Here is a 576,716-nt window from a genome sequence, read left to right on the forward strand (position 1 = left end):
AAGTTATTTGCAAATATATATCTTCTCACTCATAGCTGCAAAAGTGACTTATACGCGTTCATTCAAAAACAAATGATTTTTTTTTTCAATTTATCAGTTTTTTATATAAAATTTGAATAAAATCTTGGAAAGCACATTTATAATATATTATTTTAAACATTAACTTGTTTTGATGTAATGTCTGTGTTAGCCGAGAGCACATAGCGTTGCAAAATTTTTGTATTTTTTATTAAAAACAACTAATTTTCATAATTGTGCTGGTTAAGGAGTATACTTAAAATAGTCAAAAATCTCGAAGAGTTGCAGGGAGTTGCAGCTGTATCTTTCAGACCTCTTAGAGGACACTGTAAGAAATATGTCTGTGCGTGATTTAGGGTGGAACTCGGTGGAACTTTTTTTGAATCGATAAACAAAGTTACGAGTTAGTATTTCATAAGTTTGATTTCATAGCCAACTCAACGTGCCGATTTCTCATATTCAAAGTAAAAATTTGGTATTCTCAGCACATCAAATATACTTTACCAACCTTCAGTCATGTTCTCTTTTAGATTTTGATTGAATAGATTGGTTTCAACACTCTCCGTGCTAGTTGAAAGGATTGCTGAAAACATGCGACAAAATTAAATTTTTCTGCTACTCTGACAACTGTCACTTTCGACGGTTGTTGTAGATGTTTTAGTGCTTTGTAAAGTTTAAAAATGCTTGTTTCAATAACAGATGCTATCTATAAACACTTGTGGATACTTATTATCGCCGGATAAAATAACTTAAAATTTGATTTTTGTCTATGGAGCAACGCACTGTGGGCCGCCTAGGTAGCAGTGTTACGATAGACGGGAATACGTTCGAGGTGGTCGACGAGTTTGGTTACCTTGGATCCTTGCTGACGGCTGACATAACATTAGCCGTGAAATACGGAGGCGCATCATGTGTGGAAGTCGGGCCTACTATGGCCTTAACAAGCAGCTGCGGTCAAAAATGATTCACATCCGCACACCATGTACAAAACGCTCATAAGGCCGGTAGTCCTCTACGGGCATGAAACGTGGACGATGCTCGAGGAGGACTTGCAAGCACTTGGAGTCTTCGGGCGTCGGGTGCTTAAGACGATCTTTGGCGATGTGCAGGAAAACGGTGTGTGGCGACGAAGGATGAACCACGAGCTCGCCCAACTCTACAGCGAACCCAGTATCCAGAAGGTGGTCAAAGCTGGAAGGATACGATGTGCAGGGCATGCACTGCGCCGCTGCATAGTGGCCCACAGATGGCCAAAAGTCAAAAAATAAAGTTTGCAAATTCCTTCTCGATTTTTTTTAACTTTTGTAGACCTGATGTTAAACGACATCAAATATTGTGCATACCGATGAAGTCTTTATATTTATTGTACCACCGCCTTCGACTTTATGTCGTACAGACTGTATAACTTAAAATTAGGCATTCATTACATACATTACTTTCTATTCTTTTGCGAGTAACAATTTCTTATACAAATACAATATATTAAATTAACACAAACAGAAAAAGCTCTAGTAGCACGGTTCTTATCAATTAATCAAAACAGGCTTCAATCAATTATAAAAAAATAAAATGGCATCAAATGTCTACATGAATGACAATACAATAAAACTCCTCACATTCTCAAATCCAGTTCTACAAATCAAGCAATCAAAATTCGTAATCACTTTGAAACATATTATAAAACAACAAACACTTTAAATCTATTTATCGATTATAATCATGAATTGCACATCGTTAGTGTTTACATTCATACGGGAGCCTTCCACGTTTCACTCATTTGGTTACGAAACTCTCGAAATTTAATTCCCTTCGGCCACGTAGAAGCGCTCAATGCTAATGGTTTTAGCTTCATATTCAAGAGGACTTTGAAAGAAATGTAATCAAAAGTGTTCGTGCTCTTGTGTTTCGATACAAGCTTCACTACTTCCCTGCAACACACAATAAGAATATTCAACGAGCGTGATACCATCTCACTTATATCGTCTTCAGTTACACTTCTATCGATGTTGGTGAGGTATATCGAAAACGATTGGCTACCAAGCATGTGTTCGGAACACTGCGATGGCTCGGTTTGTAGACTTGCGCAAGAGATGATTTCATCAGATCCGTCCAACAGTTTAGGCGACGACGCAGGTGTAGTTTGACGAAACGGAGTTACTGCTTCTAGTTTCTGCACAACATTCGCAAGGGTTTGGGTAATTTCTGTAACGGTGGATTTCAGATCGGCAATTTCATCCTCGGTCGATCGGAGTTTTTCTGTGGTCGTAGATGCATCGACATGTATACGCTCTCTTATCTTACAGAACAGGGTCATACATGTATCGCAGATCCAAATAATGTTGCTCGATAGAGCACACAAAGCGGTTTCTGTGATACCAACACAGTTTGCATGGAACCATTTGGCGCAATGTCCTTCACACACCGTATATAGCTCACTATTAACTTTGATATGGAGAGAGCATTTCTCGCAGTTCTGAGCCATTGTGATATTTAATTTCAACGCACAATTTATTCGCTTCGATTTTTCTAGCCCGTGAATGTTGTTTAACAACCTTTTTACACTTAATAACTAGCCCAACGACTCATGAACAATCTAGTTCAATCTCGATAATTTTAAGTGAACGGTTTTACACTTAAAGTCGTTTAAAACAGCACAAAAAGCATCACGCACGTAGTCAAGCAAGCGACACAAACGAAACGACACAATTGCAACATAAAGAATAATATAAATCGAGAAGCATTTAACACATGTCAATTACATCTATAGCACACACGCTGTCCCATCTAACTAATTCCATTTCGGTATCAGATGTTCTTGGTTAAAAGGATAAAACTTCTTATCAAATTAATCTGTCTCGTGCAATTGTTCTTAACGGCACCACTTTCGACTACAATCAAAACACCTAGAAAACCGAGAGACTCGCTCCCAAAATGAAAACGCATCAAATTTCCCTACCAGATTTCATGTCGCGTTTCGAATGGAATTGGAAATTGCTTCCCCTTCGAGAAAAATTCCAACCAATGAATATGAAAACGCGTTCGCCCTGAAGGGAATGCCATGTGTTATCAAGCTGTGGTGGTTAATACACCCTAGTGATCGGCAGCAAAATGGATTCATTTTGTGTCGTTTCCATTCACTCGAGACGTGTCCCCCCGGCTGAGAGTTGATGCAGGAATTGGTTCAGTATTTTATCGCTAAAATTTTCGCCTTTGTTTTTGTTGTGATGTAGCTTCCGTTCCAAGCTTTTTTTGCATTGGTTTCCAACATTACAGAAGGAAAAACTGCCAATCGGTGGAGCATCATCATCATCTGATAGAATGGAAACAAACCACCCAGTCTAGCCAAAGTGTAGTCACATGAACGTGCCCTCACCGAGCTGGAGATGGAGCGTAATATTCGAGAGGAAATATTGAGACTGTATAATGTCGCTTTTATGGATTCTGTCTGGCAGGCAAAGGGCTCTGTGGCGAATGTCGAGTCGATGTGGTACCGTCTTCCTGTTGGGGTGACAACGATGTCGAGATAGAAACATTTGCTGGGAGTCGGGGAGGCCATTTGAATTGAACCAATGCATATGAGGAAGCTATGGACCATTTCACCAGAATTTCACGGTCTCATTTGTAGTTTTACAGTTGATATTGTTATTTTTATCTCGTCTAGTGATCGTACTAAAACAAAAAGGAATAGAGGTTTTTGTTGACTTGAAATGAGATTATTTCAATATTAATGTTAAAAGCTAATGAACAAAATTATTGTTAAATCATTTTTTACCCTTTTGAACCCTTTAGAGTTTCTTGGCAATATTTACAAAATGTCAATTTAAAGTGATGATAAAACTATCGCAAATTAATGATAGGTGGGGTCTAGATAGCGGTAAATAGTATTCAGCAAGACTTCGCTGAGGGTCGATGGTTCGAATTTCGCTGGTCGAGGATCTTTTTTTAAAGGAAAATTTCTCGACTTTCCAGGGCATCAAGTATCTCATTCGACAAAGAAAGCTCTCAGTTAACTGTGGATGTGCTCATAAGAAAACTACGGTGAAAAACGAGCTTTGTCCCAGTTGTTAGGACATCACGCCAGGAAGGAAAAGATTAAAGAACACGTTCTAGATGCGCTAGCACTCATTGGCTTGCGATTGGTTTAATAAGTTTCATGTGAGTGCCACAATGAAATTGATGCTGAAGTAATCTGAAGCATTGTATGTATAACGTGTCACCTTATATATTTTTGTGAAGCTCGGAATCGTTGATGGCAAGAGGGAGCACCACGAAGAACCTTGCATTCCACTCTGACATTACTATAGGAGTAAGGCGTCGAAGTTGTGCCATGCCTACTAGATCGTTTGATGTCCGATCCGATGCTACATTCTCGGAGTTCTTTCAACAGGCTTTTGATTGTCAACCATCATAACAGGGTTGCAAGACAAGATCTATGACAATGTTCATTCAGTACCACACAATTTTGACCAACTGTCAAAGTTCGTTTCAGCAACACGATATTTTCTCGGATGTTTTGAATGATTTTGACAAGTCTAGTGAATAAGTGATTGTTATTTTTTCCAATTCTGCGGTTGTCGGGAAGAATATTTCTACGATCATTGGGCAATAATCGTAGTAAGGAAGAGCAGTACATTCAAAATTTAAGTACCGGAAAAGTGGATATTGATGAGGTTCAACCTGTAATTTTAGTAATTATTCCTTTAGAAATTCATCAACAGCTTCAACTAGAAATTCCTCCGGGGAAAATCCTTGCCATAGCAATTTCTTCAACGATTGCTTCAGGAAATTCTCTAGAAGTTAGTTCGAAGGATTCCATCACGCATTACCCAGAAATCACATCACGAATTCTTTCAGATACTTCTCAAAAGATTCCTTAAGAAATTCATCACTAGAAATTCCCCCAAGGATTTCACCAGGACTTTTTTCAGGGCTTCCTCCTAGGGTACCTCCTTAAATTGCACATGGTTCTTTCTAGAAATTTTGTTTATAGATTCTTCCAGGGATTTGTACAAAAACTTCCCGAGGGATTTCTTCAGTGATTCATCCAAAACACCACCAAAACATCTTACAAAAATTTAATTCAGAATTCCTCTAGCAAAACTTCAAGAATTTATAAACAGATTTTATCAGGTTTTTGATCCTGCGATTCCATCAAGAATTCCTCTAAAAATTCTTAAAGAGATTGCTCAAGAAATCCATTCCAAGAAATAATAAAGGAATTTCATCAAAAATTTCACCAAGAATTGCCACTAGGAAATGCTCCTATCATCCTATTTTGATTCCTCCACAGATTCCCCCAGAAAATCCATCACCGATTTTTGCTAGAAATTTCTTCAAAATCTCCAGAAACTCTTAATTTAATCTACCAATAATTTATCCAAGGATTCATCAAGGAGTTCCTCTAGGGATTCCACCAAGAATTCCTCCTAGGGTTCCACCAGGAAGCTAGGATTCCACAAGAAATACTGCGAAAGAATTCACGAGAAATACTTCGAAAGAATTCTACACGGGATATCAGCAGGAATTCCTTTAGGGATTCCCCTTGCAATTTGTTGAAATTGCTCCATGGATTTTATCAAAAAAACAAAAAAAAATCTTTCAGGTTCACTCCAAGGGAAGGCATTCAGAGATTTGTTTTTTTTTTATCTTCTGATTAAATATAAGCTAATTTCCTGGAAGAATTTTTGATATCCCTCGAGGAATTCCTGATATAATCTTTGGAGAAACTCCTGATAGAATCTTTGAAGAAAATCTAGGTGCAATCTGTGAAAGCACTCTTGATGGAATCCGTGGAAGAAAATCCCCAGAAGAACTCTGATGGAAGCCCTAAAGATAATCCTGATAGAATCCTCATGAGATCTCCTGATGGAATGCTTGGAGCAATTTTTATAGATATTTCTGAAAGAACTCCTGATGGAATCATTGGAGGGACTCCTGATGAAATCCCTAGATGAATGCCTATCTCTTTAAGAACTTTTGATGAAATCCCTGGAGGAATTCTTGATATATTTCCTGATGGAATTCCTGATAGAATCCCTAGAGGAACTTCTTATGATATTCCTTGAAGAAATCCTGATGGAATTCTTCGACGAACTCCTGATATAATCTCTATAGCCGAGTGGTTAGAGTCCCCGGCTACAAAGCAAAGCCACGCTGAAGGTGTCTGGGTTCGATTCCCGGTCGGTCCAGGATCTTTTCGTAATGGAAATTTTCTTGACTTATACGAATGATAAAATGGCAACTTTGGCAAAGAAAGCTCTCAGTTAATAACTGTGGAAGTGCTCATAAGAACACTAAGCTGAGAAGCAGGCTCTGTCCCAGTGTGGACGTTAATGCCAAGAAGAAGAAGAATCATCAATCGTCTGCGATGATACCTTGAAAACCATTCTGATGACTGTTATTTTCGGCTGTTTTTAAATGTTTTGGACTCTACTAGCATAATTTGATTAAATGATTTCTTTCAATGATACAACGATATTTAAACCTGCGGCAGAACTTGGCGACTAACGCCAATATAACCCTGATGAGTCATACTGTTTCATATGTGGTCGTACATGGTATAGCAAAAAAAAGGAAAAACTGCATTAGTACAACTTGCTATCGTGTTAGAAAAATCTCATACTGATGGTAATGTTTTCGAATACACTTTAATATTGAATATTGTGGCAACTAAAGCACTAAATTGAAGTCGTTGGTAAAGTAATTAACTTCAGCTGTTGATACTATACTTCTTCTTCTTCTTCTTTCTGGCGTTACGTCCCAACAGGGACAAAGCCTGCTTCTTAGATTAGTGTTCTTTTGAGCACTTCCACAGTAATTAACTGTGATCTTTCTTTGCCGATTAACCATTTTTGCATGTGTATATCGTGTGGCAGGTACGAAGATACTTTATGCCCTGGAAATCGAGAAAATTTCCTTTACGAAAAGTCCCTCGACCAGCGGGATTCGAACTCACGACCCTCAGCATGGTCATGCTGAATAGCTGCGCGTTTACCGCTACGGCCATCTCGGCCTGGGTTGATACTTTACGTTAAACATAAAATCGGAAGTAGTGCGCTGCATTAACCATCAGATGGGCTATACAGCGCACTACTTCCGATTTTATGTTTAACGTATGGAAAAAGTAGCGGAAGTCAAATATCGTAAATAGCAATGCATTTTAGTGCTAGATCCATAATAAAGAATATCCGGAACTGACAGCACCACCAAGTGTTATTTGAACGTGTTTTTTTGTAGTAAAATTCCTTTAGAAATTATTTTCCTTCAGGAGTGAATCGAAAAATAGTCGCAAACATCCAAACGGTATTTCTCAGCGTATAGTCGATCGTTTTGAAAGCTATTTTCAAGCAAATGCTCATCATTACATCAAGTATTTCTGAAGATTCGATAATTTGTATTAAAAAAATATATATGTATATCTAACGAAATAGGATGAAAAAATAATTTTATCGGAAAATATGTGGGCAAAATGCCCACCCCTATTCCACAACACCATAACAGTCGTTTGAATTCGAACTCTACCATACGTAATGCCATGCTGAAGTTACGCGCAAATTGGAACCTTACGAATGCGTATCAGCATGTAGGGGAACTGGGTGTAAAATGCGACGTAGAGGTAAAACGCGCCACCCTTGTTTTGAACGAATGATGTGTTTTGGGACGCTGTTTTTCACCCGAGATAATAGAAAATGTATTAAAATGCTTCCCTATATATATTTATAAGTGTTTTCCTGGCAAAAATCGTGAAAAACTCGAAAAAACGTTTTTTGTTGTTTTCGTTGTAATTTTGTGTTATTTTCTAGGTCATTTTTTAGGTCGATAAACAACAAAAATTTTGAAACTATTACCGAGAATCGACTTGTGCACTTCTATAGTTTGTATTCCATGCGAAAAAAGTGTTGAATTTATCCTTAAAAAGTGTATTAAAGGACTTAAACTTTAATCAACTCGTGGGGCACAACAGCCACACCTATTTCATAACACCAAAACAGCCGTTTGAATTCAAATTCCAGCAAATGTAATGTCAAGCTGTAGTTACGTGCCAATTTGAACCTTACAAATGCACATTTTTCGAATCAGCATGTATACTATAATCGAGCAATAACATCTGATCAAGCGCCTTTATGTATGCAACGTATTTGCAAGCATGATTGCGCATGCGTGCGCGCGAACGACTAACGCCGAAATCAGGTGGCGCGTTTTACCCCGTAAAAAATAAAAATGCAGATAAGCTAGCATTTTATAAAAATTGATTTATTAACTCCAGGACAATGAAAATGGATGGCTGTTTCTACTGTTTGATAGAAAACATGTTTGTCTATGGGATAATGATTAAAAAAGAGCTTATAATAATATTCTTCATGGCTATAAACGCTTCCATCCTTAGAGGGCGCGTTTTACCCCCAGTTACCCTATACTATTATAGGGCGCCTGCAGCAAACAAAAGTGTGCCCAACGGCTCCCTCTGATTTTGCTGAGTAACGGGTTGAAACGGGAAATTCAAAAAGGTCCGTTGGGCGCACTAAACAGCAGCCTTTGGAAAATAACATCTGAACCAACGCCTGTAGCAAGCATGATTGTGTGCATACGTTTCCAGCACGACTAACGCCGTGCTCAAGCGCAGTTTAGCACGCATTTGAAAAATTAATCCCCAAAACAATAAAATGGATGGCAGTTTCAACAATACGTTAGAAAATATGTTTGTACATTCGTTCACAATTAAAAAAGAGCATAATTTTTTTAGTAATTTGTCTGAAATCTTGCACCGGTTTTCATCTTCATAATAAGAAATAAGAATGTGTTGTCGAAAATTTAGCACTGAATTGAAATACATTGACATTTGGCTTGTATTAGTTTTCCACCAACTACCGTCTCATCACTTGTTACGATAGATTCATACAGATTGATAAAAATAGCACCAACATAAATAATATATATTTATCATTCCCATTTTCCGGACACCATAATATTTTCTTGTTAGGATTGACGTCGGCATTATTTTGTAATTATTTGATCTTTGCACGCATTGCTCCAATTACACGCTCTATATGTATGCGTACATTCGCAGTTTTCCTGGTTCTTCCAACGTTCATTGCAGAGAGTTGTCCAAATTGTTTGCGGTATGCTGGTACATTTAACGTTACAGTGGCCCAATTTCATATTCGTACAGGAAACTGTTTCCACATCAAGTTAGTAAAAAACTATTAAATGAAGTATTGAGCTACAAATACTTTATCCACATTGAAGGTAACAGGTGTCATCTATTGTTTGCCAATCACAAAATGTTTCCATTTACATTCATCTTTGGATTAATAGAAAAGTATTGAATTGATGTCTAAAATTCACCCAATTCCATATTCGTACACCTACCAAAATTCATACGCACAACGTTCAAAACTAAATTTAGAAGCTCTATTTGATTACTGAAGTGCTTTATTATGATGTTCAGATGTAGTGAAATAGATTTGGACAATTTATTAGTGGACATATATGAAATTTAGGTAAAGTTATGAGAAATGCCAGTTTTCCAATGATTTTTGCTATTAAATCCTATAATTCGAACAATAATGTTTATTTTTGTCATTGGATCCAATCTATAGATTATACTCGTAAGCTCTGATGGAAATTTAGTTGAAATATATATAGTTTACAAAAATCATAAACAGTTTTTATCCCTTTTGAGTTCAGAAAATTGTTGTGCCATAAGTTCATAACTCTTCTAAAATGAAATTTTAATCAATGTAAACCAAATTTTCATTCTAAACAACAGGTAAATGTTAATTTTGAATTTGTCTGTAAAAATAATTTGAACTACGAACTTCGTTTTACAATAAAGTACCCTAAACCTCGCTGTACATACCTCCACATAATTGATGTCATCGGAATATTCAATTATCTTTGAAATAATATTCAAATTATATTCAAAATAGCACCCTATTTTGCAATTTATTAATTTTATAAGGAAAATACAAAATAACTTGAATGAGCAGAGAGCATTTATATACTATTTAATAGAATATATCCTGTTGTTTTCATCATTTTAAAAAACGTTTGTGTTGCGGTTATGGCAATAATATTTATTCTTGAAATCTCTATAATCATGTTTGGTAGTAAAATGTAAATAAAACATGATAATTACGCAATGTTTTTATAGGAAAATTAACTATGGATTATGTATATACATTGAGGAGCCAAACATAAAGAAATTGACTAAAATTTTTGGTTTTGGATTTGTTATAAATGTTATACAACCTAAAATTCAAAAGTATAAGTTGTCGATATCCACTCCTAGCTACTCTAAAACTGTTTATAATTTTTTGAAACTTGTGCAATATTCGCATTTATCATTCGTAAGGAAGTGATGTTGAAAAAAATGAAATTTATTGTTCGACTTACCGAATATTTTAGCAAAAACATGGGAAAACTGGTATTTTTCTTAAATTTACTTAAGTTTCAAATATGTCCGCTTTTAAATTTTCCAAATGTATTCTACTGCATCTGAACAACACAACGAAGAGCTTAAGTATTCATCTAGTCCATTAAAAATTAGTTTTGAATGCTGTATATTTCTTTTTTGTTAGGTGTACGAATATGAAATTGGGTCAATTATAGACACAAATTTTTGGTTTTGGATTTGTTATAAATGTTATACAACCTAAAATTCAAAAGTATAAGTTGTCGATATCCACTCCTAGCTACTCTAAAACTGTTTATAATTTTTTGAAACTTGTGCAATATTCGCATTTATCATTCGTAAGGAAGTGATGTTGAAAAAAATGAAATTTATTGTTCGACTTACCGAATATTTTAGCAAAAACATGGGAAAACTGGTATTTTTCTTAAATTTACTTAAGTTTCAAATATGTCCGCTTTTAAATTTTCCAAATGTATTCTACTGCATCTGAACAACACAACGAAGAGCTTAAATATTCATCTAGTCCATTAAAAATTAGTTTTGAATGCTGTATATTTCTTTTTTGTTAGGTGTACGAATATGAAATTGGGTCAATTATAGACACAATCTCAATACTTTTCCATTATTCCAAAGATTTAAGCAAATGAATACAGTTTGTCATTGCCAAACAATATATGACACCTTCATTATTGATAAAGTATATCGAAGTCCATGCACCATTTAATAGATTTATACCAACTTGATATGAAAACAGTGCCCCGTACGAAAATGAGATTGAGTCACTGTAAGTTCTGTCTCTTAACTACCCTTTCAATCAAAAAATCTTGATTAGCAATAACAATATTTATTTATTACACCGTCTTCGACTGTAAGTCGTACAGACTGTTACTTAAAATTAATTGTGGAACAAACATTAAAAGCAAATTTCATCATTTTACATGGCAAAATACAACTCATTGACAATCCTATTCTACATCGCTTAGTAACAAAAGCACAATTCATTTACAGATATAAAACACAAACAAAGGTCAAAACAAACAAAACCTATTAATCAATTTATCGAGCATCGTTTCAAGGATCTTTAATTATATACAAGGTTTCCACGTTTCATTCATTCGATTCACAAATTCTCGAAATTTAATTTGTTTGGGCCAAGTAGACGCGCTCAATGCTAGTGGTTTCAGTTCTACATTCAACACTACTTTAAACGATACGTAGTCCAATGTGGTAGTGTTCCTACATTTTGAAACGAGCTTCACTACGTCATAACAATTCGATACAGGAGTCTTAAGAGTACGTGAAACCATAACACTAATATCATTCTCGGTGACACACTTATCAATATTCGATAGGTACATGGCAAATGTATCGCTATCCGTTGAACGTGAATAATTCGACGAATCGGTATGCACTGGTCTACGAGAGATCTCATTTGTTCCATCGAGAGATTTGGGTGACGACACGGGCGTAGAATGTAGCGGCATGGATGGGTTTGCTGGTTTCAAGATTACATTGGCCAGAGTATCGGCGATCTTTGCTACAGTGCGTTTCAGATCACAGATTTCATCTTCGATTGGTCGTAAGGATTCCGTGTTTGTGGTAGCATCGGCATGTGTTTTCTCCCTCATCCTGCAGAATAATACCATGCAAGCGTCGCAGATCCAAATGATATTTGTGGATAACGCACACAAGTCGGTTTCAGTGATGCCTACACAGTCAGCATGGAACCATTTGGCGCAATTCCCTTCACACACTGTGTATAACTCACAGTCACTCTTGATAGTAAGAGAACACTTCTCGCAGTTCTTCGCCATTGTGACCAAGCGGTGTTAAAAAACAATTAGTTTTTCTTCGATTTAGAAACGTGAGGAAACTGTAGGGTAATTAAAAACGTACACAGAAGAACTATTATAACGAACTATCAAGGATCACCAACTTTTGTACTTTTTAAGCATATAAATATGCACTATTGGTCGTCCGAAACAGAACCAACGAAAGCGATGTAAACAGGCGACAACACTCACAACGTTGATATTGCCGTCTGGAATGTTGTGTAAGAATGCTGATGTTGTTGTAGTTGTGTTATCCATTGCTCAGTCCACATATACCTGAGAAATAAACATAATCTATCCCGTACTTCAGCGTACTTGCCTTTTTTGTACTCTGACCTTGCTTTGGGGCTGTCATTGGTGAAGACAATTTTCCAATTGGGTCCTAAAATGTTTAATGAATTCTTGTTTTTATTTGATAATACGAAAGAGCATGTTCTTGCAACTACTTTAGCCATTTTTCTAGCTCAAATAACGGTAATAACATTTTTAAACTTCAATTTTAAAAAAGGTTCCAAATATGAACCTTGACACTTGTGATCATGTTTGACATTCACTGTTTCGACAAAAATGCCACAGGGCTTATAGTTTTAACACTGGGGTTGTTCCTATCTGACATTTCGGAAGGGACACGGAAAACAAAATATACCCAATGTTTGAGTTTAAACCAAGGGGTGAGACAAAATCTCAAATATCATAAAAAAATGTGTTTTTGCCTTAAACTTAAGCGTTTGATACTAAAATTGGGACAGGGCTTTAGGACCCTATTCGGGTCGACGTAATCAATATTATAATGATTTTTTTCTCTTCAAATGCATCAAGCACTGAGGAATAAGTTCTTTTTTATTTTATTTTCTCTCGTAGGCCAGGGGACCAAACTGTAGAATATTGTATACATAGACATAGTATAATGCTGATGAGAATGAAAGTGAGGCTCAAATTTACTCTATCTCACCCGCATTCACTCGATCTTACCAAAAAATCTTCAAATCGAATTAATTTCCAGAAATTTTTGAAAGACGTGTTAATATGATTCTTATAGAGCCAAATGTCAATTGAACAATCTGTTGAAATTGCCAAAATGGCATGATTTCAATCTTTACCTTTTTACTGGTCGAACACCGGTTGAGAGTGTCGACAGGCATTTAACAGTCCAAACAATTTTTCGTTTCCGACTGTGGCATTGGGCGTTGCATACCAATCCATTGTCTAGTGTGCTGCTTTCTTCAAAAAGCAAATGGTCCACTGGAATGGTGAACGTTTATCCGTTGTTTCAGCATTAATTATTTACCAATTAGTATATTAATCCCAATGTGATATTGTGTTAATCCTGAAAGCTGTTGCACTGGCCTTTATTTCAACGGCCAAGCATTTAATGTTGTTAACGAGCAGTTCGATGGGAAACTTTCCGGAATGGTCCTATCGCCTCTCGCCATGCAATCCGAACGCGAATTGTTTTGTGATAATACCCAATCAGTCCCGTCAGCGTCTGTGTCTCGGTTTTGCAATCATCACACAAGGACGATCGGGATGGAAAACGTTACGCTTCATCGGATGTTCAGCTGCATGCCGGAGGAGAGTGAGAAAGCGGAAGGTTTCCTCGGTGACCGCGGCGGCGATTCCCTCTCGAACTATGCACGTTCACGTTGTTCAGGTCATGGGTGAAGCCAGATGGGACAGAGGGGCGTCAACCTCCCACTTGGGTTATTTAAAAAGCTACAAAATTTAATCATAGTATTTCTCAAAGGTTATCTCCAGCACTCATATTTATAAATCAATTGCATCACGATACATTTTTGGGGTAGTTTTTAGAGTTAACAAATCAATTACTCTTCTGAAGAAGGTCTAATTACGTTGTTCTTGTGTTCATTAGTAGTGGCTGAAGGCTACAGTGATTTTTCCTCGTCGATTCGGCCCCCGATCCACCAAGAACGGGGCATACCAATTTCTTGGCTGTGGACTAGTGACTCTGTAAACGGAAATGGATTTTATCGAGTTGTAATGGGCAATAGGGCAATTCAAATTTAAGAAATGTTTGAAAATCCAATCTCCCATTTACTCCTTACCATAAAAATAGAATTCTGTGAAAATTTCAGATTTCTAGGTGGTGATTTAAAGGTGGCCCAAAGGCAATGTTGGTTTATAAGGAAATTACTATGGATAAATTTTGAGAAATGTTCCAAACACGCCAGTACTATTATGTAACTAGAAACTTATCATCCCATATTGAAAAATAATTGTTCATTCTTCTTATTTTTATTTCGATTATTCTAGGTCAAATAAACGGAAAGGCTGAGGTTAGACAAGCCAAACGCGTTGTGTTGCAAATGGTCAAGAAATTTCATAATACTGGGCGCTGTTTTTTTTTTCGACATTTTTTTCTCATTCCGCTTTGCCAAGGACTAATGCTTGTGTAGCGTTGGGACCCTTAGGAAGAACAAGAAAGAAATCCCAACGATTTTTCAAAACGTGACTGTACGCGATCCTGATCCATACATGCAACTCACCAGCTCACCACAAAGCTCATGCTTACGTTATGGGCTCCAAAAAAAGGAAAGCATATTTTATTTCTATCAACTGATCCTGAGTCTTTGGATGGAGAAGCAAACCAATACTAACACATGTAGCAACAAAGATTCATAAGCAGCGGACAACATCGAACGTGAAGTGGTATACTCTTGATGTTTTGATAATATATTCGTCTATTTGATGATGAAACATTTTTTCTCCTCAGAAACCCAAAGCAATTGAGTTTTATAACAAGCACAAGATTGGAGTCGAACTAACAGACCAAGTTACAGCTTGATTTTCGTGCCAAAGGAAGACAAGGAGGTGGTCTTATGCACTTTTTATGAATATTTCGGACCTATGCGTGTACAATGCATTCGTCCTAATGACGTGGGCAAATCGTTTATTTGACTATCAGACAGCATCCTGCAATTTGTTCCAAAACAAGAATAGTTTGCAAATATGAGTGCAATTCGTAAGCCCAAGCATGCGGTTTTGTTATTTTTTCGCATTCAATTTTCCCATTCACGTGTACAGTGTTTTGCGTGCCAGAACGTCTGCCAAACGTATCCTATGGCCTTTCCCATCCCATTAACATTCCACAATATCCCGTAACACATTTGAAAGGTCGTAGAGTTCTCTGCATCTTTCTTAAATAGGTGTTCAATTAATCATTCTTTCCCATTCCTCAGCATTCGCAAGGACGTGGCCAGGACAACTCTCAACTGTTGGAAAATGCGTCAATCTTGTCTAAGAGTTAAGGGTTAGTCCCAAATCTTTGACTTTGGTAACGGACGGAAAGGAGGCAACCCTCATACAATGGTCTAGGGCTGTACCACCTACAAACTCATGCGAATTGTTCAATGCTAATGTTAATGCTTATGCTAAAAAGCATATTGAAGGACTTAAACTTTAATCAAATCAGCCGTTTGAATTCAAATTCCAGCAAACGTAATTCAGGTTGGAACCTTACAAATGTGCATTTTTCGTAATCAATGAAGTCTTTCTCATACTTTTTTTTAATCTATTATTTTTCAAGCCATTTATTGGACCCGTTACTCAACTTACTTGAACAAAAACGCATTTTAGACACCAATTTGCTTCACAGTGAGGGAGAAAATTGACATTTCGTGCAGACGCTGTTTCTAATGATTGTTGTTGCGTGAAATTAGTGAATGAGTTTTTTTTTTTATCATTTGCCCTCCCATGATGAAAATCGTGACTACGCCCATGCTCCGCGCTCGCTGTGCATCGCAATGTGACGATTGTATCAGTCGTGATGGAAAATTGTTTTGTGTCTAGAATTGAAATTTAATTGAAAACTAAAACAATTGAACCTGAAATGAATTGTACTTTGGTGCTGATCATTTCGCTCTGGTTGCTCTTTTGTAGTCATTCTACCGTTTTCTACAAACGTCGTCGTCGATGTTTCCTGATACTATTCAGTTGGCTGCCAGTCGCTCTCCTTGATGTTGTTCCAGTTGTCTGATGGAAGCATTATTTATTGTATCTGTTTAAACTGCTTGTAGGGTAACGCAAATGATTTTGACCTGTGTATAATTTAGACAGAAACTCAAAGTACAGAATTCTCATTGCAGAATTCGTTCTCATTTGATTTTGAAGCACAATCAAAGCAATGGAAGAAAAACATCCCATCTGAATCAGTTTATGATCGGCAATGTTTCGCAAGTTACAACAAGCTTAGTAAATAACAGTAGCGAACGAGTGCCTCAAATAGAGAGAGCGAGAGAGAGATGATAGAACCCGTTTTTCTCGCTCATTTAGAGTAAGGTGGGGCCAAATTTCGACCTTAGTGGTATAATCAAAGTTTCCAGGAAAACAATAGCAGATTAAACAAAACAAATACCATAAAGTGAACCTTCAACATATTGGCTATAATTTTGCTGAACAAACTTGTGTCAAAATATTTACTCATTTTTAGTTATAACAGTTTCAAAATTGATTGTCTTATTCGAACTTTTGCTCCACCGGTGGGGCAAGAGTTCGAATCTAGTGTGGGGCAAAAGTTCGCTGGCTAAAACACAAAATATTGATACTTTTATGACAGGCATACTTTATACCAGCCGTAAACTTAAGTTTAACGAAAAATGCACACTAAATTTTCATCAAAAAATTGCCCAAAACCGAGTTAATTGTAATATACTCAAAAATAGCAGTTTTTCGCAAAATTAAGTGGAAATGTAAAATTTTGGAGACAATTTTCACACGATCAGACAAATTTAACTAAATTTGAAGATAGTATATGGGTTTTAGGCAATTTGAAAATTTATCCGTGATTTTATACATGGGTCGAACTTTTGCCCCGCTGATTCGAACTTTTGCCCCGCTATGGGCCAAAAATTGATTCCAACTATTTATGGAAACACTAATACACGTCAAAGCATCCTTATGATAGACCTAGAAACGCCCTTACATAAAATTTTGAAAAATATTTTATCTTCATTTGGTTCCATGCATCGAAAGTTTGACCAAATATTACAATATTCACGTCGAAAAACAACAAATAGCCATAACTTTTCCAAATCTCAATCGATTTTTATGATATTTTGAGTGAAAGTCTCTTACTTGAATAGCATTCGAACCACCATGACATTTATAAGATTTGTTTTGAATTGAGCTAGAAATCTTTAAAAGAAACTCTTACCCCACTCGAACTTTTGCCCCACTTTACTCTACCATTGCGGGTAGGTGTTTTATTTTCCTGGAATAATAAACGATCCCCGAAAATCCTACACACTAAGCTCATTTTGCCAGAAATCGGTGAATTTAATCGTAATCTCAACAGCTGAACAGTTCGGTGAATTTAGTCGGAATTTTACGGATTACGGTGAATTTTTACCGAAAACTGTAACAATTCACCGTACTCCGTTATTTTTTTTACCAAACTGTTCAGCTGTTGAGATTTCACAGAAATCCGTAAAATAATTTATGTTTGTATAGCAATAGTGCCATCCAGGTTTGGAACTTGTATAAATGGCTTTTATCATGCACTGTTATCCCCCCGATCAAATCAGAGCTGTAGCAGAATATGATAAACAGACTCCCTTGATGTGTTGCTGATCATGATCGTTACAGAGAGCGATAAGTGAGGGATATCCTCAATTTTCTCAGAACTCAATCTTGGACAATAAGACATTAAATATATTAATCACATTACGTAATAATATATTAGTATCTTATGGAGTAATTCAAAGTTTATCCTTAGCCTGCCCAAAATGCATGGTTTACCCTAGCTCTCGCTTCGCCAAAACGGAAGCAGAGGGTGGGAAATGTGTTTGTATCGAGTTTGGCACCAACGGAGGAAACCCAATTCGACTCGACTCTGTGTGTTTCGCAGCTATTTTTAATTTAGTTCAATTTTCTGCTCACCTACTGGAAACCGGTTTTCCGCATCTCTGGGAGAGGAATTGGAAAGCAACGAAACTTCCAAAGCTACTACTCCACAACTAATAGCAACATGAACCCAGCAGTTGTTGAGACACTTTGTATGTGCTGAAAGTGTCATTTTACTTTGCTTTGATCACGGTCCACCCCTGTTTGGGTTGACGGCGGGGGGTTGCTTGCTGCAGTTCCTGTTTCCAGTGTTAACATCGTCGTTTCGGAGATGTTCTACTGCTTCGCTGTGCCAAACGGTTTACGGATTTTTTTTAGCAATTGGTGCACACGAGAAGGAAAACAACCCATGGTGATACAGAGTACTTTCACGGGTTGAAGAAATTGTTTGCACTGCTATAGTTTAACTCATATCGTGGATCACATCTTGGATAGTATTCGTATCATGGGAAGGGGATTGCCATAATAAATCAAACAAAAAATTCAAATGTGAAAAGACTAGAATACGGACCACTAGTAATTTGCGTCTTTGCCTCTCACATCGTGGATCTAGGATCAAAACTCATGATCGAGACAATTACACATTTTCTCTAACTGGCATTTCAATTCTTCATTAGACACGAAGCAAACGCCAACGATTGAAAACTTGTTGTACAAAATAAGATTTATGCATTGATTGAACTCGCCATGTGCGTTAAAATTAGAACATGATCTACAAAATCGTTCATCTCATAGAGTTGAAAATCAAACTGTTTGGCTAAATAGCTGGCGTACGAGGGGCCTATCAATTTGAGAAAACCGAAATAACCACCCTCTGGTTTAAGCATATAGGCAGCATCCATTTATTACGTAACGCTCAAATTGGCAGTGCACATCGTACCTGCGTGATGTGCGTACACGAATTCTCTCTGCTCTTGGAAGTTTTTTAAAAACTAAGTAATAAAACAGTTCTTTTCAGTTCTATTTTTTCTACTATTGATCCCTTTACGATCCTTGTTTGGACCCGTGCCTTCGATTTTTCGTTGGACCCGTTGGCGAAAGCTAGCGGTGGTAATCCTTCTTGGACACCGTCTTGGGAAAAAACCTCTTAGGAGGTCTCGTCTTCTTTCGTTAATTCACTAAACATGGTTGCAATTACAAACAAAAGGAAGGGTAAATCTCTGAATGCACAAATTCCTTCCCAAAACTGGGCTTTAAAACTGTCACTAAACGTGGCAAGAATTATAGAAAGGACGTTTCTCCGAAACGAAATTACTTTCAAGGGTGAAATGGATAATGTTAGTAATGGCATCGAAATGAGCAATCAGTTCGATGCTCTAGATAAATTTTCCGAACACCATATCAAAGCAGCCTCTAGCCCTCTTTGATTCAAGTGAGAAAGCAAAGAGTGCCGCATATCGTGGTAAGCTGTTCCGAATTTGGAGGATTTAGGTAGGAGATCTTGAACTCCATTAGAGGATTCAAGGTCTTCTTGCAAATTGCATAGAAAGGAGACTGTCGCGTTTTGCTGGAAACTCTTAAAGATCGCGAACTTATTCTCAATCATCTTGAGAAGAAAAAGCACATTTTTTTTTACTTATGACGACAAAACTGAACGTTCGTTCAAAGTCGTCTTGAAAGGTCTCTCAAGTGACTATAAGTCACATGAAGAGATCAAAATTGGAATAAATGATTTACTTGGATTTTCCCCAGTCCAAGTAATCATTATGAAAAAGAGAACCCAGTCTGGCAATAGTTTGTAAAGGGCTTTCTCAAGAATATTATTTAGTTCACTTTAACAAAAAAGAACTAAATAATATTAAAGCTTTAGAAAAAGCAAAACTTATGTTCGATGTCCGTGTGACATGGGAACATTTCCAGAAAGCTGGAGGTTATTTCCAGAACCCCACTCAGTGCTATCGAAGCCAAAAGTGGGGTCATGCAAGAAAAAATTGCCGCATGGATGCTAAATGCATGATTTGCGGGGGTTCTTCTCACGCTAAGGACGTCTGTGCAGTGAAGGAAGATACTAATAAGTTCATATGCGCAATTTGCGGGGGCAATCATAAGTCACACCTTTGGGCTTGCCAGTAATGTCCGTTACGATAAAGGTCGTTTCTGGAATTTCCCTGGTAGAGTATCGAACAATGCTCATTTTTCAGTTAAGAATCGCTTGATTAAGAATCATACCCATCAGGAAGATTATAATCATGCTCATTCACAAACTAATTTTAATCCGTCGGGCGTCAAATTGTTATTGGATTACGTTTTTTTTATGGATTCAAATAATAATTTAAATATTTTAAATTGGAATGCTCGTTCTTTGAATGGTAAAGAGGACGAGATGTTAAATTTTCTTACAACTAATAACGTGCATATAGCAGTTATTACTGAAGCGTATTTGAAACCTGGATCTAGACTCAAAAGAGATTCTAACTTTTTTGTTTATCGTAATGATCGACTTGATGGGGCATGTGGGGGAGTTGCAATCATCATTCATAGGCGTATAAAACATCTACTGTTTTTGTTGTGAAGTTCGTTAAACTTTAGGTGTTTCTGTTGAAACACAGCTTGGTAAACATACTTTCATAGCTGCCTGTTTGCCTTTTCAATGCTCTGGACAGCAAGTTAATTTGCTCCAAACTGACTTGCGAAAATTGACTCGCAATAAGTCCAAATTGTTTGTCATTGGTGACTTTAATGCCAAACATCGGTCATGGAATAATTCTTAAAGTAATTCCAACGGCAGAATTCAATACCCTGATAGCCCTATATGTTTTTTCTCTTTTATAAATCCATCTACGATTTATTTGGTCTTAACCGACAAAAGTCATCTTTGTAACGAACTGAATAATCATGCTGATTTTGATTCTGATCATGCCCCTGTTACATTCCAAATATCCCATGGAGCGATTCTCAATCCTATCAGCTTCACTTTCAATTATTTTCGAGCCAACTGGAATATATATGGAACATATATTGACTCTAATCTTGATGTTAATATTTCTTTACAAACAAAACTTGATATTGACAGTGCTCTTGAAACTTTAATAAATTCCATTGTTGAAGCCAGGAGCATTGCAATTCCAAAATGTGAAGTAAAATTTGAATCCGTGATTATAGACGATGATCTTAAACTCTTGATCCGTCTTAAAAACGTGAGGAGAAGGCAATTTCAACGCACTCGCGATCCTGCTATGAAAATTATATGCAGGATTTGCAGAGAGATATCAAGAAACGTTTTGCACAATTAAGAAATCAATATTTTGAAAATAAAATTTCTCAATTGGACCCTGGCTCTAAGCCCTATTGGAAATTATCTTAAATCTTGAAAAAACCTCAGAAGCCAATACCGGCATAGAAAGAGGAAAACAAATTATTACTAACTAAATTGTTAACAAAATGTTAGTAAAATCTTAAATTTGTTTTACCAAATTAGGATGAAAGTGTTGTCTAATAACACAGAACACCTAGATATAAGAAATAAATGTAATGTTTGGAATGATACTAATAAATGAATATCATTTGTGTGTGATAGTTGTGACTGATTGTGGAACTGCGTATCACCTGATATGTAACTGTCCAGTTTTTGCGCAAATGTGATTCCGATTACTTGGTAAACACTTATTAAGTGAAACTGAATTCAGGAGCCTGAATCTTCAGGACATTCTGTTATTCTTAACCCGCTGTGGTAATAAGCTATATGCTCTTTTTACGCTCATGCGTTTTGCAGTGCCCGTTTTAGGGCGCTGTTCGAACCCATTGTGGTATGGAGCTAAATGCTCTCATTTCGCTTATGCGATCTTCCCTATTCAAGGGACCCCACTCCTACTTCCTCCCATCTTTTCCTTCCCTTTCCTCTCTCATCGGTTAGATGATGAAATAGGCTCAAATATGGCGATTAGACTGGCCCTTAAACAAAAAAGTTGTAAAACTCGACGAGGCACCCCCTAGATATGTGCCTTAGGGTAAGAAAAAAGCTCTCTCAAAATTTCAACTCATTTGGTTGCTCCCCCAGCTGGCGCATTCAATTCAAAGTTTGTATGAAATATTCGTCTTAAATATATTGAAAATTGACCCTATGTCACTGTTTCTTCTCGTACACTAGTTAATCGCGTTCAATCGGCTGTCAACGTCTAAATTTGTTTACGTTTGTGTACCTAATTGCGATCCAATAATTTCGTAGTTTTCGACGCGTTTGGCATCGTATTTATTTTGTACTTCGTCCAGAATCGACGTGGAATAACCTCGTGTATTTGAAAATCGTGGAGTTCGTTTGAGTTTCGAACAATTTCTCGAGATTTTACGTTCTGAAATCCTTACCGTATAGTTTCACCACAACAATGGCTTCCTGTTGTTTTGCATGCAGTAACGATCTCGTCCAAAAAGAAGAGATCGTCTGTACAGGTTTCTGCAAGTCAACCTTCCATCTCCGATGTGTACACCTCAGTCCGGAGATTCGCACAGTGATCCAGTCCAACTCTCAGCTGTACTGGATGTGCTCGGCTTGCACGAAGATGATGAAAAACGCAACGTTTCGACAGGCTATTGCATCCACGAATGAGGCTATGCTACACCTTGAAGTGCAGCAAAACAAAGTGTTGGAAGAGCTAAGATCTGAGATTAAGCAAAATACAGCGAAAATCAATTCAATACTTAGCCTGACACCACGCACTCCTAAACGCGTAGGTGAATTCCATTTTTCATCTCAACTTGCCAAACGGAACAGAACCGATGGTAGTAGCTCTGTAAATAGGCTATCTACACGTGATGAACAGGTAGGAAGTAAAGATGATGATCCGAGCATAGTGGTGCCCTTGGCAAGCCAAGTGCAAAAATGTGGGTTATATCTTTCGCAATTCGATCCTAATGCTACTACCGATGATATTGTTCGATTAGTGAAACGTAATTTGGAGACTGAATCAGATGTACAAGTGGTAAAACTTGTTCCGAAGGGACGAAGAATTGAGGATCTTTCGTTCGTTTCCTTCACGTATTCTGTGAAACGAATTTGGATGCGTCAATAACGAATGGAATGATATTTCATGAATCATTTGTTACCTACCGATGTGATCGTTCGCCGTTGAATGCCGATAAGCCATCCGGAGGGCGTGTTCTCATCTCCGTAAGAGCCACTCTTCCGAGTTGTATTATTAATGAGTCATCCTGCAATGAAGAAGTCTCAGTAAGAATCTCCATTGGAAAGACCGACATCGTCTTGTGTTGCATTTACTTACCTCCCGATGCGAGTCTAGCATGATACTCGTCACACTGCGACAGCGTTCGTAAACTCGTCGATACAGCAAGCCCTGAATTCAAAGTAATTGTAATTGGTGACTTTAATCTGAAAAACACCATTTGGTACCGTGAGAATGAAAACGATCTGCATCTCTTACCACTGCAAGTCCGCACACCGGAGGAAACTGTTATTGTTGATGAACTGACTGCCTGTGCACTGTGTGGTGGTATTCCGAATCAAAACAATCGTTTCCTCGATCTAACATTTACGAACGACGATGAATGTTGTCAAATGGACTTGTGTGAGCCCCTACTCCACAACGAAACTCATCATAATGCTATGTTACTCACCGTTAACTACAACAAACTTACCTATGATGAATCTGCACTGCATAGTCAACTAACACGACGTAAATTGGACCTCAAGAGATGTGATTACGCTGATATTGTGCAAGAGCTCTTAACCGTCAATTGGGATGATATTTTCATTGAATACGAAACGTTTGACGCAGCACAATTGAATGCATCCATCGACTCAATGGTTAGCTACTTACGTAGGTTTGAAATGTTTGATGAATTAGGAAATGGTGTACATCGTGTGAACAATGCTGTCGACTTTAATGTGTTAGCATTTTATGCTACCATCTATGAAGTTTTTTCAAGGCATTGCCGTGTCGTTAACAGTAAAAGAGGTGGCCCAGTCTACCCCGAGTGGTTCGACTCCGAAACTGTACAACTGTTAAAGATTAAGAACAAGCTGCACAACAAGTTCCGGCGGAGCAAATCGATCCGTGATGAGGATGCGTACAGACAAGCATTGCAAGAGTTTAAAACGAAGCAACGTTCCCAGTATGCGGCATATATGGATGAATTGCAATTTAACATTCAGGCTAATCCAAAAGTGTTTTGGAAATATGTCAGCAAAAAACGGCGTGATACTGGAATCCCAGTTAATGTTACGTACAAATCGACGAATGCTGATTGCATCGAACGTGCAGCTGAGTTGTTTGCCGAATACTTTAATGCAGTTTACTCCGAACGAAATGAGATTCAAGTACCTGTATATCCCCGTGCGGAAGAGCGGTTACCTGAAATAGCACTGTCTTTGGACGTTGGATGTTTCCAAAGCTAGCGGTCCCGATGGTATTCCGAATATTTGTATCAAAAGTTGCGTCGAAGCGTTCGCACTTCCTTTACACAAATTGTTTAATTTGTCTCTTTCTTGTGGCTATTTCCCGGCGCTGTGGAAGATCTCGCACATTGTTCCGGTTCATAAAAAGGGTTCCAAGTTGCCTGTGGAAAATTACCGTGGAATAGCCATTCTATCCGCAATACCGAAAATGTTTGAAAGCCTAATCTATGACCAGCTTTATTCATGGATTGAACCGCGTATTTCATCATGTCAACATGGGTTCTTGAAAAAGCGCTCTACGACCACGAATCTGGCTGAATTTGTGTCTTGAACTTCCCAGTGGATGATGGATGGATTACAAGTGGACACAATATATACAGACATGTCTAAAGCGTTCGATGTCATTAACATTAATGCCATTCTATCAGTTTTGGGAAAACACGGCATTGAAGATCGAATTCTCAGCTGGCTTCGTAGTTATTTGGAAAATCGGACCCAATACGTTAAGCTACACCAAACGAGATCGAAATCATTTTCTGTTGATTCCGGGGTGCCTCAAGGTAGCCATTTGGGCCCTTTGCTCTTCATCCTTGTCATGAATGGATTGCCTAGTTACCTCGATGGAGTCTACATCCTCATTTACGCCGATGTTGTCAAAATATTCATTCCTATAAGTTGTTTGAAAGATTGTCGGAATCTACAACGAAATGTTGAGCTGTTCTCCAACTTTTGTATGCAGTTTGGTCCAAAGGTCAATGTATCTAAATGCAACGTGGTGTCTTTCTCTAGAAAGCCTAATACAATCCACTATGACTATCGAATGAGTGCAGATGTCATACATCGATCGTTTTGTGTGAATGACTTGGGCGTGGACCTCGATAGTGAACTATCCTTTATTAAACATATTGACAAGGTAATCGCAAAAGCTAATGCCATGTTTGGAATGATTAGACGGCTTGGACAGGAATTCGATGATCCGTACACAATAATTTCTCTCTACGTTGGATTAGTTCGTGCTGGGATAGTTTGGCAGCCATATTACGAAACGCATAAGACAAGAATCGAAAGTGTACAGAAAAAGTTTGTAAGGTTTGCACTCCGGAACCTTGGGTGGAGAGAAGTTTTGCCGGATTATAAATCATTATGCACGCTTGTTGGAATTGATTCGCTCGAAATTAGAAGAAAAACGGCTGACGCTTTGTTCCTAAAGGATATAATTGATGGTAGATATAATTCTCAATACCTAGCAGGGCAGATTTCATTATATGAAGGTAGAACAGGTTTAAGATTAACAAGGCCATTTCAAATTCCAAATAGAGTTCAAAACTATGCTAGGAATGAACCTATATATCGTATGATGCCGTTTTATAATGCAAACCGTGATTGTCCAAAGAACTAATTAAGTATGTAATGAGATTTAATTTTTAGTTGTATTGACGGAAGAACATTGTAATTAGTTTAAGATAATGGGCAAATGCCTACAGTCACAATAAATCAAATCAAATTGAGCCCAGAATGACAAATTCACTAGTTGATACGCTAATGAACATAGTTGCTGAAGGTTGTATCTGGATTTAAGCTCATTTTCATTAAGCTTTCAGTTGTTGAAAGTTAGGCTTAGATTAGCACTTTCGTACAATCACACATGTGCATGCACCCTGGGAGAAGACATCGAGTGTTATCAGCGAAGAGGCACTAGTCAGGTGAGGAAATTGGCGAGGATCGGCTCGCTGGGCAAGTGGCAGCAAGAATGGGACGCCTCTGAGAAAGGTAGATGGACCCACAGACTCATCCCGAATGTGTCGACCTGGGTAAACAGGAAGCATGGCGAAGTAAACTTCCACCTGACACAGTTCCTGTCAGGTCACGGTTGCTTCAAGCAGTATTTACATCGGTTCGGCCACGCGCCGTCACCGTTCTGTCCTGTGTGTAGTGAAAGAGAGGAAACGCCGGAACATGTTGTTTTCGACTGTCCGAGGTTCAACATGGAACGAAGCGCGGCAGTGGCTGCTTTTGGACAGGATTTCAATGCAGACATGATTGTAAGCAAAATGATAGGCGATGCTAACCTTTGGAATCTGGTGGAAAAAATGGTGGTGGAGATAACATCTATCTTGCAGAGAAACTGGCGGGAAGAGCAGCGAAGCGAGAGGCAGAGAGCAGTGCCTGGCATCGGGTCGTCGGGGCGCTAACGAACCGGAAGTCAACCCCCAACCGGAATCGTTTGACCGACCTCGGCACTCGAGTCAGCCTGACGAAGAAAGAAGGCGAAGATCTCCCCTGCGATAGCCGCCGGTAGTCGGGGCACCATCAGTGCGGACGTCTCCCCAACCGGTACTGGTGACAACCTCCGACGCCGGGGGAAGTCAGGAGGAGAAGGAAGCGAGAAGGGATGAACGATGGAAGGAGAAAGAAAAGCGGAAGAAGGTGGAACGGCAGTCTGCTCAACATGCAAGAGCAAACCACTGGCAGACTGCGCAGAGTGCAAGAGCACAGAGCGGGAAAACGTAAAGAACGTAAGAGAAGTGCAGATGTACAGCCCCCCCCGACGAAGTCGCATCTAGTGGAATCCGGGGGGATCCAGGCTACCGCCGAAAGTGAGGACTAGGTTTTAGTGGATAGGCACGCAAGTGAATCCCACACAGTGCCAATAATTAACAGGCCAGGTTTTTGAAACTTTTTTGATACCCCACTATAATAAAAAAAAAAAAAAAAAAAAAAAAAAAAAAAAACATGTGCATGCACCTTGTACCGCAGCTCGCCCAGCGTCATAGGTGGCTATGATGCGCTTAGTGGCTACCACCCAGCTATGTTGAAGGCATACTAAGCAATATTGAAAATCTACTTCAGATAGTTAAAACACCAACTTTATCAATTTTAATCATCATACAACCTTCTACAATATTGTTTGCTATAGTATCAAGTAGTGTTTTTGACATTCTGGGTTCAATTGAACGCGATCAACAATTTTCCTGACTGAAACACTGTTTCCTATATGATGGAGCTGAAAATCCCACATTAACTTCAATTCAATTGCGCCAGCTCATGGAACGACCAAATGAGCTGAAACTTTCAGGAAGTCTTCCTCTAACCCTAAAGAATAATCCTGGCGGGTTCCCAGTGGAATTATACAACTTTATTTTTCTCCCATACTAAGGTGGGCCAGTCTAATGGCGATGGCACCAATCTCCCAACTAGTGGAGAACGTGCCTTTGGAGCCGGTCTTTTGATACCTGAAACGGCCATGAAATGTTATATGTTGTTATCCAAATGTTAATAACAGCCTTAATTTGTTTTACCAAATTAGGATGATAGTGTTGTCTAATAACACAGAACACCTAGATATAAGAAATGAATGTAATATTTGGAAAGATACTAGCTACTACCTAATAAAGAATTAAAAAGATAGAAAAATGGTCATTAGGCAAAGGAAGCTCCCAGCTTAAAACTGTAGGTACTCGTAGATTGACCATGAACATGTATTAGACTATACAAATGCATTTTCATTGTTCAATTTCACATTCCTGAAAGCGCTCTACCAAAAAATTGTAACAAACAAAATAAATCTCAAAAGCTTTCTCTCCAATAACAACGTGAAAACTGTCATTGACTTCTCACATTTGACTCTCTCATTCCAGGCGGCCGACAACAGATGCTTGAGGTCAAAACTTGTTTGGCTGAGTTGTGCTTGTTGACACGTTATGATGATGATCTAATCAAGCCAACCGAAAACTGAGCTCAAGCGATGATGGCTATGACGAGCAGAGTGCGGCAAAGCATCCAATGTTCGAAGCTAACATATTGCCATCCACATGGAGTACTCCATCACCAGAGGGAATGCGGCCTCCTACAGTTACATGGCACAAGGACACATACGCCATCATCCGTGCCAATATAAATATCTCCGATAATAAATTGATTTAAAGTGACAGTTATGGCGATTTATTGCTGGTGGTCAGCTTGCTCGTTTGTAACACAAGACCAATCGTCCGAGACCAAGGAGGGCCAGGACAAAAGACCATCCAGGGGCCTAGACTTCGTTCGAATGGATGGACCCGACTTGGTCGACCATTTTCGAAGAAAACAAGTCTCCTCCTTGGGCGAAGGCTTCCGTCACCCTCACCCATATGGAGCAATTCCAGTTGAAAACTTAAATCGCTTAGACGCCAACTTTTCTGAATTAGGGCTTCCCCAAATCAATGCGATTTTTTTTTCAGTGATAGCGACAAAAAAACGCCACGGTGTCGTTGTTGTGTCGCTGTAAGCACTCTTATATGGAACTGTTTAGACTGACGCAACGAAAATCCCTAGGAACGATTTCCATCGCTGTGGCTTATACCTGTTCATCAAACTGTGTATGCAGCAAAATCGCGACAATTGTTTGTCGCTGTCGCCCTATAAACTGCTTTGATTTGGGCGAGCTTTTAAATGAATAGTCGCACATGGTTTGAGGACATTTGATGGAAGGGATATTTGGAATATGGTCGATCGATCATTTAGTCGAAAGCTTATTTATAGAATGATGATCTTTCTACCACATGTACATATTTATAATTGAATTATTCTCGAGAAGGGCCTCCTGTAGTTACTACTCAAGTATCGTCAGATCAGCTGCACTTACACAAGGAACCAACCAGATGACTGCTTGGGACTAACAGAACCCTTAGTGTATAAGTGCTGGTGATCTTCTATTTTAGGCGGTTGAATTTCCTTCCAACATTGTCTCAAATTATTGCGAATATTTTTACTCTGAAATAGCTCTCAGGTAATAACTGTGGAAGTGCTCATAAACACCCTAAGCTGGGAAGCAGCAGTATTATTAATTTGGCCACGCTCAAAGTGATTGGAGAATTTAAAAACCATCAAACATGTCAAATCTGTGGCGTATTCGAACCAACAAGATTTCGTTGCGAAAATAGAATTTCTACGCATTTTCGTTTTTTCATACAAAATATGGATTGAAAAATTAAAAGAGGTAATCAGAGTAAATATAGAACTCTCATATATTTTTCAAAATGCCTTTTTTTAGGCGGGCCAAAATCGACACTTCTATTTTAGCACATGCAGAAAAGTTCACATGCATTGGAAATAGTAAACATGACATTTTATTTACGTTTTGAACTGGAAATGCTCCATGAGTAAACTGCGTTTGAACTGAAAGCGACCGGTCTCATATGGACACGTGTTGGTATGTGCATGTGTGTATGTTGGCGTCTGCGACTGGACTGGATGAATGGGTGTTTGGGTAAACGAAGAAAATATGTCCATAAGGCATATTGCTTTCATCCTTAGCTTGGCTCGGATTGGAGAAGAAACGTGAGACAGACCGAGACCAAGCCGGCAAGATATTGAAAATTCTCGTCTGACAAAATCAAATATGTTTTCCCCAAGCAAACCATTATTCGGTTGGTCCGTGACATTCACAGACAAACACCATATAGGTGCAGAAAATACGGAAGGAGCGAAAAGAAACGGAAATCACGCACGTGATGGAGACATTTCCACACCACGCGTTTCTTTGTCGGACCGTAAGGAAGACAACAAGAACAAATGGGACTGCGGAAAAGTTTATGAGCTGTGAAATTGACAAATCGATTCACCATCCGGATAATTACGGTTATTGGTTTTCCTTTCGAAGGCAAACTTTGCGGAGAGACAAATTCCTTTCATCACGTCCACAGAGTTACCGCAAACAAATTTACGGGAAATGTAGGCAAAGCTGTCGGTCGTTAAAGGAAATGCCGCATTTTTCATGGGACCGGAGAGTTGTGAAGGAAGTACTTAAAAGGGACATAGAACATAACATGAATTAGTAAACTTGACGGAAACAACTTACAATTTTTATCAGATGTCCAGTATGTGACCATCAATTCAGCTTAATGCCTCATATCTCTACCGTAATATATATCTCTACGTAATGAAATTCTTCTGATTTTGTATCATTTTAGAGCACAATGGATGCCTTAAATTGTCACTTAAATTAAATATAAGTTAAGAAGTTTATCTTTATCTGAGCGGCCTTTTACCTTTGGCGAGTTCGCCAATTATAAGTTAAGAAGTCAATTGATTAGCATGAGTGTATGGCTAAAATACGCACAATACGCACACGGTATTAGAAGGCCTGATTCACAGGCTCATGTCATGCCAATTGGGAACTATGTGTCATCGACGTATGTTGATCCTATTTCATTATCTAAGCCAGTGCAGTGGTTTCAACCGCGGAGGAATTCCTCCTCTGGAATGTATTTGACCATTTTAGGGGGGAATCGTCCGTCCAAGGAATACACGTATATTTTCAGCTGTTGTCGTTATATTCAAAAAATATTGGCATTGTCAAACAATACTATCATTCTAGGGTTTCGTAATAGTTCATGATTTGAGTTGCATAAAAGTCATTGTTTTACTGTTCATGAGATGAGAACAAAGATAACAGGAATTTTTTCCTGTGAAAGTAGTCCTACGGAAACCTAACGACAGTTCAGTGTAGCATTAATTTTACCTAACTTTTGGGGAAGCATCTGCTCCTGCAAATCATGTGTATCGAAAATGTACACGATACTGTTTGCGAACTTTTCTATTTGATTTTATTAATCAATTTCAAAGATGGTTCGGCAGATTTAACTAAATTTTCATCGTAAGATTTAAAAGCACTTTTTCATGAAAAAATGCATGCAGCTTAAATTCAATTTCGTAGGATTATTGTTTTTACCGCTGGTAATACTAATCAACTTCGGCACTATGCTCTAAAACAGCATGCTGTATCTGCCTCTATGTAAGTGAGAGAAAAAATACTAAGGCACTGCCCACAAACGACGTAACGCTTGAAAAGGGTGATGCCCGATCAATAGAGCAAAACAGGATTATAAAAACTGGTGTTATCTATTTCAATTTCTTTGTAACATAGTACGTTATAAAATAAGTTGCTAAGCTGTCAAAACAACAACAAAAATAATAAAATATAAAATGTCTGTAACGTTGTTGTTGTTGTTTGTTTGAGTGGGACTTTAACCCGAAGGTCATTCGTCTCTTAAGCAATGTCTGTAACAAAATTATAACAGATATTGAAACGATTATTTAAAAATTATGAACGTATTTTTGATCTAGAATTTTTTTAAAAGTGTTATTCTTGTTTTATAGTATTACAGTAGTAAAAAACATACCAACCTCTAAGGCATTGAAATTTGTACGGGTTGTTGATAATTGTTACATTAACATGTCACAATTTCGAATCAAGGAAAGTCAGTTGGTATTGCAGTGACTTAATTGAAAAAGTATCAACATACTTTCTGCATGTAAGCGCATACTGTAATACTTTTCAGAATCTTTATCAACTATGGGGATTGTTTTTTATTACTTTGAAATTGTGAGCTAAAATGTCAACATGGCTGCCAAAATAATGACGGGCTACTTAGCCTTAAAAAAGTTTACCGAGACGGGTATTGAACTCCGGTCTGCGATACGTTCGTTACTGCCTCTACCATTAAGGATATCAACGCACATGAGTGAGAAGTCACCTGATGTTTCTACCGGATGTCAGGTTTAAGTCGGGTTAAATTGTACTCTATGTCGGACCAATGCCAGGTTGACATCGGGATAAAATTAGGTCAGAGATTGAAATGTAATTGGGTCGATGTCGGATCAATATAGGATATAATTTATCCAATGTCGATTGTAGCTATACCGTTTTGATTCATATTACGGACAGCTTCAAATTCCGGACACTCAACTTTGTATGGGAAACATTTCACACGAAATGTTTCAATTTTTGTCGTTCAAAAGTTCTCATTTCCGAGGCTCGTTTTAGTAAGCTTTTTCCATAAATATCTTCGAAAATTTATAATGCCCAACTACCTTAGATGTCTCTTTAGCGGTTTGACGATTTCAATTGATGATTTGACTGTTCCATTAATGATTATCATGAGCTGTCCGGAATTCGATTCAAAGTGTCCGGAATATGAGGCAAAAGTGAGGAAGGAAAAGGCCACACATTTTGATTTATTTAAAATTATTCAAGTTGCGGAAGCGTATTCTTTACCCTCCATTCGAAAGATAAGGGCTTCCTACGCTCGATAGCTCTAAGGAATCAAACAGAATGATTTATTTTGTATGATCTATGCTGGGTTGTACTTCACTGAGTCCTTAAGTGTCCGTAATATGAATCAAAACGGTACATCGCAGGAGCCCTAGTGTTTGATGTATTGAACATAAATGGGAACTTATTTCGTTACAATTATGTCATTATGATGAAATGTTTGCAGAACACGCTTCATAAGCATATCTGAATAAACCAAACTTGGTATAAATATCAACAGTTGATATAATTGTGTGTCATTTTTTATGTCTTCCTGGTTGTGTTCCAGCCCAAGGAATTATAATGTGTTAAATGCTTTTGTGTTACTATGTGTCAGATGTACTATTTGATGTTGAAACTGCGAAAACAAATCACAACTTCCGATTGGGATCGAACCCATTACTTTCTATTCGCTAGATAGATGCTTCAACATACAAGCTGCTCCTTGAGAGAAATAATTCATATGGTTCAATACTTTATTGCGAATCATCTAATCAGCAAATTCAGCAATGTATAATGGCTAGGTATTCATTGAAGTCTTATGAAAGATAACAGGTGCTTGGTGGGAAGTTTTTCCGTCTTCCAAAAAAAACTCGACCTTTTTTTCCTTCTTCTTTGTTTTTCAACTCTTTGACATTTCAATATTTTGTCTTTCACTTTTTGACATAGATTCTGAACAAGCTTGTGCGAATAGCGACAGCTATTCGTAGATTACTTCGCTTCACCATACCGAAGCACTCCTCCTTAACCTACGATACCGAGCAGTTTCTTGAATGTCTCATGCTTCTGCCTGGTTAATGGCTCGTTGAAATATAATCCAAAGTAATGTCGAAATGATCCAGAGCTTCACGAACGAAATGATACCGAATTGATATGTGTTTCGTACGGGGATTATAACCTTGATTTCTTGCAACGCATAGAGCATATTGATTGCCGCCTAGTATTGATATTTCAAGATTTCCGTTGATTTGCTGCAACATCTGCTCCCACCAGGGAGCTTCTTGTGTAGTTTTTGTTAAAGCAATATATTCGGCTTCACAAAGTGATAATGCCACTACATCCTGGCGTTTGCAGTTCCACGAGATCGTTCCTCCCATCTTGCTAAAGACGTAACCAGAGGTAGACCTACGATTTTTATCTCCTCGCCAATCCGCATCCGTATAGCCAGTAAAATGTGGATTACCAGTCACCGAGTATTCCAAACGATTATTTGAAGTGCCCTTAAGGTAAACACATGATTCGTTTCACTGCTTTCCAATATCTACGACGAGGGTTACTGCTAAACTCACGCAACATGTTTACATCGAAGGAAATGTCTGGTCTTGTTGTTTGAGCGCTGAATGTCAATGACCCGACTGCCTCTTTGTATGAGATATCATGCATGCTCTGCACTTCTTCTGGTTCGGATGGGCTCATCGATTTGTCGAGCTTCGCAGGATCAACCGGAATAGAAACGGGGCTACCTTTCGCCATGTTGAACCGATCGAGAACATTCTCAACTTGCTATTGGTCCAACCAAATCATGTCAATCGCTCTATCACGTGTGATTCTCAGCCCTATGCTAAACCTTGCTTCCCCAAGATCTTTAATTTTGAAGCGACTGTGGATAAATGACTTCGGCTTCTTCTACATTTCCGAACCGTTGTTGGTGAACAAAAGAAAATCGTTCACATAAATTGTTACAAATGTCTTTGATTCGCCGTCAATCTTGAAATAAGCGCAGGTATCCATCATAGAACTTCCAACTCACGTATAGCTTCATCCAATTGAATATTCAAACGGTATATTGCCGTGAATCGCAAGTCAGTGCCATCCGAGTTTTCGTCGAAATTGAGTTGAGTTCAGATGTCTTCCAATACTATTGCAGCTGCAATTAAGAAATAATATTATATGTTAATTAGGCTGATACAAATATTAATTTTCTTTTATGTCACCCCCCCCTTCGAAAATCCGAAAATTTTGAAGGGGAGAAAAAAAATATATTCATGATTTTTTTTGACATTAGTTAGATTTTTTCAATTTACAAAGTAAAAAACAAGTAAAATAATGATCCAGAGGACGACTAAAAACAGTTAAACAACTATCATTAAAAATAAAAATTCGAAAAAATAACTTTTTTTTTCATTTTTATTTTTTTGTTCCTTATTTATTTTTATCCCCCCCCTCGTACCTTCCAAGTGGTCTCGGACATAAAAGAAATTTAATATTTGTATCAGCCTTACTATTCTCATAATAAAAAGTAATCGCATATCAGTTCCACTACAGATTTCCGCACCGTGGAACACAAACATGAAACTTGATTTGTCAGCTTTATATTATTCTCGGAGAGATATCATAGTGAAAAGCTAGTTGTGAAAGTTTCATTAAGATTTGAAAATTTTCCAATCCTCTGGATTTTTTTTTAATATTCGTATGGAAAACGATTTGTCACTAAACCAAGCACAAGCGCTATAGCTAAAACAAATGTGACAAAAACGCGCATATTTTCAGAAAGATCGTGCTGAGGGAGGTTCAATTTCAGCTGGTCAACGATCTTTTTGGGGTGAAATTTTGTTAGACCTTTCAGGTCGTAATGCATCTAGAGTTACTGAGTACGTGCTGTGGCCTTATGTACGGCTTTCAGGTCCACCCGTGCACTGTACATTTTGAGAGCTACACACTTAGATTTTTTTCCTTAGCTTCCTAGAGCTTATATGTGCGAATCTCGGTTTTCAGATTTTAACCGAGACTCAGCTAACAAATTGCTATATGCAATAGCCTCTCCTCAAAGTAAAACCATCAGGTGGTTCCAAAGAGAAATGATTCTGAGTCCAAGAGTAATGTATGTGTTTTTAGTAAACCTCAATTCATGGAGAGATTTCCGGTCATCGGTGGTGCGACATCAAACCCTCATTTTTTTTAATTATCTTTTTCACGATTCGGGTTGCGGATCATCTTGTAATAAAAAGCATGATGCACAAATGGAAAAATGATCAAATTATCAGAAAAGTTCTGTAAATGCTTGAGTGACTTAGAAGCAGACTTTATCGTAGTTGGGACGAAATTCCAGGAAAAGGATGATTACACAGCGTAACAAAAATGACATGTTTGCGTGTCTCAAGAACCAAATTATGTGTCTCTAGTAGATTTGGGGCTGCTGAATCTGATGCCGTTCTCAGAAATGTTCCAGCACGTCACAATTTTTAGCTACAGGTCGCCAAAGTTGTACAAAACACTGCTTTTATTAATGTTTACATGAAATTTAAAGTACAATTTATCATACTTTTTTGTAATCTAATCCACCAAACATGCAAAATAGAACTTGAACTTTCATTTCAGACATAATTTGATTGAAATTGCGCGATTAAATTTCGATTAAACCGATTTTTTCAACATGCTTGCAGTCTCCATACAAAATTCTTCGTTTCTTCTATATGGCAAAATACAACAATTCTCTATACCATCAAAAAATAACTTTTCCGTATCGAAAATAATACAAACTTCGATGATAAGTATTGTTATACACATAAAGTTTGAATTCAGTGGCAAATTAAGCCAATATATTACCTTACAAGCTGGGAAACTTGCATGCTAGTTGGCTGAAATAGTCATTTTTTGCATTTTCAACAGTCAATATCTCAAAAACTGGACGTGCTATGATATTTCTGAAAACGGCAATGGATTCAGCAACTCCTAATTAAGTGAATAGCGGTATTTTGGTGCTGGAGACAAAAACGTGTTCCGCAGTGTTATTAGTCCTTGATGATATCAGTCGAAACCAACAATCAGATAAAACATTAGCATGAAGAACAGCCGATATTTATGAGATGGCAACATTTCAATTAAAAAAATGCAGAAAGATGTACATGTGTAATCTATGAAGAACAGCCGATGTTTAAAAGCAGGAATAATCTTCGATACAAGTGTCTACAACAGTATAAAATCACTATAATATATAACTCTAAAAGAACAGCCAATGTTTAAAAGAAGGATAAATCTCTATTTAAAATGTATTAAATTTGTGGTCAAAATGTTGGCAACTGAGTGTACGATAATCTTTTCCACGGTACGATTTGAAACTTTTGTCCATTCGACCTTTTTTCCATTCGACCTTTCTTTCCATTCGACCTTTTTTCCATTCGACCTTTTGTTCATTCGACCTTTTGTCACACAACCTATGTTGACACTTACAGTGACGAACTGTTCAAATTTAATCCATTCATTTAAGAAACATTCCCACCGTTGTCATGATAAAAATATTGTACATCTATATATATAAATAAAAATGGAGTGGTGTTTGTATGTCACGAAATAACTTAAGAACGGATCAACGGATCTATGCAAGGATTTCGCTGTTGCAATCTACCAGGGATGCGACGTGTTTGTGCGAGGAAAAAGTTCAGGAAAGTCTCCGGAATAATCTGGAAAACGGGAGAAGACTAAAGTATCATTTTGTATGTATCTTGACATTTTCCAACAGCCTACTTGATGGCAAGACGAAGTTTGCCGGGACCACTAGTTTAAAATAAAAGCATAAAACGAGCTCACCAAATAGACCATCCATCTTTATTTGAGCAACTGTAAGCTACTTTTATCAGTATGCTCATTTCACAAAAGCAAAATATCACTCCGGCGATACGAAAACCTGAACCCGATTGAGGACGCAAAAAAAACGTGAAGATGAAACGAAGCCAAAACTCAAACCCTCAAGAGCACAAATCTACCAGACAGCTATTCAAGCTGAAAATCTAATCGGTTGGACCAGCGAGTAACCATCCGATCAAGCCCTTAGCCGGACTTGCTGTCCGGCTTTCCAGACTTGTGCTCCCGAAAAATTGAGGACTGGCTTAGATGCATCTTCACCATTTGCTTGGGCTTTAACGTAGCACTGTCCAGCAGAACGCGTGCAGAATAAACCGTTTTATTTCCACTATAGACACTTTTTTAAAAACTGCACAAGCCATTTCATTAGCCGAATCTAATAATTTTCGGAGACGATAAAAACGGGATAGAGCAATTTTCAACACATCCGTTCGCGCGCACTGCATACTGCGATCTCCTTACTTGAGATGGTACTCTAGCAGAAAAAGTTAAATTAAGTGGTAATTTTAATACTTTTTTTTAAACAGAATTATTCCGAATCAGAATAATGTTTCTCCATTATAATAAAATTTACTTATATCCAGGAGATTAAGTATCGGCACATACGGACATCACTTCATTGACTATCATTTTACTCAGAAGGCATCGCTGAACTACAACTTTGAAATTTCAATGACAAGAAACAAACACCTCTATTTTAAGGTCCCTCAAATTTGTCTCCAGGCCCTGGAAATCCTAGCTACGCCACTGCCCCAGATCCCGACCAGTATCCTCGAGAATCCGCTGGAAATTCTCAGAAGCCCACAAAAAAATCAAGGATCCCGTAAAAATGTCCAGAATACAGCTTAGAACAGTAGCGTAGCTGGGGGGGTGCGGTGGGCCCCAGGCTCTTGAGGGCCCCGAAATCATGGTAAAAATGTATCATAGCATTAAAAGTGGATTTTTTACATAATGAATTGTATCAGGGCAGGCCCCTGTATTGGTAATGAACAGGGGCTCCTATAGCATTTAATATATAGATAAGGGTAGCGTTCATTTCGATGCTATAGAACAGTACTTTTGAACAAGTTATCGTGGTTTTGGATTCAAAAATACATTGTTCTGTTCATCATCGAATATCAAAAGGGCCTCTATAACTTAAGCCTGAGGAAGCCAGGAACTGGTTTGAAAACATTTGTTTATGAGCTTTACCCTAAACCAAGCCGAAAGAAATATTTGTACACAATATTTTATACATTCTTGAAAACTAATAACGCATATTTCGATAACGCAAACAAAGGTTATCAAAGGTCGCTAAAGTTTTTTTACGTAAAACTTCTAATCTATTTAAAGTTTTTTTTTCCTTTTTTTCGAATTGCAATGAGTTTTGATATAAATTCTTGAAGCTTCAGAGATCACTATGGGACTATTCCATTGGTTCACATATTTTCATCTTCAGGAATTGTTCAAGAGATTTATTCAGAGCTTTCTTAATGTATACGAAAGGAATATTTATGGAGATTCCCCTAGCAATTTTCTGAAATTTCTTTGATGATTTCGTAAAATATTTTAAGAGGAATTCCTTCTAAATTTGCTGCAAAAATCGTTCAACAGTCCAACGACAGAAGTACATAAAATTCTTGTAACGAATCCTCCAGGTCATACACTGAGATAATTTAAAAACATTCCTACAGAAATTTTTCCAGGATTTTTTTGTGTAAACAATATCAAGAGAAATCATACAAGAGTTCATCGAAAATCTTTCATGACAATTTTTCAGAAATACTTCCAGCCATTTTCAGAATTAATCCTTTAATCAGGAATTGCTTCATCAATTCTTCCAGGGATTATTCTACAAAATCTTCAAGGATCTTTTCAAAAAAAAAAAAAAAATAACAATAAATTCAACCAAGGATTCCTCATAAACTTCTCCATAAATAAGGATTCCCTTCAAAGATTTCTGGAATCATTATTGAAGTAAGTTTCACTTTTATTCTTCAATTTAAAAGTGTATCTAGTGTTTTAAACTACAAAATCCTAAAGCAAGTATTCCTTTGACTCCTCAAAAAGTTTATTCGAGATTTTCCAGGGGTTTCCTCTAGCACATTTTGGTTGGATAATTTTCCAATCATTTCATTATTGGTTTCTCTCCAGACTCATCCAAAACTTTCTCAAGGGTCCAGAAGAGATCTTTGAAAGACTTCTCTTTTGTAGGTATTTATCATGTATTTCATTAAAGATATCTTAACGATTTCGTTTATAAATATATCTAAGTTTTTTAATGGAATCTTTCTAACAGAATCTGGAAGATTTTGCTTGGCATATTTTTGGACAAATTCCTAGAGAAATAAGGAACAATTCCTTGAGGAGTTTTTTGGGAAATTTTCAGAGGGAATGATTGGAAAAAATATCTAAGGGTATCATTGGAAAAAGCTCCGGTTGTTTTTCAAAGTACTGTAATCCGGGGTAACATTATTCAGCGGGGAACATTGATCGCAATGACCCTCCTCATAAAAATTTATAATTAACATTGAGTTGTGTTCATGTGTATATTTTTCAATTTTTGGAAACAATGGTTTTCATGATTATGGATTAAACGATCAAAAAATCTTGTCTCACATGAGTTCTGTAAACGATATGAGCAAGAGAAATGTTATTGTTACTGAAAATGACATTGCCGAAAACGATTCCGTTATCAAAAATGTCATAAATATGTTCAGTTGGGCATAATTCACAAATTACTATAAAGAATGCAAAATTTCCTTAGGAAATTGCCTACCTTTGGGCGTTTTAAATTTTAAAATATCTCAAAAACTGAACAGCTTGTAAAAGTTTGGCATTCATATTCGGCTTCAGGGACCATGCGTTTAGTAAGTGATAATATTTTCAATATTACCGAAAGCTGTTTTCATGGGTGATCAATGTTACCCCATAACAGCTGAATAAAAAATCACATATAATATTTTTCAAACATGCTTAAAAGTTTCAGAAAACAAAAAAATGTATACATACACGAGTAATGAGTGTCAATATTTGTTTGAGAAATAAAAAAAATGCAACATATACTTTTTCAAATGAAACTTTAAAAAAGTAAAAAAAAAAACTATCAATGTTACCCTGGACTACGGTACTTCGTATGAATATTCTGGAGGAATTCCTTGGGAAGTCTGTGACTGAATCGTTCAATGTATTCCTGAAGAAATACTTGAAATAATAGTTGAAGCAAACTTATAGTAAACATCTGAATTACATTCTGATGAAATTTCTGAAGAAAATCATCGAATCCCACAAAAACTTTTAGAAAGACGCTTTGAGAGTTGTCTTGACGGATTACTTGAAGAATCCTTATCCAAATGTGATTCCTGTGCGGTCTCATTATGGTTTCATTTTCGGGCATGAGGTCTCCAAAGTTCATTTTAGACACTTATAAGCGGTTTCTTCACCACCGCTTAGACCTTAAACCTGGTTTAATCGTATGGGTAAATGTGGTTTACGACTTAAGCGAAGGTAAAGAAATCGGCCCTTAGCCGCTATCAGGCTTGAAGTGCTTGTATCGGTAGATTACTCTTTATTTATTGACATTTTGTTTACTACATGAAAATTAAAAAAATATAATTCTGTGTTAAAATTCACATTGATAGAGATAAAAAATAGACTAGTCAATTGGCATATATCCTTACTTGGAAGGGCCCCCGAATTTGACTCCGCACTGGGCCCGAAAACTCTAGCTTCGCCACTGGCTTAGAAACTCCTAGTCCTAGCTAAAGATTGCCAGGATCTAGGAAGTTTAGATCCTCAGAAAACTCAGAATGTGGTATTAGGTAACAGATACTTTTTGTTACACTGGCCTTTGTCTTGGCCCATCGTATTATTTTACTTATTTCGTCACATACACCCAAAGAAGAAGCCGGTGGGTCAGCCATTTCTCTAGCTTCTATAAATATTATGTATTGTTGAAATATACTAGAAAAACGCAATTCAATTTATGAAATTCCATAAAAAGTTGATACACTCGATTTTTGCATTTGTTCCTATTCCTGCGATAAAAAGAATAAGGAGTTCAATAGGCGTGACGGAACTTGTGATTGAATCTCTGTTCTGTCAGTTTCAAATCAGAAGAAAAATTATTTTTATTCAATTGTATAACTCAACGGAGAACTCAAGTAGGCTGGTTACACTGTATGAATGCCTGAGACAAGTTGTTGTAACTCTAGTTGAGATACTTATAGAGATTGATCACTTCATGGAACGTTACTAACACTTTGATCATCCCGAAGTTAATGAGCGCGCCGGGAGCCCTTGTGATTGGAGGGATATGTGGAAATTTCAACTAAAATAGAGCTCTGGAATGCGGTCGACGTGGTCAGCTTCAAATGTGTTCAAATGACCAAATCAGAAAACACGAAGAAAAATTTTGATTCCTGGAAAATTGAAACCCTCAGGCTGCAAAATTTTCCAGGCTAAACATCAAAGTCAGCCTTGCTTGTCGTTAGGTGTGATTGTTTTGATTGGCGTGACAATCAGGAACAAATTTAAAGATCTCCTCTATGACAGTGATTGGTATGCTATGAACACATGAAAAAATGTAATAATGTCCACGTCCAGTAGTTAAACAGAAATATTATATTTTTCATGAACATCTACGTTCTGAAAGCTCCGCTGTGGGGCGCAGTTTTGCTAGATGACTTCATGACATCTATATCCCTTATCTCATGAACTGTCTCCTTCTACGCGATTCCAATTAGTGTCCCCTATAGAGGGTTAGGTGAATTAGAGCATTGGAATTAATTGGAAGGCTCAATTTCCAAGGCTTCTCGTAGGACATGATGAACCAACGATGAGAAAAGTAGTGATTGATTGATATATTTTCAGTCAGCCTGCAACGCATACTATGTGATTTTTGTTCTGTGCGGAGATAGCTCACTGCGCGTTATTTCCGCGAGCCTATCCAAATTTTTAAATTTCCCCGCAATATTTACAAAAAAAATACAAAAAACGGAATTTCACTGTACGTATGGAAAACATTCGAATTGCAAAGGAAGCTTTATGCTCATAACTATCGTAGAGACGTAACGCCAGAAAAAAAATGTTTAGGTAAGTAATATCTAAAAATGTTGTGAGTTTGACAATTTTTTAAAAAGTCGCCGTCCACCAATTTCGTAATGGGAGGAGCGGTAAGTAGTCCCAAGTGTAATAGCTCATACAGAAACTATAAAGCTCTCATACAAAAAGCTTTACGGAGGGGGGAGGGGGTTCCAAAATTTCCAATTTTAGCTATACGTAATAAATCGTCGATCATTTCTTAGATTTTTTCTTGCTAACACAGTCATTTATCGGCAATACTACTATTATGTCCGTTTTCCAGTTGTCTCTTAGCTTTCTCATGCAGAGTAAAGATTTTCAAACCAACATTTTAGCACCTTTGGTACCGTTTTGACTCATATTCCGAACACTTAAGGCCAACAGTGACTTCAAATGCATCTGATTGGCATAAATTGGCTGATATTTGTGTAAATTTTGATTTCTTTGCAAAGCCAAACTGTTAGCTGTGGGGTGTACCAATAATAATGTTAGTTTTATTAGTTTAAGCATTGTTTTTACGTAAAAGTATGGAACAACATTTTGATTCAAATGCCGAACACTGTGCTTATGCTGTCTCATATTCCGAACACCTTGATTCAAATTCCGAACAGCACGAATAAATCGTATTCAAATGAATAATTTCGCAAACAAACTTATCTGAGCTTGTTCTACTGGTCTCAAACTCGAGACTCATCACTACTCCCGCGGTAAAAATTATATTGGAATGGTTAAAATTGAATTGCAAATGACAGCCATTTCCTTGTTATTTGGTGACATATTTCAACGAAACATTTCAACTAAATCGCCATACAAAAACCGAGTGTTCGGAATATGAGTCTGTTCGGAATTTGAGACAAAACGGTATTCGTTTCGTTTGTTTGTTTGATGAAAGTTGTTATAACGACTGACGCATTCTTGGATGATCGACTGTTTAATTTCAACACTTTGAAATATTTCCTACACAGTTTACGAAATTTTGTGAAATATTTAAAATATTCCGTTTATCACGATATACGCGGAAATTTACCGTTTCGTCTCAAATTCCGAACAGACTCATATTCCGAACACTCGGTTTTTGTATGGCGATTTGGTTGAAATGTTTCACTGAAATATGTCATCAATTTGCAAGGAAATGGTAGTCATTTTGAATTCAGTTTTAACGTATTTAAATCTATTTTATACCTTAGGAGTTGTAATAGTTCTCTAGTTCGGGGTCAAGAAAACAAACCCAGAAAAAAATATTTGCAAAATTATTCATTTGAACATGATTTATTCCTGCTGTTCGGAATTTGAGTCAAGGTGTTCGGAATATGAGACAGAATGTACACAGTGTTCGACATTTGAAACAAAATGTTGTTACACACTTTTTCGTAAAAACAAAACTAAAAATGAATGAATCAGCATTATTATCGGTACATCCAATAACTAACAGTTAGGCTTTTCGATGAAGTTGAAACTTTCACAAAAATCTGCAAATATATGCCTATCAGATGCATTTGAAGTCGCTGTTGGCCTTAAGTGTTCAGAATATGAGTCAAAACGGTACGCCAATAAGTGAATACCCCTAATGTTTAAGCAATGTTAAGTCAGAAATCAAAACACGGTCAACAACTTTCCTAATTCATACAAAACTGCTTCTTGCTACAAGGTGGATGTTCTAAATTTCAAGGCAATGGCGACATGACTGCATCCTGTTCCAGTCTCATTGTGAACGAAACGAAGCGCAGCTTATCTGGTTAGCTATTGCCGTTGAGGCAGCCTCTTCAGGTCGAGAAGCCATTCAAAAGGTATGAACAGTTCATTGGCACCACCCACCGATGGCGTCGCCAACATCTATGAATAGCTCCTGGGAAGGACGCATACAGTCTGCCTTGGCCGGGGAGAGGCAAATGAATCCTTATTGTTTGGAAACAGTTTTCAAAGGAGTCAATTTGATTTTGAGCTTTATGCCGTCGTCGGATGAATCTCGTTATATATGGATAGAGCTCTCGAGGGAATTATATCTACGATGAGCCTTGATAAGCATGTTGCCGATCAAGGGATGCAATTCTCCTGATGAGCAGATTTGTTTTAATACTGCTAACAAGAGGATGTTGTGATGTTTGGTCCTTTGTGTTGAAAGGAGCTATAATTGAGGCAGATGGTGTTAAATTAAATCTGATTTCAATCATCTGTTACAACAGTTTGCTTCCTTATCTACCGGAAAATATGGCAGAATTGATTTTTGCACTCCAACAGTAAGCCAATATTATAAGTAGGTCAATAGAGATCTTAAGTACACAGTTTAACCACACTGTTTATTCACCATAAAATATGGGTGTATCGTTGCGGCAATGGAAGGAGGCTCTTCATTGCAGACTCAATAAAACCGGACTTTCACCGCATAAGTACCGCTTCAATACTTCGACAGGGCAGTATCCCATAAACGAACAACATTGACCTAAGCTGCAATAAAAACCACTGCTGCTCGTAAAAATTTCTCCCAGCCAGTCGACACGTCCTTACGTGGTTGTTCTGAGCGGCTTTAAATGTTCACTACAAATCTTTAAGTACAAATGTGCAGATCTCCAGATACCGGACGGCAGCAGTGGCTCAGCTAAAAGAGTTGAACTGCTACGTCATAAATTATGATCAAAAAGATCAGCCCCAAATGCGAGAGGACAGCCAAGAAAGACCAGCATGACAGTCGGTTAATGGGATGTAATAAAGGGAATAGCTTTTATCTATTGGCAGCAGATCATCAGACAACGAGTCAGCAATTTGGAAGCCATCAATCACACAGCTTGATGTCACATCATCCTGTCGATGGAAGCGGGGGATGGTTGGAAACTTCTTCTCCGATGGTTATCCTTTGTCTTTTGGTGGGTGAACTCCAACGAGTCGTCGGAAAGCGTCAGAGTCAGTGGCGTGCTGACAGGGGGGTTCAGAGATAAACACATCACTAATCGCTAAATACACCAGTAGGATAGAAGCAGTGTTGACCAGACTCATTTCCCCGAAATTCGAATTGTGAAGCCATGAACTGTTATAACAGTGCGTTGTATTCCTGAGATGGAGGGGGAGGTGGTTGGGCTTGAGTGTTGCACATGGGATCCGACAGTTTCGATCTCGGTGGGCCGCAATTCAAGTTTCGGTGAAATGATTCGCACTCACTCACTCACTCATTTCATTTCACCGAAAATTGAATTGTGGCTCTCTGGGATCAAAATTGATCGATTTTGTGTGCAGTACTCAAGCTTAACCATCTGCTTTTCTATCTTAGGAGGATAGAGCATGGTTGTAGTAGTTCGTGGCTTCGTAGTTCGGAAAATGTTATTTTCGGGGAAATGAGTCTGAGCAACACTGGGTAGAAGTACCAATTATGACTATAGTACCAATTATTACAATAGTGGGAACAACAACAGATTTCTCTTATTGTTTCACTAGAATATAATGACCAATATTCACAGGAATGATAAACCTACTTGTTTTTGAAACCTTGATAAGAGCATTCATGCAATACGCTTCGAAAAATGAACATTTGAAAATTTTACCTCAAACATATGTCATTTTTTTAGCGGTTTGTTTGAGGACACCCGTTACGAAATTTATGTTTTAATCCGGTAAAACTGCTTCAACCGATACATATATGTTCCCTAGTGAGTACGAATTACCAAATTTAGCTAGTGAGCAGTGAAATTTACCGTTTTAAGTTGTAAATCGTGTTATTTCTACTATGTCTATAACTGGTACAAATAGTGTATGAAAGCCTAATTATGGCAATATTCCAGGAACGGGTTTTTTTTACATTTTTTAATCATCAAGTTTGTGTTCAATTACTAGAATTCTTCAATTACAAGTTCGAAAATGTTCGCAAGCGGCAGCTGCTAAATTCATGGTAGAGAGGGTTGTTTCAGCGATACTCAATTTGAGAGTTTTCGCTGTTTTCCCCAAAATTTAGCACTGGAGATGTAATGTGAGAGTGTTAATGCTGTTTTGTATCGTATTTCAACATATTTTTTTCATCGTACCTTCCACACGATATAGGGGGACATGGGGCAAGAAGGACACCCGGGGCAAAAGTGCCACCTCTAATTTCACGTAGTTCAAATCAATTTTTTGATGTTTTACGCAGGATGAGAATCAATTGAGTACTAATTGAGGGTTGTGTAAATATTACAGTTAAAAATGTTAAGTACAAAAAATTAGAAAAATGTATTTAACTCACCAACGCAAAAAATGCGAAATATTATAAGAATGTAAGACTGAAAAACAAGGTTTGACTCCCAATAAATACAAAACATATTTGTTTTTCCGCACAATATTGATGATTTTCAATTGTTTAATATAGCTGTGAGGAATTTTTTTCGAAAAAGTTCTTTTGACATTAAGTTTTACATACATAAAAACAGTATGTCTTATGGGGCAAGAGGGACACCGCAATTTTCTCATATAAAATCACATGAACTTTTATTTTTCTTGTTTAATATTGCATTAAATCAATGCTTCCTACTAAATAAAATCAAAATAAACCATCTTGGACATTCAAAATAGTTTCTGATTTTTTTTACTATTATTGTTACAGTCAAATAAGATGGGAACTAAATTAATTTCGTAAAATTACTTTTTAACTACAAGTCAACTTTTATCCCTCAGTTTTTATCTCTATTTACTCTAGAATTTATCGTTTAGGTGGGGAAATGATAATATACAAAATTTGTGGCATTTTGCTCTGGTGGTCTACTTGCCCCATACGAGTGGCACTCTTGCCCCGTGCCTCGTTGAAAAACCTCATAAGAAGGGACATTTTCAAAAATCTCAAATCATCATGTAATTCTTATATTTTTTAAATCTATCGATAACATCATTTAGAACAAGAGGTGAGCTTGCCCCTACACTGGAATAATCTTCAAAAATTGTGCTAATCAACCATGATTTGAACCTATATATCTTAAGGTGTCCTTCTTGCCCCCAGTCCCCCTACGAATGCGAAAATGGCAACTTTGGCAAAGAAAGCTCTCAGTTAAAAACTGTGGAAGTGCTTATTGAAAACTAAGCTAAGAAGTAGGCTCTGCCCCAGTGAGATGTAATGCCAAGAATAAGAAGAAGTACCATTGAAAAGCTTGGTTTTCATGGCTACCTCGATGGCCCCTAGGATCGCTGTTGCGCTGATTTTGTGATATTGAGTTACGGAGAAACACTCTCCATTTATTGAAAATACCTCAACGAAAAATATTGATTTGAACATTACACTTTCACGATATAAAAAATCAAAACCTACGCCCCGGTCGATTTTCTGGATACGCCTCTGGTCAGGGCTGATGTATGCCTAAATAGCAACGCAAGTGAAGTTCTCCTATGATTTTATCGCCGTGTGGCAAATTGAGTGGGACTTCATAAAAACGGATCATTCTGGGATCCAGTGCTAGAGGGGAGGGATTTATGAATGGCTCACAGACAGAGAGAAACAGTAAACACTTGACGTGGCTCTTTTTTTTACTTCTTCCACTGAATCAAAAGTGCTTTTCGCTTGATCTTGGTCCATTCATAATTCATAGCCAGTGGGCAGCAGGAGTGTTCCGGTCGTTCGTGTAATCACGTGCTCTTCGGGTAATATCAGTGATACATCACGTAGTTGGCAAGTAACGAAAGGGTAAGCGTTCTTTTCACGTAGCTACTGGGAATCCAATGTACGTGCGATGAGGCAAATACAACTTTTCCAGCAGTTAGCAGAATGGTACATGAACATAAGTGCGCTGACCAGTTTCGTGTTGATTAAGGGATTTCCAAAAATATGGTAGCTATGAAGTAGGGAATAATATGCTTTGTAGAATGGAATGCGAGAATTCATATACTCATGGAATCAAAATAGCATCATCCTGTTTTCTATTGTTCTACAAAACCTATTTAACTAATGCAACTAGGGTTGTCATGTCTATTACGGTTTAAACCAGCCGACGGTGTTTTGTCGAAGACACAATTTCTATATCATTTATTCTTTTTGAGATACAGTCCGTTGTAAGTTAATGACCCTTTAAAACCATATATTTCATCACAACTTTTTTCCATCATTTATACAACATTCTTGTGTTTTTTACACAGTTTGTTTGCCATGCTAAAACCCTTGTGTTTTTGCTGAACATGTCATTACGCTAACTTTTCAAATAACAAAGTTATTCATAGATTACTCTTTTCTTAATGGGTAGTTAAGACCCGCATATCTGCGCTTCCAGCGCAAAATGGCGCAGAAAACTCTTACAAATTATGAAAGTTCAATATATTCTCTTTTGGCAGGAGATAGAAACTTTTATCTAGAAGAGTCTTTCAATACATTTTTTTATTAAACAAATAGGCCAAATGACACCAGAATAGACCGTTAACTTATTTAGAGAAAGAGAGTTGTGACATTTAGCAAAAACATATGTTTTAAAATATCTTCGACTCAACTGTAAGACCGGCTGCAGGGTCGTGTATTAGACTCGAAGTCGAGTGTTTTCCATAAACCCCTCAGGAAAGCTGAGTTACAAAGTTAAACATTATTTTTCGCAAAACTTAAATCTCTATTTTTATGAATACTTTTGTGGGGGTATCTATTACTATCCTACTAACGGGTAAAAAATGAGAATGATTTTAATAGCTATCTGTAATAATCTGTAATCTCCTTAAAATGGGTGGCATGTTTCGTTTCGCTCGGGTGCTATCAGTTCAATCGAAAATAGCGTCGAAACAGCAAGCACTCCGCAAACGTGTTGTACGGTTTTACGAAATGCAAGGTCATCGTAGAAAAAGTTTACGGCAGACCACTTGCAAGACGAGAACGTGCCCGTGAGTACCGGATCTTGGCATCCCTGAGCGGGGAGCGTAAGGCCAGTAGTGGCCGTCCGACGAAGATAATGACGGATAAGAAGAAGGACGCATTGAAAAAGCTGTTCGACAACAACACGGAGCGAGTAGAGTAAGGTGGGGCAAAAGTACGACCTTAGTGGTATAATCAAAGTTTCCAGGAAAACAATAGCAGTTGAAACGAAACAAATACCATACAGTGAACCTTCGACATATTAGCTATAATTTTGCTGAACAAACTTATGTCTAAATATTTACCCATTTTTAGTTATAACAGTTTCAAAATTGATTGCCCTACACAAACTTTTGCCCCAGAGTTCGAATCTAGTGTGGGGCAAAAGTTCGCTGACTAAAACACAAAATATCGATATTTTTATGACGAGCATACTTTACACTAGCCGTAAACTTAAGTCTCTTGAAAAGTACACACTAATTTTTCATCTAAAATTGCACCAAGCAGTGTTAATTGTAAAAAATAGCAGTTTTTCGCCAAACTTAGTGGAAATGTGAAATTTTTGTGACATTTTTCGCACGATCAGACAAATTTTGTTAAATTTGAAGATAATATGTGGATTTGAGGCAATTGGTAATTTTATTTCGTGAGTTTATACATGGGTCGAACTTTTGCTCCGCTGATACGAACTTTTGCCCCACTATGGGCCAAAAATTGTTTCCAAGCATTTATGCAAAAACGCCCTTACATAAAATATTGAACAAGATTTTATCTTTAATTCGTTCCATGCAACGAAAGTTTGACCAAAAATTACAATATTCACGTCAAAAAACAACAAATAGCCATAACTTTTCCAAATCTCAATCGATTTCTATGATACTTGGAGTGAAAGTCTCTTACTTGAACAGCATTCGAACCATCATGACATTTATAAGTTTTGTTTTGAATTGAGCTAGAAATCTCAAAAAGAAACTCTTGCCCACTCGAACTTTCGCCCCACTTTACTCTATGTGTGAAGCCAGCCGAAAACATCACTGCTCCCAAAACTTGATTCACCGAAACCTCAAGATGGAGGGCAGATAGCGACCGCAAATATGGCAGAGAGTGCACGGACGAGAAGATAGCGACCGTGAAATCGCAGTGACAGTAAATGACGAAAACCTACCGCGGGACGTAGTGTTGCCAAGAATTTTTTCCGATTCGCATCCGTGTTTTTGGTTGAAAAAATCAGTTAAATCCTTAATCATCCCTCAAAATTCATGGTAAAAATCTGTGTTAAGCGAAATCCAAACATTTTAATTTTTAGATCACTAAGAACCTTTGCAAACGTATTATGGATGTTCTTGGCATTAATTTTAACTTATTCTACTGAAAGGATGTTAAAGATGCATAACTGTTTCTAAAAATTTCAAATACGTATATGTTGGAGAAAAACTAAAAAAGAGTAATGCCATTCCTGCTTTAAATCTTTCAAAACCATGTCCTTATCTTGTAAAATATCGTAAAATCTTAGAAATCTTTATTATCTAAAATATCTGTGATCGGTTATAGACAAGAACAGGAAAAAAATCTGTGTAAATACACATAAATCTGTGTATGTGGCATCACTGGCGGAACGTCGTTCGTGCTGGACGACGAAAGTTACTTTCGTACAGAGGTTTACTAGTTAATGAAAAAGTGAGTTTTGAAAAGCATGACTATTCTATTCAATAATTTACATTTTTTTTCGGTACAAAATTGGGCTAGAATCTACTGAGCTTAGCATGGTTTCCGTTACCTAATACATACACTGTCATACTTTTGTAGACGCTCTCCCTCCGCCAAATGATGGACGTCATTTGTGAATGTGTCCTTAAGTAGAGCTATTTTAATTTCACATCCATTTTTTTTCAGGAATATATGCTGGTCATATTCACCGCACGAATCTAACCAATTCTGTTTTAAGCTTATTAAAAAATACTAAGAAATTCTTTCTTGAAGAGAAGAAGCACATTTTTTACTTATAACGACAAAACTGAACGTTTGTTCAAAGTTGTCTTGAAAGGTCTCTCAAGAGACTATAAGTCTCCTGAAGAGATCATAAATGGAATAAATGATTTACTAGGAATTTCCTCAGTCCATTAATCATAATGAAAAAAACAACAATCTGGCATTCTTCGGAAATGGCTTTCTCAAGAACATTACTTAGTTCACTTTAACAAAAAAGATCTAAATAATATTGAAGCATTAAAAAAATTCCAGAACCCCACTTAGTGCCGTCAATGCCAAAAAAGAGGTCGTGGACAGAGTTGCTCGATGTCACCATCAATGCTTAAAATTTGCTGATTTGTACAGGCCGACTGCGATACAAATCGGATCATTCCATATCACATCAACATCATGCTGTCTACTCCATCACCAGTGCATTGATGGCGATCGACTATGGATATCACTGATGGGTTAAGTTTAGCTTTAAATTTAGCAGATAAAATGGCAATTTATCAATACGATATTTTCGACAGTGTTGCGGATAGATTGAAACTATGTGTTGGTCACTGAAAAACATTAATAGCATGGATCACTCATTCTGCAGTGATTTTGATCTAGAGTGCAATGTCGCATCACTGCTGTTGGTTGTCAAATCAAAGTGATATTGATAGCTCACAAGTGATATTGAGAGTTTTAAACCATCAGCTGATATGATTGATATTAAGCAACTCTGGTCGTGGAACATAACATGGATGCATGGATGCTAAATGCATGATTTGTGGAGGTTCTTCTCACGCTAAGGTCCTCTGTCCGGTGAAAGATGATACCATTAAGTTTAAATGCACAAATTGTGGGGGCCCTCCATAGTCTAAATTGCGATTGCCCTTCGCGTAGGCGAGTCGTCGAGGCTTGTGCCAGGCAGATGAACGGTAATGTCTGTTATGATAATGGTTGTTTCAGGAAATCCCCTGGTAGATTATCGAAAAATGCTCATTTTTCAGTTAACGATCGCTTGATTAAGAATCATACCCATCAGGAAGATTATAGTCATGCTAATTTTTATATTATTCTGCTGGGTAGCCATTCAAATCTTTTAAATTGGAACGTATCTACCCAAGGAAACTCCAATATCGTAGCAGGTAATTTGAACTCCTCTCCTTTTCATACTATGAGTAACCGTTCAATTGTTCGAACCAAATGGAAAAAAAAACCCTGCCGCCACAGGAAACTTCTACTTTGCCTCTTCGTCTACCGAATATTCTAACGGGAAATTATCAGATAATGTACCCGCTTCAAGTGATATGTCTGCCTCTGATTTTAATTTTATAAATGAACAGATGAATCTAATGATTGATACAATGTCCAAAGCCACCACTATGACTGAAGCAGTCCAAGTTGGTGAAAAATTTACTTATCAAATTTTTTTTTACATAACGTTTTTCTAATGGATCAAGGAAAAAAATTATTTTTTTTAAATTGGAATGCTTGTTCATTGAATAGTAAGGAGGATGAGCTGTTCAATTTTCTAACAACTTATAATATACATATAGCAGTTATTACTGGAACTTGTTTGAAACCTGGATCCAAACTCAAAGAAGATCCAAACTTTATTGTTTATTGTAATGATTGACTTGATGGGGCATGTGGGGGAGTTGCAATCATCATTCATAGGCGTCTAAAACATCAACTGTTTTCGTCATTTGAAACTAACGATTTGGAACTTAAGGTGTTTCTGTTGAAACACAGCTTGGTAAATATATTCAGAAAGTTATTTCTACGGCAGAGTTTTATTTGATGAGAGCACTCATTATTTCTCAATTCAATACCCTGATAGCCCTACATGTTTTTTATCTTCTAGAAACTCTTCTACGATTGATTTGGTCTTAACCGACTCTAGTCATCTTTGCAGCCAACCAAATACTCATGCTGATTTTGATTCTGATAATATCCCTGTTATATTTCAAATATCCCGTGAAGCGATTCTCAATCCTATCAGCTCCACTTTCAATTATTTGCGAGCTGACTGGAATACATATGAAACATATATCGATAGTAATTTTGATGTTACCATTTCTTTATAAACGAAACTTGATATTGAAACTTTAACAAATTCCATTGTTAAAGCCAATGGCATTGCAATTCAAAAATGTGAAGTAAAATTTGAATCCGTGATTATAGACGATGATCTTAAACTCTTGATCCGTCTTAAAAACGTGAGGAGAAGGCGATTTCATCTTCATTCGCGATCCTGCTTCTTCTTATTCTTCTTCTTCTTCTTGGCATTAAGTCTTCACTGGGACAGATCATGCTTCTCAGCTTAGTGTTCTAATGAGCACTTCCACAGTTTGTAACTGAGAGCTATGTTTTGCCAAAGTTGCCATTTTCGCATTCGTATATCGTGTGGCTTGTACGATTATACTCTATACCCAGGGAAGTCAAAGAAATTTCCATTACGAAAAGATCCTGGACCGACCGGGAATCGAACCCGGACACCTTCAGCATGACTTTGCTTTGAAGCTGCGGACTCTAACCACACGCCTATGGAAGACCGCTGCTCCTGCGATCCTGATATTAAAATTATATGACAGGATCTGCAGAAAGACATTAAAAACGATTTTCACAACCAAGGAACAAAAATTTTGAAAATAAGATTTCTCAATTGGACCCTGGCTCTAAGCCATTTTGGAAATTATCTAAAATTAAAAAAAAAACCTCAGGAGCCAATACCGGCGTTGAAAGAGGAAAACAAATTATTACTCACTAATTGCGAATCAGCTCAAAAACTTGCTATGCAGTTTGGAAGTGCGCATAATTTTAATTTAGAACTTACTAGTCCAATTGAAAATCAAGTTACTCAGGACTTCGAAAATATTCTCAATCAAGAGAACGTTTTCGAAATTTCCTAGTTGACTGATTTGGAAGTAGTGAGAACTATTTTTAAAAAATTCAAAAATGTGAAAGCTCCGGGCGATAACGGAATTTTTTACATCCTTATCAAGAAACTTCCGGAAAGTAGCTTATTATTCATAGTTGATATATTTAACAATTGTATTCAGTTGGCATATTTTCCTGAAAAATGGAAAAATGCTAAGGTTGTTCCAATTTTAAAACCAGACAAAAGTCCTGCAGAAACTTTTAGCTATCGTCTGTTTTCTTTCTTCCATCAGTAAGCTTTGTTTGGATTCTGCCATGGACATTCGACCACTCATCAACTTTTACGTGTAACAAATTTGATCCGTTCCAACAAATCTGAAGGCTATTCTACTGGTCTTGCTCTTCTAGACATAGAAAAAGCATTCTACAGTGTTTGGCATGAAGGCTTGATCGTTAAATAAAAAATCTTTAATTTTCCAACATACATTGTTAGAATAATTTAAAGTTATCTGTCAAATCGTACACTTCAGATTAATTATCAGATCAGACTTCCTGTAAGAGCTGGTGTTCCCCAAGGCAGCATTTTGGGACCAATATAATACAATATTTTCACATCTGACTTACCTGAGTTACCTCAGGGATGTCAAAAATCTTTGTTTGCGGATGACACAGAAAAAGGACGAAGCCTGCGTGTCATCTGTAGTCGATTGCAAAAAAGTTTGGATATGTTTTCTTCATACTTGCAAAAATGAAAGATTTCTCCTAATGCTTCCAAAAATTAACTAATAATATTTCCACATAAACTAAAAGCTCTTTATTTGAAACCTTCAAGTAGACCTATGACAAGACGTGTCAGGTCAAAGTACAAAAATGAAACCAATTGCCTGTCAAAAAAGACCACTTCTCATTGGTCGTTTTGGCAAAGGCCTACTTTCACATCGTTGAATTGGATTGCAACAGGGCACTTTGTTGTTAGCCTGGCCGTGTTGCTAGTTTTTATTAAAAGTTTGGAAATTTTTCATGAAATATTTTTGTTTCAAATCCATTTGTATTCGATCTTAAGTTTCTCGCATATGGTATTATCATGCTAAAATAATTTAAAATAATGACTGAAAGCAATATAATGGAAATCATGTCAATTTTCTCTAAAAATGTCACTCGTTTTGTATATAAACCTGATCTTTTAATAAGCAAACATCCTCTGTTGCATTGTATGAATTAAGCGTGCAAGAAACGACATAATTATGAGTCTTGATATTTGAAGTTGTTCACAAGGTTTGTTGAAAATGATACTGGGAGCACTGGCTAGTGTATCGCCAAGGTTATCGACTGAAAAACAACGGGGCAGTCTTAGTTGAGCTGTCACGTCCTGTCCTAGAAGTAGACATGTTGTCACAATGAGAGGGGTCCCAATAAATTGGTCAGATGAAGTTAATTATCTATGGCTCATGCAAGATAAGAATTTAACTTTCAAAAATCACATTGAGGTAATAAATATGTAAAGTATCTCTATCCCCTTATTGATAGAAAATCAAAACTTTGTCTTAAGAACAAGCTTTTGATATTCAAACAAATTTTCAGGCCAGCCATGTTGTATGCTGTACTAATATGGACTAGCTGTTGTAATACCAGGAAGAAAGCTCAACAGAGGATTGAAAATATAATTTTGAGAATGTTTCTGAAGCTTCCTCCCTGGTATAGTACTAAAAAGTTACATAGAATGTCTAATGTTGAAACATTGGAACAAATGTCAAATACAATAATTAACAATTTCAGGCAAAAATCGTTGCAGAAGATTGTTATGATTGTCATGATTAATGCGTTATATATTTAGGTTAAGTTAGATTAAGAAAATTGAAAACGTTTTGTTTTCTCTTGTAAGCAGGTGAAATCAACTCACATGTAAAAATTCCTAACTGCTACGGCAAATGAAATGTAATATGCTGTTAACAAAATGTTAATAAAACCTTAATTTTATTGTCTAACACAGAACACCTAGATATAAGAAATGAATGTTAAGATTGGAATGATACAGTTAAGAATTTGAAGACAGGCATACACTCTAGGAAAAAAAACAGTACCAAACAAATCAAAAACACCATGTGTAAATTGTTCAACGGAATGCACAGTTTGTATAGTTATTGTGCGTTCTATTTCCCTCATATGTATGGTGCTGAAAGTTCACTTCTAATTTTTAATCTTCGTATTACCTGAAAGTCTTTCTTTCCAAACTGCCTAAGCGTTCTGTATCGAATACAATTTCTTGCAAAAACTTTCACAATCAAACTTCGGAAATCCCATGGTAGCTGATAGCTGACAGCTCACATTTCACAGGTGTAAGTGCTAACACCTACAATCACATGCTCTGACGGTGGCGTCGTTGACTGCGGAAGGTCAGTTGGTGACACCGACCTTGGCGATGAGCAGCTAGATTACCCCTGGGTAGCAACCATCAGAAGTTGAGAATAAGTTTGATATGGGGTCGCACAGTAACAGGCCCACAGTGGCATTCCAAAACCCATGATAAATGATGGCGAGTTTATTTGTATTCTGTAGCAGGTGGAAATTGATTCGAATCGATAGTCATTGGGAAATATTCACACCTAAGTTAAAGCACGTAGGTTCAGTATTTTTTAAGATGCACTGAGGGATGTTAGGTGAATCTAGGTGGACGAAATCCTTTGTTGAATACATGTTTTAATTGTAACAAATGTGATTCGTTTCAACAAATATGAAGGCTATTCTACTACTGTGCTGAAATCGAATTTAGGTTAGCTTCTGCGTTCATGAATCCTCCCGTTGTGTAGGGGAAACGCGCCCTATGTAGTGTACATGGAGTCGTGAGTGCAATTCTCAACGAGAAGACGTGAAGCTTTTTCGCAAATTTCACATCCATTTGTCCATTTAAGACAATTGCAAAGAATATGTTATGTTTAGTTTTTCGGTAGTTGTTTAAACTTCCACTCGACTGGTTAGCCGCCAACCACGAATCATAATTAAAAAGTATGCACATTTAGCTTAGATTACTCTGGTCGATACAACTCTACTGGGTTTTTCGAATAATGGATTGGGACTTTTTTAGTAAAATGAAAATAATGACGTGGTTAGAAATCCTGTATTTTTCAGAGAATCAGATTGAGAGTCATTACTATGTGAATTTGACTCCAAAGAAACCTGCATTTTCCACTGTTTGGTATGGCCAAGAGGAATATTCTTCGAACCACGACGTCATCATTGCCAATATTGATACATAAAAAAAAGTATCTTCCACAATCACCGAACGAAAAAGTGTGCTATGTAGCCGCTCTTCTTTGGCCACAGTCTGCAGAACGAACATTTTGTTCCAAGTTTTCCCGAAGCTGTTTGCACAGAGATGAAGTTTTTGTTTGTCTTCCGCAGTGTGATCGAAACAAGTTTTTGATTCCGTGTTTAAGTTGCCATAAAATAAAAGTCAACTTAATTTATAGTGACTCGACACTACTTCCCTTTGAATAATGCATTTATTTTGCTAGCCGGCATTTCCAATCGAAATGACTCATCCGATGGGAATTGGAACAGCCGCCGCCATCGCCTGGCGTAATAACAGTGGCAACCTAATCCCTCTAAATACATCCCCCATTCCGGCAGCGGCAGCATCTCGAAAATGAAGTGCAAATCATATCTCAGGGCATAATCAAACAACAATTTTCCAATTTCGATCGTTGCAGAGCGAGGGGTGTCTGGAGGAGCTCGCTTGGGTGTGACAACGTCACACCAGAACAAAATCCGCTAAATACTCAAAGACACTCTTGAGAGATTCGCTTCACGTGACATGCAAGGGTATCTACTAAAGGTATGCGATATTTATTTTTATGGCGAAACGAAACGAATCGATACAAGAAATTTTTAGAACTGGTAATGGCGAAACGAAACGAAATATGAAAACATTTCGTGAAGGTCAACACACAACATTTTTTTTTAACAACACGAAATGCGGGATATTATTTTTCTTTTTAATTTCTTTTCAAGTATCATTTTATATATTACATTCATTTCTTATGTCTAGGTGTTCTGTGTTATGCAACATTATCATCCCAATGTAGTAAAACTAAATTAAGCGTTTACAAACTTGTTGTTAACGATATATTGCATCTCATTTACCGTAGCAGTTCAGAATTTTACAGGTAGTTGATTTCACTTGCTCATTAGATAAAAAAATCCCTACTTAACTTGAACATGTAACGCACAACTCGTGGCAATAGAAGATTGCAAAGATTTTTGTCTAACATTATCAAAAATTTTATTTGAAATTTGTTGCATTGGATATTCTGTGTAACTCATTAGTACTATACCAGGGAGGGAGCTTCAGAATCATTTTCAAAATTTTATTTTGAATCCTCTGAAAAACTTTCTTCCTGGTGTTGTAATACTAGCTAGTCCATATTGGTACAGTATACAACATGACTGGCCTGAAATTTTGTTTGAAGATCAAAAGCTATTGTAGATTTTCTGTTAATAAGTGGATACAATCATTTTTTATTTTTATCACACTTGGCTTGAATGCCCTCCATGTGATTTTTCTAAAGTTAAATTTTTGTCTGGCATGAGCCCTAGATACTTAACTTCATCTGACCAATTTATTGGAACCCCTATCATCGTGACATTATGTCTACTGGAATTTTTCAAATAAAGTGATTTTGATTTATGTGGAAATATTATCATCCACAAACATTTTTTTACATCCCTGATGTAACCCAGGAAAGTCAGGTGTAAAAACATTGTATAATATTGGTCCCAAATGCAGCTTCGAGGAACACCTGCTCTTACTGGAAGTCTTTCATACTTGGAGTTCTGATAGTTCACCTGAAGTTTACGGTTTGATAGATAGCTTTGATTTATTCTAACAATACAGGTTGATAAGTTCAAGTTTTTTTAATTTCTCAATCAAGCCTTCATGCCAAACATTGTCGAATGCTTTTTCTATGTCTAAAAGAGTAATATCAGTAGAATCGCCTCAAGCTTGTTTTCTCGCAAAAGGCATGCAAATACATATGCATTAGAGAAAAAATCAATGCTCATGAAGCCATAGTGTTCAACCCTAGAATGAAAGAAGTTTGTTTGTTCTACAGAAATCTTATAACTTTGCAAAAAAGAGATTTTTTTTTAAGTTCTGCTGGTTGTTTTATAAGAAACAGTCATTTTTGTTTAAAGTTACCATATTTCGACAGATGTTTTCAATGCCTTAAATTTTAAAATAATTTTGTTTCTTTAGGTATTTTGAAGATTTTTGTCTGTTCAAAATATCCAGTTTTCTTGCCTAGAAAACTTTTTCAAACCCACACTGAAAGCTTTTATGGAACAAAAGCGTTGCTTTTTTTGTATTTCATATTCAATATCGATTGTAAATACGTGAGAAATTTCTTTAACAATGTTCTTATCTATTGTCCAGTTATTTGTTATTGGCAAGGGCACATGATATGTCAAATTTGTTTTATACTGTAATAGATTGTAGAACTCATATTTTTATCAGTTACTCATACCTATTTTAGAGCAAATGTTTTCCACATTCGATTCTTATAAGAAAATTCTGTAGACAAGAAAATCGAGTATTTCCAAAAACTTATACAGAGAAATACTCCAAATACTCAAAAAATAAGAAATTCACAGTAAACATATAGACTTAGCATTCCACTTTCCAATCATTAAATAATGACAATTTCCGTTAAAAATTACCATTCCTCATAAATTGATATGACGCATTCCCAATACAGTAATGTCCCGATTTTGTCAGCCCCTTGCTGCATTTAGTGTTGATAAAATCGAGAAAGATCTTCTTTTTCTTCATGGCATTAACGTCCTCATTGGGACAGAGCCTGCTTCTCAGCTTAGAGTTCTTATGAGTACTTCCACAGTTATTAACTTAGAGCTTTCTATGCCAAAGTTGCCATGATACTCTATGCCCAGGGAAGTCAAGGAAACATCCATTACGAAAAGGCCCCTGTTGATAACTATATTAGTTCATTATTGAAGTTTTTCTGAAAAAATGTTGTTTTTCAAGGCAATTTTACTACCGTTAAAAACACATTTTTTTCAAATAAAAATAACACATCTGCATTTTCTATACCATTTTGACTCATATTCCGAACACTTAAGTCCAAAAGTGGGGGGCCAGATAGCCGTAGCGGTAAACGCGCAGCTATTCAGCAAGACCATGCTGAGGGTCGTGGGTTCAAATCCCAAAATCGAGGATCTTTTCGGGTTGGAAATTTTCTCGACTCCCCAGGGCATAGAGTATCTTCGTACCTGCCACACGATATACACATGCAAAAATGGTCATTGGCAAAGTAAGCTCTCGGGTAATAACTGTGGAAGTGCTCATAAGAACACTAAGCTGAGAAGCAGGCTCTTTCCCAGGGGGCGTAACGCCAGAAAGAAGAAGAAGACCAACAATGACTTCAACTGCATCTGGTAGGCATAAATTAGCTGATATTCGTGTAAATTCTAATATCTTCGCAAAGTCTAACTGTAAACTGTTGGGAGTGCCGTTAAAAATGTTTGTTCAAACTTGTTTAGTATTGTTTTTACGTTAAAGTTTGGAACAACATTTTGATCCAAATGCCGAACACTGTGTTGATTCTGTCTCATATTCCGAACACCTTGATTCAAATTCCGAACAGCATGAATAAAACGTGTCCAAATGAATAATTTCGGAAATAAATTTATTTTAGCTATGATGATAATAAATCTTCGAGCTGTTTAGTAGAATACCTAATAGTAGATGAAAAACCCGAATTTAGTACTATACCATTTAATTCCACTAGAGTTTGTATTTGTAAGACCAAGACAAAGTTGAGCAGATACGTAATGAGAACATAAATTACATGATTCCTGAGCAAAATGAAGAGTCTATTTTTTTATTAACAAAATCACTCCAATGTGAAATGATTTACGTTTTGACAATTTATAAAGCATATTTGTTTTGAATATGCAAACAAAAATTACAGATAATAAGTTTTCAGATAAGTTGATAAAATCAATGCCTGCTAAGATTATACATTGAAAAGATTAACAGACAGCGTAAGCATTCAGTCACACCAAGGTAAAAGCTAGATTTTTAAATAGACAATTTGAGAATAGTCGATAGGGATTCATAGCTCTATTCATTGTGGAAATTATTCTAAACTTAATATTTATAATTGTGCAGAAACTTTATGTCTAATCTGAACTAACACAATGATAGAAAAAAGATGTTTATTTTAGGACTAACGAATAACTAGTACTTCACAAACTGAATAAAAAAAAGGTCATCCATAAATAATCGTCATTAAATATCATCTGATACGTAGCAAATTGGGGTCATTGTAAATTAATATAACTTTTATTTGCGACTTTTAAAATGTAGCCTCTAGCCTCAGTTTAGGATTTGAATGGAAAAATCAAGATAAATTTTTATCTATTTGATATAGAATTGAACTGATAATTTCAATTTTAGAAGTTTTGAACACTTGAGAATGTTTCTGAAGTATTGTTTACAGAACATTGGAAAAAGTCAAGAAAACAACGTATATATTTGGCTACACAACTGAAAAGATTCTACTGTTGTGTTCATTATTTTGAGCTGTGTTGCTACTGTCTTGAATATTTTATTTAACATTATTGTTTTGTGATAATTGATTCATTTATGATCATTAATCATTAATAAAATTGATTAACCATATCTATAGTTATCTAATTTCAAATTTAATGTACTATACCAACTTTTACGTCATCGCGAATTAATTGCAATCAAATATCACCGAACGAATTATGCAAGATTTGGGCCATTGAACCAAATTAAATACATAAAGTCGTAATTAATAATTAAAGTAATTCTTGAAATAAATGAGAGAAGTTTTCACAATTAAAGAAAGAAATATACGAGGAAAATAAAAAAAAAATAAATCAAAATTGTGGTGTTCAAAAATTGTATAATAATCGTGATTTTATTGAGAGCAGGTAATTTAGAACTATACTTCTAAAGTTACAAATTATCAGATGATGTGTGTGATTTTCACTCCATAACATCCGTGAAGAAAATAATAGCTACTTAATTGAAAAGCGAAAGTTAGAAGAGCTGACAATACAAACTGATGTAAAATTACTATTATGATAACAAATGAAAGGATTAGTACGCTTCAGAGGAAAAAGTTGCCATTTCCAAACAATAATAAATGGTAGAATTACATATAAAATATCCTAGCCCATAAAAAAATTAAGTATAAGTTTCAGTATTACAGTTTATTTAAGAAGTAAATGGTACGGGGGAATTATGAATTCTCGTCTAGCAAGATACAAAAATGGAGGAGTTTTCATGAGTTTTGGGAATTAACAGTCGGATTCCTCAAGAAAATCGTAGATAATGTGATAATTATTTTTCTGTATCCAAATATAGGGTATAAATTTATCCTAGTCTATTTGAAGTTGATATATAAATATACAAGCGAAGGGAAATTCGAATTCCAGTTCGCTGTATACAGGGAATTAAAGGAGGTTTACGCAACTTAGTCTAATTCCTATAAAGAAACGTAGGGAACTCAACTGAAGTTCTAGTCCGTGTCTGTATCCAAATATAGAGGATGAAGTTTTCCTAGTCTATTTGAAGTTGAAAATAAAAATACAAGCGAAGGGAAATTTTAATTCCAGTTCGCTGTATACAGAGAGTTAAAGGAGGTTTACGCAACCTTAGTCTAATTCCTATGAAGAAACGTAGGGAACTCAACTGAAGTTCTAGTCCGTTTCTGTATCCAAATAAAGGGGGTAAAGTTATCCTAGTCTAAGTGGAGTTAAAGTAGATATCAGAAAGAAGAGGATTCCGAATCCTAGTTCATTCTTGATGGCGCTTTAGAAGACGTCAGTAAATAAAATACCAAAATGAAGGAAGGCAATTTCAGTTCATTTGGTATACAATCTAGTCTATTTCGAGATGTAGGAAGTCCGCTGAACTTCAGTCCATTTCCTTAAGTGATAATGCGATATGCATAGGAACGAAATGTTCCAGTCTACAATAAAAAGACCAGATGAAGGAAATCTGGCTCATACCATTTGACAGCCCAGTCTTCCATAAGATAGAGGAATTGATCTAAATCGGATACAAAACATTCAAATAACATAAAACAAATTTATTTTGAAGTTTCTTTTGCAGATTGTTTTTTAATCAACTTCAAGAATGAAGCTATACTGAATAAGAATGAATGTGAAAAACATGGATGAGCATGGGTCAATTCAAAATAAAAAAAAATCTTTCTGGAATTGAGAATGTCTAAGTATAATATATATGAATTCCACAAATGATGATCAATTTACTGCGTATGTATTTCCAACCACATTTAGATTTCCGAGCTATGAAGAGGGGATTGCAACAGAAGGACCAATGGATCAAAAACCAATACTGGAAAAACCGTCATCAATCATAGTGTTGCCGATCACATCATTGATGCAAAACAACAAAAAGGAAATCAGAATATTCGAAAGGACTTGGAATTTGGCCTAATATGAAGTTTTAGAGATCCTTGACATGTTTCCACTAAAAATATGATATATTAGCTACGAAAGAAGACTCTATGAAAGTTTAAATTTAGGTTTGCTTTTCTTGTTATGAAAAAATGTTTTTTCAAATCATATTACTATTTGAAGAAGTGGAGAGATGTAGTAGGCTGAGATGAGGAATAATGTCACAGTGGGCTGAGAAAGTAAACGTACATTAAATGTCATTGATTCTACAGTACTAATCTGAACAGGTTGTGTTCTCACATTATTACAATATATATATATATATATATATTACAATATATATATATATATATATATATATATATATATATATATATATATATATCATTTTCTCTCTTGAATGCCGTCAAAATAGTAGTTTACGCAACAAGTTGCAGAATGATGATTTTTACAGCACGAGTCGCACATTGCCCCAATCAGAAATATTCACAATCAAAGTGGGCGTGTTTTCGCGAGAAATACAACGATAACTCCTGAATAAAAATGATAGGAGTAAAGTTTTTTTTTAATTAAATGGTCTACATCTTTGCTCAAGCATGTATACATTAATTACAAATAAGTTTCAATTCTATGAAAATGTAGACCAACCTAATTTTGAATAACATCAAACAAACTTGTAGAAAACAAGTTTTGAAACAACATTGTAGAAAACAGTGTTCGTCTAATGCTTCTTTCTATAGCTCTAAATGCCTCTTTCCACGTACATCTGCTTTCTGAACCATAGAGCAGTAAACTAATATTATACAATAACGTCGTCAGTAATTGAACAAAACGAAGTATCATTTTGTCAATGTTTTTTGCTGAGAGATAGAAGACAGCTCACTGACAGGTGGCATGTTTTCATCCTTTCTTTGACTTCTTTCTTCAATTCTTGGGTTGTGCACAACAATCAGATGAACTTATTTTGGTCAAAATCTTCTTGTTGTTCATTAAGAAAAAGGATATGAGTATATGAAAAACAAATCAGTTTGCCAACACACTACTATGATTAGGTATTCAACTTTTTAAAAAGTGAAATTATCGGAAAACTCCTTGAAGATTAACAAGACTTTGGCGATTTAAAAACAATTTGCTAAGATGGAATGAAGTATGTTTGCTTTTAACGGAGTGATTTTCAATCTAGTATACATAAAACATTTGTTCTATGTCTCGATCTCTCCCTACATCGATAGCGAGATGTTAAGAGTCGACTGTAATTTAAAACAAATTTTAAAAAGAAAAGTTATATTTCCTCTCAATCATTTGTTTTTTTTTCTCCTAACTGGGGGAAAGTTACCTACGTCGATTTGAAAAAGTAATCGAGAATTGTTAAGTATTACGAAACTGATCATTTGCTCAACGAAATCATTTGTTGTTTTCTGCAACGAAATGGTTTCGTAGACACATTTCGTAGAATGAACTAATGTACGATAACGTCACACTGCAACTTCCAGTGGGAAGAAAACCTTCACTGCAGGCCGTGTTTACAAATTTCAAGCCGGAATGATCGACCACCACCTGAAGGAGTTCTCGCAAGGCCCAGGGAAGCTCGGAAGACCCGGTATCGGTGGCACCCACAGATTCCCTTTCATTGCTCTGAAGTAGAGTGGGCTGGTGTTTCGGATTGTTCTTGTGTTTCAGGTAGCTAATTAGATCAAAGTGCAAACGAAAAGCATTTTACAGTGCCTCAAACTCATGTTCGCACAGGGAACTGTTTTCACATCAAGTCGGTAGAAGGCTATCAACAAATATTATTGATTTCGAAATACTTCATCAATAATAAACCTTCTCTATTTAGAAAGTATTTTAAATTCGATATATCATTTGATCAGTATTTACCAACTAGATGTGGAAACAGTGCCCTGTACTAATTTGGAACACTGTATTTATCCCAGCAAATCGTATGTTTTATGAGATGCACGAAACCATTTCGTCGAATGCACGAAAGCTCTAGCACTTTCTACGAATGATGCGTACATTCCATATGGATATTCGTTCTCAATACGAAGTAAACGGATTTCGATTACAAAATGTTAAGTACAATATAACAATCATTGTTGGTTGTTGATATGGAGCTTGATTTTTATTACGACCAGCTTCGTACATTACATACATTTTACGAAACGAATAATTTCGTAGTTTAAACGAACAATTTTGTTGTATAAAATAATATATATTTTCAGTGTATATTACAGGTGCATACATACAAACCATGCTCAGTACAATTTTATTGCTCACAAAAATATGCTTAGCTAAATTCTGAACTATTCGGGGTTATGGCTTTCGGGGTAGTGACCCATTCGGGGTAGTGGCGTTCGGGGAAGTGGCATTTAGATTAATGGCGTTCGAGGTAATGGGATGGAGCCCCGCATAACACATTTTAGCGCAATATATTATATAAAAACATCCAAATAAAAGGACAGTGTCCCTATCCGTATAACAGTTCCATGTTCTATGGGATTTCCTATATACATGAGACTGTTATGCGACTATGGGCAGTGCAGAACACGAAAAAAATACTCACTATAAGAATATTTCCCTACTACCCCAAAGTAATAGAGAACAGTTCAAGCTTGCAAAAAAATATTTAGAATTTAGTTTTTTGACAAAACTGCAACTCGATATTATGTAGGTGAAATTATGTAATATTTCGGTTGTTTCCGAAAAACATCGGCGAAATAGTTACCGTAGAATGGGGTGTTAAGGACTCGTGGAGTTTTAAGGTATGGAACTTCTCAATCAAGTTCGAAAAATCATGGAAACGTTGAAAGTAGATATATAAGTCATCTGAAATGCTCGATTTTTTCGGAGGATTGTGAGCTGCATTATGTAATAGGAGCTGTCTATTCATATGAAGTATTGTGGTTTCTAGATATTGAAAACGTTTCGAAACATTTTTGTTTGAATTTTATGGGCTAAATACATTCATCTACAAACCCCTGAAATATATTTGAGAAAAATTCGCGAGTAACGTAGAAGGTAAGTAAATTTAATTGAGATCATGGTACAGACAAAAACTTCTTTAAATTATATCTGGGTTTCGATTTTAAGGAACTTTTATGAAAAAAGTCACGTTTTGAAAATAAGTGGGGTGTGATCTCTATTCTAACTTTTCTAAGTTACTAAACTCATTCGATTTATGCCGTAATGTATTTCAATATAGCTTTGAGTTGTTCCGTGAAGTTGTTAACCTGCATGGAAAGTTAAGGGATCTTTCGTAAGTCACTGAATATCACCAAAAATTACTTATCTCAAAATTTGGTAAAATTGGTTAAAAATGTAGATAAAAACTGTTTAATGTGAATATGGGGTTTTCATGATAGTATTTTCAAAAGCTGTTGTCATTGTAATTGGCATTGTAATTGGCTTTTGATATACACGCCGGGAGAATGATAGGACTGCACGCAGCGAACTGGACTAGGGTAAATGTACCAATAGTGGCGCATTTAGTCATCATAGTGGAATTTTTTGTCAATTTCTATGTGGAATATAAAGTAATTTCAGTATATTTCGGTTCAGAAGGCTAAATGAATCTTTTTTGTTCATTAAAACTGCAATTGAGTTCTATTTAAACAAATATTTATATAAAAAAAAAATACATTTTTCATTACCTTGTCTATGTACCTATAGTGGAGGCATGGTTCCTTTAGTGGTTGCATTGTGTTCCTTTAATGGAGGTAAATTAATCAATCAACATATTTATTGATTTGGTCTGAAAGCGACCGATAACTATGTATCAAACTCGTTTTCCTGAGCGTATAAATGGATATACATTCGATCATTATAAAAAAACAGCGAAATAATACATACATAAATGTTCATTTCTTTCAACTTCATGTGGTGCTCGTTAGTCTACCGTTATACAATAATTGTCTATCTTCTACGGGGTTTCGTATGCATATAGTCGGCAGTCATGTGTAGAGAAACTGTATTCTTCATTCGAATTTATGGTTTCGAAACACAGAAGGGTAGTTTTCGATTGTTCCGAATCAAAAAATCCCCAGCCACGCTTCTTTTACTCATCCGCCGTTACTTCATCACTAAAGTATCTTTCAGTACTGCGTGCCCATTGTTTCCGTTTCTCTTCGTTTCCCTACGTAACTTTTCTTACACGGAAAGAAATAAAATGGGAGACATAAGAAACATAGAAATAAATGCTCATAATGCTCAATTTGAGGTGCTTATGGGTTTTTATGTATACAATAGACAATTAAACAACAAGCAATCATAGTTCTAATCGATAACTTTATTTCTATTTGAAATATTGTTCAATGTTATGAGGAAACAAATCAATCTGATTTCATATTTCGGTGATGACAAATGAACGAAAAATCTAATTCAGGAACAAAAAAAATAAAACCCATGAATACCAGCTTAACTTTGCTGCTGCAGTTTCAAAGCCTCCAGTAGCTCCATCTTCAGTTGCTTCTGTTGATTATCTTTCGCTACTTTACTCAGCTTATCTTTCTCCTTCTTTTTCTTTCGCTGCTCAGTTTCTTCCTGCTTTCGCTTTCGAAGTTCTGCTCTCTCGATTTTTCTCATTTCGGTTTCCGCTTGTTTTTGCTTCCGAGCTTTTGCTTTCTCTTGCTTTACCTTTTCAGCCTCAATTTTCGCTAGTTCTCTTTCTTCTGCTTTAGCCTTCTTTCTCACTACTTCGTTCTCCTTCTCTTCTTCAAGACGACGTATTTCTTCCAGTCGTTCTGATGCTGTCAGAACCGGATGAAATTTTCTTTTATAATTTCTATGACTGCTGCTTCTTTGTGGAGTTGGTGGGGTCTGTAGCAATTCCGAGATGCTCATTTTACGACCAGCAAAGTTATCGCCATTGCAATCCTGCAGCACTCGTGGATTGTGAGGTGGGTCGCTTTCAAAGGAGCCCTCTTCCACATTCTCGACAAATGCAGAATCTTCTTCAGCTGTGGAAGCAATCAGAAATGATGTCTCCTGCAATCCACATTCGGCTTCTGTGTTCAGTGAATCGAACGGCTTCAGCAGCATTTCATAAATCGTCCGGATGATTTCTCCCTCTTCCAAAGAGTTAGAATCATCTCCAAAGCCATTTATGCGATCTCTGCCAATGCAATCAATTGCAGCATGAACCGTTGCCGTAGGAATAATCACAGAGTCTTCCAGAACAATGCTCTGCGCATCAAACTGTAGATTCAATTCCGGCAATATGTCAACCGTTTCAGATGCAGCTTGCTCGTTCCCAAATTCTTCGCCGTTATCTGATGCACTGCAATCCGAGGTAGGATCGACACCACGTTGTGTCACTGATTTGGCGATGCACTTCCCATAGTCCACGTAGTCGGCTCCGAAAGGATAGAGGCCACAAACTCTGAATCCATTCGTGATACTGTGTTTTTTGATTCCACCATCCATCGCTTTCTGCAGAACTCCAGGAAAATCCTTCAATAAAAGATTTTGACCTCCGTACTCCATCCGCCAGTCCGCAACAGCGCTTTTCCAAGCTGTCTTGAGTGGTTTGAATATGGCGACATCTGCTGGTTGTGTGATTCGGGTAGTATTTGGGTACAATGCGATTAACACGATACCCAAATCCAAACATAAATCAGCCACCTCTGCGGCAGTGTGGGAGGAATGACCGTCGACGAAATAGAGTACCGGGAAACGAACCTTTTTCTTCTGGAGATGAGGATAGAATACATTTCGGATGTACAACATGAAGTTGGTAGTATCCATCCATCCTTTTGGGCTCTTCCCGACGCCCCAATCACCCGGAAAAGAGCGCAAAATTTCCACCGATAAGCGTTGCATTGGAAGAACAACTCCTGGAGACACAACAGATCCATCTGCTCCGAACGTAAACATTACGGTAATGTTCTTGTGACCGTCAGCGTGCTCGATCTCGTACACATTTTTACTACCGCGGCTTGCAAGCACGGTTTTTGTTTGCGGGTGTAGGAAGAAGGACGTTTCGTTACCGTTGTAGATACGGGTCGGATCCAGTGCTGCTGCCATCAGGCAATTCTCTTCCAAGTAGGATTTGAGGTTAGCAAACTACCCTCTAATATCAGCTTCCTTCACCTTGGCGCTGGCGGAAGAAACGGTTTCTGGTGTACGGAACGTGATTTCACGGTGTCGACGAAGAAATCCCTTCATCCACTTTCTTCCTACAATCAATAGTCAAATTAATTTAACATTACAGTGTTCAAGAGATCAAAGACTTACCTGGAACATTGTCCGTGAACGGATTAGACCGAGAACTTGAGTCGAAGAATGTTTTCACTTTGTGGAGCAGCAAATCTTTGACCACGGGAAAGCCTTTCTTCTCCATAGCAACTAGGTATTGCACAAGTTTTTGCTCCTCTATTTCAGTGAGCACAGTTTGTGGTCCTTTCCTGACTTTGGTGGTCCATTTGCTGCTCAGCCGGTAACGAACGGTGGATTGAGGAATGCCGTAAGTTTTGCAGGCTGCATATAAGGTCATTTGCTTGGTGGTCACCAATTCCATGCAGCGGGAAATCGCCGCTTCATCGTAGTTGGGTGTCGTTTTCGTGGTTGAATCCATTCTACGGTGAATTTAGATATTATAATTATGATTTTTTTGTACTTATCAATAGTATTTACCCGTTATTTTACGTAAAATCAAGAGAAAAAAAACTTTGTTTACTTTTTTCAGTAGAGCTGTCACTGGTAAACACTGGTATGCAACCACTAAGGGAACACGGTTGATTTTCTGTGCCCATAATGGAACAACGGGAAAATACGGGAAAATTTGTAAAAATCATTGTAAAAAGCATATGAAACACAAAAACAACTAATATTTTAGGTGCTAAGTGTCAATTTGATTTTATAAATATCATTACAAATTAATTAAAGCGTTAATGAAAAAGCTCATTTGCTAGGCAAAACATAAGGAAATGAGAGCGATGTTTCAACCAATTTAATAAACGATGTTTAATTAGTTGTTTTGTTAATACGACAAATTTATCCCAGCTTGAACGGTTCGTTGGTGTTGTAAGATCGTTTTGTATATTGATTGGCTTTAAAATTATTATTTATTTCTTGTACAGACCTTAGTTTATTCAACTACAGCCACTATTGGTACTACCTCCACTAAGGGAGCGTTTACCCTATCGAATTTCATACATTTTGCCTTATGAAAGGTGGAACGATTATTGCAATACGAACGCTTTATGTATCGTTTTAGCATCACTCCACATCAAGGCGTCGATAGGCGCATGGTGTGCGCTCGGGCCTGTCGATCACAAGGTTCTTGGTTCGATTCCAGGTTGCCGCGTAAACGTTTTTTGTTTTCAAATTCTGGTTTCATAAGGCAAATTTATGAATTTCAACCCGATTTCTTGTGGCGAATTTTCATAAGGGGTTCCTATGTTTATCGATAGTCCTTTTGCCTGAGTGTGTATTTTGTTCAATTAATGACATACTAGAAGTTGCTCGAAATTTAGGTACAATTTTTTTTTCATCCCTTAACACCCCTTTACGGTACATTTTCATGAAACGCAACGAAATTAAAAAAATAAATACATTTTGTCTGGTTGAGTCTCGTAGGTAGCATTTCGTGAAGTTTCGTTCCGTTTCGTTGACGGAAAAATCCGCATACCCTTAGCACCTACATCACAAAAACGTAATATCAGTACGCGTCGCTTGGCTTCTCTTTGAATTCGATCCCTTCCTTTGAAATCTTGTTACTTCACAAGGCATTTTATGACGGTGTCTGCAACTGGAGTTGCACAGGGATTGTGTTCAAATTTTCGGGAGCATACTTTTCCTGAAGTAAATCACCAATCCAATCACCGAGCAAACGCCCCTGCTAAATTTTGGGTGACAACCTGTCCGTTGCCTCCCCCTTTTTTTCCATGACACAAGTGCAATTATGTCGTCCCCTTTCCATCGGTAGCGTAAGCCACTGCACGCTTTTTGTTACGAGTGGAAATTGAGTTTGAGATATTTTTACGAGAAGCCAACAGTTGCCACGTCTTTAAAGGAGGGACCGAAGAAAGTTTTTCTTTCTGTTCATTTCGATTTCAGTTCGAACATCGCCTCCTCTGGCCGAAGCAATGACAGTAGAGCTTATGGTTGCTTAGCGAGGCATGTCGCCTAGTAATCCGGCTATTACTACCCTTGAAGCGCACGAAATGCACCCTTCCGAATGCTGTTTCCAAGGGCGCATAGATAAAGAGCACTGATCGAATTTGTTCCTTTATCGCCGCAGGACATATTGCTTTTGTGCGTTTCGGAATTGGTCATGCGAAATATGAGATTCGGATGCTTTCTCCTTGGAGAGGGTCCTGTAATGTTAACCTATGTTCACTACAAAGGCAGTAAGAACATATCGATGAAATTTGTTAGAATTGTTTTTCTGAAGGTTTACGAAATAACTTCTTCTTATTTCTCAAATGACTTCTCAACAGGACAGATCCTACTTCTCAGCTTAGTATTCTATGACTACTTCCGCAGATATTAACTTAGAACATTTTTTGCCAATTGATCTTATTTTTGTATTTTTATGAGAATAAACCGACCCACTATTTATACTATATACAGTTTTTCAAAATGAACAGTAGTGTTTGATCCGTTGAATCTGTTGCATGCTCCTATGTGGGCGAGCGACGGAATCCAGATCAACTGTGCCCTGCCCGGTTTGCGTTGTTCGTGTGAAAAAAAAGGAAAAAAATCAGGGTGTGTTAGTAGTGCCCGGTTCGCTTAGTAACCAAACTATCGGTATCGCTCATCCGTGTGTATGCTCACTAGGGCGATTCAAAATTTAAAAATGTTTGAAAATTCAATCTCCCATATGTTCCTTATCATCCTTACCATAAAAATAGTGTTCTGTGAAATTTTCAGCTTTCTAGGTGATGATTTAAAGGTGGCTCAAAGGCAATGTAGGTTTATATGGAAAATACTATGGAGAAATTTTGAGAAATGTTCCAAACACACTAGTACTGTAATGTAAGTAGAAACTTATCATCCCATATTAAAAACCCATTCTTCAAACCTTAATGAAGGATGTTGGTGAAGAAACAAACCCCTCTTGAGCTAATTTTGTTTGGGATTTTTGTGCATGTGTGCAGGGCTATAATCCTATATTAAGCTAAATAATAGCAAACAAACTCATGAATATCTCTTCTGCTATCCGTCGGATTGAATTTCTCTCTTCAGCAAATTTCTTTATTATGTTTTGAAGAATGAATGTTTTCTATGGGATAATAAGTTTGTACTTACATTACAGTACCAGCGTATTTGGAAATTTTCTCGAAATTTCTCCATAGTAATTTCCATACAAACCTACATTGCCTTTGGGCCACCTTTAAATCAACACCTAGAAAGCTGAAAATTCCACAGAACACTATTTTTATGGTAAGGATGATAAGGAACATATGGGAGATTGAATTCTCAAACATTTTTAAATTTTGAACCGCCCTAATGCTCACGTACGACAGCAAGTTAATTTGCTCCAAACTGACATGCGAAAATTGACTTGCAATAAGTCCAAATTTGTTGTCATTGGTGACTTTAATGCAAAACATCGGTCATGGAATAATTCTCAAAGTAATTCCACACGGGTAGAAATCAGAATCCAAAAACAAGATTATGACTCATGATATCATGATTCCAGCGTGTTTTCATCTTATGAAAATACACCATGATTTGGACTCATGATATCATGAGTCAGATTGCCGTAACGCAACACACGCGTTAGGTTTTTGTAGCTGATTGCTCGGAATCATGATTCAAATGCCAAAAATGCTGAGTCGCGCATCCGTTTATGATCGACAAAATAAAAACAAAGTTCAAAAAAGCATATATTGAGATTCGAGCCAAGAACCTTCAGATTGTGAGCCACGTACTCTACCACTCAACCGCTTCGCCATCTTGAATTGAGAGTGATCGATACGAATGAGATGAGGCAAAGTGCGCCGCTTAGTGTTTTCACACTGGATGTTACGCTTATGAGGAATCATGATTATGACTCCAGGAACCATGATTTGTGATCCTGATATTATGACCTAACCAATTTATGAATTTCATGATTTGTAAATCATGGTGTGGGGATCAGATTTTTATCCGTGCAACGGCAGAATTTTATTTGATGATGCTCTTCAGGATATTTCTCAATTCAATACCCTGAATGTCCTACATGTTTTTCCTCTTCTAGAAATCCATCTACGATTGATTTGGTCTTAACCGACTCTAGTCATCTTTGTAGCTAACTGATTACTCATGCTGATTTTGATTCTGATCATGTCCTTGTTACATTTCAAATATCCCATGAAGCGATTCTCATTCCTATCAGCTCCACTTTCATTTATTTTCGAGCTGACTGGAATATATATGAAACATATATTGACTCTAATCTTGATGTTAACATTTCTTTACAAACAAAACTTGATATTGACAATGCTCTTGAAACTTTAACAAATTCCATTGTTGAAGCCAGGAGCATTGCAATTCCAAAATGTGAAGTAAAATTTGAATCCGTGATTATAGACGTTGATCCGTCTTAAAAACGTGAGGAGAAGCACTCACGATCCTGCTATGAATTATATGGCAGGATTTGCAAAAAGAAATCAAAAAAGTTTTTCACAATTAAGAAACAAAAATTTTGAAAATAAAATTCTCAATTGGACCCTGGCTCTGAGCCCTTATATTGACATTGAAAGAGGAAAACAAATCATTACTAATTGCGAAAATGCTCAAAAACTTGCTATGCAGTTTGAAAGCGCGCATAATTTGAATTAAGGACTTACCATTTCAATTGAACTTCAAGTTACTCAGGACTTCGAAAATATTCTCAATCAAGAGAACATTAAATTCACAAATTTCATGCAAAATGCTCACTTTATCATAATTTCTCTCTCAGTGAAAAAAAGGAGAGTCCGAAACGCGTTTTGTTTCAATTTGTTGAATGAGTAATCGGTCCATATATCGCCTTGGAAAATTCCAGATTGAAAAAGTCTGGAGAGACGATTAGTAGAGTTTTCATTGACCGGCAATCCTCCATATAGATTCCAATAGATTTCGACTGCATAACTTTTAAAAATAATTTTCTTATTTTCACAAACATTTCGTAATTATTCCTGCAAGGAATCAGACCGAAATTCTCAAAATTTACCTCGGAATTTCAGAAGCGATTTTTTTCAAGAAGTGGTTTTAGTTTTCCCTCATTATTCAAGGAGTTTTTCCAAAAATATTGTATCAAGGAAATATTGTGGCACAATACATGAGGTAATAATTTATACTAATTACCTACTAGTCCAATTGAAAATCAAGTTACTCAGGACTTCGAAAATATTCTAAATCAAGAGAACGTTTTCGAAAATTCCTGGGAGACTGATTTGGAAGAAGTGAGAACTATTAATAAAAAAATCAAAAATATGAAAGCTTTTGGCGATGATTGGATTTTCTACATCCTCATCAAGAAACTTCCAGAAAGTAGCTTATCATTCTTAGTTGATATATTTAACAAATGCTTTAAATTAGCATATTTGGAATAATGCTAAGGTTGTTCCAATTTTAAAACCAGACAAAAATCCTGCAGAAGCTTCTAGCTACCGTCCATTCAGTTTGCTTTCCTCCATCAGTAAACTTTTTGAAAAGGTCATTTTGAACAGAATGATGGCCCACATCAACGAAAATTCAATTTTTGCCAATGAACAGTTCGGATTCCGCCATGGACATTCGACCACTCATCAACTTTTACGTGTAACAAATTTGATCTGTTCGAACAAATCAGAAGGCTATTCTACTGGTCTTGCTCTTTTAGACATTGAAAAATGCATTCGACAGTGTTTGACATGAAGGATTGAATGTTAAATTAAAAAACTTTAATTTTCCAACGTACATTGTTAGAATAATACAAAATTATCTGTCAAATCGTACACTTCAGGTTATTTATCAGAACTCCAGGTCTGAAAAACTTCCTGTAAGAGCTGGTGTTGCTCAAGGCAGCATTTTGGGACCAATATTATACAATATTTTCACATCTGACTTACCTGAGTTACCTCAGGGATGTCAAAAATCCTTATTTGTTTTGCCACAAGCCTCTCCGCCATAGGACGAAGCCTGCGTGTCATCTGTAGTCGATTGCAAAAAAGTTTGGATATTTTTTCTTCATACTTGCAAAAATGGAAGATTACTCCTAATGCTTATAAAACTCAACTAATAATATTCCCACATAAACCAAAAGCTCTTTATTTGAAACCTTCAAGTAGACATGTTGTCACGATAAGAGGGGTTCCAAAAAATTGGTCAGATGAAGTTAAGTATCTAGGGCTCATGCTAGATAAGAATTTAACTTTCAAAAATCACATTGAGGGCATTCAAGCCAAATGCAACAAATATGTAAAATGTCTCTATCCCCTTATTAATAGAAAATCAAAACTTTGTCTTAAGAACAAGCTTTTGATATTCAAACAAATTTTCAGGCCAGCCATGTTGTATGCTGTACCAATATGGACTAGCTGTTGTAATACCAGGAAGAAAGCTCTGCAGAGAATTCAAAATAAAGTTTTGAAAATGATTCTGAAGCTTCCTCCCTGGTATAGTACCAATGAGTTACATAAAATATCCAATGTTGAAACATTGGAACAAATGTCAAATAAAATAATTAATAATTTCAGGTAAAAATCGTTACAATTTTCTATTGCCACGATTAATGCGTTATATGTTTAGGTTTAGTTAGGTTAAGTCAATTGAAAACGTGTTTTTTTCTCTTATAAGCAGGTGAAATCAACTCACCTGTAAAAAATCTGAACTGCTACGGCCAATGAAATGTAATATGTTGTTAACAATATGTTAATAAAATCTTAAATTTGTTTTACCAAATTAGGACGATAGTGTTGTCTAATAACACAGAACACCTACATATAAGAAATGAATGTAATGTTTGGAATGATACTAATAAAGAATATCAAAAATAAAAGAAGATTACGAACTTTCTATTTTAAAAGTTATTAATTGATTCGTTTGCTGTATGAGAGACTGCAGGAATATTGAATTATCAATTAAATCAAAATTTAAGCGTGCAATTGAAAGCAAAGTTTGTCCTGTCTGAAAGCTTGAGTCCTATTCTGCATGCCTAGTTGATTTTATTACTAAGAAATTTGGTAAATTATTATTTAAATTTCATGTGCTCATAATTAAAGTTAATATTTTACACAACTTTTGCCTTTCTTGGTTGGGGAAGAGTCTTCGATAGGCCACCTAACCAGGGTTGCGCTACCTACATCGTGCTAGAGGGGCTGCCTCCTCGGTGCTGACACGATACAGCATTGTCCGTTTGTTCTTTACATGATGATCACGGTCATAGCCATCACAACTCTCCACCTTTATCAGGGCTTCTGTCCTGTAGCTCTGGTTCTCAACAGTTTCAAGTTCTTTCGGACATGCTACTATGGTGAGCTGTAATGCGCTAGCGCTAGCTTACCATCTGTTTAATGATTTCAAGGTGGCGTACGACTCAGTGAAAATAAATGAGCTTTGGCAGATAATGTCTGAACATGGTTGTCCGGCGAAACTAATTAGGCTGATACGTGCTACACTGGACGATTCGAAATCAAGTGTTCGGATCGCAGACGAGGTGTCAACCTCGTTCGAGACGTTTGACGGATTGAAGCAGGGAGACGCACTTTCGAATTTACATTTTAAAATTGCACTCGAGGGTGCTATTAGGAGATCTGGCGTGCAGAGAAATGGCACTATTATCACAAGGTCGCACATGCTCCATGGCTTTGCGGACGATATAGACCTAATTGGAATTGATCGCAGGTCAGTGGAAGAGGCTTTCGTGCCTCTGAAGAGGGAGACAGCGAGGATAGGCCTGACCATTAATTCTCCAAAACGAAGTACATTGTTGCAGGTAGTAATAGAGTCAGGCATGGTGGTGTAGGTGCTGAGGTAGTATTTGATGGGGATGAATGAAGTTGTTTAAGAATTTGTTTACCTTGAGACATGTGACAACGACGTCTCCCGCGAAGTGAAAAGACTTATTGAGGTTGCGAATAGGGCCTTTTATGGACTACGTAACAGGCTTAGGTCCCGCAGCTTGCAAACGGAAACATAATTCGCCCAGTATAAAACATTGATCCTTCCGGTGGCTCTCTACGGGCACGAAGCGTGGACGTTGAAAGAGTCAGACCGGAAAGCTCTCGGTGTTTTCGAGCGTAAAGTGCTGCGGACAATACTCGGTGGGAAACTCGAAAATGATGTGTGGTGCAGACGCATGAATCACGAGTTGTATCAAGTGTACAAAGATAAGAATATTATCAAGCGTATAAAATGTGGCAGACTTCAGTGGGCTGGCGAATGTTGGAAGAAAGAATTGCGAAAATAATATTCAGCAGGGAACCAGGTAGAGGTCGGTGGCTTCGGGTAAGACCATGAATACTCTTGCTGTACGCAGTGGAAGAGGACCTGGCAACCATAAACGTTCGGGGCAACTGGAGAAGTTTCGCCGAAGACCGACAAAGATGGAGCTGTGCAAAACGCCTGGCAATGGCGTGACGCAACGCTGTAGCCATCAAGGTATGAACACAGACAAACAGGCGTCACACTCTCATCGTTGTCCATCGACCACCTTTTTAACGGTCGATTCAAAAATATGGTAGGTGGCCGATCCGCCACCCGCAGCGCTCGTATCGTTTTTGTTCGCGTTTGACGTTTACACACTACCGCCATCTGTTGGCCCGTCGGCCAAACACACCGATTATAGCATTGGGCGTACATGTCTTCGTGACTATGATTTTGATTAAGATTTGTTCTAAGTGTTACGTCTGTTTGTCTGTGGTATGAAGGTAGATACTTAACACAACTATGGTGAACTGTAGCTTAAAATTGTGACACGCTAGAACATTTCTGAGGGTGGAATTTGATGCAGGTACCCCAAATTTACAAAAGACACATCGCTTAATAATTGAAAATATAAATATATTATTTTTGTTACACTGTGTTATTAATCGAACCAAACATTATTCCACATAACATGGAGCATGCTGCATTCAAACCAATAATGCACATTGGAAGGACCAAACACTTCCGGTTAAAAATACGACAATAATCATCTCTAGTCGTCCAAAACAGGAGACCAAATTTACAACCATTAATAAGCGTAAAGTTCCTCCTCCGCACCATTACCTTTCAATCCGCCCCATCCGAAAGGACTGCAGCAGCACTCTTCATTCTTTTGTAGGGAAAATTGCGCTGGCATTTCCTTTTCCTACTCGACGACGGTGGTAAACCAGAGCAGGACACGATTCGCTTGAGGGATAACAACTTTTGCAGTAGGTATCACTCTACACCTTTACTATACTCATGGCCGGATGCCGGTACGCATGATATCAACAAGTTGCAACCAATCTCCGTACCGGGAACCGCAAAATGAACACCATCATTCGGAATCAATCCGAATCTGCACCGGAATGGAGCATGCGTCGAAATCGTGGTGTTCATCCGAAGGATTCGAACCGGTGCAGGACTCGATTCTGTAGCCAAACTTGCACTGTTTCAGTTACGGTTCGGATTTCTAGTTGAAAGGATGTGTCTCCGCGTTCGCTGCTACCGCCGGAAGTGGGGTGTGTTCGGTGATAAAAAGTGAACCAATTTGAAAGGGATCACCGGATACTGGAGGAGCCGGGGTGATTGTGTGAGTTGGTGGTGTTCAGACGGGAGCTTGTTGACAGTAGCATGTCGTCGTCTTCGGTGGAACGGAAAGCTTTCGCAGTTGATATCCTGCGGTCGTTGAAGCACGACGTGTGAATCTGCTTCCGCTTTATAACCAGCTTGAGCTGAACTCGGATACCAGTAATGCATAACGTAACGGGCACTTCGAAACGGTGGTGAAGTCTCAAGGATACAAACGCACACATGGAGTGGAAGAACCACACCGAAAGTGGAAAACTGCATTATTGCAGGATTTGAGAAAGGGTCGTGCGGTGAATTAATAATTTAGCACCCGCCCGATTGGGGGTATCCGCGGGTATTTGTCGAGTGACGGTGATTATCCAGTTTGTTTCCGTGGTTTTACCGAGTTGTTATCGTTACCGAAATTCTATGCGGCGTATGTGGGAAACCCAATCAATGTGAAAGTTGTTCTGGATGTGTGGTTTTGGAGAAGCCGAACAATGCGTTGAAGGGTGTAAGTTAACTAATTGAAATCAGTTGCCATGGAGTGCTTAAATTGCGATGGAAATGTTGCGTAAAAACTCAACATTGGATGGATTGTGTTCACTAAAACCATGGCACTGAGTGATGAAGTGATTGCTTTAAAATTCTGCGGATACCAAAAGTCAACGGCTGCTCTAAACGGGAAATTGTTGTAGGTAATGCAACGGATAGGCAATTTTTCATGTTCATATGAAAAAAAAAACTGAATTTGGGTGAGCATTGGGACTAAGTAGGTTTACTAACAATCTTGAAATTGTCTTATATGCATGTCCTGAAGATACCTTCCTGAGCCTAGTGGTAACGTCCGCGGCTACAAAGCAAAACTATGGTAAAGTTCTGGTTTAAATTACTTATCGGTTCGGAATATTTTCGTAAAGGAACTTGGCTTCTCTGAACAAAGATTATCATCGTATCCTCCAAACGATATACGAAAGCTGAAATGGTAACTTTGGCTCTCAGTTAATAACTGTGGAAGTGCTCATAAGAACACGAAGCTGAGAAGCAGGCGCTGTCCCAAAACGAACTTCGTGTCAAGAAGATTAAGATGCTGAGTATGATAAAATGTTTAAACTTGTAAAATACAATTCAAAACATCGATGCGGTTTAAGTGGCAATTGAACATAGTTGAAGTGATGATTAAAATGTATAACTTATTAGGGGTCATTTTGAGAATGGGGATGTTCTTCAATGACGTAGCATTTTACGAGGAGTTGTACGAATTTGTGATGATGGTTGACGAGGGAGTGGGAGGGGTTCGAAAGTAATGAATTGAATCATTTAAAATTTTGCATTTAATATTATGATTCAGCTGTTTTTTTAATAATTATACCAAATGTTACTTAGTTCCAAATCATAACGCAATGATGATTTTTACAACCAAATGGTTATAGAAACGTGTTCATTTTACAATAAATGCTGTAAATATTTATTCATGTTTGAATACAAATTTATAATAAATTCAAAGGTTTGGTGAGTCAATAATCTACCAATGCTATAATGATTGTTCATTATTGGTCAATCCTTTCAGTTTTGGCTTTATTTCACCAAAAGAAACAAACATCAACAATATTGCGTGCGATGTTGCAAGAAATGTACACCAAATCAGATGATCAATTTGTTTAGATATATGAATACTGTTGATGGAATAGTCTGAATCATAATAATTACATCACATTTGATTTTTATCGAAATTCTCCTATCATTCAATCTACTAAATTATTATAAGAGGTAGAACATTTTTGATAATACTTTTGTTGCACATTGTCATAAAATATCAAGTTCAGTGAAAATTTTTATAGAGATGAGTACCTAATTTGTGGAATAATCTATAATGTTCCTGAAATATTTCAAACCTAACAATTGTTTGAGGAAACAGGCACAACGCGCCCAAACGGGACAAACCTCACTAGACATGGGAAAAACGTCTCATTTTAGTGAACGAATCCGATCCGAATCACTCATTTTAGTGAACCAGATCTTTTGAACGGTTCAGTGACTCAGCGATTCGCAACTGAACCGAGCGAACAGAAAAAAAGCGAATCACTCCCTGTTGCGCGACATGCCTCTTCCCTTTCGTATCTTTCGCTCTCTCATTCTTCGTATATTTTCCCCCAGAAACTCTAAGCCGATTTCTCGTACCAAAAAGAAGAAGTAAAATGTGCATTGTCATTCGTGTATATACGCACTTTTTCTATCTATCTTTTGCCTGTCTGTGGGTAAGTGGGCCGGCATATCAGTTGTTTGGCTGTGTATCCTGAGAGTGCTGCAGCAAACTGTGTTTGCATGTTTGCCGTGGCGCGCAAAGAAAGGCACGTGACAAGCGTTATATTGAAGCCGAGAAATGAACGAAGGAGAATAGGGGAAAAGAATCGATTCGTTCTTTTTCCGTATCACTTTTTGTCTGATCCATGCTGATCAAATGAACCGACACTCGCCAAAAAAGAGCCACGGATCCCTCGTTCTTTTGAGTGATCCGGATCTTTCAAACGGCTCCTATACTTTTTGCCCATCTCTAAAACTCACCCTTCAATTACTGAAAACATCCCGTAATCGTTGCAGAATAAAATCAATTGAAAACGTTCCTTTTTCGTGATATCAATCTACTAGAGTAAGGAGGGGCAAAAGTTCGACCTTAGTGGTATAATCAAAGTTTCCAGGAAAACAATAGCAGTTAAAACAAAACAAATACCATACAGTGAACCTTCAACATATTGGCTACAATTTTGCTGAACAAACTTGTGTCAAAATATTTACTCATTTTTAGTTATAACAGTTTCAAAATTGATTGTCTTATTCGAACTTTTGCCCCACCGGTGGGGCAAGAGCTCGAATCTAGTGTGGGGCAAAAGCTCGTTGGCTGAAACACAAAATATCGATCCTTTTATGACAGGCATACCTTACACCAGCCGTAAACTTAAGTTTAACGAAAAATAAACACTAAATTTTCATCAAAAAATTGCCCAAAACCGAGTTAATTGTAATATACTCAAAAATAGCAGTTTTTCGCAAAACTAAGTGGAAATGTAAAATTTTGGTGACAATTTTCAAACGATCAGACAAATTTAACTTAATTTGAAGAAAATATGTGGATTTTAGGCAATTTGCAAATTTTGCCGCGATTTTAAACATGGGTCGAACTTTTGCCCCACTATGGGCCAAAAATTGTTTTCAAGCATTTATGCAAAAACTAATACACCTCAAAGCAATCTTATGATAGGCATAGAAACGCCCTTACATAAAATATTGAAAAAGATTTTATCTTCAATTGGTTCCATGCAACGAAAGTTTCGCCAAAAATTACAATATTTACGTCGAAAAACAACAAATAGCCATAACTTTTCCAAATCTCAATCGATTTTTATGATATTTGGAGTGAAAGTCTCTTACTTGAATAGCATTCGAACCACCATGACATTTATAAGATTTGTTTTGAATTGAGCTAGAAATCTTAAAAAGAAACTCTTACCCCACTCGAACTTTTGCCCCACTTTACTCTATGTGAATTTGGCGATTTTTATGCTTAAAACAAGAATTCTACAAACAGATGATGAGTCTGCATGTTCACTCCCGGAATTTATCTAGGATTTGTCGCAAGGTAAACATTTCATCTATAACTGATCAACGATTTTCCTTAGAGTATCTCAAATTCCAATATAATAATTCTTCAGTATTAATTTTGTTTTGAGATGGAATAAAAAAATGAAATCCAGTAGAATCATGACATGGACGTTAGAGGGACATATAAAATATACTTTAAATCTTAAAATGTAACACTTACCAATGTTATCAATTATGAGTTTTTCCTTAGCTATAAAGTTTATAAAAAAAGTTCTCTTTTGTCTACTTCGTTTGCATGAAGCTCAATAAAGCAGCAACTCTCTCCACAAATACTTCCTGATGTGCAACTGATATGTTTTGGTTTGCGATATTCTTGCACAATTGTTCACAAATTCTGAAACTACTATTCTATTTGGAACACACCCTGAGTCACAATTGGTAACTTTTTTATGGAAGCTCTCCTAGGGATCATTCAAAACTTTTGTTTCCACAAGAATAAAATTTTCCACAAAAAAATATATGTCAGAAAATTTCAAATTGTTAGATTAATTGAATCAAAAGTTACATTGATTTGAATTTTTAAATGGGTCGAAAAAGACCCAAAGTTTTTTTATGCGAGGAAACTAGTCAATCAAACGAATTTATTCATCATCTGGTGCGGGTATGACGTATTTCACACTTATAAACATTTTTAATGTTAATTCTTATGCGACTTCTGGTTGTGTAGGTTATCCGTCATTATCTGATATCGAAAAAAATCAGAAAAAAATATAACCTATCTACCGGTACCATACTTTTTTACCCCAAATATATATTATTATATTACATATATGTTTCTTTTGTTTTCCTATATTTTCTGTCTTTTTTAAGTTCTTAAAACACTGCTCTATATCTAGGATCTGGTTTTGTAGATATGCCGATATGGAGGACTATCCGTCGGATTAAGTTGCTCTTTTCAGCAAATTTCTTTTTTATGGTTTGAAGAATAAGTTTTTACTATGGGATGATAATTTTGAACTTACATTCCAGTATCATCGCGTTTGGAACATTTTTCATATATTTTCCATCATAGTTTCCATATAAACCTACATCGTTCTTGGGCCACCTTTAAATCGCCACCCAGAGAGCTGAAAATTTCACAGAACACTATTTTTATAGTTAGGATGGTAATGAAGATATGGGAGATAAGATTTTCGAACATTTTTAAATTGTGAACTGCCCTAATGTTCACTTAGTCTACTTAAGGTGATTATAGAACGGAGCCACACCTCAAATTTTCAAAAGCACAAGACCTGAGAACCAAACAGCGCTCTGCGTTGAAAATCTATCCCATTGGTCACCACCAGCAAGCAAGCAATTTGATTGATTTTATACGCGAACTGTTGTCAGATTCTCTCGTCTTGTGCACTTGAAAATTCGAAGTTTGGCTTCGTTTTATAATCACCTTAATGCTATGCTTCTTATACGATAAATGCGACACTGGAGGGATGCTTATTCTTAACATAAATTTCTGTATCACAATCTTAATAAATTTCAGGATCCTCACAAAACACAGAAAACAAGTATTTTTTGCTGCTGATATGAATCTAATGCAATTCTGAAAAATATACAAATTATTACCTGATATGTTTTCTTACCAAAACGAGTACCTTTCAATGATGAACTTATAACATTCCTCATTTTCGATAAATAAGGGGCGGCCTAGCCCGGATGGCAATTTTTTATGACGGAATTTTCCTATGTTGTGTTTTGTCCTCTTCGTTTTTTTTCATTGCTATTCTGGAAAAGACAGCACGCTGCTTTAGAGTATGTTACTAAACTCTGGTAATGTTGACGGGTACTATCATGCCTGATCCTGAACAAGATCTAAAGAATTAGCACAATTTTGCACAGTTTTCATAATTCTAAGCAGTATTTTATAGAATTTTAGGCATGATCCCCGAAGAATATTCCAGCCAAGTTTTAAACAATTCATATAAGATTCTAGCTGAATTTTGGGCTTCTGACGGATATTAAAGCATGCTTTTGTTAAAATTCTGAACGCGCGCAATGAATCCTTGGCAAAATTTCCAAAGATTTTCATAAATTCAAAGGTATTCTTAGAAAATCTAAGAGAGTCCCTTCAATCTTGATCAGGGCTTGATTTCGAACCATCCAGAGTAGCACGTATCAGCCTAATAAGTTTCGCCGGAAAACCATGTTCAGACACTATGCTCCTTCTACTTGGCAGCCACCGTCGTTTTATCGGTCAGCAAATTCTCTTCTCGATCATTGCACATGGCGGGCACTAGTACGGTATTGTGCCCATTGACCGTTGCATAGAATCTCCGCATATCATTTAGGTTCATACTTTCTTGTGCTTCAGCTACCACACTTTCTTCGTGCTGCCTTTTCTTTCTGCGGTGGATTCGCTTTTCTTCGGCTCTCGCTGCCCTGTACCGCTCTTTGTTCTGTCGGGTACCGGCCACAAGAATACGGCTTCTGGCGACATTCTTCGTATCTGTCACCCTCTGACACTCTTCATCGAACCTCGTTTCGTCTTCGTCGTTGACCAGTGTCAATGTCACTCCCTGCGCCGTTGTTGTCACAGCCTCGTGGATAGGGTCCCGCAGGTTGTCAACGTCTCCAGAAACGTTCTTCCCAACTGCTCGTCTAGCTGCTGGCGGTACTTTGCAGCTACTCCATCAGTCAACAAGTGTTGTATATTGAAGCGCAGCGTTCTGTCTGTTCTGGAACTCGTGACGCTGGATAACCGCGCCTGAATTTTAACCACAACAAGATAATGATCTGAGTCGATATTAAGGCCTCGGAAGGTTCTGACATTGACAGGCATCGCCACTCGGGTGCTGCGGATATCTTTCGTGTGAAGTAGGTACTGCTGATTGCCATCCCTCTAGCAGCAGCGAAGCTTACTAGCCGCAGGCCATTATCATTGGTAACGGAATGGATGCTTTCTGTTTCAATGACGGGTCGGAAGAAATCTTCTTTTCCGATCTGCGCATTTGCGTCGCCGATGACTATCTTGACATCTTATTTTGGGTACTCTCCGTAGGCCTTATCCAGGCTTTCATAGAACTCGTCGTTCATGTCATCAGGCTTATCGTTCGTTGGCGCATATATGCTGATAAGGCTGTAGTTGAAGAAGATGCCTTTTATTCTCAACACACAGATTCGGTCGCTAACCGGTTTCCACCGAATAATTCGCATCATCTGCTTCCAAATTACTATGAAGCCAACTCCACGTTCTGCTCCGTTGCCACCGCTGTAGTAGATGTGGTACTTGAATGAAGTGTTGGCGATGGGGTCCACCGCTCGGAATTCACGTTCTCCAGTTCTCGGCCAGCGTATTTCCTGCATAGCTGCACGTTCACGCCGACATTCCACAGTTCACGAGCTATGAGCCCAACACGTGCGGGTTCATTTCCTTGTTCTCACCTTCCAAGATCCAACTTTCCAATCGTTGTCCTTTATTCGTTGCCGGGTCTATTGCCGTAAAATCAATCCGTTTGCTCTACTTTTGCCTATCTTGGTTGGCAAAGAGTCTTCGATCAGCGTTGCGCTACCTACATCGTGCTAGAGGGGCTGCCTCCTCTGTGCTGACACGATACAGCATTGTCCGTTTGTTCTTTACATGATGACCACAGTCATAACCATCACAACCATCCACCTTTATCAGGGCTTTGGACCTGTAGCTCTGGTTCTTAATAGTTTCAAGTTCTTTCGGACATGCTACTATGGTGAGCCATCATACGCTAGCGGTGTTGAGTAAAACGTTTGTCCCTTTTCAAATGATAGTCGGGAAGAAAATTGAAGACACTAAGTGTGAAAAGTGGCTTACGTAGTTGAAGTTTACGCATCCATAAAGCTTCTTTGAAATCTGAGAGGGGGCTGCTACCATTTGTTCGAGTTGGTGAGAAATTTGTCCTCTACCCGACCAGACGAAAGAAACAAGATTATAACAGAATGTGTTCCCCTGATATATTTTTTTTATATCACCAGTTGTTATAAAACATGTCCCGTTAGTAGTTAAAATAACAAAAATTCTAACAAAATTTGGACCAAATTAATCTAAAATATAACACATTCTGTTACAATTATATCAAAAATATTACAGAATTTGTTGCAAGGATGTTACAAAATAACAAAATTATTGCAAACTATGTTACTGCTTATGACATCGGATGTTATTTGCCACAAACTTATAAATGCGATGTCAAAAATATAACAAATCTTGTTATAAATGTGTTATTAAAATTATAACAAGTTGAGAACAAAGCCATTTTGATAACAAAGTTTTATCAACTTCTGTTATTTTTAACTGCGGCTGATACAAATGTGTTATAATCTTGTTATGTGGTTCTGGTCGGGTATGCTTAACCCCTTGTCTGTGTTTGGGGCCAATATGACCCCAGAGCACTTTGAAGAACTGTAAGTTTTTCGTTAGTAAACCGATTAGTGGAAATTGTGTCTCACGTTGATGCGTTGTCGAGAGATTTTAATTAGCGTAAGGTTTTTTTTTCAATTATCTTGAAAAGTAGTTTTATAGAGTAATTTTCACGAAAATAGTACGTTGTCTGTGCCTTAGGGTCATAATTACCCCAAATTCAAATAACTATAACTTCGTGAAATTCAAACGGATTTTTGGCTTTTCTTGAGGTTTCGAGAGAAAATTTAATTGATTTTTACTTATAAGAAAATTCAAAAGGGAGCTGGTTCTTAAAGGGAGGAGGGGGTGTTTATTGTGATAGAGGTTAACTAAACAACATTTTTTAGACCTTGCAAGCTTATATTTCAGAAACAATTATACATAAAATAATACTTTCTTCGGTGAAGGTTTGCATCAGGAAAAGGACAAACAAAGTACACATAAGCCAGTTGAGAATTTCCCCGCACGATGGTGCTTACTGAGAAAATGTAACTATATAGAACTCATATATTTGTTATGACATTCTATATCTCAAGATACTGAGGATTTGGAAGAATGATTACTTTAGCAAAGTTGCTGATTGAATCAAAGGCTATATGCTACATGTCTCCTTAACTCAACAAACTGCCACTAGAAGGCATTGGTGAGCATAAAATATTCCAAACATATATATCTCAAGTTTGAGTTATGTTAGAAGACTAGTGTCTTTGGAAATTTTGTTTATTTGTTCGATGGCTACAAAATGCTTGTTCAGTATGTTCCATATAATGCCAGTAGGAGAAGCTAGTTAGAAATGTTTTACTTTAGTTCGCCATTATCAAATAAAATCGAATTCATATGTGGTTTTTCCAAAATCTGTCGGGAATATGGTGAAGCAAACAAATACCATAGGTTTCTAAAACCGAAAAGGCCAAATTTAATGATTCCCAACTGAGAAGCAACGAACAGTTTTGTCGACAATACCTACAACTAGGTTATCAGCATTTCGATAGACATGATTTTGAAATATTCAGCTCCCTAGTTCCTTACAGTTTCAAAAAATGGAAATAATCAGACATACCTATCAAACTACTTTTCCGAAAATACCAGCCTTCTCACTGGATTTCATTGGCAGTTTTAAAAGTTTTAAATTTCAAATAGGGAAAGTGTACCAGTTATAGCCATAGTGGTTCCCTATTTGGCCATATGCAAAATTAAGATAACTTTTACATCTTTAATCTTTTTGAATGTTTTAACATCAAGATTTATCCTTTACTTTATGGCTAAAACACAAAAGATTTTTCAAAATGTGAAGGCGTTCAAGGTATCACGTATGGCGAAATAGGGAACCACTATGGCCATAACTGGTACACCTACCCTACTTACTAGCACCTCCTAGTGACAGAAAATCATAATAATACATTGTACTTTACCTAACAACCCTTTTGCTCTAAACATTGGTTTAGTAGTTGTTTTTCATCGTGAGATATGAGTTGAAAATATTTGATGCTCTTTAGCGCCTTTTAGTTATAGAATGCTGAACTAACCAAGCCTGCAGCACATAATATCAATCCTAATGAACAAATTTGCCGACAACGCTGATTTTCTAGCCGTTCTACAACGTGAGATATGTGACTTTGAAATATGTGTACCTAACTAGTGCCTCTGAATTGCAAAAATACAAAAATCATTTAATGGTGATACATTTTATAGTTTCGTCATTTTATAAACTAATTCTTCTTCATATCAGCACAGCTAATACCATTTTGATACATATTACTGACAGTTAGGGCATCAATGAAGTATAACTAATCAAAGAGCATGTAAAGGCAAACCTCCATGATTCGATATCTGAGGGACTATCAACTCATGGAAATATTGAGTTTTGAAGCAGAAATACGTTGAAAAGCTGCTTTTGGAGATCATCATAGTAACCATAAAATTATGGTTTAGTTTGATTCAATGAGCCGTTATCGAGTCATGGAACATCGACTCATGCAGGTTTCACTGTATTATATATCATTATGTGTGATTGTTCAGCGTTATTAAATTTTGAAAACTCTTAACTTTAAAATTGTTGAAAAAGATGTTACTTCCGCAACTTTAATGATTTTAAGTAAATCGAAATGTTTAACATTTTCATGATTCCTATTCCAGATGTTTTCTCACTTTTGTCTCATATTCCGGATACTTTGATTTGAATTCCGGACAGCTCATTAAAACATTAAAACATATCGATGATTGTACTAATAAAAGCCATAAGAGAGACATATAAGGCATTTTGGCGTTCTAAATTTTCATAGATATTTATGAGAAACTAGTGGTCCCGGCAAACTTCGTCTTGCCATCAAGTAGGTTTTTGAAAAACGCTATGGATCGTCCCATACAAAATGACAGTTACGTTCACGCTCATTTTTTCGACTCTCCCGGTGAATATCCTGGGATTTTTATACACACAAACACGTCGGAACACTTAACGAACAAAACGAAAAAATAATCATTCAAACGGGTTGACCCGTTCGGAAGCCATTTCGTGACATACAAACACCATTCCATTTTTATTTATATAGATGAACGGTACATTCGAAACTATTCTGATGGTTTATCTTGAATTGGCGCCCAGGATGATGCCTACACGACTGAGGTTATACGTGTCGAAGCCATCAATATCTGAGATGATAAAAGCAATTCAATTCATTGACTTTGGCAATTTATCGACTTAACAAATTGGCCTCAGATTTATGGTGGAAAAGTAACTAATATCTTAAATCAGTCGCGGTTAGTCATGAGAGATTCCCGTTAAAAAGCAACCGTTGCACTTTTCATTGCATCAGCCCAAATTCAGTAAATAGACTTATCTGTTTTAATGGAAATTGTTTTACAGCACATCCACGACCAGAACAGTCTCATCAAGGATAATCAAATTAAAATGCGACAAATTGCGATACCCGAAGCATTAATCATGTGAAGCGTTAAATCAATATCTAATTAGGAGTGAAAACAAAAGCCGAGGAGATAAAAATTAATAATAAATTGAGCTCAATCATATCCGCGGCTCAAATTTTGCCGAATGGTGGTTTGCGGTGGCAGTGCAGTGCAATTCGAAAATCGGGAGGAGGAGGCGTCGTCAGTGAGTGATTGTGCCCACCGGAGTGCACCTGAAATGAAAATAATTAAAAATTCAAATTTTACGAGCATCGTGCTGAATATTCATGATGAACCTGCGTCCAGCAAATGCCCATGGGACCAATCGGTGTTCCAGCTGTGGTTAAGTGCACCTGATGGATTATCGTTAAAAAGCTCCCAACCACTTGATGCAATAGTATTGTGGAATTATCGCTTTCCATGCTGCTCGTGTAGCTTTCATTAGTCCACCGCATCGGGACGAAGGTGTGTGCAAATGTGAGTGAAAGCTATCCTAGAGGAATGGACGAAATTTCGCGCGGTTCCGTTTCCGGTCCAGGTCGTCATATCTCCCAAACGACGGTGTCGAGTGAATGAATGATGATGATGATGATGACGCAACTGAATTTCAGTCCTGGCGCCCAATGGCTGGAACAGGAACGCGACAGTTGAAATGATTGATGAAGCAAACTACGCTCTGTTGTGCAAATAACGAAACAAATAATTATAAATTTATGCTGAAATTAATTTGATTGTGTCTGCGGAGCCTATCGCTCTTTGCACCATCGGCAAGTGCAATTAGTGCCCGTCTATAATTCCCTTTCAACTCTGACTATTCTGCTCTTAGTGCTCCCAACAATCACAACTGTTGAATAAGTGATACTCAAACCTCGCAAAATCTACGGTAGTGATTGAAGAACGCATTCCTCCCCCCAGTGAAGTAAATCTCGGTGTTATGCTCCAAATGAAAATGACCTCCCTCTGGAATAGCATTCGTTGGCGGTTCGTACTGCTTCAGGTGCTGAACCTACTTCAACTCTCGCATGGATACTTCGACCTGTTTCTCAACCACTCGGAAGTAATAAAACTAATGGGTAAGTAAGCTCTCTACGGTTGTCTCACTCCAACCTTGTTCAATGGCTTAAACGATTGTTTTGCTTCGTGTTCTAGGGTTGCTGATATTATCGTGGGAGTATGTGCAACAGTTTCTTTCTGGTTGGTGGTTATATGGGTGACGAGGGCGAAGAAGGATTTTTCTTACCTCTGTGAGGCATAACGTGTTAGGATGTATGACGAACATCAAATGATTTTATGGATGGCTATTAATATTAATTCTTGATAATCGTATCTACCATTTGAGAATACATTGCTTGCTATTTTATGAAGCTTGATGATAAAAAATCGGCATACCTCTTATTCGACCTAAATTTATTTTCATTACCAGCAACATCAAAACTGTCCGTTGAAGAGTTGAAAGTTATTTTTTTTGCGATTTCTCATTGAAACGGCCTATTTTCCTGCACTGAAGTATGCAATGCGGAAATAGTCATTACGCTTCTGAAACCAGTGCTGTAATGATTCATTACGCAACGCTTTCAAATTACGTAACTGTTTTGAGTTGTGTAATGAATCATTACACAACAATTTTTCAGAAATTGTAAAATAGTGGTGAATGCATTCCGATATAATTTCTGATACCCTCAAGTGGTCTTCTACGAAATTGCAAACAATATTGCACGTAACTCGTAGCGAAACTCGATTTTTACAGCACGCGTCGTAATTATTCTGCAACTTGTTCCGTAAACTACTAGTACGCAACTCTTTGCAGAACTCTATTTTTACCGCACTCGTCATAATTATCCAAGCCTCGTAGGATAAATTAACGACTCGTGCTGTAAAAATCATCATTCTGCAACTTGTTGCGTAAACTACTATTATGCGACTATTATGATGATGCGACACAAGTCGTACATTTATTAACCCATCTACCGGCAGCTTCATTTTTTCCCGCAAAATTCAAATTCAAATCGTTATAACTTTTTTGTTGTTCAATATTTTTGCACCATTTTTTCACAAGCTCTCAAAAATCTCTTCTAGTTTGATCAGAATGAATCTGTTGAGGAACTCCAAATCTTGATACAACAGTTGAAAGCAGAGCATCTGCTACCACTTCTGCCGTTTGTGATGGTTGGGCAACGGCCTCTGGCCATTTTGTGAATGGTCCCAAGATATCGACTCCAATCATCTGAAATGGTTCCCCGACAAGTATAGGCTTTAACTCTCCTCGAGATCTAGTACTTGGTCCTTTTCGAGCACCACACACCGTACAATTCATACACCATAGCTTGACATCTCTTGAGAGTCCGACCCAGTAGAACCGTTTCTTGACCTTTATAAGAGTTTTTGCAATACCATAGTGACCACCAGTTAAACCGCCGTGAATTTGTTCCATCACATATTGCACCATCTTCTTAGGGACAATTACTTGCAAGAACTCGTTATGCGGGCCTACAAAATTACGACAAAGAACACCGTTATGCACCAACAAACTGTCGAACATTGTCCAATAACTTCAAGTTGTTGAATCAAGTTGAGATGTGTCTTCAAACGTTGGACGTTTCCCGCTCTGTACCCACTGGATAACTTGCTGCAACAATAAGTCACTTTGCTGGCCTAATTTAAACGCATCATCGACCGCACCTATTCGATTGCAAGGCTGTGCTTCACCTTTGGCTTCGTCGGTAACATCGCGTTCCAATCTACTACAATGTTTACATCCAAGGTCAAAACAAAGTCTCCTTGAAAGCCCATCCGCATTTCCATGTCGAGTTCCAGGGCGATGTTCACTAGTAAAATCATACTGAGACAATCTTTCAATCCATCGAGCAACTTGTCCTTCAGGATTACGGTTACTGCGAAGCCATGTGAGAGCTGCATGATCCGTTCGCAATTTAAAATGTCTTCCATACAGATAGTGGTGGAAATGTTGCACGGCTTTATTTACAGCGACCAATTCCTTTCTCGTGACACAGTAATTACGCTCTGCCGTGGATAGTGACTTACTGTAGTATGCTTCAACCCGCTCCTTGCCTTCCTGGACTTGCGAAAAACAGCCCCAATGCCGCAATAGCTGGCATCCGTATCTAACACGAACTCAGTATCATCCCAAGGATATGCTAAGACTGGCGCCTCCAACAGTTTTTGCTTTAATCTCTCGAATGCTTGTTCACATTCTTCGTCCCATATAAATGGTGTATGATGCTCCATCAGCTTATGCATCAGTCGGGCTATAGTTGAAAAGTCTTTTATGAATTTTCGGTAATAAGCGCACAGACCAATGAAGCTTCGTACTTTCGTCTTGTTGAGTGGTCTTTGCCATTCTAATACTGACTTTATTTTCTCTGGATCGGTGTGCACTCCGTCCGCTGATACTACGTGACCAAGGTAAGCTACTTCCCGTTGCAAAAACGCACATTTAGCTGGGTTAAGCTTCAAATTAGCAGCACGCAAGCGACTAAAAACTTCATTCAGGTGGCTCTTCGAAGCTCTTGGAATGCACAATAATGTCGTCCATGTAAATTAAACAGAAGTGCCAGGATAACCCATGCAGAACGAGCTTTATCAATCTCTGGAATGTTGCAGGGCTGTTACACAGACCGAACAACATAACTTTAAATTGCCAAAGATCGTTACCGGTCGAAAAAGCTGTTTTCTCTTTGTCGTGTTGATCCATCTCCACCTGCCAGAAACCGCTTTGTAGATCAATGGTGGAAAACCAGCTCGAACCGCCAAGAGCTTCAAGTGTCAAATCGATTCTGGGGAGAGGGAAGGAATCTTTTTTAGTAATGTCGTTCAGTTTCCTGTAGTCAACACAAAACCTTTGGCTTCCATTCTTTTTCTTAACCAGCACAATAGGTGAACACCATGGGCTTTGCGACGGTTCAAAGATGCCCTCTTTCTGCATTTGGTGCATCAACTGTTTTGCACATTCTCTTTTAGCCAGTGGAATTTTTCGAGGTGGTATTTTTATCGGCGAATGATTTCCCGTGTCTTTGCTGAAAACGTCATGGTTTTCCGTAATCAGCTTAACGAATCGCTCCTTTTGTTTTGCGTCAAGATGCTTTGTACTTTTCGTTATCACGGACTGTAAATGTAAACTGTCATTTTGTAAATCCACAACATGTTTAGTTTTATCAATTACCTGGACACTTGAGCAGTTGGCAATAACGGTTCCGAGCGATATATTCACAGGAAATTGTGAGGTGTTCATTATTCTTATTGGCACTTTTTCATTCTTCACGCAGACTAGAATTTTGGCAATGAATAAATCTAGATGATCCAAAGTACCTTCTAAGAGCAAAGGCATTCTCGAACGATGTTCGCATTTTCCTTGGACAATGGTTTCACTCCATGCAGGAATTTCTAATTCTGTTCCGGTCGTCACATGGAAAACCTTGGTTTCTTTACTTGAACCTGACGCTGGACGCAATTGGATGGATGTATTTTTAGAGATCTCTAGCTTGTTCCTCACAAAATCGATGATACATTGATGTTCTCTCAGGAAATCGTTTCCGATGATGCAGTCCTCCGATATATCAACAATCCATACCGGATGTGTTACTGCGTACCTTCCGAAGTTAAACACAACTGTGGTTTCCTGGAACGAGTTCTCCGGACACCGTCTTGATGAATTTTGATGATTGTTGTTGGGTAATATTCTTCTCAATTAGCTTCCAAAACTTCTGGCTTATGATTGTCACAGCAGCTCCACAATCCACGACAGCTTCACAAGGAGCACCATCAATACGTAAATCGGCTAAATAACTACCACGTCGACGATTCACAATGCACAAATAAGATGTTTGGGGGACCACTGTTCTCGGCCAGCTCATGCCCCCTTAGGCTGGCGACCGATCGTTTCCCGAATTCCTTTTGCTGCGATACTTGTTTCGTCGTCTACTGTAGGTTTGTATGCCGGCCGATCGCAACCCGTAAACATTTTCTTCGCACAAAGACGTGGTTTCTGAATCCGAACTACTGTTTTGTGCATCTGTGTCTCGTACGAGTCGAACAGGCTTATGGTTGGACCTAGTGGCACTACGTGAAAGGTGAAATTGTAGCGCAAGCTGCACTGCTTTATCCAATGTGTCTGGCAGCCCAAATCTGACGAGATCTTGCACAACTGGATCACCGAGGCCGTCGAGGAAGTGATTCATTGCAATTTTGTCTTGAGCGACTGCCGAGCAATCGTGGTAAGCGGAAGCTACAAGTCGACGAATTTCATCCGCGAAGGGTGATAAAATCTTCTCCTTTATGTTGCTGACGAGATCGCAGTTGAGCATGATGCAGAGCTCGATGAAACGTCTCGCCGAACCGTTTTTCTAGAGCTGCCTTTAAAAAGACATAACTCGCTCTTTGGACCGGAGTCAGTGACCGCAACACCTCCAAAGCAGGGCCACAAAGCATAGCTGCTAGATATTTTGCTTTCAGTGCTTCATCCCAGTGGTTGATGTCGGCTGTTGGTTCGAAAGTCAATACGTAATCGGCCCACCGCTTCGTACCATCAAACACTTCCGGAGTTAACTTTACCTTGAGTCCGGTATTGACAATCGATAAGTCATTCATCTCTCTAGTTTCACCACTGTTTACGTTCCCTTGGTTTAACTGATTCCTATCTGCAAGCGACGTTAACCCCTGAGGCGATGCAACTCTCGAACTTGGCCCTCCAAATACTTCGTTGTTTGGAAAAGGTGTCGGTGCATCTGCCTTCGAGGCGTTCGGTGAGCTCTGATAGACAGGATTATCCGAAAAATGCAAGACGTTTATCGCTGCACTAAAATCTCGCACATTTTTCAAGTGGCTAACATCATTTTTAACGCGTTCCAGTTCTACACTGAACTCCTTTACTTCGGACCGCATTTCATCCAAATTATTGCTGATTTTATCATTCAGTTGTTCGAATTTAACGGCAATCGATGAAGTGAGCTCAGCGAACAAAGCAGTAATGTCCTTCTGACCGGATTCGGACTGTGAGCCGGAGTATGTAGGAATCGGTGCGGTAGACATGACGAAACCCCAATTCTGACACCAGTGTTACGAAATTCGCTAACTAAGCACTCACGAAACTCTTAGCACCGGCTAAGTACCGAACGAAACTACTCCGCGCGTATAAAAGTAATGAGACTTTCGAATAATTACGAATAAATAGCGATAACGTTACATATATGTGTAATTCATGTGTTTTATTATCCACGTTCTACATGTGACTGAATTCTGTTCTGTGTAATTCTCACTTCTTTGCGTTATCCGTTGACGTTTCTATTGTCCTTACCATCTGCGGCAAATGCAAAGGGTGTATCCGTAACAATATAAATATGGATTTTGATGATGTATTTTAGTATCAATTTGACCAATAGAAAAAGGTACCCAATACCGGACACAATCTGGAAATGCTTTTCTGTAAATTTGTACATCATTGAATATTTTCATTCTAGGATTAGTATTTTACTGCCAATTCAATAAATTTGCAATATTCACAAGAGTAATTTGAGTTTACTTATAGTGTGCAAGTGGTTCATCAAAAACCTCATTCATATATGATCAAAAATAACACATATTAAGTGTTGTTCCGACTTTCCATTTTGCTTATGTCTCTTCCATCTTTGATACCATGATCAATGAAATCCACAAAATATTAATAAATTTAAAGACAATGTTGTAAAATTACAACGATATCATGTAACAAATAAAGCTGTCCTAAACTGAGGGACAGAAAGTACCAGACCAAAATTGTAGTTAGACCATATTTAGTTCAAAAGTCGTACCTGCCACAATTTTTTACTTTTTCAACTACACTGATCTGTATTCAAGGAATATTCATAGCCAAGCCAGGAGCAATTTTCAATTATATTTTGCAAGTGTTCATGTGCCAAACTGCTTACGTGAATCGTCGCATGGAACATCGGACCTAATTAAAGGTAGGCTTACCATATGGTATTCATTAGGAGGACATGTCCTCCGTTGTGATCATATGTCCTCCCGTCGTCTGTTAGGTTGAAAATGTCCTACTTTTCCAAAGTAATCGGTCATTGAATTTAATATCCACTTTGTCTTCAAAATCCCTCTGATGACGAAGAAAGATTTTTTACTTTATACCCAATGTTAAGTCAAACGAGTTCTCATCCCGGTTTTTTGTATACATTTGTTAATGTAAATAACTTTTTAATGCTCAAATGTCTTTATAGAGGTATTTGATATGTACATTTTCTACGGCTAAATATCTATATATGAAACAGTATTTTCGGTTCACTTTCTAGTTAGTGTTTGATTAGCCCTAAAATGCATACCTTTGTGGCCTCGTTTCGTCACCTTGCTGAGCATGTTCAGCCAACGGCGACGTTTTTGAAAGCTGTTTTGGAACCATTGGATGGTTGAAATGCTTCTAAGTTCTTTTTTTAAACAAAGTTAATATTGTTTATCAAACAAACTAATACTCTTCATTTTGAGGTTGATTTCAACTTCCGAGATTAAACCCAACAAAAAAAAAAAAAAAAAAAAACAGAAAGATAATTGAAAATGGTTTTGTTAAATAAATGTTCCGGTCATTCAAGAAATCACTTATCAACCACTTCTTAGAAACAACGCAAAAAATGGCGGCCTTAAAAACTACTTCCATGATATAGGAGATGTTTCCCAAAACATCATTAGAACATACAATTATGTGGTAAAGCTGTATTACATAGCATCACTAATACTTACTTGTTATATTAAAGCTAAGAAGATGTATTGTTTTACAAATTATATCTATTTTTGTTTTGACAGCATTAGTTCAAAACAAAAACAAAGTAATGAAAGCGAAAGTTTTTTTTTTCATCACGAATTACTCATAATCTGTTCTTCTGTTGATTTCCAATAGTGTACTTAAAACTGTATCTCTCTAAATCTATTGTGATATGCACAATTTTATTAATTAGAGATTCATGCACCTCACATGAAATGGAAAAACAAAACAAAGTATCCTAAAATATGTGTGCCTTCATAATATTTTTTTATCGGATCATGAAGCCTGCAGTGCCATCAAAAAATGTTAGGATGTTTATCGTTTAAATATTCTAAACTTTCTATGAAAATTTGCCTGCTAAGTAATAACCACATTGATATCAACCGAACTATCCTGAATAACACTTCTTCTTCTTTCTGGCGTTTACGTCCCCACTGGGACAGAGCCTGCTTCTCAGCTTAGTGTTCTTATGAGCACTTCCACAGTTATTAACTGAGAGCTTACTATGCCGATGACCATTTTTGCATGTGTATATCGTGTGGCAGGTACGAAGATACTCTATGCCCTGGGAAGTCGAGAAAATTTCCAACCCGAAAAGATCCTCGACCGGTGGGATTCGAACCCACGACCCTCCTGAATAACACATTACTTGTGGATTATATGTTGAAAACGAAAACGATCTGAAGAATCTTAGGTTTCCCGTAACTTAAACTTCAGTTAAGGACAACCTTAGATATTTGAGATCAAACAAAGTAATTGAAGTGGATTTTCGTAGTGCGATAACACTGGTTTTACTTTTTCAAACCTTTTTTTCTATGGTTTTCAGTAGTTTTCTCAACAAATGATTCTATTATGAAAATTTGCCAAAAGTTTTTTTTTTTTCATTTTATCAAAATTTCCATTTTTGTTCTAGTATGGCAAAACTTTGATTTGTCATCCTTTTTTAAAACCAGTGAAGCAAAATCCCCATTACACCGAATGTCATTACCTTGAATAACATCAACCCAAATGCCATTACCCTGAATTCAATATCCCCGAACGACCCAAAACCCCGAATTCCAATATCATGGAGACATTGATTCCATGTCAAGATAATTATAAATTCGTGGTGATGGAATTCGGGGTAATGTTACATTTGAGGTAATGGTATTCGGAGTAATGGGGTAGAATCTTTTGATGACGTTCATAGTTATAAAGCAAAGCCATGCTAAAGGTTCGATTTTCCGGGCGTTCCTGGATTTTTTATTAATGATAATTTGGAAAAATATCACTAGATGCGCTCGCATGCAGATTGTATGCTGATCAGGGATTGAATCCTGAGAATATTGAGAGAATCTCTCACATATCGCGCTTTATAACACTCATGATTTGTAGCACATCATCAGAGCCTGTTTATCGTGTACTGCTACAGCTCTGATGAGGTCGGGGGGATAGCAATGCATGATTAAACTCCTCTGAATAAGCTCCAAACTTGGGGGACACTATTTCAATCCGATGTTTCGGGATTGTTTATCGTGCCAGTAAAACAAAATGGTGAACAAGAGAGAAAATAGGAATTCATAATCGATTTCTCATTGGAACTCTCGCTCGCTGCTTTTTTCTATCAAACTTGTTACACAACTTGCGATTACAACTTGCGATATATTGCCGATCATGGACCGCTACAGATCGGATGTTTTTCTTCCCTCGCTTTGCTCATGTTTCAAAATCAAATGAGAACGAATCCTGCTATGTTTGATGATTAAATGTGCCAGAAATGTGGAAAATACACTAAAACCTTGATGCCGTTTACACACACATACCAGCAAATGTACTCGTGTGTGCGTGAGATTTTCATGCTCACGTCTCCCTTAATTTAAAATCACTAGAAAAATTAGCAACATTTATCAATAACTCAAAAAATTCAATGGTGGCATAACTTGTCTTGAGGCCTGGTTGATTTATTGTCAACTATTTCGTAAACTACAATTTGTTTCTAACCAGCCGAGTGTAAGTTTAACAAGTACCGAAAAGCTAAACATTTCATACACTTTCCGTAATTGTTAAACTTCCACTCGACTGGTTAGCCGTAGTAGTTAAAGTATCTTTTTAAGCAAGTTTTTGCTCATTGTTGTATTAATTATATCACAATGTTTGTTATAACATGACAACATTCTATTTAAAGCCCTAAAGTTCAAAAATATAATATAAAGCTCCTTCATCAATTTCATGACGTTCAAGGGGATGGGTGGACGTTCTTAAATTGTCGCAGTATTTGCTGAAGTATCAAATTAAATTTTAAAGAATCCATTAATTATACTTCGTAAATCAATCGAGATAAAGGAGATTGGGCAAATCTGGGCCTGGAATGTACACAGATGACTCATATCTCATTTGAAAGATCTAAGTAAGACAAGAACAAGTTTGTATGGGGTCAAAAATATTCGTCGTGGGAGAAAAAAGTTATTCTGCATGGTTTGAGATGGATTTTTTATGTTTTTTATTATATTTTTGCTATATTTTTTATCGATTGAAAAGAAAAACATACATTTTTTTCAGCACCTATATGATAATGAAAAGCTCTATGCTTTAAAGAAGTGAATTAGAGCTTTGATTCAGAGATGAAAATATTACATGGTGATGTTAGACCGTAATAACTTTAAAATCGTTATAAAATATGTACGTATATTCAGTTCCCTGGGCAAAGGCACAACCTTGTGATCAGCTTGATTGCTGTCAGGTCTCGGGGCTTAAATGTATCTTTACTCTGAAGAGAAAGATGCACACTAGTGGTGCCAATGGTGATAATAATCAAAAGTGTTTTCTAATGAACACTATTGATTAGCATCACCGTGAACCGATACTTTACGTGGTCTATGATGAAGCGGCCCTTGTTTGTTTTTTGTATACGTTTTTTATTTATACTTCCAGACACTCATCCGGAGCATTATTTTATCTATTTTAATGTGCATCAAAACTTCCTAACATTGAAGAAATCGTGCTGAACAGGAACACGCATGGCCGTACAAGGATACAACAGAGCCTTATTAAACCCGTTTCTTATACTAATAATATCACTATTTACTAATTTACTAATTAAATCATTCTCTTCTCGTCAACTAGCGTAAATTCAGGATTAGGTTTTTCATTATAGCATTGAATATATTATAAGAATGCCGTCAGACTAAAAAACTTGTGACTAATCGCTATCTCTATTTATAGGTACCCTTAACCGTGAATAGGAATAGTAACTCATGAGAAAAATACTAGGATATAAGTGAGTACGAACTAATCACTAACACCCCCAACACTGAAAAGGTAAGCACACATCATATTCGATTACCCTAAAACAGAAAAAAAATTATCAGTGATTACTACAATTTTAATAATCTGATAGTGTCGGTTAGAGTTTTCAAACAACGTCAAGAACAAATTTCTTCTTATAACAGATCCTAGCAGGGGGGACGGACCTGGTGTAGTGGTTAGAACACTCGCCTCTCACGCCGAGGACCTGGGATCGAATCCCATCCCCGACATAGTCACTTATGACGTAAAAAGTTATAGTGACGACTTCCTTCGGAAGGGAAGTAAAGCCGTTGGTCCCGAGATGAACTAGCCCAGGGCTAAAAATCTCGTTAATAAAGTCAAACCAACCAACCAACCAGATCCTAGCAATGACATATTATCGGCGCGGTAAAAATTAGAAACAGTTTATTCGCCGAGGTTGAATTTTTGTAAGTGTAAGTGATTATAGTATAATCTGTTCTTGTGCGATGCGCTTCATTGTTGCAGGACATGGTTCTTATTATTATACGGCCTTCAGCCTTCGGCGAGATCACCTCAAGAAGATACATGAATAATTCCGTTGCTGGTTTTGATCATGTTACTAAGAAAATAGTGATAATGTGATAATATAGTGAGATGACGTTATTGTGTCGAATAATTTTGTGTGGTTAATGGTAGTAAGCTACTAAGATTGTGATTATTAGTGATGATAGTTTGTGATATTGTGAATATTAGTGATATAAGCAAAAAGTATCCTACTTTTATTTTAATGAAGATTGTGATATTGAGTGTTGATGCGGTTTATTTATTACAGTGATTATTTTGAATGAGACGTTCTACACTTTAAACTTGATGAAGCAGTAGTATTGTGTTGTGGCTGGGTTATAAATGTGATGTTAATAACAAAATTGGTACAGCTAATGGTGATGTTAGTAGAAATTCTGTTGATAATTAAGATGGTGATATCAATACCAGTGAATAGTGCTATGAAGTAATCTAATAGTTATCAAGTGAAGTGATAGTGTGAAAAGAACGTTTCCCACCTTCTACCGTAACCTTCTGAGACAGATCGCAACTGTGTCTTCTTGGAAGCCATCTTTCCGTGTACGTCTGGTGAACTGCTTCAGAAGGATTACGTCCTCTTTCCTATCTAAAGTCTAGTTTAGAGCTTAGGACAGTATTCACTGTACGGCTAGCAACATAAAAAAAAAAATATGTACGTATATTCAGTTATGTTTTCTACCAGACCCTGCTACTCACATTAAACTAATTGCAGTTTATTGACCGACTAATCCTTTTTTTCCACAATAAGGTAACATTACGACTTGTATATTCAAATAAAAAAGTCAGCTTCATTCGATAAAAAACAATTGGGAGACAGTGGTGAAAGAAAAGTGTGTGGTGTCTTATAAGAGATCTGACTGTAATTGTTTTAGCTAAAGTACATATTTCTCCAGAACGGATTTTGCAAAGAGATCAATAAAACCATCAGCTCAACCTCAATGAACAACATCACGTTAAATGTAAATTGAAATGCTCATTTAAACTTATCAGTAACATATGCGAAGTTTTAGGATTTCATGTGTTTAAAACAATGACAATCTAGCTCGCTAGTATAAATCATCTCACGCTGTATACTGCATACGTGGATGTTTAGTGTCACATGTTCTCCTACATTATCCCACCAGTCTTAAGTTAAAATGTCAATCATTATCGTTTACGAGTTGGTATACGAAAGTCGTGGAGCAAAATGATCAACGCACAATGATTATACCTGTGAGTTGATGGCTACTTTTACTGTAGTAGAACAACCAAGAAGGGTTTCAGCCAATCCGGTAACGACTGCTCGAGATGTGGAGCGATGCTGTGGCGAAATCCTTCTACTTCAATCGCTGAAGGTCACGCTGACTGGCGTCGGTACCGTTCATCGTTAATGACAGGGAGTTTTAAGCGCAGTTTTCTTACTATCAGGTAGAGGGTAGGCTAAATGTAAGCACTGCGATAGATTCTGACGTTGATTATGTCGGAAATGTGCAATCCATCCATCAATACCTGATCGATTCGGGTCCGTTTGCAATGGTGATCGCCAGTTATATTAGTACGGGAGATTATCTTGGAAGTAGGTGCTGCGCATGACCATATTCTTGGAGGCGGCAAAACAATTAAGCATAGGACATCCACGTTCGCCAGTCGGAGAGCACTTCCCAATCGTCCATCTCTATTCCTAATCTTGGCGTTCTAATCTCTCATGATGATCTTGACGTGGAAGCTTGGGTGGTAGGCCTACTTGCGTTCCAGTTGCATCTTAGTCATCATCAGTGCCGTTGATCGACCGTTGATCCTCAACCTGCACATTCTTTTATTGGTCGACCACCATCCGATTTCATATTTTTGCATGTCGTTCATCACGATGAAAGCTGTTCCCAGCTCAAGTGTGATTACTTCTGAACATTCACATTATTGACATCCTCATGAGTATTTAGCGATCTTTGCGAAGCATTTGTGGAGGTACATGTGCTTAGGCGTCGCCAATGGAACTGACATTGATAGCAAACTGAAATGGTTCTGCTCGGATTATTGGCAGTTTGTTCACAGCAAACAGTCAAACACTACAGTTACTTCCAGTTCAAATGATTTCCTTCTCTGAGAAGCAATAGCATGACAGTATGATGTTATTGATATCAAAGATAGAAGTGTGGTAACTGTCGCGCAGGATTTCCAGCACGCTTAAGCTGTGTACGACAAGCGAGGTATTTCCACCAGCGTAGAACAGAATCCAACAACGCAATCACTGTAATGTTAAAACGGATATAGTGTGGACATTCGTTGCTGAGTACATGAACCGCTGGTTTATACAAACATATTACTAGAACACTGAATTAGGATAATACGATTTGATATTTGTGTCCAACTGTTACCTAGAGCGACGTGTTTGTCAAACGCACATACCTATATCCTTATTATTTTATATCCGTATGTTTTTAATATTAACATTGCAGCAATACAAAACGTCCTGAAATCTGTGTCAAATCACAATATTTGAAAAATATAAACGGGGTAAAATAAAAACCTACATAAGTACAAAAATACGCACAAGTTCAAAACATTTGCGCAAGAAAATATTATTAAACAGAAAACTGTTCAAAACATACCTCTTTTCAAATCTTTCCAGCTTACATCACTTTTTTCTCCCACGACGAATATTTTTGGTCCCATATCAACTTTTTTTTGTCTCATTTAGATCTTTCAAATGATATATGAATCATCCGTGTACATTCCGGTACCAAACCCCATACATTTTTGCCCAATCTCCTTTGGACCTAAATCCAGCATCAAATTCAAAAAAAATAAAAGCATGTATCAAAAGTATAACTCATTTGTGATTTTTCCAAAAAGAAAACCTCAAGATCGATCGAAACTATGGAATTTGAAACTTCGATGTCGGTACCCAGAATTGTAAAGTTTGAGCGTTATGCCGAGCGAGGTATTTCGCATCCGATACTTGCTATTAAATATGAAACTATGTGAAAAAATGCATTATTTTTAATTAAAGGCCGTGCAGAAATTATGTCACGCTATAAGAGAGGAAGAATCTTGAATCTTGAACCTAGCTTATTTTTTATATAATACTAGTGCTCCCGGCAAACTTCGTCTTGCCATCAAGTAGTCTGTTGAAAAACGCCATGAAAGTCACGTATGAAAAATTACAGATTAGTTTTCTCCACTATCCCGATGACTTTTCTAATTTTTTTCTTCGCACAAACACGTCGTAGCTCTGGACGAATTCAACAGTGAAGGAATCATGTAAGTCCAATCACCCGTTCTCAAGCCATTTCGTGACATACAAACACCATTCCATTTTTATTTATATAGATAATGTACGCATCTTCCCCGTTTAAGGTGAAAACGACTCGAAGGCATTCTTCAAAATTTCAAGAGCACAAATCTCAATAACCAGATAGTGGTTTGTCGTAAAATACTGTTATCAATTTATATCACAAATTCGGTTAGTAAATATATAACGGTTCGTGAATATATCATGGATCGCATAATCAACCATAGGTGACTCTCAGATCCCTACCTTTTCCCACTAACCCAACATCCTTTCCATGACAACCCAAGTAGCACTGGTAACAAATGCAATATTTTAGAAAAATAAAACAAATTACATTGCCGTTGCATTTCAGATAATTTGTAGCATATCTTATTGATGATTTTTAATTTTGGTTATAAAACTATTACATTGTAACTTACGCTTTGTTTACATTACATAGATGTTGCATTTAGACTTGCATGTAACTTAACCCAGAGCTGTCAAAATGAATAAGTTACATTGAAATTGAATCTGTGGTTGCAAAGAAACAAATAACACGCTAGGTTACATACAGATTGCTAAGTCACATGTGTGTAACAGCATGAAGTTTGTTTACCATTTGTTATAGGGGAAGGGATGAAAAAATGAACAGGATGGTAAAATGAACACTGAACTTGTTACGCATGAACAACAAATTTCAATATTTTTACTACGCACGGATGATTTAGAGCATAAAAAAGAGTGTTTTTGTTGATACGGAGATAAATTGAAGTCAAAACCACGATCAGAAATTAAAACTGATATAATTTTAGGCACGGAGATGTTGAGGTTTTTCAATGAGGTGAATATCGTAATGATATGATGTCGAAGCAGAAACCTTTAGAACTGTTTTCGAAGGGATTATAATCATTCATAGATGTTTTTTTAGGACTGTGATAAAAAATTCAAATATGCTTGTTTTGCTCGCGTGTTTTACCACCAACATAAAATGAACATTTCCATAATATTTTAATGACGATGAAAGTATGTGAAAATTTAGCTGTCTTAGTCTTAATTCGTTTCGCTGCGTTAATTAACATCTCTATTTTTGATGTTGTGCGATAGGACTAGTTATAATTAATAAATGAAGGACAATTTCTGCGAGTAGACGTATCACAGAACATCGAGTTACATTTGTAATGTTCTCTTTACTACTTTTGTGGGGAACGCCAATCTTTTAGCCGATGACACGGAATGACGAGAATTCGTTTAAGGGGGATCCGACATCAACTCCATAATTTTCAAAAGCAGTTTTTTCGTTCAAAACCATGAATATATTCATGTGTTCACTCATGAATATATTCATGTGTTCACTGTATTTTATTCTCCAACCGAAACACAGTGAACACTTTTTCGACGAGTAAATTTAAGTTTTGAACAGAAAAATGGCTGTTGAAGTTTCGATGACGGATCCTTGAACGTTAAGGTGTTTGGGTCCTCTGTCTAGACAATTCGTAATCAAACGTCAACATTCCACCACAAAATCGCTAGTGTTTGGAGGTGATGTTTACTTCAAAATTTCGAAATCAACATCTCCAACTTAGTTCTAATACCCTCCGTCCACGAATTATTGTGGTGCGTCGATCGTCGCAAGTTTCTCGTTAAACGGTCAATCCCGTAAATGATTGTGTTTTGTTAAGCTTAATTACTTTTAGACGATAGCAATCAGTGGCTGTCTTCTTTGTTGAAATTTGTTCTGGGATTCCAACTCCTACATGGTCCACTTATGCACTGTCATAGTTTGTATTACGTGAGATAAATATGTTAAATTTGTCCTTGAAAAAGTTATCGAAGGACATAAACTTTAATCAACTCGTAGGGTCAAAACCCCCACCCCCCTATTTCATAACACCAAAACAGCTGTTGAATTCAAATTCTACCAAACGTAATGCCACGCTGAAGTAACGCGCAAATTAGAACCTTACAAATGTATTTTTTTTCGCATCAGCATGTATCTACAGGGGCCACATCCTCGGGGCACCTGGAATTTACTATAAAGTGGTCATGGCAGCCGGTGGTGTTGGAAATGCTTCGGAAAGCATAATCTTTGAAAATCATGAAGTTTGATGCCCATATTGATATGGTTCCGGATATGTTCCTAATTGACCACTTCCCCCAAGGTACCTGGAACCTTCTATAGAGTGGTCTGTGCATCTAATGATTCTGAATACGCTGCAGGAAACATCATTTTTAAGGATGATGTCCACTTGGATATAGCTCCGGATAATATTTACATGATTGGAAATAAAAACATGGCTGATCATATTTTCCTGAACCAGTTTTACGGAAATGGTCATATTTCTGAAGATTTCCAACCAATCTTAATGCGTCCGGTGGCATTCAACTTCCTATTAGTTCTAGTTTCTAGGAAAATTGCAAACATCTATCTAACTTTACACCGCACAAAAATACAAGCGACAGAAAAAATGCCATTTCGACATGAACTTAGAAAATCCGGAACATCTCCGGTGTCCAGTGGCCAATATGCATGGCCAAGGAAGTTCCTAAAACTGGACCAAATTTGCCGTCGACTGCTTCCAGATGCATCCAATTTCATCCATTTTTCATAAAGTTATAAGCATTTGAATTTGGGCAAAATTTTGCTTATCTCAATCATTTTGCCTATCCCCTGTATTATTGAACAATAACATCAGAACAAACGCCTGCAGGTATACATTATATATGCAGAATCGATGAAGAGAAATCACTCATGTTAGTTAGACCCTTTTGGAGTGACAGCACAGAAATGCACAAGGGGCTACCGTAAAACGGGGTAACTTTGATAGTGCGAGACCCCCAACATACTAAACGAAATAACGAAGTTTCTGTCAATTAGTTAAGAGAAACGAATGCAAAAGTAAAGAGTATTAATATGACACTTCATGTCAAAGCTATTTTCGTTGGAATCAAGTGCATTTGAGGATTTTTATGCAAATATTAAAAATTTACAAGATTTTAGCATTTTTACAACGCTTACAAACAATCTGTTCTACGACCACTATTTGATAAAGTCATCATGAGTTCGTCACTTACCCATGATAGCCTAGTTATAGTAGAACATGAATTCGGTCTCAAATCTCTTAGCGAAAACCATTTTTATAAACTGGGACCATTTTTGTTATCTAAGTCAGAAATTTCCATATAGCGTTAAACGCCTAGAGGTATGCAACGCCCTACAAATGTTCTGTAATTAACACTTCAGTCGTCGCGCTGTTGTATTTTGTACAACACTAGTGAAAAAAGCTCGCTGTTCGTTCACAGCAGCAGCGTAGTGGTTCTGACGGTGACAAACCGCGCGACGACTGGAAGGTTAATTCAATCTTGTTCGATTTATACTCCATTATCAAAGTTACCCCAAAACAGAAAACCGACTTTCGATTATATGAAAAATTATATATCTATTCAGAATAAATCTTTTGGCAATCTACCAAGTGCAATCGATAGCTAGGATGTCAGTAATTGTTTTAAAAATATAAATTGTAATTCTTTGAAACAGCATGCATAAATATTGAAGTTTTCTTCGAAAAAACTATCAAAGTTACCCCGTTTTACGGTACCATTAACAACGCGATTTTTTTTTCCCAAATTTAGACCCATCTTTCGTGGTCATTGGGCAGAATCAACCCCCCTCCCCCCAATAAATGACTACGTGGTTTATGGATGATCCATAAGCACGCATTTTTTTAATTGATTTATTAACCCTAGAAATACTCAAATGGATGGATGTTGTTTCTACTATTTGATAGAGAACATATTTGTATATCCGATTCCATGTTTTTCACATCTAAATTGCTATTTTCCTTATCATGGGCATATTACCCTCAGTTCCTAATGGCACAAGTTGATCAATTGCTTAATTCAATTCGTTGTTTCACCTTAGGGCGCAAGATTGCATTACTTCCTAGCATCTTGTAGTGAAAAGTTGTTAACAAACCCGCATCTTCCCAGTAAACACAAACTCGTATACGATAGCGAATAAGAGTACACAAGTGGAGGCGATATACATACATGCGCCATTAGGCTGTATGCAAAATGTGCGTATATCGCCTCCACATTTGTACTCTTATACACTATTATAAACGATCGTGTGTTTACTGGGTTGTCACCTTTATTCACAGAAGAGAGGATCGATGAAGAGAAATCGATCACGCGAATTGCGCCCTTATTATAGCACACGCTTGAATTTGCCTTCATTTGAGCTATTTGAGCCATTTGAGCACGTCACAAACCATGTGCTTTCTTGGACGGAGCATTTAATTTTCATACTTTTGTAATGTTCCAGTTAGGGGATTTTTGCACATTATTTGATGATTTATCGCAAATTCATTGTTTTTCCCATTAAAAGCAAGACGATATCGTTTAGGTGTTCATTTTAATACCCCTTCCCCTATTGACAGCAGTGTAATTTATTGGCAGTTTCAGTATAGTTACACATCAGTTTCAAAATAACATAAGATTTCTGGGTAACTAATGTGTAACAAACGAGTAACTTGCTGACAGTGATCAACACTACATGTCAAAAGTTTTCATAAGTATTGTGAATTTTGATATAAGAACTTTACTATTTTATGACTAGTTATTGTTTTCATAGAAATTTTTCCAGTGATTAATTAAAATTGTTGAATTTACAATTTGCAGCCTCTCTAACAGCTGTTTAATAGTTGTCATCATTTTAGATTGGCTGTCCTCAAACAGTTATTCGGAAGTGTATCTGCAGCAAGATGAAATTAAATGGCGATTTATGATAGGCAGCCCTGAAAATGCAACTGCGGGACACGAAACAAGGTGATTTTGGAATCACAATCTTCACAAACAATTAAATTAAAAACAAAACCACTGCTTATAAGAGTAACAGAGTTAATTTTCATTTTTTGTGTCAGTTCTAATGGAATAATATCTCAACAATCCAGGTATCATGTGTTATTCAATATAAGATATTATCTATTTTATGAGCGCATCAATTTTGAGCAAGTAAAATGATTGATTTCACCACAAATTCAAATCGGCATGTTAAATCTGTTATGTACTTGTGAATAATTACGCGTTCGAAAATCATACGTATTACTTTTATTGGCATTCATTTCTAAAATGGTTGTTCGGTTCCAAAACTGTCAGAAAGTTACAACAACTTCAACGCCGTTTCATTTCTTTTGTCGCAGGAAAACCCATGCGTAATCAACAAATTACATAGCAGTCGCTTGTAAACTTCTTATGAAACGAACAAACAAGTTACATGAGGCTCGACTTTTTGCGCTTTTTCGGTTACATAGCAGTATTTTTCCATGTTGCAAATGTATCATATTGTAACTATTGAATATGTTAAGTAGCCGTTGCTGTAAGCTACTTGTAACAATATGTGCTGCTTGGGAACTGTGGAGATTCAGTAACACTTTGGCTTTTTTTTACATTTGTGTGGGCGATATAGGGACTGTTCATTTTATAAAGTGGACACTTTGTTTGTGCTATATCTTTTTTATTTATTGATAAAATCGTAATCGGTTTTCTGTGCATTGTTCAACTATTATTCTACAATGCTCTGAAAATATAAGATCTTTTAAAATGATTTTGGTTGAAGAGCTACACAATATGAACGAAACATATAATGCACATAATTGGAGCGTGGCAAATCATGGATATATACATGTTATGTCATGTAAACTTCAATTATATGTCATGTAATCCAGCAGGATCCTCTGTGATTACGTGACATATAACACATATTTACATGTTTCAGACTTAAATTTACATGACGTAATGTTTACATCGCATAAATGAAGTTTACATGACGTGTAATCTTCATTATTTTTAACTGTGTAAATAGTTTTTCCAAAAACTCATAAGAAAAGCTGTTCGTCAAAGTTTAAAATAACTTTTTGCAAAACAAAAATCCTCATTTTTATGAACAAATTGTATGTTTGTATCCTTCACTATTCTACTAAAGATATAGCTTTAAAAAAAAAAAAAACAATTATATTCCACCATTCTCTGACATTAGGTAACTTTAGTGATATACCCATTTATAGGCAAATTTGCTGATACACCATCCTTTCAATCCCAGCAAAAGAGAAAAGTTAAAAGCGTGTTCGAAACTAGTTTGGATTACTGAAGAAACTATATTTTTATAAATGGGAGCAAAATCGTGAGTTTAAATCACAGTCTTAAGTATAAATTTTACTATTTATGGTAGTTTTACTAAAAAGTCTCATACTTAAAAAATCATGTACGCATATTTTTTGCCCTTAAAGATCCTAAAATCACGAAAGCATGCTGAAAAGCGTACCAAAATTTTACAGAGTTCACTGAAATGGGAAAACTGCACTTACGCCCTTTGCGCCACCTTTAAATCTTTATCAAAACTTCTCTTTTTTCCAGGATGTTATTTTGGGACCGATGATCGTTTTCCACTTTGTAAATTCTGACTACGGAAGCTTTCGGGAAATAAGCCCCGACCTAATGCATCACCAGTCATGAGCGAATCCCACATTCTTACCTTATGCCACTAACCCAATATCCTTTTCATGACAACAACTGAGATGCAGAAGAATACTCGGTCTTTGGTTGCAACGGCCAGCGCCGTTATTGACTTTTGAATTTCGAGCTACCGATTTGTGCACATTGAAAATGGTAAGTTATTCCCAAGCCCCATTCGTTGAATTTTTGTGAAAGTTCGATTCTTGTAACTACAAATTGTACCGTATTCTATGCTCATGCTCATAAAAATTACTTTTCAAACAATGTTTTAACTAGAGTTTGTTGTAGAAAATTAAGCCAATTATTACAACCATTTTCAAGTTATGAGTATTTATGTTTCTTGTATCACTCGGACCTTATAACGATCTTGAAAATTCCAAAAACTGCATTTTGTCATGTTATGATTTCTTGGAGGAAATCCAACCGAATATCTACGAAAATTCACAATGCCCAACTTCATTGGGCGTCGTTTTAGTGGTTTGACGATTTAAATTTTTTATCCCGTGCAAAAGTTTGGGTTCACCCCCTTAAAAACATACAAAAGTATTTCGTCCATATCTCTGTGATTGAAACTCTCTATGGCGTATTCAAAAGACAATGAGTTATTCTTACTTCTTAGGTATTTTTGAATTTTGTATACTAAATTGCTACTTGAAGTTGTGACATTTTCCAAAAAAACACACTGAAAAAACATGGCTAATTTCTTCAGCAATTGATTGTTTATTTTTTAGATCAATGTGTTATTAGAATCTTAATCCTATATTCTTTGAAGAGCGCTCACAAAATTTTGGAGTAAAAATCTGAAAACAATTAAAAATCAATGAAACAGTCATTAAAGTCAAAAGTTTAGATTCACTCCGTAGTATGATGTATGTATCGTGCAAAAGTTTTGGACTGGAGTCGAGTACTCGACATTGAGACGACCTTACAGATGAGGTCAAAATACGCGTATCTGTCAATGGATTTAAACTTTAGTGGAATTGAATGGCATTATACTAAATTCGGTTTTCATTTACGTAAATTTAACTTTTTTTTAGCGGAAAATTTGACACTTTTCAACTAGGCTCATATGCATGCCACAACTTTCTGCAGCAGAAAGGCAAAGGATCTTACTTGCACATTCCGGAGACCTTGATGTTTTGCAATTTTCTGTTGGCATACAAACAACTCAGACCAGTTGCAACAGCAGAGCGGTAGTTCAAAGCCAACGAAAAAAAAAAAACTTTTACTGAATATTTCCACCTTCTTGAATTTGCAATTGGCGTAAAATACGGAGAAAATTAGATTCCGTAGCAGCACCTCCTCCACCGACGACGAGAATGAAAGCCATCTAACATAGCAAAAAAGCAACACCCAAGTTTGTGCGGTGCAGTTGTTGGGGGTAAACGATCGTTCTTCAACTCAACAGTTTCCACTTGTTTGCACTTTACCGCTCCATTCTACCGGGGAAGTTGTTCACTGTTGCTTCAAGTGTAAGTTCAACCACTCACCTGAGCAGTTGGTTCTCTCTTGTGTGAAACACGTCCTGGCTGGAGCCATGTCACGGGCACTCGACAAAAGAAAGGATTAGACATGGTTGATCGAAAACTTTTCCAACGGAGCGTTTTAAATCTTCAAGCCAAGGCGAAACGATTTCTTCCTTAGAGAGCACAATCTTGAATTGATTTTCCTGGAAGGTGGTGACGGAATTTACTTTAGTGTGGTGGATAACTAACTCTTTGAAATGTAGCAATCGATAAATCAGTCCTTTGATCATAAGTTTCTTAGCTCCAGAAAATCAATGTTTGTAAGTTGTAGGCAAATTTACAGGAAAATACAACATTTCTTATCGCACCGAGGGGTATTTGAGAAATCTAGCTGGACAAAAGTATTTCGAGACATTCTTGCAATCTATATATTCAGTTACCCTGAGAAATAGAGCATACGATGGATTTTTACACCTTTGGCAAAGCTAGAAACTTTCACCTAACCCGGCTATCTGTGCTCCCCCATGGGGTTTAGGCTCTGTGGTTCTCACTCAACGGTCTATTACGGACTATTACTCAACGGTCTACTGCGGATGCACGTCTCGAGTGCGGTAATAGAGAAAAAAGGGGAAAACAACTCTGTACCACGCCACTTTTCTTTGACTTGGGATACAAGCCCGATGTCCCCCTGGGACTACGTCATGGTATTACTTCATGAGGCAGAGGGCTTGTCGATGCCTCTACGCCTTTTCATCACCTCCTGCTCTATTCGATCTGGCTGCAATTAGTCTCTATTCAACGTCACTCACATTTTGGGGCCTTCCACGAGCATGGGTCATGTGACACTTTTCCGATAGATGCTACTGTGCTTTGTTGGTGCGCTTTACTCCATTTTTTTTTCTCGTCATGCTCTACGGGTGGGCCGGTTGGATGTCGAGGTCAGTTTTTCGGGGGTTGACTTCCGGTTCGCAAGCGCCACGACGACCCAAAGCCGGCGGTTCCTCGTGATCGATACTACTCGGCTTAGTTCCCGACGGTGAAGCTAGCCTACTCCGATGGAGAGTACCTCGACGAAGGAACATCTTCCGAAACCGGTAACGTTACGCGTTATTCATACTCCGTTGTTGGCCGGTAGAGTGTCGAAGTCGGCCCAGAGATTCCGGTTGGAGGATGACTTCCGGTGCACTGGCGCTCCGACGACTCAAGCCGGTGATACGCTCGCACTACTCAGAATAGCCCCCGACGGTGGATCTATCCTACTCCGACGAAGATTTGCCCGGAAGCGGACTTCCGGTTAACAGGCGTCTCAACGACTTATTACCAACACTACGTTACGCTCGTTCTACTCGGTCTAGTCCCCGACGGAGGATCTAGCGTACTCCGATCGCGCTCGATGGTCTCCTCTCATCAACTGACTGACTTATCGAATGCCGAGGTAGGTCCGACAATTCCGGTGGGAGGTTGGCTTCCGGTTCATTGGCGCCCAGTCGACCCAACGTCAAGCAGTGGTGGAAAAGTTCGCATCCTGAAGTAGCTCACGAGTGTATACCAACACATAAAAAACATGACAGACTCGCGAACAGGCTAGGTGTGAGTAAGTAGCAATCAGCTTGGGAACGTTCACTCGTGAGTAACCGAGCAAGGTGTCATTTATTATGGTTTTGACAGACAAATTAATTGTGTAACCAACAAATCCACAGTAAACTACCATTTTGGAGTCAAAATCCCTTGAAAACAGATGAGAGTAAAGCAGCGCTCTGACGCTCGGAAGAATTTGGTTTTGTTTTTATTCCAGTTCAGTAGAGCTGTTTGCCACTTTCCATCACTGACGTCAAGCGCTGCTCTCTGCGTCTCGTTTCGCTGCTCTTCTCGCTAGTTGCGCTGTAAGCCAGACACCATTTGCACCACCATGTTGGTCATCCTATTCCAAAGATCGGGATCGCTTATGATTCCGTGTATCACACCTTCTACGCTGAAGTACTCACCAAAATCAGCCGCCACCGTGTTTCGTTCTATGTTGAACCTCGGGCAGTCGAAGACAACATGTTCTGGCGTTTCTTCAGTCTCCATACACTCAGGACAGAATGGTGAAGACGCATTGCCGAATCAATGCAGATACTGCTTGAAACAGCCGTGACCTGACAAGAATTGTTTCAAGTGGAACTCCACTTCTCCGTGCTCCCTGTTCACCCAGCGAGCGAACGAATTCTTGCCAACTTCCTCGCCTGCCTATTTTCTCTTCGCTGATAGCAGTCGATGTCTTTGAACAGGATGATGTAGATCGGGATCATCCCAGCGATTACACATGCCGCCTCCGACGATATAGTCCTGTACGCGCTCACCAGTCGCATGGTGATGAGCAGGCTTGTGAGTTCAGTTTTGTCTCCTCAGAAAAACGGCAAAATTGCTTCCTCTTTGCCTCGCAGAGGAGTTTCTATCAAACCTGGTGATGAGTCGGAACTTGCTGTTTAACTTATCGCAATTCCGCTTGGTCTGTAGCGCCGCGCCCCAGGCTGGCGTACCGTATCTTAGTAGCGATGTTGATACGACAGCCAGAAGACGCCTCTTACTGCTTCTAGAACCACCCATGTTGGGCATAAGTCTTGTGAGGCCATTGTTCGCCTTCTCGCATGCATAATCGACGTGACTGTTGAATTTCAGCCGATCATCTAGCACAGTGGTCCTCAGCCTAACCGATTACACGGGCCATCTCAACGTTTTCAAAATATGTCGCGGGCCGCAAGATTCATAAGGATTAATTTTAACAGCTTTCAATGGGATTGCAAAAAAACACTATTTCTATGAACACGAATAACACATTTCTGGGAACTTTATGATCAGAACAGAGGGGTTTGGAAGCAAAGATATAAGGTCAGGACAGAGAAACAATGCCAAGTTTTTAATAAATTATGGTAGCTAATATAAAATAATTCATGCCAAAAAAGTCACCTTCAAATACTTTTTAAAAGCTAGGAACAGAGCTTTATTAGTACACTTTACTCAAATTCAATCAACATGTCACTTACATTATTGGACAATGTATTTTCAACTTTTCGATTAATAATACAAAATAGTCTACTTTAGAGGTTTTATCTTCTTTTAAGGATCGATTTATATTAAATTTTAACATAACTTATATATTTGTAATTTTTTTTTCTTTTACGAGTTAAAAGCAGTAACGGTAAATCTTTCATCAAATATCAAAATTTACACAAACCAAAAAAAAATGGAATATATTGATAGTATCTTCAGCAAAGTTGAACATTTAAATGAAATTAACAATTATGTTGAAGATACTTGTGTAGGTCTCTTATATTTTAAGATAAATAGTTTGAATTTTTATCGCGAAATTCACTTTAATTCAAATGATATTATTTATAATCTTTTAATTTTTGATTTTTGATATTTTGAAAGTGTTGACACCTAAGTAATGTTCGAAATGCTGTGTAAATTTGATTCATATTGGACTATTAATCCCACAAAAGTTGACCATTTTGTATGGGAGGTCGAAAAAGTTGAAAATGTTTTGTCCAATATGGTACATTCAAAAAGCAATCCATATTCAAATATTTCAAATAACATAATTATCGAAGTTTTACAGAAATAGGGGACATTTTTGAAGTCAAAATTTAAAAAAAAAACTTTGTAAAAGTATCAGCGTCCTGCGGACACCTGTGCAAGACGAAGATCCTGGTTAAATTTTTTAAACTGAAATATGTTCAGCAGAGAGATTTTTGAAGATTTGAAAACTTTTTGCTGGCTCTTAGCCTTCCTTTTAAGATTCTAAAAAAAATCAGGTTTTTCAGAAACTTTGAACCTTTGATTGTCAATTTCATATTACTCCTAATGCCATGAAGATGGATAAACGCAGAAACATTTTACATGATTTCAATGACTGACTTTCCAAGAACAAAGTTGCAAGAGTAAAGGATTAAACATCAGCATGAATAAAAATTATAACATGCGGGCCGCACCACATTAATATTCAAAATCCATTCACGGGCCGCACAAAACCTTCTCGAGGGCCGCATGCGGCCCGCGGGCCGCAATTTGGTGACCACTGATCTAGCATTACGCCCAGGTGTTTCAGCTTTCGCTGTGATACTATGGCATTCCCTCCGACAGTGATCTCACCGTGCATGACTGCTTTGCAGTTGCTAACTAGTAGCACCTCCGTTTTGTGGTGGGCTATCTTCAGCTTGACTCCCTCCATCCAATTGCCTCCGATGCCAGCATTTCTACTTCGTCCTGAGTCTCACCTATTACCGTTAGGACGACGTCACCGGCGAAGCCGACAATCTCGACCCCCTTGGGTAGCTCCAGCGATAAGACCCCGTCGTTCATTGCATTCCACAGCGTTGGTCCCAGTATGAAACCTTGTGGGACTCTAGCCGTTATTCTTAACTCCTTCGGGCCGGCGTCGGTTTCATACCTCAGTACATGGTTTTGGAAGTAGCTCTTCAAAATCTGGCACAAGTAGTCAGGAATCCGCATTCTGTGCAGTGCAGTGGCGATGGCCTCCCAGCTGGCACTGTTGAACGCGTTCTTCACATCTATCGTGACCAAGGCGCAGTCACGATCTCCTCTACGCTTTGGTTTCAATGGTTTCTCGGTCCTCTCCAGCACTTTCCTTTTCGGAATCCCAACTGCCTTTCTGCTAGCCCGTTCTAGCTCCCTGTGCATTTCATCACCCTGCTGAGGATAACCCGTTCCAGGAGTTTACCGAGTGTATCCAGTGAACATATAGGCCTATATGATCCTGGATACCCGGGCGGTTTTCCTGGCTTTGGCAACAGTACCAGTTTCTGAATTTTCCATATTTCTGGAAATTGACCTTCGTCCAGGTATTTCTGCATAAACTTCCTTACCATACCTTGGATACGCAAGGACCGCTGCTTTGAGTGCCACGTTGGAGATTCCGTCCGGACCCGGGGCCTTGTTCAACTTCAGCGCTTTCACAGCTGCTATAAGCTTCTCGTTGGAGATCTGACGAGCTTCGGCATTCCCTGCCTCTTCATGGCCATATGGTGTGGCTGGACACATTATAGGATCATGATTTGGGAATAGACCCTCGACGATGACTCTCCGTTTGTCCACACATGTTTCGGCCGGCGTCAATGGGCCCTTGATTTTCGCCATTATTACTCGGTAGGCATCCCTCCAAGTATTTACATCAGCTGCTCGGCACAGCTCTTTGCAGATAGACTTGCTCATCTTAATCTTACGTTTGAAAGCCGTTCTGGCTTGCTGAAAAACTATTCTCCGCTCTTCTCGGACTTCCTCGCTCTCTGATATCGTCTCCTGGGTTTAAGAAAAGCGGCGCGAAGAGTGCAGAGTGCCTCGTTCCACCAGTATACGGGACGCTGGTTGTTTGATGGCTTCCGTTTTCTTAGCATTGTTATGTCACATACCCTGACCATTGCTCTTCCCAGACAACCAGAAATCGCATGAAAGTTCACGTTACAACTCGTTTATTCATACTAATTACATCAAATCCGCAAAACACCGGGGATAAACTCGTCAGATTGATGAGCTTCCTCGCATAAAACACTTCTTTTCTGAGTTCATTTGTACATTTCGTTTCGTCCAAAATCAACATTTGTTATCATAAGTTAAGTCGCATAAGATAACAGGTTTGTTCGGTAGAATATTTATACACTCGCATTGTATGTTATTATTCATCACATAATAGATGCACGTATATCGCCTCCACGTTTGTACGTAGAAGGCCTTTTCGCGACATCTTATAAGTGAAATGTTGCACATACAAAGCCTCCAGGTGATTTCTACATGTTGGTTGTCTGGGTTGTCAGCTCCACCGCATCGAGATCCGGGATATCGTAGTCTACACGAAGTGCTTCGATGAAAAGGTTCTTGTCGAAGGCCTTCGTCTTCCACTGCTGTACGATAACCGTGGTTCTCGGCGTTGCCGCGCAGTCCCGTGGGCCAATGGTATAGCGGATTGCCTGGTGATCGCTATAGGTATACTCCTCACTAACCCTCCAGTTCATGTTGCACGCCAAAGATGGGCTACACCATGTAAGCTCGATGATCGATGCTCTTCCTAAATGTGCTAACGGTACCTTCTAGCTTTGTCAGGGCCTCCAGTAGGCTGTAACCCCTGGCATTGGTTACCCTGCCACCCCACTCCACGGCCCATGTCTCTTCAATTAGTACTGGCTTCCGACCGACAAGCTCATCGGGTAATCCTCCTAATCTGCCTGCATTCGTCGAGCGTCCACTTCGGACGAGCGTAGCAGCTGCCTACGTAGAAACCATTGACTTTCTCGATCACGAATCCTTCTTTGGTGCTAGAAACTACTTCTTGGATGGGGAACCTACCCTTCACCTGTATTGCCGCTATTCCCGTGCTGTCTGACACCCAGTTGACATTATTGAGCGATACTCGATACGGCACAGCTATAATCGCAACGTCGCACCTTGCTTCTGTTGTTGACTGCCACAACAGTTGCTGTGCAGTGTCACAATGATTCAAGTTGATCTGCGTTACTTCCACTACTGTAGTGATGCGATCGCCGTCTTAGGGTTCATTCAAATATTACGTAACGCAAAATTTTCCAATTTTTGACCCCCTCCCTCCCCCACGTAACAGCTTTTTCATGGAAAATTTTAAATTTTTGTATGGACCGTAACACAATGTAAGACCCCCTCTCTCCCCCTGTTGCGTTACGTAATATTTGAACGACCCCTTATACGCAGGACACTTAAAACCGCCTGTTATATGGGCGTTTCCTTCCTCCAGTTTACAGAGTAAACACTTTGGTCGCTTCGTGCAATCTTTCCCGAAGTGCCCTTTCACCCCACATATCCTGCATAACTCAGATCTGACGGGACCGTTATAGATTGCCGCCTGAAGTGACCATTTTCGCATTCGTACATCATGTGGCAGGTACGATGATACTCTATGTCCATGAAAGTCAAGGAAACCTTCAATACGAACAGATTTTGGACCGACCTGGAATCGAACCCAGACACATTCAGCATGGCTTCACTTCGTTGCCGCAGACTCTAATCATTCGGATGAGGAAGGCCCTTCTCGCATGAGCTGAAGTAGATGCAAGATATCAATTCCTCCGTATTTCCCTCATTGGTCTGCATTCTGATGGCAGGCGTCACTGTTACCTAAAAATAGAAGATCACCGGCACTTATACACTGAGGGTGTCTGTTACTCCAAAGCAGTCATCTGGCAAATTCCTTGTGTAAGCATAGTTGATCTGGTGATACTAGAGTAGCTCGAGATGAGTGATTTTTTTCAGCTAGATATGGAAAAACTTTTGGTCAGCTAGATTTGCCAAATACATCCTAGTTCTTCGCTAGATAGCAACAAAATAGCATAATGTAGAGCAAAATCGAGCTCAGACCAAATCGAATGTACTTGAAAGCTGACAGCACTCCCTTGGCTAGCAATCTACATCCACACTAGATTATTTTGCAAAAACTGTATCGAAATGAACTATGCAAAGAAGCAATGAACTACCGACATCAACTCCGGGCAATCGGACTGCATTCGAAAGGCACAGAAAGATACTGCAGAGCATTTTCCACCATCCCATTCGAGCACGGAAAATGCAAATAAATCAAATTTTGTACACTTTTTGTTCCATTTCCCACCGCCCGAATGGGAACCAATTGATATTATTTTGAATCCACCACAGCCATCCTGCCATCCTGCGATGGGAAGGGCGATGAGTAATATCATCAGTGTGGTTGGTGTGGAGGCTTATACCGTCAAACGGAGTAACTTGCAACACTTTTCAGTTTCAAAGCTAGATGGTAGTTTAAAAACTTTAAATAAAAAGAATTTGACAGTGATTGGCATGGAGGCTTGATTGTAGCATTAAATAACTTAAGTTTTCCAACATACATTGTTAGAATCATTCAAAGTTTAATATCAAATCATCCACTTTATATTAATTATCAGAACTCCAAGTCTGAAAGATTTCCTGTTAGAGCTGGTGCTCCTCAATGCAGGATTTTGGGACCAATTTTATACCATATTTTTACATCTGACTTACCTGAGTTACCTCAGCGATGTCAAAAATATTGGTTTGCGGATGACACAGGCCTCTCCGCCAATGGACGAAGACTGCGTGTCATCTGTAGTAGATCTCAAGAAAGTTTGGATATTTTTTCTTCATACTTGCGAAAATGGAAGATTTCTCCTAATGCTTCCAAAACTCAACTAATAATATTCCCACATAAACCAAAAGCAATTTATTAGAAACCTTCAAGTACACATGACACTAACTGTTGTACCGTCAAGCTGCCATCCACCGTGCATTTACGAAAAATCTGAATTTCAAAATATTGTATAACTTTTCCAAATAATTTAAAGCGTACTAGCATACCACTACGAAGCGTACATTTATACCATAATTCAGGGAAAAATCTAAAACTAGTGATACATAACAAAAAATACTCAAATATCATGTTTACAAATATTATGTTAAGGTTGCCTCGTACCGTTCTAGGTCACCATTCATCGTGCGTATAGTTTTCGTCATGGTTTGCCTGTTGCATGTCACCCTGTATGACGGTACATTTTTTTTTTTCATTGCAAACGGTAACATAAATTCAACCGCCGAGCCGAACCGAATCACAAAAGTACACATATTATTTACGGCTTAGTGCACGCTTTTAAACACGAGTTCGTAAATTGCATTTCGATTATTTGCATACGAATACCTGCCAAAAATGTTTCACAGAAAGCGAGCCCACTTTTGGCGGTAAGTCTCAGCCAGTACGATCCTTTCACATTACATTGGACGATTGGGCGAGCTTGTGGCAATCAACAACGGTGATAAATGTGGTAACTTTGGCTTGTGTTCCAGTTTATCGGTGCGTTTGCTGTTTGTTATCACGAACTATAGGGGTGTCATGTTTTAAACGCCCAAGTTGCAACTCAAGATCCTTGAAGAATTACCATGATCATTCCACTTTTCTTATGTGTTAGAATGTTATGATAAGAAGTAAGAGGACTGAACATAAAAGATATACCTTATGTATAGTTATTTTACTTGATATGTGTACACTCAATATTTTTCTAAATCATTTCAAACTTTAGATAAAATTGTTTATATCATAATTGATAGTTTACACATTCACCATGTAGTTTCTTGCTCATGTAAGTTTAATTGGAGGAAAACCCCATGAAAGTGGTCTCTAATCTTCAGTTAACTTTTCTTACAGAAATTTTCCTCAAATCTGCTTTTCTGGGAATAGAGGGTAAGAAGTATATCAAAGATTTATTGTATTTTTTTTTTTATTTATTTATTTATTTATTTATTTCGTCAAGCATAGGTAGACTACATACAATAATTACAATACTTTCTTACATGCTATGGATTACTTCTATTGTTCTTTAGTTGTGTTTTAAGCTGCTCTTTGGACATAGTAATGCCAATGAATTCGCAATGTACATTATACTGACGCATCATACGGTTTATTGGTCCGTTTTGAGCATAATGCGTTCTGCATGATTTTTCTGAAAATAATTTTCTTGTTCTTAAATGCCGAGAGGGTGTGTAGAAGTTTAGTTGAGAAAGAAGTGCAGCGGAGTCTACACGGTTCGAAATAATGTTGTTTATAAAGAGAATCATTGCGAATTCCCGGCGTTGCTTAAGTGTTTCCAAGTTGATGAGCATGCAGCGTGCTTCATACGACGGAAGTGGCAGCACAGTCCAATTCAATTTCCGAAGGGCGTATAAAAGGAATTGCTTCTGTACTGATTCTATGCGTTCTTCGTGTACGACATGATACGGGTTCCATACTAGGTGACAGTATTCCAGAATTGGTCTTACATATGTAGTATACAATAGTTTAATAGTATATGGGTCTTGAAAATTGTTGCTGAACCTCTTAATGAAGCCAAGCATGCTGTTTGCTTTGTTTATTATGGAATTATAATGTTCTACAAAAGTGAGTTTAGAGTCTAGGATTACGCCCAAATCCCTTACAATTTTACACTTCTGCACTACTTGATTTCCTAAAAATACTTCAATTGGTGGTGTTACATATTTTCGACTAAATGCTATTGTATTACATTTTTTGATATTGAGCTGAAGTAAACTTTTATGGCACCAAGTGAAGAATAAGTTAATGTCATTCTGGAATTCTTCTGCTTCGCTAGAATTACTTACTTCCATGAAGAGCTTCATGTCGTCTGCATATATAAGAAATTTTATTCTTCTAAGTAAAAAGGAAATGTCGTTTACATACAAAATAAAAAGAAGTGGGCCTAAATGAGAACCTTGAGGTACTCCAGAGGTTACAGAAATGGGTGCTGATAATTTATTTTGAAAGCGCACAATTTGTTTCCTATGTGATAGATATGACTGGATCCAACTCAAGAGTCCTGGCTCCATTCCTATTTTCTGCAATTTGAAGATTAATAATGGTATGTCGATTCGGTCAAATGCCTTACTGAAGTCAGTGTAGAGGGCTTCTACGTGCTTGCCATTGTCCATTACGTTGAGAATAAAAGATATAAATTCTAGCAGATTGGAAGATGTTGAGCGGCCTTTAAAAAAGCCATGCTGCCTACAAGTAATTTGGTTTTTTACTTGCTGGAAAATTTTGTCGTTTACGAGAGATTCGAAGAGTTTGGGAATACATGAGATAATGGCAATTCCGCGATAGTTCCTTATGTCAGATTTTGTACCTGATTTGAAAACAGGCACCAAATATGAGGATTTCCAAGCTACTGGGAATTTTCCATTATTTAGAGACATGTTGAAAAGGCGTTCTAAGGGAAGGGTAAGTTCTTCTGAGAGATTTTTGAAGAACACGGGTGCAATGCCATCCGGTCCTGCTCCCTTAGTTGCGTCCAGGTTTTTTAGTGCCGATAAGATTTCTTGTTGTGATAGTTTTTCAATAGATATACTATTAGAAATTTCTGGGAAAAAAGAAAAGAAATTGCGGTCGCGGTCTTCTTCAGAGTAGGTGGTATACACTTCTTGAAAGAAATCTGCAAAGAGGTTGCAGATATCGGAAGAGTTTTCACCTACGTTTCCGTCAAAATGCATTCGCGAAGGGAAATTGCTACTTTTTAATTGTGTGTTTACATAATTAAAAAAGTTTTTAGGACATGATTTGACTTCGGATTCGACCTTACGATTATATTCTTCATGTGCGGAGTTAATGGCTGAGTTGAGTTGGTTACATGTGTCATGATAATTTTGTAAGTTGGTGGCAGTATTTTCTTTTTTGTATAATTTATGCGCTTTCTGTTTCTTGTTCTTTAGGTTTTTCAGATGTGGGCTAAACCACACCGGTAATTTGTTATTTTGTATTCGTCTTTTTCTTCTTGTTGGCACAGTTTCATTAATTATTTGTTGAATAATTGAATGGAACTTGTCTACTTCGGTGTCGACATTTCCTTCAATACTTATGATATGTTGCCAATTAATTGTACATAGTCTACGTTTGGCTTCGTTGTAATTTGCTTTATTGTATTCCGGCACTTCCTCGTACTCCCAGTCGCTGGGGAGAGAAGTTTTATGTATGAAGATTGAATATTCAATTGCTGTGTGAAATACTTCATTTTTCCATAGAGGTGATAATGATGTATACACACAGAAATCTTCAGTGCAATTTGTAAATAAGAGGTCCAAGTAAGAATTTTGCTGGTTTTTTACGTGATTAATTTGATTTAGGCCAAAATATGATGTTTTGTCGAATAAAAATTGTAAAGTACTGTCTTCGCCTACGACTGGGAGTAAAAGTGATTCATTTTCATTGTCTGTAATGAAGTCGGCATTGCGTTGGTTGAAGTCGCCATAAATATGCAGTTTTACTTCAGGTTCCATATTTGAAATAATAGTTTCGACAATTTTGAAAAATAATTCAAAAGAATGTTTGTTAGCGTGTTCAGGTGGAAAATACACGGATGAAAAAATATGCGTTTCTCCATTAATTAGAGCTTTAGCCCAAACATTTTCGAATTCTTTGTGTTTGAAAGTTTCAATTTCTTCAGAAGTAAAGTCTGCATTAATGGCTATGAGAACTCCACCACCGGACTTCTTATTACAGTGTTGCAAATTTCGGTCGTGCCGAAATACATTAAAATTGTTTCCAAAAATTTCTTCGCTTCTTACGCTTTTGTCCCAGCTAGTTTCGGTTCCAAGAATTATATTGAAAGAAGACGATAAAAGTTTTTGATGAATTTCCTTCATTTTGGCTGAGCTTTTCATGCGATTGAAATTTTGGCAATATACCAGAATTTCAGTCGCATTCTGTTGAGAAGACAAAGAAATTTTTGGATTATTTGTAATACTTACATTACTATGTGCGTCAGGTAGCGTGTGTAGGGTGGATGTTGTGGAGACGTCAGTGATGTCTGCTTCCAAGGAATGCGTCTTTATTTTCGAAAATTTTGTAAGCCGGCTGAGTAAAATTTATTAGCACTCTCCCTGGTAAGCTGCAGTCGCTGTATGCGCTCGCTGGATAAGAATGCCCGGTACGACTTCAAGTCTTCTAAGGCGTCGCTTCGCGAAATTCCGAGTTCTTCGTGAACGTCCAAGAAAATTTCGCGCAAAAGATTAGTGTCCGCTGGTAGTCCTTCTGCTGCTAATGTCAAAGATGCGCTAGTTTTGGTAAGTCCACGAATACATGTTGAAGGGGTCTGGTCATGCAAGAATGAAAGATAGGTCCGCACTATGTCCATGATTTTCGGGTCCCGTAGACGTGCTTTCAGGAAGCGTTGGTCCCCGGCTGCAGATTCTTCCGTGAGTCTGACTATAGGTGGACGCATGGGGTCAAAAAGTGGAGGGTTTTCAAGCCTGGCAGGTTTTTCAGGGCGATAAGGGTTGATGGTTTCCCCTTTTTGGAAATTTATGAATTTCGGTCCATTGTCCTTCTTTGGCGGCTGAGAAAATTGTACACGTGCCGCTGCCAAAAGTTCTTTGTCCAATGGTAATGACGAATTTTCACGCACAGAATTCATGTGCGTTGAAGTGATTTCTGTGTTGTTAGTAGTACTTTTGTCGAGATTGTGGTTGTTGTCGTTGATGTTGCTGATGGTACTGTTATTTCTGCTATTGCTATTGTTGTTGATGTTACTGATGCTTCTGTTGTTGTTGTTTTTGTTATTGCCATTGTTGTTGTTTTTGTAGTTGTAGTTGTAGTTGTTGCTGTTGTTGTTGTTATTGTTGTTGTTGATGTTTCGGTGGTTTTGATTCCTGGCGTAAATTTCCTGGCGTTGTTTCCTCCTTCGTCTGGCCTTCTTTTCCTTCTTTTCTTGTGTACGACGTGAACGCTGTTTAGCGTCATATTCAGTCCAGTCATGCTTCCATACTTTTTTATTGCCTAGCATGCGCCAGCTGGGGGAGGGTTTGATGATGTCCCCCAATTCATTGGCTAAGTTGTTTGCCATTATTGGTTCACATGTATGTGTATGTGTCGCCGAAAATGTTTTTGCCATTTCTTCGATGTGCGATTTTACATCGGAAGCTAGAATGGCATTTTTGACGACCAAGTCATTAATTAATTGGGGCAGTTGGTCAATGGAGTGCGCTGCAGCTGATGTTGATATTATTATTTCTTCTACTGCTGCGGTTGCTGCTGATTTGACCGCTTTTTCTACAGCAGCGCATGGGTCTGTTGGAGGTGTGTCAAGAAGTGCCGATAGTTGATGTTTTATTTCTGCGGCACTTGTCTTGCTGCTACTGTTGACGATGGAAATGCTGTATTTAGAAGTCAGATATGGTTCATGTGAATATTCTCCTAAGCTAGAACTACAGCAGTTTTATATACTTGATAGACAATACATTGGTTCTCAGACAGAATGCAGTCTATTCAACAAGACCAAGCTGATGATCGTGAGTTTGAATCTCACTAATCGAGGATCTTTGCGAAAAGAATTTTTGTTCGACTACTCAGGTCATAGAGTATCTTTTCACCTGCCACGCGATATACACATGCAAAAATGGTCAATTGGTAAAGGAAGCTTTTAGTTAATAACAGTCGGAGTGCTAATAATAAAACTAAGCTGAGAAGCAGGCTTTTTCCTAGTATGAACATAACGTTAGAAAGAAGAAGAAGCTGTCAATACTTGATAGGTTTGAACGGTTACCGAAGACCACATTTTTTTTTAACGTCTAATTATTATTAGTTTTCATTGATTTCTGAATTTCTGTCATACATGACAATCAATTACATACTTCCAGTGCGCATTGTACCTTCGTGCTGTGCGTACACGAATTCTCTCTGCTCTTGGAAGCTTTTTTTAAAAACTACCTAAAGCAATAAAACAGTACTTTTCAGTGGACCCGTTGGCGAAAGCTAGCGCTAATAATCCTTCTTGGACACCGTCTTGGGAAAAACCCTCTCGATGGTCACGTCTTCTTTCGTTTATTCACTAAACATGGTATCAACAACAAGCAAAAGGAAGGGAAATCCCTGAATTCACAACTTCCTTCCAAAAAAGTAGGATTTAAATCTGTCACTACACGTGGCAAGAATTTAAGAAAGGACGTTTCCCCGGAATGTGAACTTTCTTCCAAGGGTGAAATGAATAATTGTATCGAAATGAGCAATCAGTTCGATGCTCTAGACAAATTTTCCGAACACCAAATCCAAGCAGCCTCTAGCCCAGGCTCTTTGATTCAAGTGAGAAAGCAAAGAGTGCCACCTATCGTGGTCAGTTGTTCCGAATTTGGGGGATTTAGGCAGGAGATCTTGAACTCCATTAGAGGAATCAAGGTTTCTTTCCAAATCGCAAAGAAAGGAGACTGTCTCGTTTTGCCGTAAACTCATAGAGATCGTGAACTTCTTCTCAAATATCTTGAAGAGAAGAAGCACATTTTTTTACTTATGACGACAAAACTGAACGTTTTTTCAAAGTTGCCTTGAAAGGTCTCTCAAGTGACTATAAGTCACCTGAAGAGATCAAAAATGGAATTAATGATTTATGATTTATTAATGATGAGTATCGAACAATACTCATTTTTCAGTTAACGATCGCTTGATCATGAATCATACCCATCAGGAAGATCATAATCATGCTCATTCACAAACTTATTTTAATCCGTGGCTACCCGATGCCGAATCTGTTAATATCGAATGTATCTACCCACGGAAAATCCTTTGCCGATATCGTAGCAGGTAATTTGAACTCCTCCCCTATTCGTTGTATGAGTACCCAATCTACTTGTTTCAAATCAAATGGAAAAAAAAACATGCCGCCACAGGTAACTCTTACTCCGCCTCTTCGTCTACCGAAAATTCTAATGGGAAATCATCAAATGTTACCCACTTCAAATGATATGTCTGCCTCTGATTTTAATTTTCTAACTGAACAATTAAATCTAATGATTGATGCAATGTTCAAAGCCACCACTATGACTGAAGCAGTCCAAGTAGGTGTAAATTTACTAATCAAATTGTTATTGGATTAGGTTTTTCTAATGGATCCAAATAATAATTTAAATATTTTAAATTGGAATACTCCTTCTTCGAATGGTAAAGAGGACGAGCTGTTTAATTTTCTTACAGTTAATAACGTGCATATAGCAGTTATTACTGAAACGTATTTGAAACCTGGATCTAAACTCAAAAGAGATCCTAACTTTTTTGTTTATCGTAATGATCGACTTGATGGGGCATGTGGGGGAGTTGCAATCATCATTCATAGGCGTATAAAACATCAACTGTTTTCATCATTTGAAACTAAAGTTTTTGAAACTTTAGATTCTTTAGTTGAAACACAGTTTGGTAAATATACTTTCATAGCTGCCTATTTGCCTTTTCAATGCTCTGGACAGCAAGTTAATTTACTCCAAACTGACTTGCGAAAATTGACTCGCAATAAGTCAAAATTTGTTGTCATTGGTGACTTTAATGCTAAACATCGGTCATGGAATAATTCTCAAAGTAATTCCAACGGCAGAATTTTATTTGATGAATGCTCTTCAGGATATTTCTCAATTCAATACCCTGATAGCCCTACATGTTTTTCCTCTTCTAGAAATCCATCTACGATTGACTTGGTCTTAAGTGATTCCAGTCATTTTGTAGCCAAATAGTTACTCATGCTGATTTTCATTCTGATCATGTCCCTGTTACATTTCAAATATCCCATGAAGCGATTCTCAATCCTATCAGCTCTGAAACATATATTGACTCTAATCTTGATGTTAACATTTCTTTACAAACAAAACTTGATATTGACAATTCAAGAGCATTTAACAAATTCCATTGTTGAAGCCAGGAGCATTGCTATTCCAAAATGTGAAGTAAAATTTGAATCCGTGATTATAGACGATGATCTTGAACTCTTGATCCGTCTTAAAAACGTGAGGAGAAGGCAATTTCAACGCACTCGTGATCCTGTTATGAAAATTATATGGCAGGATTTGCATAAAGAAATCAAGAAACGTTTTGCACAATTAAGAAACAAAAATTTGATAATAAGATTTCTCAATTGGACCCTGGATCTAAGCCCTTTTGGAAATTATCTAAAATTTTGAAAAAACCTCAGAAGCCAATACCGGCATTGAAAGAGGAAAACAAATTATTACTAACTAATTGCGAAAAAAGCTCAAAAACTTGTTATGCAGTTTGAAAGCGCGCACAATTTTAATTTCGGACTTACTAGTCCAATTGAAAATCAAGTTACTCAGGACTTCGATAATATTCTCAATCAAGAGAACGTTTTTGAAAATGCCTGGGAGACTGATTTGGAAGAAGTGAGAACTATTATTAAAAAATTCAAAAACATGAAAGCTCCTGGCGATGTTGGAATTTTCTACATCATCAAGAAACTTCCAGAAAGTAGCTTATCATTCTTAGTTGATATATTTAACAAATGTTTTCAATTAGCATATTTTCCTGACAAATGAAAAAATGCTAAGGTTGTTCCAATTTTAAAACCAGACAAAAATCCTGCAGAAGCTTCTAGCTATCGTCCAATCAGTTTGCTTTCCTCCATCAGTAAACTTTTTGAAAAGGTCATTTTGAACAGAATGATGGCCCACATCAACGAAAATTCAATTTTTGCCAATGAACAGTTCGGATTCCGCCATGGACTTTCGACCACTCATCAACTTTTACGTGTAACAAATTTGATCCATTCCAACAAATCTGAAGGCTATTCTACTGGTCTTGCTCTCCTAGACATAGAAAAAGCATTCGACAGTGTTTGGATTAAAAAACTTTAATTTTCCAACATACATTGTTAGAATAATTCAAAGTTATCTGTCAAATCGTACACTTCAGGTTAATTATCAGAACTCCAGGTCTGAAAGACTTCCTGTAAGAGCTGGTGTTCCTCAAGGCAGCATTTTGGGACCAATATTATATAATATTTTTCTGACTTACCTGAGTTACCTCAGGGATTCAAAAATCTTTGTTTGCGGATGACACAGGCCTCTCCGCCAAAGGACGAAGCCTGCGTGTGATCTGTAGTCGATTGCAAAAAAGTTTGGATATTTTTTCTTCAACCAAAAGCTCTTTATTTGAAACCTTCAAGTAGACATGTTGTTACGATGAGAGGGGTTCCAATAAATTGGTCAGATGAAGTTAAATATCTAGGACTCATGCTAGATAAGAATTTAACTTTCAAAAATCACATTGAGGGCATTCAAGCCAAATGTAATAAATATTCAAAATGTCTTTCCCCTTATTAATAGAAAATCAAAACTTTGTCTTAAGAACAAGCGTTCATTTCATAGGGTAAATACCATTGCTCACCTAGATTTTGTAGCCTATCTTACGCAATTTTTCCTCAGCCTTCTGATGGTGATCTCAGAATTCAAAACGAGTGGTGCGCTAATGGTAAAAAATCGATTTTTCTAATAAAATTTAAGATGGCGGAAAAATTCAAAATGGCCGCCAATTTTTTTTTAACTTGAAATGAAAGCTATATCCTTTCTCTATACGATGCCACTAATTTTGCTATGAGTTCCAAGGGAAATATGAGACATATAACGTGAAGAAATTTTTCAAAAAATGGGCTTTTTTTTAAACTGTTTAGCCAGCTGGCGTACGCGGGGTCCACCAATTTAAGAAAAACGAAAGGACCACCCTTAAGTTTTATCGAAAGCTAGCGTTCAGTGACATAAATTGAAATTCTAACGATGGGTGCCGATGGCGGCCTGGTTTCAGCGTGAATTGCTCATTACACTTCGATTTTCATTATTATATAAATACGTCCAACCAAAAATAATCACTAGCTGTATAAGTTTCCTTATATGCCGGCTCAAAATTGAATCGGTAAAATAAACCGGTTCAAAAGTAACTGACAGACAGACATCTTTGGCGTTTTATATGATATGATATTACTGGTTCATTTTAGTTGCGTAATGCCACAATACACAATGTTTTTCAGAAAATCTAAAGAGAATGGTTGTTCACGACTTTGTGCGGAACTACATTTATCGAAATTACACAAACGGACAAGCCTTGGTGGACAAATGTTACACTCGTTCCGTAAACATATTTATACTACTCTTCGTAGCGTTAACTACTGTTCTCGAATCAATTTAAACCCTAGCCAACCAAACCAGGTGTTGCCAATTTGTCATTAGTGTACGCTTCATAAAAATAAAAACGTACTGTTATACCACCAAACCAAACATATTTTCAGAATTTTACAGAGTGTCCGCAATTTGTGTGGTTCAAAACCACAAATTTATTGCATTCTACTCTTAATTGCACATTAACATCCCTAAAAATCGAGCATTCCATAGAATTGCCACTGCTCTGCACTGCAAGCCTTCAATGTTTTGTACGATGTGCTGAAATAGTAGTTTACGGAACAAGTTGCAGAATGATGATTTTTACAGCACGAGTTGTAAATTTATCCTACGAGGCTTGCCGAGTAGGATAATTACGACGAGTGCAGTAAAAATCGAGTTCTGCAACGAGTTACGTACAACATTTTTTACAATTTCGTAGAAGACCACTTAAGGATATCAGAAATAATATCGGAATGCATTCACTATCATTTTACAATTTCTGAAAAATTGTTGTGTAATGATCCATTACGCAACTCAAAACAGTTGCGTAATGAAGAAGCGTTGCGTAATGAATCATTACAGCACTGGTTTCAGTTGCGTAATGACTATTCCCGCACTGCATACTTCAGTGCAGGAAAGTAGGCCGTTTCATGACAGATTGGCGTGATGAAAATCAGCCTATTACGATGAGAAATTGCAAAAACATTGTTTTACCCATACCTCGCACATCTGGTAGTTATAGGTAACTGTGTACAGGTATGATGCCTCAGCATCCAGTGCAGTGTCCCCATGGAACACGGGAACAGGTAACAGGATAACAAATTGAGCCGAGATCCGGCGGGGGTAATGCACCGAACGCGATAAATGCTGGCAATTTGCGCCTGTGTTCGAACACGAATTTCGGCCAATGTTGAGTGTATGTAAATTTGCTGATTTCCATCGAAAACACGCTCGCGCGCACTTCAAATAAACTCGCTTCAAAGCTGATTGCGATGATGAATATGAATACCAGAGGGACATTCCGATGAATTCGAACATTCGCTCGTGCATTTCGCAACAAATTATTACAACCTATGATATGACATATTGTATTCGGATGGATACCCAACCCATACCCTAATATGATTATTTTAGAGCACTATTCCGATGACCTGATAACACAGCGCAACAAAAATTACATTTTTGCGTGTCTCAAGGTTTATGTGTCTCTAGTATATTTGGAGTTGCTGAATCTGATGCCGTTCTCAGAAATGTTCCTGCACGTCACAATTTTTGGCTACAGGTCGCCAAAGTTGTATAAAAAACTGGTTTTATTGATGTTTACATAAAATTCAAAGCATGATTTAACTTTTTTTTTGTGATCTAATCTACCAAGCATGTAAAATAAGACTTAAGCTTTAGTTTTAGATATAATTTGGTTAAAATTTCACGATTAAATTTAGACTTAATCGATTTTTTCAACATGCTTGCAGTTTGCATACAAAATTCTTCGTTTCTCTTATATGGCAAAACACAATACTTTTCAAAACCATCTAAAAATAACTTTTGAGCATCGCAAAAATTATGAACTTTATTGATAAGTATTGTTATACACAAGAAGTTAAAATTCTAAGAAAAATTAAGCAACTAAATGCCCATACAAGCTGGCAAACTTGCATGCAAGTTGGCTGAAATAGTAAAATTTTGCATTTTCAACAGCCAATATCTCAAAAACTAGACGTGCTATGATAATTTTGAAAACGGCAATGGATTCAGCATCCCCTAATTAAGAAAATAGCAGTATTTTGGTGCTTGAGACTAAAACATTTTCCGCAGTGTAATTGAACGATATAATCGTCGAAAGTTTTATTAATAATACAGAAGATAATTGGCTGGGGTCGCTTTTAAATAAGACAAATGCACCAATAGTATAATACGGCTTATTGCATGTCATCATTTCAGCATTATAATAGCACCATCTTACCACGCAGGGTGAATTAAAGTGCTATTTGATTCATTGGGATTTTCAGACGTAATCACATTCTTATTCAAAATATTACTTCTCTTTAAAGTGTACATTGAAAATAATGATTCAGGTCAAATACATGATGGTAAGATATCATACGCCACTTGTAACTCCCTGACTGAGAGCGAACCTTGCGCCTCAAACCACTCCCAATTTATTATTTATTTCAACCCCGGAAAAAAATATTTCGCTTTCTCTCGTTTTTTGATTCGAATATTACCTCCGGCAATGCTATAATTGCGTTTCTTTATTCCCCTAAAAAGTGTCTCTTTTCATCATTGTGCTCGGACTGGCTATCCTCGGCCTGACGGTAGCTAAAGTTGAATCGTGACATTCGGGCAAAATGATGAGGACAGGAAGCGGCGAAACATCGCGTCAACGCCATTCTTCTCTATTATCTGGCACAAAAGGAAACCGTTCTGCAACGCGCATCAAAATACCTTGACGTTAGTGAAGCAATTGCCGGACTCACATTTTCTTCCATCGAAACTGCCCATTCCTAGCTTCGTCACTGATTGAAACTACTTTTCGTTGATAGCACTCGTCGACACAGAAAAAAAAACAACATCTCCCGAAAAAGCTGCGAAAGATATTTCTGCTTCATAAAGTCGGCATCCTAACAAGTCGTTATAATGAGTGTCTCCTCTCGGTAGGAGTGAATGGACTTCCCTGAAATAGCAGCGGCTCGTCGTCGTCTAAACTGACAACCGAGCCGGTTGAGGATGACAATGTCCATGTTGAAATTTAGGCCATCCTTGAAGATACGATTATTTTAAAGCCATTTTAAGGCGAAATGTTGACCGACAAAGACGATGATGATGATGATGACGAGAGCGGTTATGACAGAGTTTTTCATCAAAGTGGAAGAAAGCTTTTCAAGAGGAGCGGCAGTTGCAGCTCATAAAAGTCAATCTGCTGTACATAATCATCTTACGCGACATTTCAACGGAAACGGGCCTCAGATGTGAAGAGGGTGGGAATTTGTTCGTGTACCTACCAGTCTGCATGCAACTCTAGCTCAAAACGTGGCTCTCAGAGTGGTATGGTGACATTGAGGAGCGTTAACAATGATGCTTCTGTTGAGGACTTGAAGCGGATGTAACGAGTTTGGTGGGATCAACATATTTAGTACTAGACGAGTTTTTTAAGGGTTTTAATTAACTTCGCTTCAGTGCGGTGGTTAAAAACTAATATTCTTTTTGCAATTTTGTTATATTAGCCTGCTTTAATCAAGAGGATAATAAACGAATGAGGATGATAACGCAGACATTCCACTCTAAACCAAATCGATTTTACTTTCGAATCAGTATCACAAAACGGTATAGGTAAGGTATAGGTTTTCAACTTTCGAAACATAACCACTAGGTACCGTAAAATGGGGCTAATAGAAACACTTCCTGACACTTTGTAAATTTTAAATGATTTTGGCACCGTTGAAGAATATTTTGAAGTAAGTGAATATCACGGTGCTCGAATTACCGTTATTATCAAAAAAAAATACCATCCAACCGGCAGTCAGCAGTTGATTTCTGACGTTGTTCTGGTCCTCTGGGCAAAATTTGAAAACAATACTTAGAATTTTGAGTTACGCCCTTTTGAAGCTTATATGATAGAAATTACATGAACTTTAACTTGTTAAAACAAACAGATTATAATTAAATTTTGTAGTTTTAATTTTTTCTTCTGGTTTTAGATATTGAAAAATATTTTTTTTAAATGTTCTAGACCGACATTTGAAAAGAGCCAATGCTTTGTTTAGTTATTACTAATCGGCCAATACACGAAACATGATATCTTTCAATCTAACGCCTGATAGTAATTTTAGGAAATTGCCCAAAATATTCACATATTTATGTATAAATTCTTGGACAGGATATGCAGATACGCCCTTTTGAAGTGTATGTAAAAAATATTGTACGGTATTTTCCGTTCCATCTATAAGCAACAGTTAGGTGCATACACAATCATTGCACCTTTGCGGATGATCTTATTTCATTCAAGTATACAAGTTGCATAAAAGGGAGGATTTTCCAATTGGCGCCCCTTCCCTGCCCCACGTAACAGCTTGTGAACGGAAAACTAAACATTTTTGTATGAACCCTAACCCTATCAAAGACACCCTCCCTCTCCCTATTGCGTTACGTAATATTTGAATGGTCCCAAATTTACACGTGCACATCTTGAAGGATTCGCGAAATAGGCGAAACTGACAAAATGTACACAATTTAAGAAACTATAGCGTTGAAATTGTAGCTTGATTTTCTATTCACTGCACTTGAACTTTTCCCCTATCGATAATTTAACTATTCAAAAAACGCAAATTTGTAGAAGACGAAACTTCACCTCATGCAAAACCACACACTGTATTGATTACGCCTGTGTTTTTGTTTATCAAAGTGATGGGCGCATGTGAAATCGAAATCAAAACACGGCGAGAGTAAACGGCGATACCGCAAAAAAAAAATAAACTAGGCGCACATGGCAGGCTTAATTGAAACCAGAATGTAAACACGGCGCAAAAGTAATAGGCGCCACTGAAAATAATATTGATTACAGGCTCATAACATTGGGCGACACTGGCATTCTTGAGTGCAATTCTATTTAATTCTTTTCAATTCTAGTCTGTTCTATTCTATTCAATTCTACTCTTCTTAAAATTATTCTATTCTGGCACCCTATTTGTTCTTATATATATTTTTACAACACTGTATTAATTAACAACTGCGCGCAAAATATTTGAACGGTACAGTTTTGATGCTTGTACGTTAATCTTTAATGTATTTTGAGGAATTGAAACATTTTGTATTAAATGCTTGTCATTTGAGCTGGATCCCAGTTTTGAAGGTAATTTGAACAAGTTTGCACAGTTGTTGATTACAACATTGGCATTAGAAAAATATGTTTAAGAACAAGTAGGGTGGATCAGAATAGAATTAAATTAAGTAGAGTAGAATAGAACAGACTAGAATAGAAAAGAATTAAATAGAGATGAATAGATTGCAGATGTATAGTATAGATAGAGATATGTGATGTTCGAGTGTTTCGATCAACTTTGATGCAGTCATTGTTCAGCTATATTGGTTTGTATATATTTCAATTATGCTTTGGCCCTTTTCTATTATCATTCTAGACAATACACATATCGTAAAAAATGTATGCAACTTGCTAAATTGAATGGAAATAAAAACAACCGCAAAGGCGTATTGATTATATATGCACCGAACCGTTGATTATAGATGGAACGGAATTCACCATGCAATATTCTTCCCATACACTTCAAAAGGGCGTATCTGCATATCCTGCCCAAGAATTATTCATACATATTTGAATGCTTTGGACAATTTCCTAAAATCACTATCAGGCGTTAGATTGGTAGATATCATTTTTTGTGTATTGGCTGATTAGTAATAATTAAACATTAGTTTAGGGGGGCCAGATAGCCGTAGCGGTAAATGCGCAGCTATTCAGCAAGACCAAGCTGAGGGTCGTGGGTTCGAATCCCACCGGTCGAGGATCTTTTCGGGTTGGAAATTTTCTCGACTTCCCATAGCATAGCATAGCATAGACTGACTGTACATGTCAATGGTTGCTACTCCGTGATTGATCGGAACTGGTAATAATTGCACTGCGATCCAAATGAATAAGGGATGGGAGTTTCCGCTTACTCTCGGAGTGCAATTTTAGCAGATCTAATATTATTGATCAATAACGGCGCCGGCCAAGTCCTTACAGTCAGTTGGGATAGGAAAGGAATGTTAGGGTGTAATGATTGTTGCTTCTAGAGACCGAGAATACCTCTGCATCTCCACAATCACCACGGGAAGGGTGTTTATTAGTGAAGAAGGAAAAGATCTGGGAGTCACCTTTGGTCGGTGATGCGATCCATGGATAAGGAGGAAAAATACGATTTATACTTAAAATTAGTTTTTAGTTTTGTCTCAAATTTTTGGTAGAAGATTTAAAATAAACGTCAACATCTATAATGTCGAACCATTCAAAAGAAGTTTTTATTAATGGCGAAATTAATGCGCATATCTTAAATTATATGGAACAGGAATAATGCCGACACATGTAGTGACGAACCATACATAGTTTGTTTGAAAATTACAACATTTATGCCTCAAGAAGAAAAGTCTTTGGTAGAAGTTTTAAAATAAACGTCGACATTCATGATGTCAAACAATTCAAAAAATATTTTAAGAAATGTCAAAAATTTTATGTTTATTAGAATTGTATAAAACAGGCATAATGCCGACACTTATAGTGACGAACCATACAAAGTTTGATTGCATATTACAAAAAAAGTAACGCTTTCATGAAAAAATGTGTTATCATAAGCATGAAACGAGCTCACCAGTTGGTAATCCATCCTCGACTGAACACGAATATCTTTTCGCACTCACACAGCGCGAACAGCAAAACTTCTCGGCGCCCCGAAAACGAACCGTCTTGCTTGGGCTTTCCAAAACACTGCCCAGCACAACACGCGAACCGCAAACCAAACTCCCGGCGTCCCGAAAACGAACCGTCTTGCTTGGGCTTTCCAAAACACTGCCCAGCACAACACGCGAACCGAAAACCAAACTCCCGGCGTCCCGAAAACGAATCGTCTTGCTTGGGCTTTCCAAAACACTGCCAGGTTGGAAATTTTCTCGACTTCCCAGGGCATAAAGTATCATCGTACCTGCCACACGATATACGCATGCAAAAATGGTCATTGGCATAGTAAGCTCTCGGTTAATAACTGTGGAAGTGCTCATAAGAACATTAAGCTGAGAAGCAGGCTCTGTCCCAGTGGGGACGTAACGCCAGAAAGAAGAAGAAGTAATAACTAAACATAACATTGACCCTTTTCATATGTCGGTTTTCAATATCTAAAACCAGATAAAAAATAAATCTACAAAATTTAATTATAATCTGTTCGTTGAAACAAGTTAAAGTGACACACTTCATGTGATTTCTATCATATAAACTTCAAAAGGGCGTAACTCAAAATTCTGACTAAGGATTTTTTTTTTCAAATTCTGCCCAGAGGTGCAGAACAACGTAAGAAATCAACTGCCGACTGCCGTTTGGATGGTATATTTTATTTGATAATAACGGTAATTGAAGCACCGTGAATATCCCTTCCAAAATAGCTAAAAACTTACAAATCACAATAACTTTCGATTCTCTCGTTAGAATATTTTCAAATTCACGGAGAAGATGCTTGAATACTATATATTTCGAATGGTAGGTGCCAAATTCTTGGACATTTTTTTTGTGTTGAAAACGGTTTCATGCACGCCATGCAGATGATAAGTAAGGTACAACTCAACCATATTGCAACTGGATTAAAACAAACGATCTTCTAGCTGTCATACTCGTAGTTTAGTGCAACTTTCGCGTAACTGGTATGAATCTTCTTGAGTTGTGGGCATGGAAACTTTAATTGAATGCAAGTTTCAGATGGCTCAAATGAAAGGAATTCGAAACATAACATTAAAATCGGCATTTTGACAAAATGAACTTCCTTCCAAAAAAGTGGCAAGAATGGAAGAAAGGAAGATTTTTATTTTTATTTTACAACTCATAGCCCACAAGATGTAATAAACAAAGGCGTAATCAGTTCAAAAACCGACTGGTTAAATTACTCCCAAGGCAAGCGGTTGTAGTTAAACAATTACGGCACATGATTATAATCTGATTACGGTGATGATTATCAACTGTGCTCTTGGCAGCAGATGCAAGCCCTTGCTCCATACAGTCACGCCTTCACATTTAATCAGTATAATCAAGATATGACTTAATCCACTTTTTCCTTTTCGCACATTGCTTGCCATCCAGACCCAAAGCTTCGGTGGACAGTTGAAGTCTCGAGAGCCATGAATACATAGGGCAAACTGAGTTCTCATGGCGGAGAAAAACATCGCCGGTTATCCTTTTGCTTTTGCTGACAAATCGCATAATGAGAAACTGCAGCAGTCGCAAAAGTTCCTCTAGCTCTTAGTCCTATTTGTGCACAGCGGACTCCCTCTATACAGTAAGCTTTTTCTATAACAGATTCTATGCTACAGTTAGTATAGCACTGGTAAACAGCAGCAGATGAAAAAAACAAGCCTCTCATGGCTACGATCCGATTTAAGCCCCAGTTGATGCTGAATTGCATCACATTGAAGAAGCCAAGAGGTGACGACAATCTGAGCTGCGAGGCAAATCTGTGCTACTCTCTGTCTCTCTGTTAGCTAGCGCCGCAAAACATCCTGGGATTTCGTGAGGGCAAGGAGTTGACAGCCACTATACTGGAATGCAGCAGTGGAATAAATCTCTATGAAATATTTACCTTCAGTTATACTGGGACCGAGCTACAGGGCTCATCACTGACTAGGGCATATGATTTGACTCAAATGGCAAACAGGGTATGTGTTTATGGTTGCTGCAGGAAACGTTAACTGGTGCGGTAAGATTCAGTTTACTTGGTCAGTTGTATGCTGTGTTGCCAAGATGCACAATCCGACTAAGGTCTGCCAAAATGTTATAAGCGAATTTTACTTCACATTTTGGAATTGCATTGCCCTTTGGTGCAACAATGGAAATAGTAAATGATTCGAGCGCATTTTCAATATAACGTTTTGTTTGAAAATATATAATAATATCAAGTTTACTATCGATGTTTGTGTCATATGTATTCCACTAAGCTCGGAAATAATTGAAAGTGGAGCTGATAAGAATTGCTTCATGGCATATTTGAAATGTAACAGGGACATTCTCAGAATCAAAACTAGTGTAAGTAACCAGTTACAAAGGTGACTAGAGTCAATTAAGACCATATCAATCGTAGCAGAGTTTCTAGAAGAGGAAAAACAAGTGGAGCTATTAGGGTATTGAATTGAGAAATATCCTGAGGAACAATCATCAAATAAAATTCTGCCGTTGAAATTACTTTGCTAATGATTCCATGACCGATGTTTGGCATTAAAGACAACAATGACAAAAAAAAAAAATGGCGAGTCAATTTTCGTAAGTCAGTTTGAAACAAATTAACTGGCTGCCCAAAGCATTGAAAAGGCAAATAGGCAGCTATGAAAGTATATTTATCAAGCTGTGTTTCAACGGAAACACCTAAAGTTTCAAAAACTTTAGTTCCAAATTACGAAAAAAGTTGATGTTTTATACGCTTATGGATGATGATTGCAACTCTTCCACATGCTCCATCAAGTCGATCATTACGATAAACAGAAAAGTTTGGATCTCTTTTGAGTTTGAATCCAGGTTTCAAATAAGTTTCAGTAATAACTGCTATATGTTTGTTATTAGCCGTTAGAAAAATAAACAGCTAATCCTCTTTACATTCGGTACACACAGAAATAAAAATAGTCAGAGAATTACTAAAGTCTTTGCAGTAATGACTATTTTCTATCTGCCTTTCTTTCACTCTGCTGTAAATATTTAAAATTAACTTCAACTGTCATTTCGACTGGATTGAAGCTTAGCGATGCTTCAACCCAGACGAACTAACAAACAGGAATAAAATTCCCTACAAAATTAAAACGAGGCAGATAGAAATAGTAATTACTTAGTAATATAATAATTCCGTGAAAACCCGTTTTTCTGACTTTAGACTTAGAGGCAGAATAGAAGTTTCCTGTGGTGACAGGATTTTTTCATCTTGATTTGAAACCATTAGGACGGGAGTTGTGTTTGATCTTCCGACCTTGACGCTTGCTCCTGCGGGGGCCGGCGATGAAGGCAGGATCAAACATGTCGCGCGTCGGTCGAGTGAGAGTGAAAAAGTGGCGTGATCCGTTAGTTGTGTTTGATCCTTCGACCTTGACGCTTGCTCCTGCGGGGGCCGGCGATGAGGGCAGGATCAAACATGTCGCGCGTCAATCGAGTAAAGTGAAAAAGTGCCGCTTTCGATTAGTTCTTTATGATCTTCCGACATTGACGCTTGCTCCTGGGCAGTGCTTCAAGAAAGCCCGAGTAGTCGTCAGTTGTTTTCCCTCACGGGTCGCGCGCCTATTTTCTCTGAGTACTTTTATATAGCCGAGCAAACGACTGAAGCTGAAAGAGGATTGTTGCTGCTCAATGATGACGGATCAATTGGTGAGCTCGTTTCATGCTACTGTTCCTAATCTATAAAATATGTATGACTGTAGCGTTAATCGTTACAACGGTGAGATGTATGTATGATGTTTCAAAAAAATATGAATGGTTCGTCACTGTGAGTGTCGACATAAACTCTGATTCATAAATTATTTATGTCTAAATTTTTTTTTTATTCAATACACCTTCTTCTTTTTACCTTTATTTTTGTAATTAAAAATAAAACTTTGAATGGTTCGACACTTCAAGTGTAGACTTCCGAAAGGATCACTTTATTCAACAAACTTTGAAAGGTTCGTCACCTCAAGTGCCGGCATAATTTTTCTCTACATAGATATTGTTCATATCAAATGAAAATATTATATTTACATATAAGCATGTTTATATCTCACAAATAATTATTTATCATGGTCTAATCGCTTATCAAAGTGAATCCTGTGACCCAACGATCCTTCCCATTAACAAACTTCCCTCCCAGTAACCTTTGTGGAGATGCAGAGGCAAACACGGTCTCCAAATAGCAAAGGTTACACACTAACATTCCTTCCCCCAATCCCACCTGACTACAAGGATGTGGCCGGCGCCGTTATTGACCCTGTGTAAATAGAGGCACTGAATTATGCACATTGAAGAAGATTATGGCCAATCCCAGCCGAACTTCTAGTTGATTCTTTGTGCATTTTCACTGACTTCGGTCAATTACGGAATAGCAACCATTGATATGTGTAGTCAGTCTAAGCTAAGCTAAGCTAAGCTTGATTTGAAACAATTAGGACGGTTACTTGTAGTATGAAAAGGGAAGGATTTTTGTCATTTTTCTTTTGTCACTTTCCATCAAAATGTGTCGAGAGGGGGGGGGGACAATAAATAATAAAATGGAAATTCAGGTAAATTTATCATTTTTAATTCTCACATGCTGCAAAACCATGTTTTTGCAACATATACCCGCGAATCAAAACGTTTTGAACTATTATCACGTCTTTTTATTTTTTCATAATATTGAACGACGTATACAATTTTTCATGATAAGAATTTTGATAACAACAATCTCCAGGTTTCTTACACATAATCTTGGGTTTTGATGAGAGAAAATACTAAGTTGATAAAATCAACAAGAGCAATCTACAAATTGTGTTTAAACTAGGGTCAATGCACCGATAGCCACATAGCTAAGAACAAATATTCGTGTAAAATCGAAAAATAACGCTAGCGTCATTATTTTTACATCATCTAAAAGCTTTTTACCTTGGTTTTGTGGCAAAAATATGAAAACTACGAGAGCTCATGTTTGTATTTATTATCGCCTGTGCCACTATAGGAAAACATGTGCCTATAATAGCACTATTTCTAATTTCTGTTCCTATAGTAGCACTAGCATCACGACGTTGGCAAAATACTTATCAAAACAGTATTTTTACAATTTTTTATATTTCTCCTACAAAGTGTGGATCAAAAGCTTTTGTTTGATGTAAAAAAGTAATTAACTCATCATTTATTTCGTATATTGAAAAATAGTTTCTCTGTAGTGCTACTATAGGAACAACAGGTTTACTATAGGCGTAAAGAAGCTCAAATTTAAAGCAAAACTAATTATTTGGATTATTTTTTGAACAAATTCAAGCTGTGTATCAATGGTACTTTGATAAATAGCTCCTAACCTTCATGTCAAAAAATGTTTTGGTTGAAAATGGCAGAAAATTTCAGATTTGTATCTCTTTTCTCTAAAAAGTAACAGCTCCTTTACCGTGTTGATTGGAAGGTTAACTGAAAGCTTTCTCTACCAACTGACCATTTTTGCATTTGTCTATCGTGTGGCAGATACAAAGATACTCTAGCCCTGGGAAGTCTAGGAAATTTACATTACGAAAAGACCTTCACCAGTGGGACTTAAACTCAAGACTCTCAGTTCGATCTTGCTGAATAACTGCGCGCTTTTGTATTGCTATGAAATCTATACATTAAGCATTAATAAATGAAGTGATATTCATTTCTCTGGAAAATAATCCATTTAGGCAAGCAACTTTCTGACCAATGGCGCTCTAGAAAATTTACTGTGACCAAACAATCTTGCTTTAAACATACACCAACCCAATTATTGCTTGGGTGTTGAAAACTATGAAAACAAACTGGCAACACTCTTGAAGAATCCTACGTTGTCCACTACACGTTCACTACAATCTTTCAAGCATTTTTTCTCCATCAGACCATGACCCAGCTCGACATTGGGCTCGTGGATGCTGGGTTCTGCTAGGAGCTAGATAATGGTGCAGTCGTCTCCAAGCATGCGATCAAAACATGAAAAAACACAACCGGGAAAAAGGGAAAACGAAAGAAAATCATAACAGTCGCTTGAGTAAATATTTGCATGAAAAATAGGCGAACGAGATCTGACGGAAACAAATGCAAAGAAACGAGACCCAAGCCGAAACCGGGAGGTCGACTTCCCGAACCAGTTTACTTCTGTTTTGCCAGGCTTGACTTTGTTGGTCGAAAGGACGGTTCCGACATTGGGGAAAGCAAAATGCGCTGGTAGCAAATCTTTTCTGCTTCATCCTCTGGCGTCCCATCAGATTCAGATGATTTTCTGGTATCGCTTTCCGCTACTATGCACTAGGTGTAGATTCCAATAAACATCCATCGTTGGTTGAGTGGAGAAAGAAAAAACAAATTCTGAGAGTAAATCGAGGATTGTTGTTGAGTAGTATTTATTCAACCAGATTGCTGTTTATTTTCCAATTGCTTATTTATTTGAGCAACTAGTCAGTCCTGCTCTCAAGTCACTTATGGGTGTTCGGAAAATTGTAAAGAAAGAGAGAGAAAGATCTTGAAGTTTAATCGATGTTATGGATTTTTTATATGATAATATGATGCTATATGATGAGATGGAATTGTAGGGTTAGTAAAATAGTTATTTATGCAACAAGTTGCAAAATGATGATTTTTACTTCAAAGTTATTCATTATAAAAAGGTTCAATGATAAATTTCTATTTCTGACAAATTTCATTTCATATTTTTCATGTCCAATTCCTAAGCGTTGAGTACATTTTTCTTACTCCAACTAAATAAGGGACGACTGAATCCTTGAATATGATTAGACTCAGTTATTAATGAATTTCAGATACGGACACCATAAGGGTCGGCACCATCATAACGTTGAATATATCCTCTGCAAATTACACCTTTTGGACAATCTTTTGTTGGATGCGTTCGACCTGGGGGGACTTTGACAGATGCATTTGCTCGCATTTATCTGTAATATAATGGTTGGAGAAGCTCACATATTGCATAAATGGTTTTACATACATATGGATCGCTGAAACATTTAGAAATATGAAATTATGTTGTAGTATATGTGAATAAGTGTCATGTCAAACCAATTCTTTACTGATACTAAATCATCAACGGTAACTGGTAACATTTTCATTGTTACGCCAGACATATTGCAATTTTAGTGAAAACTTTCCGTTTCACGGTTCAACGAAAAGCTACCGCAGCTGTTACATCACTGATTTGCACTTCAATGATACCTTAGATACGGTTTAGATGATTGTTGATTATTGTTATTTATTTTTCATAGCGTTTTCTCTTTCAAGCATACTATGATTGAACTGTTTGCTTCAATGATAGAATGATTTCGAAGTCTGCGGTAGAACTCTGCGGAACTGGAATTTTTCCGAACAACCGTAATATATCATCATCAAGAAATGAATCATGGGATTCAATCATCTCATACAAGAGCCATACTCAATGAATGCTTTTATTTAAGGCTAAGTAGCCCATCATTCGTTTTAGCAGCCATGTTGACTTTGCAGCTCATGATTTCAAATTGATAAAACTCAGGCCCTATTGTTAATACAGTGGGATTCCGTTTTTGGCAACAAAGTCGAAATTTTCAGTTGCCAAAATCGGAACCCATATTTTAAATTTTATTTTTCAACTATTGGTTTTGATAACATCATTAGAATGTTGTTACATCGGAACGTTTCACTTCGAAGCAGTTTTTCCTAAATTGAGCTCTGGAATGTAATCGTTGTGGAGTTGACCTGTTGTTCAAATGACTCAAGCAACAGACACAAAAATATTTACAAAGATTTTAATATTTATATGGTTTTCAAAAATGTAGCCAAAAACGGATCCATTTTGTTGCCAAAAACGGAATCCCACTGTACTAATTTTCTCCAATTCGTAATTGCGGGGTAAATCAGCTGAAATCTTCAATATTGCGCACAAATTTCAATGACGGCCTACTTCGCCTTAAACAAATTGAGCGCGAGCAAATGACCTTGCACTGGGAGTTTTGGAGCTTAGCAGCTGTTGGAGTGAGATATTTTGAAGACTGATTTCAAGAGAATCCACATAGACTAGACCTGTTCATGTTTAAAAAATGTCTGTAAATCTTCCGGTCAAGCAGTATTCTAAATTCTTATGCTAAAAACAACGTCTGGTCAAATTTTTAGCTCATTTGATGAAGGTAACGGTAGCTTCAAGCTAAAAATGTGTTTTTGGGCTTATTTCAAGGTTTGAAAAATCATTACTAGCATGTGGGAAATCAAATCCACTTGTTATTACCACTAATTGAAAGCTAATTTTATTCTGTTAAAGTTTGTCGACGACGCTAATAAGATTAAATTGAGTTTAAACATTGTTTGATCCAGATTTGTTCGCCCCAGTACCCAGAAATTGCAGTTTTCTCAATTTAAATGGTATAGAAAACACACATTAACATTATTTCTTCAAGCCTTATTCAACGGGAATCAAACATAATAAATCTATGAATTCATTGACCATCAACTGCTTACATGTTAGTTGAGGCAATAAATTACAAAAATATGCCCAAAGATCGAACACATCATCGCAACCTGATAAAAGTTAAATCGTGCATGACACATGTACCGACGAATGAATGTATTGAACAAGTTAGCATTGCTTTTTCTTCCCAAGTGATGATTGTTTTGATCGCATTTTACTGACCATTTAAGGGGGCAGGATCCGTCATTGATTTCGGAATTTTCAAAAGTAGTTTTCTCCTTCAAAATCAAGAAAATGTACAGGAAAATGTGTTCACTGTATCCTATTCTCCAACCGAAACACAGTGAACACATTTTCATCCAATAATTCTTAGTTTTGAACAAAAAAACTGCTTTTGAAGTTTCGATGATGACGATGATTACGATGACGGAGCGTTTGATCGTTAAAACGATTTGAAATCAATCGTCATCATCGGCTGAGAAAAAGCAGTGCTAACGTGTTCATTTTTTATATTCTTTGAAGCTCCCGGTGGTGCTTTTGGCTCACTCACAGCGGATTTACAAATGTGCTTCATAATTATCTAGTTTTTACAATTTATTATCGTAAGATAAATTGTAACTTTCATCGGGATTGACTTTTAGATATGCATTAGTCATCATGTCTGGAAATTGAAAACCCGAAATTTCCATGCAGGTATGCTTTTCAGAGAAAAAACTCCCCGAAAATACAGATTTTTAAGAACCTCGAGACACAAACCTCAACCAAACTAAGTTAAAACTTGCTCTAATCATAAGACCGTGTTCGACAAAAGTTCTTAGAATTCCTTTCGGTAGTTATGATTTTTTAAAGCTTGAAAATAGCCCAAAAACACATAATTAATTTGAAACACATATAAATTTACTCCAAATTGACTGAAATTTTAACCAGAAGCTCATTTCGACATTTAAAATCAAAGTATTGGTTGACTGGGAAGTTTCCAGACATCTTTGAAAATATGAATAGTTCTAATACTTAGACACCCATGCGCACGGTGTACTACATATATTGAGAAGGTGATATATTCCGAAAACTGACAGCTACTTGACGACGTCATTCCCATCCATCTCAAACAAATTTGTGAAAAAAATGATCTAGTGGTTTGGATGGTATGTGGTACAATATAAGGGTATGCGAAATACCGAATGATTCCGTCAAATACGCTTCGAAACGAAATTCCGCGGAATTCCACGGAACTCGCACAGGCGAAATTTGTATTTTGCTATTTCGTTTCGTTTCGCCAAATTGTTAAAATATTTCCACGGAAAATTGAAAACAAACGGAATTTCGCGAAATTCGAGTTTAATATCGAACAAAAAAGGCAAAGCGTTCGCTTCTACTCCTAGTTACAGTCAAAAATGGGTCCATATTACGGATCAAATCGACTCATATCATGGATCAGAACACTATAACAGCAAATTATCTGCGAGGTAAACGAATGGTATGCTAGTGAAAGCATACGTTTTGGCGTTTCTTTAGGAATCGTCTTATCTTAGATTCATAACTGGTCGGTGTTCAGACAGACTGAACCAAGTGTTTTTTCATGGTTCCAGAAAAACGTTCCCCAGGCATGTAAAATATCCAAATATTTGTGTTATTCGCTGTAATAATGGAACTTATCTATTTGGTGATACATCTGTATAAAAATAGCATAGGAAAAATCATATTTGATTGAGTCCTTAACGTATATTTAGAACGCCAAAATATCGTCTAGTCCGGTCTGTCTGAACACCGACCAACTGTGGTATGAGTTTCAATGCCCCACAATTATGAATCAACGCTACTAGGCATATGTATGACATTTTATATCCTACGAATGGATCAAAATTATTTAAGCATGTTGTTGCTGTATAGATTTATGGTTCGCGTAGGTAAAATAGGTTCTGAGTAATTGCTACTCTAATTGATGAGATATTCTCTGTTTAATCCAACTCTGGTTCCGGATATAGATTCAAGTTTGGAGGGGTACCTAGGGTATTTCACAATGAAAAAGCGCAACAATTTTTTTTTTTCGATTTTCGCACATCTAAACCCCGAGAAAAAAAAATGAGCCAAACATTAAATTTAGCTCATTAAAAAACGGATTGTCTGAACGAACATGGGTGAACTTGTCAGACTTATTTGCGGTTCCTCTATGCTATGTAGCCCAAGTACAAAACTTATTTTTTTTCGTAATTTTCAAATATTTTTTAAAATACTCTCGAGGCTCAAAATTTAGTGAAAATGTGGTTTTGTAGTCAGTTTTAAACAAAGAATCTAAAAATAAGATAATATATATAATATATCCTTAATTCTTCCAGAAATCGTCCAGAAATTCCTTCGCAGATTTTGTAATAGGATCATTTGTAGTTCGTTTAAATTTATCTTAATTGATTTCTTATGTTTGTGTTGATGGATTCTTTAAAACATAATTTAATTCAATACTCCAGCAAATATTAAAGCAAATATTCCAGTGATTCCTCTGTTCTACTTATTTTTCTTCTTCTTTCTGGCGTTATGTTCCAACTGGGACAGAGTCTGCTTCTTGTGCTAACATGTATAAAGTATTCTGATACTTTTTCAGCTGTGTCAGTTCAAAACCAACTGGTTTTCTTTGATACGAAATCGTGGGATGAATCAGCAACAATCATCAACGACGCGTACAAATTTCAATGACGGCCTACTTCGCCTTAAATTAAACTCACTCATTGCCTTGTGCGAATGTCAGATATGTTGAAATGAAACCTCATAAAGTTATTAAGAAAATTTCAAACAAACAGAAAAGAGTTACCGTAAAACGGGGTAACTTTGATAGTTTTTTTTTTTCGAAGAAAACATCAATATTTATGCATGCTGTTTCAAAGAATTACAATTTATATTTTTAAAACCAGTACTGACATTCTAGCTATCGATTCCACTTGATAGATTGCCAAAAGATTTATACTGAATGAATTTATTATTTTTCATAAAATCGAAAGTCGGTTTTCTGTTTTGGGGTAACTTTGATAATGGAGTACCGTAAAACGGGGTATCTTTGATAATGCGGGTAACTTTGATAGTGCGTAACCCACCACATACTAAACGAAATATCATAATTTCTGTTAATCAGTTAAGCGAAACGAATGCAAAACTAAAGAATATTGGTATGACACTTCATGTAAGAGCGGTTTTCATTTGAATCGAGAACATTTGAGGCTTTTTATACGAATATTAAAAATTGACACAATTTTCGCATTTTCGAAACGCTTACAAACAATCTGTTCTACGATCACTATTTGATGCAATTTTGAATAGTTGGCCACTTATTTTTGATAGCCTAGTTATCATAGAGCTTGAATACGGTCTCAAATCTTTTAGCGAAAATCATTTTCACAAACTGGGACCATTTTTGTAATCTAAGTCAGAAATTTCCATATAACGTTAAACGCCTAGAGGTATGCAATGCCCTACAAATGCACATTATTCATTCAATTTTGTTCGATTCATACTCCATTATCAAAGTTACCCCAGAACAGAAAACCTACTTTCGATCATATGAAAAATTATATATCCATTCAGAATAAATCTTTTGGCAATCTATCGACTGCAATCGATAGCTAGGATGCCAGTACTTGTTTTAAAAATGTGAATTATAATTCTTTGAAACAGCATGCATACATATTCAAGTTTTCTTCGAAAAAACTATCAAAGTTACCCCGTTTTACGGTACCGTAATCCGGGGTATCAATGATCAGCGGGGTAACATTGATCGGAATGACTCATCTCGTAAAAAGTTCGTATCATCATTTATTGATGAAATATTTCCAAAGCATGAATTGCGCTTCTCTTTCTTATACTCATGAGCTAATGAAAATTAAGATGTTTGCAAAAATTGCATTTAGTTCATGCGTAAATTTAACAACTTTTTGAAACAAACATTTAAATGGTTAAGGATGACACTACCGATGATTCATGTCTCACATAAGTTGTGCAAGCGATATGAGAAGGGAAATTGTGATTTTTACAGAAAATGGCATCACCAAAAACGATTCCGTTGTTAAAACTTTCATAAGAATGTTAAATTAGGCCACTTTAACGAATTACTGTTACGAATGTAGAATTTCCTTAGGAAATTGCCTACCTTTAGGCGTATTACGCGGTTCGAGGGGTTTTAAATTTTAAAATAACCCAAAAAGTGAATGACTTGTAAGCATTTGGACATCATATTCGGCTTCAGAAGTCATGATTTAAGTAAGTAACGACAATTTTAATATTACCGAACGTTGTTTACATAAGTGATCAATGTTACCCCATAGCTGATAATCAAAAAATCGCCTAAAACATTTTTATAAACATGCTTAAATCTTTCAAGAAACAAAATGCAGTATATGGTCACAAGCTATTGATGGTAGTACTTGTTTTAAAAATATAAAACTTGCAACATTTGCATTTTCAAGTGAAATATTTAAGAAATATCCTAAAAACTGATCAATGTTACCCCGGATTACGATACCTATAAATCGAACAAAATTGAATGAATTACGGAACATTTATAGGGCGTTGCATACCTCTAGGCGTTTAACGCTATATGGAAATATCTGACTTAGATTACAAAAATGGTCCCAGATTATGAAAATGGTTTTCGCTAATAGATTTGAGACCGAATTCATGTTCTACTATAACTAGGCTATCATGGATAAGTGACTTAGTCATTATGACTTTATCAAATAGTGATTGTAGAACAGATTGTTTGTAAGCGTTGCAAAAATGCTAAAATCTTGTAAATTTTCAATAATTGCATATAAATCCTTAAATGCACTTTATTCCAATGAAAATAGCTTTGACATGAAGTGTCATACTAATACTCTTTACTTTTGCATTCGTTTTTCTAAACTAATTGACAGATACTACGTTATTTCGTTTAATATGTTGTGGGTCTCGGACTATCAAAGTTACCCGCATTATCAAAGTTACCCCGGTTTACGGTACCAAAACATGTAAGGATTCCTCTGAGCATATGGAAGAGGATTTAAAAATACGTTTTTTATGCCTATGGTCAAATTTCCAGCTTTTGACAAGAAAAAAGAACTAAAACGTGTATTCCGCGAAACAAATTCAAAAATTTCGTTTCGTTTCGAAAAAATCCGTGAGATATTTGATTTCGTATCGATTTACACGAAACATTTTTAAATTTCGTTTCGTTTCGTCATTATCAGCGCAAGATATTCCGCGTATCGTTTCGTTTCGTATCGACATGGAAAAAATCCATATCCCATACCCTTGGTACAATAGGAGTGACGTCACATGTTTACACCAGTAAAGAGCCTGCCTTGATAATTTTTGTGCCGTGACCCATGCGTAGTAACAATTTCGCATGTTTCAATCAGGTAGGCTGTGATGCAGTTTATGTTTATTGATACCGTAATCCGGGGTAACATTGATCATTTTTTTTTTAATATTTCTTAAATATTTCGTTCGAAACTGCAAATGTCGCATTTTTTTTATTTTTAAAACAAGTACTGCCACCTATAGCTCGTGACTATGTACTGTATTTTATTTTTTGGAAGATTGAAGCATGTTTAAAAACAAATTTTAAGCGATTTTTTGATTTAGCTGATATGGGGTAACATTGATCACCTATGTAAACAATGTTTGGTAATATTGAAAATGTCGTTACTTACCTCAATCATGGCCCCCGAAGCCGAATATGAAGGCCAAACGCTTACAAGTCATTTACTTTTTAAGTTATTTTGAAATTAAAAAACCCTCGAACCACAGAATATGCCTAAAGGTAGGCAATTTCCTAATGGAATTTTATATTCTTAACAGTAATTCGTTAATATTGCCTAATTGAGCATACTCATGAAAGTTTTGTTGACAACAGAATCATTTTCGGCAATGCCATTTTAGTAAGAACCACATTTTCCATGCTCATATCGTTTGCAGTACTTATGTGAGACATGAATGTTCGGTAGGGTCATCCTTACTTAATGAAATAATTGTTTCGAAAAGTTGACAAATTTACGCATAAGGTTATCGCAATTCATGCAAAAATCTTCACTTTCATTGGCTTATGAATATAAGAAAGAGAAGCATCATTCTTGATTTGGAAATGTTCCATCAATAAAAGACGATACGAACTTTTTACTAGATGAGTCATTCCGATCAATGTTACGCCGGATTACGGTATTCATGAACAGGCTAGTTGAATGTCACAAATTTTCACGCCAGCATCGCTGACCTATATTTTACATATGAGGATAATTCAGGTAGGACGTCGCATACAATTTGTCTGCTACATTGTTCATTTATTCTCCATATGCTTAACTGTCTACACGAATCGTCACATGAATATCCCGAATTTTTAGAGAGCAAACTAAGTCTACTTCTAAACGACCCGATTCCAACTCAGGTTCCCTCATCTGCATTGGATTTGGGTCGTCCAACAAATGTAGAATCAAAAGCTTTAATGCATAGTGTAAAGACCCCCAGATACCCACTAAAGTGGCCGCTCTCGAAACAGAACTCTCCATATTTGGCTACTAACGAAACAGAACTTATAACTGCTACTTTTCAGCACTGTTTAATTTGATAGGAAAAGTAGGCTGTTATGTGGTTTATTTTGTTGATAAAAAGTAGACTGATAAGCAACGTAATTACAAAATAGTTATTTATGCAACGAAGTGGAAAGTGATGATTTTTTCAGTTGCGTGTCATCTGTAGTAGATTGCAAAAAAGTTTGGATATTTTTTCTTCAAACTTGTAAACATGGAAGATTTCTCCTAATGCTTTGAAAACTCAACTAATAATATTCCCACGTAAACCAAAAGCTCTTTATTCGAAATCTTCGAGTAAACATGTTGTCACGATGAGGGCAGTTCCAATAAATTGGTCAGATGATGTTAAGTATCTAGGGCTCGAGCTTGATAAAAGTTTAACTTTCAAAAATCACATTGACGGCTTTCAATTCAAATGTATAAAATGTCTGCATCAACTTATTAAAAGAAAGTCAAAACTTTGTCTCAGGAACAAGCTTTTGATCTGTACCAAGACGAGGTTGGTCGTCCAATGGCTACCGCTTCTGCTTCATAAGCAGAAGGTCATGGGTTCAATCTCAGGCCCGTCCCTTTCCTCGTACTTTGTAGTTGTATCTTTCACTTACTTCTATCTAGCACTCTTAATATATTTGCCACAGTTGATTCATCACAGTTCATAGCAAACGCAATAAATCTTGAAGAGAATTCGGTTTGTTTGAGATTAAAAGATCGAAAATCGATAACTGGCCAAGCTATGATTATTTAAAGTTCATTTTTTATGAAAATTCAGACGTTGAGGGTTTGAGAGTTAATAGTGGAAGATAGAAGTAAGTGAAAGATACAACTACAAAGCACGGGGTAAGGGACGGGCCTGGGATTGCATCGATGACCTTTTGCTTATGAACAAGAAGCGGTAGCCATTAGACCACTAACCTCGTCATATTATGGGCCACCCTATGCACAAAGAGTTCATATAGCGTTATAAAAATCACAAGATTCAGTCTCAAGTGTCCTATTTATGGGTGAGAAATGGCATTCACAACAAATAGACAAGCATATCTTCAGTACATCACTCTCTGCCATGTCAAATGAAATCAATCCAAAGTTTGATTAACATCAAATCCGTAATCGTATCTCATTAAAGAAAGAAAAACAAATAGCGATGTTAAATAACTACCGGAAGCTTATAAGCTGCGCCCATATAACTTGCCTGTTTGTTGTTTTCCTTATGCCTTCTCAGTGGAAAAACTTTCGGGCCCTCATCGGAAACATTCACTCGAAACTTCGCCCAGTTCGACTAGCAGCGGCGGCGGGCGCGACCCAGTCGGATCCAATGAATAGGCCAACTTCAAAACTAATGAGAAAATATTTGCTGACAACGTGTCTACTTTTGAACTTTTGCGCGCGCTTCGCTCAACTCGTTCCAGTCCAGAGGCGCTCACGCCGATGGCAAAAGTTCAGTGAGCCACAGCAACAGCTCGGTGAAAAAAGCGTCCGGGAAATAAAGGATCCATTTATGGGCGTAGCCATGGGGCGTTGCTTTAAGGGTCAATTATTATATTTGATATCGATGGAAACCATTTAACAGATCCGGGTAAATTACCAAAAGAAATGTCTAAGGATATTTGAAGGAAACAGTGAGATGCAATTTGACAAAATCTTGGATTGATTCCTTGAAATACAATATATATTGAAAGGTCGAAATCTTATAAAAATTCTTGGTGATCTTAATAAAAAAAACATTTTGGAGTAGTAATGATCATTTTGCGTGAAATTTGTGAATGAGCTTTGCAGGTCTTTGCCCTTTCCCCTTCCCGACAGTAATCCTGACTAAGCTCATGGAGCCATCGTCTCCCAACCCCCAGCAAATATTTTCCATTTTACCCCGTCACCCAACTTTATCATGATAAATTTGTTTTTAATGTATTTCTCTCGTGAATGCTCGTCGGCAGCCGGTGTGGTATGGAGCCGGCCAACGACGACAACTCTTGGACTAAAATATTCATTTTTATTTTCATCGTTGCATTTCTTTTTTTTGCAGGCATCGAAGCGGATCTGTTCTACGTACGGGATGGGGCCATTAACGACTACGCCATCAGCTTCGTGGTTCCGATGAAGACCGGCACTGACGATTTGCAGTTCTCATGGCAGAGCCGAACATCGTATCCGGTGAGTGCATTTACCTGCCGCGACATCCACATAGAGAGGTGGATGTGAATGATGATGGGTTGTCATACAAAGAAGGGCTCGATGAGAGTCCTGTCATCAGTTTGTATGGAGGGTGGACGGGTAGGGCTGGTCATATCAGTACTACTGGCCACATGAGTGATGTTTCCGTTTGGATAAGGGTGACATATTTATAGCAATGGAGTGGAGTGAACAACAACTATAGTACGTACTTCAATACTTGCTCCAGAACACTCTCAATCAACTGTCAACTTCAATAATATTTTTTGATACCGTGGAGCATCAGTAAGACACTTGAAAAGTATTAAATATTCTTAATATGATTTCCCGAGTGAACTTTTTATAGTTTATTTCTCTAGAGTTACGAGAGAATATGGCCACTTGTAGCACCTATTTCAAGCACAACTCCTTTTATTAGTACACCTGAAAATTACCACAGCAGAAAGTATTTGAAATCGATTATGCTTTGATCGATGGACGGCACTTCTCCGTTATAACCGACTCAAGAATCAATCGTGATGCTAAAATTGATACCGACAAATATCTGATGATAGTGAAACTGCGCCTAAAACTATCCGTTATCAACGATGTTCAGTACCGACGCCCACCTCGGTATGATGTGGCCATGTGTAGCATCTTAAAGCAGCGTTGCCGGATGAGGATGCCCTCTTGTGGACTGCTGGAGAACAGTCAGTGCTGCCGAAAGCACTGTCGAATACTTGGAACGAAGTTTGGAGGAGAAGAATACTGCCGTTCTACGCCTACTTGTCCCATGTTCTATTTAAACCTTATGGACCGCGGGAAAAATATGCGTTGAACGACAGAATACAGGGCAATGCTGCAGCATGCTACGTGGAACCATACAGACTGAAGTGGAAACAGTAAACCCGCCTGTTTTGGGACAAAAAGTTTCGCCTATAATAAGCGGTTTCTCCAACACCGCTTAGGCCTTAAAACTGGTTTAATCGTATGGGTAAAGCTTAAGTGGGCTTAAGCGAAGGTGAAGAAATCGGCCCTAAGAGGTGTAATGCCAAGAGATGGAGTTGCTGTACCGTTCTCAATAAAGCGGAAGTTCCACCAGAAGCTTAACGTAGCCCGTCAAGGTTTCATTCCACGAGCTGAAATGATCAGCTCTTCGATGAACATCTGAAATTCACTCAGAATACAAGCGTAGAGGCCGATCTCATCAAGATGGGCCCGGAGATGTAGGGCGCTATGCTTAGCACGGGCATATATGCCCAATTTCAAAAAAGGTTACAAACTGGAGTGTGGAGACTATTTACAATCACTACTCTATTCCCAAAGGGATTTATAGAGAGGGTATAGTCGTACCTGCCACACGATATACGAATACGAAAATGAGAAGTTTGGCAAAAAATGCTCTAGCGTTAGCGTTAGCGTAGTTACGGTATACTTCCTTAGATTGGATACTAGCAATATTCATGTTTGTTTTTTATAATCTCATCTAGACTGCCTTCAGAAATAAAATTTGGGAGTAAACCTTGATTGAATCGTACACAAGACAACCAAAAGCATGAATATCGCTATTCCCGACCACGCCCATCTTTACCGTAACTAGGAATATGGGGAGGAAATGTTGATGTAGCACTCACTTAGCGAGAGGCCACCGACTCAGCGACACCCTCATAAGTGATACGGAGGTGGAGATAGGGAGGGTTAAAAGGTCATAAGATTCACCTGAAAAGCTAGCGATGGACCCAAAGCATTGTTGTTTAAATGTCTTGAAATTTAATATCATGGATGCTGTCAATCAAAAGATGGAAAAATTATGTTATTTAGTTTTCATTCTCATTAGTTATTCGCGTAATGTTTATCTGCAACTCATTAAACAATAAAAATGATCCGGATGTTAATGATTTAAGTCGACACTAACATAAATAGTAATAATTTTCGTTCTGCACTGCACTGGGCACTGCAAATGAACTTATAAAGAAAATAAAAAAATCATTCTTGTTGTAAAACAACCGAAACAAATCAATATTTTACGAGACGAATTGACAACAGCAAAATTAAATACGTCCATCAATTTTCGCGCACCGCCTACTCTCAAGTTTGCCAAAAAAAAGCACTCAGTTAATAACTGTGGAAGTGCCCATAAGAACACTAAGCTGAGAAGCAGGCTCTGTCCCAGTGGGGACATAATGCCAAGAAGAAGACCCTTATCCCAATGCTCTAGAAATGTCATTGAGTTCCAGGTCCCTACGCTCAACCTGTTCTTCGATTTCAGGATTTCAAGTATTGTCCGTGTAGAGCTATGAAAAATCATGGACGCAAACATCTTTCCCGGGAAGCTCACAAGTTTGATTAGAGCAACAAAGGATGGTGTAAAAAACGGCGTGAAGATCTCGAGTGATCATTTCAATTCGATTGTAACGAATGCTACAGGTACGTGACCAACTGCAGCCTATGCGCCACTCACCGAAGGTGAGACTTCTGAGGCTGTTAAAGGCCCGGCATAGGCTCTTTTCTAGGGCGGGTTGAATTTATCCCTTAAACACCGAAAAACCGTCTCATGTGTTCTACGAGCATGCGCATGCGTATTGACCGAACCGTGAAAAGCTTCACTGGTAGGTAACGTACTCACATTGGGCTACCGTCGACCATCAGCAAATGGCGGGTGCGCATATGATCGCCCTCTCCGCAGGCGATGATGGCGTTGCTGCTACTCGTGTGTAGATGGCGTACACGAAGCTTTCAGAGGCAAGCGTTTGCCTTTCGTACGATAATTTGACAACAGTCAAGTGACGTAACGGACAAGGGAAAGCTTTAAGACGGTGTACATTGTGGCACTAGACTGGTTCAATCGCAATCGGGGAACGTGTGCGTGTCGAATTCGGTCGGATGAAAATCCACCACACATAAACACCCACGATGGCCAGCGGGAAATACCTGGTTAAGCGAATTTACAAATACTAAATTGAGCACAATACTAGCACATAATTCTTCGTCTTACCTTAATTCAACCACAATTTTTCACACTTGTGACGGTTGTTTCAATAGTGCAAGATATTGACTAACGCAACTTTTCCTGAAACTAAACTTCTGTTATAATTTTGGAGCACTATAAAATAGAAAGCTTTTCACCTGCACTAAATGTAAGCTTATTTAAATGATATATGTGAAATAACAGTATGATCGAATAATTCGAATCTCTTTTACTGTACTATAATTTTCTGTTTGAGATTTCCACACCGAACTATTAAGCTGACGAATCGCACGAGAATAATGGACACCTTGCCGGAAAGTTTTATGTAAAGCTATAAATTCGTATCTATTTTGATAGGAACGCAATTTATTCTCACCCCATCTCAATCTGCTTTACGCTAACGGTACATCGCGATCTCATCTCATCTCAAAGTACTTTTATAGTTTTTTCACAAGATCGCAGCAAATCGGATATAAACAAATCTACGCGATAAGTTTAAAAGGGCACTTGATCTGCTTTATGATCAACTAAATGAGATCTGTGGAGGTGCTCACGGAAACTGGAAACATTTGAATATGAACTTTACTGAAAAAGCTTCAGATGTCCCAACTCTTTCTTCGAGATGGCGTGTCAGTTGCTGAAAGGGTCTGATGTACCATAACTTTATACACTGTTAAGTTGACTTCACGGTTAATAAGAATGGATGCCCAATATATTGTTACGCGATTGAATCTCGACTATTGACTATGCTCAAGGAGAACTTGGAGTTTCTTAATGCCGAGTGCAAAGAACGATCTTGGGCGGCGTAAGTACAGGAGAGCGTTGTGGGGTAGCGAAGGATGAATTAAAGCTTCTTCCGAATAACAGCCCCACAAAAATAGTGTTCGCAACGAATCTGATCGGAACAAAAAAGGCGTATGGTGCAGCGAGCAAGGTGGATTGATAAGGTGCGCTAGGACATGAGGAGAGGCGTTCATGCACCGAGTCAATAGGCGAAATATTGTTGGCGAAGTTTTATTAAGCTAATTGATGTTAAACCAAATGAATAAATAATAACGAGAAAATCCTGACCAAAACCATCGGCGAAGGCCACAGCGAGAGATAGAGATAGCTCTTAGAAGCTAGAAACGTGGAACTGTTGATCTCTCAACCTCAACTTGCCGATGTGCTGAAGAGCCAATGATTCTGCATTATAGCGTCGCAGGGATTGTTTTGGAAGCTTTTATAGAAATGGCGGATATGCAGAGGTGCGTGAACGAGTGGTGATCGATCAACAAAAGAATATACAAGCTGAGGATTATAGACCGGTTCTACAACTCTTGCATAATAAATATATACAGCTTCCTTATTGTGGAGCCCAGATAGCCGTAGCGGTGAACGCGCAGCTATTCAGCAAGACCAAGCTGAGGGTCGTGGGTTCGAATCCCACCGGTCGAGGATCTTCTCGGGTTGGAAATGTTCTCGACTTCCCAGGGCATAAAGTATCATCGTACCTGCCACACGATATACGCATGCAAAAATGGTCATTGGCATAGTAAGCTCTCATTTAATAACTGTGGAAGTGCTCATAAGAACATTAAGCTGAGAAGTAGGCTCTGTCCCAGTTGGGACGTAACGCCAGAAAGAAGAAGCTTCCATTTTGGAAGTGTTGATTAATCAGCTAATCAAGCCAAGACGTCAATATCATAGGAGATCTAAACGCTCAGGTTGGCCAGGAGTTCAGACTGATTTTTAGAAAGTTCCGCGCCCACCATATAACGAGAGAGAACAGCGTACGACTGATGGATTGTCGTTTCCAAGCACATTGTTGTTAGTACAGCCTTCCGAACTGATACACCTAGAGACAACCACTGTAGACCGAATCGCAAATCGACCACGTTTTGATTGTTGGGCGACACTTGGCTGACCACTATCTGATGATGGTAAAACTGCGCGGAAAAGGGTGGGCTCAATGAAGCTTCTTTTGAGGAGTACAGTGAACGCAGCCATCAACGATGCAGTTGAGAGCAACATCGGATACGTGGGACGGATTCGATAGAACGATTGGTTTGAAAAGGAATGTAGGCAGATTCTGGAGTCGAAAAATTCAGTGCGGGAGGTCATGCTGTTACCAGGGACCTGGAATGATGTGGAATGTTCATAGACCACAACGCCAATCTCTTTCGAGAAAAAAGTCCCGCCAGGATGGCGCGGAGTGCGAAAAGATAGAACAGCTGTGCTGATCTCAAGAAACGCGCCGCAAAAAGGCTGGATGTAAGGAGTAATATGTCACATTTGCAAGAAATACGCCAAGTTGGATTGTGAGAACTTCCAATCGATCATCATTTCAAATGCGGCGTATGAAGGTTTATCCTTAATCATCTTTCATCGTCTGTCATCTGTAGTAAAGTAGTAAACTATTTCGTGGAAATTTATCAATCCGGCTTTGTTGATCACCCATCAACAACGGAACAGATATTTACTACACGATAAATCATTTAAAAACTTTGAGAATACCAGATCTCACAGCATCACTTTCCCATCGACATCATGACGACTTACGATAGTATCGATCGTGTAGAGCTGCCGAAAATCATGGATGAAAACAGATTTTCCAGAAATCTCAATTGACTAATAAGATCGACGATGTAATGTGTGCCAAATTGTGAGTAGCTTTCAGACGAACATTCCAGTTGATTTGAATCCCTCTGGGGATTACAATAGGTTGATGGACTTCCGTGCCTGTAGTTCAATATAATGATAGAAGCTTTTATGCGAAGAATGTACTAGTTAGTACTGGGGTACTATTTTCAAGAGATCCATTAAATTTGTTGGCTTCGTGTCTAATATAGACATTTTTCGACCAAAAAAATAAAGAGTGTTAGACCTGTAGACCTATAAGAAATAACACGCGACTCTACAAAAGTCAAACTGGTGATAAAATGCGTGAAAGACAAAGTACATACTAGTATGTGGAGCCGAGTGTGACATGGTTCACCAGTTATGGATTTTGATCCGATCGAACCATATTCGGAGAGTGTAACAGTTCGCGAACCATAACATTTCGAGCACATCGCATTCCGAGAGCCCTATGAATGTAAACATTCACTCTCTCGTATGGTACGTGGTACGAGAGCGTTCAAGAGCAGCAACTCTCACAGACTGAAACAGTATCGAGCCATTCGGGTGATTTATGTTTTGCATAAAGTTGGTACCGTAATCCGGGGTAACATTGATCAGCGGGGTAACATTGATCGGGATGACTCATCTTGTTAAACGTTCAAATAAAGATTTATTGATGAAGCATTTTCGAACCATGAATGGTGCCCCTCTTTCGTATATTCATAAGCTAATGTTAATTAAGGTTTTTGCAAAAATTGCGTTAAGTTCATGCGCAAATTTGTCAACTTTTTGAAACAATGATTTCTATCATTTTCACTGACACTACCGAAAATTCATGTCTCACATGAGTTCTGCAGACGATGTGATCAAGGAAAATGCGGGTGTTACTAAAAATGGCATCGCCGAAAACGATTCCGTTGTCAAATCTTTCATAAGTTTATTCATTTAGGCAACATTAACTAAATACTATTACGAATGTAGAATTTCCTGAGGAAATTGCCTACTTTTAGGCGTATTACGCGGTTCAATGTGTTTTTAATTTTGAAATAACTCAAAAAGTAAATGACTTGTAAGAGTTTGGTCTTCATATTCGGCTTCAGGGGCCCTGATTTTAGTAAGTAACGACATTTCCAATATAAGCGAACGTTGTTTACTTGGGTGATCAATGTTACCCCGTATCAGCTGAATCAAAAAATCACTTAAAACATTTATTTAAACATGTTTAAATCTTTCGAAAAATAAAATAAAGTACATAGCTAGGAGCGGTGGGTGCCAGTACTTGTTTTAAAAATATGAAACTTGTAACATTTGTATTGTGAAATGATAAATTTAAGAAAAACTAAAAAAAATGATCAATGTTACATCGGATTACGGTAATAACATTCATATTTTCTGGTTATGCAGCCTTTAACAACCTAATTATAATCTATTGGACCATTGAAAACACGTTTGGTTGCAAACACAGCACAGAAAAAAAAATAATCGCCACTGTTTCGTGATCAGAATGAGAATGGGTCAGCGAATGTTACAAATGTTGACACATAGTAATCGGTGGCAAACCTGTGTCTGTCTTGTTTTTGTTCATGGCTCGTTATCTTCAACGAACGATAAATGTCATACGTGTTGTACGAATGCAGGCGGATAAATTTGAAGAAATTATGGCTCGTGTGTCAATGAACGTTAAATTAGGCATAGTATCCGATGGAAAGGACATGTTGCAAGTATGCCAAACAATGCCTGTTCGCTTTGGATATGGTTGGCACACGAAGACGCGAAGCGCAGTGAGGTATGTTGGAGGACCAAATGCACAACAGCTGAATAAGCGTGGGGCAAAACCAATAATGGAGAGATGTTAGTATCTCATGTTGTCATGAGTGACCCAATCGATTAAGGAATTATTTTCGATCTATTAAGGACGAATAACGATTGTATGATGTACTTTGAGTGGCTAAGTTATACTGACTTCACCGGCACCGATTCTGGGAATCTGGTCATATCTTGACTAAATAATCGACAAATCGAATTTAGTACTATACCATTTAGTACCACTAGAGTTTGTATCCTCGACTTGTAGTCGAGTCTTGTACACAACACTGAAGATGGCATTTCAGTTGAGATCGAAATACGCGTATCTGTCGTATCCTTATATCCTCCGTATATCTAGTGGAATTAAATAGAATAGCACTAAATCCCTAACAGCTCGAAGAGTTATTCCTTACATATCTTGATTGTTTATACACCGATCATAAAACATGGCGTATCGTTTAGTTTTTCCATGCCCACAACTATTATGATTGTTCATCTTCGCTGAAATCACGCTAAAACTATGTTACGTGAGACATGCTTCCGGAAATCCACATTACGAAACATTGGGAAACTGAAAGTATCATATAAGACCGGGACTTCTATTAAAATAAATCTATCAAATCATTTGTTTTAAAAAACATTCGTCCACGCACAGTGCACAAAAATATCATATTTATAGTTCTTACATTAATATTTCATGCTTTCCGATACGAGTCTCGTTTGGAAAGCTTCACAAACAGCATTTCCGGCATAACACCACTTTGGTATCGTACAATTAAAATCGTTTAGGTTTCCTCTCGATCTCCAACCTCAACAAATGTGTACTCGTAGCCAATGTGGGTTAACCAACACGCCAGTATCATCAACAGTTCGTGGACTAGGAGTTGAACGGTTGGCGGTTATGCCTGGCATAGAACACATTCCTAGAATCTCCGATGTGATGGCATGGACGACGCACGGCATGCTCACACCCTGAATAGAACGGTAAAAATATTATCGTGTCCTAGGAAAAGGACAACCATTACTAGTTTATTCAAAAAAACAATCAATAATTTGTTTCGAAATAAGCAATACTTGGCTGTGAACCAGCAGTTGAAAATTTTAAAATAGCATTTAGAAACATGATGTTCATCCACAATAATTTATATTATTGTGGATATTTTTTAAATTAAATTATTAATCAATGGTCTCTTGGATCGCCTTTTTATTAGTTCTGTTTTCTATTACTCGATACCTCTCTAACTCGATGGTCCCTCCAATATCGGGTTATGGAGAGTTGACTATAATGCATACTAAATAACAAAAAATCTAAGAACAATTGGAACCAAACACTTTAAAATTAGAGAGCCACCAATAAACCAATTTTGTTATCATTTGATTGATTAATTTTTGATAAAACAGAGAGTGTTTCCGTCTTTAAATGCTTGTTAATTTTGTTGCCCTGGAAAGGTCAAATTAGTGCCGGGATGTTGATTTAGCATTGTTTCATTTTCATTCTTCCACCTGCTGCAACTGTTGCTGTGTCGCACCACCGTCATATCGAATGTTTCATTACGGAAACGCTGTGCTTTTCCGACGTATACCAAGCGTGTTGATAGCTTCAACCACGGTGGATCCACGGTTTTGGTCATTATGCAGAAAGAGTATACGCCTTGTTCAAGCAAATATTTGTTCAGTAAATTTAATTCCGAACCGTCGAAAGCCCTGAGTTCCACGCTGGCTTATTGGCGTTTGTTCGTTTTGTGTCGCGTATAGTTTTCTACGTGTCGCGAGTTAACCAAATTAAGGAAAACTGTTCTATTATATTCACTTTTTAAAACAAATAGCCGTCATGAGTTCAAATTAAACTAGTCAAGGATATTTTCGGGTTGGACATTTTCTCAACATTCCAGGGAATGAAGTATTGTTGTTCTTCCCACACGATATACAAATTCAAAAATGGTCAAATAGCGAAGAATGCTATCAGTTAATAACTGTGGAAGTGCTTCTAAGGACAATACGCGTAAAAGCAGGACATAGGTCCAACATGCTCAACTATCCAAAAATATCTGGATCGATCTTGTCAACAACTTTAGTGTTTAAAGTGCGGGTAAAAAGCTGTCACAAGGTCGAATAACATTGTTTCTCATTGATTCTGCACACTTGGAAAATATCATGTAAAATTAAGTTCGGTTAGATGCACATAAAAGAAGCGAACCTTTTGACTGTATTTTACGTCTGTTCTTAAAATTACATGACACAGAAAAACCAAAAAAAAATACACGCCGTGACATAGAAGTAAGGTTTCAAACTTACTTTTACATCACGACGTGCATTCGCTCTAGAGGTTTTGTTGTCACATAATTTACTTAATAAACGCGCTTGATTTTATTGCACTGAGCAGCCATTGAACATCACTATTACTTACCAGTTAGAGCGATCCCAACATGTTGAATTTGCTTGCGTTACTCGTGCACGAATTGCATGTGTAGTCCCATAAATTTCACGGCAGAAATACCAAAATGCATGCAATGAGAGCGGTGGTCGGACTAGTGACCAAACAATCAATTTGATCTGATCTGCGCAAACATCATCATTATGTTTGACAATTGGACAGATTTGTAAGAAGATCTCTTTCACTTTTCACTGACTCACGAAAAATTATGGTAAATCTTGCTTGCTACCACCTCCACTTATTCTGTACGCACTCCAAATCCAGCTCATATATTCACTTGACATCATCACACACCAGCATTTCATCTGGAGGGTTGGATGAAAATCACTCGCGCACCTATAGTAACAAAGATTTTGCGAAATCAAACTGGGCGAACAATAACACGAATAATTGTATCAACAATTCACGAGAATATTATGTAAAACACTAAAAGAACGACTTTCCGGCGGATCGCATTTCGCTTTGCATCTTTTCTGTGAAAAAACTGAACTCAACTGTCAGCGCCCAGCGGTCGTGTGCCTGCTCAAGCAAAGTGAATATCATGTAATTTTACAGCTTTTGAAACTTGAATTCAAATCTTGCGACATGTCTTACTCTTCATTTATGCTTTATTGTGGGATAAGCTGTTTTTGTATGTGCAATCGAATGTATTATTATGCTTGATAATCGTGGCATTATAATACATCAAAAGAAACATAAAATTATGTCATATCGAGGATTGAGTCACGAAATATTTAGGTGCTTTTACGATTCAGTTGCCGGTAAAATTAATATTTTTTAAGAGTGTGGCTATTTCAGACATCCGGTCACCTGGCACCGCGACCGGTTCCTGAATGAACCCAAAGAGCACATTTTCTGATAATTGAAAATAGTACCGTGCGACGGCTCAAATTTCATGATTTTTTATCTCGAACATCAAAGATATAATGCCATGGACAAATATGAGTTTATGACCATATCCGGATACACCGGAATCGGTTCCGACAGGGCCTCAGGGGGACACTTTTGTAATCCTAGCCACACACTCCAAAAAAAATCATGTGATTTTACGTCTTTTGGATGCATATAAAAGAAGCGAGCCAAATGACGTGAATTTGTGTCTCATTTCAAATACGATGGTGTCTGATGCGGTAAATGTCAATCATAGTGACATCGTTTTCATGTCCTTCATCATGTAAAATTACATTTTCCGTTTAATACATCTTTCAGAACACATTTTTACGTCATTTCATCACTTACATCATGCGTCATTCAGTCATAATGTGAATTACGTCCGCAGTGATTTTCATTATTTTAAAGAGTGCACTCATATCGTGCAACGGCTAATAATTCATGATTTTTCATCCTGAACACCACAGCTGACATAATATGGACCAAAATGAGATTCTGGTCACATACGGGTGTATAGCACGAAATACATTTTGTTTATCCAACAGCATCCCGCCTTCTTCTGTTTCTGTTCGGGATGAACCGCTGCAAACAGTTTTCTGTGATCTTTTGTGGTATACCCGTGTCCTTTATTTAGTGCATGTCATTCTATTCCATTACTATTGAGAAATAATGAAATAGTCTCGTTTTTTATACAATTACCATTCTTCACCATTTTGCATAGAGCCACATTTTGAACAGTTTGTCACCATTACACTCTTAGAAGCGCACCTCTTAGGGGTGTATTTTATAAGTCGAGTCGATCAAAATGACTGGTGTCACTGTCAACCGAAAAATTCGCTCGACTCAGCTCTGTCACTCGAGTTTTTCGACAGTTGTCACTCTATGTGACTGGATTACTATGGGAGTCGACGGGTGACATCTGAAATATGCATGCTTGCTTTGATCGACAATGAATACAGACGAGTCACATGAATCTGCTCGATTTACAAAATAGGCCCCTTAATCAGGCTCGGCCACTATGCTGGTTGAATGATACCGATTTTGACCATGCATCGGTACTCTTGCGTATCAAGTTATTGCCTCTACTTATAAGTTTCAAAGTTGTTTTCTGTAGCTTGAACAGGTTTCATCGCATAAGACATTTAGATTTCTTGAAACAAGGAATGCTTGTTTAGAATGTAGGAGGTCTACTAGGCCACTGATTCCGAATTGTTTATCTCCTAGGTATTCAAACCTAAGCACTTGATTTTGGAAAGAACTTGTCTTATGAATTGAAACCAGCCTCATATTCTAATTGAGTCATTTTTCCACTTCGACCTCTTTATCATCTAGGACAAATAAGTGGGTCTTAGTGACTTGTTAATCTCTTATACTTTTCCGACCATAACTTATCAGTATCAACAAGAACTGATACAACAAAAGTACAATATGGTAGGTCTTACCTCGTAACGCACCTCGAAAAGGTGATCTACCCGCGTTACGGGAATTCAGCATCTCGCCATAACATAATATAAAGTTTCTGTCCAGATACTTGAAATGGACACTCCTGAAATCTTTACAAGATGCTAAGGCTTGTTCGAAGAGTTACCATAAGGAAACAGATCCTCGACGAGGAGACAGGACCTGGACGAGGAGACAGGACCTGGACGCGGAAGCAGAACTTCTTCGTAGAGATATCCAGCTTTTTACGCTAGCATGTTTTAATTTTTGAATCACTTCTCACTGACATTTCTTGCATACACTATAAATAAGATTATGGTTGAAACAAAGTAAGCTACGGGTATAGAAAATCTGTTTTGTTGACACAAAAAAAAAACGTTTTTCTTTGTGGGTTTACAACACAGCGTAACAAAAATGACATTTTTGCGTGTCTCAAGGATCAAATTGACGTCGTGACAATAGACGTGCCATGATATTTCTGAAAACGGCAATAGACTCAGCAATCCTTAATTTAACAAATAGCGTTATTTTGGTGCTTGAGACAAAAACGTGTTCCGCAGTGTAATGAAATGAAAAATATTTGCTAGATTTCAATATAATTTTCACTGCAATGAAGAACAACTAACGACGGCAGCATATGCAAAACCAAAACGTGGGCATCCAGTAGGAGACATTTCCGTGAGGATCACTGATCATTATGAGCATGAGCATGCTTTTTTCACAAGCATCGGATTGCTTTGCGGTCTTCGACAATGTTGTTCATCGTAGATATACCTATCGAGATCTGTGTTCAGAATTTTTATAGAGGTCAATGGGCGACCTCTGGCGATTTTTCTTTACAAAAGTAAGTTTTCCCATAGTAAATCCCATACAAACTTGGAACGGCTGGCGGTAAAATATAGTTTCTCCGATCGAGCTGAAATTTTGCACAGTTGGTATGGGACCTAAATGCAATCCAAAAAGTGGACTGGAGCGAGAATCTAAATTTTTCATATAACCGTGTCCCATGCTAGTGGTCACTCTACACCAGTGGTCCTCAGCCTAACCGATTACGCGGGCCATCTTAACTCTTTCAAAATCAGTCGCGGGCCGCAAGATTTATAATGATTAATTTTAACAGCTCACTTTAAATCACTATTTCTATGAAAACGGATAATACATTTCTGGGAACTTTATGATCAAAGCAAAGGGGTTTGGAAGCAAAAATTTAAGTGACAGAAAAAAATGCCATGTTTTTAATATACTATGTTAGCTAATACAAAAGAATTCATGACGAAAAAACTCACATTGAAAAACTTTTTTAAAGCTAGAAACAGAGCTTTATTAATATACTCAACTCAAATACGATCAATATGTCTCCTACCGTATTGGACAATGCAATTGAAACTTTTTCGATTCATAATATAAAATGGTCTACTTTAGAGGTTTTTATCTATTTGTTTATGGATCGATTCATATCAAAGTTTAACATAGGTCATCTCTCCCTTACTCGATATTGAAGGGACCATCGAGTTAGGGAGGTATCGAGTTACAGAACACAAAAGCAGTGGAACTGCGTTCCAAGGGACAATTCAGAAAGCAATCCATAGTAAAAAAAATCGAATAACATAATTTTCAAAGTTTTTCAGAAAAAGGAAACATTTTTGAAGTCAAAATTTAAAAAAATCAGCATTCTGCGGACACCTCTGCAAGACCAAGATCCTGGTTCAATTTTGTAAACTTAAATATGTTCAGAAGAGAGATTTTTAGAGACTTATAAGTGGTTTCTTCACCACCGCTTAGGCCTTAAACCTGGTTTAATCGTATGGGTAAACGTGGTTTACGGCTTAAGCGAAGGTGAAGAAATCGGCCCTTAAAGACTTTTTGCAGGCCCTTAGCCGTGCCTTCAAAATTCTAAAAGAAAAATCAGGTTTTTCAGAAACTTTGAACCTTTGAATGAGTCAAAGTCAATTTCATATTACTCCTTATGCCATGAAGATGCATGAACGCAGAAACATTTTACATGATTTCAATGACTGACTTTCCAAGAACTAAGTTGCAAGAGCAAAGGATTAAACACCAGCATGAATAAAAATTATAACATTCGGGCCGCATCACATTAACATTCAAAATCCATTCGCGGGCCGCACAAAACCTTCTCGAGGGCCGCATGCGGCCCGCGGGCCGCAGTTTGGTGACCACTGCTCTACACACTTCGTTGGCGCATATTTTTTCATGCTGTGCCTTTAGAGCGCCAAGGTTTGTTTATGGTACGTTTATGGAAGTGCGCCTAGATGTGCCCAAGTAGCGCCTGGCACAGTGCGTAGAGTGACCCCTTTCTTGATAGGAGTTCAACATATGATTTTGAAAGACATTTTCAAATTTCTTTATTGATTGAATTTGAAGGACTTCTGCCATCAGATTAACTGATATACTAGAAATAAAATTTTACTCAGCTCTAGTCAATTGCGTGAAGGTAATCAAAAATATGTATAAGAATATACGTGACATGGCGAACGAATTCCTGAAATATTCTCAAAGAAAATGTAGGATGAACTAGTCAAAAGAATTTGTAGCGATCATGTTTTAGAGATTTCTCTAAATATTTGTTTTTTCAACAATATTATTAAAAGGGACTTTATAAATTTTGCTACAGGGATAGATTCTGTTCGATTTTGGCAACATTCTAAAAAATGGTTTGTTGCCAATATCGAGCCTTTCAAAATCAGCGTAATAATGACCACGGATTAAATTTACCTATTTTGACATGGTAAGCCTCAAAAAGACCCAAAGAAACAATTAGATTAACAGGTTTGGGGACTAACCCATGATACATTTATTTTTGTTTATACATTTCCGTAGACAATTTAGTTGCATTGAGTAAAGAATAACGAACTAAACTAATCATGATATGTCTGTAAAATCATATAAACATATTTTTCAACAGTTTTCGGCTCTCTCAGTCTAGTGAAGCAGCTAAAACGCCTTTTTCATCTACTTTCCAACGTTTCGAGGTTTGTTTCACCTTCCGTTGGGAAGTCTATCATGATGTTTTATAAAATGAATTTGTTGTAATTATTAGTTTCTGCATGAAACGAGCTCACCAATTGATCCTTCATCCTCGAGTGATCAGCCACAATTCACTTTCAGCTTCACTTAACGCATAAAGACTGACTGAGAAAGAAATCACTCTGGAGACGCGAGAAAAATAACACTTTTGCTTTCCATGCAAACAATCCTGACACCAAATAATCACAGGAATACTTGGGCTTCCACGAAGCACTGCTCTACAAAACGCGCGCAGGCCGAAAGAACGAAAATAAAAACAACACCAACAAGGCATGAAACTTCGGGCTAAGAACATATTAAAGCACTCAAAAAACAAAAACGCGCTACCCAGGATTGAAAAAATGACACGTCCTAAGTGGATTGGTAGCAATTTTACAGAAAATAAACAGCTATTGAGTTTTTTCTTCTTTTTGGCATTTCGTTCCGACTGAAAAAATGAGGCATTGAGATAACAAGTTAGACTACGTAATATAACACACAGAAAAAAAAAACTCAGAGTAGTTTTATTATGTTCTTTTTTTTTCAGTAGAGAGCCTAAATCCTTGGTCATACTTTGCAATGCGGCCTTGGATGGTTGAATAGTATATAAAACACATAGGTTAGGTGTACCAATTATGGATGCAATATGTCAGCATTATGGACACAACTCACATTTTAAACGCGTTTCTAAAACGTAAGCATGGCTTGTTGGTGTTAATTACTAGTTTGAAGCCTTGCGAAATAATTGAATTAAACAGTTTTAGTACTAAATTGACTTTAAGCTTCTAAAAATTGGTTTTAAAAAACGTTGACTTTGTACCAATCATTCGACATAAAAGTGTGCCAATTGTGATGTGCATGTGCCATATAATATTCAATTCATGTCTACGAAGAACCTTTCCCACAGGTCCTGGCCTAACGAGTAGTTCGAACTGGAGGGTAGACAATGCCTACACTCACAGCGACCACCTGGCGGTTCGCTATAGTATCGACTACAACAACAGCAGGCAGCGATTAGAGGAAGCGGCTAGGTCAAGGCCAAGCCCTCGTAGGTGGAAGACATCGTACTTCAATGACGGAGTACTTAGAGAGGCGCTCCGCTGTGAGCGTAACCTACTCGGCCTAAGCGGGAACGAACTAGTAGCGGTGCTCTCGCGTGCATGCGATGTGACCATGCCTAGGCAAGTCCACCCTAGGAATAGGAGACCACCGACGTACTGGTGGACTCAAGCGATTGCGAACCTGCGCCGTGCCTGCCGGATGCAGCGAGCACGTACCGAGGAGGAGCGTGAAGAACGACCGGTATTCACCGCTGCCAAAGTCGCGCTGAAGTCCGAGATAAGGGCAAGCAAAACGGCCTGCTTTGAGGGACTCTGTCAGAGTGCCAACGCGAATCCGTGTGGCGATGCCTACAGGATCGTTATGGCGAAGACAAGAGGTGCAATGGCTCCTACAGAGCAATTCCCAGAGATGCTGGAGGGGTTCATCGAGGGGCTCTTTCCGCGCCACAACCCTAGCCCTTGGCCTCCTTTCGTAGGACAGCCGGGGATTGGGGCTGGCGATAAGGAGAGGGTAACCGATGAGAAACTTGTAGGAATTGCAAAATCCCTCAGTATAGGTAAGGCACCAGGTCCGGACAGAGTTCCAAACCTAGCCCTCAAAGTCGCAATCTTGGAGGCTCCCGAGATGTACAGATCTGCTATGCAGATATGCCTGGACGAGGGAGTATTTCCAGATGTTAGGAAGATGCAGAGCCTGGTACTATTGCCAAAGGCGGGAAAACCACCCGGTGACCCGTCAGCGTATAGACCAATATGCTTGATCGACACGGCGGGGAAGGTGCTCGAGAAGATCATCCTCAACAGACTGTTGAGGTATACTGAGGGTGTAAATCAGGCCTGCCCAACCTTTTTGGCTCTTTTTCGTAATAAATGGTTGGTGCGTTCGCAAGAATAGACTAATATAAACAAAATTAATCTCAAATGAAAGCTTTGTAGTATATCTGTCTATTCCATGCTGAAAATTTTTAATTTATATAAAACTCTTCGCTAGCGATGCAAGCAAAGCTGAAAATCATTTTTTGGACTGATTTGCACCGGTAGCAAAGAGGATGAAATAAATTTTAAATTTGCAGCATGGATTAGACAAATATACTGCCAAGTTTTCATTTGAGATTAATTTTGTTTATATCGGTCTATTCTTGCGAACGCATCAACCATTTATATGGAAAAAGAGCCAAAAAGGTTGGGCAGGCCTGGTGTAAATGGTCTCTCAAGCAACCAGTTCGGCTTCCGGAAAGAGAGGTCCACCGTAGACGCTATTCTGACGGTTAAGAAAACCGCTGAGATAGCACCCCAGCGTAAGAGGAGGGGGATTCGCTACAGTAGTGACTCTGTATGTAAGGAACGCATTTAATAGTGCTAGTTGGGCGGCAATTGCTGATGCGCTTCTGCGTCTGGGGATACCCGAGTACCTGTACAAGATTCTCGGGAGTTACTTCCAGAATCGGGTATTAGTCTATGACACAGAGGTGGGTTGGAAGTGCTTTCACATAACCTCAGGAGTCCCTCAAGGTTCCATCCTGGGTCCGGTGTTATGGAATGTCATGTACGACGAGGTGTTGAGATTAAAATTCCCGGCGGGTGTGGTCATCGTTGGCTTTGCCGACGATATTACGCTGGAGGTCTACGGTGAATCGATCGAAGAAGTGGAATCGACTGCAGCCCACTCGATCGCAATTGTGAAGGAGTGGATGAGCTCCAGGAAACTGGAATTGGCTCACCACAAAACTGAGGTGGTTGTTGTCAACAACCGAAAGTCGGTGCAGCAAGCGGTGATCAGTGTAGGCGACTGCACGATCACTTCGAAGCGCTTTGTCAAACACTTGGGGATGATGATCGACGATAAGCTTACTTTCGGTAGCCACGTTGATTATGCCTGCAAGAGAGCCTCCACAGTTATTGTGGCACTGTCCCGGATGATGTCCAATAGCTCTGCGGTGTACGCCAGTAAGCGTAAGCTTCTGGCCAGTGTCGCCTCGTCCATACTGAGGCATGGTGGCCCGGCTTGGGGTACGTCTTATGTATCAACAGCTACCGTAGTAAGCTGGAGAGTACATATAGGCTAATATGCTTGAGGGTTGCGAGCGCGTACCGTACCGTGTCACACGATGCACTCTGCGTCATCACCGGTATGGTGCCTATTGGTATCCTTATCATGGAAGACATAGAGTGCTTCGAAAGGCGCGGCACAAGAGGCATACGCAGGACTGCCAGACTGACCTCCATGGTCAAATGGCAGCGTGCGTGGGACAGCTCCACCAAGGTAGTGTGGACTCACAGGTTGGTTTCAAGGTTAGATATCTGGGTCAATAGGCGCCATGGGGAACTAACATTCCACCTGACACATGTCCTTTCGGGCCATGGTTGCTTTAGACAGTATCTACACCGTTTCGGTCATGCGGGTTCTCCCGAATGTCCAGTTTGTGCAGGTTTAGAGGAAACGGCGGAACACGTTTTGTTCGTGTGCCCGCGTTTCCGCACAATGCGTGACCGCATGTTTGCCACATGTGGTGGGGACACGACTCCGGACAATCTGGTTCAGAGGATGTGTGAAGACGAGTTTGGCTGGAATGCCGGCTATCACCCACATCGTCTTGGAACTACAAAGGAGGTGGCGAGTGGACTCGAGGAGGGGTTAGTGCAGACGCTAAACAACAGGTGGTCCAAGGGTTTGCAGTCGGCTACGTAGGTCATACCGGTGCCCTACGGTCGAAATCGACCCTTACAGCAATTAAGTGACCGCGGGGAGAACATCCTGGTAGCGTTGCTGCGGTGCAGCTGGGCGGCGCGGGCGTTGTGGTCGACCCTGTCCGCCTTCAGCGGACAATGGGAGGTGAGGACCACCTGGGAAGCAGGCAAAGCGCCAGCATGCTACCTTGGTGGACCCCCCTACGCGTGCCTTCGATGTTCGTTGTTGCATGGCTACGCAGCTAACCTGGAGGTTGCGATGTGCAATAGCCCCTCTCCGAAGCAATGCCTTCTTGGTGGTCCCGGAGAGCGAAGGGTTTGGCGGCAATGGGAATGGACTTGTGTCCAGGTTCCCTGCACCTAAAGCAGATCACTGGTTGCTCATGTATGTTCAGTGAACATACTGACCAACCAACCTTGATCTTACCTACCTTAGCGGACTTATTTGCGTCTGCCACAGGTAGGTGTACTAAGGCCACCTGAGTACCTGCCGGACCTTTCCGTAGCTGAACGGCGGTGGTGGGCACCTGCACTTCGCACTGTTGCCGCAGTGCCGTGACGAGCTCTTCTGCGTTAGTGATCTCGTCAAGGTTCATCACCTTCAGAGTCACTGACTGCGTCAGAGCCCTCACTTCAACACCAGCGCCAAGGACCTCTTCCGCCAAACTTTTGTAGGCGGCGCCCTTGCGCTCCTTGTCGCGCTTAAGCTCGAGGATCATTTCACCTGTACGAGTGCGTCTGACACTGCGTACGTCGGCTCCTAGATCCGCAAGCTTCGCGTCGCTGCGCATCGCCTTCAGGACTTCCGAGTACTTGGACTCTTCTGTCTTGATGATGATCGCATCACCCTTTTCGCGCTTGGCACCTACCCTCCTACCTTTCTTAGGTCTGGTATCCCTGCGCTCCTGTTTCTTCTTCTTCTTCTTCTTCCTCACTACGGTTGTCCAGGGGGCGTCCCCCACCTGCTCCGCCCTGACCTGTGGTGATGGAGGACCTCTCAAAGGTCGCAACCCCCTGTTCCCATCACTTCGTGAGGGGCCAGCCTTTTCAGGCCCACCCTTCTCGGCTTCCCGGGACGCCTGGCTGGGGTCCGATTTTCCGGCACTTCTGCCGGTTTTCGGGGTCAGTATCCGCCTGGCCTTACGAGCGCCGCCGGGTAGCTCCTCCCCTGACGGCTGCCTCGCGCGCTTCTGCGATTGCTTGCTGTAAGCATTCGCTTCCACGCTTTTGGGGCTGCCCGCGAAAACGAAGGGTTCCGTCTGGGTAGACTTCGGCACCTTCAGTTCCACGGGTTCTGCCGCAGCCACAGTCACAATGGGTTCAGCATGGTTCTGCTTGGCCGCCAACATTGACTTACGAAGTCTAAGCAAGGCCTGCTTGAGGTCCTTGCTGATGTTAGACTTCGAGGACGCAAAGTCAATTATGGAGTCGAGCTGCTGTGCAGCCACTTCCATCGCAGAGAGCCCATCTCTACTTTTATTGATGACCCTCATCAACCACGCTCCATCCATAACTTCACCCGATGCGTTAGCCGGGGATGAAATATGGGTTCCAGCACTGGCACTACGTGCACTGCTGCCTCCTCCTGCTTCTACTCTCCTCAACGGAGATCTAGCTAGCCCACTTCTTGCGAAGGGGTTCGCTTCCCTACTACTGCTACTACCTGCACTACTACTATTGTTTTGATTAGATATTGTACTCATTTTTGAATCCCACGAGTAGCACGGGAAAAGAGGTCCACCACGCCAGAGCCCTGCATTAACGCGGTAAGGGACAAAATACTGTGAGGGGTGCCCAGGTGCCCCACAGGCTCCGTTAATGGTCGAACATCTTTTTCACCCCTTCGACCATTCATTCCTCAGCACGGTTTTTCACATCACACCTTGAATTGGGGTTACCCCGTTTGGTGGACTCTTACCACCGGAACGGGTTGTCCGTAGTTCTATTCTGGACGCCGGAACTACACGGCCAATGGGAATGGTTTAGTGGGTCGGGAGTGTAGTCCTGTTTACTGCTTGCATGTAGTAAATGGTCCCCAACCCCACACTCCCGGACCTTGGTCCGGAGTCTGTTGAGCAGATTATCCCCCCATTGCTAAGAAGGAAAAAAACCTATTGAAAGCATGCTTTGAGATACATTGGTTTCAGAATTAATGTTTGAAAACCATTATTGGTCCACAATAAGTCATAAGTTCGAGCCCTATATTTCTCACGAAAAAAAAACTTGCAAATTGGCTAACCCTACATAGTCCCTTTAAATGTGGCTAAATATACCAAAACTTGTGTAAAAGGGATTTAAATTTTTAGGTGTCTTGGGGAAAAAACTGGTAGTTTGCTAGGTATATTACACCTTTTTTGCGGTAATGAAATGATATTCTTGGCACAAAAATATCCATATCAGTCAGCAAACTTTTACCCACGCTTGATTCGAGCTCTTGCAGCACAGGTGGAGCAAAACTTTGTTTAGGGCAATCAATTTATAAACTGTCATAACTAAAAAACCTAGAAATTGCCTCACGTTGTCAATCAACAGCCCCTATGTTAAACATTCACTGTGTGGTATCAATTGTATTTTAACTCTTATACTGCCGTGAATCGCTAGTCAGTCCCATCTGCATTTTTGTCAAAATTGAGTTGAGTTCAGTTTTCAACATATTTTCCAATGCTCTTTCAGCTGCCGTAATGAAATAATAAGATTTGTTCGGAAAAAGTAGGAAAAAACAGCAAGTCAAATTGTCCCATAATGAAAAGTAACCGCATATCAGTCCCATTACAGATTTCCGCATAGTGTAACACAAAAATGATCCGTGTTCTGATCATTTATATATTTTTCTCAGAATTATATCGTAGTGAAAAGCAAACTGTGAAAGATTCATCAAGATTTGAACATGTTTAAATCCTTTACAATTTTTTGAATATTCGTATGGAAAACGAGTTTGGAAACTTCACACCCCATTTTCTCAATGCCTACTTTTTACAGATGGGACTGACTTGCGATTCACGGCAGTATAGTGTTTCTGAAAATATTGATTATACAACTAAATCGAACTTTCAACTCACTTTACTCTATTATTTTGTATTATATTATTTACATTCAATGATTTCATATACAATCTCGCCATAAAGATTTTAATAAAATTGAAATTAAGCTCAGTAGAAATAGCAAGGGGATTCAAATTTAAAGCAACATAATTGCTCAAATGAAATCGGAAATATTAATTCAAATTGAATAAAATGACTCACTCCATATTTCAACCGATTGCAAAATCACTTGCTCACACTCAAACCATCAACACTGATTTAATCGTTGAACCCCTCGAAAATCTTCTAAAACCTTATGTTTATTGTACTTACTACAAACGTTCGTTGTATTTTCGGTAGGAAAAATAAAAAACTTCCATGCGTAAAAAAAATGTGGAAATACAAGCGAATGAGTGAAACGATTAGGGAAACTCATGCATGATGTTTTGACATTTGAGTTACGTGAGCTACAACTCAAGCGTGTAAAAAATCTTACCCATGATGTATGAGAATTTGAGATTTTCTCGTCCTCTGTTTTATATGATATCAGGTTTGCAGGGTAATAATTAAAAAAAAACATAGAAATCGTTTTCTTCCACTTATTCTCTTTTAAAAAAAGTAGTCCAGGAACTTCAGTAAAATCAGTATGAGAAAGATAACAATATTCCACACGAATAAGATAATTTCCGAAAGGTAGACTAAATGATTGTAGTTCCACACATTTCATATATTTTCATCTAAACTGTGCATCATAATTTGCCTTATTACATCAAACGTGCCCATCAAAACCGTGTTCCATTTCTAAAACTTACCCTTTTCCATAATCTCATGAATATTGGAACGCCCCATTAGACCCATCTTTCGCAAGCCATACCTTTTCCATTAGAAGGGGCGCTATCTGGTTCGGAAATTGGCCCCGGGGAGAAAGTCTTGGCTAATTGAATTAGATCGTCTGAAAAGGAAAGAGCAGCAAACACGAATCGACCGGCAGATTCGTTTTAATAGTTTCCGTGGTGGCTCTCTGTCAACCATCACTTCCAGAGCAGAGAGGGTAAACTATTCCCAAGGATCTACCAAGTTATGGGATAACGTTCCACTCGGATTCCAACCGTGCCGATTCCTCGTTGGCTTGTGCTGATGGAGGTTAAGTTGTTAATTAATTTTGCAGAGATTTTAAATTCCTGTTCCTCAGCTGCAAAATAAGGTAAGTCAAGTGCGGGGAGTGTTCCTTTTCAAGTGGAGGATGAGCAATAGAAAACTCGTTGGAGATGCCTTTTGTACAGTACATCCTCAATTTTTGAATCACAGGGTACAGGAATACCTCAAGCTCAGTGATTCGCAACCTTATTACAGCTGCAACCACCTTGCAAGCTTTTGAAGCAACCCTCGGACTTCTGAAAATAATAATAATGCATCAAAGTTTATGGAAACGAGGTATTTTCTCAAACTATCAATGCTTATAATAGTTGTGAGTGAATCCAGCAAGTTTTAAGGAGAAGATTCACCAATTTTCCCTCAAGCAATGAACCAAGATACAATAGTTAACCAAAGCTTATACAAGAATCCTTTTATGAGTCTCTGTTGAAGTGCACTAAGGATTTGAGCAGGAGTTGATAGTAGCTTACTCTCTAGAAAAAAACAATACGTTGATACTTTTCAAGGGATAGATAAGGAACTAAGAAAAACGATCTGCAGAAAATCAAGCAAAAATCATGCAGGTTGAGTACTTGGATTCCAACTAAAAAATTCAAAAAAAAATCGGTATACATTTCGAAACTTTTCGAACTTTTGAAGATTTCTCATAGATTTTCACAAGATTCAAAATATTTCCATACCCGGCAGAGAAGCATGGCAGACAGTGCTGGAAATATTCTACACTTTTCGCGACTTTCGTTTCGTTAAAATGGTCAGCAATCAGCAGTGTATGTTTACATTCATTCATCAATCAAGAAAACAGACACCGTTTGGGAAACCCTACTCTAGTTGAATTTAAAATTATCAGAGCATGATTCATATCAATTTAATACCAAGAATACCGATTTATGTTTTAAATTTGATTTCAAGATTAATTCAATTTCCATATTTGATGAAAGATTGTTTGATCTTGTTTGGGTTAAATTTTCACTATCACCGAAAGGAAAACTCAATTGCTCTCCAGAGAAAAGTGCTCTTAATAAAACTCTCGTCTTGGTAGCTACTAAAACGACACCACTCTTCTGATGCTACCCGATGAGGGTTCAATTAATACTGTTTGCAGAGTTCGAACTGTTAAGACATGACCGGAACCACACAATCAGTTCATGTAGTGATTTTTGCCGTTCTTTCATCCTGTCTCTTTCCAGTTGGCCTACACGATATCGGTGCACCTGGACGACAACGAAGGTGCCCTGCAGCATCCGGAGCTGAACATTCCCAGCAGTGGTGCCATTCCGAGGTCGGTTGAGACCTTCAAGATCCACTTGGTGTGCAATGGCAACGTGACAGCCGAGGTCCCAGTAGGGATCCACCTACACGTCGAGGGACCACCGAAGCAAAACGATACCAAATTGATTATCAAACGAAATAAAATTTGCATTAAAGGTGAGTGCTCTTTTCTGCACGTTTCCAGGTCGATTGGTTGGTTGTCCATCTGGGAGCAATCCGGTGATGTTGTCGCTCTGCCTGTACCTCTCGATGAATGCAAATTGCAGTTGTCTCTCTATGGAGGTCATTGGGGACGCATGAAACAGGTGGGGTTAGCTAGTGGTCTTTTCACACTTCACTGGCGGTAGATTAGTGAACCGATGAAACGGGTTTTTCAATGAACAACAAGTTGACTATTTTTAAATTATTTTTCAGTATCGTTTTAAAAATAAATAGTATCAAAGCGTAACAAAAATACCATTTTTGCGTGTCTCAAGAATCAAATCATGTGTTTTTAACAAATTGCTGACTGTTCTCAGGAATGTTCCAGCACGTCACAGTTTAGTGCTACAGGTCGCTAAAGTTGTAAAAAAACAATTACCGTCGGAATTGTTTTTTTTTTCCTAGGAATTCTAGAATGCTGGTGGGAATTCAGTATTTATAAAGTAATTTTGAGTTTTACGAGTGAATTCTGATATCCTGGATTCTCAAATGTCCTTTGGAATTCCGGAATCCTTGTAGGAATTTTGGGAATCCGATATGCATTCTGGATTTGTTATAATTCTGGAAATTATGAAGCCATGCTAAGCATATTGTGAAAATAATGGAAATCTTGTAACAACTCTAGAATTCGGGTGGGAATGGGATTCCAGTTATTATTCTCATAGAATTTTGTGGGTATCTTCTTTAAGACGGTACTTCTATAAAAATCTATGAGACTTTTGTGGGATTCCTGCGAATTCTGGTGTGACTATTTAAACTTTTAAAGTTAATCTTTTGTAAAAACCATTAAGATTCGATTGATGTCCAGTTTCGTTGGGATTTCATAGCAAAACTTTAATATAAACTTCTGGAATATCGATGAGTATACTCTGGATTCCGATGGGATTTTTTTTGATAACGATAATAAACCTAATAATTTTGGTCACATACAAAACGACGTAACAAATCGCGATCAAAATCATAGTCGAGAGAATATGTACGCCCAATGCTAAAATCGGTGTGTTTGGCCGATGAGCCAACAGATGGTGGTAATGTGTAAACGTCAAACACGAATAAAAACGGTGCGAGCGCTACGAGTGGTAGATTGACCACCTACAATATAATTGAAACAGTCAAATCGTGATCGATGGACAATGATTGGAATGTGACGCCTGTTTGTCTGTACCCTGGTGTTTCATGGGGGATCCTCATTGAATACTAACGATTACCATCGGAGTCACTACAATCCCCATAAAAAAAACTCAACATTCCCGACTGCATTTCCGACCAGCTCGAATTGATAACAAGATTTAAAACAATCGAATATAATACGAGATTTAAAATCAGCAATTTACTTACTCATTAAATTTGTTAACAGAGATTCCAACCAGAATTCCAAAAAAAATCCTTCCTCAGTTCAATCACCAATGTGAGAACAGATTTTAAATTCTAGGACTTCCAAGGATACTTCCAGGGTTCCTGCCGGAATAACAATTATATCACAGAAATACTTAGAATTCCCGGAATTTAACATGCTGTTAAGGAAACGCACAGGAAGCCATAAAATTCTACCGCAATTGCACCAGTACTTATCTCAGTACTTATCTCAAAAATGCGTTGGCGATGAACGAAAACCACCTAGAAAAAAATGTGATGTAAAATCATCATAAAATCATGCACATAAAAAAATCCAGATTTATCGCAAACGTACACTACAAATCTTGTCAAATTACAACACCTTCGTGAATTTGTGCAGTGTAAATATGCCGATATATATGCGACAATTCTGTCATTCCCTTATATATTTATTATTTTTTACATACAAAGGTATCGACCGTGATTATAATATTTTGAATTTGTTTATCGGCATATCGGTCTATTTTGCTCTAAGTAAGAGGGAGCATGGAGAAGAAAGCAATGAATACTAGATGGATAGGTACCGTAAGGGAACGGCGAGAGAAATTGGATTAGATGCTGAAGAGGGCATAGGGGAAAACGGGGTAAGACCGCCCGCCTAAGCAATTTAATTCATATATCAAAATCAAGAATCAATAAATCCTTTTTCGACGCAGCATGTCGTATTTTGAAGCCTTAGGCATGATCAAAAACTATCACAGGGAGTAGTGTTTGATCCTTTGCTCGCGTTGCTTGCTCCTGCGGGGGCGGGTGATATGAGCAGTCGCGTCGCTCGCGCGGCATGAATAAACAGTGGCGTTAAACGGGTTATGCGTGAATGTATCATGGATCGCATCACCAATCGCTGGTGACTCCCAGATCTTTACCTTATCCCACTAACCGAATATCCTTTGCATGACAACTGTGGAGATGCAGAAGATTCTTCGGTCTCTAGTAACAACGGTTGTCTAGCTAACATTAATTCCCTTCCCCGATGACCGTAAGGACGTGGCCGGCGCCGTTATTGACTTTTAAAATTTGAGCTCTCGATTTGTGCACATTGAAGAATGGTTAGCTAATCCCAAGCCCCATTCATTGATTCCCTGTGCAACTTCGATTGCTCTAGTCAATCACGGAGTAGCAACTACGAATTGTACGGTCATATATGCTCATGCTCTCATGTTACAACTTTTAAAATGGTTTACACAGTTTTTTGGTATAAATTAAGGGTGACGGTCTTACCCCGTCAACAGTAGTCGGTTTTACCCCGCTTGCGCAATTTTCCCAACTATGGCCTTATTTCAAAGCTTAATATTTACAATTCATATTTCACTTCACAGAACCACATTTCACATTTCTGTTAAAGCATGGACGGGTAATTTGTTATGTTTTTCCAAAAAAATCCCTTCCGAAATCCTTAAGTGAGCACCTGTTAAATTTAGATCAAATTCACTATCGACAAGCAGAAACTTTGTTTTTGACATTTTTTATAAAAAATTTTATGTAAATATCACACTAAATGTTCCGGAATGTCAAAAATCTTGTGTTCATGGAAAGTGCTTGGTGAACTTTTAAAAAAATTGCCATTTTCATGCCAATCTGAAGGTGGTCCGTCTTATCCCGGCGGGCGCTCTTACCCCGTCTTCCCCTACCATATGAAACAGTATTACTTGAAACGTCCTTCCTTATGGCTAACGTCCCCTATAGGAACGGCTTGGGTGTGTTTTGATAATGACACTACCAAGACAGTCTATGAACGATATGCCGATAAACAAATTAAAAAAAAAATTGTTTTTTTTTTTTATAAATATCATTCCGAACATTACATTCATTTCTTATATCTTTGTGTTCTGTGTTAGACAACACTATCATCGTAATTTGGTAAAACAAATTCAAGATTTTATTAACATTTAGTTAACAACATATTGCATTTCTTTTGCCGTAGCAGTTCAGATTTTTTACAGGTGAGTTGATTTCACCTGCTTATAAGAGAAAAAAAAACACTCGTTTTCAATTAACTTAACCTAACTTAACCTAAATATATAACGCAATAATCGTGGCAATACAAGATTGCAAAGGTTGTTGTATAGAACTATAAATAATTTTATTTGACATTTGTTCCAATGTTTCAGCTTTGGATATTCTATGTAACTCATTAGTACCAAACCAGGGATGAACCTTCAGAATCATTTTCAAAATTCAAATATTTTGAATCCTCTATAGAAATTTTCTTCATCGTATTACAAGAGCTAGTCCATATTGGTACAGCATACAACATGGCTGGCCTGAAAATTTGTTTGTTTGGCCTTGAATTTGTTTGGCCTGAAAATATCAAAAGCTTGTTCTTAAAAAAAATCGATTTTCGATTAATAAGGGGATAGAGACATTTTGCATATTTGTTACATTTGGCTTGAATGCCCTTTGATTTTTGAAGTTAAATTCTTATCTAGCATGAGCCCTAGATACTTAACTTCATCTGACCAATTTATTGGAATCCTTTTCATCGTGACAACATGTCTACTGCATGGTTTCAAATAAAGAGCTTTTGGTTTATATGGGAATATTATTAGTTGAGTTTTGGAAGCATTAGGAGAAATCTTCCATTTTTGCAAGTATGAAGAAAAAATACCCAAACTTTTTTGCAATCGACTACAGATGACACGCAGACTTCGTCCTTTGGCGGAGAGGCCTGTGTCATCCGCAAACAAAGATTTTTGACATCCCTGAGGAAACTCAGGTAAGTCAGATGTGAAAATATTGTATAATATTGGTCCCAAAATGCTGCCTTGAGGAACACCAGCTCTTACAGGAAGTCTTTCAGACCTAAAGTTCTGATAACTAACCTGATGTGTACGATTTGACAGATAACTTTGTATTGTTCTAATAATGTATGCTGGAAAATCGAAGTTTTTAAATTTTACTATCAAGCCTTCTTGCCAAACATTGTCGAATGCTTTTTCTATGTCTAGAAGAGCAAGACCAGTAGAATAGCCTTCAGATTTGTTGGAACGAATCAAATATGTTACACGTAAAAGTTGATGAGTGGTCGAATGTTCATGTTGGAATCCGAACTGTTCATTGGCAAAACATGAATTTTCATTGATGGGGACAATCATTCTGTTCAAAATGACCTTTTCAAAAAGTATACTGATGGAGGAAAGCAAACTGATTGGACGATAGCTAGAAGCTTCTGCAGGATTTTTGTCTGGTTTTAAAATTGGAGCAACCTTAGCATTTTTCCATTTGTTAGGAAAGTATGCTAATTGAAAACATTTGTTAAGTATATCATCTGAGAATGATAAGCTACTTTCTGGAAGTTTCTTGATAAGGATGCAGAATATTTCATCATCGCCAGGAGCTTTCATATTTTTGAATTTTTAAATAATAGTTCTCACTTCTTCCAAATCAGTCTCCAAGGAATTTTTGAAAACGTTCTCTTGATTGAGAATGTTTTCGAAGTTCTGAGTAACTTGATTTTCTATTGGACTAGTAAGTCCTAAATTAAAATTGTACGCGCTTTCAAACTGCATAGCAAGTTTTAAAGCTTTTTCGCAATTGGTTAGTAATAATTTGTTAGGGGTTAGAGCCAGGGTCCAATTGAGAAATCCTATTTTTAAAATTTTTGTTTCTTAATTGTGTAAAACCTTTCTTCTAGGGTTTCTAGAAGAGGAAAAACATGTAGGGCTATCAGGGTATTGAATTGAGAAATATCCTGGAGAGCACTCATCAGATAAAATTCTGCCGTTGGAATAACTTTGAGAATTATTCCATGACCAATGATTAGCATTAAAGTCACCAATGACAAAATAATTTGACTTATTGCGAGTCAATTTTTGCAAGTCAGTTTGTAGTAAATTAACTTGCTGTCCAGTGAATTGAAAAGGCAAATAGGCAGCTATGAAAGTATATTTATCAAGCTGTGTTTCAACAGAAACACCTAAAGTTTCAAAAACTTTAGTTTTGAATGACAAAAACAGTTGATGTTTTATACGCCTATGAATGATGATTGCAACTCCCCCACGTGCTCAGTTAGGATCTCTTTTAAGTTTCGATCCATGTTTCAAATACGTTTCAGTAAGAACTGCTATATGTACGTTATTAGCTGTAACATAATTAAACAGCTCGTTCTCTTTACCATTCAGAGAACGAGCATTCCAATTTAAAATATTTGAATTATTATTTGGATCCACTAGGAAAACGTATTCCAATAACAATTTGATTTGTAAATTTTACACCAACTTGGACTGCTTCAGTCATAGCGGTGGCTTTGAACATTGCATCAATCATTAGATTCAATTGTTCAGTTAGAAAATTCAGAGGCAGACATATCACTTGAAGTGGGTACATTTGATGATTTACTGTTAGAATTTTCGGTAGACGAAGAGGCAGAGTAGGAGTTACCTGTGGTGGCAGGGTTTTTTTTTCATTTGATTTGAAACAAGTAGAATGGGTACTCATAGAACGAATAGGGGATGAGTTCAAATTACCTGCTACGATATCGGCAAAGGATTTACCGTGGGTGGATACATTCAAAATTGAAAGATTCGAACGGCTACACGACGGATTAAAATTAGTTTGTGAATGAGCATGATTATGATCTTCCTGATGGGTATAATTCCTAATCAAGCGATCGTTAACTGAAAAATGAGTATTGTTCCATACTCTACCAGAGAAATTCCGGAAACGACCGTTATCGTAACGGATATTATCTTTCATCGGCCTGGCACGAGCCTCGACGACTCTCCTTCGCGAAGGACAAGCCCAAAAATTGGACTTATGATTGCCCCCGCAATTCAAGCATATAAACTTGGTGGTATCTTCCTTAACTGGACAGACGTCCTTGACGCGAGAAGAACCTCCGCAAATCATGCATCCATGCGCAATGTTTTGTACCATGACCCCACTTTTGGCACCGACGGCACTGAGTGGGGTTCTGGTAATTTCCTCCAGGTTTCTGGAAAAGTTCCCATGTCACACGGACATCAAACAAAAGTTTTGCTTTTTCTAAAGCTTTAATTCTTTAGTTCTTTTTTGTTAAAGTGAACTAAATAATATTCTTGCGAAAGCCCTTTCCGAACAATGTCAGATTGGGTTCTCTTTTTCATAATAATTACTTGGACTGGGGAAAATCCAAGTAGATCATTTATTCCATTTTTGATCTCTTCAGGTGACTTATAGTCACTTGAGAGACCTTTCATAAGTGTCGTGTCGTCATAAGTGAAAAAATTGTGCTTCTTCTCTTCAAGATGTTTGAGAAGAAGTTTGCGATCTTTAAGAGTTTCCGGAAAAAAACGCGACAGTCTCCTTTCTTTGCGATTTGGAAGGAAACCATGAGTCCCCTAATGGAGTTCAAGATCTCAAATTCGGAACAACTGACCACGATAGGCGGCACTTTTTGCTTCCTCACTTGAATCAAAGAGCCTGGACTAGAAGCTGCTTCGATTTGGTGTTCGGAAAATTTGTCTAGAGCATCGAACTGATTGCTCATTTCGATGCAATTATCAACATTATTCATTTCACCCTTGGAAGAAAGTTCGCATTCCGGAGAAACGTCCTTTTTTCCATTCTTGGCACGTTTAGTAACAGTTTTAAATCCCACTTTTTTGGAAGTAAGTTCAGAGATTCACCCTTCCTTTTGTTTGTAGTTGCAACCATGTTTAGTGCATAAACGAGAGAAGACGAGACCACCTAAGAGGTTTTTTCCCAAGACAGTGTCCAAGAAGGATTACCACCGCTAGCTTTCGCCAACGGGTCCAACGAAAAATTGAAGGCACGGGTCCAATCAAGGATCGTAAAGAGATCAATAGTAGAAAAAATAGTACTGAAAAGTACTGTTTTATTGCTTTAGGCTGTTTTTAAAGAATAAACTTCCAAGAGCAGAGAATTCGTGTACGCACAGCACGAAGGTACAATGCGCACTGATAATTAAACACTATTTTTAAAATGGTAGTCGGTCCTGAGCTCTACCCAATATCGCAAAATTCAATGTCCGGATCGATATTTCTACCAACAGATGTCACACACGCCCACAACGATTTCCGTTTTTCAACCTGGCACTTTCCACTTCATTATCCTTATTCCTTTTCGATATGGCATGGCAGACTAGGTGCCAGCGCATTGGGGTTAGGGTTGTCCTCAAGCTCTAAACGACTCATCAATAATGTATTCCTACACGCTCCCAGAACCAGTTTGCGGAATTCCACATTGTCAGTTTCTTCCTTGCTTATCCTACTCCTAGGTTTGCTGAAAAACACCCAATTCCCTATTCAATTGGGTGTCTTTCTTTGCTAAGTAGGTAATTGTAGTGTTTTAAGCACAACAAAGATTTTGATTTGGTATTTTCATCTGTTTATGAAACTTATCTAAAGAGGTTACGACAGCATATGCTCAGACGATATACTTAAAAATAAAACAAGGTTGAAGGCATACTTTGTTCCAAAAAGGGTGTTATGCCGTGAAAACAGAATGGAAGATATCCCCAATCGAACACACATTGAAATACAATTTCCATTTCTGATAGCTTATCGCACTTCAAACCCAACGTTCATTCGCAAATGGCAGCCGTGTGTTCCGCATGTTTACGGACATTCACGTGTCATCGTTTGAAATGGAAATGGAATTGAAATGTGTTTTTTTTTTCTCGTAGAGCTTTCTTTCCGCATCTCGTTTTTTTTATTATATTATGTTTGAACCGAATGGCCTAGGATCAACCGCTTAGCATTTCTTCTTGAAGCGCGATGAATCGAATTTAACATATGCTTTGCGTGTGAATCCATCAACCTTTTGGAGTTGATCATTGGCTGATCATGTCAGCAAGTTTTTTTTTTTAATGAGTGCCTGTGAGATCTACATCATTAACAGTTTTTATTACCACTAGCCATGTAACGCCTTGTTTTTTTCTGACGTTCTATTAAATCAATTTATTCCGACCAGTGAAACAAAACTTACTTAAAATTGGTCACTAGGTTTGCCCATAATGATCAAACTTCAAAAATCATATGCTACATTTCCAAATATGTTCATTTAGACCCTAGAAGCTACTGCAGGAATTTTAGTGAAATCTGTTAACTTTAAGGGGAGCTAAACAAGTTTAAAGTTTGAGGCCGGCCGTGTTGCATTCAGTTGTTGTAATAACAGGAAGGAAGCTCTGCAGAGGATTCAAAACAGAATATCCCATGTTGAAACATTGGAACAAATCTATATAAATAAAAATGGAATGGTGTTTGTATGTCACGAAATGGCTTACGAACGGGTCAGCGGATTTGGATAATTCTTTCTCCATTTTGTTCGTCAAGGGTTCCGACGTGTTTGTGTGTATAAAAGTTGCAGGATATTCACCGGGAAAGTCGGAATAACGAGAGTGAACGGAACTGTAATTTTGTATGGGACGATTCGTACTGGTTTTCAACAGCCTACTTGATGGCAAGACGAAGTTTGCCGGGACCACTAGTATCTAATGAAATTATTAACAATTTTAGACTAAAATCGTTACAATTTTCTATTGCCACGATAAGTGCGTTATAAATCTAGGTTAAGATTAAGATGCATCGAAGCCAAATCTCAAATTTTCAAGAGCACAAATCTTGTTGCGATATAATTCCGTGGCTAAGTGGGAACAAAGGTTCCTGTCAAACTGAAATGTCATGCGCAGTGCCGTAGCGTGCGGTTGGCCAGGTTGGCACCCGCCAAGGGCGCCAGCCTACAGGGGGCGCCAAAATGCGTGAAATACTTGGTATTTATTTTGAAGATATTAAATTAGGGAATATTGAAAAAATCTTATCAGTAACAATTTCAAAAGAATTATTGGACATGATATAGAAAAATATGAAAGTCGCTTGCGCTACCTCTAAATCATAATATTTTTGGATCATATTTGAAGTTTCCCTTTTCACGTGATTCAAATCCAGAAGAGCACATGAATTTTTGCCTCTCTTTAATGAATGTTCGAATCCTCTGAGCAGAATCTCGAATAGAGAAACTTTAAAGTAGATGGAGTACCGTGTACCTTTTAATTCCGCTCCTAAATGCTTATCTTTGACAGATACGCGTATTTCGACTACCACTTGCAGTCTTCTTCAGTGTCAGTTACTCGTATCCACTGGTAACTGGTAACTGACACTGAAGAAGACTGCAAGTGGTAGTCGAAATACGCGTATCTCTCAAAGATAAGCATTTAGGAGCGGAATTAAAAGGTACACGGTACTCCATCTACTTTAAAGTTTCTCTATGAATTTTTGGGTTTGAGAACTTTCGAAAAATAAGCCGCACCCTAATGTGCATGAATCTAATATAATCCTGAGCGGGATCCACGAAACTCTGGGCAGAATTTCAACAGAAAATTGGTCAAGATTCTCTCAAAATCAAGGACAGGATTCTAAGCAAAGCTCTCGCTTCGGCTTGATCGTGTCATTCTGAAAAAATGTTGAGCAATTTTTAAATCTTCATTTGATTTTTTACTGCTCGAAAATTCCCACAGCAGACATAATTTTAGAATCTAAAATACATTTTTAATAACCTATACAAGCTGACACTCGTTTTTTTTTTTTTTTTTTTTGGTATTCCATAAAAGATTGTAGTAGAATGGTTGAATGTTACTTTTTACACCTCTTCGATATTTTTATTAAGATTTGACCTGGCAGTGATTGAGATTTTTCTTGTTTATTTGATGTTTTTTCATCGAAAGTATATATGGTTAACTTTCTTCTAATAGATCCTCGATTAACCTTCTCATCTACCGTGGATTTCAATTAAAAGGTTCTTAAAAAAACTTTTAAAATTTTTGTAAATACTTCCTTTTTATTTGGTATCTTACTGTGAAAACAGCTTTCAAAGACAATGGTTATATCGATTATCATTTGAATACATAATTGAGGGGCTACTCTTTGATGTATTTCAGGTAATTTACTATTGATTAGTTACAAAATTTGTGATTTCCATATTGCTGTTTTGCAATAACACTTCTAGAGGAAAACTTGACTCAATCTACGCAAAATTTATAAAAAAAAGTTCTTTTCAAATTTTAAACAATTTTCTTCGGTTTCTGTACGAATATCTTGAAAAAATGAAATATATTTGATTTTTTTTTCTTGTCGAATTCTATTTCGGGCATAAACTCCCAAATTCTTTCTAGTTCTTCAGGGCAAAACATTTCAAAACTCTGCCTAAAAACAGATGGATGTTTGGGAGGATTTCTTTAAAAAATTGTATTTCACCATAATTTAAAAATTTTGCCTGAAACATCTAACCATATGAACTATAAATTTCTTCGGAATTTTTCAGAGCATCTTTCATATAACATTCAAAAGTTCTCAGAAAATTTTCATTCGACAAATAGAAGAATAAACATATTTTCTTGGCAGATTTTAGTCAATAGTGTAATGCGCTCTGAACTTAACAAAATTGTTTGATGATTTTCATAAAAATTCTTGTAGAAATCGCTCAAAGTGTTTCAAAAATAATTTCTGATGAACTTTGATTTAGGGGCGCTAAAATGGAGGTTCGCCAAGGGCGCCTTGATACCACGCTACGGCTCTGGATGCGAAAGAGTTTAAAGAAGGAAAAGACAAAAATCACCTGAAGTGATCAGTTCATTATCTATAGTGCGAGAAAGCAGAGAAGCAGAAGTTGTTATCCACTGAAGTAATTTAGATCCGGCATAGCCGAAGCCAGATACTTGTCGAATTAGAGTTAGGGTTACATAGATTGACTGAGAAATTGTAAATTAGTACTAAAGAGTGAAAAGAATTGAGCCTAATAAACCTTTTCTAGTTTTAGCTTATCCATCAAATTGGCATCTTTCGATTTGCTTAAAGAAGATCAGCCTCTGAATCTAAACAACCCCCCCCCCCCCCTTCGGCAACAAATCTGGAAAACTAAACAGCCGTTCAAGCTGAAAACTTTATCGATTGATCACTACCAGCGTGTGTCCAAACGATAAAGTTTTCAGCTTGAGCCGCTATCCGATTCTCTTGATTTGTGCTTTTGAAAATTGGAGATTTGGCTTCGATGCATCTTCACCTTAAGTTGGTTGAAAGCGTTTTTGTCTCTTATAAGCAGGTAAAATCAACTTACCTGAAAAAAATCCTAACTGCTACAGCAAATTAAATGTAATATGTTGTTTTTTTTTTATATATAAAGGCTATGCTGTCGTGAATCGCAAGTCAGTCCCATCGATGAAAAGGCGATGCATTGGAACCTGGTATTCACGACATTTTTGGAGGATTTGCTGTACAGTAAAGATCTAGACCGTTGTCGATCGGCCGTCAACGAAGCCAACTTGCTAACTTCCCAGGAACTTGTTTACTACAGGTGACAGACCACGGAAGATGATCTGGGATAATACTTTGTAAACTGCATTTAGAATTGTGATCGCTCGGAAGTTCTTAGGGGCTGTCCATTAATTATGTAAGGGTTTATGGGGGGAGGGGGGGTTTGGGATTTCTTACGCGCCATACAATTTATTTATAATTTTCATACAAAAAATCTTACCATGGGGGGAGGGGGGTTGAAAAACACTGAAAATTGTCTTACGTAATTAATGGATCGCCCCTTACAATCTTTATGAGTTCAGCTCCGATACCATCCTTACCAGCAGCTTTAATGTTCTGGAGCTGGTGAATGGCGTCCTTAACCTCTCTTAAAGTAAGGGTTGGTTGGTTTCCATCGCCCGCAGTACTGGCCAAGGCATTTCCTCCGCTATTCCGCCTTTCATTGCCTGTGCTCTCAGCGCCATTCAAGTGTTCGTCGAAGTGCTGCTTCCACCTTTCGATCACCTCATGCTCGTCCGTCAAAATGCTGCCATCCTTATCCTTGCACATCTCGGCTCGTGGCACGAAGCCGTTGCGGGATGCGTTGAGCTTCTGAAAGAACTTGCGTTCGGCTGTTCCGTCTCCTCGCACTCCGTCTCCTCAAAGCGACGTTTTTTTCCAAAAAAGGCGGGTCTGCTGTTGCCGATTCCGTCTATAACGTTCCACGTTCTGTCGGGTCCCATGCTGCAGCATAACCGCCCGCGCTGCATTCTTCTCCTCCAGAATCTGCCTACATTCCTCGTTGAACCAATCGTTCTGTCGACTCCGTCTCACATACCCGCTGCATCAGCTGCATTGTTGATGGCTGCTTTCACTGTTCTCTAGCATCAAAGTTGCCATTTATGCATTCGTAGATCGTGTGGCAAGTACGATGATACTCTATGCCCAGGGAAGTCAAGGAAATTTCCATCACGAAAAGACCGGGAATCGAACCCAGACACCTTCAGCATGGCTTTGCTTTGTAGCCGCGGACTCTAACCACTCGGCTAAGGAAGGCCCCGGCGAGAATGCGTGTGCTCCCGATTAAGTTGAGAGATTCATAGTTCCACGTACCGAGCACCCATTTGCTAGTCCCTTTACGTCGCTGTGACCTTCGCCGATTGTCCCGGTTCGTATTCTCTCGTTGATTATTCGGTGCTTGATTTGTTTACGGCTGATTTGCAGGGCCTGACACCAACCCCCCTAGATTTCCGGAGGGCCATAAGGTGCAGTTTAGCATAGAGTCCTTCTCGGACGATAATCAGCCGCCCCTGACATGGGGAACAGACGCTGTTGTGAAGTACTTCTAACATGGAGTACAGACGCTCCAGGTTTGCAGGAGCAAAACTCCCCCTTCCCTGTCAGCATACGACCAAAGTTCCCACCAGGGTTGGTTACCCGATCTTCCGTAAGGTCTCCATAGGGAGTTTTTCATGGAATGGCTGTATAATCAAACGATGATTAAATTTTCATATTGTGGTGAATATTTTGAAGAATCTCAGATCTTGAAAAGAAAAAATCTTATGTCGTAATTGGATCGGTAAATCTTTTCTTTTCCTTATTGGTCAAGGTGTAGTTAAAAGCTCACTTCCACTGTATACAATGTGACGTGGCTAAATTACAAGCCAATATTTTCCTCACGCATTCTCTTTACTCCGGTAAATTTACAATTGATTGCGGAAAAATACACCGCGTCAAAGATTCCATCAAAGCTACATTCCATTTCCAACCAATGAGTCATGGTGGTTGAGTGAGGATGATGGTGATAGAATTGGATGGGTATCCCGCATTTTTCCTATTTCAGTAGGGTGGTTCCAATTATGAAAAACAAATGTTTGAAAATTCAATCTCCAAATTGCAGAGCAAAATTATTGTTGGTGATTTAAAGGTGGCCTGATGTAGGCTAATATGGAAATCACTCAGTAGCAAATTTGAAAAATGTTCCAAAAACGTTATGATTATAATGTCAATTATCATTTCAAACTTAAAACTCAATCCTAAGAGTACGATACAAGAAGCTGGCGAAGGTAGCAATTCAATCTGAAGGGTGAGAGAAGAAATACTCATCTATTTGCTTGCACTTATTTACCTCCATGTCGAATTTCAGCCTAATGAAGTTGAAAAAAAATCCCAAACAAAACTAGCTCAAAAATAATTTCTTTCTTCATCAACTTCCTTTTTTCTCTCTTCATCAACATACTTCATAAGTTATAAGGTTCGATTATTCATACAAGAATCAAAAAGGATATGGAGTATGCTGTTAGAAGTATTAAATTATTATTTTCATATAAATTCTCATATAAACCTCCAAGGTTTTTGGGCTTCCATTAAATACTCACTTAGATAGTTGAAAATTTGACGGACTTTCATTTTTATTATAAAAATTATGAGGAATGTATGAGATGTCGTTTTCGAAACAATTTCAGATATGGACCGCCCCACTATCCATTCCCTGCGCGCCTGGTGGATATCGCGCTTTGATGTCAGTTGATTGGGATAGGTTAATGGAGTATTTTTTTTTTTGCTCTCTCTATTCGGTTCACCCCAATCAACGCGTGTCGGTTATTAGATTGCAATTTGATTTTCGTTCCCTTTCTGTGCCATTAAATGCTTTACCTTCACGGTAGGTCGAGCATAGAATCTGTTCCCAATTCGTGACATGAATGTAAAATTATATCTGCGAATGATAGACAAGTAGGAAAATTTTGAGGTCGTGGATATGCGGCCAGCACATTCCCTGTAAGGTTTCGTAAGGTCGTGGATGCGGCCAGCTCGATTCCCTGTAAGGTTTCTATTTGTTTCTATCAGGTCATTCTGATGTGGAATGAATCACATAAGGCTATAATCTGCATAACATAAGGTTTTTTTTTGGCAATGCGTTCCAACTGCCGCAGAGCTTGATTTTAAGCTAAAATGAGCTGTGTAAGTTATAAACCCGTATTGGCCTGAGTGAAAGCAAATAAAATATTTCTTGAATGAATCGTGAGTAATCTAATTTCGAAAAAATACATGTTTACTGGATTGTCAAGTTAAAAATTTACATCCACCACTGGAATTTACTTTACAGAAGAAAAGATGATAAAATCAACACAAATATTTATCGAAGCGAAAGAACCACACAGAACAATATAGCTGTGCCAACACAGAACGATATAGCTGTGCCAACATCGAAACCCAAAGAGCAACAGTTAACATTACGGCTCTCGTTATTTAATTTACGGAAAAATTCGCCGACAACCGCCTGATGGATTGTCGAGTGCTTTCTTCAGTTTCTTGTTTTATTAATTTGTGTTTGTGTGGTTTATCGTAATTTCTCCCATCATCCCCTCCTGATGCGCCAAACAGCAGAAAGAAGAACAGCTCTTCAAAAAATTTAAATTACCACCACCCCTCTCGGAACGTCAACCTAGCAACAAGAACGTCTCACCAGTCAAACTGAACTTTGCAGAACCACGGCTAGGAAAACTCAATGCTATGCTCGGGCTCCCGGCGTTGTTTCCTAATTGAACATTAATTTTCACTTTCTTCTTTCGTTTCAATGGTTTTACCCCGGCTGATAAATAGGAATGTAGGGGTCTAGCGGATAGATAAATAAATATGGTGTTAGTTCTTAAATTTTATTTCATTAAAATTTATGTTCAACTTGTTCGGATCTAGGAGATTACTGTTTGAACAATAAAAAAGTACAGACAATCTTCGCGGCAAATTGCCATGGATGTTATACTGAGCAATTCTCGCTGAAACCAGGCCGCCATCGGCACCCATCGTTAGAATTCCAATTTTATATCACTGATCACTAGTTTTCGATAAAACTTAAGGGTGGTCCTTTCTGTTTTCTCAAATTCGTGGACCCCTCGTACACCAGCTAGCTAAACAGTTTGCGAAAAAAAACATTTTTTGACAAATATAGGATATTTCTTCACGTGATATGTCTCATATTCCGCTTGAAACACATAGCAAACTTAGTGACATCGTATAGAGAAAGGATATAGCTTTCATTTAAAGTAAAAAAAAAATGGCGGCCATCTTGAATTTTGTTAGAAAAATCTATTTTTCACCATTAGCGCACCACTCGTTTTAAATTTTGAGAACACCATCAGAAAGCTGAGGAAAAATTGCGTAAGATAGGCTACAGAAACAAGGTGAGCAATGGTATTTACCCTATGAAATGAACGATTTAATAAATCATGTTCTACGATTTTGACGTATATGGCGAGTGCAATCAATGAAAACATTATTTTTTGAACAACAAACAAACAAGTTTTCAATCGTTGGTGTTTTATTCGAGTCGAGTGAAGAATAAGAGTATTATTTTGAGTGAAAAAATTTGGCGGCCATCTTGGGTTTTGACGCCATCTTGGATTTAAGTAGTAGCTTGTTAGCACTCAACATGTTGAATTTTAATGCTACCGTTACATTTACTCTTCTTCTTGTTTTTCTTTTTTCTGACATTACGTCCCTACTGGAACAGAGCCAGCCCCTCAGCTTAACTAGCTTCAAAAACAAATTATCAAGATGGATTATTTAACGCTTATTTATTATCTGAATGATTATTCTGCATATCTTCGATTTGAAAAATAGCATTAATTCTTTCATTTATTTGGTTTAAAACCGATGATAGAAATGAACAATCAGTTGAACAGCTGAGATAGAATAAGAAATAAATAATCTGATTGTTTTTGTTTAACGGAGGCCTTATAATTCAATTAATTGAGATGTTGAAAATCATTCAACTGCTAAAAACTAAGATGGCGTCTCAATCCAAGATGGCCACCATATTTTCCAACCTCAAGATGATATACCTGCGTTTCGGCATTACGTCCACATCTGTACAAAGCCTTCGTCTCATCTTTCAATTTCGTTATTTTTAACATACATGTTGGGCGGTAGTAAAACGATACTTTATGGTTCATAAAATCAAGGATTTTTTTTGCTTAAAAATTTAAGATTTCTATTTTTATCTAATGTACTTTTGGCAATGTTTTCCGTTAAAACTACAGATATTACCACAAAACTTACTAATGTCCAAACGCGCAATTTTTAAACTTCATTCAACGACAAAAATGTTTTTTTTTTTTCAATCAATGTTTTTGTACGGTTTTTATTCAATAAATTTATTTATTCATTATTACTGAGTTCAAAATAAAATGATTTGTCGAAGAATTATTCTGTTATTAAAAATCGCATTATAAAAGAAAATTCATATTTAATAACCTGTATTTATAACTAATAAAGCTGAAAATCAGGCTCGGTTCCGGTAGGGATGTAACGTCAGGAAAATAAAGAGCAATAAAAAGAAGAGTATACGTAACCTTGTTTTTATTGGTAGCCTCTGAATTCGACATGCTATAAGCTATCAAGGTGAAAAATTCATTCTACTACTTAAAATCAAGATGGCGTCAAAATCCAAGATGGCCGCTATATTTGATCACTCAAAATAATACTGTAATTCTTCACTCGACTTGAATGAAACACCAACGATTGAAAACTTGTTTCTTTGTTGTACAAAAAATAATGTTTTCATTGATTGCACTCGCCATGTACGTCAAAATCGTAAAACATAATTTAGAAAATCGTTCATTTCATAGGGTAAATACCTAGTTTCTGTAGCCTATCTTACGAAATTTTTCCTCAGCTTTCTGATGGTGACCTCAGAATATAAAACGAGCGGTGCGCTAATGAAAAGAATTTAATTTTCTAACAAAATTTAAGATGGCGTCCAAATTCAAAATGGCCGCCAAATTTGTTTTAACTTTAAATGAAAGCTATATCCTTTCTCTATACGAGGCCACTAAGTTTGCTATGTGTTCCAAGCGAAATATGAGACATATCACGTGATGAAATACCCATGATTTATCAAAATATGGGCTTTTTTGCAAATTGTTTAGCTAGCTTGCGTACGAGGGGTCCACCAATTTGAGAAAACCGAAAGGACCACCCTTAAGTTTTATCGAAAACTTGCGATCAGTGATATAAAATGAGAATTCTAATGATGGGTGCCGATGGCGGCCTGGTTTCAGCGAGAATTGCTCACTAATGATTGAAAATATTGACATCTTCGAGTAGCTGATTGGTCTAAGGTAGTGATTTTCAAAGTGGGCGAATTCGCTCCCCTGGGTGCGATTTTAACGTTCAGAGGGCCAAAAGGCGAATAGAACATATGAAATATTTTAATTCGAGATCTAAATATTCTATTATTTATTTTTGTTTGAACTTTTGACCCTGCTTATTACCAAATTATGACCGACAAAACTTTATGATTGTCGAAAACAAAATGCTAACCTTGTGCATTCTCTTCAAACGTCTGAATATCAAAAAAATATAATCACAGATAACATAAGATATATTTGCAATGTAAAAAATACGTGAATATGAAAAATATTTAAAAAAAAAACCCAAGATATTTACATGCTAGAACTTCATGACTAGTCGACACAACATATTTAAATATTTTGATTAAACGCTATGGTTCTTATGGCAAAAATGTTTTATACACAAATTTCAGATTTTTTTACTTATTGCTGAAGATTTAAATAATCCTACCTAGAAATAGATTTGACGAAATATCTGAGTACCATCGTGTTGGAATCTTCGGATATTCAAGAAATATAAAAGCACTCATGGATTAGACAAAAAACTTTTTCTTTGTTGTGCGAAGCAGCTGGAAATTTATAGATTTATTGCATATATTCTCAATGTTTTGGGTTGGATAAAAGGGACGAATATCAGAATTTCACAATATCCAATCACACAGATTTGTCGACATTCGGAAGAGGAAGAAAGAAGTTGGTCCCAAGATGAAATACCCTGAGTTAAAAATATTGATTTGCAAACTTCTTTCACTATATGCAATCCAAACTCTTCTATTTTCCTATGCTTAGGAAAGTGGTCCAAAATTTTGCCTGTGGCCGGAGTTATTCCGGTGTCCTCCTGGGTCAAGTCGGGTAAAAAATTGATCAACTTCCTTTCCTGAACAGTTTTATAATACTTAACTGTCATTTAACTACTCAAGTTTTGTAGGAACAGTCAATCGTGCAACATGAAAGATATTCAAGTGATTTAAGGAGTCATTTTCATGGAAGTTCCTTGAAAAAGTAAAATATGGCCTTCGGAACATCCGTAGAAGTGGTCAAATCGTTAAAAATGACTTGGAATACCGCGGTTTTTTTTTTCAATCTCACTAGTTTTCAACATACATAGTAAACCCCCAAGTGGCCATAGCTGATCATAAAGTGTTCGAAATATTAGTTTCGTCCTTGAATGTAGAAAACTAGTGTAATAAAAAACAATGAGAATTTCCTAGACATCTTCTACAATAAGGTCAGTTTCACGGATGTTCCGGATCGTTCGGGAGACCAATTAGTAGCCTACTAAAGTCACATGGTGGCCTAAATACTGATACTGTTTATGGCACGTTAAAACAATGAATTTGCCAATAAATGTGGTGTTGTAGGGTAAGTCACGCGAATTGTCCTTTTTTTTTTGGATATTCCGGATCTTCCGGTGAGCCCCCCAATGGCCATACAGGGTCTTATGCACTGAAAACATTGTTTATGTCCATGTGCGTTAAAAATTAGTGATACGTGATGAATTTTCATATAGAAGTGATTTTTTTCAATAATAGTTCAATACCTGCAGCAGTCCTCAATACAGTATCGGACATATAAAATGCACCAAAGCCTTTTTTCCCATACAAAATGGTCAACTTCAGATAGCTATATCTCCGCCGTTTATCAACCGATTTTTTTTTTTTCCGTAACAAACTACAAATTACCTCAATTTTGAAAACTATTGTGAAAGTTGTGAGAAAACTATTGATCCAAAAGTTACAGATAGGTTGAATTTTGACATAAAAAAATGCACCAAGGCACAAAGTGATGTAGCAGAAAAAATACGCGTCGTAGCATCTTGGTGTCTTCAGCGCGTTTGTTCATTGAGTGGTAAGGACCAAATGCGCTGACGAGGCCAAAAGGATACGATGCATAGTTTGTTTGATACATCAATTTTCGTCTTGGTGCATTTTTTGTGTCAAAATTCAACCTATCTGTAACTTTTAAAGCAATGGTTTTCACACCAATTTTCCAATAGGTATCAAAAATTGAGGTAATTTGTAGTTCGTCACAGAAAAAATGAGAAGAATCGGTAGAGAAACGGCGGAGATATAGCTCCCGCTGGAGTTGACCATATTGTATGGGAAAACGACTTTGGTGCATTTTATATATCGGGCACCAACAGTTGTACCAATCGAATACCAAAATAAAGTATGTTTGATTGTTTTGAAAATTTTTTTTTCAAATACCATTATAATACCAAAATGAGGTATTGACAACTGATAATTATGGTGTGATACCAAAATATGGATTGCGCTACTGTTCCCCGAATGTCGGTTCCCCGAATGTCATTTCCCCGAATGACCCGTTTCCCCGAAAATAGGAGCAGTTCAAATAGTTTATAGTGGCAGGATGATGAATTAGAAAGAACGATAAGCAATCAAAAGAAGGAGGTATTTGGTCATTCTCGGCTATAAACATGATGCCAAAGATGCTGAGGATGGCAAAACTCGCAATAACCGTCATTCAAATAAAAAAGGATGCATATCAGATAATCAGTACGTTCAACACCCTGAAACGCATAAAGATATGACAATTATGAGTTCCAATAACTTTTCGGGGAAGTGGATTATTCGGGGAAACGGGATATTCGGGGAACTGGCATTCGGGCAACTGACGATCGGAGAAACGATATTCGGGGAACTGACATTCGGGGAAAGGAAGCACAATCCAAAATATGATATGCATAAGTTATTGCGAGTTATTGTTTCCTCCTCGGGTTTCCAAGTCATTTTTAACGATTTGACCACTTTTACGGATGTTCCGGATTTTCCGGTGAGTCTCCCAAAGGCCATATAGGGTCTTATGCACTCAAGGCATTGGTTATGTCCATGTACGTTGAAAATTAGTAAGATTGAAAAAAAAAACCGCGGCTCATTTTTAGGCATATTTAAGTTTTTTAAGGAAACTTCCATGAAAGTGACTCCTTAAATCACTTGAATATCTTTCATGTTGCACGATTGACTGTTCCTACAAACTTGAGTAGTTAAATGACAGTTTAGTATAATAAAACTGTTCACGAGAGGAAGTTGATCATTTTTTACCCGACTTGACCCAGGAGGACACCGGAACAACTACGGCCACAGGCAAAATTTTGTACCACTTCCCCCAGCATAGGAAAATAGACGATTTTGGATTTCATATAGTGAAAGAAGTTTGCAAATCGGATAGAAAAAAGCTTCACGAGAATTTTTTGATTTTTTTTTCTTAACCCGGAGATAGAAAAATCATCTAGGGTTTCGTTCTTCTTTGTCATAAGCGCTATTATTCGTCGTATCAAACCTCAATTGTTCCACTATGGCGCATAATCCAACCTACCTGTAACACATATTTGTTTTTCAAGTGTAGTTTTGTAAAAGCTGTTATGGTTCGAACACTTGTACACCAAAAAATAATAGAACTGCTGTATTTCGATAAACAACTTCCGGTCAATTATCCACTTTTCACTTTTTCACCGAAATCTCATGGACGAACACTTAGCGATCGACACCAGTCACACCACTTTATAATATAAGTTTTAGTGTAATTTACTTCACCGGGCACTTATTTTCACTATGGAAAACTTTCGTACTTCTTCGCAGAAGGATTTGATTCTAATCACACGTCGTAAAAGTTCAATTCACGAAATTTTATGAAATTTCCTTAGCGACCGCGTATAATTGAGAATGTAAACAAAGTTTAATCCATCGCACTGAGAAAAAAAAGCTTGTGTGCATCAATGTGTGCGCGATGCTCGACGTAGAAAACGATTCCTTTGATTGTGTTGTTTTCGCTGCACTGTGAGCAAATGCCATAATTGTTCGGTCAAAAGGTATTGTGTTCAAATGTTTGGGCTGAATTTGGATAATGAACAATGAATTTTAAAGAAAATTAGTATATTCCATCATGCTAAAGGAATGGAGGGAGATGCCCTCCCAAATATCTGTATATTCAAGTAAAACATTTTATTATAGCGTTGATATGCTATGCCACTCACTATCTCACAGTGAGCCGTAACTTGTGAGACGAATCTGGAAACTGATTACGACAGAAATGAAAACCATACGACGAATTGAGAATACGGCAAGATGCATTTTCTTTGCATTATTTCCAAAAAGTGATCAAGATTTATCAAAATCTGGTTGTGCAATGCAAAAGCCGTTTTGGGAAAGAATTATATGGCATCGGTTTGTATCAGCATCATTTATTGCAATACTGAGAAAATTGCAGTTCTCACTGATCAATGCGTAATACGATAAATACTATTACATCACCCTACTCATTTGCATAATTTTGAAAAGCTTGTTCCAATTTTGTTTTGGGTCTAGATTCATACATACATTGAATTGACATTGGTCAATCTTCATATGGCCACTTTAATGGCCACAATGAATCAACCACAGTAGATTTGTAACAGGGGTGACGTGACATTCCCCTTTCCGTGAACACTTGTTACGATCTGCCTCTTCGAGAGTCTCCAATTTGGGTTCACTTCGCTCTGCCACGTCAAGAACCGCCAACTTCACTGCTGGTCGTCGATGAACTCCGGCAGCCGTCCTGGCAAGAGCTTGGCGGATACGTCCATCACGTCCAGCATCACGGCTTCAGCACATCCTCTCGTCCATTGATACTTGGCTGTCCCATTCACCACCAATACCAAATCTCCAACAACCATATCTTGGACCTCTGCAAACCACTTCGATCTCCTCGTGATTACTGGAAGATATTCTTTCACCCACCTTGTCCACAAGCGTTGCGTTATGGCCTGCACAAGTCTCCAACTACTCCGTAGCACGGCCAACTCAACAGGTTCAGCTGAAGGGAACTTGTCACCATTTGAAGAACCCAGAAAAATGTGGTTGGGTGTGACTCACACCGTGTGAGGCTTCCTCATCTGCCGACTCTAATGGAATACAAGTGAGCGGACGCGTGTTTATCGGATCCTCGACTTCGAGCAAGATGGTCTCCAGAACTTCGTCATCTAGTCTACGTGGGTTGTCTGCTATAGATCCTATCGCTACCCTGACGGAATGAATTAGACGTTCCCATGCGCCTCCCATATGGGGAACCGCTGGTGGTTTGAAACATCACCGGGTCTTGGTTGTTATAAACGTGGTAGCTAAAGCAGCATTCCGCCTTTCCTCGTTGTAGTTCGTTGCTCGCCCCTTGAAAGCAGGAACTATGAATCGCCGTATTGCCAAAATGCAGCTCTCAGTGGAGAGGCTGTACACTACTTCCAAGTGTATTGCGCGAACTGTAAGGCAGATGAATAAAGCCACCACCTTTTCACTTGACTTCTTCCACCTTTGACCAGTATTGGACCGAAACAATCTATCCCAACGTAGGTACATGGTCGGATGAACGGTTATAAACGGATCGCTGGAAGCGGCACCATTGCTGGAGGACTCGGTAGAGCTTTCTTAATTCGGCACACCATGCAGCCCTTTGTGATTTTTTCGACTAGTGCACGTAGCTTGGAAATTTCGTTGAAGAATTTCGTTGGTAACGGTCTCGCGATTGGCATGGCAGAAACGCCGATCATACCAATTCACAAGCATGAACGTGATATGATGTTGCCTCGGTAGTATTGCTGGGTACTTGAATTCCGTGCTCATCGAGAAATGGCCAGTTTTTTTTTAAATAGGACTGCCTTTAGCGACACATCGGTGACGGACCTCTGGTGAGCCTTGCGTTCCCGACAAGATTTCGATTTCCTCTGAAAAATATTCAACCTGTGCAATCTTCCAAAGGGCTGTCTCAGCACGTCTCATTTCGTCTTGGACGAGAACATTCAGTCGCATCGAAACACCGCTGCGTCCAAGGCGTAGGTTATCCACTAATCCAGTGCTTCCCAAACTTTTTCAACTTTCGCCCCCTTGAGGCCAATATTTATCTGGAATCGCCCCCCTGATATGTAATTCAAATATTTTGCGCCAAAAAATGTCCTCGAGTCCATAGAATTATAATACAATAACTATTTTGTACATTTAAAAAAAAATAAATATCATTAACCCACAATTACTAGGAATGATTTATAGGACTGTAATTTATAATGACAATTTTAACAATATCTTGCGTCCATTACAGGGTACTGAATCAGTCGATAAAAGTTCGATCCAGTTTCAACTTATCAAATGTAATGTATGCATAGGCGCCTTGTGACATAGTTGGAGGCGAAATTCTTCAAAACTGAACCAAATGCAATATTTTCCGAGCAAACGCATTTCTTTTTACATGTATATGTCATATTTGGAAGAACTGCATAGATTCTGTTTTTATGTTTGCATCTGTTCGTTTTTGGAAGGTCTCACTCTGAAATGTGATTTCATACGGACCTATCTGTTATTTCTAAAATTACTGCAATCATTTTAAGAAATTGTGAATAATAAGTATTTGAAACGTTCTGGGAACGCTTTTTTGACCCAATCCAAAAATCCTGAGAAATATATTATATGAAAATCCAGAATGTTTTCAAACTAATTTTTCAATGCAATTCACCAAAAATGGATTTTTTCTTACACTATGAAAAATTCAAAATTTTTCAAGGTTTGTTTCTAACATGATTTGTACCCTAACTGATTAGAAAGAGTGAAACCGAAACATCAAAATACTGTTGTTGTACTGTTGTTTTTTTTTTGTGAAAATCTGGACGCCAGAAATATTAATTTCCTAACCTCAAAGTTCACATACAAATAGTTCCTTATATAAAATATTGGGCATCTGGAAAATCTTGTGAAATTCTCAATTGCTGACTATTATTGAAACTCACATGATATTGACATATCTGAATGCATAACACAAACATCAAGTGTTGTCTATCATAATTTTAAAATGACCTAGATTAGAAATATAACGATCTATGGTAAAATAGTCCTGGGAATAGTTAAGTTTGGAATTTGGACCTTCAAATGTGAGTCCTCCAAAGGTTATGAGTAATTATTTTCAAATGTTCTCGTGTTTGCTTGTTCGCCCCCTTTCTGAATTTTTCGCCCCCCAAATTCTGTTTTACAAATTTTCGCCCCCTTGAGCGTGAAAATCGCATTCGCCCACTTTGGGAATCACTGCACTAATCGAATCACAAACGCCATGGTTCTCTGTAGACGAGTCCAGGTGGTAGAATGGATGTGGATTGGTCACAGTTCTTCGCAGGTTGTTGTGACTACCGTTTGTTAAAGCCAGAATTCTTCCGGCCGGTGCAGGAATTGTGGACACACGAACAATGGCTTCATAGAGGTGATATCAGGCCCATTTTTCCATTTCGTAGCTTGGTTTGCCACATTCGATCCAGATGGAACCCATCTCCACTCCCGGACGTCAGTTGATGTAAGGATCTCACCGATACGAACTGCCACAAATTTATTATACCGACCATGTTCTGACCGAATCCAGGCTAAAACGGTGGTGGAGTCGCTCCATAGAACTCGGCGGCTGATAGAGTAAGTGTGGAATCCTTCGACAGCCTCCAATATTCGGACTCCTAGTACGGCCGCATTCAATTCAAGGCGGGGATTGATAAGACCTTTAGAGGTGTCACCTTAGTTTTTGTGCAAATCAGCGCAACTTGAATGCCGTTTTCATTTTTGATCCGGTAATACGCTACGCATGCGAAGGCAGAACCGCTGGCATCAACGAAAACGGGTAGCTCCAACCGATCTAAATTATCTAGAAACGGGGAGTTAAAGTAGCAGCGGGGGATTTGCAGCGAACCTAGTTGCAGGAAGAAAGCTACCTATTGCCGCCAACGAGTGAAGAGCTGCTCGTTGATTAAAAAAATACTTTGCCGTGGTTTAAGAGGACCGCCACGAATCCCAGAGGATGAAAGAGACTCATAATCACCTTCAAGACTTCGCGTTTCGTTGGAATGTGAATCTCATCGAGGATTAACTTCAAATCCCCACGCATCACAAAGGCGTACGTGAAGTCTTTGGAAGAATCGGGTTCGATCTCCCCAGTTCGCCGCAGAACTTCGTCTTCGTTCGATAAAAAGTTGCGAATTTTGAGTCCACCCATAGAATGGATATACTTGACATCGCTCACCACCCGAACTGCTTCGTCAATCGTCCTGAAACTGTCCAGGTAGTCATCCACATAATGGTGCTCCTTTATTGCGGCTGCTGCCCGTGGATAATGCTGCGCGTACTGTTCGGCATTGGCATTCTTCACGAACTTGGCGGAATAAGGAGAGCAGGTGGAACCGAACATTGTGACTTCGATCGCATACACCTGTACAGGTTCTTCAGGAGTCATCGGGAGAGTTCCTATCGCTTGCTCGTAGCTTGATTTGGAGAAACATTTCCCTAATGTCTTCAGAAATTGCCACCGGAAATAGACGGCAGCCGCCAAGTACACTGAAAGTACAAGAAACACTGCACTGGCAGAAGCAAACAACTCACGATGCGTGCTTGGTAAAGATCATAACGTTTGTCGTTTCGTTTACCCGATATATCTAAGCTCACCTCCTCCGATCGCAGTTCATTGCGCTTCACGTTCCCGATCCATTGTAGAGTTAACGGTTTCCTAGGCCCGCACAGCTAAAAATATGTTGTAAATTTAAGTTTATTTTCATGCACATATTTGGAGCATCTAAATAAACTGAAATGCCAACGATAAATCGCTGATTTTTCAATCAAATGTACCTTAAATTTCATTCAAGCATTCAAGCGTCTTTAGTTGAAAATTAAACGAAATGCCGTAACAATTGATGAATTTGGTTTATTTTTACACCTTGCCTGAGTTTACACTACATTGGAATTTAAATATTTTTATCTGTGCGGAGAGGCCAAGTTCGTTTGCCACTTTCTCCTCTAGCGTTGTAATCTGCGAACCCTCGGTGATAAAAGCGAATACCGTTACACTCTTGCCGTTTCCGTACATTACTACAGGCAGTACTCTGAACAGCGTTTGATCGTCGTCCGTCGAAAATTCCTGCACGCCTTTGCATTCGTCATCTTCCTCTATGCCATCAACCCACTCCGTGAATGTTCAAAAGCGTGTGATTTTGAGTCGGCATCCCGAGACTCCGCAGCCCTGCCAAGACTTACACGGCCATTTGCCGTGGTTGTTCAGGCACGTTCGGCAGAGACCTTTTTCCTGTACCTCGTTCCATCGTTCATCCAGGTTTAGCTGTTTGAACTTGTAGTATTCAGCAACTCGGTGGTCTTCACGATCACATATTCGACACGATTCTAGTGATTTTCGAGTGTTTTCTGCCGCTGGTTTTGTAACCGGAATATCTTCAGTTGAATGAGCTTAAACTGTAGCTTTCTCTCGAGGACGTTGTGATTTTTCTGAAACCCTGAAAGTTCGAAGTTCACTTCACGGGCCGCGCTGACAAGCTTGCCCATGAATTCACCGAACGTTAAAACGGTAGCTCTGAAGCTGAATATTTTTGAAGGTGGCCCATTCCATCCTCATAGGGCCTGGCAGTTTCTCGACTAGCTCCTGCATTAACATTGGGTTGACCAGATGCTCTTCTTGTTCCGCCGTCTGAAGATAGTCGACGGAATTCTGCACCGCCAATACAAATTCTAGCATGGATTCCGGACGATCATGCCTAGGCCCAGGAGTCTGTCGGATCTTATCGTGGCAATGATCGAATAAGAAGCTCGGGACGACCATAAAGCGTACGGAGCTTGTTCATCACTTGCGGAACGTTGGCCTGAAGCAATAGTCTGTTTCTCACCGCTTCTCGAGCGTTTCCATTTAGGTATCTTTGTAGCCGTGCGAGATTTTCAGCATTGGAATATCCACACGCAACGGTTGACTGCTCAAAGCTGCTGATGGACATCGGCCAATCAGCAGGATTGCCGGCTATGCCTCATGTTTGCTCTTCCTTAGATGCGATTCTTCCTCAGCCACCTTATTTTGCTCTTCCATTCGCTTCTTCTTTTTTTCCAGTTGTCTCTTGGCCACTTCATGTTCCAGCTTCTTCAGCGTTACCTCTTCTTCGAGCTCTTTTTGGTTCATATTCTCTTCTTCCTCGATTAGCTCCAGCCGCGCCGTCACGATCGACGACCGGTTACTCGTTGCTACCGACGAAATCTTGCTGCCAATGTCTAGAGCAGGTTTACCCCCTGAAACTGCCTGCAGATAAACGGTCTATACTCGGCACGGACTCACTCTCGCTGGTACAGCTGAGGTGCTTCCACAGGCGGCATTGATCGCAGATGATCATATGAACACTTGACGAGTCTGGGCGGTGGCATGACTTGCATGTATATCCCGATCGGCTGTGTTGTCCGTCCGTTTTATATGTGGGTAAGGTAAAAGCTAAATTTATTTCATTAGACTATTATTGAATTCATTATTTTGCATTCTATTAACATTTTTGGTGACCTTCAATTCATTAAATGGTTGGGTCTTAACACGGTGACTCGGGCTTAATCAGCCCTGTCGTCCTGCTTAGTCGCGCTTAGTCGACGACTAAGAAGCTTTTCACAGACTTTTTTTTTTAAATTTTTCACCCGAAGCCATAAAAAATAATGTGCAAAATCAACAACAATCTAACGGCCCATAAGATATCAATCGAAATTTCCAACCTGTTCCTACCAACGCTCTGGAGTAATTTTACTCCATTTCATAGCATATTACCGCCCCGTAGAAAATCAATCAAAATTAACGAGCTGTATCAACGTCCTAGAGTAATTTCACCATTTCTATCGGCCTGTAGAATATCGATTAAAATTTTCAGGCTTTATCAACGCCCTAGAGTAATTTGACCATATTCCACGTAGATCAAAATCGAAAACTCCAAGCTGTATCAACGCCCTGGAGTAATTTTACTCTGTCTCATATAGATCCGTAGCATCCTAACGCCCTGTATGACATCAATTAAAAAAAAAATCAAACTTTATCTACGCCTAGGAGTAACTTGACCTCCCTTATGTAGATCAAGTGCAACTTTACGTTCATCTTTACACCCCACATCACATGAATATTCCTAGCATTATCAACGCCCTGTGAGACAAATGTCAAGATGTATAAACGTTCTTGACTGATTTGACCTTGCCATACGAACCTCAATGCCCTGCATCGATTGAAAACTCCAATTTGTATCGACGCCCTAGAGTAATTTCAACTTGTACCATATAGATCAGCTGCATCTTAGTGCCCTGTAAGACATTTTTAAAACAAATTTCAAGCTTTATAAATGCCCTGGATTAATTTGACCTCATCCCATGTAAATCAAGTGCATCTTGACGCCCTGTATGACATCAATAGAAACTCCAAGCTCTATCAACGCCCTAGAGTAATGTGACCTTATTTTACATAGACCAAGTGCATCTATACGCTCTGTAGGACATCAATTGAATATTCCAAGATTTAATAACGCCCTGGAGTTATTCGACCTTGTTCCATGTAAATAAGCTGCATTTTAACAACCTGTGGGACAAAGTTGTATAAACGCCCTCCACTAATTTGACCTTTTCTTACGTAGATCAGGTGCACCTCAATGACATGTATCGATTGAAAATTCCAATCTGTATAATTTGACCTTTTCTCACGTAGGTCTTAGATCAGGTACATATTAACGCCCTGTAGGACATCAATTGAAAATTCCATGCTGTATCAACGTCCTGGAAAAAAAATTGGACTCGTGTCATGTAAATCAACTTCATATTAGTCGATATTTATTTTCTTTGTCTTACGACCTTGATTTTCATAGATCAGGTGCAACTTAATGCCCTGTAGCCATTGAAAATTTCAAGCTGTATCAACGCCCTGAAGTAATTTGACCGCATTCCAAGTAGATTAGGAACATCTCAACGCCCTGTAGGACATCAATTAAAAATTTCAAGCTTTAGCAATGTCATAGAGTAATTTGGCCTTATTGTTCGTAGTCCAACAACATTTTAACGCTTTGTATAACATCAATCGATCAAGCTATTTCAACGGTCTGAAGTAATTTGACTTTTCCATATTGATCTTTGCGAGATCTGGTGCATATTTACGCCCTGTTGAAAATCAATAGAAATTTCTTGGTAGTATCAACGCCCTGGAGTTATTTGAAAAAATCAGGTGTATCATAACGTTCCGATTGATGTCATCGAAATTTTCAAAATATATCAACGCCCTGGATTAATTTGTTCTTTTCTCACTTATATAAGGTACATCTTAACGTCCTCTAGGACACCAATTTAAAATTCTAGCCAGTTCAACGCCCTGTAATAATTGAAGATTATTTAATGTAGGTCAGGTGCATCTTAACGCCCTTTAGGACATCAATTGTATATTTCAAACTGTATTACCGCCCTGGAGTAATTTGACATTATTCTCTGTACTGATCTACAGTGCATGAATCGAAAATTCTCCTATGAAGATCAGGTACATCTCAACGCCCTGTAGGACGTTATTTGAAAATTCTAAGCTCTATCAACATCCAGCAGTAATTTCACCTTAGTCCACATTAATGAATTGAATCGTAACGCCCAAATTTTTAAATCTGTATCAACGCCCTGAAGGGTTTATACTTTGTTTCACGTAGATCAGTTGCATCTGTCGAAAACCAATTAAATTTGGTTTGCTTTATGACCTTAACTAACGTATATCAAGTAAAGAGTAGTATTTGGTCTTTTATTTGCTTTATCTGCTCTTGCGGGAATGAGTAATGCAATCAGAATCAATGTTGATTAGCGTATTGGGTATGCTCAGCAATTTATTTATTATATTGGTGAGTTTTTTCCGTTTTATATGTTGTTTATAATACAGTGATACCTCCATGAGTCGATGTTCCATGACTCGATATCGACTCATGGAACCATACTAAAAACAAAATTTCATGGTTACTATGATGGTCCCTAGGAGCAACTTTCCAAAGGATTGCTGTTCCATTGCTCGATATTTCCATGGGTCGATGGTCCCTTCAATATCGACTCATGGAGGTTTCACTGTATCTATATTTAGTCTCATATTATTTTTCCATATATTTATCAAACGATTGTGCTACTTTCCCTCGAATGTCATTTCCGCGAATAACAGTTTCCCGAATAACCCTTTTCTTCGAATCCCATTTTTCCGAATGACCTGTCTCTTCGAGAAGTGATGCAGTTCATAAAGATGCAAGATTAGTTCTCAGTGACAGGGTGCATACCAGATGACTGGTCCGTTCACTACTCTGAAATGTAGGAAATTGTGAAACGGGATATTCGGAGAACAGACATTCAAGGGACTGACGTTCGAGGAAACGCCTACAGGCTGTATGTGCTTGATCCTTTTCGGTACTAATAAAGCAAATGTTGGTTAAATTATCTCGAGAGATCCTAAGATAAAGCACGTGATCATTAAGAGGCCCAAGGCCTCTCTCGAAGTTTGATGAAATATGTTAAAGTTTGAAGCTGAAAAAATCTTCAACTTATATAGTTAACTCTCCTTTACTCGATATTCCGTATCTCGATATCAAGTTCGAGAACCATAGTAAAAGTTGGTTTTCATGGCTGACTCGATGGTCCCTTGGATCGCAGTTGCACTGGATTTGTGATCTGTAACTCGATGATCCCTTCAATATCGAGTTAGAGAGAGTTGACTGTATGTTCTTAAGACAGTCAGTTCATACCGTTGTTTACCGTTGTGACTCATATTCCGAGCAATTAAGGCCTACAGTGACTTCAAATGCATCTGATAGTCATAAATTAGCTAATATTTGTCAAAATTTTAACTTTCTCACAAAGTCCAACTGTTAGCTATTGGGTGAGCAGATAAAATTGTTTATTTAAAATTGTTTAGTATTGCTTTTTACGTAAAAGTATGGAACAACATTTTGATTCAAATGCCTAACACTGTGTTCATATTGTTTCATGTTCCGAACACCTTGATTCAAATTCCGAACAGCACGAATAAATCGTATTCAAATGAATAAATTCGCAAACAAATTAATCTGAACTTGTTTTACTGACCCCGAACTAGACAATCAACACTCCTCCCAATGCATAAAATAAATTGGAAGACGTAAAATTGAATTGCAATCGACTGCCATTTTGAGGTAATTTGGTGACATATTTCAGCGATACATTTCAACCGTGTCGCCATGCAAAAATTCTAGTGTTCGGAATATGAGTCTGTTCAGAATTTGAGACAAAACGGTATTTTGGACCAACAATGTTCATGTGATAGTGGTAAACTTTCATAATCAAGTATGCACCAAGAGCAGCATTTTCATGTTTGTAAATTTAATGAAATTAGTTCTAAACCCTTCTTTAATTAATACTTGGCAATTCCAAGATCCACTAATATATCTAACGTTAAACTACAAAAGATAAAACCATAGCGAAACATATTGAAATCCAGAGCAATATATGGCTGAAAATCGAACACCTCTTCTTTAAGTAAAAAACAGTTCAAACGTGTTAGATGTCCTGCTTTAACTCAAAAAATCTTTGTAACTTTATTATTTGATTATTTTTTTTAAAGAAAAAATATCATATATTTCTATTTGTATGCTTCATATAATACTTTACGTTCAAACATGATCAAACATTTAAAACATCGAATCTTAAATTTTGTTTTTTTTTTATATTTAATTTTAAAACTTTTCTTTACATTCTAACCAAGTCTACAAGTTTTCCTAGTCTGACATGACTGAGAATACACATAATTTTTCATTAAACAATGTTTCGAGTTATGGTTGAGCAATTATCGCTAAAACGCGGTTACCATCGGTATACATAATTAGAATTAAAGTTTGCGTCTTAGTTCGCTTGAATTTTATAGAACTACAGGAGAACATTTTTTGGTTGACTCAAATTGCTGGAACTTAGCTTGACAGTTTTGTTAAAATTCTATGAATTTCTTGACGTATCTTTCTTGTTATTCCTTGAAACACAAAGCAATCTTAAGGGCATCGCATGGAGGAAAGATGTAGGCTAGTTTAAAATAATTTTGGCCACCATTTAAAATTTGGCTACATCTTGAATTTTAACAGAAAAACGTGTTTCACCGTTAGCGCTTCGTTTTGAATTCTGAGGGCAGCTGCAAAAACTGTCCAATAAGATTTACCGAATGAAAGAATTTCTAATTAAACGCAAACATCATATTTTGTACAATGCCACTTTGTTCTTAGTCAATTTATCAAACAATAATAAATAAAATATCAAGCAATAAAAAATCATACAATTCAGTTGTATTGTCGAAATTATGCTTTTGACTTTTGAAGAGCATTATACGGGCAGAATGGTACCAGACACATAAATGGGTTACTCGAAAACTGTTGCATCAATTTGCTTAAATTTTTCATAATTTTGTTTAAAAAGCGAAATGCAATGACAATACTTATATTTTTTTTAAATTGTTTAAAATTTTAAATTTATCGAGGTAAACACAACAACGTTTTCGAATAAACGGTCGGTGAGGTTTTTGGATTGGCATTAGATGATCCGTTTTACACTAAGTGGTAGGTTCTAAAAGACTGAGTTTATTTCATGGATTGATATTTCTTTTAAAAGGGCACATCGTAATAACCTTAGTTGCTAGACTCTAGGAAATAGTCACATAGCATATACAGTAGTATATAAGGCATTGCTATGGTAGATTCAATTGATACAAGGACAAAATAACTTTCACTTTTTACATTAGCAAATTTTTCAACTAAATAATGTTTAAGCCCATGTATTTGATCTCTTCGTTCCATATTTTAATAGAAATAGAACACAAACTAAATACATGCAAAAGCGTATTAGTTTTCGTTTGTTAGGAATGTGTATTTAAGTATTTGTGATATTTGTATTTTTTATATATATTAAAATGTTTGTTTTTGGATTTTCGCTTATGATTTGTATAGACTGAAAGTCGAAAACCCATAGCATCGTTCGAGGAAACGACACATTCGATCCCTATACATTAGAATATTTGTGATTTTTATGATGAGACATCATTAACGCCTGGGAATAGAAGCGCCTTCTGGGCTATAGTAACGCCCCCCTCAAAAATGGACGACTAAGAAGCTCATATTTTACGACGACAGGGCTGGGCTCAATAGGTTTTGTAGATATAACAAAACGAACCAAAAACAGTAGAAGCTGGTTAGGATTTTCAATTAGAGTTTGCAATTTTCCCGGGATTCGATTTCCCGGGAAACGGGAAATAAAATTGACATTTCCCGGGAAAGGTGGTTGTCTGTACTTTTTGCCGCTGGCGCCAACTGTTAGCGGTTATGAACGAAATAAGCAGTCGTTACCCTATTGTTCAACCTCATCTAGGACTTGGTAGATAATTAGCGTTTTCTACACATAAAGAATTCATTTTAGATTATAAATTCTACGTAGTTTTTAGATTTATTTTCCTTACCTCCGCACTATAGACTTTAAGCCTATTTTGCATGAACTGCTTTCCTTTTTTTGGCATTAACGTCCTCACTGGGATAGGGCCAGCTTCTCAGCTTAGTGTTCTTATGAGCACTTCCACAGTTATTAACTGAGAGTTTTTTTTGCCAAATTTGCCATTTTCGCATTCGTATATCGTGTGACAGGTACGATGATACTTTATGCCCAAGGAAGTCAAGGAAAATTATATTACGAAAAGTTCCTGGACCAACCGGGAATCGAACCCAAACACCTTCATCATGGCTTTGCTTTGTGGCCGCGGACTCTAACCACTCGGCTTAGTAAGGCTCCCATGAACTAGCACTAAGTAAAACTAGATATAAGATTTAGGCTGCTCGCTACTTTTTAGCTTTAAATTCACGGAAAAAATGCGCAGAATTGTAAATAAAACTTTGGTTACTCCTTTGCATGATTCTAAGAAGCTTGTTCCAATTTTGTGATGCAGATTCATATATACATTGAACAGTGCCTTTTTCCTCACCGGTTAGCCGACCGTTTTATTGGTCAAGCTTTATTTGACCGCTTTAATGGCTACAGTGAATAGACCACAGTAGATTCATAGCAGGGGAATGACGTGACAACATCAAAAAACTAACCTATATATGCGAAGGTGATTCTTATGATCTGTTCTAGATGATGCATATTATTGCATCATCTAGAATAGAATCTATTAAAATTAATCGAGGAACATGAAATTCTTGTTCTTGTTTTGCCCTTTGTTTTGTTGTTATTGTTGATGATCATCACCATTGTATGCGCTTGTACTTTCTTTTAATTTTAGGCATCTATCCGCCGCGACACCGTCTCCCGGCAGCGGAAATTGCACCCCCACAGGGACCAGCCCTCCTCGGTGCCGTGGCTTGCGCTCTCGGTTTGGTGCTGGTCGTGGGACTCATTGCCAGCGCGATGTACGTGAGGGCCCGCAAACAGATACGCCAGGATTCGCTACAGTGAGTAATGATTCTCCGGAATATTTTTACTTATTCCCTACACAGCACACAGCTTGTCTTTACACGTGGCTACACAATATCAGAGAGCGGCAGCCTTTTTAAGGTGGCAATAAAAAGGGAAAATGCTCCATGCAAAAAAAAAATGCTTCATAATAACAGCAGTTATTCATCGTTACAATTTGTGATTCGTTCAAAAAATGCATGAGATTAACATATTCAGTGGTACCAGTAAACCACTTTTTTTTACAATTACCGAAAAACTAAACATTACATATACTTTGCATTTGGATTAAATTTAAAGTTACACGTCTTCTCGGTGAGAATCGAACTCACGACTTCTTGTTCTCTAGAAAGAGCGCATTACCCCTACACCACGAGAGGACTCATGGATGCAGTTGTCATTTTTGCATTCGTATAACGTGTGGTTAGCACGATAAAACTCTATGTTCAGGGAAGTCAAGGAAATTTCCATTACGAAAAGATCCTCGACCGATCGGGAATCGAACCCAGACACCTTCAGCATGACTTTGCTTTGCAGCCGTGGACTCTAACCATTCCACTAAGGAAGGCCCCGAAATTTGAATTTTCAATGGTGTAGTCGAAATTATGGAGCAATCTTATTTAGTTATTAAAAATATTACAAATGATGAATAATTGCTCTTATTATGAAGCAGGTTTTAATATTCTAGGTGGCATTTTCCATTATTTTACAGTCCCAAAAACCTTTTGCCATCCCAGATCCGCACGGTCTGGTACTTACGTATGTTTACACAGGAGCTTCGCGGGGGCAAGTCAGAAAAGATGCAACAATTTATCACCCCCGTGTCGAGGTCCCGCTTGGTCTTTGTCGGGATTGTTATCTTTGCCCGAGTGGATGCCAAACCGAACAATTGAAAGTGATTGTCTGACGGATGGATGGATGAAAAATAGAAAACAAGTGTGATTTGATTTTGCGGTTGCTTGCACTTGGAGCAAATCTATTTTCTTCATTGTCCGTGTAATTGATGGACGATGGTGATACTATAGTAGGTCACGTATATTCAGCGAAAGATTGATGTTTATAGCCCATAGACAAGATTTGTGTGTACATAATAGAGTGAGGTGGGGCAAGAGTTTGAGCTTAGTTGGATAATCAAAATATTTAAAAAGACTGATAAGGAATGAGTAAATAGGTACCGTAAATCGAGGTGAAGTTGGTCACCTTCGAGCGATTCTGTACAATAAGATCAGGTGGATGCATATTGTAGAAAACACTATTGGTTCCACTACTGGAACATACTCTGTGCACGAAACCACAAAGGTAATAATTTAAATATAATAACAACAATTTGATGAGCTGATACTACGTGGTTACCAAGAAAATGGAATTACTATTGATGATTAACTACAGACGTGTCTAAAGCTTGCAAAAAGCATCTTAATGAAATGATTCTCCTACTTAAACCCTCACATAAAAATCAAATAAGTTTCAATTTTTATTTTGTTCCATATGGTGGAATTATAAATTAAAATTTAAAGTAAATAACACAACAAACACTTTTCTAAATTTTGGTTGATTTTGAATCTTTAATTTTTGAAAGGAAAGTATTTCACTAGAATAGCATTCGAAACAAATTGAAATTCATAACATTTCTTTTGAGTTCAGATAGAAGTCACAAGAAAAACCCACTTTACTCTATGACTTGACAGTTGATGCTCTTTATTGTCGAACCATCCAACAAAACTACACAACCAAGCCAAGCCACATGACCGAATTCGCCTGAAATCATAAGCATGTTCCAGCATATGTCGCCAGGCTGAATAACAACTAAGTTTTCCTATTTCCAGCCACAGTGGCACCATCGAGCTCGCCATCATTGTGGAATCCATTTGCATATGCTGCCGCACTATGATGCTTCAGGGTTAAACGCAATGCCGGAGATCTAACACAACATTCCAACTATCAGATAATCATTTTCATCCTTAAATCCATCTAAACAGCGGAGAAAGTTGTTTCCGAGTTCGGGCAATGCACAATATGGCACTATTGGCCGAAAAGTTCTAAATGGAACCATTTCCAAGCAAGTTCGACTCATTTCAGACCGTGGGTTCAGGGAGCCTGTGAGCCAACAGATTTAACACTTTAAAATAATCTTCTTCTCTTGTTCTATCTTTCTCTTGCACACAATGCCGGCTTTGGAAAACAAACAGCACCAGCTTCACCACTGCTGCTTATGGCAGCCATCAGAATGTTTTCATCCGTCTGGATCCCCTGGGGCGGCCACCTAGTGCGAACAGTGGCTCCTATGCCACGATTGCCAGCCTCAACAAATACCCCATCAGTGAATCGAAAAAATCCTGTAAGTATATGCGAAAATGGTAGGCTTGCGTTGAGGTGGTGGATTCCGGGGTTGAAGTGTGGAGACGGATGGTTGATTCAAGGTCCTGGCGTTTAAACGCACTACGCATACTAATAAACAGCGTAAGTTCACAGCTTGATGACAAAAAATCAGTTCAACAGAAGAAATGGTGCCTATCTTTAAGGACAAAATCTAGTTGCACCTTAAAAACCGTTCTATTGAAACTGAATAAAAGTTATTGTTCCTTTCATAAGCAAAGTTTATAGTTTATTATTTTGGTATGATCGATGTTTAATATTCGTGAGATTAACACCAATGAACTTATATGTATACAAATCTATATCAATCAAACTCATGTTTCATATTGAGTATAAGCATCTAATAGTATCTCGTTTGTTCACCTATTATAGTTATCAAACCTCTCCAACAACATTTCGTCTGTTAACTCGATTCATGGCAGCCTCGCACCATTCTCGGCTACGTCCCACGCTCTCTATCTCCTGTTGCATCTAGTGAATTCACCTAGCTTGCTGCGCCCCTTTTTCTTCTTGTTTCAAACGAATTTGAAACGAACATCGTTTTAACAGGGTTGTTACCCGAATAGTTCTACCAAAGAGGACCATCATTCTCAATAACATTCCGTACATGGACTTCGTATGAAGTATAGTTGTATGAAGTTTTATCAAAAGAAGTTTTTATGGAACTTTTGACGTTCAGAGATGACGTGCCTTCGTATTTCGCGACTAACAATGTTGTCAGACATCTGCAAGGATCCTTACCTACCTTTACCTTACCAGTCAGGCTAAGGCGTGGGTGACCTCTGCTGTACGTAGGAGATGTCTCCATTCGACTCGGTCCATGACTGCCTGTCGCCAGCAACGCATTCTACGAAGAGTCCGCAGATTTGATCAACCCATCTTGCTCGCTGCGCACCACGTCGTCTTGTACCGGTCGGATTATTTTCGAGAGCCTACTGGTGAAATGCGCGGCCCACCGTAACCTCCAATTCTTTGCGAAGTGGACGATGGTGGGTTCTCCCAGCAGCTGATGGAGTTCATGGTTCATACGTCTTCTATTTGCACTCTCCCGTTGATGGTCCGCTACACCTTCCATTTAAAAACACCATGTTTCGAGCCCATAGAGGAGTACCGGTCTAATCAGCCTCTTGTAGATAGTTAACTTCTGCGATGGTAAACTCTTCAATTCTATGGAGTCCAACGTAGGCAGGATTTCCAGCAAAGATGCGTCACTGGATTTCTATACTGATGTTATTGTCGGCGGTCATCAGTAAACCCAAGTACACGAATTCTTCGACCACCTCGATTTCATCACCGTCAATATGAACTCAAGGTGGGGTGGATGCCGTATCCTCCCTTGAGCCCCTAGCTATCTTGTACTTTCGACACATTGATGATCAGTCCGATTCGCCATTCTACAACCCTTAGTTGGATGTGCGTATCCGCTATCGTCTCAGCAAGGATCCGAGGTAGACGAATTTGTCCACCACCTCAAAGGTATTCCCGTATATCATCACACTGCTTCCTAGGTATGCCCTGTGGCGCAGACTGGATCTCGTCATAATCTATAATTCCACCTTCTAGTAGTCTACGCCGAGATTCGAACGTTTTTCCCCGCGATCTTTACGTAGTTTTGCACGCCGTCCATTGTTACTCTAATCATTCTCGTGAGCTTTCCGACAAAGCTATTCTCTTCCATGATCTTTGCATAGCTCAACACGGTCGAAATTGTCATACGTCGCTTCGAAATTTATCAACAAGTGGCGGCATTTTTGGATAATGAGCCGCACGGGAAAGATCTGGTAGGAGTTCAGGATCCCAGATTCTGCCTTTAGGCTGATGAGTTCGTTTCTGATTATTGATGGTGGCCTTATTTGTCTAGAGCAGCTGAAAGGCATCACTAACCTCCTGGGGGCTTCTTTGGCCGAGTGGTTAAAGTCCCCGGCTACAAAGCAAAGCCATGCTGAAGGTGTCTGGGTTCGATTCCCGGTCGGTCCAGGATCTTTTCGTAATGGAAGTTTACTTGACTTCACTGTGCATAGAGTACCATCGTACCTGCTACACGATATACGAATGCGAAAATGGCAACTTTGGCAAAAAAAAGCTCTCATTTAATAACTGTGGATGTGCTCACACGGATAAAAATCTGATCCCCACACCATGATTTACAAATCATGAAATTCATAAATTGGTTAGGTCATAATATCAGGATCACAAATCATGGTTCCTGGAGTCATAATCATGATTCGTCATAAGCGTAACATCCAGTGTGAAAACACTAAGCGGCGCACTTTGCTTCATCTCATTCGTATCGATCACTCTTAATTCAAGATGACGAAGTGGTTGAGTGGTAGAGAACGTGGCTCACAATCCGAAGGTACTTGGCTTGAATCTCAATGTATGCTATTTTTAACTTTTTTTTTATTTTGTCGATCATAAACGGATGCGCGACTCAGCATTTTTGGCATTTGAATCATGATTCTGAGCAATCAGCTACAAAAACCTAACGCGTGTGTTGGGTTACGGCAATCTGACTCATGATATCATGAGTCCAAATCATGGTGTATTTTCATAAGACGAAAACACGCTGGAATCATGATATCATGAGTCATAATCTTGTTTTTGGATTCTGATTTCTACCCGTGATAAGAACACTAAGCTGAGAAGCAGGCTCTGTTCCAGTGAGGACGTTAATGCCAAGAATAAGAAGAAGAAGAAAAACCTCCCTCTTTGTGGGAGCTGGTTGGTTCCAACTGCCAGTTATACTTACGAAGCCATAACCTTCGCTGTCCTGACACTCTGTGTCTGAGTTCTTTACACAATTTAGGTACATCGTGCCTTTTCCAAAAAATGCTCCTGTTCTAATCTTTGTATATTTTGGCTCGCGGCACGATGTCTTTGTAAAATGCATTGAGCTTGAGTTTCGATCGATGGACGGCACTTCTCCCACATTACCGATATCAGAATCTACCGTGGCGCTAACTTTGACTCCGACCACTACCTCGATACAATCTAGCGCGACTGAAACAACCAGATATCGCCAATGCGTTAGTACGTGCAGGTGCAGCATCTTGAGGCAGCTTTGCTGGATGAGGGCGAGCTCGATGGGACCCCTCTTGAGAACAGTCTAAGCAGCCATCAGGAGATGTTTCTTAGAATTCCTCCATCTGAATATAGTATGCCGAATCTCGACTTCTATTACTATTAAATTAAATTAAATTAAATCAATATAACTAAACGAGCGAATTTATTGAGATCTTAAGTATCATAAAATCGTCTTTTTTTAATAAACAACCTGACAAATCGGAAAAAAACTAGGTGTGTAGGTTCATTCATGAATTCCTCCGCAAATTCATCTTAATAATATTTCAAAAATAAATCTAGGGAATCCTGCTGTATTTTTTTTTTTAAATGTTCCAAAAATAATTTCTTAAAATGTTTCAGAAACAAACTGGGTACACTTAAGGAATTTTTCGTCTAAATTAAAGTTTCTTCATGCATTCTCTCTTGAGCTCGACCACAAACTGCACCCAAAATTCCTAAAGAATTATTTTATTTTTAATGAATGACTTAGAAGAATTATCTACTGTCACTACTTGTTAAATTCTTCCATTTTTTTCTTCTGTGTGCCTCGAGATATTCCTTCTGAATTAGCTTCTTTAAATTTGATTGTGATTGTGCCTACAATAACTTCATAAACTCTTTAAAAGATCGCTTCAAGAAACGTTTTCTTGAAGTTTTCTCAGGATAATTTTGATGAAGATTGCCAGGATTCATAAATATCTATTTTTCTATAATTCCGATAAACCTCTAAAAGCTTTCAGAAATTCATTCAATTTCCCTACCGAGATTTTTTTTTTATTTTTGAAAAATTTCTATGCTCTATCGATGAACGGATTCCTCCGGAGTCATCTTACGAGATTTTCAAGAATCGACCAGGAATTTCACTAAGAACATTTTGAAGCATTTAATCATCCCACAGGTATAGGACAAATTTCTGAAATTTATTCACGACTTCATGTAATGTAATTTTTGAGTACTTCTGTGCCAAGAACAAACAAGAAAAAAAATCCATGGAAAATAGACATTTTTTTGGTTTTAATATTGTTAGAAGTGTTGTTAAAAATATTTAAGGTCAAATCCTCAAGAAATAAATGTTCAAGACGCTTCTGAATGAACTTTAAAATAGTGTATAGGAAAATGTATGTGGAAACCTCCAAATGAAACATTTATTGAAATATACTTAAAAGAATTTCAAGAAGATCTTCGAGGCAATTATTAATGCTATTTCAAAGGAGTTTCTAAAAAAATAGAGGAATTTTACTGTGAAGCTATTTAGGAATTTTGGTGTTCTGGGAGAAATTCATAGATAATTTAACGATCATGTAAAACTAGGAACTCAGGTTGATAATAAGGGGGAGGGGGGGTCCCTAATAAAAAAAAAACCTGGCTATGCCTCCTCCGGGTCCTCACTGTATTGCATAGATTGTAATTATCCGTGAAAGTTTAACTATAAACATTTTTGTCGAGATTTGTGGGGGTCCCTAAAAAAGATTCACCCCCGCACCAAATACACGATGTACAAAACACTCATAAGTCCAGTAGTCCTCTACGGGCATGAAACATGGGCTATACTCGATGAGGACCTGCAAGCTCTTGGGTTTTTCGAACGCTTTGAAGAATGCCGGATTACAGCTTTGTAAATATGGAGTTCGCTTCGGAACAAGAAGGCTTGAAGTGCAGTGAGCTAGATGGATTGCCCAGGTGCACCATGACCTGGAGAGTGTAATTCACAGTCGAGGATGGAGAGAGGCGGCCATGAACCGAGTGACTTGGCGATATATTGTTGGCGAGGTTTTATCAAGTTACAGACAGCGAAATCAATCAAACGTAGAGCGCTGAACTTTCCAATCGTCTGTCTGAAATCCTCCTTCTGGCCAACCTAAGTGCTTAGGTCTTCGGTGATGACTTTTGTCATCGAAGGTTGGACAGTGATGTTAGTGAAATATGCGTCCTTGTCATCAGCAGTGCTTTTAAAGCGTGGGTTATGCTCGTTAATTACCCTAAAGATGAAGAATCGGTCTTTAATCCTCAACTTGAACAATTTTCATCGCTGTGGTCGTTGTCAATTTTTCCTACCCGTATTCTCTTGTTTACGTTTTTGTGCTGATATTCTTATGTTTAAGATTGGCTGGCAGAGCCTGACTCCAACCTCCTGGATTTCCGTAGGTCCATAGTGCAGTTTTTAGGTGAGAATCCTTCGCTGGCATTCAAACGATAATCTATCGTCAAGTTTATTTTGTTCCTTTAGGTACGCGAAGTACCAATAATACGCTATGCCCAGCATTTATCAACCGATAAAGTAGTCTTCCACAAATCTACTTTCAACTACTTGTAACATTAGCACGTTAAGCACTCTTAAGTTCAATTGCAAGCAGCTTGCAAAACACGCACGCAAACACAATTTACTCACCCATGAAATATAATAAACACAGTGAGTGAAACTCAAGCCCTACATCATTGACACGTGGGAGCCGGAAGCCCGTCGCAGGTTAGCTTCCGAAACCGTCTGTTTTTACCTAGCTACGTGGATGCTACCAGGTCCGGGTGATAATATTGTTCTCCCTTTAGTTAGGGGAGAACGTTCCGATGTCGAACTATTTTTCAAAATTTTCTCCGATCCTCAGTTTAAGATAATTTGTGTTATGAGTCATGAATGTCATAAAAGTTTTGAGCAAATTGGCTTAAGTACGTACATCTGTCTGTTTTTGCATACCTTAGAATTTGTCAAAAGTCAATGTCTGTTGGCAACAACACTGATATATTATAATAATGTTTAACACAAAGAAATAAATTGTAAACACCAATAATTTCTAGTTCAATTTAAGTCTGTGTACATCTCGTCCATTGTTTCTAATTTGTCCAATAATTTCTAAATTCTTGAAATCATCCAGAATCTTTAAAATTTTTTGAAGTAATTAAAAAATAGATATCATTTCAAAGATTTCTAATTATTCTCAAATATTAAAATATAATTAATTTTAATCGTGATATAGCTCTGTATATTACCAAATCGGGTATATAGTGCGTTTTAACTATTTAACGACTCATTAGCCTTTTAATAACACTATATCATCAATTTGAAGCGGTAACTAAGTTTTTTTTTTTTCATTTGGAGCATTTTTATCGTATCGGATCGTTTTACAGCATTCTACCCTGAATACATTTCCCCTCCACATCAGTGGTAGAAAAACTTTTACCAAGGAAACCAACCCGCAAAGCATTCGCACTCAACCCCGGCATCATCGCAGCATAGCACCATATCACAATCCACCACGCATTGTAGGGTTGTGCCGAGATTTTTCCCCATCATAATCATGAGAGGATAATCATCGTTTTTCATCATTGGGTTACCCTGTTTTCTTCTTTTTCCGCCGTACAGTCGTCATGTTGTTGATGTTGTGTTTACCCCCCGTGGCTTGTTTATTTTCAGGGTTTCGCAGTACACCGTCCCCGTCACCGTACGCTACGGCTCTGCTCCCGTTGAACCACGCACAGAGTCAACAGAACGGATTGGCCACCACGGAGTCCGTCTATGCCAAACCGGAATCGGTCTGTCCATCCCGGGTGTCCTATTACGCTTCATCGCAACTTACTCAGGTGGGTAAATATCGTGTTGGGAGATAACTAGATTCAAGTGATACGCGGATTTTTCCCAGTCCCCTAATGTCTGCTCATCGCACAGTGGTGGGAAATAGGACATAACATTAAAAAATTATATAACAATTTCTTACTCAAAATTATTTTCTTACGTTGTAAATATTCTAACGAAAAAAAAGTCAAACTTACAAATTAGTTGAACGGATATTAAGTCAACTGGAGGTTTTCAAAGTTGGAAGATGTAGTAATTTGATGTAGTTGTGAAACACAATTTTTTCATGTTATATGGAATACTAGACAGCAAACAAATAATTGATAACAACCAACTAAATTATTGGCCATGTATCAAGAATCGGACGTATTTAAATTCTGCTAAAAACGATTCTTCTTCTTCTTTCTGGCGTTACGTCCCAACTGGGACAAAGCCTGCTTCTCAGATTAGTGTTCTGATGAGCACTTCCACAGTTATTAACTGAGAGCTATCTTTGCCGATTGACCATTTTTGCATGTGTATATCGTGTGGCAGGTACGAAGATACTCTATGCCCTGGGAATCGAGAAAATTTCCTTTACGAAAAGATCCTCGACCAGCGGGATTCGAACCCACGACCCTCAGCATGGTCATGCTGAATAGCTGCGCGTTTACCGCTACGGCTATCTGGGCCCCTAAAAACGATTAAATTAATTCAATAAGTAATCGGATTTGATCGACGAAAATGTCAAGAAACTCAGTTCGAGTAGCAACACAGCGTCCCTCCCCAAAATTTAATAATAAAAAGTGTAGCTTCAGTAATTTTATCAAGAGCTTATTTTGTGACTTTCCTAGAATGATTTATAAAATTTGTGAAAAATATTTTAAGAGACGTTTATAGAATTCTCGAATATTGTTTTAAAGGATTTTTCAATTCATCTCCTTAAATATTTTTCAAAAAACACATCTAGGGATAACTGCAACATTCTAGAAGACACTCTTCTAGGGTTTTATAATCAATATACTCCAGAATTCTTCAAGTTTTTGGCTTGAAATTCCTGAACGAATTTCCTTTCGGATTTTTTCCAAAGGATGTTCACAAAAAAATCATAAACCATTTTATTATTAGAAGGTTCATCAAACATTTCTTCAATGATTTATGCATGATGGACTAAAAAATACTGAAATTTGTTTAAAAAATTGGTTTGTAGAAACCATTCAGTTATTTTTCAACAATTTTGTAGCAATTTTTTTTATAATAATCCTATAAAAACTTACTAGTAGAATAACCCAGCTTTTTCCAAAATAATTGTCCAGGAATTTAATACAGTAATACTGTTCGATATAATGCGCATTTTTTTTATTAAAACTTTGCAAATTATTTGTTTTTCTGACTCTAGCACATGTTGATTCAGATTTGCTACAGATATTTCTTCAAACATTTGGGAATTGAAACTTTCTTTGGCAATTTCTTTAAAAATCCTCTATAAAATTCAGTGAAATTCCTTGAAAATGTATGTCTGAATTTTCAAATTATTTCTTCCCGAAAACTGAACGAAATCTTTCTGAAAATAACTGAGATTTTTCATCAACAACTTTTCTCTTGAATTCCGTTTTTTTCTTAATTAGGGTAGGTGTACCAGTTATGGCCATAGTGGTTCCCTATTTCGCCATATGTGATAAATTTAATGTCTCCACATTTTGCAAAGTTTGGTGTGTTTTAGCAGTAAGATAAAGGATATTTCTTGATGTTAAAACATTTGAAAACATTAAAAATGTCAAGGTTATCGAAATATCACATATGGCCAAATAGGGAACCACTATGACCATAACTGGTACACTTTCCCTATAGAAAAGTATTTTAGAAATTCTCAAAGGTTGAATGAAAAAAAAATCCAGCAAGTTGTCCTTCCAGTTGTTCCAGCAAGTGTTCTTTTGTTTTTTTACTGGTTATTTCAGAAATTCTGAACGAGATTCAGCAACGAATTTCAACAACTCAAAATCAAAGATTTTCTCTATCTTACATGTTTTTTCCGAAATATTCCTGTAATTCTCTCAAAAAAATTTCAAAGCTTTTGCACGGATTTTTTGAGAGGTTACTATACTTTTATATTTTTTGTTACAATAACTTCTCCAGAATGATTCTTCAAGGAAAGTCATCAGTGTTTGTCCATCGACTCTATAGAGCATTTCTTAAAGGATTGCTCTATTGATTCTTCGAATCCTTGATTGATTTATCCGATTTTTTGTCAAAGAATTCATTATTTAATTTCCTCTATGGATGTTTCGTGCTTTAAAGAAGCAGCCTTCTGAAGAATTTTTGGGTAGTTTGAAAATAATTTATCTGGAAAATCACATGAATTTTTGAAGAAATTCCTCAAAAAATATCTGGAGAAAATATGATTGGAAATTGTTGACAATTACCCTGGCTTTATTAGAAAGCCTGAAAAATTCTTGGTGTGATCGCTAGAGAAATTTCAGAAGACATTTTTCAAGTACTTTTCAACGAATTCCACCACGAATTTCGAGACGGTTACTATGAACATTATCTTGGAGAAAAGCCGAAAAATCCATGGAAGAATTCATTTTCCAACTCCTCGGTGTATGCATGCAAAAACTCATTTTCAAGCTTTTTCAAGGTTTATTTAAAATAAACTAGCTAGCCATGAATTTCATATTTTTATGTAAGCTGTAGATAACAGCAAGGAATACTACATTGAAATTTTATATTTATATTCTCAATACTTGCTAAAATATTTCAGGTTATTCTTTGGTACAATACCACCCCTGGCAATGGAATTTTTGCGGTTTTGTCCAACTTTTCTATGGAGGTACGCCACTGTGCCTCGCGGTGAAGTGTAGTCCCTGAAGATACATATTATGCCATTCACAAGGGAATATTTTCGAGTTTGGGTCAATGCTTTCAAGAGTTGGTCGCGTCGATGATGAGCGCAGTGTCCATTATTGGGTATGAAAACGATTAAGTGGCATGTGTTGCGTTTTCATTAAACTGTAACGGTTCTTGCTACAGCAGCTGACGCACCAGTTCATAACTGAATGGTTTTCCATCGCAAATTGCGTTTTACAGTTTGGAAGTGGGGCGATCTAATAATTGATTTGGCAGCACAACGTTCATTCGGTTCGGTCTTTTCAATTTAAATAATCTTATCTATGGCGTTATGACCCCACTGGGACAAAGCCTACTTCTCAGTCTAGTGTTCTCATGGACATTTCCACTATTATTAACTGAGAAGGTTTGTTATCAATTGACCATTTTTGCATGTGTACTGTTTTGATTCATATTGCGGACACTTAAGGCCTTAGTGAAGTATGACTCAGCATAGAGCATACAAAATAAATCATTCTGTATGATTTCTCAGCGTTATCGAGCGTCGGAAACCCTTAGCTTTCGAATGGTGGGTAAAGAATACGCTTACGCAAGTTGAATAATTTTGAATAAATGAAAATGTGTGGCCTTTTCATGATTCTTATTCCGGACGCTTGTTCCCTTTGCCTCATAATCCGGACACTGATTCCTATTCCGAACAGCTCATGGAAATCATTAATAGAAAAGTCAAACCATCAGTTGAAGTCGTTAAGCCACTAAAGAGACGTCTAAGGCAGTTGGATATTATAAATTTGCATCGATTTTTATGAAAAAAAAACTTATTAAATCAAGCCTCGGAAGTGAGAACTTTTGAACAGCAAAAATTGAAACATTTCGTGTGAAATGTTACCCATACAAAGTAGAGTGTCCGGAATTTGAAGCTGTCCGTAATATGATTCAAAACGGTATATCGTGTGGCAAGCACAAACATATTGTATGCCCTGAAGAATCGAGTAATTTTCTATTGCGAAAGGATCCTCAACTGGAAGGATTCAAACTCTCGACTCTCGGCTCTCTCTCGCTGATTAGCTACGCGTTTACCGCAACGGTTATTTCGGTCACTCACCATTATAGCATTGATTATAAGTTGTTAAAGGAAATTAGCCAATGGCCAATATTTTTTGACTTCGACTACTCGTAAAAGATTAAGATAGAGAAACATCAACTTTTATCAAACTTGCTGGTAATTTAAGGGCTTGAAATACTGGAGATTTTTACCGGAACAGTCTTTTGGATTCAACATTAACTATTTATTGGTCCTCAATGACAGTTGATTACTACGACATAAGGATATGAGTAATTTCACAATAGATTTAAAAAGTGGTCGCAGTGACGAATTTGAATAAGAGTAAAAGTAATCTCATAGTATTAATAATAAATGTTGACCATCGAATGAAAAGAAAGTTCATAGGACCGTCTTCAGTATACGATAGTTATTAACTAGAATAATAGAAACTCTTTTGAGTGTCAGACTGCCTTTTTATAATATGCAAATGCTCAACGAACGATCTATCAAAGAGTTGCTTCAATATGTCCGCATGTTTCGTAATGAACAATAAAACGGATCCTACTTTTACTCTGAACCTGAAGTTTATTTTGTCCCAAAATGATATTAACAATCCATGGCAACACATCGGGTAGAATCCTTTCTTTTTACACGCAGAACTCAAGGCAAGGAAACGAATACTCAATCTTTGGGGTTTGAGTCCAATTTAGTTCAAAACGAGCACCATCACCACCAACTTCTGCATTGTATAGCAGCTCGACTTCAGACATTCATCAAATCACACTCCTTTCAAAATTCAACTCGAGTTAGGTTGAGTCACAGCTTAAACCTTCTATAATTAATTTTCATCAACTTTTATATGGTGTCAGACACAATGGATTCTCCCGACATCCCACATACATGTGTCATTGTTCTTGCTCCCATCACTCACCTCGGCAAAGGATACAATATCACACCTAAACATAAAGAATTCCATCCTTGCACGTATTATATATTGTTTGTCGTATCACCTCTCCGACAGCAACTCTATAAAATCCTTCGCCTTTTTCAGTGCACAGACATCTCTCAACTGAAAGGAGATCCATAATATGGGAGGGAGGAAAAGTTACCGTCCTCCGGTGGTCGTCCTGTATCAAATTAAAGCCTTTTCATTCCTCGATGTCATTAACAGAGAACATTGAGAAAAGCGGCTTTCCCCCTCGAGTGGGGAAGCAGGATTCCAAGGTGCCCTTCCGTTTCTCGCTCGACAGAGTTTTATGCCACCTTTCAACGGGCAAAACATTCCACAGTTCACGAAATATGGCCACGGTGTGTCTGAAACCGTTATAAACGAAAAAATGTGAACCCGCCGTCTTAGGCTAAGAGCTTCTGTAATAGAAGCTAATCAAAATCAATCGACATTATTTCCATCAATTCTGCATCTTCCATTCGAAACATATTTTATCCTAGCATCTTCTCCGTGTATTTGAATGTGTTTCATTGAGGAGTTAAAGTAATTAAAAGATTTAAGACAATTTTCAAAATATATTGTTATGATTGAAAAATAAAATCCCATACGCATCATTGACCATTTCATGCACCAGGATCTTATTCATCACTCAAGAGATGCGATATCTAAGCATCTTCATTGTGAATTTAAATACATTTTGTTGAAAGAATCAAAGGTTACAGTGGTTTGTGTATTTAACAGGATATCGATATGGTTTAATTTACTTCCACTTAATTTTCAAAGCATAATGACCTACATTCATTTCCTTCGATGAAACATTTTTAAATTCACAGAGAAGATGCTGGGATACCATATCTTTGGAATAGGGGATGCAGAATTGGTAGTTATGTTTTCGTTTACAATGGTTTCAGATACACCGTGAAGACAGCAGTGGTTCATTGGGAAAACTCAACAGCAAGCGCCGAATGGTAATGGGTGAAAATGCAAAAGGTGAAAAACGAACCCCATCTGCTTAAGCGATGATGCTTTTGTGGATGCTGACTAGCACCAAGGCAGGCAGGTAATAACAAAAGCAACGCCGGAATGAAAATCCGAAACCGGGGTTTCTTCTTGTGCCATCGAGAGAAATTTGCTTTCACTTCAACTCACCGACGTATGCAAACATGGTACAGCTACCTAAAAGTTGCCAGAAAACAAAAGGCCCAGGTGTCGGATTGGGTCGAAAGTGCTGAGTTGGACCAGCAGTTAAGTTTTCTCACCATTGACGTAGCAGACTGGATGTACATGAATTGATATAAAATATGACTGACTACTGAAAAACCGAATTTAGTACTATACCATTTAATTCCACTAGAGTTTTAGTGTCGTGTACTAGACTAGAGTCGGGTTATTTTTTGTGCGTCTAGTACACGACACTGAAGACGGTCTTTCAGTTGAGGTAGAAATACGTGTATCTGTCAAATGATACAAATTCTAGTGTAATGAAATGGTATACAATTGAATTCTGTTTTTCATCAACTTTAAGATATCTTATATTAATTTCATATGAAAATTTCTATGGTCTAACTTACCCCAAAATATCTTTACACCGGGGGTAAGTTGGGACCTATCAAAACAAGCACCAGAATTAAAACATTTCCTACACGTTTCATACATTTTCCTAGAGAGTAGCTGTAAAACATTCAAAGAAATGATTTTTATCCAAAAAGATCAATCTCAAATAACGTAATAAACGTTCAAACGGAGAAAAAAATTATATTTTTTCTGAACATTTTTTTTTATTTTTGGAATACGATTTTGTTAAAAACACGGGATACGGGTTAAAAACAAGCTTCTGGTATTCAAACAAATTTTCAGGCTGGCCATGTTTTATGCTGTTCTAATATGGATCGGCAGTTATAATACCTTGAAGGAGTCTGCGATTCAAAATGAAATTGAAGATGATTCTGGAGCTGCCTACATGGTGTAGAGTATGAACGGTAGCTTTGTACTCTTAGTTTGTGGATGGTTTTCTAAAAGCTTCTTCTTGTTCTTCTTTCTGGCGTTACGTTCCAAATGAGCCATAGTCTGCTTTTAAGCCTAGTGTTCTTATGAACATTTCTACAGTTATTAACTGAGAGCTTTCTCTGCCGGTTGACCATTTTTGCATGAATATATCGTGTGACAGGTACAAAGAGATTCTTATGTCCTGTGAAGTCGAGAAAAATTTCCAAACCGTAAAGATTCTTGACCGGTGGAACCCACGATCCTCAGCTCAAGTCTTGCTGAAGTCCCCTTTATAAAATATTTTATAAAACAGACTGATCAATTCTAGATCAAGCATTTTAAGAATCCATCGTTTTGCTCCTGCTATACTCAAATATGTTTTCACTTCATACACAAGGATTTACGTTGGAACTTTCTACGCCACAGTTTTACCTACCTATTTAACCATCAAAATCGTTGAGTGCAGAGAATGCTGACGCCTGTTTGCATCGGCAACTAGGGGATATTTTTTTGTAAAGGTTACCGGGGAATTAATGGCCAGAGTGAGATCGTATTGCAAATTAAGTGCAAATGATTTGTTTCGATGTTTTCATTCTTCGCGAGTTTGACAGCAACGGTTAGCTTTTTTCCATTCGATCACTTTTTCAACATGGACGAGTTTCAAGTGAAGAAAAAAACGTTAAAACAAATTATTATGAGCGCGGGTGATGAAATTAAAGACGAAACAGGTCAAATAGTTTCTTACCAGTGCAGTGCCAATGAGAAGAATGGCCACCGGTGTAATTACGGACAAAAAGTCTTGGTTCCAGGTTAGTTGGAAGTTTGTTGTCTAGTTTGTCGAAAAAAAAAATATTATTCCGTTTTCATACAGCAAATTTCAAGCGCCACATCATTTGTCATCATCCGGAAGTGGCAAATAAGTTAGTGAAGCTCACACTAGAGAACCATCGGCGAAAAAGTCAAAACCGTCAAAGATTATGGTTGAAACAGATCGACCCACTATAATGCTTGGAACTTTGACCCTGGCCACGACACATGGCTTGCCGATTCGTTTTACTGACTGGGAAGGAATGATGATATTGGTGGGTCCACTTTGGAAAGCGGCAGAGTTTGAAATGCCTCGTGAAAATCGTACTAAAATGGTTTCCCTTGCCACTGACGTTTTAAAAGATTTGATGGTTGCTGAAATGCGGGGAAAAGTCATCCACGCCAATATTGATTCAGCATCGCGTCGAGGCAGCACATTCTTTGGAATCAATGTGCAGTTTGCCGATGAGAATAACTCTATAGCCGTACGACACCTGGGTGAGTTATGCTACTTAAAATAGTTCTTCCGAATTGTTTACAGATAGGCCTCTTATGAGATGCTACCACCCACTTTACTCTCACCGCAGTTCATTGTTTATGTGAGACATACTCTGCCGTTATACGCATAATTGTCCCATGTTACTTTTTGTGTCATCACGGGGAGTACTGAAGTAATCCCACTTGAAGAATCAGTACCGTAATCTGGGGTAACGTTGATCATTTTTTTGAATATTTCTTAAATATTTCGTTTGAAAATGCAAATAATGCAGATTTTATATTTTTAAAACAAGTACTGCCACCCATAGCTTGTAACTATATACTGCATTTTCTTTTCTGAAAGATTTAAGCATGTTTACAAAAATGTTTTAAGTGATTTTTTGATTTAGCTGATATGGGGTAACATTAATCACCTATGTAAACAACGTTCGGTTATATTGAAAATGTCGTTATTTACTTTAATCATGACCCCCGAAGCCGAATATGAAGGCCAAACGCTTACAAGTCATTTACTTTTTGAGTTATTTTAAAATTAAAAACACCGCGAACCACGGAATACGCCTAAAGGTAGGCAATTTCCTAAGGGAATTCTATATTCTTTACGGTAATCCGTTAATGTTGCCGAATTGAGCATACTTCTGAAAGTTTTGATAACGGAATCGTTTTCAGCGATGCCATTTTTAATAAGAATTGCATTTTTCTTGTTCACATCGTTTGCAGTACTTATGTGAGACATGAATCTTCGGTAGTGTCATCCTTACCCATTGAAATCATTGTTTCGCAAACTTGACAAATTTACGCATAAAGTTAACGCAATTTTTGCAAAAATCTCAATTTTTAATAGCTTATTAATATAAGAGAGAGAAGCAACATTCATGCTTTGGAAATGTTTCATCAATAAATGATGATACCAACTTTTTACGAGATGAGTCATTCCGATCAATGTTACCCCGCTGATCAATGATACCGTAAATTCGGGTGTAATTGATCAGTAGGGTGAAATTGATCACCGTGTCACGCGATTTTATTTCTTACTAATAGTGCACCAAGCTCACTGCAACCTATATTAAATGAACGTTGTTTGTCTTAAATAATGTCCAATTGGGTATAGTGAAGTTTTTTGTGCCACAGAATGTTTATTTCTATGAAAATAATGTAAAATTCTAGAATCAAGTTTAGTGTGAAATTGATCATCATCTATAAACTTCTAGTTCTAAACAAGGATTTGGACATGGTGTAAACCTGAAAGATTGTAAGGATACTAACAATATATCTCCAAAACAGATATTACTATCAAAACTCTTACCAATTTTCTCGTTTTGTTGAAAAATTCAACTTTCTGCAACAAAGTAGGGAAATCCTTTGGAAATTGCCTACATTTAGGCGTTTTTCGCGGTATTCTTGAAATTTAATTATTGATTATTTCCATAAATATTGTCTCGTTAAGAATTTGGCAAGCATATTTGGATTCAGGAGGCCCAAATTAAGTATGTAAAATTGAATTCGAAACTAACAATAATAACATTGACAAGTGATCAATTTCACCCCGAAATGGGATTCCCCGATTTTTAATTTTGGATCAGATTTTTGGCACTACATCACATTTGATAAAAAATTTCGGCACATGAGCCAATGAGGTTCACCGTCGTACTTGTTTTCCTGCATTTAGTTGTATGATATTGATAACAATTTAGAAAGCATACCAGAAAAACAGTGAAAAATGATCAATTTCACCCGAAATTACGGTACCCCGGATTACGGTAACCACTTTAATTTCGAGTCATCAACTTCAGGATTAGCAAACCAATTCTAAACAAAAATTGTTCGACCGTTTTTGGATGACTTGGCCACATGCTGGGTTGTTCTGGTGGAAGTTACCATTATATTGGCGAATCTGAAACTTGGCTTGCGATATATCAATTATCATGAATTTGCAAATCAAGTCAAGAGGCGGATCAAATGTATTTGAATGATTTGACCACATGTCGGATCGTTCCGAATTCTCGGTTCCCTGGGGGAAATGGCCACTAAACTGTCGGTTCTAAAACCTAGCTGGCAACATAAAACTTCATAAATTTCCAAATCAAGGCTAAAGAAGGGTAGTTCAAACGTTCTTGGATGACGTGATAACATGCCAGGTTGTTTTGGATACCCTGTTCCCCTGGGTTATTCCGGATAACTGATTCTTCGGTGCAAGTGGCAAATATGTTGGCGGTTCTGAAACTTAATTTGCGATGTATCAAATTTGATTTTGCAAACAAGTCCAAAGAAATGTCAAATCGTGTGATGATTTGTGTAGTGAATTTTGAGTAAAATATTTACTCCGCATACTTACTTGATACTTGATGGGCAACAATTCCTTGCTATTGCGTTGAATCTACGCCGAATGAAGAAGCCTTCTCCATTGGACCCGGTCCTGGGCCAATCGCTTCCAGTCGCCCTGAACGTTAAGCGACCTTAAATCCTCCTCAACTGCAAAAAGCCATCTGGTGCGCGGCCTTCCACGGAGGCGACGGCCTCTTCCTGGTTCCCTGCTGAATATTTGTTTAGCTTGACGTTCCTCCGACATGCGAGCTACATGCCCAGCCCACCGCAGCCTGCCGTGTTTTATACGCTTAACAATATCCATTTCATTATAGACTTGGTATAACTCGTGATTCATGCGACGCCGCCAGATGCCATTGTCCAATTTACCGCCGAGTATTGTTCGCAGCACTTTACGTTCAAAGACCCCAAAAGCTCTCCGGTCGACCTCTTTCAACGTCCAAGATTCGTGGCATCCGTTACTCCGCATAACAACCTTGAATTCGCAGATGAGTTTCTGTCAAGCCTGCAGCTGAAAGAGTCGATGTAGGAATTTATTACATCTTTTAAACTCTCTACCATCTATCATCCACTCTTTCTTTAAAAAAAAATTGGGGTGGGTAATGTCTATTACATTACCGCGGGGTTGACGTAGAACTACGATGATTAATAATTTGATTTGTCGTATGTATGAATTTGTAAGTGTACTAGTTTTGTGTTGTTATTGATCGGATGAAGTTTTCAGAAGTTAACTCTTTTTGGACTCATTTTGGTAGTCCTGAAAAGAACCATTTGTCGTTCTGTGGTTCCGAGAACCAGTGTTTGGTGTTCCAGGAATAATGCCAGATGATTGAATTTGTTTGTTTGGTCGTTGCTTCCTTGTGTTGCTTGGTTGGGTGATCGGTTTCTGGCTCCAGCTGTAGTTCGCCAAACTCCTCCAGTAGATTAGATGTTTGATAGCTCGGGTGCTTCGATCGTTAGAATCGATAGAATCGGTCCAGTGCTTTGGTCTGTAGCAATATCCATTGCATGAGCATTTAGGCTCTGTACATTGATACTCATCAATATGCAGGCTTGGCCGCTATGATCCAGTATTTCACGCAGTTCGTCTCAAAGCGTCACTAGTCGATGATTGCCTAAGCGCTGCAGGTCATTCCTTAAGTCAACTCTCTTGGAAGAATTGCTGCCTTTGGCGTGATGGAACTTGAAAAAAGTAGAGTTTGTCAAAAATAGTCCTTGCAATGATGTAACCCGCGACAAACCAACATATACCAATTGCTGATCCTGGCTTTTGTCATAGTCGTACACGACCTCGGGGAAAGTTCCACCTTGCGACTTATGAACAGTAAAAGCACAGGCACTAACCATCGGGAACTGAATACATTTGCATTTGATTATGCCGCACAGTTTGAAAGTAAAATAAAAATTCTCTATACAGGAGTGAAATTGGAATTTAAAAACCAAGAGCCTTACGTTGGCATGAAATATTTTGAACTCTTATAATTGTTTGCTGGTTTAACGAAATTCCTTGAATGGCACCTCAATTGAAGGACAAGACATTAAAGGGTCATGTTGTTTACTTACTGAATCCCACATACCTGTCCAAAGATTCTACCCCATTACCCCGAATGCCATTTCCCCGAATCCCATCACCCCGAATTCCATTACCCCGAATGCACCATTACCCCGAATTCCATCACCCCGAATGCTATTTCCCCGAATTCACAATTATCTTCACATGATGATATGGATGACATTTCCCAATGATTTTGGAATTCGGGGTAATGTCATTCGGGGTGATGGGTCGTTCGGGGTTTTGGAATTCGGGGTAATGGCGTTCGGGTTTACGGCATTCGGGGTAATGGGATTCGGGGTAATGGGGTAGAATCCCTGTCCAAATAGTTTAATTACTGTTTTAAAAGAGAACGTTGATTTCAAGCAAATTTATAAATAGGGGTGCTAGAGAAAATTTGACGTCATTTGCTTTCCATTCTCCGCTTGGATCGCATCTCAGCAGGCAATAGATCGTCTGGCTCTGACCGGGCGTGCTTCTCAGGCACAGACATCGATAGCGAAGGACCTCCCGTTTGTCTTGCTTCGCTCAAATCGAACTGTCGAGCGAGCGAGAGAAGATGCCGTCCGAAGCCAAAGTCATCACCGCTGCCGCCGCCAAGAAGAAGAAGAAGAAGGGGAAGCAGTCCACAGGAAAATTTGCGGTCGAACTGTGAACACGGTCGGGCAAGTCATTCTCGCTTTGTGCTTCACCGCTTGTTTGCGTTCACCTAGCCATCGTCATCGCCGCCATCATCAGATTTCGACTTATGCCCGGTGATCCACTACCTGTTACTGTTGTGCGCCATCCACGCCACGAAACTTTCGGTTCGTCGTATAAGCAAATAACTTGCTCAAATTTATACATTTGAGTTGAGGATTCCCCGTTTGACCATGGCAATCAACTGATAACATCCCGCAGTGTTGTTTATCTGTAAGAGCATCAAAGCTAACAAAGCCATCGGCCCTTTTCAGGGCCATCAAATTAGTGGAAAAGAGTTAAGGCCGCACGGGACGTCATCATAATCACCCTATCCATTTCAAGAAGCAAATCCCAAGAACCACTCCATATATCGATGCGAAAATGTATCACTATGATTCTATATATGTAGTGCACAACCCGATAAATTTTCAGCTTTATCGGTTCACTAAAACTCGAGATTTGCTTCCACAAAGTTTTGATGATTATTGTTAGAGTGAGACGAAAGATAGGGAAAATAACACGGTCTCCCGTGTCCCCTTAAAAGAGAAATATTTCCGACTTTATATATGACTTCTAATATTCCTAAATCAATTTCACAGCTTCATACCAAATTTCATTTGTCATGAATAATTTATGACTAAACATTTTGAGACTGTAATCGCGGACGCTGCTGCAGTGCCGTCGGGGTGAGTGCTCAGCATTCCACAACAATTGTAAAATAGAGTGGCATTTCCAACAGCGTCTTTGATGTTCCATATTTTAAGGGAACACTTTGATTAGGAAAATTATCACATGTAAAAAAATTGTGACATATTTCGAATGCTTTTGAAAAGACATTCTCATTGAACAATTGTAATAACTTTGGCACCCATGGATACGAAATTTACCTTCATAATAAAGAAAACTATTGATTATCAATAGCTCGTATTGAATATTTAGTTAATGTCAACCCTTCCAGCAATTCATGTTCGACCAATTTCTCACGCATTAGCATTCTCCGCAATTTTCAAGTAGTTCCAAGCCCAACACATTATTGTCACATACCCATTTCCCAGATTGGTCGATCAGAAAGCGAAGAGCACAAAAGGGAGGAGCATCATCTGCTATTCTGAGGTTATAAAACATGCTTCCTTTGTCGGATTCAGTTTCATTCCAATTCCGCTTTCGAGCTGGTAAGAGCTCCTCCGAACTTGCTCAGCGAGAAGTACCTCGCTGCTAGAAATCTGCTGAGCTGTTAATCTTCAAGCTGCCAATCCAGCATCTGGTTTGTGAAATCGCTCAAGATTACTAGGTTGACCGATCCGCGCTTCTAAATTTCAACTCGTGGTCACAGCATCCAAGCTCAATCGGCCCTTTTCAGGGCCAACATACGTTCATAAAAGGGTTTATTGGATGATGTTTACTTATTCATCTATAATGATCTAAATATCGCGGTATACTATAATTTGGTTCACATAATTTACCCCACATAATTACATGAATTTGAGAATTTACTGCTGCAGCACCGTCGGACCGTAATAACATCATACTACTCAGCATTGTATGGTATTTCTAACAGCATCGTTGATTTATCATATAATGGGGGAACACTTCCTAAATTCTCGAGTATGGAAAATGGAAAATGTATTAAAATTGCGACAGATTTTAAATACTGTTCAATAAACTGTTTCCTGACCAATTGTAATGAGCAACTATTGATCTGAAATTGCAAATGTCATAGTATATAAATCAGAACACATTGAACATTGATCAGAAATATTTAAAATTTACACGTAACCAAAACATGCGTGATTTTAATTTATTGTAAGCTGTTAAAATAATGTTGATATTTTTACTGTCCATACGAACGCGCATGTGAATTTTCCAAGATATGTGAATCCCTAACCAAGACATCAACTTCATGTATCTTATCCTAGATTGGTCAATCAGAAGAAGGCGAAGAATACGAAAGGGAGGAGCATCGTCTGCAATTCAAATTATGTAAAACATATTATCTTCGACAGATTCGGTTCATTTAAGGGACGAATGACCTTCGGATTAAAATCCCTCTGTAACAACAACAGGATTCGGTTCATTTCATTTACACTTTCGAGCTAGTAAGAACTTCTCGTGATAAACACAGTATAGCTAGTAATATTTCTTAATGTGCTTACCATATACTTGCTATAATCTCTTAATTCATCTCGTAGCATCATACAATATCTGATTTATCACGAATAATCGACAAAACGACAATTTGAGGATGGTCCGAGAACACTGCTGCAGTGCCGTTGGGATGCAATAACAGCATAATGCTCATCTTATACATCCCTTGCCAAGACATCAATTTCATATAGCCTATTTCTCAGATTAACGCAATAGACAACATGTAGAAAAATCAATTCAGATCAATAGTTGCTCATTACAATTGGTCAAGAAACAGTTTATTGAACAGTATTTAAAATCTGTCGCAATTTTAATACATTTTCCAATTTCCGTACTCGAGAAATTTGGAAGTGGGGGCCATGACTGGTCCTGGCTGGAAATATTCGTGGGGAGAAACTCGACCCTTTGCTGCAGGAATTTCATTAACAACTCTTTGGTAAAGCAGAAATTTTCCGAGGAAAATTCTGATAAAAGTGAACTTTTTCAAAACAACTCTTATTGATTGGAATATTTATCAACAACTCTTTGTTAAGTAAAATCATCCTAAATAATTCTTTGCTCCATCGCCAAACCAAACCATTTCATTGAATTCATCAAGTAGGGTAGAAGCACCGGTTTTGGCCATACGCCAGTTGTAGCCATAGTGGATTATACACCGTTTTACATAGCCAATCAGCATGAAACCTTTTGTGTGCAGTAGATCACATTCATATGATAGAGCTACATTCATTTACTTGTCCAAATTGATTCAAAACATAAGAAAAACAATTAATTGTCCTTATAATTTTAACTCCCATACATCTAATTTGACCAGAACACTCCTAATTTGGCCACTCTCATGAGAAATCAATGCAATTGGCCAATTAAGGAACCGAAGTTAAATCTCTGGCCGAAACTGGTTCCGTTGGCCTATATTGACCAACGGGATTTTCAAAGCGAAAAAATGGTTTTGGCTCAGTTTTGATATTTTACACATATAATATGGATTGAAAGCTTGCACTTGACATATTTGTTGTATAAATACGGCTTCCCATTCAGTTTTTATTGACATTTTCTCTTAGGCTGGCCAAAACCGGTGCTTTTACCCTACAAGAATATAAATGGTAAGGAGAGGCAGATGGTGTATATTTTGCTGGCGTTAGTTTCCAACAGGTCGCCGGTTGGCGCTGACTACTAATCCGTCCACTGAATGTTTTTCAGTTGTTGCTTTCGCTTCGTTGCTTGGTTCCGTTCGCTACTCGCACACTGCTGTGGCTTTCACGCGCTCTTCTTTGCTGCTTGATACGTTCGTTATGCCGTTCGATTTGTGAATGAGCTGGGAGCAGAACAACCAGTGGTTTTATTTGCTCGAGCTCCGTTCACCGATGGCGAGTGGTGGGGTTCTCGCTTGGTTGTTTCGTCACTCCGTTCGCTACTCGCACGCGATTGGTTATTGCTTTCGCGCTATTTTCGTTGATGGTGTGATTCTTCGCTGAGAAAAAAAAACTGCAACTCTTTTGATTTTTCATGCAAAATGACCAACTTTGATAAACTATATCTCAGTTATTTATGGACCGATTTGAATGAAATTTTCACAGAATATAACTTAAATTTTAACATTCATTATAACTTAAATTTAACATATATTATTGAGTGATTTTCCCAATCACACGTTGAAAAGCAGTAACGGTTTCACTAAAGTGAATTTTTTGACGATTTTTTATAATTGACATAACTAAACATATTGAAGGAATAGCTTCATGGTATCTTCAGCAAAGTTGTAGATTTTGACGAGATGAATAAGTTTGCTGAAGACAGTTTTTGTGTAAGGCTGTCAGATTTTAAGATAAAAAGTTTTGAATTTTTCGTCGAAAATTACAGTTTAGTCAAACCGTTATTACTTATAAACTTGTGATTGGAAAAATTATTCAAAAATATATGTTAAAACTCAAGTTACATCTGATGTTCTGTGAAAGTTTCATTCGAAAATATTTCCATAAATAACTGAGATCTAACTTACCAAAGTTGGTCATTTTGTATGGAAAATTGAAAAAGTTTAAAATGCATGTGAATAAGTTGGGGCCTTTCTTAGCCGAGTGGTAAGAGTCTGCGGCTACAAAGCAAAGCCATGCTGAAGGTGTCTGGGCTCGATTTCCGGTCGGTTCAGGATCTTTTCGTAATGGAAATTTTCTTGACTTCCCTGGGCATAGAGTATCTTCGTACCTGCCACACGATATACGAATGCAAAAATGGAAACTTTGGCAAAGAATGCTCTCAGTTAATAACTGTGGAAGTGTCATAAGAACACTAAGCTGAGAAGCAGGCTCTGTCCCAGTGAGGACGTTAATGCCAATAAGAAGAAGAAGAAGAAGAAGATGTGAATAAGTTCTCAGTTTATTCGACAAACCAGCTAAATATTTCATGGGTGCACAACAGCAACAGGGTAGCGGATCACAGGGATTTAGTTGAAATCTGGAAACGTAGCTCAATTTTGAAATCTTGAGCGATTTCACAAACCAGATTCTGGATTAACTGCTCAGCAGGCTTCTAGCAGCGAGGTACTTCTCGCTAAGCAAGAGCTCTTACCAGCTCGAAAGCGGAAATGGAATGAAACTGTATCCAACGAAGGCAGCATGTTTTATAACCTTGGAATAGCAGATGATGCTCCTCCCTTTTGTGCTCTTCGCTTTCTGATCGACCAATCTGGGAAATGGGTATGTGCTAATAATGTGTTGGGCTTGGAATTACTTGAAAATTGTGGAGAATACTAATACGTGAGAAATTGGTCGAACATGAATTGTTGGAATGATTGGCATTCCCTAAATATTCAATACGAGCTATTGATAATCAATAGTTTTCTTTATTATGACGGTAAATTTCGTATCCATGGGTGCCAAAATTATTACAATTGTTCAATGAGAATGTCTTACCAAAAGCATTCTAAATATGTCGCAATTTTGTTACATGGGATAATTTTCCTAATCAAAGTGTTCCCATAAAATATGGAACATAAAAGGCGCTGTTGGAAAAGCCACTCTATTTTACAATCGTTGTGAAATGTTGAGCACTCACCCCGACGGCACTGCAGCAGCGTCCGCGAGTACAATCTTAAATGGTTGAGTCATAAATTATTCATGAGAAATGAAATTTGGTATGAAGCCGTGAAATTGATTTAGGAATATTAGAAGTTATAAATAAAGTCGGAAATATTTCTCTTTTAACTCTTTTCCACAAATTTGATGGCTCTGAAAAGAACCGATGGCTTTGTTAGCTTCGATGTTGTTACGGATAAATAACACTACTCGGACCAGCAAAACTCAGGGGGCTTCTGGTATTTGCTCCTAACGGGATTGCTTCTTGACCACCAATGATGATTTCATCACGAGTCGAAATTTTGAAGCGCGGGTCAACAGCTCCTCGGCCGATGAAATTTGCGGCGGCGATGACGATGGCTGGGTGAACGCAAACAAGCGGTGAACCACAAAGCGAGAATAACTCGCCCGACCGTAAATTCACCTGTGGACTGCTTCCTCTTCTTTTTCTAGGCGGCGGCAGCGGTGATGGCTTTAGCTTCGGACGGCATCTTCTCTCGCTCGCTCGACAGTTTGATTTGAGCGAAGCAAGACAAACAGGGGCGTCCTTCGCTATCGATGTCTGTGCCTGAGAAGCTCGCCCGGTCAGAGCAAGCTGATCTGTCGCCTGCTGAGATGCGAGCCAATCGGAGAGTGAAAAGCAAATGACGTCAAATTTTCTCTAGCCACCCCTATTTATAGATTTGCTTGAAATCAACGTTCTATTTTAAAACAGTTATTGAACTATTTGGACAGGTATGTGGGATTCAGTAAGTAAACGACATGAAGCTTTGATGTCTTATCTTTCGATTGAGGTGCTAATCAAGAAATTTCGTTAAGCCAGCGAGAAGTTATAAACGTTTAAAATATTTCATGCCAGCGTAACGCTCTTGGTTTTGAAATTCCAATTTCACTCCTGTATAGAGAAGAAAGACGTACTTCTACGTCAAAACTCATACATTTTCTCATTATCACACATACAGAAAACTTTGCTTTCCATCCCAAGCTATAAAATTGTATTTCTCCACTTCTTCACACGTGGCTCCGTTTGGCACATGTCACTTGAGCCTTCATTAGGTGCCTTAACATAGTCTTGAGGATATACGTCCTCTTATTTGGTACAATCTATACGTAAGAACGGCCATCTACAGCAGTATAGTTAGCACATAATCTGTCACTATAATCAGTGGGACTGTTATGCGTAGAAATTCACCAACAACCCCGTATTTCTAGGCATAACAGTCCCACTTTGAATTTAGTAGCTTTTTTTTTACTTTTTTCCCAAAATACAAACTCTTGACTCTTATTAACACGCTATTTTTTATACTATTGTAAAGATTTTAATTTAATTTGCGACACACCGGGTCAATACGAGGCCTAAATGTGTTAAAATCTTTAAATGCGTTTTTCTCGATTGTATATTTTGGAACATGAGACAATTATGCCGTTCTACGGTTAATATGCTTTGCATAGAACATGGGACAACAAGGCGTAGAAGGGCAGCATAAGAGATGGAACACAAATCTCGCATAACTAATGATCTCACCCTAGAAGCCATTGGTACCCGAGTGTGTAGCTTGTTACTTTTAACCAAATTTACCGAGGTAAAGCTATCACCACTGGGATAAATTGGGACTTTATCGACACCCTTCTTTCCCTTCTTGTCGCGTTTTTTAGCATGAGGCCTCTAAGATTTTTGTAAAACTTGTCACGCTATGTACGACACCCTCTCCCCTTGGAGCGTGACATAGTTTCAGGCGTGTGCTTGAATTAGGGGGAAAAACATGAGTTCAAGCTGCAAGATTCTTATCGCTTTTTCACTTCAGTCAGCAAAGCAATCTTGCATTTTGAGGTTGAACCTTGCTGACAAATTTGCATTTTGTCACCTTCATGCACAGAAGATGATCCTCTGAGATGAAGAGAAATCGATCATGTTACATTCGCCCTAATTCAATATTTTCAACCAATTTCCACCCGAAACGATTAGACAACAGTTGAGAAATTGCAGTGAGCCTAATTTGGGTTGCAGCATCTAAAAGGTAACCAGACTGTACACTAGCCTGGGGCACAGTTATATGAGAAATATAAATTCTCAAAGTTATTATTATATCTTTATTATAGAGACTTTCAGCCCTTGATTCTCAAAGTAGATAAAAAAATATTTTAGTACTATACCATTTAATTCCACTAGAGTTTGTAGGAGGAAGTCCTCTATGCCAGGACACTTTTTGTTTTTTGGTGATATTTCAAAATATATATATTAGTTTTACCGTTTATTTTTGTACAGTCTATAAAATTAGCAATATGTTAAGTAAAAAATAAAATTTAAATCAAAAATACGTAACTAAACAAGTATTCTGAACCGTTCTCATTTTGTTGAATACGTATTCACATGGACTATGAACAGAGATTCTCAAATCATTTAGTTTTTCATACCCGGTTCCAGAAACCTGGAACATTCGAAATGTAAATTTCCACCGCAGTTTTGTGTATGTAAATCATATCGGTACTATTCGGTTAATGGATATTTTGGCATGAAATGTCTCTGTGGAGCTAAGGAACCAACTACCGGTGCACATCCCTTAAAATTTTCGTTCCAGTATGGTCCATGCGGAACTGGTTCCTGGAGTCCTGGAAGGTAGCCAATCTGAACAATTCGATGAAATTACTCGGGTTTATGTACCATAACCAAATGAATTTGCTCAATTCTTTACGATATATTATATTTGGATACTCTATAACTCGATATACTCTATAACTCGATGGATTTTTCGGTCCCTTCAATTTTCCATACATCGTTCTCTCCATAAGTCGATATTTCTGTAACTCGATATCTCCGCTAATCGATGTCACGTGGGAGGGAAATTTCTCTCCATAACTCGATATCTATTTTAAAATCTTTCTTTTTTTGGAAAACGTTGTCTAACTCTTGTTTGGAGATGAAAAAATACTTGCAAGTTGTAATAAAAGTTTAAAAAAATGAAAATAAAAAAAAATATTGTCAGTCAAAATAATGTGATTTTTCGAGTATTTCGAAAAAAGTTTTCAAATAATAGTTTGTAAAGTACCATCAACAAAATAAAATAACTTTCTTATTATTTATTTAGTTGGTGTTACATCAATTAATTTGATAAAACCTCGTTAACGATGTTACGCCAATTTACTCGGTCCATGGCTGTGTCTCTCCAACCTCGATTTTGGCCCACGTTCTCCAGATCTTGTTGCACCTGGGCAAGCCACCTCGCTCGCTGTGTTCCCCGCCTTCTTGTGCCAACCGGATTCAACGCGAATACCATCTTTTCAGGATTGTTGTCCGGTAGTCTTGCAACATGCCCTGCCCAGCGCACCCTTCCGGCTTTCGCAACCTTCTGGATACTTGATTCGCCGTAGAGCCTAGCGAGCTCATGGTTCATTCTCCGCCGCCACACACCGTTCTCCTGCACTCCGCCAAAGATCGTCCTAAGCACCCTTCATTCGAACACTCCAAGTGCTTGCAGGTCCTCTTCCAGCATGGTCCATGCTTCATGTCCATAGAGGACCACCGGTCTTATAAGCGTTTTGTACATGGTACATTTGGTGCGGGATGAATCTTTCTCGACCGCAGCTTCTTCTGGAGCCCATAGTAGGCGCGACTTCCACTGATGATGCGTCTCCGTATTTCACGACTAACGTTGTTATCAGCCGTTAACAAGGATCCGAGGTAGACGAACTCATCAACCACCTCAAAAGTATCCCCGTCTATCGTAACACTGCTTCCCAGGCGGGCTCTGTCGCACTCGCTTCCGCCTATCAGCATGTACTTTGTTTTTGACGCATTCACCACCAGGCCGTTTTTGTCACTTCACGTTTCAGGCGGGTGCACAGATCTGCCACCGTTCCAAATGTTCTGCCGACAATATCTACATCGTCCGCGAAGCAAACAAATTGGCTGGATCTTGTGAAAATCGTACCTCGGTTATTGAACCCGGCTCTCCGCATGACACCTTCTAGCGCGATGTTGAACAGCAGGCACGAAAGTCCATCACCCTGTCGAAGTCCCCGGCGGGATTCGAACGAACTGGAATATTCGCCCGAAATCTTCACGCTATTCTGCACACCGTCCATCGTTGCTCTTATTAGTCTTGTGAGCTTCCCGGGAAAGCTGTACTCGTCCATGATTTTCCATAGCTCTTCGCGGTCGATGCTATCATAAGCCGCTTTGAAATCGATGAACAAATGGTGCGTTGGGACTTGGTATTCACGGCATTTCTGGAGGATTTGCCGTACAGTGAAGATTTGGTCCGTTGTCGAGCGGCCGTTGATGAAACCAGCTTGATAACTTCCCACAAACTCATTTGTTATTGGTGATAGACGACGTAAGATAATCTGGGACAGCACTTTGTAGGCGGCGTTCAGGATAGTGATCTCACGATAGTTTTCACATTCCAGTTCGTCACCCTTCTTGTAGATGGGGCATATGACCCCTTGCTTCCACTCCTCCGGCAGCTGTTCCGTTTCCCAGATTCTGACAATCAGCCGGTGCAGACAGGCGGCCAACCTCTCCGGGCCCATTTTGATGAGTTCAGTTCCAATACCATCTTTACCAGCGGCCTTATTATTCTTGAGTTGGCTGATGGCATCCTTAACATCCCTCAATGTGGGGGCAGGTTGGTTTCCTTCATCCGCCGTGCTGACGTAGGCACTTCCTCCACTGTCGTGACCCTCGTCGCCTGTGTTCTCCGTGCCATTCAGGTGTTCATCGTAGTGCTGTTTCCACCTTCCAATCACCTCACGTCCGTCCGTCAAGATGCTTCCGTCCTTATCCCTACACATATCGGCTCGCGGCACGAAGCCTTTTCGGGATGCGTTTAGCTTCTCGTAGAACTTTCGCGTTTCTTGTGAACAATGCAGCTGTTCCATTTCTTCACATTCCGCTTCTTCCAGGCGGCGCTTTTTGTCCCGGAATAGGCGGGTTTGCTGCTTCCGTTTTCTTTTATATCGCTCCACGTTTTGTCGCGTTCCTTGCTGCAGCATGGCAGCCCGCGCTGCATCCTTCTCCTCCAAAACCTGCCTGCATTCTTCGTCGAACCAATCGTTACATGTCCTCTTTTCCACGTACCCGACGATGCTCTCGGATGCGTTGTTGATGGCTGCTTTAATGTTGCTCCAGCAGTCCTCAAGAGGGGCTTCGTCAAGCTCGCTCTCTTCCGGCAACGCTACCTCGAGATGCTGCGCGTATGCGGCAGCGACGTTCGGTTGGGCCAGTCGCGCTAGGTTATACCGAGGCGGGCGTCGATACCGTACATTGTTGATGACGGATAGTTTTTGGCGCAGTTTCACCATCACTAGATAGTGATCAGAGTCGATGTTAGCGCCACGATAGGTTCTGACGTCGGTAATATTGGAGAAGTGCCGTCCTTCGATCAAAACGTGGTCGATTTGTGATTCCGTCTGCAGTGGTGATCTCCAGGTGTATCGATACGGGAGGCTGTGCTGGAAGTAGGTGCTGGCCATGTTCTTGGAGGCGGCAAAATCTATCAGTCGTAGGCCGCTCGTTCGTCAGCCGGTGGGCACTGAACTTTCCAATCGTCGGTCTGAACTCTTCCTCCTGGCCAACCTGAGCGTTCAAATCTCCTATGATGATCTTGACGTCGTGGCTTGGGCAGCGGTCGTACTCGCGTTCGAGCTGCGCGTAAAATGCGTCCTTTTCATCATCAGTGCTTCCGGAGTGAGGGCTATGCACGTTTATGATGGTGAAGTTGAAGAACCGGCCTTTCAGCCTCAACTTGCACATTCTTTCGTTGATCGGCCACCACCCGATCACACGCCTTTGCATATCACCCATCACTATAAAAGCTGTTCCCAGCTCACGTGTGTTGCCGCAGCTCTGGTAGATGGTATGATTACCTCTAAACGTTCGCACCATCGAACCTGTCCAGCACACCTCCTGCAGCGCTACGATGTCGAAACCGCGGATCTTCAGTATATCGGAGAGTATGCGTGTGCTTCCGATGAAGTTGAGAGATTTGCAGTTCCACGTACCGAGTTCCCAATCGCTAGTCCATTTCCGTCGCTGTGGTCTTTGCCGATTGTTCCGGTCCGTATTCTCTCGTTGACGTTCCTGTGCTGATGTGTTTTTACGGTTGGCTTGCAGGGCCTGACACCAACCCCCTAGATTTCCGGAGGACCATTCCCCCTAAATGTTCGGAGGGCCATAGTGCGCAGCTTAGCTTAGAGTCCTTCTCTGGCACTCGGACGATTATCAGCCGCCCCTGACATGGGGAACAGACGCTGTTGTGAGCCGCTCCTAACATGGAGTACAGACGCTCAAGGTTTGCAGAAGCAAAAGCAAAAGCAAACCCCCCCCTTCCCTGTCAGCATACGACCAAAGTTCCCACCGGGGGTTGGTTACCCGATCTTCCCCAAGGTTACTCGTACCCCGGCCAGTACCGCGAGGAGGTAGGGATAAGAGTTGCTGGGCAAGAGGCTAAGGACGGACAGAGGGGTCTATTTTATTCCTTCAGGTACGCGAGGTATCAATGGTACGCCATGCCCAGCCATTTACCAACCAAAAAAAAAATTACTTTCTTACAAAGGTGATCATATATGTATTAGAAATACAGATACCAAGATACCAAGAGTACATTTCATTACAGTAAGTGAGGAAAATAAATTTTCTAAACATCACTAAGAACTCAAAATGCATTATTTGAGGCTGAAATTTTGTACAACTCATATCGCATATAAAGAGAATAGTCAGAAAATTATTCTAATAGAAATTTCGTTGCTACTACATTACGAGGCTCATGTATAATCTCAATGGGACTGTTACGTGGGTCTATTTAGCCATGTGACAAAACAACCTGATATTTTTTACGAATTTTCTAGAACAATCTCACAGATTTCAGTAAGTTGATCGAAAGTGTTGATCATTTGATGACTCTACACTGTATTAACTTGAAAATGACAAAAATGTCGAATGTGACAAATATGCAGTTATGAGCAGTTTAGATCAACGTGTGTCATAAGTTGCATCATAAGAGTTTATTGTTCCAATTGATACTCATAGAACTTTCGTAAATCTTTGCAGATCTTTGTTAACTTAACCGATGCCTCTTCTCCTCACTGTGTTCTTCGTCGATCATTCCGGTCAGTATTGTAACCCTATGGATTGAACCCTGGTGGGAGCCTGAACGGGAAAAGGAGAGAGCGAGATTGAATCGGGAGTACTGACGCCATACTCAGTGGAGGATGGCGGGTTTTTGCTACGCTGCGTGAAGAAGTCGCGGAAAACTAAATTATATCAAATCTATAGAACCTTATTGTGAATTTCTTAACCAAAACCGAACTGAATTATAACAAAAAGTGAATTAAACCAAATTTGACTATTAATTAAAGTGATAGAGCATCACAGCGTGGGGGCTCAACCGGGATTGAGATTATCTCCCGATGCCATATGTGAGATGAGATGATATGACAAAGAAAATTAACCTTAATTCGAAAAGACAATAGTGGCGACATACTACATGAAACATGAGGGTGTGCTTCTAATAGTTCGCAAAAGAGATGTATAACCTCTGAAGAAAATTAGTTATATCGAGATGCCGATGGCTGTATATTTTAAACGGATCAGTTCCAGATTATTATCAAATTATCAAGGCATGCGAAAGCCTTGAATAGGTGAGTAGCGTTCCTGTTTCTTTACATAAGTGGTTTGGACCTACCTGGTCTTATTATTCCCCAGGAGCTTCATCTCACACACCGACGGATGAGCGACAGCTGCCCTAGCGAGGAAGAATCGTCTAATTGGCACTCGCAGTCATTGGTGTTCGTTGGAAGCCGGTTTTTGTCATCTACCGTCATGGACCAACCAAGGATGCCGTTATTGGTGCCTCGAGTTCCAGTCCCTAATATCGTGGGATCTACTCCGGTCCGAAGAACACCTCAATCACCAGGTCCGGTACAACAGCAAGCATATTCAACCCAGGGAGGACTCGACCAGAGAATCCTTGCCCCAGTTGCCCCAGCACCATCAGCACCGAATGAACAGGGATTTGGTGATAACTCGGAAGGCGAGGTTCCAGAATTACATCAACACCCCCTCTCTGAAGATCTTCAGCAGAGCAGCGTTGGGCAGACACTGTCTAACCTAGTGGGGGCCCTAGATGCGCTCAACTTTAAGCTGAGTTCAATGGAGCGAACACAGCAAGCTCAGCAGTACCAGTTACAACAGATGCAACAAAATTTGGTACCATCACAGGCAGAACCGCCGCCAGCAGCCGCTTCTCGTTCGAATGGATTCGAACATTGGAGTGATTTGAGCATTTTCCATCAACCCAGAGTATGGCCCGGTAATGTCGCGCCACCGACGATGCCAAACGTCAATCACGGAAATCAATGGCCAACAGTACCTCCAGCGATGCTTCACAGAAACAATGCACCACCGTCCGTCGGTCAGCATGCCGGTCAGCATGCCGGTCAGCATACCGGTCAAAATTTGTTTGCGAATCCGACATTCAACTCCATACCTCACAGCACCAGAGCTGAAAACGTTGGTTTCACGGCCTCTAGAACCTTCGATGTCCCAAAACCACTCTTCAAGGGTGATTTAGAACAAAGTCATCCCGTCGAATTCCTGCAAGATGTCGATCGTTATGTAGATTCGGTCAGGTTGGAGCAGAATTGCAAACTACCATTCGCCCTTTCCTGTCTGGAAGGAGAAGCTAGAACATGGGCCAGGGGTTTTGGTTACCTGCTAGTAAATTACGACCAGTTCCGCTTCCATTTTCTCCAACAGTATTGGGGACAGCGTGCACAGAGGCTAGTTCGAGAAGAAATTATGTATGGAAACTATACAATAAAAACTCCATCCAGAATGGCCGAATATTTTTTGGCGCTGATCACCAAAGCTCGTCATCTGGATACCGCTCCATCAGAGTTAGAGCTAGTTTTGCATCTAACGCAACACTTTCCTCGTAGTGTCGGGGCACGACTGAGTAATTGCTCTGACATACAATCGGCTTATACCCTACTACAAACTGAAGATCATCACCACAACACTTACAATCGAAACGTGTCTAGAGCAAGAGCCGAAGTAAATCAGTCCAGTACGATGGCCAGTGCGAATGCCGGCAACCGGCCTTGGAGAGGTCAGCAGAATAACAACAATGATGGACAATGGAATCGCAACGTAAGAGCTACGGTAGCTGAACTAGAAGACGAGGGAGGGGCGGAAGTTCATTCCGTTGCGAATATCTTTGTTGGTTCGGATGAACTTTTAGCCGAATACGAAGTGAGTGGTCAGCCTAAGCACGAGAAATCACCTCTGATCGAAGCCCGTATCGACAGTTTAGTGAAGCTAGTCTTGCTGGACAGTGGTAGCGAACTTAGCTGCATCGACAAAGCACTGTATCACGATTTGAAGTCCAGAGGAATTCCACTGGGGGAGTTTCCTGTTCAGAATACCACCATACAGGGCGCCTATGGGAAAAAGAAAATGACAATTTCAAATCAAGTATTCGTTCCTGTTTATATTCAGAATGAAACCATCGATGTTTGCCTAGCAGTTGTAGAGGAACTTTGCAGCCCATTGATATTCGGCATGGACACCTTGCATTATTTGAAAGCCCAGATGGATTTTCAACGCCGCGAAGTTTGTTTGACTCTTAATGGCAGGGAAGTTGTGCTGCCGTTCTGTGCGGATGATTCGAGTCGACCTCAGCGATCTGCACAATTATGCCGTATTGAAGTTGGAGAAGTTTGTGAACCGCCAGCGAAAGATTCAACCAACAGATCTCCACTGGACGGAGATTTCAAACGAAGTGATGAGGAGCAAGCTAAACTTGATTTGCTGTTGGAGGAATTTGCCGATATATTCTCCGATGTGCCCGGTCTTACAACGGAATATGAACATGAAATCCGCGTAACGGATGACGTTGGGTTCAACCAAAAGCAATATCCAATCCCCTACCGCTACGTCAACAAAGTCCGTGACCAAATCGATAAAATGGAAATGTGGGGAATCATCTCTCGAGAATCAACAGCCTATATTAATCCATTGGTGGTCACTATGAAAAAGTCGGGAGATGTTCGAGTGTGTTTGGACGCCCGCCGTCTGAACGCCGTTATGGAGAAGGACAACGAAAAACCCTCAGATGTGCAGCAGATAGTGCAAAAATTTCACGACACTCGTATCTTCTCCTTAATAGACCTTACCAGCTCGTACTGGCAAATACCAATCAAACCAAGCCACCGGAAGTTCACTGGGTTCCTGTTTGAAACAAGGTCGTACGTATTCAATGTCCTTCCATTTGGATTATGTACAGCAGTGGCCAGTTTTTCCCGTGCAATGGATGTCATATTGGGACCGGAGATTCTAGAGTTTATCGAAAAATATTTGGATGACCTTCTTGTGAAATCTAGTTCATTCAACGAGCACCTAGAACATCTCCGAACATTACTCGACTTCGGGTTGCTGGGTTGACTATCAGCGCATCGAAAAGTGAATTCTGCAAAATAAAACTCAAATTTCTGGGGCATATTGTTGGACAAGATGGTGTTAGCATCGACCCGGATAAAGTGTCAGCCATTCAACAGTTTCCCGAACCCAGTGATCAGAAATCCATGAAATCCTTTCTGGGACTAGCAAGTTATGTGTCAAGATTTACGCCTAAATATGCGTCTGTTGCAAAACCACTCTATGCTCTTCTCCGAGCTGATGCAGGGTGGAGATGGTCCGATGAAGAGCGACAGGCATTTAGCGCAGTGAAGCAGCTAATTTTACGCCACACTACTCTTCGTTATCCCCTCCTGGATAAGGAGTTTTGCGTCCAAACGGATAGTTCGTACCAAGGACTAGGGGCCATGCTATTTCAATGGGACGACCAGAATGACCGAATGGTTATATCGTATGCTAGTCGGCTATTGCAAGCAGCGGAACGAAACTACACTGCTACAGAACTGGAGGCGTTGGCGGTGGTGTGGTCGCTGAACAAATGGCGACAATACCTGTTGGGGACCCAGTTTACAGTTTACACCGACCACAAAGCCCTTATTTTCCTGAAACGATGTCAACTGCTCAACGGCCGGCTAACAAGATGGATCCTTTTCCTCCAGCAGTTTAATTTTGACATTCAGCATTGCCGGGGAAAAGATAACGAAATAGCCGATGCGTTATCACGCTATCCTGAAGGAAGCACGCCTACGTCCTTGCGTTCATCAGAAAGACAGTTCGTTCTTGCCAGACTTACTGCAGAGGAAAAAGGGTTTCGTCAACTGATGAGACAACTGCCAGTACAACAGCAGACGGATGAAGCCTTGTTACCTCTATACTTGATCTCTAAGGATGGAGTCCATCGTTCAGGAACAAGAGAGTTTACGGTGGTTGATGAGGTGCTTTTTGTGAAAAATAATCCAAAGGCCGGTTGGAAAATTGTTATACCAAGGAATATGATAGGAGTAGTTTTGCGTTTCTATCATGACCAATCCGGTCACTATGGGCTACAAAAAACAGTCCAAGCAATGAATAAGGTAGTGTACTGGACAGGCATGAGAGCAGATGCTAAGGCTTACGTACGTGGTTGCTTTATATGCCAACGCACAAAACCCATGAACTCTCGGCTACACGGTACCCGACGTAGCATAATTCCAGATGGGCCAAATGAACTGTTGTCGGTGGACTTATTTGGTCCACTTCCACCAGGACCGGTCGGCGTACGTTATGTATTTGTAATGATTGATGTATTCACAAAGTACGTTACCTTAGACGCAGTGAAAAAGCCAACAGCCTACGTACTTTGGGGAAAGCTGGAGAGAAGAATGCAAGAGCTAGGAAAACCGTTGGCGATACTTTGCGATCAAGGTACTCAGTTCACCGCAAAATATTGGGTAAGGATGTTGAAAAGTAGCAACATTCACTTAGTATATACATCGGTACGACACCCTCAAGCCAACCCGGTAGAGCGAACCATGAGAGAGTTATCTAGATTATGCCGAGCATATTGCCGAGTCAATCATCGGTTGTGGGCAAAGAATCTACACCAGTTCAGTTGTTGGATCAATTGTGCCCATCATGAATCCACTGGCTCAACCCCTTATGAACTACAATTTGGAAAATCGGCAAAGGATGCTCTGCAAAATCTGTTTAGTTTCCCTCCTTCGGAACGGTCACCCGTCAATTACGACCAGATCCGAATCATCCTGCAGAAGAAAGCGGACAAACGAAATGAGCGGGCGAAGAAGCAAACAAAACGATTTGTCGCTGGAGATCTGGTATTACTGAAGGCAAATCCAATGTCATCGGAAGCAGACGCAATAATTAAAAAGTTTCTGGATGTTTACGAGGGACCATATGAGATAAAGGATGTGGTGCATGACGATGTGTTTATGCTACACCACAAGGAATCTGGAAAAGCGAGGGGCATGTTTCACATCAACCTTCTGAAGCCGTTTGTACAGCCGTGGCAGCCGCAAACTTCATTAAACACTGCGTTTGCTGGAGGGGGGAGCTGTAACCCTATGGATTGAACCCTGGTGGGAGCCTGAACGGGAAAAGGAGAGAGCGAGATTGAATCGGGAGTACTGACGCCATACTCAGTGGAGGATGGCGGGTTTTTGCTACGCTGCGTGAAGAAGTCGCGGAAAACTAAATTATATCAAATCTATAGAACCTTATTGTGAATTTCTTAACCAAAACCGAACTGAATTATAACAAAAAGTGAATTAAACCAAATTTGACTATTAATTAAAGTGATAGAGCATCACAGTATATGCTCGTTAATTTTCCGTTGCCTGATTTTTTACTGCTGGCTTCGCTTGCCAGAACCATCCCCCTTCAATTTTTAGAGAACCATAGTGCATAAAGTTTCTCGTTGGTAGTTGTACGAAAAGTGGAAATAAAAGATTATCAGATTTGCCAGGCTTGTCTGAATGCCATTGCCCATTTTCTTTTCGATTATATCCTTAAATTCATTGGATAGAAACAAAAAAACAACGAATTTACCCCAGCAGCCTGGCGCCTCCGATATATTGATCCGTCGACCTCCATTACTGCATCAGCAAACATGAATTCATCCATAGCTCTACTGCCTCCGAAAAATTGATGATGAAGGCATGTCTTAAGTAATTCCCTTCACTTGCTCCTCGCAGTGGGATGTACTTTGCGAGCACTTTTCGAAATTTGTTTCTGGGAAGCAAATCTGTAGCTGATAGGTCGTCACAAAAAAAAAGCTTCAGACCCATCAGTCACAAAAAATGCCGTTATTGAATGCCTTCACTGCCAATTTTGTAGCAGAGGGTGGCGGGATTCCAGATATCGAAAGTGTCTGAAAAAATGTAGCCTTCATATTTGTTATTCAAACCCATTATTAGTATTGGGATCAAACGTTCATCCCTTCTCCCGACAGTGTGCCAGCAGGATACCTGGAAGGAGAGATATTGTTTCAGTGAAAGGTAACCCGAGAAGAATTTGATTTCGCAATCATATCAAAATTACGCCACATTTTACCATATTGCCAAAATTTGCAAGTGTTCCTCAAAGATTATGAGATAACGGTGCTAATGCCACATCGAATTAAAATTATGGTCGATCCAATGCAAACAAGCTATATTTTTTCAATGTATTTGTTTAATGTCAAAATTTATTAAACTTTAGTAAATAAAATTCAAAACATTGTTTTTTTTAAAACTACACACTTAAATTATTTTACGGATTCCTGTAAAATCTCAACAGCTGAACAGTTCAGTGAAATAAATTAACGGAGTACGGTAAATTATTACAGTATTCGGTGAAAAATCACCGTAATCCATAAAATTTCGACGGAATTACGGTGTTTTATTTCACCGAACTGTTCAGCTGTTGAGATTACGGTGAAATTCACCGTAAGAGCTTAGTGTGTATCTACGAAGTAAGATTAACTCATTGCCATGAATGAACCATGGAAAGTTTCAATTGGAAGTGTAATCACAGGGATATGGGAAAATACTGTTGTGTTTTTTGGGAGCACTTCGACTGTTATTAGTTGAGAGCGTACTTTGCCAAAGTTGCCACTCGCATTCGTATTCCATTACGAAAAGATCCTGGACCGACCGGGAATCCAACCCAGACACATTCAGCAAGGCTTTGCTTTGTAGTCGTGGACTCTAACCACTCGGCTAAGGAAGGTCCCGGTGCCTTAGGAGGCCAGTATTATGTTTGTTTCCATACAAAATTTGGGATTGTTGTAAAGTTGAACAGAACATTATCATACGATAATATCACAACTTCAAAATTAGTTTTCACTAGTTCTCATTTCCTGCTCGGGAAGCGACTGTCAAGGAGGGAAATCGTTGTCATCGTTTTGCTCTCGCTCGAAGAAACCGGGTTTGGCGCGTGCAGAGGGCAGATCAAACAGCTTTCTTCTGCACGTGGTTACCCACATTCGGAAAGCCCTTCCCTTTATTCGTTTTTATTGACTACTGCAGGGCTGGTAGCAAAAAGTGATACCGAAAAAAGTTATTTTAGTGACCAGATTTGAGAAATAAGTGACCAAAAAGTGACTTCCAATTCTCGAAAAAGTGACTTGAAAATCAAACCGTAATCAGTTCTTTTTTAATTCTATTATACTGTTTTACGATGATAGGGAATATTCGATACAATCTACTGCAGGTAGTAGTTCTAGTTGAGTACCATATTTGGAAATACCATAATTTAAAGCTATTGCCTATATTTTTTGTTTCAAACAGAAAAATTAACATTTACGTAAATAATCATTTTTAATCAGCTTTTTAATATTTGTATTTTATATCACCTAAGTATATTCTGTTTTGTAAATTTTAATAAGAGTTTGGAACATACGTGAAATTTTGTTTTTGTCATTTTACATTTCCATCCAAACTCCCAAAAAATTAAGATGCCAAGCCACTAAAATTGAATTCATTGTAAACTGCGTAGATCCCAAAAATTTTCCATGACTTCAAGTCGATGAGAATTTAAGATTCAGTCTAAAAAATATATAAGCGTATAGACGAAGTTCCGTCAAATGTAATATTCACTGAAGAATACTTTTTATTTGACTTTATTAGATTCTACTTTAAGGTGAAGATGAATCGAAGCCAAACCTCAAATTTTCAAGAGCACAAATCTGGAGAACCAAACATCCGTTTAAGCTGAAAACTTAATCGATTGGTGGTGACGAATCGATTAAGTTTTTCAGCTCAAACAGGTGTTCGGTTTTCTAGATTTGTGCTCTTGAAATTTCGAGGATTGGCTTCGTTTCATCGTCACCTTAAAGCTTCCATCTTATAAGGTTAATATTTTGTGTAACTAAATCAAGGAATTACATGGAACTCCATGAAAGATTAACTTTTTCCAAGCTTTTTTTCACAAGAAAATCATGAACCAATATGTTGATACTGGCATGAAGTTGTTCTGGTGATGGCCTAACTTTAAACTTAACCTAAATTAAAAAAAAAACGTTTCATAATTTTGTCTCGAAAGTTTAGCTCAAAATAGTTGAAAAAAGTGACTTTTTGACGAAAAAAGTGACTTTAGTTGAAATGGCTTCAAAAAAGAGACTTTAAAGTGACTGGCTTAAAAAAAGTGACCAAGTCACTAAAAAGTGACTCGCTACCAGCCTTGCTACTGGGAGAGAAGCTGATTTCCTTTGAGGGCAGGGACCGACGGCTGGCTGCGGAGATCGAATCTCAATTCGGAACAAATAGAGGGTTTAAACGCAATTTATTTCCCCCTTTTGTGGCAAGCTGAAAGGGGTTTGGCACATTGTTTGAACTTTCTTTTATTTAGACAAATAACCTGAGCAGGATTCAATCGTTTCTGAGAATAATTTTCAATCCAGAAAAATGTTCTTGCTGTGCAGAATTGATAGGAGAGTGTTGTAGAGCGATAAGTGGATTTGACGTTTCACTCGACTAGAATATGTATCCATGTACGTTAACTGTGAAGAAGGAGTGATCTGCCGTTAATTATAGCTTAGAGGGTAATGAATTGATTAATTTTGATTATGGAATGTTCAGTGCGCATCGTACTTTCGTGCTGTGGTGCGTACACGAATTCTCTCCGCTCTTGGAAGTTTGTTAAAAACTACCAAAAGCAATAAAACAGTAATTTTTATTGCTACAGAAACAGTACTTTTCAGTACTATTTTTCTACTATTGATCCCTTTACGATCCTTGTTTGAACCCGTGCCTTCGATTTTTCGTTGGACCCGTTGGCGAAAGCTAACGATGGTACAGTCATCCCACAGTTATGGATCAACTAAGGATCATTTTTCAGAATAATATATGATTAATAATCATGGTGACGCTGTACAAAACAAAATTACCTTCCTGGCACTGCAGAATATATTTGTTTTTGGGAATAAACCTTAAAATTCCCAATTATTTACGAAAAAATATCAATTTTGCTAGAAATTTCAAACGATGTCCACCCCACAGATGTGGATCAGTGGGAGAGGAGGATCCTTATTATGGATCAAATCGACTCATATTATGGATCAAAACACTTTAACAGCAATTTATCTGCGAGGAAAACGAATGGTGTGTTATTGAAAGCATACGTTTTGGCGTTTGTTTCGGAATCGTCTTATCGTTGATTCATAACTGTGGTATGGTTTTTATTGCCCACAGTTATGAATCAATGCTTCTGGGAATACGATTAACATTTTATTTCCTACGGACGGAAAAAATATGCTTAAGCATAGTATAATTGATTGCGATGCTATATAGATTTATGATTCACGTAGGTAAAATGTGTTTTGGGTAATTCCAACTATATTTGAGAGGATATTCCAGTTTTAATCCAACTCTGATCCATATCTGTGTGCTATCCATAACTGTGGGGTGACTGTAATCCTTCTTGGACACCGTCTTGGGAAAAAACCTCTCGTAGGTAGCGATTTGTAGTTAGCCTCCAAAACAATGTTTGCTGTTGTAGGGTTCTTGGAGGCTAACTACAAAATGTTGAAGGCTAAGGTTTTGGAGCATTTTGGGGACAAACTGATAACGCCAATCGAAAGATCAGACAATTTACAATCGAAATAAGTGTAAAAACTTTGAATTTTGGTTGAAAATTGCGGCTATATGACGTTTGGAAGTTTGGAGGCTAGCTACAGAAATCACGAAAACTGTGGAGGCTAAGGTATTGGCAGAGTAAATTGATGAACCCAGCACACGGAAAGTTAGCTGGAATCCAGACGAAGCGATTGAGACTAAGAAATCGAAAATCCGTTGATATTTACTCAACTTTTTGGGAAATCTACGGATTTTTATAATTTTATTGGATTTTCAAGCATGGGTCCCACTAAAAGTTGGAGGCTAAGGTTTTGGTAGAGTGAATTGATAAATCCAGCACACGGAAAGTTAGCCGGGATGTAAAACAACAGTAAAGGAAAATGGACCAACAATCCAAGACATGGACATGGAAACCAAAACTTCGGCCGAGGAAACGGATGGAATACAATCAAAAAATTCGAATCAAAGCAAACATAACTACATTTGGAGTGAGCATAATTATGAAAGATTATCATTCACGATAGGATTTTCGAGCGAAGAGTGGAACAAATATGTTTCAAAAGATGTACGTGGCAAACCATTCTTTTTACCATACGACTACACAAGCATTGTGGTGAACGAATGGCAGAAGCAGAACCACATTTGCTACGTCATTAACGTGAAAAGAGCAAAATACCTGAAAAGAGATGACATCTTGGAGATATCTGCGTATTGTGTTGAAGGTGCTTATACTGCCTGTAAACTCTATAAATAACGACATGTAGTGCAGAAAAAAGATTTGACCTGTAGTAGAAACAGAGTCGGTCTGCTCCCTCGCAAGCGAAGCCGCCAATGAAGCCACCAGCGAAGCCGTTGAAGGAAGGACAGGACAGGAACCGGTCATGGCAGCGCTAACTGTACTGAAGGCGGAGGTCGAGAAGGCGACGGCGGAGATTTCTAAGTTAAAGGAGCTACAGGAAATCACCATCCGCAACGTCGACCGGCTGCTAGAGAAAGTGCAGGAGCTCGTTGACAAGACTGCGGTGGCAGTGAGTATATACTATATATATGATATATTGATATGACATATACATCAGACTCAGGCCTATCTCTACTCGCCATCATGCCGGTTTATGATCAGTACCGATCTACATCGCCTACCACGATGCTCCGACACTTGACAAATCGGATATCGGTATTGGTAGCGGAACTCCGTCCCGATCAGTCGCTCTATGAACGATATTCTGGATCACTCATCCAGAATGCGTTCTTTGTGACGAGTGTGGAGGACAGATGCATGTCTGATCTTGCATGCGGGCTAGCAAACGAGCATTATGCAGACGCTCGTCTTGCACATTACGGCGAAAGAAACGCCGAATGCGTAAAGGCCGTTCGCGTTGCGAACCACGCACTAGGCTGGGTACAAGCTGCACCACGCGATCTCACCCCTGCAGAGTATGACGCCGTCAACGAAGCCCTCGGTTCCATCGCCTCGCCGTACGGCTCCTACCAATCAGCGATGGCAGCTTTCCAGTTACGTGTTCGTTCCCTCAACCCAGTGACAGGAGCAGCACAGCCATTGCGCACTGCATATCATGATGCCCAGCTACACTCCCGACTTTGTGCATAGTGCCGCATCCAAGGCCATTGTGCGGACATGGTGTGATTTGCGGGCTGCGGCCGACATGCAGGTGAACAACGACTTCGAGATAGACGATATACCCGAGGCTGACTGGCCGCAAGTCTGGCGTGGTCCTTGGTCAGAAGTTGCGGTGGTTCGAGTTTAAAGCACGTGTCGAGGAGGTAGCCATCAGGAACAGACAGAACACCTATCTTTATGCTGCTATCGCGGCGATTTGCAAAGGCGGTAATTGTACTGCGGCGTGGTGTGAATCGAGGATGCGGCAGATGACTGAGCTCCACGGCATCGTGATTGACAAGACAATCATGACACCACCGGTCTTACGCATGATTTTCTCCGAGTTTGTTGACAAAGCCCATGTCACGGTGGATGACCTGTACAACATGCTTATCACCTGGTATTGGGCAGCGGATAAGGCGGGTGTCACCGTGCGGAAATGGGCCATCGAACAAATGGGAGCGTCTGGCGCCACAGCTCTCATCCTGATTTCCGATGTGGCCACTGGAGCAGGCTTGCGGTGGGCCCACCTGCGCCAGGCCGGAGTCCCGAGAGAAGAGTTAGCTGCGTTTGCTAGGGCGGCACTAGAACTGATCAGGAATCGCCTGTCTCACGTAATCCGCCCAGTTGTTGATAGTAGTCGGTATGCGTCAATCACGGGGATCAGCAAGGCAAAAGCCAGCTCAGAAGGGTATGTGACTTATACCGACTACGAAACGAACCGAGACAAAGACCGCGGAATGGCGTCGAAAGCACGCATGATGCAAGCCTTCGTACGCTCAAACATACGAAGCCAAGCGCGATCAGCAATGAATGAAGAATCGTTGCGGTGAGCCCGAACATGTACATTCAATCTCATTCATATATTGCATATATATGTCTATATGATATATATATATATATATATATATATATATATATATATATATATATTTAACCTCTTTTGACGTTGGATAACGTCTTACGGCAACATACTGGGGTACAATTTCGAAAAACGAAAAATCGCTCGCGTCACGAAAAGTGGTTAGATTTTGACTGTTAATAACTTACTAACCCCCGGATAGATTTTCAAGATTCTTGCACCAATCGATTGAAAATCTTTCTACGAATCTACTCCAACAATGAAAACTATTGATTCTCATGACTTAACTATTGAAAAATTGAGAAATATCGAAGCATGTCTTATTTTTCATAGAAAAGCACATTTTTCTTGCTGTTATAAGGTTTTAACGTTTTGAAGTTAACATATACAGGGTCCGTTCGATTTTGGCAACAAGCTCGTGAATTTCGTGTTGCCAAAATCGAACCGTGCCAAAATCGAACGGTATTTTTTGTTCACATTTTTTTTTAAATTTATACTCCTATGTTGCAAACGATTAAATTTTTGACCAATTGGGGGATGCCCATAAACAACTTGACCAAAAAGGGGGGAGGGGAAGGGTAGAAGTTTTTAAAACATTTTTTTATTCATTTTTTATTTGTATGCACCGTCGACATCGACCAAAGACCCAAACCCCCCCTCCTCCTCCGTACACCTCCAATTTTTTACGTAGTTTTTGGACAGTTTTTGGATCATTGAAAACAAAATAATACATACTTTTGATTTGAAAGAAAAAAACGGTGGTGCCAAAATCGAACGGTATGTTGCCAAAATCGAACCGTGCCAAAATCGAACGGTATGTTGCCAAAATCGAACCGTGCCAAAATCGAACCGTGCCAAAACTGAACCGTGCCAAAATCGAACGGACCCTGTACCGTAATTTCGGGTGAAAATGATCATTTCATGGTTTTTCTTGTCTGTTTTCAATAAAGTTGAAAATGCCAAACAACTGAATGCAGGAAAACAAGTACGACGGTCAGCCTTTTTGGCTCATGTGCCAACATTTTCTAACAAATGTGTTTTTAGTGCTAAAAATTATCCTTTAAATAAAAAATTGGGGAATCCCATTTCGGAGTGAAATTGATCACTTGTCAGTGCGATTATTGTTATTTCTTGAAACGACTCTACATAATAAATATGAGCTCCCTGAATCCGAATATGCTTGCTAAATTCTTCATCATATATATAAAATCCCAGAGTTGTCTGTCTGTCTGTCAGTAACGCTTTGAAATATTTCACCAAAAAGTTTCACTGAGCGCTAAAACAGCAATTTTAGAGGACTACAACAGTATATTTGATTGTAAGAATATTACAATTGCAAATTGTAGAGCACTACAATAGCTCTTTGACAGAATATTCTGGAGTTCTCTGGAATTTTGTTCATTCCAATTTGTAGAATATTCTCGAACCCTTCGTCATTGTCGTCTGTTTAAAAATTTGGTTGGTGACTAAAACGTGAACAAATCAACTTCAAGCAAATTGTAATTCGGTCGAACTTGAATCGGGTTGGAGTTGAAAATGTAAATTAGTCTTATCCACTGGTGTACTAAACCAGCTCGGTCGAAGAATTTTGACACTAGAGCGGGTCCAGATCACGTGGCTCAAGTGTCACAATTCACAGACCGAGCAAATTTAGTACACCGGTGGATTAGACCATAGGTTTCCACAGTTCCAGCTCAGGTTCAAAAACGAGCTCGACACATATAAAAGCAAGATAAACATGAATGAGATGAATGTGCGCCAAATATTCGAGATTTATTAATTTACAGTGGAACCTCTATGAGTCGATGTTCCGACTCGATATCGACTCATGGATGCATACTAAAAAAAAAAAAAAAAGTAAGAGGTTGTTTCCGAGATACAACCGCCAAGTTGACGTTGGATAACGTTAGCTTCATCTATTTCCTGGCTCGAGACCGGCACAAACTTATGAGACATTTTTACTGATAAAAATCCAATCAATTTTCATATTATTTGTTGCATGTCAATTCCGTCCTATTGTGGACATTGTGTGTTAGCACAGAAAATCTGTCGTGTAAGTTTGGTTCGGATAACACTTCAACACCGATAGACCGTTATACTCGAAGAAGTTCCGCACCATGAAGAACTTTTTCTGCTTCGTAGTGGTATCCGGAGAAATGTAGAGACAAATCTGCGATTCCAGAGCTCGGCCGTCATGGTCCTGCAGGAAGCGAATGGCCTATCTGATCGGTTTGTTTAGGATTACCAACCTGTGCGCGATCCAAGCCAAGCGTGTCAGCATCATACCGAAGGACATCCAACTGACTCGTCGTATCCGTGGAGAACGCGCTTAAATTGAATTGCAGCACAATTTCCAACAAAACGGGTCATTCGATGTAAAAGAGTTACAACCAGAGACACTTCATCTATAACTATTAATTGATTTATTAATTTATTTATCAATTATAATGTTGGTTGATTAGTTTTCTAGTTAGCTGTTGCTGATTAGTTTTAGCTCTTTGTTTGACAAATTGATACTCTGATCGCTCTAGCATGCATTTGCATGTAGGTAGCGACGATGACAACGGAATTTTTCAAAGTACAGTCACCCCACAATTATGGATAGCACACAGGTATGGATCAGAGTTGGAATAAAACGGGAATATCTCATCAAATACAGGTGCAATTTAGTAGAACACATTTTACCTACGTTAACCATAAATCTGTACAGCATCGTAATCAATCATAATATGCTTAAGTATATTTTTTCCGTCCGTATGAAATAAAATGTCAACCGTATTCCCAGAATCGTTGATTCATATCTTTGGGGCATTGAAACCCATACCACAGTTATGAATCAAATATAAGACGATTCCGAAAGAAACGCCAAAACGTATGCTTTCACTAACACACCATTCGTTTACTTCGCAGATAAATTGCTGTTATAGTGTTTTGATCCATAATATGAGTCGATTTGATCCATAATAGAATCCTCCTCTCCCACTGATCCACATCTGTGGGGTGGACATCGTTTGGAATTTCTATTGAAATCGACACTTTTTGGTAAATAACCGAGAATTTTGAGCTGTATTCTCGAAAACAACTATTTTCTGCATGGTCAGGAAGGTAATTTTAATTTGTACAGTATCACCATGTGTTTTAATTATATTTTGTTCTGAAAAATGACCCTTAGTTGATCCATAACTGTGGGGTCACTGTAAGTAAAGTTTGTAAGGATGCTTAAAATATATCCCCGAGCCCGATTTCATCTTCTAAACTGGTACCAATTAGCTCATACGGTTGAAATAATTAAATTTCTGTTGGATATCAGGTTTTTCCTTAAGAAATTGCCTACATCTAGGCGTTTTTATCACAATTATAGAAATTAACTATTCATTATTTCTTTACATATTGCATTATTAAGCATTTTGCAAGAATATTCGAATTCAGGGAGCTCATATTCATTATGTAGAGTCGTTTCAAAAAATAACAATAATCGCATTGACAAGTGATCAATTTCACCCCGAAATGGGATTTCCCGATTTTCTATTTAAGGGATGATTTTTAGCACTAAAACCACATTTGTTATAAAATTTTGGCACATGAGCCAAAGAGGTTGACCGTCGTACTTGTATTCAGTTGTTTGGCATTTTCAACATGATTGAAAACAGACACGAAAAACCATGAAAAATGATCACTCGAAATTACGGCACATGTAAACTTCAAAACGTCAAAACCTTATAACAGCAAGAAAAATGTGCTTTTCTATGAAAAATAAGACATGCCTCGATATTTACCTATTTTTCAATAGTTTAGTCATGAAAATCAATAGTTTTCATTATTTGAGTAGATTCGTAGAAAGATTTGCAATCGATTGGTGCAAGAATCTTGAAAATTTATGCGGGCGTTAGTAAGTTATTAACAGTCAAAATCTAACCACTTTTCGTGACGCGAGCGATTTTTCGTTTTTCGAAATAGTACCCCAGTATGTTGCCGTAGGACGTTATCCAACGTCAAAAAACAAGATTTTATGCTTACTATGATGATCCCTTAAAACAGCTTTCTAAAACATTCCTGTTCCATGACTCGATATTTCCTTGAGTCGATAGTCTTTTCACCACAACTGTGATTTTGGAAAATGACAATGAATCATACTAAACTGCGGCAACTATTCGGGAGAACATGCTAGAATTTTTGGTAAGATTCTACTCTCTAAATTATAGAATTTTTCACAACAGAAAAAAACACTACAACAGCATATAAGGCTATAATTATTTCAGATTAGAACACTACAACAGTTTGTAGGCCACGTGCTCTATGGAGTATGGCTTGTGCATAAATTTAGGCGATTTTGTACTCATCAATATCATGCGATTTGAAAGATTTAATCGTACCGTAATCCGGGGTATCATTGATCATTTCTTAGGATGTTTCTTAAAAAATTTATTTGAAAATGCATATGTGGCAAGTTTTATATTTTTAAAACAAGTACCGACACCCAATGCTCGAGTCTATATACTGTATTTTGTTTTCTCAAAGTTTAAAGCATGTTGATTAAAATGTTATAAGTGATTTTTGACGTTGGATAACGTCTTACGGCAACATACTGGGGTACAATTTCGAAAAACGAAAAATCGCTCGCGTCACGAAAAGTGGTTAGATTTTGATTGTTAATAACTTACTAACGCTCGGATAGATTTTCACGATTCTTGCACCACTCGATTGGAAATCTTTCTACGAATCGACTCCAATAATGAAAACTAATGATTTTCATGACCGAACTATTGAAAAATTGGTAAATATCGAGGCATGTCTTATTTTTCATAGAAAAGCACATTTTTCTTGCTGTTATACGGTTTTGACGTTTTGAAGTTAACATGTACCGTAAAACGGGGTATCTTTGATAATGCGGGTAACTTTGATAGTGCGTAACCCACCACATACTAAACGAAATATCTTAATTTCTTTTAATCAGTTAAGTGAAACTAGTGCAAAACTAAAGAATATTGGTATGACACTTCATGTAGGAGCGGTTTTCATTTGAATCGAGAACATATGAGGCTTTTTATACGAATATTAAAAATTTACACAATTTTCGCATTTTCGAAACGCTTACAAACAATCTGTTCTACGATCACTATTTGATGTAGTTTTGAATAGTTGGCCACTTAGTTTTGATAGCCTAGTTATCATAGAGCTTAAATACGGTCTCAAATCTTTTAGCGAAAATCATTTTCACAAACTGGGACCATTTTTGTAATCTAAGTCAGAAATTTCCATATAACGTTAAACGCCTAGAGGTATGCAATGCCCTACAAATGTTCGTTATTCATTCAATTTTGTTCGATTCATACTCCATTATCAAAGTTACCCCAAAACAGGAAACCGACTTTCGTTTAAATGAAAAATTATATATCCATTCAAAATAAATCTTTTAGAAATCTATCGAGTGCAATCGATAGCTAGGATGCCAGTACTTGTTATAAAAATATAAATAATAATTCTTTGAAACAGCATGCATAAATATTCAAGTTTTCTTCGAAAAAACTATCAAAGTTACCCCGTTTTACGGTTCCCTAAACTCGGGTGAAATTGATCATTTTTCACGGTTTTTCGGGTCTGCTTTCTTTTACATATATTATCGATGCCATACAACTGATCCATATTGGCTTATGTACAGTCAACCCACAGTTATGGATAGCACACAGACATGGATCAAAGTTGCATTAAAACGGGAATATCCTCTCAAATATAGTTGGAATTACCCAAAACACATTTTACCTACGTGAACCATTAATCTATATAGCATCGCAAACAATTATAATATGCTTAAGCATATTTTTTCCGTCCGTAGGAAATAAAATGTTAACCGTATTCCCAGAAGCGTTGATTCATAACTGTGGGGCAATGAAAACCATACCACAGTTATGAATCAACGATAAGGCGATTACGAAACAAACGCCAAAACGTATGCTTTCACTAACACACCATTCGTTTTCCTCGCAGATAAATTGCTGTTATAGTGTTTTGATCCATAATATGAGTCGATTTGATCCATAATAAGGATCCTCCTCACCCATTGATCCACATCTGTGGGATGGACATCGTTTGAAATTTCTATCGAAATTGAAACTTTTTCGTAAATAACCGGGAATTCTAAGGTGTATTCTCAAAAACAAATATATTCTGCAGTGCCACGAAGGTAATTTTGTTTTGTACAGCGTCACCATGATTTTTAATCACATATTGTTCTGAAAAATTACCCTTAGTTGATCCATAACTGTGGGGTGACTGTACCTAAAACAAAATCATCTCTTAAATAACAAATCAGGGGATCCCATTTAGGGGTGAAATTGATCCACTGTGAATGTGATTATTATTAGAATTGAAATCAACTCTTCAAACTTGATTTGAGTCTCCTGAATCCGAATATGCTTACCAAATTTTTACCAAGACAATTTATTTGGAAATAATCAATAATTAAATTTCAAGAATACAGCGGTTAACGCCTAAATGTAGGCAATTCCCAAAGGATTTTCCTAACTTTCAACTGAAATTCAATTATTTCAACAAAACGAGCAAATTGATGAGAATTTTGGTAGTAAAATCTGCTTTGGGGATATATTTCAAGCATCATTACAAACACCATGTTAAGCATCCTTACAAACACCACGTCCACATTCTTGTTTATAACTAGAAGTTTATAAATGCCTTTTAACAACACACAAAACATGATTCTGGAATTTTGCATTATTCCCATAGAAATAACCATTCTTTGACACAAAAAACTTCACTACACACAATATTCAAGACAAACAACGTTCATTTACTCCAGATTGCATCAATTTTGGTGCACATGAGTTAGGCAACTTGCTTTCTGAAGGACCATGACGGCCGAGCTCTGGAATCGCAGATTTGCCTCTATATTTCCCGGATACCACGACGAAGCAGAAGAAGTTCTTCATGGTGCTTCTTCGAGTATCAAAACGAGATCATGCCAATCATCGTGACTGGCAACTTTAACATCGATTTGAGCACAAAGTGGAGAACATTCAGTTCGCGGACTTCATGGAGAAGTACTTCAACCTCAAACTGACTTCGGAACCCACTAAAGCAACCAATCTTAAGCACTAGCTAAAGCAACGATCATGCGTGGACCTTACGTTCGACCGGAATATTTGTTTGAGAAGCAAGAGTTACCGTAAAATCGGGTGTAATTGATCAAAAGGGTGAAATTGATCATCGTATCACACGATTTTATTTATTTGTAATGGAGCACAAATATCAATGTAAGCTGCAGTAAATGAACGTTGGTTGTCGTAACTATTGTCGAATTGTGTGTTGTGATTTTTTTTGTGTTAAAGAATGTTTATTACTATGAAAATAACGTGAAATTTCAAAATCATGCACGGTGCAGTATTGACAAACACCTATGAACTTGTATTTATAAGCAAGGATTTGAACATGGTATAAACCTAAAAGTTTGTGAGAATGCTTGAGATATATCCCCAAACCAGATTTCATCACCAAAACTCGTACCAATTAGCTAATATGGTTGCAATAATTGAATTTCTGTTAGATATCATTCAATTCCTTAAAAAATTGCATACATTTAGGCGTTTTCCGCGTAATTCTTGAAATTTAACTACTCGTGATTTATACAAATATTGCATTGTTAAGAACTTTACAAGCATATTCAGATTCAGGGAGCTCAAATTAATCATATAGAGTTGTTTTGGAAACTAACAATAATGGCATTGACAAGTGATCAATTTCACCCCGAAATGAGATCCTCTGATTTTTTTATTTTAGAGGTATTTGTTAACACTAAAATGACATTTGTTAGAAAATTCCGGTATATGAGTCGATGAGGTTCACCTTCGTACTTGTTTTCCTGCATTTTGTTGTTTGGCATTGTCAACATTATAGAATACAGACTAGAAAAACCGTGAAAAATGATCAATTTCACCCGAAATTACGGTACCGCTCATACTTCTTCTTCAATCGACCGATTCTATCGGTGTTGAAGTGTTAACCGAACCAACCAAATAATAACACACAATTTCCATAATAGGTCAGAATTGACATGCAACAAATAGTATGAAAATTGATTGGATTCTTATCAGTAGAAATCTTTCATGAGTTCGTGACGGTCTCAAGCTATGAAATAGAAGAAGCTAACGTTATCCAACGTCAACTTGGCGGTTGTATCTCGGAAACAACCTCTTACTTTTTGATTCAGCTGATATGGGGTAACATTGATAACCCATGAAAACAACATTCGGTTATATTTAAAACATCATTACTAACTAAAATCATGGTCCCTGAAGCCGAATATGAAGACCAAACTCTTTCAATTCATTTACTTCTTGAGTTATTTCAAAATAAAAAAAACACCTTGAATTGTGAAATACGCCTAAATGTAGGCAATTTCCTAAGGAATATTTGCATTCTTAATAGTATTTTGTGAATTGTGCTTAACTGAACATATTTATAAAAATTTTGGAAACTGAATCGTTTTCAGCGATGTCATTTTTAGTAACAAAAGCTTTTCTTCTGCTCATATCGTTTTCAGAACTCATGTGAGACATGATTCATTGAGCATTGCATCCATATCCATGAAAATCAATATTTCCAAAAATTGAAAAAAAGTAAGAGGTTGTTTCCGAGATACAACCGCCAAGTTGACATTGGATAACGTTAGCTTCTTCTATTTCATGGCTTGAGACCGTCACGAACTCATAAAAGATTTATACTGATAAAAATACAATCAATTTTCATACCATTTGTTGCATGTCAATTCTGACCTATTATGAAAATTATGTGTTATTATTTGGTTGGTTCGGTTAACACTTCAACACCGATAAAATCGGTCGATGGAAGAAGAAGTATGAGCGGTATCTCTTGGTTCTCAAACAAATATTCCGGTCGAACGTTAGGTCCACGCATGATCGTTGCTTTAGTTAGTGCTTTAGATTGGTTGCTTTAGTGGGTTCCGAAGCCAGTTTGAGGTTGAAGTACTTCTCCATGAAGTCCGTGAACTCAATGTTCTCCACTTTGTGCTCAAATCGATGTTAAAGTTGCCAGTCACGATGATTGGCATGAACTCGTTTTGATACTCGAAGAAGTTCCGCACCATAAAGAACTTCTTCTGCTTTGTCGTGGTATCCGGGAAATGTAGAAGCAAATTTGAGATTTCAGAGCTCGGCCGTCATGTTCCTTCAGGAAGCAAGTTGCCTAACTCATGTGCACCAAAATTGATGCAATCTGTAGTAAATGAACGTTGTTTGTCTTAAATATTGTGTGTAGTGAAGTTTTTTGTGTCAAAGAATGGTTATTTCTATGGGAATAATGCAAAATTCCAGAATCATGTTTAGTGTTGTTAAAAGGCATTCATAAACTTCTAGTAATAAACAAGCATGTGGACATGGTGTTTGTAATGATGCTTAAAATATATCCCCAAAGCAGATTTTACTACCAAAATTCTCATCAATTTTCTCGTTTTGTTGAAATAATTGAATTTCAGTTGAATGATAGCAAAAACCTTTGGGAATTGCCTACATTTAGGCGTTAACCGCTGCATTCTTGAAATTTAATTATTGATTGTTTCCAAATATATTGTCTTGTTTAAAATTTAGTAGGCATATTCGGATTCAGGAGACTCAAATTAAGTTTGTATAGTTGATTTCAAAACTAATAATAATCACATTCACAAGTGATCAATTTCACCTCTAAATGGGAACCCCTGATTTGTTATTTAAGAGATGATTTTGTTAAGCCAATAAGGATCATCGTCGTACTTGTTTTCCTGCATTTAGTTGTATGGTATCGATAATATATAAGAAAGCAGACCCGAAAACCGTGAAAATGATCAATTTCACCCGAAATTACGGTACATCCCAAGAAACAATTTTTGCTTTAAGAAAAGTTTCTCAGAACTGTTTTATTAAGCTGTTAGTTGCCTAATGATTGACTTAGTTAATATTAAACAATTATTCAAGTCTTATTCGCCCAGAAATGGAGAATCTATTCAACAACAACAATTTTATTAACGTATTTTAGTACATGTTTATTCAATGACCTTACCTCGGCTGTTAAACAGTAGTAACATTATAAGTAGACTTAATAATGTTTATTCAACATTTTATCCACCAGGTGTACAGCGAACATCCAGAGATGCTTATTAGGCGTTTGTTTGACAGGATTTCGTAACGTGTTATTTCTAAATTGTCGAAGAAAAGTTGTAGATGCCATTATTACTCATGGTAACAAGTGTACAAAATAGTAGACTTTGTTCAGCATTAGTTCAACAACAACACATGCTGAACACAATCTGTTTAAGCGTTTTGTTCAACTGAATTGGACATCATATTTATTAATAGCATTAATTGTATAAACGTACAAAAAGAGGTTTATTCAATGTTCCTTCAACATTTATTTTATAATGGAAACAGCAAAAACATTGGTAATTATTTGCGCACTTCATCAAATACTCATATCTGGATGCCTAGGAATTTGGCACTTCATTAATAAATCAAACATTGTTGGGATGTCGAGACTCGAACTCAGGACCTTCCGATTTACAGGCGCATGCTTCTTCACTGCTCTAACCAAGGTTACATAGAACAGCAGATAAAGAGCAGTATTTAAAGATATAACAAGATAATCGAACAAATTATCGCACATATGTTGTTTAAACATTGTCTAAGTATTTTGCTTGCCTACGGTGTATGTAAACATCTTTGTTGAACATTGCTTGTGAATGGTCTCAAACGTAAGACTTATTCAAGCTATCAGTTTTATTATAGTTTAATAACAGATGAATAATCACCTTATCAAAACATACTGTTGAATTAACACTGTACAAAGGCTATTTTTGGAATGACGGTGATCATCTATATAAATAAAAATGGAGTGGTGTTTGTATGTCACGAAATGGCTTGAGAACGGGACAACCGATTTACACAATTCTTTCACTGTTATTTTCTCAAAGGGTTCCGACGTGTTCGTGTGACGAAAAAGTTTGGGAAAGTTTTCGGAAAATTTGGTAAAATAGGAGAGTACCGTAAAACGGGGTAACTTTGATAATGCGGGTAACTTTGATAGTGCGTAACCCACCACATACTAAACGAAATATCATAATTTCTGGTAATCAGTTAAGCAAAACAAATGCAAAACTAAAGAATTTTAGTATGACACTTCATGTAAGAGCGGTTTTCATTTGAATCAAGAACATTTTAGGCTTTTTATACGAATTTAAAAAAATTACACAATTTTAGCATTTTTGAAACGCTTTCAAACAATCTGTTCTACGATCACTATTAGATGTAGTTTTGGATAGTTGGCCACTTATTTTTGACAGCCTAGTTATCATAGAACTTGAATACGGTCTTAAATCTCTTAGCGTAAAGCATTTTCTCAAACTGGGACCATTTTTGTAATCTAAGTCAGAAATTTCCATATAACGTTAAACGCCTAGAGGTATGCAATGCCCTACAAATGTTCGTTATTCATTCAATTTTGTTCGAATCATACTCCATTATCAAAGTTACCCCAAAACAGAAAACCAACTTTCGATTATATGAAAAATTATATATCCATTCAAAATAAATCTTTTGCCAATTTATCGTCTGTAATCGATAGCTAGGATGCTAGTACTTGTTTCAAAAATGTAAATTGTAAATCTTTGAAACAGCATGCAAAAATATTCAAGTTTTCTTCGAAAAAACTATCAAAGTTACCCCGTTTTACGGTACTAATATGTCATTTTGTATGGGAGGTTTCATGACATTTTTCAACAGCCTACTTGATGGCAAGACGAAGTTTGCCGGGACCACTAGTAAGTAATAAGAACTTCTTCAACTATTCTTCCACGATTTAGTTATTACTCGTTATAAATCCCTGTTAAACAAACGCTGAACAAGCATTTCTGAATGATCGATAGATAACTGGTGGTTTACTTGTTGCATACACATAGTAGAGTCTATAATGTTATTAATGTTTAATAGCCAAGGTAAAGTCATTGAATAAGCAAGTACAATACTGCGTTAATCAAATGGTTTATTATTGAATAGATTCTCCATTTCTGGGCGAATAAAGCTTGAATAATAGTTTTAATTTCATCAAGACAATTATTAAACAATCAGTAAAACAGCTCTCAGAAACTTTTCTCGAGGAAGTAATTGTTTCTTGGGAAGTTGAACAATACTTGTGATTGAGAATTTCAATCTTAGTCGGTAATAATGATTACTACCACACATCCACAAGGTTTGAACAAGGATGCACCTACTATTATTTTTAAAAGCTTTTATATCAGGGGTCATGCACAAATTACGTCACGCTCCAAGGGGGGGGGTCGAGCCAAGTGTGACAAGCCTAACAAAATTTTCGGAGAACTCATACAAAAAGTGTGACAAAGGGGGGGGGGAGGGGGTCGAAAAAGTGGAAATTTAGCGTGACATAATTTGTGAACCATCCCTTACTGGTGGTTGAAAAGTTGAATTCAAAGCTTTTCAAAGCAAACATATTTTCACTGCCGTTTTGTCCCATTTAAGTATTGTTTAAAAGTGATGAAACAAGTGTTGCTAAAAATTGTAATAGCTTGTTATTCAATTGTTTGTCGCATATGGAACAACAGAGTCTGGATCTTGAGAAACAGCACATCTTCAATTATTATAGAGAGGCTCTTTTACAACCATACTAAATTATCAACCAACGTTGCTTCAACTTTGGTTCTACTTGCTATTAAAATGCCATGAAAGTGAGGAACAAAAGTGCTGCTAACAATATATGCAACATTTGATCATCACTTTGTACAACTTATACTTTTGTTCAACTACCACGGCTGCTGTAAAGCTTAAGTTAAGCAGGCAAATTTATTAATCGCCTACAATTGTTTCTTGGGATGTTAACTTCAAAACGTCAAAACCGTATAACAGCAAGAAAAATGTGCTTTTCTATGAAAAATAAGACATACCTCGATATTTACCAGCTTTTCAATAGTTCAGTCATGAAAATCAATAGTTTTCATTATTGGAGTCAATTCGTAGAAAGATTTCCAATCGATTGGTATAAGAATCTTGAAAATCTATCCGGGCGTTAGTAAGTTATTAACAGTCAAAATCTAACCACTTTTCGTGACGCGAGCGATTTTTCGTTTTTCGAAATTGTACCCCAGTATGTTGCCGTAAGACGTTATCCAACATCAAAATACGCATAGACACAACTCAATTTTTGCAAAAACCATAATGTTCAATAGATCGTGCATAGAAGGAAGGAAATCACCATTCACGCATTGAGAATATTTCATCGATAAATGTTGAGTGGAACTTTTTACGAAAAGGGTCATTGCGATCAATGTTACCCCGGATTACGGTACGTATAATATACTTAGCTTTTAACTTTAAAATTTCGTTGGAACGTGGCTAGCCAAGTCGGGTAAACTAGTAATGCAATATTTAAATAAATAATGAATAGTAGTTTTTCCTCGAATACGACGAGTCAGCAGGATGTCCTTCGGCATGATGCTGACACGTTGGCGTGGATCGCGCACAGGTTGGTATTCTCAAACAAACCGATCAGTTAGGCCACTCACTTCCTGCAGGACCATGACAATCGAGCTCTGGAATCGCAGATTTGCTTCTACATTTCCCCGGAAACCACGACCAAGCAGAAGAAGTTCTTCATGGCGCGGAACTTCTTCGAGTATCAAAAGGATATCATGCCAATCATCGTGATTGGCAACATTAACATCGATTTGAGCAAAAAAAAGTAAGAGGTTGTTTCCGAGATACGACCGCCAAGTTGACGTTGGATAACGTTAGCTTCTTCTATTTCCTGGCTTGAGACCGTCACAAACTTATAAAAGATTTCTATTTATAAAAATCCAATCAATTTACATACTATTTGTTACATGTCAACTCGACGTATTATGGACATTGTGTATTATTATTTTGGTGGTTCGGTTACCACTTCAACACAGATAGAATCGGTCGAATCGGAAGCATGAGCGGTACCTCTTGCTCCCTAAACAAAGATTCCGGTTGAACGCATAATCAACTAAGATTGGTTGCTTTAGTGAGTTTCGAAGCCAGTTGAGGTACTTCTCCATGAACCGCGAACTCTATGTTCTACTCTTTGCCCAAATCGATGTTGAAGTTGCGTGTACATGTAAACTTCAAAACGTCAAAACCTTATAACAGCAAGAAAAATGTGATTTTCTATGAAAAATAAGACATATCTCGATATTTCCCAATTTTTCAATAGTTTAGTCATGAGAATCAATAGTTTTCATTGTTGGAGTAGACTCGTAGAAAGATTTCCAATCGATTGGTGCACGAATCTTGAAAATCTATCCCGGCGTTAGTAAGTTATTAACAGTCAAAATCTAACCACTTTTCGTGACGCGAGCGATTTTTCGTTTTTCGAAATTGTACCCCAGTATGTTGCCGTAAGACGTTATCCAACGTCAAAAGAGAACATGGAGCTCGCGGACTTCATTGAGAAGTACATCAACCTCAAACTGGCTTCGGAACCCACTAAAGCAACCAATCTTAGTGGACCTAACATTCACCCGGAATATTTGTCTGGAGAACAAGAGTTACCACTCATGCTTCTTCTTCCATCGACCGATTCTATCGGTGTTGAAGTGTTAACCGAACCAACCAAATAGTAACACACAATATCCGTAATAGGTCAGAATTAACTTGCAAGAAATAGTATGAAAAATTATTGGATTTTTATCAGTAGAAATCTTTCATAAGTTCGTGACGGTCTCAAGCCACGAAATATAAGAAGCTAACGTTATCCAACGTCAACTTGGCGGTTGTAACTCGGAAACAACCTCTTACTTTTTTTTCTTTTCAGGAGCTCACAACGCCCGTTAATGAACTACGTCCAAGAACTCTACCAAAACCTCATTGGTCAGAGTTCTTGGACGAAGTTCAAGAGGACCTATTGACCGATCGGTTTCATGAGCGCCTGCCACCGCAAAACGGGGTATCTTTGATAATGCGGGTAACTTTGATAGTGCGTAACCCACCACATACTAAACGAAATATCATAATTTCTGTTAATCAGTTAAGCAAAACGAACGCAAAACTAACGAATATTAGTATGACACTTTATGGAAGAGCGGTTTTCATTTGATTCAAAAACATTTGAGGCTTTTTATACGCATATTAAAAATTGACACAATTTTAGCATTTTCGAAACGCTTACAAACTGTTCTACGATCACCGTTTAATGTAGTTTTGAATAGTTGGCCACTTATCTTTGATAGCCTAGTTATCATAGAACTTGAATACGGTCTCAAATCTCTTAGCGAAAAGCATTTTCACAAACTGGGAACATTTTTGTAATCTTAGTCAGAAATTTCCATATATCGTTAAACGCCTAGAGGTATGTAATGCCCTACAAATGTTCGTTATTCTTTCAATTTTGTTCAATTCATACTCCATTATCAAAGTTACCCCGAAACAGAAAACCAACTTTCGATTATATGAAAAAATATACATCCATTCAAAATAAATCTTTTGGCAATCTATCGACTGCAATCGATAGCTAGAATGCCAGTACTTGTTTTAAAAATATAAATTATAATTCTTTGAATCAGCATGCATAAATATTCAAGTTTTCTTCGAAAAAACTATCAAAGTTACCCCGTTTTACGGTACCCTTGGCGACATATATCACAAACGATCGATCAACTGATTCTCTTCGATTTTTCCTATGGAATGTGAGGGTCTCGTTTGAAAATGAGCATCATTATTGGCCACCTTTCCACGGAACGGAGTCGTAACTGACAAAAATTAGGCAGAAATGAACGCTGTTCTCAAGGAATTTAATAATCATATGACCATACGAGATTATCTTGAGAATGCTTATAAGTAAGTCAATGGAGATGAAAATGCAGGATTTTCGATTTCTTAGTCTCAATCGCTTCGTCTGGATCCCAGCTAACTTTCCGTGTGCTGGATTTATCAATTCACTCTACCAAAACCTTAGCCTCCAAATTTTAGTGGGACCCATGCTTGAAAATCCCGTGAAATTATAAAAGTAAGAGGTTGTTTCCGAGTTACAACCGCCAAGTTGACGTTGGATAACGTTAGCTTCTTATATTTCGTGGCTTGAGACCGTCACGAACTTATGAAAGATTTCTACTGATAAAAATCCAATAATTTTTCATACTATTTCTTGCAAGTTAATTCTGACCTATTACGGATATTGTGTGTTACTATTTGGTTGGTTCGGTTAACACTTCAACACCGATAGAATCGGTCGATGGAAGAAGAAGCATGAGTGGTAACTCTTGTTCTCCAGACAAATATTCCGGGTGAATGTTAGGTCCACTAAGATTGGTTGCTTTAGTGGGTTCCGAAGCCAGTTTGAGGTTGATGTACTTCTCAATGAAGTCCGCGAGCTCCATGTTCTCTTTTTTGCTCAAATCGATGTTAATGTTGCCAATCACGATGATTGGCATGATATCCTTTTGATACTCGAAGAAGTTCCGCGCCATGAAGAACTTCTTCTGCTTGGTCGTGGTTTCCGGGGAAATGTAGAAGCAAATCTGCGATTCCAGAGCTCGATTGTCATGGTCCTGCAGGAAGTGAGTGGCCTAACTGATCGGTTTGTTTGAGAATACCAACCTGTGCGCGATCCACGCCAACGTGTCAGCATCATGCCGAAGGACATCCTGCTGACTCGTCGTATTCGAGGAAAAACTACTATTCATTATTTATTTAAATATTGCATTACTAGTTTACCCGACTTGGCTAGCCACGTTCCAACGAAATTTTAAAGTTAAAAGCTAAGTATATTATACGTACCGTAATCCGGGGTAACATTGATCGCAATGACCCTTTTCGTAAAAAGTTCCACTCAACATTTATCGATGAAATATTCTCAATGCGTGAATGGTGATTTCCTTCCTTCTATGCACGATCTATTGAACATTATGGTTTTTGCAAAAATTGAGTTGTGTCTATGCGTATTTTTTTCAATTTTTGGAAATATTGATTTTCATGGATATGGATGCAATGCTCAATGAATCATGTCTCACATGAGTTCTGAAAACGATATGAGCAGAAGAAAAGCTTTTGTTACTAAAAATGACATCGCTGAAAACGATTCAGTTTCCAAAATTTTTATAAATATGTTCAGTTAAGCACAATTCACAAAATACTATTAAGAATGCAAATATTCCTTAGGAAATTGCCTACATTTAGGCGTATTTCACAATTCAAGGTGTTTTTTTATTTTGAAATAACTCAAGAAGTAAATGAATTGAAAGAGTTTGGTCTTCATATTCGGCTTCAGGGACCATGATTTTAGTTAGTAATGATGTTTTAAATATAACCGAATGTTGTTTTCATGGGTTATCAATGTTACCCCATATCAGCTGAATCAAAAAATCACTTATAACATTTTAATCAACATGCTTTAAACTTTGAGAAAACAAAATACAGTATATAGACTCGAGCATTGGGTGTCAGTACTTGTTTTAAAAATATAAAACTTGCCACATATGCATTTTCAAATAAATTTTTTAAGAAACATCCTAAGAAATGATCAATGATACCCCGGATTACGGTACGATTAAATCTTTCAAATCGCATGATATTGATGAGTACAAAATCGCCTAAATTTATGCACAAGCCATACTCCATAGAGCACGTGGCCTACAAACTGTTGTAGTGTTCTAATCTGAAATAATTATAGCCTTATATACTGTTGTAGTGTTTTTTTCTGTTGTGAAAAATTCTATAATTTAGAGAGTAGAATCTTACCAAAAATTCTAGCATGTTCTCCCGAATAGTTGCCGCAGTTTAGTATGATTCACTGTCATTTTCCAAAATCACAGTTGTGGTGAAAAGACTATCGACTCAAGGAAATATCGAGTCATGGAACAGGAATGTTTTAGAAAGCTGTTTTAAGGGATCATCATAGTAAGCATAAAATCTTGTTTTTTTTAGTATGCATCCATGAGTCGATATCGAGTCGGAACATCGACTCATAGAGGTTCCACTGTAAATTAATAAATCTCGAATATTTGGCGCACATTCATCTCATTCATGTTTATCTTGCTTTTATATGTGTCGAGCTCGTTTTTGAACCTGAGCTGGAACTGTGGAAACCTATGGTCTAATCCACCGGTTTACTAAATTTGCTCGGTCTGAGAATTGTGACACTTGAGCGGGGCACGCTCCCGTATGGTCGCCACGTGATCTGGACCCGCTCTAGTGTCAAAATTCTTCGACCGAGCTGGTTTAGTACACCAGTGGATAAGACCATTTTACATTTTCAACTCCAACCCGATTCAAGTTCGACCGAATTACAATTTGCTTGAAGTTGATTTGTTCACGTTTTAGTCACCAACCAAATTTTTAAACAGACGACAATGACGAAGGGTTCGAGAATATTCTACAAATTGGAATGAACAAAATTCCAGAGAACTCCAGAATATTCTGTCAAAGAGCTATTGTAGTGCTCTACAATTTGCAATTGTAATGTTCTTACAATCAAATATACTGTTGTAGTCCTCTAAAATTGCTGTTTTAGCGCTCAGTGAAACTTTTTGGTGAAATATTTCAAAGCGTTACTGACAGACAGACCGACAACTCTGGGATTTTATATATATGATGAAGAATTTAGCAAGCATATTCGGATTAAGGGAGCTAATGTAGTAGGCTTTGATGAATACTAAGTAGAGAATGTCATAATAAAGTAGTCCTTGTTCGGAAACACACGTATCTTCCTTCAGTTTCAGAAGTGGGATAGAAACCTCAGTTTTCTGGAAAGAGGAATCAAAATTTCAAGTAGCTGTACGAAACAAGTTAAAGGTGATTAGCAGAATTTTGTTGAACCTACGCAACAGATGTCAAACAATGAAAATACAAGTTGGAGTCTGGAAGGAGCATTACTCTTCTTCTAAGGATCTTGGAAGAGAGGAGTAACGAATGAAACAGGAGCTTGAAGTTGAAATCGTCAACTGACTGTGTGTCACAAGCATTACAACATCGATGACTGAATCAACGAGTTGGAGACCTACAAAAGATGACGTTGGAGTTGCCGTTTACATCGAGGACGATGTGTCTTGTCAAGATGGCCGAACTGTAGTAGGCTTTGATGAATACTAAGTAGAGAATGTCATAATAAAGTAGTCCTTGTTCGGAAACACACGTATCTTCCTTCACTAATATTTATTATGTAGAGTCGTTTCAAGAAATAACAATAATCGCACTGACAAGTGATCATTTTCACCTGAAATTACGGTATATGTTAACTTCAAAACGTTAAAACCTTATAACAGCAAGAAAAATGTGCTTTTCTATGAAAAATAAGACATGCTTCGATATTTCTCAATTTTTCAATAGTTAAGTCATGAGAATCAATAGTTTTCATTGTTGGAGTAGATTCGTAGAAAGATTTTCAATCGATTGGTGCAAGAATCTTGAAAATCTATCCGGGCGTTAGTAAGTTATTAACAGTCAAAATCTAACCACTTTTCGTGACGCGAGCGATTTTTCGTTTTTCGAAATTGTACCCCAGTATGTTGCCGTAAGACGTTATCCAACGTCAAAAATCCGTAGATTTCCTAAAAAGTTGAGTAAATATCAACGGATTTTCGATTTCTTAGCATCAATCGCTTCGTCTGGATACCAGCTTACTTTCCATGTGTTGGGTTCATGAATTTACTCTGCCAAAACCTTAGCCTTCACAGTTTTCGTGATTTCTGTAGTTAGCCTCTAAACTTGCATACAAGTTGGTAGGAGGATTTTGATTTTTATCATATAGCCACAATTTTCAACCAAAACTCAAAGTTTTTGCACTTATTTCGATAGTAAATTGTCTGATCTTTCGATTGGCGTTATTAGTTCGTCTCCAAAACCTTAGCCTCCAAGAACCCTACAATAGCAATTTTTCTGTTGGAGGCTAACTACAGTCACCCCACAGTTATGGATCAACTTATGGTAATTTTTCAGAACAATATGTGATTAATAAGCATGGTGACGCTGTACAAAACAAAATTACCTTCCTGGCACTGCAGAATATATTTGTTTTTTTTTGGAATACACCTTAAAATTCCCAATTATTACGAAAAAGTATCAATTTTGCTAGAAATTTCAATCGCTGTCCACCCCACAGATGTGGATCAGTGGGAGAGGAGGATCCTTATTATGGATCAAATCGACTCATATTATGGAACAAAACACTGTAACAGCAATTTATCTGCGAGGAAAACGAATGGTGTGTTATTGAAAGCATACGTTTTGGCGTTTGTTTCGGAATCGTCTTATCGTTGATTCATAACTGTGGTATGGTTTTTATTGCCCCACAGTTATGAATCAATGTTACTGGGAATACGGTTAACATTTTATTTCCTACGGACGGAAAAAATATGCTTAAGCATAGTATAATTGATTGCGATGCTATATAGATTTATGATTCACGTAGGTAAAATGTGTTTTGGGTAATTCCAACTATATTTGAGAAGATATTCTAGTTTGAATGCAACTTTGATCCGTATCTGTGTGCTATCCATAACTGTGGGGTGACTGTAATCCTTCTTGGACACCGTCTTGGGAAAAAACCTCTCGTAGGTAGCGATTTGTAGTTAGCCTCCATTTAGCCTCCGAACAGCGTTGCCAACCTTCCAGATTTGTCTGGAATATTCCAGATTTTCGAAGCCCCATGTTTCAAAAATCTGGAAGATCCAGATAAAATTTTAAATGAATTTGTTAGGTTTTGTGAATAATTTGTAAGGTTCTCCATTTACGACATAAGCAATACAGACTTGTCCAGACAAATTTTCAAAATCTTTCAGATTTTAGAAAAATTGACTTGGCATCCCTGCCTCCAAAACATTTTTTGCTGTTGTAGGGTTTTTTAAGGCTAACTACAAAATGATGAAGGCTAAGGTTTTGGAGCATTTTGGGGACAAACTGATAACGCCAATCGAAAGATCAGACAATTTACAATCGAAATAAGTGTAAAAACTTTGAATTTTGGGTTGAAAATTGCGGCTATATGACGTTTGGAAGTTTGGAGGCTAACTACAGAAATCACGAAAACTGTGGAGGCTAAGGTATTGGCAGAGTAAATTGATGAACCCAGCACACGGAAAGTTAGCTGGGATCCAGACGAAGCGATTGAGACTAAGAAATCGAAAATCCGTTGATATTTACTCAACTTTTTGGGAAATCTACGGATTTTTATAATTTTATTGGATTTTCAAGCATGGAGGCTAAGGTTTTGGTAGAGTGAATTGATAAATCCAGCACACGGAAAGTTAGCCGGGATGTAAAACAACAGTAAAGGAAAATGGACCAACAATCCAAGACATGGACATGGAAACCAAAACTTCGGCCGAGGAAACGGATGGAATACAATCCAAAAATTCGAATCAAAGCAAACATAACTACATTTGGAGTGGGCATAATTATGAAAAATTATCATCGAGCTCGAATTATTATCGAGCGAAGAGTGGAACAAATATGTTTCAAAGGATGTACGTGGCAAACCATTCTTTTTACCATACGACTACACAAGCATTGTGGTGAACGAATGGCAAAAGCAGAACCACATTTGCTACGTCATTAACGTGAAAGAGCAAAATACCTGAAAAGAGATGACATCCTGGAGATATCGGCGTATTGTGTTGAAGGTGCTTATACTGCCTGTGAACTCTATAAATTACGACATGTAGTGCAGAAAAAAGATTTGACCTTGCCTGATGGAACAAAACTATTTGAAGTATGGGAGCCGACTAATCCAAGACTTCATTCCGAACAGTCGTGCAAGACTTTTCAATTGAGAGGACCAAATCGCTCTCTTGCTAAACAAGAGAGCTTACGTAACGGACCACTGGTGGATGCTGACAAAATCATAATTTCAACGGAAACAGATGAAATTATCTGCGATAAACCAAGTTGGCCAATAACAATAACAACGATATACAATCTGAGGAGAGAAGCTAGAGCTGAAGACTATCTTCATACTAAAGTCATGGAATCCCTTCATAGCATGTGGCTTGTAGAAAAAACGCTTCCTCGAGTACTTAAGAAAGGAAAAGCTGAATTCAGATTTTTGAAAATAGCTAACGATTGTCCATTACAAGTGATATTGATTTCTCACCCACAAAATTCAATAATGGATACAGAATTCAAAACATTTCAACCATCTCGAAGTGAACCTTTACTGATGTACCATTTGGATGGAACAGGTCATAGAAACATGGCTGATGACAATCATCAACAGAGGATGTTATTCAGCCTCGTTCGACCTGTGACAATTGAAGGCAAAAATAAAGCGAAAATAGTATCCTTGGCGACATATATCACAAACGATCGATCAACTGATTCTCTTCGATTTTTCGTATGGAATGTGAGGATCTCGTTTGAAAATGAGCATCATTATTGGCCACCTTTCCACGGAGTCGTAACTGACAAAGATTGGGCAGAAATAAACGCTGTTCTGAAGGAATTTAATAATCATATGACCATACGAGATTATCTTGAGAATGCTTATAAGTATGTCAATGGAGATGAAAATGCAGGATTTTCGATTTCTTAGTCTCAATCGCTTCGTCTGGATCCCAGCTAACTTTCCGTGTGCTGGATTAATCAATTCACTCTACCAAAACCTTAGCCTCCAACTTTTAGTAGGACCCATGCTTGAAAATCCCGTGAAATTATAAAAATCCGTAGATTTCCTAAAAAGTTGAGTATGTATCAACGGATTTTCGATTTCTTAGCATCAATCACTTCGTCTGGATCCCAGCTAACTTTCCATGTGTTGGGTTCATCAATTTACTCTGCCAAAACCTTAGCCTCCACAGTTTTCGTGATTTCTGTAGTTAGCCTCTAAACTTGCATACAAGTTGGTAGGAGGATTTTGATTTTTATCATATAGCCGCAATTTTCAACCAAAACTCAAAGTTTCTGCACTTATTTCGATTGTAAATTGTCTGATCTTTCGATTGGCGTTATTAGTTTGTCCCCAAAATAACCTTAGCCTCCAACATTTTGAAGTTAGCCTCCAAAAACCTTACAACAGCAATTTTTCTGTTGGAGGCTAAATGGAGGCTAACTATAAATCGCTCTCGAAGGTCACGTCTTATTTCGTTTATTCACTAAACATGGTTGCAACTACAAACAAAAGGAAGGGTGAATCTCTGAATTCACAACTTCCTTCCAAAAAAGTGGGATTTAAAACGGTCACTAAACGTGGCAAGAATGGAAGAAAAGACGTTTCTCCGCAGTGCGAACTTTCTTCCAAGGGTGAAATGGATAATGTTGATAATTGCATCGAAATGAGCCATCAGTTCAATGCTCTAGATAAATTTTCCGAACACCAAATCGAAGCAGCCTCTAGCCCAGGCCCTTTGATTCAAGTGAGGAAGCAAAGAGCGCCGCCAATCGTGATGAGTTGTTTGGGGGATTTAGGCAGGAGATCTTGAACTCCATTAGGGGAATCAAAGTTTCCTCCCAAATCGCAAAGAAAGGAGACTGTCGCGTTTTGACGGAAATTCTTAAAGATCGCGAACTTCTTCTCAAACATCTTGAAGAGAAGAAGCAAGTTGTCTTGAAAGGTCTCTCAAGTGGAATAAATGATTTACTTGGATTTTACCCTGTTCAATTAATCATTATGAATTGGCTTTGTTCGGAGAGGGCTTTCTCAAGAAATATTATTTAGTTCACTTTAACAAAAAAAGATCTAAATAATATTCAAGCTGTAGAAAAAGCAAGACTTATGTTCAATATCCGTGTGACATGGGAACATTTCCTGAAGGTGATTATAGAACGAAGCCACATCTCAAATTTTCTAGAGCACAAGACTTAAAAACCAAACATCGCTCCGCGTTGAAAATTTATCCGATTGGTCACCACCAGCAAGCCAGTAATTTGATAGGTTTTCAGTGCGAACGGTTGTCAGATTCTTTAGGCTTCGTTTTATAATCACCTGAAACCTGGAGAAAATTACCAGAACCCCACTCAGTGCCGTCGGTACCAAAAGTGGGGTCATGGTAAAAAACATTGCCGCATGGATGCTAAATACATGATTTGCGGAGATTTTTCTCATGCTATGGACGTCTGTCCTGTGAAGGAAGATACCGATAAGTTCATATGCGCAAATTGCGGGGGCAATCATAAGTTAAACTATTGCGCTTGCTTTGCGTAGGCGAGTCGTCGAAGTTCGAGCCAGACAGATGAACGGTAATGTCCGTTACGATAACGGTCGTTTCTGGAATTTCCCTGGTAGAGTATCGAACAATGCTCATTTCAGTCAACGATCGCTTGATTAAGAATCATACCCATCAGGAAGATAATAATCATGCTCATTCACAAACTAATTGAAATCCGTCGGGTAGCCGTTCGAATCTTTCAATTTCGAATGTATCTACCCACGGTAAATCCTTTGCCGATATCGTAGCACGTTTGAAAAATAAAATCCCGAATCCCGGGATCAACGCACTCGTGATCCTGCTATAAAGAATATATAGCAGGATTTGCAGAAAGAAATCAAAAAACGTTTTTCACAATTAAGGAACAAAAATTTTGAAAATAAAATTTCTCAAATGGACCCTGGTTCTAAGCCCTTTTGGAAATTATCTCAAATTTTGAAAAAACCTCAGAAGCCAATAACGGCATTGAAAGAGGAAAACAAATTATTACAAACTAATTGCGAAAAAGCTCAAAAACTTGCTATGCAGTTTGAAATCGCGCACAATTTAAATTTAGTACTTACTAGTCCAATTGAAAATCAAGTCACTCAGGACTTCGAAAATATTCTCAATCAAGAAAACGTTTTCGAAAATTCCTGGGAGACTGATTTGAAAGAAGTGAGAACTCTTATCAAAAAATTCAAGAATATGAAAGCTCCTGGCGATGATGGAATATTCCTCATCCTCATCAAGAAACTTCCAGAAAGTAGCTTATCATTCCTAATTGATATATTTAAGTAATGTTTTGAATTAGCATATCTTCCTGACAAATGGAAAAATGCTAAGGTTGTACCAATTTTTAAACCAGACAAAAATCCTGCAGAAGCTTCCAGCTATTATTCAATAAGCTTGCAGTTATCTGTCAAACCGTACACCTCAGATACAACATTTTCATCAGAGCTTCAAGTTTAAATGACTTCCTGTATAAGCTGTTGTTTGCTAAGGCAGCATTTTGGGACCAATATTGGTGACTTACCTGAATTACCTGCTTCCAAAACTCAACTAATAATATTCCCACATAAACCAAAAGCCTTCATTAGAAACCTTCAAGGAGACATATTGTAACGATGAGAGGGGTCAATAAGTTGGTCAGATGAATTTAAGTATCTAGGGCTCATATGCTTGATAAAAAATAACTTTCAAAAATCACGATGAGGGTATCCAAGCCAAATGTAACAAATATGTAAAATAGCTGTATCCACTTATTAACAGGCAATCAAAACATTGTCTGAAGAACAAGCTTGTTCTTTATTGTTTGATTTTAAATGAAATTTTCAGGCCAGCCATGTTGTATACTGTACGAATATGGACTAGATGTTGTAACACCAAAAAGAAAGCTCTGCAAATGATTCAAAATAAATTTTGAAAATGATTTTGAAATTTTCTCTCTGGTACAGTACTAATGAGTTACATAGAATATACAATTGTCTTGCTTTAGCTTTGAATGTTGAAACATTGGAACAAATATCGAATTAAATAAAATAAAATGTTTTTCTAATTCTACTGTACTTGCATCAACAGAACAGTTTACTTAGAGACAATTTCTGCACAAATAACTTGGATTAATTACATGATACACTAACCGTTGGCCACTCAGTATCCATTCATTTGTATCGATGTTCGACGATCCATTTCAATTCAATACCCTAAAACCAAAATAATGATTCGTACTCATGCTCATCAATGAATCCTTGACCGTAACATGATAGCATCTAATCGGTTTTGCAGAAACGCTATACCTTCGCCAGACAATTGCCCATCTCGATGGCAACCAACCAATTGTCAAGACCCCAAATTGATAGATTACACTCCTCTCGATTGCTGTATTCAATCCTACAATCCGCACATGACTCACCGGCACACCCACCCACAGGCGTTCTATATCTACGCATTGAAGGGGAAAAATCCGCAATTTCTCTTCGGTCGTATTAAATGCACTTATCTGATTTCCCATTTTGTTGAGGTCCCCTTTCACTAACACATTTCACTCCGGTTTCTCTTTCACAGGTGTACAGCCTATCCACTCCAGCCCGAAGTATCCATAGCAATAGTTCCAGCCCAAAAGATAAGCTCCGACGAATTGCCGTCTCGCCGGACACTATCATCTGCCAACAGTTGGCACAGGAGGGCACCTACGGAAGGATCTTCTATGGAGTGCTGCATCATCCGCTCGGGGAGACGAGGGACGTCCTAATCAAAACTGTTGTCGGTAAGTCGGATGATTGTTGGTATGCCACTACTGAGGAATTCCATATCAAATCAACCAGTCGCAGAACTCGACCATCTGCGATTTGCAGTCAATTTTACACATATTTTTGGTATGGTAGAAGAAGCGTTTTGCATAGGTAATTTATTTGGAAAATTTTTGCTCTGAAACAGTCGATTTCAGAGAAAAGAAGAAGTTAAAGGGAATCACTTGGAATACAAAAAAAAATACATTGATTTGTTTATTATGAATAATTAAATAGTAGGGGGCTAAGGAATCGAGTGGTTAGAGCCCGCGGCTACAAAGCAAAGCCATGCTGAAGGTGTCTGAGTTAGATTCCCGACATTTTTCAGACATACCGTTTTTAAAACCTCACAGGCCCTTTTCAAAATTTACTTTTGAGTCAAAATTGCCACTTTACGTATGGAAAACACTTATTCTATCACAATTAAAACATGCGTAAAATTTTAATTCAAAATGAAGATTATCGGGCTCAAATTCGACTCATTTTGGATGGAATTCATCTACTGGCCATTTATCTCTTCCCATTCAGCCTAACCGAGTGCGGAATCAAATTCCATTCGATTCCGAAGCCTCTTGTCGTTTTAATTATTTGCTATTGTGCGGTGCATTCAATTGTGGTGATCCACTTTCCATGTCCGCATCGGGTTCGAATAGGTAACTAGCCATTAATCTTCTCAATTTGCTACTCATCCCTTGCGAGGCCTGAGTTTCCGTATCCTGGACCCAACTGTTTGAATTGCCATTAAAAATCGTAGTTGTATTTAGACTGATTTTCTTTAATCAAATGAGCTTTCTGAATTTTATGGAATTAGTTGAATCAGAAATGTACCGTCATATTTCAAACAGTCAACTTTTTTATTAAAAATCTACACTGAATGATCATTTCTTCAATGACTCAAGTCTTCGACATATGAAAGTTATACAAATTCTTACTTTTGAAATCTCCACTGTTCAGAATATGTGTCATGTTCGGAATTTGCGACAAAACGGTATACATACCCGAGCAAAGTTGGGTAACAAAATGATAACAAGTTATGTTATCCGATAACAAGCATTTGAAAACAAAAATTGTTATCATTTTGGTTGAATAAGCAGGCAACATAACAAACGTGATAACAAAAGTTTATACTAAAGATAGCATATAAATAGCTCATTGTGTTATCATTCGAAACACATTGATAACAAGTTTTGTTATCCAGCCAATTTCCCTCATTGATAACTGTCAATTAGTTATAAAGATCGAATTATGATAACAAACATTTGACGTCATTCACCCGTCGGTGGCATCCTCGATCTGACAGCTCAAAATTCGTTGATAACAAGAGTCTTCGTATTGATAACAAAAAATAACCAAATGAAATCATGATGAGCATCTTGTTATCACTATGTTATCCGGTTGTTATTCGACTTTGCTCGGGTAGTCTGCTTAGCAGTTGAAATAGGTAAATCTTAGAACCCAACGATCTAAAATGGCGTATAACATAATAGTTGCTGGTTTGATCAGCACTTAATGCTGAAGAATCCATCATTAAATGATCAGCAAAGATTGAAAATTTACAACTAATTTTTCGTACCATTTACACTTCCTCTTCTCTTCTTTTGCAGACGGTGCCTCGCTCAGTCAAGTGGCCTATCTTCTGTCGGAAGGATCAACGCTGTGTGGGGTGTCCCATCCCAACATACTGTTCCCGGTGGCAGCTGTCACTGAGCTTTCAGGCCCACCGAAAGTTGCCTATCCACTGGCAGCGAAAGGAAACCTCAAACTGTAAGGACTCGCACGGCCCATATCCTTTTCTTGGCATTCGTTTATTTTTCTTACATCACTTCTCCTCGCAAATATCGTGATTTTTGAATCGAAGATTTATTACGACCCCGGGTTTTTCTACGTTTTCACCCCCATTCGTCAATCATGGGTAAACATGGCCAGGCAGGGACTGGAAGAACGATATAGGCGATGACCTGAAAAGGAAAATGCTTCCGATTTGCCTGTCCCATTCAGGGTGGATATCAGCAACAAAATATCTTTCCCGTTGGCACAGACCCAGTGGTGAACTTTTCTGGCGGGGATTTCCGACAAGGCTTTTTCGGTTGATACTTTGTACGGTGTGCTAGAATAAAATGCATATGTCTTGCGACGGATCTGGGAGTGGGACGAGTAACGAAGACAAAATTATACAGGACAAGTGCTGGTATCGAACAAACATTAGCATAGCATAGAAGAAGTAAAGAGTATAGTAAAACTTTAAAGCTAAAGAACCGACATTGCTACTAGTTGTTTTAAATAGGGTTAACGGACCATTTTGCTGCCTCTTTTTGAACATAATTGCGAAACCAAAGAATATTTATACGAGTTTTTAGAAATAATTGTAAGAAAAAAGTAAGAGGTTGTTTCCGAGATACAACCGCCAAGTTGACGTTGGATAACGTTAGCTTCTTCTATTTCCTGGCTTGAGACTGTCACAAACTTATGAAAGATTTCTACTGATAAAATCCAATCAATTTTTATACTATTTGTTGCACGTCAATTCTGACCTATCATGGACATTGTGTGTTATTATTTGGTTGGTTCGGTTAACACTTCAACACCCGATAGAATCGTTCGATGGAAGAAGAAGCATGAGCGGTAACTCTAGCTCCCCAAACAAATATTCCGGTTGAACGTTAGGTCCACGCATGATCCACTAAGATTGATTGCTTCAATGGGTTTCGAAGCCAGTTTGAGGTTGAGGTACTTCTCCATGAAGTTTGCGGACTCCATGTTCTCCTCTTTGCTCAAATCGATGTTAAAGTTGCCAGGCACGATGATTGGCATGATTTTATTTGATACTCGAAGAAGTTCTGCACCATGAAGAACTTCTTCTGCTTCGTCGTGGTATCCGGGGAAATGTAGAGGCAAATCTGCGATTCCAAAGCTCGGCCGTCATGGTCCTGCAAGAAGCGAGGGGTCTAACTGATCGGTTTCGGACATCCAGCTGACTCGTTGTATCCGTGGAGAACGCACCTAAATTGAATTTCAGCACAATTTCAAACAAAACGACCCTTCGGACGCCACGTGCAAATGATTTGTGGGAACATATTTTTCAAAGTGATAGATAGATTTTTTATCGGAGATTGAAACCGAAGATGTTTTGTGAAGTTTTGCTCGAGAGTGCTCTGTGATGGCACCATCAATTGAATTTGTTTCGCGTGACTCGTTTTTATCCCCGAGCGTGTTGATTCAAAAATTGAAAGTGATTTGTGGATGCTCGGTTCGGGATAGATTAAGAATTGCAGTGCGTGCATTTCGATGGGCAGTGTTAAGTTACGGCTCAAGCTATTGTTCATTATTAGAGGAGCGATAGACTGCGGAGGATTTTCGAAAATGGAATTTGGTGAGTTTGTTCTGATCAGCAGCGCATAATAACAATGCGTAAATACTAACCATTTGTCGGCCAGAACGTCTACCGAACGTATCCTTTGGCACTACCCTTTCCATCAACATTCCACAACATCCCGTAACATCTATGAGAGGTCGTAGAGTTCTCTGCATCTTTCTTAAGTAGGTGTTCAATCAATCATTCTATCCCATTCCTTAGCTTTCGCAAGGACGTGGCCAGGACAGCTCTCGATTATCGGAGGATGCGTCAATCTTGTCTAAGAGTTAGAGGTTAGTCCCAAATCACTGACTTTGGTAACGGACAGGAAGGAAGCTACCCTCATACAATTGTCTGTACCACCTACGAATTTGTGCGAAATGCTTAATGCTAATGCTAATGCTAATTTCAAACAAAACGACCCTTTTCAGGGTCACAACAATGAATTCGACGTAAAAGAGTTACAACCAGAGACATTTCATCTATTACTATTAATTGATTGATTATTATTATTTTTTTTTCAAGGCACTCTGTGCTCGTGGCCACTACTGTGCCGGAATCAGTTGGTCTGTAGCTTCTTTATCGATACAGATCTATTTTCAACTTATCTATATTTACATCTACTTTCACTCTCTCCTACTCTTTTTTTTTCATGGACGTTTTATCGATCTCATCGGACCAACCCTGACCACCCTCTATTCTTCTTCATCCTCTCCGTCTGGTCTTAGTGTCAATAAGCCTGCAGTTGCATCTTTGTACAACATTTCCCCGATCGTACCCGGACGACATCCAGGATGATTAAGCCAGTGCATATAGGACTGCCGCTTGATTCCTGCCGGGATGACACCATTATTTTGCTGCAGCCATCCGAGCCACGCGTCTGGATCCTTTGTGCCAGGCATACCAGCTTCTTCAAACTCATCCTCAGCTTCGATCGCGGGGGCCTCAACCGGCCTTCCATCGTGGGAGAATTCTTTCTGAAAAGTGTTGTACCTCCCGTACACATAAGCCACTACCATGGCATTTGAGATGATGGCATTCTTCAGCGGCGTGCCTACTTGTCTAGCCCTAACCGACCTTTCAGAATCTTCCGTTACACCCAGAGTATGAAGGAACAGATGTAAGTCTGAATTGGAGGGCGCCGAGTATAGAGATTTATCAAAAAGACCTAAGTCTCTGAAGTAGAGGGCATAAGACCGGGGCTGATCCATTTCTTCTCCATTCACAGTTAGTTGGTCGTACTGGGTGGCCACGGGCTTAGTCCAGATCCATAGTGCGAATTCCCCGATAGACTTCCCGAACATTTTCAATATAGAAAACGTCGCTACCAGCGCAGAGCAATCCCTCATCCTGCACACTGTGGATCCCATACATGTCGACAAATGCCAGACACTTCGGGTATTGGGCGTATGTAGCCCAGGTCTGGTAATGGATGTACACTTGATCCAAATTAATTTCTGTTCCAGGGGCCTGGGTTATGAGGGCATTCATATGGGTAATAACTTGCTCCCTATACTCTTCTCTGTCGATCCCGATAATACGCAGCACACAGGCTACCGACGCAACTCTTTAACCTCCAATAAAGCGTTCTCTGCGACCAAATCGAGATTACTATTCAGTTCGACCACATTTGCAAAATTGGTGATGCAAATGTTCGATCCCTTCGCACCAATTGCTAGGTTAAAGGAAGTCCATTCCCGTGACAATGTATACTTCTCCCGGGATAACTCGTGCCATATAAACGCAGTTGCGACAGCAGGGGTTAAAGTGCCGGCTGTAAATTGCAGACGAATGGTCGAATGCAAGTTACCTCTGCGATTTTCTGGGATGATGTGTAATTCCATGGGCGGCTTTTCCCCCGGATTATTGCGGAACCACTCCGATGGATAGGTCGGCGGCTTGTCCGTTGCAAGATCGAAATGCGTCATTTCCCGCCGTTTGGCAGGATCTGCCGAAACGCGGTAAACTACTGGATTTAGAGCCATGGTAAAGAACAGGAAAAATATCGACAATATACAAACTGAATACACAAAAACACCGAGCAGGTAGGAGAGAGCTCTGCTGTTAGTGAGGCTAGCTGCCTGCGAAGAGGGTCAGTTTGTCTCAGTCACCATCTGATACTGACGGAGGATGGATGTGCTCCCCAAAGCACGGTCCTCCGTGAAGCGTCTTCTGGTGGCTGGACGGGTTTTTTTGGGGAGGGGCTGGGAATCGAACCCATGACCTTCCGCTTATGAAGCGAAAGCGTATCCTCAAGGCTACAGACCCCCCTAATTTATTTATTTATCAAGTATAATTTTGGTTGATTAGTTTTCAACGGAGATAAATGGCAAACAACGTTTTACCTAGATTCCCGTCGCTCGGGTCGGGCGGCGGTAGCATTTTTGCAGTCTTCTCTGTGTGCGTATTTCGATTCGATCGACAATTTCTTATCAAATCAAAACATCAACAAAGCTGTTGCTGATTAGTTTTAGCTCTTTGTTTGACAAGTTGATACTATGATCGCTCTAGCATGCATTTATATGTAGGTAGCGACGACGACAACGGCATTATTCAAAGTAAGTAAAGTTTGTAAGGATGCTTAAAATATATCCCCGAGCACGATTTCCTTTTCTAAACTCGTACCAACTCATATGGTTGAAATAATTACCGTAAATTCGGGTGAAATTGATCGGTAGGGTGAAATTGATCACCGTGTCACAAAATTTTATTCTTACTAATAGAGCACCAAAATCAATGAATATTGTAGTGAATGAACGTTTGTTTGTCTTAATTATTGTCGAATTGTGTATTGTGAAGTTTTTGCTGTTAAAAGTGTTTGTTTCTATGGAAATAATGTAAAAATGCAGAATCATGTTCGGGCGTGTATTGGAAGACATCAATAAACTTCTAGTTCTAAACAAGGAGTTGAACATGGTGTCATTCTGAAAGCTTGTGAGTTTGCTTGAAATATATCCCCAAAACAGATTTTATCATCAAAATAGGTACCACATTGCTAATTTTGTTGAAATAATTAAATTTTTGTAAGATGTTTTAAAAATCCTTAGGAAATTGCCTACATTTAGGCGTTTTCGGCGGTACTATTGGAATTTAATTATCTAATATTTCCATAAATATTGATTTGTTAAGTATTTAGAAATTATATTCGGATTCAGGGAGCTCAATGTAAGTAAATAGAGAAGGTTTCGAAACTAACAATAATCGTATTGACAAGTGATCAATTTCACCCCGAAATGGGATTACCCAATTTTTTGTTTTTGATGAAATTTTTAGCACTAAAATCACATTTGTTAGAATATTTCGGCACATGAGTCAATGAGACTCACCGTCGTACTTGTTTTCCTGTATAAAGTTGTTTAGCATTGGCAACAGTATAGAACACATATCAGAAAAACCGTCAAAAGTGATCAATTTCACCCGAAATTACGGTAAGTTTCTGTTGGATATCAGGTATTTCCTTAGGAAATTGCCTACATTTAGGAGTTTTGATCGCAATTCTTAAAATTAACTATTCATTATTTCTTTAATTATTGCATTATTAAGAATTTAGCAAGCATATTCGGATGCAGGGAGCTCATATTCATTATGCAGAGTCGTTTCAAAAAATAATAATCGCCTTGAAAAATGATCAATTTTACCCCGAAATGGGATTCCCCCATGTTTTATTTAAGGGATGATTTTTAGCACTAAAAACACATTTGTTAGAAAATGTTGGCACATGAGCCAAAGAGGCTGGCTGTCGTACTTGTTTTCCTGCAATCAGTTGTTTGGCATTTTCATCATTTTTGAAAACAGACAAGAAAAACCATGAAAAATGTTCAATTTTACCCGAAATTACGGTTATATGTAAACTTCAAAACGTCAAAGCCTTATAACAGCAAGAAAAATGTGCGTTTCTATGAAAAATAAGACATGTCTCGATATTTACCATTTTTTCAATAGTTTAGTCATGAAAATCAATAGTTTTCATTATTGGAGTAGATTCGTAGAAAGATTTCCAAACGATTGGTGGAAGAATCTTGAAAATCTATGGGGGCGTTTGAAAGTTATTAACAGTCAAAATCTAACCACTTTTCGTGACGCGCCCGATTTTTCGTTTTTCGAAATTGTACCCCAGTATGTTACCGTAAGACGTTATCCAACGTCAAAAGAACAGACTTTCAACATTTAAGTACCGCAAGAAATGGATATTGATGAGAAATTTCAGTTATAATTCGCACGAAATATTCCGGCAAAACTCTGAAATTATGAGGGGTGTCTGTCGGAGAATCGATATCTTGTCACATCGATATGGGAATGACTATGGACATTTTTTCAAACATTCTATCTAAAATCTTTTAGTGCTTTTCTCTAGTTATACTTCTTTGAACTTATGAAATTAATAGAAAGCATTGTATGTTTCCTAAAGTTAAAGGTGTTAAGTTAGGTTTTTAATTATTCACTTTGTTATTATTATAGTATTAGTGTTATTGTATTATTAGTGTATCTTTATATTTATTGTATTAATCATTGAAATATTGTATATATAACTGCCCTATGACGGCCCATATAGCCCTAGTTGCGCTGGTGGCCGACCAAATAAAATAAATAAAAATAAACTTCTTTGAACTTTTTCCATGAAACCATGGGGTTCAACCAAAAATTCTTCCTGGGATTCTACCAAAATTGTTTTTTTAATCCTCTAGAAATTTATTCAGAGATCCAACCAAAAATTCCTCAGTGGAAAATCCTTCAGGCATTCTTCCAGAGATTCAAAGGTTCCTGTACAAATTATTGTAAATTTCCTCCACTGTTTCCTTCAAAAATCAATACGAAAATTCCTTAATTAATTTCTTCAGTTATTATTCAGGGGTAACTCCAAAGTTGTCTCCAAGAATTCCTCCAGACATTGGTATAACAATTGGTAATGATATTTCCCAATAATTTCTTCAAGAAATTTATCACAAGAAATTCCACCAAGGATTTTTCCAGGACTTTTTTAAGGGCTTCCTTCCATGATTCCTTCTTAAATTCCACAAGGAGATGTTTCAGCAATTCCACTAGAAATTCCTTCAGCGATCCTTTCTAGAATTTTTCTACAGATTCCTCCAGGGATTTAAACAAAAACTTCTCGAGGGATTTCTTCTTGTTTCCTTTCAGAATTCCACCAAAAAATCCTCCAGAGATTTATTTGAGAATTCCTCCAGCGAAACTTTAGGACTTTATGAACAAATTCTATCAAGATTTTTCCCTGTGATTCCACCAGGAATTTCTGTAGAAATTCTTAAAGAGATTGCTTAAAAAATCCTTTCCCAGAAATTAATCCAGGAATTCCCTCTAAAATTCCTCTAAATTTCCACCAAAAATTGATCCTACAAAAATCTTTCAGTGATTTTCCTAGCAATTTGTCCACAGACTTCAGAAAATCCTTCGCCGACTTCCTCTAGATATTCCTTCGATAGTTCCTACATAAATACATGAAGAGATTTACTACAGGAACTGTTACAATGATTTCACCCAGGATTTATACAAGGTTTCACCAAAGAGTTCCTCCTAGGATTCCGCCAAGAATTCCTCCAAGGATTACACCGGGAAGCCTTCAGGGATTCCACGAGAAATACTGCACAAGAGTTCATCAAAACTTTTCACGCAGAATATCAGCAGGAATTCCTTTAGATATTCCGCTTGCAATTTTTTGAGACGTTTCCCCAGGTTATCCTCCGGTATTGTTAAAGGAATCTTCAACGAATTCTTTTATAAATTCCACCAGTGTTTCCTTCAAAGATTTATCCTTATATCTCTGAAGGGACCCTACGAGGCATTTGTCTTGGAATTTCAATAGGAATTACTTTGATATTCTACCAAAAAGAATTTCTGAAACAATTCCTTTCAGTATTTATTGAAGGACGTTTTTCAAGGAATCCACCAGGAATTACCTTAAAGAATCCGTTAGGAAATTCTGTAGGCATTGTTTTAAAAGTTCTTGCAGAATAATATTAAATTGTTTGCGATTTTTTCCAGTGATCTCTTTGTTGATTGCTCCAAAGATTTCTCAATAAATTGCACCATTGATTTTTGAAATTCTTCCTTCAGGGATTCAACCTGATGGCGTTCAGAGAAATGTTTTGTTTGAACCTGCCAGTAAATATCAGTTATTTTGCTGGAGGAGTTTCTGATAACCCTGAAGGAAAATCCTTGTTAAACCTTTGAAGTATTTTATGGTAGGATTTTCTGGCGAAACTCTGGTAGATATTTTTGGTCGAAAATCTAGCGAAACTCTGGTGATATTCCCAGTATTAACCCTAGATGAGCTCCTTGTGAAATTCCTTTAAAACTTCTCTCGAAAAATTACTGGAGAAATAATTAGAGAAAATGCTGGTGAAGTCTCTGAAGGAATAACTGGTGGAATCTTTATAGCAAATTGTGGTCAAATCCCACAGGAAATTCGTTATGGGATCATTGGAGTTCATCTTGGCGGAATCCGGGGAGGAACCTCTGGTGGAATTCTCAAATTCAAATTTCAGGTGAAATTCTAATAAGAAATTTCTGGTGAAATCGTTGGAGGAATTCCTGAAAACCCTCAAGAATACCTGAACCTCTGAAGGAGGAGTTATTGTTGGAGGAACTGATAAAATTCCTTGATGAACTCCTGATGAAATCCTTATAGGAACTTCTGATAAAATCCCTGGAGCAATTCCTGGTAAGTTTCCTGATGGAATTCCTGATAGAATCCCTAGATGATCTACATATTCCATCTATTCTGGTATTCCTAGGAGAAATATTAATGAAATTTCTTGATGAACTCCTTATATATTCTCTAGTGGAACTCCTGATGGAATTCCTGGAGGCATTCCAGAAAGAATCTCTGAAATAATTCCTGATCGAATCCCTAGATAAGATTCAAGTGCAATCCCTAAAGGAACTCCTGATGAAATCTTTGGAGGAGTTTCAGAAGAAATCCATGCAGGAATTCCTGGTGTAATCCCTAGACTAATGACTGATAAAATCCCCAGAAGAACTCTTGATGGAATCCTTAGACAAAATTCCGATGGAATCCCTAGAAGAACTTCCGATGGAATCTCTGTAGGAACTTTCGATGGAATCCATAGAGGGACTCCTGATGAAAACCCTGAAGGAACTCCTGAACGAATCTTTCGTTTTAAATTCATGATTAAATCTTTAGAAGTACTCCTGGTGGAATACCTGAATGAAACCGTGTTTAATTCCCTAGAATCAGGCTTCGGAATTCTCACTCACTCTCACGATAATGGATTTATCCCTCACAGCAATTTTCAGCGATTATCTGCCTTGCGATTTTATCCGTCCACAAAACAAAGCGAAAATACATAATTGCACATATCCACAGCTGTGAAAAGTTTGTTTTCTCTTTCTCCGATCCATGGAGAACTTTTCCTGTATGCATCGCCACAAGCAGCAGTTGGTTTTATGCACCAAATTAACCACTCCTTTCGTCAAGTTGGTGTGGTAGTATGGTTAGCGTGCACGCATCGCGGTTGTTTTTAGCAATGTTCTAGGTTCGAATCCCGTCGCCGGCACTAGTTTTTGTTTATCCACATAGTGATAAATCTCGGGAGCAGTTGGTGAGCGAAAATATGATGGAGTGAAAAATATATTATCCCCGGAGTGGAGTGATTTTCGGTTATCCACCTTCGTAGCTCCAGGGAAAATTAGTGTGAGCGATAAAAGATGTTCACGTGAGGCAGCGAAAAAAGCATTCTCCTTACGTGTGAAAAATCGTAGATTTAGCATCATTGATACGAAAATTCAGAACCCTGCCTAGAATAACTCCTGATTCCTAGAGAAACTCCTGATGGAATCTCTGATGGAGTTCCTGAAGGAATCTCTGAAGGAATTCCTGGTGGAATCCTCACAATAACTTCCCTGGTGAATTCGCTAAAGAAAACGGTTAAAGATTATTGGAAACGCTAGTGAAATATGTAGAAACAACTCAAAAACACTCATTTTATAGATCACTATTGCATCGATGCTGCATACATTCACGCATTTTGACCTGCCACCCATCTGCATCTTCAGTTCATGAGACGTCAAAGCTTCAATTTGACATACTGACGTCGATGTTCATGCAATTTCCCTTCAGACGGTACGAGTTTGATTTTCCCTACAGATGGTACGAGTTGGATTTTACTCAAACCACCGATGGGCGGAGACAAATGTTCGACGAACTGATTGTACTGTCTGTAGGGATGTTGCACGAACATCGATGTCAGCATGTCAAATGGAAGCTTCGACGTCCCAGTTGTTTCTATTTATTCCCCTAGAGATTCCCCACAAATCCACCAGCAGTTCTACCAGAAGTTCAATAAGAAATTCCTCCAGGGATTGTACCAGGAATTCCTACAAGGAATCTATCAGGAATTTCACCAGGAATTCCTCCAGGTAAACCTCCAGGCACTTTTTTAGTAATTCCTTCATGATTCTACCAGGTGTTTCTCAGGAATTTAATCAAGTTTTTGTCCATGAAAATCATGATTTTTCTTTCTTATCGGAATTTAAAAAGGAATATTTGCTTACAAATTTGTATACAATAAATGAGTGACAATCTTATAACTAGACGAAAAGTAATTTCCTAATTTTCTCTCAACCATCTTCGCTCGAAGTTGGGTCCTAGAGTAAAGTACCCAAAACGGTAACGAACTTTCTCCAGTTAATCCATCTTGAGTTCTTCTATGGATTCTATCAGGAATAACTTTAGAACTTTCATCAGAGTTCATCTGGGGATTCCATCAGGAGTTCCTCCAGGGATACCATCAAGATTTCCTGAGATTTTACCTGGAATTCTTCAAGAGATTCTATCAATAGTTCCTCCAGAGATTAAATCCGAAGTTCTTCGAGGAATTTCAACAGGAATTCTTCTAGCGATATCATAAGGAGTTCCTCTAAAGATTCTATCAGGAGTGCCATCAGGAATCTTATCATAAATTCCTTCAGGGATTTCATCAGAAATTCATTCAGAGATTCCACCTAGAATATCTCTAGAGATTGTATCAGGACTTCCTCGAGGAAATGCATTAGGATTTCTTTTAGGGACTGCACCAGGAGTTCCTCCAGGTATTCCATCAGAAAACTTATCAATAATTTCTTCAGAAATTTCAACAGGAGTTTCTATAAAAATTCCATCAGGATTTCCTCTAGAGATTACATCAGAAGTTTCTTCAAAGATTCCACCTGGAATTTCTACAGGGATTTTTTTCAGAAGTATCTCTAGGGACTTCTAGGGATCAAGAGTTCCTTCGGAGATCGCGCCTGGAATTTCTCTAGAGAATATATCACAGGTTTCTCAATGAATTCCATCAGGATTTCTTCTTGGGATTTTTTAAAGGGTTTCCGCCAGGCAAATTATCAGAATCCCTCCCTCAGAAGTTCTTCCAGAGATTTTCTCAGGAGGGCTTCGATAGATTTCATTGGGAGTTTTGGCTTCTAAGATGTCATTATAAAATCCTCCTAGGATTCCATAATGAACACCTTCAGGGATCCATCAGAAGTTCTGTCAGGGATTGTATCAGGAATTTTTCCAAAAGTTCCTACAGAAATTCCTCTACGGTGATTCTGGGTTCCATCAGGCTGTTTCTTACGGATATCTACCGCAATACATAAAGGAATTCTACTGAAATTTTCTCTAGAGGATTCGCCAAGAGATTCCTGCAGGAGCTCTTTAAGGAAGTCCTCCCGGAATTCCTAAACGGATTTCTTCCGGCATTGATCAAGGGATGCTTCCCGATATTCCTCAAGAAAATAATCCCTAAGGAATTCCTCCCGGAATATTCTTGAGGGCTATTACTAATACCTCCATGGATTTAACCAGAAATTCATTATTTCATAAGGCAGCATCCACAAATTACGTAACGCTTTAGGGGGAAGGGGGAGTAGGCTCAAGAGTTACGGCTCATACAAAAATTTGAAATTTTGCATACAAAAAGCGTTACGGAGGGGGGAGGGGGTCAAAAATTTCCAATTTTAGCGTTACGTAATTAATGGACGCTGCCATACTGGGATTACTCATATCTCCCGGAATTTCTCAAAGAATTCCTTGCGGAACTCATCAAGGGATTTCTCCCGAAACTCCTTAAGGAATCAATCCCAGAATTCATCAAGGGGTTCATCCGGATCTTTTTCAAGGAGTTTCTCGCGGAATAACTCCAGGCATTCTTGAGGGTTTTCAGAAGTTTCCTCAGCAGTTTTACCAGAAATTTCTTAGAAGGATTTCACCAGAAATTTCTTATTAGGATTTCAGTAATTTGGAAATTCACCAGTACATCATCCAATGACTATATGTGGAATTCATGGATCCCCGAAGGAGTTCCTACAGGATTCTTTATGGTAATTCCTGATGGATTCCTTGAAAAATAATCCTCCAAAAATACTGAAAGGAATTGATGGAATTTGGGAATCTTCGAAGAAATTTCTGGTAGATTCTTGAAGTAATTTCTGCAGAAATTCCAGGACGAATGCCTGGTAGGGACCCTTCTAAGATACAAGTAATCATGTTTGAAGGAAGCAAAGGAGGAATTCATAAAAGAATTTATTTAAGATTCCCTAGAAGAATACCGCAGGACAACCTGGGGAAACCTCTAGAAAAATTCAAGCGGAATCACTTAAAAAATATCCTGGTGATATCCCGTAAAAGAAATTTTTATGATTTTTTTCCATTGTTTTCTCGTGGAATCCCTGAAGTCTTCCAGGTGGAATCCTTGGAGGAACTCTTTGATGAATGCTTGAAAAACATTTGGGTAGAATCATTTTAAGAGTTCCTGGAGTAAATATTTGCATGTATTTCGGTAGGAATTTTTGAAGGAATTTCTGGAGAACATCGGTGAAGGATTTTCTGGAGGAATCTGTCGAGGAATTACAGTCATCTCTCCCTAACTCGATATTGAAGGGACCATCGAGTTAGGGAGGTATCGAGATACAGAACACAAATTTTTCAATTTTTGAAATTTTGATTATTTCGACAAAGTACATTCAAAATGATAAATTTAATGTGAAAAATAATAAATTTTTAGTACATTTAGCAATTTGATACTTTTCGCAGAACCTTCAAATCTTTAAAAAATCAATTTTTTTATCACCCTGAAATGACTTGTCAACCTTCATTTTACTATCACTATAATCATAATTATCAAATTTATGAAAGTTATTAACATTTTGGGAATATTTGAAAGTTTTCATGGAAATATCGAGTTAGAGAGGTAAACTTGCATAGGAAACTGAAACAGATCGCATCGAGTTAGGGAACATCGACGAACAATTCCTAATAAAAATTATTGGTGTAGTTTTTTATGAAATTCCTGTATTAATTCCTTGGAAGGGATTTCTTGATTTCAATCTTTTTAAAGTTTCTTGAGGAATGGTGGAATCGCAGCAAAAATATCATGATAGAATCTGTCTAGGAATTTCTGAAGTTTCTCTGGAGAAATTCTTAACTAAATTTTGTTGGATTTGTTGGTGGAATTCTTGAAGAAAGCATTGGATGAATGACTGACAAAATCCCTCGGGAAGGTTTTGTATTAATCCCTGGAGGAATCCGTGGAATAATTACCTGAAAGAATTGCTGGGGAAATTACTGATGTAAGTTCTGAAGCAATTCCTTGAGGAGTTTAAAGAGGAATTCTCAAATTCTGGTGAAATTTTCGAGGAAATTTCTGGTGATGAATTTCTTGAGGAATCTCTTGAGAAGTGTCTGAAAGAATTCGTGATATGATTCCTGGGTAATGCGTGATGGAATCCCTGGATTTAACTTCTGGAGAAATTCCTGAAGGAATCATTCAAGAAATTGTTATAGTAATGCTGTCTGGGAGTAAACCCTGAAGAATAACTGAAGAAATTACTTGATGATTTTTTGGGTTGATCTTCGAAAGAATCATTGGAGGAAATCGTGAATTATTTGTAGAGGAACCTTTGAAGGTATCTTTGGATGAATGCTACCTAAAAGTATTCCCCGGAGAAATTTCTGGTTGAATCTGTGGATACATTTCTAGTGGAATTATTGATAAAACTCCTTTTAGAATCCCAGGAAGAATTTTTGGTGGAGTTCCTAGTATAACCTATAGATTCCTGGAAAAACTTCAAAGTAGAATGACTAGAGGAAACCACTAAAAGATTCTGGATGCTCAGAATAATCCCCGACAAAGAGAAGAAATATAGTGTTGCTACAACGAACTTTGACTGTCGGTCAAACGGTTCCATCAACGTAAATCGGTTTGACTAACTTGGGGGTAGAGTCAATGTTGGTCAAACCGTATGAGCATATGTGGGCTGCATAATAATTGCCGATAAAGAACTAAGTATAAAACGCAGTCAGTCCAATCCCTCAGGTTAAAAGAACTTTTGTTTAACAGACTAAACATTGTCATCATTTGGCCGATGGGAATAGTGATGTAAATAGTTTTCTTATTTTTATTCTTTCATCATTATATCGATTATTCAATTTATCAACTCCAGCCACCACAGCACTTATTTTTCCCTTGAAATACGTTTTATGCAAATCCCAACATTTAAGCGTATTATGCAGAATTACAAACTTTAATTTTACATTGAAATGATCATATACACGAGTTGTAAGAATTTCAGCATTATTTTTAAATTCACGAGACATGAATTGGATAGATACCCGACCAGCGGATTACAACATAATTGTAGCACAACTATTTCCAGATTTGTTACACATAACAGAGATTATTTCTTTTTTGTTAGAAACACTTTGAGCTGATGGATGAAATTATAATATGATTGAAATAAAATCAATTATAATGACAAAGGCTGTTTCAATTTAAAACATAATTATAACACAATTTGTTATAAATACTTTAAGAGCAATTGCTTATAACAAATTTTGTTATAATTCGTATATGAAAAACAACAAAATGAGTTACATTTTTGTTTAAATTATAACATAAGTTGTTTCAATTTTGTTTAGTGTAGAGGAAATTGTGTTATAATTTTTGTTATTTCAACTACTAACCAGCCAAAATTATGACATATTTTGTTAGAAAAAGCGCGCTAACTGAGTACCAAAATCTGTTTCAACTCTTTTGTAATCCAGGGTAGGAATTTAGTTTCTTAATAATCCGCTCTGTGATCTATTTTTCCCCAGTGTGTCAATTTAAATTGTTGGTATTAAAACTAATTTTATGAAATTATGAATGTTAATTCATATGAAATCAATTACAAAACAGATAAAGATCAATGAAATACTTATATTGTCGAAATAAATTTGACAATTTTAGAATTCCACAGGATAACATAAAAAAAAGTAAAATAGTGATCAATTTGCCACAGAATTACGGTATGTTTTAAATATAAACCAACTGATGACAGGAAACTTTAAAACTAAAAGCCAGCAACAACAGGAGCTTTTTTTGAAAACATGAAAAACGAATCACTGGACTAAAAGGCGAAAAGGGTCCATATTGTTTGCCGTTGACATGGAACTATATCCTGCAGGCACCGATGTTTTACTTTTCTCAAGCTTTTTTTGACGTTGGATAACGTCTTACGGTAACATACTGGGGTACAATTTCGAAAAACGAAAAATCGGGCGCGTCACGAAAAGTGGTTAGATTTTGACTGTTAATAACTTTCAAACGCCCCCATAGATTTTCAAGATTCTTCCACCAATCGTTTGGAAATCTTTCTACGAATCTACTCCAATAATGAAAACTATTGATTTTCATGACTAAACTATTGAAAAAATGGTAAATATCGAGACATGTCTTATTTTTCATAGAAACGCACATTTTTCTTGCTGTTATAAGGCTTTGACGTTTTGAAGTTTACATATAACCGTAATTTCGGGTAAAATTGAACATTTTTCATGGTTTTTCTTGTCTGTTTTCAAAAATGATGAAAATGCCAAACAACTGATTGCAGGAAAACAAGTACGACAGCCAGCCTCTTTGGCTCATGTGCCAACATTTTCTAACAAATGTGTTTTTAGTGCTAAAAATCATCCCTTAAATAAAACATGGGGGAATCCCATTTCGGGGTAAAATTGATCATTTTTCAAGGCGATTATTATTTTTTGAAACGACTCTGCATAATGAATATGAGCTCCCTGCATCCGAATATGCTTGCTAAATTCTTAATAATGCAATAATTAAAGAAATAATGAATAGTTAATTTTAAGAATTGCGATCAAAACTCCTAAATGTAGGCAATTTCCTAAGGAAATACCTGATATCCAACAGAAACTTACCGTAATTTCGGGTGAAATTGATCACTTTTGACGGTTTTTCTGATATGTGTTCTATACTGTTGCCAATGCTAAACAACTTTATACAGGAAAACAAGTACGACGGTGAGTCTCATTGACTCATGTGCCGAAATATTCTAACAAATGTGATTTTAGTGCTAAAAATTTCATCAAAAACAAAAAATTGGGTAATCCCATTTCGGGGTGAAATTGATCACTTGTCAATACGATTATTGTTAGTTTCGAAACCTTCTCTATTTACTTACATTGAGCTCCCTGAATCCGAATATAATTTCTAAATACTTAACAAATCAATATTTATGGAAATATTAGATAATTAAATTCCAATAGTACCGCCGAAAACGCCTAAATGTAGGCAATTTCCTAAGGATTTTTAAAACATCTTACAAAAATTTAATTATTTCAACAAAATTAGCAATGTGGTACCTATTTTGATGATAAAATCTGTTTTGGGGATATATTTCAAGCAAACTCACAAGCTTTCAGAATGACACCATGTTCAACTCCTTGTTTAGAACTAGAAGTTTATTGATGTCTTCCAATACACGCCCGAACATGATTCTGCATTTTTACATTATTTCCATAGAAACAAACACTTTTAACAGCAAAAACTTCACAATACACAATTCGACAATAATTAAGACAAACAAACGTTCATTCACTACAATATTCATTGATTTTGGTGCTCTATTAGTAAGAATAAAATTTTGTGACACGGTGATCAATTTCACCCTACCGATCAATTTCACCCGAATTTACGGTAATTATTTCAACCATATGAGTTGGTACGAGTTTAGAAAAGGAAATCGTGCTCGGGGATATATTTTAAGCATCCTTACAAACTTTACTTACTTTGAATAATGCCGTTGTCGTCGTCGCTACCTACATATAAATGCATGCTAGAGCGATCATAGTATCAACTTGTCAAACAAAGAGCTAAAACTAATCAGCAACAGCTTTGTTGATGTTTTGATTTGATAAGAAATTGTCGATCGAATCGAAATACGCACACAGAGAAGACTGCAAAAATGCTACCGCCGCCCGACCCGAGCGACGGGAATCTAGGTAAAACGTTGTTTGCCATTTATCTCCGTTGAAAACTAATCAACCAAAATTATACTTGATAAATAAATAAATTAGGGGGGTCTGTAGCCTTGAGGATACGCTTTCGCTTCATAAGCGGAAGGTCATGGGTTCGATTCCCAGCCCCTCCCCAAAAAAACCCGTCCAGCCACCAGAAGACGCTTCACGGAGGACCGTGCTTTGGGGAGCACATCCATCCTCCGTCAGTATCAGATGGTGACTGAGACAAACTGACCCTCTTCGCAGGCAGCTAGCCTCACTAACAGCAGAGCTCTCTCCTACCTGCTCGGTGTTTTTGTGTATTCAGTTTGTATATTGTCGATATTTTTCCTGTTCTTTACCATGGCTCTAAATCCAGTAGTTTACCGCGTTTCGGCAGATCCTGCCAAACGGCGGGAAATGACGCATTTCGATCTTGCAACGGACAAGCCGCCGACCTATCCATCGGAGTGGTTCCGCAATAATCCGGGGGAAAAGCCGCCCATGGAATTACACATCATCCCAGAAAATCGCAGAGGTAACTTGCATTCGACCATTCGTCTGCAATTTACAGCCGGCACTTTAACCCCTGCTGTCGCAACTGCGTTTATATGGCACGAGTTATCCCGGGAGAAGTATACATTGTCACGGGAATGGACTTCCTTTAACCTAGCAATTGGTGCGAAGGGATCGAACATTTGCATCACCAATTTTGCAAATGTGGTCGAACTGAATAGTAATCTCGATTTGGTCGCAGAGAACGCTTTATTGGAGGTTAAAGAGTTGCGTCGGTAGCCTGTGTGCTGCGTATTATCGGGATCGACAGAGAAGAGTATAGGGAGCAAGTTATTACCCATATGAATGCCCTCATAACCCAGGCCCCTGGAACAGAAATTAATTTGGATCAAGTGTACATCCATTACCAGACCTGGGCTACATACGCCCAATACCCGAAGTGTCTGGCATTTGTCGACATGTATGGGATCCACAGTGTGCAGGATGAGGGATTGCTCTGCGCTGGTAGCGACGTTTTCTATATTGAAAATGTTCGGGAAGTCTATCGGGGAATTCGCACTATGGATCTGGACTAAGCCCGTGGCCACCCAGTACGACCAACTAACTGTGAATGGAGAAGAAATGGATCAGCCCCGGTCTTATGCCCTCTACTTCAGAGACTTAGGTCTTTTTGATAAATCTCTATACTCGGCGCCCTCCAATTCAGACTTACATCTGTTCCTTCATACTCTGGGTGTAACGGAAGATTCTGAAAGGTCGGTTAGGGCTAGACAAGTAGGCACGCCGCTGAAGAATGCCATCATCTCAAATGCCATGGTAGTGGCTTATGTGTACGGGAGGTACAACACTTTTCAGAAAGAATTCTCCCACGATGGAAGGCCGGTTGAGGCCCCCGCGATCGAAGCTGAGGATGAGTTTGAAGAAGCTGGTATGCCTGGCACAAAGGATCCAGACGCGTGGCTCGGATGGCTGCAGCAAAATAATGGTGTCATCCCGGCAGGAATCAAGCGGCAGTCCTATATGCACTGGCTTAATCATCCTGGATGTCGTCCGGGTACGATCGGGGAAATGTTGTACAAAGATGCAACTGCAGGCTTATTGACACTAAGACCAGACGGAGAGGATGAAGAAGAATAGAGGGTGGTCAGGGTTGGTCCGATGAGATCGATAAAACGTCCATGAAAAAAAAAGAGTAGGAGAGAGTGAAAGTAGATGTAAATATAGATAAGTTGAAAATAGATCTGTATCGATAAAGAAGCTACAGACCAACTGATTCCGGCACAGTAGTGGCCACGAGCACAGAGTGCCTTGAAAAAAAAATAATAATAATCAATCAATTAATAGTAATAGATGAAATGTCTCTGGTTGTAACTCTTTTACGTCGAATTCATTGTTGTGACCCTGAAAAGGGTCGTTTTGTTTGAAATTAGCATTAGCATTAGCATTAAGCATTTCGCACAAATTCGTAGGTGGTACAGACAATTGTATGAGGGTAGCTTCCTTCCTGTCCGTTACCAAAGTCAGTGATTTGGGACTAACCTCTAACTCTTAGACAAGATTGACGCATCCTCCGATAATCGAGAGCTGTCCTGGCCACGTCCTTGCGAAAGCTAAGGAATGGGATAGAATGATTGATTGAACACCTACTTAAGAAAGATGCAGAGAACTCTACGACCTCTCATAGATGTTACGGGATGTTGTGGAATGTTGATGGAAAGGGTAGTGCCAAAGGATACGTTCGGTAGACGTTCTGGCCGACAAATGGTTAGTATTTACGCATTGTTATTATGCGCTGCTGATCAGAACAAACTCACCAAATTCCATTTTCGAAAATCCTCCGCAGTCTATCGCTCCTCTAATAATGAACAATAGCTTGAGCCGTAACTTAACACTGCCCATCGAAATGCACGCACTGCAATTCTTAATCTATCCCGAACCGAGCATCCACAAATCACTTTCAATTTTTGAATCAACACGCTCGGGGATAAAAACGAGTCACGCGAAACAAATTCAATTGATGGTGCCATCACAGAGCACTCTCGAGCAAAACTTCACAAAACATCTTCGGTTTCAATCTCCGATAAAAAATCTATCTATCACTTTGAAAAATATGTTCCCACAAATCATTTGCACGTGGCGTCCGAAGGGTCGTTTTGTTTGAAATTGTGCTGAAATTCAATTTAGGTGCGTTCTCCACGGATACAACGAGTCAGCTGGATGTCCGAAACCGATCAGTTAGACCCCTCGCTTCTTGCAGGACCATGACGGCCGAGCTTTGGAATCGCAGATTTGCCTCTACATTTCCCCGGATACCACGACGAAGCAGAAGAAGTTCTTCATGGTGCAGAACTTCTTCGAGTATCAAATAAAATCATGCCAATCATCGTGCCTGGCAACTTTAACATCGATTTGAGCAAAGAGGAGAACATGGAGTCCGCAAACTTCATGGAGAAGTACCTCAACCTCAAACTGGCTTCGAAACCCATTGAAGCAATCAATCTTAGTGGATCATGCGTGGACCTAACGTTCAACCGGAATATTTGTTTGGGGAGCTAGAGTTACCGCTCATGCTTCTTCTTCCATCGAACGATTCTATCGGGTGTTGAAGTGTTAACCGAACCAACCAAATAATAACACACAATGTCCATGATAGGTCAGAATTGACGTGCAACAAATAGTATAAAAATTGATTGGATTTTATCAGTAGAAATCTTTCATAAGTTTGTGACAGTCTCAAGCCAGGAAATAGAAGAAGCTAACGTTATCCAACGTCAACTTGGCGGTTGTATCTCGGAAACAACCTCTTACTTTTCCATTCAATCGTGGTTTCACCGGGCTATCAAAACAACTTTTCCCGTCCCGTTGAACAAAAACACATTGCTGCGGCTGTGGGGAAGTGATTCGACAAATTTGCATAAATTTTCCCCATCGAACCTTTTTTCCTTTCGTGCTGCTGCTCCTGCTGCTGCAAACTTGCGCAATCTTCTCACATTCTCCATATCTTTTCTTCCTTCCCTCGGTTTCCTTCCAGATACCTTCAGAGCTGCCGTGATATCGGCATGCAAAGCTCGGGCATTTCGCTGAGTACCCGCCAGCTGGTGGAGTTTGGCCTGCAAGTGGCCCGTGGCATCTCGCATCTTCATTCGCTGGGAGTCCTGCACAAGGATATCGCTACCAGAAACTGTGTGTAAGTATGATACCGCCCTTTCTTCCCTGTGCTCTTCGGAAAAGCGTTCAACACTGACAAACAGACATAACGGTTAGATCAATTTTCAATTTAGTACATAGTACCGCGAACGTCAGGATTCAATGCTAAAAATACTGATTTTCGCAACTGGAAACTAGGTGACGGTCAAACTCGAGCTCCGAAATAAATTCGAGTGTTATGTCTGTTTGTCTGTGCTTTCACCATCATCGACGTTGCGGTGCGAAAGATGCCCGACATTGATAGCGTATGTCTTGATCATGGTGGTGATGCATGGTAAACTGTTGTCGTCGTGTTCGGAATTTATATGTCAATGAGATTTGTGGCCCTATTTGGAGCATGTCTTCTAGTTTAGAAACGTCAATATTCTCCACTGAAAGGATTCTTATTATAGGAAAATTATGCTTCAATAGTATGTGATACTCATAAAGTGTTCCATTGTTGATTAGTTTCCTTAACTACCTACTTAACTAAACAGCATGAAAGTTTTAAAAAGCCATCAATCAGTATTCATTGTGAAACAAGCATGATGGATAAAATAATTTCGCATTGCTTATAGACCTGTGCACCGGAGCACTTGTAATCGGTGACTGCATCAAGGCATTTTTGCAACCGCTCACAGTGTGAGTTTTTATAGTTTTAGCGATTTTGATGAATAGCATATTAATTATGTTCCCAAGTGTAATGGTGTTGGCAGTAACCAAAAAATGTTATTTTGATGTATTCGGAGTTATTATAAAAAATGTATAATATATGCAAAAGTAATGAAGCAAGCAATTTAGTGTTTACGACAAAGTTGTTCAAAGCAGTATTTTTTACAACTTTTGTGAAGACACCAACCCTGAATATAAAAATATAACACAAAAATTTATATTCCAAATCACTTTTCGGGGGATAGATCGAAATTTGGTTGGTGAATGCAGGGCATGACGTAGCATTGGTACTTCACGTACCTGAAAGTCTAAAATAGACCGTGTGGACCTCAGCCTCCTGCCTAGCAACTCCTATCCCTACCTACTCGTGGTACTGGCCGGAGTACGAGTAACCTTGGGTAAGATCGGGAAACCAACGCCGGTTGGAACGTATGCTGATAGGGAAGGGGGTGTTTGCTTTAGCTTTTGCTTCTGCAAACCTGTAGCGTCTGTACTCCATGTTAGGAGCGACTCACAACAGAGTATGTTCTCCATGTCAAGGACGGCTAATCATCGTCCGAGTGCCAGGGGAGGACTCTATGCTAAATTGTGCACTTTGGCCCTTCGAACATTTTGGGGGAATGGTCCTCCGGGAATTTAGGGAGTTAGTGTCAGGACCTGCAAGCCATCCGTAAAAACACAACAGCACAGGAACGTTAACGAGAGTTTTCGGATTAGAACAATCGGTTTCGGAATTCGGAATCGGAATCTACCAGAGCTGCGGCAACACACATGAGCTGTGAACAGCTTTCATAGTGATGGGGCTTATGCAGAGGCGCAATATCAAGTGGTGGTCAATCTACGAAAAAATATGCAAGTTGAGAATGAAAGGCTGATTCTGTAACTTTAGCATAATCAACGTGCATAGCCTACACTCCGGAAGCACAGCTTTCCGTATCGGTACACCTGGAGATAACCTCAGCAGACAGAATCGCTAACAGACCACGTTTTGATCGATGGACGGCACTTCTCCGATATAACTGACATCAGCACCTATCGTGGCGCTATGACTCTGACTGGTACCTAGTAATGGTGAAAATACGCCCAAAACTATCCGTCATCAAGGATGTACAGTCTAGCGCGACTGAAACAACCAGTCGTCACCAACGCGTACGCGCATCTTGAGGCAGCGTTGCCGGAGTCTTTTGAGGACTGCTGGAGGACAACCAAAGCAGCCATGAGCGACGCATGGTACGCGGTACTAAGTGGAACGGAAGCAGCACGGCGATGAACACCTGATTTGCGCATAGAACACTGGCATCGAAGGTGAGGATAGCGAACGGAATGACTACATAAGCACAGTGGACAGCGGAAACCAACCAGATCCCACGATGGGGGGAAGTTAAGAATGTCATTCAACAACTCAAGAACAACAAGGCCGCTGGCAAGGATGGTATCGGAATCGAACTCATCGAGATAAGCCCGGAAAAGTGGGCTGCTTGTCCGCATCGGCTGATAATCAGAATCTAGGAGACGGAACAGCTACCGAATGAAGCAAGACGTTTTATGCCCGTCATATGTAAAATGTATGTCTGTCACCTATAGCAAAAATGCTAGTGAGAAGTTATAAAGCAGGTTCCATTGACGGCCGCTCGACAATGGACCAGATCTTTGTAACGTTATTATTCTTGCTCAACACAAACAGCAACTTATGCGCCACTTCCTTAACCGAGGAAGACTGCTGGTGCTGTTATGGTCCCGGCTTTGAGACCCTCTACTCGGCCGAGTTATTTAAATGGCTCAAACACTACGACAATTCTTAAACCCATTCGCTGACCCAATTTACCTGATAATACAACACACTCCCCGATCAAAGATGAGTAGCAAAATGATAACAAATCTTGTTACCTGGTTATCATCATTTGATAACTGATTTTGTTATCATCTTGGCTGAATTAACAAATTAACAAAAATGAGAACTCAAATTTGTTTGAAAATTATGCTATCACTGAGTTCAAGTTGATAACTAAATTTACATCACCATATTTTTTTGAAGATAACTATCATAAATCACGGATTTTTTTTGAGAAATGAATGTTTTGTATTAAACGTACGCTGCAAACAATTTTACAAAATTTTGTATGACGGAAAAAAAAACTTTGTTTATTTTATTGCTTCATAAAAATGTTATGGAAAAAAGGTATGATAACATATGTTTTTATCAACCTGTTATCAAACATGTCTGTCACGGATACAATGATAACAAATGTTGTTATCACACGGTTATCATTGATAACAGAATATCAAAATGATAACAGTGATAATTAAAGTTGTTATCAATCTGATATCATCCAGTTATCCGTCTTTGCTCGGGTCCCCCTCCCCCTGATGCGTTCGAGCAGCAGACTTAATACAGTTTCACATAGTCTTACCAATCTGAATATTATTTGAATTTTCTAGACACTATTTTAGTTTAGATCGCACTTGGAGAACAATTTCCAAAGTTGGCTTCCATACTAAACTGTATTTTTGATCACAGATTAACTATAGCTTAACGCATCCACACTGGTAGGAGATCAATACTCAAGTCAGCTATTGTTGGTTTGGCCAAGCACCACTACTTATTGTTTTAACGGAAACTGCCTGATCCGAACAGAACAAAGAATCCTGGTGCACCTGGTCAATCCTCTTAGCTCGCTACGCCCACGCCTTCTTGTTCCGACCGGATTCGTGACGAACATCATTTTTACAGGGCTGCTGACAAGTGTTCTGCAACATGCTCTGCCCAGCGTATCCTTCCAGCTTTAGCCACCTTCAGGATACTGGGTTCGCCGTAGAGTTGAGCGAGTTCGTGGTTCATTCTTCGCCGCCACACACCGTTCTCCTGCACGCTGCCGAAGATCGTCTTTAGCACTCGGCGTTCAAAAACTCTTCCTCTAGCATAGTCCACGTCTCACGCCCGTAGAGGATTACCGGTCATATAAGCGTTTTGTGTATCGTGCATTTGGTGCGGAGTTGACTCTTTTCTGACCACAATTTCTTCTGGAACCCATAGATGATGCACCTTCGTATTCCCCGACTAACGTTGTTGTCAGCTGTCAGTAAGGATCCGAGGTAGATGAACTCATCCACCATTTCGAAGGTATACACCTATATCGTGACACTGCTCCCTAGGCGGGCCCTGTCGTGCTCAGTTCCGTCTACCAGCATGTACTTTGTTTTCGACACATTCACCTCAAGACTGATTCTTTTTGCTTCACGTTTCAGGCGGGTATACAATCCATGTCGTCCGCGAAGCAAACAAATTGTCCGGATCTCGTGGAAATCGTTCCTCGACTGTTAAGTCCGGCTCTCCGCATGACACCTTCAAGCGCAATATTGAACAGCAGGCACGAAAGTCCATCGTCCTATCGTAGTCCCCGCCGAGACTCGTATGAACTGGAGTGTTCGCCCGAGATCTTCACGAAGTTTTACACACCCTCCATCGTTGCTCTAATCAATCCTGTGAGCTTCCTGGGAAAGCTGTTCCCGTCCATGATCTTCCATAGCGTTTCTTGAGAACAGTTTAGCAACTCCATCTCTTGGCAATCCAGCTCTACCAGGCGGCGCTTTTTATCCCGGAATAGGCGGGTTTGCTTTTTCCGCTTCAGCCTGTATCGTTCCACGTTTTTCCGCGTACCATGCATTGCAGCCCATACAGAGAAGAATTTATTGATGTTGAGATTACTATCCCAATGATTACGCACAAATAGTTGTTTCGGAAGAAAATCTATTTACTCCAACACTAATTTAGCGTCAAACTAAATTGACAAACTTCATTGATTCAGCTTTCCACTTGTACTTATTTCAATTATGATCTTACTATTTACCAATAACCGCAAACATTTACATCTTTCAAGTCATGCACACAAATCAACTCACTTCTAACTTGTAAGGAATAGTGTTGGTGATAAGAGAATCGGCGTGAGAAGACCACATATCAAGTCTAGGTTTGCCGACGTTTTGTTTTGATTTTTCCAATCGTTTTTTTAAGTCGAAAAAGCAGCTATGAATCTTTTTGGATATGTTGATAAAGCAGAGCAAACTGCTGCGTATATATTGCAAAATATTGTATACTCAACTAAGTTTACTTTGAGTCAACTAAAATCTAGTTAAATTTTCACGGTTGACGTTTGTAAATTCAATAAAAAATTTAGTTGTTAAAAACTATACGGTGAAGTTATTTTAAACAATATATTGTGAAATCAACGATATTCATGGTTATCTCTAAAAGAATCAAAAAATAAAGTTAATTCGACCGGACAAATGATTACGAACACTATGTTTTGTTATCCGTGTGCGCTGCATTCTTCACCTCTAAAACCTCCTGGCATTCCTCGTCGAACCAATCGTTTCTTGATCTCCGTTCCACATATCCGACAATGCTTTCGGCAGCGTCGTTAATGGCTGCTTTGACTGTCCTCCAACTGTCCTCGAGAGGTTATGACGTCGGTTATATCGGTGAAGTGCCGTCCATCGATCAAAACGTGGTCGATTTGTGATTACGTCTGCAGTGGTGATCTCCAGGTGTATCGATACGGGAGGCTGTGCTGGAAGTAAGTGCTGCGAATGACCATGTTCTTGGAGGCGGCAAAATCTATCAGACGTAGGCCGTTCTCGTTCATCAGCCGGTGGGCGCTGAACTTTCCAATCGTCGGTCTGAACTCCTCCTCCTGGCCAATCTGAGCGTTCAAATCTCCTATGATGATCTTGACGTCGTGGCTTGGGCAGCGATCGTACTCGCGTTCAAGCTGCACGTAAAATGCGTCCTTCCATCATCAGTGCTTCCGGAGTGTGGACTTTGCACGATAATTATGCTGAAGTTAAGGAATCGGGCTTTAATTCTTAACTTGCACATTCGTTCCTTGATCGACCACCACCCGATCACGCGCATTTGCTTATCACCCATCACTATAAAAGCTCACGTGTGTTGTCGCAGCTCTGCTAGATGGTATGATTACCTCTACACGTTTGAACCATAGAACCTGTCCAGCACACCTCCTGCAGCGCTACGATGCCGAAACCACGGATCTTCAGTACATCGGAGAGTATGCGTGTGCTTCCGATGACGTTGAGAGGTTTGTAGTTCCACGTACTGAGTTTCCAATCGCTCCGTCGCATGTGGTCTTTGCCGATTGTTCCGGTCCGTGTTCTCTCGTTGACTTTCCTGTGATGAAGTGTTTTTACGGTTGGCTTGCAGGGCCTGACACCAACCCCCTAGATTTCTGGGGGACCATTTCCGCTAAATGTTCGGAGGACCATAGTTTAGCATAGAGTCCTTCTCTGGCACGCGAACGATGATCAGCCGCCCTGACATGGGGAACTGACGCTGTTTTGAGTCGCTCCTAAAATGGAGTACAGACGCTCCAGATTTGCAGAATCAAAAGCTAAAGAAAACCCCTTCTTTCCTGTCAGCATACGACCAAAGTTCCGAGGTGGTGCTAATTCATTTTGATTTTCACAGTCTCCAACAGCGACCCCATTGGTTGGTGTGGAGAGTGGGAGACAAGTCTACATGCGAGTACCATCGTCGCCAGTCCCCGAAAAAAGCACCTGCCTGTTATCAAGTGCCTATGATCAGACGGAGGTGGGTCCCCTGGATATACACTAAGGGTATACCCCTAGAGAGCGTGGTCATCGGAATAGTTGTTCGGCCTCGCGAGCACCACCCGTTACCACGTGCTGCCTAAATTCGCGATAGATCTGGATGAGGGAAGTTTGCCAGCGCCAGAGCAGCTTGTCTACACTCACGTCCCGGGGATAAAATCCATGGTAAAACACCATCTCGATTAAACCTCCTACCACCCCACGAATCGGCCCACGATCGGATAGCTGTTGATATCGACCAGAAACAGAAACCGAAAAACCGAAAAAGTAGTACCGTTAAGTCACCAGTCACCGTGCACATATACAAATTCCTACAGAATATTCATACAATTTTAACAAATTATTCTTTTGTCAACAAAATAAGATAAAACTGATGAAATGAAGTAGTTTTTGTCATAAAGCATTTCGAAAAACCTAGTTTATTTAGTCAAAATTATGTGAATTCTGTTTGATAATGAGATTTTTCAACACTCTTAGTAGAAACGCCAAAAAATCACACTTTTCATTTTAACGCAAGAGTATGAAATTTTTCAAAATTTCATCTAGTTTTCACTATGGATACTATTAGTAAGATGGATTTCATTGTATGAGTAATGAGATTTTATGCAAATTAGAATTTTTTATTGTGTCTCAGTCGAAACCCAAATGCACGTTAAATGGATCCTTTTCAATATATACGGTTCCTATTACCGTGCATTAGAGTAAAAGGCATGAAACTATTCGGTAATATTAGATTTATTGTTATGTCGTGATTATACTACTTCTTATTTAGTTTTTGAGTGAATATGGAAAGGCTTTAGCCAATTTTTAAACTTTTTATGGGTTTTATTGTAAATGAAGATTTGAATACCGTAATCCGGGGTAACATTGATCAGCGGGGTAACATTGATCGGGATGACTCATCTTGTTAAACGTTCAAATAAAGATTTATTGATGAAACATTTTCGAACCATGAATGGTGCCTCTCTTTCGTATATTCATAAGCTAATGATAATTAAGGTTTTTGCCAAAATTGCGTTTAGTTCATGCGCAAATTTGTCAACTTTTTGAAACAATGATTTCTATCATTTTCACTGACACTACCGAAAATTCATGTCTCACATGAGTTCTGCAGACGATGTGATCAAAGAAAATGCGGTTCTTACTAAAAATGACATCGCCGAAAACGATTCCGTTGTCAAATCTTTCATAAGTTTATTCAATTAGGCAACATTAACTAATTACTATTACGAATGTAGAATTTCCTGAGGAAATTGCCTACTTTTAGGCGTATTTCGCGGTTCAAGGTGTTTTTAATTTTGCAATAACTTAAAAAGTAAATGACTTGTAAGAGTTTGGTCTTCATATTCGGCTTCAGGGGCTCTGATTTTAGTAAGTAACGACATTTCCAATATTAGCGAACGTTGTTTACTTGGGTCATCAATGTTACCCCATATCAGCTGAATCAAAAAATCACTTAAAACATTTATTTAAACATGTTTAAATCTTTCGAAAAACAAAATAAAGTACATAGTTAGGAGCGGTGGGTGCCAGTACTTGTTTTAAAAATATTAAACTTGTAACATTTGTATTGTAAATTGAAAAATTTAAGAAAAACTAAAAAAAAAAAAGATCAATGTTACCCCGGATTACGGTTGATTAAAGTTGCTCCATCAACAACGTTTTTTTCAATATACGTAATAAAATCATGACGAAAACTATATGCACGGTAAATGGTGACATAGAACGGTACGAGGCGACCTTAACATGACATTTTCAAACATAATTTTTGAGTATTTTTTGTTATATATCACAAGTTTTAGATTTTTTCCTGAATTATGATACAACTTCACGCTACGTAATGGTATTCTAGTACGCTTCAAATTATTTGGATAAGTTTTATAATTTTTTGACGCGTCGTCTGGCGTTTAAGCTAGAGTTTACAGGACCTAGCAGGATCCTGCTTACATGGTATACATATGCTATGTAGGTAATCCGAAGCAAATTTCTGGTAAAATTATTTGAGGTATCTTGAGGGATATGCTTAGATTATCGATGGAATAAAAGATTGTATTCCTTAAGAAAAACTTTGGAGAAATATTCCAAAATATTTCATGAAGCATATAGAGTGGCGGCGCAAAAGTCTAGTTGCTTATGCGTCCCACTGATTTTTGCTGAGAGAAGGAAATTTTTCCACCAGTGTAGAACGCCAAGAAAAAAGTTTTTTTTCTTAAAAATGAAATTGAATTTTATCCTTCCCTTGATACGTTTCCTCGAGATAATGTATTCATAAATCTCCGCTGTCCCGATGTATGGTTGTATGTGGTTTGAAAGCACGTATCGTAGCACAGCAAGCAGTGACGACTTGTCTTGCAAGTGAACCGAAGCCTTCCCTCGACATCACTGTTGTCTGTTCAACTTCAAGCAGCTAAGTGATATGTATAATAGAGACACAAATTTCGCTCGTTTATGCCATTGCCTACAAATTCCCAACCTACAGCCTCCTCATTCAGCACCACCCCACCACCAAATTATGCGACATCAGAGACACATGATATTTCCCGCTTTTCTCCTCTATTTCGTTCGTTGTAGGCTCGATTCGGAGCAAAATGTACGAGTCTGTGATAACGCACTGTCGCGTGATGTGTTCCCAAATGATTACCACTGCCTTGGCGACAACGAGAACCGCCCCATCAAGTGGATGGCGCTGGAAACGCTGGAGAAAAAGTTCTACACCGCCTCGAGCGACATCTGGAGCCTTGGGGTGCTGCTGTGGGAACTGGCCACACTGGCGGCTATGCCATTTGAGGTAAGTTTATTTGTCACATTAGAATGATAGGATTTTTCTTCGGAAAGTGTAGTCGAACAGACAAACAGACGTAACACTCGAATTATATTAATCGTACAGAAATCCAAAACACTATTATGTGGCAAAACAACACTTTCTTGAATCCGATAAAACCACGTGGTTGACCTTTCTCCCCCTCCCCAGCGTTCTTTTCGTGGCCAACGCCCCTTCCTCCCTCAATGACTACGTGTTTTATGAACGGCTCCTAACATTATTAGCGTAGCTCTAACTCTCAAGAGCACATAGGCAAACTTTACGACTGGTCAAATGAATGGATTGCTTTTGATTCTCATATAAACTTTGAAGGACTTGTGCAGTCACAGTTTTCATCCAAAGTTTGACGTCAAAGTTTGAGAGGTCACTCAGAATTTGATCTAGAAACAAATGAGCGATGTGGAGCAAAAACGATATTTTGAACCACCCTGAAAGGTCCAATAGCGCCACTGAGGGAGTTAAAACTTCAGCAAAAAAAAAGTAAGAGGTTGTTTCCGAGATACAACCGCCAAGTTGACGTTGGATAACGTTAGCTTCTTCTATTTCCTGGCTTGAGACTGTCACAAACTTATGAAAGATTTCTACTGATAAAATCCAATCAATTTTTATACTATTTGTTGCACGTCAATTCTGACCTATCATGGACATTGTGTGTTATTATTTGGTTGGTTCGGTTAACACTTCAACACCCGATAGAATCGTTCGATGGAAGAAGAAGCATGAGCGGTAACTCTAGCTCCCCAAACAAATATTCCGGTTGAACGTTAGGTCCACGCATGATCCACTAAGATTGATTGCTTCAATGGGTTTCGAAGCCAGTTTGAGGTTGAGGTACTTCTCCATGAAGTTTGCGGACTCCATGTTCTCCTCTTTGCTCAAATCGATGTTAAAGTTGCCAGGCACGATGATTGGCATGATTTTATTTGATACTCGAAGAAGTTCTGCACCATGAAGAACTTCTTCTGCTTCGTCGTGGTATCCGGGGAAATGTAGAGGCAAATCTGCGATTCCAAAGCTCGGCCGTCATGGTCCTGCAAGAAGCGAGGGGTCTAACTGATCGGTTTCGGACATCCAGCTGACTCGTTGTATCCGTGGAGAACGCACCTAAATTGAATTTCAGCACAATTTCAAACAAAACGACCCTTCGGACGCCACGTGCAAATGATTTGTGGGAACATATTTTTCAAAGTGATAGATAGATTTTTTATCGGAGATTGAAACCGAAGATGTTTTGTGAAGTTTTGCTCGAGAGTGCTCTGTGATGGCACCATCAATTGAATTTGTTTCGCGTGACTCGTTTTTATCCCCGAGCGTGTTGATTCAAAAATTGAAAGTGATTTGTGGATGCTCGGTTCGGGATAGATTAAGAATTGCAGTGCGTGCATTTCGATGGGCAGTGTTAAGTTACGGCTCAAGCTATTGTTCATTATTAGAGGAGCGATAGACTGCGGAGGATTTTCGAAAATGGAATTTGGTGAGTTTGTTCTGATCAGCAGCGCATAATAACAATGCGTAAATACTAACCATTTGTCGGCCAGAACGTCTACCGAACGTATCCTTTGGCACTACCCTTTCCATCAACATTCCACAACATCCCGTAACATCTATGAGAGGTCGTAGAGTTCTCTGCATCTTTCTTAAGTAGGTGTTCAATCAATCATTCTATCCCATTCCTTAGCTTTCGCAAGGACGTGGCCAGGACAGCTCTCGATTATCGGAGGATGCGTCAATCTTGTCTAAGAGTTAGAGGTTAGTCCCAAATCACTGACTTTGGTAACGGACAGGAAGGAAGCTACCCTCATACAATTGTCTGTACCACCTACGAATTTGTGCGAAATGCTTAATGCTAATGCTAATGCTAATTTCAAACAAAACGACCCTTTTCAGGGTCACAACAATGAATTCGACGTAAAAGAGTTACAACCAGAGACATTTCATCTATTACTATTAATTGATTGATTATTATTATTTTTTTTTCAAGGCACTCTGTGCTCGTGGCCACTACTGTGCCGGAATCAGTTGGTCTGTAGCTTCTTTATCGATACAGATCTATTTTCAACTTATCTATATTTACATCTACTTTCACTCTCTCCTACTCTTTTTTTTTCATGGACGTTTTATCGATCTCATCGGACCAACCCTGACCACCCTCTATTCTTCTTCATCCTCTCCGTCTGGTCTTAGTGTCAATAAGCCTGCAGTTGCATCTTTGTACAACATTTCCCCGATCGTACCCGGACGACATCCAGGATGATTAAGCCAGTGCATATAGGACTGCCGCTTGATTCCTGCCGGGATGACACCATTATTTTGCTGCAGCCATCCGAGCCACGCGTCTGGATCCTTTGTGCCAGGCATACCAGCTTCTTCAAACTCATCCTCAGCTTCGATCGCGGGGGCCTCAACCGGCCTTCCATCGTGGGAGAATTCTTTCTGAAAAGTGTTGTACCTCCCGTACACATAAGCCACTACCATGGCATTTGAGATGATGGCATTCTTCAGCGGCGTGCCTACTTGTCTAGCCCTAACCGACCTTTCAGAATCTTCCGTTACACCCAGAGTATGAAGGAACAGATGTAAGTCTGAATTGGAGGGCGCCGAGTATAGAGATTTATCAAAAAGACCTAAGTCTCTGAAGTAGAGGGCATAAGACCGGGGCTGATCCATTTCTTCTCCATTCACAGTTAGTTGGTCGTACTGGGTGGCCACGGGCTTAGTCCAGATCCATAGTGCGAATTCCCCGATAGACTTCCCGAACATTTTCAATATAGAAAACGTCGCTACCAGCGCAGAGCAATCCCTCATCCTGCACACTGTGGATCCCATACATGTCGACAAATGCCAGACACTTCGGGTATTGGGCGTATGTAGCCCAGGTCTGGTAATGGATGTACACTTGATCCAAATTAATTTCTGTTCCAGGGGCCTGGGTTATGAGGGCATTCATATGGGTAATAACTTGCTCCCTATACTCTTCTCTGTCGATCCCGATAATACGCAGCACACAGGCTACCGACGCAACTCTTTAACCTCCAATAAAGCGTTCTCTGCGACCAAATCGAGATTACTATTCAGTTCGACCACATTTGCAAAATTGGTGATGCAAATGTTCGATCCCTTCGCACCAATTGCTAGGTTAAAGGAAGTCCATTCCCGTGACAATGTATACTTCTCCCGGGATAACTCGTGCCATATAAACGCAGTTGCGACAGCAGGGGTTAAAGTGCCGGCTGTAAATTGCAGACGAATGGTCGAATGCAAGTTACCTCTGCGATTTTCTGGGATGATGTGTAATTCCATGGGCGGCTTTTCCCCCGGATTATTGCGGAACCACTCCGATGGATAGGTCGGCGGCTTGTCCGTTGCAAGATCGAAATGCGTCATTTCCCGCCGTTTGGCAGGATCTGCCGAAACGCGGTAAACTACTGGATTTAGAGCCATGGTAAAGAACAGGAAAAATATCGACAATATACAAACTGAATACACAAAAACACCGAGCAGGTAGGAGAGAGCTCTGCTGTTAGTGAGGCTAGCTGCCTGCGAAGAGGGTCAGTTTGTCTCAGTCACCATCTGATACTGACGGAGGATGGATGTGCTCCCCAAAGCACGGTCCTCCGTGAAGCGTCTTCTGGTGGCTGGACGGGTTTTTTTGGGGAGGGGCTGGGAATCGAACCCATGACCTTCCGCTTATGAAGCGAAAGCGTATCCTCAAGGCTACAGACCCCCCTAATTTATTTATTTATCAAGTATAATTTTGGTTGATTAGTTTTCAACGGAGATAAATGGCAAACAACGTTTTACCTAGATTCCCGTCGCTCGGGTCGGGCGGCGGTAGCATTTTTGCAGTCTTCTCTGTGTGCGTATTTCGATTCGATCGACAATTTCTTATCAAATCAAAACATCAACAAAGCTGTTGCTGATTAGTTTTAGCTCTTTGTTTGACAAGTTGATACTATGATCGCTCTAGCATGCATTTATATGTAGGTAGCGACGACGACAACGGCATTATTCAAAGTAAGTAAAGTTTGTAAGGATGCTTAAAATATATCCCCGAGCACGATTTCCTTTTCTAAACTCGTACCAACTCATATGGTTGAAATAATTACCGTAAATTCGGGTGAAATTGATCGGTAGGGTGAAATTGATCACCGTGTCACAAAATTTTATTCTTACTAATAGAGCACCAAAATCAATGAATATTGTAGTGAATGAACGTTTGTTTGTCTTAATTATTGTCGAATTGTGTATTGTGAAGTTTTTGCTGTTAAAAGTGTTTGTTTCTATGGAAATAATGTAAAAATGCAGAATCATGTTCGGGCGTGTATTGGAAGACATCAATAAACTTCTAGTTCTAAACAAGGAGTTGAACATGGTGTCATTCTGAAAGCTTGTGAGTTTGCTTGAAATATATCCCCAAAACAGATTTTATCATCAAAATAGGTACCACATTGCTAATTTTGTTGAAATAATTAAATTTTTGTAAGATGTTTTAAAAATCCTTAGGAAATTGCCTACATTTAGGCGTTTTCGGCGGTACTATTGGAATTTAATTATCTAATATTTCCATAAATATTGATTTGTTAAGTATTTAGAAATTATATTCGGATTCAGGGAGCTCAATGTAAGTAAATAGAGAAGGTTTCGAAACTAACAATAATCGTATTGACAAGTGATCAATTTCACCCCGAAATGGGATTACCCAATTTTTTGTTTTTGATGAAATTTTTAGCACTAAAATCACATTTGTTAGAATATTTCGGCACATGAGTCAATGAGACTCACCGTCGTACTTGTTTTCCTGTATAAAGTTGTTTAGCATTGGCAACAGTATAGAACACATATCAGAAAAACCGTCAAAAGTGATCAATTTCACCCGAAATTACGGTAAGTTTCTGTTGGATATCAGGTATTTCCTTAGGAAATTGCCTACATTTAGGAGTTTTGATCGCAATTCTTAAAATTAACTATTCATTATTTCTTTAATTATTGCATTATTAAGAATTTAGCAAGCATATTCGGATGCAGGGAGCTCATATTCATTATGCAGAGTCGTTTCAAAAAATAATAATCGCCTTGAAAAATGATCAATTTTACCCCGAAATGGGATTCCCCCATGTTTTATTTAAGGGATGATTTTTAGCACTAAAAACACATTTGTTAGAAAATGTTGGCACATGAGCCAAAGAGGCTGGCTGTCGTACTTGTTTTCCTGCAATCAGTTGTTTGGCATTTTCATCATTTTTGAAAACAGACAAGAAAAACCATGAAAAATGTTCAATTTTACCCGAAATTACGGTTATATGTAAACTTCAAAACGTCAAAGCCTTATAACAGCAAGAAAAATGTGCGTTTCTATGAAAAATAAGACATGTCTCGATATTTACCATTTTTTCAATAGTTTAGTCATGAAAATCAATAGTTTTCATTATTGGAGTAGATTCGTAGAAAGATTTCCAAACGATTGGTGGAAGAATCTTGAAAATCTATGGGGGCGTTTGAAAGTTATTAACAGTCAAAATCTAACCACTTTTCGTGACGCGCCCGATTTTTCGTTTTTCGAAATTGTACCCCAGTATGTTACCGTAAGACGTTATCCAACGTCAAAAAAATGATTTCGATTTACATTCACATTTTCTTCACTAAATTGAGTTGGTATTCAACGGTACTTTCGGGAATTGTAGATCCTCCTTCCCCTCTCTGTCGCGCTTTTTCCAATACCTTCTACATGCACTATCACACTTTCTTCGAACTAATCAGGTAATGACGTTCACGTCTCTTTCTGGGCATATTTTTACTCGGTTTCCATGGTTGATAACATAAAATCTTCCCCACCTGCAGATTTTAATTTTACATGGATAGATTGAAAAGCATGTTGCATAGACACCAGCGCTATTGCTGAATGAGCTCCTTCCAAATGTGGCGCTTAAAGAAACCTAAATTAATGGGCCCGCCAGGAAGTTTCGAAGTTGATAAACAAACGGAAAACATATGATTCGAAACGTCTCATAAAATGGCTTATAATCAGGCTTTATTTTGCTCTTTTTGATCGGAAAGATGGAGCAAACACGTACGCTCACAACAATTATGAGTCAGCATTCGATGTGCATAATCCGTGGCTGAGAGAGTGGAGAGTAACGTTGGCTTTAGCCAAATGCACATCTTTTATTTGACAGCTCTTGCTTACTGTGAAGCTCTACAAACACATCACCATTGCTTTTGAGAAATGGTAAAAAATGCTCTCCCTCGAACTGAAAAAGGGGAAAAACAATCTCTTTCTCTTTGGAGCACTGGGTTGTCAGAACAAACTCTTCACAACTGTGGGAATGAAAATAGGCAAACACAAACTTGTAAACTCTTCATCCCGCAGAGTACGGACGCTAAGTTTGTGTGTGGGTAAAATCGCTGCTCTTATGTAGTTGATCGTTGAAAGGGGAAGAAAGAAGTTAAATCAAGAGCAAGGAAGAAGCCTGCTTATGATTCAACAACACTTCATATGTGTTGCATAAAGTTTTTTTTGTTTTGTTTCAGTACTTTGTTGACGTCTGTACGAAGCTAAAAGTTTTCAACTATCTGTCGAGAACAAGGGAGGTACTCGCGGCTCTTTACTGCTACCCCAACTTGTCGCTGGTTCTAAAAAGTAAACAATCGTACAAAATTCCGACCAAACAATGGTGAAGGCGTAATCAATTTTCATGAACACATCCATTTTGGGAACTTAGCCGAATTTGCTGATTAAATTGTCAACAGCGCACTGCAGTAGCACGTAGCAAATATCTGCAATATCAATACAATATCTTTCAAGCGCATTGATTACCTGTAATTTAGCGAATAATAATTTTTACTTTTCCGCGTTACGCCTTAAACTGGTTCTGGACTTAGGTTGGCGGCTTTTCAATTTTACTCCCATTCAACAGCCGCCCTCCACCTTTGGCCGAGAACACTACTGAAGAACTAGTTCCAGTCTCAGCATCCAAAAAATCTACATGACTAGATGAATTCCCTTCGCAACATTCTCTCAAACTTTTATCGTCGAGGACGATTAAGCCGGATTTGCAACAAGTACTGCAGGAAGATGGCGGAACCAAGTCATCCTGGAGGAACTTCGTTTAAATGGAAGAGAATTGCAACTGAGAAACTGTGTCGACTACGCCTTTTCTCATTTGAGTTCAAGCTACGATTCGCCTATTGTATTAAAAACTGATAATAAATGAGTTTGGAGAACTCTCGGAGAGCATTGGAGCGGAGTCGAGGAAGAAATTGTCAGGATCTGTATCGCTACGTAGCGCTACGTTTTGTGTGATTGTGATTGCGAATGAGCTTTGAGAGATGGCGGAATCATCTTTAGAAAATATGTTGATACGTGATACCGTAATCCGGAGTAACATTGATCGGGATGACTCATCTTGTTAAACGTTCAAATAAGATTTATTGATGAAGCATTTTCGAACCATGAATGGTGCCTCTCTTTCGTATATTCATAAGCTAATGATAATTAAGGTTTTTGCCAAAATTGCGTTTAGTTCATGCGCAAATTTGTCAACTTTTTTAAACAATGATTTCTATCATTTTCACTGACACTACCGAAAATTCATGTCTCACATGAGTTCTGCAGACGATGTAATCAAAGAAAATGCGGGTGTTACTAAAAATGGCATCGCCGAAAACGATTCCGTTGTCAAATCTTTCGTAAGTTTATTCATTTAGGCAACATTAACTAAATACTATTACGAATGTAGAATTTCCTGAAGAAATTGCCTACTTTAAGGCGTATTACGCGGTTCAAGGTGTTTTAATTTAGAAATAACTCAAAAAGTTAATGACTAGTAAGAGTTTGGTCTTCATATTCGGCTTCAGGGCCCTGATTTTAGTAAGTAACGACATTTCCAATATTAGCGAACGTTGTTTACTTGGGTGATCAATGTTACCCCATATCAGCTGAATCAAAAAATCACTTAAAACATTTATTTAAACATGTTTAAATCTTTCGAAAAACAAAATAAAGTACATAGCTAGGAGCGGTGGGTGCCAGTACCGTAAATTCGGGTGAAATTGATTAGTAGGGTGAAATTGATCACTGTGTCACTCGATTTCATTTCTTCCTGATGGAGCACAAATATCAATGTAACCTGCAGTGAATGAACGTTGTTTGTCGTAAGTATGTCCAAATTGTGTGTTGTGAAGTTTTTAGCGTTCAAAAGTGTTCATTTCTATGAAAATAATGTAAAATTTCAAAATCATGTACGGTGCAGTATTGACAAACATCAATAAACTTCTAGTTCTATACAAGGAAAGTTTGTGAGGATACTTAAGATATATCCCCAAACAATATTTCAAAACCAAAACTCGTACCAATTAGCTGATTTGGTTTAAATAATGGAATTTCTGTTAGATATCAAGAATTTCCTTAGGAAATTGCATACATTTAGGCGTTTTCTGCGTTATTCTTGAAATTTAAATAATCATTATTTCTATAAATATTGTAATGCTAAGAATTTGGCAAGCAAATTCGGATTCAGGGAGCTCAAATTTACTATGTGGAGCTGTTTTGAAAACTAACAATAGTCGCATTGATAAGTGATCAATTTCACCCCGAAATGAGATCTCCCGATTTTTTATTTTAGAGATATTTTTAGCACTAAAATTACATTTGTTAGAAAATGTTGGTTCTGGAGTCAATGAGGCTCACCTTCATACTTGTTTTCCTGCATTCAGTTGTATGGCATTGTCAACATTATAGAAATAAGACAAGAAAAACCGCGAGAAGTGATCAATTTCACCCGAAATTACGGTACTTGTTTTAAAAATATGAAACTTGTAACATTTGTATTGTGAAATGAAAAATTTAAGAAAAACTAAAAAAAATGATCAATGTTACCCCGGATTACGGTACGATATTTATGTGTATGTTAATAAGTACAAATGATGTGTTCGATACTTATTGAAAAGAGTAAATCGGACAACGATTAAAAAAAGTCGTCCGGCATGGTTTATGGCCGGGAGAACCATTCGCTTTCTGGTAGACGCATGCATATGGATTGTTTTACACGGAAAAAGTTTCTTTATTATCGCAATCCAAGAAAACTACAGCAATAAGAGCCCAAATTTCCGCAGGAACTGTTCCAGAAGCTCCTATAGCGATTCTATCATAATTCTCCAGACATTTCGTCACAGATTACTCTAGGGAATCCTCCAAAGATTCTTTGAGGGGTTCCTCGAGGGATTCGTTCAGGAACATGTGTAAGGGATTCCTTCAGAGTTTTCTCCAGAAATTTACACTGGCACTCCCCCAAGGGTCACTCCAAGAAAAACTTTATATGGATTCCGTTAGAGATTCCTCGAGGCATTACTCCAAGAATTCTTCCAAGGATGCGTTTAGACAAGAACTTTTGATTACAAACATATTTCTAGAACAGTTTTGATAGGGCTCTATGAACACCTCCAGGAATTCCCTTAGGAACTCTACCAAAACTGCCTCAAGAAGTTCCTTTAAAGAGTATCCCAGGGTTTTCTCCAGGTACCAGAATAAATGCCTGGAGAATTTTTTTTGCAAGAGGGTGGACATTCAGGGAGACATATTTGGAAGAATCTTCGGGGTAGTTCCTATAGGTATTTCAAAAAGAATTCTTGAATAAATCCTCAGATGTTTTTCTTATAGAATCCCTGGAGCGCTATCTGAACGGGTCAGAAAAACGCAGATGCAGTCAAAAGTTATTCATAGTGAGTGATAAAATGTCTCTTTAAAAAGGTTAAAAACATGATTTTTTTTCTCATTGAGTGATACAGATACGTTATATGCTCTAATTATCTTAATTTAAGCGTGTCAGGACCAGTTTCGATTAAACATATATTATAATTTTACTACGGTATTCGACACGCCCACATTCTTTCAAAACAAGAAGCAACACGATATCAGGCTCTTCTAGACCAACACCCATTCTTCTTCTTCTTTTTCTTTTCTTCTTCTTTTTATTCCTCTTGACATAACGTCCTCGCTGGGACAGAGCCTGCTTCTCAGCTTAGTTTTCAATGCGCACTTCCACATTTATTAACATTTTTTTTGCCAATGTACATACACATTTTTTTGGAGTTTTTGATTAGGGTGACCATTTCCGAAATAGGATGACCAAAAAAATCGCGATTTTGCAAAATTTTTATTTTTAAAAATTATAACTTCTGAACCGTTTAACTGACTTTCAATCTTCTTGGACGAAATGAGAGCTAAAGACTTTGATTTTTCAGGAAAAATATAAAATTACACAAGAATTGTTTTTTAACATGAAAAAATCAATAATTTCCGTTTTTTCGTGATCTGAAGGCCTCGGGACCAAAGCAGCTATTGCTGTTTTCATTTTTTCTTTAAAATTCAAAAAATTTTACGTTTACTGTCAAATTTTCAGCGATGTATGTTTTTTAGTTTTTGAGATATATAATGTTGAAAATAAAAAATCAGTCATTTTTCATCGGCACACACTGTAGGTCTCAGCGCATAAGATTTTTAATTAAAATAAAAATCATAACTTTTGAACAGCTCAACCAAGTTTCAATCTTTTTCTACGGAAAATAAAGCTTAAAATTTCAACTTTTCAGAAAAAAAATATGAAACTTTGAAAAAATATTTTTTTACTTTAAAATATATGAAAATTTATAAAAAAAAAAGAATTTTTTTAGATTTTTCATGTAGAACAAATTTTTATTTTGATTTTTCAATTTTGTCTGGAAAGTTGAAATCCTAAGCTTTCATTCCATAAAAAAATATTGGAAATCGGTTGAGCTGTTCAAAAGTTATGTTTTTTTTTAATATACAAAATTAATGCGCTGAGATCCACAGTGTGTGCCGATGAAAAATGACTGATTTTTTATTTTCAAAAAAATATAACTCAAAAACTAAAAAACATACATCGCTGAAAATTTGACAGTAAACGTAAAATTAACTGAACTTTCAAGAAAAAATGAGAACAGCAATAGCCCCTTTGGTCCCAAGGCCTTCGGAACAAGAAAAAACGGTAATTAAGAAAGTTATAATTTTTTTATAATTAAAAATTAATCAAAATCGCGAATCTGGTCACCTTATTTCGAAAATGGTCATCTTAATCAAAAAATCCAAAAACGCGTGTATTCTTATTCGGATAAGGAACAAAATAGCAAATTTTCACGGAATTCGGTGACCCACTAAATGGGTTTTTCATGGAATGGCTGTATACACATATATTTCGCTCCATTTGACGAAACTGTTCGTTTAAACTTCAAAATATTATTTTGAATTTCATAGCATGCATCTATATACCAAATATTTTGTACTCTTAATTCGTTTATTTCATAGTGAGAACACACGAATCCTTTGTAAAAATATTGCGAATTTTTAAAGCTATGTACATTCGATGAAAAGTATGTTCACCTTTTACATAAAATGCGATAGGCTGAGATCAAACGCAAAATTATGTACTGAACCAGTTAGTTAAAGAAAACAACGAATGATTTCAATCAATTTAAAAAAAAACTAAACAATTTTTATCAAGTGCGAGTCATGTGTTAGAGCAAAACAAATGCAAAAATACGAAAATGCCCTTCTCATTTTATTCATTTGGTCAACATCTAGACAGACATCACCGAATCAAAAAATCACAATACTCGCACACTCCGAAAAAATCATATGATTTTACGTCTTTTGGATGCACATAAAAGAAGCAAGCCAAATCACGTGAATTTGTGTCACATTTCAAACACCCTGGAGTCTGATTCAAGAAATATCAATCATAGTGGCATTGTTTTCATGTGCTTCATCTTGTAAAACTACATTTTTCGTTCAATACATTCTTCAGAACACATTTTTACGTAATGTCATCACTTACATCATGTGTCATTCAGTCATAATGTGAATTACGTCCGCAGTAATTTTCATTATTTTTAAGAGTGCGGTTCTTAGCCGCATCTCTCCATCCTCGGTTCTGATCTACGCTCGCCAAATCGATGCGCACTTGATCCGCCCATCTAGCTCGCTGCGCTCCATGTTTTCTAGTACATACCGGATCCAAAGCGAAGGGTTGCTATTGTTCTTGCAACATGCCCTGCCTACCGTATCCTTCCAGCATTGGTAACCTTCTGGATACTGGGTTCGCCGTAGAGTTGTGCGAGCTCGTGGTTCGTCCTTCGCCACATACCGTTTTCCTGCACGCCGCCAAAGTTCGTCCTAAGTACCGTTCGAAGACTCCAAGTGCTTGCAAGTCCTCCTCGAGCATCGTTCACGTTTCATGCCCGTAGAGGACTACCAGCCTTATGAGCGTTTTGTACATGGTACATTTAGTGTGTCGGTGAATCTTTTCTGACCGCAGCTTCTTGTAGGCCTGACTTCCACTGATGATGTGCCTCCGTATTTCACGACTAACGTTATTGTCAGCCGTCAGCAAGGATCCAAGGTAGACAAACTCGTCGAACACCTTAACCGTATCCGGCTGTTGAACTCGGTTCTCCACATACCACATTCTAGCACGATATTGAACAACAGGCACGAAAATCCATTACCCTGTCGTAGTCCCCGGCGGGATCCAAACAAACTGGAATGTTCGCCTGAAACCTTCACACAATTTTGCACACCTTCCATCGTCGCTCTTATTCGTCTCGTGAGCTTCTCAGGAAAGCTGTTTTTGTCCATTATTTTCCATACCTCTACGCGGTCGATACTATCGCAAGCCGCCTTGAAATCGATCAAAATAGAATGCGTTGGGACCTGGTCTTCACGATATTTTTGAAGGATTTGCTGTACAGTAATCTGATTCGTTGTCAATCGGCCGTCAACGAAGCCGGCTTGACAACTACCCCCGAACTCGTTTACTATAGCTGACAGACGACGAAAAATAAACTGGGATAAAACTATGTAGTCTGCGTTAAAGATGGTGATCGCTCGAAAGTTCTCACAATCTAACTTGTCGCCTTTCTTGTAGATGGGACATATTCCCCTTTCTTCAACTACTTCGGTAGCTATTCTGTTTCCCAGATTGTGCCTATCAGCCGGTGCAGACAAATGACCGGCCCTCCGGGCCAATTTTTATGAGTTCAGCTCCGATACCATCCTTACCCGCAGCTTTCATGTTCTTGAACTGGAGAATGGCATCCTTAACCTTCCTCAAAGTGAGGGTTGGTTGGTGTCCGTTGTCCACAGTACTGACTGAATGTATTTCCTCCGTTGTCACGTCTTTTATTGCCATTACTCTCACCGCAATTCAGGTGTTCATCGAACTGCTGCTTCCACATTTCGATCACCTCACGTTCGTCCATCAATTTGCTCTCATCCTCATCTCTGCAAAACCTTGGCTCGCGGTACGAAGCCGTTGCGGAATGCGTTGAGCTTCTGATAAAACTTACATGTTTCTTGAAACTGACACAGCTGTTCCATCTCCTCCAGGCGGCGTTTTTTCTCCCGGATGAGGCGGGTCTGCTGTTGCCGTTTCCGTCTATAGACACATTCCAGCGTAACGCGACACCATGAGGAACCGACTTTCATTATCAAATTAGGCATGTTCTCGGAAATATGCCTTGTGACCATGTGATAAAACAGGTTTTATATCATGCATATTAAATGTACTTGATGTTGTGACATTCATTTTGAAACATAACACTGCATATATGGTAATTAAAAGCAGTTGCATTTCGTAACGCGACACCATCGCTGAAATGCACTTTTTTAAACATCACTCTATAATCGCCTATATCTGCTCTTCTATAATTTGTACAATCCGGGTTTGTTCCAGGCAATCCTTCTATGTATTGATAAGAATCAGAGTGTGACTTCAAACTGGATGGAAATATTGAATAATTGCAGAAATCATTGATTTCATTCTATGAGCGCCGCGTTACGTTTATCTTCCAACAGGGTTCTGCAAATGGTGTCGCGTTACGCAAAAAGCATTTTTTATTTTTATTGATTAAATCGGTAATGTTGCATTCGGGTTTCAGAAAAAATGTATATCTAGTATTGTTATTTGTTTAATACATTGGACATTCTGCCTCACAGTGGGGTAATTTGATCCGACATTGGTTAAAATTAATTTAATGTTTCTGTGAAACCTTTTGAGAATGTCGTGCATTGTAAAAGCGTAGATGGCGCTTGTGGTCACCATTTAAGTTTGACTTAATTCTTTGCAACAATGTTAAGATATTTCTGTGATTTTTAAGAATGTTTCCGGTATAGTGCTTTCGGATGGCGGCGCGAATAATCTTGAGCTTTGATACATGTTAGAATGATTGAATTTGATTGTAAAATAAAATTTTGTAAACCTTTCAACGATGTACTTTTAAAACTATGCTTTCGGCAAAGTCGACAAGCAGACATTTATGGTTGTCGGAACTATCCGAAATTCAATAACACAGTGGAGTTAATGTATCTGATAAATGGGTAAAATTATTAAAAAGATTCAATGAATTATTTTGAGAATATTGTTACAGAAATTTGTAGACGACCATAAAAGCTTCCCAATGATGGGACGAAAAATATGTAGAGCTGCTGTACAGTGGGGTAATTGCACTTTTTTGGGTTAAATTTTTTAACTGTTCCTTTGATCTGTTTTTGAAGATGATGATATTATCCAATGTACATTCTATTTTTATAATCTGCTGGTTCAGACATAGCGTATGCAAGTGTTTATGATTTACTAATGGTGGTCTGAAGGATACAGAATTTTGTGGCACAGGGGTGTAATTGAACCCGATATTTGGCCAATAAAATTTCAACGTAGCCATGTAGTATTTTGAGGATCATGTTTTAGCAAAATTGTTAAGGACGTTTATGGTCTCAAAATAGTGATCTGAATATCATGGAATTCTACCGCACAGGAGAGTTATTGAATCAGATTATTAGGCGAAAATGTGAATACATTTTAACTCATAAAATTCAGTTCCTCAATTATTCAACCGATTGTTTGAGCTTTCATTGAAAGGAAATAGTTGTACCAGATTCAAGCGTTGGCGCAATTCTTCTGAAACCTTCCACGTTTTAGTGGGAGGTAAAGGGTAGGTGTACCAGTTATGGACATAGTGAGTCCCTATTTCGCCATACGTGATTACTTTAATGTCTTCAAATTTAGTTAATGTTTGTGTGTTGTAGTAGTTAGATTTAACATATATCTTGATGTAAAAAAAATTCAAAAAGATTTAAAATGTGATAGTTATTAAAATTTTACATATGGCCAAATAGGGAACTACTATAGCCATAACTGGTACACTTCCCCTATGTTTCTTTTTTTTTGCACAAAGCTCTGGTTTTAGGTCTGGTTTTAAGAATGGTTGGTTAATATTCATAAAAAATAGCAATTTATAAAATCATCCAATCAGGGCTGCCATGGGCCACTACAACTCCCTTTGTAAAATCCACAAAACTGGTCGTAAAAATCATCCCAGACCACTGCGCGTTTTTTTAACACGTAAAAATCATAATTATAGAACAAATAAAATATGTAATACACGTATAATGGGGGGCATTTCTTAGCCGAGTGGTTAGAGTCCGCGGCTACAAAGCAAAGCCATGTCTGTGTTCGATTCCCGGTCGGTCCAGGATCTTTTCGTAAAGGAAATTTACTTGACTTCCCTGTGCATAGAGTAAAATCGTACCTGCCACACGATATACGAATGTGAAAATTACAACTTTAGCAAAGAAAGCTCTCAGTTAACAACTGTGGAAGTATCATAAGAACACTAAACTGAGAAGCAGGCTCTGTCCCAGTGAGGACGTAACGCCAGGAAGAAGAAGAAGTATAATTTGTATTGAAATTAAACACCACCTTGATCACCGAAGTTTATTGCAAAATTAATCAAATTAATTATCATACAACGTAAAGGATGAATGTCAACATAGATAAATGTCATGACAAGACATCCAGAAGATTTGAAAAAAAACTACGTGTCTAAGTTTATTTCTACGAGATGACAATTTTTTACGGTTGCTGCAGACCCTCTCAAGAGCTTTATAATGGCCACCTATATCCAAGAACAATCTCAATCATCGGTTATGTTTAGTAATTGATTTCTGATATGTTTTGTAAAAAAGCGCAGTGATTCAGGATGATTTTCACGAAATGACCATGTTTACGGATGTTCCGGATCTTCCGGAGGTCATTATTGTGACCACCTAGGTCCATGAACAATTCAAAAAATCTATTGTGTTTTATAATAAAGAGTTCTGGTGAGTTTGCAAAAAAAAATCTGTCTTGGATTATTTTCATGAATTGACTATTTTTACGGATATTCCGGATTATCCGCTGGAGAACCACGTTGTTTACCATCGAATCCAAGTATTCCACAACATGTAAGAGACTATTCCTGTACTAAACGGCACCTGTCTGATAAGATTTGGGTCACTAGCCATTATAAACCAGAGCTACTTGATCAGATTTGAGTGAAAAACAAGAGAAAACAGACATACCCACATTTTACAAAAACGGGGAGGGTTTTAGTGGGGTGGCACCAACGCTGAAAGCTAGTATACCTATTTCCATCTACTAAAAATTAAAAATTTCGAAAATCGGTTGTAGCATTGCTGAGAACGAGCATTTTGAAATTTGTAGTTTCATCCTGAAAATTTACGGAGAAAATGAACGTAACGCGACACCAAAACTTTGCACCTAGTGTAACTTTTCGAAGAATGGTCCGATTTTAAATCTTTTTTATGGAAACACGTATCTTGACGAGTAGGAAGAGAATCCAAAATATAAGAGTTCTATAAGAAGTATTTATTTTACAATGTCAAAAATAAGGCTATTTTCGTAACGCGACACCATAACAATGTGACTATTTGAAAAAATACGTTTTCAAAGAACCAATAATTCGTTTGAAAAAATTAAACCCGCACATAACAATGTCATCTAATAATCTTCTAGTTAACGGATAAAACAATCATATTACACTTGATAAACTATGATACAGGGCTATTATGAAAAAGTTGTTTAATGTCTCAATTTCTCACCAATATATTATATATACTTTATATAACTTTTCAGGTATGTTTTTCACTGTATTTTTAATCAAATTTATGTTTTTTATACAATTCAACATATTGTCTTTCATGTTCTGCATAGCTTTGGAAATATTTCAGAGTTTGAATTTTTGATTTCCTGGCGTAGATGTGCGTGGAATGTGTCTATAGTGTCCCACGTTCTGCCGGGTCCCTTGCTGCAGCATGACCGCCCGCGCTGCATTCTTCTCCTCCAGAATCTGCCTACATTCCTCGTCGAACCAATCTCGTTCCGTCGTATCTGTCTCACGTATCCGACGTTGCTCTCTCAGCTGCATCGGTGACGGCTGCTTTCATTGTACTCCAGCACTTCTAAAGAGGTGCAATATTTAGTTCACCCTCTTACGGTAATGCAGCTTCGAGGTGCTGCGCATACGCATTATGACATCTGGTTGCTTACGCTGCTCTAGGTCATACCGGGGCGGCTGTCACTATCGTACGTTGTTAACAACGGAGAATTTTGAGCGCAGTTTAACCATTACCAGAGAGTGGTCAGAGTCAATGTTAGCGCCACAATAGGTCCTGACGTCGACAATGTCGGAGAAGTGCCATCCATCAATCAGAACGTGGTCGAGTTTTGATTATATCTGCTGTGGTGATCTCCAGGTGCATCGGTATTGAAGGTTGTGCAAAATCAATTAACCGTAAGCCGTTTTCGTTCGTCAGCCGGGGAGCGCTGAACTGTCAAATAGTCGGTCTAAACTCCTCGTCGTGGCCAACCTGAGCCATCCCTATAAAAATTGTTCCCACCATTGATCCCCTCCAACAAACTTCCTGCAACGCTACGATACCGACCCTGCGGATCTTCAGCACGTCGGCGAGTATGCGTGTCGTCCGGATGAAGTTGAGAGATTTACAGTTCGACGTACCAAGCTTCAAATAGTTAGTCCATTTACGTCGCTGTGGCCTTCGCCGATTGTCCCGGTTCGTATTCTTTCGTTGATTATTCGTAGCTTGATGTTTTTACGGCTGGCTTGCAGGGCCTGACAATAACCCCTAGATTTCTGGAGTCCCATTCCCCTAAATGTTAGGAGGATCACAGTGCACAGTTTAGCTTAGAGTCCTTCTCTGGGTCTTTTTTATTCCTTCAGTAAAGGTGTAATTCCTGAATGCTGTTGAATCATATGATAAATGAAAATGGTGTTATATATTAAGGATACTAGAAGAAATACGATAAGCTGCTTTCAGTGTACTTTTTGACCCCTTCAGTTTTGATCTAGATAGCGTTATCTACGTCAGAGATATAGGATAATTGTCCTCGGAAGATATGTCAAAAATTTCTCAACGTCTTCCAACAAAGATGATATAAACATGAATAGGAGCCAAGGTAGCCGTAGTGGTAAACGCGCAGCTTTTCAGCCATATCAAGCTGAGGGTCGTGGGTTCAAATCCCCCCGAAGATCTTTTAGTAATGGAAATTCTCCCGATTCAGAGGGTTCTTCTCCCTGGGTATAGAGTATCTTAGCACCTGCTTCACGATTTACTCATGCAATAATGGTTATTTGGCAAAGAAAGCTCTCAGTTAATAACTGTGAATGTGCTACTGCTGAGAAGTTAGGCTCTGTCCCAATTGAGTCGTAACGACAGTAAAAAACAAGAAGATAAGCATGAATGAAGAATATCCTGGATAAATGATATAGACACACATCTTCTTCTTTCTGGCGTTACGTCCCCACTGGGACAGAGCCTGCTTCTCAGCTTAGTTTTCTTATGAGCACTTCCACAGTTATTAACAGAGAGCTTATTATGCCAATGACCATTTTTGCATGTGTATATCGTGTGGCAGGTACGAAGATACTCTATGCCCTGGGAAGTCGAGAAAATTTCCAACCCGAAAAGATCCTCGACCGGTGGGATTCGAACCCACGACCCTCAGCTTGGTCATGCTGAATAGCTGCGCGTTTACCGCTACGGCTATCTGGGCCCCTAATAGACACACATCCTCGCTTCCATTGATCAGAAAGCATTGTGAAAGGACAAACCCATTCATTGATTAGTTTTTTGACCAAACCTTTCGTTGCAAAAGAAAGAATTCAAGACGGAACGAATAACCTTCCCCCACAAACAGACAAAGTAAATCAGTAGAATGTTTCCTATGTCAAGAAACCCGAAAGTGGCGGCCAGTGCTAAAAGCAATTAATTAGGTTCTCAGCCCAAACAAATGTTACCACTCCATTAAGGCACAACTTCCATTCGATTGGCTCCCGAAAGCTATTTAGGTCATTCTGGTTCTAATGTGTGTAGAAATAACAAATATGCTTGCATCCTTCATTCCTACGCTTCCCTCCTGTAACGCATTAAGCCCCATTCATAACCACATTATGTTCGATTATAAATTAATAATAAATAAGCATCAATTAATTTAATTAATTCGCTCCCACTGTTCAGCTCGGCACTTTTACGACACATGCTTTTATGTCTCAGCATCTCGCTCTCGTCCTCGTGGCTGCTTGCCGCCAGGATATTATGGTCATAATAATAATTTTGTCGTTTTCGCCTCGTTTCTTCATAAACCAACCCGGTGGTAAGTTTCCCTTTTCATTTTCCTTGTCGACATCGTCTTCGCAATCATGTGGCTTACCAATTCCAAAAGGGCATTTATTTGCTGCTCGTTAAAACCAATATAACTCATTTCCAGTTGGCACCATTGCATTGCGAAGTGCTTCCTTCAATTTCATAAGTTTTATATGATGCACTTACATACACATGTCATAGAGAAGAAGTGCTGAATATCACTTCTTAGGGGTTATTGCATTGACCACTTCAACTGTTTCACATTTACATTAGTTTGTTGAATGAATTAAATGGCTTTAAAAAAATCATAGGAAGCTTGTTATTCTTCTCTTGAAATATATTCAAACGTTAATACTTTTTGTTTTCTAATTTCCCATGATCAAACCACTAGTCTAATATTTCTTTGCTTAAACCTCATGACCATATTTCCCGTGGCTTAGCCGCCGTATTGCTTCTGGTGTTATTGTTTCAAATTTATGCAATCCCCATTTACCGCAATAAACATACATTCTAACGCTTTGCCAATACCATATAGCGAACCATTTTGCTAAGTCAGTCGGCCATAAGATTTTATAGAGTTTCATCTCTTGCGACGTGTATGCTCACTAAATACCTAAACCACGTTCGCAAGGCGCCATAGACCGTAGTCAACTGTTGTAACGGCCACAAAGTATGAGAGACACTTTTACAAGGGGCGTCTTTTCTCCACCCTCAATCCCTGAAACTAAATTACTTTATTGGCTCCCCCTCCATCACACTCCGGCGCGGCAAGCATCCTAACCTTACTAATTCTGGCCACAGAACACCGACGAGTTCTTTTAATCTTTTTTCCACGCGTTCGCTTACTTCTTCGTAAGGGGACTCCGACACTCAACTCGTAGTAGAGTAACATTATTTTTTGTGGATTTAATGAATTCTGGAGGAGATCAAAGCAGTAGTAGCAGCAGTGGTTGTACACTGAAACCTCCATTTACGTAATGGGTGGGGGTACGTAAATATAATTCTACGTAAATGGAATCATTACTTAAATAGAATTCTCGTACATGTACCAGATAATGTATGAAATGAGTTGTGTGACAAGTTATCTAGGAACTATTTAGAATACAGGTTATCATCAGGGATTTTTCGAAAACAAAAACTTTAACAAAAGTTTATAAATGACTTTCCAGAGCATTGCAGACAAGCATAATATCCATACAGGTTCATAAGCTTAGTGCTAATCAACGATTGTTTAAGGTTATTCAATAACTCATCTTAGTAGAGGTCCTCAGAACTAAATCGTAACCAATGATCTCACACTTCATGCTTATGAACAACATTTGTGACCATATAGGCGCTGCGTTCAGCCGAGGATTAATTGGTGAGCTTGTTTAATGCCTATGATAACAAATTTTATCGTGGCAACGTTGAGCTCATGTAGTTTTCAAACAAACTATGGTTATTTGTCACTGCAAGTGTCGGCATTAACCCTTCTAGCTGTTTTGCATAATTTTAATAAACACATACACACTTAATCGCGGTTTCTCTGTTCGGTAATTTTTATTACGGAGTTCACACCGCAAGCTAACAAAAAATACCGATATTTCAGTTAACTTATTCGAAACTACTGATGTTCAGTTATGGTTGTCTTGTTTGAACTGAAGTCGGTAATTGAAAGCACTGAATTACTGCAAAATTTGAAATTTACGGTAAAAGTTCAGTAATAATTAAAAGTCAGTAAAGAGTAAGTACCGAATCTTCAGTAATAAATATTTTTTACTGAGATTTCCAGAAAACATGATAGAAGCATTGAGGCAACTGTCAAACGAAAATATTCTTCATTCGACCTTCATGACGATGGTGATTTGTCTCCTAATTGGTAGAAAATATCCATTTTTCATTTTCAATAATTGCGTTTCGGTTGCTGTTAAGTAAGTATTTCCTCCGACGAACAATTCCTGGTTTAGACATTGTAGAATTTGATCCAACTGCTGTTTTGTGTTGATATGCGGTTTCTACAGCAGATGGAGGTTGGAAATGCACTTGATGTTGTGGATTTTCGGGGAGCTACAGCAAGTTCAACAACATTGGTGACCGATCCTACTGTGCAAGTTGAAAAGGCTGAGAACAGAAAATGCGTCAAAAATATTCAACTTTCTTTTAAAGACAACAACTCATCCAAAATGCAATTATCGAAAATGATGGAGGTGGGAAAGAGAATGAAGGAAAATGATAGATATGCATGAATATGTAGGAGTTATGAAACAATAATAAGGGAGTAACCGAATCTTTACTAGTACTGAAAAGATCAGTAAATCGAAAGTAAACAAAAACTTAAATTACCGAGTAAATCAGTAAAATAAAAAAAGGATTACTGACTAAATCGGCATATTGAAATTGACAGGAGCTTTTGCATTTGCGGAGTTTTCAGTATTAAAAGAGATTACCGAGTTAACTCTGCTGTTCAAAAACCCAGTAAAAAAATACCGACTTCGGTAATCAAAACTCAGTGTGTACATTTCTCTGTTCAATCATTTTTCAATCTGTTCAATCACCATTAAATCAAAACATGACTATACTTGACTAATTAAACAGAGGTTAAAGAAATCGCACCACTCATCGAGAGGTTGGTACATTCTGCTATTTAAATTTGTTCTGGTTAGTAGCGAAATGGCAGCTACGAATTGTATGGTCATCAATGCCCATGCTCAATACGGTTTCTTTTTATGCAATTCTCATGATAATTTCACTAATTTGCATTAAACTGCTATAATTTAAGAAGAATGAATAGTGTTTTATCTTCTTTTTTAATCGTCTACCAATACATTTCCATCATGAGACAAAAATTGAAAACTAATTTTGAGTAAGAATAGTATTTTTGCTTCCGTAGATCGCATCACCAACCAAAGGTGACTCCCAGATCTTTTCCTCCCTCAATAATAAACACCCTTCCCGTGATGAATGTGGAAATGCAGCGGTATTCTCGGTCTCTAGAAGCAACAATCATCGATCAGCGAGATAACATTGATAGCAATGAACCTCCTCGTAAAAAGTTTGAATCAACATTTATCGATGAAAAATTTTCAATGCAGGAATGGTGATTCCCTTACTTCTACATTGAGCAATTCTCGCTGAAACCAGGCCGCCATCGGCACCCATCGTTAGAATTCCAATTTTATGTCACTGATTGTTAGTTTTCGATAAAACTTAAAGGTGTTCCTTTCGGTTTTCTCAAATTGGTGGACCCCTCGTACGCCAGCTAGCTAAACAGTTTGCGAGAAAGCCCATTTTTTTTATAAATGTAGGGTATTTCTTCACGTGATATGTCTCATATTTCCCTTGGAACACATAGCAAACTTAATGGCACCGTATAGAGAAAAGATATAGCTTTCATTTGAAGTTAAAAAAAATTATGGCGGCCATTTTGAATTTGGCCGCCATCTTGAATTTTGTTAGAAAAATCGTTTTTTCACCATTAGCGCACCGCTAGTTTTCAATTCTGAGACCATCACCAGAAAGCCGAGGAAAAATTGCGTTAGATAGGCTACAGAAACTAGATGAGCAATGGTTTTTACCCTATGAAATGAACGATTTTCTAAATCATGTTCTACGATTTTGACTTATATGGCGAGTGCAATCAATGCAAACATCACTTTTTGTACTACAAAGAAACAAGTTTTCAATTGTTGGTGTATTTTTCGAGTCAGATGAAGAATAGGAGTATTATTTTGAGTGAAAAAATCTGGCGGCCATCTTGGTTTTAAGTAGTATAATGAGTTTTCACCTTGTTAGCACTCAATATGTTGAATTTTAATGCCACCTTCACACTTACTCTACTTCTTGTTCTTATCTTTCCTGACGTTATGTCCCTACTGGGACAAAGCCAGTCCCTCAGCTTAACTAGCTTCAAAAACAAATTATCAAGTAGGATTTTTTAACGCTTATTCGCTACCTGAATGATCGTTCTGCATATCTTCGTGTTGGAAAAAAGCATTAATTTTTTCATATATTTGGTCTAAAACCTTTGATAGAAATGAACAATCAGTTGAACAGCTGAGCTAAGATAAGATATAAAGAATCTGATTGTTTTTTTTTTATCGGAGGCCTTATAAGTCAACATGATGAGCGCTGAGATGGTAAAAAATTATTCAACTGCTAAAAACTAAGATTGCGTCGAAATCCAAGATGGCCGCCAGATTTTGCAACCTGCGTTTCGGCATTACGTCCACATTAGAACAAAGCCTGCTTCTCATCTTTTAATTTCGCTTTTTTTCACATGCATGTTGGGCGGTAGTAAAAACAATACTTTATGGTTCAGAAAATCAAGGATTTTTTTTTTGCTTTATGAATAAGATTTCCATTCTCAATTAATGCACTTTTGGCAATGTTTTACTGTGAAATCACAGATATTACCACAAAACTTACTTGCTATTAAGTTTGCTATGTGTTCCAAGGGAAATATGAGACATATCACGTGAAGAAATACCCTACATTTATCAAAAAATGGGCTTTCTCGCAAACTGTTTAGCTAGCTGGCGTACGAGGGGTCCACCAATTTGAGAAAACCGAAAGGAACACCCTTAAGTTTTATCGAAAACTGGTGATCAGTGACATAAAATTGGAATTCTAACGATGGGTGCCGATGGCGGCCTGGTTTCAGCGAGAATTGCTCATTAAGGTTTTTCGAAAATTGAATTGTGTACATGCGTTTTTATTTCAATTCTTGGAAACTGAAATATTTTATAAAACAAAAAGCAGTACTTGTTTTAAAAATATAAAACATGTTACATTTTCATTTTCAAATGATTTTTTTTAAGAAATATCAAAAAAAAACTGATCAATGTTTCTCCGGATTACGGAACTCAACATTGCTTAGAATGGTCTAACTGACTGTAAGGACTAAGCTGGCGCCATTTTTGATCATTAATATATGAGCTGCTAAAATGTGCACTTCAAAAATAAGTGGAAAGTCCCATCCATAATTTATCTGGTTCGAAGTGCATTTCTGACCATGTACAGTCAGTCTATGTTATGCTATGCTATACAATGCTAATATTTTTACCCATATAGACCCTGCGAGCCTGTTTGAGTATGAACTTTGTTCGCGAGATCACGCCTGTAGATCCAAAGTAATATTCGCAATAGAGATTTTGGATGTCCTTATATAGTTGTTGGACTCAAATATGTTTTATTGCACCTGTTTAAGCATAATCTTTATTCTTTAACCTCCAAGAGAACGCCTGTTATGCTTGCAGATCTGAAAGCTTTTACTCAAATAAGTTATAGTCTTCACGGAAATATTGAATATCCCCCTATGGTCGAACTTTTGCCCAATATTACTATATTGCAATAATTGTATGTTTATGCAAATATCATTAACCAGTGAGTTAGTATTGATATTTTGTGTTTCAATCAGTGAACTTTTGTCCAACACTTTCGAACGCTTGCCTCACCCGAGTGGCAAAATTCGTTTATAACAATCAATTGTGAAACTGTAAAAATGAAGTAAATATTTTGACACATTTTTTTTTTTCAACAATATTGTAGGTTACTTGTTGAAGATCTACTGTTCTACTGTATGGTATGGTGTGGTATAATTTTGTATCTGTCATATATTTCTAAAGGGGCCTTGTTTAGCCGAGTGGAGTCCGGTTTGATTCTCGGTCGGTCCAGGATCTTTTCGTTATGGAAATTTCCTTGACTTCCCTGGGCATAGAGTATCTTCGTACTTGCCACACGATATTTCGGTGGGAGCTAGTGTCAATGAAAAACCACCAGTTGGCTTGACCGGGCCCTGAATCTGGTTTAGCGGTTTCCAGTCAGCCCAAGAGGAAGTTGCTTGAGACGTGGTTGGGGTTCAATGCAGGGCTCTGCTGAACTCCTACAAAAACCCACTGGTTCGCAAGCACGTTTCCATGCAAGCGACCCGTACCGCTTTCAAAGTACTTTAGCCCATCACTAGGAGCGCTACTCCTGGCGCATTAGGATTCAGGCCAGCGAGATCCTGATTATGAAAGACTGGCAGCATTAGCACATGGACACGACTATGGACCAGGCATAGGAACCACGCTACAGAGCTGACAGTCGTGCTATTCTACACCCTTAGTAAAGATGGCGAGTGGATTAAGAGCTCGGTTGCCCCCATCGCGTTAAAACCTTGACAGGCCTTCAAGTACGTTCTGAACCCGCCATCTTATCTGTTACTTCCAACAGTTGAACCTTTCCTGACTTGCACCGATCTGGCTATGATCTTGACACCTCATGAAGGGCCGGGTCAAATCTAGCATGGCCTCACTGCTTGCATACATCACCTTGAAATCACGAAGGCGACTACTTACGACGGACGAGGATAGCGGCCTAGAGGGGGGACAGACTAAAATGGAGAATTTCCAAAACCATGCCGATACAATGGAGTTCAACACAGCAGGAGTCGAGGACGCAGGCGCGTTCCAGAAAACGCAGGCGCGTTCCAGAAAAGCGGTAAGGTGCCACGATCGCTGATGCATACCACGGAGAATCTACCTACGTACCCGGTCAACCAGTCAGTGGTTTTCGATAGCAATCGATACCGATTCGTTTTGAATCGTTGGCGATCACCATCGTTGGACAAAGATCTATAAAGAAATCGGAAAACTGGTTGGTCGGGGTAGCTAGTTGGTCGAAATCCACCGACGAGCTAGTTGATCCAGCGCTGATTGGAGGTGACTTCGTGGAGTGGGGGAGCAGGGTAAACAATGCCAGAGGTTACAACCTTCTGGAGGCTTTAGCAAAGCTAGACATATGATTGTGCAACGAAGGCATCGTTAGCACATTTCGGAAAGACGGACGAGAGTCGATCATCAACCTAACATTTTGTAGCACATCACTGACGGGCAACATGAACTGGAGTAAATTCGCTACATGATGATCACCAGGTGATACGCTACAGAATTGGACAGCGGAACTCAGCGGTAGTGCAGGGGAACACAATTGGCGACCGGCAGTGGAAGACGAAGGCTTTCGACAGGGATCTCTTCGTTGAGGCACTTCGCACTGACAGCGATGCTGTGAACTTGGATGCAGTAGGGCTGACAACAGCGATGGCAAGGGCTTGTGATACAATGATTCCACGCAAACGGGAACCCCGCAACGATTTACGTCCCGCGTACTGGTGGAACGACGCACTCAACGCCCTCCGCGCTGCTTGCCTTAGAGCCAGGAGGCGTTACCATATAGCAAGGAACGTAGAAGTCAAAGAGGAGCAGAAGGTCGTACTCTAAGCAGCCTGCTTTTAAACGCGAGATAACGCTGAGCAAGTCTGAGTGCATGTCAGGTCTCCGATAACGAGCTTGTAGCAGCGGCGAAAGTATTGAAGGTGAAAAAGGCCCCGGACCGAAACCGTGGCAGCCCACCACAAAACGGAGGTGCTACTAGTCAGCAATCGCAGTGCGGTTCAACATGCCGAAATTGCCGTCGGGAGACATGTCATAGCATCACATCGGTCGCTTAGACACCTGGACGTTATTATAGACAATCGGCTAAACTTCAACAGCCACGTCGACTATGCATGTGAGAAGGCGACAAAGGCGACCAACGCACTTACAAGGATCATGGCGAACGCTCACGGTCAGAGAAGCAGTAGGAGGCGTCTTCTGGCTAGCGTATCATCGTTGATACTGAGATACGGAGTTCCGGCCTGGGGTGCAGCACTGCAAACCAAGCGCAATCAGGACAAGTCCAACTGACTTGCACTATTAATTTCCAAAATATTTTTGTATTTTTATACGACAAATGAACAATCTTTTTCCAAGGTTTCATAAAGAATGAGTAAAAATTGAAGTTTTAGCAGCATTTTGAAGAACACGACCAACGTTATCGTATTTTTTGCTCCTTTGTAAAATATATGGAGAAAACCAAATGAATTTCAATTTAGATTTCAAATATGAGCAGCACACACTCGCACACATATGACACTGACCTTAAATTGAAGATTTTTCGATCAAGTTTCGATAAATCATAGACTCATCTTGTGCAAACTTACGCAACATAGGTATTCTGTCGTTTTACTTACCGGATTAAATGTGACCATTCTGAGTACGGAAATATATTAATGAGTGTAATGAATACCGTAATCCGGGGTAACATTGATCATTTTTCTGAATGTTTCTTTAATATTTCGTTTGAAAATGCAAATTGCAACATTTATATTTTTAAAACAAGTACTGCCACCCATAGCTCGAGACCATATACTGTATTTTGTTAATTGAAAGATTTAAGCATGCTAAAAAAATGTTTTAGGCGATTTTTTGAATTATCTGATATGGGGTAACATTGATCACATATATAAACAATGTTCGGTAATACTGATAATGTCGTTACTTACTTAAACCATGGCCCCTGAAGCCGAATATAAAGGCCAAACGCTTAAAAGTCATTTACTTTTTGAGTTATTTTAAAAGGCAGGCAATTTCCTAAGGGAATTCTACATTTTTATCAGTAATTCGGTAACGTTGCCTAATTGAGCATACTTATAAAAGTTTTGACAACGGAATCGTTTTCGGCGATGCCATTTTTAGTAAGAATCACATTTTCCTTGCTTATGTCGTTTGCGGAACTTGTGTGAGACATGAATCTTCGGTAGTGTCATCCTTAACAATTAAAATCATTATTTCAAAAAGTTCATAAATTTACGTATAAGGTGAACTCAATTTTCTCAAAAACATTAACTTTCATCAGCTCATGAATATAAGAAAGAGAAGCACCATTCATAATTTGGAAATGTTTCATCAATAAATGATAATACGTACTTTTGATGAGATGAGTCATGCCGATCAATGTTACCCCGCTGATCAATGATACCCCGGATTACGGTACTTTTATTCGAGTGCTAATCAAAAGGCATATTTGTTCAAAAATCATTTCATAAGATACTTATATAACGATACTAACGGATTCCATTTTCGAACCATTCACTAGCTGAGCTCAAGTACCGTATAGCTTAACGAAATCAAATCACAGTTTGATAACAAAAAATTCTGATATGTTAAGAAATCACCTAAAAACTGGTTAATCATACAATGATGATACATAGTTCCAAAACATGGACAATCTAGTCAACCAGAGTGAAGAAACTTTATAAGAACATAAGAAATCTATTTCAAGATTTTTTTTTCCATCTTTTGTATGGAGAGTCAATTATGTTTAAGCCATACATGAAACGAGTGAACGGAGTGATCGTTGTCTATCCTTCGAAAAAGGCACAATAAATGTGACCGAAACGTCAGGTGTAGAACGGAAATCCGTTTAGGATCCCTAGAGACTGAAATCCGAAAAGCCAACAACATAACCTCCATCACAGTCGATTCCTGTACATTATTTATTAACGTCAGAATGGTCAATGATTATACGTCCTATACCTATAAAGAGGAACCGGGAAACGACGACCAAGGTGAGTCCTATACCGAAGACAGTGAAACGTAGGTAGAAACTTAGGCGACACCCTTGTTATCAAAACGAGTGAGGTGAAATACGATGCTTCTGGAGGCGATGCGAAGCAAGGAGAAGTTATCGCCATGGGAACTAGGATTGGTGAAATAATTCTTGTCTTTAAGAAAGCTGCCAAGCAAAAGCCTATGAGACACTAGCACAAGAAGTACTTGGCGACGAGCTTGATGTGAGATTTCTTACTGCATAATAGACTCTCCAGTGTATAAATCTGGATGCGATCACCGATGCAGCGGATGTCTTGGCTGCCCTCAAGGAACAGTGTAACATCGCCTCTGCCAGTAAAACCAGCAGGACACCGTAGTGGCGGCGATTAGGTTGCCTTGTTGCAAAGTCCAGCAAAGTGAAGAACTTGGGCATACTCAAGGTAGGCTGGTCGGTTTGCCGGCTGAGCATACAACAGCCTCCTACAAATTGCTTCAAGTGTTTTGGGAAGTGCCATGGAAAGTTGTGGAAATGCAATGATCCTAGCAGAAGTAAACTGTGCTGAAAATGTGGCACCGAAGGCCATAGGGCAAGCGACTGTAAGCTAAGTTGGACCCATGCCAGCCAACCATGCCGAGAAAAGCCCCTCTCAGAGAGGATAGGCCTCCGGTGGTGCAAATCAATTGCAAATCTTCGAGCAATCTGCCTTCGTGCTAGACGAAGAATGCAACGCGCACGCACAGAAGCACAAAGAGAAGAACGCGTTGCAGCATTCAGAGAGGCAAAGTTAGCTCTTAAAAAGGAAATCAAGAGTCGAAAACGGACATGCTTTGATAGTCTTTGCAAGAGTGCCAACTCGAGTCCGTGGGGTGTCGCCTACAGAGTAGTTATGGCTAAGACCAAAGGTGTCATGGGAAGTCACCCGAACTACTGCGATCGATAATCGATATATTCTTCCCACATTACCCCACAAGCCCATAGCCCCTGGCGTCGTATGCGGCAGATGGAGGAGAAGAAGTGGCGATGGTGACGAACGAAGAGCTGGCAGAGGTCGTGAAATCATTGGCGTCAAACAAGGCACCGGGACCCGATGGTATCCCGAATGTTGCCCTAAATGCAGCAGTCAATGCGGATCCGGATATGTTCAGAACCGCAATGCAACGCTGTATAGATCATTGAATATTCCCGGATCTATGGGAGCGACAGAAATTGGTGCCCCTACCAAAGGTGGGGAAACCACCAGCTTACCCGTCGGCGTATAGACCTATTTGTATACTAGATACGAAGGGCAAGCTATTGACGAGGTAGATCCTCAACAGGCTAGTACCGTATACGGAAGGTGCGGGCGACCTGTCCAACAATCAGTTTGGATTCAGGAATGATAAATCTACTCTGGACGCTATCCAGTCGGTCGTTCAGACAGCTGAGGTGGCAATCGAGCATAATGATACAGAAGAAGGGTAGACAAGTGTTCGAATTACCACGGGAGTACCTCAAGGTTCAATCCTTTGCCTGATGTTATGGGATACGATATACGATGACGTACTGAGGCTGCCTCTTCGGACGGGTGTTAAGATTATTGGCTTCGCCGACCATATCACCCTTGCAGTCTTTGATGAATTGATTGGGGAAGTAGAGTTGACAGCAGCGCACTCTGTCTCCATAGTTTAGGAATGGATGAAGTCTAGAAAACTAGGACTGGCCCGTTACAAGACTGAAGTGGTGGTAAGTCCGTAAGTCCGAGCATCGGGCGCTTATCTCGGTAGTTGATTGCACCATAGAGTTCAAGTAACTCTAACGCTTCTTGGGGTAATGAACGATGACAAGCTCAGCTTCGTTAGCTACGTTGAATATGCCAGTAAAAAGGCATCTACGGCTATTGCGGCGCTATCAAGGATAATGTCTAACAGCTCTGCTATAATTGCTATCTATACTGATGTATGATGGACCAATCTGATCAAAAGCGCTGACAACGAGCAGCAACAGATGTTCCTTTGGGTTTGAATTAGCTTCAATGTTCCGAATTCACAAAACATTCATAAGTTTGTTAAACAAATACCGGGTAGCCTCAAATTCTATTACCGTGATACAACGTACATAAATGGAGGTGCTAGTGTAGGAGCTCCAAACGCGTAATTTTATCGGTGTGGGTGGTCCACTGGTAGGTGGCGTGGTGGCAGAGAAATTATAGCACAGATGAACTCGTAGCTCCCCACACAGTTACTTTCATTTTATTTATTCACTTTCTCACTTGCTTTGGCCACCTGCTGCGGTTGGTCGCGGAGGTGGTGTTTGTTGTCCACCGTCTGTCTGTTTCAACCCTCCCGTACCACCTCCCTCCGCCTCCAAAAGAGACTAACGATTTTCCTTTTTCTTTCCTATTTTTCATCGCATTCAACAGGAGGTGGATTCGTTTGAACTGGCCGCTTACCTCAGGGATGGCTACCGGTTAGCCCAGCCCGTAAATTGTCCGGATGAATTGTAAGTATATTCTTTTTGAAATTTATAACTAGATTAGGGCAAGTGTGTGAAGAACTTTTAAGGGAATTGATAAATAAGTGATAGATGAAGGTAAGACTGGGAACCGGAGTAATACTGAGCAGTGCACCCTCAGATATATGAACAAGTCATAGTTTACCAAACTGTGAATTGCATAGAATTCTGATTTTGAGTTTTCCGTCTTTTTCTCCGAACGTTACTCAGCAACTTGGTCACGGTGCTCTCAAAACCGTTATCCGGTGATGATGATTATTTTTTATAAAGAAATTCATAAAAACTATAACTCGTACGATGTCCGAAAAAATTAATTGAAGAAATAGACGAAATTACTAAATGAACTTCTTAGACAAAAGATAACTGGATTTTTTGTCGAAAAATAAAGAATTCACATCATATCTTTTCGAGGAATTTTAACCTGCTTTTATGAAAAGTCCAGCAAAATCGACCATAGTTTTTACTCCAGTAATAAATTATTTGATTTCGCTTCATTGTGTTTAAATAATTTCGCATTAATGAACTTATTGCTTAAACTCTAAACTACGTGCGTATAACAAAAAATTGTTTTCTCTAGAATTTTAGTAACAATTATTTTTTCAAATTCAATTCAAGCTGAAATTATCCCAAATTTTTTCCAGGAGCTCTTCCACAACTCTATAAATTTGATATTAATCTGATGTCAATATGGAGTGATTCGTAGAGTAATTTGTGAAGAAATTCCCAAAAAAATATTGAGGAGAGTGGATAGATTTCTAGATACTATTTATGAAAGAATCCCTGAATAAACATTCGGAAACACACCTGATGGAATTTCAGGATTTTTTTTTTCAAAAACATGAAAAATCTCTGAAAAATCGCTAAGAACATTTTCCCAATTGAATCTTATTTAGTTGTTTATGAAAATCCTTAATCCTTAGAGTAGCTTGGAAATTTTTTTTTTTCACAATGTTTGTAATCCTTGAAGAACTCCAGGAAATCATCAACAAATTATTTATCTCTCTTAACAGAACTGTTGAAACGGCTGTCGCCGTTTCTTCGTTTACAATATTTAAAAATTTTAGAGTAGATCAGATAAATTCAAGTGGGTGTTTGAATTATTGACTTCTTCAGACGTTTCTTTTGTCTGTTATCTAGAAATAACTTCAAAATCTACACAAGACATTTATCTATCTTCTATCTATCTATCTATCTATGTATATAAATATAAAATGGAGTGGTGTTTGTATGTCACGAAATGACTTGAGAACGGATTGACGTGCGTTTTTCAGAGATGCGACGTGATCGTGTGGTAAAAAGTTTGGGAAAGTCTCCGAAGCAATCGGGAAAATGGGAGAAGATTTATGTGTTATTTTGTATGAGGGATGAACTTCCACAACTACTCGATGGCATTATGAAGTTCGCCGGGACCACTAGTAAATAAATATGTTTTGTATGTAAATAAAGGTATTTTTACGAATCAAATAGAATCCAATAGAAAATTATGTACTGCAACTTTTACTTTGCTTAGTAAAACTGGGGATAAACACAGATTCGCAATAAATAGTTTCCTCCAAAAAACCTTCCATGCCACCGCATACCTTTGCATATCTAATGTTGCAAAGTATCCCAAAATAAAAACTTAAATGAAACCTATCCCGCCGGTTCAGGGCATTCTTCCGTGTACGGCTCATTTGTCGTTGGGAAAATTCTCTCCAGTTATCTCCCATTTCCAGCAATTACCCACGGCAATGATTGTCGCCAACCAGCATTAGAGCATTGCGTGGGAGTATCCACCAGCCAGCAGAGAAGAAAGGAAAATATGTTGCTGTTTATACATTCATTACCCAGCGTTCGTGTTTTCCAATCCTCACCTCGGGATACCCACTTTTGGTACTTGAAGTTACTTACCGTAAAACGGGTAACATTGATCAAAATGGCCATCCTCGTAAAATGTTTGAATCAACATTTTTCTTTGGAACATTTTCGATGCTTGAAGGGTGCTTATTAGGGCGATTCAAATTTTGAAAATGTTTGCAAATCCAATCTCCCATATTCTACTTACCATCCTTACCCTAAAAATAGTGTTCTGTGAAAATTTCGATGTAGGTTTAAATGGTAATTTCTATGGAGAAATTTTGAAAAATGTTCCAAACACGCTAGTACTGTAATGTAAGTAGAAACTTATCATACGATATTGAAAACTCATTCTTCAAATCTAATGAAAGATGTTGTTGTAGAAACAAATCACTTTTGAGCTAATCTTGTTTGGGATTTTTGTACATATTTGTAGGGCTGAAATCCCATATTAAGCTAAACAATAGCAAACAAACTCAGGAATATTTCTTCTGCTATCCGTCGGATTGAATTTTTCTCTTGAACAAATTTCTTTATCATGGTTTGAAGAATGAATTTTTACTTTGGTATAATACGTTTGTATTTACATTACAGTACTAGCGTGTTTGGAACATTTCTCAAAATTTCTCCATAGTGATTTCCATATACACTTACATCGTCTTTGGGCCACCTTTAAATCACCACGTAAAAAGCTAAAAATTTCACAGAACACTATTTTTTAAGATAATTCTAATAGTAATTTTTAAGAGTTTGGCCATCACATTCGATTCCAGGGACCATGATCTTACTAAGTAACGTTTTCTTCAATATTATTTACTCTCTTTTACATTGATGATCAATGTAACCCCAAATCAGCTCAATTAAAAAGTCACTCAAAACGTTTATTTAAAACATATTATTTTCGAAAACAAAGCACTGTACACCAGCACGAGTGATGGGGGCCAGTACCTACTAAATAAAACTTGCAAAATTAGCATTGAGCATCTGCTTAAAAACCGATCAATGTCACCCCGGATTACGGTACCACGATAAGTTAGCGTTCGTGGTGGAGTCGAATGGGACCGGCACATCATTTTGCATAAAACTCATAAACAACGAGTGGGTAGGATGGAGCCGAGAGACAGTTAAACCCTGGCAGCTTTACTGTACACCGTACTTCCCACCATATTACTGGGACTGGTCCTAGGAAATGGGTGACATAAGGCTTAGTTTAATGTTGGAAAGTCAGTCTGCTAATGGGTGGAGCAGGACAACATTTTTGGTGTCTTGTGTGTTGACAGTACAGTATGCTTCGCTTTTTTGCTCATGGAGTTGTCTTCATTCGTGTTTTTTTCTATCTTTCGCTTGGAATGGAATGCTTCTTGGTGTGTTCGTGCCCAACGATTGAGGATTCCTGGAGGACGTTGAATATTTATGCGTTGGTGATTCTTTGCGCCATTTCATAAGACTTGTCCCGCAATTCGCATATTTTGTCTTCTACAAGTAAACTAGTAAACGCCAAACTAAAGTGAGCAGCGCAATAAAAGGTCCACTAATTAAGTCAGTGATGCTTAGTATTAACCTGCTTCTTTTTAATTACTGTGGGTGACTCTTTTTGTCATAATGATAAACTGTTTGACAGCCTTTCCACCTGGAACAATTATTTATACAAAGGTAAAAAAATTATGAAGATTACATATTTACGGAACTTATCGAAATTGTAACGCGAAATACGTGAGAGGATTTTGCACAATTACGTGAAATCCCAACATTGTCAGGAGAAATGGCCGCGAAATTTTTACATTTTCATAATCTTTACCAATAATGTACCGCAGCAGACAATGATTGGTCTGAAAGAAACGCTGTCATGAAGGAATTTAGTATCTTACACATTTGTTCCATTCTAAGCTCGTAAATCTCATCATGAGTGACAATCTTTAATTATTATGCTCACTCCAAATGTAGTTATGTTTGCGTTCATTTAATTTTTTTAAACTTTACCCGCTACTTTGGCTGACCTTATAGATTTTGTGTTCATATCTTTGTTTGTTAACCCACATTCCTTTGGCTTTGTTTTCTGTCCATTCAATGCTGCCGTACAATCACCTCACAATTATGAAAGGGTGTCGTGGGTTCCATCAACACCGGAGCACGTGGATTCTTTTCGCATTTTCAATTTGTACATTAGACACGTGTTTCGTCGCGTACATGTAAACTTCAAAACCATATAACAGCCATTTTTTAGGCTGGAATTGACTAGAAGTTGACAATTAATTACTTTATAGATTCGTATTTACAACTAGTGGTCCCGGCAAACTTCGTCTTGCCATCAAGTAGGCTGTTGGAAAACGTCAAGAAATTCCCCATACATGACACTTTAGTCTTCTCCCGTTTTCCCCATTATTCCAGAGACTTTCCTAAACTTTTTACTCACCCGAACACGTCGCATCCCTTGTGGAGGGCAACAGTGAAAAACTTGCGTCAATCCGTTGACCCGTTCTCGAGCCATTTCGTGACATACAAACACCATTCCATTTTTATTTATATAGATAGATTAATTGTAATGGTTCATGCACAGTTAATAAAACTTTCATTTCATTTTCCTATGCTCAGCGTTGCCAACCTTTTATATTTGTCTGGTATATTCCAGATTTTCGAGGCCCCATTTTACACAAATCTGGAAGATCCAGCTAAAATTTGTAATTAAATAGTAAAGTTTTGTAAATAAGTTGTAAGGTTCTGACTTGGCATCCCTGCCTATGGTGTTGATTCATAACTGCGGGGCATTCAAAACCATACCAAAGTTATGAATCAAAGATAAGTCAATTACAAATGAAACGCCAAAGCATATATGCTATTTCTGCTCTGCTATTGCCTCACAGATGATTTGCTATTATAGTGTTCTGATCCATAATATGCGTCGATTTGTGGTCACGCTTCAAAAGGGTGAAGGGGTCGAGCCAGGATTGACAAGACCAGAGCAGGGTTGCAACATATACAGATTTATCTGTATTTTACAGATTTTCTCGAATATTTTGTGACCAAGAATCTGTATATACAGATTACAGATATTTTGGAGAAATACAGATATACAGATTTTGTATACAGAATTTTGTCAAAATTATACAGATTTTTGAACATAAATGAAAACATATTTCTGAAAACTTCAAAATTCATGCTGAGTTATGACAATTTACCATTGCAGTTACAAATAATTGGTATTTTCTTGAATTTCTTGTTATATTCTAGTGATTATATCAATTTTTTAGGGATACAGATTTTAAATACAGATATTTTGCTTCAGAATACAGAAATACAGATATTCCAAGAAAAAAATACAGATTTTAATGTGGCAACCCTGGACCAGAGGCGTCTCGTGGTCTTCAGCTCTACCTGTTCTTTACACCGTAGGCATTGGTTAAACTTTCATGAGTGGATATTGAAAATACCACCGACTCATGAAAGTTACAACGTTAAAGAACAAAAATGATTCGGTTTCATTGTAATAAAAATGTCATGTATTTTATATTCACTCAACATTTATTTCTTGAGTTTATTTAAACAATAGCGGAATGTGCCTTTGAATACGATTACCGTAAAACGGGGTAACTTTGATAGGTTTTTCGAAGAAAGCTTGAATATTTATGCATGTTGTTTCAAATAATTATAATTTATATTTTTAAAACAAGTACTGGCATCCTTGCTATCGATTGCAGTCGATAAATTGCCATAAGATTGATTTTGAAGGGATATATGATTTTTCATGTAGTCGAAAGTTGGTTTTCTGTTTTGGGGTAACTTTGATAATGGAGCATAATTCAAACAAAATTGAATGAAGAACTGACATTTGTAGGGCGTTGCATACCTCTAGGCGTTTAACGTTATATGGAAATTTCTGACTTAGATTACAAAAATGGTCCCAGTTTGTGAAAATGCTTTCTGCTAAGAGATTTGAGACCGTATTCAAGTTCTATGATTACTATGCTGTCAAAGATAAGAGGCCAACTATTCAAAACTACATCAAATAGTGATCGTGGAACAAATTGTTTGTAAGCGTTTCAAAAATGCAAAATTGTGTCAATTTTCAATATTTGTATAAAAAGCCTCAAATGTTCTTGATTCAAATGAAAACCGCTCTTACATGAAGTGTCATACTAATATTCTTTAGTTTTGCATTCGTTTTGCTTAACTGATTAACAGAAGTTATGATATTTCGTTTAGCATGTGGTGAGTTACGCACTATCAAAGTTACCCGCATTATCAAAGATACCCCGTTTTACCAAACATATCAATTATGTTATCATGAAATGTGCTCCTTTTTTACAAAGTTTGTAGCAATTCACCTTCAACTGCCATTAGCATCAAATAAAACAATCTTTCCTGCCCCATAGTAGATCGTAAGTAGTTCTTGAGGCGGCGTAACACCGAAAACGAGCGCTCCACTGTTGCTGTGGTGCTTGGCAACATCAATACAAGCTTCGCCAACTTACACGTTTCCGAAAAAACTTCCTCAAGATTTTCTTCCAACATAACATGGAGAATTTCATACACTTTTTTCCCTGCAAACTCTTTTTTAGTGTAGAGAACCTTCAGCTCATTTGCTTGCTTTGTGATATCGAATTCCGCTTCAAAATTTGCTTTTAGCGCTTGAAACAAATCAGTAGGGAAATTTTTCTCATAAAGTTCGAGTTCAACAAACCCACGTACCGGAAAGTATCTAATGATTTGAAGCGACGGTCAAGCTCATTGAGGATGTCGACAATTTTCGTATACATATCCTCAAAATTTTTAGGTTTGCCTCCCCCAGTAATCACCATAGTTTTGTTGATAATTTCTCTTCTATGAGTAACCGTCTTTAGTTTCGCGATGCTGTCACGGCACTGCTGGATGTGCTTACTGCAGTCTATCATGTCGAGTCTACCCCATATAGCACATCAGTATGCGCAAAAATTGATGCAAACAGTTGCAACAAGAAAACGAAATTGAATTCAAGCATTGCAGAATGCAAGCCACGAGCCAAAGAATACGTCTCACTATCCCAATCGGAGTCTCCCAAGCATGTTAAAATGCCATCATAATTTTCGCAAACATCATAATTCGCAAACGTGTTCTAATTGCTTGGCAATTCATTTTCCCTTCTGTCATCTTATGTCATCGTATGGCTATGTATGTGCTGGTCACATGTATCCAGAGGCGGATGACATAGGTACCCCTTGTGATCGTAGATCGTTGTTTACTGAATCACCTACAGGGAAGTCAGTATGATCGGTTGTACAGGGTTGTCCTAATTTTCCGAACAGCACTTAAATTGAATTGCAGCACAATTTCAAACAAAACGACCCTTTTCAGGGTCACAACAATGCATTCGACGTAAAATAGTTACAGAATAACTATAGAATAATATAAATTTATCTATTACTATTGATTGATTAATTAATTATTTTATTTATCAATTATAATTTCGGATGATTAGTTTTCATTGGAGATAAATGGCAAACAAAGTCTTACCTATTTTCCTGTCGCTCGGGTCGGGCGGCGGTAGCATTTTTTGCAGTCTTTTCTGTGTGCGTATTTCGATTCGATCGATAATTTCTTATCAAAGCATCAACAAAGCTGTTGCTGATTAGTTCTATAGAACTATAGCTATAACTCTTTGTTTGACAAGTTGATACTCTGATCGCTTTAGCATGCATTTACATGTAGGCAGCGACGACGACAACGGCATTATTCAAAGTAAGTAAAGTTTGTAAGGATGCTTAAAATATATCCCGAGCCCAATTTCATCTTCTAAACTCGTACCAAATAGCTCATACGGTTGAAATAATTAAATTTCTGTTAGATATCAGGGATTTCCTTAGAAAATTGTCTACATTTAAGCGTTTTCATTGCAATTGTTGAAATTAACTATTCATTATTTCTTTAAATATTGCATTATTCGGATTCAGGGAGCTCATATTCATTATGTAGAAAATTTTGGCACATGAGCCAAAGAGGCTGACCGTCGTACTTGTTTTCCTGCGTTCAGTTCTTTGGCATGTTCAACATTATTGAAAACAGACAAGAAAAACCATGAAAAATGATCAATTTCACCCAAAATTACGGTACATGTTGGCGTGGGAGTATTCGGAATTCCTTGAGCAGCAACACCGTTGTTCCGGGTTATGAAAGCGCTAAAGCTAAATTCATTTATCAATGTTTGAATTATAGAAACAGTTTGAGCAAAACTTACAATTTCGTCCGTTCTCCTATTTTCGACCAACAAACAATTCGAAATACTGTGTGGAAGTCTACAAATAGCTACAAATTCAATGTTATATAACACTGCGGAACACGTTTTTGTCTCCAGCATCAAAATACCTCTATTTACTTAATTAAGCGTTGCTGAATCCATTGCCGTTTACAGAAATATCAAAGCACGTCTAGTTTTTGAGATATTGGTTCTTGAAAATGCAAAAATTGACTATTTCAGCCAACTTGCATGCAAGTTTGCCAGCTTATAAGGCAATTAATTTGCTGAATTTGCCACAAAATTCAAACTGTATGTGTATAAGGATACTTATCATCAAAGTTTATAATATTTTTGATGCGGGAAAGTTATTTTTTGATGGTTTAGAAAAGTATTGTTTTTTGTCATATAAGATAAACGAAGAATTTTGTATGGAAACTGCAAGCATGTTGAAAAAGATCGGTTTAATCTAAATTTAAACGTGAAATTTGAACCAAAATTGTAACGGTTCGTAGTACCCCCTCAGCAGGTTATCGAGGTTTTGTCGCGGTTAGTGTGGTTTTCACGTCATTTGAATGTTGATAATTCAGGAAAGTGTTTCTGTTGTGTGTTTCGCCTCTATGTTTGGTCACCCGATCGGTACGCAGCCTGCCTAATGCTACCAGAAACACTACAAGACACTGACAAACAGAGGGCTCTGCACGTAGCTACCGTTGGTAACATGGCCACCCAATTAACAATTCAGAGCCACAAACAAGCATGCATGTTTAATTATTGTTCAATAATGGTAATGGCAGCTGAATAAAAAATTTGCTCTATAAAGAGCTGAGAAGGTGTTTTTTTCACACAAACTAAGATCAATGTTCAACGTTATGCATTAGAATGAACAAAAGTTGAATCGCCACTTATTAAACGTTTCCAAAGATTCTCATTCGACTAGTCAAGATTGTTCTACAAATGAGCTGAACAAGACATGTTTCCCCCAATTAAAAAGCCAATATTCCACTAAACAAATGTATATGTATAAAAGGATATTCAGAAGACGAACTAACGTTTTGCTTGCGTCGCACTTCAGCTATTCCCACATGTTTAACATAAGCATGAATAAGAGCTTAATAAGTATCTTATAAAATCATAATTCAGCTTCAGTATATTATAAGAACAGTTGATCCAATAGAGGCCAAAATGACGATTAACAAACACAGCAATAAATAAGCGATCACACTATAGCTAAATTTCATAAAATGGACAAAATATCCGAAATTCATGTTGAGTTCCGAATGCATTTCAAAGCTTATAAATTATGCTTTCTTAAAATTTTGTTCCTGGAACTTCTAAACCTATGAAAAATTTGATGTACGCAGACCTAATGAATAGCTCGCAGCTATTGGTAAAATCTTGCAGAATCTAAATATGCCATGCCAATTTTGTTCTAGCAGTTTATTTTAGATATCATTTCCAGATATTTTATATCATATATCCAGCCCTGTCGTCCTGCTTAGTCACGCTTAGTCGACGACTAAGAAGCTTTTCTCTGATTTTTTTTACAATTTTCGCCCTGATTCATGAAAAATATAGGAAGAGTGATAAATCATTGCGAGATCATTTGCATCTTTACGCGCTGTAAGGCATCAATAGACATTTTCAAGCTATATCAACGCCCTAGAGTAATTTGACTTTATTATACGTAGACCAGATGCATCTGAACGCCCTGTAAGACATTAGCTTTGGAATAAGCTGACTATATACGTGATAAGATGCACTTCTACGCCCTAAGGACAGTATTTGACAATTTCAAGATGTACGAACGCCCTGCAGTTATCTGACCTTATCCTTCGTAGATCAGGTGAATAAGGACGCCCTGTAGAACATCAGTTTAAAATTCTATGCTGTATCAACGCCCGAGAATAATTCAAGCTAACCCTTCGTAGATTAGGTACATCTTGACGTCTTTTAAGATATAAATGAAATTATAAGCCGTATAAACGCCCAACAGTAATTCGATTTTATCTCCAGAAGACCATATGTACTTAACGTCCTGTATGACATCAATCGAAATCAACGCCCTGGAGTTATTTGACTTTGTCTAACGTAGATCAGGTGCATCTCAATCACCTGAGGACATTAATTGAAAATTGCAAGCTGTATCAACACCCACGAGTAATTAATCCTTAGCAGATCAGGTGCATCTTAACGCCTTGTAAGACATCAAAATAACATTCCAAGCTGTTTCTACGCTCTAGAGTAATTGTACATTATCCCACCAAGATCAGTTGCATATTGACGCCCTGTAGTGCATCAGTTACAAATTATAAGCTGTATCAGTAATTTCACCTTATTCTACGAAATTCAGCTGCATCTCAACCCCCCGAAGACATTAGTTGAATGTACAAGTTATATCAACGTCCTGTTGTAATTTGACCATATCTTAAGTAGATCAGGTACACCTTGTCGCCCTTAGGGCAACTATTGAAAATTCTAAGCTGTATCAACGCCCTGAAGTTATTCGACCTTATCCTTCATAGATAAGGTGCATCTTGACGCCCTGTTTGACATCAGATCAAAATCATAAGCTGCATGAACGCCCTAAAGTTTCCCAACCTTATCCCACGTAAACCAGGTGTAAATAATTTCCTGTATGACTGTATGGGTAATTTGACCTTATCTCCTCCCTGAACCCCTGAACCCCTATCGTTGTCGCAACTTTCAAGCTGTATCAACGCTATGCAGCAATTTATACTAAGTAGATTAAGTGCATCTGTCCTGTTAGCCATCAATTTAGATTTAGCTGTATTAACGCTCTGGAATAATTTAATCTTATGCTTCATGAATCAGATGCATCTTGACGCCCTGTAGGACGTCAAATTGAAAATATGTGATATTTTAACGCCCTGAAGTAATCAAAATTTAATCTACCATATGCAGACCATATGCATCTGAACGCCCTGTAAGACATCAGCTATGGAATAATTTGACCAGACATCACGTAAATCAGATGCACCTCAACGCACTGAGGACATTACTTGAAAATTCCTACTTGTATCAACGCCCTTGAGTAATTTGGTTTTATCCTTTGTAGATCACAAGTAACTTGACGCCCTGTAGAGCATCAGTTGAACATTATAAGTTGTATCAACGTCCTAGAATGATTTCACCTTATCCCACAAAGACCAAGTGTACTTAACGCCCTGTATGACATCAATCGAAATTTCAAAGCTGTATCAACGCCCTGGAGTAATTTTATTTCGACTCATGTAGATCAGATGCATCTTAACCCCCTGAGGACATTAATTGAAAAAATGAAAGCTGTATCAACGCCTTGGAGTAATTTATCCTTAATAGATCAAGTTGTATCAACAATGGAGTAATACAGTAATCAGGAGTACGACGATCTGGCGCCTCTTGACGCCTTGTAGGACATCAGATAAAAATTATAAGCTATATTAACGCCCTGGAGTAATTTGAGCTTATCCCACGTAGCTTAACTGCATCACAACCCACTGTAGACATTGATCAAATGTCCAAGTTGTATCAACACCCTGGAGTTGTTTGCCCTTATCCTAATTGCATCAGGTACATCATTATAAACTAAGGACAACTATTGAAAATTCTAAGCTGTATCAACGGCCTGGAGTTATTCGACCTTATCCCATGTAAACAACGTCTACTTGGCGCCATGTATGACTTTATTTAGAACTTCCGAGTATTCATGCCTTGAAATTATTTGACCGTAACTCAGATCGCCCTGAGGATATCAATTAAAAATTCCAAGCTGTAGCAAGGTCATGTTATTATTTGATCTTATCCTGAGTAGACCAGGTACATCCCAACGCCCTGAAAGTTGAAATTTCTAAGCTTTATCCACGCCCTGAAGTAATTTGGCCGTATCTCACGTAGATCATGTAGATGCTGTTAAGCTGTATCAATGTCCCTGAATTATTAAATATTACTTCACATAGATCTTCTCGAGGTCACGCCCTAATATATTCTGAAAATTTTATTGTTTCATCTGATTCTGCACAGTTCTACGTAAGATAAGGAAATATTATTCCAGTGTGTTAATATAGCTGAAATATGTTTGTTTGTTGGACAACATAATGCACCTGATCCCTTGAATTTATCATAATCATTTAATAAATTTATGGTTCAATTATCTGGATAGATATTTAGAAAAATCATTAAGACTACGGTTGAAAAATGTGTGGACAAAAACAAAATAACGTGGTTTATGGTCAGAACTGCTTTGTAGGACATCAAGGAGAATTTCTGGGTCAATCCAGATAAGTCCGCGACGGTGACAATTGAATACAATTGAAGGCGACCGAAATTCGTACAAGAACGCAGAAAACAATAAACTCCTTAGTAGGAGTTGGTCTTATTTCAGGTTTGATTTTTAATCAAGTTGTGGAAAGTAATTCAATGCTGTATTGACGAAAATTAAATTGAATTATTTTGTAGAATGTGTCAGGAAATCTGGAGCCTTCTTGAAGTAGATATGCATTTTACCAACAAACTTTTGTATGTGACAACTTAAATAAGGGCGTTCAGAAATTATAACGGTATGACCTTTAAAAAGAGGTTTAGGGGGTTGGTGTTACGAAAATATACGATATCTTAAAATAAATCGCTAAACAACTAAACTGGAATGATAATTGATAGTTATCATCTCAGTTTTATAACAATATTGTTCAAGTAAAATATTGCCCATATTGAAAGTTTCAGTGTCTGCTAGAATTGACTGTTGAACTGATAGTGTTTTACCTCTAAAACTGTTAGGGTAGATGCTCCAATAGCCGCATAGCTAATAACAAATATTCGTATAAAATCTAATGCATTATTTGTACATCATCTAAAAGCTTTTTATCTTGGCTTTGTGGGAAAAATATGAAAACTCATATATTTATATTATTTATCGGTTGTGCCACTATAGGAACACATGTGCCTATAGTAGCACTATTTCTTATTTCTGTTCCCATAGTGGCACTAGCTTCACGGAGTAGGCAAAATACATATCAAAACCGTATTTTTGCAAAACTTTTATATTATCCCTTTAAAGTGTGGATCAAAAGCTTTCGATTGATGTAAAAAAGTTCTTAAATCATCAATTATTTTGTTTAATAGAAAATAGTTTATCTTAGTAGTGCTACTATACTGCCCATAACTGCATATTTGTAACATTCGACAAAAGTAGGCATTGAGTAAATGGAACACCAAGTGTCCATTTTATGGCAGTATGGGAAGGAACTAAAATTTCTATAAATTACCACATAAATAAATATAAAGTGTTTATTTGAGGCTGAAATGTGTACAGCTCATATCGTATATTGAATGAATAGTCAGTTAGGGCCCAGATAGCCGTAGCGGTAAACGCGCAGCTATTCAGCAAGACCAAGCTGAGGGTCGTGGGTTCGAATCCCACCGGTCGAGGATCTTTTCGGGTTGGAAATTTTCTCGACTTCCCAGGGCATAGAGTATCTTCGTACCTGCCACTCGATATACGCATGCAAAAATGGTCATGGCACAGTAAGCTCTCAGTTAATAACTGTGGAAGTGCTCATAAGAACACTAAGCTGAGAACACGGTGCCCCGACAGACCGCTATTATGTAAAAAAATTGTCCATCAAATCTGAGCACAGGGCTCGATTCCTGAGGTCATTCTGCACCTCTGAGCCAATTTTTAAAAAAAATCCCTAGGAGGAATCTCTAGAAATCTTGATTTGAAGTTTTTTACTTAAAAATTCAATATAATCCATATTAAAATTTTGCAATAGCACTGAAAAATCCGACAAAAACGCTCAAAAAGTTGGCCAAACTGTTCTCAACTAGTATACAATTGTTACCGTTGTTAATATTAGAAATATTTACAACTGGCTTAACTTAATCCACTCCTTAAGGTGAAGATAAATGATAAAATAAGTTAAATCGAAGCCAAACTTCAAATTTTCAAGAGCACAAATCTGGAGAACCGAAGACCCGTTTTAACTGAGGATTTGATCGATTGGCCACGACCAGCTAGTGACTAGTCGATTAGGTTTTCAGCTTAAACGGATGTTTGGTTTTCCAGATTCGTGATCTTGAAAACTTAATGTTTGGCTTCGATTTAACTTGTTTTTAATAGTTTACTGGTTTAAATTTCATTGATTGTTGTTTTCCATGTTAAACCGATTAAAAAGTAAACCAAATAAATCAATAATTAACAATGTTGTTATTTTAAAAAGGATCTGAGAATACATGTTGCACAATAAAAGTTAGCAGATAAGTCATGTGAATACTTTTATAGTCAATTAGAGCTAGTATTACCGGTTGTTTCAAATTTTGAATGATTTGGTTGCTCTGGTACACTCAAGTCAATAACAGAATGATAATACGCCGATGTCTTCCACGGGGTCGCTGAGCTTCACCTGATTGACGCAACTTTTTCTTCCGGCATTCTCACTAAATGACCAGCTCACTGAAGTTTGCCTATTTTATTCACTTAATAGTTTTCGCTCCTGTTCTCAATTAAATGTGCTAAGGGAGCCAAAAATAAGCGTTTTATACATGACAAATTAACAGTGATGTTTTTTTAGGCATGCTAGCATTCATCGTTGTTATTATTGTTATCGTTATTATTGAAAATTGATTTGGTTTTCGAAACACTTTTCAGTGTTGTACAATTAAAGATCGCGAGGTGTTTTGGCGAAGTTGTCAATGAAATAATGGATCTATTAAGTCAGATAAGCCTTTATCAAGCAACAGTGTAGAAATGTCTTTCCTTTTGCAAGTTTTGCAAGCTGGTTACGTAATCCGTAAAGTAGCGTGTTTTTACTCCAAGGGAAACATTATTATCATTCGTCACAATTGTTATATGACTCTTCAACAAATTCCCAGTAAACACAAACTCGTATACGATAGCGCATAAGAGTTCAGATGTGGAGGCGATATACGTACATGCGTCATTAGACTGCATGCAATATGTACGTATATAGCCTCCACATTTGTAATCTCATATTTTATTATGTACGATCGTGTGTTCACTGGGATTCATCCACATCTCAATGAAGCACTGCTTCAGCACCAACACATCTGAACCTGCTTCTTTCTCTAAATGCAACCATATACGTTTGGGTAGAGTAAATGGCATTACAAGCTTATTCTAGTTGCCCATCTTTGAAAAAGTGAAACCCTTCTTTACTGAACTGCGATCGATTCCAATGAAGTCATGGTCTGCAAAATCAAGGTGTATATGCGACAAAACGCAATATTGAACAGTAAATTCAGAAACTCATCTCTTCTTATTCCATCTAATTTAAAAAAAAAAATAGCTCCTCATCTATAATTCTTACACCTGATTGTATTTGTCAGCTTAATCAGCTTAAAGTCTTATTTTTAAGTCTTTGATATTACCTGCAACACCAATTTTTTGTTAATGAGTCGAACGCGACTTAGAAATCAATAAACAGATTGACGATGAATCCTGAAAAAATAAAACGAAGTGGAAACAGATCTGACTAGATGACATTTTGGCCTTGCAAAGATAAGTCTAGGACTCCATCAATTACAATATTTACAATTCTATTGATGTTTCTTCAAATAGATAAGTTCCATTCTTATAGCAAATAATGCACATATTTTATTATACTTATACCGAATGCTTGGGGTACGTTTTTCCTGAAACCATTAAAAACACATAGTCCAGTCTGTCTGAACACCGACCATATTGTCATATGTTTCTCGTGTAGTTATAATCCTGTTATGGCTGAGAATATTTCAGAGAATGAATCATTTTTATGTAAAGTGCTGAGGGCAATACTCAGTGGAAAACTTGACGTAAACATCAAGAGTAGTAACTGCCCATAACTGCATATTTGTAACATTCGACAAAAGTAGGCATTGAGTAAATGGAATACTAAGTGTGCATTTTATGGCAGTATGGGAGGAAACTAAAATTTCTAAAAATTACCAGGAACTCAAAAATACTTATTTGAGGCTGATATTTTGTACAACTCATATCGCATACAAGGTGAATTGTCAGAAAATAATTCTGATAAAAATTTCATTACTATCACATGACAAGGCTCATTTATAATCTCAATGTGACTGTTATGTGGTTATTACAGTCGAAGCTCGTTATAACGACAACTTTTATTGCGACCAATCTCTCTATAACGACATTTCACATGGTCCCTTCCAATTCCCATACTATTTTCAACTTTTATAGCGACATTTCTTAGATATCATTCTATTAAACTAAACTTACTGGTTAAAGCCATGTAAAAATATACTTAAGTCACTCTGGTAAGTTAAGCCAGTTGTAAATATTTCTAATTGTAACAACGGTAACAATTGTATACTAGTTGAGAACAGTTTAGCCAACTTTTTGAGCGTTTTTGTCGGATTTTTCAGTGCTATTGCAAAATTTTAATATGGATTATATTGAATTTTTAAGTTTAAAAACTTCAAATCAAGATTTCTAGAGATTTCTCCTAGGGATTTTTTTAAAAATTGGCTCAGAGGTGCAGAATGACCTCAGGAATCGAGCCCTGTGCTCAGATTTGATGGACATTTTTTTTACATAATAACGGTCTGTCGGGGCACCGTGCGAGAAGCAGGCTCTGTCCCAGTGGGGACGTAATGCCAGAAAGAAGAAGAAGAAGTCAGAAAATAATTCTAATAGAAATTGCTTTGTTACCACATTACGAGGTTCATGCATAATCTCAATGTGACTGTTATGCGGTTACAATTGTCAATGTGACAAAACAACTTGGTATTTTTTTAGAATTTTTCCAGAACAAAATCAAAGCTTTTAATAAGTTGATCGAAAGCATACATCATTTGATGACTCTCCACTTAGACCTGTTCATATTTCAAAAAATGTCTGGAAATCTACCGGTCAAGCAGTACTCGGAATTCTCATGCTAAGAACAATGTATGGTCAAATTTTCAGCTCAATTGATAAAGATTTCAGTATGCTTCAAGTTGAAAATGTGTTTTTGGGCTTATTTCAAGGTTTGAAAAATCATAACTAGCATGTGGAAAATCAAAACCAGTTGCTATTACCACTATTTGAAAGCTAATTCTATTCTGTTAAAGTTTGTCGAACACGCTAACAAGATAAAATTGATTTTTAACATTGTTTGATCCAAATTTGTACTCAGCAGTACCCAGAAATTACAGTTTTCTCAATATACATGGTATATGCATTGGTATTATTTTTTCAGGCCCTGTCAACGGGAATCAAACATAATACATTTATGAATTCATTGACCATCAACAGATTACATGTTGCTAAAGGCAATAAATTACAATAAATGCCCAAAGATCGAGCACCGCATCGCAACCTGATGATAGTTAAATCATGCATGACACATGTATCGGAAACGAATGAATTGAACAAGTTAGCATTGCTTTTTCTTTCCAAGTGATGATTGTTTTGATCGCATTTCACTGATCATTTAGAACGATTTGAAAACAATCATCATCATCGACTGAGAAAAGGCAGTGCTAACGTGTTCATATTTTGTATTCATTGAAGCTCACGGTGGTGCTCTTGGCTAACCCACAGTGGATTTACAAATGTGCTTCATAATTACCTATTTTTTACAATTTATTTTCGTAAGATAAATGGTAACTTTGAACGGGATTGACTTTTAGATATGCATTGTCATCATGTCTGGAAATTAAAAATCCGAAATTTTCATGCAGGCATGCTGTTCAATGAAAACAAATCCCGAAAAAAGAGATTTTCAAGAACCTAGAGATACAAACCTCAACCAAACTATGTTAAAACTTGCACCAATCATAAAATCGTGTTCGGCAAAAGTTCTTAGAATTGGATAAACTACTATGTAGAAGTATTTCCGATAAATTTTGATGTTTCGTTCGGTAGTTATGATTTTTTAAAGCTTGAAAATAGCCCAAAAACACATAATTGATTTGAAGCACAACTAAATTTACTCTAAATTGAGAGAAATTTTGGCCAGAAGTTCATTTCGCAATTAAAAATCAAAGTATTGGTTGACTGGGGAGTTTCCAGACATTTTTGAAAATATGAATAGGTCTACTCTCCACGGTATTAACTCGTAATTGTCAAAAATGTGACTGATATGCTGTTATGGGCAGTATAGGAACAATAGATTTACTATAGGTGCAAGGGAGCTTAAATTTTAAGAAAAACTATTTATTTCGTTATGGGGCTCAGATAGCCGTAGCGGTAAACGCGCAGCTATTCAGCATGACCAAGCTGAGGGTCGTGGGTTCGAATCCCACCGGTCGAGGATCTTTTCGGGTTGGAAATTTTCTCGAATTCCCAGGGCATAGAGTGTCTTCGTACCTGCCATACGATATACACATGCAAAAATGGTCATTGGCATAGTAAGCTCTCAGTTAATAACTGTGGAAGGGCTCATAAGAACACTAAGCTGAGAAGCAGGCTCTGTCCCAGTAGGGACGTAACGCCAGAAAGAAGAAGAAGAATTTATTTCGATCATTTTTTGAACAAAATCGAGCTGTGTATCAATGGTACCTATGAGTGATTCCAAGCAACAGCACCAAAATTTGGTAATTTTTTTAATTCATTTTTTTCTATTGAGCTGAAACTTTGCACAGTTTTCCAGTTCCATCTAAATCGTCATTTTCCGATATCAAATCTTCAAGTTGAGTCACGACTAACTTTTCAATGTATGTGAAAATGGTTCAAAAATATTCAAAAAGCTGCACAGCAAAAACGGTTCGTTCAATTGTTAGACAACTAAAGAAACAAAGTTAGACAACTAAATAAAGATTCCAAAAAAATACACACAGTAAAAAAAATTTTTTTTTTGCATTAAAAAACATAATTTTTGACACAAAAACTCAAATATCTCAAAACCCTATCGGAATACCAACGTAATTTTTTGAGGGAAAACGGTCCATTATATTAGCTATCTACCATAAAAATTTGGTGATGGTAAACCAATAAACAAAAAAGTTATGACATTTCAAACATGTCACAATTTTCACATTTAGTAGAAAAAAAATTTTTTTTCGGTGTAAATTATTACGGGAACCGCAGTTTGTTGCTGATTTTATTGTTAAGGGCCTTGCGTGAATTAAACAAGTCGTTTTCATGTATTCATTAGTATTATGTATATTATATGTATAAATATTATGTATATGTATAAATATTATATGTATATGTATATATGTATAAATTAAAAAGAATTAACAGATAACACGAAAATAATTTTTTTTTTACCAGGATATTTTTTTAGAGTATGGGTATGCGTTATGAGATCATGAAAACATTTTATTAATACTTATTTATTTATTTATTGTTATTCAATTTTTTTACAATATCGAACACTTTTGCATCATTATCAGTACAGTTCGAGTATAGTTTTGCTTTAATTTTATTTTCTGACAATGGAATGAAACAGTGAAATTTTTGGGTTCCTTGGATCGTTTTCGCGTTATTATATTGCTCGCTGAGCTCTGATGCCGTTAATTCGTACTCTTCAGTAGTAGTAAAACAAAATGATAATTTTGTTAAATCTTCTTCTTTTCTGCGATTCGCCCAATCAAATAGTTCTTTTGCAGTTTTAATTGGATGCTCACGTTCTTTGGCTAAACTTGCTCTTGTGGCCATGCGCTTTATGGTTCCTCCAATAGCATCACAAGGACCTTTGCCATGTGACGTAGCAAAGAAATGCCATTCTGCATCAATTCCGTACTTTGATTTAAATTGACATAGGCTCGAAAAATGACACAAACTCATCTACAGGTTTTACAATAGTTTCTAGGTCACACCTATCCGAGATCACCCATTGCTCAAATGATAACTGATCAATATAATTTTCTTCAAACTCAGCGAATAAAGTATTTTCCAATGATGAAGAATCTGGACAATCCGAACAAGATCGTAGATAGCAATTTCATGTTGTATTTTCACACAAAAGACTACCAGTTAACATTTTAATATCCTTTGATAAATTAATTCTTTTCAAACTATGTAAGATTAGGTTAATATTTTCGTGTGTTGTGCACACACAAACATTATGTGTTCCTGAATTGGATAGAAGCTTGCATTGCCTTGGACGAAGGCTTGCAAATGAGGAAAAACCTACCTTAATATTTTCGTTAATTTCCTTGAAGCGTGTATACGCTTCTTTCAAAGTAGTCATCATCAATCGTTTTTGGATTGCTTGACGCTTTCCATCTTTTTTTACAGATACATAATCTTTTTGGCCAGGCATAGCTCTACTTACTTCATCGTCTTCAAAATATTGAATTATTTTTTCTTTTGTCTCATCTGTTAATGAAGTACTCGACCTAGCTTTTTTGGTTGCAAGACAGTTATTTTTGAATTGTTTTGCCTCTTTTGCTGTATTTCTATTGGTTTTGAACTCATCAATGGCGTCTTGAATAGACCACGAGCTTGGCAGCATCGACAAAATCAATAATTTTTCTTTCCTTGTCGTGGCTAGATTCGAGAACCTTTCCTTCATATTCATAATTACCTCATCGTAGTCTGTATTTTCCACATCCTCAGGTCCTAATTTGAAGAGGTTTCTTCGTACAGCTTCGTTGATTTCACGGTATTTTTTCTCGGGATAATTGACGTAACCCATCTTCGCCCATTTAATCGGAGTCACTTTTATTCCAGCTATCCATTCGTTGAAGCGTTCGATGTTGACCTTCTGGATGCACTCATCTTCTGATTGATTTGTTGAAACAGATGTCGCTGATGGTACCGTGGCAAGACTATCTGCACTTGGTACTTCTGGTAACTCCTCAGTTGTTGTCGGTGCATCTAGTAATTCCTCAGTTGTTGTTGTTTTCGAACTTCCTGCAACCTGATCCACCGATGATGTACAGATTGCCCGTTTGTCAACGTTTAAACGGCAGGACGTACAAATGCGTAAATTTGTATTCAATGTAGACATTGGAGCATAACCAGCCGCTTTCAGTTTATCTATGGTGCTTTCGGTGAGATTTCGTAGCTCTTTCGAACACTTTTTTTCTGCAAACGGCCTGCAACAGTTGAGGAAGCGACTACTCATGTTGCTCGTTAGATTTTAATAAACAAAATCACTTTTAAGTTTTTACTGACTAGTTTGGTGTCGTTTGCTTGACTGAAGAAAAATTTTACAATTAAATCTTTTATAACCATAGTGGTAGTATATTTTTAGCTTTTTCGTGAGTATGTTCATGGTATGTACCTATCATGTTTTTGATGTTGTTGAAGTTACTCGCTTTCTCCCAAATATGATTAACAAAGTCTATTCTCTACCAAGGCGGGTATATACCCAGTTGTAATCAGATTTTAACTTTGTGGAGAAAACCAGCGCCGAGAAAACCGACCTGCTTTACGTATACTAGATCACCTGGGTATAGACCCGCCTTGTTCTCTACGAGGTAAACTTTTTGCAGGTAAACTAGTCGTATACCTGTATAGAAAACTTTTTTTGTAGCTTTTGTCTTCAATATTAGATTTCTTATAGGTTTCTTTTATCAAAAGGTTTCAACACTATTGAGAGAATTTTTCTTCAGTTACGTACAATAAAAAATATGACACTATCAAGACTTTAGATCACAACACTGGATCGCGTCTAACTTTCTAATAGATGCTATAATAGTTATGAATAATTAAATAAAATATCATGAAAACAACTTGTTAACCTCATGTGGTACCCTTAACAAAAAATTCAGCAACAAACTGCGGTCCTAAAAAAAATTAACAATGAAAAAAAAAATATTTTTTTTTCACTAAGTGTTAAATTTGTGAAATGTCATAACTTTTTTGTTTATTGGCTTACCATCACCAAATTTTTATGGTAGATAGCTAATATAATGGACCGTTTTCAAAAAAATCCGTTGGTATTCCGATAGGGTTTTGAGATATTTGAGTTTTTGTTACAAAAATTATGTTTTTTAATGCAAAAAATTTTTTTTTTACTGTGTGTATTTTTTTGGAATCTTTATTTAGTTGTCTAACTTTGTTTCTTTAGTTGTCTAACAATCGAACGAACCGTTTTTGCTGTGCAGCTTTTTGAATATTTTTGAACCATTTTCACATACCCCCTTTTGAAAAGTTAGTCGTGACTCAACTTGAAGATTTGATATCGGAAAATGACGATTTAGATAGAACTGAAAAACTGTGCAAAGTGTCAGATATTTTTGAAATGGTCGATCAGAATCGACTTGCATGCCTCCGTGGAATCCCTCCTATAAAAATAGCTCCTGACCTTCATGTCAAAAATTATTTTACAACAGTCTATAGCAAAACGGCCGTAAACAGCCCCTAGTGCATGGGGTAAGACACTCATTAATATTGGTATTAATATCCCTTAATACGGATTAATATATATTATTTTTATGATATCATCGAGTTACCTATGATTTTCCTAAAGACATCTGACAGAAGTTTCTTGAATTTAATGGTTGGTTGGTTTGGTTTGACTTTATTAACGAGATTTTTAGCCCTGGGCTAGTTCATCTCGGGACCAACGGCTTTACTTCCCTTCCGAAGGAAGTCGTCACTATAACTTTTTACGTCATAAGTGACTATGTCGGGGGATGGGATTCGATCCCAGGTCCTCGGCGTGAGAGGCGAGTGTTCTAACCACTACACCAGGTCCGTCCCCTCTTGAATTTAAGTCAATGGTGGGGGTTTATAAACAAGAGGCTAGGTATCGTGGATTGTATGTCTTGCCGATCTGACATACCATAGGAGACAAAGGGTTTATTCACAAATTTCATAACGCCGAAAATGACTATTTTTGACACCCACCCACCCCCTTTAGCGTTATGCAATTTGTGAATGGGCCCAAATTACATCGGAATCGAGTTGCGGAATGGCCCGGAAATCGTAGAAAGATTTTGGGCATTGATGACAATGGAGCTTCACTGAATGTGATGCATCATACAAGGTGCCAGTCTCCTTCTAGCCAGACTACCAGATGGATGTTGGCATCAAACAGTGTGGATTTGCATCGGACGGCTTTCTCATATATTTTACTCACACGATCTGACGATCACAACTTGTTTTTTCATATGAATAATCAATTTGCCCTGGCAACTCCGGCAACAGGCAAACAGTAAAACTCCATGCATACTTGATAATCTTCTCAATATCAATATTAATATCATTAATATATATTAATATTTTAATACTGGATCTAGTGTCCTGCCCCATGCCCTAGTGCGACTATAGGGGACTGTCTACTAAGGGGACACTGACCCTACATCTCTTTATTATTGCGGGAATAAAGCGCCAGATGATAACAACAATATGTTTGCTATTCTTGGTATGTTTGGGCAGCTCTTGTGGTTCAAATAAAATTAAATCCGTTTCTCTCTATATAGGTACTAGGGCTTCTGTACCAGTGATAGGGGCAATAGTAACGGGTTAAGGAATAAAAAAATCGCTAAAAAATAACGAAAGGTCGATTTTCATATCTGAATACGACATTCGAAAGCTATTCTATTCTATTTCACGTAAAAAATAATCTTGGGATGATAAAATCATTGAATCTTGTAAAAAGTCATTTCCTCCATTACTGGAACATGTTCCAGTGATAGTGGTATTTGCTAACTTGTGTTCCTATAATAGTGGTTTACATTGATTTCCCGTTGAGACTCACTATTATAGAAACGTCCCACTATTATTGGTACAAAGGAGCAACATAGTTAAGATTTTTAATTGTTTTCTACTATTTCCTTACTGATACCCAAGATTGTTTTATACGCATTCATATTATTTTGACAAGGGCCATGTTAGAAAAATACACATACAAATATTAATTGCCTATAACACGTTTAAAACCACACTACCACTATTATTGGCACACACACTACCACTGGATCAGCCACCCTATCATAGAATTGTATGAAAAAAATAATTCAGATGGCATAATTTGGAAATACTAAACATTTTACAATCTAGAAGAAATCAACATTTTCATTTTATTTTATTGGCAAATGCTATTTCTTCCATCATGGAAACATAAATAGGAGCATTACGTTGCGATTCCGTTTGGCATTGCCTTTGTACAGAAAATAAAAAAAAAAAAAACCCGCACAAGCCTCGTTCTGATTTTTTTCGGTTCTTTTTATTATCTCGATCATACTTGTAAGTGATAAAGTCAAGAAAATTAGTATGATAAGATATCGGAATGAATCGGAACCCAGTATAACTTTAATCAAATTTTGTTTGTTGTTTACCTGTTTAGAATTTTGTTTAATTCTATCAGAGAAAGCATAAAAGTACAGAATGATGTTCTAATCAGTTTTAGTTAGGTTTAACAAGTTCAACCAACCACGTTTTGATTAGTGAACTCCGGTCACGTAGCAGCCTTAATAAAAATGTTCGAATTATTTTTGGAACCAGTAGATTTGAACAGGATTAAGCTTCAACTCCAGGAACACGTGCAGATGACGAAAGAGACTTCTGGCGCCACATCTCCAGAATAAAGAAAGGGAGTTTGGTAGGTTGCAGTACTACCGGGAATACAATGTATCCACACATCATTATACAGATATTGTTCATCGATTTAAAATCTGTCTACGATACATAGATCGAGACCAGCTATGGCAGATTATGCAAAAATACAGTATTTCTGAGCAAACTGATGATAATGAACAATGCGACGATAAATTGAGTGATGTGCATTTCTTGAATATCAGGGACACCCTCGAGCTTCTTCGAATCTCGCTGTTCAACATTGCCTTAGAGGGTGTGCTAAGAAGAGCGGGACAAGCATTTTCATGTGACAGGTCCGTCTATACAATAGTTTACATCGGTGGAGCTGCGGTTCAAACACGCTGTCATCTTCATAGAAGAACTCTAAAATGTTTTTAGAAGGCTTTGCAGACCATCTACGGCGGAGTATAGATGGAAGAAATAGGTAAGTTACAACGCATCGATTTGATTGAACAAATAATGTATTACAATTGCCCATATAAAATTATGTATCTGTCCTAGGAGGGACGATACACTAGAAGAATAAAAAATAATTGAAATTATTTATTTTGTCTGTTTGATAAAGTTAAACAGCTTCATGTTTCTTGATCTGGAATTGGATTTTACAAACGCCGTCATAAACGCCTGGGAGTAGTAGCGCCCTCTGAGCTATAGTAACGCCCTCCAAAAGAAATACGACTAAGTAGCTCAAATTTTACGACGACAGGGCTGCATATATCTATCAAGTTAATATCACTTCTAGCTATCCATATTATATTTTCTATTGCTAAGCTTTTTTCGCCTGCTCGGGATGGTTTTCCGTACAAGAAAAATGGAAATTTCTTTAACAGAATTGATTAAATAAATTTCTATAGCCAGCTACATTTGAAATGACATTTCTTCACAACTGAATAAATACTGCGCTCTAAGAAAAATGATTTACTTGGCCATTTCCGAAAATAAAAATCGCAACAAGATATTCGAATATTTTTCTATTCAGGTGGGTTCTGAGGACTAACCCTTCAAATGATTCAAATATATTCATACAGAGAACTTTTACTTCAATGCATATGTAATAGGTTTATGAAAAATACAAATAAAAAAATAATCAAACTATAATTTATAGAATTATTTAAATTATTTAATCAGTTTTGAACAAACTAAAACTTATTAACTAAAATTACATTAATCATTTCAGACTGTTTTTACTTTGTGTAAATAAACATTATTTTAACCAACATCGACATAAATTTTCTCACTGTGTGCTAAAAATAGCCAACTGAACTCAGCTTGGATCAGCACTAAACAGCAGCTGAATAATATGCTTGTTCAGTTGTAGATTAGCGTACCATGTGTTGATGACAAGTTGTCGAATAGAAGCTCGAACATGGTCAATATTCAGCTATGAGAAGTTTATATTTAGCACTGGACGGTATAATCTTCAATTCTAGGATGGCGCAAATGGCAAGGCATACCGCTGACGATTGGAAGGTCTCGAGTTCGAATCCAGTATACAGGCGATGTTTAAATAAGATTGATTTACTATCATAATAATAGTGCACACTACATTTATAAAGTGCCTAGAAAAATATTTTTTTGTTTTTATTAGTCTTTAATTATTTTTAGACCAGCCGTATAAAAGCTGAACTAAATGCTTTTAAAACGTTTTCAAAGCTGAAAAATAAAGTTGGTATTCAACGACATGCTTTGAAGTTTCTCCAAATTTGTGTGAACAATGCTTTAACAAAGGTTGGCCATGGAAATTATTAAAATGTTATGAAACATGATGCTGGATAAAACTGCCATAATGGTGTTTGTTAAATGAGTGAATGTTAGTTGGGCATGTTGAACATAAGTGTTCATGAGTTCTGCAATGGACAATATCGGCCATTTTGCCCAAGTGATCCCACCAAAGAAAGGTGGACGAGTGAGTGTGGTGTGTTAAGGACACAGAACCCCGGGGTTATACCACAAAACCGTGGTTTACCCCAAAATTGGGCAACTGATCCGGCCAATCGTTACACCAGGCCGAAGACCAGGAGTCAAGCTGGTGGTCACCTCAGGCGCTCATCGCGTGGTCCAAGAATGGCAGCAAAGGTCGCAGGAAAGCCATGGATCGAGCAGGAACAGCGAGGACATCGGCAGAGGGGCCCCAAACGAGAAAGAGATAAGGTCAGACTAGTCCTAAGGAAGTGGGTGAAGTAGAGTTGAAGATAGATAGCGAAGCAAGGTTAGAGAAAAGTGTGTGAGAGAGAGAGAGAGAGAGAGAGAGAGAGAGAGAGAGAGAGAGAGAGAAGAAAAGAAGAAGAATAAACAGGAGTGTGAAAAAGCCAGCTCAAGTGTTTTCCTGAATTCCGCGAAACAGCAAGGATAAGCGTGCCGACCCTAGAGATGAGGGTATATACAGAGTCTCGTTAGCCGCTGGAAAGGGTCACCTTCTGTGAACCCTCCCTAAGCTGACTGTAGCTGCCGGTGATGAGCCGTTAGTTACACTTGGCACCCAACTAAAATAGTCTTACCAGCTCTTTTACGGGTTCGGTTCGGGAATCACTTGAGAATGAGCCATCACTACAGAAGTCTCTGATAAAACTACCACAATTAGCTATCTACCAAATTCACTCTTACTTACGTACTCATTAAATTTTTCATTCAATTCAGAGGGGTTCTGTTGTCCAAAACCATAATGAACTAAATATGATTGTTCAAAAAGAACGTCGGAGTGTCCAACTAGTTATTTTTACAACTGCTGCTATAGTTATTGTGTGTTACTGTGATATTTTCGATTGTGATCAATGAAAAGGCCAAAGAATGATAGATTTTATTTACCACAAAGTATGTGTGCTTCTTTTGAAGTGTGTACAACTAGGATTTGCAAATTTAGTAGGTTTTCCAAATTTACCAGGTTATCAAAATTTTTGTGTTGTCTATTAGCTCATAAGTAGTTCTTTTTCAATTCCATTTTCTGTGCAAAAGTGATGAATAATGCTCTTCCAATGTGATGATCATTATTGTGAATTTACCCACGACAATTAAACCTGAAATGAAAGAGAAAGATTGAATGGATGAATGGTGAAACGTCAGAAAGCTGAATGGAAAGAGAAGTTTGGAGAGGTGTGTGGTTACCGCATACAAGCGTTTGTTTGTGTGTAGGAGACCGGTTTTACTACTGAACCATGTTGAAAGTCTAATTCTTTTAGGTAAGAATCCCTAGATTTTTCGACAATGTTGTTCTCCTCAGCCATATGAGTTCATCTGTGACTCAGGCTGCTTTTTTTTGTATGGTAATTGTCCTAGAGAGGTGATTTGCTGCAGAAGCATAGAAAGGCGGTACTAGCTCACTAGATCTTCTCATCACTGAAAACGGTGTAATCACTGAGAAGTAAATACTTAATCTTTCTCGGAGATTCACTAATCGGTTCGATGTGATGGAGAGGGTTCACGTGTGGTCAAGTACCGTGAGAAAGTGTAGGTGCAGTGAGAAGCTGTGGAGTTGTGTGGTATGATTTCGTACCGGCATAAGAACACACAAGTATGTGTTGTTCTGGAATAGGGCGGTTCGTCTACGACAGCCAGTTTGTCCCTAAAAGTGATAGTGAGAAGTGTTAATGCAGACAAGCTGAAGGCAATGAGTAGTACGTTTGGTGGATAGTTACCTCTGTCAATAACTCTTCTGGAGGAACTATTCCGTTTACCAGCGTGCGATATGCTCTGATGCTGCTTGTCCTGCATGATGCCTAAACTCACTCTGCGGAGACAGCAATTGTGAAAGATCCTAGGAGGTTTTTTTTTAATTTGTTTGTGACAACCGTTGTGCTGAATTGGGCCCAAGCAAAGATGGGTAGAAGGAAAAAGATAACCGACTCTCGTGTTTTCTAGGCGACATGAATAGTGCCGCTCTGGTGAGTCAAAAGCCAACTAATATGCAATGTTCTCCTAGTGACCACTAGATGTTGAGGTGTTTGTTAATGACATTCACGCTTGAAAAAAGGTACACAGCTCAAACGAGGGTGTGCGACATTGCCAGTCAGCTCTAAATGGCATAAAATGTGAGAAAAAGAAGAAAAATACAGCACATGAACAGTTTTTAGTATATATAAAAATTACTCAAATTTTGTGTTGTTCCAAAAAGGCCTGATGTTATGTGAGTCAAACTCACTTCTGTGTAACAATTTTTAAGCGTGGTTGTTTTGATTTCTTCCACTTTTCGTTTTTTGATTGCACGATGATTTTATTTTAGCTGAATATAATGTTTACGCGCTTTTGACTTAACAGATGGCAGTAGTGTTACTTGAATAACGTGTCGTCGACAAAATATATGGCAAAATAAAGAGTCGATCATCTTTTTCCTTTTAACCATCTTTGGCCCAAGCCATGAGTAATCTACTCACGAGTTTCCAATGTGGAAGTGAGAGATGTATAGTCACCGACTACGAATCCAACGGCTGATTGATCGTGAATAATCCATTTGATCATGATTGGCTTTAACGTTGGAGGGATGAGCAGTGGATTGAAGGTCGAAGTACCTATAACGAAGTACGCACCGCCTGGAGAGCGAATCCGAGCCTTCAAGAAAACGCACCAGATAGAGGCAATCCGGGTACATTTTCGTAAGTTCATCACAGTCATCACGTTGAGCCATTCACGGTGGGCGTAAAATGGGTGGAAGTGTCTAATAGGAGACCTAACTATAACTTCAAACGTTTCTCAAAATTTGATTGATAAGAACCCATTACGCAAATAGAAGCTTCAGCGTTACTAATGTATAAATCGTGCAAATATGTTCAACACGTACGTCATGTATGTCTACTATCACGTCATGATGAGCATGTCCCACCAAGGAGCGAACCCTTATTTTCAAGTTTTGTTTTCATTATTCTCCGTCATTATCTGCCTTGCATGCTCTGGTGCCTCTCAAAAATGGCGGAAATTATGCATCGCTCCTTCAACACTCACTCCATTGTCTGCCATTTACCCATCGCTTCTTCCTGACCCTTCCCAAATTGCATCTTCCCTCTGGTAGGTACCGTGTCTTCATCCATTTAGGTACCTACAACCATTACTCTACATCGGGAGACGAGTTCTGGCATGGTACGAAAAAAAAAGCAACCACGCGACAATATGGAAATGAGTGCAATAAAGCAGTAGAATCAAAGGACCAAATTGCACCCCACATCGAAAGGGAGGAATAAAAAGGGGAAATGCATGGGCAATTCACTCCTGCCGGCGAACTGTGAAGTCGAGAAGTGAAGAGCTCAATTTACCATTTACTTGAACATAAAACGAAATTTTAAACTGAAACGATTCGTGCCCCAGCGATGCACAGTGGTGTTGGAAACGGAAACAGTTCGCAAACTAAAACTTTGGAAATATGTATTGAATTCCTTTGTTAATCTGGAAGTGAATTAAATGAATTAAATTGTGTAGCTGATTTAAGGAAAAAAAAGTTGACTTTTTAGCAATTAAACTGTAAAATTGAGATAATGTGTACAGTACTGTTTAGTACAGGCTAAGTTAATTGAAAACGATTTGTCCTTTTATAAGCTAGTGAATTCAATTCCCTTATAAAAAAATCTAAAATGCTACATAAAATGGAACAACATATTTAAAGAGAGATAAATAAAAAAAAAACATGATGAAAATTTGAAAAAATAACCACTATGCAGCAAGGGCTATAATATTCTGCATTTTATTCACAGTTAGCATTTTTGTTGCCGCTGTTTAGTATGCCGTTTGTTTTTTGTTGTTGTTCTCGCTTATGATTTCGTTGTTGTAATCAGATGACTGGAGAGGGGCTATCCGAGTGCCAAAACGAGACCCTTGAGAAATGTGGTTTCAATGATGGAAATGCTGTAGGTACAGTACCAAGGAGCAGTACGAGGAACACAACAATATGGGTGAAACGTGGAAGCAAATTACCCGACGAAGTTATGGCACTAAGGAGAACAATGATTTTTTGCCATTTTTCCGCTGTTCTCATACTCTCGGTGTAGGTTCCAAGCGACTTTTTTTTATTATTGTTTGGTTGCTCTTCCTGTTTTGACATTATAGCAGGAGCTTTTAACCTTCGCTTTGAAGTCCACTGCCAGGCTGCGATGTATTGCTCTTTGGTTTGCGAATTGTGCTGGAAGTGTTTTACGATGGGAAATAAAGTTATGATTTCCATTTGCTTTGATTAAAGCTGTCACGATGTTTTATAATTTTGAGGGGCGATGAGCGTGATTGGGGTGAAAAGTTTTCGGTATTCATTGTGTTGTGGAATAATTGGCTTTATTTAGCTTTCATGTACTACAAGATGATTAAGTTTATGTTATGTAACTTAAATGAGAAGCATTCCATTGTTTAAATTGAACTAATTACATTCTGCAAACTTTTTCCATCTGTCTTAGCTGAAGTTTAAATCGTGGATGATTAAGGTTACATTTCATTTGAAGGTCAGTAAGAATTGATGAAGAGATAATATTTCTTACCGTTTCATTTGCTTCCAACTGTACACTATTTGTTCCAGACTTGATTCATGTGAATTTTATTGGCCTGTTTCTCATTCATGCAACTGTACATATTATTGTTTATGCAAAAGGGTGTGTATTTATGTTACACGTATACGTCTAGGCTAACCAGCTAATTCCCTTTCGGAGAACATGTCCTCTTTTTCAATCATATGACCTACCATTTTCCTTTGGACTGAAAAACTGCCTCCTATGCAAAGTGATCACATACTCTATTCGAATTTCAGCCAAGCTTATTAAGGCTAAGACCATTAATAAGTTTTAACATCTAAACAGATAACACGGGCTGCACCTCTCCATACTCAGTTTTGCCACACGCGCTTCATGCATTTGGCCATCCGTTACATCGTTACATTCCATACCATCTTGTATCAACCCTCATTGCATGCACTCTCAGCTCCATTCAGGTGTTTAGCGAAGTGCTACTTCCCCCTTTCGATCAATTTATTGTGAGATGGTGATTGGTCACCCTAATGCGAACATGATTTGTTACGCCATCACCCCTTGGTGCTTTACGAGCTGATCGATTGAAAACATTGGTGAACGTCCAATGAGAATATATACCGAGGTGTGGAAATTACATTTAGTATGCGTGACATCCGTGTACGGTGCAAAATGTTTCACAACTACAAGTGAGTGAGCTCCAATTAGAAGCTGTGTAAATCAATGACGTAGTTACCCCAGCCAACAAATATGTTAACATAACTGAGATTAAACTCAGCAAAGTGAACACCTATTCGGAAATAGAAGATTGTTTAAAATGTATAGATTCCCTCTATGTGTACAAATCTGGAGGCCATATACCGTAAAACGGGGTAACTTTGATAGTTTTTTCGAAGAAAACTTGAATATTTTAGCATGCTGTTTCAAAGATTTGCAATTTATATTTTTAAAACAAGTACTGGCATCCTAGCTATCGATTACAGTCGATAAATTGGCAAAAGATTCATTTTGAATGGATATATAATTTTTCATATAATCGAAAGTTGGTTTTCTGTTTTGGGGTAACTTTGATAATGGAATATGATTCGAACAAAATTGAATGAATAACGAACATTTGTAGGGCATTGCATACCTCTAGGCGTTTAACGTTATATAGAAATTTCTGACTTAGATTACAAAAATGGCCCCAGTTTGTGAATATGCTTTTCGCTAAGAGATTTGAGACCGTATTCAAGTTCTATGATAACTAGGCTATCAAAGATAAGTGACCAACTATTCACAACTACATCAAATAGTGATCGTAGAACAGATTGTTTGTAAGCGTTTTGAAAATGCTAAAATTGTGTATTTTTTTTAAATTCGTATAAAAAGCCAAAAATGTTCTTGATTCAAATGAAAACCGCTCTTACATGAAGTGTCATACTAATATTCTTTAGTTTTGCATTCGTTTTGCTTAACTGATCAACAGAAATTATGATATTTCGTTTAGTATGCGATGGGTTACGCACTATCAAAGTTACCCGCATTATCAAAGTTACCCCGTTTTACGGTACGTACATTTCAGAAAATTCAGTGTGGTAAATGCAACTTCAGACGAATGTGTTTGGTGCTTTTTATAATTTCGTGTATGATTGTATTTTTCATTATATGCACTCCCGTGCATAAGTTTGGGTTCAACCTCTAAAATACATACCAAAGTGTTCAATCCATATCTCTGTGACTACACGTCCAATAGAATCTCTCTAAGCCGCATTAGAAAAGCAAAGAGTTATTTTTACTTAGTGTGTATTTTTCCAAAAACTTTTTTTGAATTTTGTATGTTAAATTTTAACTTAAAGTTGTGACATTTTTCAGAAAACACTGAAAAAACATTTGTAATTTCCTCAGCATTGGATCGACCAAAATTTTAAAACAAGGTGTCATTAGAATCGTAATCTTATATTCTCTGAAAAGCGCTCACGAAATTTTTGCGAAAAAATCTGAAAACTATTCAAAATCAATGAAACAGTCATTCAAGTCATCGTGCAAAAGTTTGGGTTCACCCCTCAGTATGGTGTATCGTGCAAAAGTTTGGGTACACCTGAACTTAATTAAAACAGGAAAAATCTGTGAAATATGAAACCAACCATATACGCGCCATTATTTGCGTTTGGAAAAACTATGAATTATTAAAATCGGTTGAAAAATGGCTGAGATATTGACAAAAATGGTTCAGGTGAACCCAAACTTTTGCACGATGACTTGAATGACTGTTTCAATGATTTTGAATAGTTTTCAGATTTTTCCGCAAAAATTTCGTGAGTGCTCTTCAAAGAATATAAGATTACGATTCTAATGACACCTTGTTTTAAAATTTTGGTCGATCCAATGCTGAGGAAACTACAAATGTTTTTTTCAGTGTGTTTTTTGAAAAATGTCACAACTTTAAGTTAATGTTTAATACACAAAATTCAAAACATGTTTTTAGAAAAATACATACGAAGTAAGAACAACTCTTTGCCTTTTGAATGCTGCATAGAGAGATTCAATCAGACGCGTAATCACAGAGATATGGACAGAACACTTGTGTATGTTTTTTAGGGGGTGAACCCAAACTTTTGCACGGGAGTGTACGACTTTGTATTTGCAAAAAAACAAAAAATAAAAAAAGGTAAAACAAGTAGGTGTAAGCCTCCACGCAATGATCTTCAGATCGCTAAACATATACGCTGCCACTACGCCGTACAGTGACTATTAAATGACACGAAAATTTGGCAAATATAAAACCAACAATATAGCTCATCTGCATTCACTTCCACCCCATCCACTGTGCAATATATGTTCAGATGAATTCGTCGTCGGTATATTTCGTAATAACATCAACACCGATACTTGACAAAGTAGTCTCATGTTTTGAAGTAAGTAATTCATTTGTACCGTATGTGATAATGATACATTAGCAATTATTGAACGTATTATTATTAAAAATCTATGCATTCCCTCTATTTGCGCAACTATGGAGGCCTTATGTATACATCTTAGATAACTCATCATGGACAATACAACTTTAGACAAGTTGATTTGGCGTTTACTATGACTTTGTGTATGACTGTGTATTGCAGTTTATATAACTTAATTTTTACAAACAAACGTAAATAAAAAATCGTGATACAAGCCGCAAATTTCTGACACAATTTTAAAACGAATACAATTAGTGGTCTTAATATTTGTCAGTGGAACGGTGAAGGTCTTTTCCTGTGTGATTTTATATTTTCAACGATTGAACGTATGGCACTGTAAGACTGGGGAACAAATTCGGAGCGAATAGTGACCACAGTCGCCTCCCACTGCATCCACCTAAAAATGAAGTAAATTTTAAAGGCATTAAACAGATGCTTATACAAAGTTATGCCATTGTGTTACTGTAAAACTTATATATTTGAAAATTTATGCATGAATATCACTTTTTCGGTATATGCCTGGCTTTGAGATGGATCCAGCGATAAGTCCCAGACAACCAAAATGTACGTATAACGAAATCACCTGGAGGCTTTGTATGTGCAACATTTCACTTATAAGATGTCGCGAAAAGGCCTTCTACGTACAATAGTGAAGGCGATATGCGTGCATACATTGTGATGAATAATAATATACATTGCGAGTGTATAAATTTTCTACCGAACTAACCTGTGATCTTATCCGACTTAACTTATGATAACAAATGTTGATTTGACAGCTGCTACGGAGTGATCCGATTTTGTTTGTACGAGTGTACGAGATGAAACAAAATGTACAAGTGAACTCAGAAAAGAAGTGTTTTATGCGAGGAAGGTCATCAATCTGACGAGTTTATCCACGGTGTTTTGCGGGTTTGATGTAATTTGTATGAATAAACGAGTTGTAACGTGAACTTTCATGCGATTTCTGGTTGTCTGGGGTGATCTCCCCTGTATGATTCAATATGCGCATAAATGAACTCATATCTAATCTCACATTGAAGATTATAATAAAATCAAACCAAGTGAAATCGAAATCTTGAGAGGATGATTTTTTTGCCAAATGAAATTTAAATTCAGATCAGATCATATTATTGGCTCCATAATCAATCTCAAACAATTACATTTTGCATCGTATCTAATTCCAACGTAAACTGCAAATTTAAACAATTTGAATTTAACATATTTATATGATCTCTGGTTTGCTGGAACTTTTGTTTACGTTATTCCTTTTCACTAATACATAACCATTGCTTCTTCTTCCACACCTTGGTATATATTCTCATTGGTTAACGTCCTCTTTCGTGCTTCTACCACCGACCAAGTAGGTTGTGTGTGCTGGGCGACAGCCGGGATCGGAAACCATATTACAAATGGCGAATCCTTCAGAAGCATTGCTTTCCCAATTTGCGGCATAATTCTCCATAATTCGACGGAAATTCCGCACTGTCGCCCACCACGTGCAAAAAAGTGAAAATAATTGAGAATTCGTCAACTTTGATTGAAGAAATTTCCGTTTCGTGTAGTGCAAGTGTTTTAGATTTGTAAGTGATAGGGAGCAACCACATTCCCGAGCCCCGAAAAGTTTAAGATATATAAGTGGAAATGGCTGGCGCGTACAATTTGGCGTTGGTGAACAATTTGACACCAAGCAGCCAACTCCGCAGGCAAGTACGTTTGAGACGGTGAAAGGGTATGGTCTGGAAACGGACATAGGAAGTGAACGGGAAATTCAGCGAATGTAGTAGATTCGCATGTAACCGAGAGAATGGGTCGCTGGAACGAGCTTTTGTGGACTTGACAGAAGCTATCCTGGAGAACCATCGTTCGACCGAAAGACGCGTCAATACGTAATCCACCGGGTATATTGAGAGCTCATGGCTTGTGCCAAGTATGGCCAGAGCAAGCCATGAGCCTATCCATAATATACGATGGGACCATATCCAGCCGTTCCCCAATAATGTTCCATGCAGAAAAATGTGGGAAACTTGGCGTAGTTATCTGGAAAAATTTGAAATTGCCGCTACATTAAAAAACGCTAATAATCCTGCTCGACGCACCCAGTTGCTCTTTCTTGCCATGGGAGATTCACTGCAGAAGGTGGTGTGTACTGCTGGATTGAAGCCAAACCTATCGGATCCTGAATGCTGCTCTTCTGGATTAACTCCGCGTGCAATAGAAGTGTCGGCCAAGGAGAAGATTTTGATACCTTTGGGCCGAAGAACCAGTGATTGTGTGGAGAAACGTCGTGAGTGCGAGGTCAAGACGGGCCACGATTGGAAGAAACCCCCTCGAACAAGTGAGAGTTGCCGCCCGCGAGTGCATAGTACCGCAATTAGGCCACGAGCCCGAAGCTAAGTGGTGAACTTCCACGCGCGGTTGATGTAAAAGATCACTCGTATGACATTCACCCAGATTACAAAGGAAAATTCCTTCGAACGCAATTACTGCAATTACGCAGAACATTGTAAAGAGTCTCGGGATTTAACGACATTTTTAACAGAAACTGGATGTACCGATTTACGAGATTTTTGTTTCGAGTTAATTGCACTCTGGAGATATTTCACAGAAGAATGTCCAGAATATTGAAGGATTTCGATAGTCATCGTGTATATCGACGACATTTTGATATTCGCTGCAACTTTGGAGGAATTGAGAACTACCGTAGCTCGTGTTATACAGGTTCTGGGGCAAAACAATTTGACATTGAATGTGGAAAAATGCGAACTGGATAAAACTCATATTCAGTTTCTACGGCATGAGTTAGATGAGAATGGTTTCCACATCGATGACATGAAAATCAAAAGCATCCGCAATTTTCGATACCCACAAACAGTCTCTAAACTTTGAAACTTTCTTGGCCTTGCTTCTTCTGTGAGCCTTTACATACATGATTTTGCAAACCTTACCAAACCTCTTTGGAGTCTTGTTCAAAGACGTGGAACTGGGGTTCGCAACAAAAAGCTGCGTTCGATTCCGTAAAACAGAAGATAGCCAATCAAACCGTTTCATTAGGGTACTTCTCGAATACCGATAAAACTTATCTTTATACTGACGCGACCCCTAATGCACTCAGAGCGGTTCTTGTGCAAGTGTCGAAAGATCAGAAGTACCATAATTCGGGGTGTAGTTGATCAGTGGGGAGAAGTTGATCATTCGTGTACCCACATGTATAAACTATCAAGAGAGCTATGCATCGATTTCAATTAGCACAATTTCTGTGACGTCGCACTACCTGATAGCCGCTCCTTATGTTCCTTAGTTTGGTTTGACATTCAAGATAATTATACCATGGAAAAACAGATTTTTTTTATGAAATGTTTTATGAACTGTTGAAGTGTTCTTCTCCAAAAAATCGACTTTTGACATGACTACATAAAGACACCATTTAAATAAACTGTTTCATACATTCCAGATATGTTCTGTGAATCCAGTTTTTAATTTGCTTAGTGGATAAACAATCCTTTTCTGAGTAAAAAATGTATATTTTTGTGCGCGAGTTGCTAGTTTCAAAGAAAATTGCATACCTTTAGGCGTTTAATGTGGTGTTTTCTGTAATTTACAACATTCAAATTTAAAATTAACCGATAAATCATAAAGATGTAAGATTTTTGAAACTTGGTCCAGATTCAGTGACCCCAAATTTAGTGAATAGCATATCTCTTTGTTTTAGGAATTGTTTGTCAATTATTGCGATCAACTTCACCCCGGAATCAAAAACTACACTTTCTGATTTTTTGAAATGTTTTTGTTATTAAGTGAACATTTCGTCGAAATTTCGTTTGTATAATTCAAAAGATATCCAACCAGCAGTGCTGGGAATGGTAATAGTAGTAGGCTTGAATTTCGCGAAAATCACGTGGCTCTCTCACTACAGTAGTTTAAAATCGTGAATCTCATCAAGTAGCCTATATTGGGTACATGAATCTCCCTAAATCAGTAGTGTCATTGAAGGCTCTAAATGCGGGAAATGCAGCGGGAAATAAAACATTTTTCTACAGTAATTTTGGGTTGCCCTTAGCAACGGGTGTTTTGCAATTTTCAAGGCTTTTTGCCTACAGCAGCGATGGGCGTGAGTTTCACTGGCTTCGCTGACTGTGATTGGCTTTGTTTGACTACTGTAGAGTGAATTTCAGATTTTTTCCCAACCCTGCCAACCAGTACATGTTTTAAAAATATTTGGATAATAATACATGTATTCCAACACCACTGATTCACTACTTTACACTATTTTACGATTCACACTGTTCACTACTTACACTTTCACTTTTACCTTTGGATCACTTTACTACGAAGCGGTCGCGTATTTATATCAGTGTGTTCGTGTTTTAGAAATTCCGAAGATTCTGGAACAGCTGGCACTCACTGGCGGAACTCACTGCAACTCTCGTTGCGGATACATCACTCATAAGGCATTCGCGGCACTTGAGTTCCTGTTGGTAACTCACATGGTACTCACACTCACAGTTGACACTCGTGGACTCAGTGGAGTTGTCAGGGAGGGTCGAGAAAGGACCACATTCGGATGCATTTTTAATCGCACATGTTTACGGCTCGTTCCGTACGGAACATGCTCCCCCTGATTGACACAAAGTTTCAACAGTATGTTTTCGGGTTTGTGATTCTCCATGGTTCATCTCTTCGACGGATGGAATTTGGATCGATGAGCGGAATTTTCGTTCTGAGTGATTGTCAGTTGAATGGATACCCTGTCAACTGGGTTTGGTTTTCTTGGATGCGGTCGGTATTTTCCTCATGGTGAGCTGCTCAATTGTTGGAATAGTCGGACGATTTACATTGGAGTGCAATGTTTCGTTGGGTTGCTTCTCTTTCGTGATTGCTTGGAGATAACTGCAGATCGATGACCGGATTCGGTTTTTGTTGGATGTTTCCAGTGATTTGGTTGTTTAGGACGGAATACTGTTCATATTGCTTCTTGATCGATGGACTTGGATCTTGGATCTGGCATTGTCATTGTCAGTTAAAATTCTCTACCCTTGTTTGGAAGTCCTTCATATGTGAATTGGATAAGCGATAGAAACTAGACTGTTGAATTGGAGCTCATAGTTCTCCATCGGTTTGCTCCTCGGTTGTACGTGGTTCGGTAGTTCGTAGTTGTCCTGCGGGGTTTCCTAATTCATCTTCTTTGACTTCTCCTCTACTACGGGTGCAAGGAAGTAGAGTTTCACCCAATCGGCGCGATATTCATTGCCAATATTGGGACCAGCTGTTCTGGCTGGTAGAGCCATCCTGGGGAGGAAGGGTGTCACTGCTGTTGGAGCTGGTTTGATCCCGTCGCAATCCGGGAGGGGAGATCCACGGGTTCGTTGAGGGAGCTGATGGTGTGGCGCTTCTAGCCGCTGCTGTGGTTGGAGTGGGGGAAGAACCGGCGTCTGATTCTTGCTGGAGGCCCTGTTCCGGATCTCAATGAACTCGGACCTCTTCTTGCACGTTTTCGCTGTAGGTGCGTGGTTTTCACCACAGCTGGCGCACTTCGGATCTGCTTCTTCGATCCGTTGACTTGCCCCGATATGGTGATCTTCGTCACACCGGGAGCAGCGGGCGTTCATGGTACAGTTAATTGTTCCGTGACCAAAGCGGAGACAATTCATGCATTTAGTGACGTCTTTTTGCTTAGGCCTATACCGGACTCACTCAACGACGGTGCATCCGATGCTGTTTATGGTTTGGAGACTCTTCATCGTGCTGGAGCCGTGTTCAAGATGAAACAGGTGCAGCTGGTCTGCCTTCCTGTTGCGGTTCGCTTCCCATCACACGATGATCTGCCCGATTTGCTTCACCTCACGTAACTTTTCAAAGTTGGTTGCTCCCTTTGGGAAAAGCAGCAGGAAGAACGATTTATCCTGGAAGTGCTCCCCACGTCGCTTGATGATGTGCGCCGCCTGGGCCGTAGTCCTCTTTTGCATTTCCAACAGTCAATATCTCAAAAACTAAACATGCTATGCTAATTCAGCAACCTTTAATTAAATAAATAGCGACGTAACAGTAGATTCGACTACTAGTTCGTCATGGCGATCTTGCGGTTAGATAGCACCTTGTGTTGGTTTAAGCTAAGTATGCTGTTCAGCTCAAGAAAAGTAAAAATTTCTGCGGAAAGAAATGGTCAAGAAATTTTCTTCAGTGAGCCACATTTGAATTGACATTTCTTTTCAACTGCGTACTGCGATCAAAGAAAACATATTTTCTTGAGCATTTCTTGCAAGAATTTTCCCACGCATCGAGATAGGCGATTACTTTTCTGTTGAAGTGCATACTTCCCATTAGGGACAAAATGTCGAAAGACAAAACGTCGAATGCCAAAACGTCGAATGCCAAAACGTCGAATCCCAAAACGTCGAAAGGGACAAAACGTCGAAAGTAGCCATATTTTTAGGGAAGGTTAATTATAAATCTTTGCTAAGGAAAAAATGGTTGCGATGTGGACGGCGTTGGAAACAGCAAAATTTACAATTTTCGTCACAGTAAGCATGGAACAAATTTTCAGCAAAATGTCACTCTTTCATTCATTTCAGACGAGGAAAGGAAGTAAAGCACTTTGGGAAGCAAATTGAAATTGAAGTCTTTTAAATACAGAAGTGATCAAACCAGTCAACCATGATGTTGGGAACCAATCGTGGGTTAAGTTATACCTTTAGCAACGCATTCCGCAGTGTAAAAAATCCTTGACCCTTTTATTCCCAATGACAATCCTTTTCCAACTCTTCCTTAACAAACACTTCTTATCCAGGCATTAAAACATCCTTCAAACCAAGTCTTTTCCTTCCTATAATAAAGTTCAATGGACACATCCAATTAAACCACTTTATTTAAGCGAAAAAATGCCCGCGAATCTTGCCTTCTTTACAAACTGATCGGTTTTGTCTATCGTTCCGTAAATGTGTTATTGCGCTTTTGTTACTACGGTGTTTGGAGTTTGAATGTTATTTAGCTTATAAATTAACGTATTACAGTTTTTAAAATTTGGCATGATATTACTTAACATGATAATTTCAATATCCTTATTTCATATACATGTTTAACTAATTCAAAGTAATGTGAACTCACTACTAGCAACTAACACATAATTTTGGTCAATTAGTGAATTCATTATTCTTTTAAAACTTAATCATTCTTTTTCTCGAATAAGCACAATTAAAAAAATGATTGATTTTCTTTTCAGAATCACATATATAGATGTCAGGATCTCGAGATAAGTATCTTATATGGTCGGTGTTCAGACAGACAGAACCAAGTGTTGTTTAATAATTGCAGAAAAACACACCCCATGCTTTCGAAACATAAAAATATGTGCAATATGTACTGTAATAATGAAACTTACCTGTATCAGAATAGCTTCGCATAAATCAGAACTGATGAAGAGCTTGACTTTTTTTTTTTTGTAATGCCAAAATATCAGCTAGTCCGATCTGTCTGAACATTGACCATATGTACTACTGAATTGAGTTTGAGCTTTGTTTAATTTTTTGTGTAGAGAATTTATATAGCTTTATCATTTATGCAATAGTGAGAAAAAGTCAAGTAAAATAAATTTTCAATTTGAGTATTTACCTACCCTCCCAAGACCAACTAAAAATTACGGTATCATGATTATAACATTGGAAAATATATTTTTCACTTCCTCAGGTGTTTGAAGCATTATTTAATATTTAAATTTTACGTTACATTTTTGTCGATTGTTTCATATTCCTTCGATTAATGTTCGAGATTTTGTCAGACATTCGCTTTTTTTTTTCTTTCGGCATTTTGTCCCTCTGATGTTTTATCCTTTCGACTTTTTTGCATTCGACATTTTGGCATTCGACGTTTTGTCTTTCGACGTTTTGTCCCTTCGACGTTTTGTCCTTTCGATGTTTTGGCATTCGACGTTTTGGCATTCGACGTTTTGTCTTTCGACGTTTTGTCACCCAACCCCTTGTGTTTGCAGTACCACGAATCCCATAGTGCTCTAATTTTCTCAACAGTACGTCGTGGCATCGAAGGCTTTCTTCAAATCCAAGAAAAAGACTCCGGCAATATTATGATTATCCATTCATAGCCGATAGATATCGTCAACAATCTTACTAGCAGCCGTCCAGATACTTGTACCAGCTCTAAAACCGCATTGGTGATCGTAAATTACCTTTTGTTCATCCAAAACACTGAAAGCTCTGTTGGCCCCATTTTTCATTGTGCTTCATTCCGATAGAACTGAAATATTCATAATGTGTCAAAAAAACTAACAGTATTCGATTTTAGGCAGAGATACAGTGAATTTTTAATTGACAGAATTCACTTTCAAAAGTATTGACTGTAGTGTGGTGCCAGTTGTGCAGTAGTATCAGTATAAACGTGAGAATATAACCTTAAACGAAGCAATGGTGCGATAGTATTAAAATTTATTCAAGTATTTATACTTAATATGGACAAATGATCCACTTATTGCGCTGGAACACTTACCCGCTGTATATTCACATTTTTAAGCATGCATAGAATGCTGAGAATAAATGTTCACAATGAAATGCAATTTAATAAAAAAAAATAGAAACGTTCATCGCCAAAAGTAATCTCCTGAAATGTTTTGTCAAAGACATCAGATTTCTATATTGTGAGAATCATGAGATGCAGATAACGGATGACCTGCTTTGCTCTTGCCCACAGTTTTTTTTTAAAGACACCGACACGTTAATGCTTCCAGTGGACGATTTGCCCTTTGAAGGATGCACCACACTAGACAACGGACTAGCATGCAACACCTAGTGGCACAGTTGAAATACATTCCTGACGAAAAGTTTTCTGAACTGAAGCGGGAATCGAACCCACACTCCTTGACTCGATGCGGCTAAATGCTTGGTAACACTAACCGCTCGGCCACGAAGCCCACAGTTGATCAGCAAAAGTTTTCTCGTTTCATTTTGTATAGGGAAAGGCATCTAACTTCAAATTTTTCGTAAATTAATCGAAAAAATATTTGGTACGCGTGATAGCCATCAGCATTGCGAACAACCGGTACCAAATATTTTTTTCAAAAATAGTTTCCAATTTTGAGAAATAATTCGTTAGGAAAATATTTTTCGCGTTACCTTTCAGCGATTTTACTTGCATAGACTAGCGCAAGTGCGTTACTGTGTGGTGTGTAGCGAATCGGGCCAAGCATGTAGCCCATTGAAATAATATGTGCTCACAAGCGCCTCCTAGCAAGGAATTTAAGAATCCGTTTTATGTTTACTGGAAAATCTTTGATTTTGTAATCAACTTTGCCGATGTTTCTGCACGTTATTCGATGCCCTTTATTAAAAAAGATAGCTCTATCACATTTTTCGCTCCTCTCTAAACAACCAGTTGATATAATCTATAAAGTCCTCACTTAATTGAATAAATTTCGCAATAAGTTCCGGTCGAAATCCAATATATCTTCTAATCACATCTTGACAAAATTAATTTGATTAAACCAATATGATCTGACGAATAAACTGAATCCAAATGAATTTATTTATCGATGTAATTAGTGCTTGCATACTAGTATTGTCCAAGCCACCACAAAGCTCTTTTTCCCAACACAAGCATATGTTGCTCACTGGCTCCGATCACAATAAATTCATTTCAGTGCTAAATCCTCTTAGTCCGATAACACCTTCCGGTCAGAGTAATCTCACCCGACACGAGTGTCATAAACCCAGAAAAAAGTTCTTCACACGCTTTCATTTCTACACTGGGTCGGTCGTTGCAGCAGTAAATAACCTATCCATATGCCAACACGAGCAAGCAGGAAGAAAAACATAAAACGAATAACCAAGGAATGAAGGGTATGCGACATGCATTTTTGTTCATGGTGATACGAAACGAAACAATACATGGAATGTCTATAAGATTGTAAACCATGAAACGATTTTTGAAAATGTTTCGTTTAACCCGTATAGGCCTGAGTGAAAAAAAAATACTAAAACTCTCACCACTCAGCGAATACTTAACGGATTCAAATTATTTTTTGTCAGTATACTCGTACACATATCTTGATTCTAAAAGTGGTCAAATAACCTCGGGAATGTTTCTGTGGTCGGAGTTATTGCCGTGCGTCACTGGGTCAGGTCTGGTAACAAAGGTTTTGTGCTTCTGTGCCCCTGGAGGCAAATTTCCAGTCACAGTTAATTTCCAGAATCGGCTATAATTTGGCCACTATATCAAGGAGTTTTAAGAAAAACGCATCAGCGTAAACCTTCTGTTAGTCGATTAAATTGAATAATTATGTCAACTGCATTTGATTGATCCTACAAATGATCATTTTCGGATCCCCGGGATGCCTCAAACTTATGATAAAGTGCATAATTTGTATTTTCACATCTCTGTCAAGCTTATTGGAACGCATTTTAGTGAACTATTATGTTCGATCTATACTTTTAGAGATTTTAAACGGTTTAGTACCTAACAAATCTAGAGCCGGTTCTTTAGGGCATTAAGTCCAAGTGGTCGAATCTGGTACACTCTAAATGGTGCAAAACTATTTATTTATAATGTTGAATATCAGATCTTAATGAATTATGCAAAATAAAATTAATGCCATTGGAAATAAATAAAGATAACTTGGCATGTCCCAAGAAATCGCCTTTTTCTACCCGACTTGACCCAGTGACCCACCGTAATAACTCCGGCTTCACTAGTATTCCCGAGTTCCTCTGACCACTTCTAGAAACTAGATATGTGGGCCAGTATACTTACAAAAAAATATTTGAATCCGTTAAGCTGAGCGGTAAGGGTTTTAGTATTTTTGCTTTCACTCAGGCCTATACGGGTTAACGCGACATGAAATCCAAAATACGCAGATTTTATTCAAATACTTAGAAACGAAATTTTTATTTTAAACTAGTGGTCCCGGCAAACTTCGTCTTGCCATCAAGTAGGCTGTTGAATACGCTATAACTTGTCCCATACAAAATGACAGTTCCGTCCACTCTCGTTTTTCCGACTTTCCCGGTGAATATCCTAGGATTTTTATACACACAAACACGTCGGAACCCTTGAAGAACAAAACGGAGAAATAATCATTCAAATACGTTAATACGTTCATAAGCCATTTCGTGACATACAAACACCATTCCATTTTTATTTTTATTTTAAATAGATGAATAGTTTTTTTTTTTCTAACGGATGTTTAGTAAAAATTTAAAATTATTTCAATGCCTTTCTGTAATTAAAGTAAAGAGCGTACTTTTTCTTCTCTCCAAGAGAATTGCTCTCTAGACTCCCTTAATACAGCCCACAGACGCTCAGATGGTTTGACTAACATTGACTTCCGCCTAGAGTTTCCATCAGGAGTTTCCTTGAGTGTTTCAACAGGATTGTTGGGATTTCATCAGGAGTTACCAATGGATTCCATCAAGAGATCCTCTATATCCTCAATGAGGAATTCATACATGGATAAAAAGAGATGTTCTTCTTGGGATTCCTTCAATAGTTCCTCTAGGGATTCCATCAGGAGTTCCTTCAGAGATTCCACCTGGAATTCTTACAGCGGTTTTTTCAAAAGTTTACTTAGGGATTCATTCAGGAATTCTTTCGGAGATTGCACCTGGAATTCTTCTAGAGATTATATTAGGGGTTCCTCAACAAAAAAAAAACAATTCCATCAGGATTTATTCTTGGGATTTTATAAGGAATTTCACCAGGCTTATTATCAGGAATCCCTTCAGGGATTTCATTAGGAGTTCAGGAGTTCCTATAGGGATTCCGTCAGGAGTTCCTTCAGAGACTCCATTGAGAGTTACACCAGGGACTACATCAGAAGTTTTTACCAGAAATTTAATATAAGGATTTCATCACCACACTCATTCAAGAGATTTTTTCCGGAATATCTCATAGGATACCTTGTGGAATTCATTAAGGTTTCCTCCCAGAATTTCTTAAAGAATCAATCCTGGAAATCATCAAAGAATTCATCCCGATTTTTTTAATGAATTTCCCGCGGAATACTTCCAAGGAACTCTTGAGGGTATTCTGGAATTCTTTGAGCAATTCTTTCAGAAATTTCTTATAAGCATTTCACCAGAAACAGGAATTCCTTCAGGGATCCCTGAAGGAGTTCCTAAAGGAATTGAGGTCATTCCTGGTGGATTCCTTGGAAAAATATTTCAAGAAATACTGGAAAGAATTGATGGATGAATTCCTTAAGGAATTCTCGTGGAAATTTCTGGTAGATTCTTGAATAATTCCTGCAGAAATTCCAGGACGAATGTCTCGTAGGGTCTTTTCAGAGATACAAGGAAGGATCTTTGGAGGAAACACTAGTGGAATTTATAAAAAAAATGAAGATTCCCTAGAAGAATATCGGAGGTTAACCTGGGGAAACCTCTCGAAAAGTTATATTTGTTTTTGCTTTCTGTTTCTCGTGAAATCCCTGAAGGTTTCCTGGTGGAAGCAGTGGAGGAATTTTTGGTGGGATCCCAGGAGGAACTCCTTGATGAATCCTTAGAGACATTCTTGGTAGAATCATTGTAAGAATTTCTGGAATAAATATTTGCATGTATTTCTGTAGGAATTTTCGAAGGAATTTCTAATGAAAACGGTGTAGGATTTTTTGGAGGAATCTGAGGGAGAATTACTAGGGAAATCACTAGAAGAACAACTGGAAGGTTTTTGGTAGGAGCAATTCCTGGTGGAAATTCTTGGTGAAATATTTTATGGAATTCTTTTTTTTTTTTTTGGAAGGCATTTCTTAAGCAATCTTTTCAAGAATTTCTTGAGGAACTCCTAGTGGAATCGTAAAAAAAAAAATCCTGGTAGAATCGGTTTAGAAACCCCTGAAGATTCGCTGGAGGAATTGTTCAATAAATCCCTTTTGGTTGAAGGAAGCAGTTCATGAATCACTTAATAAAATCCCCCGGGAAGTTTTTGTGCGAATCCCTGGAGAAATCTATAGAACAATTACTAGAAAGAATCGTTGGAAAAATTCATGATGGAAGTTCTGAAGCAACTCCTTGTGGAATTTAAAGAAAAATCCTAGGAGAAGGCTCTGAAGAAAAATGCTGGTAAAATTCTTGGCGAAATTCTGGTCATCTTTGAAGGAATCTCTGCAAGAATCTGACATTATGCCTGAAGGATTTCCCCGGAGAAATTTCTGGTTGAACATGTGGATAAATTTTTAGAGGAATTATTGATGAAAATTCTGGAAGAATTTTTGGTGAAATCCTTCGTATAACCCAGAGGATCCTGGAAAAACTCCAAAGTAGAATAACTATAGGAAATCACTAAAAGATTCTGAGTAGAATGTTTGAAAAAATTCCCATAGCCAATTCCCGACAGAGATTCCTCATAATTTCCGGAATGCTTCGTGCGACTTATAACTGTAAATTCTCCATATCCATTTTCCGCTACCTTAATTTTGAAAGTTATGCTCTTCCTCACTACGATTGTTGTCTGAAAATCGTAGAGATATTCTCCCCACAGCCACAAAATGCGAAAAAATGTGGTGTTGCTGCAACGAGTTTTAACAGTCGGCCAAACGGTTGCATCAACATAAGTCGGTTTGACTAGCTTGGGGGGCAGAGTCAATGTTGGTCAAACCGTCTGAGCGTCTGTGGGCTTTATAAAATGGGTGGCATGTTTCTTTTCTCTCGAGTGCTGCCAGTTCAATCAAAGATGGCGTCGAAACAGTAAGCACTCCGCGAGCGTGTTGTACGGTTTTACGAAACATCGTACGTGCCGAATGAAAGTAACTCGACAAACTTGCCCCAATGCCGTCCTATTGAGGATTTTTTCGGCTCCCTCAGTACCCTAATGTACAAAAATAATTGGCGGGCCAAGGATTCTTTTCCAATTCGTTCCAATTGACGTTTTTTGAAGAATAAACATTGTTTTTAATAAAAATTGAAAAAAGCTGTATGACAGAAGGAATTATTATCTTTTATTCAACACCCGTTGTGATATTTTTGGATACGGAATTTTTTTTCAGAAAGTTTAAGGTTAAGATGCATCGAAGCCAAACCTCAGATTTTCAAGAGCACAAATTTGGAGAACCCAGCACCAGTTCGAGCTGAAAACTTAATTGATTGGTCACCACCAGCGAGTGACAAATCGATTAAGTTTTCAGCTTAAACGGATGTTTGGTTCTCCAGATTCGTGCTCTTGAAAATTTGGAGTTTGGCTTCGATTCATCTTCACCTTAAGATAACTAAATAGCGATAATTTGGTGCTTGAGACAAACAAATGTCCCGCAGTGTGTTTGACAGAATCATTTGATACATCACATACCCTTACATGGAATGTAAGCTAAAACAGCTTTTCCCCCCGTTTTCTCATGAGCCATTGTTCTTTCTCTCCTTCCATTCCGCAGCTACACCGTGATGTCCTGCTGTTGGTTGCAGGACTACAAGCAGCGTCCCTCGTTTCCGCAGCTAATTGCCTACCTGCACGACTTCCACGAGGACCTGGGCAAGTACGTCTAGTGAAGTGGCGTGTCAAACGGTGATTTCCCCGTCGCTGGAACCCTCCACCCTTGGAAAGCTGGCGACCTGATGGGATGCGGCCAAACGACGTCCTTACCCTACTACTTTTGATATGATTGAAGGTGCTTTCTCGGAAACGTCACACGATCGTTACCTATATAGGATGTAATACAGAGTGCATTAGACGTTGTGTAAGTGAAGCTGGGTGTAGTCAATGACAGGCAGCAAAGTGCAACGCGACTCCAGGATCCAGCTCCCGATTGGTGGAATGGGGCATATGCTACGCGAAGGATCCGAAACGTGCAATAAATTATGACCGGAAACTTACAAAAAAGAGTGCGAGCGAAAAACGTTGAATCAAGAGAAGATTTCAGATAGATTTATCGGTTAACTTTTGTATTGAAGATTGGCGCATCGATCACGAAAGATTTACCGTAGATAAATTACTAGGGAAACAAGTTCAAACCTGTGCTAGGAGCAATGACTGCCAATTATTATTGCTAACGAAGTGTAAGAGAAGTGTGTAGTTTATCAAATGGTGTTGAAATATTTCACATGTTATTCGAAACTCGTGCCAGATAAAAGTCTGTTGCTGTAATATGTTGTCGTCATGTTTATCCTCTGTGGCTATCTGATATTCATTGTGCTTTACAGAACTGAATCGTTTTATATTAGATTCCATGACCTGTTGTTTATATTCCTGTGTGGTTTTGGCAGACATTTCCAATTGAACTGAGTTATCACACCAATCAAAATTGTAATTCCATCCGCCGCCTAAAAAACCAACATCGATTTCGCGATCTTTTGCAGTGGAAGAAAAACAAGCATACTCGAGATCACTTAAATCCATGGAGGAGGAAGACACACAATCTATTTCATCAAAGCTGTCTCATTTATTTTCGTAGCACGCATCTTCGGAATCCTCGATAATGGATTCGCACATATATTCACATCCGGAATGTTTTCTTGGGCGTTATCAAATGACGGATTTCAATACGTCGCGCTCACCTAGAATACTTCACTCGCATGCGCAATCCGAATCCTTGGATTCCTCACGATTCAAAGTTGCATTCTGTTGTTTCCTTTTCTAAGGCATTTTAATTCAAATGTATACGCCCACTGGACAAAGGAACGCTTAGTCTTGCGACTAGTTTGTTTACAAAATAATGGGAGGAACCAGGACAACAGCTGATGAGCAATGTTGCCAATTGGTTGGATTGTGATCATTTTGATTTAAACAAGCACCCGTCAATCATTCTTCATGAAAACGTGGAAGAATTTGTGGAAGAACTCGCAGGTTTTTTGGAATAATTTCCTTTGGGATTGGGATGGTCCCAAATATAAAAAAATAAAATAAATCTCCTTTATTTCTTACAAAAACGGTTATGTTTAGGATTTGCGTAACGTAAAGAATCCAGGTGTTTGTCAGGAAGAAGGCTGAGGTTAATATAAATTGATCTTATCTTTTATTTCGCAATTCTCCTTACTACGCTATTTTTATTGTTATTACTACATGAGCCACTCACTTTGGACGCTTTTGGTACCAACTATTTCATATTTAAACGGGAACTCAGATTGACCAGGACTAGGTTCCAGTAGAACAATTTTCTGAACATAGTTAGCATGATTAGGTTAGCTGAGGGGCCCAAATAACAGTAGCGGTAAACGCGCAGCTATTCAGCAAGACCAAGCAGAGGGTCGTGGGTTCGAATCCTACCGGTCGAGGATCTTTTCGGGTTGGAAATTTTCTCGACTTCCCAGGGCATAGAGTATCTTCGTACCTGCCACACGATATACGCATGCAAAAATGGTCATTGGCATAGTAAGCTCTCAGTTAATAACTGTGGAAGTGCTCATAAGAACACTTAGCTGAGAATCAGGCTCTCTCCCAGTGGGGACGTAACGCCAGAAAAGAAGAAGGTTAGCTTTTGCTGGCCGCAGCTTGCGCATTGCACATTGAGTTTTATGGGACAAATCGACTATCGCGATATTTTCTTTTTTCAACTTCGTTTTGCGGATGTTTCGGGTTTATTATGAAATCATTATTGGCCACATAACCCATAATTGTTAATATGATCAATTGTAACACAAAATACATACAATTTGCTGCAATTTTGATGATTAAATTATACGACAATATAGTTCAGTCGTACACCGTTGGTTCCGGGGCTCTAACTGGCCAGGGTGAAGTCTCCGGTCAATGGGACCGCCACCAATCGATTCAGCAGGCTTTTCCCGATCTGGAATGGTCCAAACCGTTAGCCGATTCCGTTACCCAGCCGAGATATTCTGTTTGGTCGCGTTTTGGATTCCGTTTTTCCCACTGTGCACCGGTGGGCGGAGCCAAATGTTTGACGAACAGATCGTACTGTCTGCACACTTAGATTATTTCACCGACCTCAGTAAAATTTTTCGCCGAGAACCCAACAGCTGAGAACTCGGTAAATTTTAACGCCGAATCTCGGTACTTATTTTACCGAGATTTCGGCAATCCGAATTTTTTGCCGAGATCTCGGCGAACGTTACCGAGATTCGGTAAACGTTTACCGAGATCTCGGTAAAAGTTTTACCGAGAATCGTCAAATTATTACCGAGATATCATCTGTTGGGTTCTCGGCGAAAGCGTTTAAGTGTGTGTGTTGTTGTTGCACAAACATTGACGTCAGCATGTCAGCAATTGAAGCTTCGACGTTCCATGAACTGCCGGTGCAGATGGGAGATTACTCCAGGGATTGTACTTGGAATTTCATTAAGAATGCCTCCAGGTAATCCTCTTGGAATATCTTTAGGAATATTACCAAAAATCCTTCATGGATTTCATCGGTAATTCCTTCATGATTCCACCAGGTGTTTCTCCAGAAATTTAATCTAAATTTTGTCCAGTGATTCAACAAGGAACTCCTGTAGGATTTTTTTTAGAAATTCCTTCCGAAAGTTCACCAGGAATTCCTCATGGAATTCCACCAGCAGTGTATCAAGGATTAGGAGTTTCTCTATGGATTCCTTAAAAAGTTCTTCCAGGTATACCACTACGAGAACTTTGAAAATAATTGTCAGGATTCTACCATGACTTCCTTCAGAAATTATCTACGCGTCGATTCAAATGGAGGACAATATTGAATATTGGCAACAAACTATCGAAAAATCGTAAAATGTTGACCCCTTCCTTATCTAACCAATCACGTTCAAGCACATTTTTGGGTTCCGCTTCCCACTATAAAAGCGCACCGGTCCTGCTTCTTCCCTCAGTCTTCTTTTTGCGGTCGGACTGTGAACACGGTCGGGCGAGTCATTTTCGCTTTGCGTTTGCTCCCGCCGTCACAGTTCAATTTGTGTCGCCAGAAGAGGAAGACGCAAAGTTGATTTGCGGCTTGGGCTTGGGCGCTTCTCCGAGCGGCGAACTACTGCCGCTCGGAAAAGCGTCCAAGCCGTCGTCATCGCCGCCGCAAATTTATCCGCGCTTGCAGATTTCGACTTTGAATTCAGCATCGGTGGTCAAGAAGCAAGCCCGCTAGGAACGAAATACCACAGGCCCTTTGAGCTGCTGCTAATCGAGCGTCAGACTTGTGAAATTGCTCAAGATTTTAAGAGTGAGCATCGTTTGCAGATTTCGACTTATGCCCGGTAATCTACAACCCGTTGCTCTAGTGCGCCATCCACGTCACGTCATTTAGCTGGTTCGTCGTATACGCAAATCGGCGCTTTTTAGGGCCATCAAATGTGTTGAAAAGGGTTAAAAGTATAATATTTCCGACCTTATTACATCTTATATTTCTCAAAAATTAATTTGTCATGAATAATTGATGGCACGACAATTTGATACTTTATTCGCAGACGCTGCTGCAGTGCCGTCACAACATTTCACAACGATTGTAAAATAGAGTGGCATTTCCAACAGCTTCTTAGACTTGCCATATTTTATGAGAACATATGTAACAAAATAGCGACATATTTAGAATGCTTCTGAAAAGAAATTCTCATTGAACAATTGGGTCCTAAAGCCCTCTCCCAATGTTACTATCAAACGCTTAAGATTAGGGCAAAAACACATGTTTACTCAACTTTTAAATGATTTTCATTTGTTTAAGTCCAAAAAACATTTTTTTATGATTTTTGAGATTTTGTCCCACCTTTTGGTTTAAACTCAAATTTTGGGTATATTTTGTTTTCCGTGTCCCAGCTGAAATGTCAGATAGGAACAACCCCAGTGTTAAAACTATATGCCCTGTGGCATTTTTGTCGAAACTGTGAATGTCAAACATGATCACAAGTGTCAAGGTTCATATTTGGAATCATTTTTAAAATTGAAGTTTAAAAATGTTATAGCCATTATTTGAGTTAGAAAAAATGCTAAAGTAGTTGCAAGAACATGCTCTTTCGCATTATTAAATAAAAACAAGAATTTATTAAACATTTTAAGACCCAATTTTCATAGTTTTGGCACCCATGTATCAGAAATTTTCTTTCATACAAAAGAAAACTATTGATTATCAATAGCTAACCATTGAATATTGGAAATCTTTCTACGAATCGACTCCAATAATTAAAACTATTGATTTTCATGGATAAACTATTGAAAAATTGATAAATATCAAGGTATGTCTTATTTTCCATAAAAAAATAACACATTTTTCTTGTGTATTCCTAGCACAGACATCATTGCTCGATATCTTAGCCACTTTCGTCATACAAAAGGAAACGCCCCTTTCGGTCTTCTTCTTACTCCTCTTTATTCTATCGTATTCAGTCGAAGCCAACCAAGCTTCAATGAGCCCCGCGCACATCAGTCAATCGTCGACCAGCAATTGGAAAAGGACTCCTATCGGAATAAATTTTACACATTCGTCGCTGCCGCTGCTTCTGCTCTTGTTTATTCCCAACCCAAGCTGAATGCTGCGGGTTCCGTGAAATCGCTCATCATGGCCATGGGCATTCAGCTAGACCATCAAATTCGCGTACAGGTTGGTATCCTCAAACAAACCGACTAGTTAGGCCACGCTAGCTTCCTGCAGGGCCATGACGGTCGTGCTCTGGAATCGCAGATCGGTCTTAAGGTGACACGGGAGATCGTGTTATTTTCCCTATCTTTTGTCTCACTCTAACAATTATCATCAAAACTTTGCAGAAGCAAATCTCTAGTTTTAGTGAACCGATTAAACTGAAAATTTAATAGGTTGTGCACTACATATATATAATGCTAGTGATACATTTTTCGCATCGATTATTGAGTGGTATTTGAGATTAACTTTTCAAATGGAGAGGGTGATTAAAACACCGTCCCGTGGCCTTAATCAAGAAGTCCTGATCGATTTCACCGCCAGCAATAACGATTGCTGTGGCGCACAAGATTCGCAAACTCTGCACCTGTTATGATGTGGAGCTGGGCTTGTCAGATGATTATGGTGATATTTGCGCTGTCGAGATCACTATAATGAATTGTCGGGCACTACTGGTTTGCCTCTACATTTCTCCGGATACCACAATGAAGCAGAAGAAGTTCTTCATGGCGCGGAACTTCTTCGAGTATCAAAAGGAGACCATGCCAATCATCGTGACAGGTAACTTCAACATCGATTTGAGCAAAGAGGAGTACACAGATTTAGCGGACTTCATGGACAAGAACCTCAACCTCAAACTGGCTTCGGAATCCACTAAAGCAACCAATCTTAGTGGATCATGAATGGACCTAACGTTCAACCGGTATTTTTGTTTGGAGAGCAAAAGTTACCGCTCATGCTTCATCTTCCATCGACCGGTTCTATCGGTGTTGAAGTGTTAACCGAACCAACCAAATAATAACACTCAATGTCCACAATAGATCAGAATTAACATGCAACAAATAGTTTGAAAATTGATTAGATTTTTTGTCAGTACCAAGAAATCTTTCATAAGTTCGTGACGGTCCTAAATCAGGAAATAGAAGAAGCTAACGTTATCCAACGTCAATTTGGCGGTCGTATCTCGGAAACAACCTCTTACTTTTTAATCAAGTTTACGGTGTGTATTATACCGCCAAAGATCGTCTTAAGCACCCGGCACTCGAAGACTCCAATTGCTTGCAAGTCCTCCTCGAGCATCGTCCACGTTTCATGCCCGTAGAGGACTACCGGTCTTTTTTAAATTTTTTTAAATTTTTTGACCGCAGTTTCTTCTGGAGGCCATACTAGACCCGACTACCACTGATGATGCGCCTTCATATTTCACGGGTATCGTTATTGTCAGCCGTCAGCAAGAATCCATTACCTTGTCGTAGTCCCTGGTGGGATCCAAACGAACTGGAATGTTCGCCTGAAACTTTCACATAATTTTGCACACTTTCCATCGTTTTCCTTATCAGACTTTTGAGCTACCCGGGAGAGCTATTCTCGTGATTGATTTTCCATAGCTCTAAGCGGTCGATACTATCGTACGACGCCTTGAAATCGGTGAAGAGGTGATGCGTTTGCACCTGGTTCTCACGACATTTTTGGAGGATTTGCTGTACAGTAAAGATCTGGTCCGTTGTCGATTGGCCGTCAACGAAACCGGCTTGATAACTTCCCATGAACTCGTTTACTACAGGTGACAGACGACGGAAGATGATCTGGGATAATACTTTGTAGGCCGCATTTAGGATAATGATCGCTCGGAATTTCTCACAATCTTACTTGTCGCCTTTCTTGTGGTTGTGGCATATTACCCCTTCCTTCCTCTCCAGCGGTAGCAGTTATGTTTCCCAAATTGTGCCTATCAGCCGGTGCACACTAATAGCTAGCCTATACGGGCCCATCTTTATGAGTTCAGCTCTGATACGACCTTTACCAGCAGCTTTATTATTCTTGAGTTGGTGAATGGCATTCTCAACCTCCCTCAAAATGGGGGCTGGTTGGTTTCTATCCTACTGACGAAGGCATTTCCTCCGTTGTATCGACTTTCATTACCTGTGCTCACAACGTCATTCAGGTATCCGTTGAAGTGCAGCTTCCACTTTTCGATAACCTCAAGCTCGACCGTCAAAATGCTCCCATCCTTATCCCTGTACATCTCGGCTCGTGGCACGAAGCCATTGCGGGATGCGTTGAGCTTTTGATATCATATAACTTACGTTTTTCTTGAGATGGTCACAATTGTTCCATCTGATCGCACTCCGTCTCCTCCAAGCGGCGTTTTTTTCTCCCGAAAAAGAGGGTGTGCTGTTGACGTTTCCGTCTATAACGTTCCACGTTCTGCCGGGTCTCTTGCTGCAGCATGACCTCCCAAGGATGCTGAAGGTTTAGTTGGGACCACAGACATTTCATGTGTTCTAGTGTATAGATCAGTGGCGCAACCAAGGGAGGGGGGGGGTTTTGGGGGTCAAAACCTCCCCCAGAGCCGAAAAATTTTAAAGGCTTGCTAAATATTCTTGTGAAATTCAGTACTACACATCATACAACTACAAAGCAATATTTTATTTTAATTCGTGTAAACAATGTGAATGTAAGTGATTTTCAGTTAAGGTACAGTGGGGGAAGTGTATCAGTGGGGTAAGTGGATCATTTGTCAATATAAAGCATAAATACTTGGAAATGTTGAATGTTTTCGCACTATTGCTTCGTTTTAGGTTATATTCTTACGCCCACACTGATACTATTGCAAAACTGGTTCTACATGTACACTAACACAAGCAAACTTTGAAAATTGTTTTCCATCAATCAAAAATCCATTGTATCTCTGTCTAAAATCGAATTCTATTATTTTTTTCGACACATGGTTAGCCTTTCAGTTCTAATTGAATGAATCACAATGAAAAATATGTCATTTTTATGAATAAATACAAATATATTGGACATGGTACACTTACCCCTACTTTTTAGTGGGGTGGGGTAAGTGGATCAAGAATAATTATCATTTATTGGCAGACTGCTTACGAGAATATTAATAAGCTTTAATACCCGCAAATGTTGTTTTCCTTTATTTTGTTCCATTCCCAGCTTGAATTTGTTAAATTGACCATAGAAAATTGGAATTAATCCACCTAAATTTTTTATAACCTTTCTGGTATACAAAAAAATGAAAAAAGAATAATAATTTCAAAATTCACTCGAAACTTTTCGTGGTTTATCTAAGCTGAGTAGTAAAAGAGCAAAATATACTAATTTTCCAATCGAAAGCATAGTATCGTACATTATTTGACCATATAAATTGTTCTAGACAGATGATACATGATATATCTATCTATCTATATAAATAAAAATGGAGTGGTGTTTGTATGTCACGAAATGACTTGAGAACGGCTCGACGGATTTGAATGATTCTTCCATAGTTATGTTCCTGAAGTGTTCCGACGTGTTTGTGTATATAAAAAGCAAAGGATATTGAACGGGAAAGTTGAAAACACAGGAGTGAACGGAACTTCCATTTTGCACGGTGCGTTCCATGGCGTTTTTCAACAGCCTACTTGATGGCAAGACGAAGTTTGCCGGGACCACTAGTTTGTAAATAAAATAGAAGGATTTCAGTTTGTTATTCAAAAGTAAATGTAACTAATATTTTTAAACAAAGAGTGTTTTTCGAAAATATCGTTAGGAATAATCCTACAATACTTCTGTATAACTTATGCGTATAAATGGATGAATTTTCTCCAAATTTTTCTAGTTACAATGTTTTTTTTCTGTTCAAATTAGTATGAACTAATATATACATACTTTTTATTATATTTTGATTAAATAAAGATACTTTTTAATTTCAAAGTATTAACATGTAACATTAGTAGCACTAATAACAAGTGCGAGGTTAATATCATTCTTATTAAACATAACCATACTACATTTGCTTCGAGAACAGATTTTTTTTTCATTTGGCGCAAATTTTTAAGTCTCTCATTCTCAATACATAACAATCAGAAAAATCGAAATAAATGACTATTTGAAGTATAATAGTCCCTTATTTGTTATCCACAGAAAAAAGTTTGAGTTACATTATTCACGTTAGCTGTACATAGCAATGAAGTTAACTATTGATTTTTCTGTATCCACTTACCCCACGGTACCTTATATTCTTTTGAGTTGTGTGGATTTATTCTTAAACTCTTTGTGAAGTTTGAAAAAATCAATAAAATTAACTGGTAAATCCTACTATAACATGTTTATAAATAACAAAAATTCCTAACCTTTTTAAATCAAACTGAAAGCGTTGTGCCAATAGTTTGAACATACGAATTCCTTGATTTATAAAAAAGGAGAAAAATATATCAGCAAATGCTATTGAAGTACTTATCTGCCAGTGGATGCATTTCGGTTCCGTAACGAATTTCAAACAATTTTAAGATTTTCTACGTGTGGATCATAAATTACATTCAATGTATTGGGTAAACCATACAAATAGGGGGTTCATTCGAAAGAAGTTGGAATGAAAGCAGAACTGATTTTGACCTTTAGACTCGATTTTCTAGGATGTCAATTCTGCAAGATGTAACAATTAGTCTACTTCCGGCAGTTTAGTTTTAAAGTGCTGATCTATTTTCGACCTATTGCAACAATATTGTCAATGATTTCTATTGCAAATTGCTGCGCTCAGCGATTATTCTCGAATTAATTTTCATTGTGAAAAATCTCCAAAACATAATTAAAGCGCAAGGTAGAAGAAGAGTGGTGAAATGGTATCACACTAATGTATTGTAATTTTTCTTTTTTCATTTTACAATCCAAATAAATCCATTCCTAAAATGTCTTTTCTAAAAGTATTTTGAAATTTGCAAAACCCCCCCTTGAACCAAATCCTGGTTGCGCTACTATACTATAGATGATTAATGATGATTTATTTCATTTTCATTAGAGTCAGTTTTGCATAGAATTATTCACACTTTGAAGTTTTAAGCAATACAATTGGAAATGTCGATGCTAAAGAATCCACTGGTGCTATGTCGACATTTTAACTATGAATGTTTAAAATATTGTTTAAGCTCATGTATAAACTACTGAACTCATTTTTGTTATCATACAACATAGCAAGTATAGTTTTCTGCCCATAAAACCGTTTATTCTCAAATAATGTGCCTATTTCGAGAAAATTTGCCTACATTGTAGCGTATAAGGATGATACCGTAATTCGGGGTGTAGTTGATCAGTGGGGAGAAGTTGATCATTCACGTACCAACATGTAAAAACTGTCAAGAGAGCTATGATTCGATTCCAATTCGCACAATTTCTTGGATTTCGCATTACCTGATAGCTGCTCTTGATGTTCCTAAAGTCGGTTTGACATTTAAGACAATTATACCATGGAAAAACAGATTTTTATAGAAAATGTTTGATGAACTGTTGAAGGATTCTTCGCCAAATAATCGATTATTGTCAAGGCTGTATAAAGACACCATTCAAAAAATCTGTTTCATATATTCCATATATGTACTGTGAATCCAGTTTTAAATTTGCATCTTGGATAAAAATTCAATTTCTGAGGATAATATGTAATTTTTGTAAGTGAGTTGCTAATTTCAAAGAAAATTGCATACCCTCAGGCGTTTACTGTGTTACATTCTGTAATTCGCGACTTTCAAATCTAAAATTGATCGATATATCAACAAGTTGTAAGATTTTTGATAATTAATTCAGATTCAGTGACCCCAAATTAAGGCAATAGCATATCTCTTTATTTTAGGAAACCTATAACAATAATTGATCAACTTCACCCCGGAATCAAAAACTCCACTTTTAAATTTCTAAAAAATGATTCTGTTATCACAATAACATTTCGTCAAAATTTCGTTTGTATAATACGATAAACATTCAACCAGTACACGTTTTAAAAATATTTGGATGATAATACATTCATCCTACTTGGATTTACAGAACAGAATCGTTCAAAAGTGATAAAATTCACCCCATTTTACGGTACTCAAAATTTAATTTTGCAATAAAATGATCAAATATTCGAGTAGTAAGAATTTTGAAGTCATTTTCACCTCACCCACTTCCGATAATGCATCCTCGAGGTTCTGCGCGTATACAGTTGCAAAATCCGCTTGTTTAAGCCGCTCTTTGTCATGCCAGGGCGTGCGTCGGAGTTAACGTCGGAGAGTTTTGGGCACAGTTTCACTATAACCATCATAATCGATGTTAGTGCCACGATAGGTCCTGGCGTCGATAATGTCGGAGAACTACCGTCCATTAATCAGAACGCGGTCGATTTTTGATTCTCTGGGGGCCACGAATATTCTTGGAGGCAGCGAAATCAATTAGTGGCCGTTTACGAGGACGAAACATTCCCAACGGATGATTTCAATCGAGTTGTATAACGAAGTTGATAACGAGTCTTTCGATGCTATATTGGAGGCTGTACCAAAGCATGGGCTACCTACAATGATTACCAATTTGATTGATCGCTCTTCCCTTGAAAATAACTCTGGATTCCTGTAGAGATTTCTTCAAAGTTTGATTTCAGTTTTTTTCTGATTATGTATAAAAACATGTAACATTTAAAGCGCAAGGCAAAGGTTTAAAATTTGTGACAAACAATACTGGATTATTCTAAGTATTTTTCTAAAAGTTCCACTAATGATACAGTCAGACGGGGTTGGTTGATAAAGACGGGGTTGGTGGTCTAATGGCTACCGCTTCCACTCCATAAGCAGAAGGTCATGGGTTCAATCCCAGGCCCGTACTTCTCCTCGTACTTTGTATCTTTGCTTCCATCTTCCATTCTTAACCTATCACACTCAACCTATTCATTCATAGCTAACGCTAGAACCAGAGACGGACGAGAAACCGTTCCCTTAACGCTTCCATTCTTCCACGCGCATGCCTTTACTTACGCCTGATACACAGGCAGTCTGCTAACCACAAAAGCAAACCTCTCTGCCATGCCTTTCCCCCAATCCACTACCGCATGAACTGGCGTAGATGCAGTCGGACTCCACGGTCTACAGTGGGCCAGTATAAATGCAACATCATTTCCTTCCCCTCATTGGTTTGCATTCTGATGTGGCAGGCGCCATTGTCGCCTAAATATAGAAGATCACCAGCACTTATACACTGAGAGAGTGTCTGTTAGTCCAAGCAGATTCGTTTGGATCCTTGTGTAAGTGCAGCTGATCTGGCGATACTGGAGTAGCATCCACGGGCGGCGAATCAAGCTCAAGCTCAAGCTCAAGTTCCACATACAGTCAATTTGTCAAAATATTCCTTGGAATATTTTATCTTGAATTCCCTTCAGAAATTACACTTAGAATTTTTCTAGGGATTATAACAGGGGTACTATAAACGTTCATTTCAGGAATCATTGCAATCTTATTTCAAGAATTTCTTCTAGATTACATTTATTATGTCTCTTGGATACTGTCATGATAATTTTTTAAGACATTACTGCAAGTATTTTTTTTCTGGTACTCTGAATTACATGTTACAGAATTCTGTCAACGATTATTTTATTGATTTTTTTTGGGAGAATTGCATTAGAGATTATTCGTGAAATACAAAAGTTTTTTTTATAGGTACATATGAAAAAAAAACATAAAACTATTTTAGATATTTTTTCAAAAATTCTCTCTGGCATACTTTTGAGGATTTTTCCAAATCCTTGAAGTTGAACTTTATCAACAACTACTTCAAGAATTAAGAATTATTCTTACACAACCAAAGCTAATATAAGAGCTTCTGTGAGGATTTCTTTAGAATTCATTGGTTCAATATTTGAACCAATATAAAAAAGATCTGGGCTGTCACGAGAATAATTCCTCGAGATGTTGTAGGTAAACTTCGTTATAATACATGGAGGAAATCAAAACAAAATTTAATAGGTACTCCTGGTTAAATTTTTGGAACTCTTGATAATTTTCAATTTCGAAAATCTCTATAAAATTGTGTAAGAGACTTTTTGATAAATAGGTACCGTCGATGGGGGTGACAATGGGTCTAGGGGTGAGATTGGATCAAAAGGGAAAAATATGATTTATGAAATTTTTCAGCTGATAAAAATGCTAATGCTAAAATTAATAATTCATATGTTAGGGAACATATGATTACACGGAATTCATCACAATATACATTTTAGAAAGAAATATTTTTTGTTTACTATATATGTAAACTTAAAACTAGATAAAATTTACAACATAAAATTTCTCCTGTGCAAAGTATAACGCATGTACTTTAACCTCTATCGTTTTATTAGTAGAAGGTTGAAAGTCTTTTTATTGCACTTCACACATTTTTTTCGGTTTGGTGTCTAAAACATCAAAAATGGGGGTGAGATTGGGTCAAGCAAGAATAATAGTAAGTTAAATTGCAAGTCCACTTTTTTTTACATTTTACGGTGCCGAGTGATCTCTTTTTTCATTAAGATGTGTTTATTCTGTCTAAACACAGCACCTCTGAATCATCAAACCAGTCTACTTGAGTATTCCGTGCATTGAATATCAATGCAACGCATTTTGACAACTTCTCAAACCAGCAACTGTGTTTCGTGTGCAGCAACATCGTAAAATTTTATCAAGTGGTTTTTTTTAGAATTTATTTATTTATCAGTATTTTCATATTATAGAATTATCTCTCGGAACTACAAATGAGTTGGATCGCTGAAATACCGGGATTATGACGTCAACATCTGCCTGAAATGTATTGATATTTGCAAAGGTTCAAAATAATCACTGATTCAGTACATCTTTGGGGAAACTGAATAGGCTTTATGGCAATTGGGGAGAGACTTTAAAGACAATTTGAGAAAAAAAAACAAGAAAATTTATGTAAACTTGACAATAAATGTTGGGTTTTCATATTTTTTCTCATAGCTCTTCAATTTTTTGGTATCATGTTCATTTAAGTGGGTTTATCATACGTGTGACACATGTTAGATATTTTTTGTCTTGTTTGCATCATATTTCATCAATATTTTTCAGCTATGAATGGTTTTGCAATCACATTCTCAAAAACAAGTTATTTCAATTACAGTGACCCAATGTCACCCCCTCTATGTGGTGAGATTGGGTCATTTTTTATTCACTTGTGGTGCCTCTGTGAATAAATATTTTTCTTTAATTTTTTTGAACAGTTGTTAATGTACCGTCAAAGTACCTACACACCAAATTTGAATTTTATTGAAGTTAAATTGCGATAGTTCTTCTTCTTTCTGGCGTTACGTCCCAACTGGGACAAAGCCTGCTTCTCAGATTAGTGTTCTTATTAGCACTTCCACAGTTATTAACTGAGAGCTTTCTTTGCCGATTGACCATTTTTGCATGTGTATATCGTGTGGCAGGTACGAAGATACTCAATGTCCTGGGAATCGAGAAAATTTTCTTTACGAAAAGACCCTCGACCAGCGGGATTCGAACCCATGACCCTCAGCATGGTCATGCTGAATAGCTGCGCGTTTACCGCTACGGTTATATGGGCCCCTTGCGATAGTTATTCAATAAATAAATCATACATATCCCTTTTTGACCCATTCTCACCCCTAAAGCAGTACTTAAAATAACTATAGGGAGAATTTCTCGATAAAATTCTTTAAAAAAATATGTGTCCCACAGAAATGCTATAGAAAATGAAAACAAAACAAAATTTTCAATCATTATTTGTTTGTTTATAGTTTAATCCATTTAGACTCTGTTTTTCACTTTGGGCATTGGAAAGTATTCACTTTGGACTTAGGTATTGGAAGTATACTTTCAAATTTTATCATGCAGCCATCGAGCTCAATATCATTGTGAGGAAAACTTTTAAAACGTCAACGATGTGGTGAGATTCTTCACAGACCTTGTCTCGAACATTCGCCCGTATGAAATGATATATAAATGAATAGATTTACACCTGAATCGCTGGAGACTTAAACATATATTAGAATAAACGGCTCATTCTGGAGAACCATGGTTAAACCTTCATATGTAAAAGTGTGATAGGCGGCTCTGTTTTGCTCAAACCCTATGAGCTAGTATTGGTTTGAGTTGTCGCTAAACGAAGGAACAAACTTATTACCTTAAAACGCTAATAGACCTTTTTATTTTTAATTAAATTTTAACGACAAATAAAGGCATATCAAACCAATAAAATGCAAATCCTCTCAAAACTGTGACCCCAGCAAAATATTATATGGTGACCATGGAACACACGTTCTCAACGACCTCCTCCAATCTCTGATACCAAACAAACTAATATGTTCAACAATTAAGTGTGATTTTCGAAAGCGGAAATTTTTAGGATAATATCTTGAAACTCAATACAATTAATTGTAAAAAGTCTTGAAATAATTTCTTGGGGAATTACTGCCTCAAGCAAGGCTTAGAGATATTTTTAGTGAACCTGGTTTGTTGTAAACTCTGTATGAATTCCAGAAGGGAAATTGAATTTTTGAAAGAGCTTTTAAAAGAGTTCATGAAGGACTTCATTTGGGCATAATCAAACAAGCTTTCCCTGCGTGAAGAAATATATGTAGAAGATTCCCCAAAGATAACTTTTAAGACATATACTTGGAGAAATCCCTAGAAACTTCCTCGTATGTTCTTTGCTAGAATGCTTAAAACAGATGAGGGTGTAATTTCTTGTATTTCGAAAAAAAAAGCTTTGTCAGGATTCCATAGTTGAATGAAAGAAATTATCTTATGAAATCAAGGATAAACTTAAAAAAAATGAATGGCAGAAAAATATCTTGCTGGGGACTCGATGCAGAAGTCCTGGCTGTTCCCAAGAAATTTTTTTTGAAATAAATTATTGGCATGGTTATTATAGAAATTACTTGAGTAATCTAAGGCCGAATATAGCGCGGAAAATAAAGAGGAATTTCTGGTGAATATGTGGATTCATGTCTATCCAGGGGTTGAATTTCAAGAAAAAAAGTAAGAGGTTGTTTCCCAGATACAACCGCCAAATTGGCGTTGGATAACGTTAGCTTCTTCTATTTCCTGGCTTGAGACAGTCACGAACTCATGAAAGATTTCTACTGATAAAAACCTCAATTTTCATACTATTTGTTGCATGTCAATTCTGACCTATTATGGACATTGTGTGTTATTTGGTTGGTTCGGTTAACACTTCAACACCGATAGAATCGGTCGATGGAAGAAGAACCATGAGCGGTAACTCTTGCTCCACGCATGATCTTCTAAGATTGGTTGCTTTAGTGGATTCCGAGGCCAGTTTTAGGTTGAGGTACTTCTCCATGAAGTTCGCGAACTCCATGTTCTCCTCTTTGCTCAAATCGATGTTAAAGTTGCCAGTCACGATGATTGGCATGAAATCCTTTTGATACTTGAAGAAGTTCCGCACCATGAAGAACTTCTTCTGCTTCGTCGTGGCAAATCTGCGATTCCAGAGCTCCGACGTCATGTTCCTGCAGGAAGCGAGAAGACTAACTGGTCGGTTTGTTTGAGGATATGTCAGCATCATACCGAAGGGCATCCAGCTGGCTCGTCGTATCCGTGGAGAACGCGCTTAAATTGAATTGCAGCACAATTTCAAATAAAACGGCCCTTTTCAGGGTCATAACAATGCATTCGACTTAAAAGTGTTACAACTAGAGATATTTAATCTGTTACTATTAATTGATTAATTAATTTATTTACTTATCTTGCATTATTTCGGTTAATTAGTCTTCTAACGGAGAGAAATTGCAAACAAAGTTCTACCTAGGTTCCTGTCACTCGGGTGCCGACGGTAAGCACAATGAGAATTTTATTTCTTGGCACAGTGATTCTCGAAAAGCATTATTTAGCCATGATTAGTGATTGCATGCAAATGACTGACCGAAATTTGAATCAATCACATCCAATCATCAGTAGTGTCGCTCTTCGCAGTGGATAATTCTCATAACTCTTTCAAAATGAAATTATCGTCCTGAAAAGGACAGTTGGAGGTAGTCACCGTCGATCGAACTGTGTTTTCATTTCATTGTTAGACAGAAACACACCAAAAGATTACCGAAGACGATTTAATTAAAATGCCATCGGTAATTTTGTGCTTCCTAGTTTCCGTGCCCATCCTTGTTTTCGTTGGTTTGCACACTCCGACGGCAATTATCAAGGTTTCTGGACGCATTCTTCACGAATTCGATGGGCTAGCAGGATGCCCATGGCCATGATGAGCGATTTCACGGAACCCGCAGCTTTTAGCTTGGGAATAAACAGCAGCAGCGACGAACATGTAAAATTTATTCCGATAGGGTCTATCTCCGGTTGCTGGTGCGCACGTGGCTGATTGAAGTTAGGCTGGCTGACGAAAGTGTATAAAATATCGCTCAATGATATCTGTGCCCATCTAGTCGTGGGTTCGTTGGGCTTTCCTTAGCCGAGTGGTTAGAATCCGCGGCTACAAAGCAAAGTCATGTTGAAGGTGTCTGGGTTCGATTCCCGGTCGGTCCAGGATCTTTTCGTAATGGAAACTTCCTTGACTTCCCTGGGCATAGAGTATCACTGTACCTGCCACACGACATACGAATGCGAAAAATGGCAATTTAGGCAAAGAAAGCTCTCAGTTAATAACTTTGGAAGTGCTCTTCGTCAGCTGAAACGCAGGCTCTGTCCCAGTGAGGACGTCATGCCAAGAAGAAGAAGAAAAAGAAGAAATGTTCGATCCCTATCGGAGCACGTGGTTTCTTTTCGTAGTTTCAATTTCAATTTGCATATTTGACACGTGTGTCGGCGTGTACATGTAAACTTCAAAACGTCAAAACCTTATAACAGCAAGAAAAATTGTGCTTTTCTATGCAAAATAAGACATACCTCGATATTTCCTAATTTTTCAATAGTTTAGTCATGAAAATCAATAGTTTTCAATATTGGAGTAGATTCGTAGAAACATTTCCAATCGATTGGTACAAGAATCTTGAAAATCTATCCGGGCGTTAGTAAGTTATTAACAGTCAAAATCTAACCACTTTTCGTGACGCGAGCGATTTTTCGTTTTTCGAAATTGTACCCCAGTATGTTGCCGTAAGACGTTATCCAACGTCAAAAAATGCCTCTCACTTTTTGCAGTCTATAACAATCATGATCCACAACACATCATGAGAGTCTGTTTATCGTCTACTGCTACAGCTCTGATTATATCAGGGGCACAGCAGCGCATTATAAAACCCCTTCTAAACTAGCCATAAACCTGGGGGCACTATAGCTTTAGCATGTTCAGGGATTGTTTATCATGCCAGTTAAGTAAAACACCTACCCGCAATGTTAAATGAGAGAGACAAATATCATAGCTCTCTCTTTGGGGCTCTCCATCACTGCTACTGAGAGTGATGCAAATTTTGAAATGTTTGCTCCCCTATGCTTAAACGAGTTTAATTATGGTGAATAGCATCCTCCCAAAGTTTGAAGTGATTCGGAAGAAATTTGACTGTGCACACGCCATTTGAAGTTTATATGGAGATTACTATGGAAAACGCCAATCTTTTGTATTCAGCCCTCTATCTCTTCATCATAATATTTTCTGGAAAAGTGAATAAATTCGTCTAATGTGAAATGCTCCCAGCTACAACTTCCATAGTAATTTCCATATAAACTTCAAATAGCGTGTGCACAACCAAATTTCTTCCGAATCACTTCAAATTTTGGGAGGATCATTTTCATCATAATTGACATCATTTAAGCATAGGGGAGCAAAAACTTCAAAATTTGCATCAGTCTACTGCTACTATTAATCATGCTTGTTACAAGTTGTGAAACATTGCCGATCATGGACCGATACAGATGCGATGTTTTCTTCACTTGCTCTGATCGTGGTTCGAAATAAATTGAAAATGAATTCTGCAATGCCTGGTCTTATCGAATTTCTTGACAAATTATTCACAGAACTCCTGTATTAATCTTGAGTATTATATCGAATTATTAGCAAATTCCTTACGAATTATTCAAAAAGTTTATCATGACGCAATTTTACAAAAACATGAATTCATTGAATCAAAATATTAGATTTCTGGTTAGAAAAACTGCACAATCCTGTGAAAGACATTGTAGGATTCTGGCAGACATAATTGTTATTACCAATGCAGTTATTTTTATAGCTATCATAACAGAATTTTTGAATCCATGTATCAGATTTTGACGGAGTTCTAGGCACAATTCTTACAGAACCATGAGCAGCAATTTCTATACCTCCCTTCCCCATTGTGATCTTTTGATCGGTTTTATACAAAAAAATAATGAAATTAGTATGGACCGTGTTCATTGCCATGGAGGTCTGGTCTCCCCCATAAATGACCATGTGGCTTATGGACGACTCCAAACGACCCTTTGCTTGCTTCACTTGATCGAGTTTTTGAAAATGTTGCAAAATTTTACTCACTCCTCAATTTTATTATTGAGATTTGGCCCGCGGTTCAAAAAGGTTGAGCAAGCCTGTAATAGAGAGTTCCTAAAATGTTGATGAAAAAGGTACACTATTCTGATCACAGGAACGTGCTACAGTAACAAAAATTAAAAAAGTAAAATATTTCAACACCAATTGAAAACCTTCTACATAATTGCAAAACTTTTATCATCAAGATAAATGGGACTTTGAAAATCGTTCAACAATAATTGTTATTTATGTAAGATGAGCTAGTCTAGAATAATAAAAAAAAACAACCATGTTGCTGCTGATATGATCGATAGAAGTAGTTGAGCCAAGCGGAATCGAAACACAAACAGAACAACAACAATTACTACGTACTAGAATTAGCTAGAAGTGAACAAGCGAAAGTTACAACACAGCATAGATTTATATGAACATATATATTTTTGTTACCAGTAAAATTTTTATAAACCGAACAAAAAATTGATAAAAAAAAAACATGGAACGCTGCGGTAGTGCTATTGTTAGATCAAATTATTCGACGAAAAGTTTCAGTTTCGCTTAAACTATAAACCGGAAAGCTTACTGCACCCATGAAATCTCTTTGAACCCGCTTCCGTCTCTATCCTTCCATTTTCGCTGCACTTTTACCGTACGTTTATGCTGTGATACCTTGAGCAGAAGAGAAAAACTTTCCAGCCACAAATTAAAATCACCCACGAGAAACTCATTCTCACCATTAACTACATCACACGACTGCAATATTCCAGCATGGATTCGTCGGAAAGAAGGTCGAGGTAGAGAACCAGAGAGAGAGATTCTTTCCTAAGCCACTCACTGTTGCTACTTTTCGGTCATACCAACTCCAACTCGCTTTTTTTTTGCGTTTGCTTCACTTCAAATTTATTGTTCCTCAGGAATAGGAAACTTTCTTTCCCCTTGCAGCCAAACAGGCAAACCGCTTTGCTCGTAATTTCTATCTTTCAGCTCTGTAAATATTACCTACTGGAGAAGTGCGAACCGAGACCAGAAGTAACCATAAAGTTAAACTTTAAACTAAAAACTTCTCTTGCTAAAGAAATACGGATCAGAAAAACTACTACTACTACCACTATTACTATTAACACAAAAAGGAAAGTACAGGGTCAAAATTTAGTTTTGTTTTCCTACGCGGTCTTCCGGCGAAGTCCCGAAGGAGAAATATTTATTTTTCTACTTGCAATCAAAACCGAATTTATGTTAAAACTTTGAAATGTGTAAGTGTTACTAATCCATTAAGATCGTTTAATGTGTTGACAAACAGTGCAACCGTTCAAATTCCACGAGGTTTTGCGTAAACTCGGTGGCTTAGGCGCCACTCCCGGAAACCGAGAGTCCACCGGTCGTTTACAACTTTGCCCGACTACTTTGAGACTTTTTCCTCAGGGGACTCATGAACGGCTTTTCTATCTTCTCTCTCACCTTGACGAACCTCCTAATTTCACGCTCAAAGTTTACCTTCGACCCACAAACAGTTTTACCCCAAGACCTTAAACTCGTTCAACCCGATCTGACCTTAAATGGAGTTTGGAAGTCTGAAAGGCCAACCTACCAGAAAACGAAAAGCTATATATCTGTAAAAGGGTGAATTCTTCGAATTGCCCAAAACGGAAAAATCAATCGGCTTTCAAAACTTCAACTACTCTTTATTGACGGAAACTCATTCGGGTTGGACCTATTTATTGACGGGTATTAAGGGAAACTATCATGGCCATGAAAAAGGTTTCCACGTACCTGCGCAGGATTTTCGGTGACTCGATGACGGTTGACGTATCCGGCGGTTGCCGGCGAAGGACGGTGGTCGTTTGATCGCTCCTCGGAGCAATGGCGAGAACGTTGCTTGTCCGCTGACGCTGCTGTAATGGCGGCAGCGACGAAGGGTCTGAGCTCGGGGAGTATGGCCGAATTAACGTTGCGGAGGAGGTGGAGGCTGGACGGAAGGCTTCCGATTTGGTCTTCTTCGAGAGCCGCAACGACGGATTGTCGTGCTTCCCGGGGTTTGACCGCCTCTTCAGGGTCGAGGCCAACGTACCTTCGCACGGCTTTGCCTTGGGGGCTCTGACCGCACGCGATGAAATGAACCCCTCGCCTTCAGATTTGGTCCGATCCGGCGTACGATAATTGGCTACGTACGGGGATCGCGCTCTCGGTCTCCGTTCACCGGGGTTGTAGCGTAAGGTGAACTTACGACGGTTTTTGGCGACCGTCGGAGTATTTCGTTCGAAGGGTTGACGAACTTCACCTCCCTCCGTTTAACTACCTTATAGGCGGGCCTTAGTGGATCCCGAGCTCGAATGCTTGACGATGATGGCGCCGAAGACGCCACGGGTAAACCCCAAACTGACTCCACTTGTCGAAACTCTCAAACCAGCCCGTAATACAAAAAGCGCCTAAGCGCTGGAAAGTCCAACGCGAATGGCGTAATTAGTCAAAATCCAAATTTAAATCATTTAAAAGTCTAAAATTTACCTTTTTGCACGATTTTACGGATAAACGAATAGAATATTCGCGGAACCACGGTCAAAGGGACCGGAAACACGTACAATTTACTATAAATACACAAAAGACACAAAAACCGTTTTAAACACTTCACTTAAAATTCACCTCTTTACACAAACTACCTTCGGTACGTTAACGAAGGGCACAGAAAAATCTAACTCGAAACTTAAAAACCGCGATAACTTCTATACTCCAGCCTTGTTAAGAACGAAATGACCGAGCTTAAGTCTTTTTTGCTTAAAGAAATCTACATTGAACAATCCCCTTTTTGTCTATAATCGCGCCAACGACTCTTTCGATGGCGATCTTAGCGCTTCTTCAGGTTCGTCAAGATGGTGTAAATGAGTTACATATATTCAGGAGCCATTACTGCACTCACTACATCTTTTTATGGCATACATTTAGCCTAGACACAAACCAATTACATGCAGTTTCTATTGCAAGTTCCCATGAGGCAAAGTCAAAATGAGCATTCAAAACTAAATCCAAGATACTTTTCATTGATATTTACAAAAAGTTATTTAATTTTACAAATGTTTTTCAACAATTCAAGCTAAAATTTTACTTAAAAAGAGAAAAACGTCAAACCGTTTTTCTGTTACTTCAATTTAAACTAAAATTCCAAATATTATCTTAAACTCAACGAATCCAAAGCAAAATTATTTTGCTTAAAAAGAAAAAAACGTCCCAACGTTTTGAGGAAGTTAATTAACGAGGCTAAAGCGAGTCGTAGATCAAATGGAGATAAAGTGAACGTTGATGAAAGGCCACCGGAGAGTCATAAGAGCCGGAAGTCTCGTTCAATTAGTAGAGATTCAAGCGAGTTTCGTGACAGACGGTCGCCGGAGCGCAATAAAAACCGAAAGTCACTCAGGGAGTTTGTGCAAAAGGATAATTTGGATAGAAACAAGGTTGATAGCTGGCCGCCGGAGTGCAATAAGAGCCGGAAATCACGGAGAAGTAATAGTAGAGAAAGGAGGAATAAACGCTTTAGTTCAGAGAGTAGTGTAGAACGACAAAGACGAGGAAATTCGAAAGGAAAATTAAGGAAATATGCGCGTAATGACTCAGAAGATTCAGATAATGGCGGTAGAAAATTGAAGAATGATCGGAAAAGTGACCGTCACAGGAGAAACCGCGGATACTCGTCATAATCAAGCTATGACATAATCCCGTAGGAAAATGTACCAAGTGAAACTTTCGTTCCACACAAAAAACACATCTATGATGGCAATTAGCGAAAAGAACTAAAGCTAGAGTTAGTTTACATAAATTTCCTAGCCTTACAATAATTCAAATCTACTTACTGACTATGTAAATGTTAAATCTATATTAGTAATAAAAGAGGGATAGTTCGAAAGTTATAAGTTTAAAAAAAGCACTCACCAGTTTTTGTTTCCGTTTGTCATCATTCGACATTCGGGTCGCCGGGATGATTTTATTGCGCCGTAGTGTTTCCGCTTCCGCGTCCGGTACGGACAGGAGTGTGAGAGTGGGAACACGGAGTGGTACGTCGCGACGTCCACTCCCACACTACCTGGGTACATTCCCGGGGAAGAAGATCCACACTCCCGTTCTCGTCGCGCTTTGAGGTTAGGGTTGGTCATTCGTCGGACATCAGCGCCGTCGTAGATGCGTTGGACATCAGCTCCGTCGTCGCGTTGTTGCTGGTGGCTCAGTTGCTGGGTGACGTCCTGCGATCCTGGAAGCACTCCTGGGCGGACGCATGCCGGTTTCTCCGGCGAAAAAGTTGTCACCCGCGTGGTGATTGTCATTGCGTTTTCGTGCGCAAACGTCTGCGCTGTTCTTCGGAATCCCTCGCTGACGATCTGAAAAGAAATAAAACACAAAGCAAATTATTCTTATTTTGGAGGGGAAGTGATAATTAATACTCCCCCCGTTTAAAATTTTCGGTAGAAATTTCACTTTTTTTTACTGCACACGCGCCGCGTCACATTCACTCGAGTCGGATTGAAAGTAAACATTGAATCGCAGTCTTTCCGTTTTTTTTGTTTGTATGCGTTCCGACAGGTGACAGATGACAGTGCGATGTTTTCGCACGTCGCGCGTTGACAGTGCGATGAATTTGTTAACCTGTCAGTTCGGTTTTGCTGCATGGGTCGATGTTCAGTTTGATGAGAATAGAGTTGTGCGATTCTTTAAGTAGCAAATTCTGGTGTCGGAAAGAGATCCGAATTTTGAATTTGTTTAAGTTTTCGGTTTTGTTTAGGAGAAACAGGTGTTAGGTCAGACAATGGTTTCTGATGAATCCTGTTGATTCTATTTTGAGCAGTTTGATTGCAAAAGTGTCAAATAATGATTTGATGAGGCAATCGACTGTGATTTTTCGTAATGATTAGCAATGTTGACGAACGTGGTTCGTTGTGCTGATCGTTAGTTTCGTCGTGGTAACACAAACTCTATTACCATCTACTGAAAATTGAACCGTCGTATTGAGTTTTGGTTTAGATTGTTTCAACTGCAGAAGATGTTTTACTTTTGGTATTTGAAGATTATGTATTTTATGAGTTATGAAAATTTGATCAGTCTTCCTGATCAAATTTTCATAAAACCAGGTGGTGTGATGTAACGTTGGGACGTTTTTTTCTTTTTAAGCAAAATAATTTTGCTTTGGATTCGTTGAGTTTAAGATAATATTTGGAATTTTAGTTTAAATTGAAGTAACAGAAAAACGGTTTGACGTTTTTCTCTTTTTAAGTAAAATTATAGTTTGAATTGTTGAAAAACATTTGTAAAATTAAATAACTTTTTGTAAATATCAACGAAAAGTATCTTGGATTTAGTTTTGAATGCTCATTTTGACTTTGCCTCATGGGAACTTGCAATAGAAACTGCATGTAATTGGTTTGTGTCTAGGCTAAATGTATGCCATAAAAAGACGTAGTGAGTGCAGTAATGGCTCCTGAATATATGTAACTCATTTACACCATCTTGACGAACCTGAAGAAGCGCTAAGATCGCCATCGAAAGAGTCATTGGCGCGATTATAGACAAAAAGGGGATTGTTCAATGTAGATTTCTTTAAGCAAAAAAGACTTAAGCTCGGTCATTTCGTTCTTAACAAGGCTGGAGTATAGAAGTTATCGCGGTTTTTAAGTTTCGAGTTAGATTTTTCTGTGCCCTTCGTTAACGTACCGAAGGTAGTTTGTGTAAAGAGGTGAATTTTAAGTGAAGTGTTTAAAACGGTTTTTGTGTCTTTTGTGTATTTATAGTAAATTGTACGTGTTTCCGGTCCCTTTGACCGTGGTTCCGCGAATATTCTATTCGTTTATCCGTAAAATCGTGCAAAAAGGTAAATTTTAGACTTTTAAATGATTTAAATTTGGATTTTGACTAATTACGCCATTCGCGTTGGACTTTCCAGCGCTTAGGCGCTTTTTGTATTACGGGCTGGTTTGAGAGTTTCGACAAGTGGAGTCAGTTTGGGGTTTACCCGTGGCGTCTTCGGCGCCATCATCGTCAAGCATCTGAGCTCGGGGAGTATGGCCGAATTAACGTTGCGGAGGAGGTGGAGGCTGGACGGAAGGCTTCCGATTTGGTCTTCTTCGAGAGCCGCAACGACGGATTGTCGTGCTTCCCGGGGTTTGGCCGCCTCTTCAGGGTCGAGGCCAACGTACCTTCGCACGGCTTTGCCTTGGGGGCTCTGACCGCACGCGATGAAATGAACCCCTCACCTTCAGATTTGGTCCGATCCGGCGTACGATAATTGGCTACGTACGGGGATCGCGCTCTCGGTCTCCGTTCACCGGGGTTGTAGCGTAAGGTGAACTTACGACGGTTTTTGGCGACCGTCGGAGTATTTCGTTCGAAGGGTTGACGAACTTCACCTCCCTCCGTTTAACTACCTTATAGGCGGGCCTTAGTGGATCCCGAGCTCGAATGCTTGACGATGATGGCGCCGAAGACGCCACGGGTAAACCCCAAACTGACTCCACTTGTCGAAACTCTCAAACCAGCCCGTAATACAAAAAGCGCCTAAGCGCTGGAAAGTCCAACGCGAATGGCGTAATTAGTCAAAATCCAAATTTAAATCATTTAAAAGTCTAAAATTTACCTTTTTGCACGATTTTACGGATAAACGAATAGAATATTCGCGGAACCACGGTCAAAGGGACCGGAAACACGTACAATTTACTATAAATACACAAAAGACACAAAAACCGTTTTAAACACTTCACTTAAAATTCACCTCTTTACACAAACTACCTTCGGTACGTTAACGAAGGGCACAGAAAAATCTAACTCGAAACTTAAAAACCGCGATAACTTCTATACTCCAGCCTTGTTAAGAACGAAATGACCGAGCTTAAGTCTTTTTTGCTTAAAGAAATCTACATTGAACAATCCCCTTTTTGTCTATAATCGCGCCAACGACTCTTTCGATGGCGATCTTAGCGCTTCTTCAGGTTCGTCAAGATGGTGTAAATGAGTTACATATATTCAGGAGCCATTACTGCACTCACTACATCTTTTTATGGCATACATTTAGCCTAGACACAAACCAATTACATGCAGTTTCTATTGCAAGTTCCCATGAGGCAAAGTCAAAATGAGCATTCAAAACTAAATCCAAGATACTTTTCATTGATATTTACAAAAAGTTATTTAATTTTACAAATGTTTTTCAACTATTCAAGCTAAAATTTTACTTAAAAAGAGAAAAACGTCAAACCGTTTTTCTGTTACTTCAATTTAAACTAAAATTCCAAATATTATCTTAAACTCAACGAATCCAAAGCAAAATTATTTTGCTTAAAAAGAAAAAAACGTCCCAACGTTACATCACACCTTTTTTTTTTTCATGGGGTTATTTTTCGAAGAAATATGATAGTAATCGTCCCGGTTTAAGGCTGTCCGCCGAGCTTTAAGGCACCAAAGGCCTTCAGGTGTTCGCCGATTGTTCCCGAACGCACACTCGAAATTTGGGTCCATGCGACGTACATGGGCCCAATGATATAAGCTGGAACCGTTGCTTGGTTGGCCACTATGAACTTCCACCATGAGTGGGGAAGCATGTCTGCTGGTTCAGCCGCGCGCTGCATCCCTTCCATAACTCCTGCCTCACTCATCAGTTCTAAGTCAAGTGACCCTGCAGCGGACTGCTCCTCTAGTCCCGCCCGGGCCCCTTCGGGAGCCATGATGCTTCCCGGCCTGAAAAACTCCGGTTGGAGGTTATACCTCGAGCCCCGTACATAATTCACGACCGCGGCATTGGCAATCGTGTCTGCCAAGTTGACGTCGCCTACCATTCGCGCATTTATCGATCGTACTCTGAGATTCGCACAGCCAATAGAGTGCACAAATATGTGCAAATTTGGGTTGGCCGTCGCCGAATAGGGGCTCTTTGTGCACAACCTCATACTTGCTACATATGGCGTGTACGAATCTCTCTGATCGATTTCCTCGCCGGGACGTAATATCCTCTCGATGTCGTCCGCCAGCGACGCCGTCCAGATCCATTTCGAGAATTCGATAAGCGTCAGTCCCAGGATTTTCAGAATAAATCGGAGGTCTCCGACGCCGGCACAGTCACGGAAGCGCGTTGTTACCGTTGCGAAACGCAACTTCGAGTGCTCATGATCTCTAAACTTGGATAAGAACATATCCAAGGAAGCCGCGAGTCTCAGGTACGTGGTATTTTGGGTCCAGGCTGAATGCTGTAAAGCGAACGTGCCGGGGGAGTCATTGACCCGCATCCCGGCAAATTCCTCAATCGTTGCTTTGTATCTCACCGTAAGCGCGTCCAGGTACTCGCGTCGCAGTTGTGTATTCAGTCGGATGGGGCTCAGAATCAGGGCGAGGGCCCTCAGCCACTGACTTCGGTTTCCAGGGTTTCCGGCGGCGTATTGCGCTCCGTCTTCACCTTCGACGTAGTGAACGAGGTTTCTCGGGGTAACTTCACCTCCCGCCTCTCCGATTAGCACTCCGTGCGAGCGCCACTCGCCATCTAATCTCCCGGTTATGTGCTCAAAGCATAACCACATGTAGCTCGCCCTGTGGGCTCCTAGGGATCCTGACCGTGGGTCCGACATTAGAGTTCGCCGCAAAGTACGTGCTCGGGTATGTCGCTTCTTGACCATCGTCCAATTGATAATTCACGATTTGGAATCCGTCTTGCCTCCCCCTGCGGGTGACAGCTAGCTCGTCATTTAGATCCGGATCTACTGCAGCTTGTGCCATTATTCTGAGGAGCCCTTCGTCGCTGCCGCCATTACAGCAGCGTCAGCGGACAAGCAACGTTCTCGCCATTGCTCCGAGGAGCGATCAAACGACCACCGTCCTTCGCCGGCAACCGCCGGATACGTCAACCGTCATCGAGTCACCGAAAATCCTGCGCAGGTACGTGGAAACCTTTTTCATGGCCATGATAGTTTCCCTTAATACCCGTCAATAAATAGGTCCAACCCGAATGAGTTTCCGTCAATAAAGAGTAGTTGAAGTTTTGAAAGCCGATTGATTTTTCCGTTTTGGGCAATTCGAAGAATTCACCCTTTTACAGATATATAGCTTTTCGTTTTCTGGTAGGTTGGCCTTTCAGACTTCCAAACTCCATTTAAGGTCAGATCGGGTTGAACGAGTTTAAGGTCTTGGGGTAAAACTGTTTGTGGGTCGAAGGTAAACTTTGAGCGTGAAATTAGGAGGTTCGTCAAGGTGAGAGAGAAGATAGAAAAGCCGTTCATGAGTCCCCTGAGGAAAAAGTCTCAAAGTAGTCGGGCAAAGTTGAAAACGACCGGTGGTCTCTCGGTTTCCGGGAGTGGCGCCTAAGCCACCGAGTTTACGCAAAACCTCGTGGAATTTGAACGGTTGCATTTCGAATCCAAAGCAAAATTATTTTGCTTAAAAAGAAAAAAACGTCCCAACGTTACAACAGGCAGGAGACCTTAGTCGCAAAATATTGGGTTGCATTCGAAGCTTTGGCAATACTGTTCCGATGATTTGCATTCTCCCAAAGATTCACTGCCAAAATGCAAAATGAACTTCGATTAAGGTAAAAGCTAAACTAGTCTACAGATGTCACCAAAGGTTACCGTTTACTGTAAATTTCCATTATTCTCACTGTGCAAAGCTTATCCGTCTCGAGACGAAAAGAGCAACTCAAAGTCGGTGTTATTGTAACTGTCATTTTTCAATTGCTGCTAATAACTATTTAACGATCACACTTATCTCTCTGAACAGAAAATCAAAACCGAAGCACAAACCTTCAAAGCGAAGGAAATTCATGTGAGTGAAACTGAATGAACGGGCATGATGCAAATAAAAAATCGAAAATCAAATTTATTGTGATTATTTTTTATCCGAAATTTCTCTGGTTTAATGCCGCGTCGGTCTGAAATTAAAATATTAAAAAAGTATCTACTCTGAACTTGTTATAAATTGGTACCGTAAAACGGGGTAACTTTGATAGTTTTTGCGAAGAAAACTTGAATATTTGCAAGCTGTTTCAAAGAATTATAATTTATATTTTTAAAACAAGTACTGGCATCCTAGCTATCGATTGCAGTCGATAGATTGCCAAAAGATCCAAAAGATTCATTTTGAATGGATATATAATTTTTCGTAATACAGTGGGATTCCGTTTTTGGCATGCTCCATTTTTGGCACCCCCCGATTTTGGCAACAAAATGGATCCGTTTTTGGCAACATTTTTGATTACCTTTGAAATTTGTGTTTATTTTTGTAAATATCATCGTATCTTTTGTTCTAGTCTTTCCAAAAACCAAGTCAGCTTCAAGCTTACCCGTTCCAGAGCTAAATTATTGTCGATATTCTCTTAAATCGCACCAACCGCTAGGAGTAGGGTAACTGGGGGTAAAACACGCCCTCTAAGGAAGGAAGCCTTTTTAGCTATGAAGAACATTATTATAAGCCTTTTTTTATTCTTTATCTCATAGACAAACATGTTCTCTATCAAATAGTAGAAACAGCCATCCATTTTCTTTTTTCTGGAGGTTATAAATCAATTTTTAGAAAATGCTTGCTTATCTGCATTTTTAATTTATGAGGGGTAAAACGCGCCACCTGATCTCGACGTTAGTCGTTCGCGCGCACGCATGCGCAATCATGCTTGCAAATACGTTGCATACATAATGGCGTTTGATCAGAGGTTATTGTTCAATTATAGTATACATGCTGATTCGTAAAATGTGCATTTGTAAGGTTCGAATTGCCACGTAACTACAGCTTGGCATTACGTTTGCTGAAATTTGTATTCAAACGGCTGTTTTGGTGTTATGAAATAGGAGTGGCCGTTTTGCCCCACGAGTTGATTTAAGTTTAAGTCCTTCAATAGGTTTTTTAAGGATAAATACAACACTTTTTTCGCATGGAATACGAACTATGGGAGTGCACAAGTCGATTCTCGGTGATAGTTTCAAAAGTTTTGTTGTTTATCGGCCTGAAAAATGGCCTAGAAAATAACAAAAAATTACAACGAAAACAGCAAAACACGTTTTTGACGTTGTATAACGTCTTACGGCTACATACTGGGGTACAATTTCGAAAAACGAAAAATCGCTCGCGTCACGAAAAGTGGTTAGATTTTGACTGTTAATAACTTACTAACGCCCGCTTAGATTTTCAAGATTCTTGCACCAATCGATTGGAAATCTTTCTACGAATCGACTCCAATAATAAAAACTATTGATTTTCATGACAAAACTATTAAAAAATAGGTAAATATCGAGGCATGTCTTATTTTTTTATAGAAAAGCATATTTTTCTTGCTGTTATAAGGTTTTGACGTTTTGAAGTGTACATGTACCGTGATTTCGGGTGAAACTGATCATTTTTCATGGTTTTTCTTGTCTGTTTTCAATTATGTTCAAAATGCCAAACAACTGAATGCAGGAAAACAAGTACGACGGTCAGCTTCTTCGACTCATGTGCCAAAATTTTCTAACAAATGTGTTTGACGTTGGATAACAGCCCTCATACAATTCCAAAAAACGAAAAATTGAGCACGTAATGAAAAATTGTAAGGTTCTGACCGCTAATAACTCAGCCATTTATCAATAGATTTTCAATATTTATCCATCAATCGATCGGAAATTTACCTACGCGTTGATTCAAATGGAGAACCCTTATGATTATTAGCAACAAACTATTGCAAAATCGTAAAATGTTGACCCCTTTCTTATCTAACCAATTACGTTCAAGCACATTTTTAGTTTCCGCTTCCCACTACACGGAGCCAAAAATTACGTATAAATTCCATAAGAGAACGCTTGTGAATTGCTTTCTTGACTAGGTTTCCCTCTTTCATAAGATTCTTTTGAAACACAAATGTTCGATAATCACAAGAAATTCTTGTCGTTGTCATTAGCGATGTTATGAATATCTCTCTTTTCTTTAATTTAAAGAGCGATTCTCTTAATACATAATAATCCTAAAGAATTCCATAATTGAAATCTATGATCTTTCATAAGAGTATCTTATGATATTATACTCATTTGTATTATGAACGCAATGATCGATGGAACTTCACAAGTTTCTTATGAGTCTCATTAGCTGCTTTAGAGGTAATCATACCATCTACCAGAGCTGCGGCAACACACGCGAGCTGGGAACAGCTTTCATAGTGATGGGTGATATGCAAAGGCGCGTGATCGGGTGGTGGCCGATCAATGAACGAATGTGCAAGTTAAGAATAAAAGGCCGATTCTTTAACTTCAGCATAATCAACGTGCATAGCCCACACTCCGGAAGCACTGATGATGACAAGGACGCATTTTACGCGCAGCTCGAACGCGAGTACGACCGCTGCCCAAGCCACGACGTCAAGATCATCATAGGAGATTTGAACGCTCAGGTTGGCCAGGAGGAGGAGTTCAGACCGACGATTGGAAAGTTCAGCGCCCACCGGCTGACGAACGAGAACGGCCTACGACTGATAGATTTTGCCGCCTCCAAGAACATGGCCATTCGTAGCACCTATTTCCAGCACAGCCTCCCGTATCGGTACACCTGGAGATCACCTCAGCAGACAGAATCGCAAATCGACCACGTTTTGATCGATGGACGGCACTTCTCCGACATAACCGACGTCAGAACCTATCGTGGCGCCAACATTGACTCCGACCACTACCTGGTGATGGTGAAACTGCGCCCAAAACTATCCGTCATCAACAATGTACGGTACCGACGCCCGCCTCGGTACAATCTCGAGCGGCTGAAACAACCGGATGTCGCCAATGCGTACGCGCAGCATCTTGAGGCAGCGTTGCCGGATGAGGGCGAGCTCGATAGGGCCCCTCTTGAGGACTGCTGGAGGACAGTCAAAGCAGCCATTAACGACGCTGCCGAAAGCGTTGTCGGATATGTAGAACGGAGCTCAAGAAACGATTGGTTCGACGAGGAGTGCCAGGAGGTTTTAGAGGAGAAGAATGCAGCGCGGGCTGCAATGCTGCAGCATGGTACGCGGCAAAACGTGGAACGATACAGACTGAAGCGGAAACAGCAAACCCGCCTATTCCGGGAAAAAAAGCGCCGCCTGGAAGAGGTGGAATGCCAAGAGATGGAGTTGCTGTACCGTTCTCAAGAAACGCGGAAGTTCTATCAGAAGCTCAACACATCCCGCAAAGGCTTCGTGCCGCGAGCTGAGATGTGCCGGGGTAAGGATGGTAGCATCTTGACGGACGGACGCGAGGTGATCGAAAGGTGGAAGCAGCACTACGATGAACACCTGAATGGCGCAGAGAACACAGTCACAGAAGGTCAGGACAGCGAAGGCGATGGCTACGTCAGCACAGCGGACAGCGGAAATCAACCAGCTTCCACGATGGGGGAAGTTAAGGATGCCATTCACCAACTCAAGAACAACAAAGCCGCTGGCAAGGATGGTATCGGAGCCGAACTCATCAAGATGGGCTCGGACAGGTTGGCCGCTTGTCTGCATCGGCTGATAGTCAGAATCTGGGAAACGGAACAGCTACCGGAGGAGTGGAAGCAAGGCGTTATATGCCCTATCTACAAAAAGGGCGACAAACTGGAGTGTGAAAATTATCGTGCAATCACCATCCTAAACGCCGCCTATAAAGTGCTATCCCAGATTCTCTTCCGTCGTCTATCACCTATAGCAAACGAGTTCGTGGGAAGTTATCAAGCAGGTTTCATCGACGGCCGCTCGACAACGGACCAGATCTTTTCCGTGCGGCAAATCCTCCAGAAATGCCGTGAGTACCAGGTCCCTACGCACCATTTGTTCATCGATTTCAAGGCGGCATACGATAGTATCGACCGCATAGAGCTATGGAAAATCATGGACGAGAACAGCTTTCCCGGGAAGCTCACAAGATTGATCAGAGCAACGATGGACGGTGTGCAAAACTGCGTGAAGATCTCGGGCGAACACTCCAGTTCGTTCGAGTCTCGGCGGGGACTACGACAGGGCGACGGACTTTCGTGCCTGTTGTGCAATATTGCGCTTGAAGGTGTCATGCGGAGAGCCGGACTTAACAGTCGAGGCACGATTTTCACGAGATCCGGACAATTTGGTTGCTTCGCGGACGACATGGATATTATTGGGAGAAAATTTGAAACGGTGGCAGATTTGTTCACCCGCCTGAAACGCGAAGCAACAAGAGTCGGGCTAATGGTGAATGCGTCGAAAACAAAGTACATGCTGGTTGGCGGAACTGAGCGCGACAGGGCCCGCCTAGGAAGCAGTGTTACGATAGACGGGGATACCTTCGAGGTGGTGGACGAGTTCGTCTACCTCGGATCCTTGTTGACGGCTGACAACAATGTTAGTCGGGAAATACGAAGGCGCATCATCAGCGGAAGTCGTGCCTACTATGGACTCCAGAAGAAACTGCGGTCAAGAAAGATTCACCCCCGCACCAAATGCACGATGTACAAAACGCTCATAAGACCGGTAGTCCTCTATGGGCATGAGGCGTGGACTATGCTCGAGGAGGACTTGCAAGCTCTTGGGGTTTTCGAACGCCGAGTGCTAAGGACGATCTTCGGCGGCGTGCAGGAGAACGGCGTGTGGAGGCGAAGGATGAACCACGAGCTCGCTCAACTCTACGGCGAACCCAGTATCGTGAAGGTAGCTAAAGCTGGAAGGATACGCTGGGCAGGGCATGTTGCAAGAATGCCGGACAACAACCCTGTAAAGATGGTGTTCGCCACGAATCCGGTCGGAACAAGAAGGCGTGGGGCGCAGCGAGCTAGGTGGATTGACCAGGTACACCAGGACCTGGAGAGCGTGGGTCACAGTCGAGGATGGAGAGAAGCGGTCATGAACCGAGGGAATTGGCGAAATATTGTTGGCGAGGCTTTATCAAGATAATTCTCGAACACTTTTTCAAATGGACGTATGTCGTTTGTACTCTTTCTCAGATAATGGAGTGTGAATATATTTCACCTAATTTCAATTCCTATTTAAAATTTTACCGTTTTAAGACGTAATTCATGAATCTTTTCAATCACTAAAATAAAGTATTACAATATTTGCAAAATATATTAAGTTTTTTTTAAGAAAAATAATTTTACCACGTTTTGGCACCACAAATAGAGATGCGCCATTTTCATAAGTCATGCTGTGAACCAGTGCGTGACTTTCGTCGAAGCGTTACGCTGTGTTACCACTTTGTTGTTTACATTCGCCAAAGTGTTACGTCTCCAGCAAAATATTAACATGACTTACGACAAATCTGACATCAAACAAAAGTGCAGTTTTTGTCTCGTTGTTTATATACAAAGTCCCAGAAAGGATGCAAATTTGTTTCGCGCTGTTGTGTTTTGTGAAAAACATCGTTTTCCTGGCATTGGTCAACTGCGTGACGACCGGAAGGTTGACGTTTTTTTCTACGTTGCGGTGAGGTAAGTCGCTTCAAGTTTTGTGTCATGTGTCAGGTGTTCAATATAAGATTTATGTATGCCTCAACAGTGACAGACATCGCAAGTGATGAACGCTTCCAACTTCCTACTGCTTTCGGATGGCAATGGCGATGGTCTCCAGCATAGTTTAGCACCAATTCTCATGAACCTGCGCCCATATCGAAGGATGGCAGAACATTAGGAGTAATAAGAAAAAGTGCCCTGAAATACTCAACAATATTGCTACATCGTCTTCTTCTTCTTCTCCTTGGCATAACGTTCTAACTGGGACAGGGCCTGCTTCTCAGCTTAGTGTTCCGTGAGCATTTTCTTGCCAATGAGCTTCCTATGCCAAAGTTGCCATTTTCGCACTCGCATATCGTGTGGCAGGCACGATGATATTCTATAACTAGGTAAGTCAAGAAAATTTCCATTACGCAAAGATCCTGGACCGACCGGGAATCGCACCCAGGCACCTTTAGCATGGCTTTGCTTTGTAGCCGTGAGTTCTAATATTGTTGTAAATATAATACAGTCGACTCTCCACATCTCTATATCTCTCCCTGTGTCGATGATTGCTTCGGCCCCTTCATTCTGCATACGATTTCGCTCTCCATATCTTGATATCCTCCTTATCTCCATTTCTCCATATTTCGATGTATTCCTGGTGATTTTTTTGTTCCCTATTTTCTCTCTATACGTCGATATGAACATTATCAAAGGTTACTAGACTAGATTTAAGCGATTCAGAACAATTTGGAAACTCGAAATGAAGTTTGTTTGTTTATTATTTTCCTAGTAACGGAGTGATTTTCAATCTAGTGTTCATTTAATTAATGTTCTTTGTCTCGATCTCTTCCTATCTCCATGGTCCCTTCTATATCGAGATGTGGAGAGGCGACTGTACAATGTTATATTGTGATGAACGCTTATTTTTATTTATTTACATCATAACAATAATAACACAAATAACCTTCTAATGGTTTTCAAAGCATATGCTACTATGCGACAATATTGCTAATGTACTAGACTAACTATTATAAAACAGCTCAATATTATTTTTGAATGAAGAATAATTCCTCGCACTCCTGCAGTTTCTAGGTAGTTTATTCCAAGCACTAATTGCTCGGTGCCGAAACGAAAGTTTTAAATTGCCAGAGGCACTTCTGGGTACAACTAATAATGGTGTTCTTGGTGATCTGGTATCTTCTTCTTCTTCTTCTTTCTGGCGTTACGTCCCCACTGGGACAGAGCCTGCTTCTCAGCTTAGTGTTCTTATGAGCACTTCCACAGTTATTCACTGAGAGCTTACTATGCCAATGACCATTTTTGCATGTGTATATCATGTGGCAGGTACGAAGATACTCTATGCCCTGGGAAGTCGAGAAAATTTCTAACCCGAAAAGATCCTTCGACCGGTGGGATTCGAACCCACGACCCTCAGCTTGGTGATCTGGTATACGAGAAGAAATTTTCAAGGTATGATGGAGGATTATTTAAAATTTTGAAAGTTTGTGTACAAACCCTTAAACTTAGATGATTGTTGAAACTACGACCAAGCAGTAGATTGACATATCTAGAGATGTGATCGAATTTTCGAAGATTAAAAACATATCGCGTGATAGTGTTAAAAGCATGATTGAGTTTACGAAAGTTGTTGTTAGAAACTAGAGAAAACAGTATGTCCCCATAATCAAACAGGGGTACATTAAGAGCACGTGCTAGTTGAAATCGAGTATGTTGAGGAGTACACTTTCTGAGAGCAACGAGTGAATGGAGAGCTTTATACACTTTGCAACAAACAGCGTTGACTTGATCGTTCCAAGTCAATTTGCAGTCCATGAGTATTCCTAAGTTTTTAACAACATCAGAGTATTCAATGAAATCATTATCTACTTTTACTTTTGGAGGATTTATTACTTTCATACGTTTGTTGCTAAAGATGATCGTTTGAGTTTTTTTCGCATTCAGTATTAATCCATTATGCACACACCAGTTCAAGATGTTTTGAATATCATTGTTTATTTTTTGGACACTATCATTTAAATTATATATAGATTCAGAAATATATAGTTGGCAATCATCAGCATAAAGATGAAACTTACAGAAGGACAAAACAAGAGGTAAATCATTAATGTACATAGAGAACAGAAGAGGCCCAAGTATCGATCCCTGGGGTACACCACAAGGAACCGATATTTTGTCCGACATCGTGTTGTTAAAATCAACATATTGGCTTCGTCCTGATAAATAAGAATAAATTAAATTTACTGATAATGAATCCGTTTTAAATCTAAACTTTAATTTATTGCAAAGCAGATGATGGCTAATTGTATCAAATGCCTTACTGAAATCTAAAAGGGCCATAACAGTTATCATCTTTTTATCTAGCGCTTCTCTCACATAATTCTCAACCTTGATCAGGGCTGTAATTGTGCTGCAAGATTTTCGGTATCCTGATTGAAGGGGAGATAGTAATTTGTTAGAAACTAAGTATTCATTAAGTTGCTTAGAGACTATAGACTCAAATATCTTTGAGAGCGCACACAAAATGCTAATAGGACGATATTCACTTTCAACAGTCGGATTATCAGTTTTGCCAATAGGTACAACTTTTGCTACTTTCCAAATCTCAGGGAACTCAGAGGTTGTTATGCAACAGTTGATAATATCAGTGATGTACGGTAAAGTTACCGATAACGACATTTTCAAAACATTCAGAGGAATGAGATCACACGACGCTAAAGTGAATTCAGTGAGAATTTCATTACTTGTTACTCCGCGAAATGAAAATCTTGATTGAGCATCGATACCACCAGGGTTTTCAACAAAAGTTTCTGGAACAAAATGTGAAATGAAATAAGTACTAAGCGATGCAGCAGTGACATCACCGCCACCCGCTTTAGTATTGACTTGTTTAAGGCCTAAACGTTTAATATTGTTCCATAACTGTTTTGCAGGTAAATCAATGTTCAGTTTTGATGTAAAATATTCATGTTTCTTTCGTTTGATTTCTCTATTGGCTAAATTACGTAGACATTTGAAGTTATTCCATTTTCCACGATTACTTTTATCACGTTTCCAGCATTCATATGCTTCACTGCGATTTTTAAAAGCTCTACGGACATGATTGTCGATCCAAGGGCTAACGGGATCTCTTGCCGTTTTTTTCTTCAGAGGAGCGTGCTTATCAAGAACAGAAAAAATAATTTCGTTAAAAGAATTAAGTTTCTCATTCACATTTAAACAGTAGTATAATCTGTCGAAACTGCAATCACGTAAATCAGATAGAAAAGTCTCATTATTTATTTTATGATAATCTCTAGCCCAGTACACTTCAGGCTTTGACTTTGAAATTTTAAATCTATAGTCTACACAGATAAAATCATGGTCACTAATACCACCCAGAGACGATTGATAAGCATTGCATATATTACCAGTACAGTTACCCATTAGTAAATCAATAACTGATGGTTGACAACCAGATTTATGACAAGTTGGCCAAGTATCAATTAATTTTAGAGATAGGGAACTCAATTGATCAATTAGTCTACGAGTTTGTGGAGAATTATAGTTCAAAATGTTGATATTGAAGAAACGCTTAAGGGATTGTTTTGTTTGAACTCATCATGACAAAAAAGACACCTCTATTATTTTCGTTTGAGCGTTTGCTGTTTGCTACTAAATTTAAAAATATAAAAGAAATGAAACCAAAATTTAAAAATCTAGGTCAAAACAAAATGACTGAAGTTGAATCAGTGAAATTTTCTTTTTTAATGCCAGTTTCGTCGTTTCCATTTGAGCGTATGTATGATGTTGGTAAACTTGATTGATTCGTCGATTTTCTATCAAAAGGACGAATCGTAAAAAAAATTTCTGAAACACAATTAGCGATGTTTCGTCGTTTTGAAACAACAATATTTAAACTATTAGGAATTGATTATGAATAAATTTATCAAAATAGAAGTATTGTTTCATGTCTTGCTATTGTCCGTAGTACAGAATCCCGTTATGTGATTTTTTGACTTACGTCCTTTTGAAAAAGTATTCGAGAATTGATGTAAAGCCAAATAAGTAAGTGAGTATGCATTGATCGTTGGCTTTCATAAGACAATCTAATGAAGTACGATTTTCGTAAAAAAAAATCATGCCTAAATCTTATGAATTACGAGGAGCGATGTCAATAACATAATACAGTCAACCCTCCATGAGTCGATATTGAAGAGACCATCGACTCATGAAAATATCGAGTCATGGATTTGCAATCCTCTGGGAAGCTGTTTGAGGGGACCATCATAGTAACCCTGAAATTTGATTTTTAGTATGGTTCCATGAGTCGATATCGAGTGGAACATCGACTCATGAAGGTTTAACTGTATTATAAATAGAGATTCATAAGTGTGCGTATGACAATGATTAGTAACACTTCTGAAAAAACTTTCTATCAAAAAACACGTAGGAGTTTCATACGAATTTCTAATGGAATAAAGACATAAGGAGCAGCTAATGAAACTCATAAGAAAAACTTGTGAACTTCCATCGATCATTGCGTTCATAATACAAGTGAGTGTAATATCATAAGATACTCTTACGAAAGATTATAGATTTCAATTATGGAATTCTTTAGGACTATTATGTATTTAGAGAATCGCTCTTTGAATTTAATAAAAGAGAGATTTTCATAAGATCTCTAATGACACCGATAAGAACTTCTTGTGATTACCGGACGTTTTGTGTTTCATAAGAATCATTCATTATAAAGGAGGGAAACCAAGTCAAGAAACCAATTCACAAGCGTTCTCTTATGAAATTCGTACGTTCGTTGGCTTCGTGTAATGGGAAGCGGAAACCAAAAATGTACGTGGATCTAACGTTCAACCGTAATATTTGTTTCAAGAGCAAAAGTTACCGCACATGCTTCTTCTTCCGTCGACTGGTTCTATTGTTGAACTGTTAATCGAACCAAACAAATAATAACACAAAATGTCCATTATAGGTCAGAATTGACATGCATCAAATCGTGTGAAAATTGATTAGATTTTTAGCAGTAGAAATCTTTCATAGGTTCGTGACGGTCTCAAACCAGGAAATAGAAGAAACTAACGTTATCCAACGTGAATTTGGCGGTCGTATCTCGGAAACAACCTCTAACTTTTTTTTTTGAGTTTTTCACGATTTTTGCCAGGAAAACACTTAAAAATATATGTAGAGAAGCATTTTAATACATTTTCCATTATCTCGGGTGAAAAACAGCGTCCCAAAGCACGTCGTTCGTTCAAAACAAGGGTGGCGCGTTTTACCCCACTGGCGCATTTTACACCCAGTTCCCCTACTACGGTGCTGTTATTTAGTTCTAGATGGTCGTGTGCTAACAACGTTCTATGAAGCCATTAATCTCTATGAGTAGATACTCTTAGATACAACTAGAGTTCCAAGATCTTTGCTTAGGCATTCACGTTGTATGTCCAGCCCACTTGAGTATGCCGGTAGATGATACAGGTAAAAAAAATATGTTTCTTCATATTTGGAACAGCTCGTTTGAACAAAGCACAAGAATTGACACAAAAGCAACAAACCAAGCAAAAAGTCGTGTCTCTTAACTCCCTATGAAATTTAATGAAGTAAATAACGTATTTCAAGTGTCAACACAATACCTAGAGAAATAAATGACCCACCAACTTCTCATATAGACTCCCGTGCATAAGTTTGGGTTCACCCCTTAAAAAACATATAAAAATGTTCAGTCCATATCTCTGGGATTACACGTCCAATCAAGGATGGGAACAAATCAGCTCTAACGACAAACAACACGGTATTTGAAAGGTCCAAGAGGGCCGTCGCTCTTGCAACAACATGATTTCAACACCTCGCCACACGCGCTGATCATAGATATATCGAGCATCCGATGAACTGTTTGTCGTAGGACAAAGGGTTTATCGGATATTGTAACATGTTGCGATTAATGCGAATAAATTTAAAATTCGCGGATAAACTCTCTCACATACCGTGTACGATTGACTTTCAGATTGAAGACGACAAGCTAGGAGACAAATCATGGAGTGCAATCAGAAAAATCCTCCAAAATAATGACTTTGATTGGCGAACAATTGATCGTCAGCTCACAGGCCAAGCGATTCATTTTTCGCGGAGTGGAGTTTGTTGTGATGTCTTGACGACTAAGGGTTTATCGTTGTTGCTATGATCGCATGATAAAGAACAACCACGATGCATCATTTGTTTTATCATGATCACTAGATTTCCATCCTTGCGTCCAATTCAAACTCTCTAAGCCGCATTCGAAAGGTAAAGAGTTATTCTTACTTCGTATGTATTTTTCCAAAAAACATTTGTTGAATTCTGTATACTAAATTTTTACTCAAAGTTGTGATATTTTTCAAAAAACACACTGAAAAAACAAAGCTGATTTCCTCCGCATTGGATCGACAAAAAAAAATAAAATAAGTTGTCATTAGAATCGTAATCTTATATTCTTTGGAGAGCACTCATGAAATTTTTGCGCAAAAATCTGAAAACTATTCAAAATCAATGAAACAATCATTCAAGTCATCATGCAAAAGTTTGGGTTCACCCCTCAGTATGGTGTATCGTGCAAAAGTTTGGGCTCACCTGAGCCACACGCAATTGACATAGATGCTTGGGAAGAGTTTTTTGAAAACTTCTGAAAAAATTGTGTAAAAATATCGAGAAACAAAAAATTATCAAGGTTTGAATATTTTTATTGCGGTAAAAAAATAAGCTGCCGGTAAAGGGGTTAATCAAGGATGTGAGCCTCATGAATAAATCAAAATGTTTCTTACGAGATCCTCGTTTCAGCGGAATTTGGAGATTGTTAGTGGTACTCTAGGAAGTCCTTATGAACTTGCTATTCCAAGCGATATTTGCAAAATTCCTAGCAAGTTATTGGATAGCCTAGCGAGACACTTCAGAGTTCTAGCGGGTTCCTGTGGAATCTTAACGGACACATGAAGATTCTTATCGGCTCTCGAGGATCCTGTAAATTTCTGTTAAATACATATGATTGATTTATAACGTATAAGCTCAACTTCTAAATACAATTAAATATCATTTCAAATTGAAGTGTTTCTCATCACTAATTTGTGTATTCTACGAAATAATGGTCTTCAATTAAGGGGTGCTCTTGCGGCTTGCGGGCCGCATTTTGAGCATCACGGTTCTGTTTTTTTTTGTAATTAATTCTAGAAGAATCCATATTTCTATGGAAAATCCTTTTGAAGGCTTAGTCAATATTCTGTTTCGAAAATTATCATAGCCTTTGTGTACAGCAATTGATATTAAGCTGTTTCTGAGATGCCTTAGTATGCAAAAAATATAATCTTTGAGAGCCACTGACGCTTGAGCTTAAAATATGAACTGATTTGTTATGTTCAATGAATTAGAATTATCATCCAGTTCTGTAACACCTAGAACTGTTTTTGTAAATACATTCCTAAAGAAATATATTGCATTTCTGTATTATTATACTATTAAAGGAATTTTTCAGTTCTTGAATAAACGTCACTTATGCGATTATTGTTTTTATATTGCATGTGTAAACACATAGTTAAAATAAAGTTTACAAAACGTCATTGAAGATATTTCAGCAATGAAAAGTATATGGAACGTCTGTCACAATTTATATGACGGGTTTATAGATAAATAGAATAGTCCTATCCCACGGAAATCTGCTTCGAAATGGATTGTTCGCAAATCTGGTCATCATTTGGTTCCATAATGATGATATAACAACGCCCAAATGATATTCTTGAAATAAAAGATGGGTTCCGATGTTGGCACGGTTCCGTTTTTGGCAACTGAAAATTTCGACTTTGTTGCCAAAAACGGAATCCCACTGTATCGAAAGTTGGTTTTCTGTTTTGGCCTTTGGGGCAACATTGATAATGGAGTATGAGTCGAACAAAATTGGATGAATAACGAACATTTGTAGGGCATTGCATACCTCTAGGCGTTTAACGTAATATGTAAAATTCTGACTTAGATTACAAAAATGGTCCCAATTTGTGAAAATGCTTTTCGCTAAGAGATTTGAGACCGTATCCAAGTTCTATGATAACGAGGTTATCAAAGATAAATGGCCAACTATTCAAAACTACATCAAATAGTGATCGTAGAACAGATTGTTTGTAAGCGTTTCAAAAATGCTAAAATTGTGTCAATTTCTCAAATGTTCTTGATTCAAATGAAAACCACTCTTACATGAAGTGTCATACTAATATTCTTTAGTTTTGCATTCATTTTGCTTAACTGATTAACAGAAATTATGATATTTCGTTTAGTATGTGGTGGGTTACGCACTATCAAAGTTACCCGCATTATCAAAGATAAGGTACCGTGGTGCAAGTGGGTAATGGATTTCGCATAGTTGGGATTCTTCAAATTCTAGAGGCTTTAAATTAAAACAAATGAGGTCGTGTATATTTTTTAGCTTGACTCCCACTAAATATAAGCAGTATGCTGTAATTGATTTGTATGTAAAATTGAAGAAAAAAGAACAGAAAAAGTTTTTGAAATCAAACGGAATCCTTCAATAAAGTATTTAGAAACTTTTTTATGTGGATAGACCTATACCCCATTTTTTATGTTTTGAACTAGCTTTACATAGACATTCCACAAGATTTCCGTGCGTTTTCTTATATTGGAACTTTTCAATCAACGTCTTCCTTTAATCGGCTGTTCCAAGTAAACATATTAATAAAGTAATATTTGACAACCTTTTTTTAGAGATGTTCCATGATTTGGCCATGATAATAGCTTTTAACGCTTTAAGTATAGTCTTTCTTGAATTATCAGCACGTTTTGTTGTTCTATGATAATTGCAAACCTTGTATACTTATAGCTACCTAAAGAGAAAACACAAATTCAATCTCTAATAAGAAACTTTTCACTTGCCCCACGTGATTAGAAAATTGACGGTGTTTCAATTAAGTTATTTTTAGGTCTATGTCGAATTAATTCTGAAACTTTTTTTATTGCAGTTTAAAGCTGTCAGAAGGGACAACTTAGAAGTGGTACAGAAAAAAAAATTTCCACAATTTTTTTCCGCTGAAAATATTAAAATAAGTTTGCACGCCGCCAACTTGTTACGGAGTGATAGTTGACAGGTTAACAATATTTCGCTCTATTATGCAATAATGGCTGAAAAATCTCAGAAATATCTTACCTATCGTAATGTTCTCAATGGCCGCAAAGGTTTACGCATGAGTTTAAAACGTTGATGCACATATTCAGTAAAATATATCAATTATTTTTACTTACCCCATTTACCCACTTACCCCGCGGTACCTTACCCCGTTTTACGGTACTAAGGATCTGTAAAGCGTGGGCCGAAATTGAAGTTGGAGAGACGCAACCATGGACCGAGTAAACAGCTAATACCGCAACTATAGGAACACAAATTAACAATATACCGCAACTAAAGAAACAGTGTACCAATAGTGGAGGTATTATTTTTCACTGACATGCCGTGGATTACTGCGATGAAATCATTTTTCTCAATAAGTCAATGGTCGTTTCTTCCCGTTACAACATTAACATGTACATTAATTGCGCATCTTGAATTTGGGCGTTTAAATGAAGTTCAATCGTGCTTAGTACCTCCACTATTGGTACATCTACCCTACTTGTTTTCCTGCATTCGGTTGTTTGGCATTGTCAACATTATAAAAAACAGACAAGAAAAACCGTGAAAAATGATCAATTTTACCCGAAATTACGGTAAACTACACAGCTAAAAAAATATGTTGTAAATTTCAGTTTATTTTCATGCACATATTTGGAGCATCAACATAAACTGAAATGTCAACGACAAATTACTTATTTTTTAATCGGATGCACTTCAAATTTACATGATCATGTAACGTTCAAGCATCTTTAGTTGAAAATTAAACGTACCGTAATTCGGGGTGTAGTTGATCCTTCCCGTACCCACGTGTATAGTCAGCCGGTAGAGCTATAATTAGATTTCAATTTTCAAAATGTCTTTGATAACGCATTGCCTGATAGTTGCTCTTGATTTTCCTAAATTTGAATTTACATTGGAGATAATTATACCTTAGCTTAGCTTAGCTTAGACTGACTACACATATCAATGGTTGCTATTCAGTGATTGACCGAAGTCAGTGAAAATGCACAAAGAATCAACTAGAAGATCGGCTGGGATTGGCCATAATCTTCATCAGTGTGCATAATTCAGTGCCTCTATTTATACATGGTCAATAACGGCGCCGGCCACGTCCTTGCAGTCAGGTGGGATTGGGGGAAGGAATGTTAGTGTGTAACCTTTGCTATTTGGAGACCGTGTTTGCCTCTGCATCTCCACAAAGGTTACTGGGAGGGATGTTTGTTAATCGGGAGGATCGTTGGGTCACAGGATTCACTTTGATAAGCGATTAGAGCATGATAAATAATTATTGGTGAGATATAAAAATGCTTACATGTAAATATAATATTTTCAATTGGTATGAACAATATCTATGTAGAGAAATAATATGCCGACACTTGATGTGACGAACCTTTCAAAGTTTGTTGAATAAAGTGAACCTTTCGCAAGTCTACATTCGTAGTGTCGAACCATTCAAAGTTTTTTTTAATTACAAAAATAAAGGCTAACGGAAAAAGGTGTTTTGAAAAAAAAAATTAGACATAAATAATTTATGAATCAGATTTTATGTCGACACTCACAGTGGCGAACCTTTCATAGTTTGTTGAAAAATCACATTTACGTCTCACCGTTGTAACGATTAAAGGTAGCATAAAACGAGCTCACCAATTGATCCGTCATCCTTGAGCAGCAACAATCCTCTTTCAGCTTCACTCGTTTGCTCGGCTATATAAAAGTACTCAGAGAAAATAGGCGCGCGACCCGAGAAGGGAAAACAACTGACGACCCAGACAACCAAAATGTACGTACCAAATCACCTGGAGGCTTTGTAAGTGCAAAATTTCACTCATAAGATGTCGCGTAAAGGTCTTCTACGTACAAAAGTGGAGGCGATATGCGTGCATATATGTGATGAATAATAACATACATTGCGAATGTATACATATTCTACCGAACTAACCTGTGATCTTATGCGACTTAACTTATGATAACAAATGTTGGTTTGACAGCTGCTAAGAATTGATTCGACTGACTTTGTACGAGTGTACGGGACGAAGCAAAATGTACAAATGAACTCAGAAAAAAAGTGTTTTATGCGAGGAAGCTCATCAATCTGACGAGTTTATCCACGGTGTTTTGCGGGTTTGATGTAATTAGTATGAATAAACGAGTTATAACGTGAACTTTCATGCGATTTCTGGTTGTCTGGGGACTGCTTGGGCTTTCTTGACGCACTGCCCAGGAGCAAGCGTCAACGTCGAAAGATCAAAAAGAACTAATCGAACGCGGCACTTTTTCACTTTACTCGACCGATGCGCGGCTTGTTTGATCCTGTCCTCATCGCCGGCCCCCGCAGGAGCAAGCGTCAAGGTTAAAGGATCAAACACAACTAACTCCAATTTACAGTGGAGATGATTATACCATGAAAAAACAGGATTTTTAGGAAATGTTTTATGGGCCCTTCATCTTCTCCAAACAATCGAGTTTTACCGAGCCCATATAAATACATCATCCAAGTAAACTGTCTCATAAATTCCAGATTTCTTTTCTAAACCCAGTTTCGAATTTGAATTGAGTATAAAAAATCATTTCCGAAGATGATATGTTCTTTTCGTGAACATGTCGTCAATTTCAATGAAAATTGTTTACATTTAGTCGTTTAATGTGATTTATTCTTTAGTTCATAAACCTTAATTCCAAAATTCAACAAGTTGTAAGATTTTTGAGACTTGATTTGGATTTAGTGATCCCATATTTAGTATTTTTACTTTAGGAGACCTACTTACTTACTTACTTATTTGGCTTTACATCAATTATCTTGATAAAGCCTCGCCAACAATATTTCGCCAATTCACTCGATTCATGGCCGCTTCTCTCCATCTTCGACTGTGACCCACGCTCTCCAGGTCCTGGTACACCTGGTCAATCCACCTAGCTCGCTGCGCCCCACGGATTCGTAGCGAACACCATCTTTACAGGGTTGATGTCCGGCATTCTTGCAACATGCCCTGCCCAGCATATTCTTCCAGCTTTAGCTTCCTCCACGATACTGGGTTCGCCGTAGAGTTGAGCGAGCTCGTGGTTCATCCTTTGCCGCCACACGCCGCCGAAGATAGTCCTTAGCACTCGGCGTTCGAAAACCCCAAGAGCTTGCAAATCCTCCTCGAGCATAGTCTACGTCTCATGCCCATAGAGGACTATCGGTCTTATAAGCGTTTTGTACATCGTGCATTTGGTGCGGGGGTGAATCTTTATTGATCGCAGTTTCTTCTGGAGCCCATAGTTTGGAGACATATCACAGTATATAATCAACTTCACCAAGGAATAAATATATCACTTTTCCATTACTAAAAAATATATTTGTTATTATTACAGTATTTGGTATACATTCACTCTACATAATTTGATGAACATTCATCCAGTACTGGTTTGTAAAATATTTGGATTTAAATACATGCATCCCACCAGATCTTATTGACCAGAATCGCTCAAAAGTGATCAACTTCACCCCATTTTACGGTAATGCTGTAACAATAGATGAATTCGATTTACTCAATTTTCCTGAAAGCAGTGGAATAATGAGGCAAACAAGCAGATGTGGAATATTAAGAATAAATTTGTCCACCCTTTACACTAAACTATTAGGGGCCGTCCATTAATTACGTAAGACAATTTTCGGGCTTTTTCAACCCCTCTTCCCCCATGGTAAGATGTTTTGTATGAAAACCAAAAATAAATTTTATGACGCGTAAGAAATATCAAACCCCACCTCCCCCCATAACCCCTTACGTAATTAATGGATGGCCCCTTATTGTAAGTCGACTTCCTGTGGGAAAAACTAAATTCCCCCCAGAGATTGAAAATTAAAAAAAAATCAAAAATAAATCTTTCATCTACCAAACAGTAACGGTTTTTTTATAGACCGCATCATGATGGGAGACACTCCCTCTGGTTCGTTACGTAATATTTGCGAAATCCCTAAAATATTCGCTACATTGAGAATTTATCATAAAATAATACTCAAAAACGACTAATACTGTATTACAGTGTGAGCTTTGAATTATAACATTATACCTTAACTGTTCTAACTATCATATAAAATTATATTCAGATCTCCCCCTAACTGCAAAATGTTGTACTATAATATTTAGATAATATGCACGAAACCAAGGAGAGCTAACATGACATGGAGGCTTTTACACGAAAGCTCTCTGCGTAGCGAGCCATCTTGCGGTAGCAGCAGACACTTTGCAATTTTAAAGCTTCGAACTGATCTACTCCGTCACTGTGCAAATCGTCTCTCACACTACCATGTTTGCCACTGTCTGTACATTCGCTTTCATCTTTTATAGGGAGCTTTTCAGCAATTTTGTTTAAGGTGAAACTCCTTTGAATCCACTAATAACTGTATAAAAGTAGTGGTACACAAAAAATATTCTCTTAGTTGTTGGTAATAGTGGAATTATAATTGATAAGACGTTGTTGCCAGTAATCGCTACTTAAATTTGAGTCTTTTCATCTTCGACTAAATAAGATTGCTTGATGTCGTACGTAACCATCAACGTATCTGACAGCCCTGCAAGCGAGCAGCCGGCGTAAAATTAGAAAAATAAAAAAAGCGAAATGCTGTGATCAAGTGAATGTTTTTAGCACGGTTTGGTGAAATTATAAGTTGTTTTCATCAGAAATCAACCAGTAATTGTTCTTTAATTAACTAGTAGTGAAAGTAAACTGTGTTGGAGGTTTTACGTTTAGCGAAAGTGGTGAAATTCGGCGAAAAGTGTTCTTCGTTCGCAGGCGGATAAGTGTAAACAATTGTAGCAAAGTTAAACGTCCGTGTTGAAAATTAGCACGGTTCATGAAATTTCCACCAGCTACTAGTGTGAAAACTACGGAAATCGTAAGGTAATAGTGTTCTGATGTCACGTTAGCAATTTGGGAGTGAACTTAGTGTAGGTAAGTGAAATATTTTGAGAAATAATGTGGACTTCTAGAAATGTGTTTGTATATGTGAGGAAGCCATTTTCACTGCCATGACAGGGATTCCTTCCTATATGTCCTTAAAATATTGGAACGATTCAAGTTTATTTGTTTTGTTTTCAAAAAAATACTGAAAGTATGATAAAACATTATTTCTCGGACTGATATTTGGGAGCATGTTTATTATTGAATCACTTTGTGAGATTTGTTCAGGCCAAATCGCTTGTGCTACTTTTTACTCGCATTGCAGCAAGTACAAGTTACAAGAAAAAAAAAGTTGGGTGCAGTGGTCTCGACCTGGGAGGGAGAAGCCGATACAAAATTTCTGTACATCAAGGTGAGCCGAGATTTTGCTGTCACGAACTGTCACTGTGAGCCCAGATCTTAAACAGTGAACTAACACGATAAAAGCGCGTAATTAATTAAAGCATATTTTTTTACATTTTATCAAAAATGACAAAAAAATCAATTTCTGCACTTCCAAAAGCAATGTCATGATAACACCTTTTGTTTTGATTAAATATAATGCATTGAAACACGCATTTTTTACTCTTTTCCAATAAAAATGAAAATAAAACGCACAGAAAACTTTGGTTATTTTCCCATGTTTGTCCGGAAAGATCGGAGGTGCACAACAAAAGAAATCCAGCGATTTTCCTCAAGCCTGCCTTGATTGTTATTGGTGGGCTGGAGTTATCTTGAAGTTTGAAAAAGCGATGTTTCGTATTTCGTGTGTAGTATCTGTTGACGATCGTGAACCGCAACAGACGGGATGTTTTTCTTTGCTTGCTTTGATCGTACTTCATACTCAAATGAGAGCGAATTCTGCAATGCCTGTCTGTGTGCTATCCATAACTGTGGGGTGACTGTACCGCATGGTAGCAACCTTGGACCTTTGCTGTTCTCACTATTTGTCAACGATGTATCACTGATTTTGCCGATTGGAAACAGGATCTTCTATGCTGACGACGCAAAATTTTATATGATTGTAGAAAGCTTGGACGACTGTTACCGTTTGCAACATTTACTCAACTTATTCGAAGCATGGTGTGCACGAAACTGTTTAACATTGAGCATCGAGAAATGTCAAGTCATCTCGTACGGAAGAAAGCGCAGCCCAATTCGCTTCCCATATGAACTATCAGGGACGACGCTTGAACGAGTAAAATGTGTTCGTGATTTAGGTGTTACATTGGACGAGAAGCTCACTTTCAACTGTCACCAGAACGATGTAATCTCTAGAGCAAATGAACCACTTGGTTTCGTTTCAAGTGGATTCAAGGATCCGCTAACCCTGAAAGCCTTAGTGCGACCAATATTGGAGTTTGCTGCTATCGTGGTGTGTCCTTTTCAAAATTACTGGATCTCACGAATCGAATCCGTGCAACGGAAATTTGTACGCCACGCGTTAAAAAATCTTCCTTGGCGGGACCCAGAAAACCTGCCACCGTTAACAATGAGCGTTGTCGTTTACTGGGAATCGATACCTTGGAGGATAGACGTCATGTGGCCCAAACAATGTTTGTTGCTAAGGTTTTGAGGAATGAAATTGATTTACCGTCCCTGTTAGCCGACGTAAATATTTATGCACCTGAACGGACACTGTGTAGACGTCAATTCATCAGTCTTGGTAGTAGCAGTACACGCTATGGATAACATGATCCTGTGAGGTTCATGGCTTTGAAGTTCAACGAAGCCTACCACACGATAAGTACACTGCGGAACCATTTTATTCAGTATTTTAGAAGAAATTGACTGTATGTTTAGCTTAAGTTATTTATTTATATATTCATTAAGACAACTTCGTGTCAGATGGATTAAATCAGAAATACAAATTTCTAGTGTCGTAGTGTCGTAGAATAACAATGAGTACTTCTAAGGAACTGATCATCCTAATCATGATGGTTCAGAATAATTCCAAGATTTATTTTTATTGATTATTATACCTTTATCGGAGAGGTTTTAATCCAAAGGCTAGTTCATCTCTGAATTTAAAGATTCTTATTGTATCATCAATATACTACTACTTCAATAACAAATCAATTATAAATACTATCTTTTACTGATTTTATTAAAGAAAACGATGTTTAATTGGACAGTCACAGAAATGTCTCCTTTTATTTCCTAATATATTAACAAATACGTTATTGTCAGCCTAAGCATTTCAAACAAATAGGTTTGTCCAATTAAAATTTCTCGTAAGTTCCGCAACTAGCATTCATCAGTCTGAAAAGTTGTTGCATAGTTCCCTAAACTATTTTCATCGCTCATCAAGTTTAATCTCTAAGTTTAAAATCAGCCTACAAGTTAGTGTAAATTAGTTTATTTTAATTCAGTGGCTGTCCTGTCAACAATATTCAACGTTATGTCTCAATGGGAATCGAGCTTTCATCTAAGCTAGCTCTTTTGCAATTATTAACTGCGGACTTTCTTTTTCAATAAACCATTTTACAGTTGGCATGAATATACTTTACACACATTAGTAATCGAGAAAATACCAATCCGGAAAGAATTCTGACCACCGACCACCACGCCCCAGCATACTCTAACTGAAAAATGTGCTTTTACAGCTAAGGCTATTTTACGCTTCACTTAGAAGAGCTTTGTTCTGTATCTCTATAAAATTACAGACCAATTAACCTGATGAGGACCTGTACTACACAACCGCGAGTTTTACATCTCATGAAAATTTCTAATGTATAGTGAAAACAATTATAATTCAACTCCATAGTGTGCTTAGAATTATAGGGTGTAAAATTATGTGCTGATTTTGGATGTACACTCCATTTCATTTGAATGCCACAGAACACTTCAGCAAGATAGTATAAAAGCACATACGTTGCTCAATATTGCGCTAGAGAGGGACGAATGACCTTCGGGTTAAAGTCCCTCTCAAACAACAACAACAACCACAATATTGCGCTACAAGATGTCATGCGAAGCTCAGGGTGTAACAGGAAGAACACGATTTTTATTCTTAAAGGTCCGTCTTTGCTCCGCAAAGAATAGGAATTGCAAATTGTCGGCTGAACATTTGGAAATGTGTGGAAATGCATACCTGCTTTCGACGTGAGGCATTACTATATAAATTGATGAAGATGAAGCAGTGTTACGGTAGACGCGGATACTTTGGAGGTGATAAACAGCTGCGAATATTTGAGAATAAGTAATAAAATTGTTAGTAAAATATCTCAAGATTTCACATGCACACCTTTTTCCATTGTTAATAGAGCACAACAATAGTAACATAAGATGCAGGTGACTGTGACAAATTAAAAAAGTAATGTTAAAATAGCTAACAAATTTTGCCTATGATATTCATCCCTCACTTTCAGCTGTTACCAACCGACAGCCAGCAGCGTTGAAACAGCATCGATGCGTTTCACGTTTGACCCAGTTTTCAGTCTTGTTTCTTGCTTACAGCAAACCGCCAGTCGATACCACCAATACATCCATAGCGAAGACTTCCCCCATGCTACTGCTTTACGAGGCAGACAAATGCGATTGGTTAATCATCGAACATAGGCTCCTCCCCGGTGCAACACAAGTCCGTTGCATATGGTGTTGCGTGTAGCGAAAGATGTTGCACGGTATGAACTCGTCCGTTTCAACGGGATACTGTGAACTTGCAAAAGTATACGTTCGGTGAAATAGTCTAGACATATATTTACAATGGTATATCATATTAACTTTGACTTGTCGAAAAATTGAAGATTTACACAAATTTGACAATATATCTTACTGCTATTTATATTAGAATCTAGCCGGAAAACGAGTTCCGGTTAGTTCATACTTCAGTGCAACGAAATGGACGTGCGACATCTATGAGCACACGCTAATTTTAATATTCAAAAATTGGTTTAATTGTATTTCATTATAAATTACCCATGGAATTACCTCATTGATGAGTTTTGAGTATTCAGGAGGTTCACCCAACCAGCAGCAATATAATCCAAACACAATTCTGTATAAAGACTTATGCATAATGTGTATTATCGCTTTTGAACCATATGTGTGTGATTCTTATGCAATCTTTTGTTGAAACTTTAAATTTTTGTTTTTAAACCATAAATGTTCTGTATATGAGTGGATTCAATACAGATGTGTTTAAAATCTTCATTTGAGTGTAAGTAATTATAAAATATATTTTTTATCCACATACAATGTTTCTGTTTAGTTTAGTAGATAACCCGACGGAAACTGAATCAAATATTCCAATGACTATTAGGGCATTTCAGCAGTAACAAATCGGAATTATACAATTTATGACCTTTGTATGATTTGTAACTCTGCTGAAAATGACCATAGGGCATCTTGAGGTGAATTGCAAATGGGGACGGTACGTCTAGCATGCGGACATTTGGCGTAAAGACGTTGGATGGAATGGATTTTTGAATGTATACCGTTTTGTCTCAAATTCCGAACAGACTCATATTCCGAACACTCGGTTTTTGTATGACGATTTGGTTGAAATGTTTCGCTGAAATATGTCATCAAATTACCGTTTTGACTCATATTACGAACACTTAAGGCCAACAGTGACTTCAAAAGCATCTGATAGGCATGAATTAGCTGATATAGGTGAAAATTTTAATTTCTTCGCAAAGTCTAACCGTTAGGTGTAGGGTGTACTGATAAAAATGTTTATTTAAACTTGTTTAGTATTGTTTTTACGTAAAAGTTTGGGACAACATTTTGACTCAAATGCCGAACACTGCGTTCATTCTGTCTCATATTCCGAACACCTTGATTCAAATTCCGAACAGCACGAATAAATCGTATTCAAATGAATAATTTCGAGAATAAATTTATCTGAGCTAGTTTATGTGGTCTTGAGCTAGAGAACCATCACTACTCCCGAGGTATAAAATTGATTTGAAGACGTTAAAATTGAATTCCAATAGACTACCAGTACCTGGTAATTTGTTGACATATTTCAGCGAAACATTTCAACCTAATCGAGTCTGTTCGGAATTTGAGACAAAACGGTACAAGGAAATGGCAGCCAATTGCAATTGAATTTTAACGTATTCCAATCTATTTTATACCTCGGGAGTATTGACGATTCTCTTGTTCGAGACAAGCAGAACCAGCTCAGATAATTTTATTTGCGAAATTATTCGTTTGACTACGATTAATTCGCGCTGTTCGGAATTTGAATCAAGGTGTTCGGAATATGAGACAGATTGAACACAGTGTTCGGCATTTGAATCAAAATGTTGTTCCATACTTTTACGTGAAAACAATACTAAACAAGTTCAAACAAACAATTTTATCAGCACACTCAACAGCTGACAGTTAGGCTTTGCGGAGAAATTAAAATTTTCGCAAATATCATCCAATTTATTTCTATCAAATATATTTGAAGTCACTGTTGTCCTTAAGTGTTCGGAATATGAGTCAAAAAGGTAGACGTTAGGCTGAACTTTCCCTTCATCCAATAATCGCTGCTACAGATGCTCTTAATGTTTATTAAAATATTATTCAGCAGCAGCGCAAAGGATAAAACATATTTTCAAATAGTAATTCTGAATCCTATACACGTTATGCTCATTTGTAGCTATGCAACTTTGAAAACTCGGCTAAGAGGACTGTATAATCCGCAAACAAATATTGCTAACTCCATGGTAATTTCAGACGTGAACATGGGGCCTTCCTTAGCCGAGTGGTTAGAGTCCGCGACTCTAAAACAAAGCCATGCCGAAGGTGTCTAGGTTCGATTCCAGGTCGGTCCAGGATCTTTTCGTAATGGAAATTTTCTTGACTTCCCTGGGCATAGAGTGTCATCGTATCTGCCATACGATACACGAATGCGAAAATGGCGACCTTTGGTAAAGAAAGCGTTCTCTTAATAACTGTGGAAATGCTTTTAAAAATAACCGGCTCCGGAAATGCTCATAAAAAAGAAGCCGGCTCCGTCCTAGTGAGGACGTAATGCCAAGAAGAAGAAGATGTGAACATATAGTACAATATGCGTCCCAGAATGCTGATAGCCTTTCGGCTCGTGAACTGCCGACATTTCTCAGATGTCATCGATGTTAGGAGTTTCAGGGGTCCTAACATTGACTAGGATCACTACCTAGTTATCAGTAAAATTCAAGCGCGGTTATCAACTGTAGCGAATTCAAGACCACAGCGAACAATGCAATTCAATATCCAGCGTTTCTTAGCAGATGGTGTTCCAGCTGAATACCGCCAACAACTGCACTGAAACAAGCATTGAAGTAATGAGAACCATGAACAAGTTTTTAAATTTACTATTCCAACCAAGCGATCGTACTTGACAATCGCCGATCCTCGGTTCGATTCTGGCCTGCTGCAAGTTTTAAACCATGATATAGTAATTTTTACTGTCCCAAGTGGTGACATGGTAAAATTGAGTGCACAAAACATTTGAAATAAATACGAATTTAGTCTGCACAAATCAAGTGGCGTTGTGTATTTAATTTAACCCTCTGATATAGTATTTTCAACCGCAAGCTGTTCTTAGTGTGGAGGAGCGGATAAGTGAGGTCATTATGAGCGAAAACCTCAACAATCTATGGGATGCTATCCATGGAGTGGTGAGTGAAACAGCGCGTGAAGTGATAGGTACTACTCGAAGACGCCCCAGAAGTGGATGGTTCGACGAGGAGTGCCAGAGGGTGACGAATGAGAAGAACGTGGCCAGACGTCGGATGTTAGTGTCTGGTACCAGGCTGAACAGAGAGCGGTACATTCTATGAAACTGTCAAGGGCGTACAGAAAGTCAGCGCCGTCACCCGTCATGTGCAGCAACCGTGAAGGTAATTTGCTGACAGATAAAACGATGCAGGCTGCCTGGTGGAAAGAGCACTTTGAAACGTTACTGAATAGTTCCCTCCATCGGAGCATCGGAGAACAGAATAAACATCGACAACGATTGACAACCTGTGGAGCCTCCGTCACTAGATGAGGTTAAGAAGGCGATTAAAGAGCTGAAGAACAACAAAGCTGCTGGGAAGGATGCGCACCCGGCCGAACTTCTCAAGAACGGTAGTGAGCAACTGCATAGCATAATTCACCATACTACTAAGAATATGGGAAGAAGCCTGCTTGATGGATGGATGGCCTAATTTGCCCTCTCTTTAAAAAAGGGCATAGATTGGAGTGCGCCAATTACCGAGGAATAACGCTCCTCAAATCGGCATACAAAATAATGTCACGTATTGTGTTCAACAGATTGGGACCGCTTGAAGAGTCCTTCGTCGGCGAATACCAAGCTGGTTTTCGTGAGGGCCAATCGACGTCGGATCAAATGTTTACCCTGCGACAGATCCTCGATAAATTCCGGGAGTACAACTTGCAGACTTGTCATCTGTTCATTGATGTCAAGGCGGCGTACGATTCAGTAAAAAGAAACGAGTTGTGGGAAATAATGATGGAACATGGTTTTCCGGTGAAGCTGATTAGACTGATTCGTGCAACGTTGGAAGAATCGAAATCAAGTATACGGGTTGCGGATGAGATTGCAACATCCTTCATAACCTTAGACGGATTGAAGCAGGGCGATACTCTTTTAAACCTATTGTTCAACATAGCGTTAGAAGGAGCAATATGGAGACTGGAGAGCTTGCGTGCATAGGAATGGTAGTATTATCGCACGTTTGTATATGCTCCGTGGTTTTGCGAACGATATCGACATAATCGGGATTGATCGCCGAGCCGTGGAAGAGGCATACGTGCCTTTTAAAAGGGATACAACGCGAATTGGGTTCATTATAAATACCACAAAGACAAAGTACATGGTCGCTGGTAGACACCCTGGGCCCATGGGTGATGTTGGTAGTGAGGTGGTTACATTTTTAAAGTAGTTGAAGAATTTGTGTATCTTGGAACTCTAGTGTCTTGGGATAATGATGTTACCCGCGAGGTAAAAGGGCGTATTGCAGCTGCGAGCCGGACTATTTACAGACTTCGTAACCAGCTAAAGTCCAGCAGCATACAGACGAAGACCAAACTCGCGTTTTACAAGACTCTAATTCTACCGGTAGCTCTGGAAGGCCACGAGTTTTGCACGTTGAAAGAGATCGACCGGAGAGCTGTTGGAGTCTTCGAACGTAAAGTGCTGCGAACAATACTCGGCGGTGAATTGTACAATGGCATCTGGCGGCGTCGCATGAATCACGAGATATACCAAGTCTATAGAGAAATGGATATTGTTAAGCGTATAAAACACGGCAGGCTGCGGTGGCTGGGCATGTAGCTCGCATGTCGGAGGAGCGTCAAGCTAAACTTATATTCTCTGCTGAACCAGGGAGAGGCCGTCGCCTCCGTGGAACGCTGCGCACCAGATGGCTGTTTTGCAGTTGAGGTGGATTTAAGGTCGCTTAACGTTCAGGGCGACTGGAAGCGATTGGCCCAGAACTGGGCGTCCGGCGTAGATTCAACGCAATAGCAAGGAATTGTTACCCATCAAGTATCAAGTAAGTAAGAATGGAGTTGAAACTCACCGCTGGAAATGTTGATATTTTTCATACGGATCGAGTTTATGTCAGGCGTGCAACGATCTATGGTTTCCATTCATCTCAGTCGGTCTGATTGCAGTCTCACTCGATGCCGTCGGAATTTTCTGCGACTGAAAACCTTCGATCGATTTTTCTTTTGGATAAAGGGTATCGTACGGTTTCGTTCTACTTTGTCGTAAGCGCTATTATTCGTCGTATCAAACTTAAAATCTTCCACTACGGCGGATATTCCAACTTACCTACAAGATAGATTCATTTTCCAAGTGTACTTTTGTGAAAGCTGTCATGGTTTGTACACTTGTACACCAGAATGCAATAGAATTACTGCATTTCGTTAAATTACTTCAGTTCAATTATCCACTTTGCGCTTTTTCACCGAAATCGCATGGACGAACACGATTTGAGCGAATGGTTAACGATCGACACCAGTCACACCACTTAATGAGGCAAGTTTCTTACCGCCCCCTGTGTGACATACTTCGCCAGGCACTTATTTTCACTATGGAAAACCTTCGTACTTCTTCACTGAAGGATTTCATTCGAATCACACGCCGTCAAAGCTCTATAGTTCACGAAATTTTATGAAATTTCCTCACCGACCGCGGAAAATTGAGAATGTAAACAAAGTTCTATCCGTTATACTGAGAACAAAAAAGCGTGTGTGCATCAATGTGTGCACGATGCTCGACGTAAAAATATGGTTCCTTTGATTGTGTTGTTTTCGCTGTACTGTGAGCAAATGCCATAATTGTACGATCAAAAGGAATTGTGTTCATATTTTTGGGCTGAATTTTGATGACGAACAATGAATTTTAATGGAAATTAGAATATTCCATCATACTGAAGGAATGGAGGGAGATGCCCGTAGATCTATGTATTCTAGTAAAACATTTTGTTATAGCGTTGATATGTTGTGTATTGACCACTCAATATATCACAGAGAGCCGTAAGTTGTGAGACAAATCTGGAAACTGCTTGCAACAAAATTGAAAACGAAACGACGGATTGAGAATACGGTAAGATGCATTTTCTTTGCATTATTTCCAGAAAGAGATCAGGATTTATCAAAATCTTATTGTACAATGTAATAGCTATTTTGAGAAAGAATTGTTTGGCATCGGTTTGTATCAGCATCATTCACTGCAATACTAGGAAAATTGCAGTTCTCACTGATCAATGCTTCATACGATGGATACTAGCACATCGCCCTACATGCAAAATAATACAAAACTGTGGAAGTACTGACACAACACTAGTATTAGCAACCTGATTGTAGCAGTATGCATGAGCGAAAGAAGAAGAATCCATCAGTGGATTGAATCCACTCGAAAACTCAAAGAAGTTTGAAATGCAGCGTCCATTTATTACGTAACGCAATTTTTTGATTCGAGTCTCGGACAACTTCAAATTCCAGGCTCTGTACTTTATATGGGAAAGATTTCATTTGAAATGTTTCAATATTTGCCGTTAAAATGTTCCCAATTAGAAAGAAGATTTTAATTAATATTTCATATAGCAATCCATGGAAATATACAATGCTAGACTAGTTTTAACGTCTTTCAACGGCTTAGTGATCACTCCCCTGAAGGTTACCTTCCAAAACTTGAAAATTCACCTTCGAGTCACTTCGGCTACCACTAAATCTCAATATTGTTGGCTCAAAATTTGAGGTTTGTCTTTTTATGTGATTTTAATTCAGAAGAGCACTCGAATCTTTGGTTTTGAAAAACAAGCCGCATCCTAGTATTCACCATTGTTTTCTCCTAGAATGGAACAATATAAAATAATATGTTCAGAGCGGCCCTTATTCACGTATAAGAGCTTTCCAAAGTACTCCCACGCATCACTTTTTTGCGCAGCACCGTGCAATGTGTCCACCTTCAATTACAAAATACTAATTTTGTTCAAATTCGCTGCCATGTTTTCCTCACTCAACCGTTTTTACAATACTAAAAATCACTGCACTACGTTCCGCTTAAAGATCCTTTAATAATATTAGGAAGAATCACTAGTTTAACTTGAACGCGACAACGATCGATACTCAAACTGACTAAAATGGCCGAATTGAAAATAACATTTCTGTTTTACTCTTTTAGTACGTATTCTCTGTTTTACAAACTACTTCCCAACTCAAATAAACAAATAAACCAATGTCAAGTTAATTTTAGTTCAGTTGAACCTGAATCGGGTTGAGGTTGAAGCTACGATTCAAAGCGGGTTTCGCCAGTTCCAACTTAGGTTCAAAACAAATTCAATATCAAATACCAATAACAGAAAGAGAGTGGTATGAGCCTTGCCGGTTGTCATTTTGGGCGGAGAAGTATAGGCCTTTTCATGTGACAGATCCGTCTATGCATTTGTTTACATCGGTGGAGGACCGGTGCTAACACGGGCCTGTCATTTTCATAGAACAACTGTCAAAGTGCTTCCCGATCAGCTGATTTGAGATGTCATGTGAATAGGCCTATGGGGAATATACACTCAGAAACACGGGTAGTCACAGAATTACTAAATTTTAGTAATTTATGACCTCTCTTTCATTCTGCAGGGAATTTTATTCCTGTTTGTCGATTCGCCAGGCATTTAGTGTAGAAATTTACAGCAGGATGAAAGAGAGGCAGATAGAAAATAGTCATTAATGCACTATTTTTATTTCTGAGTGTAGGTTAAGAAAAAAGCTTTAGACCATAGTTGCTTAATGACTTGAGGTTGCCTTATAGATACAGCGGGGATTCGCTGGTTGGAACACGACTGCCTTCCAGTTAGCGAATCCGACTCGTTAGTTGGAACGACTGACAACTGGTGAAAATGCTGCAGACTCACGCATCGGGAGAGCAAAACGTCACGATTCGCTCATATACATACATATTTGTTCTATATATAGAGACTTCAATGCGACGGTGCTCAGACGTCAAAGTCAGTTTGACATCTACTTTTGACATTCGAGTGCTTTTTAGTTGGAATATTTACCAACCAGCGAACATCCATCCATCGAGTCATTCCATGTAGCGGACCCCCAACGAGCGAATCCCCACTGTATAGGTAGTCTGCACACTGAGATTTTCATTGACTAAAATATGTATTGGCGTGAAAATTTTAAATCGGCGGCGAGATTATTATCGGCGTATGGCACGCCGCCGGTGCCCTACCCGGCGTCGGCGTAATTTTAAAAGTGTCAGCGGCGGTGACGTCTATTCGCGTCAAAGTATTCGGAATATGAAGCAACAGTGTGGTGGTGTCCGGAATAAAAAGCATTAAGAGGTCGAACATTTCTATTTATTCAAATGAATTCAAGATGTGGAATCAGAATCTTCACCCACCATTCGAAATTTAAGTGTTTGAAAGGCCTGATTAGGCTAAAGTTTCATACAAAACGATCCAATTTATATGTGTTTTGATTAGTTGTACTTCACCTAAGCCTTGAGTATCCGTAATATGAATCAAAACGGGACTTCCTACTAGTTCCGGAAGAATCACCTTTACCTCCTATTTCTTCAGGAATAGCTGTGAACAGCTTACGATGAGATTTCTGGCGATTCAGCTATTTCCTCACTTGCCGTTTCATTATTTGTCACCGGCATACTGTTCGAACTGGTTTAGTTTTTATTTAAGATGAAACATCTCGAAATCCAAAGATGATTGTCACAATGGCCGGCCCTACTCCCAATTTTAAAATCACAATCTTAAGAAATAATGAACGTGAGAAGGCAATCTTCTTATTCAAAAGTCCTACATAGAAAGATTACTGTACGGCGGGTAATCGAATAGCTGAAAAAAAAAGGAATTACATAAAACATAATATAGGACGGTAATACCGTGAACTGTATTGTATTAGAGATAATTTCAGCTCTTGGACAACTTTATTCCTGTAGCTTATATTGACTTAATAAACAATAGTGATAATCGCAGAAGATACTAATGTTCGTAATTGTTAGAATCTATCACGAGAATCACACTTAGTCGTAGTAGAGAATATATTAGAGTCTAGATATTATTAGCAAAAAATTATAACAATAGGGCCAAATAAATTTTGCGCAAACAAAAATGCGATTAGGTAGTATTTTTACTATCAATCGATTTTGTCGTATTTTTTATTATTATTCCTCATAAAATTTTATAAGAGCATATGATTTCCTTCGCACTAACTCTAAGTCCCGCAAAGTTAATCTCTTGTCCTACAACGCTCAGTTTATGAAGCGGTTTCTATCTTACATATGATAATCTGGTCAGTATTTACATGAGCTTTTATGTTTTATGCATGCACTAAATGAAAAAAAAAACAACAACTTTTTATGTTTATTCAACTGAGAAATCACGTGTCAACTTAAATAAGTTCCAACGAGTTCATCTAAACACATAATCTGCCAAACTTAATGCGAGTTTTTTTTTTCAAAGAACACAGCATCGTCCATCAAAATGAAATGTTACGCAAACTTATCCTTATAAAAAAAAATCATTTAGTTTTGATGAAATCACTTTTTTGAATATATTTCAATTTCCAACCAAATCGAAGAAAAACATTCAAAATGCTGCATTCTCCATTTTTATCCTCTTCCGAAGTCACGCCCGAACCAGACACGAACATGGCCGAAGAAGGTGTTGCCTACGATCGGGAAAGGCCGAACGACGTCGTCGCTGCAGCATCATGTTGCCTCGAACAAAACGACAGCTAACGATTCCGTGCGGATGGCTATCCAACAAAACCGAACAGCCCACGATGCATGTCGCACACGAAGAACAACGTGGCAACAGTGTCCCCCGATCGGAAAGCCGAAGGGCAAAATTCGCCACAACGGCGTCGTTTTTTCCCGTCTCGGAGGATTGGTTTCAAATTAGTAAAATGCAAAATTATACCATTATAAATTGATACACATTACAAATGATTGTAAACCCAGTTGAGGATATGTATAACAATTAGTTATCCGGTTGAGTTTTAATCCGTGCGATAGAATTAGCGATAATAATGCAAGAAATACAACATACTGATAACAAATGTGGCAACTATGCATGGACAGTTTCTCGTTCTCCATTTTGGAATTCAATCGATACTTCCTAGACTTTCTCGAAATATTTTTGATTTTGTATAAGTGATGATTAACTTCAGTTTTGAAACGAATAATATTGAAAACATTTTCAAGTAATCAAATAAATAGAATGTAGTATAACTTAACTGCACTCAAACTTAAAGTCATCGGAATATGAATTTTGTAAACTCTTTTATGAAAGTTACAAAAATACATGTGGCAATATATTTGTAAGAATAATGTTTCTTTTGAGAAACAAAGTCCTCCCATATTGCTCCCATAAAATATGTACTGCGCATGCCCAGCACAAAAATCTGCAGTGATGTTTTGCAAGTACCGTGTAGTTCATACAGTATGTGGAGAGAAAGTTTTTACTAAATAAAGCCATTATTTTGGTTAATTGGCGCATATTACGAAACATTTCGCCTAGTCCCAAATATATAATTCATTTTTAATATATTGCGCGCCTAGAAGATTTGTAACGCTTAAATTTTATGGCGTTTTCCGCAAGCGCCGACGAGTTCATACTTCCCAAGATATTCAACGTACTTAGATACAAGCGAGGATCGAGGATTTTTATGATTTGGGGGAATGACTAGTTATATGATTAAAAATGCTGAATGATGCATCGCATAGATTGGTAAAATATTCACGTCAAAGTGTTTGAAGGTCTTTAGACCTTTTTATTGTCAACGCAAATTTTGTATATCTCTGACATTAAGCTACTAAAAATACGGCAACCTTGTACCCGTTTTCATTGGGCAACGTCGCAATTTTACCGAGCCATGTTCGTAAAAGAACCCGATTCCAACCAAAACGAAAAAAGCCGATTCAAACTCCACACGAATGCCCTTTACTCACTTTCTCACATACATACACAGGTGAATTCAAAGCCATTAACTAACATTGTGATGGCAACGCGCTTCAATCTTCCAACTCCGAGTCTCAAGTGCGTCCACGGTGTTTCTTGTTTAACCGTTACCCTTCGCTGGCATCACTGCACAAAACTCAAATCATTCGCCACTAGCAAACGGCCACACTGTTCAGGGCCAGGAGGTTCGTGCTGAGCGGCTCGTGTTTCGTGTTGCTGCTGCTGCTGTTGTTCATATTGTTATCGTTGTGCTGATTTTGATTTTCGTTTTCTTCTTTTTCTCGCCGCTCGCCCGCTTCCATCCAGTTCGACTTGGATTTCGGCTTTCGTTTCGTATATGTCAACATTGGCGAAGCTTGTTTACGTTAATTTAAATTCGAAGGCCGCTCCGCTTGTACGGAGTGCACAGTTTTATTAAACTTGTTTGGTGGTTGCCTGCCCGAGTTTGGACGAGATGCGGCTGTTGGACGGTAGCTATGCTGCGTGTTCGAGTCGAGCAACACGCCGTTGGTGGCAGGATGATGGAATTATTGAATTATGATAGTGGAATTTAATTTAAATTTCACCTCTAGGGATTATTATTTAAGTCTGCCTGATTTTCACGACAAACGTTGAAGGAATACGATATGCATTATGGTTATGATCATCTAACAAATCTTCGATGAAATGGTATAAGCTATATTCAAACCAGCAGATAAAAATAGTATTTTCATCGGATTTGTTCTCACTAGAGCTTAAAATACTATTGGAAACATTTCGATCATCCCGTTGCGTCATTTAGTGCTACAATCGCTTATTTGATGCCCAGCATTTTTGAAACATGGCATGCCCATTGTACTTACCTTGATACCTTGATGACTTCACCGTAACGTCATTCCATTGCTGGGCGTATTGTAGAGCTCCGTCTTTGTCGGTATTGGGCGATACTTCTCCAGTTGCCCCGAACGTTTAGGGTCGTCAAGTCCTTTTCCTTAGCGTATAACTATCGTATTCGCACGACGTGTATATGGGAAAGGTTTATCACAAAAAATAGGCATCGCTTAATATTTCACCATTCGAAAATTCATTTGAGGGCTTCCTCAAAAAAGTCCACCGGGGATCCCGAACATTTTTTTTTTTTATTTTAAATTTTTGTTCTTCAGAGTACATTATTTTGACGTTGGATAACGTCTTACGGCAACATACTGGGGTACAATTTCGAAAAACGAAAAATCGCTCGCGTCACGTGGTTAGATTTTGACTGTTAATAACTTACTAACGCCCGCATAAATTTTCAAGATTCTTGCACCAATCGATTGCAAATCTTTCTACGAATCTACTCAAATAATGAAAACTATTCATTTTCATGACTAAACTAATGAACAATTGGTAAATATCGAGGCATGTCTTATTTTTAATAGAAAAGCACATTTTTCTTGCTGTTATAAGGTTTTGACGTTTTGCAGTTTACATCTGCCGTAATTTAGTGATAATTGATCATATTTCATGGTTTGTCTTGTCTGTTTTCAATCATGTTGAAAATGCCAAACAACTGAATACAAGTACGACGGTCAGCCTCTTTGACTCATGTGCCCAAATTTTATAACAAATGTGGTTTTAGTGCTAAAAATCATCCCTTAAATAGAAAATCGGGGAATCCCATTTCGGGGTGAAATTGATCACTTGTCAATGCGATTATTGTTATTTTTTGAAACAACTCTACATAATGAATATAAGCTCCCTGAATTCGAATATGCTTGCAAAATGCTTAATAATGCAATATGTAAAGAAATAATGAATAGTTAATTTCAAGAATTGTGATAAAAACGCCTAGATGTAGGCAATTTTTTAAGGTAAAACCCGATATATGACAGAAATTTAATTATTTCAACCGTATGAGCTAATTGGTACCAGTTTAGAAGATGAAATCGGGCTAGGGGATATATTTTAAGCATCCTTACAAACTTTACTTACTTTGAATAATTCCGTTGTCGTCGTCGCTACCTACATGCAAATGCATGCTAGAGCGATCAGAGTATTAATTTGTCAAACAAAGAGCTAAAACTAATCAGCAACAGCTAACCAGAAAACTAATCAACCAAAATTATAATTGATAAATAAATAAATTAATTAATCAATTAATAGTTATAGATTAAGTGTCTCTGGTTGTAACTCTTTTACATCGAATGACCCGTTTTGTTTGAAATTGTGCTGCAATTCAATTTAAGCGCGTTCTCCACGGATACGACGAGTCAGTTGGATGTCCTTCGGTATGATGCTGACACGCTTGGCGTGGATCGCGCACAGGTTGGTAATCTTAAACAAACCGATCAGATAGGCCATTCGCTTCCTGCAGGACCATGACGGCCGAGCTCTGGAATCGCAGATTTGCCTCTACATTTCGCCGGATACCACTACGAAGCAGAAAAAGTTCTTCATGGTGCGGAACTTCTTCGAGTATCAAAAGGAACTTTAACATCGATTTGAGCAAAGAGGAGAACATGGAGCTCGCGGACTTCATGGAGAAGTACCTCAACCTCAAACTGGATTCGTAAACTACTAAAGAAACCAATCTTAGTGGATCATGCGTGGACCTAACGTTCGACCGAAATATTTGTTTGGGAAGCAAGAGTTACCGCTCATGCTTATTCTTCCATCGACCGAGTCTATCGGTGTTGAAGTGTTAACCGAAACAAACTTACACCACAGATTTTCTGTGCTAACACACAATGTCCACAATGGATCAATGCACGAGTTCACTAAATTGACGTTTGAGCGGTACCAAATTCATTCGTTACCATGGCCACCTAAATAACACGCCACCGCTCAAACGTCAAATAGTGAACTTGTGCAAAGGTCCATAGGTCAGAATTGACATGCAACAAATAATATGAAAATTGATTGGATTTTTATCAGTAGAAATCTTTCATAAGTTTGTGCCGGTCTTAAGCCAGGAAATAGATGAAGCTAACGTTATCCAACGTCAACTTGGCGGTTGTATCTCGGAAACAACCTCTTACTTTTTTAATGTAATCATTCTGAAAGACAGTATTCCCGCGGATACGATCCGGTAGGGAATAATTAATACGGAGAGATGTTTTCGAATTCACGATTTATTTCCAACTGATTTGGTACATTACATGGTGTTGTATTTATAGTCCCTATTATACTTGTATTTATTACCCTATTATACTTGCCTAGAATATTCTCGATGTGCATTGTTGTATACAATAATGTGTTGTGTCTAAACTGTTATACTATTGACGGACTGAATATTCTGGAACAATAGAGAAAATGAAAATGTAAATAAACAATCGTTAGATTGTGTTCGGTCTGGAAAGATCGAAAGGTAAGTCGATTGCGTATGATGAAACTCTAATGTTTTGTTGTTTTGTTTCAGGTGTGCTGAATGAATGATAAGAAACTAAACATGTAAGTAAAGTGTCTAGCAGAATAGTGCGGATGTGAAGAGCACGATTTGAGGTCTCAGCATGAGGCATTTTCGTCTGCCGGCGCGTTGTAATGAAAACACCCCGGCAGCTTGCTGATGGCCTCAACAGACAGTTTTATTGGTCTTAAGCAATATGAATGTTTCAAATCCAAAAAAGTTTATAGAATAAATGAACATACGTATATATTAGATTTCATGTTGTAAAAAATACGACTGTCCTATGTGATTTTGAGGATTTAAACAAGCACAAGCACAAAGCAACAGCAGCATCAATTCGCGATGACGGAAGCAATTACCACAGTTGACCATATGCGTGAAGCTCCGATTTCTTTACATGGCAAAGCATAGGAAGTCAATTTTAAATTGCTTCCAAAAAATTCAAACCTTAATTTATTTAAATTCTGTTAAGTGTACAGGGTTAGATTTATGATGAGCTATAGAATCCGCAGAATATTGAGGGAAAAATATAAAAATCAAAATAATGTGTCTATAATGTAGCCAATCAAAAGTTTATAAACATGTACTGAAAAGATTTTAAATAGCTATTGTGATTAATTTTATATAAGCATTTGAAATTTCACTTCCTATACCTTGCCGGGTTAAATTTTCGACGATTCACGCACAGAGTAAACTTTTTCCAGATGGCAGCACCGTACCTTCGTCAGATCGAATACCATCAGGCTTTGCGCTGCCAACAGTTCACACACCGCTTGAATGTTTTTGTCTCTCCACTATGATCGTTTTCGGGCAGCCATCCCAAGGTGAATGATTGAAAAAAATGTTAAATAATTCAACCGCTAATATTTCGCTTGTATTTTGAACTATTTGAAATCTATTAGCGCTAACAGCAAGAGCATAATTATTCCGTTGCGATACATCTAAACAAGTTCAATTTCATGCCGCCCTTATCGAGCAAAAATGCAAAACCCCGGTGTCACCACTGTGCTCAAGTCATTTCGCATTCGGGTTTAAAAAACGTTGCGAAGAAAAAGATTACAGTTTTGAAGAGCCGTGACATTTTTTTTTGTTTTGAACGGTCATGGTTTGCTTTGGATTTTGATGGTCGTGTAGAAACATGTAAATGTGGAGGTGGTAAATGTTGGCTACAGTACTCTTCCCATCCCTGGCCATAGGACACTTAATCGATTAGATATGTTGGAAGTTCGACTGTTGGACACTTATTCGTACTGTGGAAATAAATCGATCCGAGCACTGTTTCCTTTCATGATACGAATATATTTAATTTATTTTTGATCTGTCTGGCATTACACCTCTGTTAGACCATAGTGTGCTTTTCAGCTTAGAGTTCGTTGAGCACATAGTTATTGATTATAAGATTTCTTTGCCTATCAATCGTAATACCATAAACTTCTGTCCGTATTGGTTTATTATGATGCTCATAAAAAGTAAAATTGATCGATATTACAACGCTTTATACCCCAAACTTCAGCAAATAGCTTCAAAAATCCTCATAAAACATATTATTCAGACATCTTTGAGTAAGTGACAAACCAAATACTTTTTTAATAGTGATGAAATTATTTTAATGTTTTTATTATCGAGTTTCAAAATTCATAAGTATGGTGGAAGATATTTCATGTTCAATCAAGCCTTAAAAAATAATTTCACCGTGAAAGTGGTTTTCTGACAACAATAACACAATTTGCACAATTAATGTAGTAATTAAAACACGTAAGCAGCTTTAAAACCAGAAAGTTAAACCATTTCATACACCTTTTAGATTGATACCATTTTCAAATAATATATGTTTTCAGCATGAAATATGGGTAATTATGTGATTAACGGTAAGTATTATGAGGCAGATTATCATGTTAAATTTCATGGGTCCCACTTGCCCCGCAGAGTATAGTAACTGCAATTAGACCTTCTTCTAAGAGTTTCAATATCTCGAAGAGATACCTTCCCATTCGTGCGCACATAAGCATATACAAGGTATGCCACCTTTTACTTCGGTATGTGAAAATTGAATAAATTTGTAAAAATCAACCATTTTTTATATATGAGGTATTTTTATTCAGTTCAAACCTTCGCCACTCATTTTGACTTTTTCGTGAAAACAACATCAATCAAGTGGCTTCATTTATTGCTCGTAGCAAAATGAGCTCTTTTTGCTGCATTTTTCATTACCTTTTGGAGATTGTTGGGGCGTTTTGCGATGATATCGACACAAAGGACTGCCTTGAGCATGTCAATAGTCCAAGATTTTATAGCATGCCCTTTGCTTTTCCAATAGCTTCATAAACTTTAGACAGGCGGAGTCAAATTAGGATCTCCAAAATCAAATCATATGTGTCCCTTCGTTTTGATAGCAGATGTCCATGGTATTTTCGTTGCAGAAACTGAAAGATTTTATTTGCAGTGAGAAATATTATTGAAGTCAGTAACAGACAAGACATTTTTCACGAATTTGCGGGCAGACATAATGAGCAAGCTTTCAAAGATATTGAATTCCATTGACTGTTTCGTACTATTTGAAAAAGAAACAAAAATGATTCTTTTTTTTTGGCGCGGACGCTGGTCCAAACTGTTACTACATGGTCGTGGAATGGCGTTTCTTGAACTTCGAATAGAGTTTCTGTTCCTCAAATGTGGCATTTTTGTTTATTTATGAAGCCAGATGGTACCTGTTGACCACGATATTTTCAAGGATATAAAAGTTGAGTTAACACAACTGCAAGACTATTTTCAATTCCAATAGTCACTATTTTGGCATGTTGTTTCGGTGTAAAATTATTCATGGTTAAAATTGTACTGAATTGACGTTTCCAAAACATGTCAAACCAAATCAATCGGTTCAAAAATGTCAACGTTATTCAAAATTCACACACCGACATAAAAGATGGCGCACTTGTACTGCTATCACAAGGTGACTGATCCATTTGATATTCAAAATATTTGGAATTGAAAACTTTATTAGAAAATTAACTAAATTTCTTATATGTTCTACTTGCCCCGTTCTATCATCTACTAGCACACCAACTGCCCTTCTACGCTTACTTGTCCCATGTTCTATGTAAATAAGCCGCGGGACAAATCTGCGTAGAACGGCAGTGAACCATTATATCAAACGATAAAACACAGTTTGCAACAGACTGAAAGACTTATCTCCTATCCTTCATTATCTCACTACCAAACTAGTTGATCAAGCATCTTTGTGAAAAATATGAAAATATCAACACAGCAGCAAGTTTTATTGATGTGTAAAAATGGTTTAAAGAGCATTTTTTCGTATCAATCGTTTTCAGCTTGCATTTGTACGGAATTTAACACTGAAATATGTAATTGATGGAAAAGCTATGTGAAATTGTCATGAATTGCGTAGATTTTTTTTCAGGATGGTTGATTCGATTTCATCAGTTGAGCAAATTTTTCTTACCTACAACATAAAAAAGCATTAATGAACAATTGACGAAGCAAATTCTCAATTAATGGGTAACCGAAGAACTCTAAGCTGAGAATCTCACTTTGTCACAATAGGGGTGTAACTCCAGACAGAAGAAAAAGAAAGTTCATGTATTCTAACCATGAAAAGAAACAGTTATGCGCTAGAATCAAATACACTTTTAAATTTTAATTTAAAATGCCAGCTTCAGCTGTGCAAATCTCGGTTAAATTTTGTTTGCTGACATCTCAGTAAAAGTGACGGTTGATGTCAGCGGCACCCAAAGGTGCTGCTTTGAATAAACTTTATTTTTTGCTCACATATCAGTTAAAATTCATTTGCTGACCGCTCAGCTGTACGGATCCCAGTAAAGGAATAAAAATCAGTTGAACTCAACTGATTGTGTACTTCCGCTGTACGAATAAGTGTCCTATGGCTCATAAACCCGTAGGCTACGGGGCTGACATGCAAAATTTAAATTGCTCGTGTTTGAGCATAACTCAATATTTTTGCATGAAATTTTGAGGATTGCAACACTATTAGTTGTAGTTCCATGAGTAATAGGTGAGTACACATATGAAGTATTGTTGACAAAGTTATCCCAGAACATCTCTGGGTCAGGTAGGGTCAAAATCACATAAACTTCCTTTTAGAACTCATTTATCATTTGGAAACTGAATGTTTTCATACAAAAAGTGTATAGAACACTTGAGTAGTGTTTGATCCTTCGACCTTGACGCTTGCTCCTGCGGGGGCGAAAGATGAGGGCAAGATCAAACATGTCGCGCGTCGGTAGTGAAGTAGTGAAAAAGTGATCGGTTCGTTAGTAGTGTTTGATCCTTGCTCCTGCGGGGGCGAGTGATGAGGGCAGGATCAAACATGTCGCGCGCCGGTAGAGAAGTAGTTAAAAAATGATCGGTTCGTTAGTAGTGTTTGATCCTTCGATCTTGACGCTTGCTCCTGCGGGGGCGGGTGTTGAGGGCAGGATCAAACTTGTCGCGCGTCGTTCGCTCACAGAAATGAAAAAGCGCCGCGGATCGTTAGTAGTGTTTGATCTATTGATCGCGTCGCTTGCTCTTGCGTGGGCGAGTGACGAACACTTGTTCGGCGTACAATGCGAATATCGAACTATTTCGCGAATCCGGTTAGGCGTGATTATATCATGGATCGCATCACCAAACATTGGTGACTCCCAGATCTCTACCTTATCCCACTAACCCAATATCCTTTCCATGACAACCGTGGAGATGCAGAGGTGATCTCGGTCTCTAGTAACAACGGTAGTCACACTAACATTCCTTCCCTTCCCCGATGACCGTAAGGACGAGGCCGGTTTCTGATAGAAAAACAAGAAATTTGTGTAGTTCTATCGCACAACATCAAAAATAGGGATAGCAGCGACATGGATTCAGACTAAAATAGCTAAATTTTTACATATTCTCATCGCTATCAAAAAGCTATGCAAATGTTCAATTTACCTGCACTATGTGGGTAAAATGAACAGCGGTTGGTGGTAAAACGAACACCTTGCAAAAAACGTGAGCAAACCAAACATTTCTGAAAATTTCCATTGCCCCACCGAAAATACATCCATTAATGATTGTAACCCATTCAAAAAGGAATTCTAAAGATATCAGATTTGACATCATATCATAACGATATTCACCTCACTGAAAAACCTCAAGTCTTCCGAGCTAAAAGTTACGTCAGTTCTAATTTTCAAACGTGGTTTTCTAAAATCATAGTTTTTGTTGATATTTTCACTTCAATTGACGTACGTATCAACTCGAACACTCAGATAGTCAGATCTATGCACTAAATCGTCTGTGCGTGATAAAAATTCATCGAAATTAGCTTTTTTCTCGGTAAAAGGCACGGTGTTCATTTTACCACCCCTGTTCATTTTACCACCACTTCCCCTACGGTCATCTATGCTTATGCTTAAAAAGTGTATAGAACACTAATTTGCAATAAGTTACTGCTTAAATTCGAACGAACAACTACACTACGCTGTGTAATTGATGATGAGATTTACATCAAAGCAGATTTTATGCTGTTTTCAGTACAGGAATATTTCACGAGTAAGCACAAGCTTGCTATAGAAGACCGTTTAAAACGGTCTTAAAAATATAAATTGGTTAATTGATGGATGTTAAAACTTTTACTTAAACTCATTCCAAAATTCAATTGAATGTTGGTAGTTACTTTAACTTATTTGTTTTACTAAATATAACTAAATTACTTCATTCGATTCGAAATTTATGACTTCTTCAATTTTGTCTATTTTTGTATCTAATATTTAGGTTTGAGAGGGGCCCAGATAGCCGTAGCGGTAAACGCGCAGCTATTCAGCAAGACCAAGCTGAGGGTTGTGGGTTCGAATCCCATCGGTCGAGGATCTTTTCGGGTTGGAAATTTTCTCGACTTCCCAGGGCATAGAGTATCTTCGTTTCTGCCACACGAAATACACATGCAAAAATGGTCATAGGCATAGTAAGCTCTCAGTTTATAACTGTGGAAGTGCTCATTAGAACACTAAGCTGAGAAGCAGGCTCTGTCCCAGTGCGGACGTAACGCCAGAAAGAAGAAGAAGGAACAGTGTTAAGATTCTAACTCAAATCTTAATCATTGAGTTCTCCCGAAAATGCAAAATAATTTGAGATCTGCTTCGCAAAACTCATGCATGAGATTTTGATGCAGCCATTTGTTCACATTCATGTCGTCAAAAATAATTCAATCAAAAAACACATCGTAAATTTGTCAAAGCCCAATGTTATTATTTACAATAGAAAAACGAAGAATAAGTGCTTTGTGTGAAAAACTTTCAAGTTGAGGACGATCTGCGGACCCTTCGCAGAATGCGTGGCTGGCGACGGGCAGCCATGGACCGAGTCGAATGGAGACGTCTCCTACGTACAGCAGAGGCCACCCAGGCCTTAGCCTGACTGGTAAGTAAGTAAGTGAAAAACTTTTAGAAATATAAGCCAATGAGTCAAACGGAGGCGCCAACTCTTGCTTGATTTTTTGGCTGTTGGGTCGCAACGTGAATTACAACTCAATCGTGAAAAATCTCAAGCATGAGAAATGAAAGTTAGAGTTTTTCGCAACGCTGGAGATAAATACCTAGTGATGGTGAAACTACGCCCAAAACTATCCGTTATCAGCAATGTACGGTACCAGAAACAACCAGATGTCGCCAATACGTACGCGCATCATGAGGCCGTTCTCAAGAAACGATGAAGTTCTACCAAAAGCTCAAGGAAGTGAACATTTTGACCGACAGACGTGAAGTGATCGGAAGGTGGAAGCAGCACTACAACGAACACTTGAATGGCGTGGATAACACAGGCACAGGACAGCGAAGGTGATGGCTACGTTAGCACAGCAAACAGTGGAAACCAACCAGGTTCCACGATGGGGGAAGTTAAGGATGCCAAGAACAACAATGGGAAGGTTCAAATATGATCAACTCGACTTATAAACCTCAAGTTTCACTCAGAAAATAATAGTAAAAAATCATTTTCTTTAAAATCGTTGCTTCTTTGCACTTTATTTCGCTATGGTGGTGTAAAAAATCAACTGGGTGGCGAATTCAGGAACCGAAATTGAAAACATGGCGAATACATGTGCAAGTGGTCCATTATTCTCTACCCCAATTTTAAACACAAAAACAAAGCTTCTGATCAGTTTTCATATTTTTCTTCTAAACATGGATTGAAAGCTTTCGTTTGACGTATTGAGAGTAATCAAAGAACGTAATATTTTTTTTTATTTCACTTGCGGTGGCGAATACTGGTACACCTTCCATGTAGGGGGAGATCCCCCAGTACCGGACAGCACCCAATACAGGACACCGTCGAAAAATTAAGAAATCATGGTCCAATCAAGATGGTGTATAAGAAGAAAAGGAAGCTGTTATAGAGAGAGATGGTTGCATAGAATAACACATCCACAAAATATGCATGCTTTTTTAGAAAAAAAACAGAGATTTTTGAAAACCGATCAAAAGCTGACGTATCGCCTTAAATTTGAACTTATTCAATAATGATTTTGAAAATGAAAAAATAATTTGGATCTCTCAAGCATTATGGGAAACCATCATAATTTGAAAGTTAGAATGTATTTTGTACCATATTTGAACTAAATATGGCCAAACTACAATTTTGGTCTAGCACTTCCTGTCCCCCAGTTTCGGACAGCTTGATTTGTCACATGATATCTTTGTAATATTTGCACCAGTAGTGTCTCCAAATATATTCATTTTTCATGGATATTATCGATCGTGTTATCAAAGATGCAATAAAAGTAAGAAGAATGAAAATTTAGAATAACACGTAAAATGTGTTATTTTTCACCATAGATGAAATAAGTTTTTTGATTGGCAACTTGCCGATTAAGAAAAACTCAAATTACTTTTGTGAATGTTGCAAATGCATTGAATTGACAATACAATACTATTTCTAGAGTAAAATCATTCAATGATTAACAAATTTACAGAATTTGAGGCATTTCCAGATGGTGTCCGGAATTGGGTGCCACCTTTTAAGATTGGTCAGTTTGGTACTAAAATACATCATCAAAATGTAATGCCAAAATTCATATTTATATTATAAATTTATTTTTGTACGCCACAAAAATGATAATATTTATCATTAAAAGGCACCAAGACCACATAAAAACAATAGTTTTTTAATAATGAATTTTAGATGTCCGGTACTGGCGGATCTCCCCCTATACAAAAAAAAGGAATAACGGGTCAGTCACTTATCATGCTACCCAATATATCTTTGGACGTTTTTGATATTCATCATATTTAAAAGGGTAAATTCAATTCATGATCATAATGATTGTGTCAAAAGTTTTAATAAACGAATCGGTCGAACGGGTAGTGTATGAAATAAACTGCTGAATACACTTTTGATCTAACCTCCTCAGTAAATTCATACCGACAGTTTAAACTTATGTTGCACCAGATGAAAAAAAACACAATATTTTTCTAATATTTTGGTTTTGGATGAAATCTTGAGAAGAATTGAAGAGGAAGTAATCTTACACAGTTTTGATGAACATTAGAAGTTTATAATTCTTGAAGTTAGAAAGTCATAAGCAAATTTGACTGACAAACTTCGAATAATTCATAGTGTTGATTCGATTTTTTTTTCTTTTACGTCTCATTTGATAGGCCATAAATGAGGCATGTTTTGCGATAAAACCTGTGAGAACGTCATTTTGTGGATTCACTTCAAAGATATCTTTTATAAACTCAAATACGGCTGTTATAAAGTTTTTTTTTTTGCAATTTATCATCGTGATAGGCTGTTTTTCATCACGTCAATCTATTATGAAACGGACTGCTTTCCTGCACTGAGTGAGATGGTATACAAATTATATCACGCTAAATACCAACCAGCCCCCCCCCCTTGACACGTTTTTTGTATGAGTCCTGAAGGCCCCCCTCCCCCCCTGAATACAGCGTGATGTAATTTGTGCATGACCCCTGTTATGCAGTATGGTAATAATCATTACGGAACTGAAATCAATTGCGTCGAATCAACTTCAACGAACAACGTTAATCAAGCCGAAAATAGCTCAGCAATTTCCTACGAGTGTTAGATTTACCCGGCCGTGTTCAATTTCCTATTTTCCATTGAAACAGTGCAGTTCGGTAACAAATTAATCGATGTGCGATCCGAAGGTATCATTTTATGTACGAGAAAACAGATTGCGTCGGAAGTCGAAGATCAGTTGATGAAGATATTTTACGGAAGTATCAACGTGTAAACACTTCAACGGCCGAGAGCAACTGTGCCAGGATAGTAAAACTTGTTTTTTGACCTATTAAAGGGAAAATCCTAAAGCCAATTAATGTCAAATATTCCTCCCGTAACATCTTGTCATTTCGAAATTCAGGTCAATATCACGACGTTTCAGGACAGATCGAATGAAAAATGCTTCATGTCTATCCCATGGATTAGAACAATCAAGAGGGGAAACAGATGATCGAGAAGCCATCCTTCGACTGAATTTGTCAGTCAGCCTTGGAATGTGCAAACATTGACGAAATATAAAATATATATAAAAATCAACAGCTTGTTTCTAATCAAGTCTTTTATTTCTTCTTCTCAAATAAGTTTCAAATGTTACTTAAGACTGAACAAGTTTTGGTTCTGAGGGATAGGTAGCTCAAAAAGCCAATATTTGTGCTTATTCTGTGCGGGTGTGAGGTGAGACGACTAATGTTAACCTTCCAGTCGTCGCGCGGTTTGCCTCCTCCAGAACCACCACGCTGCAGTTGTGAACGAAAAGCGAGGTTTTTTCAAAAGTGTTGTACAAAACACAACAGCGCGACGATTAAAGTGTTGATAAAATGGGAGCGAGTCGAAAATTGTCACCTAATTCGATTCGTTTCACCTCACACGCCGTGCAGAATAACCACAATTAACGCATAAATCAACGCAATCCGTTGACATTAAATCAACGCTACGCGTTAACGTTGATTAACTATATTGAAAATTCAACGGAAAAATCGTTAATCTTACAAATAACGTTAACGAATTTACGAAACACCGTTAATCGATCAACGTTAACAAGCTTGGAATGTATCCCAATATGATTTCTGATACCCTCAAGTGGTCTTCTACCAAATTGCAAAAAATGTACGTAACTTGTTGCAGAACTCGATTTTTACGGCACTTGTCGTTATTTTCCAACTCGGCAAGCCTCGTTGGACAAATTTACGACCCGTGCTGTAAAAATCATCATTCTGCAACTTGTTACGTAAACTACTATTATGAGTTACAGCGTGCTGTCGTAAACAAAGTTGTAGGAAACATGTAAAACAAAAATATGTTCAACAATACTGATTTTCGGGGTTAATCCAGAAGTCATACTCTCAGAATTGATTTACTTAATTCAAATAAAAAAATTAATCAATTCAATTTAATCAAATTTCGGCAAAGTTGTTCATGTGATTTATGCTACTATATTACAACACGGCTACCAAGCTAATAATTTCAGGTATTTTTTAATTGACCGCAATCATTTGACGCTTCCAATGCAGAAACCAAAAAAATGAATGGAATCTAATCGCAGTCTGATTCGAAATGTCATGGCAAAAAGCGATATTTTACTTGTTGCAAATTCACACCGATCTCACCATCAAAGTCAAGTCAAACCGCAAGTTTTTTATATCACAGCCGTGCCGCAGCGTAGCGAAAACACACAATACTGGTAGGAGGGCCTGGGGTAAAATGCACCACTTAAGGAACATATGCCGAAATGAAGACCAAACAACGTGTATGTAGTGTTTCAATACGTGATCCTGTCTATCAACCGATTTTGTCGTATTTTTTATTATTATTCCTCATAGAATTTTATAACAACACACAGTTCGAACGAAACATTTAAACTCCTGTGACATATAATGCACATAATTGGAGCGTGGAGTATCATGGATATTTACATGATATGTCATGTAAACTTCGATTATATGTCATGTAATGCAGCAGGATTATGAGTGGTTACATGACATATAACACATTTTTACATGATTTCCGAATTAAATTTACATGACGTCATGTTTACATTGCATAAATGAAGTTTACATGACGTGTAATCTTCATTATTTTTAACTGTGTATGGTAAAGAATACAAATTGATTCTTTCTAAAAAAGATTCAATGAGTCGGACCATTTTATCCCATCGGTTCGTATTGGGCCATGTTCTCCTATATCCATTACACTATGATGTTACACGTTCAGATGTAGGCAGATACCTTCCTTCTATGCACCAGCTGTATGGTTCACAGAACAGCGAGCACAACTTGCAATATTGCGACCAGCTAACCACTAATGGGTAACCAGCGATGCGACCCCTAAGACTGTGTAACATCATCAGCCATGGAGACAAACCGTACCAAACCAAAATGAAACGGGATATTTGAATCGATTTCAATGCTCTGGGAGCACTTTTACTAATGGAAGTGTGATCGAGATAACCTTATGAGTTATTGTTTCTACCAATTACAACTGTACTTAATTTCTCGATTATATCACGGATCCACAAAATTTTGATGTATTAGGAAGATTCGCCATGTACCAGTATTCGCCGCCCCGGATTATATACCGTTTTAAAACACAAATACACATAAATCCTTTAGTATTCATTAAATCGCTTTGAAATTGGAACAGTCTCAGGAACCTCAAAATATCTTGAGAAAATAAAAGCAAAAAATCAATTTCCTCAAATTTTGGCTTCTTTGGACCTCATTTCGTTAAACGGTTCCTGAATTCGCAACCTCCCATAAGAAATCAATGTAGGCAGTGAATTCAGGAACAGAATTTATAAACATGGCGAATACTGGTGCAATTCAACCACTTCTCGCCACCTCAATTTTCAATACAAAAACAAAGTTTGTGACCAGTTTTTATATTTCTCCTACCAAAAAACATTTGAAAGCTTTCGTTTCACGTGTTGACAGTATTCAGAAGTCTATTGGCTGGTTAAAATAAATATTATTCCTTAGGGTAGTGAATACTGGTACATCTACCCTACTGGAGCGTGCTATAATAACACGGTATTTTTTTGTTATACAATTTCCATTTAAATCTGACGAAAACATTGCAGAAATCAAGCGAATCAAATGAAAAGTGCATATAAAATGGATCAAATAGGAAAGTATAGATTGTTTCAGGATTATCATTTGTTGTCAAATATAAGAAAATCACAAAAATATCATCGCATGATATAATCGAAAAGAAAATCGTGCTTGAATCGAGCGTGATTAAACTGAGCGGTGATATAACCGAGAAACTACTGTAATACAGTTAACTCTCCCTTACTCGATCCGTATCTCGATATCGAGTTAAAGAACCATAGTAGAAGTTGGTATTCATGGCTACCTTGATGGTCCCTTGGATCGCAGTTACACTGGTTTTGTGTTCTGTAACTCGATACCTCCCTAACTCGATGGTCCCTTCAATATCGAGTAAGGGAGAGAAGACTGTAATTCAATTTCCCGAGTGATCCCTTCAATAATTTAAATAAAATTTCGCGCAAGTTTGATTTGGTTTTTCATATGCGATTCCCCATAAAAATATTGTTGATTTTCCTAGCCTACGTTATGAAAAGGGCGTGTCAACCAATACCTTTTAAGGTGACGTCCACGAAATATCTAACGCACGAAATGGGGACGGGGTAATCAGGTGTTATGAGTCATACAAAATTTCCATACAATGAGGTTGATAAAAAATTCTCTATTTTTGGCGTAACGCACAGCTAAGAATAAATATTCGTATAAAATTGAAATAAAAAAGCTTCCGATTGATTTAAATAAATAATCATAAATATACATGTCAAACGTTTTGTTCTAGTGGGGATATAATGCAAAAAAATATATAAGGCCTACCAAAAAAATATATAAGTACCTACCAAACTAAAGAATTATACAAAATATCTAATGTGAAAAAGTTAGAACAAATTTTGAATGAAAATAGCAATATTTTGTTAACTTAAAACGTTGAAATCTTGTGTTGTCACGATAAGTGCTTTATTTATGTAGGTTATGTGAGATTGATATAAAATTGATCATTCTTGAATAGCTTAGCACGTGTTAGGCTGCGAAGCAAACTTAGTCCAAATGGGAAAATAATACCAATCAGAAATATCACTAAGTTTACATCAGAAACCAGGTTTCACATTTGCTCTCATTGACAATGCTTCAGTCAAGAGTCTCAATTTCAATATGCAATCATCTATACATACCTTCTGTGTGGTTCTTGAGCTTCAATTTCATTCAACCTCGAAACGGCGTTCAACATCATCGAATTGTCCCTCCTAGATATAACCGAACCTTGGTACTGTGTAGAACTGTAGTGACTGTACTTCGGGCGAGCGCGCACCATGGAACGGAACGACAGCGACAATACGGACGTGGCACCGAATCGAACTGGCAAAACGGAACGTGAATGGCATTTCAATTGTTTTGCCCTTTGTGTTTGTGCTTGGATGTGTGCTCGATTTCGATCCGATGTTGGCTTGGCAGGCAGAGTTTAGGTCGCGATTAGAATGGGGTGCGTGCCAGCGTCCCACAGTGAGATGGAACTTAAAGTAGACGGTCAAATTATTTTTTCTAAAGTTCTAGCGCAAATGTGTCTTCTGAACATTTTTTCAAATAACATCCCGAGAAATATTTAAACATAATTTTCAGGTTAAACCAAATAGGGTACCCAAGCAAACAAATCTTCAAAAAACGATTATTTCAGCAATCTTTTAAAATTGTTCATTTTAAACAACTTTGTTGACCACACGTGATATTTTTTTACTTTCGCTGTTGAAATTTGATATTTATATTGTTTTACAGGGTGACCAGCGCACCGGGAAATCGGGAAAACCGGGAAAAAGCCGTGAATTTCAAATCACCGGGAGAAAACCGGGAAAGATACGGGAATTTCAATTAACGCCGGGAAAATGTTGCATACTAGTACTTATGGAACTGTTTAGTGGATTTTAACTATAGAATCAAAATTTGAATATCAGGCTAATAGATAAAGTCAGCGTATACAATATAAAAACATAAAAATGTTACCAATTGGAACTGATTTGATCGATATTTTAGAAATAGTCTAAACGAAGACTTGCTTCAATCCAGTAATTAATTAAGCATAAGCATAAATGACCGTACAATTCGTAGTTGCTACTCCGTGATTGACCAGAACAATCGAAGTTGCACAAAGATTTAATGAATTCTTCAATGTACACAAATCGAGAGTTCATAATTTTAAGTCAATAACGGCGCCGGCCACGTCCTTGCGGTCATCGGGGAAGGGAAGGAATGTTAGTGTGACTACCGTTGTTACTAGAGACCGAGATCACCTCTGCATCTCCACGGTTGTCATGGAAAGGATATTGGGTTAGTGGGATAGAGTAGAGATCTGGGAGTCACCAATATTTGGTGATGCGATCTATGATATAATCACGCCTAACCGGATTCGCGATATTATTCGATATTCGCATGTACGCCAAACAAGTGTTCATCACTCGCCCCGCAAGAGCAAGCGAAGCGATCTATAGATCAAACACTACTGACGATCCGCGGCGCTTTTTCATTTCCCTATACTTTTTCACTACTACGGGACGACGCGCGACATGGTCGAAGGATCAAACACTACTCTGCTTCAATCTAGTAATTAATCAGCCAATAATTTCAAAAATTATTGAAGAAAAATCCTGCGAATAGTGTTTTTTCATGAAGTTTTAAAAAGCATTTCATGTTACAAAATACAATGCCAGGGTGTTACTTTTTTCTAAGCAAGTTTGCAATTCGAGATGCTTCAACCTTGCAAAAACAACATTCTATGAATCTTAGCTAGAAGTCTACCAACTTAGGGTTTATTGCTAAAATTTTGTTTAAGCATCCTTTGGATAATATTATTTCAATCATTTTTATGAAGCATCTTAAAGGAAAGTTTACCTAACTTTTCAAAACATTATTTCTATGAATTTGACATATAGATATAGATATAACAATAAAACGACGCTTCTTTTTGGAATTTTGAAAAAAAATCTTTCAAATATATTTTGGAATATTTAAACCTATGATCGTGGTAAAAGATTTGATATTCGCTTCTTGTTTGATAATGGTAAAACATATTATAAAACTTTAATCCATTCTAGGAACTAACTATCTGTGTTATTTTGTCAGAAATAATTGACCTGAGGAAAACTTCTATGTTTTCGGTTGCATATATTATATTGGATTATGAATGTTCATGCTGAAGAAAGAAATTTTCGACAATTGATAAACTCTTTTTAAAGCCTATCAAGACTGTGTGGCAATTTAAAATTTAAGTTATAGTTTATTCTAAGTTTGGCTAAATTATCATACAAGCATTAGTCAATCTTTTAATGAAACTAAACATGTTCATGAAAATAATAAATTCCACGGTTAAGTGTGCTGTTCCCGTCAAGAAAAGTAAAAATTTCTGCGACAGAATTGGTCAAGAAATTTTCTACTCAGAGCTCAATTTGAAATGAAAATTGGGCTTCGTGGCCGTGCGGTTAGTGTTACCAAGCATTTAGCCGCATCGAGTCAAGGGGTGTGGGTTCGATTCCCGCTTCAGTCCGGAAAACTTTTCGTCAGGAAGGTTTTTCGACTGTGCCACTGGGCGTTGCATGCTAGTCCGTTGTCTAGTGTGGTGCTTCCTTCAAAGGGCAAATCGCCCACTGGAAGCATTAACGTGTCAGTGTCTTTTTTAAAAAAATTAACCTCCACTGCGTTCGGATTTACCCTAATAGTAATGCTTTGGTGTATGGCCGAAAAAAAAATGATACTTAAAGCCGTTTAAAATGGTAAAAAATCGTTATAATTTTTTTTTTTGCTTTTAATGAAACCGGGAATAATTTTGAAATTCCGGGAAAAAACCGGGAGAAAACCGGGAATTTGAAATTGACTTTTCACTGGCCACCCTGGTTTTACCTGACCTACACTGATATCTTGATGGCTACAGCGTATCGTCACGCTATTCCCGGGCGTATTGAAAAGCCATGGGCGATACTACTCCAGTTGTCCCGAACGTTTAGAATCACCACGTTCTTTTACACTGCGTACAGCCAGGGAATTCGTTGTTTTCAACAAGGTCTCCGACCTCTACCTGGTTCCCTGCAGAATATTATTTTCGCTATTATTTCTTCCAACAATCGCTCTAAGTGACCAGCCCATTGAAGTCTGTCGTATTTCACACACATAATAATATTCGCATCTTTATACACTTGATATTATCGCACCGCCACCAAACCGGATCGCGCCAGCGAGACTCGCAATGCGCCTCAACTCGCCGCATTTTGAAATCAGTTTTTTAGTGTGGCGCTGCATTCTTACGATTTTTATTAACACAGCGCACTATTCACATATTAGCTGCGACGCACGGGGCCCGAGAAAACAATAATTATACATAAATTTTGGTCTTGATTTCTACCGGATACATAAATACAATTCGTGATTCATGCGCTGCACGCCATTTTCTAGTTTCCGACCGAGTATTGTCTGCAGCTCTTTACACTGAAAAACATCAAAGGCTTTTTGGTGTGCCTCTTTCGACGTCCTCGCTTTGTTCTCGTAGAGAGCATCGTAAGAATCAATGTTTTATACAGAACAAATGTTGTTTCCTTTGCAAGTTGCGAGACCTATTCGCAGCCGCAATTTGTCTTTCCACTTCGCGGGAAACGTCATTGCCACATGTCACAAGTGTTCCAAGGTTCTTAAACAACTTCATAAAGATCCTCATCAGAAACTACCTCAGAACCATCCCCACTAAGGCTGTCTTTATCTCTACCTGCAATCAGGGATGGGAAATTTACTGTAGTAAACATTTACCACCTCGACATTCACATTTTTCTACAAGACCATCAAAATCCAAAGCAAACCATGACCGTTCAAAACAAAAATATGTCACGGCTCCTCAAAACTGTAATTTTCTTCTTCCCAACGTTTTTTCAAACCCGAATGCGAAATGACTCGAGCACAGTGGTGACATGATTTTTCCGGTTTTTGGGGTTTTGCATTTTTGCTCGATAAAGGCAGCATGAAATTGAACTTGTTTATATGTATCTCAACGAAATGATTGTGCTCTTGCTATTAGCGCTGAAAGATTTCAATTAGTTGAAAAACAAGCAAAATATTAGCGATTGAATTATTTAACATATTTTTCAATCATTCACCTCGAGATGGCAGCCCGAAAACGATCATAGTGGAGAGACAAAAACAGTCAAGCAGTGTGTTAACTGTTGGCAGCGCAACGCCTGATGGTATTGATGCTGCTGCTGCTTTGTGTTTTGGTTGACTAGCAGAATCGATGAACTGTGGTGAATAGTGGTCCCAAGCCTGCCTGCAATCATGTACGTCGTACCATCTTCAAAGGTACGAAGGCCTCCTTCACTGATCTGCGATCGAGTCCAATAGGGTAGATATCGTCCGCAAAGTCTAGGAGCATATGCGACCATGTTATGATGGTGTCGTTTCTCTGCACGCCAGATCTTCTATAATAGCAGCCATTGAGTGCAATGTTGAACAATAAAATCGAAAGTACGTCTCCTTGCTTCAATCCGTTTAACGTCACACACGGGGTTCAGGTCATCTGAAATCCGTATACTTAATTTTGAACCATCCAGCGTTGCACGTATCAGCAAAATTAGTTTCGCCGGAAAACCATGTCCAAACATTATGTTCAACCTTAAAAATCAGTTTTATTAATATATCAAAGCATACAGTGCAATTTATGAATATTATATGTTTTACTGCATTTTATGTACTACATAAATACACTACTTTTCACAAATTTCATAACGCCAATTTTTCTTTTTGATGTCCACCCACTAGCTCGTAACGCTTTATGTATGAAATTTTACACATTTTGTATGAGCTGTAAAATTTTTAGGACACTTACCAGGCCTCACCAAATACACCAAAGCTGTGAAACCATCACATCAAAATATATAACAATTCGTGGTACAATTTATATCATTTTTGACCATTTTTCTAAGCATTCAGTTATTCAGTTAACATTCAAACAGATAACGCAATGCTCGGTTCTGCCAACGGCTCACCAAATCGTTGTGGACTTGATTCGCCCACTTAGTTTACCTTCTTATGCCAACTAAATCCGAGGAGAATACCATGCTTTCAGGGTTGCTGTCTTGCAACATGCCCGATACGACGTATTCATCGAGCTTAGATCTTTTGGATCGTGGGTTCACCATATAGTTGAACAAGCTCGTGGTTCATCCTTCACCACACCATTCTCCTGTACTCCGTTCGAAAACCCCAAGAGCTTGAAGGTCTTGGTGAGGAGATGGGTGAATCTTTTTTGGGTGCATTTTTTTCTGGAGCCCGTAGTAGGCCCACCTTCCTCTGATGATTCGCCTCTATATTTCACAGCTAACATTATTGTCAACCTCTAGCAAGTATTCAAGGTAGACGAACTTGTTGACCACCTCGAACGCATTCCCGTCTATCGTCATCTAAGCGAACTCTGTCGCGCTCAACTCCGCTGACTTGCATTTGTCTTTCACGCATTATCCACCAGTCTGACTAAAGAGTTTTCAGGTCTGCCACCTTTTCAAATGTTCCATCGACGATGTCCACATCATCCGCGAAGCAAACAAATGGACTGGATCTGATAAGAAAACATCGTACTCCAGCTGTTAAACCTGGCTCTCTGTATTACACCTTTTACCGCAATATTGATAAACTGGCGGGACTCAAACGAACTATAATATTAATTTGAAAACTTCATACAATTGCACACCTTCTCAAGTAACAATTCCACAGCAATTTGGCATTCGTGTGGATTTATTATTGTTTTATGACAGTTACGTGAATGCTACGATAGCTATACTGCCGTGAATCGCAAGTCAGTTCCATCTGTAAAAAGGAGGCATTGAGAAAATGGGCTGTGAAGTTTTCAAACTTCATTTTTGTGTTACACGGTGCAAAAGTCTGTAATAGGACTGATATGCGATTACATTTTATTATGGGACAATTTGACTTGCTGTTTTTCCTATTTTTTTTGAACAAATCATATTATTTTATTAGTGCAGCTGAAAGAACATTGGAAGATATGTTGAAAACTTAACTCAATTCAATTTTGAGGAAAATGCAGATGGGATTGATTTGCGATTCACGGCAGCATAGGCGACATTCAAAGTTGCTAGAAGATGATATTTTGTAAGTAAACTCTTAGTTATCAAAACCTTTTAGAGACAAACTATAAAGGAGTTGACAGCCACCGCTCGTTTACCTCGGACGTGTTTCTTTTCATCGCTCAAGTTTCGTTATTTTGTTCTTTCGCCATCATGAGTGTAACGCGAAAAAACACAATTGTGGTTGATTTTAGTATCCTTCCGATACGCCCCGATATCCGCAAGGTTCAGCAGTTTCTTGAGAAAGAAATTAAACTGGATCTTAATGAGGTGGAGAATATCCAGCTCCACAATATTAGAAACTGTGTATATATTGAGGTTAAAGATAGTGAGACGGCGATTCGCTATCAAAGCCTCCACAATAACAAGCATTTGCTCTTCCATGGAGACAAAGGCTTTAAAATACCGGTGTATGTGGAAAGTGACGCTGTGCCGGTCCGCGTACAAGATTTGCCTCCGTCTATGAAACACACCACAGTAATTGATTTTTTACTGAAGTATGGTGATGTTATTTCGATTACCAGGGAGCGCTGGAAGCACTTCTTCCCGGGGGTGTACAACGGCGTTCGGATCTTGTACATGAAGATCAAACGCCCCATCCCATCTTTCATAACCATTTCCGGACACGAGACTTCAGTCACTTACCCAGGGCAGCTGAAATCATGTAAATGGTGCCATCAAGCTGCCCATCCTGGGCTTAAGTGTAATACCAACAATACTCAAACTTCTACCAACACTGCGCAGACAGCGTCTTCACCGAACAAGAATCAAACATTAATCCTCAATCTTGAAGACTTCCCCCCTATCAATCCAACACCATCTGCACAAAAGCTACCAGCCATACCATCCGATCCCACCGTATCATCCATACCTAAGACAGCAATAGAAAACTGAGACAAACCACACAACAACGACGCCGATGACAACGACGATACACCACTATCAGAAACAATCGAAACTTCCAACAAGCGGCGGCTGAAAACGAAAGAGGCAAATGAGAGGAAAAAAATGTGTTCGAGTGAGGCTTCTCAGAACGGTTGCCAATTTAGTATGGAGACTCGTTCAATGAAAAAAGTGGTGAATTTCTTTCGGACAAAAGCAAATCAAACTGCATAGTTCATAAGTCTTAATAATTGTTAACTTTTTTATTGTTACTATAAACAAATGGTTATTGGCTCCGTGATGCTTACCGGCGGTTAAGCCTTTCAAATAAATGAAAAAAAAAACTATAAAGTTAAAATTTTGTGGCTACAAAACCAGCTTTATTGCAGCATATAATACCTCATTTAAACTGCTAGTGGTGGCTGAATGACTCTAATTTGTGACGGCTATGATAAAAAATGATATAATACACCTTGTTGTCATAAAAGCTACTTTTAAACTGATTGACTTGCACTTGAATCTTGATAACTTACCTTATTTATACTATCAGTATTTGGGTTTGATGCATTGCATATGCATTGCGAACACTTATTCCTGACCGGAAAACTGACAAAGTAATATTTGGTTTCATTGTTTTTGCGTATATTCTTCATAATTCACCTCTGAACAAACCCTGAAGCAGCTAGCACAGTCTTTCCTCCATATTAAGGAAGACATAGAACGCACACTATCGGCAAACCACAAACTTTTATCCAATTTTGAAAACCTTAGTGCTACACACGACGAAACGCTCGAACGCGTGGAAAAAATGTTTGGTGAAATCAAACATAATATTATTGCTATCAACAGCAGTAGCAAAAACAGTGCTACAGAAATTAAAAATAAATTAACTGCACTTATTGACACAGCGAACACCAGTGCGCTTGAAAACACAGCCAATTTGGCAGTAAAAGCAGTGTCATCACCAACAACAGAAACGGCTCATACTGACTTACTACCAAATTACATGAATGTGGTCAGAAACGACTTGGAGTCACTAAACAAGTCAGATGTTATTACAGCAGTAGCCGTAACACTATAGGGGAGTTACCTCAACTGATTTCCCTTTACAACGAAATATTGGAAGAGGTCAAATCCGTGTCGGCTGCTGTACGGAAAAAAGCTCAATACAAGTGAACAAGACCTTGGCGGAAGAGTTAGCAGAGAATCACCCTGAAAACGACCCCCCTGCTCTGGCTTTACATCTCTTCCATCAACATAATAAGCAATAATATTAACAATATACCTTCTGATGCCGAAAGATTGAAAAAATCTGCTGCAAAGCCAACTAAACGCCGTAAGCAGAAATCTTACAACGACTGCATCCAATGTAACGGCAAACCTACAGACAAGCAGCTACTGGCTATGGCAAAAAGTCAATTTTCCGGTCCTCCATCATCTACAGACCACCCAATCGCAGCCCTGTCAGCTCCATCTGCAAAATCATTTATTATTTTCAAAAAAGGGGAAACAAAAAATTCCTCCAAAAAGCCGAAAATGGACCACCAAAGACGACAGACCAAGGTGCGGGAGTGTGGGGTTGGGGACCATTTACTACATGCAAGTAGTAAACAGGACTACACCCCCGACCGACTAAACCATTCCCATTGCTGCCAAATCCTTCGTCTCTCCGGGACCACCAAGAAGGCATTGCTTCGGAGAGGGGCTATTGCACATCGCAACCTCAAGGTTAGCTGCGTAGCCATGCAGCAACGAACATCGATGGCACGCTTAGGGGGGTGCACCAAGGTAGCATGCTGGTGCTTTGCCAGCTTCCCAGGTGGTCCTTACCTCCCATTGTCCGCTGAAGGCGGGCAGGGTCGACCACAACGCCTGCGCGTAGTTGCACCGCAGGTATCAAGAACTGATACTGCGGGCTTCGCAATTTGACCCACTGAAGGCTCAGGCCTTATCAGCTAGCACCAGCTGGGATTGCTGACGAAGGGGCCTCCACCTGCCCCAAACAACCAGAGGCTCGTATTCAACCCAGTAGGCCAGCGCCACGAGAGAAACGCTACCAGGATGTTCTCCCCGCGGCCACTTAATCGCTGTAAGGGTCGATTTCGACCGTAGGGCACCGGTATGAGCTACGTAGCCGACTGCGAACCCTTGGACCACCTGTTGCTTAGCGTCTGCACTAGCCACTCCTCGAGTCCACCCGCCACCTCCTTTGTAGTTTCAAGACGATGTGGGTGATAGCCGATGAAACGGCATTCCAGCAAAACTCGTCTTCACACATCCTCTGAACCAGATTGTCCGGAGTCGTGTCCCCACCGCATGTGGGCCCATTCACAAATTTCATAACGCTAGGAGGGGTGGGTTTGGTATCCGGAAAATGTTACAGCTCATAAAAAATTTCAAAAATATTCATACAAAAAGCGTTACGAGGGTGGATGCCAAAATGGCCTTTTGATGAAATTTATGCAAACCCTTTAGGCACAATTTTTAGCGCCAGCGTGTTCCAATGCAATGATCTCGCTCACGTTGATCTTTTTCATCATCGAGATTGTAACCGGACGTCCGAACGTGATTTCCGGTAAGATTAGCGGATGGCTTGAGCGCCACTCCGGTTGGAGACCATCCACCTGTTTTCAGGGTTGCCCGGCCTGAGACCTCTCAAGAGAAAGGGTTTTGGGGTCCAATAGTGGAAGGAAAGCACGAAGCACGGTTGGCTACGTTGTTGCAACAAGAAGACTCCCCTTTCAATTACCGTAGACTGTTAGTCCGAGAAAAGGAAACCTAGCCGATAGTCCAGACTACTTTCGCACCTATTCTCATCACTGGCTGGTTGTATCCGTAAACCTCAAACTGAACCCGAAAGACTAGAGAGTGTTCCTTGGTTGGATTCGGAGCCAACCTTTCCAGTAAAATAAAATAAACTAACAAGGAACTACTAAACGAACCCGAGTGACATGAAACCTCCCCTACATTACCTCTTCTCGTTCGCTAATAACTTCAACACAGGTCGGTTTGTCTGTGGTACTCTAATGCATTTATTCAAAACGTAACGCAATTCAATTATTCATTTCTTTATTTAGTTCGTAGGCCTGCTTTACCGACATTCTCTCTTCCTTCCTTACTCTAGCTATTTACAAATTCATTTCCATTTCATCTTCTACCTCTCTATCTAATATCTCTTCTCGTGCTCTTGTGCGGTGTGGGCATTCACATTGGGGAACGGCTAGTGTCCGACAAAAAAACTTAGCCGCCGCCACGCGTCTCCAACCATCAATCGGGAGCGGGCAAAAAAATCTCTACACCATGCGCATTGGACTGTCACTGATTTGCATGCATTTACAGCAGGACGAAAGTGGGTGGTCGCCGGACGACGACGCTGGGGTCTTATTGGTGTGATTGGGGCGCTGCTGATCGGTGGGTGGCTTGATCCGTGTCGACGGTTACGGCATCGGTTGACATTGATCGCTCGTTCAACGGGTGGTTTGGTGGGTTGACGCTTACCTACGGCACATCTCTGCGATGTCCGTCTTCTTCAAAGCGCGCGCAACGCGCGCTCCTTCCGACGTCTACGCCACACTACTTCTTGCGCCGACGGCGCCTCACCGATGATTTGTGGGCTTCAACGGGGTACTGCCGTTGTCCTTGCGGTCGTCACCGAAACGGGAAACGCTGGTTGCTGGCTTCACTGACTCTTGTTGAAATACAATATGCTGCTGCCTTTGCCCGGGGCGCAAAATGACGGACGCGTCATTGAAGTACGATGTCTTCCACCTACGAGGGCTTGGCCTTGACCTAGTCGCTTCCTCTACTCGCTGCCTGCTGTTGTAGTTGATACTGTAGCGAACCGCCAGGTGGTCACTGTGAGTGTAGGCATTGTCTACCCTCCAGTTCGAACTACTCGTTAGGCCAGGACTACAAAAAGTAACTTCGATAATCGACTCCACTCCGTTTCGGCTAAAGGTACTTTTGGTACCAACATTAGCCAGATCGACATCTAGCACGGCCAGTGCCTCTAGCAGGATTTGACCCCACTGGTTCGTGATACGGCTTCCCCATTCCACGGCTCAGGCATTGAAGTCACCCGCTATTACTACAGGCCTTCGCCCTGTCAGCACGGTCGTCATACAGTCCAGCATCTGCCGGAACCGCTCGGTCGACCAACTCGGAGGCGCATAGCAGCTACAGAAGAGGACCCCGTTTATCTTGGCTATCACGAAGCCCTCGTAGGTAGTAGACACCAACTCCTGGACGGGGTATTTACCCGTCGTCCATATCGCCGCCATTTTGCCGGATCCATCCACGACCCAACTGCCGTTGACGGCGGGTACTCGGTATGGGTCCGATATGATGGCGATATCCGTCCCCCACTCAGCAACTGCCTGATACAGTAATTGCTGAGCTGCGTCACAGTGGTTCAGGTTCAGCTGCGTTACCTGCACTGTGACTTTTCATTTATGGCTCTTTTGAAGGTCGGGCACCCCAGGACTTGTGTCCTGGTTCCCTACACCTGAAGCAGATCACCGGTTGCTCGTGTATGGTCAATGAGCATACTGACCAATCCACCTTGATCTCTCCTACCTTAGCGGACTTATCAGCGTCCGCCACAGGTAGCTGTACTAAGGCCACCTGAGTTCCTGCCGGACCTTTCCGTAGCCAAACGGCAGCGGTGGGCACCTGCATCTCGCACTGTTGCCGCAGTGCCGTGACGAGCTCTTCTGCGTCAGTGATCTCGTCAAGGTTCATCACCTTCAGAGTCACTGCCTGCGTTAGAGCCCTCACCTCGACACCCTCGCCAAGAACCTCTTCCGCCAAGCTTTTGTAGGCGGCGCCCTTGCGCTCCATGTCGCGCTTAAGCTCGAGGATCATTTCACCTGTACGAGTGCGTCTGACACTGCGTACGTCGGCTCCTAGATCTGCGAGCTTCGCGTCGCTGCGCATCGCCTTCAAGACTTCCGAGTACTTGGACACTTCCGTCTTGATGATGATCGCATCACCCTTTTCGCGCTTGGCACCTACCCTCCTACCTTTCTTTGGCCTGGTATCCTTACGCTCCTGCACTTCGTGCTTCTTGTTCCTCTTCTTTCGCTCTACGGTTGTCCAGGGGGCGTCCCCCCTGATCCGCCCTAACCTGTGGTGTTTGAGGACCTCTCAATGGTCGCAACCTCCAGTTCCCATCAATCCGTGAAGGGCCAGCCTTTTCGGGCCCACCCTTCTCAGCTTTCCGGGACGCCTAGCTGGGGTCCGATTTTCCAGCACTTCTGCCGACTTTCGGGGTTAATATCCGCCTGGCCTTGCGAGCGCCGCCGGGTAGCTCCTCCCCTGGCGACTCCCTCGCACGCTTCTGCGATTGCTTGTTATAAGCATTCGCTTCCGCAAAAACGCAGGGCTACCCGCAAAAACGAAGGGCTCCGTCTGGGTAGACTTCGGCACCTTCAATTCCACGGGTTCTGCCGTTGCCACAGTCACCATATGTTCAGCATGGTTCTGCTTGGCCGCCAACATCGACTTACGAAGTCTCAACAGGGCCTGCTTGAGGTCCTTGCTGATGTTGAACTTCCAGGACGCAAAGTCGATGATGGAGTCAAGCTGCTGTGCAACCACTGCCATCGCAGAGAGCCCCTCTCTACTTTTATTGATGGCCCTCATCAACCTCGCTCCATCCATAACCTCACCCGATACGTTAGCTGGGGATGAAATATGGTGTTCAGTACTGGCACTACGTGCGCTGCTGCCTCCTCCTGCTTCCGCTCTCCTCAACTGAGACCTTGCTAACCCACTTCATGCGAAGGGGTTCGCTTCCCTACTACTGCTTCCTACGCTACTACCATTGTCTTGATTTAAATTTGTGCTCATTTTTGATCCCACGAGGAAAAGAGGTCCACCACGCCAGAGCCCTGCATTAACGCGGTAAGGAACAAATTACTGTGAGGGGTGCCCAGGTGCCCCACAGGCTCCGTTAACGATCGAGCATCTTTTTCACCCCCTCGACCACTCATTCCTTGGCACGGTTTTTCGCTTCACACCTTGAATTGGGGTTACCCTGTTTGGTGGACTCTTACCACCGGAACAGGTCATCCGTAGTTCTATTCTAAGCCGGAAACTACACAGCAATGCTAACCAGCTTGACCATCTTCAACAGCAACAGCAACAACAACATCAGCAACAACAACTGCCAAATCCGGACAGCCAATTCGAATTAGACCTAATGAGACCTCCTATCGTTCGTTTAACTCAGCATTCTACGGAGGGTGATGACCGCTTCCTAAAAGCAAGACTTCGTGATTCCAACATCATGAAGATCGTCTGACTGTTTCTGGCATACATGAAGGACCAGCCTGCAAATATCTGCATGGATGGCAACACGCCAACTAGCATTAGGTTGGTCCTCGCGTCGGAAGGATTGCCAACGGATCCCTATCATCTTCTTCGAATTTTTTCTGACGTTCATCAGGAATATGGAGTTGGCCCAGCTGAAGCAGCAGTTGATCTGGAGGCGTATCGTCGGTACCTATCGAGTGAGCGTACTAACCGAGTTCAGCAATTGCGGGAGAATTCGCACAAATTCTTCTCTCCCCCTCCAGGACCGTCAAATTTTCGCAAGTAAAGACGCCCACTTCCACGGAAGAACGCAGTATAATTTTGTCAAACGACGTGCCTGCAAAAACTTCTTTGCAGTGTAGCAGAGTGTGACTGAAATCTTGATATACTGTCAAAATTTCAATCGTATGAAAAGCCCAGTAAAAATGAAGGAAATTTATAAAAACATTTTAAGCTAATCCTTTTCGGTTATTCTGGTAACTGAAACAAGCTGGGATGAAAGCGTAAAAAGCGAAGAAGTCTTTGGAAGCGGCTTCAACGTATTCAGAGGCGACCAGAATTTCTGATTGTCTGGGCACACTAGTGGTCTATGACGAATCTATGGAGGAAGTAGAGTTGATATCAGCGTACTCTATAGTTGAGAAATGGATTAGGTCTAGGAAACTGGATCTAGCCCATCACAAGACTGAGGAGGTGGTGGTCAACAAACACATATCCGATCAAAGGCGACCATAGAGTCCAAGCAATCTCTTAGGCATCTTGGTGTAATGATCGATGACAAGCTTAGCTTCGCCAGCCGCGTTGTATATGCTTGTAAAAGGGCATCTATGGCTATAGCGGCGCATTCGAGAATTTTTCCTAACAGCTTTGCTGTAATTGCCAGCAAACATAAGCTCCTGGCAGGCGTTGCGCTATCCATACTGAGGTAAGGAGGATAAATCTAGGCAAAAGCGTATAGAGCCAGCAGAAACCTAAAGCGGCTGGAAAGCACTATAGGATCATGTGTTTAAGAGTAGCAAGCGCATACCGAACGGTTTCTAAAGAAGCCGTGTGCATCATAGCCGGGATGACGCCCATCGGGCTCATCATCAAGAAAGATTTTCATTGCTTCAAGGTTCAAGGTTTCAAGGTTCCACAGTAGTCCACAACGCGGGTAAAACGACAACGCTCAGAGGTTGGTCGCAGGAATGGGATAACTCCACAAAATGTGTCAGAATACTATAAAAGAAACCATGGAGAAGTGAACTTTTACCTGACGCAGTTTTTGTCAGGACCTAGTTGCTATAGGTAGCACCTGCTTCGAGCACTAAGAGTCTTCTTTGTGCTCTAATTGTGTTGGTGAGGAGGAAACAGCGGAGCATGTCATATTCGATTGACCACGTTTCATTACTTGTTTTTAATTATGAATCGTGGTTTACGGCTAACCAGTCTAGTGGAAGTTTAACAACTACCGAAAAGCTAAACATTACATATAGTTTGCAATTGGATGACTAAGAAGACGTGTAACTTTTTCGCAAATCTTCACATCAATTTGTCCATTTAATCCAATTGCAAATTAGATGTAATGTTTAGCTTTTCGGTAGTTGTTAAACTTCCACTCGGCTGGTTAGCCGTAAACCACGATTCATAATTAAAAACAAGTATTTATCGAGCAACGGACTCATGTTCCGTAACCGGTCGTTTGAGAACGTCGCGACCCATTGGAAGCCCACACAATAGAAACCTCAGCCAGCGCAGTTGCTGGCTAGTGTAGTGTGTTATTCCTATACCTTAAAAACAATGCGCTCTCGGGCTAGGCATTGGATATATATATAGAAAGCGTTGTGTTTGGATGGGCATCTAATTCTTCCGAAAGAGGTGCACTTTGCGAAAAAGGACCAAGTGATTATTGAGCTGAAATCGAATTCAGATTAACTTCTGCGTTCATGAGTCCTTCCATGGCGTAGTGGTAACGCGCCCCAACTAGAGATCGGGGAGTCGTGAGTTCGATTCTCACTGAGAAGACGTGTAACTTTTTCGCAAATCTTCACATCAATTTGTCCATTTAATCCAATTGCAAATTATATGTAGAGTAAGGTGGGGCAAAAGTTCGACCTTAGTGGTATAATCAAAGTTTCCAGGAAAACAATAGCAGTTGAAACAAAACAAATACCATACAGTGAACCTTCAACATATTGGCTATAATTTTGCTGAATAAACTTGTGTTAAAATATTTATCCATTTTAAGTTATAACAGTTTTAAAATTGATTGTCTTATTCGAACTTTTGCCCCACCGGTGGGGTAAAAGTTCGAATCTAGTGTGGGGCAAAAGTTCGCTGGCGAAAACACAAAATATCGATCCTTTTATGACAGACATACTTTACACCAGCCGTAAACTTAAGTTTGGAGAAAAATACACACTAAATTTTCATCAAAAAAATGCCCAAAAACCGAGTTAATTGTAATATACTCAAAAATAGCAGTTTTTCGCAAAACTAAGTGTAAATGTAAAATTTTGGTAGCAGTTTTCAGACGATCACACAAATTTAACTGAATTTGAAGGTAATATGTGGATTTTAGGCAATTTGCAATTTTTTCCGTGATTTTATACATGGGTCGAACTTTTGCCCCGCTGATTCGAACTTTTGCCCCACTATGGGCCAATAATTGTTTTCAAGCATTTATGCAAAAACTAATACACCTCAAAGCAACCTTATGATAGGCCTAGAAACGCCCTTACATAAAATATTGAAAAAGATTTTATCTTCAATTGGTTCCATGCAACGAAAGTTTGATCAAAAATTACAATATTCACGTCGAAAAACTACAAATAGCCATAACTTTTCCAAATCTCAATCGATTTTTATGATATTTGGATTGAAAGTCTCTTACTTGAATAGCATTCGAACCACCATGACATTTATAAGATTTGTTTTGAATTGAGATAGAAATCTTAAAAAGAAACTCTTACCCCACTCGAACTTTTGCCCCACTTTACTCTAATGTTTAGCTTTTCGGTAGTTGTCACGTTTCATTGTTGTGAGAGATCGCATGCTTGCTACATCCTCCGCATGTAGCGAGCATGCGATCTCTCACAATAATAAAACGTGGTCCATCGAATATGACATGCTCCGCTGTTTCCTCCACACCAGCACAATTGGGGCACAAAGAAGACTCTTAGTGTCCGAACCTATGCAGGAACTACCCCTCCAGAGAATGTGTGCGGATGCCGAGTGCTGGAATGCACTAACTACGGCTGTCACTCACATTATGCTAGAGTTGTAGCACCTATAGCGCGCCGACCGAGAGTTGGTTGCAGAGGATTATCCCTGCCGAGGTCCCCTGTATCATTGTTCAAGTTGGATAGAAGAAGCAGTTTGCCTGAACTACGATGCTGAATCCGCGGTCGATTAGAACATCAGCAAATGTGTGTTTACTCCAGATGAAGTTGCAAAATAAATAGTTCTATGTACCGAGGATTCAATCGCTAGTCCCTCTTCGCTTAGATCTTCGCCGATTGTCCCGGTATCGGTAATTAATTATTCGATTATTTTAACAGCTGGCTTGCAGGACCTGACACCAATCCCTAAATATTCGAAGAGTCATAGTGCGTATAGCTTTGAGTCCTTCTTTAGCACTCGGACGATAATCACCCGCCTCTGGAATGGGTTACAGACGCTCTTGTGACCCGCTCCTAACATGTCAGCACACGACAAATTTTTCCACCAAGGTTTGTTATCCGATCTTCCCTAAGGTTTCTGGAACCCCAGCCACAACCGCGTGAAGGTAAAGATACAAGTTGCTGGGCAGGAGCCTTTTGTCGAAGCCTCGGAAGTTTTGACCGTCTATTTACAGTCTCGTCCCACTGTGGCGTCCTCCGCTCATCTGCGTCCACAAGCCAGCGGCACGCAATCCCTATACTGAGGTTAAGAACGATGGGTATGGGGCTTAACCCCCTTGATTATTATGCTTCGCAGTCCACCCCATGTCATTACGATCCCTTCAAACTTAATGTTGAAGCCAAAAACAACCGGGAAAAAACACGGCGTCATCGAGCAGATCCATCGACATCCACCGAAGTCGTCATCATTCAGGTTCAGAGGCTCGTGGTGTGAGAGATGATGCGAGCCAAATGGGCAGAAAAAGTAGGAGTGAAGGACACAATAAAATGAAGAAATAGAAAAATTACGATTGGATGGATTCTCATTTGTGCTGCGCCGGATGCTGCTGAGGCTGAATGTTGATGCCCTCGAATGCTTGCCAGCCGGACTCCGGCTTCGGGAAGCGTGTTAATCCAAAACATAATTTGATTCTCGAGAGCACAACAACATAAAAGAAGAAAAGCAACGGCCGCAGTCTTCTCGTGCCATGAGCATAAGCACAGAAACCAATGGGAAAGGATGGTGGGTGAATGCTTCAGAAAGAAGAAACTTCGTCGGTGGTTTGAAGCATAACCGGGCACAGGCGGTGGCGTTAATTCCACTTTTGATGTTTTATGCGGCTATCACGAGGGGGATTTTCTTTTTTCTTTGCCACATTCGACCGACGGTCGGCGTGAATGGAGTTAACTGATGTTTTGTGTTCTCAGGCGGTTGATTTATTCGACCATTCAGATTCAGGCACGTAATGAAATTACATAGTGTGATTGATAGAATTGAGTGGAATGGAAGCTGAAGAAGTGATGTAGTCTATTGGAGAACGGGTATAAAATACGTTGCGTATTAAGATACATATTAGAACAAATTTAATTGATTTAATCATTGTAGAATTATGAAATTCCAAGATGGTTTGTTCTGTAAATTCACTAGAATCAAATAATTTTACTGAGTATTATACAGCTATCTGCAGCCTGTAATGGTATGGTATGAGGTAACGATACTATAAAAAAGAAACCTGCACGTTAATACATCCAGTGGAGATTTGCCCTTTAAAGGAAGCATCACACTAGACAATGGAATAGCAGTAGAAATACATTCCTGACGAAAAGTTTTCCAGACTGAAGCGGAAATCCAAACCACATTCATTGACTCGATGCGGCTTAATACTTGGTAACACTAACAGCACGATTTCGAAGCCCAAAATTAGCCAAGGGACCAGTATTCTCCATCTAGAACTTTCGATTAGTACAACTTTGAACACGTATGAATATTGACAGAATATATCTCAAATAACAGTTGACTTGTTTAGGGGTATCCAGTTTCTTACATATTCTGAATCTACGTTAAGAATTGAATTGAACTCCAAAGTTTAATAATTTTAGAGACCTGGAACTAGTTCTAAAACAAGGTTGAAATCAGTATGAAAATTACTTTTTGCAATTTCTCATCGTAATAGGCTGTTTTTCATCACGCCAATCTGTCATGAAACGGCCTACTTTCCTGCACTGAAGTATGCAGTGCGGGAATAGTCATTACCTAACTGAAACCGGTGCTGTAATGATTCATTACGCAACGCTTTCTCATTACGCAACTGTTTTGAGTTGCGTAATGAATCATAACACAACAATTTTTCAGAAATTGTGAAATGATGGTGAATGCATTCCGATATAATTTCTGATACCCTCAAGTGGTCTTCTACGAAATTGCAAAAAATGTTGTACGTAACTTGTTGCAGAACTCGATTTTTACAGCACTCGTCGCAATTATCCTACTCGGCAAGCCTCGTAGGATAAATTTACGACTCGTGCTGTAAAAATCATCATTCTGCAACTTGTTCCGTAAACTACTATTTGAATTGTGTATAAAATTCTGTGTATACCCGCTCATTCTTGATAAGTTCAAATATTATGTTTTACTTTACTTATTCATTTTTAGCTTTTTTTTTTCTCGAATTTCATTTATCTCAGTGCCATGTTCAAAAGCTATTAAATTAAACGTTTTAACATTCAATTGATACTATTGTGATTTACATATTCTGAATCTACGTTAAGAATTGAATTGAACTCCAAAGTTTAATAATTTTTAGAGATCTGAAACTAGTTCTAATACAAGGTTGAAATAAGTATGAAAATTACTTTTGAATTGTGTATAAAATTCTGTGTATAGCCGCTCATTCTTGATAAGTTAAAATATTATGTTTTACTTTACTTATTCGTTTTTCGCTTTTTTTTCTCGAATTTCAATTATCTCAGTGCCATGTTCAAAAGCTATTAAAATAAACGTTTTAACATTCAATTGAAACTATTGTGATTTACAATTACAAAACTTTGTTTTTGCGGAACAACGATCAATTACCAAACGATTCGTACACAGTACTGCGGTAAAGAAACGAATTGAGTAGCTCTTTTGGGGACAACACGGACTAACGCCTTCATTTCTTCTTAAATACTATAATTACACAACTTGGCAGCTGTCGCGATTATAAACTTAGCTAGCGGAAATGAATCAAGGATAGAAAATGAGACCTGTGACCAGTATTCAACTACACTGCAGTTCAGCTTACAGGGGGCAAAATGCGATTTGGACGAACGATGTGTTTTAGAATGCTTTTTTTACCCTAGAGTATAGAAAATAGATAAAAATGCTGTACTCAGTTTGCTTCGAGCTGGCCTTGAAAGCACACGGTTTTTAACTGCGTCTGTTTTATCGTTTTTATTACCTTTTGTTTTTCCGTTACAAGTAGTATTACCGTACTATTTTCACGGGGTACGTGCGTGATTGTAGTTATTGGTATCCAATATCGTCTACGGTGTTAACTGTTTAAATAGCCACAGGTGGCTGTCCCCCTCTTGCCGGCGCGTGTTTTTTCACCCGGGAGAGGGAAGTGTGAAACGCGTTTTTATCACGGTTTCGCGCGGCCGTGTCACTTATCGTGACTATTTCAGTGCATGACCAGTGTTACCTAACACTCAAAAGAAGAATTGCTTCAATTTCCAGCCCTTCGGGGCAAAAAACAACCTTTTCCCAGAGCCTTTTTCTGTGGAAAAAGGTCATCCGCGAGTGAGTCATTATTTGCATAGTTTTGACTCTGCCAAACTTAACGTTGCTCAGCCAGTGCATATCGGTGGAAAGGCACACATCTGACCGGGGATGACCTAAAGCAGAGCATTGTTTGTCGCAATCGTTCTGTTGCTTACGGTTTCGGACTACAGTGATCGGTGGTGAAATAACTTGGTGTCATAGAGAAGAGCAATTCTGGGGATTCGGGGACAAAATAGACCCCTGATTGTGTTTTCTCCCGCATACGTCAGTGTGTACTAGCAAGGGAAACGGATTCCTCCCCCCAACTATTGGGGTGCTGGGGCCGAAATAGACCCTTGAGCAGGTTTCGGAAAACCTGTGAATTTTTTAATTAGTGCGTGAATCTTCATTATCTCCACATATTGAGAAAAGGCTGCTAGTAGTGCGCGAGTGCAATCCGTTAAACCGTCGTTTCCTGTTTGGTGTTTCTGGGCGCTACCTGCATCAAGGCCGTGATTCAGGTGAGTTGGTGGTGGTGGTGTCTTTAGAGTAAGGGGCCGCCATGGCGGCTAGTTCGTCCGGACCTCCCCCAACCGCTTGGTGGGACGGTCCCGAAAACGATTTCGGAGGAAATAGGGTTGATGGCACGCATTCTGGTCCTACGCTTCCATCGTTTATGGACCCGGAAGGCTTCCATGGAGAATTACACCTAATGAGGATGTCGGGGGCAAATGGACCACTCCCCAATCGACCATTCGTAATCCGAAGGTCGGTGGAAAAATTTATTGGTGGAAAAATTGAAGGCGCTTTTCCTGAAGGGAGGACCTCTTCTTATGCGCTTAAAGTTAGGAGTCAAAAACAATACTGTAAGTTGTTGACAATGAGCCAGCTTATTGACGGTACTGCAATTTGCATTACCGAGCACCCTACCCTCAACTCTGTCCGTTGTGTGGTAAGCTGCCGGAACGTTATCGAACGGTCGGAGGATGAACTGTTAGAGGAACTCAAGGAACAGGGTATCAAAGAGGTTCGCAGGATCACGCGACGAAATGGGCAATCGAGGGAAAATACTCCGGCATTGGTCCTCACCTGCCGTGGGACTATCCGGCCTGATATTGTTGACTTTGGCTACATTCGCTGCAGGACCCGACCTTACTATCCGAGTCCAATGCAGTGTTTCAACTGTTGGCTTTTCGGTCACACCAAATTGAGGTGCCAGGCCAAGAAGACTACCTGTGGGAACTGTTCAGGGGATCACCCGATCGCCGAGAACAGGGAGTGTAGTCACGAAAGCTTTTGTAAGTCCTGCAACACCAAGGGTCACAAAATTTCGAGCAGAGACTGCCCACAATGGCAGTTCGAAAACGCAGTACAAAGGATTAAGGTCGACCAGGGCCTTTCCTACCCTTCCGCTCGCAGAATAGTGGAGCAAAACCGAAGCGGAAGATCTTTCGCCTCGGTGACTGGTCCTGCCACCACTGGTATCGATCAGCAAATTAACGTGATATCTGAAGAGCAGGCAACGATCTTGGCGGCGAAAGACGCTGAGATTGCTGAACTTCGAGCGGCACTTGCCGCCCATTCAGCCCCTCTGGTCTCCGCCAACCAAGAAATTGAACAGCTAACAGCCATAGTTGCAGAGCAGGCAAAGCAAATTGAGGCACTCACTGTCCAAATCTCAGTCTTCCTCAAGGCTGTGATGCCATCCGCTAGCTTGTCATGTCCAGCAGGACAGCTAGCTACTTCCACAGTCGTACTACCTGGTTCTAGCACTCTATCCAATAATCCCCATACAAACGATGGAATCACGGGCACGGAAACTGACTCTGGCCATACCGGCCAAAATGTACTCTCAGATTCCGACACAGCCTCCTCTGACCGCAGCGTTAATGTTGAATTTTATTCACCTCATCCAATGAAAACCATAGTTTCACCCCAAACACCAAAACCGTCACGCAGCAGAACCTCTCTTCCGAGTGGAAGTGAGATAAACAGCGAACCAGTCACACCTTCAGTGAAACGTCCAATCAGTGCCGTCTCCCGAACGGAATCGTTGTTCCAACAACAAAAAAAGACGAAAAAGAAGGCTTCCGAAGGTCTTGGGACCATTCCTAAGAAGCGGTAAGTCCATCAACCTTTTCTCTATCTTCTCACCGCCACCCCAACCCCCCAAACCTGACACCTCCAGAAGTGCCTTCCTTCCTGATACCGTAAATAGCAGTCTACAGCCCAACATCGATTTCATGGCTTCTGACTGTCGGGGCGCCGGCGAACTGGAAGTCTTACACCAACCAGCATCGCCGGACCGACTTCGGCATCATGCCCAACGTATCAGTCCTCTCACCTCTCTTGACAGTCGGGGCGCCAACGTACCGGACGCTCTACCCCAACCGGAATCGTTGGGTCGACTCCGACGTCTTGAAGGAGAAATGGACGAAGAGCTCCTGTTTCCTTCTGTTCGTTGCCCAGCTAAAACTCCCGGCAGCCAGAGCCCCGTCAGTGCGGTCGTCTCCCACTCCGGAACTGGCGGACAACCTTTGGCGTTGGGAGAAGACCTGGAAGAGGGAAATCAAGCCTCTGAGCCTATTTCCCTGGACGACGTGGGAGGTGAAGGTTTGCAAGTAATCGGGACGCGTTGGGCTCTACCCTCTACCCCAATGGACAACGTGGGAAGTCAAGTCCTCGTACTCCAAACGAATACCAAAGCATCCAAGACCAGCAGCTCTGAAGCCTTATTACCCTCCAGCATCCCTGTCGGCTTCTTCGTGAAGCAGCCTGGGCACCCCGGGCACTCCAACCCGGGTGGTAAGTCCCACTCTGTCAATGGTTTTTCCGGTACTCTCAGCACGCCTAACTCTGCAGTACCTGCACTCTCTGTTAGACATCACAAGCAACGCTACCCAAATTGCGACGAAACATCACTATCACCGACTGCTCCTTCAATGCCATCGTCAGGACTTTCCGGAACATTAATTTTAGACAATCAGTCCCAGCCGTTAGATACTCCGTCTGGGCTCTCCGGGTACTCCAATCCCAGTGGCAAGTCCCTCTCCGTTACTAGCCCTACTGGTGCCAGCACGGCATCCTCCATCACCTCCTTCGGTTTGACCACCAGGCTTTCCGGAATTCCCAGCTTGGACACCAATTTATCCTTACCTCAACATTCAATCCGGGGTACCCCTGATTTAAGCACAGCGGTCACAACTTTGGCTACCGATGTTTCAGCGGCAGCTCTTTCTCAGCACCTCAACTTGGGCGACAGATCCTTTCTACGGCAAACGTCTCCAAACCTCAGCGGAAGCTCATCCATTTCCCGGACTTCTTTTCCCACGCCAACTCTACCAAAACCGATAACCTTTCTGCTTCAATGGAACATGATTGGTTTCTACAATAACCTCGCAAACCTCGAACTTCTAGTCCATGATTCTCCACCGTGGTGCCTAGCTCTGCAGGAAGTGAACAGGGTATCGGTCGAGCAACTCAACCGCTCGCTTCGTGGCCAATATCGTTGGACTATGTACCGTGGTAACAACTTGAGACACTCAGTCGCTCTGGGTGTATTGACGTCCATCCCTTTTGAGATCCTCAGGCTCGACTCGGACCTACCCGCTGTCGGAATACGCCTCATCGGGCCTATCAGGATTTCCGTTTTGAACATCTATCTCCCTTGCGGAACCCTTCCTAACCTCCGTGAACGGATTGATCGAATCCTCGATGCGACACCCGGACCTACCCTTCTTGTTGGCGACATGAACGCTCATCACCCTATTTGGGGTGGGCAGCGTTCCGACACCAGAGGAATTTCCTTACAAAATATTTTCGAGGAACATGACCTCATTGTCCTTAACAACGGTGCAAATACCTTTTTCAACGGACATACCTCCTCAGCCATCGACGTGGCCGCTGTAAGTCGCTCCTTCGTCAACCGCTTACAGTGGGGTATTGTCTCCGATATGTACGGCAGTGATCACTATCCCATTCGTATGAGCACCAGCGCCTCTTCGCCGGCTTTGGCCCGTCGTCCTAGATGGATCTACGAGAAGGCTAACTGGAACGAGTACACTCAAAGTTTTTGCGATCTTTCCCGGAATCATGCACCCACCAATTTGACCGATCTGGCCAAAGTGATCCACAATGCAGCAGAATCATCCATACCTCGCACAAGTAATCGTCCGGGCAGGAAGGCTCTACACTGGTGGACGGATGACACCAGGAAAGCAGTTAAATCTCGGAGGAAAGCCCTACGCGCGGTTAAACATATTCCCATTGGCCACCCCAACAAGGAGAATGCACTGATCCTATATCGGCAGCGACATCTGGAATGTAAAAGGATAATTGAAGGTGCCAAGCGTGCCAGCTGGGAAAATTTCTTGGACAGCATGAATCCAACACAAACTTCCTTTGACCTCTGGAGCAAAATAAATGCTCTCAGTGGCAAGCGTAAATCAACACCACTAACACTTCAAATTGAAGGCTCCGATGTATCGGATCCTCCAGCAGTAGCAACGGCTTTAGGTGTATATTTTGCAAAGCTAGCAGCCATCGATAGCTACAGCGATTTCTTTAAGCGCCGTATTCAACCAAGTCTCAGTTCTGTGGCCGATTTTTCCGTTCCTGATGATGATGATAACGCGCCAATCAACAATCCATTCACTCTCAGTGAGCTAATTTTCGCAATCAAATGTAGCACCGGCAAATCTGCTGGCCCAGATGGGATCGGTTATCCTCTCATTAAAAATCTCCCTCCTTCCGGCAAACTACAACTCCTAGATCTCATCAACAAAATATGGCTCACGGACACTTTTCCGTCAGAATGGAGCGAAAGCTTGATTGTCCCCATACCGAAAACCAACAGTGACTCCCGTGGCCCATCAAAATTCCGACCAGTTGCACTTACGTGCTGTATGTCAAAGGTGATGGAGCGGATGGTTAACCGTCGACTGAAACAGTTCCTGGAATCTCACGACCTCTTGGATCATAGACAACATGCTTTTAGAGCAGGGCACGGGACTTCAACCTATTTTTCCCAACTCGGCGATGTCCTACAAACGGCTTACTCCAGCGGCTTGCACACCGAGATCATTTCCCTGGATCTATCGAAGGCGTTCAACCGGACATGGGGTCCATTAGTGCTCCGTCAACTAGCCCAATGGAATTTATCGGGGCACATCATGCGTTTCGTTCAGAATTTTCTGCAAAAGCGTTCTTTCCGAGTCCTTGTTGGCGACTTCCTATCAGAATCATATCGGGAAGAGACCGGCGTTTCACAGGGCTCTGTGATAGCCGTCACCTTATTTCTGGTGGCAATGAACGGAGTATTTAGTTACCTTCCCGGTGGCATATACGTATTTGTATACGCTGACGATATTCTGCTTGTCGTTTGCGGGAAAACACCAGTTCGTGTCAGAATCAAAACCCAAGCAGCTGTCAACGCGGTATACAAGTGGGCTTCTGCAGTTGGCTTCGAGCTGTCTGCATCGAAAAGCGTTAGATGTCACGTGTGTCCATCTAACCACCGAAACCCCGTCCCAATAGTGGTTAACGGGGCAGTTATTCCTAACAAAAAAACCGTCAAGGTGCTTGGAGTCACTGTTGACCATGGGCTCACCTTCCGGCATCACTTTGACTCAGTGAAGCAGAGTTGTCAAACCCGCCTCAATATAATCCGGACGATCTCACGACCCCACAGAACCAACAATCGGGCGGTACGCTTCCGGGTTGCGCAAGCCATAATTGATAGCAGGCTAACATACGGGTTAGAACTCACTTGCATAGCGTTAGACCGACTCATTACCACTCTCGCTCCTGTATACCACGGGTACATACGTATAATATCAGGATTACTCCCATCAACTCCGGCGGACTCAAGCTGCGTTGAAGCAGGTCTTCTCCCCTTCCGCTTTTTCATTTACACGACTGTCTGCAGAAAAGCTGCTGCTATTACCGAAAAAACATCTGGAGACGACAGGATTTTTATCTTATCTGAAGGGTGCAGAATCCTTCGGACGGCCGCCAACGTGGAGCTCCCCCCAGTGGCCAAGGCTCATTGGTACGGAGACATTTGTTGGCACTCATCGAAACCAAACATTGACAACACGATCGCAAATCAGTTTCGCGCAGGAGATAATTCATCGATCCTTAGGGCTACCGTCCTCGACTGGCTACATACCAAGTATCCTAGACACGAAAAACGCTACACCGATGGGTCACTCTCCAATCTCGGCGTCGGCCTGGGAGTCTCGGCCCCCGAAATTTCACTAAGCCTCAGCCTACCTCCTATATGCTCCGTTTTCTCCGCGGAAGCCGCTGCTATTTTCACAGCAGTCACCATACCATCCGACCGGCCAGTAGTAATCCTTACAGATTCAGCAAGCGTTGTTGCTGCCTTGCAATCCGAAAGGCCTACACATCCATGGATTCAGGGGACCCTGGAAAATGCTTTGCCGAACACAACCTACGCATGGATCCCCGGACATTGTGGGATACCCGGAAATGTAGCTGCCGATAACCTTGCCGGTACTGGCCATTCTTCTCCGCGTTTCGATGAAACGGTTCCCTTCGATGACGTTAAAAGATGGATTTCGAAAACCTTCAAGACCGTATGGGGTGCTGAATGGGCTCAGTCCTACGCTCCACACATACGGAAAATCAAAATCTCAACCGAAAATTGGACCGATTGTCCGTTTCTCCACGATCAACGAGTCATCTCCCGTTTGAGAACCGGGCATACACGGGTTTCGCATAACATGGCGGGACGTGGTCCTTTCAAACGGATATGCTCTATTTGTGGCGTTCAGAACTCTGTCGAGCACTTTATATGTGCATGCCCACAATACGAATCAGCCCGAAGATCATTCGGAATTTCAGGAAGTATTCGCAGCGCCCTAGGAAATGATGCGGCCACCGTGTTAACTTTAATAGGTTTCCTTAAAGCTACCAAACTGTTCGAACAAATCTAAGCCAACAACCCAAGCCAGTAATCAAGAGCCACTTCATCGTGGTTTCGCAGTTCTATTGAGCTTTCGAATGTGAACATCACTAGGATGAGGGCTACCGACAATCTCGGTAGTTACACACAATTAGGTTATCAAATTATTTCAAAATAGGGAGGTTTCGCATGCTGCGGCCAAAATTTTCAACTAGGATTTTCAAATTAAGACTGTCTGTGGGTGTTACACGTATAACTACGATGGGACGACTGTCATGCAATGTAGCTAAAACAGCTTTACTGTATTATGGCGAGACCCCTTGGTTGGGCTCGAAAGGGGCACCCCCTAAGGGTCCTCTTCTACTTTTAAGAGACACCGTTCCGGTGACCTCTCCTGACGAGTGTTGAACTAGCTGTAAGTTAAAAAACACTAAAATAAAGAAAAAAAAAAAAAAAAAAAGATAAAAATGCTCCCATTATACATTGTAATGTGTTTTTTTTGAAAGCTCTCACTTAATAACTGTGGAATTGCTCATAAGAACACTACGCTGAGTAGCCGGCTCTGTCCCTGTGGGGGCGTAAATGCCAAGAAGAAGAAGAAGAAGAACTCTCTCCTACTCGATATTCTGTATCTCGATATCGAGTTAGAGAACCATAGTCAAAGTATCGAGTAAGAGAACCATAGTCAAAGTTGTTTTTCATGGCTAACTCGATGGTCCCTTGGATCGCAGTTGCACTGGTTTTGTTTTCTGTAACTCGATACCTCCCTAACTCGATGGTCCCTTCAATATCGAGTAAGGGAGAGTTAACTGTATTCCTATTTTCCTAACAACAGATCGGTTTTCAATCTAGTACAGGTCGGACTCGATTATCCGGAGTATCGATTTTTTTTTCACTCCCGATAATCGAGTCCTCCGGATAATCGAATCACTATGAAAAAAATTGAAATCTTGATAAAGGAACTTAAATATTATCTTTCTTTCGTTATTTTATTTATATGATGCGGTGGCGTAGCCGGAAATTTTACTAGGAACAGTAGGGGTTTTTTTTTAAGAAAAAAAAAGGTTGACACATTTTTCAAAAACACTTTTTCAAACCCCCTTCTTCTTAAATACGTTCTAAACTGCAAAATCATTCATATTGTATATTTAGGCTGACCATAAGCTAACCGATAAAAACGAGACATATGAGTAACAAATACGGGACATTTAAAAAAACGTATTTAATGCTCTCATAGACTACCTACATGGAGACCTTCCTTATCCAAGTGGTAAAGATAAACGGCTGCAAAGTAAAGCCATGCTGAGATTGTCTGGATTCGATTTCCAGTCGATCCAAGATATTATTGTTATGGAGTTTTCCTTGACTGCCGTGGGAATAGCATCTTCATACGAATGCAAAAATGACGATATACGAATGCAAAAATGACAACAAAAGTAAAAATGACAAACTCTCAGTTAATAACTGTGCAGGCTCTGTGCCATTGATCACGTAATGCCCACAAAAAAGAAAAACTATATTAAGACTACATCTTTTTATGTTTCACTTAAAAATAGTTTGGAAACTAGAAATTCATATGATCGTAAGAAGTTCTTAAGAAATTTCATTTCCAAGAAAATTATTTATTGGGGACGGACCTGGTGTAGTGGTTAGAACACACGCCTCTCACGCCGAGGACCTGGGATCGAATCCCATCCCCGAGATAGTCACTAAAAAAATCAGTGACGACTTCTTTCGGAAGGGAAGTAAAGCCGTTGGTCCCGAGATGAACTAGCCCAGGGCTAAAAATCTCGTTAATAAAGATAGAAAAAAAAAATATTTCTTTCAATGCGATTTTTTTTATTCTGGGTTAGAGGATTTTTTCCCTTGGGTAAGTAAGATGGAAATGATTTTATTATAACGATCATACTATACATAAATTCTTCAAGTTCTTAGAGAAAAAAACAGTCTTTCAAAAGCCAAACCAATAAATAGCTATAGTGAAATCGTCCTTTAATATAATTCAAAATGATTGTTAGATAGTGTATCTATGACAATATCTATAGGTTTTAGAAGTTAGATTTGAAAAATAAATTAAATTTATAGTGAATTGTAGATAATTTTTTTCTCAAAAACAATTGTGGGATTTTTTGAAATATGTATATACCGTAAAACGGGGTAACTTTGATAATGCGGGTAACTTTGATAATGCGTAACCCACCGCATACTAAATGAAATATCATAATTTCTGTTAATCAGTTAAGCAAAACAAATGCAAAACTAAAGAATATTAGTAAGACACTTCATGTAAAAGCGATTTTCGTTTGAATCAAGAACATTTTAGGCTTTTTATAGGAATTTAAAAATTTACACAATTTTAGCATTTTCAAAACGCTTACAAACAATCTGTTCTACGATCACTATTTGATGTAGTTTTGAATAGTTGGCCACTTATCTTTGATAGCCTAGTTATCATAGAAGTTGAATACGGTCTCAAATCTCTTAGCGAAAAGCATATTTACAAACTGGGACCATTTTTGTAATCTAAGTCAGAAATTTCCATATAACGTTAAACGCCTAGAGGTATGCAATGCCCTACAAATGTTCGTTATTCATTCAATTTTGTTCGAATCATACTCCATTATCAAAGTTACCCCAAAACAGAAAACCAACTTTCGATTATATGAAAAATTATATATCCATTCAAAATGAATCTTTTGCCAATTTATCGACTGTAATCGATAGCTAGGATGCCAGTACTTGTTTTAAAAATATAAATTGTAAATCTTTGAAACATCATGCAAAAATATTCAAGTTTTCTTCGTAAAAACTATCAAAGTTACCCCGTTTTACGGTACCGTAAATTGGGGTAACTTTGATAATGCGGGTAACTTTGATAGTGCGAGACCCACAACATATTAAATTAAATAACGAAGTTTCTGTTAATCAGTTAAGCAAAACGAATGCAAAAGTAAAGAGTATTAGTATGATACTTCATGTCAAAGCTTTTTTCGTTGGAATCAAGTGCATTTGAGGATTTATATGCAAATATTAAAAATTTATTAGATTTTAGCATTTTTGCAACGCTTATAAACAATCTGTTCTACGATCACTATTTGATGAAGCCATTATGAGTGCGTCACTAAACCTTGACAGCCTAGTTATAGTAGAACATGAATTCGGTCTCAAATCTCTTAGCGAAAACCATTTTTACAAACTGGGACCATTTTTGTAATCTAAGTCAAAAATTTCCATAGCGTTAAAGGCCTAGAGATATGCAACGCCTTACAAATGTTCCGTAATCCATTCAATTTTGTTCGATTTATACTTCATTATCAAAGTTATCGTAAAACGGGGTATCTTTGATAATGCGGGTAACTTTGATAGTGCGTAACCCACCATATACTAAACGAAATATCATAATTTCTGTTAATCAGTTAAGCAAAACAAATGCAAAACTAAATAATATTAGTATGACACTTCATGAAAGAGCGGTTTTCATTTGAATCAAGAACATTTGAGGCTCTTTATACGAATATTAAAAATTGACACAATTTTAGCATTTTCGAAACGCTTACAAACAATCTGTTCTACGATCGCTATGTAGTTTTGAATAGTTGGCCACTTATCATTGACATCCTAGTTATCATAGAACTTGAATACGGTCTCAAATCTCTTAGCGAAAAGCATTTTCACAATCTGGGACCATTTTTGTAATCTAAGTCAGAAATTTCCATATAACGTTAAACGCCTCGAGGTATGCAATGTCCTACAAATGTTCGTTATTCATTCAATTTTGTTCGACTCATACTCCATTATCAAAGTTACCCTAAAACAGAAAACCAACTTTTGATTATATGAAAAATTATATATACATTCAATATAAACATTTTGGCAATCTATCGACTGCAATCGATAGCTAGGATGCCAGTACTTGTTTTAAAAACAAAAATTAAAATTCTTTGAAACAGCATGCATAGATATTCAAGTTTTCTACGAAAAAACTATCAAAGATCAAAGGTACCCCAAAACAGTAAACCGACTTTCAAATATATGAACAATAATATATCCATTCAGAATGAATTTTTTGTCAATCTATCAAGTGCAATCGATAGCTAGGATGTCAGTACTTGTTTTAAAAATAAAAATTGTAATTCTTTGAAACAGGATTCATAAATATTGAAGTTTTCTTCGAAAAAACTATCACAGTTACCCCGTTCTACGGTACCACACGATATCGATGGCCTCCAATTTTGGTCGATAATATCAACGAGCGTTTAAAAAAGATTTTGTTCAGTTGCAATCAAGGTTATGTCAAATCATTATTCAAAATCATTTTCTTAACATTTCATTGAAAATCAATAGTTAATTGATTTTTTATCAATAATTTTTTTCCGTTGGGTCACTTTTTTATATCCAGTGAGACAAATGAGTGTATAAATTCATTCCAATCTCTATTGAGGAAATTGTACTAATTCGATTCAGCTAGTGTTCGTCGAAAATCGGCGGATCATGGAGAAGATGGGATTAAGTTTAGGAAAATCAGCTTTTAGGCTTGAGTTCGGGTAACATTTCGATTTCATATGAAATTTAAATCAACAATTTTCGGAAAATATTTCTTTGGGTCACATATGTTATTTTTCTATATCTTTACTAACGAGATTCATAACCCTAGGCTAGTTTATCTTGGAATCAACGGTTTTGGTATTCTATCCCAGGTTCTCGTCGTGAGAGGTACTGTTTCAATCACCACCCTCTAAAAAAAATAATAAAAGCCTTAATTTTAGAAAATCAGTCGAAAATTTTCATAATTTTGAGCACAAACCCAAGAAAATTAATCACAAGCATATGCTTTCCAAGCATCAATTTTAATTTTGAATGAGAAACTGATAACTACTAGAAAACAGATGATTAAGATATAATATATTCAAAATTAATTAAGAGCTGTTTGCTAGATTGCTGATTGTTATTCAATTGTTGATTAATATACTGTGCATATCATCCATTTCTAAATTTGAATTATACGACGGGACAGCTCGTTCGGGTCGTGAAACCGGTACTGTTCCGTTGAATACGGTACGTATGGTCAGCCTATGTATATTGCAATACCAAATTATCTCAGCTTTATGCATAAAAATTGAAAAACAAGAACATCAAAAAACAAATTCCAGATAACCGAATTCCGGAAAATCGAATCCCCGGATATTCGAGTCTCCGGATAATCGAGTCCGACCTGTATTCATTAAAAATATGCCCTATGTCACGATCTCTCCCTATCTCGATGGTCCCTTCGATATCGAGATGTGGAGAGGCGACTGTATACGTTTTTAACGATTTGGCGATTGTTTGTCCCTGTCGCCGTAAAAAAATCGCGTTGATTTGATGGCGCCTTAACCCTCTAATACCCAACCCCGCCTTTAGACGGGGTACACTTGGGAATTTTGTGTATTTTTTCGTAACTCGGAAATTAAAATGATTTTATTTTTGGCTTGAACCTTGACTCATAACATGCATATAAGAAAAGTTTTTTATGATTTTTGGAACTTTTTTGTATTATTGAAAATTGTTTGAAAAATTGTATTCTTATATAACCTTCAAATGCCTGGGATTGATTTAACGTGTATTATAAAAAATCGTAACTTTTATATTTTCTACGATCAACCTATCACAGAAGAAGAGCCTGATGGTATTGAAATGATTTCAAATCTGTTTTTCCGTTAGTTACACGGAAAATAAAAAATGTTCCAGAAAAAAATTGAAAAAATCATATTTTCAAAAGTATAGTAAAAACTCTAATTTTTATTATTGTCAAAAATCAGTAACCAGAAGAGGCTTCAAGAAAAAATTTAAAAGGATAGGGATGTTCAAAAATAAAAATAATAAAAATCAAAAACCAAAATTCATAAATTTGCAAAGAAAAATAAATCATTGCCCAAACCGTGTTTAGAATGATTTTAGATAACGAAAAATTATATTTAGATCGAAAACAAAAATTTGGGTATTAGAGGGTTAATGAACGTGGTGGCGGGACGCATACCCCACTAACACCATCTGTTAGCGGTACCAGTTAAGTATTGGGCTATCGGAGATCAGTTCTTAAGGCTGTGCTACAATTATGTAAACGGCAACGCGGTGCGGCAGGTTTCGACAGAAAATGTATGGGTTAACTGTCAAAGCTTGCCGCACCGTAGCTTAGCCTTTACAGTTGGATCGTCGATGGCAATATTTGTGTGATTGACGAGTAAGGAGAGTACCGTAAACCGGGGGCAAATTGATCACTTTTTTACAACTTTTTGTTGTGTTATCCTTCAGAATACAAATATTGTCAAATAAATTTCGGCGAAATCAGTACTCCGTTGATCATGAAATAATATTTAAGATATCATAAAAATAGTTTAAATATCGAAAAATTAAAATGACAAACTGGGGCGAAATTGATCACCATATAACAGAGCAAGTTAAAGAATAAAATTGTTTCCTATCTACTAAATGTGGGCTTCCTGAATCTGAAAATGATGTCAAAATTCTTACAACTCGTGTATTTCATCATTTTATTGCAAAATTAAAATTTGAAAATCTGCCTAATAAGCCTAAATGTAGGCAATTTCGCTTGAAATAAGCACACTATTTGAGAATAAACGGTTTTGTGAGCAAAAAACTATACCCGCTATGCTGTATGATATCAAAAATGAGTTCAGTAGTTCTTACTTAAGCTTACACAACCTTTTTGAACACTCAAAGTTGACACGTGGGCAAAGCACCAGTGAATTGTTTAGCACCGACATTTCCAACTGCATTGCTTACTCCATCAAAAACTGTGAATATTTCTATGCAAAACTGTCCATAGCTAAAATTAAATAGTTCAAAATCATCATTAGACATCTATAAACTAGGAAACATGGCATATCTGTGGTGCCAACGAAACCTTCAGCATCCTTGGGAGGAAATGTTTTTTGGTTTCGACCTGATCAAATTCGCCCCAGTAATCAATTTGCCCCCGGATTACGGTACATGTTGCATTCTCCCGTAGAAGTCTTCGATGGAAGAGGTTTGTTGTGCCAAAAACAACTCCCGTGTAAGAGTTGTAGCGTCCTTCTTATCGTTGTTATGGGACATTAAATTAGCCTTGATGTCTTTCCAATATAGCGGTGTGCCATATACTTCAAGTGCAGTAGTGGCGTCACCGATAATTTTATTTCTTATTGCTTGGACCCACACATTATGGATAAGGTGTGTTTCCTAAAGCGTCAATGAATTGTGTAATATTATCTACAATGAGCAATAACGAGTAAAGTTCAATGAAATTGCCGTCAAATAATTGTAAAATTTTTATCCCTTGAGGGGTTTGCAAAGTTTTCTCAATTTTCTCTGATGGCTAATGCATTTTGTTTTTGTTGGGCAAGCACTTCTTCGTTCGTTTGTGACATTTTCGATCTTGGAAGATTTGGTTTGAATAATCACTCACTAAATATTATTCACTTATTCACGTACACTTTTAAGCTCTTTGCTTAGTCTATTAGGTTTTACTCACTTGTTGTTCCCGATATCCTTTCGGGGATCCTCTATTCGTTTCGGTGTCCTTACAGGGTCGTCCTAGGTAATCCTCCGGTGGGAGATCTCTATATTTTTTGTTCACTACTGAAAACGATCCGCAGCAGTCGTTGCTCACATGCTAATGAATGCCTTCAATGTGATTTTTGCAAGTCAAATTTTTATCTACCTGGTCTTAGATACGTAACTGCATCTGACCAATTTATTGGAACCCCTCTCATCGTAAAAACATGTTAGTTTTCTACCCATTTATACGAATTAGGCCTAGTTTGTATGGAAAAAACAGCTACCATTAATGCTATTTCGCTTTATTTGTGTGACATAACTATTATAGCCTTATAAGCCTATTTTAAAGTGGGCAAACTAGTCACGTTATAATCTACAAAAGGTTTTAGAGGATGCGATGAAGGCAAAAGTACATTGATCGTGGATTTATGCGGTTATTTTGCACCCTGGAAGTAATTAAAACTAAAATTATTACTTGGGAAGATTACTATGGCAGTTGACGGGTGACACATAAAGGGTATGTAGCCCGTTATTCGTTTCAGTAGCCATGTTGACATTAGAGCTCGCAATTTCAAGTAATAAAATTCGGTCCTCATTGATCCGGAAAACTATCACCATACGCGCCTCCATTCAGAAAGTATGCTGATACTTTTTCAGCTACCTACCTACCTACTGATTTTTGCTAAATTTGAAATTGTGGCATGATTCAGCAACGGCCTACTTCGCCTTAAATATGCATGATTACTTTGATCGACAGTGACCACAGACGAGACACATAGATCTGCTCAATTTACAAAAAAGGGTCTCTTACACTTTTTTTGCAATCTACCACAGGTGACACTCAGACTTCTTTTGGCGGAGAGACCTGTGTTGACGCAAACAAAGATTTTTGACATTCCTGAGGTAGCTCCGGTAGATACAAGCTCATAGTGGTTATCACGCTCAATTGTATAAGTGCCCTAGTGTAGAAGTGTTTGTGAAACTTAGAAGAAAACAATATGCACTCTGTCTCGGAAAGGACCCAGAACCTGGGTGTAAATATTTCAAATTGGGTAATACTTGCATATGCATTTTGATTAGTCTGGAAAGTGTGTGTAAGTTTCGTTGAGGAAAACAAAAACAAACTGTGTATGACGAGCGTATGTGAATGTTCAGTATCAGTATCTAACTCTCTTGTCAATCATATTTGTTATAAATACAAATAAATAACTAACGTTTTTACTGAAGATATTGAAAAGCTACAGGTAATTATTATTCCTAATTTATTTATAATTTTTTTTTCACTAATTCCAAAGCTTCCTTATATGTTGACTACGCTTCGTTGGGAAGCAACATATGGACGAAAGGCAAACAAATTCGAGCAGCTTCCCACAGAAGCATGAATGGTGGAAACCTGCCGAAAGCCCTTAGGGGTTGAAGAAAATGTTCCATCGAGAATTAGAATCTGCGCTTGGCTAAGTCTGGTCAAATTTGCAAATGTTGAAAAAAAAAACATAATTCGCCCTCCATGATATTTCACGATCTTTTAGTGAATTTATAATCCAGTTTGTCGAAATTCTTAGGATAGCTGAGCCGTTTTTGAAAAAGCTGTTTTAACCTGGAACATAATTATTTAACAGGTTTTGCAAACCGCATACTAACAGATAACTCAACGGGAAAATGAGCGGCAGTACGATGAATTATTTTTTCCGGTTTCTCTTCGCCCTCTGATGCTTTCCTCTTCAGCGCCTCCCTGTAACGGCTTGTTTCCAGCCTCAGAGGATCTGGAATATAATTATGTTCTTTTGTTCCGATTACTATGTGGACTCCATTAAGGTGATTATAAAACAAAGCCAAACTTTGAATTTTCAAAAGCACAAGACTGGAGAATCTGACAACAGTTCGCGTTGAAAATCTATCAAATTACTTGCTTGCTGGTGATGACCAATGGGATAAGTTTTCAACGCGGATCTCTGTTTGGTTCTCAAGGCTTATGCTCTTGAAAATTTGAAGTGTGACTTCGTTCTATAATCACCTTAATTACTCTTCCTCTGCATCTTTCAACGCCATTTTGATTGCATCGCTACTCACATTCCCAATACCAATAGTTTTCCACCTGAAGACAACGTGCTCATAAGTTTCTCAAATTTTCAATTATATTTTCGAAAAAAAAAAAATACCTGATTATCCTTGTGATACACAAATCCGCGATAATGTAATTCAAATCTATTCCAACTAGTTTTAATTAATTCACCAACAATATTATCCATTTCTACATCATCACATGCCACATTCATCCAAACTAAAAAATTGAAATACTCTGCACGAGCTGAAGGTTATTTGGATCTACTGCCGTGTGTCTATTGTTATGTGGTGCTATTGTGGGTTTTTATATTGTGAGTAACTTTTGAGATCCAATGGTCTTCTGATCATATTGCGATTGATAGATAGCTTGTAATGAGATTTACAAGTTGGGCTACTGCACTCAAGAAAATGTGATCTTTTGGTTATAAGATTAAATCAAATTATTTGGCATGCACTGGTTTAATGTTGGCAAAGCACAGGGAATTCTTCCCCGTTCTTCTAAAAATCGGCAATTCTTTTGAGTTTCATTTTACGCTATCATATAACTGGCCTCAAAAGGAACTCTCCAGTTAAGTTCAATTGTTCAATCTAAAACTTATAATTTCCGGTAAATGGTACATCCCGGAAAAAAAATCCGGTAGATGGTCTTCCGGTAAATTGTAGTCCGGGTAATGGTATAGAATCTACTAACGATTAGTAGTAACGACTTCGTCTTTGTTTTTAGAACATAATATGATTAATCATCATGGTGACACTGTACAAAATAGGATTACCTCCTTGTCACTGCAGAATGGTATGGGTACATCTTAACATTCGCGGTGATTTACGAAAAAGTATAGATTTATATAGAAAATCCTGTATTTCTGTATGTATATCAGTGCGAGAGGGGTCTTTATTATGGATCAAATCGACCAATATTGTGGATGATAACACTAAATTACAGCAATTAATCTGCGAGGTAAACGAATGGTGTGCTAGTGAAAGCAAACGCTTTGGCTTTTCTCTCGGAATCGTCTCATTTTGCTTTATAACCGTGGTATGGGTTTCAATGCCCAATAGTTATGAATCAAAGCTTCTTGGAATATGGTTGACGTTTTATTCCCTACGGATGAAAAAAAAATATATGTTTGAGCATATTCTAATTGATGACGATGCTGTATAGATTTATGGTTCACGTAGGTTAGATGTGTTATGCGTAACTGCAAATTGATTTGATGAGACATTATCTGTTTAATACTACTCTAATCCATATCTGTGAGCTATCCATAACCGTGGGGTGACTGTATATCTTACTTTCATTGACTTGAGCGCTGTTCCAAATATGATAGCCAATTTTAGATTTAGGTGAACTATAAATGTATACGAATAGTCATCAGCTTAGTTTTCGAAGACGTTAACATTTCCGTCTATTAAACAACCAGTATGTGAACGTAAGCAACTTTTGATTTACAGTTGTTTACGACCAGTAGATTTTGCGCAAAAGAGATACATAACCAAGCCTGAATCATACCGACTCAAACTCGTCGGCGTCAAGCTACTAGCACTCTCAGCAATCATTTTCGCCCCTTTCATTGCCAAGTGAGGGTATAAACGTTTCGAACACCAAACACATCGTAGCAGAAACACATTTCATTCTCGAAATACGAACAAATCGACAAGGCTGAGGAGAGGAAAATTCAAACCCAAGCATCGTATTTCGCACAAAATCAAACAAAAATTTAATTTAGCTGTAACAAGTTTCCCTCGCCCGAAACTCAACACAAAAAGCGAGAACGGAGCAGTTTCTAATCGGCAGCGAAATATAGCAAATGCGCATAGCTTGAATAATACATGTCCCCTTCCGTTCTCCGCGTCCTATTTGAATCAGCTAGCGCAACGGAACTATTTTCTACCCTCCCGACCGAATTGACGACGCCAGTAAATGTAAGCAAATGGGATATACAAAAAACGCAGAGGGGTTCAGCAGCCGATGATTATAGGCAATTTGAAATAGACAGTTCTAGGTGCGTAATGAATGATGCTTTCACGACTGAAGAGGTCCAAGGGGTGAGGATTGTGAACAAACAGCGAAAGAAATTAGTTTCATCCATTTCCTGGAATCTAGATGGTATCGATTTTTCATACTTTGAATTGTTACTGTAACAAAAGTTTGATGTTGGACGAACATTAGAGTGTAAGAAACAATACAATTCATACAGCAGTTAAGTCTGAACAGCTGATAATATGTTGTAAATTTGGGTTTATTTTCATGCACATATTTGAAGCATCAAAATAAACTGAAATGTTAATGCAACATTCAAGCATTTTTAGTTCAAAATTCAACGTGAGGCTGTAACAATAGATTAATTTGGTATATTTTTACTATATTCTTCTGATTACACTACATTGAAACTTAAATTGTTTTATCTGTGTGGTCCACTTAAAAATAATTTGGCCGCTTTTTCTTAATTTCAGTGACACTTTTAGTTATCATAGCGAGAAACTTATTACACACTTTTGATCCGGAAAAATTGTTTGTTCAGTAGTAAACATTGATACATACATTTTTGCCAAAGATATAGAAGATTGAACGCAAAAGACGTGAGAGAATTCTGCAGAGTTACGCAGAAAAAAACAGTATTGTCGAGGGAAATAATCGCCAAAAACCCTAAATTCTAAAATTCCTAATTAACTATGAAAAACGTAAGGTGGGTTCCCCGGTAAGTTCATATAGGTTTATGCAAATGTATTTCCTCGCAAGTTGATTATTTGGCAAGCTATCTACGGTTATTGTGGGAGCGACAAAATGGAAAAGTTGAAGTTAGGAAGACGAAGACCGATTGGAATGCTTCTTTCAGAGCACTCATTCGACACGGCGCACGTTACTTAGACGGACTACTGCGAAACGGAGTTTTTTGACGAAAGATATCACAGCGATACATAGTGGTTTGAGATTCATTTTCGACTGGCTCTATACTGGTTTGCATATGAGTTTATATGGGAATTCTGTTCAAGGTGTTCAATCGCAAAAATGCCTGTCCAAATTTATATCTGGAATCTGGATCATTATTCTCTCACTATAAGGAAGAATGATAACTGATGGTATTGGCTCATTTTAAATATAATAGATACTGCTATCACTATTTTAGTACCCATCCATTCAATCTCACAAAGGTTTTGTGAAGTTCTGACCAGTCATAGCCAGCTTTCTTTAGAGTCGCGATGTCGTCGAATAGTATTACATGTTATGGTAGCATAATAAAGATAATTTTAGCTAGAAAAGTTTAAAATTATATGTCCACCAAACTGTCCACATACCCAGCCAATCGGAAAAAATAGGGCGATTTTGAAACGTTAATCTGTGAAATAAGTAAAATTTAATGGAAACACCGTATGATTTACAAATATTCTTGAAAATATGTCAGATAAGGTAAACAATGGTACTGTGCACAAAATTATGGGTGGAGTTCAGCGAAAAGTTAGAAAACTCTACAGAAAAGCTAAGAAATGTATCTTATATGAAAGCTCAAAAAATATACTACAAAATAATGCATACAAAAAAGTACAAAGATAACCCAGCCAAGAAAAAGAAGCGTAATAAGGACCAATAGACTACCCTATCTATTGCAGTACCATTAGATTAGAACGAAAAGGCAAAAAAATACAATGATCAAAATGTTTTGAAAATGATTATCTTTCAACTAACCTAAGCGTTGCAGATGGGGTGACACCCAACATTTAGATGTTTTTCACTGAAGTATGAATTGCAATATTTTTGAATACTTATATTTGAGAGTACTAGTCCACATTAAAACTATGACGAAAAAAAAGAACAATACCTTTATTTTATAAGTTATTAAAAAAGATATCTGAAAAGTGTTGCAAGTCATGCCGTTTGACGGATCAACCTTAGCATTTTTCCATTTGCCAGGAAAATATGCAAACTGAAAACATTTGTTGAATACCGTGATGGAACAAAACCTAGACAGTACCAATATCCGGACACTCCAAAAAATGTAATAAGAATAAATGTAGAATGTCAGTTAAAACGATTAAATTTGTTAGTATTTTTTTTTTTACTTTCAACATTGCTTATCACTTTAAAATCATTTGCAATTGTTACCTTTAGGGCATAATATCCAAATCACTATGCCGAATAAAAATAGAAACCTGAGATATATTTAATTTGTCAGTTTGTTAAAAATGTTAATCACTCAAAGCTATATTAAACAACAAGAAATGTAATTAAAACTTATTAGAAACCTATAAAATGAGCATGCACATTTGAAATGTTAGTAGAAATAAGTGAAATTATTTAAAAGAAATTGTAATTGGTAAACAGAACAAAATTTGTAAAACACATTCATAACATTGCACAACACACTACAAACTGCTGCAGAGGAAACTTTCGGGGAGTTGTCGCGAGTTGAGGAAAGGACTGGAAAAAAAGAGATGAATAAGGGATTTTGGTATGGAAAGGGTAGGCTACTGGGGAAATTATAAAGCTGGCTCGGTCTCTTTCTATAGTGATCGCCAAAGGTGTAAGACGCTAGAGTTCAGCTACAGCCTCTTCAAAAGCTGATATTAAACTTTTAATTAATACCGCCAGTGGCAGTAAAATTGATACACCGCATTTACACGGTTAAGTGAACCAGGTATGCTATTCCTTTATAAATAATTACCCAGCGATAAACCCAGTAGCCCATGAACATAACCCTAATCTTACCTTAACCATCCCATGCCAACATGTCCCAATAGCGCTTAGCTTATTCTCATTTTGGAAGCGCCCAGCTGAAATTAGGACCAGCTACCGCCGAAGTCGAATAATACCCCATTGTCGGTCGAAGGCCATTCCCGACTGGAGTTTAACCCTCGAGGACCCGACGTCTCGTAAGAGTGGAGCAACCACGTGCTGCCTCCTCACCTCCATTCTGCCTCCCAAAAGCGACCCACCGACCCCAACAGCAGCAGCAGTAAGCGCCGGCCGGCCATCGCATTGAATAACTCCCACACATCCAGCACAGATTTATGAGTAGCACCGTAACAAAATAGTGAAATTCATTTAAAGTGTTTCCTTTTATTGAGCCCTTGATTAGCCTTTCCTACAGCCGATCCTGAGAGCAAAAAGCTCACGCTCTAGCTCGCCGGTACTCAGGTCTTGCCGAGGGGTCATCCGACTCTCAAGTAACACAATCTAATAATAAAATAAACACAAAAATTGTCACCCCGGTTGAAGGTCTTTACGTTGCAGTACAAGACGTTTTGGTGAATACTCGGTAATATACACAGTTAAAAATAATGAAGATTACACGTCATGTAAACTTCATTTATGCGATGTAAACATGACGTCATGTAAATTTAAGTCTGGAATCATGTAAATTTGTATTATATGTCATGTAATCAAACAGAATCCTGCTGGATTACATGACATATAATTGAAGTTCACATGACATGTCATGTAAATATCCATTATATACCACGCTCCAATCATGTGCATTATATGTCTCAGAAATTTATACGTTTCGTTCGAACTGTGTATTAATTAGTAATAATTCGTGTTAATGTGTTTGAATTGTATTATTCAAGAAGTGTTTTCAGCAGAGACGTTCATGAAACTATAGATTTTCGGGTATGTGGTACCACGGTCGTGAAATATTGTGAAAAAATTGATTAAATAGTGTGAAAACAGACTGTCCGGGATTAAGCGCAAGTTATTCTAAATCCGGACATTACGATATTACCCTATGTTTAACAGGTTAGATTATGAAATTACCATTTGTACCACAAGAAAAATTATGGAAAAGATTTATAAGTGATACAGTCACCCCACGCAGTTGAATCACCCACAATTTATGAATTAGCTGACTTCAAAAGACAAAATTATTATCAAACTTGTCACAAAACATCACAGAATTATTTTTACTGATAAGAAACTATGTGTAAAAATAATTCTGTTATGTTTTTTGACAAGTTTGATAATAATTTTGTCTTTTGAAATCAGCTGATTCATAAATTGTTGGTCATTCAACTGCGTGGGGTCACTGTATAAGTGATCATATAAATGTTTAGATATGCAGAAAAGCAATGAAAACTTCTAATTCGTACAGTTTGAACCTCGAAAAACTCCATTCAGGTATTCAAAACGCAGTTTTTGCTCATCTATCACACTTTGGAATTTTATGTCTCCTGCAGACATCTAATGCTCTAAAACAGGATTCATAGATCTAATCTGATGCAGTTTATGTTCCATATGAATGTATATGTCTGGATATGGATTCAACGGTGACCGGATTTTAAAACATTAATTGCATCGTGTGTCCGGACAAGACATGCTCCAATGTTTCAACGATTTTTATGATAAAATGATATCTTTTATGTGAAAATTCATCATTTCAACCAAAATAAGGGTTGAAACAGTGTGTTACATCAAAAAGTTTTAATTAGATCCCAAAAACACGAACTTCAATTAGAGGATAAACATTCGTCTCTGCTTAAGCGTCCGGGTATTGATGCAGCACGGTATATCAACTAAAAATGATAAGCTACTTTCTGGAAGTAGGAATGTAGAAAATTCCATTATCGCCAGGAGCTTCTCACTTCTTCCAAATTAGTCTCCCAGGAGTTTTCGATAACATTCACTTGATTAAGAATGTTTTCGAAGTCATGAGTAACTTGATTTTCAATTGGACTAGTAAGTCCTAAATAAAAATTGTGCGCGCTTTCAAACTGCATAGCAAGTTTTTGAGCTTTTTCGCAATAAGTTAGTAATAATTTGTTTTCCTCTTTCACGCCCCTGCTGTATTCGAATCCTCTGAGCAATCGAGTTAGAGCTCAGTAATGAACAGCCCAAGATTCATCACATGAGAATGCAAGTTTCTTCAGATGTTAAATAGCAAACTTTCCGCATTACAGAAAGGATCATTCAACAACCATTGCACACTGGTCCAGGAAGCTAATTTAGGCGGACATGAGGTTTTCGTCAAGATTTATTGATTTTAGAGCCATAGTTTATTCTGAGAATATGTTCAGAATTTTCAGTACTACAAAATGTACAGAACAAAATTTTTTTTTACGGTGATCGCAAGAGTGACGCATACGCCAACTTTTTTATTTTAACGAATCGTAAGTTGGTATGTTCAGCAAAGTTGTAGCAAATGATCATAGAAACAACTTTGCCGAACAAACTTTTTCTCGGTTTTGCTTCAGAGCCGAGATAAATAAGTATTTAAAAAAAAAAAAAATCGTTTTTTGCTCTTAAGTGTTTTATTTTTTAGTTTTATTGGCCTACTATGTTCTACAAAGTTTTTATACTTATCATATGCTACAACTTTGCTGAACATACCAAAGTTGTATTTCTTATGGTTTTCATGTTATTTGAGTTTTTCATCTTAAAATTAGCTATTTTGTATGCCTTGTATCTCAACTATGAGCACCTCAAAAAAATATATCTTTCCACCAAATGATTTTGCAGTCTTTCAAGTACCTGTGAGCAAAATTTGGAGAAGATGATATTTTTCTATCTCGTTTAAAATCGATTTTACTAATAGACGATATGAGATAAATCCATATTTACATATACATGTTCAACTCACAAAAGTCATGGCTAACTAAGCATATCAAACCAAAGGAAACACGTGTATTTATATAGGAATATAAAGCACATTGTTTTTCAGTTGTTTTCGATTAACTTGGAAGCTTCTGCAAGAAATTCATCGTATTTTTCTCAACCTGTATTTAATCAATTCCTAAGCAAGATCACCGGGTTGGAAGTCAACATAAGCGGTATAAAATACTTATACAAAATTTACAGTCCGATTGAATTCTATGGCATGATTTTCCCAGAATCTTCTGATGGATTTATTCCGCATTTTTTATGTTTCTTCGGCGGCATGCCGGACAACATCACTCCATGCGAAAGTAGTTTTTGCACCGTTGAAGAGAGTACATACCAATCGTAGAACTGGCGATACTAACAGTACGTTTCTGACAAAAACTGTTCAAATGCCTCCTCGTTAATCTTCCGATTAAAGTTGACCATTTTTAAAATGATTGAGATCCGTGAAAAGAAGTTATTACAAGTGCGGAAACGCCAACAAAAGTGCGCAATTGAATCAAATTGGGTAGGTGTCTTCGGGGGACTTATTCTTCGTAAATCGAAGAATAAGTTCTCTGAAGACACCAACAGGATTCAATGCAATCCCTCACTTTTATTCACAATTTCGGACTTATGACGCCGCACTTCGCAGTTCAGTAGTGAAAGAAATACACAATATCTACTTCCCGTAAAAAGCGGCATGCCGTGTTACGACCATTTGTGTTCCTACCACCTGGAAGAGGTTCGTACAGTCTCAGCCCTAACCTTCCTTCGAGGGCTTTTCGTGGCGATCCTTTAGAATGCTGTTACACTTACTGATACGTCTACAACTATTGCACGGAAGTGGTGTTGTCCGGCATGCCGCATTACCAAAGAAAAACATGAAACGTGGAATCCATCAGAAGATTCTGGGAAAATCATGCCACAGAATTCAATCGGACTGTAAATTTTGTATGTGTATTTTATACGGCTTATGTTGACTTCCAACCCGGTGATATTGCTTAGGAATAGATTAAATACAGGTAGAGGAAAAGACGATGAATTTCTTGCAGAAGCTTCCAAGTTAATCGAAAACAACTGAAAAACAATGTGCTTTATATTCCTATATAAATACACGTGTTTCTTTTGGTTTGATATGCTTAGTTAGCCATGACTTTTGTGAGTTGAACATGTATATGTAAATATGGATTTATCTCATATCGTCTATTAGTAAAATCGATTTTAAACGAGATAGAAAAATATCATCTTCTCCAAATTTTGCACACAGGTACTTGAAAGACTGCAAAATCATTTGGTGGAAAGATATATTTTTTTGAGGTGCTCATAGTTGAGATACGAGGTATACAAAATAGCTAATTTTAAGATGAAAAACTCAAATAACATGAAAACCATAAGAAATACAACTTTGGTATGTTCAGCAAAGTTGTAGCAAATGATAAGCATAAAAACTTTGTAGAACATAGTAGGCCAATAAAACTAAAAAATAAAACACTTAAGAGCAAAAAACGATTTTTTATTAAAAATACTTAATTATCTCGGCTCTGAAGCAAAACCGAGAAAAAGTTTGTTCGGCAAAGTTGTTTCTATGATCATTTGCTACAACTTTGCTGAACATACCAACTTACGATTCGTTAAAATAAAAAAGTTGGCGTATGTGTCACTCTTGCGATCACCGTAAAAAATTTTTTGTTCCGTACATTTTGTAGTACTGAAAATTCTGAACATATTCTCAGAATAAACTATGGCTCTAAAATCAATAAATCTTGACGAAATCCTCATGTCCGCCTAAATTAGCTTCCTGGACCAATGTGCATTGCAACCAGTTAGTATGGTCGGAAGACAGAGAAGACACTAGTCTATTCACACTTAGAAGAAATTTGATGGACGAGGTTGAAGGACCTCCAGCATATCTGGTCAATGATTATTCAGGATTAGACAATATATTGGAGGGAGCTGATTGAAATTTTAGCGACAAGGAATAAGATAGGGGAATTTACATATTCTGGGCAGTCTCAGGCTCTGAACCGATTCATAGATTTGCTCAACTTTCAAGCATATCTGACATTGCTGCTTTGTTCATGTATGAAATTAATTCGGTCGTGCTTTCTATTGATTTTCTTTGTGAAATTCTGAGTTTTAAACTCCTTTAACTCCTGAATACCAAACTAAGGTATTCCATACCAGATAATTTTCAGTACTTACAACCTGAATGAGGTATGAACAAGCCCTGCATAAGAGGTAAAATACCTCAAATAATACCTGAAGCATATTCTACGAATACTTAACTGATAATTAGATCAGGTATTGTAATACCTCAATAATACTTGATGAATTTTTATATAAAAGTGAAATTTTTTAATAGTAGTTCAATACCTCAGTTATGGATGAACTAAGGGTCATTCTTCAGAACAAAATATAATTAAAAAATATGGTGGCGCAGTACAAAACAAAATTACCTCCCTGACACTGCAGAATGTTTTTAAGAATACACCTGAAGAGTCCCGGTTATTTTCGAAAAAGTATCGATTTCGATAGAAATTTCAAACGATATCCACCCCACAGATGTGGATCAGTCGGAGAGGAGGATCCCTATTATAGATCAAAACACTATAACAGCAATTTAACTGCGAGGTAAACGAATAATGTGCTAGTGAAAGCATACGTTTTGGCGTTTGTTTCGGAATCGTCTTATCTTTGATTCAATACTCCACAGTTATGAATCAACGCTTTTGGGAATACGGTTGACATTTTATTTTCTTCGGACGAAAATTGTTTGCTTAAGCATATAATAATTGATTGCGATGCTGTATAGATTTGACACTTGAGATCATGTTTGACGTTCGCTTAGTCGACAAAAATACCACAGGGGTTTTAGTTTTAACACTAAACACGGAAAACAAAATACACCCAAAATTTGAGTTTAAACCAAGGGGTGTGACAAAATCTATAAAAACATAAAAAATGTGTTTTTGTACTAAAACAAATGGAAAACATTAAAAAATTGAGTAAACATGTGTTTTTGGCCTAAACTTAAGCGTTTGGCACTAAAATTGGGACAAGGCTTTAGGACCCTTAGCAAAGTCGATGTGGAGCCAAGAATCTGGTGTTATCTCTCCAAGATTTGTCCAGATGTCACCGTGGAAACTGTTCGTGCAATGACAAAAGCCAACCTGAACATCGAAAATGATCCAATCGGGGTGAAACTTGTGCCAAAAGGAAAAGCAATCGAATCACTTTCCTTCGTCTCGTTCAAAATTGGACTAGACCCTTCGCTCAAGAATAAAGCGGCTTGATCGAGAAACATGGCCTGAGGGCCTACTGTTTCGTGAATTCGAGGACTATGGAGCCCCAAAATTTTGCGTTCCTCTGAGGATCAATGTGCAATCAACACCGCTAGGAACAAATATAGAGTACTGGACAGAATAAAGTACGCATTGGCCGTTTTTCCATACAAAATAGTCATGTTTGGAGGCTTATATCTCGGTTTCTAGATGTCCGATTGACCTCAAATTTCCACCGTAGTTTGAAAGTAACCTCATATTTGCTAGGCTAGAAATTCATAGCTTTTCATTAACAAACTTTTATGTTATCGCAAATCTCAATTTTATTAATAAAAATAACAATATTTTCAAATACACATAATTTTTAAATGGAAATATTTAGAGCAATATGTCCTTGTGCAAAAATTTGCAATTTGATGAGACACACAAGTTTGCAGTACATCATTTTTCGGTGAAACTGATTGTTTTCAACATATTTTCAAAATAGAATTATGCCATTTTTCGCAAATTGAGAGATTTTAAATAATTCAAAAGATTGTGTTTCAAATACAGTGATATTCCAATCGAGTAGAATCTATGTTATATCTATGCTGTGGTGAAAATTTCAGATCAATCGGACCACTAGAAGCTGAGATTCAGATCTCCAAACTTGACCATTTTGTATGGAAAAACGGCCAATGCGTACTTTATTCTGTCCAGTACTGTATCTCCAATCACTCCCGTCATTGATTTAAGCTGAGTTTCAACCCAGGACGCAACAATTTAAGTGTTTTGTAAGCCCTGTATCCCCCCATCACAGTCCCGTTTTTCCAGCCAGCGTTCGTAAGTCGTCCTGGTCCTATGTTTGGGTCTAAACCGAATGGCAAGGCGAGTATCATCAAATTCAATTAAATGCCATATCAGTTACTTCAAGCGCTTTTAGTTCGACTGTTCCAACCCACACTTCAACTAATGCTACGTCAACACCCGAATACACGCCTACACGCCTTATGGAAGCTCCTGATCCACAAATGCCGATCTGTATTCTGCTCATGCAAGTTCAGCGCAATCAATCGTGAATCGCACATCGGGCAGAGACATAATTTTGTCCTTAGGTGACTTTAACCTCCCTAATTTGCAATGGGTTTTGGACGACGCCGTAAATGGTTATATTCCAACGAACATTTCCTCTGAACAAGAACAATGTCTCATTGAATCCTTGTTCTCAGTAGACTTCTTGATCTTGTGTTCGTAAGTTTACCAGAGTCACATGCCGCTTGTTTTACTATTTGACGTGAGCGACGAGAATTTGATCGAGTTTGAAAGCCGTGACGACATTGTCAGATACGATTTTACCACCTGTGACTTCAACCAACTAAAAGAAGCGTTTGCAGATACCGATTGGAACTCGCAACTGCAAGGCGCTACTGTAGATGAATCGGTTTCATTATTTTACGATAAGATTTTCACAGTATGCAATTCTTCTGTCCCTCTCAAACGAAGGGTCGTCAACTCTATGTTCAACAAATCGTGGTGGATCTCTGAACTGCGTCATTTTCGAAACGTACTCCGAAATGCTCGTCACCCGTTTTTTCTCACAAAATTTGAAAACGACAAAATCACTCTACGTGAAGTGGAAATATCCTACAAAACATTACTGCTATCGACTTATAGAGCTTACTTAACCAAGGTTCAGGACAATGTTAAGCATAATCCATCTCGTTTCTGGGATTTCGTCAAAAAGCAAAAATCATCTGCTTGCGTTCCTAACAACGTAACTTACCATGATCTTCATGCAAGCTCAGATGTGGAAGCCGCCAATTCGCCTCGTTTTTCGATAGTGTGTTCAGTAAGGTCTCTCCCGTATGGCGTCGTGACAGCTTTGCTCATATTCCGTCGTATAACATCCGCCTTCATGTGATCAAGTTCTCTCCTGAAGAACTATTGAAAGCCATCGATGATCTTGACATCAAAAAAGGGCCGGGGACAGACAGTATTCCACCTGTGCTCTTGAAAAAATGCTTTGCGGAACTATCGATTCCTATTGCGAATTTGTTCAATCGATCGCTCAGGGACGAATGACCTTCGGGTTAAAGTCCCTCTCAAACAACAATCTGTTGTGCCCATCCATAAGTCTGGCAACATGAGTCACGTTGTAAATTATTGTGGCGTCTCTATTTTGTGCTATTTGAACAAAGATCTTGAAAAGCTAATGCATGAAGTAGTCTATACCATCGCCTCACCTATAATCTGATACAGTCAACATGGCTTCATGTAACATCGATTGACTACATCCAATCTAATGTGTTATGTTACCAACTTATCACGTGAAATTGATGGGAGGAGGCAAGTCGACGCGGTGTACATAGATTTTGCCAAAGCCTTCGATACTGTTCCACACGCTTCAGTCGCTGAGAAGCTGAACCGCATCGGCTTCCCGAACTGGATTTCTGAATGGATTTGCTCGTATCTCTCTGGTCGTATCGCACACGTAGTAGTTAACTTAGCAAGCTCCCGCTCATTCAGCATCAGGTCTGGCGTGCTCCAAGGCAGTGTTCTTAGACCATTACTGTTTAACATATTCGTAAACGATCTGTGCTATCTCCTTTCCTCGTTCAAGCTGTCGTTCGCCGAAGGCTTAAAACTTTTCTGAGTCATACGTTCGTTCCACAATTGTGCGGCATTGCAAGAAGATATTAAGGTGAAGATGAATCAAAGCCAAACCTCAAACTTTCAAGAGCACCAATCTGGAGAAACGAACATTCTCAGTGCTATGATTTATACGTCGACATGCTGCGGAGTTTACCGATGTATACGCACCGATGTATATTTAGCAGCTTGTCTGTAGCGCAGCTTAAAGCTAGAAGTTTATTGATTTCGATTAGCAACATAGTATGAATATATTGTCAGGTCAATAATAGACGATTTTTTACTGCTGCCAGTGCAGCTCCTTCCAGACAGCGTTAAAGCCTTGATAAGTTTTCGGCATCGAAATATCCACAGGCTCGTGTGGTGTTTTCAAAGGCGCTCAAGAAAATTGGCCACTCCTCAGGGTCCCCGGTGAACTTGGGCAAATCTCTCGACATAAACTGGCGTGCCTTAAGCTGTACTGGAGATGGTCCATAATTTGAAGAGCCAGAATGTCCAGGAGATGATTGGTCATTACGATAATTAGAGGTAAATTGAAGTCCTGCTGCTTCCCCCATGTAGGTCCTGGCTGGATGATTATCGTAAGCTGCTGTACATGCTGGTCGATGTGAACTTGGCATACTGTGCGTTGGAGCAGCTGATCCACTAATCTGGCAAGAGTCTGTCGTCATGACTTTTGGCGCCGGTTGAACTGAACTAGCACCTTGTCGTAGATAAAGTGCTTTGTTACTTGAAATACTAGTCACCACGGAAATGAATTCTGATATATGCATGGGAATACGCGAGATAGATGTACGTTGTCCGTTCTCCTGGTGGGTTACCTTGACTGTGCGAAAATTATGGTGTAGATGAGGAATTTGGCGGCACTCGCATGTTATCAGAAGGCCGGCTCCAGAGGCACGTTCCCCGCCATTTGGGAGATTTGTGCCATCGCCATAATTGAGCCTATTTCATCATCTACCCGATGGGAGAGGAAAGGGAAGGGAAAGATGGGAGGAAATAGGAGTGGGGTCCCTTGAAGAGGGAAAATTGCATGAGCGAATTGAGAGCATGTAGCTCCATACCACAATGGGTTCGAACAGTGCCCTAAAAAGGGCACTGCTTTTCATCGAAAATTCAACTTCAAAGAAAATGCAATATTATTCGTCCCATCCTCACCTATCTAAAATAAATCAATCCAATCCATCGTAAAACAAAACCAAAACAACGCCATAATGGGTTCCAGCCAATTTGATCGGCTAAACCTTGAGTATCTGATTTTGCAAAACGCCTCTAAAATAGTGAATTCACATAAGAATTCTTGATTACGATGCAATCAAGTGACAACTAAATTTTGTGAAATTTTCAGAAATTCTGTGCAATTCTATGGCTTACATAAAACAAACTTGCTTCTTGTGGATTGCTTTGTCAATGCGGTATAGAAAAAAACGATAAGACATGTTTGTTAAAATCTCAAACCGTATTACCTAGTACAAACAGAAGTCGAGGATGTAAAAGAGAAGCGTACGCGTTGAAGGTCTCTCCATGCATGTTGTATGAAAATCGCGCTTACATGGCATACTGAAGCGATGCGAAGTGGCATGGAAAGTGTGCTAAAGCGTGAAAGCAGTGCGTGTGGTGCTTCGACGCGTCAAAACGCTAGAAGACTATTTAAACTATTTTTTGCAGCACTCATATTGTGCGTGAATTTGGATCTGATGAAAACAGTTTTGAGAAAATTCAATTGACAAACACAAAAAGGATTCTTATTTATATTTGAAAAATAAAATGTGCTTTGTATCACTGAACTGATTTTAAATATTATACAATAAAATTTCCTAACTCAAAATTATCATTTGGCCATTCCATAGAAAACAATAAAATCTCACAATGTTCCATGACTTATAAATACAAGAGTCGTTATATTTTTAATTATTATAGTCCCAGCTTTTACTATAATAAAGTGGTAAATTGTTCTCAAATTTTACCTAAAAACGAACTGCATTTGGAGCCATTCGTGATCTTGTTTATGACATCGATGATTCAAGTTTAGAAAGGATACCCATTAAACGTTTACGGTGCTCGAAGGAAAGGTAGACATTTAAAAGAATATTTCATTCCATAGATACAAACATGATCTTATATCTATAACTAGTGTGTTGCTTTAGTAAATGTAAAGTGTACCGGACGGCAATGGACTGCACTGCACTGGCAGAACTGAGTGGCTCGCGTTCCCTCAAGAACCGAGCGGGATAAGTGAAGGACTCTATGTTCCTTCCGACGCTGACTGGGCTTCGCCTCATGAAGCCTCGATCCGGTTCAGCTGGACTAGCCCACTAGCTAGCAGCAACCAGTGACTCCATTTGTGAATGTTTTCCTTAACAACTCGAGTGAATATTATTCCCAAATTGACTCGAAACTATTTGGTGGATGGGCACTGGATGAGGGGTGGTCGGAAATCAAACACGAAAGAAGACTTAATTTACACTACTGTATTCATTCTTCTCTCTTTACAAAACTACTTTCTTCTTCAACTTATTCTTCAGCCGGCAGACGGCTACTTTCGGATTCGCACTGTAAGGCGGCTCGCGTGCAACTCATCGTTGCGTCACACACGCATTCGGTTTTATAACCGAATAACTCGCGATGGCAGTCGAGTTCGGTTTGCTCGCGACGATCACGGTTCGCCAACTCGGCTTCGGCTGGATAACGGCTCGGGACTTCACGCTCGACTGTTGTTACGCTGACGGGTGAACAAAAACTGACTTTGTTGCGCAGTTCGGCCCTTGCTTTTATAGCACCATGACTCGGTGTCGGATCGTCATCGTTGTCGTTGTCATCGGTTGGATGGGCGGAGCTCTCGTTGTGCATACCGCTGCCACTGCTAGACGCCGCTGCTTCAGTTTCGGGTCGACTATTGTCGAACTGAACATTCTCTCCCAGGCAAAAAGTGGAAGTTTTGGCATCATGGTCGTTGTCTATTATTGGCAAAGGTGCAAGTTTGTGTATAGGTCTTTTATATGTACCAAATTTCGTTTGAACGTCTACCACTCTTACCAGATTATCGGCACCTGGATAAACCTTTATTACTCGTCCCAAATTCCAGCATTGTGGTGGCAAATTGTCATCTTTTAACAGAACAACAATTCCCGGTTGAACGTTAACCTTCTGTTTGGTCCATTTAGCACGCACTTGCAATTCAGAAAGATACTCTCTCGACCATCGTTTCCAGAAGTGTTCTCGAAGTTGCTGTATGTGCTGCCAGTGAGACAAACGATTGGTCGGAATACCCACAACAGACGGTTCGGGAATCGCCAAGAGAGGACGGTTGATTATAAAATGACCAGGGGTCAAAGCTTCTGGTTCTGTCGGGTCATTTGATTGGGAATACAATGGTCTCGAATTTAGGATAGCTTCTATCTGGCACAACAGGGTGGAAAGACCGGAAAGTGTTAGTGAGGTGTTCTGATAAACTCTTTTGAGTACGGATTTGCAGCTTTTCACTCCAGCTTCCCAAAGCCCTCCAAAGTGAGGCGCGTTTGGGGGAATCGTTTTCCATTCGATCTGCTTCGCTTGACAATACTCAAAAATCCTTTTCTGGGTGGTCTCTTCCTTGAACAGCTGATACAGTTCTCGCAATGCTGACCTTGCTCCGATGAAATTGGTCCCATTATCAGAAAAGACTTCCTTTGAGTACCCTCGTCTGGACACAAATCGTTGAAAAGCGGCTATGAACGAATCGGTTGACAAATCCTCCACGGCTTCCAAATGTATGGCCTTGGTTACCATACATATGAAAACACAAATGTATCCCTTCACCGGAATCGCCTTTCGCACTGACTGCTTAATATAAATTGGTCCCGCAAAATCAAGCCCAACTCTCTCAAAAACTGGTGCTGGGGTAATCCGATACGAGGGAAGATTTCCCATCTGCTGAACGATAATGGTGGGATTTGTCCTGAAACAAGTAACGCAGCCTTTCAACACCCTTCGAATTGTCGATCTCGCGTTGATTAGCCAAAAATGTTGTCGCAAAAGGTACTGCACCATGGAACATCCAGCATGGTGATTCTCTCGGTGTATTTCAAGAATCAATCCGTGAACGAGAGGATTCTTGTTAGGCAATATTAACTGATGTTTTACTCCGAATGGAAGCTGGGATTGGCCTAGCCTACCTCCAACTCGCAACAAATCCTTGTCGAGAAAAGGTTTCAAATTGTTCAAGCGATGATTGGGTTCACCTGCTCTTACGCATTCGATTTCCTTGGCGAACTCCTGATGCTGAATGGCTCCAACAATCAAGTTTGATGCGACTCTTAGTTCGGGAATAGTGAGGTATCGAGCAACAACTCGGTCGTCATTCTTTCTTCGGCTGTTTGAAATGAAGCGAAGCATGTAAGCTACTATCCGCTGACATGTCCGGAATGATGTAAACTTTTCCAATACAGGGAACTCTTCGTAATTCATCACCGGTAGGGAGGCTACCTCGACTCTCAACTCAGGGATTTCAGAATCACGCAAAGACTCTGGCGTTTCCTCCTGGTAGTCAACGATACACAGAAACTGAGGACCATTCCACCATTGTTTGTTGTCAATCAATTCCTTGGTAGACTGTCTCCGTGACACGGTGTCTGCTGGGTTTTGTTCCGTTCGCACATATTTCCAAACGTATCCATTGTTGGATGTTATCTCTGCAACTCTGTGGCGGACAAAAACTTGTAAATTGCCAAGAGGCTTACGCAACCATGCCAATACAACTTGGCTGTCGGACCAGAGAACAATAGAATTGAAGTTCATTTCTAACGCCGCTTCTACCTTACTAACCAATCTCGTCAGCAGAAGGGCTGCTAGCAACTCCTTTCTCGGGATCGTCAGAGGAGAAATTGGTGCAATTTTTGATTTAGCACTGACCAGTTGCATGGATGCTGTGCCATCGGAGAATATTGAACGAACGTACACACAGGCTCCATACGCCTTCTGTGAGGCGTCCGCAAATCCATGGAGCTCATAATACGCTGCCTTGCTCGATAATATCTGACGTGGAATGCGAATTTGTTCTGAAGTCGGCAGAGATGTTAGAAATTTCTCCCATTCGTTCATCAAGCCTTCGTCTAACTGATCATCCCAGTTCAGCTTACTAATCCACAACTTCTGCATGACTATTTTAGCCAGCACTACCACCGGAGAAATCAGGCCGAGTGGATCGTATATTTTTGCTATTTCAGACAGGACCTGACGCTTGGTGGGTTTTTTAATCCTTTCTCGAGACGTTGTGCGAAACAAGAACTCATCCGTGGAAGGATTCCACATCAATCCCAATGTTTTGATAATTTCATTGAGACCACTGTCACTGAATGATACGCAGCTATCACGATCTTCGCTTGGTATCGATAACAATAGCCGACTAGTATTGGACGACCATTTGTGAAGGTGCATTTCACCGCACTGCAGTAATCCTATCAACTGATCTCGAAGTTCACAGGTCTCTTGGAAATCATCGGAACCGAAAAGAGCATCATCAATGTAGATATTTTTCTCGACTACCTTGGAAGCGAGCGGAAATCTTTCTCGTTCATCTCGTGCAAGTTGCAGCAGAGCTCGCGTAGCCATAAAGGGGGCTGCTGCCGTACCATAGGTTACAGTCGTTAGTTCAAGTACACGCAGTCGATCTTGGGGTGACTTCCTCCAGAAAATCCGTTGTAATGGAGTGAAAGCAGGATCCACGATAATCTGGCGATACATTTTGGCTACATCTGCGCTCATAACATATCGATGTTTTCGAAATCGTAAGATAATGGACAAACAAATCACTCTGCACGTTGGAGCCGGTCATCATGACATCGTTGAGTGACAACCCGGAAACCTTTGCAGATGCGTCGAATACTACACGACATTTTGTTGTAGAGTTCGAAGGGCGGAGGACGGCATGATGAGGAAGATACAACTTCAGCAAACCAGGAGAATCATCACGTTCACATATTTCCTGGCAATGTCCAAGGGCTTCATACTCGTCCATAAAGGCGTCATACTGGGCTCTCAAATCCGCATGACGTTCAAGTTTCGACTCAAGCATATAAAATCTTCGCAAGGCCATGTTACGAGAGTCTGATAGTTGCGAAGCGATGTCCCTCAATGGAAGTTGAACGATGAAACGACCGCTATTGTCTCGACGGTAGGTTGCTGCAAACTGCGTTTCACACTGCTCTTCCTCACTAGACAGAACCACCTCAGATGACACACCTTCTACCTCCCAGAATTTCTGCATCAGCTCTTCGACAGGGTCGAGTCGAACGGAATAAGAATTCAGAGCAGAATTGGAAGAAGAATGCAACAACTTTCCACCGACTAGCCAACCAAGTTTGGAGTCATGAAGGCTAGGGAGATAATCGTTCAATTTCAAACACCCTGGTTTCATAATATCATAGAACCAATCCATTCCAATGAGCAGATCAATTTGGCTAGGCTCATGGAAGGAAGGATCAGCCAGTGAGAGACCTAGTGGAAGCTCCCAATTTTCCAAATTTATCTTGACCGACGGAACATGACCAGTAATTTTTGGCGAGACCAAACAATTCAGTGTAAAGGTGAAATCACTGCATCTAGAGTGGACGTTCAAGGTACATTTTTGCCTGATTGTCGACCTTACACTACCTATGCCTGTTATCGGGACACTAACCTCTTCTACCTCAATACCGAGAGCACTCACCAATGATTGGGAGATAAAACTCACCTGTGATCCGCAGTCTAGCAGGGCTTTGCACACACGAGGCTGTTGTTGATGGTCCATTACGTTGACAAGTGGGCAGTGAGCAACACCACCTGACTCGCTGGACTCACCGGGTTGCTGGAATGCGCGGATGTCATTGCTGGCTGGCTCTCCTGTTTCATGTTCGATGCTGCAGATTTGCTTAGTTCGGGTACTCCAACTGGTGTGGTTGACTTCGATGCCGTACACTTTGCTGCACTATTTTCGGTTAATGGCTTCGAGGAATTTTCACTATTCTCAAAATGGAGTAATGTGTGATGCCTTTTGTTGCACTTTGTACACGACTTTTTCGACGAACAGCTCTTCACACTATGCCCACTTCTCAAGCAGTTGAAGCAAACATTCTTCTCTTTGACCTTAGACAGTCGGTCACTCACATTTAAACTGTTGAACACCGAGCACTTGTACGTCACATGGCTTTCATCACATATGCTGCACCGCTGATCCATAGACGGAGAGGTTGTAGCTGCGTTTGCCTTGGGAAGCAATGGCTTCTTCGTTGCTGGTTTGCCTGTTGCACGCATAGACTTGGCTTCTTCGCATGTATCGTGGCATCTCTCCAGAATTGAGACGCGATCCTTCAGGAACCTTACGGTGTTGTCGTAACTGGGAAGCTCTCCTCGTTTAATTGTCGACTCCCACAGTTTCTTCGTAGTTGGATCCAAAGCACGGGCGATCAGATGAACGACGATGAGTTCCGAAACGCCAGTGAACTCTTGCTCAAGAAACTTCAAATTTTCCACGTGACTGCTCATGGACTCGACCAAGGATCTCAACTCACCGTAGTCCTCCTTAGATAGCTTTTTCGCACCCAGCAGACCAGCGATATGAATGTCGATCATTCTCCGCTTGTCCTCAAATCTCTCCTCCAATATTTCCCAGGCGTGGTCGTAGTTTCCATCACTGATCGTCTTTACATCTATGATTCCCGCAGCATCACCCACGAGAGCCTTCTCAAGATGATACAATTTGATTCGAGGGGCTTCGTTGGTGCGATCGACTGCATCGCGGAACATTATCTTGAAGCGTTCCCAATTCTCGTACCTACCGTCAAAGGTGGGGATGGTACGCGGAAGCGACTGCTGAATAACCAACGGTGGTTGGTTCACTGTTGGATGTCCCGGTTGCATCGCGGGAGGTGCGGTGAGAATCTCGAGAAGGGTCTCTAGCATGGTGGAAACCTCTTCGTGCAACGTTTCAAAATGCAAAAACTTCTCATTCTGCTCTTCTCGTTTGTTCGATGGGAGAATTGCCACTATTTGCTGATGGAAATGATGATACTCGCCGTAGGAAGTTTCCACTTTCTTGATGTAGACCTTGACTTGAGCTAGAGGAAGCTCAACTTGTTCCGCTTGGGCTTGGTTCAAGATGGTTTTGATGCGCGTGATGTTACCTTGTGCCATACCACGTAGCTGTACAAGTGTGCTCAGGTCGTTTTCCACGTCTTCACTATCACTGGCCATTTTAGACTGCTTATGCGGTGTACGCTTCATTTTCACTTCACTTATAGTTTTTCAGTTTTTCACTTAACTTTTTCACTTTAAGTTTCAGTTTCTTGTTTCACTTGTAGTCTCAGTCTCTTGTTTTACTTTTCAAACTTCTCCGTGTTTGTCTCCACCACCACTCATCCAATCCAACCACCAATCACTAACACATTCGGACACTCAAACTTGAGCATCCGGCTCGAAGGACCATTTCCATGTACCGGACGGCAATGGACTGCACTGCACTGGCAGAACTGAGTGGCTCGCGTTCCCTCAAGAACCGAGCGGGATAAGTGAAGGACTCTATGTTCCTTCCGACGCTGACTGGGCTTCGCCTCATGAAGCCTCGATCCGGTTCAGCTGGACTAGCCCACTAGCTAGCAGCAACCAGTGACTCCATTTGTGAATGTTTTCCTTAACAACTCGAGTGAATATTATTCCCAAATTGACTCGAAACTATTTGGTGGATGGGCACTGGATGAGGGGTGGTCGGAAATCAAACACGAAAGAAGACTTAATTTACACTACTGTATTCATTCTTCTCTCTTTACAAAACTACTTTCTTCTTCAACTTATTCTTCAGCCGGCAGACGGCTACTTTCGGATTCGCACTGTAAGGCGGCTCGCGTGCAACTCATCGTTGCGTCACACACGCATTCGGTTTTATAACCGAATAACTCGCGATGGCAGTCGAGTTCGGTTTGCTCGCGACGATCACGGTTCGCCAACTCGGCTTCGGCTGGATAACGGCTCGGGACTTCACGCTCGACTGTTGTTACGCTGACGGGTGAACAAAAACTGACTTTGTTGCGCAGTTCGGCCCTTGCTTTTATAGCACCATGACTCGGTGTCGGATCGTCATCGTTGTCGTTGTCATCGGTTGGATGGGCGGAGCTCTCGTTGTGCATACCGCTGCCACTGCTAGACGCCGCTGCTTCAGTTTCGGGTCGACTATTGTCGAACTGAACATAAAGCAATTCTTTGTTCATAACAATAGAAGTTTAATCATTTAATTTTGTGTAAAAAAGGCATTAAACTTCAAATTTCTCGAAAATTATACTTTTTTTTAATATTCAGTTCACACTTAAATTATTTCATCGACCTCAGTAAAAAGTTTCGCCGAGAACCCAACAGCTGAGAATTCGGTAATTTTTCAATCCACATTTTTTGCCGAGATCTTGGCAAACTTTACCGAGATTTGGTAAACATCCGAGATATCGGTAAAAGTTTTGCCGATTTTGTTCTCGGCGATTCTGTTTAAGTGTGTTGGCCTAATAGCCATCATTATGCACAACCAGTACACACTTAGAAAATATCACCGACTCCGGTAATTTTTTTAACGAAATATAAACCGCTGAGCGCTCGGTAATGTTTTCGGTAAAGCTAAGGAAAATAGAATGATCAGAACAAAATAAATTTCATATTGATTTCAAAGTCCATCGATTTATTTCGCGTTTTCGTTTTTATACCTTTTGAAGATGAACTGCTCGTCTGTTTATGAAGATGGGAAACCAGTGGCATCACCAACAACTCGAACGCGCGCTTCAAATCTTGAGCTACAATCCTAGCTCATATGCAACTGTTCACCTCTTTTGCAAAAAACCGCCACCGATAAAAATCAATTTACAGTTAACTCTCCCTTACTCGATATTGAAGGGGCCATCGAGTTAGGGAGGTATCGAGTTACAGAACACAAAACCAGTGCAACAGCGATCCAAGGGACCATCGAGTTAGCCATGAAAACCAACTTTTACTATGGTTCTCTAACTCGATATAGTGATACGGAATATCGAGTAAGGGACCCAAGTAACACAATTGGTCATATATGAGCTCAAAATACACCATTCGTACATCATAGCTGTTTTGGTTCGAATGTACAATACTGAATATCATACACCTTTATACCCGAAAAAGCGCAAGAACGGAAGGCTTTTAAAACATCTTCTTAGTTCAACTGGATGTTTTACAATACCTATTTCATACTTTTCATAGCATTCGAATTTGTTATATCAAAGTTATATCATACATCATTATAACCATTAAGTTATAATCAAGTTATCGAGATGTAATCTGGCATGCAAAAATACAAGCGCACATTATGTATTGCTTGAAATGTTTTGACAGCTGGAAAAAAATAAACAAAACTGAAAAAGATTCGTCAATGAATTCAAGTGCAAGTACCGTGATCAAGAAAAAATGTCTTTCTACGTAAAACTTGGCTGGTTTTTTTTTTATGTTCAGAATTGGAAAATATAAGGTGAGCTTTGTGCATAAAGTGTGTGTTTTTTATGTGCGGTTTAAGATTTCAGGTGAAACGGAGAGTTGTACTTATTAATTATTCACGCGCCGCTTATAGATGTGCAGTTGCTACTTACTTTTCGTAAAATCTATACGGTTGTGTCAAATTTTCGTCAGATCGAACAACCAAGAAACATGGTGGAATTGACCACCAGCGCACAGTGCGGGTCAAAAAGTTTTGTAGTGGTTATTTGTTTATGAATCGATGATAATTCAATTGATTTGTATATTTGGAGGATGTGATACTAGAAACATTAAACAGTGACTGGGTCGCACTTATTCTTGACTTTGCGTGCTTTAAATCGCAAATATTTAAATTAATTCATGTGTCATCATTTTCCTGAGCGGTTCTGTTACATGGCCTTGCTTTGATTGTAGCTATAGAAAAAAAAACAGGTATTGGAATGAAGTTTTAAATAAGTATCAAATACGTGTTTAAAACAACAGAAATAAAAAAATAAACATGCTCTTTTACTCATTGTAAATGTGAGCATCGTCATTGAGACAAAAAAATCTTTTCCATCGGGAACAAATCACAACATCTGGTAAGTTTTTCTTTTCGTGCACTATTAATTAAAACATTCACTTTCATTCATTTTCCCCTTTCCGTTCGCATTGATTACCATATCGCAAAATGTTTTTTTCGTATATTTTGTTTTGCTCCAAACATAAATCTCTGCATCAATCTTCGAAGAGAAACTGAGATGCCAAAGAGAAATGCTAAATTTTTTTTTCGATTGACAGAAAAAAGCATTATTATAACATCCTAATCACACAATCAAAACAGAGATGTATGCAATATGTTTTCGTACGCAGCTTTATAACTTAGTTACCTCAGCTGAATTTTTGTCATGGGTAGTGTTTTAGCTAAGCTATACATACAATAATCGAACAGAAATATAACGTGAATATTATTTCTGCGTTTGCTTAATAGATATGTTTCCCTAAAACATCATCAGAACGGTATTAAAGCAGAAGATGTATTGGATTTTACCTTTAACACCTGATTATAACATAATTTTCAGAGTGCTGACCGAGAAGATGTTTTCTGTGTTACTTGGGGAGAGTTAACTGTAATTACTTGCTTGTTGGTAGTGACCAATGGGATAAATTTTCAACGAGGAGCGCTGTTTGGTTCTCAAGTTTTGTGCTCTTGAAAATTTGAGGTGTGGCTTGGCTTCGTTATATAATCACCTTAAGCATTGTAGCACTACAAACTGAAGTACGGTGAAAAATTACAGTCTACGGTGAATCTAAACAATATAGTTAAACAATACAGTTTTTTCGGTAAATAAAACGACGATTTCGGTAAAAGTGGACGAACGTTGTTTTGATTTTTTTATATATAGTATAGGGGGGTTCGGTCAATCTCGTTTGTAATACCGAAACTTCAGTTAAATATTTATTTACAGTACGTTGCCGGTAAAAAACATTAACGAACAACGAGAAAAATTCTAAGTGTGTACCAAATATGTTTTGATCTTGAATTAATCAATTTGTCTTTTTAATAGTTATTTTGGTAGTGATTCAAATTTAAGAACTGTGTCATGAAAATCTGGATTAACTATTCATTGGTTATTTCATTAACGTGCTCAATCGTGTGTTCAGTCATGTACATTAACAACGACTCATTAATTCTGTTATAATTTTAATATTGTATATACTATTAATCATAGCCTAGGATTGCTATTTCTACTCGTTTCGTTTAGGTTTTATGGGTTAATTCACAAATTTCATAACGCCAAAAATTGTCATTTTTTACACCCAACCACCCCCTTGTAACGCAATTTGTATGAATATTTTTAAAATTTTATATGAGCTGTAACATCTTCAGTACACCCACCCCCTTTAGCGTTATGAAATTTGTCGGCCCTACATTGTAATTTCTAGTGAACTGGACGGCCGAATGATGACGAAAAACAACTTGCTTTGTAATTGGAACGGTTTTCTTGTACGTCATCATGAAGCAATACTCCTGCTTGATGAAATGATTTTTACCCCCTTGCTATACATTCTACAGAGTCGCCTTTACAAGCGCCAGTTGATGCAGATGGACATGGGAAAAGAGAAAAAACCGAATGAAGCAGCCATGCGCTCTCTCTCTCTGGTTGCAGGCAGCATGCTGTTGCTGAAGCACAAAATCAATGAAAACAAGGAGCGCATTGAAACTCTTGCGAAACCTCTCCCAGTATGCCATACCATTTTTACCTCTTCTGTTCTCTTTTCGCCAACACTTCACTTCACTTCTCTTCTCTTTCAATATGTCATCAGCCTAACAGCATTCTTCCTCCATTCGTTTCTTACGAATCATCTTCTTCTTCTTCCATTGCCCTCTTCCTAGCCGCGTCCTCTTCTTCTTGGTGCTTTAGTCGTAGCTTGCGTTGTTCTTCGAGAAGCTGAAGTTGCAACTGTTGACGCTGAGATATTCCACTTTGTCCTGATGCACGAGACGTTCCAGACTTTCAACTGCGAGTTTTGGAGTTCAGTTCCAGGAGACACTTCTCCGGGACGGCGATTGACTCGGTTACACCAGCACAGTCTCACACAAATCACACCTGACCATGTTGTTAGCGGAATCAGACCGGTTACGCTTACCGCAGTTGTGATTGTCTTTTGGATCTGATTCAGGACTCATTTTGGCACAGCGTTCAGATTAAATCTTCAAGTATGTTGGGGATCGTCACTAGGACAGCTTTAACGCCTTTTAGTAGCTTGTCTGTAGCGCAGCTTTAAGCTAGAAGTTTATTGATTTCGATTAGCAACATAGTAAGATTATATAGTTCGGTTTTTCTTACATTTCAGTACGCTTTCTTTGCCCGGTAGATTTTATGATGATCAATTCCCAACAGAAAATCAATAATCATGTACGTTATTGTTATTAATCAGGAATAAATTCATCTGGTCCTCCACCTCCAAATGAGAAAATTCTGGTAGCCTTTAAAGCCGCTATTTGATCCGCACAGTTGCTATACTCCATGTTTTTCGCATTATTTTTGGCAATTTCCCAAGTTGCGATTAACTTTTCCGCTGTTTCCAACGTTAGCTTTTCTTCGTTTAGCAATCTCTGCTGAAGAGATTTGTCCCGTATGCCAGCAACGATGCGATCACGAATAACCGATTGCTTAAAGTTTTCAAAATTACAAAACTCGGCCTGAAGCTTAACAGTCAACACGAAATCCTCTAGCGATTCATCCGGCTGTTGCACTCTCAAATTTAACTTCAGTCTTTGTACAAGGTCGGATTCAGTCTTGTCCAGCCTTGCCTTCAATTTAGAAACCATTTCTGTGTAAGGAACTTCTGCCAAATTACTATTGGGGAATAACAATTCAATTTCTTTGAAAATTATAGGGCCACTCAATGTTATAAAATGGGCCCGTTTATCTTCGTCAGGAATTTAGTTCATACTGAAAAAGAAGCCCAAACGTTCAATCCAGTCTCTAAAGGAATTTCCCTTGCGAAAAGGTTCTAGGGTACAATTCATGTTGGACTGAGACATGTTAATATACAAGTTGCAGTAATTGGTTACCACTGGTAAGCAAACCGATGATTTCAGTGATAAAAGAACGTTTTCTGATGTAATTTACTGGCTCCCAAATGTAAAAAGGAGAAAAAAAAACTCACCGGAAGGTCCTTCAGCCTTTGCTGATCTGGTTTAGTGAAAGAGTTTCGCTACTCGCAGTCTTCGCCCTCGTCAGTAGACGTCGTGTTTTTTTTTGGATCTGCCTGAGCAGGAGCTGCTAACAAGATAGACCAAAACCAGCAGACGATCGAATTTGAATCACCCTAATTATGCTGAAGTGGTCGTGGAACACCAGCACCAGCAATCCAGCGCGCAGTAATGGATACTCCAGTAGGTGGCCGGGAGCACTATCTAGTTGAATAAACGGAAATGACTCTTAATAAAAGAATATAATACAGTTATTGTTACGCACAATTTCTTTTCAGTTCTGTAAGTTATTATTACACAACTGAAAAGAATATGAAGATTTACAAAGGATACCCTTCAACCGATTGTTTTACAGAATGGCGTTCAACCAAGCTTCCAAAATCACTCATTTTAATTAATCAGTGATTTATCTATGAAATCTTCTGATTTATAACTCACCTTACCAATTTGGATGACCAAACTTTTGCAATTTACCTGCGGATGCCATTCACCAAGAAAACTGAACGATGTCACCAAAGATTTTGGCAAGTGCGATGGCGTCTATACCTGCGTCGAACGTAATAGGAAAACCGCCGCCAGGATGGTGCCCGCCTAAACTGTTTCGATCGTGATGAAAATTAACCGCTTTGCTACTGGATGAAATGGCTGCTTCGTCGATCACCTAATCGCTTCACTTTCCGGCACCTAGTCACTTTTTCACTCGTCGCCAACTGATATGTCTGTGTACTAAGGTCACTGACCGAGATTGTACCCAACCGAGGGAATTTTAGCGTAACCGTGATTTTGGAATAAATAGTTCGAACTGGTTCAGCTGAGCTCTCAGTAATAACTGATCTTATATTTTATTTCAAAATTCGATCAGACCATCGTCTGCTAGATCATTTGACAACTGATCGTATTCTATCGGCTCCCGTTAACGGAATACCTTCGTGCGTTGTACTCTTAATTCTCTTATGAACATTTCAGAATATGCACTTTTCTTACACGCTAATAATAATCTTATCAGTTAGTTCAGTCTGTACGACTTTCAGTCGAAGACGGTGAAATAAATAAATAAATAAGGTACCGCGGGGCAAGTGGGAACGAAAAAAACGATAGTTCCAACAAATTGTTCAATAAAATTTTCAAATGTCAATATTTTGCAAATCCAACAACATGGTCACATTTTGGCCACATATTTGCTGGTGTTTGCATGAAACTAATCGAATAATTTCGAAATTTTGAAAACCTTGGAAGAAAGTTTTAGAATGAGCCATTGGACGCAGTTACCTCGCTAAACGGGGCAAGTGGGACACATCCAGTTTCATGCGTCAATCCACATCAGTAATTCAACCATTACAATAATAGGTTTGATAAATCATAGATTTTTAATTTAAGTACATATTTGATGTACATAAGGGATCAACCATAAAATATGTAACGTTTTAGGAAGAAAACCTTTATTTAATAGCATGTCACCTCACATTTAATATTAACTGAAAATTCCTCAATGAAAGCGTAAAGAGGAATTAAACATGTTCAAAATAAATCATTTATAAGTTGTAAATTAAAATGTAGCACATAAACAACCAATAATTGACGAAATTATAAATATGTATTGTTATTATTTATATGCATGGCAGGAAACCACTTAATGGGGTGGAATTGTTTTCCATCACTACTTAATTTGGTAGAAATAACAAAGTTCAAATAAAATAGAAAAGTAATCGTTTTCATAATGCATTTCAAATTTCATCTCTGTGTTCGTTCAATTTTGAAGTCGTATTTCAAAAATAAAAAATAAATAAGAAAAATAAAGTATAATTACACTTTTCTTCTCCCTCTTATGCAATTACGTAATTTGAGATTGTTCTTTTTTGATAAAAATCATTTGTTCGAATGTTTTAGTGCTACTCTCTAGGAAAATGTATGAAACGTATATGAAAAGTTTTGATTTTGGTTTTTGTTTTGATAGGTCCCACTTACCCCGGGTACAAACATATATTGGGGTAAGATAGACCATCAAAAATTTCATATAAAATGAAAACAAAATACAGGTTTATCGTTAGGAGCTTGTAATAATACTTAAAATTGTAGCTTACAGATGGAAATTCGATTTATAACACATTTATTTTTTGCGAGTCAATGCAAGACGGGAAACGTGTCACAATTTATCATGCAAGTAGAAAATAGAGCTGAACTGACAACTGTTACATGAACCACATGGTAATAAAAATAACAATATGTTTAGTACTAAATACATTCCTTGTCATTGTATCTTCAACTTTCTAGAAGAATACCCCCATGAAAAACTTTTCCTAAGTCAGCTATGACGAAACGCCCCACTTACCCCGTATTCTCACTTGCCCCGGGGTACCTTAAACTTTTAGTTAATATTTGACAGTTTGATAGTTTTTCCACCTCTCGTTAAAATTAACCGTGTTCTATAGCATAGTTAAACTTGACAGTTTAATAGTTTTGTCTGTTCCCGGTAATTTGAGAATAACTAACCATCTTTGCTATGAAATACTACTCGATTGTCAAAACTCAAGTGGGCCGACCGCGAAGCTAAATTAAATCGTTTGAAGAGAAAATAACTATTGAAATGTGAAATTTTAACTAAAAGTTAAACGAGTCGGTAAAACGATTCACAGCCTAAACTGATGGCGCGCTTTTTTGTAATTGTCTCAGACATACGCAAACAAATTACGTGCCTGTCTGTTTATATTTGTGCGCTACCGAATCCTCTATTGATTCACATGACCAGCATTGCCAAAAACTTGTTGGGAACATATTCCACGCTTTCCAGACTATTGCGAACGAATATGGAAATATTACCCTAGTTGAACAATTTACACTTAGATTCAGGGTGTTTCCGAGACAGAGTGCATATTGTTTTCCTCTAAGATTTACAAACACATCTACACTAGGGCACCCATACCATGGAACGTGATTACCTCTATACAAACATACGAGCAAATGACATAAAAGTACCACGAAGTAGCACGAACCAAAAATAAAATTCAGACTCATCATCGAGAAGTTTCCAAAAAAAAACATGTAATTTGTTTTTGTTTTCATTCAATATAAAGGGTTTTCTTCAATCCACGTGGTCTTTAAGTGTAAATGGCGCCATTAAACACCCAAAATTACCGCCCCATGATATTCGTGTTTCAACGCTAGTACAATGGGTTGTCAAAACTTCCAAGACTATTCTTCAAACAACGCCAATATTTTAATAATCTCACCCCATCTCCCCCCCCAAATGCAAATTATTGTTAGGCAAATAAAGCCGCGCTGCTGCTAGGTTGATACATACAAATCTGCCACATCAGCATAGATTAGTAGCAAAAAGCGACCCTGCCCTATGTACAACCGTACGGAGTGCTCAACGTAACTCATGTATGTATACAATGCCCTGTACAATATAAAACTGAAGGGGCTTCGTAATATCACTGTGCCCGGTGCTGGTGCCTCAGCATAAAATATGCATGAGCTACACGTTTTTTTTTTCTTCCACCGCTCACAACGTGCCACTTAAAGCGGCTTTTTCCTATAATTTTTCAGCATTTTCCTTCACACGTTTCCTGATACCACTCCGCAACCAGGACAGGAGCGAGGGTTGTGTCGAGGCATGACAATGCACAGTGGCGGATCTCCGTACGAAAGTCGGACAAAACATCAGAAATTGTCTATAATGGCTGAAAGTTGTACCATTTGCTAATTCTGATATGCCGATTCCATTTTTGACGTTATCTTTCACATATCATGCGAGACTTTCGCTTTAAAAATAAGTAAGAGATTGTTTCCGAGATACAACCGCGCTGACGTTGGATAACGTTAGCTTCTTCGATTTCTTGGCTTGAGACCGTCACGAACTTTCATATTATTTGTTGCATGTCAATTCTGACCTAATATGGACATTGCATGTTATTATTTGGTTGGTTCGGTTAACACTTCAACACCGATAGAACCGGTCGATTGAAGACGAAACATGAGCGGTAACTCTTGCTCCCCGAACAAATATTCCGGTTGAACGTTAGGTCCACGCATGATCCACTAAGATTGGTTGCTTTAGTGGGTTCCGAAGCCAGTTTGAGGCTGAGGTACTTCTCCATGAAGTCCGCGAACTCCATGTTCTCCTCTTTGCTCAGATCGATGTTGAAATTGCCAGTCACGATGATTGGCATGATCTCCTTTTGATACTCGAAGAAGTTCCGCACCATGAAGAACTTCTTCTGCTTCGTCGTGGTATCCGGGGAAATGTAGAGGCAAATCTGCGATTCCAGAGCTCGGCCGTCATGGTCCTGCAGGAAGTGAGTGACCTAACTAGTCGGTCTGTTTGAGGATACCAACCTGTGCGCGATTCACGCCAAGCGTGTCAGCATCATGCCAAAGGACATCCAGCTGACTCGTCTTATCCTGGAGAACGCACTTAAATTGAATTGCAGTACAATTTCAAACAAAACGGCCCTTTTCAGGGTCACAACAATGCATTCGACGTATAAGAGATACAACCGGAGACATTTCATCTATTACTATTGATTGATTAATTGATTAATTGATTTATCAAATATAATTTCGGTTGATTAGTTTTCAACGGAGAGAAATCGCAACCAAAGTTCTACCTAGGTTCCCGTCGCTCGGGTCGGGCGGCGGTAGAATTTTTGCAGTCTTCTCTGTGTGCGTATTTCGATTCGATCGACAATTTCTTACCAAATCGAAACCAAATCGAAACATCAACAAAGCTGTTGCTGATTAGTTTTAGCTCTTTGTTTGACAAGTTGATACTCTCAGGTTGATACTGATCGCTCTACCATGCAGCGACAACGACAACGGCATTATTATTCAATCAGCGCTAAATGCGAGGCAAACCGGGCTGGATTCTGCATTCTAATGCCGTGCATGTAAACTTCAACACGTCAAAACCTTATAACAGCAAGAAAAATGTGCTTTTCTATGGAAAATAAGACATGCCTCGATATTTACCCATTTATCAAGAGTAAATAATAAATCAAGTAAATAAAAATCAATAGTTTTCATTATTGGAATCGATTCGTAGAAAGATTTTCAATCGATTGGTGCAAGAATCTGGAAAATATATCCGGGCGTTAGTATGTTATTAACAGTCAAAACCTAACCACTTTTCGTGACGCGAGCTATTTTCGTTTTTCGAAATTGTACCCCAGTATGTTGCCGTAAAACGTTATCCAACGTCAAAATATACTTCATCGATGTATTTTCTACAGCTGTTATTATTTTAAGTTTACGACGTGAACATTGTAATTTTGTTACCTAATTTCCATCGCATGCAATGAAATAAGAAGAAAAACTAATCCATTTGTTACGCTAGATAAAGAATAGGCATATCTTTAAGATACTTTGATGTGTACAAGTTTTTTTTTCATTAATGATTGGACACCAGTTTTGGCCCATAATGAGGCAAAAAATCGAAGCGGAGGCAAAAAAGTTCAACCAATGCAAAAACACACGGAAACATCCCAAAATTGTACATATTACAGTAAAATTAAGAAAAATATATCTCATTGTGGGGCAAAATCATTAAAACACCAATTACACTGCGGAACACATTTTTGTCTCAAGCACCAGAATACCACTATTTACATCATTAATGGTTGCAGAATCCATTGCCTTTTTCAAAAATATCTTAGCATGTCTAATTGTTGAGATATTGACTATTGAAATGCAAAATTTGACTATTCTAGCCAACCAGCATGCAAATTTTTCAGCTTGTATGGTAATTTTTTTGTTAAATTCGTCACAAAATTCAAACTTCATCCATTATAATACTTTCGATGGACAAAAGTTATTTTTTGCTGGTTTAGAAAAGTATTGTACTTTGCTATATAAGAGAAACAAAGAATTTTGTATGAAGACTGCAAGCATGTTGAAATAATCGATCAAATTTTTATTTTTATCTTGCAATTTCAACTAAACTATATCCGAATTGAAAGTTTAAGTCTAATTTCCAACAAATATGATAAATCATACTTTAAAGGCCATGAAAACATCAATGAAACCAGTGTTTAATACAACTTTGGCGACCTGTAGGTAAAAATTGTGACGTGCTGGATTATTTCTGAAAATGGCATCAGGTTTAGCGACCCCGAATCTACTTGAGACACATAAATCCTTGAGACAAGCAAAAATGTCATTTTTGTTACGCTGTGTTATTAAGGTGATTATAAAACGAAGCCAAATTTTGATTTTTCAAGTACACAAGACAGGAGAATCTGTCAACAGTTCACGTTGAAAATCAATCAAATTGCTTGCTTGCTGGTGGTGACCAATGGGATAAATTTTCAACGCGGTGCGCTGCTTGGTTCTCAAGTCTTGTGCTATTGAAAACTTGAGGTGTGGCTTCGTTCTATAATCACCTTAAAACATTACAGTTTGTTCGAATCCCGCCGGTTGCTAAGGTAAGATGATGGGTGTCATGCGGAGAGCCGGGCTTAGCAGTCGAGATACGATTTTAACGAGATCCGAACAATTTGTCTGTTTCGCAGATGACATGGATATTGTTGGGAGAAAATTTGAAACTGTGTTCAGATGCACCAGGACCTGGAGAGCGTGGGTCGAGAGGCGGCAATGCACCAAATGAATTGGCGTAATATTGTTGGAGATTGATGTAGACCCAAATAAATATATAATGTCGATAAAAATAGACGAACTTCAAAAAAATCCCGACGATTCAACTTTCGTTCAATTGAATTGATTTTTACTTGTGTTTCAAGAAAAATATCTTGGATGCGATATTTTGATATTATTAATTAATACTTTTTGAGGTTTTGTCCGGCTCTCCGCCACTGTGCACCGGCGTTCGAAGCGTACAGCGCAGTGCATGGGTCCAAAGCGTTTGTGGATCATTACCCCACAAGTGCTACGGCACGGCCACCAAGCGCACAGCAAACATCTCGAGTTGTGAACAAAGCTTTGCTGCTATGTACCAGCAACGAGCTCAACACTCGAGTTTCGGTAGCAACTCGACAGTCGTCCGAGCTCGGGCGCTGTTGCTTGGCTCAAAGTATATAAGTGGAAAGTTCAAACTAGTGAAGCACAGAAATAACCATACGACAGACTATCCACCACCAACAAGCACCGTGTCGCATCGCCCCCAACTCAAGGCACGTCAATGTATATAACCAACACAGGCAGTAGGTGCTTACGTTGCTACGACGGAGTACACGATTCATGTACAAGAGGGGTGAAATACATAAACCCGGTGGAAGATGGGGTGCAGAAGGCAGGCAACGGTCGTCTGTAACAACGTTGTGAATACGGGTTCGTTACGGTTCTTGTAGACAGTATGATGAAAGCGAATAAAAACTGTTCTTAATTTATGATCATGCATAATTCTTATTAATTATTACGAATGATATTAAATAAGTGTACAGTGGAAACTTAAATTGTAAATTGATTAACCATCTGATATGACGAGACTGTAGCTTCGTACAGGGTGGATTATCTGCAAAAATCTATAAAGTCAGGGCATTTCAGGCCTGGTCAGTGAAAATATGCGATTTCATCGATCTTCTATGTGTCATTAAAAAAGATTTAGGTACGGTATTTAAAAGATTGATTTTACGTCCACATTTTCATTTTCGTCGTAAAAACGGAATTTTTGGTTTTCCGTGTCCTTTTCCTCTTGCTGATTTGTGGGCGAAGTTAGCTCAGTTGACAGTTTTGTTTACGCGCAAAAAGAAAAGCGAGAGATACGGAAGCAATAGGTGTGTCAAAATATGAACTAAAAATATGAGTGGCTTTCAGGTTGACGATTACATAAAATAATCGGTGTTGCTCTGAAGTACAGTTCCTAATTGTTGTTTGGATTTGTTCTTTGAGGGTAAGTAATTGTTGTTCATCTAAGAGTTAAGTTGTAAAATATCATTCCAACTTTCAAGCTACTTTTCGCGATTATGGCAAAAATATACTCATTCCAAACTGTTTGGTAGCAAGACACCGAATTTCAATCATTGCTGAAACAAGTCTATAGCATTCCAGCATTTGGTTTTCACATCGTGAGTGCTTGCGAATTTAAAATATGGAAGAAAGGAACAAAAAATGTCACAATTCCCTGCGAGCTGCCGTAAAAGATAATGCTCTTATGAAAAAAATGTTTTTCGTCAGTCAAATCGCGGCCAAGGTTCAGTTAGGCCGTGACAATATCAGTTATATGATAATTTTTGGGATTACACCGTATTGCAAATCTGAGTTGGAAGATACACTGTAGTTTTGTAGTTTTTGGTTTTGGTGAATCTCTCAATAAGACCACGAAGAACCAACAAATGGACTCGATTGTTCATTTTTGGGATGATGCAAAATGAAGTTGTTACACGATGCATGACATCGAAATTTCTGGGAAGATCTCGGGCAGTAGATCTTCTGATGGCTTTCAAAGAAGCCCTTCTTGAACTGCTACAAATCTCTATGGATGGACCCAATTTTGATTGTGACTCTAGCAAACATGGAGAGTTGAAATAGACATTCACCAGAGAGACAAAGAGCTTATTGATATAGGAAGTTGCGGATTACATGTACTAGGCACATGGCGCATTCATAATGGAAATCGTTAGGTATATGCGGCGAATCTACATGATTTTCAATGACATACCAGTAATACAATTCAATATACAGCACCAGCACCGTTTTTCCTTTCAAGTCCTGTGAGAAACACTGATGTTGCTCAGCGGGCGAGGAAAATCACGCCACATATCAGGAAATTTGTCCGAGATGCCCTAAAAGATAAGACGAGCAAACATCTGCTTCTTACCGGGGCGTTAAAAACTGTTTTAATCGCTACTTATGGCCAAATATACCCTTTTCAATCGATTACTGCGGAAGTTAAGTAATTTTTATGCGAATTTTAGTCAGATAGTCATATGATGCCATTTTTATACACCAGCCAGAAACATCATGGAGCGAAAAATGAAAATGAAAATTGATAGCCTGAAAGATGTTGCTCAGGTAAGTTCTTTTTAAGATATTTCATAAAAAACGATAATTTTTAAATTATGGATAGATATATTGAAGCCACATTTATTATGCTCAAAATCATGAAATCATCGGAACTGACGCTTTTATGATTAGTGCTTAGATGATCAAATAAAATTCAAATATATTTGTTCGCCACTATTCAGCAACTAAAATCGTGGTAGGTATCGATGTATCGTCACCTTAAACATAGAATAAATTTCTTCATTGAACATCAAAATTTTCAAATTGACTGGTGACCGAAGACAAATGTTACAAAAACATGCCTCTCAACATTACCCCCAAGAAATTTGCACTTATCTTCGCCCTTTCATACAAAACAGGGGGCGTCCACCCATCGTCCACCCTACGTAGCAATTGCTGCACAAATCGGAGTGCATATTGTCTGTGATGGAGCACAAGGTACAGATTTTTTTACCAATCTACATATTAATCGTAATGGAAATTTATATAATAACTAGTGTGATCAGTTTATTGGTTAAAATCTTGATTTTTTTTAAATTGAGGATCAAAAAGTATTGCATATGCCTTCCATTTTATTATTGTTTGCCCCATTTTATTATTGTTTGTAAAGTCTTTTTTTTTAAGCTAGGTTTTGTCACTTACACCTCATTGTTGAGTGTTTTGGAAAACCCAAGCAAGACGGTTCGTTTTCGGGGCGCCGAGAAGCTTTGCTGTTCACGCTGTGTGAGTGCGAAAAGATATTCGTGTTCAGTTGAGGATGGATTACCAACTGGTGAGCTCGTTTCATGCTAATGATAACACATTTTTTCATGCAAGCGTTAATTTTTTGTAATATTCCATCAAACTTAGTACGGTTCGTCACTACAAGTGTCGGCATTATGCCTGTTTTATATAATTCTAATATACATTTAAAATTTTTGACATTAGTCAAAATATTTTTTGAATTGTTCGACATTATGAATGTCGACGTTTATTTTAAAACTTCTACCAAAGATTTTTTTCTTAAGGCATAGATGTTCAATAGTACTTTATGTAATTTTTAAACTAACTATGTATGGTTCGTCACTACAAGTGTCGGTATTATTCCTGTTTTATATAATTTAAAATATATGCATATATTTTTTTCTTTTCACCATTAATAAAAACTTCTTTTGAATGGTTCGACATTATAGATGTTGACGTTTATTTTAAATCTTCTACCAAAAACTTTTTGAGACCAGACTAAAAACTAGCTTTAAGCATAGTCGTATTTTTCCTCCTTATCTATGGATCGCATCACCGACCAAAGGTGACTCCCAGATCTTTTCCTCCTTCACTAATAAACACCCTTCCCGTGGTGATTGTGGAGATGCAGAGGTATTCTCGGTCTCTAGAAGCAACAATCATTACACCCTAACATTCCTTCCCCATCCCAACCGACTGTAAGGACTTGGCCGGCGTCGTTATTGATCTGCTAAAATTGCACTCCGAGAGTAAGCGGAAACTCACATCCCCTATTCATTTAGTTCGCAGTGCAATTATTACCATTTCCGATCAATCACGGAGTAGCAACCATTGACATGTACAGTCAGTCTATGCTATGCTAGGTTTTGTCACTTACATCCCATTGCTTCCGATCGTAATAAGTGCCCACATTTAGGCGTATTCTGTTGATTTTCAAAGGCGTATTCTGCTGATTTTCAAAGTTATATTTAAAGTTAATAATAAATTGTTTGTATGAATTGTTGTATAAGCTTAAGTGTGAAATACTTAACTCATTTTATAAATAATACAGTATAGAAAGTATAGTTTTACAACCATAAAACAGTTTGTACTCGAAAATCGTGCTTACTTTAAGGGAAAACACGAGATGTAAAAATTTTGACGTCATTTTCCGAGTTAGATGACCCAAATTTTGTAGATCGGTTTATTTTTCTCAATTTTGTCCCAGAGTGTCACTCTCAATTTTGAATATTCAAGCATTTTTTTCTATATATTAAATGTTAGGGTCGGTGTTCCCATAGGGTTCCCTATGGTCGCACTGGTGGCTTTTAACGGCCGTTTTGCTACAAACTGGTTTAAAAATATTTCTTGAAATGAAAACTAGGAGCTATTTAGCCAAGTAACATTGATTCACAGCTCCATTTTGTTAAAAAAAAAAATATGATCATATTAAATAGTTTCGCCTTAAATTTAAGCTCCCTTCACCTAAAGTTGACCTATTGTTTCTATAGTAGCACTATTTTTTTAAACAAAATAAATGAAGAATTAAAAACTTTTTTTAATTCAATTGAAAGCTTTTGATCCATAAGCATGCATGGGGTGTCTGGTAGAAAAAATATTATCACAAAAAAAATAGGCATCGATAAATCTTTCATTATTCATAAATATAGGTTTTTAGCTTTCATTTGACGTGTTCCCCAAAAAAATCCACCGAGGGATCCCGAACTTTTTTTTTTAATTTTTGTTCCTTGAAGTACATTATTTTCAAATACAATCATGATAAAAGGCAGTTTTTTCGCTCTCAAGCTCGATGGTAGCCCAAATTTCAAATGAAGGTTGATATAACAAAGATATATAAGATTACATGTTGTAATGGACATAGCTGCAAATCCTTAAAAATATCGTGGTCAACAGGCATCACCTGGCTGCACAAATGAGCAAAAATGACACATTTGAGGAACAGAAAATCTATTTTAGTACCAGCGTTCGCCCCAAAAAATCATTGAGGCATTTTTTTTCAAGCGGTACGAAACAATCGATGGAATTCGATGTCTTTGGAAGTTTTTTCTTTGTATATCTGCAACGGAAATTCCATGGACATCTGATATAAATTAGTTGGAGGGGTTGTGTGCAAGACACGACCGCAGTGTTGACATTGGATATCATTAGGCTGGTTGAAAATGGTCTGAATATGAACCTGCTCTTGAAAATGATTTCGATAAAGGGCGCATTATAATATAGGGTAGATGTACCAGTTATGGCCATAGTGGTTCCCTATTTCGCCATACGTGATAACTTAAATGTCTCCACATTTTGAAAAGTTTTGTGTGTTTTAGCAGTAAGATATAGGATATATCTTGATGTTTAAACATTCAAAAAGATTAAAAATGTGAAAGTCATCGAAATTTCACATATGGCCAAATAGGGAACCACTATGGCCATAACTGGTACACTTTCCCTATATGTATTATTCAAAACAACTCATAAGCAAACATTTTGTGGCCCTGAAGGGGCCAATTTTTTCATATGCTAAATTTCACGTGCACCGATTACACAAATTACTGCACGTGCAGAGACTTTCAAAATATTCAAAAGCAATCTTTTGGCTTGGAATATACAGAAGAAGATTTTTGTGTGATCTGTTTGTAATATGAACATGTGTGTAATAATGAACGCATTACAATTTATGTAACCATTTGCTGATCATAACTATATTTTGAATCGAAATTTTATGGAACTCTTTTAAACTGAAGCTGTTTTCTATTATTGAATCCAGAGATTATTATTATGATCCTTATAGCTTGATTTTGATGGCTCCTTGAAAATATAACCCTTAAACGCTGTTCTGTAAGCAATTTTGATGAGCATTTACGCCAGTGCATCAAATACAGTCGGAAATACATCAAAGCAAATCTTTTTGAAATCACACACAAAATAAATTACGTGCACGTTACATTATTAAAAGCTAGCCGTACACAATTTCGTACGGTGTGTGATAATTATTATTTTATTTGACGGAAATAAGATGCATTAGTCGGATACTATTTACATTAACTATTTTGTGAAATGATCTACTGGCCCTGGTAAGGGCCATTTTGTAGAACGACAATAAATGATTACAAAATTGTGTCAGTACAGTTTAATAACTGTGTCTACATAACAATGGCGCAAGAAACCCAGCTGTGTTTGTTGACTTAGTCTAGATGGATCCATCGTATTGCCAGCAAACAACGACAAAAGTTGCGCAAGTTTTGGCCAGCTTGTATGTTCGGTGGCGTGGACGGCTCACAACAGCAGGTAGTGATCGCAGGGCAGTATAAGCAAGGTCAAACTTGAAATGTTAAACCGTTAAATGGTTTCACAAACCAAACGCTGAATTGGATGGCTCATGGTAGGAATGGTTTCCAAGCGCAAGTGGCTTTGGCGATCAACTTCTTAAGACGAGCACTTACCAGCTTGAAAGTGAAAATGGAATAAAGCCACATCTGGCGAAAGTAGTGTGTTCAATACCGTAATCCGGGGTATCATTGATCAGCGGGGTAACATTGATCGGAATGATTCATGTTGTAAAATGTTCGTATCATCATTTATTGATGGAACATATCCAAATTATGAATGGTGCTTCTCTTTCTTATATTCATGAGCTAATGAAAGTGAAGATTTTTGCGAATATTGCGTTTACCTTATGCGTAAATTTGTCAACTTTTTGAAACAATGATTTCAATGGGTAAGGATGACACTACCGAAGATTCATGTCTCACATAAGTACTGCAAACGATGTGAACAAGAAAAATGCAATTCTTATTAAAAATGGCATCGCTGAAAACGATTCCGTTATCAAAACTTTCATAAGTATGCTCAATTCGGCAACATTAACGAATTACCGTAAAGAATATAGATTTCCCTTAGGAAATTGCCTACCTTTAGGCGTGTTCCGTGGTTCGCGGTGTTTTTAATTTTAAATTAACTCAAAAAGTAAATGACTTGTAAGCGTTTGGCCTTCATATTCGGCTTCAGGGGCCATGATTTAAGTAAGTAACGACATTTTCAATATTACCGAATGTTGTTTACATGAGTGATCAATGTTACCCCATATCAGCTAAATCAAAAAATCACTTAAAACATTTTTTTAAACATGCTTAAATCTTTCAGAAAAGAAAATGCAGTATATAGTTACAAGCTATGGGTGGCAGTACTTGTTTTAAAAATATAAAATCTGCATTATTTGCATTTTCAAACGAAATATTTAAGAAATATTCAAAAAAATGATCAATGTTACCCCAGATTACGGTACCCCTAAAGCAACAGATTATGCTCCTCCCATTCGTGCTCTTCGCTTCGCCTTGTGTTTAAACAAGGCCTCAGTTGTGTATATGAAAGTGATGTCCTGGCTAGGGATTTACATGTCTCGTGTAAAATGCTTAAACGCGTTCAGATGGAGAAGTGGTCGCCAATTTATAAATAATTTGCAATTAAAATGGTAAATTCTTAATTATATTGTGTATTTCTTTCACTACTGGACTGCTAAGGCAGCGTCCATTTATTACGTAACGCTAAAATTGGAAATTTTTGACACCTCCCCCCCCCTTCATAACGCTTTTTGTATGATTTTTTTTAAATTTTTTGTATGAGCCGTAAAGCTTGAGACCACTGCCCCTCCCCCTAGAGCGTTACGTAATTTGTGGATGCCGCCTAAGTGCGGCTTCATAAGTGCGAAAATGTGAATAAAAGTGCAGAATTGCATCGAATCATGTTGGCGTCTTCAGAGCACTTATTCTCTGGATTGTGAAAAATGAGCCGACTCAATCTGATGTAATCGCATACTTTTATGAATGTTTTCACATTTTCTGCGATAGTCCAATCCAGTGGTGAAAAAAATGCGCAATGAAAGGGTACACATTTACCGCATTTCCAATTTCGACATCAGAGTTGAATTACCGTAAAACGGGGTAACTTTGATAATGCGGGTAACTTTGATAGTGCGTAACCCACCACATACTAAACGAAATGTCATCATTTCTGTTAATCAGTTAAGCAAAACGAATGCAAAACTAAAGAACATTAGTATGACACTTCATGTAAGAGCGGTTTTCATTTGAATCAAGAACATTTTAGGCTTTTTATACGAATTTAAAATATTTACACAATTTTAGCCCCGAGATGAACTAGCCTAGGGCTAAAAATCTCGTTAATAAAGTCAAACCAACAATTTTAGCATTTTCGAAACGCTTACAAACAATCTGTTCTACGATCACTATTTGATGTAGTTTTGAATAGTTGGCCACTTATCTTTAACAGCCTAGTTATCATAGAACTTGAATACGGTCCCAAATCTCTTAGCGGAAAGCATTTTCTCAAACTGGGACCATTTTTGTAATCTAAGTCAGAAATTCCCATATAACGTTAAACGCCTAGAGGTATGCAATGCCCTACAAATGTTCGTAATTCATTCAATTTTGTTCGAGGTATGCTCCATTATCAAAGTTACCCCAAAATAGAAAACCAACTTTCGATTATACGAAAAATTATATATCCAATCAAAATTCAAAACATTTGAAGGATTATTTTGCTACGTTGGAAGGAAATTTACCGTTAACTATGTTGTAGCATAATAAAGGGCCCTTAAAAGGGCCGTTGTAAACAGTTATATAATAATGAACGCCAGTCAAAATCCCGGGCTTCTCTAAGCTGCAGCTCAGCAACTGCCGTTTTGTTGCTGTTTGCACTGCGAAGCTCCCAAAATCAACGCGTTCTAATTACAGCGACAAATAATTGCCACGATTTTGTTGCTGTTTTGCTGCATACACAATTAGAGGAGCGTGTCTAAATCACGGCGACACTATTCTTTAGCGATTTTGGTAGCATCGATCTAGATGGTTCCATATGAGAGTTCTTGCACAACGACAAAATCGCTGTTAGTTTTCGTCGCTGGAAGAAATCGCGTTGATTTGGGACAGCAGCTGCAAATCAATCGTGTCAATTCCGGGAGCCCATCAGCGTGTACTTAACTTCTGGTCCTTTGCGTGGACGGTGACGGTGCCCCTCGATCCGATAAACCAGAATGGCCGCGCTAGCCTCCCGCATGGCAATCACAGCGGAGCACAGACTGGTAGTGACGGGTTTCTGGCTGCAAACGATGATGCTGGTGCACTCACTGAGATCCAGCGTTGCCAACCTTCCAGATTTGTCTGGAATATTCCAGATTTTTGAGCCCCCATAATACAAAAATCTGGAAGATCCAGATAAAATTTTTAATGAATTTGTAAGGTTTTGTAAATAATTTGTAAGGTTCTCCATATACGACATAAGCGATCCAGACTTTTCCAGACAAATTTTCAAAAACTTCCAGATTTCTGAAAAATTGACTTGGTATCCCTGCTGAGATCGGCTATAGTTGTGGTGACTCCGATATGCGTGCCAATTCGCGTCCCAATGAAAACTGAACTGAGGACACGAACGACAACTTGCCAACCGTGTTCACAGTCTGACGGCAAAAAGAAAAATGAGGGAAGAAGCAGGGACCGGTGTGCTTTTATAGTGGGAGGCGGAACCCAAAAATGTGCTTGAACGTGAATGGTTAGATAAGAAAGGGGTCAACATTTTACAATTTTTCAATAGTTTGTTGCTGATAATCAATAGTGTCCTCCATTTGAATCAACGCATAGATAAATTCCCGATCGATTAATGGACAAATTTTGAAAATCTATCGATAAATGGCTGAGTTGTAATCTGTCAAAACCTGATTATTTTTCGTTACATGCTCAATTTTTCGTTTTTTGGAATTGTACCCCCATATGTTGCCGAAACTTAGATATTCTTACATTCTTCTTCTTCTTTCTGGCGTTACGTCCCTACTAGGACAGAGCCTGCTTCTCAGCTTAGTGTTCTTATGAGCACTTCCACAGTTATTAACTGAGAGCTTACTATGCCAATGACCATTTTTTGCATGTGTATATCGTGTGGCAGGTACGAAGATGATACTCTATGCCCTGGGAAGTCGAGAAAATTTCCAACCCGAAAAGATCCTCGACCGGTGGGATTCGAACCCACGACCCTCAGCTTGGTCTTGCTGAATAGCTGCGCGTTTACCGCTACGGCTATCTGGGCCCCTGATATTCTTACATGAAATGTCAGAATGATTCAACGTTATCTGTCAAATCGTACGATTCAGAATAATTATCACAATTCCAAGTAGGGAGCCGGATCCTATTCTTGGCACTTTTGATTCACTTCGGCACTGGGGTTTTTTGAAATCTACAGAGCTCATATTTGGCCACAATATGCGTCGTACTAATGCGCTTCTTATTGCAAAGTTTCAGAAAATTCGGCCGTGAAAAACCCCCCATGCTAAAGTGACCAGACGTCCCGGATTATCCGGGACAGAGCAATTTTCAACTTAGTAGTACAGTGTCAATACTTTTTATTTTAATTAACTTAGTATTTAGTACATTTCTTAGATTGAATAAGAATGTATATCACATATCAAATATGGGTAGCACTTCATTGGATACGAGATCTGACATGCGTCCCGGATTTTTTCCGGGACACATCTGGTCACATTACCCCATGCCAAAGTGAATCATGTAAGTGCCCAAGTGGTTCTGCACCCTATGACAGGCTTCCTGTATTAGCTGATGTTCCCCATGCCAGCAACTTGAGACCAATATTATTTAGTAGGCACAGACTAAAAAATCTTTAACAAAAACATTCAATAAGATATAATGTCACAACGAGAGGGCTTCCGAAAAGTAAGAGGTTGTTTCCGAGTTACGACCGCCAAAGTGACGTTGGATAACTTTAGCTTCTTCTATTTCCTGGCTTGAGACCGTCACGAACTTATGAAAGATTTCTAAGAGAACAGCACCAATTTTCGACCCAACACTAATTTTCAACCGACCGACTTTGTATGAAAATCCGAAAATTTTCACAGAATTCCTGTAGGTCTAAAATAAGTGCTTTTCTAATCAATTTTCACTCTATTTGTTACATGTCAATTCTGACCTATTATGAACATTTTGTGTTATTATTTGGTTGGTTCGATTAACACTTCAACCGGTCGATGGAAGAAGAAGCATGAGCGGTAACTTTTGCTCAACAAACAAATATTCCGCTTGAAGGTCCACACATGATCCACTAAGATTGATTGCTTAAGTGGGTTCCGAAGCCTTTCGATACTCGTCGTATCCGTGGCGAACGCGCTTAAATTGCATTGAAGCACAATTTCAAACAACTGCCCTTTTCAGGGCCACAATTGATTAAATAATTTATTTAGTTATCAATTATAGTTCCGGATGATAAGTTTTCAACGGAGATAAATGGCAAACAAAGTTTAACATAGGTTCCCGTCGTTCGGGTCGGGCGGCGGTAGCATTTTCGCAGTCTATTCTGTGTGCGTATTTCCATTCGATCGACAATGTCTTACCAAATCGAAACGTCAACAAAGCTGTTGCTGATAAGTTTTAGCTCTGTGTTCGACGACTTGATACTGATCGCTCTACTATCATGTAGGTAGCGACGGCGACAACGGCATCATGCGATCATCTCTTAATGCGAAACAAACCGGGAGGGATTCTTCATTCAAGTGCCGTTCGCAATTTATCCGACTCATGCACACACTGTCGACGATTGCCCCGCGCGCGCACAATGGGAAATTTATTCCCCATTTATGGTTGCGTGCAAATGACTGACCAAAATCGGAATCAATCACATCCAATCATCTGTTATGTCGCTCTTCACGGTGGAAAATTCTCACAACTCTTTTGAAATGAAATTGTCGTCCTGAAAAGGACGGATGGTGGTAGTCACCGTAGATCAAACTGGGTTTTCATTCCATTGTTAAACAGAAACACACCAAAAGATCACGGAAGACGATTAAATAAAAATGCGGTCGATAATTTTGGGAATAAACAGCAGCAGCGACGAACGTGTAAAATTTATTCCGATATGAGTCCTTCTCCGGTTGCTGGTCAACGATTGACTGATGCGCGCGTGAAATCGAGTTTGGTTGGTTTCGACTGAATACGAGATAATAAAGAGAAGTAAGAAGAAGACCGAAAGGGGCGTTTCCCTTTGAATGACGAAAGTGGCCAAGATATCGCGCAATGATGTCTGTGTCAGGAATACACAAGAAAAATGTGCTTTTCTATGAAAAATAAGACATGCTTCGTTATTTCCCAATAGGGTCCTAAAGCCCTGTCCCAATTTTAGTGCCAAACGCTTATGTTTAGGCCAAAAACACATGTTCACTCAATTTTCTAATGTTTTCCTTTAGTTTGAGTTCAATAAACATTGTTTTATGTTATTTTGGATTTTGTCACACCCCTTGGCTTAAACTCAAATTATGGGTGTATTTTGTTTTCCGTGTCCCTTTCGAAATGTCAGATAGGAACAACCCCATGGGTTGCAGTGTTAAAACTAAAACCCCTGTGGTGTTTTTGTCGACTAACCGAACGTCAAACATGATCAAAAGTGTCAAGGTTCATTTATGGGCCCAATTTTTAAATTAAAGTTTAAACATGATATAGCCGTTATTTGAGCGGGAAAAATTGCTAAAGTAATTGCAATAACATGCTCTTTCGTGTTATTGAACAAAAACAAGATTTCATTAAACATTTTAGGACCCAATTTTTCAATAGTTTAGTCATGAGAATCAATAGTTTTCATTGTTGGACTAGATTCGTAGAAAGATTTCCAATCGATTAGTGCAAGAATCTTGAAAATGTATCCGGGCGTTAGTAAGTTATTAACAGTCAAAATCTAACCACTTTTCGTGACGCGAGCGATTTTTCGTTTTTCGAAATTGTACCCCAGTATGTTGCCGTAAGACGGTATCCAACGTCAAAATACTGATTAGCTGAAATTAAGTTACAGGACACATTATTTCAGAAATAAAATGAGGACCTTAAGGCATGTATTTATTTTGTTTTAATGTTTGTATGAGCGACATGAGCATGAACATGGGCATAGATGACTGTACAATTCGTAGTTGCGACTGCGTGATTGATGAATGGGGCTTGGGATTAGCTTACCATCGAGAGCTTACATTTTAAATGTCAATAACGGCGCCGGCCACGTCCTTATGGTCATCGGGGAAGGGAAGGAATGTTATTTAGACAACCGTTGTTACTAGAGACCGAATATACCTCTGCATCTCCACAGCTGTCATGGAAACGATATTGGGTTAGTGGGATAAGATAAAAATCTGGGAGTCTCCTATTTATTTATTTATTTCATTGGTATAATTCAACGGACTGATTTGTCTAATAGAATTTTCTTAAATCTAAAATACATAGGTACGTGCGATTTACAACAAACAACATCATATTCAAAATACACAAATGTCATCAACAAATAATCGAACTACATCTGAAACAATCCATATCAAATCAAACACAACAAGACAAACACCTAACAATAATGTTCCTTATAAAGTTTAACTGCGTTACTTAATGCCAGGTTTCCAGGTACACTGCCTCCTCATGAATTCCCTAAATTTAACGTGTTTTGGCCATACTGAAGGCGTCAATGCGGTCAACTTCCATTTTTTATTGAGAACAACTTTGAACGATACATAATCCAAATTGTTGCAGTCAACCCATCTTGGAACTAGTTTTCGAACCTCTTTACAGTCATCATCGCAAGCACCCAAACATCGAGAAACCATTTGTTGAACATCTTCCTCAGACACGCTGCCATCGATATTGGTCAACAATAAGGCAAAGCTCTCATCAGCAGAATTTGCTTCATCGGGAGACTGCCGGGAAACATCAGGTGCAAATGGCGTTTCACTGTGCTGATTCGTTCGTCCACTTTCTAGTTGCGGTGTTGAATAAGGAGTCGAGTGACGTATAGCAGAATCCGATTGACAGCATGTCGAGCTTGGACCAAGGATGGACATAATTGCATCGACTTTAGATTTCAGAACTTCTACGTCCCGATGTAATACTGAGCCAACTCGATCGGTTGAATCTTTTTCCCCCTCTCTCCACTGAACGAACTTCGATAAACAATCATCACACAACCAAAAACTGTTCTTGTTCGGTGGCGATACAGCAGCAAGGCTTTCATTGTTCAGTCCAACACACGCAGCGTGGTATACTCCAGTACACAGTCCATTGCAAAAAATGAATGGTTGATCTGCCGTTTTGACGTGATGAAGGCATTTTCTGCAGTTCATGGTAAAACTACCGCAACTTGATTTCGTTATTTCTCGACGAACAGCGTTAGATAAGATTTCAAGTGATCAATATACCGATTCACAGCGACAGTCCTTACTTTACAACACTTTTGAAGATTTTTCGATATAATTTCAACTAGAAATTCAACAGCTACGCGGAACGTACATCAAACAGACCGACTCACACGGACACAACACATGGTGATGCGATCCATGATATATTCACGCCTAACCGGATTCGCGATATAATTCGTAAGAGCGTAAGAGCGAGCGACGTGATCAATAGATCAAACACTACTAACGAACCGCGGCACTTTTTCACTTCTACGCTACCGACGCGCTACATGTTTGATCCTGTCCTCGTCGTCCGCCCCCGCAGGAGCAAGCGACTAGGTCGAAGGATCGAACACTACTCATATTAATGTTCGTATGAACTTATTAACATAAAGTAAAAATACTGTTCTAAGAAAGAGAAAATGATACTAATGAAAGATTGCCGAAGGGGAACTTGACGGGAACTTTTTAAATAAATTAACCTTTTGAAACTAACAATAAATTTTACAGTCATAATTTTGATTTTCAGGATCTGACAGTTTAAAATCGAACTTTAAAAAACATTGAACAATCATAACAAAAATATCAATAAAGCCCTGCTAGGTGAACGGCATCGGTTGAAATTTGTTAAAAATTTCACTCGCACTCGCTTTTTCGTGATCACCACATTATGTTTCTTTTTCGGTTCAGCTCAGCACTGTTTGTGTATTTTTTTTTCTTTTTTGCTTGTTCGGGCATAGAATTGGCTGCCGCACTAGCTACTAACAACGCTTGTTGCGGTCTTCATTTTTTACTCTCTTGTTGAAAATGCTACTGCTCTCTCAGCGACCTCGTCAGTGGTCATCGCTTTTTTTTATTTCTATTTTAAGTATAGTGTACCTTCCCAACATGGATGGGACGATTCGGTGTCCCATTTTTCTGAACATGTTTCCCAGAGATACTTTTATGCAATCGATACATAGGTGGCATATATGATTCTGTCTGTGACATTTTTTTAGATCTGCCTATTTACATCATCTGGTTACGGATCGAACAAAGTTCATTGCAGTTCGATCTTATTCCATTACTTTGTATCATCACGACGTGGTCGTTGGATATTGCTTGAGTTAGTTAGTTACACATTTCAATCGGTTGTGTGCTGATTATTCGTAGGAGTAAAAAGATGCATACATATTCCTGCCTGGTCGAACACAGTATGTGAACGACGACTTGACAGGGCTGCCATATTACATGCTAAAAGGGAGTTATACATTGACTTATTACAAAACTAGAATACTAACTCAACCTTGAACTAACTTGCTCCATCTCACTCAATTATAAATCTCCCAACCAATTTAAATTTGATTCTGGAATATGTTTACAAATATGTTTAGAATCGACCTCTTGTCGACCAACACATCATGTGTGTAATTTCAACATATACTGTAAAATTGCTTATTAGTTAATTTCTGTTGCTTTTTAACAAAGTTAATGACGCATTTCTATTTTTTTAGCTAGGGAAAAGCACCAATTTTCGACCCATTCATACGATTTTGGTCTATTTTGTTTGAAAATCCGAAAATTGGCACAGAATTCTTGTAAGTCGAATATAAGTGCTTTTCCCCTATTCGGACAAGTGGATGAATGCAGCTATACTATGTGAATGGGTTCTACTAACCACGAATGGATTACCTGCTTTGCTCTTGTCCACAGTAAAATAGGGCCTCAAATATCTTGAATATTCCAGACAAATCTGGAAGGTTGGCAACGCTGCTTATAGACGAAAGAATTTTTTTAAGGACACCTACACGTTAATGCTTTGCAGTGGAAGATTTGCCCTTTGAAGGAAGCATCACACTAGACAACGGACTAGTATGCAACGCCTAGTGGCACAGTCGAAATTCTTTCCTGACGAAAAGTTTTTCGGACCGAAGCGGGAATCGAACCCACACTCCTTGACACGATGCGGCTAAATGCTTGGTAACACTAACCGCACGGCCACGAAGCCTTCAACAAATTACATATGAATAAAAAGCAAAGAAAATATAATACAAATAAAAAGAAAAATATTAATTAAAATCTGGAGTAAGGTACACATTACAAATAACTTGCCTTTGTCCACATACCAACTTGTGTTTGAAATAACATTGCTGCCAGCTTTCATTATAAATTGTTCATATTATAAAAACTGGCAACCCGGCTCTTATCCACCGATCAGTAACAAGACGAAATTACGGCAGTTGGAGGAAGCTCGGTTATGACGATATAAACCGCAGCACATTGCGTTGCGGAGAAAGAAGGCCCTGCAAGAAACGTCGTTGAATATTCATTCGAACTTTGGTCGTACGCTACACAGTCGGAACGAATGTACCGTCCATATACAAAACACATGCTTTAGTCACAGCAGTGAAGCCGACTGAGCCTTATTTACCGAAAGGTCTTCGAGTGTTATATACTGAATGAACCAGAGCAACCCCGATTGAATTCATAGATAGACTGCTGCTCTGCTAGTTTCAGTTTCATATGTTTTGTTCGTTCGGGATGGGCTGCTGGATGAGGCTTGAGTTGGATGCCAGAGGCCATTCAAATGTCGACCGAAGGAAATGGATATCTTGGCACTTTGTTGCGACGCAACGTGCTTAATTTATGTTTAATGAATTCACCCCAGATTTTCGTGAGTGTTTTTTCATTTATTTCTCCCTCTAGCATTTCATTGAGGCTTCTTGGCAACGACAAACGCTGATAATAGACCCTGCTGTGATTTCTTGTCGTCATATTATTCCAAATGCGCTGTTCGAGTTTCTGTCGTGAGATATGGTAGTAAAAATTTTTGTATGTAGAAAGTTGATGGTGATAATGATTGTACGACGTTTCATAGAACGCTATTCCTATGAAATCCATAATCCTGAATGAAACGTTCCCAGAAAAAAAGTGTGATTTTGAGGGTTAAAATCCAGGTAAGACACCGATCGTGTACATTTATAACAATAAAATCCGGACAAAAATCAAATTTTAGTTATTATAGTCAATAATGGAAGAAATTCATCGACTGCAGCGCCACATATGGGTGAAAATGTAATTAGAACCGCTCGCTTAGCCCCTCATTAGAGTTGATGGATTCGGCTCAAATTGTCACAGTAGTTGTTTGTAGTTTGACCAATATAGGCCACCCTAGTACTCACAGACTATGATATTTTGTAGCTAAGGTGTGGGTCACATAGAATTTGAAAAAAAAACAAGTTTGGTTCTTACAGCGACTCTAGTGGTCGGATTTGAATGTTCAACAGTCTAATGTGTACTCTATAACAATAATAACATGAGATTTTTTTCGCAGCATAGTTCGAATGCACGTCAAAGAAATTTAACACATTAAAACAGAGTAAAAAAATGTGCACTAAATTATGGAAATTCCAACTTGGTCATTAATCAAAATTGCTAAAATGGTATGTTTTTCCATGAAACACTTTTGGTATGTACTGAATGATAGCGCACATACTAGCGTTCATGGAACGATCACTATCGGTCGGGACTTGTTTTAGGGAACGATTACGGAACACACTGTGAACAAGGATTCTGGTTGCTTCTTCTTCATAGTAATGACGACTATAACTGTAGTTTCACACTCGATTTGTTCTTTAGCGATTGGAATGTATTTGTTACTTGGACGGATAACAGTAATGACACGTGAACTGGAATATAACTTGGACTAACAACGGTTTATTCTAACATGGAAATGGATCTATCTGCGCGCACGTTCTTGGAGAAGTTACTTGTACTACGAGCAGCCCTGTCGTCCTGCTTAGTCGCGCTTAGTCGACGACTAAGAAGCTTTTCTCAGATTTGTTTTAGAATTTTTCACCCGAAGACATAAAACATAATGTATGAAATCAACAACAATCTAACGCCCCATAAGATATCAATCGAAATTTTCAACCTGTACCTACCAACGCCCTGGAGTAATTTAAACCTATTTGCATAGAATTTCATATATATCATGAGCACATCACCGCCCTGTAGAAAATCAATCGAAATTTACGAGCTGTATCAACGCCCTAGAGTAATTTCACCACATCGAATGAAAATTCCAGGCATTATCAACGCCTTAGAATAATTTGACCTTATTCCACATATATCAAAATCGAAAACTCCAAGCAGTATCAACGCCCTGGAGTAATTTGTCCCATATAGAGCCGTAACATCCTAACGCCCTGTATGACATCAATTAAAATTTCAAGCTTTTTCAACGCCTTGGAGTAACTTGACCTCACCTTATGTAGACTAAGTGCATCTTTACGCACCACATCACTTGAATGGTCCGAGCATTATCAACGCCCTAGAGTAATTTGGACTCATGCCATGTAAATCAGTTGCATATTAACGCCCAAAGGGACAAATGTCAAGATGTATAAATGCCCTTGACTAATTTTACCTTGTCTTACGTAGATGTGGTGCACCTCAATGCCCTGCATCGATTGAAAACTCCAATCTGTATTGACGCCCTGGAGTAATTTAAACTTGTCTCATATAGATCAGCTGCATTTTACGACCCTGTAGGACATTATTTAAAAATATCAAGCTGCATAAACGCCCTGGATTAATTTGATCCCATGTAAATCAAGTGCATCTTGACGCCCTGTATGACATCAGTAGAAACTCCAAGCTCTATCCCTGGAGTAATTTTACCTTATCCCATATCGATCAAATACATCTCAATGCCCTGTAGGACAACAATTGAAAATTTAAGCTTTATCAGTGCCCTGGGAAAATTAGACCTCATTTTTCGTAGACCAAGTGCATCTTTAAGCCCTGTAGGACATCAATCGAATATTCCAAGATTTGATAACGCCCTGGAGTGATTTGACCTTGTTCCATGTAAATAAGTTGCATTTTAACGCCCTGTGAGACAATTGTCAAAATGTATAAACGCCCTCCACTAATTTGACCTTGTCTTACGTAGATCAGGTGCACCTCAATGCCCTGTATCGATTGAACATTCCAATCTGTATTGATGCCCTGGAATAATTTGACCTTGTCTCGCGTAGATCTTAGATAAGGTGCATATTACGCCCTGTAGGACATCAATTGAAAATTCCATGCTGTATCATCGTCCTGAAGTAATTTAGACTCGTGTCATGTAAATCAATTTTATGTTAACGCCCTGTTCGATATCTATTTTCCTTGTATTTTGACCTTGTTTTCTAACGTAGATCAGGTGCAACTTAATGCTCTGTTTCCATTGAAAATTCCAAGATGTATCAACGCCCTGGAGTATTTTGACCTAATTTTATGTAGATCAGGTACATCTCAACACTTTGTAGGACATAAATTAAAAATTCCAAGCTTTAGAAACGCCCTGGAGTAGTTTGGCCTTTTTTCACGTAGTTCAGAAACATCTTATCGCTTTGTATGACATCAATCGATCAAGCTATATCAACGGTCTGAAGTGATTTGACTGAATTCCATATTGATCTTTGTGAGATCTGGAGCATAGTTACGCCCTGTTGAAAATCAATTGAAATCAGGTACATCTCAACGCCCTGTATGACATTAATTGAAAATTCCAAGCTCTATCAATATCCTGCAGTAATTTAACCTTAGTCCACATTAATGAATTGAATCGTAACGCCCCGTAAAAATCAATCATTTTTTTAATCTGTATCAACGCCCTGAAGTGATTATACCTTGTTTCACGCAGATAAGCTGCAACTTAACGCCCTGTAGGAAACTAATTAAATTTTGTTTGCTTTATGACCTGAACTAATGTATATCAAGTGAAGAGTAGTGTTTGGTTCTTTCCGTTTTATATGTTGTTTATAATATCTATAGTTTGTCTTTACCATTTATCAAACGATTGTGACACTTTTCCTCGAATGTCCTTTTCACGAATGACAGTTTCCAGAATAACCCTTTTCCTCGAATGCCATTTTTCCGAATGGTTTGTCTCTTCGAGAAGTGATGCAGTTCATGAAGGTGCAAGAATAGTTCTCAGTGTGCGTACCAGATGACTGGTCCGTTCACTACCCTGAGTTGTGAAACAGGATCCCTTAATTTAATGGATATTACTATGGCTGTATACGCTTGATCCCTAATATTCGTTATTGTTAAAGAAAATGTTGGTTAAATTATCTCGAGAAATCCTTCGATAAAAGCACGTGATCATTAAGAAGCCCAAGATCACTCTCGAAGTTTGATGAAATATAGTAACGTTTAAAAATGAAAGAATCTTCAACTTATATGTTCTTATGACAGTCAGTTAATACCCTTGTTTTTTTCTGGACCAATAATGTTCATGTGATAGTGTTAAATTTCATAATCAAGTATGCACCACGAGTTGCATTTTTGTGTTTTTAAATTTGATGAAATAGGTTTGAAAACCATCTGTAATTGATACTTGGAAATTCCAAGATTCACTAATATATCTATCGTAAAACTACCGTTTTGCTTCGAAATCCGGACTCCTAAGAGGCAGTGCAACTTCAAACTTGAATTTTATGAGCAAATTCTTGTATATCTTGAAGCTATAAAATATTTCCACACCGTACATAGTTCAATTTTTGTTGCTGTGCAAAGAAAAATACAATGTTTGAGGAAAATCTCACTACCGTGGTGAATCAAAATCTGGACGGTACCAATATCCGGACACTCTGGTAACTTCTATTGAATACAATGTGAATTTGAATAATTATGTGGTTTTAATGATTCACATCTGAGCTTTATAACATTGCTCATGAACATGGAACACTTTAAAACTGTGAAAACAAGTGTATAAGGACATTTTTTCGTGTGATAAGTGAGTGTCCGGATTTGTGAACCATGGATTTGAAATCCGAACGCTATATGTTTAACTTGTAGTTTGCTTGAGTGAACATCTATTTTGTAATAAAAATGCACCGAAAACTGAAATAAATGCAAGAAAAAGTGGATGGTCGTGTATGTATTATTCTGTAGTGGAAAAGTCGACTTTGTGATGACGATCGTTGCAGATTATTTGCTCGCGGCTACAACCAAAAGATATGAGTAACCGAAATACAGAATAATCTTGATTATTCATTTTTAAAAATATTATTATGTGCTTCCCTATATTTAACAACAAAAAAATATGATAGAATAGCCACATTTAAATTGAATTTTCTTAATTTTATTTGAATTAAGCTGGCTTAAACACCGATGTCCGGAAATTGATTCAAGAATGTCCGGTTTTTTTATTCACATGTCCGAATTTGAAAACGAAACATGTGTAATAAAAAACATTATTTCCATATTATATTCGCTATTTTAACTAGAATATTTGCAATTATCATCAAGATAAAAGTCGAAACGATTCGTGACACGGTAGTGCGTTAATCAAATCTAATGCAAATATATTGATATTGGAATTAGATCATGCTGCACCGCTTAATCGTCCGGGTATTGATTCATCACGGTAAAATAAAAAAAAAGTTCCGTTGTATGTCTTGCTTCGAAATCCGGACATCGCTTTTGAGCTGATTTAAATTCCGGACACATTTGCTTCGGATTCCGGACACATTTGCTTCGGATTCCGGACACTCTTATTTAATTAAAACTCAAAGATTTTGTAAGTATTTCATTCGAATTGAATTTTTAGCACTTTATTTAAGGTTATATCACCAGCTTTCAGTATTGACTATTAAACAGTCATAACTGATGTGAAAAACAAAGACAAATCACACAACTCTCTTCTATCGCCGCATGAGATTCAGTGAAGGGCGGCATCTGGAACTTAACGAGACACATTCTTTTCAAATTATTTTTCCGAAACGGAAGGTAACAATTTAGTTTTTTTACCGAATGTTCTCTAAATCACTTTTACAATCATCAATTGTCCATTTTGATCATTATGATTAAAATAGAGGCACATTTCAATTCACATTCTCGGATGTCCGGCTTTTGAAGCAGCTGGAAATCATGCTTCGTAATCCGGACACTTGAATTTAACCATTATTAACCTTCCAGTCGTCGCGCGGTTCGCCATCGTCAAAACCACCACGCTGCTGTTGTGAACGATAAGCGAGTTTTTTTCGATAGTATTGTACAAAATACAACAGTGCGACGACTGAAGTGTTAAAGAAATGTTCATATAAATACCGGTAAATTTCACTAGCTGGCAACAAAACAAAAAACTCCCTTTTTTCCTCCTGTTCGTCACGTTTAACAACACAGAAACGTATGTTGACTATGAAAACTTCGAGCACATATCCGAGCGGAGAGCCGGGTTCAATAACCGAGGTACGATTTTCACAAGATCCAGCCAATTTGTTTGCTTCGCGGATGATATGGATATTGTCGGCAGAACATTTGGAACGGTGGCAGACCTGTACACCCGCCTGAAACGTGAAGCGACAAAAGTCGGCCTGATGGTGAATGCGTCAAAAACAAAGTACATGCTGATAGGCGGAACCGAGCGCGACAGAGCCCGCCTGGGAAGCAGTGTTACGATACACGGGGATACTTTTGAGGTGGTTGATGAGTTCGTCTACCTCGGATCCTCGTTAACGGCTGATAACAACGTTAGTCGTGAAATACGGAGACGCATCATCAGTGGAAGTCGCGCCTACTATGGGCTCCAGAAGAAGCTGCGGTCGAGAAAGATTCACCCTCGCACCAAATGTACCATGTACAAAACGCTTATAAGACCGGTGGTCCTCTATGGACATGAAGCATGGACCATGCTGGAAGAGGACCTGCAAGCACTTGGAGTGTTCGAACGAAGGGTGCTTAGGACGATCTTTGGCGGAGTACAGGAAAACGGTGTGTGGCGGCGGAGAATGAACCACTAGCTCGCTAGGCTCTTTGGCGAACCCAGTATCCAGAAGGTTGCGAAAGCCGGAAGGGTGTGCTGGGCAGGGCATGTTGCAAGACTACCGGACAACAATCCTGCAAAGATGGTGTTCGCGTCGAATCCGTGTTGGCACAAGAAGGCGAGGAGCACAGCGAGCGAGGTGGCTTGATCAGGTGCAACAAGATCTGGAGAACGTGGGCCAAAATCGAAGTTGGAGAGACACAGCCATGGACCGAGTAAATTGGCGTAACATCGTTAACGAGGTTTTATCAAATTAATTGATGTAATACCAACTAAATAAATAATAATAAATCCGAGCACCAACCTTAAGAAATTGTTTATGAGGCGGAAAATGAACTGACGATTTCACGCGCAGTTTATTTTTATTTTTGTTTTTATGATTTTAAAGCCTTCTGCGATACGTTGACATTCACAATAAACATTCAAAATCAAAGAATCGAACTGAGTGTTAACATTACAGTTACACTTTCTTAAACATGGCAAAAAATAAGAAAATGTTCAAGGTGTCCGGCTTTCGAAGCGTCCGGAAATTCGATGCAAAACGATACAAAAGATAAAACCATTGTGAAATATAATGAAAACCAGAGAAATTGTTGACTTTTTTCCATATTGTTATCAACTCAACAGCGATATTTTATTTGTAATTTAAGCCATATATTTGGCTGAAAATCAAACACTTCTTCTTTATGTAAAAAAATAGTTCAAATTTTCTAGATGTTCTGCTTTTGGAAAACTCAAGAAAATCTTAGTAAACTTAATTATTTGATTCATTTTTTTAAAAGAAAAAATATCATATATTTCTCTAAGTATGCTTCATATATTACTTTACGTACAAACATAATCAAACATTCGAAACATCGAATCGCAGGTATTGATTTATTTATGTTCAACTTTAAAACTTTTCTTCGCATTCTAGTCAAGTCTAAATTTTTTTCTGGTCTGACATGACTGAGAATACGCATAATATTTCGTTCAAAATGTTCCGAGTTATGGTTGAGTACTAATCGCTGAAACGCGGTTACCATCGACATATATAATTAGAATTACAGTTTGCGTCGTATTTTGCCAAAATTTTATAAAACTAGAGGAGAAGCATTTAGGTTGACTCAAATTGTTGGACCATAGCTTGACAGTTGGCAAAAAATCTCAGTTTTTGATGCATTCTATGTATTTCTTCTCGTATCTTCTTCTCATATATTCCCTGAAACACAAACAATCTTAAAAAATTTTAAATTTGAGAGAGACACAAAAACGGTTCTATGTGGCTTTTAGATCGGCACTAGATGATTCCTTTTACACTGAGTGATAGGTTCTACAAGACTAATTTTATTTCATGGATTATGATTTCTATTTGAATGGTACATCGTAATAGGATGACTCTAGGAAATAGTCACATAGCATATACAGTAGGTATTGTTAAGGTATATTCAATTGATACTAGGACAAAATAACATTCACTTTTTACATCAGCAAACTTTTCAACTAAATAATGTTTAAGTCCATGTATCTTGACTTCGTTCCATATTTCAATAGAAATGGAACTCAAACTAAATACGTGCAAATACATTTTGGTTTTCGTTCGTTAGGAATGTATATTAAAGTATGTATTTGTGATATTTGCAATTATTATGTATTAAAATATTGCCAAGGGTTTTTGGATTTCCGTTTATGATCTATATAAACTGAAAGTCGAAAACTCATAGCAACAACACCTCCATCACAGTTGATTCCTATATATTAAAATATTTGTGATATTTCTTATGAGCCGACATCATTAACGCCTGGAAATAGCAGCGCCCTCTGGGCTACAGCAACGCCCCCCTCAAAAAGGGACGACTAAGAACCTCAAATTTTACAACGACAGGGCTGACTACGAGTCACAAGAACTATTGTCTAAAACTCTCTTCTGTGGCGGATTTATAGGCGTCTTCATGACATACATTATTAGATGAACAAATATAGCAGTCTTTTGGTTGAATAGATGAAAGGTATAATAGATTCTCAGATAAGCACTCATACATACCGTCGTTGGGGGTGACAATGGGTCAAAAAGGGAAATGTGCGATTTATTTTTTGAATAACTATCGCAATTTCACTCCAATAAACTTCAAATTTGGTGTGTATGTACTTTGATGGTACAATAACAACTGTTCAAAAAATTAAAGAAAAATATTTATTCACAGCGGCACAACAAGTGAATGAAAAATGACCCAATCTCACCCCATAGAGGGGGTGACATTGGGTCACTGTAATTGAAATAACTTGTTTTTGAGAATATGATTTCAAAACCATTCGCAACTGAAAAATTTTGACAAAAAACGATGCAAACAAGACAAAAAGATATCTAAGATGTTTCACAAGTATGATAAACCCACTTAAAAGAAAGATTATACTGAAAATTGATGAGCTATGAGAAAAAATATGTAAACCCAACATTTATCGTCAAGTTTACATAAATTTTCTTGGTTTTTCCCTCAAACTGTCTTCAAAGTCTCATCCCCATTGCTATAAAGCCCATCCAGTTTCCCCAAAGGTGTACTGAAACAGTGATTATTTTAAACCTTCGCAAATAGTTAAATTTCGGTGCGACATTCCACGATCAATAAATTTCAAGCAGAAGTTGACATCATAATCCCAGTATTTCAGCGTTCCAACTCATTTGTACTACCGTGAGATGTTTCTATAATATGAAAACACTGATAAATAATCAAATTTAGAAAAAAAAACACCCTTTTGATAAAAATTTACGATGTTGCTGCGCATGAAACACAGTTGCTGGTTTGAGAAGTTGTCAAAATGCATTGTATTGTTATTCAATGCACGGAATACCCAAGTAGACTTGTTTGATGTTTCAGAGATGCTGTATTTAGAAGGAATTAACACATCTTAATGAAAAAAGAGAACACCCGGCACCGTTAAATGTCAAAAAAGTGGACTTGGAATTTCATTTACTATCGTTCTTGTTTGACCCAATCTCACCCCCATTTTCAATGTTTAAGACATCGTACCGAAAAAAATGATTTTTTTTGTGGGAAAATCAAACAGATTCCGGAAAATACCAGTGATGTATAATGAAAAGACTTTCAACATTCTACTAATACAACGATAGAGGCTAGAGTACATGCGTGATACTTTGTACAGGAGAAATTTAATGTTGTAAATTTTATCTAGTTTCAACATGCAAGTTTATTGATGTAGTACACAAAAACTACTATTTCTAAAAATGTTTATTGTTATAAATTATGTGTTATAATATGTTCCCTAACATATGTATTATTTATTTTAGTAATATCAGCGTTATTAGCTGAAATATTTCACAAAATATATTTTTCCGTTTTGACCCAATCTCACCCCCTAGACCCATTGTCACCCCCATCGACGGTAACTCTTTTTCTTAACATTATCTCGGTTATGCCGACAACTGGTGGTGAAGCTGCTACCAATGTTATACAGTATGAAATTCTTATTCCGGATCATGAATTTACATAAACATACCGGCCCCCTTGAAAGGCGTAAGTCTTGTAGCTGAAGGTTTTCAACAAAACTTGAATTTCTTGGCTATGATGTCTAGCGAACGAACTTGCCTAACTAGGAACTTGTATAAATCTAACTCGAATAGTGTGCTTACTGATACGGAATGTTTACAGAATTCAATACTCACGATCTAATCCTATACCTTTCTGGATCATATTGTACTGCTGGATGCAAACCAGGTGATCATATGTCAAACGTTTCAATATTCTTCAAGCAGGGAACGGATCTGACCATGCGTCAACTGTACTTCATTCATTTGTCGTACTGCTCCAGCTGGTACAAGTGCTATCGTGATCGGGAGATGTGCTGACATCTGGGTTCTATGCTGGATTCCTTTCATGAACAGACTCGGTGTTGAACAAACCAAGTAGTTTCATCATCAATCGCTTTTCCATGGTTGAGGTAGGGGTTGAGTACTGCTTGCAGTCCGGCATGGAAATTTTATTGATTGCTCTCAAGTTGACTCGGTTCCTGGCAAGTTGACAGTTCCAGCTTCATCAACGTCCTCGATTCACATCCGTTTCACCTAGTCTTCCTTGGTGGTGGTACTGGATGCTATCGGTTGAATGACTGGTGGATCGATCGTTCTCTTTCACTGTTGCTTACAGAATTGAAGATCTGCTACTGGCTTTCAACTAAAGATGGACTTCAAAAGATCCCTTCTTCGGTGGAACGAGCGTGGTTGATGATTCCTGTCCATGATGGCTGTCTGGTCCAGTCTTGTCAACGTCCTCGATCCGATGAATCTGCAAGTATCAAACGTCTTCAGAATTCTACTTAAAATGCCAAATGTGAACTGGAACACTGATACTTATCTGACGAAGCGTTTCGACTGGAACCGCCATGCCTCGAATTCAATGAATTGTACTGATGACCGTGGTTAATGGTTGAGAACTGCTGGTCTCCTCTCGATGATCGTTATAGGATGAACTGGATTTCTATCGTAGCTAGCTGGTTGATAACATTCGGTAAGTTGATTGGTAACTGAATTGATCCCTCTTCTGGATTCTACGGTTGTATTCTAACTCCACGATTGTACTACAATGTATGGCCCTGATCGGTTGCTGGTTGGCAATCTTCGACTTTAGAAGGTAACTGTTTCAGTGTCTGGATGAATTTCGCTAGATCCTCATCCACATCTCGTGTATTGATTGAGGCGGCTATGCGAAACGTATCGCATGCCGTCATGACGTTTGTTCCCTAGGTTAGGCGAACATTGATGAACTTCTTCTGCTTATACGATCTGGTGAACATTTCCTGGGAATAATATGAGAGGGTGCTTTTCAAACCGAAAAACAATGCTACAAAACGACTTGCCTGGAAACGGAGGCCGGTTGGCCTCCGTACACTTCCCTTCACGTGGCCTTGATGCTCTCTCGTTGACGAACGTGTATACTGTTCT

General features: G+C 38.5%; 1 protein-coding gene and 1 long non-coding RNA gene across 2 annotated transcripts; both read left to right on the plus strand.

Moving 5' to 3' along the window:
* The first annotated feature begins 78,829 nt into the window (after positions 1–78,829).
* On the plus strand, positions 78,830–398,848 carry LOC5572107 (tyrosine-protein kinase Dnt). The gene is made up of 13 exons (XM_021843333.1): positions 78,830–79,429; positions 89,805–90,918; positions 154,547–154,674; positions 178,950–179,187; positions 214,076–214,244; positions 216,435–216,583; positions 223,094–223,260; positions 286,792–286,993; positions 288,620–288,779; positions 309,207–309,362; positions 318,230–318,446; positions 349,781–349,860; positions 398,081–398,848. Exons 2-13 carry the CDS (start codon positions 90,780–90,782, stop codon positions 398,190–398,192), a joined length of 1,917 nt encoding a protein of 638 aa, XP_021699025.1. The 5' UTR covers positions 78,830–79,429; positions 89,805–90,779; the 3' UTR covers positions 398,193–398,848.
* A 17,611-nt stretch (positions 398,849–416,459) lies between these two features.
* Positions 416,460–427,236, plus strand: LOC110676239. Its single transcript, XR_002500199.1, has 2 exons — positions 416,460–418,705; positions 426,834–427,236. It is a non-coding gene; the product is annotated as an uncharacterized LOC110676239 (long non-coding RNA).
* Positions 427,237–576,716: the final 149,480 nt, after the last annotated feature.

This window comes from Aedes aegypti, chromosome 2, assembly GCF_002204515.2.
Source record: "Aedes aegypti strain LVP_AGWG chromosome 2, AaegL5.0 Primary Assembly, whole genome shotgun sequence".
In the NCBI taxonomy this organism is placed as follows: Eukaryota; Metazoa; Arthropoda; class Insecta; order Diptera; family Culicidae; genus Aedes; species Aedes aegypti.

Coding starts and splice junctions, on each gene's coding strand:
- LOC5572107 (XM_021843333.1), top strand. CDS start 90,780: ATGCTCCAAATGAAAATGACCTCCCTCTGGAATAGCATTCGTTGGCGG. Junction 90,919..154,546: donor GGAAGTAATAAAACTAATGG/GTAAGTAAGCTC, acceptor TTTTTTTTGCAG/GCATCGAAGCGGATCTGTTC. Junction 154,675..178,949: donor AGAGCCGAACATCGTATCCG/GTGAGTGCATTT, acceptor GTCTCTTTCCAG/TTGGCCTACACGATATCGGT.